At 39.5% G+C, this 576,716-nt stretch overlaps 3 protein-coding genes, 1 long non-coding RNA gene and 1 pseudogene across 7 annotated transcripts; 2 read left to right on the top strand and 3 right to left on the bottom strand.

The window, feature by feature from the left end:
* Positions 1 to 54,755: 54,755 nt before the first annotated feature.
* Positions 54,756 to 54,862, bottom strand: LOC116583866 (annotated as a pseudogene).
* Positions 54,863 to 140,761: 85,899 nt separating this feature from the next.
* On the bottom strand, positions 140,762 to 201,694 carry MOSPD2 (motile sperm domain containing 2). Of its 2 annotated transcripts, none has more exons than XM_032330664.1 (15): positions 201,365 to 201,694; positions 201,134 to 201,203; positions 181,556 to 181,711; positions 179,860 to 179,946; positions 178,041 to 178,195; positions 174,460 to 174,520; positions 171,747 to 171,785; positions 159,390 to 159,514; positions 156,427 to 156,603; positions 155,360 to 155,472; positions 153,185 to 153,281; positions 152,228 to 152,324; positions 151,551 to 151,680; positions 143,798 to 143,900; positions 140,762 to 141,635 (listed from the first exon to the last, which is right to left on the bottom strand). In XM_032330664.1, exons 1-15 carry the CDS (start codon positions 201,371 to 201,373, stop codon positions 141,594 to 141,596), a joined length of 1,461 nt encoding a protein of 486 aa, XP_032186555.1. In that variant the 5' UTR covers positions 201,374 to 201,694; the 3' UTR covers positions 140,762 to 141,593. The 2 variants fall into 2 exon arrangements, with proteins under 2 accessions (XP_032186555.1, XP_032186554.1); XM_032330663.1 differs by lacking the exon at positions 140,762 to 141,635 and adding an exon at positions 141,752 to 143,245 and having other exon boundaries at positions 201,365 to 201,693.
* On the top strand, positions 147,209 to 151,232 carry LOC116582859. The gene is made up of 3 exons (XR_004282536.1): positions 147,209 to 147,352; positions 148,797 to 148,989; positions 149,287 to 151,232. It is a non-coding gene; the product is annotated as an uncharacterized LOC116582859 (long non-coding RNA).
* A 137-nt stretch (positions 201,695 to 201,831) lies between the features above and the next one.
* Positions 201,832 to 569,266, top strand: FANCB (FA complementation group B). Of its 2 annotated transcripts, XM_032331173.1 has the most exons (14): positions 201,832 to 201,937; positions 208,882 to 209,899; positions 214,871 to 215,023; positions 215,728 to 215,820; positions 221,472 to 221,600; positions 223,857 to 224,020; positions 224,848 to 225,305; positions 225,424 to 225,661; positions 226,190 to 226,508; positions 260,495 to 260,621; positions 369,502 to 369,581; positions 377,758 to 377,942; positions 553,423 to 553,513; positions 568,957 to 569,266. In XM_032331173.1, exons 2-10 carry the CDS (start codon positions 208,952 to 208,954, stop codon positions 260,537 to 260,539), a joined length of 2,547 nt encoding a protein of 848 aa, XP_032187064.1. In that variant the 5' UTR covers positions 201,832 to 201,937; positions 208,882 to 208,951; the 3' UTR covers positions 260,540 to 260,621; positions 369,502 to 369,581; positions 377,758 to 377,942; positions 553,423 to 553,513; positions 568,957 to 569,266. The 2 variants fall into 2 exon arrangements, with proteins under 2 accessions (XP_032187064.1, XP_032187063.1); XM_032331172.1 differs by lacking the exons at positions 260,495 to 260,621; positions 369,502 to 369,581; positions 377,758 to 377,942; positions 553,423 to 553,513; positions 568,957 to 569,266 and having other exon boundaries at positions 226,190 to 229,590.
* GLRA2 (glycine receptor alpha 2) lies at positions 354,219 to 534,832 on the bottom strand. 2 transcript variants are annotated; one of them, XM_032331174.1, is made up of 9 exons: positions 534,206 to 534,832; positions 531,903 to 532,036; positions 493,014 to 493,081; positions 484,834 to 485,057; positions 466,595 to 466,677; positions 463,476 to 463,613; positions 461,519 to 461,733; positions 392,673 to 392,822; positions 354,219 to 355,644 (listed from the first exon to the last, which is right to left on the bottom strand). In XM_032331174.1, exons 1-9 carry the CDS (start codon positions 534,271 to 534,273, stop codon positions 355,366 to 355,368), a joined length of 1,359 nt encoding a protein of 452 aa, XP_032187065.1. In that variant the 5' UTR covers positions 534,274 to 534,832; the 3' UTR covers positions 354,219 to 355,365. The 2 variants fall into 2 exon arrangements, with proteins under 2 accessions (XP_032187065.1, XP_032187066.1); XM_032331175.1 differs by lacking the exon at positions 493,014 to 493,081 and adding an exon at positions 492,851 to 492,918.
* Positions 569,267 to 576,716: the final 7,450 nt, after the last annotated feature.

The raw sequence follows: 576,716 nt of genomic DNA, 5'->3' as shown, positions 1-576,716 counted from the left end.
TGGGTGGGAGGAACGGACGACGCTGAATTCCAACTCCTGATGCCTGCAAACCTCTTACTCTGTGAAACTTCAGAGCAGTGAAATTTCCCTTTGGTTTAACTGACAGCTTCTTTGAGGTGAAAGTGACAGAGGGAAAAAAAATTGGTTTAAAATTGAGTTGTGATCATTTTCATCTCCATCAAAAAGTTCAGGAAATGGTGGCAGTTGGAGGATCGTGGATGTTTTTCAAGTAAGTGAGTTCAGCACAAGGTTCCTTTAATAGAGAATTGCTGACACCAGGCTACATATTATTATTCAAAATGGGTGAAGGTGCTATAGTGTGAGGTCACTCGGGTGTAATCACTGGTTTCAGAGTGGTTTAATGTAGCCATTTGATATTTGGCAGACAGATTTACATTTTTTTTCACAAATAATGATGCAATTTTCTCTAATTATCTCATTTGCATTTTCATACTGCTAGAAACTTACAGGCTTTATTTAAAAGGCACAAAGCATACAGGCTTTGCTTTTAATATTTTTCTGATGACACGAGTAATAAGTGTTCATTGTCGAAAGTATGTGCAAAAATGTTAAAAGCCCAAAGATAAAAAAATAAACTGTTCTCCATAATAAAAGCCCCAAGTTTAACATGTGGGTGAATCTACTCCCAGTGTTTTCTATGTAATATTATATATAGTCATAATCCACAAATATTTAGTTTATATGTATATAATGTATAAACATGTACAAATTTAAAAAATAGAAATGTGTTTTATGTGCTGCTTTGTAACCTACCACTTTTTACTTACAAAATTAACATTTTTCACGACATTGAAAATTCTCTAAAACCTCATCATTTATTTCTACCTAGCAGTTTACTGTATGACTATATCATAATTTCTTTTATATCATTATTTCTTTGTCCAAGTCCCTATTGTGAAAAATTTAGGTTGTTTCCACTTTTTTCCAATTATAAACGAGCTCTGAATGAATGTTGATGTTAAATCTTTGTCTATAATCATGGTTGTTTCTTTAAGAGAAATTTCTAGAGGGGGAATTGAGGATCAATTTTGAGTTTAAATGAACCCCAAGTACTTTAAATATTCCTTCTCTTTGTAGTATTTTTTTTTAAGTTTCTTTATACTCGTTTCCAGATTGAGATAATGAACATTTTCGGCCCCCCCAAAAGGCTCCTTTCTGCCTCCTACCCACCTTTACCCACTCCCCACATACCCCACATGTGACTTTTATTCTCATTTCTGTCACCATGGATTAGTTTGCCTGTTTTTAAACTTCATATACACAGATTCATACTGTACTATTGGGTGTATGGCTACTTATACTCATCACTGTGTCTGTGAGATCTGTCCATGCCGGGGTATATATATAACAGTACTTTATTCTTTGTAACTGCTGCATAGTAGTCCATTATACGAATTTATATATCATTTGTATATCCACTTTCCTGTGGATGAACATTGGGTTTCCAGTTTGGGGCTATCACAAATAAGCTTTCTAAGAACAGTCTTATACATACCTCTTCTTGGACATACACACTCATTTCTCTTGGACTTACTGGGTCATGGAGTAGGCATATATTTAGAACTACATCTTCTTAAATGATGGTAGGAAGTCCCATGAGTAAAGGAAATAATTGGTTAAGCCCCTGAATACAGGAGTGGATGCTGATAGGTGCCAACATAGAAGGAGAGCTGGTCCCAATCACCTAAGTTAAGTCCCTTTAATAGTCTTCCTCCATAGATGTGAAACATACAAGGCTCTACAGTAATCGAAGATACTGTCTTTCTAGGAGTCAGCGTTATTGGACCTTGGTGCTACCCGAAGTGCTGATTCATAAGACAAGAGGCTGCACCAGAATATAAATTGATGCATTGTTTAGTGAGAAAATTATGACACCAAAAAAAAAAGATGAATTAAACCATTTTCTTACTGATGCAGTTGATTTATATTCTAGCACAAGCTCCTTGTCTCATCAGTGATCAATACAGTTTCCTGACAGGCAGCCAGTCTGCAGAGCACGTAGACTGTGGGGTTACATGGTCTGCATTCACATGTGCGCTGTGCCCCTCCTGCTGTGACGTTGCTGACCTTTGTAACTACCTTAATCCTCAGTTTCCTCATCTGTGACACAAGAATGCTAACAGTGCTGACCACGTGAGGGCCTATGAGGAATTGATTACAAACCTGCAAAGTGCTTCTGTGTTGTATGTAGGTCAGAATCTAGGAAACGTGATGGGCTCGAGTGTAGTTCAGCAGCTCGACCCTAGCTCTTAACCGTGCGGTACAGGCACCACAGGCAACAGATGAGAAGAACATCTCTAGACTTGCTCAGCATTCATATTACCCTCCTACACAACACATACCATGTACTGGATAGAACACGAAGCCTTGCTTTGCCATCGCATTTGAGAAAATACGCCATCAAATTAGCATATGCCTTCTCCTTATCTCTACGTGTTAGGACTATTTATTTAGTTGTCTTTCTATGAATTCCTTAAGGTCAAAGGCTTGGGTTAATTTTCTTCATATTTCTTGCACACCTGGCACATGGTTGACCGTCAGGACATTTTTATTGAATGCATGGAATGGCAGATTCCTGACATCACTAACTAGGAACATAAGACAGTACAAGCTTTTGTCTACTATAATTGGGCTGACCTTTCCAAATGAATAAGTAATTTCCCTGCATTGTTTGGCCTTCCATGAATTTCAGTTGTTGGTATTTGACAATTAATTAGGATATGCTAATGTTAAAATGTAAGCACGATTAGGTGTGAGTCAACGGGAAAAATAGATGGATGGTCACGGGTGGGCCGTGATGTATTCAATTTTCACAAGGTTGTTCAAGATTTGGGATCTCTGACTGCTTTTTTTTCTGCCCAAGCAGAATTTTGATAATGTATTTCTGCACAGCCCAAAGTTTGGTTGAGTAAGATTCTGGACTAACATGGACTCCTCCGTGAAAGGTGGCAGATCTCACCCAATGTGTGTACGGCCGCACTTCTCCTGACCACCTCCACCTCGCTGATCCTCGCCTAAACACTTGAGAGGAGAGGCCCACTGCCATCCTGTTGGCTTCATCTTGCAACAGTGGCTCAGCCTCACTCCCAGGGAGGTCCAGACAGTGCCTGATGGCGCTGAACTAACAGAGGCTCTTACTCCTTCCAGCACTTTGGAAGTCAGCTGAAGGGCCCTGCCTTGGGGGCTGCGGCCCAGGGGAGTTCAGATTCTGTGGGACAGGCGTGCGGAGGCCAATGCGTTTTATCCCTTTTGGCTCACTGTTCTACTGTCAATTAAGTTTCAACAAGGTAAAAAATCATGTCACTTGCCCTTTATCCTACAAGAGGCGTCTTTGGGTTAAATTTTTCAACTTGGATTTTTTTGGCAATAAAGAGCAGAGAGTCAGGGTCAGTGATAGAGATGTGATGCGTAATTAGCAATTCCAAGCTACTTATTTTAATCCACATTCTCCAGAAAACAGAGTCTGTGGGCTATATGCCGTAGACTGCATACAGCCTATGTGGTGCACAAGAGTGAAGGGGAAAGTAAGGGCCGCCTGGGTGGCTCAGTCAGTGAAGTGTCTGCCTTCGGCTCACGTTATGCTCACAGGGTCCTGGGATGGAGCCTAATGTCCAGACTCCCTGCTCAGCAGGGAGCGTACTTCTCCCTCTGCCTGCGCCCCCCCCCCCCCCCCGTTTATCCTTGCCAGTCACGTGCAGCTCTTTCCAAAGCCACATCCAGTGCCCTCTCCCCTATTCTGCCCAGACCTGGGTCCCATCACCTCAAGCCCATCCCCCGCAACAGCTTTCTCTCTGGCCTCCCTACCACCTCTCCTGGCTCCTAGACTGTGGCCTGTTCGGGTTTCTAATGTAAAGATTTGCATCCAGTGATGCGTAAGTGAACCCATCTCCCCGCCGTCTGTAAATTCCTTGAAAGGAGGGACGCATCCCAGGGATCCCCGTGTCATCTCAGCCTACCACAGTCCCTGGCACATGTTAAGTCACTGAATTAAACTCTAACAAATACCTTTGAAATAACCCAGTGTGATGTAGATGTTTCCTGTGTTATGTAGTAAGAACTAACATAATCGGAGAAGCACCTCCCTAAAAGCATCATGAAAGTTTCTAAGCTGGAGTAAGAGCAAAGCAAATTTTAATTCCTTTTAATGCAGTTTAAGTACAAAATGGAAGGTATCCAACTGTCCATGACCAATTCCTTTTAATGAAAGAGGATACTTTCTATTCCAATAAAAAGGAAAAAAATTGCAGTGTTAATTAAATAAATCTCCTGCTTATCTAGTGCCAAGTATCCAAAACATTGTATTGTCTGTAGTCATTCATTTTTTTTTTGAGCCCTACTGAGTAGTTTTTATAACCTGAGGGAAGAAATGCTGTGATTTCAATCTATCCCATCAAAGTCCTTTAGCGTTAAACTGTGAAAACCATTATTGAAGTCAGTCTCCAAGCACTGCCCATTTTCAACTTGGAGCTTAGATTATCTTTTAGAAAAGGAAGCCAGAGGTTGTACTGACATAAAGGAGATGTCATTTGTGAAATCCCTGCATTAGCCGGGCACTTCTGGGAAGTGACTCATGCTTGATTTCGGAGGTAAATGTCTATCTTTGCAGGGAAATGCACATTTGTGTCATGTCATAAAGTCCCCTAATAGTAAGTGACTGAGGATCCCTTTAAGTGACATTTTTTAAAGACTCTCTACAGATGGGGCTGCTTGCGTGGCTCAATAGGTTAAGCATCCCATTCTTGATTTTGGCTCAGGTCATGAGATCGACACTCAGTGGTAATGGGGGGATGTCTGCTTGGGATTCTGCTTGGGATTCTCTCTCTCTCAAATACATAAATAACTTTAAAAAAAAGGTATGTCAACAAAAGGACATAATCAACATAATATTGTCTGTAGAGTCTAATAAAATAGTCAGAGATCACAACTGAAGCCAGCCTCCTCTATGAAACAGTAAGAGTTTATAGGACTTAATTGGATATCCTGATGAAGTTGTACACTTGAAGATTCATTACTTGGGGCCAAATAAGGTGCCGTGTTTTTCCACTTTTGCTATTCTAGTGTTGAATACAGAGCAGTTTTGGTGGGATGTTTTCCTTGCTGATTTCAAGAATAATCATTGTGGAAACTTTTGGAAAATGATGAAAAGCATAAATAGAAAATGACTTGTAATCCCATCTCTTGGAAAGAATTCTCTTAACATTCTGGAGCATATCATTTCAGTCTCCCTGCCCACCCCAACCCCTTGCAAATACGTCCTTTAAAAAAGACAACAATATTGTAACTGCCAGTTAGCTACATGATATTCGTTTCAGGCGTACAACCTAGTGGTTCAAGAATTCTGTATATCACACACTGCTCGCCATAGTCAGTGCTGTCCCCATCTGGGTGGGGATGGCTGGTAGAGGCATCAGGAAGACTCTTGGTTTGAACCAGACTTTCTCAAACTTGGATGCACATCTGGACCAGTTGTGTCCGAAGCTCTGGTGCGGACATCCCAGTGCTTTTTAAAACTCCCTGGTGACTCCAGGGGGATGGTCAAAGGTTAAGAACCTTGGCCTTGGATGCGGCTTTACATCAGGCTTTCTTAAAAGTCTCCCAGGTGATTTCAGTACATATCTGGGGTTAAACACGTATAGAGCCAAGACTTGAACTTGACTCAGTGTCATTTGAAGCTATGACTATAACTCGGCAGGTGTTGAACTGGGTCCACCTGCTTGTTCTCCTTTCCACCTAGGTCGGTCCATCATTCAGTCCACGGCCCTGAGGTTCTAAGGAGCCTGTGTAACAAATGCACAAGAAAGGCAAGCCTAGCAGGGGTATGGTGTTATGATAAAACCCACTGATTTGTTGATGCTACTTCTTGGTTGAGAGCAGCGGGTCTCCATCCTGGATGTTTCTTAGATTGCCTGGGCCTATAGTAATCCCTTTGGCCAAGCCTGCACCCCATACCACTTAAATTAAAAACTGTGAGGAGGAAGGACTGAAGCTGGAGTGATTTTCCCATTCCCAAGTGATTCCAGTGGTATGTATGGCCATGGTAGAGATTTGCTAGTTGGCAAGTAGGCTTCTCAGAGATTGGTTCCCTGTCACACCCTGGTCTACATTCAGACATGACCAGTGATAACACAGGTGCCCCGAGTTAGACTAAGGCTTTCAACTGTTTCCCGCCAACATGTCTGGGACATCACCTGTGATGGAGGCTCAAGGCTAGGAGGCGGCCAAGGCAGGACCAAGGGCAAACATTGCCTCCCTGTGCCATTTTGTTCAGGTCCAGCTGATGGTGGATGGTCTCGCAGGTGCGGAAAGCGAGGTACTGTGGGAGCAGGGAAGATAGGGGAGCTAAAGGAAAGTGAGGCAGAGATGGGTGGCGCTCAGACCCAAATCTATCCCAGATGGTGGCAGCTGCTGTTCTGGCAGCCTCAGGCCTTTGGGATCCCATGGCCATGCAAAGGAGTCTTCTGTGTTCTCCAAGAAAGGTCTTTTGGGAGCACATCTGCAGGGATTTGTGGCATGTCCTGAGAGAATAGTTTGCTGCTGGGCCGTAGAATTATAAACCTCATATATGGCATCGCGGGGCTTTATCCCTTGCGGTACATGGAAATTGGACATAGAAATGTGTGAGTAATGCTGTTTGGGGGCCGTGATTACCCTTGTTAAAGGAGTCTTGAGAACATGCTGTTGCGTTTCTAGTTCCAGGGTGCCTGGGTGCCACCATCAGTTAAGCACCTGACTCTTGATTTCTGTTCAGGTCGCGACCTCATGGTCCTGGGATGGAGCCCTGCGTTGGCCTCCATGCTCAGTGGGGGGTCCGCTTGAGGACTCTTTCTCTCCCCTCGCCCTCTATCCTCCACCCCAAATAAATAAGCCTTAAAAAAATTCTAGTTCCATCTTTGCATTAAACTTACTGTCATTATGGCCTTTTTCTTTTTGTGTTACCTGTCAGCCCTACATCCACGACATTGCATCTTGGTAAAGAACAGTTATTTCTCAAGTTGGGGTTTTTAGATGTCTCGGGTTCTAATACTGGCCTCTCAGGAGAGTTAAGTTCTTGGTAATAACATTAAACTCAGGCCTTCTTGTTGGTGATACTCTTAACATTAATTTAAGGACAATATGGATTATCGGAATAATCACCTTTAAGAAATGTGTTGAGTTCTTAACTGTTTCAAGTTACCACTTTATTTTGGTAGCTATAGAAATCCAGTGAAGCAAATTTATTGTGATCTCCATTTTGAAAATAAGGTTTGCACAGAGGTGAATTAATGTGCTTTGAATTAGTAAAAGGAAGAACCATTAGTAACCTAATCTTGACAATGTTTTAGTGCCAATTTCAATTGTCCTAGACTAATGAGCCAAAACAGAGACTTAACGTAAATCAATTACACTTGAATAAAAGCTGATTACATCCCAGTGTGCGGTGATGTGCGGTGGAAAATTTAGTGAATCCTAACAGAAAAAGTTTATCCTCAAATTGAGAATTAAGCAAACTGAGTGTTCAGTGTCTTAGGTTGCTGGAAAAATCTGCTAATAGCTGTGTGGAAGAAAGAAACAGGACCTTTGTCTCCATTGGTTGACTTTTGCTTGGTACTTTTGGTGTCATTATGCTAATTTTCTCTCTGTCAGGGGACACAGCCTTGTTACTTGGTATGTCTGTGGGACGAGGAAGTTAGTTGATCCTAGTTTTCATTTGTGTATAATAAATCATAAACACATAAACATGTGACTACACAAATTAATTTATGTCTGATAAACCTAGGGCACCCTTCAAGAATTTTTAAGGAAGAAAATGGGGGTCAGTCCCTCACTCGTGTTTGAGCAACAGGGGAAAGTAATTGGGCTCATAGTTAGAAGACCTGAGTTCTCCATCTTAACTCTAATTCTCCAGTAAACTGCATGACCCTGGAGAGATCTCTCCCCTTTGTGAAAAAGTTCACGTTATCTCTCTTACCTACCCCCCAGGGTCATCTGGGAGCCTTCAAGGGTGGGTTATTCAGCTCTGAATCTTCCATAATAATGTCTTCCATAATTAAAAAGAAACCTGGTAGTCCTTCTTGAATTGGACAAGGTTCAAATGGCAGTCCTGTCCTCTGGGAGTGAATTCATCTCTCCAAGTCTCAGTTTCTTCATCTTTAAAATGGGCTTAATAATGGCACATGACTTATAGGGCAGTTGTAAGCCTGAAATGATTTGTGATAAGTGCTGTATCACTTTCCTAGGGTTGCTGTAACAAAGTATCACAAATGGACTGGCTTAAGGCAATAGAAATTTTCTTCTTTCACAGTTCTGAAGGCCAGAAGTCTGAGATCCAGTTGTGGGCAGGGCCATGCTCCCTCCTAAGCTTCTAGAAAAGGAGGCTTCCTTGCCTCCTGTAGTTTCTGGTTGCCTTGGGCATTCTTTGGCTTGTGGCAGCATAAATCCAGGCTCAGTCTCTGTTTTCACCTTGCCATCTGTCTCTGTCCACATCCAACATTTCCTCCTCTTAAAAGGAAAGCAGTCATATTGGATTAGATCCTATTTCTTTTTTTTATTTTTTGAAATTTTAATGAAAAAAATTTTTAGATCCTATTTCTAAATAAGGTCACATTCAGAGGTACCCAGAGGAGGAATTCAGCATATATTTTAGAGAAGACAGAGTATAACCCATAACGGGCATTTTGTAGAGAACACTTTTTATTTCTATCATTAATAGTCTAGCATGGGGTTCAACAAACTCTGGACTGTGGGCCAAATCAGGCTTCTACCTCTTTGTTTACATATTATTAGCAGCTGCTTTTGTGGTACAAGAACAGAATTATGACAGAGACTACAAGGTCTACAAATCCTAAAATATTTAGGCCCTTTACAGAATAAGTTTGCTGGTCCTTGGTCTAGAACCTTGCTCCTTAAAGTGTGATCCATGAAGAGGCATCAGTGTCACATGGAAGCTTAGCAGAAAAGGTAACATCTCAGGTCCCATCTCAGATCTACTGAATTGGAACCTGCATTTTAGCCAGACACCCAGGCAACTTATATCAACATCTATATTTGAAAAGCACTGATCTAGAAATGGTCTTTTTTTTTCTTTTTTTTTTAAATAGATAGAGATCACAAGTAGGCAGAGCAGCAGGCAGAGAGAGAGGAGGAAACAGGCTCTCCGCAGAGCAGAGAGCCCAATGTGGGGCTTGATCCCAGAACCCTGAGATCATGACCCGAGCTGAAGGCAGAGGCTTTAACCCACTGAGCCACCCAGGTGCCCCTAGAAATGGTCTTTTAATGATGTAGTTAGTTCTTGTCAGCCTACAGCTTTTTTTTTAATTCTTTTTTTCCAAAAATTTATTTATTTATTTGATAGAGAGAGAAATCACAAGTAGGCAGAGAGGAAGGAAGAGAGAGGGGGAAGCAGGCTCCCTGCCAAGCAAGAGGCCAATGCAGGTCTTGATCCCAGAACCCTAAGATCATGTCCCGAACCAAAGGCAGAGGCTTAACCCACTGAGCCACTCAGGTACCCCGTCGGCCTATAGTGTTTTAAAAAGTTTTTTTACTTTTTGTTTTTTTAAGTTTGTATAAGTAGTAATATTTTATGGTAAAACTTCAAATAGAACAAAGAAAGTGTAGTGGAAGATATATAGAATTCTTTTTTATTCCTTGTTTTTGACCCAAAAGGGGCCATGCTATATACGTTGTTATGTACCTAATATGTTGCACATATACCATACTTACTTGAACCAGTCTCCTTATAAAGCATTTTCAGTGATAAAACTTTTCATTTACTGAAGTTATGTTCTTTAACATTTAGTTATTTATTTATTTGAGAGAGCGAGAGAGAGCCAGTGAGCATGAGTGGGAGGGGCAGAGAGAGAAGGAGAGAGAATCTTAAACCAAATCCATGCGGAGTACAGAGCCTGAAGCAGGGCTCAATCTCACGACCCTGAGATCACCACCTGAGCCAAAACCAAGAGTCAAATGCTTAACTGACTTGGCCACGTAGGGACCCTATAGTTATTTTTATTATCACTGTTTCTCTCGGAGCAACTTCAAGGCCATCATTGTTTTCTAGAGTATACTTTTTTTTTTAAAAGATTTTATTTATTTATTTGTCAGAGATCACAAGTAGGCAAAGAGGCAGGCAGAGAGAGGAAGGGAAGCAGGCTCCCCGCTGAGCAGAGAGCCTGATGTGGGGCTCGATTCCAGAACCCGGAGATCAGGACCTAAGCTGAAGGCAGAAACTTTAACCCACTGAGCCACCCAGGGGCCCCTATAGAGTATGCTTAGTCCAAAACATGATCCCTGTGGGCCCCCAAAATTGGTGGTTTCAATGAACTCATCAGGAAATCTTATGATAGAATCAATATGGTAGAACATAAACGTTTTTTGACTTGCTGAGAAAATCTGAATCAGCACAGCTTTGCCAAGGATCCTTGGGCTGAAATCTTCCCATTGCTTCTCCAGATCTACATTCTACATTTTTCTTTTCTGCTTTCTGCCATCTTTCTTCCATTTTAGCTGATGAGGAGCCTTGAGAGAGGCTGGAGGAGGGTGGAGAGTGAAACCTGAGTTCCTCCCTGGCTTCTTCCTGGACTGACTTCCACTGAAAGTCAGTGTTCTTTCATGGGTCCTTTATAGGCTTTTTCTATGTGACTCTTAGTTAATCTGCAAGTGGACACAAACCTGGTTTTCCACAAGGGACAAAGAAGCCAGACCTCAATCAGGACAGAATTTGCATATCTCTAAAAATTATTTCACACTGGTATCCCTTAACTACTTTTTATAGAATTGTGGAATAGCTCAAAGACAATGACAAGATAGAATGCAGTAACTGGAAAGGGTAAGGCAATGCATAGTTGCTCATTGAAACACAATATTTTTCTACAATTTTTTTTTTAAAGATTTTATTTATTTGTCAGAGACAGAGGGAGAGAGAGTGCGCGAGCACAGGCAGACAGAGAGGCAGGCAGAGGCAGAGGGAGAAGCAGGCTCCCTGCCGAGCAAGGAGCCTGATGTGGGACTCGATCCCAGGACCCTGGGATCATGACCTGAGCTGAAGGCAGCTGCTTAACCAACTGAGCCACCCAGGCGTCCCTCTACAATTTTTTTTTTAATTGTATTTTAAAATGAAACAAGATGGGATTGGGAGGGAGACAAACCGTAAGTGACTCTTAATCTTACAAAACAAACTGAGGGTTGCTGGGGGGAGGGGGGAGTGAAAGGGGGGTGGGGTTATGGACACTGGGGAGGGTATGTGCTATGGTGAGTGCTGGAAGTGTGTAAATCTGGCCATTCACAGACCTGTACCCCCAGGGATAAAAATACATTATATGTTTATAAAAAAATTTAAAAAAATTTTATTTTATTATGGTGAGAACACTTAGTAAGAGATCAGCCCTCATAACAAATTTGTCAGAGTATAGTGTATAGCAGATCTCTAGAACTTACTCACCTTACACACTGAAACTTTCTATCTGCTGATTAGCAACTTCTCATTTCTCCCCAGCCTTAGGCAACCACCATTCCATTCTCTATGAGTTTGATTATTTTGTATACCTCATATAAGTGAAATCATGCAGTTTTTCTCCTGTGACTGGCTTACCTCACTCAGTATAATGTCCTCAAGGCTCATTCATGCTGTCACATTCAGCAGAATTTTCTCTTTTTAAAGGTTGGGTAGGGACACCTTGGTGGCTCAGTTGGTTAAGTGTCTGCCTTCGGCTCAGGTTGAATCCTGGGGTCCTGAGATCAAGCCCTGCATCAGGCTCCTGGTCAACAGGAAAGCCTCCTTCTCCCTCTCCCTCTGCCTGCCTCTCTGCCTACTTGTGCTCTCTATCTCTCTGTCAAATAAATAAACTCTTTCAAAAAAGGTTGAATAGTATTACATTGCATGTGAATACCACACTTATTTATCTATTCAGGAATCAATGAACATTTAGTTTGTTTCTATCTCTTGGCTATTTTGAACAGTGCTGCAATGAACATGAGAGTGTTAATATCTTTTTGAGACCCTGATTTCAATTCTTTGGTTAAATATCCAGAGGTGGGATTTCTGGATCATATGGTAGGTCTATTTTTAAAAATTTTTGAGGACCCTCTGTACTCTTTTCCACAGTGGTTATACCATTTAACATTTCTATTAACAATGTGCAAGTGGTCCAATTTCTCCACATCTTTGTCAACATTTGTTGTTGTTGTTGTTGTTTTTAAGTAGGCTCCATGCTAGGTGCAGGGCTTGAACTCATGACCCTGAGATCAAGAAATTAAGGGTTGGATCCTTAACTGACTGAGCCACCCAGGCACCCCTCTTGTGTTTGATTTTTAAAACAGCCATCCTAATGGGTGTGAGGTGGTATTTCATTGTGGTTTAGAATTGCATAGAATGGAGATCAGGAAATGTACCAAATGTAGAGCTTCCATTGTCCTCTCCCCAATGGAGTCATGGACAGTGTAGCTTTTCCAGCATTAATATGTGAAAATATATATGAAGATATATATGTCTATATATATACGGAGTATCAACAACCAGGGAAGCTCACTTGAGCTTTGGTGTCCAGAGTTTTTACTGAAGTTTAATCACATACTGCCCATGTGGCTTACCTTACATTTTGAGCCCCTCCAAAGATAGAACTGATACCTCATAGTCCGAAGGTCCTATTGTAAATTGAGTTATCAGACTGTCTGTTGGCCAAGGTTCCAGGCAAGCAAAGATGTTCCAGTGAGGCGTGTTACTCCAAAAGCTTAACTGTCCCCTCCTAATAAGTAAGAGCAAAGGCCAAACCTTTTTGGGGTAAGGTTAATTCATTACTACATAGCTGGGAATAACCAAGTCCTTTAACTTTAACTCTTAGGTATTGCAAATTATAAATATGTATAATAGTATGAAATGCTCTCACATGTTTAGTGCTTACCAAGTGTGATACCTAGAGGTAAGACTTTTACATGTAATATATGTAAATAAAATACATAATAAAATAATCCATGTCTTGGACTTTGTGGTTCAGTTCTATGAAGCGGGTATTGTTAGCCCTGATTTATGCATGAGGCAATGATACTCAGAGAGTTTGGGTAATTAGGCAGGGACTCACAGACATTGCTAAAGTTAAATTCCAGTCTGTTGGACAGACTCCAGGCCTTTCTTTTAACTACAGGATTCTTTGCCTTCTAGTTAGTGTGTTTTGAAGGAAATAATTCAGGCTAAAGTGTTCGCATAAAATAGGTTAAAAAAAACTAAATAAGTATGCTAATAAAATGGCTTCTTGTATCCTGTCAACATTTAGATGGAAAAAAGATGGTCAACCACTGACTGTTTTGCCTGGGACAACACAGATAGCTCTTGGGCATTCAAATATCAGCTTTGTGGGGAGAGGTGAGGAAAGCAGGAAAGTGAGGGAATTTTTTCTTTTTTCTTAAGCCGTTGGCAGAGTCTAAATCATCACAAAGAAGTTGAAATCTAATCTGTCCTGGGACGTACACATAGTGGACATTTACCTGTCTCCATTTGGGAAATTTCGATATTATAATTTTCACCTGCCAAACTTTACAGGGAGATTATGAGAATAAACAATGTGATGTGAGAGAGCTTCTAGCTATTGTTCATAAAGGTGAGGAATAAAAGCAAGATGTTCTCAGAGAAACTAGTAAATATGCACGTTGCTCAAAGGTACATTTGTTCCACTAATTCATGGGCTGGTAGAGTTATTTTGGTGTAGTGTCCCTTTGAATGTCATTTGAATAATACATGATTTTCGCACGTTTGTTGCTTGCACAGTTGTGTATCTGAGAGTTTTAAAGGAATGAGATGTTTTCTACTTTAAAAATTGTGTGAAGCGGCAGGCTAACAAGTTGAGCATTCATAAGAATAGATCAGAAAAGAAGAAAGCTCATATTTTATTTAAGTGGTACTTATGAAGATGATAGAAATGCTATTAGAGCCCAAGATTAACTCCTCGTACCAGGACATCCTCTCTTTTCCCGAAAGAATAAGTTAAACCCATGATGTCCTTGGAATATTCAACACCCATAGCTTAAATGATAGGCCATTTCTGGGAAGGCCAACACCATCACTGATGAACACGACTCTGTTTTAATATAGAACAATGTAATCCCACATTTTGCTATGGCTTGAAACTTGTATTCAAATGCTATCTCCTTAGATATTGATTATTTGTCCATAAAAATCTTTCTTTCTGTAAGATCTCAAAAGGAAACTGAGTGTGTTTCTAAAAAATAAACTAGCTGTGATAAGAGTATTAGGTTTATGTTGTTTAACTAGGCTGGTTTTCCTCAGCAACTGCAGTTCTGAGAATCTATCTCATGTATACACTAGCAAAAATATGAAAATATATGTGCACAAGACTGGTCATTGCAGCTCTATAATAACAAAGGAGTAGAAACACTCAAATGCCCATCACTAGGAGATTGGTTGACCAGGATGCACCACACGACAGAAGACAGTATAGCTTTGAAAAGGAATGTGGTATCTCTCTAGACATGACTTTGGAATGATTGCCAGGATAGGTTATCAAGTGAAAAAAAGCAAGGTTTAAAATATATAATAGTCTACTAACTAAGGAAAGATAAGAATACACATATTTGTTTATAATAAGAAAAATAAAAGCAAAACAACTTTTTTAAAGTATGTTACCCAGAAGAAAGAGAGGGGAAAAGGGTAGAAGGGGCAGAAATATAAGCCAGGCCTCTACAACTATGCCTTACTTTGTAGATTTGATAAAAATTTAACTTAAAATAATGGGTATGGTATGATGAAAATGTTCTAAAACTAACTGGTCCCAAATCAGCCTCACTGGTCTTAAACCAAATTGTCAGCGGGACTGTGTTTCCTCTGGAAGCTCTAGGGGAAATTCTGTTTTCTTGTATTTTCCAGATTCTAGAACTATATACCACAGCTCATGGCCCCCTTCTTCCATCTTCAAAGCAGCAGTGTAGCAGGTTCCAATCTCTCTCTGCTTCCATTGTCACCTAGCCTTTTGCAATCTGTGTCTCGTCTTTCTCTGCCTCCCTTTTGTAAGTCTTCCTGTGATGGCATTTAGGGTCTAGATAATCCAGGATAATCTCCCTGTCTCAGAATCCTTAACTTAATTACATCTGTACAAACCCTTTTTCTTTTTTAAAAGATTTTATTTATTTATTTGGCAGAGAGATCACAAGTAGGCAGAGAGGCAGGCAGAGAGAGAGGGGGAAGCAGGCTCCCCGCCGAGTAGAGAGCCCAATGTGGGGCTCAATCCCAGGACACTGGGATCATGACCTGAGCCAAAGGCAGAGGCTTTAACCCACCTAAACCTTTTTCTATATAAGGTAACTTCACCAAGTAGTAGGGATAAGTACCTTATATGGGGGGGCGTGATTATGCAGACTAGTACAGACCACATTAAGAAATTATCTATTCAGAAATATAAGTAATTTTGATAGTGGCATGATAGCTGTATTATTTTCAAAATCCTTATCTCTTAGAAATTTATAATGATGTATTTACATATAAAATAATATATTCAGAGATTTGTTTTAAAATATTTGAGCAAAGGAAGAGATGAAAGAGCAACAGAACGATGATAATTTTGAAGCAGAGTGATAACATGGGGGCTTGTATTATTTTCTCTAGTTTTGCATGTGTTTGAAATTTGCCAACAAAATTTATTAAAATAAGTAAGTAAATATATTACTAGGCTTATTTTCCAATGGTGCATAGTCAACTATTTAGAGGTTGAGTATTCTTTTTTTAATCCTAGTGTAATTAACATATAGTTTTATATTAGTTTCAGGTGTACAGTATAGTGATTTGACAATTCTGTACATTACTCAGCGCTCATCATGATGACTGTGCTTTCAGTCCCCTTCACCTATTTCACCCAACCCCACCTACCTCCCCTGTGGCGACCACCATTTTGTTCTCTATATTTAAGAGTCTGATTTTTAGTTTGTCTCTTCTTTTCTTTGTTCATTCGTTTTGCTTAAATTCCACATATGAGTGAAATCATATGGTATTTGTCTTTCTCTGCCTAACTTATTTCGCTTAGCATTATATCCTCCATGTTCCTGCAAAAGACAAGATTTCATTCTTTTTAGGGCTGAGTAATACTCCATTATATATGGAGTGTATATTATATATACATATATGTACACATACCACATCTTCTTTATCCATTCATTTATGGATGGACACTTGGGTTGCTTCCATAATTTGGCTGTTGTAAATAATGCTGCAATAAACATAGGGTTGCATGTACCTTTTGGAATTCATGATTTCATTTTCTTTGGGTAAATACCCAGTAGTGGAATTACTGGATTGTATGGTAATTTTATTTTTAATTTTTTGAAGAACCTCTTCACTGTTTTCCACAGTGGCTGCACATGTTTGCGTTCCCACTTAAAGTGCACGAGGGTTCCTTTTTTCCCTGTCGTCACTAATACTTGTTGTTTCTTAGGTTTTTTATTTAGCCATTCTGACAGGTGTGAGGCAGTATCTCATTGTGGCTTTGATTAGCATTTCCCTGATGAGTGATGTGAAGCATCATTTCATGTATCTTCTTTGCAGAAATGTCTGTTCATGTTCTGCCCGTTTTTAATTAGGTTATTTGTGCTTAGACTTCCGGTACTATGTTAAATGTACTTGTTATAGTAGACATCCATGTCTTCTTCCTGATCATAGTTTCACCATTGAGAATAATGTTAGCTATGAGATTTTCATATAAAGCCTTTATTATGTTGAGGTATATCCCTGCTAAACTTACTTGGTTGAGAGCTTTTTTTCATGAATGGATTTTGTATTCTGTCACATGTTTGTTCTGTATCTATTCATATGATCATATGTTTTTTATCCTTTCTCTTGTTGATGTGATATATCAAATTGATTGATTTGTGAATACTGAACCAGCCTTGGTCAGTATTTGATTGATTGATTTGTGAATACTGAACCAGCCTTGCATCCCAGGAGTAAATCTCACTTGATCCTAGCCTCATCAGTAAGACAACAAAAAGAAGTAAAAGATACCCAAATCAATCTACAAAGTATCCAAAGCAATCTACACTTAGTGCATTCCTAGTGAAAATACCATGAGCATTTTTTCACAGAGCTAGAAGAAACAACCTTAAAATTTGTATGTAAACACAAAAGACCCAAAATAGCCAAAGCAGTCTTGAAAAAGAAAAAGCTGGAGTCATCATAATTCCAGACTCCAAGTTATATTAGGAATCTGTAGTGTCTAGCATAAAAACAGACACATAGATCAATAGCAGAGGATAGAAAACCCAGAAATGAACTCACAACTATATAGGCAATTAATCTTTGACAAAGCAGGAAAGAATATCCAATGGAAAAAGATAGTCTCTACAAAAAATGGTGGTGGGGAAGTGGACGGCAGCATGTAAAAGAATGAAACTGGATCGCTTTATTACACCATACACAAAAATAAATACAAAATGTATGAAAATCCTAATTGTGAGACAGGAAATCATCAAAAATTCTAGAGGAGAACATAGGCAGTAACCTCTTTGTCACTGGCTATCGCAACTTCTTACTGGATACATCTCCTGATGCAATGAAACACAAGCAGAAATAATCTACTGGGACTTCAGCGAATAAAAGCCTTTTGCCCAGCAAAGGAAACAATCAACAAAACTAAAAGACAGCCTACAGAATGGGAGAAGGTATTTGCAAATGACATACCTGATAAAGGTTTAGTATCCAAAAAAATATAAAGAACTTATATAATGCAGCATCCAAAAAACAAGTAATCCAGTCAAGAAATGGGAAGAAGACATCAATAGACATTTTCCCAAAGAAGACATACAGATGACTAACAGACACATGAAAAGATGCTCAATGTCATTCATCATCAGGGAAATACAAGTCTAAACTACAATGAGATATCACCTCCCATCAATCAGAATAGGTAAAATTAACAGCACAGGGTGTTGACAAGGATGCAGAGAAAGGGAACCCTTTTACACTATTAGTGGGAATGCAAACTAGTGCAGCCATGTGGAAAGCGGAGTTGAGTTCCCTCAAAAAGTTAACAAAAAGAACTACCCTACAATCCAGCAATTGTATTACTTGGTGTTTATCTAGATGATAAAAAAACATTGACTGGGAGGGATACATTAACCCCGCTGTTTATAGCAGCATAATGAATTACGGAAAGAGCCCAAATGTCCATCCACTGATGAATGGGTAAAGAAAATGTGGTAAATATATGCAATGGAATATTACTCAGCCATCAAAGAGAACGAAATCTGGCCATTTGCAAGGACATGGATGGAGCTAGAGAGTATAGTGCGTAGCAAAATAAGTCAGTCAGAGAAATGAAAGTACCATATGATTTCACTCATATGTGGAATTTAAGAAACAAAACAAATGAACGTGAGGGCCAAAAAACAGACTCTTTTTTAAAAAATATTTTATTTATTTATTTGACCGACAGAGATCACAAGTAGGCAGAGAGGCAGGCAGAGAGAGAGAGGAGGAAGCCGGCTCTCCGCAGAGCAGAGAGCCTGATGCGGGGCTCGATCCCAGGACCCTGGGATTATGACCTGAGCCGAAGGCAGAGGCTTTAGCCCACTGAGCCACCCAGGTGCCCCCCCAAAAAAGACTCTTAACTATAGAGAAGAAACTGATGGTTACTAGATGGGAGGAGGAGGGATGAGTTAAATAGGTGATAGATATTAAGGATGGTACTTGTTGTGATGAGCACCAGTTGTTTTATGTAAGTTATGAATCACTAAATTCTACTCCTGAAACTAATGTTACACTATATGTTAACTAGCTGAAATTTAAATAAAAACTTGGGGATAAAATTCCCACCCAATTGTGGTGAATGATTTTTTTAATGTATTTTTCGATTTGGTTTGCTAATATTTTATTGAGGGCTTTTTGTGTCTGTGTTCATCAGAGATATTGGCCTGTGGTTTTTTTTTATTATTATTGTTGTACTGTCTTTATCTGGTTTTGATATCAGAGTAATGGTGGCCTCATGGAATGAATTTGGAAGCTTTCCTCCCTCTTCTATATTTTGGAATAATTTGAGAAGAAGAAGTATTAACTCTTCTTTAAATATTTGCTAGAATTCATTTGTGAAACTGTGGTTTGGTTTGTTGGGATTTTTTTAATATTGATTCAGTTTCATTGCTGGTGATGTGTTTGTGCAAATTATCTATTTCTTCCTGACTCAGTTTTCGGATGTCGTATGTTTTTAGGAATGTATCCATTTCTTCTAGATTGTTGTTTGTTGGCATATAATTTTTCATAATACTCTCTTAAAATTGTTTTTATTTCTGTGGTGTTGGTTGTTATTTCTTCTATCTCATTTCTGATTTGTTTATTTGAGTCCTTTCTCTGTTTTGGTTTATGCTGTTTTTTTGATGAGTCTTGCCAGAGGTTTTTCAGTTTCGTTGATCTTAACAAATAACCAACTCCCAGTTTCATTAATCAGTTCTGCTTTTCATTCTCTATTTCATTTATTTCTACTCTAATTTTTAATATTTCCTTTTTTCTACTGGCATTAGTTCTTCTTTGTGTAACTCCATTAGGTCTAAGTTTAGGTTATTTATTTGAGACTTCTCTTGCTTCTTGAGGCAGACGTTTTCTTGCTTCTTGAGTCAGGCCTGTATTACTATAAGCTTCCCCCTTAGAACACCTTTTGCTGCATCCCAAAGATTTTGGACCATTGTGTTGTCCTTTTTATTTGTCTCCATGTATTTTTTAATTTCCTCTTTGATTTCTTGGTTGACCCTCTCATTGCTTAGAAGCATATTATTTAACCTCTTTATATTTGTACTCTTTACAGATTTTGTCCTGTGGTTGATTTCTAGTTTCATCGCATTGTGGTCAGAAAAGATCCATGATATGATTTTAATTGTTTTGAATTTGTTGTGACTTGTTTTGTGGCCCAATATGTGGTGTCTCCTGCAGTCTGTTCCATGTGGACTTGAAAAGAATGTCTATTCCATTGTTGGGGAATGGCATGTTCTGAATACATCTGTTAGATAGATCTGGTCAATGTGTCATTCAAAGCCATTGTTTCCTTGCTGATTTTCTGTTTGGATGATATATCCATTGATGGAAATGGGATGTTAAAGTTCCCTACTATACTTGTATTACTATCAGTTTATCCCTTCATGTTTGTTTATAGCTGTTTTATATATTTGGGTTCTTCCATATGTATGTGGTACATAAATATTTACAATTGTTATTTTATCTTCTTGTTGGATTATTCCCTTTATGATTGTATAGTTCTCTTCTTAGTCTCTTATTACAGTCTTTGTTTTAAAGTCTTTTTGTTTGGTGTAAGTATTGCCACCTCAGCTTTCTTTTTATTTCCATTTGTATGATAAATGCTTTTCCATACCTTCACTTTCACTCTACATGTGTTGTTAGGTCTGAAATGAGTCTCTTATAGGCAGCATATGGACGGGTTTTGCCTTTTCTCCATTCAACCACCCTATATCTTTTGACTGGTGCATTTAATCCATTTACATTCAAGGTAATTATTGATAGGTATGTATTTATTGCCATTTTGTTACCTGTTTTATGGATTTAAAAAAAATTGTAGATATATGCTGTCGTATTTTACGCCCTTTTATTTTCTGAATCCTTTGACTGATCTGCATAGATACACTTGATTTTAGTGCTTTTGTGCTTTAACCTTTGTATTGGTCTTTATAAGTGACTAATCTACTACTTTTATTATTTTTGTGTGTACCTGAGAAATTTTTTTCCTTTCCTACTTTTCTTATTTCTGCTTATTGTGTTTCCTTTACACTCAAAGTCTCCCTTTAAACATTTCTTGTAAGGCTAGTTTAGTGGTGATTAATTCTTTTAACTTTTGTTTTTCTGGGAAATTCATTATCTGTCCTCTTCTCACTGATAGTCTTGCTGGATAGAGTATTCTTGGTTGCAGAGTTTTTTTTCTTTCAGCTCGTCGAATATAATGCCACTTCTTTCTTGCTTACAGAGTTTCTGCTGAGAAATCAGCTGATAGTCCACTGGAATCTCCCTTGTATATAACTATTTTCTTTTCTCTTGCTGCTTTTAAAATTCTGTCTCTACTTTTTGCCATTTTAATTATTTTGCATCTTGGTGTGGACCTCCTTGGGGTTGATATTTTTGGGAACTCTCTGTGCTTCCTGGATCTGGATTTTGGTTTCTTTCCCCAGATTAGGGCATTTTCAGCTCTTCTTCAAATAAATTTTCGGCACCCTTTTTTTCTCTTCTCCTTCAGGGATCCTTATAATGCAAATGTAATTATGCCTGATGGTATCACTGAGTTTCCTTAACCTGTACCCATTTCTTACTATTCTTTTTTTCTTTTTCCTTTCAGACTGATTGCTTTCTATTACTCTGTCCTCTAGGTCACTGATCCATTCTTCTGCTTCCTTTAGCCCCTATTTATTACCTCTAGTTCATTTTTAATTATAATTATTGAGTTCTTTATCTCTTGTTCTTTTTTATATTTTCTATGTCTTTATTGAACTTCTTACTGAAACCCCCCACTCTTTTTTCAAGTACAGTGACTGTCTTTATGATCGTTACTTTAAATTCTCTCTCAGGCATATTGCTTATATCCTTTTTGTTTAGCTCTCTTGCTGTGATTTTGTCTTGCTCTTTCATTTGGGACATATTCCTCTGCCTCCTCATTTTGTCCAACTCTCTGTGTCTGTTTCTGTGCATTAGGAAGGTCAGCTCTGTCTCCCAGTATTGAAAGTAATGGCCTCATGATGAGGTCCTCTAGCACCCTGCAGTGCAATGTTCCCTGTTCACCAGAACCTGGTGCTTCAGCAGTGTCTCCTGTATGCACTGCGTATACTCTACTATTGTGATTGGGCCCCTTTTTCCTTGAGTCCCGTCATCTACAGTGGTTCTCTTTGCCTTTTGTTAGCAAGGTTTGGTCCCTGTGCTACTTAGGAGCTAGTATGGGCCCACCTTGGGCTTGAGTTGGGTCAGACCAGATGTTTATAATAACAGTGGTTGCACAGAACTGCAGTGTGCTATCCCCACATTGTACCCTGAGAGTCTTTCATTGATAGGCAAATCCTGTGGTCGTATCAGATGTCTCTCCCCAGTCTGTTGGGGTTGCAATGACCTTGAAGTACTAGGTTCTCTCTTTGTGCTGCCTCTTGTGAAGTTTTTGTTGGTGGGTGGGACCAGAAGTCAGATCAGATGTCTACCCACAGTCCACTGCTAGGGCTGCAGTCAAATTGGTGTGTGTGGTTATCTTCCCCACTTACTATGGAGAAGGGTCACTTTGGAGGGGTGCTGGCCACTCTTGGGGCTGCTTGCACAGTGATACTCTCTTGACACTGCTTTGGATGGACTCTTACCAAGTCGGGCAGGTTGGAGGGGTAGATCTGCAAGAAAGCCTAGGGTGGGACATATATTGTTAGCAAGGTATGTGCACTGGTTTCCTTGTGGGAGGAGACCTTGAGCCACGTTGAAGGAACTCCTGTGTAGGGGGACAGGTTGGACAGGGCAGATCCCCTGGAGGTGGGAAGGTTTGCTCTTAGCAAGCTAGGTAGAGAGCATTGGTGTTGGTTCTTGCACCAGCCAGCTCTTTTGTTCAGAAACCTAAAAGAAACCTAACGATCCCTGCCCTTTCTGCACATGTTCTGAGATTAGTAAATAAATCTTCCTATATACCCCAGTCATTTTTCAAACTGCTGCTTCTATGCTGAATTTCAACAGGGTTGATTGTGATGTTCTCTTTAAAGGTGGGGGCTCAGCTTCCTATTGCCTTCTGGCTTTCCTTGAGTTGATTCTGCTGATTTTTAGTTTACCAATGCTAAGCCCCACTTGTTGTGAATACTCATGAAGTTAAGTCCCTCTCGTTTTCAGAGCCAAGTGTTATGGGGGTTTGTCTTCCCACTGTAGCTCGTCTATGTATGAGGTGCTTGATGTGGTGTGTCTGCTTCTCTCCCTTTTCTGTGCCTATGGTGTCTCTTCCTTTTGTGGTTAATCTCATGTTACTTTGGTTCCTGACCATGCCTCTGTCCTTCCTACCATTTTCAATGTGGTGTCCTCTATAATTAGCTGTGGAGAGTCTGTTCTGCCAACCTTTGGGTAATTTTCTGGTTTATTTACACTGATACAGGTGTCTCCTAGGTGTATCCACAGAATGAGGCAAGATTTGGATCCTCCTACTCTGCCATCTTCTGCTGTTTCTGACTATTCTTAATTATACCCTTAATTGCAAGTCATGTTGCTTCCATATTTCCCTGAGTGAAGTTCTTAGTACTGTGAATAAAATGCTGAAGGCTAGAGGGATGAGATCTTAATGAAGGATTTGGGGACAACTAGGAGCATAGAGGAGCGGTGACTGGCTTAGATCAGGAGGACGAGAATGGTTTTTCTGTACAACTGTATGACTTGGGCCATGTTCATTAACCTCTGAACACTTTGGTTCTCTCCTCTGAAGAGGATAAGAATATTACCCATCCCATAGGGTCATGTGTGAGAAAATGAGATAATTCAAGAAAAGTGCTTAGCATTTTGACACTGCCTGCTGTCATTGATAGATCCTGGCAAATGTTAAGCATATGTTCCTGAAACAATCTCCATTTGGCTTTCAGAACATCAGTCTTTTGTGTTTTATCCTGGATTCCTGGCCAATCCATTTCTCTTGCTGACTTTTCTTTGGATATTGGTGCTGTCTTAGTTTGTATTCCTCTCAAAATAGAGCTCGAAACAAGAACTTGTTAGAGGGAGTTTATTTGGGAAATGATTTAGCAATTAAAAATATAAAATTCTCCATTGAATTTGCATTTCATATAAACAATGAATACTTTTTTAAGCGTTTTTAGTAATAATAAATAAATCCCTGAGTGTTCTGTATGTTATTTGACAGCCTATCCCAGGAAGTACTGTAGAAGAAATGAGCAGTAAAACATAGAAGAAAATTTGCTAAAGGGCATGTTAATCAATCATTAAAGACCACTGTTAAACACCTGAGGCCTAGTCCCACCATGGGTCCTCTGAGGAATCATGTAGAATAAGGTTCAGAATTGCCTTTTCTATGGATGATGGAAGGTAGAAGGTGAGACCGGTGCCTTGCTTTGGAAGCTGCCTCAAGGGAGACAGAACTCTCAAGCACTCTTTTTTTTTTTTTTTTTTTTGGCCTGAGGAACTTTTTGCAGCTTCAGAAAATGCTGTGTCCCAGATTTCATATGACCCTGCATGTTTCCTTTGTAGCCTTTTTCACAAATGCCATAAATATTTTTTGTGATTATTTTTTTAATGCCCTTATTTCCCTTCATTAAACTAAGCTCTCTGAGAATAGAGTCTTGTCTCTTTCACTGCTATAGCTCCAGAGCTTAGCCATGTCAACAGGTCTTATCAGAAAGACTATGTTTTCATTGCTGTTGCTGTACAGTGGTTGTTGTTGACCTCAGTGGGGGTGGGGTGGACGGGCTCATAAATACTCCACTGGGTGGAAGAAGGTGCTCCTTCTGAATCTCCTTTTGTCAGCCTCTCAATCTCAGTCTTAATTCCTGTTGTCTGGCTGATGGGCTGATACAGACAAGAAATCTGTACAATCCCCTCAAAATTAAGTCTGCCACCTACCATAGTAGGTGCCATGGGGAGATCATACATAAATTAGAGAGGGTGCTCCTCCTGGCCTCTTTGAACTAACCATAGTGTATGAGACGTATGAGACATATGTGAAAAGCTTTAGCAGGAAGTAGTGTTAAAGCGTATGGATGGCCTGTCTTTGTGTGTCCTACTTCCTGGCAGCTTTATGCACTGCTCCGTGGGTGAATCATCTCTGTGCCACTTCTCAGAACAATCCAGGCTTAGAAAGGAAATAGTTAGGCACCTAACTCATGAAGCTGATCTGGAATGTGGTCCCTGCATTATTGCCCTGCTGTTACTGGAGGAGTGCAGAGCCCAGGACTCTTTCATTCTCTCTACGATAGGTCCCTTCTCCTTCCCGTTGATGTCTAATTGCTGGCAACGGAGTCCCACACTGAATTCTCCTTCTGCCCAGCCTCTGTGTCCCCCCAGGTTACAGAGTAGTGTTGTGCTGCTTTGCTCTCCTTTCGTAATTCCCCTTCCACTAGTCTGTCTGGTTCTTAAAAATACAGAGCCCGGTCTTGTCCTCCCTGACAATACTTACTGCATGAAGTGTCCTGGCATTGGATAAAACACAGCTGCCCATGGACAGACTCTCAGACACTTGGCTGCGGGGTCTTCCAAGGATGGAGTGCCATGGTGACTCATGCAGGGCTCCATCCTCCAGGAAGAGCCCAGATTACTTCACTTGTTTTAGGGTGTGAGCATTTGCCTGAACTGAGGTAGAGATCATCTCAGGAATGCTATCCGGAATGTTCTAGATATGCTATCCATGCCTGGTAGACAGAGCTCTTCTGACAGCCCAGTTGACCACTCCTGTACCTGCTCAGGCCCCAGCTTCCATCCCACCATAAAACCTTCCTAGTGTGGTTCTTGTAAACCCACAGGACTCATTAAGTAGTCTTGAAAGTTGAGACACTGGGGATTGTGGGCAAGGAAGAGAGTGACTCTGACTGTCTGACCTGGGATTATTGGGAAAATGGCATATGGGCAAGGGAATCACGATGAGTAGGACCTCCAATGTCCTACTGATTCACCAATATTAGGTGCATTCTCTCTACAGCTATGGAAATCTACTAAAAATACATCAGTTACTTCTTTTTGTCTGCTTTCTGCTCCCCAGTAACTTTCTCAGAAATACTTAGATGCTTCCAAAAGCCTTTTATGGTGAAGCTGTCAGAATTCCAGAAGTCCTCAGTAGCTTTGAAATTACTTGGGAAAGAATTGCCTAGTCTGAATTAAAAGGGCCACTCCATGATAATGTCTTTCATTATTCTGATTTTTTTGGACATGGAAACATTGTGCGCCATTTCATTCACAAACTGACTCTTTGGGGCTTTACATGTATGGGCAAATACTACAATTTGGGATCTGTATTCAACTTACCAATTAAATTTTTTGGCAGAGCCAAATTAACTGTGCAAACATACAATGCATTTGTAATTTTTGCTCATCTTAATTATGGCTTCAGTCAGCCCTGAACAGCAGCATTTGGTTTCCTACCACAGATAGTCAGTAAAGCATAGAAAAGTATGTTTTAACTTTGTCAATTGCATTTATATTCCAGGAAAGATTGTGGGAGTATTGTTTTGTTCCATTTAAATTGAATGTTTTCTTTTGATAATTTTATATGGAAAAACCTATCCACCATGCTGTTTTAATACTTTTTTTCAAAGATGTCTACTCCAAATTGTCCCATCTGTCTTCCAGAGAAGATAGGTTTACTTAAAGGAATCAAATACTATAGATTTGCTGCTTCCCATCAGTTTTTCTCACAGGCTGAGCAAGTATAATGCTTAATCAAAAAGGGAGAAATGTATTTGCTATTATCATCAGTACATTAACCTATTTTTTAGGAGTGCCACTTTAAAATGGATTTTTGATAATGATATCCTTTATGGTGACTAACATAACAGAATAAAATGAATTTTTGAGATTTAAATTTCTTACATCCTTGTTTGAATTCTTCTGGTTCTTGCCAACGTATACATCATATTCATTCAGTATTTTATATTTTCACTTGATCTGAAATTATAAGGTAGAAAAATAGATTCAGGCTTTTATGAAGACTAACCTAATGTTCATGGATTGGTGACTTGAGTTTAAAAACGAAAACAAAAGGAATCACTATTCCAATCTCTTTGAAATGAAAACTACTGTTGAAGTTTACCCTTCCTGGTGTATTGTGTATGTACCCCAAATTACTCCATGATATCCAGGAAAAAGGAAATATATTGAGGTGGAAGATACTTGTAGATTTGTATTGAGACTGGGTCGTAATGGACACAACCTCACTGTGATCCTCCCAGCAGGAGGGAGGAGTCCTGAGTTCCTCCGGTAGCCTCTGTGGGATCCGGCAAATTCAGAGTTGGCTAGCCCCTCTCCCCCAACATCTGTGTGCAGAACTCCAGAAGAAAAGGAAGGTGTTGCCTACCAGTCTCCTGCTCTTCTTGCTCCACAACCAATTCCTTTCGTACAGAGAAGGAACACACACAACAGGAACACCAAAGCAGGCAAGATGGAATTTATAATTTCCCTCTCCCTTTCCGTAACATTCCTTCCATGCCGAGCATAGCCCTGTCCTTGGCGCTTCGTGCTTGACTGAAATCATGCTGTTTTAGCGAGAAAGAAGTTTTCATAAAGCTGGTCCGAAAATCAAGTTTACTTTTCAGATAGAGGGTGAGGATGCTTGCTAGGGAACCTGCATTTCATTCTCAAATGCATCAATCAAAGTAAATCTAACTGTCTGTGGGCTCTTTAGATTTAGTAAAAATCAATAGCCTAATGTGTCCACACCATATTTCCTCACGAGCAAGCTTTCAAGTTTCCTGTGGGCCTCTCCCCAGACCCCTTTCAGAAGCTGCAGTTTCCTTTTGAAATGCACCGTTTCACTGGCAGTCCAGTCATGCAGGACACTGTTGCATCAGTTAACCTCGGTGTCCTTGGCAAAGGCCTTTCCTCTAATTCTGCAAGGGGCACCTGTTCTGCCCTTCCGAGATAGTCCCTTTCCTCTTCACACTTAAAGTAAAAGTGCTACTATAGGTTCGTTTTCTTCGAGAACCTACAGGTATCTATGTATCTTAGTCTGGGATTTTCCAAAAGCAGAGTCTGAGAAAAAGGTTTGTGTGCAAAGAGTTTATTTGAGATCTGATCCAAGGGTGTAGCAAAGACAGGGTGGGGGGGGTGGGAAAGCTAGTACATCACGGAGGAAGGAAAAGCCAATGCACAGATGTGTTATTGAGTTAGATCCTAGTATAGGATCCTTGTACTTGATAACCCACGACCCGCTCAGGAGATTTATGTGACGCAGCTCAGAACTGTCTGCTCAGGGCACAAAGAAAAGAGCCTTTATTCTTCATCTGCCAACCCCACTGGCCAAGGGTGGATCTATCTGTGTGCATTCCCGCACATTTTCTGGTTGCATTTATATGAGGACCAAGTGGGTTCCTGTGAGTGGCTGCTGCTGTAGTATCCCAGAAACCTTATGGTAGGAAGCGAGAGGTAAGAGACGCAACATGTGGCAAGCCACTGCCAGGTTGCATCTTTGTGGAGCTGCGAGACACCACAGTATATAACATGTGACCAAAATACCATGTTTCCTTGGGTTTCTTCATTATGGAAAGCAAGCTGCTTCCTAAACCTAGATCTGCCTCTGCTTTGCAAAACTGTTAGCTCATAAGGACTCTATTAGAAATTTACCTTAGCTAAATAAGTCAATCGGAGAAAGACAACTATCATATCATCTCCCTGATATGAAGAAGTGGAGATGCAATGTGGGGGCATTGTGGGGTAGGAGAAGAAAAAATGAAAGAAGGTGGGATTGGGAGGGAGACAAACCATAATAGACTCAATCTCAAAAAACAGACTGAGCGTTGCTGGGGGGAGGGGCGTCGGGAGAGGAGGGTGGGGTTATGGACACTGGGGAGGGTATGTGCTATGGTGAGTGCTGTGAAGTATGTAAACCTGGTGATTCACAGACCTGTACCCCTGCAGATGAAAATACATTATATGTGTATTTAAAAAAATAAATTTAATTTAAAAAAAGGAAAAAAAGAAATTTACCTTACAAATTTTCCAAAGATATCAAAGAATCACCTATAACATAAAACTAACCAGTTTGTTCCCCATGACAAAAGAAGTGTTCTACACAGTCTCTATAAAGTACCAACTCATTATGTGCACTGTTGATAAATTCACTATTACTCTGTATCAGTCAAGATCTTTCTGGATAACAGTGAGAAAAACATCATTCAAACGAGTGGAGGCAAAGAAAATAAAAGCGGAGTTTTAGTAGTCTGCATAATAGTTGAGAAGTCTTCAGGTGAAATAGTCTTAGGCTCAGCTATACCCACATCTCAAAGATGCCATCAGATCTCTCTCCTTCTTTCCTGTCTGTCTCTCTGACAATCTTTCTGGGCTATTCTTTGCATGCTAACTCCACTCTCTTGTTACAAATGGATGAGAGTAATAGCCAAAGGCAGCCCAAACCTTTCAGTCTCATAAACTGTGCTTCAGAGTCTTATGTAAGTTACCTATTTAGCCTGTGGACCAGTCACTGTGGAGAGGAATATGTGGTACCGTGATTAACAAGGCTTGGGTCAAAGAGCCGCTGTTGTGGTCTATGTGATACTCTGGACTTGTCCCATCAGAATCATGATGTAGGCTGGGAGACTTGTAGGTCTCAACAGAAGGGGATGCACCAGGCATTTAACAACAATGATATGCAGTGCTAGCCCATGAGTGAAGCTTCCAGTAAAGCCTTCCTTTTCAAGCAGCAAAACTTTCTGTATTTTTACTTTTTATCAAAAATTTTACATAAATACATTAAAAGTATTTACCATTCTCTTACGTTTATGCTTTCTCGCTCCCCTTACACGTTTCTTTCTCCTCTGAGTCTTTTCTACTCTTTATGTTCTTGTTCCCATGGATAACTCACGTTAACCACCTAATATATAATCCTTCTGTATTTTTTCTTCACACTCATATCACCATAGCAAATATACACACACATACTTAGACACGTACAGATACCTGATTTTTAAATAAGGATGAACTTTTACCCCTGGGGAACATTTGACAATGTCTGGAGATACTTTTGGTTGTCACAGCTGACGGAGTGCTAAAGGCGCCTAGGGGTAGAAGTCAGCGATGCTGTTAAATATCCTATGGTGTCCAGAATAGTCCCCGCCACAGAGAATGATCTGGCCCAAAATGTCAATAGTGCTGAGGTTAAGAAACCTCAGGATACATACATGTATATAAGCTTTACTTATTGTTTGTTTATAAAATTGAGATCATATTAAACCCAATTTTCTCCATTTTTCTCTCACACAATAATAACTTAATTAAAATAATGTCAACTGATAATAGCACGAATTAACTCTGCATGATGGTTGCTTAATATTTCATTATGTGGATATAACCTAACCTATTTAACCATTCACTTGCTGACGGGTTTCATTTTGTTTTCTGGTTTTAGGTTGTTTTTTCCTCTATGTCCTTGTCTTAGCTTGGGAATCCCTGAAGCAAACCCAAATGAGGGTTAAATGTGATAGTTTCTTTTGAAAGTGAAAGGAACACAGCCCGGGAGTGGAGAAGTGAGACAGGGAAGGGAAGACAGCCCATGAAGTGTGCATTATCTGGACTTCTGTCTCTGTGGACAGTTGGAACTTAATTCCATTCGGGAGCTTTCAGAGCCGGGGTAGAAAATGTGCTTCAGGATTTTTCTACTCAGGGGTGTGGGAGTAGGGGTATTTATACCAGCCCACACCAGTGATTGGTTGTGGGCTACACCTGATGAGCACTGACTCCCCAGTACTTTGGAGGTTGGCCAAGCAGGTTCCAGCAACAATCTCTGGCAAATGTATGTACAGTTTGTTGAAAGACAGGATGGTGGGTATGGATAAAGTGAGCTTATAGGGGCTAGACACTGCTAACTCTCCACCATGATCCTTGACGTACATATCTTTCCTTTTAGTACTCTTATTTCTGTTGGGTAGTCTTTCAATAAAGGTTTTGCTAGGTGAAAATATGTACTTTTATTAATTTTGATAGACGCTACTTAATTACTTTCTAAAATAAATGTCATAATTTACATTGCCATGAGTAAACTTGAAAGTACTCTTTTTTCCACATCCCTGCCAGCAAGAAATGTTATGATCCTTCAAAATTTTTGCCAGGCTGATAAGTACAACATAATATCTTATTACTTTAAGAATTATCTTCCTGGGGCGCCTGGGTGGCTCAGTGGGTTGGGCCGCTGCCTTCGGCTCAGGTCATGATCTCAGGGTCCTGGGATCGAGTCCCGCATCGGGCTCTCTGCTCAGCAGGGAGCCTGCTTCCTCCCCTCTCTCTCTCTGCCTGCCTCTCTGCCTACTTGTGATCTCTCTCTGTCAAATAAATAAATAAAATCTTTAAAAAAAAAAAAAAGAATTATCTTCCTAACTAGTATATTTGTTCGTTGGCCAAGTGTGTGTGTTTACCCTCCTGTAAAATATCTCTTCGGATTCTTCATGTAATTTTTGTAGATTTTTTCCCCCTTTTTGGTAATTTTTAAGAGTCCTCATACTAATCCTATGTTTGTTCTCTATGTTAGAAATAATTTTCCAAGACTATCATTTGTCTATCACAACTTTATTAAAGTATTTTTATAATATAGAAGTTTCTATGAGGGTGCCCGGACGGCTCAGTTGGTTAACTGACTGCCTTCAGCTCAGGTCATGATCCCAGAGTCCCAGGACCAAGTCCCGCAGCAGGCTCCCAGCTTCATGTGGAGTTTGCTTTTCCCTCTGACCCTCTCCCCTCTCCTGCTCTCTCTCTCACTCTCTCTCAAAGAAATAAATAAAATCTTCTTTAAAAAAAAGAAAAAAGTTTTTTGGAACATTTTCTGAATATACTGTATTTTGATGACTCAGACATATCAAGACTCATTATTATGTACCACTAGGAATGAAAAAAAAAAAACCCACTGTCAATTAATTGCTACAACACTTTCTCATGAATTGAAGTTTATACTTGTAGAAGGGACATTTTTTGTTTTCTTTAGTATTGACACTATAATTTTGTGGCACACTGAAAAATGCTGGGTTTTGTTAGCATGGCTTGTTTGACTAATTCTCTTATTTTTCCTCTAGTAAACTATATGTAGCTGAAAATTTATCATCAACTTCTGTTCCAAGTCAGCAGGAAATTTCTGACATATTGATACTCAGCTTCTAAATGGTAGTGCTACATAAATTGGTCACAGTGGCCTCTTCTTCCTTTGAAACCTCTTTTGTCTTTTCCAAGAAATTTGGCAATTTCTTCAGTGTCTGTTTCAGGGTGGTGTTGATAGGCAAAGTGTTTCACCTATTTGTGAGAAACTTCCCTTTTGGTCCTACCAAGCAGTTGTCGCTCTAAGTGATGTGTGAGCACTTCACTCACACTCACACTCACAGTGTGGAATTAGTGGCTATTCCTCCAGTGGTCGTGAACATTGCTTCTCTAATAATCATGTCCCTATACTCTGCCTTTCTATGTATCAGTTAACTTTTCATTTCAATCCCCAATCATAGTGTAAACTTCTGAAGTCATTTTAAAAATAGCAACTATACCCAACAAGTAGAAACCATTAATGCACATATGTGACTCTGTCAAATCAGTACTAGTATGAACACCTCTGAGTATGCTTAGACATATTAAACTGTGCCACAAATTGGCAGGTACATCCAGGTTCAGAGACATGAAATGGAAAGAAATATGTGCATCTTGGAATCAACAAAATACGGGTATATATTCTTATCTTGTTATGTAGACTACAATAACCATAGTTCAAGTTTCCATGAAGGACCAGTTTCAGTGAAAATGTCTATCTTTGTGCTGCATGATAAAACAGATAACTTCTATGAATATTAGGATGGACGATGGTAGCCCCAGGTTACACCACTTTGGGAATGCTTTGTCCCTTTTTTTCTATCTTCTTGCTGAGTATCAGGCAATGGTGAGTCAACACTGCACATAGCTGTCTACATGGTCTCACTTTCTACATTTAATCTACTGTGGGCTAGAAAACACAATACCAGGAAAGCTGCTTTTCAGGCTAGCAGCCTGAGGAAAGACAATCACAGAATATGGGTGGTAGAACAAGATTACAATAGACAGTGGTTATCTCTGAGGGGCAGGAAGGGATGAGCACGAGGACAGGTGAACAGGGACTTTTAAAGCGCAAAGTCTTCACGAGTGCTCATCTTTTTGCAATTGTTTATATTGTACACATACTTTATAAAATTATTTTACATCTACTCAATATTTAATAGAAATCTTTAAAGAAGAATACAGTAGCTGTAGAGGCTGTAATTAAAATGATCTGATCTAACCCAGATCAGAAGAGCCAGCACTTTGCTCTCTTGGGTCTCACTTTTCACATCCAATCTACTGTGGGTAGGAAACACACCTGGCAAAGGTGCTTTCCAGGCCAACAAAATGAGGAAAAACAACTAAAAAGTGTGGGTCTTAAAACAAAACTACAAAAGCAACATTTTGGGCTAGTCATTTATAACTCTGTGCTCCCCTTACAACTTAAACAAGGGCTTTATTCCCAGAAGCTCTACCTGTGCCTGGTGTATAGTAGGTGCTCAATAAATGCAGGCTAAATGCATTAAAGGGAAGAGTGGTCTCTGTGCCTTATTTCATTTGTTTAACTTTATCTCCCTAATAGTTACTCTTAAGGTAACTAGCCTAGATTTTACTTCTTCTTTTCTTCCCAAGATTTAAAATCATTTAACAGCTTTATTGAAATAGAGTTCATATGCTATACAATTTGCCCATTGAAATGTACCATTCTATGGATTTGGTATTCACAGAGTTGGGTAACCATCACTGTAATCAATTTTAGAACATTTTAATCACTCTTTTTTTAAAATAATTTTTATTATGTTCTGTCACCATACAGTCATCATACGGTACATCATTAGTTTTTGATGTGGTGTTCCAAGATTCATTGTTTGCATACAACACCCAGTGCTCCATGAATATGTGTCTCCTTCATACGCATCACCAAGCTCACCCATCTCCCCACTTCCATCCCCTCTGAAACCCTCAGTTTGATTCTTAGAGTCCATAGTCTCTCCTGGTTCGTCTCCCCCTTTATTTTTCCTTCTCCTAACATCCTCCATGCTATTCCCTATGTTCCACCAGCAGGTGAAACCATATGATCATTGACTTTCTCTGCTTGACTTATTTCACTCAGCATAATCTCCTCCAGTCCTATCCATGTTGATGCAAGATGTTGGGTATTCATCCTTTCTGATGGCTGAGTAATCTTCCACTGTGTATATGGACCACATCTTCTTTATCCATTCATCTGTTGAAGGGCATTTCAGCTCCTTCCACAATTTGGCTATTGTGGACATTGCTGCTATGAACATCTGGGTGCATATGGCCCTTCGTTCCCTACATCTCTATCTTTGGGGTTAGAAACCCAGTAGTGCAATTTCTGGGTCATAGGGTAGCTCTATTTTTAACTTTTTGTTGAACTTCTGCATTGTTTTACAAAGTGGCTCTATCAGCTTGCATTCCCATCAACAGTGTAAGAGGGTTCCCCTTTCTCCACAACCTCTCCAACATCTGTTATTTCTTGTCTTGTCAATGTTTGCCATTCTAAGTAGTATAAGGTGCTATCTCAATGTGGTTTTGATTTGAATTTCCCTGATGGCTAATGATGTTGAACTCTTTTTCAAGTGTCTGTTCGCCATTTGTATATCTTCTTTGAAGAGGTGTCTGTTCATATTTCATCACCCTTAAAAGAAACCCCTGTGTCCATTTACAGGTACTCTGTATTTCTCCTAACCTCAGCCCTAGAGAACAACTAATTTACTTTCTATCTTTCTGTGTTTGCCTGTTCTGAACATTTCATAAAAATGGAATCTTGTGCCTTTTCTGACTTTTTTTTTTGTCCCATTTCACTTACCATAATGTTCTTCTTTCTTTTTTTGTTTCTAAAGATTTTATTTATTTATTTGACAGAGAGAGAGAGAGAGATATCACAAGTAGGCAGAGAGGCAGGCAGAGAGGCAAGCAGAGAGAAAGGGGAAGCAGGCTCCCTGCTGAGCAGAGAGCCCCATGTGGGGCAGGATCCCAGGACCCTGAGATCATGACCTGAGCTGAAGACAGAGGCTTTAACCCACTGAGCGACCCAGGCACCCCAACTTACCATAATGTTCTTAATGTTCGTCAGTGTTGTAGCATGTATCAGTATTTCATTTCTTTTTATTGCCAAATAACATTTCATTATATGGATAGACCGCATTTCATTCATGTATTCAGCAATTAATGGATATTGAGTTGTTTCCACTTTTTGGCTATTATGAATAATGCTGCTATGAACATTTATGTATATTTTTGTGTGGACACATGTTTTCATTTCTCTTGGATTTATACCTAGGAGTAGAATTGCTGAGTCACATGGCAACTATATGTTTAACCTTTTGAAGTATTGCCATCCCACAAGACATATAAGGGAACACCTTTAGGAAAGACAGTAGAAAGAAAGAGGAAGAAAGATAAGGTGAGGCCACATGATCAGGATATTAGGGTAAATACAAAAAAAGACATCTGTTGAACACTTCATTTCTTAAATAATAATTGAGCATCTGGCACATGTCAGGTGCTGATCTGGGTGCTAGAGCTACTGGAAGAAATGATAGACAACAAATAAATTAGGAAATATTTGACAATTTTAACTAGTGAACAGTGCCAAGAAGGAAATAAAACAGGATGGCTTGATGAGGGTAGGGGGAGCACAGGAGAAGGTAATATGAGATAGGATGGTCAGGGAAGGCTTCTAGGGAAACATTTTTTGAATCTGAGCTCTAGAAGGTAAGATGGAGACTTTATTGCACCTTGCAAAACAATTTCACCAACTCATTGAAGTATTTTATCTTAATCTGAGAATTTAGGGAAGAATAAGAGATGAGCAATGTTATATCATTGCCACCTTCAATTTGAGTGGCAAATAGGAAATACTTTCTAAATCTTTTTAGAAAGTGAAATAAATAGCCTTTTGTATACAGTTTTCTCTCCCTTTTGTTTTCTAGGCACTCTAGTCATTACCTTTTTTTAATTTATTTTTTTTATTTCTTTTCAGTGTACCCGAGTTCTTTATTTATATACCATACCCAGTGCTCCATGCAATCCGTGCCCTCCATAATACCCACCACCAGGCTCACCCAACTTCCCACCCCCCGCCCCTTCAAAACCCTCCGGTTGTTTTTCAGAGTCCACAGTCTCTCATGGTTCCCCTCCCCTTCCAATTTCCCTCAACTCCCTTCTCCTCTCCATCTCCCCTTGTCCTCCATGCGATTTGTTATGCTCCACAAATAAGTGAAACCCTATGATAATTGCCTCTCTCTGCTTGACTTATTTCACTCAACATAATCTCTTCCAGTCCTGTCCATGCTGACATTACATTTGGTGGGGGTGAGCTATCATGTCTCCCTTTATTGTAAAGTGAACTGCATGATTGAGGAGTCCTCTCTATTCTCCTTACTGTTTATATATCCATGATCTGTGGTTGACATTCTTTGGTATGTTGTTTTGGAGATTCCCAGTAAGAGAGACAAAATAGACTCTGCAAGTGGCCAACTCAGGTAATGAAAATGTGGTGTACTGTAAGCATCCATTTTTGTCCAGAGATATGGGCAGAAAGGTCAAAATAATTTGCGTGTTCACTAGCAAGAAAAGATAAGCTTTGTTCTGGGTAGTCATTTAAAAAAAAAAGGTTAGGTTTCTACCAGATTACCTTGCACAATGCTGATGGTGAAATCTTTATTAAATGCCCAGGATGGTTTGGTTAAATCTGTAGCCTCTTGGAAGCTGTGAAACTCTATTTAGATCTGGAATTATCTCAAGATAAGATAATAAACTGAAAAGTAACCACGACTCTATCTTGGTCTGTCTCCCACTCTGCCTATTTCTATCCTCTCCTCTCTGCCACCATCCTTCTCTTTCTGCAATTCATTTTTACAAAGACCATTTGGGGAAGCTTTTTTGGCCACATAATGTGTTCATTCATCATCCGGCAAATGTATACTGAGCATCTTCAGACTTTCTTCCTACATAGATCTTACATCATTACAATAGTGGTGAAGGGGAACAAACAAATGAACAAGTAACATACTTTTTAAAAAAATATAAGATATAAAGGAAGACAAAAAAAAGCAGGATCATGAGGAAGACATTGAGGAGGTGGGATAAAATTCAAGTTGGCCGTGGAAAAGTGTACATAACACTATTAATTGTCCTCACAAGAACCATACCACACTCTCCTTTGCTAAAAGAAGCCTTGTTTTCCTCCAAATCAACTTACTATGTGCTTCCGTGAAAGCCAGGCCCATCTGTACCCCCAAGAGGTAAATATTGATGAGTTTGAGCCAGTTGTGGTGATTCTGTCCCTCTGACCAGTCATTGGTTTAAGAATGGGACAGTGAGGTAATTTTGGCCTTTGAGATTAAAGGGAAAGTTGGCTGGAGACTATTGGAACCATTTCCCTCTATTTTACACAAGGACATAAGGAAAAGAAATTCTCTGCTTCAGATGTTTGAGAAGTGATGATTGAAGCTGGTGGAGGCTTCCTGAAACTGTGATGGAAAGAACCTGGATCCCATAAGTTGTTGAGCTACTTCATAAGCCTACTTTGGAGCCACAGTACCTCCAGGATTCCTATTAGGTAAGATAATACATCCCCTTATTATTTAAGCCATTTGAGTGAATTTGTCTATTGCTTATAGCCTAAGGCATCTCCGTAGAAACAGCCTCCCTGAGAAGATGACATGTGAATGGAGATATAAATGACAGGAAAGCAATCTAATCTAATTGGAAATGATGGCGCCTTGCTCTCCCAGCCCATCACTGTATGTTCTTCCAGAAGAGTCACATGACCAAAATATGGGCAAATTTTGTATGACCCTAGGTATCAAGGCAAGTGTATGCTTATATTTGCCACACAGAAGAATCCTGAGACGTGGAAGGCTTGAGAGTTGGAGTGTTGAACACACTTTTAAGCCTTAAGTTTTCTGACTTGATGGTAACCTCTCAGTGCTGTTGGATTTCCAACTGTTTCCCACTAACTAGAAGGATCCTTTGTCTGGTTTTGAGCAGGCTCCACAAGTTGGGACCGATATCAATTCCCGTACAATCCTGATGAGCTTTGAGAAAAGAGCCATTGTCCATTAGCTGTGGGACGGACTCTTCCATAGGTTGCTTCTGTCATTTAGACCGCCATCGGTCCCTTTTACAGGTGATTGACTTGAAACCACATTACTCAGCTAACATTGATTTCACACTGAAGTTAAAACTGTTTCCTACTTCATCCTACATATCATCTTAACCTATACATGCCATTGTCACCACTTGGTAAAATTACTACTGTCCTAATGTTAGATAAAAACAAATGCTGATCTAAGGATAGAGGCCTAGGCTAATGCCACTCAAGTGATTACAAGTATCCATACCTGAAATTGGATTTAAGGCAAGGTCAGTGGCTACAGAAGATGCTGTTCGTGTCCAGGTCAAATCTTTTTGGCCTCCTTTCGGGGATTATTTGCAGAGAATTCCCTTACATATTGAGAATATAACAAAGGAAGTGAATGAATGAACACTGATCTACATTTATACAAACATGTGTAGATGATGTATTGTATTTTTATTACTCATTATTATATCTAAAATACACATATTGACTGCCTCTTGAGAAATACTTAATAAAATTATTGAAAAATAAATGATGGATAGAGGTGAAAATATGAAAACCAAAATCTAAAATTAGCCTTAGTGGAAATACTTTGATGATTGTTCTATAAAACAATGTATCTTAATGTCTAAGATCAGCAAGTATTCAGAGATGTTGCAAATTGCCAGACACATATTTGATTTGGTTAGATGTGCTAATGCAAATAAGCAGAGACTAAAAGCTTTTGCTGGCTCTGATCAAAGGTACTTTGGCAGGGAAAACCTTCAATAGTGGGACTAAAATAAAGAATTCGTTGTAAATTAAAAAGACTGGTCTAAAAATTCAGTTTACATCATCCTTTAATATAACTCAGTCACCCAGATGAATATATGTAGCATTGTGAACAATATGTTGACTTATTACTCCCATTTGGAAATGAAACTCTCCCACACCGTCACCTCTTAAAAACCCCTTAAAGCAGTCCAGTGTGCCTCATCTTTTAGTTCCTCCCTTTTGCCTCTCAGCAAATTGTCATATGTTTAAAAAACTGTACAGGAAGTGATTGTATACATGTAATGATTTTTTATCTTGTTTACAATAATTTCTGCCTGCTAATATGTATAAGTAGTGATCATGATTACAGATGCTGTGGAAACGAAGACAATATGGAATACAGAAGTTGACATATCTACGAACCATGCTCTGAAAGATGAGTAGTCAGCTTGTGTAACTGATTAACCTTTATTTTATATGCTAATCTCTCTCTCATTCATTTCCTTTCCATGAACATTTTTTAGTATAGTTGACACACGATGGTACATTAGTTTTAGGTATAAAACAGTGATTTGACAAGTTTACACACTATGTTATATAAACCACAGCATAGCTACCATCTGTCCTGTTACATCGCTATTACAAGACCAATGACTATATTCTTGATGCTGTGCTTTTTATTCCTGTGACTTGTTCATTCCATAACTGGACACCTGTATCTCCCTCACACCTTCACCCATTTCACCCAATCCCCCACTCCCCTCCCCTCTGGCAACCATCAGTTTGTTCCTTTTACTTATAAGTCTGTTGTTGCCCTTTTGTTTGTTTCTTCATTTGATTTTGGTTTTGTTTTTGAATTCCACATAGGAATGACATCAGATGTTATCTGTCTTTTTCAGTCTGACTTATTTCACTTAGTATAATACCCTCAGGTCTATCCATGTTGTCACAGATGGCACAATGATACATCTGATAAGAGGTTAATATCCAAAATACATAAGGAATTTATACAACTCAATACCAAATGAAAACTACAAATAATCTAATAAAAAATAAGCAGAGAACCTGAATAATAGACACTTCTCCAAAGAAGACATATATATGACCAACAGACACATCAAAAGATGTTCAACATCACTAACTCTCAGGGAAATGCAAGTCAAAACCATGAGATATTAATTCACACCTGTCTGAATGACTAAAATCAACAAGACAAGAAACAGGTGTTGGTAAGAGTGTGGAGAAAAAGGAAGGCTTTCATACTCTTGGTAGGTATGTAAATTGGTATAGCCACTGTGGAAAAAAGGTATAGAGGTTCCTCAGAAACTGAGAAATAGAAATACCATATGATCCAGTAATTCCACTTTTGAGCATTTACCCAAAGAAAATGAAAACACTAATTCAATAAGCTATTTGCACCTCTATGTTCACTGCAGCATTATTTTCAGTAGCTACAATATGGAAGTAACCCAAGTGTCCACTGATAGACAAATGAGTAAAGATGTAATATGTACACACACATGCGTGCGCATGCGCATGCACACACATAAATATTACACAGTCATGAGACCCTTCCTGTAAACTTTTAAATATCTCCCTTTTAAATGACAAAAGAATCTCTCTAAACCTTTTATCTCACTCCAGCTAACTTCAAATTTCCCTCCTATTCCTCGTCTCCAAATTCCTTGAGTTGTCTGTACTGTCTGTGCTGACTACATCCTAAGGCTGATGTGGTCAGTGCCCCACTCAACTTCTCGCAGCATTCAGCTTCCAGAACAGGTCAGTGGCATCCTAATTCAAGCACCTGGGACACCCTCCGACCCCCCTACCCCGGAGGCTTCTCTCTAGTCCTACTGCAGGGTACACCAGAAGTGTTGGAGAGTTTGTGTCCATGGGAACATTCCTCAGCAAATGATGGATGAGAATTGGAAGATAAATATGAAACTTCTAGTCCCTTCTCACGATGAGCATTACTCTGAGGTATGTTCTGCATTGTCTCCCAGAAACCCCCAGTAGGACTGAACAACTGGCCACAGCAACATGCTCAGTGCCTCACCTTTTACATGCTTCCTTCCCTTTCCTGCTCACTTCCCTTCTCCCTTACTGTTGCCTTCTGGGATTGTCTCCTAAATAAACCATGTGAAGTTAAATCCTGTCTCAGCATCTGCTTCTGGGGTAGCCAAAACCAAGACATACCCATTTCTATTTCACCACCTCTCATCTCTCTCCAAACATTCCCCTGTGCATCTGGCTCCATCCTGTCACTAAAGAACTTCATGTTCATGAATACAAAGGGCATTCTCAATTCTTAGTCCCTCAGTGACATTATACATATTGACTACATACACCTTTTGAAACATTCTTGACAGCTTGACACTATGTACCACTGGTTTTCCTTTTACTTCTCTGCTTGTTTCTGCCTTGTCTCTCTTGCAGGCTCATCGGTCTCTAACTGACCATTAAATATTAAAGTTCCTCAAGGCTTGGTTCTATACCTACTTTTCTTCTCACTCCATGCTCTCTGACTGATTTCGTCCACCTCTTCATCTTCAGTTGCCATCCATAAAGAAATAAATCACATTTGTATCTTTTGCCCAAACCTTCAGTCTGCACTCCAGACTGGCATGTCTGTCTAATTTATACCTCCTTGATATCATAAAGACATCTCAATCTCAAGAGATCCAAAGGAATACATAGCATTTCTTCTAAATGTGACCCTCTACTGCCCTGTTGATCTCTGTCTCAGGGAATAGTTCCACTATTCATCCAGTTTTAAAAGGCCAAAACCTTGTCATTATTCTCAGTTCATTCCTCTTCATCACCATTCCCCAACACACATGTATAATCTACCATTAATCTAATTCTTTTTATTTTACTTCTTAACTATTTTTGAACGTGTCAATCTCTTTTCCCTCCACCATCTACTAACCCTCTGCAAGTACCTTCTGCCTTGTGTGCCTACTTCCTCTCTACCACTATCCATGATCTATTCTCAAAGTCGTAAGATTACCTCCACAATTGTCCCCCTCCCCAGATTTATTTTTGAAGATTTTATTTATTTATTTATTTAAGAGAAAGCGTGCATAAACAAGAGAGTAGTAGGGATTAGAGGCTGAATCCCATGACCCTGAGATCATGACCTGAGCCAAAGCCACAAATCAGAGGCTCAAATGACTGACCCACCCACATGTCCCCTGCCCCAGGTTTAAAACACTTTAACTTTAGCGGCACCTGGGTGGCTCCGTTGGTTAAGCATTGGATGCTTGGTTATATTTTATTTTATTTTTCTTGGGTTTTTAAAATTTTAATTTCATTTAATTTTGTCAGTGTTCCAAGATTCATTGTTTATGCCCCACACCCAGTGCTCCATGCAATACGTACCCTCCTTAATACATACCATCAGGCAACACCTAACCCCCCACCCCCCTCCCCTCCAAAACCCTCAGTTTGTTTCTCAGAGTCCACAGTCTCTCATGGTTCATCTCTCCCTCCGATTTCCCCCAATTCACTTCTCTCCATCTCTCCATGTCCTCCGTGTTATTCCTTATGCTCCACAAGTAAGTGAAACCGTATGATAATTGACACTCTCTACTTGACTTATTTCACTCGGCATAATCTTCTCCAGTCCTGTCCATGTTGATGCAAAAGTTGGGTATTCATCCTTTCTGATGGCTGCATAATACTCCATAGAATATATCGACCACATCTTTATCCATGTGTCTGTTGAAGGGCATCTTGGTTTTTTCCACAGTTTTGCAGTTGTGGACATTACTGCTATGAACATTGGGATACAGATGGCCCTTCTTTTCACTACATCTGTATCTTGGAGATAGATACTCAGTAGTGAAATTGCTGGGTCATAGGGTAGCTTTATTTTTAGTTTTTTAAGGAATCTCCACACTGTTTTCCAAAATGGCCATACCAACTTGCATTCCCTTGGTTTTAGCTCAGGTCGTGATCTCGGGGTTCTGGGATCAAGCTCCGCATCAGGCTGCATGCTCAGCTGGGAGTCTGCTTGAGGATTCTCTGTTGCCCTCTCCCTCTGTCCTCCTCCCCGCCACCCTCTCTCTTTCTCTCTAAAATAAATAAATCAATCTTAAAAAAAAAAATAAAAAAGAGGGGCACCTGGGTGGCTCAGTGGGTTAAGTCTCTGCCTTCGGCTCAGGTCCTGATCCCAGGGTCCTGGGATCCAGCCCTGCATCGGGTTCTCTGCTCCGCGGGGAGCCTTCTTCTCCTTCTCTCTCTGTCTGCCTCTCTGCCTACTTGTGATCTCTCTTTGTCAAATAAATAAATAAATAAAATCTTAAAAAAAAAAAAAAAGATTCTTCTTGTCCTTCTCCCCCTGCCCCACCACTCATGCTCTTTCTTTCTCTCAAAAATAAAAAATAGATACTTTTTAATTTTAAACACCTTAAAATCATTACTCATTAAATAGACACAGAATCCTTAATCTATGCTACAGGACCCTACCTGTGTGGCCTCTACCTATTTCTCCACCCTTCTCTGGTTCCTGACTTCCTCTCCATCTTCCTTTCCATCTTCCTGATCTGGCTATAGTGTCCTTCTTTTTCTCCTTCGCCCATACTCCTTGACAAAGGAGTCTTCATTTATACTGTTTTCTCCCTGAAATACCTTCTCTCCCCTTCATTTATTTCATATCTACAATTTTTCAAATGTTGGCTGAATTGATATTTCCTTAGGAACATTTTCAGTCACCTCTTGGGCAGGCTAAACCCCCTAATATAAGCTTCCATCACTCTATCTTGAATTATACTTTCTACTGTTGAAGCTCATAGTTTTTTCTTTATTTTGTTTTGTTTTTTATTGTGTTATTTTAGTCACCATAAAATACATCATTTGTTTTTGATGCAGTTTTCCAAGACTCATAGTTATTTGTTCATTACATGAATAATTTCAATTTAATGAGTGAATGAAGAAAAGTTACATTCCCATAGCTAGAAGAATTTTATTATCTCCTGCTGTGGGCTGAAGTCTGCTCCCTTGAGATTCATATATTGAAGCCCTTATCCCTAGTACCTCAGAATGTGACTGTATTTGGAAATAGGGCCTTTATAGAGGTAATTATGTTAAAGTTGGGTCATTAGGGTGGCCACAATACAATATGGCTGGTGTCCTTATAAGAAGAGATTACGATACAACACAGAAGGACAACCATGTTGGGACACAGAGAGAAGGTGGCCATCTGCAAATCAAGGAGAGAGACCTCAGAAAAAAGAACAATAAACAAAAACCCAAACACAAAAGAACCCCACAAAAGCCTCCTGACATCTTGATCTTGGACTTCTAGCCTCCAGAAGTGTGAGAGAATACATTTCGATTGTTTAAGCTACCCAGTCTATGGTGTTTTGTTATGGCAGCCGTAGCAAACTATTACATCTTGGATTTCTCAATGGGTTAGTGCATACTCTCTTGGAACTCATCCAACAACATCTCATCTCTCAAGAACTGTTCCCATACAATTTACCACTCTGCCAAATACAGTTTTTGACTCTGCCAAGATGATCCCATCTGCTCTAAATGAGGCAGCATTCATCATTATCTCATGTGTTCAGCTTGAAAGCCAATCTTGATAAACTGAGGGATGAAATGACCTTGGTGTTATGTGCAGGACCCTCACTATATGGGTAGAAATCAATAGTAATACAAAAGACAAAGTCTTTCTGAAAGCAAAAAGCAGTACTTTTTAAGGAAGCTGTTGGAAAATTTACAGTTTTTCTCTCTTTTTAAAGAAAAAACTACATTTTTAAATAAATCTTGTGGCCAATAACTAATATTTTTACTCTTCCTGTTCATTTTACTTAGAGAAAGTACGACAACTGTGAAGTCTATTTGAAATGCTAAGATAACTTAAGTGGAAAAATGGCATTATTCAGTAGCTGGCGATATGGGTTCTCTCTTTGTTCAGTTTTAGAGAATATTGTATTTTTGTTATTAACTTTTACATGTTAGTACTGATTGTAGGGTAATTCTCTTTGAATATTTTGTATCATTTTAATAAATAGTGCTGTAAGTGGTTAATGGCCTAACAACAAAGCTAGTCATGTTTTCGAATATGATTAATGTTTCTCTTTTTCTTAATGCTCCATTAACTAGTGCAGAGTAAGTGGTCCTACTGCCAAAAGCCTCTTCCATTAAATGGAAAATACATTTACTCACTTTGTGAATTAATTAAAGCCATATGGAATTTAGAGTAGAAGATTCTAACTTAAACATTTTGTTTTAGATTTAGAAAATACAGAGCCATTTGTACCCAACAGGACTCCCATATGCTTTCATATCTTAAAACAGAAATACAGAAACAAGTGTTTCAACTCTTTCTCAGTAATCTTGGTTTTCATATGTATCATTATTTCATGTATATGATCACATATATATGATTCCAAGGTATATGTGATAGTAATGAGCTATAGTGACTATCAAAACCTTTGGACGGAGGAAGATTTTTTTCAGTGGGTTTCTTCTGATTCCATAAATCTCTGACATTTTAGAAATTTGACTATGCAAATGGGGTGCTGACTGCATGGGTAGTTTAGGTGATGGATGGCTATATCCCTGGCCTGAAAGAAACCATGTGACTTTTCAACTTAACAGCTATGCTAAGTCAGTCATATAGGTGTATGGTAAGGAGTCCCACACATGAGTAGTTCTTTGTTCCAGGATTTGCACAAAAAGGGACTGTGGTGACATAAGCAGTGGGATGTACTGAGCACTTTTGTCCTCTGCATACGCTTCCTTTCTCCTCATCTCAGTAGCTATTTATTGAGCACCTACTATGGGCCAACCATCGACACATTATGATGTAGCATACAGAGAGGTGGCAGTGGTCCTCTCTTACTGCGTGCCCCAAAGAAAATAAGCTCCAAGGATTGAGGTCCATAAATGGAGTTTGCTGGGAAATTATTTCTCTCCAGAAGCACTATTCTCCATCTAACATGAAAAATTTAAGATTTCTTTCATCTATTTTCCAAATCTTAGGATATCAGTTCTCAAAATTGAGCAGGCACCAGAACCATCTGAAGGATTTTTTGAAATAGGTCACTGTGCCTCAGCCCCAGAGTTTCAGATTCACTAGGTCTGGGGTGAAACCCAAGTATTTGCATTTCTAATAAGTACCCAGTTGATGATTGTGTTGGTCTCAAGCCATTATCTAAGATCCACTGGGCCAGGACATTACCAGTCTCAAGCAGCCAGAACCCCCATTATTCTTACCCAAACACTACTCAATTCTCTCAGCTCTTTTCTCCCAAAGGCACCCCCTGAGAAGGCTCATGCACCTCCCAAGTTTCACCACCCAAAATGCCCCATTCAAAAAGTTAAAGAGAAGCATCTTAAGAAGGAGGAGGTATCCTATTACTGTTTCGTTACTAATTGCAAGAGTTGTACCTTCATCTTAACAATCTGATATGCCAAACACCATGCTCGGACTTTGAATAATAGTGAGTTAATTTATCCTGAGCACTTATCTGGGTGTTAAGCTCTAGTCATATAAGTGGATTTTAGCTATAGTCATTTAAATGGATTGTTTCATTTGATCCTCAGTATAGCTCATTTTACAGGTGAGGAAATTGAGGTATATAGAAACTCAACAATTTACCCAGAGATATCCGACAAATAACTAGTGAATAGTGCAGTAAAAGAAACCCAAAAACCAAGAAAATGTGAGTTCTTAACCATGAGGATATAGCACCTTTCAACATATATCTGTATGTCTATATAAATTTCACTTAAACTTAACAAGAACCCTAAAAAGTAAGCATCATTAGCCTCATCTATAGATGAGGCAATAGAAGTTCAGAGAGATTAACAACTTGCCCACAAGGTTAGGGATGGATTGGAATGCAGGCTGAATGACCCCTCAGCGCGTGCTTCTGACATATACAGGATTACATTCGCCTTAGCAGGTAGGACAGCCACTAGCTTCCCAAAGCTTGCTCAGAGCCCCTCTCCAAAGGTGCTGAAATGAGAGAGGAAGATGGGTTGGAGTCTCCAAAATTCGTCCCATCTGAACAATGACCTAGCAGTATCAAAGGGCTGGGACATCTCCTCAAATAGACAGATGTTTGGCCACCATTTCCCTAAGCTCCAGGAATTAACAGCAGCATCTTTTGGGGGTGCCATTTAGTGTTAGGCCTTTGGTTTTCCAGATTAAGATGACTGCTCTGTAAGGGATGAACTGGATCCACATTTGGCCGCCTCAAGATTCACGGACTTTCAGAGAGCCCAGAGTGTAAACTTAATGGCAAAATCAGGCTCCTCCCAATACTGCCCTTTTCAGGAAGGAAGCTCTCATTCTTCCTGCTGCTGAAAGAGTTGGTCTCAGACAGCTCACTGTTGAGTCCCTCACCAAACATTGCCCTTGGCTGAAGTAAGGTACCTCATCCACGGTTATCCTCCCTTGGGGGTTAGCCTCCTAACCCTATTTAATGAATGCTTGATTCAGGGGCATAAAGGCCCAGCCACCTGGTTATAATTCAAGATATCTCAACTGGGACATCCGACTCCAGAGGGCCTAGGGTGACCAACCAGCCTGGTTTGCCTGGGACTGAGGGGTTTCCCAAGATGTGAGATTTTAAATGCTAAAAGTAGGACAGTCTTAGGCAAACTTGGATATGTTGAATATCCCAAGAGATCCCCCTTGTAACTGCCTGAGTTCCATCTCCTTTTGCCCAAGCCTGTCTCTCCTTTCCTTCGCTCACAGGTGCTGTTTCCAAGAGCATTTCCCTGTAATCTCTTACATGCTAATCCCCATCTCAAAGTCTGCTTTTCGGGCTTTCTCTAAAACCTGACAGCTTTCCCCCTAACCCCTGTGACACCAGTCATTGGAGAAGATGCTAGAGGGTACTGTCACCTCCTGTCATTTCTCCTCCTTCCCCTACTTGCTTAAGAACTCATAGCAAGAATCTGGAGAGATGGTGCCAAAGACGATGAACAAAATGAACTGGAATTAACTGGAAAATTCACTCAGCATCTCCAGTAATTTAAGCCTATTTGTCAGAGATGAAATCATAATATCTGAAACAGACTGAAGTAAAGCTGACTTGTTCTATAATGAATGCTTCTAAGTTTAATTGGTGGGAAAATCTATTCGTATTGAAAGAAATTCTTAAAGACTCTCTACCCCAAAGTCTAGTCATTCTGTCTGTCTGTCTCCTCTGCACCATTTTTGCTTTTGTCACTGCTACTGTCTTTGCCAGAAATTTTAGCTAATAAAAATATGTTTGCTGAGCCTGACTCCCTAAAGCTAGATGCAACATTATTGAATTCTAAATTTTGTATAACGTGGGCTATAATCAAGGTGAAGATCCTTACCGAAAAATAATTTGCTTTGGGGCTAGAAAGCTCAACAGAAGCATAATAATTAAATTGGCTTTCTGTTTTTATTTTATTGAGAACACTAAGCTTTATTGATCTTCTTTCAAACCAGATGCTGATTCATGCAGCCCCTTGCAAATCTTTGCTGAAGTGCTCAGAGAAAAAGGGATGAACTTGAGAATTCCACCCAAGTACTCTAACAGATTTTGGAAAATTCCGATACGTGGAGCTTCAACATTCCTGGATTGGGGTGCTGAACTCCTCCAAGTGGGATGACTCAAGTGGGAGATGCTCGTCCTTTAAATATCTTGTAGGTCTCCCAGGATGGAGGGAAAGTCTAAGAAGAGGATAGAATATGTATAGAGTTTCAGTTTTGCAAGATGAAAAAGTTCTAGAGATCTGTTACACAACAGTGAATATGATTAATACCACTGAACTATACGGTTAAAATAGGTTAAAAGGCTCTAGTGAGGAGATCTAGGCCAAGCATGAAGTAGAAGATGACCTACTTACGGGTTCTGCTTATACTTCAGACCTGATCCTAAGAGAAAGCCTGAGAACAGTGAAATTCTGAATGGCTCCCACTCTCTCTAGATGATTTTCCCAGACCCACTTTCCTTCCGAATGTTCTGACCTTCTGACCTTGATTCCCAAGAGTATATCTCAGCTGTTACTGTTCTGTTTTCATCTCTCTGGACCACCCTACTCCTCTGCACCCCACTGAATATGCCCCCTCCCTGTCTAATGACCTTTTCTTGGCCTGGCATTTACTTTGTGTCTATCTGTATACTGAGCTAGAGCAGCTCATGCTTTGGTTCTTCTAGATTCCTGGCCTATCAGAAGGGTATTCTCTGCCTGAAATGCCCCCCTCTTACCCTCAGGAAGTTAGACATACCTGCTATTTCATTCCCAAAGCCCTATCTGGACCATGGCCATGTTCTAATTGTCTGTTTGTATTGTATCTGCTCACATTTTTGTCTCCCCAGATAATACCAAACAGTGAGCAACCTGAGGGCTGTAACTCATATATAGCTGACTAAAAAGCTATTTTATTTTTATTTCTATGATAACACAAGTAGTTAATTTTTAATTTCACAGCGTTTGATGATACTGATAAAAATGAGTTCATTCTGAGAAAGAATGTGTTTGAAGAGAAAAAGATTTTATTGATTGAGTAGTTATCAATTTTAGAAAGCATTGTCTTAATTTTATATACCATAAGAATCTAAAAGTTATTAAATGATTGCTGTGAGGTAATTTTATTGATTGTACCAAGTGAAAAGTATAATAGTCTTCCAGTATCTATCTACTATAGAAAATCAGTCTTTTAAAAGATAAAAGGTTTGTGTTGGTTTGCTATATTATAGGCCTGATGCCAATACAAAACTATATCTGAACTAATTGGAATTAAAATAAAAATGTTAAAAAAATAAATAAGAAATAAAAGATGGGCATTAGTGTAAATAAATTGGCTATGGCATAAAATGATTTCTTTTACTGTCAACATGGTTTATTCAATCTCCTTTTTATTTATGTCACCCTTAATAAATTTACTTCTCAAAAGAAAACAGAAAAGAAATCCATTTGCTGTCACCTTCTTTTAGCTAATTGTTGACATGAAAGTTGAAATTCCAAAGAGAGCTAGAGCTTAGCATTTCAAAGAGTAGAGAATGAACTAGGTAGAGCATGAGATGTTTTTTAACTTCTGCATTTATCAAAGTTAGATTTCTATGTGTGAAGTTATACTGTGCATAAAATGCATGTGTTTACAGACTTATGTAAAAACCATGTCTGCCTTGCCATTTGGCCCCTTCCAGAGAAAGTCACTTTCTCCTCTTCTAATTTATTTTTATTTAACTGTTCTATTTCTTGAAATAACACATTTCTCTTAATAATTGCTGCTTCTTAATTTTTCAGCTCGGGCATAATTAATTGACCTCCTACTGTGGAAAATTAGCATTTAACATCTTCTCTTTTTCTCAGTGTTCTTGTATCTTAATTCCAGTTAGATCAACATTGTTCTTTACATTTTTGTGGCTATATAAATACTATACGTGGGTGTGTTTTGTAGCCAAATATGATTACTTTTCCTTTTAAACACTTTTGATTCTCCTGTGCTTATTACCTCATGTTTGCTTAGGAATGCTAAGTTTTCTATGTACTGATCTTTGAACATTAATTAAATTCCATATCTTCTGGCAAGTGTCTGAATTTCCTCTCTCAAGAGGTCCAGTCACATCAACTGTTTTTGCAATGTTTATTTTTCTTTTAGAAATATCTCCCAGTGCTTTTCCATCTGTGCTATTCTGGATATGTTGCCTTCTTTGCCTTCTGCCCAGCTACTATGTTGAAGAACATCTTTACCTCTCCCCTGTGTTGGATCTCCTGGGTCCCGTATTCAGGGATTTCTTCATTGGTAAAGCACACCCTACAGTGGCTTCCTAATAGAGTATGAAATGGTAAGTTTTTAAAAAACTTTATATGTCTTCTCCATTGACCGGTAATTTGGTTCAGTATGGAATTCTACATTGGAAATCATTTTTAAAGCATTGTTCCATTTTCTTCTGGCTTCCAGCAATGCTGTCGAGAGGTTTAAAATTACCCAATTCCTGATCATTTGGATGTGACCTATTTATATTCTCTACATCTCTATTTATGTATCTCTCTTTCTCTATCTCTCCTGACTTGTATGTAAGACCTTTTAAACCCAGGATCCTGAATTTCTTGATGATGGGTCCTAGTATGAGTTTATTTTTATATGTTGCCCTATTTACTTTGTGAGTTTTTTTTTTTAATTTGGAAACATATACTTTGATTCTGAACATTTTCTTGAATTATTTTGTTGATTTTTGCTCATCTAATTTTTCTTTTCTCTCTTATGGAACACCCGTTATTTGGATTTTGGACATCCTGGACTGTTTCTTTAATTTTCCTATCTCTCTTATTTTTCTATCTATTTTTTTATGTTACTTTCTGGAAGAGTTCTGAAATTACATCTCCTTACCCAACTATTGAGGTTTTCATTTGTGCTACCATTAAAATCATTTAAGAGGCATAGTCATTTTCTGAATGTTCCTTTTTAATAATATCCTGTTCGTATTTCATGCTTGCACTGTCTTCTCTGGTGAGATTAATTATAGACTTTCAAGGTTTTTGTTTTCTTAATCGTCTTCTCCCTACCTAGCTACTGTAACCTCTAACTTGCTTTTTCTTTGATGGGTTGTTTTTGGTCTCAATATTATATGTTAGAGGCTTTCCTCAGATACCTGGAATTCTTGGTGTATCTTCCTTTTTTTTTTTTGGTTCCCAGGAGGAGGGATTCCTTTAAAAAAAAAATATTTTATTTATTTATTTGACAGACAGAGATAGCAAGAGAGGGAGCACAAGCAGGGGAAGTGGGAGAGAGAGAACAGGCCTCCCCCTGAGCAAGGAGCCAATGTGGGGCTCCCTCCCAGGACTCTGGGATCATGACCTGAGTCCAAAGCAGATGCTTAATGACTGAACCACCCAGGTACCCCATGTCTGCTTCTATTTAAGAGTATGGGATTAAGTATCTAATTGGCAGCTCTGGTCAGTCAGAGTCCCTCATCTCCCTCACTGAGCGATTAGCTTAGAAATTAGCTTATTGTCATAGGCTAGTTTAATAAGTATCTTCCTTTAATTAAATAAAAAAAAACTACTTCCTTTTCCTGGTGTTACTAAGCTAGCAGGACAGGAGTTGACTTAATGGTATCATCTCGACCAATGCATGGGGAGAACTTTGAAGAGATAGAGAGACAGACAGAATGTAGATAACATCTCTTAAAGCCCTGAATTTGAATAATTACTTAACTTCTCCTTACCTTCAGGCGCTATAGTCTCATGGGTTTTTTCCTGCTTAAATTATTTTGAGTTGGGTTTCTATGACTTTAAAACTGAAAGTTTTTTTGACGAATACATTTCACAATGTTTCTGTGTCTAACTGAAAATAATATAATTTGTGCCATGTAGAAAAGCAAAGGGTCATCAACTAATGATCATTTCCTTCAGCATTCTCACCATGGCTTATTTATATACCCTGTAAATACCAGTGTGTCATCTAGTCCAATATACAGCAGCATTGAGAATGGGAGAATGGGAACAGCCATAAAAATATCATGTACACGTCAGAAAGGATGAATACCCAACTTTTGTAGCAACATGGAAGGGACTGGAAGAGATTATGCTGAGTGAAATAAGTCAAGCAGAGAGAGTCAATTATCATATGGTTTCACTTATTTGTGGAGCATAACAAATAGCATGGAGAACATGGGGACTTAGAGTGGAGAAGGGAGTTGGGGGAAATTGGAAGGGGAGGTGAACCATGAGAGACTATGGACTCTGAAAAACAATCTGAGGGTTTTGAAGGGACGGGGGGTGGGAGGTTGGGGTACCAGGTGGTGGGTATTATAGAGGGCACGGATTGCATGGAGCACGGGGTGTGGTGCAAAAATAATGAATACTGTTATGCTGGAAAAAAAAAATATCATGTACACGTAACAGTGATAAAAAATTCAGTTTTCTCTGAGGGCTAGCTCCTCTTTCTCCAACCTGTCATTCAGTTCCAGGCTACTTAAATACAGAGAAATTGTGCCAAAGTTCGTTTTAAGATTGCTTATTTTTCACTTTCATTGATTTCCTCTCGATAGTGTGGGTATTATATCTCCTTTTGGGAGTTTTCTGTACTTAGCTTGTTTGTGATAGTGATGTGAACATACTTTATTTATAATGCCCTTACTTCCAGATGCACCTATTCTTAATCTTGAAATTTTTACATCATCATTTTAAAACTCATATTGCTTACACAATTTCTAGTTACTCTTTTTACCAGGTGGGAAATAACTTCTCAATTTGAACGCTATGTCTGTTATTTAGCAAATTCTGGTTTAGAGTCCACTAAGATCAATGAGAATTTAAAATATCATAATGATACATACTTTTTTCTCAAGTCATGTCTGAATGTAAAATACCCTTTAGCTTTTCAGTACTTCTAAAGATAGCTCTCAGAAACTTCACATTCCTGCAAAATCACGTTGCTTTGTAAAGCAGTTAAAAGTCTGCGTCTCACACTGCTGTATCCACAGGGCCTGATGCATTTTATGTGTCCATTAAAAGAGGCCACAGAATAATGACTAATTTTGCTAGGAAACAGTTTTGTCTGTCAATACTTTTAGAGATTTGTGTAATCAGTGTACCCAGTTTTAAAAACACTGGGAAAATGGTTTCTTATATTTATTAGTCAGTTACATCACACATGAGCCTCTGGGCATGCTTACAAGATACTAGGGCTAGAAGAAAGAGAAAATCATTCATCAAGTTTCATGCTCTATAGTAAATATCATAAAAGTAACAAATATGCTCTTATCGCAGAGCCAAGAGCTGCTAGTAGGGCCTGAATTTTAAAATAAGGAATGGGACCTTCCCTAAGAAAGACAATACATTTGGAGACTCTAGAGAGAAGAACCAGGCATCTTTGAACCCAAAACAACTCTTTTTTTTTTAAGATTTTATTTATTCATTTGACAGAAAGAGATCACAAGTAGAGAGGCAGGCAGAGAGATAAGAAGGGAAGCAGGCTCCCTGCGGAGCAGAGAGCCTGGTGTGGGGCTTGATCCCAGGACCCTGGGATCATGACCTGAGCTGAAGGCAGAGGTCTTAACCCACTGAGCCACCCAGGCGCCCCCCACCTCAAAAGGACTCTTTAATCCTTGACTCTCTCTCCTCTTACCCCCCTGTTTTTCTATGGGATCCATGATTTTATCCCACTTTTATTATTTTTTAATCTTTCGTCAAGGTTTCCATTTTGAATATTTCCACTTGTTCTCTGTCCAAATACATGGCTTTACAGCTAAACACAGTCTGATATTTTTTTTCTTTGAACCTTGTCTAATTTTAAAATACTTGTTAGCTTTTCAGTCATTTGATCTGGAGGCAAGTACAGCGTGCATCTTAATTTAAGGACAAGTTGCTATTATCACTAAAGTGAAACACATAAGGAATGATACATGAGCACATACACAGATTTAAATTTTATTTATTTATTTGTTAGAGTGACAGAGAGAGAACACAGTCAGGTAGAGTGGCAGGCAGAGGCAGAGGCAGAGGGAGAAGTAGGCTCCCTGTGGAGCAAGGAGCCTGATGCCGGACTCGATCCCAGGACCCCAGGATCATGACCTGAGCCAAAGGCAGCGGCTCAACCGACTGAGCCATCCAGGCATCCAAAGATTATTATAGTGTGTGATCTACAAAACAGTGTCAAATTTCTTATCTTTAGGAAACAAAATGTCATGGAGTCTGGCTGTACAAAAGGTGCAGTTTCAGGGACACCTGGGTGGCTCAGTCAGTTAAGCATCCAACTCTTGGGTTTTGGCTCAGGTCATGATCTCAGGGTTGTAGGATTAAGGCCCACGTGGGGCTCCATGCTCAGTGCGGGGACTGCTTGGGATTCTTGCTCTCCCTCTTCCTCTGCCCCTCTCCCTGTTCATGTGCTCTCCCTTTCTCTGAAATTAGAAAAAAAATATATATATATATATTTTAAAAAAAGAAGCAGGTTCATCCACATCACATTGTTCTTATTTTTCCCAGTGGTCCAAAGGCAGAGGGTTTCTAGTTACAGGATCATGAGGCCACAATTCTAAGAATATGTTTTCCTTGAAGAGACTGTGTGGTGCTTAATAAAAGTGATAGCCTTGGTATCAAGAGACTGTGTTTTGGGCATGTGGGTGGTTCAGTGGGTTAAGCCTCTGCCTTCGGCTCAGGTCATGATCTCAGAGTCCTGGGATAGAGTCCCGCATCGGGCTCTCTGCTCAGCAGGGAGCTTGCTTCTCCCTGTCTCTCTCTGCCCAACTCTCTGCCTACTTGTGATCTCTGTCTAATACATAAATAAATCTTTGGCAAAAGTTTTCAATTAGCAATAATCGCGCCTCAGATAAACCTCATTGGCTACGATACTGCCACTGCGCAAAGCTGTACATAAATAAATCTTATAAAAAAAAGAGGCTGTGTTTCTACATTTATTAAATTTAGATTATATCATTTTACAGTCTCTTCTAGCTGTAATATGTTATGTTATGTTGTGTATCAATATAACTGTGCCCTCTTGGAAGGATTTTTTTCTTTTTGGTCTTTTTATTTTTGAAAGAAAATACCTTTGTGAAAGAAAAGACCTTTGTGAAACCCCCACTTTATAGAATATGATAAGTCCCTGTCCTTCAGTTCCCCCTTTATACCTCTCTCCTTCCAGGGACAGTGAGGTTAAACTGACTAAACCCTATAATTCTAAGCTTTCTTGGCTTAATATTATTACATGGGGTTAAGAACTCTGAACAGCTCTGCAGACAGTCTCTCATCTTGTTTTTCCAAGAAGATTTTATTCTTGACCTTCAAGAGTTGAAATAATTTTACAGAAAAATGTTGAAGATTTTGTAGTAACTATTTCTCTATACCACAGAAAGTTTTCCTCAGCACAGAGCTTTCATTAGGGAACTTCCAGTATACGGGTGAACAACCTCACAGACAAACATTTTGACTTTCACTCTTGGGATGGTGTATGGGGAGACATGAGCTGGATTTATGTTTCAATATTAATAGATAAGTTTCTGTCAGGAATTTTTTTTCCCTTGAGGTTAAAACCACTCTAAGATGGGTGCTTGAGTTTGATGCATCCCTGAAATCACTCTCGTAACCTGTTTATTGGGAAGAGGGTATAGAAATGATTGGGTTTATTTTTCCGTCAATCACTACTTTCAGCCATGTGCTATCATGCCTCCCTTTCATGCAAGATAGTGAATCACTTAATGCATATCTTGGAAGATTCCAGCACCTTCTGGTGGCTTTCAGTTACTTCAAGACCAGCCTAGGTTAAAACTTCAATCTCATACTTGATTTATAACTCATTTCCTCAGTTGCCCACTAGGTAAGTTTAAGCTGGGACAGTGACTGCAGCTAGTGGGTGGAGCTTAATGAGCTCTGATACATAGTTCTGCCCACTCCACTTCTAGAACTAACTCTAGAGAAAGGCAGGCAGGAAAAATGAGGAAGAAAACAAGTGCCTCTTGACTTAAAGTGACTGTTGTCATAGTGTCACTGGCTAACACTGTGTGATCATTGGTACCCCTGGGACAAATATCCAAAGAAGCCAAATATTGACTCTCTGGTGAAGTGAGTTTGAGGCTATAAGCTCTTAGGAATGGCGGACTTTAAAAGGTCTCTCTGCTGCTGCCTAAGCCCCTGAAGATGCTTAGAGGTTTAGCTTTGGCCCCTTCCACTGTCTCCCCAGCTCCCATGGCTTCTTGTTCCAGAGGTTGTCTCACTGAGTAGGTAGCCATCTTGGATAGAATATCAACAGGCTATACCAAATTCATTTATTGTCTTAGCATGGGTCCCCAGAAGCATACTCTCAGACAAGAAGTGCAGAAAAGGAGTTGGGTAGTAAGGCAGAAAAGGGAAGACAGCCAGTAAAGAGTATATTAGAAAGAAAGTTACCCTCTCGGGAAGCTGATGCTAAGTTCCCTGGGAAACCCTGGGATCTAGATTAGAATTTGGGTCTTAGAATGATCTTGCCTGAGGGGTAAGGGAAAAGAGAGGATATTATATAGTAATCTCTTCATTCATTGGTTGAGGGTTACTCTCAAGGATGTAAACTTCTCAGGATGTTTGGCCTGTGAGAAAGCTCTTGGAGACACAGATGCTGGGAGTTCATAGCTCCCTTCATGGAGCCATCTCCAGTCTCACACCTACAGGTCTACAGTTGCCAGGAATGCATTGTTTTAGGCTGCACATCTGTGGGAGACCTGGAGAAGTTCTCTAATACGTGCGTTATTCTCTGACTCTGGCTAGAGGGGGAGCACGTTTGTGGCCACACTGTCCTCATGGCAGGAACTGGAGTCTCATAGAGGGGTGAGAGGAAGCCTCAAGGCTTAAAAAGCACCTAGCCTTTGAGCTCACTCCCTGTCACTTCTGCCCTACTCTTCAGTGGTTAAGTCCAATATCCATAGGGAGATGGGAAAAATACTGTTTTTCCCCTGAAAATAAAGCAGGGGGCAAGGGAAGTGAGTATTTGGTAAAAAGTAATGTCATGTACCAAACATGGTCTTGAAGCATGGAAAAAAATTTAAGACTCCCCAAATGGATAGTAACAAATGTCTAGAGAGAACAAAGAAATGGCTCTTGCATTTGGTGGTTAAAGATACAGATTGCATTTGGAGAACAAAAGAAGACTTTAGGTAGCAATTAGAATTTTAAAAATAATATTAATTTATTAATAACTAATAAATACTTATGTAGTAGTACCTATATTATAATTAATTTATGAGTTCTAGTAAAATATTAAGAAGTAATAACTGAGACAGCTGGTGTCTGCAACTCAGTTTCTGAGAGCTTGGCAGTGAGAAAAATGAGAAGGTTGGGCAAGAGCCAGAGAAGAGAGTCAGAAAATATCATGGGAAAAACATTTGACTCTTTGATGGAACTGGAAAAAAACATTATGAAGACAAAAAGAGAGGGTTTACAAAAGAAAATTTCCTCAGGAGGCAAGAGTTCATTTTGCCAAAGAAAACTCTAAGGCCAAAAGGAAGAGAATGCCAAATTTGGTGAGCAACCATAAAAAGGAAAAAAATAAAAACACCTTTTCTAAGGACCTTTTTGGGAAGATTCCAAACTAATTGCTAGTTAAAATAATTATTAACTGTATTAATATTGTCATGGAATGAACATCTGGAAGTTTTCACTCCCTAATTTTCTGTGTTCTTTTCTCCTACACTCTTAATTTTACAAATCAAGCCCTGAAATAAGAATAAAAATAGTGAGTGTGGTAAGCTGAATAAATGTCCCCCAAAGATGCTCCCATTCTAGTCCCTGGAAGCTCTGAATATGTTATCTTATGTTAAAAAGGGATTTTGGAGGTATAATTAAGTTAAGGCTTTTGAGTTGGTGGATTATTATGGATTATATAAGCAGACTCAGTGTAATCACAGGAATCCTTATAAGTGGGAGGCAGGAGGCTCAAAGTGGTGGTAGGAAGAAAGGCTAAGTGAAGAAGGAAGCATGGAAGTGATGCAGCCAGGAGCCAAGGGATGAGGACAGGCTTCCAGGAGCTGTAGGACATAAGGAATAGATTCTTTCCTGGAGCCTCCCAAAGGGTCCATCTCTGCCAACACCTTAACTTAGCCCCTTAAATCTCATTTCAGACTTCTGATCTCCCGTATGGTAAGATAAGCAATCTTTGTTGTTTTGAGCCACTATGTTTGTGCTAATTTGTTACAGCAGAGAAAGGAAACTAATACAGGAAGTGGTAGTTACTGGGTGTTCCCTGTGTGGCAGCACAGTGCTGAGGGGTATGAGGTACCCTGTTTCCTTACCCCATGGGAGAGTGTGGGAACTTGCTGCCAGTTACACAGCGGCTATGTGCTGGGAGTCACGACTCACATCCAGACCTCAGACCCCAATGCTGTTCCCATCACGTTAAAGGTTAGGGAGCTACCATTCGTCTCTAGAAGTCACTAGAGTCTCTTAGAGAAATTGCTGATTCTAGAACTGGAACAGGAAAGACGAGGTAGGACAAGATGAGCCTTGGAGCATCTTGCAGTTATAGAAAGCAAGAAGTAGGGGCGCCTGGGTGGCTCAGTGGGTAAAGCCTCTGCCTTCAGCTGAGGTCATGATCCTAGGGTCCTGGGATCGAGCCCCGCATTGGGCTCATCGGGGAGCCTGCTTCCCCTTCTTTCTCTCTGTCTGCCTCTCTGTATACCTGTGATCTCTGTCTGTCAAATAAATAAATAAAATCTTCAAAAAAAAGAAAGCAAGAAGTATTCAAAAAAACAAGAGGAGAAAGTCATGTCAAAGAGAAAGTCATGTCAAAGAGATCTGAACATGCTCCCAGTAGTCAAAACTGGAACAATTTGAAGAACAAAATAAAGTCATACTGGATTATAACCCAACGTAAAAAATAAATAGCTATGCATCCATACTGGTATAAATAAAATGATAAAAATAAATAAACAAATGAGAGAGAAAGGACCTACCTTCCTCACAAAGGAGTTCTAAATAATATATTTAGATACCCACCCCCACACCAGTGTGGACTAAGTTTAGTAACTTGGCCTAATGAATAGAGGATGAAAAGGGAAAAGAAGTTACTTTTCGGTGGAGAAACCTAGCAGACAGCTCTTTTCCAAATAGTCAAGGTTAACATCACCAGTGATAAGTCTTGTGACATCACGTGTCTCCTGATGTAATGTGATGAAAAGGGCACTTCACCTCTGTGGTTTTTTCCCCTCCAAAATCTATATCTCCAGCCCAGATCATGAGAAAACATCACATAAACTCAAATTGAGAACATTCTACACAATATGTAACCAGTAGCCTTTAAAACTGTTAAGATTAAGGAAACCATGAGAGGGACGCCTGTGTGGCTCAGTTGGTTAAGCAGCTGCCTTCGGCTCAGGTCATGATCCCAGCGTCCTGGGATCGAGTCCCACATCGGGCTCCTTGCTTGGCAGGGAGCCTGCTTCTCCCTCTGCCTCTGCCTGCCTCTCTGTCTGCCTGTGCTCGCGCACTCTCTCTCCCTCTGTCTCTGACAAATTAAAAAAAAAAAAATCTTTAAAAAAAAAAGGAAACCATGAGAAACTATCTCAGACTAGAGAGCGGAGGACCTAACAACTAAATGCAGTGTGGTATGTACTGGATGAGATTCTGGAACACCAAAAGGACATTAGTGGAAAAATATAGAGCACTGTGGTTTTGTTTACAACAGCAACGACAATTTGATGGAGAAGATTACCCTTTCCCATATGTCACAGCACCCCAAGAAGTCAAGGAAGGCAGGTTAATCCCTGTATCGGCCCTATGGAGTAGTTACTATTTTCATTCTCATTTTCCAGAGGAGGATACCGAGGCACAGAGAGCTTCATTGACTTGCTCAACTTAACACAGCCACTGAACAAGGGAGCCTGACTATGAGCAGAAATGTGGCTCCAAGTTTTTCCCATAACCACTAAGCTACAGTGCCTTAGGTCTTTGGGCTCAAAGAACCTAAGTGATTGGCTCAAAAATCATAAAACCAGTTAGTTCCGAACTGAGACCAGCATTGAGATCTCCTCATCCCCAGTCCACCATTTGCCCCTATTTCTAGATATCACCATCCACTTGGTTTTCCTTTGCCAAGGCACAGTGAAATTCTTAGAATTTCAAGAGCCAATCTGAGTATGCTCTCAGTAGACAAAACAGGGATAATTTAAGCAACACAACAAAGTAGTATTTGATTAAAACCCAAAATATAAAATAAATGGTCTTTCATCCACACTGATATAAGTATATGATTGAATATATAAATAGAAAGAGTAGAAAGGAGTGCTTTGACTTTCATCCTACCTTAGCAACTCAAAGCAGGTAAGAAGTTTCAATGATGGAGATCTGTGGTCCCAGGCTGAAAGCCAAATAGAAAAAATTTTGTCACTGGTTTAGTTTCCTGACACGATTCTGATGATTGTCTCAGAGCTGATGACACTTCAAAATTTCTTAGGCCTGGCAGATATTATCTTGACAGTTCTTGACCTTTTTTAATCCTTGAGGTTTAACTTTGTTTACACTGACTTTATATCTAATATCTTTTGGCACCCTTTGGAGTGCTACTTCAGTGTATAGTCTCTGTAGCTGGACCGTAGTGTTGACTGGCATCAGTTGTCGTCTTCAAAATACTTGGTTTTAAAAGAGAAGAATGACTTTTAAGACTTAATAGATTTTAGGGATGCTTTTATGACTTTTTCAAATTCTGAAACTCTCTTTCCAGATTTGTATTCAGACCAGATCTGAAGGAAAATGGAGAGGACTAACTGTGATGATATTTTCTTTAAAACTATGTCAGTTTTGGGTGCTGCGGTGGCTCAGTGGGTTGAGTGTCTGCCTTCAGCTTAGGTCATGACTCCGGGGTCCTGGGATCATTTCCCAGGTCAGGCTGCCTGCTCAGTGGGGAGTCTGCTTCTCCTTCTGCCCCTCCCCCTCCCCTGGCTTCTGCTCTCCCTTTCTAGCTCTCTCTCTCAAATACATACCTATATACATACAGAAGTCAATATCTCACAGTTTCTTGGGTTTTCATGGAAAGGGAGATGAAAACTCTTTAATTCAGAAAATCACCTGTTGGATTAATGAATCAATTGTACTCTGGCTTGACATAATAAAACTGAGGAAAAGAATTTCCAAATTTAGCAGCAATTTTATGAACATATAAAATGAGTAAAGGGCATTTCCAGTTCCAGAGAGCTCTTACTCAGATTTTCTCTCTAGAGTCTCACAAAACTCAGTGAGGTTGGTATTTTTATTACCTGTCTTTTATAAATGAAGAAATTGAGGTTAGACCCAGGTTCACTCAGCTAATTGTGGACTAAACTGAGATACCATCATTTCATCTTACCTTGAGTCCTTAAAAAGAAAGGACTGTAGTAGGGAAAAATCTTTCCAGTATGTAATAATCAGTGCTTGGGTAAGGACTACATATTAATTGATTCTTCCTAGAAATGCCACTTCCATCAAAATGACAACAAAGCACATTCACTAGTTTATTAGAGAAATAGAAAATGAAACAAGATCAATACTAATGGTGACCATTTATTAAAATCTTACTCAGATTTCAGAAGCTGGGAGTGAAAAGTCATTGTGAGGCAAAAGTCTACCATAACATAGTGAGATAATAGATCAAATCTCTCAAGGATAAGTTTTTTTTTTTTTTAGGATTTTATTTATTTGACGGAGAGAGATCACAAGTAGGCAGAGAGGCAGGCAGATAGAGAGGGGGAAGCAGGCTCCCCACAGAGCAGAGAGCCTGATGTGGGGCTCGATCTCAGGACCCTGAGATCATGACCTGAGCTGAAAGCAGAAACTTTAACCCATTGAGCCAACCAGGCGCCCCTCAAGGATAAGTTTTTTAAAAAAGAAAAGGCCATGGTGCTTTAAAAGTGCCTAGCACAAAAATTAGGATTCAGTATGTTTTTAAATTAACCAGCGTTAAGTAATAGTCACTGGTTTATTTGGAGAGGCTTCTCTTTCCTTGGCAGAAAAACAATATAAAACAAGTCGGTTGGGTCAGTATAGGCTTAGTTCTAGCCAAGAAAACCTTGCCTAGACAGAGGTCTGCAGCCTCTTTAATCTTGGGGACCACCAGCTGGACTTCACAGGGAACTTTGGAAACTGTGAGCAGGAAGTCCCTTACAGGGCCAGAAACTGGCAGGTTGATCCTGCATAAATCCCTACAGGGTTTCCCACTGCTCTTACCATGGCTTTCCTGGCCCCAGCACAGTCTGTGCCCAGGAAGCCCCCCAACTCCATCTCTTGCCTTTGTACCTGCTGTTTCATTTGAACGAATAGCAGGCTCCTTCCTGTTCTTTGTATGGCTCATCCTCCCTTATTCTCAGGTCACATTGTAGCGCTTCCTTCCCCTAAAGCCCTGATTCTGGGTAAGGAGTCCTCTCAGGTGCTCTAGAGCTCCCGCCAGTTTCCCTCTCATAGCATTCACCACTCTGTACCACAGTCCCTCACTGGAATGTCTGCTTCTTGAACGCAGTGACTCATCTGTTTTCTTCCTTGTTTTATTTCTTTTGCCTGTGAGACCTGGCACCTGCTAGGTGCTAAGCAAGTATCTGTTGCCTGAAGGAAGCAAAACAAGGAGACAGAAGAGGAAAGAGAAAAAAGGGATATGAGAGAGAGAGAGAATTGATTTTGAAGGAGCAGGCTAAAGTGTCCATAGCAATAATGTCCTACGTTTGAGTGACATCATTGGTTTTGACACAGAAGCTATACGATGATGTCGCCTTCTTTTCCTGCTTGTATATTACAAAGGTTACATACCTTCAGTTTTCTTCAGCAGTAGATAAGCAGACAATGAGATCCAACCAATAACAGCAGTAACAATAGCCCCTTGTGTTTTCATGCCATTTTACAGCTTTCATTTTTTTAAAGATTTTATTTATTTATTACTGAGAGACAGAGAGAGAGAGGCAGAGGCAGAAGCAGGCTCCCTGCTCTGCTTCTCGGTCAGGGACTTGATCCCAGGATTCCCGGATCACAACCTAAGCCGAAGGCAGATGGTTAACTAACTGAGCCACCCAGGGGCCCCATTTTATAGCTCTTAAAGAGTGGTCGTGTAACTCTCATATCAGTTCTGGGAGTCTGGCAGGACAAGTCTTATTATTCCTCTCATTTTATGCATGAGGAAACTGGCACTCTGTGACACATGACTTGCCACTGAATGAACACATGATATTGACAGGTCAGTAGTTATTTTTTCAAAAGTTGGGCAGTAAGTGATGCGTCGGTTAGCATGGGCTTGGGTCTTGCTCTCCAGCCTTTGGGACTTACTAATTGGGATGTTTAATGGCCGTGATAAAATCTTCTTTGTGAGGTTGTTGTGAATATTAGGAATGAGAAAATTTATGTCCCTTGCATAATACGCTATCTGGCTCTCAATAATCCCTATTTGTGTGTGTGTGTGTGTGTGTGTGTGTGTGTGTGTGTGTGTGTGTATTTCCTTCATTGTTTGTTTTATCTAACTTGCCAGTGAATTGCATTGGTGGTTCCCCTGTGGTCCACTCAAGAGTTGGTGATGCTCATTTAAGATAGTACAATTTGTGGGCTTAGAGTGAAAGGGTTAATGTTATTTTCTTCAGTCTTGTACCTAGGAATGTTAGTAGGTTGAAAAATATAAGGTAGTAATTCTGCAACTTGCCACAGAAAAATGTGGACAGTGTAGGAACCTGCAAGCAGGATATCAAGCAGCTACTCCCATAACGTTTCAGGAGCAGAAGAATTCTGGTGCCAAGTTGTACTGCAGAGGTTCTGCCTATGGTCTCAATGACTAATACTAATACTGACCGCATGGATGATGTAGGTGTAGTTTATCGTCAGTGGGTGCCCAGAATGGTAAGAGTCGTGGTCCGTAAAGACTGATGTAACCGTCATTCATTCATCCATTTACTCAGCATATATTCATAAAGTACCCAGCTGAAGACAACACCAGATGGTAGGTCCCAAAGGCGTTACAAAGTGGAATGAGATTAGGGTCCTACCTTTAAGGAATTTCCGGTCTCTAACATGAATAAGGAACATTGCTTAGGCTCTCCCATTGTAACAGGCACTGTTCTAAACACTTCCCATGCATTAGCTCTTTTGATCTTTACAACAAATCAATAGGTCACATGTTATGGTTAAACATGTCATTATGCAAGTGGGAAAAATAAAGGAGAGATGAAGGCACTTGCCTAAGTCCTTAGAACATGTACTCCCAGCAGGAGAGAGAAGAAAAAGTCTTGAACCACAAATTTGTGCCTTCTACAACAAATTCAGCACCTTCAGCTCCTCCTGGCCCAGGTAGTTCTATGGACCAGTCAGAATCCCGCAAGATTCTGCTCTCTGACAAGGGTAATCATCACGACCAGACGTTCACCTTTGAGGGCTAGTTCCTCCTCAAGTTTGTTTATATTTTTATTAAATGATTGTATAGCTGTCTGCTTTTAGAGAATCTATGGATAAAAGCCTGCTTTTCCCTCGAGTAGAGGATATCAACCTTGAGATTTGTTCTTTCCCCATACTTGCTACCATCTGAACCTTTCAAAATTAATGTACCAAAGAATTGCTTGTTTAATGCTCATAGAACCACTTCTTAGGCTATTTACTTGGAAATGAATTCCATGCCAGGGAAAAGGGCAGTAGGGCAGAAGGAGAATTTCTTCTAAATATGATATCAAGGAAGTGTTACAAGTATTGAACCAGCAGGTACTTCATGTGAAGAAATACATACCTTTCAAATAACAACGAAAGCCATTTGAGGCAGAACAGTGGCGACAAGTCCAATTTCTTAAACAATCTTAAGATGTAGAAGTGTGAGCAACACTTCAAACACATTTAGCCTCTGACTTTACACATAGAAGGAGTTTTATTCCAGTAACCATGGTTATATTATATACTACTCAGGTACTCAAAGTAAAAGAGATCCGTGAAGAGTGAAGTTAAATGCTACTGAGATACACAGAGTTGTGACTGGTACTATAATGGAATTTCCTTCGGCTTTGAAGATTTAGATTTGCATGTACACTGATCTAGTTAGTTTTGTGCATGCATTTTACCGTTATCAGGACTATACTTTGACCAGGTAGATCATAATGCCTTATAGTCTAAAAGAGCAAAACGTCTCACAGAAGAAAAGTGTATGAACTCTGGGAGGGTACTGGGAATCAGTTGTGGGAGTACAGATGTGGGAGTAAGAGGGAAATCAATTAAGAGTAGCATATAACGCAGAAGAAGGAAAATAAATCACAGTGTTTATGAGAAGTATAAATAATTATAGTTAAGGATAAATAAAATACAGGAACTTCCCTTCAATGTAAAGTAATAAGTGAGTCCAAAGGTCAGTTGTGTTATTGCGGAGTTAGTAAATCATTTGGTAGAAACCTATGCAGCTAGCTGACCAGGGGTTCCAGGAGCTTGGCTGTAGGAAATGAACCCATTCTTGTCCTTGCTGTGGTTTAATATCACCCGATGATAGTTGTCTGCTCCATGTTTTTAAAAAAAGATTTATTTATTTCTGAGAGAGAATGAGCACGCGCACAAGCAGTGGGAGGGGAAGAGGGCGAGAGAGAATCTCAAGCAGTTTCCGCGCTGAGTGCGGAGCCTGATGTTGGGCTCAATCTCAGTCATGACCCTGAGATCGTGACCTGAGCAGAAATCAAAAAGTGGGACTCTTAACCGACTGAGCCACCAGGTGCTCCTAATTTTCATTCCTTTATAGTTATCACATCTCTCTTTCACCCTTGAGAGAGGCTTCTAGGTTCCCTTCTTTATTCTTTTGTAGTTAACACATTGATTTCCTTCTCACCATCTGTTTCTCATGCTCCACCTTTCAAATAATCCTCTTGTTTCTCTTGAATACCCATGGGTTTTAGATACCCTTCCTTTTCTCCCAGTCCCACGAGTCAAACATGTGAATTAGGACAAACCAGTCAGAAAATGACATCTTTCTGACCATCTCTTTATGGATGTGGACATCAACTATGCCTTTTCAATCTGAGTGAATCTAAGGACTTTTTTGTGAACTCTGAAACACAAAGCCTCTTTCCTTATGGACTCTGTGGTGTGCAAACGTGAAGCCTGGAACTTATGTCACCAATTTGCCACCACGGGGAAAGCCTCTCTGGGAAGAATGCTGGCTCCTGAGAAAGGAAAGGGCTGAGGGGATGACAAAGGAATGATACTGGATCCCTGCTCAAACCATGCACAGAAAGCATGACATTTAGTCAGTTGAGCTCTCTGTCTCTACCACAAACTCAGAAGATAATTTTTCTTTTTACTTCAAAGAGCAAATAGAAATCAGACAGTCCATCACCAAATTTGCAAAACAAATTTACATTGATGAAATGTCTTTTCCTCTCTAAGCTTGGGTCTCCCCCATGCTCTGGACCCTGGGTCTTTCTCCATTAGCATTCAAACTCACTTAAGCCTCTCCCAATTAAAAATCCCTCACTCTGGCCACCTGGGTGACTCAGGTCATGATCTCAGGGTCCTGGGATCAAGCCCCGCATCCGGCTCTCTGCTCAGCAGGGAGCCTGCTTCCCCCTTTCGCTCTGCCTGCCTCTCTGCCTACTTGTGATCTCTCTCTGTCCAATAAATAAATAAAATCTTAAAAAAAAATTCCTCACTCTGATTTTTGCATCAGACTTCTTCCATTTTTATTTTCCCTCTTCCCTCTTTCCACCCAAACTTTCCAAAAGACTACTCAATATTGGCCATTCTCATTTCTTGATTTTCCTCCCATATCTCACATTCTCATTCCACAACTTCCACGTAATCAAAACCGCTTCTGCCAAGATCATTGGTGACCTCCATGTTGCTAAATCTAACGGGCATTCCTCAGAATTCTGACTTAACATCTCACCACCTATCTTGACGTAATTGTCCTCTGTCTTTCTTGAAGTACTCTTTCTTTGGTTTATGTACACCATGCCTTTCTGGCTGTCTTCCTAGTTGATCTCACCAGTTGCCACAGCCTCATTATCATCTGTGGGTCAATGGCTTTAAACTGATCCTCTCTCTTGAATTCTTGATAGATTTATTTTCTTTCAGACATATTAAGCTAATTATATCTGAACTTGAACTTACAATTTTCTCTTCCAAAATCTGCTTCTCCTCCATTGTTTCCTATCTTAGTAGATGGTCTCCACAATCTTCCTAAATACTAAAGGCAGAAACCTAAAGAGTCAAAATTTGATATTTACCTCACTCTTTATCAAGCCCTGTTTTAGGAGTAAGGGAATGAGTTAACCATGCCTTAGGAGGTTGTGACCTGAGATGGTACTTCGGAGTTCAAGATTTTTTTTTTTTGAGGATTTTATTTATTTGTTTATTTATTTGTTTATTTATTTATTTATTTATTTTAGTGAGAACACAGGGAGGGCGAGAGAGATAAGCATGTTACCCACTGAGCAGGGAGCCCAATGTAGGGCTCGATCCCAGGACCCTGAGATCACCACCTGAGCTGAAGGCAGATGCTTAACTGACTGAGGCACCCAGGTGCCCCAAGAGTCCGTGATTTTAGAGGTGAAAAAGTTTCAGGCAATGTTACATTTTAAAAACAAAACAGATAAACATAAGGGAAGGGAAGAAAAAATAAAATAAGACGAAAACAGGCAAACCATGAGAGAGTCTTAGCTCTAGAGAACAAACTGAGGGTTGCTGGAAGGCAGGTGGTGGGGGATGGGCATTAAGGAGGGCACTTGTTGGGATGAGCCCTGAGTGTTGAATGTAGGTGATGAATCACTAAATTCTACTCCTGAAACCAATACTACAGTATATGTTAACTAACTTGAATTTAAATAAAAACTTGAGGGGGAAAAAAAAGGGAACTAGCAGTATAGAAGGCTTAAGCAGATCTGGAAATAAGGGCCACTAGGTGGAGAAGGTTAAGTCAGCTGTGAGATTAACATGTGTAAAGTTTCCCCATCTTTCTGGGAAAAAAGAGCTTAACCATCTGCATGCATTTAATCAAAGCGCGGACATTAGTTTTTCTTAACTTAACATTTCCTTGGTGCAAGATGCTTGGCCAGGAGTTAGTGAACATATGGTTCTCAATGACTTCCAGCAATATACAAACAAATCCTGAGGCACAGAATGACATTCTATACTGGTAAACATTAAACGACATACCTCTTTCTCCCAATTAGGAGAAAATGAGTTTTTCCTCCAACCTTGCCCTTTGAAGGTAGAACTAATTTAAAAGCTGTGGTCTCTTAGCAACCATAGCTGATTCACACAGTTAGTGTGGATAGTAGATGTGCTTTTCTGAAAAGATTTGAAGTTACTATCTATGCTTTCCAGAGAATCTTTTTAAAATATATTTAAGCAGCATATAGCAAGGTATTTTAACAGAGATGATTGTGCTTCATCTCAGTAGTCATACCCTGTTCATAATCTTCATGACAATTAAATCTATTCCAAGTTTCTTGACTGCCCACTCTTGCCTAGCTACAGTGGAAGAACATATGTTTGCTTGCATTAAATCAAGGATTTGCATTCAAATTTGGTCTTCTTTGCTACTCATGATAAAATTTTAGTAAATTGTGACTCATTACAACACTGTTCTTATAGCCACTATTCTGGTTGATACACAAGTACAATCTAACTAAGGACCTACTCCCTTATTCAGGATTTAATGTTTAAACGTCTTAACTCAAGAGTCACAACCTTGGGGCCCTGGGTGGCTCAGTCAGTTAAGTGTCTGCCTTCTGCTCATGTCATAATCCCAGGCTCCTGGGATGGAGCCCCACATTGGTCTCCCTGCTTAGTGGGTGCTCTGCTTCTCTCTCTCTCTCTCCTCCCTGCATGTGTTCCCCACGACCACCAAATAAATAAATAAAATCTAAAAAACATATATTTTTTAAAAGAGTCCCAACCTTTGTTGAAACATCTCTCATCACTCCCAAGTTTATAAATTACAGTAGTAGAAGAAGCTGTCAAAATGGCATGTTAAGCTGTTTGCAGGAAATTTAGTTGTGGCCAAGTGTTTTTTTTTCCCCAGGCCAGAAATATAAATTCACAAAATTGCTTTTAAAATACATCAGTGAGAGGAAGGTCAAGAGGTCTCAAGTTTGATTTTTCTATCTACCCCGTAGGCTCTAACACTTAGGGGCTTTCAGATGGATTGAATTTGATTTCTTTTATTTTCCTCCAAATAATAAATGTTAGAAGTGCTTGGTCAGTAGTTTAAGGAAATTAATGAAAACATTCTTACAGGCAATGTGGAAAGAGCACAAAGAATAAGAGAGAGAAGTCAAGCAATTTTCAAACAAGCCAGAGGATAGAACTCAAACCTGACAGGGAAATTCATTAGCAAGTAAAGTTCCTCTCAGATACAAGAGGTTTCTGGCACCATTTATAGTCTTTTGGCTCTATTCAGTCATCTACTTTTTTGTTCCTTTTATCTTCAAGTTGGGTGTTTTCCAACGATATTCCTGTTGATAATTCTAAATCAATAAAAGAAGTGAAACTTCCTTAGTCTGTCTTTGTTCTTTTTTGGCTCACCGGGGTTAAATTATGAGCTATCTCTCTTACAGGCCCAGGTACACTGTAAGAATTCATTAAATATTTATGGCAGAACTAAACTCATCTTTCTGAAATACCGGGGAAATAAGTTTCTTCAGTGTTTTGTGATACAACATACAAAATGTGCGTAAGACAATTGGTTTGAGAAATTGCAGATCTTCCTCAACTTATGATGGGTTTGTAGCCCAATAAGCCCATCATAAGTTGAAAATACTTTTAAGTCAAAAATGCATTTAATATACCTACCCTATCGAACATCATAGCTTAGCCTAACCTATCTTCAGTGTGCTCAGAACACACACATTATCCTGCAGTTGGGCAAAATCATCTAACACAAAGCCTATTTTATAATAAAGTATTGACTACCTCCTGTAATTTATTGAATACTACACTGAGAGTGAAAGACAGAATGGCTGTATGGATATAAAATGGTTGTCAGTGTGTTGGCTGTTAACCCTTGTGATCCTGTGGTTGATTGGGAGCTGTGGTTCACTCCAGCTGTCCAGCATCCCTTGAGAATATTGTACCACATATTGCTAGCCTGGGAAAAAGAATCCAAATTCAAAATTTGAAGTGTGGTTTTTGCCAGATGCTTCTAGCTTTCGTACCATCCTAAAGTCAAGAAATCATAAGTTGCTCCATTGTTAAGTCATGGACCATCTGTATTGAAAAAATCAGTGTGTCTTCCTTGCAGGTCAAAGCATAGAATGATACCTGCCTTCTAGAAGGCCTGCACCTGTCTCTTCTTGATCATAATCCGAACTTACCCCTACTGGTGACCACTATCCTGACTTTCACTACATTGATGTTTTGCCTTCTTTGGAGTTGTGTGGCACAACTATTATACATATAAATATATTATTGTTATTGTACTGTATAATAATGGTTTAATTTTGGCCTGTTTTTGAAATAAGCATCATTGGGATCATACAGTATGTAGTCTGGCTTCTTTAGCTCAGTCTTGTATTTAAGATTTATCCATGCTGTTGTATGGAGGGGTTGTTCATTCATTTTCTTGCTGTATAGTATGGTATGGATCTACTCCATTTGTTTATTGGTTCTTCTATTTTTAGTGGTTCTTCTTTGGGGCTTTCTACTAACAGTGCTGGTGGAAACATTCTGGGGCATGTTTCTTGGTGCATGGAAGCATGCATTACATGCATGGGGATGTGCTTGTGGGATACAGACAGCCAACAGTAGAAATTCCAGGTCATAGGCTGTGCACACTTTGTGCTTTACAGTCAGACATTATTCCAAAGCGATTTTACAATGTGTACTCCATCAACAGTGCCTAAGCGTTTTCATTACTCCATATCTTTATTAGTATTCGGCAAAGCCATATGTTATAAGTTTTGCTGTCCTGATACATGTGGATAATCAGATGTTTTCTTTTTGCCACTCTGATACATAAGTAGTGGCATCTCGTGGTGGTTTAAACTTGCCTTTACCTAGTAGTCAATGAGATTGAGCACCTTTGCATATGATTTTGACTATTGGAATTTCCTTTATTGCGATGTGCCTGTTTGGGTGGTTTTCCTGTTTTTCCCTTCCATTCTCTGTCTTTTTCTTATTCATTTGTAAAAGGCTTTTATGTATCAATAAGATGTTTTATCTTTATCATCTAATTAAATATAGCATAACAGCAGAGGCTGAGGGTACTAATGCATATATTTTATCTGTATGTACTCTAAGGTATCAATTTCCTTGGTGATTCACCGTGGGCTACCTGTAAAATTGAAAAAAGATAAATTAAAATTTATTTAATCTTTTTAAAATAAGCTCTATGCAATGTGGGTCTTGAACTCAAAACCCTGAGATCAAGAGTCATATGCTCTTCCAACTGAGCCAGCCAGGTGCCCCTAAAATGTGTTTACTTTTTGTGTGTGTGTGTGTGTGTGTGATATTTTAAAGTTGTGGGTTTTTTTTAAATTTTTAATTTTTAATTTTTTATAAACATATATTTTTATCCCCAGAGGTACAGGTCTGTGAATCGCCAGGTTTACACACTTCACAGCATTCACCATAGCACATACCCTCCCCAATGTCCATAACCCCACCCCCCTTCTCCTAACCCCCCTCCCCCCAGGAACCCTCAGTTTGTTTTGTGAGATTAAGAGTCTCTTATGGTTTGTCTCCCTCCCAATCCCATCTTGTTTCATTTATTCTTCTCCTACCCACTTAAGCCCCCATGTTGCATCACCACTTCCTCTGTGTTTCCTTTTTTAAAAAGAGATGTATTTATTTCTTTTACAGAGGGGGCAGTGGCAGAGGGAGAGGGAGAAAGAGAGAGAGAAGCTAATCTGCCATTCATGATATAGCCTTAGGAAATCATACAGCATTGCTTTTATCACATTCTGTTTGTCAAGATGGTCCCAAAGACTGGCCCAAGTTCAAGAGGAGAGAGAAATAGACTCATCTCTTAAAAAAAAAAAAAAAATATATATATATATATATATTTTAGAGAGAGAAAGAGAGAGCAGGGGCAGGGGCAGAGGGAGAGAGAACCCCAAGCAGACTCTATTGTAAGCGTGGAGCTGGAGATTATGACCTGAGCAGAAACCCAGTTAGACACTCAAACTGACTACGCCACACAGATGCTTCTAAAATTTATTTAATTTTTAACATACTTGCTATTTTAATTTTTTAAAAGATTTTATTTTTGAGTATTCTCCACACCCAGGCTCAAACCTACAACCCCAAGATCAAGAGTCACATGCTCCACCAACTGAGCCAGCCAGGTGACCCCTTCTATTTTAATTTTTATGTAGTAATCTTCCCAATATTTTCCTTATCTTTTTCATTATTTGTAATACGTTTACTGAGCAATCATTTTATTCCTCGAAAGTCTCTATAAATCAATTCATCTTCTCTTTCCTAATGACAAATTAAAGTATATTTTTCAATGAAACCATGTTTAACAGTATGTATAATATTAAAAAGAGTGTATTCTAAAGTGATTAAAACATAGCAAGAACTCAGTAACACTAGTTATTAGACTCTATTTGAGAACAGCACTAATATTACCTTACTGAATCCTGATTCCTTAAAAATAGTAATCTGTATTTTGTTAAATTTCTGTGAATCAGAACTTTGATTAATCAGAATACTTTATTTCATCTAAAATATTACATATGTGTACTGACATTCAAAATCTAGAAGAGAAAAATCCTTACATTGTCTTATATATCTCACTCACAAAGTTCCATTTCAGTACACCTTCGACTATCTTTTATCTTTACAAACATTCCTTGTTTTTTTTCCTCCTCTGAGCTCTATCCGAAGATGCATTTATCTGAGAATAGTATCAGCCCTCCAGAGGGCTTGGTTTAATATGGAACCCTACTTCCTGTGGTTACTAACAAATTGCAAAAGGATATTCACATAAATGAAAGCATAACTCAATTTCAAGAAATTGTAAATTTCTGTTCATTTAGCAACTCATCAGACCAAAAGCTTGCTAGACTAAATAAAAAAATTTAATATTAACTGTAGATGATCATTTTAGGCAACTATTCCTGAAGATAAAGATTTTTAATAAAGAAGAATATTTCTTCTCCTTTCTGAAGAGTTTCTGTTTGCTTTAGAACATACTTGGGACTGAAAGGCACCAATTATTGATGTCTCAGTGGCATTATTTGAATCTGTGCTGCAGGAAGCTTAGGGATTCCAGAACCTCCTTCTTTAACAGTCACATCTTAAGGTGCCCTCTTAGGTATTTTACAAAATGTAAATGCTCAGTGCTTTGATAGACACCATCAGTCTTAGAACAGTACAGGATCCTTTCATCATAAATGGTCTTTGAAAATCAAAGGTTCACCATCCTCAGTGTGAAGACCTGTAAGCCTAACACCTAAAGTGCTTGAGTAACTTTTTCTAACTTACTACTATAGCTCTAGGGCACTAGATTCTTTTATTTCTCTTTCTTTTCAGAGAATAAATTTTATGATGGATTTAAATATTATATCCTCATACAAATTCAGCACGACAGAAAATATATAGAGACTCTTAGGAAAGCCTAGAATTTGAATGTATCCATTCAACAGCCTTATGGCTCTTGATGTTAACAGCATAACCTGTATTTTCACTCGGAATGAAGAATATGTATTGTGATTGTTTGGGGCCAAACTCTAGTAGGAAATGGACAGTCTATTAATAAATGACTAAATTGTGAGAAGATATCTTTGCTGAATTTCTATTACTATTCTAGGCTTAGATATGGTTTTTGTAATTGTGAGAAAAGTGTAATGACCCAAAGTCTCCCAGTAGTATTTACAAATTACCAAATGAACATGGAAATGCAATATTGAAATTATTAATGTAAGTAGGGTTGTTTTTTAAAAAAACAAAAGAAAACTAAAATTAGATATTTCATGGCAAATCAGCTCACTTATACTTAACCTAACAGCACATTTCAAGGTCTCTTCTACTGACAAGCAGAGAAAGGCTGCCTGTAAAACCTGCCCAGAAGGGTCCACATCTTAAAAAACAAATGAGAGGGAGAACTTTTCCATGAGGCAGAAGTAGAAAAGTTAAGAGCACCAGCTGTAAGAGTCAAATTACTTGCTTTGAATCTCAGTTTCTCTGCTTGATAAGATAGGTCTTCAGGCAAATTTTTGTCTTGTTATTTCTTCAAAAATATTTTTGAAATACAATAGAGATACATAAAATAATATTAAACATCATATACTCATTTCTCAAAATAAGGAGGGGGTGCAGTGGGATGGGGTATATTTGGCTCACTTATATCATAGGGAGTCAAAAAACCTGTGCCCTATTCATTCTTCGTTCATAGTCTCATTTTTCCAAAGGGGTTATTTTATACATAAAACACTTTGATGGCTAAGAGCAGGAACTTTGCATTCAGTCAGCCTGAGTCTAGTTCTAGCATTTCTATTCCAGCATCTTCTAGCCATGAGACATTGGGCAAGGTATGGACCCTCAACTCTATGGTCAATTAATCTTCGACAAAACAGGAAAAAATATACAGTGGAAAAAAGACAGTCTCTTCAATAAATGGTGCTGGGAAAACTGGACAGCTATATGGAGAAGAATGAAACTAACCATTCTCTTATACTGTACACAAAGATAAACTCAAAATGGATAAAAGACCTCAACATGAGACAGGAATCCATCAGAATCCTAGATAGGCAGTAATCTCTTCGATATCAGCCACAGCAACTTCTTTCAAGATATGTCTCCAAAGGCAAAGGAAACAAAAGCTAAAATAAACTTTTGGGACTTCATCAAAATCAAAAGCTTCTGTACAGCAAAGGAAACAGTCAAAAAAAAAAAAGAGGCAACCCACGGAATGGGAGAAGATATTTGCAAATGACAGTACAGACAAAAGGTTGATATCCAGGATCTATAATGAACTCCTCAAACTCAACACACACGAAACAGGCAAGGTACGTAGACAGTTTGCATTTCGACCTTGCAAGTCTAATGTAAGAAGTAAGTAACACATTCAAAATATTGTCCCAGTGCGAAGAATGCAGTAAGCCCTCAATAAAAACCTATTAGTATATTTATTTTTGCATATATATTAAAGTTCAACAATATGAAGCTGCCATTTTTGCTTGCCAGTAATGGTCAAAATCAGTACTTTCATGTAGTTCAACCTAGTACACACCGTGAAAACCTCTTTGATCTTGGTACTGGGTGCTTTACCCTTCAGGGCTTTGACTCAGTGAACTGGAAACCAGCACCTGCTTTCCTAACTCTTAGCTACACTTATATTTCTTTAAGCCTGTAAGCATTTGTCACTTTGTACTATTTCTACCGTAATTGTGGGCAATGATCTTCGTGTCAAATACGGCCTGTAAGAGGCTGGGCTTTTGCTGCCCTCATCAAGGGATGGGAAAACTATAGCCATGAGCCAAATTGGCTGCCCCCTGTTTTTATAAATAAAGTTTTATTGGAACACAGCCATGCTCATTCATTTATGTATTGGTTATGGCTGCTTCTGCACTGTAATGACAGGGTTGAGTAGTTGCAACAAACAGTATATGGTTCACAGAGCAGAAAATATTTACTCTCTAGCCCTTTACAAAATTTGCTATCCCCAGTCTAGATCTGCAAAGTAGAATATACCTCTCAGGGTTGGACAAGATGTTCTATTGTAGTGCAAGGGAAAGAATTATAAATGTTTTTCATGGTTACTTTTTCCTTTTTAAATAAAAAATTCAGTCTTCAAGTATGTCATATATGGGCTCAAACTGGCACCCCCATTCCTTCTATCCTGTCCCTGAGATACCTGGGGAAAATATTGGCATCCCATTTGGGGGTGGAGTGGACAGTGACCTCTCTACCTTCATTTTCTTGCTGTCAGTGTATTGTGAAATAATGGACTTGACAAATGCCCATTCAGTGTGTCTACAGATTGTATTATCTTGTGGTAACTAACTTAAACCCCCCAAATGGACAAGTGACTTTCAAAGATACCGGGTAAACAATATTAATTTGATAATGCTCATAATGGAAGCCCCAGGGGAAAATTGAGATCTATATTAATCATGCTAGGAATAAAAACAAATCAAATCTAATTTTTAAAAATCAGCTTAAAGAAATCCAACCTTTCGAGAAGGTTACTTGAAATAAAGGTTCTCACACATTCCGATTAAGGATATAACTCACATTAAGTATCTGTTGTGTTTAAGATATTGAAAATATGAAGAGCCCTAATTAGCAAGACTTTTAAGATCTATTTTATTTCATCTGTGTCATACAAGGTTTGCAAATTTGCTTTTTAAAAAAATCTATACGCTGTATGCAAAATATAATGTAGGCATATAATTTAATAATAAATATATAACCAAGCACTTAACAGTAGAAGGTACTCAAATTTCCCTTTACTTCCTCCTTAGAGCTTTGTATAATAAATGGAAACTGGGTACCATAGTCCAGGCTTCTGTATGGTGGAATCCTTTGGTGAACTACAAGCAATACCATATTCACGACCCTTTCTGTGGGTGCCTCTCTTTTCTTCTCATGCCTGCGCTTGTACATACAGTCTCTCTGTTCCTCTCCTAACCTGTAGAAGTCTCCAGGCTCTACTGGATGATCATTGGGTAATTTTTTACTTTGAATGAATTTTCTCCAAGCTCTATCTTAAATGACTCCAGGGAGAGAAAAAAGCTGTAGCTGGTTGGGAAGCAGTGTGTTAGAATAGAAAATTCATGCAAGTCCTAGGGAGATGGTATCCATGTAGCATAGTTTCCCATCTAGTGCCCACATGTACCAGTATACTTTTATCACTAGCCTCCAGAATGGAGAAGAGCCTAGGGCAGCTTGAGACCACAGGTTCTGGCCTCTGGCCAGAAGTAACCTCTTTGTCTGTCTATACCAGTTTGTCTTATAAATATCATTTTTCTACTTGTGTCATGATACAGCGAAAAGGTAGGAAGCAATTCAAAACCGCAGGCAAACTCCTGACCTCACAGAGTTTGCATCGTGTTACACAGCCATACATAAAACCGCAATCTGTATAGTTGTCGTTTAGTATTACCTCATGCCTTTTGTGATAAGTGCTAAAATATCATGTAATAAGGATCTAACCTATATGGGAATCAGGAAAGGGAGTTCTGTGGAAAATTTGCTTAAACCAAGAGCTATGTAATGAGCAGAAAGTCTTCTGTGTTGGGGTGGAAGATACGGGAGCAGTAAGAACATGAAATACCATGGTAAGAATTTTGAATTTTAGCCTAAAACCAATTGGTAGCCTCTAAAGTGTTTAAACATGACCATATTTGGGTTTTAAGAAGATATTATTAGTGAAGTGATTGAAAGGGACAAATTGTTTTTAAGGAAGACTGGACTGTTTCAGCTCCCGCAGTAGGGCGGGGCAGAGTATAGAGTGTCAGATGTATGACTGTGTGGACTCGGGATATAAACATGAAGAAGGAGGTACCAGGAGTGACTCCTGGATCTCCGACTTTTCCATATTGGGTGGGTGGGTGATGGTGTCGTTCCCAGAGTGGGGACTCACTAGGATGAGAGAGCACAGGCCTAGTTGGCAACATGTTAAGACTGAGATGTTTGTGGGACGCCTGTGGAGCTCAGTCTGTTAAGCATTTGCCTTTAGCTCAGGTCAGGATCCCAGGACCTGGGAGCAAGTCCCGCATCAGGCTCCTTGCTCAGCAGGGAGCCTGTTTCTCCCACTGCCTGCCAGCCACTCACTTGTACTCTCTGTCTCTCTCTGACAAATAAATAAAATCTTAACAAAAAAAAAGATTGAGATGCTTCTGTGGTAACCAGGCAAAGGTGTGGAGTGACAGTCAAGCATTTGGATCTTTAACCCTGGCTGGGGGGTGTATATGGATAAATCAAGTCAGAGTGTGAATGACATTGAGAGGAAAAAGAGTAAGGGGAAACAGAAAGGAGGGACTGGTCTTCAAGGTCAAATAGAGAAGACAATGGGAGTAGGAAGGACCTTCCAGAGCCTTAGAAGTACCAAAAAAAAAAAAAAAAAAAAAAAAAAAAAGGCATCATGCCAACTATATAAAGATGTTTTTAGAAGAGAGTAGTCATCCAAGTCTCATCATGCCAAGAGCTCATCAAGAGTGGGAGCAGAAATGAATAAATCTTAGGAATAAGTACTAGGGAATGAATAAATGCTGAAAGAAAGTTCAGACACAAATTTTATTTTAAAGGAAGAGGGAAAGGGGGCAGTTTCTGGAGATATGAGTAAGGTAGAAATAGGTTGAAAGGAGGTTTTCTTTCTTTTTCTCCAGATGAGAGAGACTTGATCATGAATAAAAGCTAAAAGAAAGGCCCTTTGCTCAAAAGACAACTGTGTTCTCATGTTAACATGATCTTTTTACATCAGGAACACTGGCCACCCACTAAATGGCTAGATTAATGTCATCTGGTCCCTGTGTATAAAGGCAGGAAGTGTGTTGAAATAGTTAAATAATAACACGTTTTCTAATTCCAAAACTCTATTCATATTTTATAGCCATTCACTATTTAGCAAATACCGAGCATTTACTAAGTGCATAACTCTAACAGGAGCTCAGGTTACAGTGGTAACCAAAAATCAACAAGCCCCTAGCATAGAGTCTTGTGAAGAAGACAGAGTATAACCAATCAAAATAAATAACTTCTATATGTTAAACTATTATTTACAATAACACAATTTTATGATAATTTTAAAAATGTACTTTTACAGGGGTTAAGTGCTCTGCAAACAATAAAGCAGGGTAAAGGTGTAGATAGACACTGAGATGACAGGGGTAGGGTCATTTGTCAAAGGCTGCTCTAGGAAGGCATTTCTGTAATCAGTGTTGGTCAGAGACCTGAATTATAAGAAGGAAGGTGGCAGCCATGGGAGGACTTGGGAAGAGAGCAGTCCCAGGAAAAGGACCATAAACATAAGTCCAAGAAAGGTGAGTGAAGACCTGTGTTGTGTTCCACCCTGTGACACACCATGTATGCCTGATGTATACCGTAAATATCCTACAATTTTATTTGTCAGTTATATCTCAATACAGCTGGGGGAATAAGGAGATACCCATCGTCTGCTTGCTAGCTGATATGCAAGGTAAAGAAGGGAACCCCCAGGAAAAGAGTTAAGCATGACATTGAATTCAACTTGAGGTTGTATCTGAATTCCAGTGAGGTCTAATCAAGTTCAAAAGAGATCCCTGAGATTCCCAGGCCAGATAGCAGACATTTTTTAAGAAGCTGACCTCTCACAGAAAGACACGTAAAACCAGTGGAGTAGAAATTAGACTTGTGAGCTTTTGGCACTTGGAATATGTCAGAACATTTGTAATCATTCCATTGCCCCACTCCCCGACCTGGTTCTGTTGTATTCACTTTGCCTAAAAGGTTACCTCTCACTGTAGGTTTAAATCTATTGATGGGAAAAGATGTCTCAGAGCTGGCTTCTGGCATCATTATGTGGCTTTGACAAGGAAACCTCATAGTAATTGTAGTAAAATTTCTTTAGGAAAATTACTGGGCCCGGAAATGACAGAATGGCCTCAGAAAGCTCAGCAGAATGCAGAGAGGGCATGTGATCACTCTAAGTTCAGCCTAAGAATGCAGATGATGATTTTAAGCCCAATGTTTCTGATTCTCTACACAGAGCAAGAGGGGATTCTTCTGGAACCAGGCTCAGGGATAGATGTTTGCTTAATGGTGGAATTATTCAGTTAGATAATGAACAGGCGCTGCGGTGGTTGAGGGAAATGCTTGAGGGGCAATCTATAGATTGTGCAGAAGCCCTATGTGCTTTGTTCCCTTGTGAAAGATAATGGTTGGCTTTTAATATACTGTTTCTTGAGATACTCCGTTGTTCAACTCCAGGACTTCTTACGGTTACCAGCCTGATCAGTTCATTGCCAAGAACTGCTTCTCTTCTTTCCTGGAAGAGGAAATGTGTACTTCATTTCTAACAGTCCTGATAATAGTTCTGGAAAAATGAGTTTTATAACTGCACTGCAAGAAATCTACAAAAGCAAAAGGGAAGGGAAAGTAGGAATCCTAAGAACTAAGGAAGGCTTAAGATGGCTTTTACCCAGGGGGTGTCTGGTGACCCTCATGGTTTGTTTTAGAGGCTGCATGGCGCCTGGGGAAGAAAAAAAATAAAGCCTAGAGATGCGAAGGTGGAGACCTTAATAGGAGAATGTTCTATAAAGCTAGGGCCCTGAAGAGCTTCACCCTTAGAGTTAGGGTGAACAAAAACTCAGCTCATAATGTAGAGAACGCAGCTCAGAAACTTCCCTGCAGCCACCTTTTCCCCAGATAGGATTGGGAGAATTAGGCATTTTGATACTGTACAATATTATATGGCAGATAAAATGAATACATTACAGCTACATGCACCAAACCTGGGTAAATGTCCAACACGTGACACTGACCAAAAAGCAGCAAGCCACAGAAGAAGACATGTATGATTCCATTAATGTGAAATTCTAGGATATAGTCATATTGGATTAGAGACCCACCCTATTCCAGGATGACCTCATCTTAACTAATTACATCTACAACAACCCTATTTGCAAATAAGGTCATGTTTGAAGTAGTGGGAGTTAGGACTTCAGTACATATTTTTAGGGGTATAAGTCAACAGCATAGGATGGTCTCCCACAACAAAGGATTATTTAATCTAAAATGTCAATAGTGCTGCTATCGAAAAACCCTGGGGCCGAGGGTGGGCTGCCCCAAGATGGGCCACTGTGGCATGTGGATTATTTTGAGCTGAAGCCACTTGAGACCCTGCAGTCCCAGGAGAAACATTCAGCCCTCCCTTGACCACATATATGAATCTAAATTTTAGGGTCTTTCCAGAATAAGGGTTATTACCAGAGATAGATTTTATCTCAATAACCTATCTGTATGGCAGGGGAAGCATTTTGTTTACCAAACATTCACTCTTTTTCATCTTCCTGTGAATTGCATTCCTTCCCTCTGAAGTCCAGATGCCTCCCCCACTTCTTAGTTCAGAATGACCTGTAGACCTCATCGTGCCTGGTTGACTCTCTTTGCAATTCCCAAGTGGCTTCCCTGTACCTGTCCTCTTAAATTTGATTTTCTCCTGTTAATCTGTCTTGTGTCCATTTGATTCTTAGTCCAGCCAGGAGGACTTTGGAGGGGGCAAGAATTCTTGCTCCCCAACAAAAGGAAGGAAGTAAGTAACATGTAATTCTGAATACCTTTTGGAGATGGGGAGTAGAAAAAGATGAGACTAGGGAGCAGCACACAGGGTACTTTCCAGATCTTGAAATGTTGTCTATCCTTTGCTTTGCCATGGGTACACAGGTGAGCATTTCATTATCCTCAAATATACTTATATGTTACATATACTTTTTGCCTCTATAATTAAAACTTTTTCAGCATAATAAAATTCCAAAATTATGAGGATGCAGATAAATCATAAATATAAGGCAGGAGGCATAGAAGAAATTGAGCCTCTTCTGAGACACGTATATGTGCATTCATTTAAGGTTTACATGAGGTTCTGTGTAAATGTGATACTGTGGGTCTCAGCTGGGAGCAATGGTGAGAAATAGACTATGGAGTTCGCCAGAAACCTGCTTTCTCTGGCTGCACTTTCATTCCCCAAGGAGAGGAGGAGCTACAGCCACGAGCACACCTTTCGCCGGTGGTCAGGTCTTCTTTCCCAGACCCTGGAACTGTACAGGGCAGTGGTTAAGAGCATACGATGTGGAGGCCAACTGCCTGGGTTTGCATCTTGGCTCTGGCATTTGCGGAGTGGTCAAGTTAATCTCTCTGGGCCTCTAATTTTGCCACTGCGAAATGAAAATATTAACCGTACTTAATGAAGTTGTTCTGAAAACAAGTGAGGTAAGGTGTCTAAAATGCTGTAACAGCGGTGGCAGGTGTTAAAAACTTCATAATATCAGTTATCAGCAACATCATCACTGTTACCGTCCCTCCCTGCCTTGTCTCCTTGGTGACATTGCTTGGACAATGTGAGAATTTGTTTTTTCATCATTCTCGTTCTTAAAACCAGGACTCATGCAATCCCTGTCACTTCCGCTTGCTGCTTCTTTGGCTCCCTGTTATCTCCTAGTAGAAGAACTCTTCCAAGCCCAATTGCAGTCTAGCAGCAGAAAGGCATAGAGAGAGGGATCCATGAAGAGAAAGAGAAACTCGACTCCTCCTCAAACACCTTGCTCCCCTGGTTGCGATGGGCGCCATACTGTGTGTCCTAAATGACTAATGATCCTCTTTACATATCTCTGTCTTCTGCATCTCCATGAAGGGTGGAGTTGGGATGGTTGCAAGGTATATTAATTAAAATGTGATTACCTGCTGTAATGAATCACAACAGGTGGAATGGCTCAAACACAAAAGAAGTGTATTTCTTCATAAAGTAGAGTCAAAGAGAGAGGGTCCCCTCGGACACTGTTGGTCAGAATGCAAGCTGGTGCGGCCACTCTGGAATGGATGTTCCTTAAGAAGTTGAAAACAAAGGTACCCTATGACCCAGCAATTCCACGACTGGGTATTTACCCTAAAGATAGAAATGTAGGGATCCAAAGGGGGTATACGCACCTGAATGTTTATAGCAGCAATATCCACAATAGCCAAACTATGGAAAGAACGGAGATGTCCATCAATAGCTGAATGAATAAAGAAGATGTGGTGTGTGTGTGTGTGTGTGTGTGTGTATATACACACACACACAGTGGAATACATGCAGCCATCAAAAGAAGTAAAATCTTGCCATTTGCAACGATGTGGATGGAACTAGAGGGTATGATGCTGAGCGAAATAAGTCAATCAGAGGAAGACAATTATCATATGCTCTCCCTGATATGAGGAACTTGAGAGGCAGTGTGGGGGGGGGTAGGGAAGGAAAAAATGAAACAAGATGGGATCGGGAGGGGAACAAACCTTAAGAGACTCTTAATCTCACAAAACAAACTGAGGGTTGCTGGGGGGAGGGGGATAGGGAGAGGGTGGTGGGGTGATGGACATTGGGGAGGGTATGTGCTATGGTGAGTGCTGTGAAGTGTGTAAGCCTGACAATTCACAGACCTGTACCCCTGGGGCAATTACATGTTAATAAAAATAATTAATAAAAAAAGAGAGACAGTTTCCTAATCAGCAGGAAGTTCCCCCTTCTGTCTTACGGCCCTGCCACCTGGGACACATGGCTTCCAAATTGCTGCATTCATTTGCCGCAAGTTGGCATAAGGGAAAGTACCTGAAAGAGCACATGGGGAAAGATTTTTACGGACCAGGTCTGTGTGTGACACACGTATTTCTATTTCCGTTCCACTGGCTAAAATCCAGTCATGTGACCACACCTAACAGCAGAGGAGGCTGAGATACGTAGACTAAGAAGATGATGGGATTTGGTGAACAGCGAGCATGAGAAGCAAGAAAAGAGTATGTCATTGACTAACATATGCCCAGTGTGAATCACGTTTTACAGAATTTTGGAGCTGGAGGAAAGGGGAGTGCTTGGTTACTTGGAAAATCACTGGCAAGGTTTAGCTCTATGCATGTAATGTGGAAGAGTATCCTGTCTGCCGAAAACTGATTTCACGGAGTAATACTAAACATAGGGTTGCTCAGGGTTTGCTGGATCTGACAGTCCAACCAGAGGGGCATGATAAGCTATTCTAGAAGATCCTGGAGCCTTTCATGTAGTGAGGCTAGGTAAGTGAAATTAGGATTTAAGCTGTTTCTGGACCTTTCTTGCCTCCTTACCAGAGACAAGATATTAACACTCTCAATGGGGCTGAATACCAGATATTCTCCTGACATTTTTCAGGTACTTGCTGAGTCCAGGCAAGCAGGAGAGTCTCGAGGCAACACAGCCCTCCCAGCATTTTGCTCCTCCTCTTACATGGGACTTAACATTCCAGCCTCAGCACCCATGGAGCTGGTTAGAAATGCGGAGGCTCGGGCCCCAGGCAGACTCACTGAGTCAGAATCTGCAGTTTCACATGATTCCCCAGGGAAATCCTATGCAATTTAACATTTCAGAGGCGCTGCTTTGGAACTCTGACTCTTAAACTTGGCTGCATATTGGTATCACCCGGGAAGCTTCAGAAATGTCAATGCGCAGGTCCACCTGCAGGCAATCTGTTGCAATCGGTTTGGGCCGTGGTCCGGGCATGGGGGGTGGCAGAAGAATTCAAAAGCTCCCCAGGTGATGCCATTTTCCAGTGAAGGTTGAGAACTACTCTTTCCAATGGCCAGTTCTTTTTTTTTTTTTTAAGAGTTTATTTATTTATTTGTCAGAGAGAGAGCCGAGCGAGAGTGAGCACAGGCAGGCAGAGTGGCAGGCTGAGGCAGAGGGAGAATCAGGCTCCCTTCCGAGCAAGGAGCCCGATGTGGGACTCCATCCTAGAACGCTGGGATCATGACCTGAGCCGAAGGCAGCTGCTTAACCAACTGAGCCACCCAGGCATCCCGGCCAGTTCTTTTAAACCAAAGATTCTTCCTTGGTTAGTGTGGGCACTTGCCTAAAGGACCTCTCCAGCATCTGTTTGATATCGAATCCAACAATCCATATCCATCCACCTTCCACTCAGAAGGATTAGGGGTCTTGTGTGGACCTTGGTCAGCAGAGCAGCAGCTGCTTGTAGTGTCAAAGCGGGAGGCTATGTTTTTGCAAAAGGCTTGTGCAGGTAGGCACACATTTTTTCCTTTCAAAGGCCACTACAGGTAGCCCCGCCCCCCGCTGCCCCCCACACCTTCTCCCTGGTTGGCACAGGCTTGGACAGAAAAAGAGGTTCCAAGGAGTTTTTCTCTGTTCCTCTGTATCATTGTCACAGAATATACAGTTGGCAGGAAGCACTGATAGAAACAACCCCGTATATCAGTTTTGAAATCTGCACAGAAATAGATTACTTTCCTGGCAATTTTTTTTTCCATCTGCTGAAGGACATCCTGTGGTGTCTAATTGTGGTGTCTCTCCGATCAGATGGCGGCCCCCAAATGTGGGGCGATAGCTGGGGGGCGGTGGAAGAATCCAGCCCCTGAGGCAGAACAAGGGAGATAAAAATTTACTGAACACACCTGCAAGAGGGGGCCAGACTGGGGAGGGGAAGCTTCCATCTCGAGGCAGTGGGTGGGGACTGTCTTTAAAGAGAGACGGTGAGGAGGTATGTTGACCTATGGACGCTTCCCTTATTTTGGGAACTGCCTGGGTTTAAGTAGCCCACTGGTGAGTTAAGGCCTAGGGATATTTTGATGGGGGTCACCTGGTGGGCCCCTTCTACATTCCACGGCCCAAGCCTCTTGGCCTAAAAGGGGCCTCTACACTTCCTTTAATTTCAAGCTATACCCCAATCCCATCATATGCTTAATAACCAATGAGAGAAGAAGCCTGGGTTGCTCATGCCTGCTTGGTAAAAATGGAAAAGGTCCAGGAAGCCCTTGGCGTGTAGAACTTGGCCTTCATTCGTTCTTAGGTTGTGTTGCCCTGTGCTCGTTTTGTTTGCTAGTAGGAGGATAGTCCCAAGAGAGGCAAGCAGGGGTGAGGGGCTCTGTCTTAAGAGGAAAAAGGGCCCATCCCAGCACCCCAGAAGGAGCCCCCACCCTCTCCCACGTAAACCACTACCTGATACGTAGATGAGCACGTGGACGAAACCTGATTGGGTGACAGGCTGGAGGTTCGTCAGATTTAAAACAGCCCGCTAGCAAGCTCATAAAAAAACCCTAGACTCAGGAGGTCCAAGGACAACCCTCTCTGGGCCCGTCTTTCTTCCAGAGCTTTGTACTATCGCCCAATAAACTTGGCTTTGCTGCCCACCACTCTTCATCGGGTCTACCGCTTTCTTCCAAGCAGCGTGACCGACAACCTCGGATACTAAAGGCAGAAAAATCCTGCCATACTAGCAGAACCCAGATCAGTGGTTCACATGTGGACTCTGAGCCAGCATCATTATTACACCCGGAGAAATTGCTAGAAGCACAAACTTCGCATCCTACTCCACAGATTTGGTGGGAGGGGGGGTTGACTACCTCTGCAGGTGGTTCTGATCAACACTGATGTTTACCAAATGCTTTGCCTAGAGGTGAAGAGCTTAATTCAGGACCCAAGGTTCCGCTACCTTCTGTCTAGGAGACTTCGGGTAAGTTTTCCAACTTTGCTGAGCCTCTGTTTTCTCACCTATAAGTAGCAATAATAATACCGTATTTGTGGAGTTGCTGTGAGTTTTATATGTGATAATGCCAGAAAAGTAATTTTCAGGCGAGTAGCCAATGTCCCATGAAGGTTGATCATTAGTCGATATATGTTACTTAGGTATGTAGGTATTAGGGATTTTTATCAACAATTTTCTATTGCGCTCATTTCACACGCTAGTGGAATTCTCTTCGGTGATACCAGTGTGAAGTGGGACAGGACCCTACCCTCATCCACAACACGGGTACGATTTAAAGAGTCAGGAAGAGCAGAGAGTTCCTAACTGGAGTAAGTAGGGTTTGGATAGCCTGCATTTTATATGCCTGGCGGTGACGAACATGACGGGAAGTTGAATATGCCACACCAAGAGATGTCTCTTGGGCAAAAGGATTATTTTGAGTGGATTACTTCAGGAAACAGCAGACACTGGGGGAGTGCTGAAAGCCAAGGGAAAGTTACACTTCGGTGAAGGACATTTGCATGGATCAGGGAACTCTGCCTTTGTAAGGGGGCCTCCCTCTCTGCGGGCAGGGGAGGATGACACCTTCAGAAGCTCTGTCAGTGGAGAAGGCACTGACTGGAATGCAGAAGAGCCCTACCCTTGTTGCTGTGCTTTGCAGCTGACCTCCCAGAAATGGCTCCCCTCCCCCACATCTCTTGTCTTTAGCTGGAAATGATATTGAAGGTGGTGTCTTGGGCCATTTGGGGGAGTTACTCTGTTTTTCTTGGTTTTCCCAAGTATAGAGCCGTATACATGTTGTTAAACTTCTGTTGGTTTTCGGATGGAAAATTTTTTCCTACCCTACCAACAAAATAAACAGCAGAAATCTGGAAGCAGAGATTCGAGTCCCATGTCAGCCTCCCGGCTGGCCGTGAGGTCCCAGAGCCCTTCACTTATCTCTAGGCTTTGAGTTCTTCAGTACAAGATGAGGGGGTACCCCAGGAGCCTTGCTAATGGTCCTCCTTGTAGAGGCCACTTTTAGGCAACAGGTTTGAGCCATGGAGAGCTGAACAAGGCAAAAAGGCCCACAGCCACCACCGGGCTGAATACAAGCAGGTTCATTAAGCTGCCCACCTGGAAAGAGCCAGAAGCTCTGACTGACCAGTGGGCTACTTACAACCAGGCAGTTACCAAAAGGAAAAGTCCATACATCTGCATCTTCCCTCACTCCTGCCTCCCCCAACCACAAGTATAGGCCCTCCTTTGCTCTCCTGCCCACCGCTCCCTTGCCCTGTTTTCTATAAGCTTCCATTCCGTTTGTTCTGCTTCAGGTGAATTCTTTCACTGCCACCGGCCCCCGTCCGTTTGGGGTGCCCCACAGTCCTGCTATAGGTACCCGAGTTTTAAGACTCAAAGGAAACCAGCAGACGCTGTCACCAAAAGAACAATCCAAAGAACAGACACATTTATAGATCAAGAAAATCAAAATGGCAAATGGGGGCTGTTGTACCGGAAAGACTTTGGCTGGCCTTTGTTTACGTAGTTCTTGGGAGGTAACTTGGAAATCCTTAGAATTTCCTGAACAAATGGCTCCATTGCCTGTGCTGGGCCTTGGCACCCCACCTGGGTTTATGCTAAGGCCATGACTCCGTATGGGGACCAATCATGTGATTAGCCGCACCAAGTGATTAGTAGGCTGCGCTCTTGAACCAGGTGATAGCGGACTGGCCTTCCAGAAGGGGAGGAGGTTGTGTACTGAGTTCTGTCCCGCGGCCTCTCTAGTGAGCTTCCTGCTTGGTGCTGTGGGGGCAGGACAATTTTACCTTCTTCCCTACTAGGTTCTTTGGCTGCTCTAAAGTTGAAATAAGACAGATGAACAGGAGAAAAACAAATTTTGTACGTAGGGGATGCCTATTAAACATGAGCCCCACAGGGCAATCAGGTAATTGAGACTTAAATAACATCCTGAGCCTAGGAGAAGGACTTGGCCGTGTGGCTACAAAGGGAAGAAAGGCCATTCACAGGAATGGAGAGGAGCTGTTTGGAAGATGAAGGCCGCCGCATTGAGATACGTTTCTTCAGTGAAAACGTGATCTCTGGTAATAGCTCTCTTCCTGCAACAGGCTCCTTTCCATGGTACATTTAGGCAGTTGGCGGGGAGATAAAGTGCTTTTCCAGATTCTGCTGGGTTTGGATTGCCTGTAGCTCCAGGTGATCATTATACCAAAGGCACGTACTTGGGGGAGGCCAAATCCACTCCCCTTCAGGGAACACCTGTGTGTGCTGGAAGAGGACATTCCCTGATGCCCTGGGGAGAGGACACAGTAGGTTCTGTGTTGGAGATCCCTCAGACCTCACTGTGCATGTCTGTCTGTTCCTTTGTGGGTTCTCCTTGTACCCTTGACCATAAATGTTCAATCCTAAGTATAGAAGTGGCCTGAGTTCTGGGAGTCATTCTAGTGAATCCGTACATGAGGGGGTAGTGGGAATCCAATGTGTAGCCAACTGGCTAGTTGTGCAGGTGGCTTGGGGACCACCGAACTTTGTAGCTGGCATCTGAAGTGAGGATGGTCTTGGGGGACAGTGCCCTTAACCCGTGGAGTCGGCGTTAACCCCAGGTGGTTGGCGTCAGTAGAGTAGAGCAGAAACGTAGAGACAAAACCCGTCTCCTTCAGTGGGGGGAGGGAAGAAGATGGGCCTTCCAGAGAGACCGAATTTGCACGTCTGTAGGCAAGAATGGTTTTGTTCTCAGTTGGCCACAGCAAAGAATTGTAGAAGACTTTTTACGGACTCCGAAGGAAATCGTGGGGAAGAAGGGTGAGAGAGACAACACAGAGCTTCCCACTGAAGCATTCATTTCTTTACCTGTTTACGGAAAGGAGAAATGCAGCTTGAGATGTCATTTTTCTGCATCTAGGAGAGTCTAGGTAAAAGCCAGTCCTGGCTGACCAATAAACAAGGGTCAAGTCCCCAATTTAAATCGTCAGGAAGCCGACCCCCCTCCTCCCCAACCCCGCCATGGGTACCACATCCCAACATCACAAACCTCTCAACTAGGAAATTCTGTCAGGTGTGTAATGCAGCACAATCCCATGCACCCTGGGGCTATTAATAATGATGAATTAGTAAATAACCGAAACTCTCCTGTTCGGTCTCTCAAGGATGCTCTGCCCTCTGTATAAAAGATGAGCATCTCCTCCACAAAAGAACATTCCTTTATCTTTCCTGTCTCTCCCCACTACCCGCCCCCCAAAAGCCTCAACACCTGCACATGTCTTTCTGCATTTAGGGTTTGGTATTTCGCTTTAGGTGCCCGATAGTTGTTCTGTGTATTTTTCTTATTTTGCAGTCAGCTGCCGTGTTGCTTGTGAAACCAGAGGTTCGTGTCACACAGGTCACCTCCTGGGCCTCCAGAGTCGGCATCTTCCATGTGACTCCAAATCCTGGGCTAACTTGACCTACGGGGGATCTGAATATCTACAGTGAAAGAGGTACTTGGGTGTAAGACCTCGGAGTCCTGTGTAAGTCCTCCTTTAAAGTTAAACAAAAAAATACCGGAGTTATCCTCAGAGCAGTGGCTCGCAGTCTGGTCCCTGGTACCTCAGCATCTCTGGGAACCTGTTAGGTAGGGATGCAGATTCTCAGGCCCCACCTCAGATCTGCAGAACCAGAAACACTGGTGGGGGTGGTGGTTAACAGGCCCTCCAGGGTATACTGATACGCACCGAAGTGTGAGAACCACCTGTACATATTTTTTTTTAAACTTTCTTAGAATTTGAAATACCGTCCAGAAAAGCCAGTGTGCATAATGAGAGGGCCGCTTCTTCCTGTCTCTGTTTCTGGACCTGATCTGCATACATAGCGTTGCAGACAGTCTCCTGAGCCTTTAGGGTGAACATGGCAGAATTGTTTGACTCCCTGGTTTAGGAATCTCTTTACCCCAGGACAGACTGTCCCTCGTGTGGGAAAAGCACCCTGTAGAGCCAATAGGAAGTTTAGAGATGCCCATTTTCCTTTGGAACCACATTTTTATGGACGATACATCACCATCGGGGAAGAGCTTCCAGTGGGCTCAGCTGGGCAAAACCACCACAGTTTCTCCCAGATGTTTTCAGTGTTTGCTTTCGAATCATTCGGCCCAAGAAAATCTGGGGTAACATGCATTCCTCCCACTCGTTCACCTACCTTTATCCAGGGTTCCGAGGGTCCCTATTACATCCTGTTATCAACAACCCCATTCCCCCATCAGAGTGATTCATCTTCTGGTACTTGTCCCTTTCAGCAAGAGAATGGACTTTCAATCAAAGTGCAAAGCATTTGTTTCTTTTTTACAACCGTTATTTCAACTTCTTTCCAAATCTCCCTGGAGATTGCTGCCAGGAGTAGTGGTTCCTCTCAGAGGCTCATTTAGAGACTGAAAGTGCCCTCAGAAAGGGTGGAGAGGAGATTTTAACTTGGTAAAATGTCTTGCACTACTGTGGAGTCTGGAAATGATTGCAAGCAGATATCTTCAAAACAAGGCTGTATAATTACACGCATCTGATGAAAGTGGCAGTCCGCAGGTGGCGCCCGGCTTTGGAGGTGGGATGGCGAACACCAACCCCCTCAGGAGTGCAGGTTGAGACAGTTAGTACTTAAATTAGTTTATCTTTAATTTGCATTTGATGATGGTGTAAAGTTTGCCTAGTAGGAGGTAGAGAGTTGATGAGTTGCGAGTCCCTGTTTTGCATAAGAGCTACTTTCCATTCTGCACATCTGTAGAACTGGCATGGCCAGGAATTCTGGATCTTTCACTCGGGAGATTGTGGTCCGCAGTAGGGGCCTTCGCTGTGGGAGTGGGCAGTCGGAGTTTGGAAGATCGGTTTCCCAGTAGCGATTCATCTACGAACATTCTCCATGGCATTTGGTGACCCTTTACCATGTTGTCGGAGTCCTTAGCCTCAACCTAAGACATGTTCCGTACGACTGCTTCCCTTGTGGTAATTCAAAAAGATATGTGTACCCATGGTCAGTTTCCCATCACTGAGTAAAGTACCACTTGAGCCAGTGATTTTCAAATTTAGCTGAACATTCGAATCTGAGGACTCTTAATAATCGCAGTGGCCTGGGGATTTTTTTTTTTAAGTCTCCAAGAGATTCTAATAAGCAGCAGATTTTGAGAACCACTGACACAGGCAATTTACATACCAATTGAATGGATGGTTAGGAAAGGTCTTGTGGGCTTAGAATAGACCAACCCATTTTGTAAGGGAAAGGGGATAGTGTGTGGTGCACTGGTAATGGTGGTTAAGTGGAAAAGCTTCCGAGCGCTAAAAGCATACGAAGTAATCCGTGATTTTGGAGAAACTAGATGGGACTCTCCCTCCTCTCTTACCTGTGAAGTTTTCTCCTATTAAAGCGTTCAGTCTTGAATCTTAAATATCTGTGTGGCAAAACATGGTATCTGATGATCAGGCATGAGGAAATTTAAAATAGCTCCCGTAAGGGTGAGTTGGGGAGTGGGCACATAGGTGGCTTAGTTGGTTAAGCGCCTGACTCTGGGTTTCGGCCCAGGTCATAATCTCCCGATGCTGAGAGGCTCAGCTGTGAGTCTGCTTGAGAGGTTTTCTCCTTCTCCCTCTGCCCATCCCCCTGCATGTGCGCCTGCTCTAGGAAGGGATGGAGGGAGGAAGGAATTCTCTTTAAAAAAATAATACAATAGGGGCACCTGGGTGGCTCAGTGGGTTAAGCCTCTGCCTTCGGCTCAGGTCATGATCCCAGGGTCTTGGGATGGAGCCCCGCATCGGGCTCTCTGCTCAGCAGGGAGCCTGCTTCCTCCTCTCTCTGCCTGCTTCTCTGCCTACTTGTGATCTGTCTGTCCAATGAATAAATAAAAATTAAAAAAATAAATAATAATACAATAGATCTCCCCCAGGTAATTCCAATTTACGGTAAGTTGAGAACCAGTGGCCTAAAACAGTGATGCTCAAATTTTTGTCATTATATAGAAGGAAAAATAATCTCCCCAGTCCTTCTGTGTTCTTAGCAGATAACCATTGTAATAAAAGATTAACAGGAGAAACACAAACACAAGTTTATTAACATGGGTACTTCATGCGTATATGGGAGATACTCCAAGAAAATGATTAAATACTCAAGATAGCCCCAGCCACCGCTTTAAATACCATCTGTAGCTAAAGAAAAAACAAAAGTGGGGAAGGGGCAGTGAGGCAGGAGCAGGGAGGCCAGTAATAGGAGAAAAAAGAAAAGCAAGACGGGAAAAACAGGGGGTCTTATCTGACAGATCACCTCATCTTCCTTTATTGGCTGGAGAGGACCCACGTGGCTGACTCATTGGCACTGACAATGACCTTCCTGGCTGACCAATTAAGGCAGCACTTCTTAATTTAAATTAGGTATTAAGCCTTGATTTTGGGACTTGGCCTAAGTGATGCCATTTTGGACCTGTGGTGGTCTTTTTAACACCTTCATAAAACAATTGAAAAAGTTAATAAGGAGAGAGGATATAGGAAGGCATCACAATTTCATCGACCTGGTCAATTTGCCCAAATCCTCTTCTTTCCTGTGAATTGAAATAGTTGAATTTCTGGCTCGACATTATGCTGGAATATAAAACATCCTAAGAACAAGCTGCATTCTCTTACTTGGGGATTGAGTGTGAAGATAACCCTCAATCAGCCCAAAGTCAGCACCTTCCCTCACCTGCCTTCAGGCTCTGTTTTATAAATTCCTGTTAAGCTATATTCTTTGTCCCGGAAGAATTGTTCTTAACCTTGGCTGCACATTAAAACTGTGGAGGGGTGGGAAGAGGGGAGATTTTAAACTCTAAATGCCCAGGCCACACTCCAGACCATTTTAAGTCAAAGTCTAGAGGAGTGGGGGGGAGGGAGGAGATGGTGTTAGTACTTTGTTAAATTCAAACTTGTATCTAGATCATTGGAAATCGACATGCAGTGCTTTTAATTTGCATTTCCCTAATGGCTAATGACACTGACTATATTTACATCATTTGCCATGTATGTGTCCTTCTTGGTGAAATATTTGTTCATATCTTTTACCCATCTTCTGACTAGATTTTTAGTATTTTTGCTGTTGAGTTTTAGCATTCTTGGGTTGTCTAGATACTTTAATAGATAAGGGATTTGCCAATATTTTCTCTACTGCAGCTTGTCCTCTTCCCGTGGGCATTCCCAAAAGCTTTTAATTTTGGTGAAGTCCAATTTGTCATTTTTTCTTTAATGGGTTGTATTTTTGGTATAAAGTCTAAAAATTTGCTGCCTAGCTATGGATCCTGAAGATCTTCCCTGATATTCTAAAAGCTTTATAATTTTATATTTAAAACTATTAGGGGCACCTGGGTGGCTCAGTGGGTTAAAGCCTCTGCCTTTAGCTCAGGTCATGATCCCAGGGTCCTGGGATCGAGCCCCACATTGGGCTCTCTGCTCAGCAGGGAACCTGCTTCCTCCTCTTTCTCTGCCTGCTTCTCTGCCTACTTGTGGTCTCTGTCTGTCAAATAAATAAAATCTTAAATACATTAAAATTTTTAAAACTATTAAAAATATTAAAGAAAGTAACTTCGGTGATACAAACAAACTTTAACACTTCAGAAAGTAGACCCTCTTCTTACCCTCTTCTTTGGAGAACTGCCAAGTGGGTAAAAGGCAGAGAGCTTTTCCAGGAAAAATAACAAGGAAAAGACCAATTATGTTTGGCTGGGACCACGTAGTCAATCTTGTTTGGGGTGAGAAGGCCCTGACTCGGCTTGGCACTTGGGGATTGGTTGACTGGATACTGTTTTTGGTCAGGTGGACTATTTACAAGGACATGAAAGTCCTCCAACTTCTGGATTGTCGATGTGGCGACCTGAACAAGAGCAGCTTCATCTTGGGCCTAGAAATTAATTTCAACAAACCTACCGTCCATTTTGAGTTAACTTTTGTGTAATATGTGGGGTTTAGGTCTAGGTTTTTTGTTGAGTTTTGTGTTTTCTTTTTCTGCCTATGGATGTCCAAGCATCAGTAGTTTTTTTTTTGTTTTTTGTTTTTTTTGTTTTTTTAAAAACAACGCTCCAAGGGGACCTTGATGCGCAGCTAAGGTTGAGAGCCAGTGGCTTGCTGATTGAAGAACGTGTGTGTTAGAAATCTGAACTCTGGGGCGTCTGGGTGGCTCAGTCCGTTAAGCATCAACTCTTCACTTTGGCTCAGGTCATGATCTCAGGGTTGTGAGACTGATTCTCGAATCAGGCTCCCTGCTGGGCATGCAGCCCGCTTCCATTCTCTTGATCTTCTTCTGCCCCTCCCTGTGTGCTCTCTTGCTCTCTCAAAAAAAAAAAAAAAAAAAGGTAAAAGAAATGTGAACTCTAAGTCTTTTCTTGAACATCACAATAAGATTTTAAAAATGACAAGTATGTCCAACCACTGTTGGACAGTGCTGTGTTATATGTGTGTGTGTGTGTGTGTGTGTGTATATGTGTATATATTAGTATATATTATATAGACATATAATTTAAAATTTTTTACCAGCTACATCAATTTCACCTATTATTTTTTTAATTTTGAGAATATATTTAACTTGGGCACCTGGGTGGCTCCCTCGGTTAAGTGTCCGACTCTTGGTTTCAGCTCAGGTCATGATCTCATGCATGTGGGATCAAGCCTCGCATCAGGCTCAGCGCTCAGTGCAGACTCTGCTTCACATTCTCTCTCCTTCTCAGTTACTCTCTCAAATAAATGTTTAAAAATTTTTTTGTTTATTTGACAGAGAGCACATACAGGGGGAGGGGCAGAAGGAGAGGGAGAAGCAGGCTTCCCGTTGAGCAGGGAGCCCTACATGGGGCTCGATCCCAGGACCCTGGGATCATGACCTGAGCCAAAGGCAGATGCTTAACCCATTCAGCCAGCCAGGCGCCCCAGTAAATAAACCCTTAAAAAACAATATATTTAACCCAATATAGCCAAAAATTATTTCAGCTCCTAATCAAAATAAATGATAAACACATTATTAATGAGACCTTTTGCTTTCTTCTGGGATAAGTCTTGGAAATCTGCAGTTGGACTCCCCACATTTCAGGTACTCAAGAACCACATGTGCTAAGTGGCTACCAAGTTAAAAAATATAATTTCAGAAAGAACAGGCTTGTTCCCCACTCCTGTTCTTTCCAAGTTTGCTGACTGAATATTTCTGTATAGTTTCTACTGGTATAAATGTAGGATTACCCCATTTAAACAATACAGGCGCTATTTAGAAAACTTGGCATCTGCTTACAGAGGGATGAAACAAGTCTCTTTCAGACAAATGTGCTCATAGTACAGTGTGCTGTCATAAATATTTACATCGGACTGACAGTGATGGGCCTGGAGCCTTGGAGCTATGATGTCCTCCCCCTATGCTTTGAGCCTTAATCTTATTTTCCCACAACTAATGTTATTAAATTCACATGAGTTTGCACAGTGTTCTAAATTCATGCGGGCTTTTTTGTAGATGGAGCTGTGCAGCAGTGGGGGGGGGGGGAACAAGGTAAATTTTACATGTTCTCATTTAAAGTGTCTAAGAAACAAAGAGCTTGAGTAGGACTGATTTCCATTCCATAAATGAAAGCATACCAATTTAAATGTACCCTTAGCCATATGGCATGGACTAGGACAGAGTTTCCCATTCTCATCACTGTTGACAGTTTGGATTGGACCATTCTTTGTCATGGGGAGCAGTCCTGCACGCTGTAAGATGTTTGGCATCATCTCTGGTCTCTAGTGTCCACATATTTCACAGCTGTGACAACCCCAGATGTCCCCTGGGGGTCCAAATCATCCTGTTAAACCACTGGGTTAGAATAAAATAAAGTTAGTTCATAAATGTTTTTTTTTCTTATTTTGGCCTAATTTGAACTTTTTAGGAGTAGTTGTCTTCAGATGATTTAAAGATAAGCTGAAGCATATTAAAAATTTTAAGAGATTTTTGGAGCAAAATGCAATTTGAACTAGGTAGAATCCAATTTGGCAGATAGAAAGGAACTCTGCAGAGCCATACAGAATCAAAGACTTGTAGGCAGGAGGGAGTGGGCAGAAGAAAATTGCAGTGGCAAAAGACATGTTAGTTATTGCAAGATTACTTTCCCTTAGGAGATGGTAGGGGTCAATCAGGCATATTACCTAGCTCCTGCTAACCAGATGATTCCTGATTGATTTGTTACAGAATGATCTCTCATAGCTGCAAACTCAGGAAACAAAGGGGTGAGCCCTTGGCACTGCTTCAGCCAACTGCTCTGCCATGGGAATTGAGAGAGCTGGTCAAGCCAAAAGCACAGCTCATGTCTGGGTTTGCCAACACCATTGCTGAACACACTCAGATAAACTTGTCACGAGAGAAGCCCATAACTCAAGAGACAAGGGTTTGGAAAAGAAAAGGGAGATTTGGGGTTCTGACAGCTGGGGGAGATGGCAGGCTCAAACCTTAACAACTGACCTCCCCTGGCAAGATGGGCACCTAGCGTTTTATAGAGATAAGTTCACAGGGTAATGTGCAAGAGAGCAGGCAGGGAGCACATGATCAAGGGTGGGGGGCTGTGTGTGTTCAGCATGTGATCTTGGGCAGGGAAGGGGATGGAGTGTGGTCATCTAGGCATTCCATTCCTTACAGGGCTTTTCTGGCCTGATGGTTAGAATGGTCTAGTCATTGTAAAAGGTCGTTGTCATTGCCTCAAGAAAGTGCAATCACAAATAAGAACATTTGGTTTTAGAGCATGAATTCAGTGGTCTTGTCTTCTGGTTTTAACTGTTGGGGTCTATAATTGAGCAAGAGGGCTTGCTGATAGATGGAGTGGTTTAAGATTCTGTTTCTGGGTGAGCTGAATCTTTTCAGTTTTCATTAAGTCTCAGTTTGGTGATGTAGGACTTAGTATAAGTCACTCCATTTGGGGTCTTGGTTTCTTGATACTTCAATATGACGAAATGTTCTACTCCAATTTGTTTTCCATGGAGGGGGAAATTTTATTTGTAAAAGTGCAGGTGAAGGTAGGGGGAGGACGTTTCTTTTAATCATTGAGGAAAATGGCGCTCTTAGTTTCAGGGCATGGTGCTGTGAACTCCTTGAGACCCAGAAATAGGAAAGACATTCACCTAATCTTTGATAGTAGATTTACCATCAAAATAGAGTTCTGTTCTCTGCTTGATGAATTTCTCTTCCACCTGTGAGGCCTCTTCAAATGCCTCCTCATTTGTGAAGACTTTGCTGATGTAGAAGAGGAAAAAAATTTCTCTTTCCTTTCTAGGTTCTTCGGCTGGTCTGATAATTGACAGAAGGCCAATTAGGAGAAAAACAAATTTTCTATCTAGGGCAGCCCCATTAGAAATAGGAGACCCAAAGGCCCACAGATAATTGAAGCTTATGTAACATCCTCAGCTAAAGAAAAGGGTAGTGGTCTGAAGATGCAAAAGGGCAGAAGGGTTATTCACAGGAGCAGACATGTTTGGAAAATAAAGGCTGCCGTGTTACGCAGATGTGTTTCTAAGGTAAAAAAGTGTATTTTATAATACCTCTCTTCCTGGTACAGGCCCCCTTTCTGATACAAATTTAAGCGGTGGAGAGGGAGGTATAAAAAGCTTTTCCTGAATCTGTAGGGTTTCGATTGCCTTTAGCTCCAAATGATCCTTATGCCAAAGAAACATTTTGGGGTGGCGACATCTGTTCCTTTCACTAATGTCCCAAGGCAGAAAAATGGCACCTTTATCAATGGGGATCTTCATTTTTTGCCAGAGTTCTGTGAAGTCATCGCTGCATAATGAGTGAATGAATGAATGGTTACAGGTGACATTACAGATAGAAGCTGCAGGTTGAGGCACAGCCAACTCCGGTTAAACCAAGAAGCATGTTTCACGTACATACAGACAATGGACAGACCAAAAGTAACTAGTAAGTAGATGCCAAGAAGCTCTACAAAAAATTTTAAAAAATCAACAGGATTCACACCATCATAAAGGGAACTCCAAAAACCAAAGTAGTTGTGAAAACAGTCATTAGTGCTGCTCCTACCCTTAAGTAAACTGGAATCAATACCGTAAACTCCTGAGATCAGTGACTTTTAAGATGTATACATTGACGTTCACTGCAAATGTCCTCTATGGTCAAGAATCTTTGAATAAAAAGTTAATGTGTTGATACTGAAATATTCATTTATGCCAAACATGACACTACTGTCATGGATTGGAAATTTTATAATTTTACTTGATTTCACTGCATACCTGGGAGAGGTCTAAATTCTCCAAGTGGGTCTGCTTGGCTAAACTGGAATGTTTGGAAGAACCATATAACAGTTCAGTTCTACCTGGCATAAAGAGCAGGATCCCAAACAAGCCAGATTTTGCTTTACTAAGCACCAAGGACAAATTCAACTTACCTTGAAGAAGAAATACTCCGTTTAGTGGGTCTCCAAATTTAAGGCATGTGAGAATTTCAGACACTAACAAGTGTCCTGATTTCCTGAAGGATTTGGATCCGGGGGCCTGACTGGGGCTTAATAATCTGTATAAATAAGCCCTATATGGGCACCTGGGTGGCTCAGTCGTTAAGCTTCTGCCTTCAGCTCAGGTCATGATCCCAGGGTCCTGGGATCTCTTCCTACTCAGTGGGGAGTTTGCTTCTCCCCTCCCACTCCTCCTGCCTGTGTTCCTGCTTTCCCTCTCTCTGTCAAATAAAATCTTTAAAAATAAATAAATAAGCCCTATAGATACTATGGCAGTTAATAGCTCAGAAAATTGCAGATGCTACATTTCAAACACCAATCTCTTAGCAAAGGAAATACACAAACCGAAGTGCATCATTGCTTCAGATTGGGAAGAGCCTGCTTTATTTTGAAGATTACTTCCTTAGCATGCATGCCTTCCTGTATCTTCTTTGCTTACTTTAATAAACTAATTTGCATCAAGGAAAAAAAAAACACTGAACACAAGTGAGTGAGTGAATGAATGAATGAATGCTTCTGATGTGAATTGGCCTGAATCCTTGTTGGATTGAGAATGATGAACTCTAGCCGAGTTGTTTTCTTTTTTTTTTTTTCCCAAGGTTATTTACTTACTTGAGAGAGAGAGAGAAAGAGAGAGAGAAAGCAAGAGCACAAGCAGGGGGAGCTGGAGGGGGAGAATCAGACTCCCCATGAGGCTCCATCCCAGGACCATGAGATCATGACTTGAGCTGAAGGCAGATGCTCAACTGACTGAGCCAGCCAAGTGCCCTAACCCAGTGGTTTTCAACTGGGGGTGATTTTCACCCCCAGAGACATTGGCACTGTCTAATGACGGTTTTGGTTGTGACCTCTTTGGGAGGGGTTATCAGTGGCCTCTAGCCAATAGAGGTCAGATGCTGCTAAGCATCCTACAATGCAAAGAATAGCCTTTCACAAGGAAGAATGATACAGCCCAAAATGTCAAGGTTGCCATGATTTTGGAACCTTGGCTGCATAGTGGAATTACCTGGGAAACCTCAAAAAAATCTTGGGCCTATGTCTCACCCCCAGAAAGTCTAATTATTCTGGCCTACAGCCTGAACTTTTGGACTTGTACAATTCCGAAGGTGATTTTTATTTATTTATTTTATTATGTTAAGTTAGCCACTGTATAGCATATCATTAGTTTCTGATGTATTCTGTGATTCATTAGTTGTGTATCACACCCAGTGCCTCATCACAACACATGCCCTCCTTAATTGAGAATCATGGATATGAAGCAGTGGTTCTCAAACATGACCATGTATCTGAATCCCCAGGAGGATTTTTAGAAGCACAGATTGCAGGACCCCAGCTTTAGAGTGTCTGTCAGCAGGTCCGGGGTGGGATCAGAGAATCTGCATTTCTGCAGCTAACTAGGTGCTGCTGCTACTGGTTTAGAGATCACCTTTCGAGAATATCTTGTGAGTCACAGCAAAGACATTCTTACTCTTTGGTCTCATTCTGAAATGTCCTTTTAACTTGAGGCCTGCTAAGCTTCAAGTGGTGCTGATGACATGAAGAGAAGAAGAGGAGGCGGGGGTGGGGGACAAAAGAAGAGGAGGGGGAGGGGGTCGAGGAGGAGGATGAAGAAGAGGAGAGGGAAGTGGGGAAGGGAGCCCAAGACTTCCCATCCAGAGCTGAGCAGCTCAGTTGCTCCAGATTTTGTCTTCTAGTCTGCCTGACTATAAGCTCCCACTATCCCTGCCAAGGACAAACAGGGAACTAGTAATAATTAGGCCACAGTACAGACGTGTGGCTGGCTCATGGGATATCCTCAGGGGCTTCCCATGGAAAAAATACACGGTTTTGCTGTTACTGGTTTCAGACCAAACTTACAAATCACAAAGGGGAGAGTATGGGATGAGTGGAGAAGAACAAATATGTAGGTGACCAGCTTCCAGCGTGGGGCAAATCTACAAATACCAACTGCTTACTTAGTCTGCGGGAGATGCGATCTGAAGGATATGGAACTTGATGACCTTGTTTTCCATGTGGTGCTTCTCATGAAAACCCAGAGAGCACACAAAGGATGGCTTTCGATTTCCTACTCGAGTTTGAACTTGCAAGAGAGGGAGGATGGGTAGGATCAGAGCTTCTGGATCCACTGCACTTGAGTTTCAATCTTAGCCCTGTTGCTTACTACTTTTATAACCTTGACCGATTCCATCACCTTCACGTGCCTAAGTTTCCTCGTGTGTAAAAAGACAACAATGGTAATGCCTATACTGTAGGTTTGTCACCATGATTAAATGATGTATTAATATATCATTATGTTATGAAAGTGCTTAGAAGAGTAGCTGGCATATAGACCACACTCAAAGTGTTAGCTCTTTAGTCAGAACTTTAAAGTGGAATATAAGCTTTATAACCTGCATTTTAGTAAAGCATCAAAATAAAACAGTCATCTCCTTTATAAAAAATACCAGGCAACAGCAGGAGAAGGAAGATTATTTTTAAGTTGGGTTCAATAAAGATTGCAAAGACCTCATTTATATAAAAGAACTTTAGGAAATATGTTAGGTTCAATTTCATTATTGATGTACAACTATTAGCCCAGTTGCCAATGACCATGTTTATCTATAAATAGCTAGTGGATCCTGCCAAAATGAAAAAGGATCAAGTCACTGAATGAGAACTGAAATTAAATGATTTCTAGTAGCAACACACATAAGCATAAACCACAGCAGATATGCTGCTTCATATTTTTCTTTGGCAAAACTTGTGAGAGCCTGTTGACATGTGTTTGAAAAGTTACTTTCCAAGAAGCTTGAACAGTAACTTCAGCAAGAAGAGTTTTAATTTAATCCTATAAGAGATGGTGACCAGAAGGGTCAGCTGAAAAGTTTTTGTCATGTGAACATCTAAGCATTGCTTTCACATTTGTGCCAACACACATTCTGAACGCAAGATTGAGACAGCAAAGAGCTAACTGTCAGAAAACCTGATCCTAGGGGAAAAGAAGCATGAGACCCTCTTGCAGCAGAATAATTCTCTCGTGTTTCTTTCTTTGTTCTGCCATTAAGGAATCAAGGTGTCAGGAGGTAGAGGGAAAAATATTTGACCCTAAGAAGAGCGGGAAGTTCTTAGCAAATCTAACTATGTAAGCATGTGAGCATGTGACTTTTCTGTTTTTTCTGGGGGGAAGAAACAACTCATCAGGTGAGAAGAGACTAAAGAAAAATAAATAAAATAAAATAAATAAAATAAAATCATAAATTGGTTTCGGATTCTGGGTTTAGATCTGTAGATCAGCATTAATCAACCTCAGCACTGTTGCCCTTTGGGGCCCGATTGTTCTTTGTTGTGGGGGTTGTTCTATGCATTGTGGAATGTTGAGTAGCATCCTGGGTCTCTACTCACAGGAGCCCAGGAAGACCTGCCCCGACTCTCTGCAGTTGGGAGGACCAAAACTGTCTCGAGATGTTGACAAATATCCCCTGAGAGGCAACAGGACTCCCAGTTGAGAACTGCTGCTTTAGATGGTCTGACCCAGATTAGAAGATTTAGAGCAGTGCTTCTTAAATTATCTGTAGGGAGAAACAGATGTGAAAAAAAATTCTAATCCATTGTAAACAAGTACACTGTTGAAGCCTGATAAAAATGAATTCTTTTTAAAAAGTTAAGTAACAAAGGGGCATAAAATACAAATGATGATTTTTATGGTTAGAGTCAAATGAAATAAAATCATCCTGTAAAGTTAGCAAAAAGGCTTCTAAATGCTTAGTTTCCATTTCTGTACTTGTCTCATGTGGACCAGTAATGAACTGTAGACGGGCCCAGTCCTCAGTAACACTGATTTGGAGGACATTAGATTTTGAGAAAGAGAAAATGCATTACATCAAGTGATCCTGGCAGCACAGAAAGAAATAGTTCTTAAGTTTTTATATTTCTTCTGTTAAGCTCTTGTTAGCTTTAAAGTATATGACTTAGGTTAGCTTTAGTGGTTTTTCTTGGCAACTTCTATTTAATTTTTTAAAAGGAGTAAATGCCTTCAGAAAAGCATGATAATTTATAGCTGTTATTGATGGGAAAGCTGCCTATGAAGATGCCAGCTAAGATAGAGCATTTGGCTTACAAACATTTTATCATTTCTTTGATTCATTCATTGATTCATTTAACATGTATTTGTTCAGCAAACCACTGTGTCCCAGGCCTTGGGGATCCAAAGAAGAGTAAGGGAGAAATTCCCCCAGGAGAGAGAGTTGTGGCATCCAGAAAATCTTCCTGGAGAAAGTGATACGTAGTGGCTGTTATTCACAGCCCCCAAGGTGAAGCAGGGGAGGCCGAGAGCATGTTTCAGACAGAGAGAGAGTTCTTCATGGGAGACAGTTTAGCAGTTTAGTCATGACCCTTGCAGGGAACCGGAAGTAAAACTTGGCTGGAGCTGAGTGGAGAGGAAGAGGTAAAAGATGATGCTAAAACAACACAGAGGTCAAATCATGAAGCTCTTGTCAGTTCCTTCGAGGCCAGGTATGGTGCCAACAACCACTAGCAATAGCATAGCATCACCGGGGAGTTTTCTGGAAATGTAGACTCTCAGGCCTACCCCAGGTCTGTTAAATCAGAGTCTGCACTTCAACAAGAACCCCGGGGGATCCATGAGCTCTGTAGAGCCTGAGAAGCACTGTTCTGAGACCTATGAATGTTACATTTTAATTGGCAGCTTTATCCTGAAAGATGTGGTTTATTATTACAAGGTCTTTAGGTACTGAAGTTTGACTAAACCAATATCCCCTGGCATTCTTGCTGCCTTTTCTATAGGTACCAAGTAGATGAGCATGTGGCTCAATATTGACTTTATTAGATTCTCTTGCAGCTAGAGAAAGGGCAGGGCACCTCAGTGACAATCTACTAGGGTGATTTTTGAGAAAGCTACTGCTTTCCTGATTAAAAAAATAGGTATGGTCAGCAGATTCTTTCGCCAGATCATCATCTTCTTCTTCTTCTTCTTCTTCTTCTTCTTCTTATTATTATTATTATTATTATTTTTTTTTAAGATTTTATTCATTTGACAGAGCGAGAAAGGGAGAGAGAAAACACAGAGGGGTAGAGAAGATCCTTTCGCCAGTTCTTTTTTAAAAAATTTTATTGGTGGGGGAGAGAAAGAAGTGGATAGGGGGTGGTCAGGAGGAGAAACAGACTCCCCACAAGCAAGGAACCTGATACAGGGCTTGATCCCAGGACCCTGGGATCATGACCCGAGTGGAGGGCAGTTGCATAACTGACTGAGCCACCCAGGCGCCCCACTTTTGTCAGTTCTGTCTTTAATAGGGATGTGATTCCTGGAGCTGTGGCAGCCATCTTGGTTATGGGAGAAAGACCAGTGTTAGCCCTGACTTATTGGGACTGCAGAACCTAAGCCGGGGACAATTCCTCTAGATACTATTTGTTGATTTTTTTGTTGTTGTTACTTGCAACTGAAAGCACTCCTATGAACAGCCCAGAATAAGAAATTATTAATATATCTTTTAGCATTGTGTTTGGACACTGGCAAAATTCTGAACAATATTTGCTTAAACAAGATACATGTTTACTGCCTTCTTCCCTACAGAAAAATTCAGCAATTTGCAGCCTAGGCTAGAATGACGGTTACCACAAGGTACCAGGAACTGTTTGCTATCTTTGCCATTCTTTTTTTTCCCCCCAAAGATTTTATTTATTTACTTTAGAGACAGAGCACAGGCAGAGGGAGGAGCAGAGGGAGAGAGACAAGCATGCCTTGTGGTAAGCACAGGGCCTGATGTGGGGCTCAGTCCCACCACCCCAAGATCATGACATGAGCTGAAATCAAGAATTGGATGCTTAACTGTGCCACCCAGGTGCCCCTTCCTTTGTCATTTTTACTGCAGGAGTTCTCTCCTCATGAAACTTCCTGAAATTCCACCCAGCACATTTGCATTCCAGGTCTCAGAAGCACTGTTCTGAGACCTATGAATTGTTAATTGTTAATTCCTAATTGTTAAGAAACCTTCCTTAAAGTTCCGCTCCAAGTTTCTGCCTATAGCTCCTTGGCCAGGACTTGTTACGTATTTACACATTGCTGTAAAGGAGGCTGTAGTTTTGTTTTGTTTTCTGGTGTGCCAAGTACTAAGCTAAAAATCAGGACTCTATGCCACAGTAAGCAGGAAGAGAATCCATATTTGAAATCATATTTTTCTGGAAGATGCCATCACAGTCAGCTTTGCATTGCAGGAAGGTCATTCTGCTAGTGGCGTCAAGAGCAGGTTGTAGGGAAAGGAGACTGGAGGTCAGCAGACCAATGATGAGGCAGAAGAGTCCTGTAAGAGTTGGCAAATTACAGACCCTCTGCTGGTCTGACCAAATCTAGCCCACTAATTATTTTTGCAAATAATGTTATATTACAACATAGGAAGACTATGAACTTCGATATTGTTTTATCTGGGTAGAGATGGAAAATCATCTTCCCGCTACCCTCTGAGTTCTTGGCTCAGAACCCTATAATCAACACAAAAACAGTAGTTTAATAACCTGTACACGTGCTCTACACATGGGAGATCCAGGAAAACTGAGTTAAACTCCCTGAAATGGCCCAAGCCACTACTTTATTTTTTAAAAGATTTATTTATTTATCTGCGTGTGCATGCACATGAGAGCGAGAGCGAGAGAGAGCGCGCACCACACACACTCACATGAGCATAGGGAGGGGGTAGAGGGAGAGAATCTCAAGCAGACTCTGCACTGAGTGTGGAACCTGACATGAAGTTCTATCTCACAATCCATGAGATCACCACCCATGAGATCATGACCTGAGCGGAAGCCAAGAGTCAGAGGCTCAACCGACTGAGCCACCCAGGTGTCCCCCCAAGCCACTACTTTACATACCAACTTCAGTTAAAGAGGAAAGATTGGAGTTTGGGAAGGAAGCCAGTTCTGGAAGGTTAGCAGGAAAGTACAGTAAACAATGATCAGATTCGAGTTACTCATCTCTTCCTAGTACAGAGAGGGAGAACTTACAAATGGTAGTTTCCTTTATAAATGTAAATGTCCCTTGGAAAAAGGTGAACTTCTGCGTTTCCAGAGATTCTCCTGTGTCTACTGCTGCTCAAAAAATAATCAGCTCAAACTCATCCTTACAGCAAAGAGGCACATTTAGGGGGTGACAAATTCTTCTCTCCTTCAGCTACATTCTGTGACAACAGAGTTGAGTAGTTTTGACAGAGATCATCTGGACTTACAAATCCTAGAGTATTTACAATTTAGGCCTTGACAGCCAAAACTTGCCAAGTTCTGCTCAAGAGGAGCAGCAAGTGGGTTGGAGAAAATGAACACTTTCAGAAGACATTAAGGAGGTAGGAAGGGCAGGTGATTGATTGTTCAGTGTGGGAGATTAGAAGCAGAGTAGGGCTCCGCCTTCAATGGGCAGAAAACTAGGTCCTAAGCAGTGCCTAGATGACTGCCTAGCAAATGCAAATTTACTTTAATTGAAGTATAATTGAATGTACAATATCATATTTCAGGTGTACAACATAGTGACTCAGCATTTATATACATTTCTCACTGCTCACCATAATATGTGTGTAGTTACCATCTGTCACCATACAATGTTATTACAGTGTTACTGACTATATTCCCTATGCTTACTTCTCTGTGACTTATTTTATAACTGTAATTTTGTACTTCTTAATCACCTTCATCTATTTCCCCATCCCCTCCTCCTTATTAGTCTATCTTTTGTCCATTTTTTTTTTATTCCACATAGAAGTGAAATCATGGTTTTTGTCTTTCTTTGTCGGAGGTATTTCACTTAGCATAACGCTCTCAGGGTCCATCCATGTTGTCAAAAATGGCAAAATTTCATTTTTTATGGCTGACTGATACTCTGTTATGAATCTATACTCCATGTCCCCCTTTATTAATTCATCTGTTGGTGGATATTTAAGTTCTTTCACGTCTTGGCTATTATAAGAAATGTAGCAATGAACACAGTGGTACACATATCTTTTTGAATTGCTTTCTTCAGATAAACACCCAGGGGTGGAGTTGCTGGATGATATGGTAATTCTATTTGTAATTTTTTGAGGAACCTCCTACTGTTTTGCATAGTGGCTACACCAGTATACATTACCACCATCATTGAACAAGGATTCCCTTTTCTCTACAATTTTGTCAAAACTAGTTATTTCTTCTATGTTTGATACTAGCCATTCTGAGGGGTGTGAGGTACTATCTAGGCATTGGTTTGCATTTCCCAGAAGATCAGTGTTATGCATCTTTTTGTGTACCTGTTGGCCATCTAGATGTCTTCTTTGGAAAAATGTGTATTCAGATCTTCTGTCCATTAAAAAAAATTTTTTAGCATTGACTTATGAGTTTCTTTGTATATCTTGGATATTAACACCTTATCCTTAGTACCTGACTTCTCCCATTCAGTAGGTTGCTTTCTTGTTTTGTTGACACTTTTCTTCAGTGTGCAGAAGCTTCTCAGTTGGATGTAGTTTAAATTGTTTGCTTTTAGCAAATACAACTTTATATAGGAGTGTTTCTGAGAGACTTAAGGTTTATCATTATTTGTAGTCTACGAACTAAAGAACCAGAAACAATAATTCAGGTTTTGAGATCTTGGCTTTGATGAATAAAAATGAAAGAGCACCAGTGTCCATCTGAAAAGGGAAGAGAGTGAACATGGAAATGTTGTGTCTATAACATATCAGATAGTGTGCTAGAAGTATATTTAGGCTACTTGTTAATAGCCCATCACAGTTCATTTTAGTTTGATTTTTGATGTCTGGTGGTTACACATAATTTTAAGGTATCAAGTGAAATTATGTAACATAAGTTATAATTGTTTTAATTTTGTTTTGTACCTTTATATTAAATTTTTTAAAAGATTTTACTTATGTATTTGTCAGAGAGACAAGGAGAGAGAGAGAGAGCACAAACGAGGGAGAAGCAGGTTCCCCGCAGAGCAGAGAGCCCGATGTGGGACTTGATCCAAGGACACTGGGATCATGATCTGAGCTGAAGGCAGAGGCTTAACTGACTGAGCTACGCAGGCATCCTGTCTTTATAAAAGTTTTTAATTAAAACATTTCAGAGATATCATAAATTCATTTTTAAAAATTGGAAAAAGAAAAAATGGGAAAAAGCCATATTTTCCTATTAAATACAATTGCTATTAATTCAGTGTATCTTTTTTTTGTCCTCTTCCCTTGCCCCAAAACATTAAGCATTAACTTATAAACTGTATTTTTCACATACTCATATTTACTGCTTTTTCACTCAAATATATCACAGTTTTTTCTAACTATGTGTTTGTTGTGTCATTTGGGGTTTTGTTAAAAAAAAATTCAACTGGAGGTGCCTGGGTGGCTCAGTGGGTTAAGCCTCTGCCTTCGGCTCATGTCATGAACTCAGGGTCCTGGGATCAAGCCCTGCATCAGGCTCTCTGCTCAGCGGGGAGCCTGCTTCCTCCTCTCTCTGTGCCTGCCTCTCTGCCTACCTGTGATCTCTCTCTCTCTGTCAAATAAATCTTAAAAAAAAAATTCAACTGACTAAATTTTAAAGATGTTATTGGCTTTTTTCAATGACTGATGAATGGCAGCATCCAGTCTAGTATATAGAAAAGAGCTCTGAGGAGCTGTACAAAATGAAAGAATTTTACAAGCAGACGGGAGTATAACTGAACCAAGGTGAGTTCCCTCTTTGGTGAGTCACAGATTCGCCAGGTGGGGTGGTACACGAAGTAAACTTTACTTGCAGCAAATAAGGAGATCACTGGGAATAACTTCCCATCTCCCTGCTGGCAACCCTCAGTTTTTTCTCTATAGTTAATAATCTCTTATGGTTTGCCTCCTTTTCTTTTTTTTTTTTTCTCTTCCCTTTCCTCTATATTCACCCATTTTGTTTCTTAAATTCCACATATGAGTGAAATCATATGGTATTTATCTTTCTCTGACAGATTTACTTCACTTAGCAATAGTACAGTCCAGATCCATCCACCCTGTGGCAAATGGCAAGATTTGGTTCTTATTGATGGCTGAGTAATAGTACATTGTATATATTTACCACATCTTTATGCATTCATCAGTGGATGGACATCTGGGCTCTTTCTGTAATTTTTTAAAATTTATTTGACAGAGATCACAGGTAGAGAGGCAGGCAGAGAGAGAGGAGAAAGCAGGCTCCCCGCAGAGCAGAGAGCCTGATGCGGGCTTGATCCCAGGACCCTGGGATCATGACCTGAGCTGAAGGCAGAGGCTTTAACCCACTGAGCCACCCAGGTGCCCCCTCTTTCTGTAATTTGGCTATTGTTGATAATGATGCTATAAACATCAGGGTGCATGTATACCTTTGAATCAGTATTTTTGTATCCTTTGCATAAATACCTAATAGTCGAATTTCTGGGTCATAGGGTAGCTCTATTTTTAACTTTTTGAGGAACCTCCATACTCTTCTTCAGAGTGGCTGCACCAGTTTCCATTCCCACCAACAGTGTAAGAGGGTTTCCCTGTCTCCACATTCTTGCCAACATCTGTTGTCCTGTGTTGTTAATTTCAGCAATTCTGTCAGGTGTGAGGTAATGTTGTTGTAGTTGTGATGTGTATTTTCCTGATGATCAGTGATGCTGAGCATCTTCTTTTGTGCCTGTTGGCCATCTGGATGTCTTCTTGCAAGAATGTTTATTCATGTCTTCTGCCCATCTTTAACTGGATTATTTGGTTTTGGGGGGTTAAATTTGATAAGTTCTTTATATTTTGGATAGTAACCCTTTATCAGATAATGTCATTTGCAAATGGCTTCTCCCATTCCATAGGTTGCCTTTTAGTTTTCTTGCTTGTTTCCTTCACTGTGCCAAAGAATTTTATCTTGATCAAGTCTTAGTAGTTCAGTTTTTGCTTTTGTTTCCCTTGCCTCTGGAGATGTGTCTAGTAATAAGTTGCTATGGCAACTTAGAGCTACACTATGACCCAGAAATTCCACTATTAGGTATTTATGCAGAGGATACAAAAATACTGATTCAAAGGTATACATGCACCCTGATGTTTATAGCATTAGAGGTTTCTGGCTTTGTTTTCTTCTAGGATTTTGATGGTTTCCTGCCTCACATTTAAGTCTTTGATCCATTTAGAATTTATTTTTGTGTATGGTGTAATAAAGCGGTCCAGTTTTCATTCTTCTGCATGTCACTGTCCAGTTTCCCAACACCAGTTTTTAAAGAGACTATTTTTCCATTGGCTGTTCTTCCTCCTCTGTTGAGGATTATTTGACCATATAGTTGTGGGTTCATGTCTGGGTTTTCTATTGTGTGCCATTGATCTATGTGTCTGGTTTTTGTGCCTATACCATACTGTCTTGATGACTACAGATTTGTCATATAGCTTGAGGTCCAGAATTGTGATGCTTCCAGCTTTGCTTTTCTTTTTCAAGATTGCTTTGGCTATTTGGGGTCTTTTGTGGTTCCATATAAATTTAAGGAACTGTTGATTCTAGTTCTGTGAAGAATACTGGTGGTATTTTGATAGGGATTGCATTCAGTGTGTGGACTGCCATGAGTAGTATAGACATTTTTACAATATTTATTTTCATCCATGAGCATGGAATGCTTTTCATCTCTTTGTATCTTCAATTTCTTTCATAAGCGTTCTGTAGTTTTCAGTGTACAGGTCTTTCTTTTACCTCTTTAGTTAGGTTTATTCCTAGATATCTTATGGTTTGGGGTGAAACTATAAATGGAGTCAGTTCCATGATTTCTCTGTTGCTTCATTATTGTTGTAGAGAAATGCAAGATTTATGTACATTGATTTTGTACCCTGTGACTTTACTGAATTCATGCATTAGTTCTAGCAATTTTTTTGGTGGAGTCTTTTGGATTTTCTACATAGAGTATCATGTCCTCTGCAAAAAGTGAAAGTTTGATCTATTCCTTGCCAAGTTGGATGCCTTTTATTTCTTTTTGTTGTCTGATTCCTGAGGCTAGGACTTCTAGTACTATGTTAAATAACAATGGTGAGAGTGGACATCCCTGTCTTGTTCTGGATCATAGAGGGAAAATTCTCAGTTCTTCTGCATTGATATTAGCTGTGAGTCTTTTGTATGTGGCCTTTATGATGTTTAGGTGTTTTCCCTCTGTGCCTACTTTGTTGAGGGCTTTTTTTTTTTTTTAAATCAAGAATGGATGCTGTACTTTGTCAAATGCTTTTTCTGCATCTATTGAGAGGATCATGTGGCTCTTATCCTTTCTTTTATTAACGTAGTATGTCACATTGATTGATTTGCAAATCTTGAACCACCCCTGCAGCCCAGGAAGAAATCCCATTTGATAATGGTGAATAATTCTTTTACTATATTCTGTTGCTAGTATCTTGTTTAGAATATTTGCATCCATGTTTATCTGGCATATTGGCATATAATTCTCCTTTGTTGTGGGATCTTTGTCTGGTTTTGGAATCAGGGTAATGTTGGCCTTGTAGAATGATTTCGGGAGTTTTCTTTCCATTTCTATTTTTTGGAACAGTTTGAGAAGAATAGGTATTAATTCTTTAATTGTTTGATAGAACTCCCCTGGGAAGCCATCTGGCTCTGGATTTTTGTTTGTTGGGAAATTTTTGACTATTGATTCAGTGTCTTTGCTGGTTATGGGTTTGTTCAAATTTTCTATTTCTTCCTTTTTCAGTTTTGATTGTTTATATGTTTTTAGGTATTTACCCATTTCTTCCAGATTGCCCCATTTGTTGGTGCATAGTTTTTCATAATATCCTCATAATTGTTTGTATTTCTGTGGTGTTGGTTGTGATCACTCTCATTCATGATTTTATTTGGGTCTTTTCTCTTTTCTTTTTGATAAGTCTGGCCAGGGGTTCTTCAATTTACTCTTCCAAAGAACCAGCTCCTAGTTTCATTGATATGTTCTACTGGGGTTTTTTGTTTTGGTGTTGCTATTGTTATTTCTTTCAAAAAATATTGATTGATTTATTTTAGAGAGAAAGCAGGGAGAGGGTCAGGGGGAGAGAGAGAATCCTGAAGCAGACTCCATTGAGCGCAGAGCCTGATGCAGTGTTCAATCCCAGGACCCTGAGATCATGACATAAGCCAAAATCAGGAGTCAACCACTTAACTGAATGAGCCACCCAGGGGCCCCTTTGTTGTTGTTTCTATATTATTTATTTCTGGTCTTTTTCCTTTCCAGTCTTTGTTGCTTTTGGTCTTTCTTTCCCACTCAGAGTCCCCTTTAGTATTTCTTGCAGGGCTGGTTTTGTGCTCACAGACTCCTTTAGTTTTTGCTTGTCTGGTAATTTTTTTTATCTCTCCTATTCTGAGTGATAGCCTCACTGGATAAAGTATTCTTGGTTGCGTATTTTTCCCACTTACAACATTGAATATATCATGCCACTTTCTCTGGCCTGCCAAATTTCTGTGAATAGATCTGTTGCTAACCTTATTTACCTTTCCTTTTAAGTTAGGAATTTCTTTTCCCTTGCTGGTTTTTAGGATTTTTTCCCCTTATCTCTATAACTTGCAAATTTTACTACACTATGTCTTGGTGTTGGCTGGCTTTTGTTGAATTTAATGGGAATTTTCTGTGATTCCTGGATTTGTATGAGTGGTTCCTTCTTCAAATTAAGGAGGTTTTCAGCTATAATTTGCTCAAATAAACCTTCTGCCCCCTTTACCCTCTCTTCTGAGACTTCTATAATACAAATGTTACTATGCTTTACAGAGATGCTGAGTTCCCTAGGTCTACCTTTGTGATCCAATTTTTTCCCTCTTCTTTTCAGCTTTGTTATTTTCCATAATGTTGTTTTCTATATTCCTTATTTGTTCTACTTCTTCCATCCTGTGGTTATTATATCAGTTGGTTTCACATCTCAGTTACAGCATTTTTTTATTTCAGCCTGACTAGTTTTTAGGTCTTTTCTTTGCAGTAAAGGATTCCCTGGTGTCTTCTTTGCTTTTCTTTAGCCCAGCTAGTATCCTTATGATTGTTGTTTTAAATCCTGGATAAGCATATTACTTTAATCTGTTTTGATTAAATCCTTGGCCATGACCTTTTCTTGTTCTTCCTTTTAGGACGAATTCCTCCATCTTGGTATTTTTTCTGGGTCTCTGTCTTCTTTGTGTTAGGAAGGCATGTTATGTTTCCTGGCTTCTAAGAGTAATGGCTTTATTAAGAAGAGGTCATATGCTGTCCAGGACCTTGCACTTGAGGAAGTGTTCTGGTATATGCTGTGTGGGCTCTGCTATTGTGTTTTGGCTGTTCTTTGTCTCAGGTCAGTCCTCTGCAAAGTTTCTCCTTGCCTGCAGTGGGAAGTGTTTGGACCTTGTAAAGTGTGTGGCAAGCTTTAAGTAGGTGTGCTTTGGTCTGCTTGTGAAAAGAAGCCAGATCCTGTTTCCACTAATACTGAAGCTTTACAACAATCTATGGTCAGTAGACTTGGTGCGTGTGTGGAATTTGCGCTGGTCTTCTGGGAGAGGGGCCTGTTGCTAACTTTGGCTCTCAGGCACACTTGCCCTAGTTTAAAAAAAAAAAAAAAAGGCACCTGCAGAGCAAAGGGGAGGGCGGGGCTTGGTGTAAATGGTTGAAACCTCCAATGGGGCACTGTGCTACTCACTGAAGTCTGTCTTTACTAATGAGTAGGGGATTAAAATGGTGTAAGCCCACTCTTCCTTCCCTGAAGAGGGGAGTTTGTACCCATCGCTGTCCAGGAAGCCCTCGCAGGAGAGCAAACAATCTCCCCTCGTGTGTCCCAGGCATCCCTCAGATCCCTGCTTTCACCCTGTCTGTGTCTGGGCTGTCTTCCCACTCGGCAGCACAGTGCTCGTGTGTTTTATCTCAGGCATGCCAGCTGAGTTTCAATATTCCAAATTTTGGGGACCTGGTGCAGCACAGACCTGTTCTGATCCTCTGGGGAGGATCTTGCCATACTGTGTCTGGTGCTGATTTGTCCCAGAAGGGAGGTTGCACAAACATGCAAGGACTTGGAGTTCATAGAAAAACACGGAAAAAGCCAGTGTCCACCATGCTAGTGAACAGGGCAGAACAATGGTGTTTGCTAGCTCTTCTGTCTCAGGAGAGACAGTACCACCTCTCCCAGATGCACTCCAAGAATGGGAACTGTCTCTCCCAGCGCAACCCAGGGAATCCTCAGACCAAGCTGTCTGCTCCCAAGCCTCTGCCCTTTCTCCACAGGAGACACTGCTGTGTCTGTCAAGCTCCACACCTACCTTAGTGCAGACTTTTAAAGCTTCAGTCTTTGGGTCCCATTGCATGTAGAAACTCGCAATAATCAGTCCCTCTGTTTTCCCCAGGAAGTGGTTTTGGAGAAGTGTTTTTCTTGTGCAAGCCCCTGTGTGCTGCTCCCGCATTCTCTTGCTCTCCCCTCTCCTCTCTCCATGATCAGGGCCCCCTCCATAGCACCTGCAGTTCTGTTCTCCCCCACATGATGTCTCTGCACCTCCTACCTTCCATGATGTTGCCTCTTTTTTTTCCTTCTGGTTGGGCAGTTTGTTCTCTCAGCCCTCAGATTGACTTCTTGGGTGTTCAGAATGATTTGATACTTATCTAGCTGTGTTCAAGGGATGAAGCAAACATAAGATCCCCCTGCTACTTGGCCATCTTAACTCCTCTATCCAAGATTTTAGTATTATAATGGGGTGAAGGTAATGGTCAGTCATTCTTGAGGTCACCCCATGGTCCATCTCTGCAGTTGGGTATTATGCTCAAACCAGTCTGGGTGGTCTGGGCTGGCTGGAGGTCTTGTCAGAGTAGTCACTATGGCTTGACAGGTGGTTTTCATTTGCTTGAGTGAAGAGAGAAGCTGTGAAGGAAAGTTTACAGAAGAATATGAGACCAAAGTCAGGGAATGTAAGCAGGAGGACAATACAGGTCAGGTCTTGAAGTCTAGCTGGTGACAAATCCATCCTCTAGTTTTATTGGTCTCATTCTCATGGGGCATAGCATGAAGGTCTGTCTTCTGTTAGTACTTCCTGCTGGACATGGGCATAGTCATAGGGATCGACTGAGGTCAGAATTTTACCTCAGCTAGTTTTAGATGTCTGTGGGTTACCAGGTTTAACCCCAAGCTGCTCATATCCTTGTGTTACTACCATTTGTCATTTTATAGCCTCCGTGGATTTGGATACATGATACATGCATGCTTAACTGTCTGGTACAATTCATAAGGTCCAGATGGCAATAAGAGCAGCAGGTTATTAGTGGGTCCAGGAAGGGGAGAAACCATGTAATACTAGGTACGACTGTTTTAATATCCCGCTAGACCTCATCAGGGGATCTTCTGTTTTGGTTGAATGTATATAGCCATGCTTGCTTTCTGGTTGAAGACTTTTTAAATATCTATTTCCATTTCATTTCAAGTATTAATCCAGTTGTGGCATGAAGTATTCATTACTGCACATACCCCTCCTTATTCTGCTAATAGGTAGTCGAGAGCTAATGAGTTGTGTAGCACTGTGTTGGCTAAAGATTTTGGGAAATTTTGAAGGTTTTGAGAGCATTTCCCATATTTTTAGCTGAAGTTTCTCTGGCATCAGTTAGGTTCCTTAGAGTGACTCTATGATATGCAAAACCTCCCTAAGGGGCAGCTGGTCCCACAGCCAATCCAACACCAGCTAGAATCAGTCTTAGGGCTCTTATTTCTTGATGGAAAGACTGAGTATGATTATCTGTGGCAGTTCCTCTGGGGCTCATTAGACCCAAAATGCATTGTCGAACAAACTGGACATTATCAATGAATACACGAGTCACAACAAGAAGTGGGGAAAGAAAAGTTCCAGCTGGGGGAGGAGTCCCTTGGGGGTTTACAATGGGGTGATCCACGAGTAAAGAACATACCCTGGTGGAGCACAGGCTATGTGGGCGTCTTTTGAGTTAAGCCAGTTAAGTAGTGTGGGGCCCCGGCTTGGAGTGTCTTTGCATGCAGGAGACAAGGGTCCATTCCATATAACTGTGCCATTTACTTAACCCCAGGCCATCTTTCTGAATTCCTTGAGTGGTAAGTCAAACAGCTTTCAGTATCCCCTAAGTTTGACCAGTCCCGTTCATGCGCTACATTGATTTTTTCCATGTCTCAGAAGTATTGTGGTGTTTCTTTACTGGATACAGATGAGTTTCATTTGGAGAGAAATTATCATTATTATTAAATGTAAGAGGAATTCTAGGAGTTGGGTCTTGTCTATCATTCCCCATCTCAGGAGTGCATGGATAGAACGGCTTTTGCTTTGAGGTGCAATTTAATCATCCTATTCTTTTCCTCTTTATCATTAATAACTAGAGTAAGGTGGACCCACTGAATTTCTCTCTGGGAATGGCTTATTTAGATAGTTATGGAAGGGGAGTTTTCAAAGGATTTAGGGAAGCTCAACATGCAGTTAATGCTATGGTCATTTTGCATCAGATGGAATATAGGCCGCCCAGTTTTGGTTTGTAGGTGCTGGTGACAGATCCAACAGTTCTTGAGTTTGTTGCTTTGCTATGATCCTACTGATATTTACCAGGGAATTTAGCTTCCAGGGATGCTTTAATGTGTTTATAGTTTCTCGCATCTCTAGGATAATAGTGACTGGACTAACATCAAGAAGGTGTTTGTTTTTACTCTTTTTAATTTAAAGATTTATTTCTTTTAGGGAGAGGGTGAGTGAGCACAGGGGAGAGGGAGAGGGAGACTGAGAATCCTTGAACAGACTCCTCCTTGAGCGCAGAACCTGACACGGGGCTCCATCCCAGGATTCTGAGACCATGACCTGAGCCAAAACCAAGAGTTGGACGCTCAACTGACTGAGCCACCCACGTGCCCCAAGAAGGTTTTCATTTTAAAATCAGACCAAGGTAGAGATTAGAACATTATCTATTTTGCCATATACTAACAATAAGCTGTGGCATTTATTACTGAAAAGTCACAGAGACAATGATTTAATATATTTAAGGGGTCTGGCATCAAACAATAAGGCGGAAGAAATGATAAGACCAGAAGAGCAGAACTAGTATTCTACAGATAAAGATTATTGTAATTTAAATTTGAGAACACTTACTTAATGAGGCTCTACTTACCTTGTGAATGTCTCTGAAACAGAATTTTCAGGTCAGTGAGTGGCTCACAGGAATATTTGTTGTCACCTGGTAGTGGTGGCCTTTCTTCCTGGACCCCTGGTGCTTATGCCTTTTTACTCCAGTCCGTGGATCCAGGCTACGATTCTCTGTAATTTTAAGGAAGAGTGTGTAGTTAGTAGTACTAGGTAGGGCCCTGTCCATGCAGGGTATAGTTGATCCTGGGGTGATCCATTTTTCCAAATTTCACTGGACACCCAATCCCCATGTCCATACAGGTGAAGCTTAATTTCAGAAGGCAAAAAATGTTCATATTTGTGAGTGTACCCACCCCTTGTTAAAGATTAATATATGCTTGATGTTAGAGAAATCTGTGGAGGTAAGAAGGAGTCAGAGACTTTTGTAAAGGGCCTCACATAAGTCATTTCAAATGGGCTGAGCTTTTAGTTTGCCCTTTGAGGCAGCTCTCATTCTCCTAAGAGCTGTTGGCAATAACTTTAACCAATTTGCCAGTGTTTCCTGGCACAACTTTTCCAGGGTCTTTTCCAAGGTTCTGTTAGCACATTATGTCTTCGCAGAAGACTGAGACCTCTAGTAGGCTGTAATCTCAACTTGATATTTAAAGCATTGGCTACCTCAGAAATAATTTTTGGTATGAAGATTGGCCTGTTATCATTTTGGATTGACTTTGGCAATCTAAATTGAGGAATTATGTCTTTTTTTAAGGTCTTCATTACATTATTAATTCTTTCTGTCCTACAAGGAAAGACCTCAATCCATACAGTAAATGTATCTACAAACATCAAAAGGTATTTTGACTCTCCAGGGCCCACTGGCATTATGGTAAACTCTGCTTTTCAATCCTCCCCTGGCCTTATTCCCTGGATTTGAGTTACTCTAACCAGAGGGGGTAATGGAGGTCTGGTTTGTACAATATTTATCTGGCAAAAGGCACACTGGTTTGTCATTTTCTCAATAATTTCTTCATCCCTGGGGTGCTCATAATCCTTATTAACCATATAAAGCTTCTTTACCATAATGCGTTGAGTCGTGTGCAGTTGGAATTAGGAACCCATTGTTGTTTATCATCCAATCTCTGATTACCAGAGACCATGGATAGCCCAATTTTACAGCCTCTGCTATCTCCTCCTGGGAGTAAAGTGAATAAACTTACAGAGTGGTAGAGAGTGTATTACTGGTAATTACAAAATCTCCCCAGACTTGGCAGTGCTTTTTGCGACTGCATCAGATTATTTCCCTTTGTTACTTCTGCATTTCCTTTTTAATGGCCTCTAAAATGAACCACGACCACTTCTTTAGGCTTCTGTACAGCTTCTAGTAGCTTGTGGATTCCCTTGCCATATTTAATTTCTCTTATTCTTGCTATTTAGCAGTACTCTTTGCCCTCCTTGTGGCTCCATGGGCATGAATTATAGAGAAGACATATTTAGAATCTGGGTAAATGGTTAATGCCTTGTCTTTACCCAATTTTAACACTCTGGTTGGTACAGTTATTTCTGCCTTTTTTGGCTGGGGTGCCTGGGGCCAGTCTTTTAACCTTTACAAGAGCATCTAGGGATACTACTGCATTCGTTGCCCTTTTTAGTCCATTTCCTATAAAACTGCTTTCATCTAGAAGTCAGAAAGCTTCTGTGTTGGACAAAAGTTTGCTCTGGAGATCTTTCCTGCTAGAGTAAATCTGATCAAGTGTTTCACAGTTGGGGAACAGGACGGCAGCTATATCCGACAGGTACCTATCAGCATGACCTGATGTTGTAACACTGTTTTGGGATCGTCACAGATGTCCCTAGGTTTCCAGAAAACTACAAATCTGATGTGGGGTCCAAACAGTCATAGGTTGTCTCAACCTTTAGACACCATGTCCAAGTTCAGTTGTTTAGAAAAATAAGCTTCCATTGTTTTTCAGGGCCTCAGCATTTTGGTTAACATGACTACACCTCTTCCTTGCCTTTCCTGTATGTAGAAATCAGATAGCTTATCAAAATCAGGTAATGCTAAGGCTGGAGCCTTCGTATGTAAAGAATTAATTTGCTCAGCTTCAGTTTGCAGGACTTCAGGAAAAAGGGCAGTTTTAGTTCCCAATGATTCCAAGTCAATAAAATGAAAGAAAATTAGAAACCTTAGTCTGGGGAGTCATGGTTAGATACTCAAGGAAGCCAGAAGAATTCAGGCTCTAGCCCAGTTTCATAGGCAAATAACAAACATTCAGAACTAGAATCTAACATCCACTAAGACATGTTACCGAAACATAATTTTTCTCTAAAATCACCCTCATTTCCATCAAAGATAGACAGATCAAGACTAATTTGTTGGTAAAACAAGTCCAGTCTTAGCAAACATAGCCTAGTTATTGGCATATGCTCAGCAAGGGTAGTGATTGACCATATATGCTTTCCTAATCTGCTTTGCTGAAACTTTTTTTTAAAAGATTTTATTTATTTATTTGACAGAGAGTGAGCACAAGCAGGGAGAGCTGCAGGCAGAGGGAGAAGTAGGCTCCCCGCTGAGCAAGGAGCCCAATGTGGGACTTGATCCCAGGACCCGAGCTGAAGGCAGATGCTTAACTGACTGACCCCCCAGGCGCCCCCTGCTGGAACTTTTATAAGGAATTTCAGATTGAACATGTAATAAGCTCAGGTCCAGAAGCCAAACTAAATACCTGCCCATCAGATTTGCCTACAGTACCTGTAGATTTGGGTAAACTCCTCTTCTCAGGGTCCCCAAGATATTGTGAGTTTTCCGTACTTGCTAGGAACTGACATTCTTTACTCACGTGGTAGGGCTGCTAGGAACTCTGGAAGCAAGGTATCAGGCCAACAGTTCCAAGGAACTTTATTGGCTCCATAAAGTCAACCTTAGTTCCTTAAAGCTGTGTGGTCATATCTGAATCTATGCATATCTCTGTCAAATATGATATTTCAGTCAAAATTTTGGTAATATAATCTGTTTCCAATGGTTTCCTTCAAAAGAAGAACAGATTCTCATTGAATTGATGCAAATAATTGTAATTGCCATCAAAGGAAGAATACTGACTGAGAGTTTCAGAATTCTGGAGGGTTCAGGTAGGGAGCAAAGTTAAATGTTTCCACTTATTCACAGAGGAATATTTGGTCAATATTTCTGTAAATCATAGCTATCTTATGAGAAAGCTTCCTTAAATCTGGAAGAGCAAGCATTAGAGTACCACCAGTGTTTCAGATAAGTCATAAGAACTGTAATCCTCTTCCTCAATTCAGTCAGTCCCATGTTACTAATTCTTGTTCCGTTTGAATGCAGCTTTTCCGTTAGTTCTGAAAATTCTTACTTAGTTTTATGATCTTAAAGATATAAAAAAACATGTGTTTGTTACAAAGTTCTTTTCATGAATCTCATGGATGACAAAACACATTTTGTAAGAGCATCAGAACAATAATTATAAATGACAAAGAAAAACTCAAAAATGGACATGGTTAAAGATCTGATGAGAATTCATTATAATGCAGTTGACAAGGAAATCCAGTTGCATCTGTGACATACAGCATTTCAATAATTAGAGTGTCAAGTGATGGCTTTATACCAGAACATATTAAAACTTTAGCGATTTCATATAGTTTCTGGAATAGTTATAGCATTTACCCAGACAGGACAACCTAAGGCATATCATTATTTGACAATGATTCCCATGTAATCTAACATACCAAGTAGACAAGCCTAGTCAAAAGATTTCATTTATTTTTTCCATTTTTTATTAAGTTTTTAATTTTAATTCCAGTGTAGTTAAAACATAGCGTTATATTAGTCTCCGGTGTACAGAGTAGTGATTCAACAATTCTATACATTTCTCAGTGCTCATCATGATAAGTTCACTCTTCATCCCCATCACCTATTTCACCCATACCCCCCACCCACCTTCCCGCTGATAACCATCAGGTTGTTTTCTAGAGTTAAGAGTCTATTTCTTGGTCCATTTTTTTCTTCTTTTGCTCATTTGCTTCGTTTCTTAAATTCTACATAGGAATGAAATCATATGTTTGTCTTTCTCTGACTTACTTCCTTTTCTGTTATACTCTCTAGCTCCATCCATATTGTTGCAAATGGCAAGATTTCATTCTAACGGCTGAACTATATTCCATTGTGTATATACACCACATCTTCTTTATCTGTTCATCTATCAATGGATACGAGGGCTGCTTCCATAGTTTAGCTATTGCAAATAATGCTGCTATAAACATAGGAGTGCATGGATCCCTTTGAATTAGTGTTTTTGTATTTTTTGAAAGGGTAAATACCCATTAGTGTGATTACTGGATCATAGAGTAGTTCTATTTTTAATTTTTTGAGGAGACTCCATGCCATTTTCCACAGTGGCTGCACCCATTTGCATTCCCACCAACAATTCACAAAGCTTTCTTTTTCTCCACATCCTTGTCGACACTTATTTCTTGCATTTTTTATTTTAGTCATTCTGAGAGGTGTGGGGTGATAACTCACTGTAGTTTCTATTTGCGTTTCCCTGATGCTGAGTGATGTTGAGCATCTCTTCATGTGTCTGTTGACTATCTGTATGTTGTCTTTGGACAAATGTCTGTTCATGTCTTCTGCCCATTTTTTCATTGGATTATTTGTTCTTTGGGTGTTGAGTTCTTTATAGATTTTGGATACTAGCCCTTTATCTGATATGTCATTTGCGAATGTCTTCTCCCATTCTGTCAGTTGTGTTTTGGTTTTGTTGACTGTTTCCTTGTTGTACAAAAGCTTTCCATCTTGATGAAGTCCCAGTAGTTCATTTTTGCACTTGCTTCCCTTGCCTTTGGCAGTGTTTCTAGGAAGAAGTTGCTGCGGCTGAGGTAAAAAAAAACATTGCTGCCTGTTGTTCTCCTCAAGGATTTGGATGGATTCCTGCCTCACATTGAGGTCTTTCATCGATTTTGAGTCTAGTTTTGTGTGTGGTGTAAGGAAATGGTCCAGTTTCATTCTTCTGCATGTGGCTGTCCAATTTTCCCAACACCATTTATTGAAGAGACTGTATTTTTTTCCATTGGACTTTGTTCCTGCTTTGTCAAAGATTAGTTGACCATGGAGTTGAGGGTCCATTTCTGGGCTCTCTATTCTGTTCCATAGATCTATGTATCTGTTTTATGTGCCAGTACCATACTGTCTTGATGATGACAGCTTTGTAATAGAGTTTGAAGTCTGGAATTGTGATACCACCAAATTTGGCTTCCTTTTGGAACATTCCTCTGGCTATTTGGGGTCTTTTCTGGTTCCATATAAATTTTAGGATTGTTTATTATAATAAATAATTATAATATATTATTTATTATATTTATTGTTTGTATCAGTTCTTTATATATTTTGCATAGTAACCTTTTATCACATATGTCATTCGCAGATATCTTCTCCCATCTAGTAGGTTGCTTGCCTTTTAGTTTTGTTGATTATTTTGCTATACAGAGCTTTTTATTTTGGTGTAGTCCTGATAGTTTACTTTTGCTTTTGTTTCCCTTTCTTCAGGAGATCTAGAAAAATGTTGCTATGGCCGATATAAAAAAAATTACTGCCTCTGCTGTCTTCTAGGATTTTTATAGTTTCAGGTCTCACACTTAGGTCTTTAATCCATTTTAAGTTCATTTTTGCACATGGTGTGAGGAAGTGGTCCAGCTTCATTCTTTTGCATGTAGTTGTCCAGTATTCCTGACACCATTTGCTGAAGAGACTTTTCCCCATTTTGTATATTTTCCTTGTTTGTCAGAGATTAATTGACCATAAAATTGTGGGTTTATTTCTGGGTTTTCCATTCTGTTCCATTGATCCATGTGTCTATTTTTAAAATTTTTCTTAAGTAATCTCTCTGCACCCTAAGTGGGGTTCAAACTCCTAACTCTGAAACCATGAGTCACATGCTCTATCCTATGTGTCTATTTTTATGCCAGTATGGTACTGTTTTGATTAGTACAGCTTTATTATGTAACTTAAAGTCCGGAATTGTGATGCCTTCAGTTTTGGTTTTCTTTTTCAAGATTTCTTTGGCTATTCAGGGTCTTTTGTGGTTTGATACAGATATTAAGAGTGTTTATTCTAGTCTGTAAAAAAAAAAAAAAAGCTGATGGTATTTTGATGAGGATTGCATTAAAGCTGTAGATTGCTTTGGAGAGTATAGACATTTTAACAATATTTGTTATTCCAATCCATGAACACAGAATGTCTTTCCATTTCTTTGTAATGTCTTGAATTTCTTTCATCAATTTTTAAAATTCTTTTTAAATATTTTATTTATTTGACACAGAGAGAGAGATCACAAGTAGGCAGTGAGGCAGGCAGAGAGAGAGTGGGGGAAGCAGGCTCCCTGCTGAACAGAGAGCCCAATGTGAGGCTTAATTCCAGGACCTTGAGATCATGAGCTGAAGGCAGAGGCTTAACTCACTGAGCCACCCAGACGCCCCTCATCAAATGTTTTATAGTTTTCAGAGTACAGGTCTTTCACCTCTTTGGCTGGAAGTTTATTCCTAGATATTTTATTATTTTTGGTGCAACTGTAAATGGGATTGCTTCTTAATTTCTCTTTGTGCTGCTTGATTATTAGTGTATAGGACTGCAGCGGATTCATGTACATTGATTTTGTATCCTGCAAATGTACTGCATTCATTTATTAGTTCTATTAGTAGTTTTCTGGTGGAGTCTTTAGGAATTTCTATACATAGTATCATGTCATTGGCAAATAGTGAAAGTTTTACTTTTTCCTTGCCAATTTGGATTCCTTTTATTTCTTTTTGTTTGATTCCTGTGGCTAGGACTTCCAGTACTTGTTGAATAAAAGTGTTGAGAGTGAACATTATTGTCTTGTTCCTGCCATTAGGGGAAGACTTCTCAGTGTTTGGCCATTGAGTATGATTTTGCTGTGGATATTTCATATAAGGTCTTAATTATGTTGAGGTATGTTCCCTCTAGACCTACTTGGTTGAGGGTTTTGATCATGAATGGAAGTTGTACTTTGTCAAATGCTTTTTCTGCTTCTCTTCACATGATCATATGGTTTTTACCCTTATTGATGTAGGGATTCACATTGATTGATTTGTGAATATTGAACCATACTTGTATCCTGAGAATAAATCCCACTTGATCATGGTGAATTATTTATTTAAGGTATTAATGAATTTGGTTTGCTAATATTTTGTTGAGGATTTTTGCGTGTATATTCATCAGAAATATTGGCCTTTAGTTCTCCCCCCGCTTTTTTTTGTGGTGTCCTTATCTGGTTTAGGTTTCAGGGTGATACTGGCTTCATGGAATGAATTTGGAAGTTTTCCTTCCTTTTCTATTTTTTGAAATAGTTTAAAAAGAATGAGTATTGACACTTCCTTAAATATTTGGTAGAAATCACCTGTGAAGCTGTCTGTCCTGGAGTTTTGTTTGTTGGGATTTTTTGGATTGCTGATTCAATCTCATTGCTGGTAATTGGTCTGTTCAAATGTTCTATTTCTTTCTGTTTTAGTTTTGATTGGTTATATGTTTCTAGGAATTCATTTCTTCCAGGTTGTCCAGTTTGTTGGCATGTAATTTTTAATAATACTCTCATAATTGTATTTCTGTGGTGTCAGTTGTTATTTCTTCTCTCTCATTTGTGATTTTGTTTATTTGGGTCTTTTTTCTCTCTCTCTCTCTTTCTCATGACTCTGGTTAGAGATTTATCTGTTTTGTTGATCTTTTTAAAGAACCAGCTTCTGGTTTCATTGATCTGTTCTATTGGTTTTTTAGTTTCTATATCATTTATTTAGGCTCTAATTTTTACTATTTTCTTCCTTCTGCTGGTTTTGGGGATTTTGTTTGTTGTTCTTTTTCTAGCTCTTCTGGTATAAGGTTAGGTTGTATATTTGACATTTTTTCTTGCTTCTTGAGGTAGGCCTGTATTGCTATAAACTTCCCTCTTAGATCTGTCAAAAAACTTGATTTTGAATTCAAATCTTGGGAAGTTCATTAAAGACCTCAGAAAGTTTTAAAGGGAATGCCTAAATAGGATTAAAGGGTATCATAAACTTTATACTTAATCAAGATGGCAATAAGAGGTATTATAGAAGGTTACATAGTTGTTAGCAAAGCAGCTCCTTTTGATATTAAAAAGTTTCAGTTTTCTTAAGTAATCAAAGACCTGATAAAGACAAAGCATAGAAACTTTGGCTTTCTGGGCAGATAATGAATAGGAAAAAGGAAAACTTTCTTTACAATTTCTTATTAAGGGCACACCAGTAGTCCAAGAAAACTTTATCTTTTTAATAAAGAGAAGAGACAAATTTCAATCTTATACCAGCGTACTTTTAAAATCCATTCACTTCAATCTTAGTTCTGACCACACATAAAATTCTTTTCTAAAGTTTTTTGTTCACAAAACTACTACTTTCTCTTTCCATTCAGATTTTGTCTTAAGCCTCCTTTGTCTAAGAAATCATTTTCATTGTAGGACAAAATTATGTTCTTTTCCCTCAACAAAAATGTATTCCCTTATATCTTATCAAAAAGACATCTTACTTTTCTTACATACAGAGTTGCTTCCCTTATTTGTAGCAGTCTAAATTACATTTATCGGAATTTTTACTTCTAGAAACCTCAGTTTCAAGTGAAAACTAAGTAGTAACCAATTGTGAACTGCCTGTTGCACCAGAATTCTTTAGATTGACGAATATATGAACGTATTCTACAATTTCTAGAAACATGTTTTTTCTATACAGCAACTTTCAATGAAGTATAAGTGCACTGAGAAAATCAAGTATCCTCCATTTCTCTCCAACAAGAAGCCAGAAGCAGACAAACTTCCATTCAGTCCGTCACTCCATCAATGCTGTCTTATTTGGAGAAGACTTAAGTATCCAATGAAATCAAACCAATATATCATTTTACTTAGCAAAACTTCACAGTCTCAGATTGCCAAAGATTTTGAAAGCTATTTAGAAGTTTACCTATAAACCTTTTTATCTATTCAACGTACTTGTTCTTAACAATTACCGATGGAAACTTCATGAGACAGACAAAATCAACCATCCTTTTTAGTCACTTTTGCTGACAAATTATAGTAGATATTATATGAATGTAATTAATAAATTCAGGAGGAATAAAAATTTACTAGTATATTTGATGTTGGTAACTCCAAATGACATGTCTATTTTAATTTACCAAAGATTATCCCAGATCATGTGAACTTGAGAAACACTGGGGCTAGTTTTTATATTTCTCATTTTTAGAATGACCAATTTTTACAAGCTACATTTAAGTAGAGTTCTTGTCTGCTCCTGGTACATGCTTTCATTGACCCAAATTGCTGCTGCCTCCTTTGTCCAGGGTTGTAAGGGAAGGAGGAGATGCACAATGGCCAACCAGCCAGGGCGGAGATTTAAAGCGGGAACAACAACAAACAGACCAAACAACCAGGTGAAAAGATTTCTTTCAGTCTCCCACACCCTAGACTCATCTCTGTTAGGTCACTCCCATTTCGCCAGATTGGAGCATCCAAGCCTCTGAATAGCCGGATCCTTCCATCACCTGGGGATGTCTAGATCTGACTCTAATTGAGTGTTCTGTCCCCCAGAATGTTTACCAGAGGCCCTGTAAATTCTCCAGAGTGTTCTGTTATGCCAACTTGCCTAGACTTTATTAGACAACTCTAGTTTTACCTCCAAAAGCTGTGCCACAGACCTGGCATAACTTATCCCAACAGAAATCCTTCTGAGTGAAAGTAATCAGAGTGGCCTTGGGATTTCAAGTGAGGACAGAATGCCAAGCTGGCAATCAGAAGTACCAAGAAGGGAGTGTTTCCTCCGAAGAATGTGCCCCTGGCCCCATTAGCCTGAATGGGATAGCCTGGGTAAGCTGCCATTGCCCATTGCTCCAGCCATTGAAAACCAGGGGTCAGAACCTCAGGAGGACAACAGTCTCATCAGGGTCACGGAATTGGTTACTGAACCAACATGAGTGGGTTCCGTGGTGAGTCACAGATATACCAGAGTTGTGGCACAAAGTAAACTTTATTTGCAGCAAATAAGGAGATTACTGGCAATAACTTCCAAAGCAATGACTCCCTCAGCAGCAGTGGACGGGTTCCGTTTATTTAGGGTTAGGATGGATGACTATTTAAACGGGGAGTCCTTGTCATCGTATGTAGAGGCAGGCATAAGGTTGCACATGTGCCTTAAGGAAACATACCTATAGATACATTGCATATTATGTAAATGAGACTTGTGCTCCTCATTGGGTGGTGATTTTAGTATTATAATGGGGTAAAGGTAATTGTTGGTCATTCTAGACATCACTCCATGGTCCATCTATTTAGTCACGGGTTCACGGGTCTCACTCAAACTGGTCTAGTTGGTCTGGGCCAACTGGAGATCTTTGTCAGAGCATTTCGCTGTTGCTTGCGGGGTTGTTTTGATTTCCATTTGCCTGTTTTAAGAGAGAAGTTGTAAAAAAAAGAGCTTAAGGAAAAATGTGTGGCAAAGGTCGGTGAGTGTAAGCCAGTGGGCAGTAAAGGTCAGGTTTTGGGGTCTAACTGGTGACAGGAGTAGGAACAGGAAGTTATACTAGGTGAAAAAGTGGATTGGTTATTGCAAGTTCACTTTCCTTTAGGGGATGACAGAGGTGTCTGTCAGGAAGTTTACCTACCTAGTGCTGATCAGGCAATTCCTGATTACCCGGTTTAAGATTCCATTTCTGGGAGAATCCAAGTTGTAATTACAAGTCTTGGTTTGGTTATATGGGGCTTAGCATGAGCAACTCCATTTTCGTTCTGTTGTCTTATTTTTAACAGTTCAAAACCATTCTGAGTATTTTGGGGAGATGTGTGGATTTGCAGGCGTGTGTGAATTTCAAAGGTCCCGTATTTTCTCATCTGAACAGATGAATTTCTGACATAATATTCTGTACTGTCGAATCAAAGGGCTTTTTGAGCCAAGAGGCCTTTCCAGCACAACCCAGCACTTTTGTCATTTGAGAAGAGGGAATCTAATCTTTGTGTTGGCAGCAGAGCCCGAGGGTTGCTGCCTTTGTTCAGTGACTATTTGTAGAACCTATTTGTAGATGCACACTTGCCCTTTTACTCTCACTCTACGAATGGCAGGCAAAGTTGTTATACTACACAAAACAACTCTTCTTTCCCCATCTGCTTCCCAGTGACACTTTTTTGGGGCCCAATCATAATCTCTAAGCCTTGCCCTTTTCTCCCATCCTGGGAATACTTGGTAGTTAGCCCTAGTTTTAAGAGTTTTGTTTTCTTCTAGTTTCTATTAAAAAAAAAAAAAAGTTATAGTAGAGCCATGGTTTATCTAAAGGAGCTAAACAAAAAAACAGTGATTTCACAAATCCAACAAAGCAAAATCCATTTAATTCACACCCAAATGAAACTTACTCACTTAACAGGAATGATTGCTGGGGGAGAGTTTGGGTAGTATTTTCGGTTTCCAAGGACCATCCTATAATGGGAGGAAGTCATAAACAGTACCTGTTGAAGTGTCTTTTTTGTATGTGCTCTGGAGAGCCTCAGGATGTTGAATAATTGGTCCCCAGAATAAACTCTCTCTTGTTAATGGGTTTCAAACATTAAGTGAATCCATTAATTCTTGGTGGAGCTTTAAAACATCTGAATTCGTTTTGCAAAGCTAAATATCAAAGTGATTTTTGAAATGAGGATAAACATAGAGCCATTTATTACTATGGATCACACCAGCAGTTCTACCAACCGAACTCTGCCAAGTAGAGGTGAGGGCTAGACCCTGCATTTTTGAGTGTGGAAGATGAATCCTGCCCAGGGGTATGCTCCCACCAGGATGGAAGTGGGTTAATCATTAATGTCTTCAAGACCCATGTAGAGATGTGTTAATGGTTACTGTTGGAAGCTGTTTGCCCTTAGGCATGTTTGCTTTTTCATTTATTTAACAAATATTTATTGAGTGCCTCCCCTGCTTCAGATGCTACATTTCCAGGATGAGTTTTGTTAGAATATCAGTTATATTCCACAGAAGCCTCTTAGAAATTTGTCTTCCCTATCATCTCAAGTCTGAAAAGCCCACACTTGAAACGGTGTGCTTCATCAGCCAGCTCAGAACGTGACCTGTCTATGCAAGTAGGAGGAAAAGACTGACCAGCTGATCCGCAATCCAGCTTTTCCCACCCTGGGGACTCATCAAGGAGAAATGACCTGAGCAAATCTTATAGATTTGCTAGTTGGAATTCTTGATGGTGTTGGCTAACGGGGAGTCCTTACCTATGGAATGTTTTTATCAGGATGTACCAGATTCATGTAGGATTACTTCCGGTAACTGTATCGGGAATTTATGGATTTCTGGGACATGATCAGCTAGAAAATGTCCATATTATCTTTTTACTTATCCATATTATCTTTTTACTTTATCCAAGCATAAAATGAAGAAGTTTCGTGACAAAACTATCTCCTTTAGTGTAAGTGATGCTTTGTGTATTAAGTCTGGGCCAGGGCTACCCCCATTAAAAGCTATGAGTCCTTGAGGCTAGAGAGCACATCTTATTCCTCTTTGTAACATTGTACCCAGCACAGTGTATGGCGCCTGGAGAACACTCAGTACATATTTAATTCACATACATACATAACACAAATGGCCACAAGCCAGTTATCTACAAAAATCTGAAAAGATCATACAGCCCCTGATCACAACTGTTGGAGCCAAAGGGATGGTGAATAGTCTGTAAAAATGGGGAGGCCCTTAGGAAAAAGGACTTTGGGATAAAAGGCAGGAGTCCTTTAGATCAGGGCTTTTGAAACTTTAATGTGCCTATGAATCACCTGGGGACCTGGGAACTTGTCTACATGCAACTTCTGATGCAGCAAATATAGGATGGAACTTGAGATGGTCTTTTTCAACATTCCTAAAGTCTTGTTAGCTGAACTGTATGGTCTGGGCATTGCAGTATCAGCATGACCTAGGCTGTTTGAAATGCAGAATCTTTGGTCCTGCCCCAGCCTTTCCTAAGCAGATTTTGGCTCCTTTTTCATCAGATTCCTGATTCCTTTGAACATACTCTTTGAAAAGCTCCAACGACTATTTATTGATTTCCCCCTAAGGTTTCCAGGCTCTACTTCAGAAGTGGTATTTTTTCTGGTGCCTCTATGTCTCCATCATAATCAACTGGCTTTTCTAAGCTCATTGCTAAGGGGCAGCCAAGCAGATTTCTATCCCTTGTACCTTTCTGAAAGCATCAAACTTTGAACTTCCTACCCATTTGACTCAAGCCATGTTTGTTTAGTGACTGCCTGGTAAATAGTCTAATACAATTATGCATGTTGTTTACTGGAGGGCAGGAAAATAAAATACTGAATAATGAATCCTGTGGACAAGGAAAGGAATGTGGAAATTTCGCCTATAATGAAGTCAAAATACTAGATTCAGTAGTTATAGAAAGATGTCAGAGGAGTAAATAAAATGCATTTACATATAGGTAACTCACAGAGTCACCTCTTTTTCTGTCCCCTGAGAACCTTTAACAAAAATGTGTATTGATTTTAAGCCATGCAATGGAAGGGTTAATAGGTACAAGTTGACAAAAACCAGTACTAGCACCACTGAAATTCAAAGATGTAAGTGAGGAAGAAAATGCTACTGGCATGAAGTGAGATACTCTGTAGAATTTGTCTTCAGAGAAACATCAAGATGGAAAAGAAGACTCAAAAAGGCAATGCCATTAATACAGAGAAGCAGGCTGAGATGAAAAGGATTATATGCACTTCTTTCCAAGTCTGCCAGCACTTAGGAAGTGCCATTAATTTTAATCATACTTACATTTAATGTCTATAATAGACTCCCCTAAATTAGGATTCTCCTAATGCCCTTGAGGTCTTCTTGGATTTACCCTTAGTGAGGGAAAGCCAACAAAGGCAGATGTATTTCCTGGAGGTGATAACTGCCGATGGGTCATGAGCTAGATCCAAAGCTGTGCGTGGGTTGGCTAAAATCCTGCTGAGCAGAGAGCTGGCAGGCTCTCGCGAGCTTCCGTCTGAGTGAGTTGCAAACACGTTTCACACCCTTAACTGATCTACAGAAAGGTAACAGGCAAATATTGGTGCAGATAGGGGTAAGAAGGAAGGGAGAATCAGACCTATGCAATCTGGCCATGAGTAAAGTATAAACTAGCTGTAAAGACTAAAATGGAATGTGAAAATGTAAATCCACCGAAAGGTCTCTGAGAGTGAAGGCAGCTTTTAGTTACAGTGCACACTCCGCCATGTTTAATTAACTTTACAAATAGAAGTTAGAAAGTGAGAATATGAGGAGCTATACTGGGGCTTTATCAAAAAATGTCCCCTCCTTTATTTACAAGTGTCATGGCATTTTAACTTTGAAACCTCACCTTTGGATCCAACTGCAATTTCACTTGCAGTCTGTGCAATGTCTGTTAAAACTCCAAGCACAGCGTTTCCCAAATTGTGTTCTTTACTGAGTCCCAAAATATATTGCTTGAAAAGAGGATTCCATTGGCTTCAAAAATTTGGGAAATAGATTTGTTATGCACCTTAGTACACTGAAGATTGAGAAATTCTATGGAGGAAAACCCTGGTTTTGTTTAATGCAGCGTTTCTCAAGATTATAAGAAGATGATGGAGACCTTTTGGCCCAAAGTAAATGGTGGAATGAGTAGTGTAAAGGGATCTCCTTGGGGAAATGCAGAGCTGTAGACCTCGAGAACAGCACCCGAGAATCACTGGTATTCATAGAGCTATAGTCTTCTTGGCTGTGATGTAAGTCCGGTAAGAAAAGCTGGGGGAAGCTCCCTCCCTCATCAACATTTGGGTGATCCCAAACACTATCCTGCTCCAGTGAGTCCATGGAAAATGACAGAAGGAATGTCTTTGTGAGGCTGGAAGAGAAAATGGCCCTTTTTTAAAAAAAATTAAAGTTATTTATTTTCAGCATAACAGTATTCATTATTTTTTCACCACACCTAGTGCTCCATGCAATCTGTGCCCTCTATAATACCCACCACCTGGTTCCCCCAACCTCCCACCCCCCCCTTTCAAAACCCTCAGGTTGTTTTTCAGAGTCCATAGTCTCTCATGATTCACTTCCCCTTCCAATTTCCCCCAACTCCCTTCTCCTCTCTAACTCCCCATGTCCTCCATGCTATTTGTTATGCTCCACAAATAAGTGAAACCCTATGATAATTGACTCTCTCTGCTTGACTTATTTCACTCAGCATAATCTCTTCCAGTCCCGTCCATGTTGCTACAAAAGTTGGGTATTCATCCTTTCTGATGGAGGCATAATATTCCTTAGTGTATATGGACCACATTTTCCTTATCCATTTGTCTGTTGAAGGGCATCTTGGTTCTTTCCACAGTTTGTCTGACGTACAGTTCCCAGCAGGGCTGCAGACCTGGTATTCGGGGTTCTTTGTGAACTGTCACCGTCTCTTATTTGATATTTTCCTGATAGCATTAGGTTATTTGCTTTGCCTAAGCTGTATTTGGTAAGTGTTAATTCATTGATCTGTATAGGGGACAAATTGAGAAATGAGAGAGGGGAAGGCTAGCCTAGAAGTTTGTCAATTTTTTATTGATGTATAATTGACATAAAACATAATAGTTTCAGGTATAAAACATAGTGATTTCATATTTGTGTATATAGCAAAATGATCACCGCAGTAAGTCTGGTTAAGATTATCACACAGTTACAATTTATTTTCTTGTGATGAGTACTTTTAAGATTTTCTCTCTCAGTAACTTTTAAAAATTTATTTTTTAAAATTAACATAATATAGTATTTGTTTCAAGGGTTCTTTTAGTGGCTTTCAAATCTACAGTTCAGTGTTATCAAGTATAGTCACTGTGCTATATTATATCCCCATGATATCTATTTTATAACTGGAAATTTGTACCTTTCAAACCACCCCCCTCCCCTGGGTCATCCACCTCTGGCAACCACAGAGTTTGTGCTCTGTATCTATGAGGTCAGTTTTTCTCTGTTTTCTCCTTCTGTTTTGTTTTTAGATTCCACACATAAGTGAGATCTTGGGGTATTTGTCTTTGTCTGACTTATTGCACTTAGAATAAGGCTCTCGAGGTCCAGCCATGTTGCCGTAAATTGCAAGATTTCATTTCTGTTATTTTATAGCTGGATAATATCGCATTATATATCCACCACATTCTTCTGTTGATGGATGTTTAGGCTGTTTCCATTGTCTTGGCTATTGTTAATAGTGCTGCAGTGAAACACAGGGGGGCAGCTATCTTTCCAAATTAGTGTTTGTGTTTTCTTTAGGTAAATACCCAGAGGTGGAATTGCTGCATCAAACAGTAGTTCTATTTTTGATTTTTTGAGGAACCTGTATACTGCTTTCCGTAGTGGCTACACCATGTTACATTTCTACCAAGAGTGAACAAGGGTTCCCTTATTTCCACATCCTTGCCAATGCTTGTTATCTCTTATCTTTTTGATACTAGCTATTCGAACAGGTATCAGGTGGTATCATTATGGTTGTGATTTGCATTTCCCTGATGATGGGTGTTGTTGAGCACATTTTTATGTACCTATTGGGCATCTGTATACTTTTTTGAAACAAAAAATAGACAATCCGAATAGACATTTCTTGTCTATTTTTAAAATCTGATGGTTTGGGGTTTGTTTTTTGTTTGTTTGTTTTGCTGTTGAGTTGTATAAGTTCTTCATCTATTTCGGATATTTGCCCCTTACCTGATACACTATTTGCAAATGTTTTCTCCCTTTCTGTAGGTTGCCTTTTCATTTTGTCGATGGCTTTTTTTGCTGTGCAGAAGCTTCTTAGTTTGCTGTAATCCCACTTGGGTATTTTTACCTTTGGTGTCAAATCCAAAAGAAAAATCACTGCCGACACCAATGTCTAGAAACTTACTGCCTATGTTTTTTTCTAGGGGTTTTATGATTTCAGGTCTTACATTCCAGTCATTAATCCATTTTTAGTCAATTTTTATATATGGCATTCCCAGCACCATTTGAAAGACAAGACTGTTCTTTCCTCATTTTTTATTCTTGGCTCCTTTGTTGTAACTTAATTGATGGTCTGTGTGTGTGCTTATTTCTGGGCTATCTAGTCTGTGTCATTGATTTATATGTCTGTTTTTATACCAGTACCATAGAGATTTGATTGCTATAGCTTTGTAATACAGTTTGGAATCAAAAGCCTGGTGCCTCCAGCTTTCGTTCTTCTTTCTCAGGATTGGTTTGGCTATTCAGTGTCCTTTGTGGTTCCACACAAATTTTAGGATTGTTTGTTCTATGAAAAAATGCCATTGGGGTTTTGGTAGGAGTTGCATTCAATCTGTAGATTGCTTTGGGTAGTATCAGCATCTTAACACAATTCTTCCAAATGATGAATACAACATGCTTTCATTTACTTGCATCTTTGATTTTTTTTTCATTAATGCCTTATAATTATTAGTGTGTGGGTTTTTCGCTTCCTTGGTTAGGTTTTTTCCTAGGTATTTTTGTGATGCGGTTGTAAATGCAGTTGTTCTCATTTCTCTTTCTGAAAGTTCATTACCAGTGTATAAAAACACAACAGATTTCTGTATATTGATTTTGTATCCTGCAGCTTTATTAAATTTGTTGATCAGTTCTAACAGTTTTAATGAAGTCTTTCAGGCTTTCTGTATATAATGTCATATGCAGACACACTGTCATGTCTACAAATAGTAACCCTTTTACTTCTTCCTTTCCAATTTGGATACCCTTTACTTTTTTCCTTGCTTTTCTTTCTTTCTCACTCTGGCTAGGACTTAAAATGCTATGTTGAATGAAAGTGACAAGAGTGGACGGAGAGATAACCCCCCCTTTTTTTTAACCCACTGAGCCACCCAGGCGCCCTCCATTTTTTTGAGAGAAAGAGAGAGCGTGCGCGCGTGCGTGCATGTGTCTACGGGTCGGGGAGGGGGTGCAGATGGAGAGAGAGAGAGAGAATCTTAAGCAGGCTCCACATCCAGCACCAGCCAATCTCATGACCCTGAGACCATGACCTGAGTGAAAACAAGAGTGGGATGCTTAACTGACTGAGCTACCCAGACACCCCTGAGAGAGAAATTTTCGGACCAAATGATGAGCTGAGAGTCACTGTGAGGAGGTGCGGTGGGAAGGTTGGGATAGAGAATTGGAGGCAGAGATGGGCTCTGTTCCATGAAAGAGAGCTATGTGCAAAATGACCTCCAAAGGCTGAAGGAGCAGTAAGACTGAAGAAAAAGGCCGGCAAGTCCAGCTTGACAAGAAATGGTTTACTAAGGAGAATTATAGATAGAAGCCTGTCTTGGGTGGCAGCAAGACAGGTAGATCTCCACTGCCTTACCTCCCATAAGACCTGCTTTTATAGTGCTAGAAGCTGTGGAGTAGGTGCTCAGAGACCACACAGGAGGAGAATGTTTAAGAATATGTGAGTGTTTTAGTCATATCTTCAGGGCAGATCAAGGACATTATGCCCCAAGGATATACTTAATGATGTGGATAAATAAAGGAAAGAAGGTGGGAGTGGGGCTTCTCTCTAGAAGGTTTTAGGTCTGAGTGGTCATCCTGGAGGATTTGATCAAGATGGCATTAGTCTGGATCATACAGAACCAAACCATAAAGAGGGAGGAAGACAGGGAAGGTGAGGGTGTGAAGTTGGACAAGGGCCAGCTCTTCCAGGAGCTGGTAGGCCAAATTAGGAGCTGTAATCATGGGCTGAGCCATGGAAGCCATTTGAAGGTTTTGATCTGGGGAGTGGTATGATAGGATATGCATTTTCAGTGAGTCCTTGAATATCCCTGGACTACAGAGAGTCAAAGTGGATGTCCAGATACTGCCTGAGATTGTTGGAGAAGTCAAATGAGAGATGCTATGGATTAAAGAAGGGAGGTGGCAGTGGAGATGGAGAGAGAAGTGGAGAGTAGAGGGGCCCTGTGGGGTCAAGGGTAAAGGTCAAGTTTATAACTGGTATAAATGAACGGAGAGTGGTGCCATTCATTGAGAAGCGGTCTGGAAGACTAGGTCTAGGGGAAGATCAGGAGTTGGTTTTGACGTTTGGTGAGGGACATTTGGAACTGCTAAGCTGGCAAAGGATACATATGTCTAGACTTAGAATAGGAGGTTCATCTAGTTAGAATGTCCAAGGGTTAATGGCTTACCAATGCTAATTGCAGCCCTGGGTATTAAGGAGATCACCTGTGAGGACAAAGGGAAAGGAACCCAGGTCTATATTAACATCTTAAAGACTTGGTGGAGGAAGATAAGCCAGTAAAGGACATTGAAGAGTGTTAATGCGAGAAGAAAAAGCAGAAACCTGGTAGTTGGTATAGCCAAATGCTGCTTTGGAAGAACTCACTTCAAATTCCAACTAAAGCAGGTCCATTGGATGAAGTGACAAGGAGGTCATTGTTGGAACTTAGCAAGTACTGTTTTTCTGGAGTGATGGGAATAGACACTAAAATGGAGTCACATCACAGGGAGTAAGAGGGAAGTGGAGATGTGGTGAGGACACTTCCTAAAGATGTTTGTTGAAGAGCAAGGCCAGATTCCAGTTCTGATTTTGGTCTCACCTTTGGGATCAACCTCACTTTTATCTGGCCCTCAACTCAGAGAATCAGGGGGGGTCTGTTCCACTCAATGTAGCATGATAGATGTTATTTTTTTTCCCTCGTTCATTCTCATTTCTCTTGTGCCTCCTAAGGCACTCTTGATGGTGGTTCTAGCTTTGAAGACACAATATGTGTATTTATGGTACTCTATCCCCTTCCCAAATAAAGCCAACTAAATACTTTATCTGGTATTAAAATGAGGGTTCGGACTCACCAAGGTAAGAGTTAACTATCTCCATCTCTCTTGTGGAAACTTTCTAATGAATTCTCAGGGGGAAATTCTGAGTATACTCAGAATTTAGATATAACTTTAAATGTGAATTCCTCTATAAGATACACCCTTACCTTTAATGACTAAGCTCTTAAGTAGGTTAAGTGATCCCAGAGTAGTAAATATTTGAAAGGTAGCTTTGCTTTTTATATCCATTTCCTTTTACCTTACCTTTTTAGCAACTTACTAGTTCAGCCACATTAAAAAAAAAAAGTTAAATTTTGCTCGACTGTCATACTTTTGTTATCGTTCCCAATAATAACCTCATCCCTCTTCACTCCCTTAAAAGGAAGCAGCTTGAGTCATAGAGCCAGAATATTGGAAAAGTGCCCCAAACACGTTTTTGACATTTAGTTTATGACAGAGAAGAGTGATTTGGTATTTGACTCAAGTTGTTCAAGCACATTTGCCTATCAGCAGGCAAAAGCAATTCAGGGCAAATTGAACTACAGATAGTAATCGTACTGAATGAGTCTGTATGCTAATATTAGAGCAAGGACCTGGTGCCGAAAAAGTAGAGGATTATTGGAGTGGGAAAGACAAATGATTCCCTTCTTTGTCATTGTTCCAGTTCCAGCAACAGGGGACAGGCGTAATATGACGAGTTTGGTGGATTCTTGCAGTCAGAAACAAGAAGTCCTACATAGAAAGAAGGGGAGAGCAACTCTGAATTTTGAGGCAATAGTGAGTCAATGCAGGATTGTTCTGGAGGACTTCTAAAAACTAGTGAGATTTTTCAACACACACACACCTCTAGTGTGACCTGGAAATTTGCAGGGAACTTTCTGGAATAGTAGAATTCAGTGTGCTGAAATTTGATCCAAAGTCAGTTGGACAGTACAAATGCTGGGAGTCATGATGTTAAGTTTTTGTAAGAAAAGAATTTTCCCCCTTTCTTAGTTTTAGACCTTCTCTTGTAGCTACCTTCACAGAGCATATTTATGTCCAAGAAAACTAATGTAATTAAACTAATTGAAGTGAGTGGGATATTCCGAAAGGGAAAGTTGAAAAACCATTTTTCACTAGAGCTTTGTTTACAGAAGCACACAATTACCGGAAGTCCCCTTTGGCCTAGCATGTTAATCCATTGTAAGAGTGTATCTGGGGTGTATAATGAACAAATGTAGAAAATACTGGTTACATACTTTTCCTTAATAGGTGTGTGCACTGAAGCTGTGAGATCGGAGAAAGCCAACTGGGATAGAGGCCTCCTGTCCCCATGCCTGTCATTTGGTGCCTAACACAAGTCGAGGCTATTTTTTTTTTTCATGTGCAGGAATCTGAATTCAGAGCAGTCAGTCAGGCTGGGTAGGGTTGGTTTAGCTTTCTGAGCCTCTGTCTCCTGATCTGCAAAATGCGGGGGCAGATTGGATGTGCTTGCAGATCCTACCCAACACACCCTGTGTAACCTTCCCCCCTTGAGTCGGGGGCAGAGCTAGTGTATGATGGGATAGCACTCTCAGAATCCAAGTTATCTTATAGAGCAGAAGGGATCTTGCAGATGTCATTAAGATTCTTCATTAGTTACCTCTGAGCTCATCAGGAGGGAGATTGTCCTTGGTGGGCCTAAACTAATCAGGTGAGCCCTTAACTGGGCTGGGCCCTCCCTGAAAGAAGAGATTTGAAGTGAGAACATCCATGTTGTGAACTTACTATTAAGCAAAGACGTGGGAGTGACTCTGGGAGTTGGGAGCAGTCCATGGCTGATAGCCAGCAAAAACTTGAGGACCCTAGTATAGCCCCGGGAAAAGGGATTCTGCCAACAACCTGAAGGCACCTGGAAGTAGATCTTGATCCAGTTGAGCCTCCAGGGAGGATGCAGTTGGGTGACAGCATCGTTGTAGTGTTGTAAGACCTTGAGCCAAGAACAACACAGCCCTGCTGTGCCAGGCTTGACACACGCAAACCATGAGATAATTTGTGTTGGTTTTCAGATGGTAGATTTGTGGTCATTTGTTACATGGAAACAGAAAACTTAAATGCTCTGATTTAATTGAACACAAGACTCCTTGAGGTCACTAGACTGGCTGAGACAACTGTGAGCCACACGGGTAGGAGAGGCCCTTCTCTGGAATGCTAGATAAACCTCTGACAAGGCTGACGGTACAAGCCAGAACCCTCCATCCAGGTAAATAGTACATTGACCTGTAGGTTTCGAACCTTTTTCAAGGTATGGTCCGTAGCTTAGAACCAAGAAACTTACTTTTCCAGCCAAGGGTCTTGAACGGCAATTGTGTCTTGTCATCTCTGCTTCTCTTTAAGTAGTTTATGTTCTCCTTTCCCCTCCTGCTGTTTGGTAAAGTTCTCAGATCTATTCTCTGAACATTTTAAGCTATTACTCGGACAGGCTCTGGGTGGTTGTACAACAGATAGGCATTAGACCTGGGGGACTAGTTCAGGCTCTTGGCTTTGAAGGCAACTAGCCACATGACCTTGGGCCAGAGAACTATTTCTCTGGCCCTGGGTTTCCTTCTGTGTAAAACAGAAGACCTTATTTTGTATTCCCAGACTGCTGAGGACAAGGAGTGTGGACCAGCTGCTAGAGTTTCAAGAACCACTCAAATTCTCCCTTTAGAAAGACTTGGAAATGTGCACCTATTTTGCCCCTCTGGATCAAGGAGATGTTCCTCAATATTCTTGCCTTTTGTCTCAAATACTTTGACATGTGTAGATCATCTTTTTTTTTTTTTTTTTTTTTTTTGCATGGCAGGGGACACCAGTGGGTACGGACAGGAAGAGAATTTTTAGACAATACAGGGAGGTAATTTTATTCGTGGAAGGACAAAATTACAAAGATGTGGAAGAGTCTAAGTAATATTTTTATTGAATTGTTACAAATTCAAGGGAAACAGGGATGGACTATTGCAAGATCAGTTCCGTGTGTGTGTGTGTGTGTGTGTGTGTGTGTGTGTGTGTGTGTGTGTTGTTTTGAAGGGGTGTGGGTGCAGTGGTGGAAGGAAACATCTGACTGAAGTATTTTTTGGAAGGGATACTCCTTCAGAGGATTCAAAGCCGCCAGTCATCATTACCCTTCTAAAGCGTGCCCCTTGACCTGGGCCCTAGAATTAAGAGTGGGGTAGCAAGAAGGCAAGGGTAGGAGTACAGAGGAGGGACATTTGGAGAACTGATGATTGGCTTTGAATGAGGTGGGATATTCAGTAAGATCAACCCAAGTGTGGAAGGTTCTAGGAAGATGGGATGGAAGGTGGTAGGGGCAAGAGCAGCAAAAGCAAGGCCAGCCTTTCCAGGGCTGCTTTAAGTGCATTCTTTTCCCTCCTTGTCACACTCGTCCTGCAGAGCGGCACTACGCTTATCAGCCTCAGAGACGAGGAAACTGAGGCCCAAGGAAGCCAGTCCCCATTGCTGTGAGGCAGCAGGTGGCACAGAGGGCAGCTGCACCCAGCTAGCCTGACTGCAGAGCCCTCGCTCCTAACCACCTTGGCCTCCAGTGGAACAGATGGGACACCTTCCATTCTGTCTTCCCCGGGTGGGGAGAGAAAGGGAGCCCCGTGCTTCTGGGGGCTGATTTTGTTCAGACATCAAGGACTTTGACTTGTTGGTGAAAACTTAGGGAACAAAGCAGACGATGGTTGTAAAGGAACCAGCCCTTCCTTAGCTGGAAACTTTCCTCGTGGGAGCTTTTGTTTCCTAGAAAATTGTATCTTTTAGGAAAGCAGGGCATGTCCTCACAGTCCTAGGTAGATGTGCTCCTTCTTGTAGGTCACCATTTTGTCTTTGTTGTAGTTCTGTTCTGAATTTCTCTCATCATTTTGTGTTTTCACTTCCTTTTCAGTTTAGAAGATGGGTCTGTCCTATTCATTCTATTTTTTTATGGAGTGGTAGCGGCCACGTGGGGGTTATCTTCCAGGGGGGAGGGGACCCCACCAATAATCCTCAGGGCCCCCCTAACCACACCCACGAGACCCAGGAGCCAGGTAGGGCTGTCTCTCCACAGCCTGCTTCCTGCTGGTTCCTGTCAGGCAGGAAGGTGTACTAGGACTGAGAGGACGTTGGGTGGTTCTGGCTCATGTGGGGCAGCCTAGAGAAGGTTCCATGACAGAGCTTGTGGTCCTGACATTGAGTCCAGTGTTACAGAGAGCTCTACTGAAGAGTAGCCTGACCCTGACCCGGGTTGAGGAGAAATGGGACACACGAAGGACAGGTTCACCCGATAACACAACTGTAATTCTGGAAGCTCACAGCACTGTCCTTATAAAAATGCAAAGCAGGTCCAAAAGAAATTAATGTGATATTTGAAAGGTCAGAGTGTGCCTGAACATTGATTTTAAGATGCTTTATCAATTAGAGACCAGAGGTTTTTCCTGATGATATTTATTTCATAAATGTAATTATTTTTCTAAAACATATTAAAATAGAAAACATGTTCTTTTGATCAATTATACAAAGAAAATACCAATATAGTAATAAAAATACTGAAAATATATGAAAAGCACCAGAATATTAGAGAAATTACACTGGCAACAATTCTAGGAATATATTTTTTTTTTTGCAATTGTACAATAAAGTGCTATTAAATCCAGTCAAAATTAGTGGCAAGATATAAAAACAGTTATGGTATTATTATGAAATTTGAGGCTAGGTTTAACCGCAACTGCATTTTTAGGCTACTTTCAGATCAAGCTAATGATAGTTTATTAATGTTTTCGTGGAAAGTCTATTAATTTCCATTCTCAAGTGAAAACAATCTAAATCTCGGTGTTGATCCTTGGTAATTTGCTCATGAATAGCCAATGACAAGATAAAAAGATAAAATTATCATCAGAGTCCTTAGAGTAATAATCGTACAAAGTGTGATGAAATAAGAGACAGAAGAAAATCGAATGTAAATATGTGATTAGTTAAGACAAGACCAAAAGTTTAGAAGCCTTTGATTTTATGGTTAGTTTTCAGTCATCTTGCATAATCACACTGAATAGACACACAAACATTGACAAGATAGGTTCTTCAATTGAACCTGCCAGACATCGGGTAAGAACAACTTAGTGAGTTAATGTCATTTTCACTGGAAACATTAAAGGGACACTGTTAGGACAGCACGCTTCCAATTCTGACCAGGGAGTTCCTCATGTCTTTGCTGAGGAACAGAAAACATACACAGATACTTTGGGGTTAGAAGCTAGGCAGGCCGGGGATGTGACACAGAAGGGGACACCACTGTGCACACACACACAGAGATACTATGGCCAGTACTTAGGGTGTACTGAAGTCACTTTCACGTCTGGAGTTGGCAAACTGCAACAGAAAAACCCAAATTAAGACAAAGCATCAGACCAGTGTCCTTTTAAGGTTTTATTTCTAGGCCATTTTTGAGGGGACTCTATCGTATCATGCTTTACAACTCAGCTCTGGAATCCTCCGCTTCTCCAGATGAAAGCTGCCCACACCACACTTTAGAAGAGAACATTCTCCAAGCATGGCTCCATCAAAACTCAACATTTATTTAACAGGCAGACTCTTTTTTTCTTTCATAGCAAGTAGATTTTACAAGTGAACCAACACGGACTGAAACTGGCTGCATGAATGAGAAAACCAACTAATTTCCTCCACCTCTGCAGTCCTGCGAGCTGTACCCTCTCAGGGATTACCCCTGGGATTACCGTGACAAGGGCAGAGGAGCCAGCAAGCCCATCAGCCCCACTCTGGAGGTGATCCAAGTGGACCAGGATTCTACTTTTCACTCAGAAATGGACACTTGACACTTGAGTTTCAATTTTTTCCCCCTCAACGCTTCTAGGTCCTCTAGTCTTTGTCAAGTTTCCTTCTTGTGGCTGATTCTACCAAGGAACTGAAATGTAAATGAACTTGGTTTGCCTCTCAAAAACTAACTTTTCAAAGAAATTTTAACTTGCTTAGAAAAGAGGGTGTAGGTGGTTCAGGGTTGGGAGTAGGCCTTTCTAACAACTGAAGCAAACGGGTCAGTGTCCAGCCACCGTAAGCAATGTGACACCGAGTAAAAAAGACTGGGAAGTGTGACCGAAAGGACTTTTCTTCTCCATGCCGCCGACAGAATGCAAGGAAAACCCAACCCGACTTAGTTTCCCAAATTCTACCTAAACGTGAGTGTTCATTAAAAAGTCCGAGATTAATAAAAGGCAGACTTTAAGTTAAGGAAGACAGATAAGAAACAAAGGCTACAGGTGGTTTGGCATTAAATAGTTTTACATACCCGAAGAATATTGACTAGCATCTGGAAGTAATTCTCAAAATTACAAAGTCATGTTTACAGAAATTACTCTGTATAAGTATGGTTTTTTTCAATATACATGTTCTATATACATAGTATAGAAAAGCTAGTAAGTCGGCTCAGCTATAATGATTTTGTCATTTAAAAAAAAGCAGATGACATTTATTGGCTGCGACAAAGCTTGTACGTACACTTTTGAGTTCAGCTAATGTATATATATAACAAAACTTTAGAAGTCTTCAAATCAAAGGGAAAAAATAAATTATATCTAATGTATTAATTTACACACGGCTGTGCCTTGACTGGGCTGCCTCTAGCTGTAGTCTCTCCTAACAAATGTCTCCAGTGTTTCCTTATTCGAACAGACTTTATTTTGAAGATACGTATTTGTCCCCCTCTAAGTGTTGCACATTTCCTTTCAGGAAGCACAGATGTGCGACACTTTCAGTAGCATGAAGTTCTGGGTCTTTTTCCAGCTAATGATCGAGAGAGCCATGTTTCCTACTTGAGTGCCACTTCTTTAACTGTACAACAAATAGAAGAAAGAGATGACGAAAGCAAGCAAGAGCATTGTTAAGGAAAGCAGCAGCTGCTGGAACCAGATACAACGCTGAACTTGGTCTTCAAGCTTCCTATTGCTTTCTAGTAAACGATTGAGCTACGGAGGGAAAAAAGGATGAGAGATTGGTATCAGTAAAACAGCACATGAATCATGGGCATGACAAACAGGAATATTAGAAATCCAAACATTTACAGGATGGGGTCCATCTGTTCTAAGCAGCTGGGAGCTGGAAACGCAACGAGGGGTTACATTTGTTTGGTGAACAGCTGTGTGCCTGCTTACTCTTGTTTGGGAAAGGTCGGCTTTTCCAGTGGAGAAGGAGCAAAGCAAGTCCTTTTCTGGAGGCTCTGAAACCAGCTACGCAGAAAAAGAGCCCCTCCATCTTTTTCAAGTTGAAATGGTACCCCTCTTGTGAGCTCCGATTCTTTGGCGCCCCCCAAGGCACCATACACCTTGTCCAAATTAAAATGGCCAGTGCTTTTCAAAAGTTAATGCATCTCCAAAAGGAACTCACCACTTACGATTTCGGATTTGGCTTCCTGTAATGTCTATGCCAAAGATCTTCCTTATATCGGTGGGGAAAAAGTGGATTTCTAACACTGGTTAGCATTACCAACTCTGTTGTAGTTAGGGAGAAAGAACACTTACCTGTAGATAAAGATCTTCACTGGTTTTATCGGACATGGCAAGGGCACTGTCTTTCAATGTCAGAGTGGTTGGTTTACTGCTCTCGACAATATGGCATCTTAACCTATGAAAATCCAAAGGACACAGAACTTATTAAAATTTTTAATGAAAATTTTTTTTATTAAAGTAAACTATAATGTGAGAAAAGTCAAACACAGAAGTTGATGGAACCGAGATGAAAGTACTCCTGCTTCTGCCCCAGATACACGTCTAGCGGACCTACCTCAGAAGGGGAGCCTGACTAGCCGCCCCCAAATACGCTTCCCTGACTTAAGGATTATCTGGGGCTGCTTATTGTTTAAGAAACAGCAGGCCGGAGAACGTTTTGAAAACCTTTTGTCAGGGTCCTTGACCTCAATAAGGGAAGGAAATGTCCCCCTGTAAGGTGTCTTCCTCTCCATGCCAGGACGAGGGGATGACTGAGATCTCTAAGAACTCTTCATGGAGAAGGGACCAATTAACATGCCAAGCACCTTACCCTTGCTGACCGTGGTCTTCCTGACGGCGCCCCGTAACGCACTCCCTTAGCCCCAACCCCTTGTCTTGAGCTGCAGATGGTAGTTAACGTGGTGTCTTGGGCCACTTTGGGGATTTTTCCTGTATTCCTAGGTCTCTCCCATATATACAGGAGGTACACCTGGTATTAAACTTCTGCTTTTCTATTAATCTTTTGTTACAGGGGGTGGGGGCCTCAGCCAAGAACCGAGCACGGGAGACGAAACACTCTTTTTCCTCTCCTCTATTTTGGCAGCCTATGCTGGGAGCTGCTGGGACACCGTACTCGCCTGGGAGCCTACAGATGGGAGCCTGGAAAACTGGCAGAGGCCGGCGAAGGTAAGAATTCTTACCTAAGCCCGCTTTCCTGGATCTACTCTCTGGTGCCAGGTCGAGAGAGAAGGGTCAAAATTTGACCTTGTCCCTTCCTTTCCAAATTTAGATGAGCAGAAGAAAATAGGTCAAATGAGGTCTTCCTTTCGTCTTGCTCTGGGTCTTGAGAGCTTGGCTTTGGGAACAGCGAGAATATTCTTTTTGGTCTCTGTCAGCTGGAGGGTGCATATGTACACAGGTGTGTGGCCGCGAGCAGAACAGGCCGGGGATCTGAGGCACTAAGGGACAGGCAGCATCCTCTCCGTCCGGCTGTGCCAGCTCTCAGGGCAGTTTGTCCTTAGGGGCCCCAGTCCGTGAGGGGCCTTTGTCCTCTCAGCTTTTGTGGTCACTAGGTCTGGAAAAGTCCAATCCAGTAAGTCCTTCCCTGATGGTGCAGATAAGAGGGTCTCAGGCCTCTCACATTCTTGTGGAAAACTGGAGATTAGCATCTTCACTGGACCATTCTTACCACTTGGGGCAAGGGAGGTCTTTGCTTTCTTATGCTAACTCCGGGGGTCCTGTGACGTCGGCATCTTTGGCAGCTTTGGCACCATCTCTGGAGATGCCTCTTGTGTCTGTGGTTAAACCACAGAATGGCCTATTGGCTTGAGTCACGAGAGAGATTAATAGAAGAGCCTACTTGTCAATGCCACATGATGGATCTTTTGAGTTCGAAGAGCTTCTCAAAACACTCTGAGAGAGCCCTCACCCTCAACAGCGGTCTTAGTGCTATCTCTGGAAAGACTAAGTTGAAAGGAGAATATGAAGGCGTCTGGCCACTAGCCTGAGGGCCTCCCTTAGAGGACATCATGAAGTTCTTTTCACCTCCATGTTCAGAAGATCGGTACCAAACATAGAGAAGAGGTACACGGATGAGTGGCCCCTCACTCACCACTCAGAGGGACCGCGACTGGCCGCGAAGGGTTGTTCTTCCCACCCATGATTGTACTGTAGTTGTCAGACAAGCCAATTAGCTCCCCTGTGGAAGACTGTCCTCACTGACAACATGAGCAGAATTTCTCCTAGGCCCTCCTACAAATGTTCAGGAAATAGACTGGCTGAAGGCCCATGTTTGGGAGCTGTTAGAAGCAATAGGACAGGTTCCCTCCCCTCTTAAAGGCCTTTGTGGAATACTTTTAAAAAGTTTATATCAAGTATTCCACAAAGGCCTTTAAGGGGGGGAAAAAAACCTTTTTAAATGCAACACTGAAGCCATTCAAAGTCCATCTAACCTTACCAATGCTGCAACCTCCCCCAGTCCTCTCAAAATACCTGTAGGTACTGTAAAAGCTCAGGATGTTGGAAACAGAACTGTCCTGTGCTTAAGAAAAAGAAGGAACACAAACAAATTACTTTAGACATCTGATGATAGGCAAATAGATATCCCCGGAATTCCTAGAAAAAAAAAATCCTGGGCACTTACTCTGTGCCTTTGAGGGACAGATTTTCTACCCTATCTTCCCTAGGACCTGACTGCTACCTCTCTTAAATACAGATGTTAGGGAAGGGATTTTCACTGGAAGGAGAAAAGGGAGTTAATTTGGTATTTTGGCAAATGAAAAAACAAAAAAAGCTTTTAGTCACCTGAGCGAGTAAACGGATTCCAACTGCCAGAAACACAATCTAAACCTAAATGTTCTTTTATATAAATTAGTGGGTTTTATGTTATTGTGCCTGATTAATGGCTAAAATTTTAGAGCTATAGCTAAAAGGTCTCTGTCTGCATGTTTGTGTGTGTCTACATATGTATGTTATAGTCGTGTAATATTTTTCCAACGCGGGATGGTATTGCAAAAACGAATTTGTAAAAGTGCTCTTTGACTGGCTTAAAGGAAAATAAGCATTTATCAAATTAAGTATTCCTAAACCTCTTAGAAATATAGAAACTAACCTAAGTGTCTTTCAAGTTCATGTGATATAGATTAATCCTAGGTAAAATAAAAGCTAAGTTTCTTGGTTTAATTAAAATAGGCATGTCTTCAAAGTTATCAGTATTAGATGTAATGTAGACAGGCAACTTTTTTTCTTCTGGCGTTTACCTGCTCTAAAAGGTTCATGTTATGTCAGTTACGTAACTTGCCAGCATGAAAAACAGCCTGGGATGCTGGCTGAACAATGTTTCACGAAGCTAGCGTGAGTATTCAAGCATAATTGTTGGAAGCAAGTGATTTAGACATAAGCTGGTAAAAGTTTTTAGGTGAAGTCTACTTAAAAACAGGTTCTCCAATCTGCTTGGTAACTCGAAACTTCAGTTTTGCTAAGTTAAACGGGAAATTCATGGACTGACTAGATCGTTTCCAAGTAAGATGAAATACTGAAACATTAATTACTGAACATTGGTTTATCTACTTTTGGCTTCTTACTACAGAGGAACTACAAATACTGAGTCAGTTAGTAAACATATCTTGTGCCACACTGAAAAACGGTACTATGGGGAAGGATATGCTTCTAGAAATTACATATTCATAGATTTACCAATCTACAGAATGCTGGTGTTAACAGATCACAATTGCTTACCACTTAGTTGTAACTAGAAACGATGGGTTCTAAGGGTTAAGAATTCTAATTCATGTATGTAATTACTAGAAATAATAGAAACAACTAACTCCATGTGCGGCGAAAATAGAATGTGTTTTTGGCCGAGGAAAGGTATGAAATACGGACATGTATTTTCGTTAAGTGGAATGAAAGTAATTTTATCCTACATCAAAGCTGGTTATTTCAGAATAGGGAAGATAATAAAGGACAAACTAAATGCATATAGGCAGTTGGAAAGAAAGAAAATTTTACTTTGTGTAGTTGAGCTGGCTAAAACGGAATGAATTTGTTATAAAGGTTATACAAATAAGCTTCCGTATCAGTAGTGTACTTATGTAAAACTAAAAATTAATTTCATCTGCTAAAAGGACAACCTTTTCTTCGACTATCAGTCAGCTACTGATAAGAGATTGCAAAAGGCTTTTCTTGGTAGCTTTTAAGTAATCTGCCTAGAAAGCAAAGATGGGGCGTTTTACGAGAATAATTTCCTGTGCTCAACGTTATCTTCATCAATAGCTCAGCTCTTTGAATCTTTAGAAGACGATTTCCCCATGTTTTACTCACAACTCTGCAACTTTCTGTATTTGCCTTTGATATTTTATCGTCACTATGGTTAAATGGACAATTAAGTATTATTTCATGATGATGATCCCATTTAGTCAATTGTCTAAAACCTTCTGATGTTTTTGACAACCCCCAGCTCAAATTCTAAATGAAGACTTTTCTGACCTTGATCTATCTCTGAAATTTTTCCAAAGGCCACTGGAACACGTACAAAGATTTGTTCTCTCTTCTTATAAGAAGAGATATAAAACTCATTAGACTTATTTGCTGTGTTAAATTACATGGGTAGCACTGTCAGATAAGTGATACTACATACCTTCTTCAGATTATATTTGTATAGATATATTATTATCGTAAGTGTTCCAGAAATTGTATAAAATTCCTAGAAATCGGATATATCCTGGAATAACGTTATGGTTTGTAACTCCAGTTAGTATCTACACTGCTGTATGTCACAGAAATAAACAAATTTCCTTGTCAGAAGCATTACAATGAACTCTCATCAGAGCTGTAACAATGGCCATTTTTAAGCCTTTTTGTCACTTAGAGAAGCTATGGTTTGACTCCGATCCTTTTGCGAATGTGCTTCATGTTCAGAGATTCATGGAAAGGACTCTGACAAGTACTCCAGAGAACAGGTTTCTAATAACTTTCAGATCATAAAACTGAACTGGGCAAGAACTTCCAGAACTAATAAAAAAGGAGGATTCAAACAGACCAGGAATGAATAACATGCAGTTGAATGAACTGATGACTGTACTTTTTTTTTTACTGATGGTTCTTTAATGTTTGGTTTTTTTCCAGATTTAAGCTATCTATGTTTTTTCTTTTCTCCTAAGCTATCTATGATTGACCGCAATTTCGTAAACTATACATTTATGAGCAGAACTGAAACTTCCTCCAGAATTCAGAAACTTCGTATTCTTTCATGGAAACAGAGTTGTTTTGTTTTGTTTTGTTTTTGCATAAGCACCTGTTCTTGTTGTATTAGAACACAACTGGAAGCATGGTTGTATTACCAAGGCTTTGACTGTAATGTCATATTTGAAAATAATACGCATAAAACCAAGTATGACCAGCCAACTTTAAGGAACTAAGGTTGACTTTATGGAACCAATAAAGCCCCTTGGAAAGGAAAAATGGACCCGCAACCTTGCTTATAGGATTTTGGACAGCCTTACCAGGTGAGTAAGGTAGGTCTCTTACCTCGGCCGGCTCAGGGTCTTCGAGAAGACAGGAAGACAGTAAGGTAATAACCTTACCCTTGCTTACTGAGCTTTTCCTGATAACCTCTCCTAACTGGCTCCCCCGTCCCCTGCCACTTTTCTTTTGTCTTTTGCTGGAGATGGTATTTAAGGTGGGAAGAGACAAAATTATTTTCCCTTCCCTACCTCTTCTGCTTCTTAATGTATGTATAATAACACAAGCAATTATAGATACCGCTCCATAACTCAGGGCCATTTTTTTAATGTGTTCCGTAGACTTCATCCCATTTTACTACTTGAAGGAAACCACCCTTTCTAGATGGGAGTCGGTGCTGTATCTGGGCCTTCAGTACCAAACCACCGAGGCTCCCTCTGTGAGATAAGTGACCCTCTCCTGACTTACAGAAAACCAAACCAGGAGGAATGGATTAAAAAAAAAAAAAAAACCAAGCCCGCTTCTGAGGGACGGTCTGATAAGAACTTCAAAGTAATATCTGTCTTTTATACCAGTGTTACTTACTTATTCCTTCCATTTGTTTTCATAGCCATGACTTTGAGAAAAAAGAACTCTTGGTAAGAAGTAGACCCTGTTACGATATGGACATGTAGATTAACTATTCCATCCAAAAACAAGTCAAGCCCACCACGAGCCTTAATGTGTATCTGTGTTCCTTCCTTTTTCTGGACTAAAACTGATCCCTACCTTGGCTTGAGTGAAACTCCCGAGAAAGCTGAAGGGACAGGACCTGTCATTGACAGACCTGCGCCAAACAGACCCTTTGTCAACACCACGTTCTTCCTTCCGCCAAGAAGCCAAACCTCCAGGATCGTCTCCTCGCATTGATTTCTTGAGACTCTAGCTCCTGCCAACTGAAAATGCTCCCTCTGCTGTCAGTGATGACCTCTGTGAGGTCACCAATGGCCACTGCTCACACCTCATCCTTCTTGGCAGGATGGCAGTACTTACTAGCACTGGTCTCTTCCTTTTTTGTCCAACATGCTTTCCTAGACTTGGAGGACACAGCTCACCTACTGGTTTCCCTCCTGAGTCCCTGCTTGACCGTCTTCCTCTGGCCACCAACTATACCTCCAGGCTGGGGCAACTGAAATGAAACTGGTCTTCCCAGGCCCACGCCTGTCCTCCTCCAGTTTGTGAACAAGCCTGCAGTGATCCTGACAAAGGTGAATCGGGTCCGGCTGCCGCTCTCCCGTGGGTCTCACCATGGCGACCGAGCTCCTCCTCTGGGCCCTGCCTGCCTCTCCAGCTTTCTTCTTACCCTGGATCCTTTCACCTGTGTGTGCCAGCTGCATCTGTATTTTTAAAATTCCTTTTGAAAATTTCACTCGGCCACGACCATTACAAGGTTTCCCAGCTTCTCATTTATCAAGGAGGACAAAGAACTACCTACCTCCTAGGGTCATTTGAATGACGGAGTGAATAAATCAGAGTAAAGCACTTAGAACGGCGCAGGCTGGCAGCACGAGCTATGCGTGTTAACTCAATATCACACTTTCACCTGTGTCTGCCTAGAGTCTGTTTTCAACACGGCCCCCAGAATAAGCCCTTAAAAAAAGAAAAAGCCAAATCACTTCCTGACTCTGCTTAGCACCGACTGATAGATTTTCCTCTCAAAATCAGACGTCCTCACTCTGGTTACCTACTGCTTCTTTGACCTCATCTCCACACTGTCTCTCCCAGCCCCCCTTACTAGATTCAAGCTACATTTACCTCCTTGCTGGAACTTACACAGGCCAAGCACATTCCTGTTTCAGTTGTGGTTCCTTCTACATGGAAAGCACTTTTTCCGTTATTGATGTGGCTTACTCTCTCGTACCCTTCAGGTCCTACAAAAACCACCCACCATCGAGAATCCTCTATCAAGGCTCTATTGACATTTTGAGCCAGATCCTTGTCTTGGGGGATGTTTAGCAGCGTCTCTGGTCTCTAACTGCTGGATGCCACAGTCCCCCAGTGCCCAACTGTGATAATGAACAGCATTCCCAAACACTGAAGAGTGGCCCCCTGGGAGGCAGAACGGTATACTCCAAAATAAAACCACCTCACAGGCTTTTCCTCCTAATGTATTGAAGGAATTTTTCCATCGCATGACATACGGATTTACCACACTCTTTTGAATAGCTACAGATTCAAGTGCATTTTCCTGTTACTTTACTGGGGGTCATTAGGTTCGTTCTTTCCCATTTTTCACTAGTACAAACAATGCTGCAACACACACATTCTAGTACCCAAGACAAGTGTGCCTACAAAGGAACTGCTGGGACAGAGCGATCTATGTTTGTAATTCTGACATATCCAGATTCTTGGACTGGCCTGGAAGCAAGTCTATTAGCGAGCTCCTGGAGAAACTGCACTCACCTTCACCTGGGCACCCCAGAGCTCTGTAGAGCTTGAGGTCACCCCAGAAGCCTAAATGTCTGCCAAATGTGAGAAGAAAGAGACCCCTGCCTTGTCCATGCAGGCAGTTCTCTCTCTCTGATTCTTCCCATCACATTTGAGAGTCTGTGAGTGAAAAGCATACCTATGCTCCATCACTTTGTTTCTGGGAACTTCTTTCCAGAACTGAGTCAATTCTGCTGGGCCCGTGCCGGATGACTGTTCCATTTCTGCAGCCATTATCAGAAAACGGTCTTGGGCAGAGACTGTTAAACCTGCATTCCAAAAGGATAACTTACTATATAACTTATTATATAAACAAGAACGTTTACAAAGGGTTGGACACAGGGTTTAAGGCATTATATTCTTGAACACAATGGAAAAATAGTATGGAAGTACCTTAAAGAAAATATTTTTCTAGAAAGGGGGACTTTCTAAAAAATTCAATTTAAACTGGCATCAGTTTCAATAAACAACTTTAGGGGCACGGGGGGGGTCAGTTGGATAAGCATCTGCCATTGGCTCAGGTCACGATCTCAGGGTTCTGGGATCCAGTCCTCACTGGGCTCCCTGTTTCTCCCTCTCTCTACCTGCTGCTCCCCCTGCTTATGCTTGCTCTGTCAGAGAAATAAAATATTTACAAAAATTTTAACGAGACCCATGGACCCATCTCATTTTACACATGAGAAAATAGATGCCTAGAGTGCAATGAGGTGACTTGTTGACAGCTGATTTCTAGATTCTAGTCTGGCTCTACTAATCCCCCTGGCCCAGGTACCCCCCCCCCCGCACACCCTCTGAGGCCATCAGGCCACCACTCACCCCCGTGGGGAGACACAACTATATCAACTGATGCACCAGGGTCACAGCTGCTGTTGCTCGGCTTGACTCTGTATTTTTCTGGAGCAGTTGTTCTCACCTGTTTGTAATTACAATTATATTTACAATTACGCATTTATAATTACAATTATACTAGTCCTATAGTAACTAGTAACATAAGAAAAGTGCTTCTTGGGGATAAATGGCTTAAAAATGAGATGGAAAAAGTTAACAGTTAATAATAAAAGTCTACAAAACAACCACGGTGGTTAGGCATAGAATGTATCTTTCCCCATCAACAGGAAAACAGTATCTCAATCTAGTCTCACTTAGCCTTCCTTTTAAATTTAAAAAAAAAAAATCTATGAAATATCTTGTGTCTGGTGATTTCTTAACTTTAATGCAAATTAAAAATTTAAAAAACCTGTGGATGAGGACATGTTTTAATAGCATTCATACATTAAAACACATTAGATATTCAAAGAACATCCAGAACATCTTAGTGGTTAAATTAAAAAGATTTAAGGAAATAACACTTACATTATGAGGCAGTGGTAAACTCAATCATTGGGTTAGTATCTAGTATAAAGTACATTCCAAACTATATCACACTCGGGGGAAAATGCACTTTTGATTTTAGAGTTTTATTTTTCACCGTTAATATGAATTATCTATATAATGAGTGATTTTCCTTGGCTTTTTATTTACCACAAACATTAAGGCCTGGAATTAATTTGGACATTAGCCTATTACGGCTCATTAAAGATTGAGATACAGATCCAGGGGAAAACTGTAGATAAGCTATGCCATGTGGTTAAAACTAGAAGGCAGTATAACATGCCTAAAAATGTCATTAAAACACTGTGCAAATTAAAAAATTCTCAATTGTTCAATTAAACTGTCTGAAATCACTTCCCAGATCAGATTTCCACATAGAATTTATATCCTTCTGATATTTACCTTAAAAGCCACGATGTTTTTTGTTACATTTGTCAACACTATTAAAGTTTTCTTCTCTCCAGATTCTGTACTTCCAAAATACAGTTCTTCTGCTGGGCTAGGTGGTGACAAAAATACAAGACATTTGTATTATTCAGAACAAACGACAATCTAATCATTAGCTGGAAGGAAAGTATTTGGTTAATATTTGCTGCTCATTGGTATAAAGAGATTTCATCAAGAAAGAAAAGATTACAAAGCAACTACCTGATCTAGTTTGTGTTTTAATCTTACTAATTGATTGCATGCTATTTAAAAGTCCTATGGTTTCCCCCAAGAATCAAAAGCAAACTAGGAAAAGGAAAGGAGAGAGAATTAGGAATATTCTAAATTAGCCTATAATCAGCACCATCTTAAGGTGCATTTAAACTCTTCCGAAGGTTACAGATAATCAAAACAAAGAAGAAACTGCTGCTGCAACTTTAATTATAAAGAGATTAGATGGGGGCATAATTTTCTACTCCAATAGAGAAAAGCGTAACTTAAAACGGAAGATCATTAGAGATGTATTTAAGTCACAGAACAATTCCTTATGTAATTACTTAATAAAAACAGCTTTTTCTAAGTATTATGGAATACGAAAAACACAAAAATAAAATTTGGGATGGGAAGTAATGGTTAAGCAGTAAAATCAGTGAACCTCAAAATGCAAATTTTACTATTACTGGCCCTGGTAGTACTCACGACCTAAAAGAAAAACTAAAAGACTGAAGCAAAGTTTGTGTAGTTTAATTACATTAGTCGAACTATATATCAGGTGCCTCCAAACAATGGGCAGAACTGTTTTTTTGTTTTAGATAAAAAGGTGAATTCTTTAGACTGGCCTTCACTTCAAACTGTGTATTTAAGTAGATTTGTTTTATATCAGGAATGTCTACATATATCAGAGCCATTCATCTGGAGGACACACATTTTTAAAGATGTGTTTTCTGAGGAGGGCTTTGCCCAACTCTGGACAAGACAAATTAGCATGCTGGCTTCCTTCCTTTTAGAACCCAATCGGAAATAGACCACAGAAAAGAGAAGAAGGTCACGAATCTCAAAACCGCTCTCAGTAACCAGCTCAAAAGTCTTGAGACAAAGTGGGGAGACAGATGTTGGTGGAGGTCGGTCCATGTGCCGGTGCAGGAGAAGTGCTGTGACCTGCAGCCCTACTCTGGCTCTACTCTGGCTTTCTCCCTAGGCAGCTCTTCCAGCCAACCCTTCACACTGGTAAGCTGAGACCTATGGTTTTGACAGGCTTCCAATGGAAAAACAGTGTGTAATTCCTCAACCAGGAAAGGGAAAAACGGAAAACAAATTTCACAGGGGGGAAACTGGCAAAGAAAAACCATGACCAGCAGAATATGCATACGTTGTCCCCCTCCTCGTCACTCCCCATAAACACACATAGATGGTAGAGATAAATCCAAATATAACAGTAATCAAAAATGTGTAAACAAACCAGATTTCGCAATTAGAATTTTAGGTTTTTAAAAAGTCTAGCTGTACTGTTTGTAAGAGTCATACTTAAAACACAGAGATTTCAAGTAATGGATGGGAAATGATACATTAGATCATCACTAAGAAAAGTTGGTTATAGCAGTATTAACACAAAGCCATACAGATTTACCAATGAAAAGAATCAGTAGTGAGAAAGAGATCTTTACATAATGGTTGATTACAAACAACCCTGAATCTTAGATTGAGTAACCCAGAAACAAAAATAGAGATGTACTGAAATCTGGCTTTGGTAAAACACCTATTTTCCTAGTTCAGCTTTAGCTTTTAGAAGATCAAACTGATAAAGGGTTAGTTCAATGCCATTTCTGGCATCCTTGAACCTATGCAAGCCAAAGAGTACCAGTAAAATGAGAAAAAATATGTGTCATTCAGATTAACCATTAATATATGAATATTCATTTTTATTACCTGGTGTGAAATGAGGGCCCTTTAAACACATTTAATAGAATAAATAACAAAAAGGTAGCTACAATATCTACGATGACTGGAAACCAAGGTGAGTCTCTGGATAACTTTTAATTTTGTATTTCCACAGTTCGAAAAACAGTACAGGAGTTTTCTTAATTTTGCAATTCCTTCAAGATAATCAAGACAGGTTATAAAAGCATAGCTAATAAAATCAACTATGATTACCTGATGTGTAATAAAGGCCCTTTAAACACACTCAATGGTTTTTTGAAAGCTTTCATTTTGGAATCAACCTTTTCATTTTCTTCTGCTTTGGAAGTATGTTCAGTTAGGTTAATCTAAAGTCCAAAAAAAAAAAAAATGAAGAACGAAAAGATTAAAAAATTTAGTTTCATCCTGATAGCCAGGAAGTTCATTAGCTCAAAAAGTTAACATTATGGTGATTCAATCCAAATTACAATCTTTAACATAAGTTTAGTATACCTGAATTATGTATTTACCATATATTAACATGACCATGAACATGTATTTGAAAGCATAGTTAAATAAGTCGCCACAGAAAATATAACATGGTCTTTCCCTTTACAGTCTTTGAGTTGGCTCTAAGTTGTAACATATTTATCCCTCTTACCAAGCCCCTGACGAATGAAAAAGATAACTAAGTGCCCTTTCAAAACCGAAACAGAGGAAATAGAAGGTTTTAAACTGATTTCTAGTCCAGCGAGGGGTACTGAGGAGGACACCTATCACAATGAGCACTGGGTGTTAGACGCCAGCAATGAATCATGGAACACTACATCAAAAACTAAGTACTGGATGGTGACTAATAGAGTAAAAAAAATAATGAATTACTTTGACTTTATCTAAGATAAATCAAAAATATTTTCAATAAAACAGGTCCTTCAAAGTACATTTTGTCAATTTTTATACAAATGCAAGAAATCAGCCTTTTTTTAAAAAAAGATTTTATGTATTTGACAGAGACAGAGAGAGAGACAGTGAGAGAGGCAACGCAAGCAGGGGAAGCGGGAGAGGGAGAAGCAGACTTCCTGCTGGGATCATGACCCAAACTAAAGGCAGACGCTTCATGACTGAGCCACCCAGGCGCCCCTGAAAGCAGCCTTTTGAACCACCAAAGTGACACTGCTGGTTAGCTAGTACCATCCTTCCTCTTTTTCACAAAGATGAGGAGGGACAGCAAGTTAAATGAATTACTCACAATCATGTACCTAACTAGTTCCAGAGTGGTGGACAGGCCGCAGGTTTTGAAACCACGGTGGTGTTAGAATTACCTTTTTTAGAAGAGTTGTTTGTTCTTCATTAGAAACTGTTTCCAAGGTTTCTTTGCCATCACTTTCTAGGTCTTCTTTACTTGAAGCTTCATCCTCACTGGCAATAGGCCCGTTTTCACACAATGGTGTCTGGAAGTCGTCATCCACTAGCGGGGGATAGCTATACTTGAAAGGATCCTAAGGGAAAGGAATTTTATAACAGCCTGCTAAGAGGTGGGCAGAGAAAGAATTCTCTAAGTAAAATTAAAATCCATTCTCCTGGCCAAAAAAAAAAAAAAACCCACCAGAAAAGAAAACCAGACTTAATTAGTGAAATTTTTAAAAAAGGAAGCATTTCCCAACACAAAGGGAAAGAGCAGTTAAGTGGTGTGGACAAGTGGCTAGCCATCTGTGAAAGCATCGAGCTGGATCTTTAGCTCATTCTTCGCAAGAGAAGATTTTCAGATGGATTAGAATCTTGGAAGTGTGTATTTTTTTAAGGTTTATTTATTTATCTTTAGTAATCTCTACCCTCAACATGGGGCTCAAGCCCATGACCTAGAGATCAAGAGTAGCACACTCATCCGCTGGAACTAGCCAGGCACTCCAAAAGTGTGTATTTTTTAAAACCCATGTAAGCTTTAGAAACAAAAACAAACAAACAAAAAAACCTCCAGAACAGCACAAAGGCTTAAAAAACAGAAAACAAAACACAAAACCTAAGTAACGAAGACTTTTCTAATCATAGCACAAAACCTAGCAGGCTTTGATAAAAATGAAGCACGCTAAAATGAAACATCTCTGAATTGCAAAAAGTAAAACCCAGCAATCAACCAGCCACCCACAACCCTCTGCCAAGAAAACCCCCTAAAAAGCCAAGTTTGTTTCTTTAAAGCCACAACTGGGGAAATTATGTACCACATGTATCAGAAACAAGACAGCTTTTGTTAATACATACAAATCAAGGAGAAAAGAGTCAGAACAGAACAAAAAATAAATGATAGAGTTCACAGAAAAAGAACAGACTACGCTTTTCAATCAGAAAAAATGCTCGACACCACTTACAATAACAGAAATGTAAAGCCACAATATTTTGCACTCAAGACTGGGAAAGATTACAAAAATGAGAGTATGTGATGTTGGCACGGAAGTCGTTCAAGCATTGCCACACACTATTGGGAAGTGAGCACAATCTTTTTAGAGGGGAAACTGGCCACAGATAACAAAATTTAAAGTACGAATACCCATTGACCTGATGATTTTACCTCCAGGAGTTCGTCTTCTACTTACACTGCTGTACCCATGTACCAAGGGTTATTTACAAGGCTAGTCACTGCAGCACCATTAATAATGGCAAGGTTAGCAAACAACTACCAGTCCCTTAAAAGAGAACTGATTAAAATATAGTATGTTCCATCCGCGTAATGGAATAGTCTGTAGTGGTTTAAAGAATGAGACCCCTAAGAATCAGTATGGTATAACCTGACAAATGATGTGGGGAAACCAGTAAAACAACTTACATGAAAAAACAAAATGGACAGAGCATCTCCAGGAGAGAAAACCTGGGAAGCAGTGAATGACTGCCTTTGGAGAGTGGCAGTGGGGAGTAAGGTGGGGAGGGAGACATGCTTTTCACTACACCGTTGTAATTTTCAGTCTTTTGGTACTGTTTGCTTTTAAAAAATGCTGTCTATGTATTACTTTGGGGAAAAATTAGTCCTAAAAAACTACACCATTAATGACAGAGAAGGGAGATATTTTCTACCTCTAAAAATATTTTTTGCTAGATGCCATTAATTTTAAGGTACAACAATTCTGTGGGCAAATTATTAAAAACAAATCAGTCAACTAGCTCATTTAAAGGTAGTACCTGAAATGAACCATACTGTGTTCTGCTATTAAAATGTAAAATACAAAACCTCAAAATAGGAAAGTTGCAAATTTCAAAGTAAAAATATTGGTTCAAGTTTTTTCTAATCAAAGAAGACAAAAGGACATACCAAAACTTTCTATCTTGCTAGTCACTTGATTCTGGTTGAATACAATTATACCAGGTAAGACGGTATATGTAGTAGATTGTAAAAATCAAACAATTGAAATATTATCAATCAAGTTAACCCAAAGCACACCAAATCCACAGGCTTTCATAGTTTAGAAGAAAAATCATTATCACCGTATGTTTCACTGTTATGTAATATTAAAAATTTAACACAGACCTACTTATTCCTGGTCTCTTATTTGTAAGTAGCAAAACCATTTAAAAAAATTTATATAAGATCGTTTAAATTAAAAAGACTGTTCAACAGTAAACAAATGGAAGCAAACTAAAGGCACATGAAAAAAATTCAGTAACTCATGGTTACCAATTAAATAATTTATGGTTCATCTCTAGATACAGGAATACTATGTCACCATAAAGAAGAGTAAAACAGTTTGTCATACTGATCTGGAATGATCTCTAAGACATGCTGTAAAGAAAAAAGGAGGATGCACAATGGTGTAAAAATACACTACTTGTTTATATATATTAATATATATTATAATATATATATAATATATTATATATATATTGCATATCTCCAATGCAGGATATATGTATTACATATATCCTGCATTGCTTACATGGGCGATATAGATTCATGGAAATAAATATAAGACATGGAACTGGGCAGAGAAACAGAGTGATTGGGATAGCAGTAGAAAGCCTTTCTACGGAATATTGTTTCTGAATATTTGTACTGAATACCAAATATTTTTCAGTTTAGAACCATGTAAATACAGAACGTACTCAAAATGAAAACTGAACAACTTGAAAACTTATATAAAAATGTCTATATTGGTGTTATTTTGGAGTATCTATGATCTTTCTCTGGATGTTAGGATACTGCTTTTTCTTTTTCCTTAAGGAAAGAATGCGCCAATGGCAGCCTAAAGCGCCATGATGCAGTCTTATTTTAGAAACACGTTTCAAGGATGATACTTACAGTCCCACCCATGTGGGGAGGCAGGTACTCCACACTGACATAGTCCTGGATGTCACTTTTACTGGTAAACTTCAACAAACTCACTGCTTCCGGACCAAGCCAGGATTTCACAATTTTGAAAGCAGCTAAAGAAAAAAGTCACTTCATTAAATTCATTCTCTTTCTCAATCTACTGCATGTGCTAATGTAGGTCTTCTGGAATTAGTTTGCGCAAAACTCTGTTAATATGTATCTTTCCGTGGTATGATAATTAACATTCACTAATCCCTGTAGGCATTTACATTGCGACTGTTTTGGGTTTCAAGTGCTCCAGGAAGATCCAGGAAGATGAAATTACCTTGATGTGCATCAAGAAACTTATCAAGGTTCTGGCCTCTGTGCAAATCTGTCAATGATCCCCACTACTAAGATTCCCAGACATGGAATCAAATAGCACTGTGGTTTGAGGAATAACTGCACAATAGAATGGAAAGAGTAATTTTTCCTTATACTCCTGATCAACCCCCAACCTGAAAAACCTTCCCAAATGGGAAGTCAACAAGAGAAGGAAGTAGCCCTCCTCATGGGTTTGAGCTAAACTCAGATTTCATCCTAACCCTAAACTTCTCAGTCTTTCTCCCAAGCCCTGTAGCTTATATAACGGTGAGGATCTTATTTCTGGAATCTACAAGAATACACCACTATCAAACACAGCTGTTTAGTAATAACAATCTTGTTCTTTCATGCTATTGTAATTTATACTTAATTTCTTTAAACCTTGTTTCCATTCTGACATTCTGAACACATTTTAAAGAAATTAAAAGAATCCTGCATTAATTTGCAAAAGCATCAATGAAAAAAACGAGGAAATAAAACAGTATGATAAAAATTATATAGTGGTTCAGAAAACTGCATTTTTACTTTGGCTAATTATGCTTAAATTTTACATAAGATTTACATTTTCATTAATTTCAATTTTAAAAGTCTGTGCGTTGACATGTTGGAAGCTATGCTACTTGAATTAACCAAAGTGCTAAATCAAATTTTTTATAACAGCTTTGTTGAGATATAATTTACATATCATAAAACTCACCCTTTTAAAGTATGCCCATCAAAGGTTTTTAGTATATTCAGAGGGTTGTATAACCATCACCACGATCTAATTTTGGAACATGTTTCTAACACCAAAAGGAAGTCCCTGCCTATCAGCAAACTCTCCTTATCCTCCCTACTCCATTCCCTGGCAACCACTAATCTACTTTCTGGATTTGCCTATTTTGGATATTCCACATAAATGCCATCATACCACTTGTGGGGCCTTTTTACGGGCTTTGTTCACCCAGCATGCTTTCACGGGTCATCGATGATGTTGCATGTATCGGTATTTAATTCCTTTTTATGGCTGAATAATTTTCCCTTTTATGGATCTACAACGTTTGTTTATCCATTCATCAGCTGAGAAACATTTCAGCAGTTTCCACTTTTTACTGTTATGGCTGATACTGCTATGAACATCTGTGTACAAGTTTTTATGTAGACATATCTGTTCAATTCTCTTGGGAATATACTTACAAATGGAATTGCTGGATTATAAAGTAATTCTAACTTTTTGAGGATTTTTGAGGAACTGCCAAACTCCTTTCCAGAGTGGCTGCACCATTTTACATTCTCACCAGTAACGTATAAGGATTCCAATTTCTCCATATCCTCAACACCTGTTACTGACTTTTTGATTACAGTCACCCTCGTTGGTATGAAGTAATATCTCATTTGGTTTTCACTTGTAGTTCTCTAATAACTAATGATGTTGAGCATCTTTTTATGTGTTTATTGTCCATTTGCATATCGGGTTTGGAAAAATGTCTATTCTATCTTTTGCCCCTTTTAATTGGGCCATTTGTCTTTTTATTGTTGTGCTGTAAAAGCTACTTATATATTCTAGATGTAAGTCCCCTATCAGATGCAGGATTTGTAAATATTTTATTCCATTCTGAGGGCTGTATTTTCACCTTTGTCCTTTGGAGTACAAAATTTTAAATTTAATGAAGTCCAGTCTATCTGTTCTTTTGTTGCTTGTGCTTTTTTGGTGTCATATCAAGAAACCACTGCCTAATCCGAGGCCACAAATACTTACTCCTGTGGTTTCTTCTGAGTTTTATAATTCTAACCCTTACGTTCAGGTCTCTGATCCACATCGAGCTTCTTTTTGCATATGAAGGGAGGCAGAGATCTAACTTCATTCTTTTGAATATGGATATTCAATTATTCCAGTATCACTCATTAAAGAGACTATTCTTTCTCAAGAGATCTTGGAAGACCAGTGGCAGAGTAGAAGACCCCTAAGGCTTGCCTCGTCCCACAAATACAACTAGATAACTATCAAATCATCCTAAAATGCCCCAGAAACCTCTCTGAAGACTGGTAGAACAAACTCCACAAGTAAAGGTAGAGAAGAAGCCACACTGAAGAAGGTAGGCAATACAGAGACTTGGCTTGGGAAAGAAACAGATTATGGCTGCCACAGTGGGGATGGAGCCTTGGTCATGGAGAAGGGCAAGAGACAGACTAGCACACAGGGACGCGTGCGGGGACAACAAAACCCCCCTAGCAACTGGCTTGGAAAGTGAGAGGGTCTGAATTTCTCGAGTTCTTGCAATCAGTAGGACTTAAAGCCTAGAGTTTAATTTTTTTTTAAGATTTTACTTATTTATTTGACAGAGGAAGACACTGCAAGAGAGGGAGCACAAGCAGGGGGAGTGGGTGAGGGAGAAGCAGGCTTCCCACAGAGCAGAGAGCCTGATCTGGGGCTCAATCCCAGAACCCTGGGATCATGACCTGAGCCAAAGGCAGATGCTTAATGACTGTGCCGTGCAGGTGCCCCAAAGCCTAGAGTTTTAAATGTCAGTGTGCTTGGCTCTGGGAGAGCTCAGAGGACACTGGGGCTGCTCTTGGGGAGAAGGAAGGACCAACAGCCCACTGATACACAGTGTAGAAACAGAGATCTCAAGAACGCCCGGGGCACACAGTATGGAGGTTATTTGCTCACCTTGGGAGCAAGTCCCAGACAGGCAGCATTCATGGAGAGACCCCTCAGGTAACAAAGAAACTGGCTGATACTATTTCACTTGCCCACCCCTCAGCATAAGCCCAGGGCCACCTGCAGGAACCAGCATAGCAGGGATACCTGCTACCTAACTTGCTTACACCCAAGCTCTTCCACACCCATACGCTCTAGAAGAAAGGCCCTTCCCAGTCACAGCTGCCTTAGCCCCAGGTCTGCAGGCTCCCACCCCGAGAAGACTGGCCCAAACCCTTGCCAACACTGCATCTCCTGACCCAGGAGTTTTGTGAGGCCTCAGATCCTGTGGCAGCACCAACAGGTCTCACTTCACAAACAGACCAGAGCACGACTAGTTACAATGGGCTACTTAAGGCCAGGCACCAAACACGGCCCATAGCAGGCAAAAAGAGCCTCTGCAGATGACTGGCCTGAAGGGTAAAGTGGGCAGGACACAAGAGCGGAGCCCACACAGCACAAACTGGAGACACTCCCAGAAGTGCCAGACCCTGGGGAACAGGAGATACTATACAGCAGGCCACTGCAGGACCTCTTCTTCACAAAGCCATTACCCTCAAGAACAGGAGATAAAGCTGCCTCTCCTAACATACAGAAATGGGCATAGAGGACGTGGAAAAAAGGAGACAGAGGAATTTGCCCCAAATGAAGGACTAGGACAAGGCCCCGGCCAGAGATCTAAGTGAAACAGATACAAGTAACATGTCCAGTGGAGAATTTATTTTTATTTAATTATTTTTATTTTTAAAAAAGATTTATTTATTTTAGAGAGACAGTGTGAGCAAGGGTAGGAGCAGAGGGAGGGAGGGGGAGGGAGAGAGAGAGAGAATCCTAGCAGACTCCACGCCAAGCGTGGAACCCAACAAGGGGCTTGATCCCATGACCTTGAGGCCACAATCCAAGCAGAAACCAAGAGTCAGATGCTCAACTGACTGAGCCATCCAGGCGCCCCCGATGGAGAATTTAAAGCAATGATCACAAGGATACTCACTGGACTTAAGAAAAGAGTGGAAGGCATCCATGAGACCATTAACACAGAGATAAGGAATAACAAAGCAGAGACAAAGGGCTCAATAAACAAAATGAGAAACACACTTGACAGAATGAACAACAGGCTGAAAGAAGCAAAGAAATGAATTAGTGACCTCGGACAGAAATGGAAAATAATCAAGATGAACAAAAGAGAGAAAAAAGAACTATGCAAAATAAGAACAGATTTAGGGAACTCAGTGGCTCTATCAAACGTAGTAACATTCATATTACAGGAGTCCCAGAAGAAGAATAAAGAGGAAAAGGGGCAGAGAATTTATTTGAAGAAATAGTGGCTGAAAACTTCCCTAATCTGGGGAGGAAAAAGATACCCAGATTCAGGTGGCACAGAGAACCCCTAACAAAATTAACAAAAGCAGATCCACATCAAGATATATTGTAGGGGTGCCTGGGTGGCTCTATCAGTTAAGCAGTCAACTCTCAGTTTTGGCTCAGGTCATGATCTCAGGGTCATAAGACTAAGCCCCACATCAGACTCTGCACTTTGCAGAGGTGCTTGTCCCTCTCCCCCACTCTCAAATAAATAAAATCTTTAAGAAAAGATATATTTTTAATTAAGATGGCAAAATATGGTGATTAAAGAAAAAATATAAAAAGCAGCAAGACAAAAGAAGACAGTTACATACAAAGGGAACCCCATAACGCTATCAGTGGATGTTTTAGCAGAAACTTTATAAGCCAGAAATGAATGGTATGATATATTCAAAATGCAAAATGGGAATAACCTGAAGGCAAGAATACTCTATCCAGCAAGGCTATCATTCAGAATAGAAGGAGAAATAAAGAGCTTCCCAGACAAAAACTAAAGGAGTCAAGACTACTAATAACCCAGCCCTGGGAGAAATATTAAAGGGGATCCTAAGTGGAAAGGAGAGACCAAAAGTGATAGTAAAAGGTAGGAAACAGTGAAGCAGTAAAAATGAGTATTTCTGTAAGAAATCAGTCAAGGAATGCACAAAATAAAAGGATGTAAAATATGACACCCTACACTTAAAATGAGGGGATAAAGGAACAAAGAATGGGTTCAAACTTAAAAGACCATCAACTTAATACAGACTGCTACATGCAGAAAATGTTATTTACATACAAACATAATGGTAACCACAAATCAAAAACCACTAATGCAAAAGAATAAAGACAAAGAAATCCAAGTATATCACTAAAGAAAATCAACAAACCATGAAAGACAAAAAAAGGATTAGAGAAAATCTTCAGAAGCAACCACAAAACAAGTAATAAAATGGCAATAAATACATATGTATCAGTAATTACTCTTATTAAATGGACTAAATGTTCCAATCTAAAGACAAAGGGTGACAGAATGAGTAAAAAGCAAGACCCATGCATATGCTGCCTATAAGAGACTCATTTTAGATCTAAAGACACCTGCAGATTGAAAGTGAGGTGATGCAGAAATATTTATCATGCAAATGGTTGTCAAAAAAAAAAAAAAAAAAGCCAGAGTAGTAATACTTATATTGGACAAACGACTTTAAAACAAAGATTAACAAGAGACAAAGGAGGACACTAAATAATCACAAAGGAGGAAATAACAATTAGTAGAAATAACAATTAGAAGAAATAACAATTGTAAATATTTATGCACCCAGCGTGGGAGCACACAAATACACAAAAAAGTTAAGAAGAAACATAAAGGAACTAATTAATACAATAGTGTAAGACTTTTAACACCCCTTTACATCAATGGACAGATCACTCAAACAGATAATAAACAAGGAAACAATGGCTTTGGGTGACACACTGGACCAGATGAATTGAACAGATATATTCAGAACATTCCATCCAAAGACAGCAGAATACATATTTTTTGTTAAATGCGCATGGAACAGTCTCCAGAACAGATCACATATTAGGCCACAAAACACGACTCAACAAATTTAAAAAGATCAAAGTCATATTATGCATCTTTTCTGACCACAATGCTATGAAACCAGAAGTCAACCACAAGAAAAAAATCTGGAAAGAGCACAAATACATGGAAGTCAAGTAACATGATACTAAACAACGAATGGGTCAACCAGGAAATCAAAGAAACAAAGTATGTGGAAACAAATGAAAATGAAAACACAATGATTCAATGCCACTGGGACGCAGCAGAAGCATTTCTAAGAGGGAAGTTTATAGCCATACAGGCCCACCTCAAGAAGCAAGAAAAATCACAAATAAACAACCTGACCTTACACCTAAAGGAGCTAGAAAAAGAATAAACAAAACCTAAAACCAACAGAAGGAAGGAAATAATAAAGATCAGAGCAGAAACAAATGATATAGAAATTAAAGAAGCAGAACAGTCAATGAAACCAGAAGCTGATTCTTGGAGAAAACCCATAAAATAGCCAGACTTATCAAAAAGAAAAGAGAAAGGACCCAAATAAATAAAATCACAAATAAAAGAGGAGAAATAACAACAAACACCACAGAAATAAACAACTGTAAGAGAATATTATGAAAACTACATGTCAACAAATTAGACATCCCAGAAGAACATGCCTAGAAACATATAAATGAACAAGCCTCAAACAGGAAGAAATAAAAATGTGAAAGACCAATTATCAGCAAAGAAATTGAATCAGTAATCAAAAACTCCCAATAAACAAAAGTCCAGGACCAGAAAGCTGCACAGGCAAATCCTACCAAACATTTAAAGAAGAGTTAATACATATTCTTCTCAACCTATTCCAAAAAACAGAAGAAAGAAAACTTCCAAATTCATCCTATGAAGCCAGTATTTCCCCAGATACCAAAACCAGATAAAGATACCACAAAAAAGAGAACTACAGTCCAATATCTCTGATGAACATAGATGCAAAAATCTCAACAAAACACTAGCAAACCAAATTCAACAATGCATTAAAAAAACCATTCACCACAATCAAGTGGGATTTATTCTTGGGTTGCAAGGGTGGTTCTATGTTTGCAAATCAATGAGATACATCAATAAGAGAAAAGAACAGAACCATGCGATCATTTCAATAGATGCAGGAGAAGTGCTTGACAAGGTACAACATCCATTCATGATAAAAATCCTCAGCACAGTAGGTTTAGAGAGAACACCTCAACATAATAAAGGCCATATTTGGAAACCCACAGCTAACATCATCCTCAGTGGGGAAGAGCCTTTTCCCTAAGGTTGGGAACAAGACAAGGATGTCCACTCTTATTACTTTTAGTCGACACAGTACTAGAAGCCCTAGCCACATGCAATCAGACATCTAAAAGAAATAAAAGGCATCCAAAGTGGCAAGGAAAAAGTAAAACTTTCACTATTTGCAGATGACATGATACTACATGTAGAAAACCTGAAAGACTCCACAAAAACTGCTAGGACTAAGAAACGAATTCAGTAAAGTCGCAGGATACAAAATCAACATAGACAAATCTGTTGCAATTCATATACCAATAATGAATCAGCAGAAAGAGAAATTAAAGGTAACACTCCCATTTACAATTACATCAAAAATAATATGATAACTAGGAATAAGCTTAACCAAGGAGGTGAAAGACCTGTACCCTGAAAACTATAAAAACACTGATGGAAGAAATTCAAGACAACACAAAGAAATGGAAAGACATTCCATGCTCATGGACTGGAAGAAGAAATACTGTTAAAATGTCTATACTACCCAAAGCAATCTACACAATTAATGCAATCCCTAAACAAAGTACCAATAGCATTTTTCACAGAACTAGAACAAATACTACTACATTTGTGTGGAATGACAAAAGGCCCCGAATAGCCAAAGCAATCTCAAAAAAGAAAAGCCAAAGGTGGAGGGCATCATAATTGCAGGCTTCAAGCTATATTACAAAAGATACGCGATCAAAACAGTAGAGTACTGGCATAAAAACACAAACACTACATAACAGAACAGAAAATTCAGAAATAAACCCACAATTATATGGTCAGAGTTAATCTTTGACAAACCAGGAAAGAATATCCAATGGGAAAAAGATGGTCTCCTCAACAAATGGTGCTGGGAAAACTGGACAGCAACATGCAGAAGAATGAAGAGGGATCACTTTCTAACACCACACACAAGAATAAATTCAAAATGGATTAAAGACTTAAATGTGAGACTTGGAAGCGTAAGAATTCTAGAATAGAGTACAGGTAGTACCGTCTCTGACACTGTCTGTAACAACTATTTTCCTAGATAGGTCCCGTAGAGGCAAGGGAAAGAGAAGAAAAAATAAACCACTAAGACTACAGCCAAAAAAAAAAAAAAATCTTCTTCAGAGTGAAGGAAACAATCAATAAAACTGAAAGGCAATGTAATGAATGGGAGAAGATATTTGCAAATGACATTATCTTTTTTTAAAGATTTATTTGAGAGAGAGAGGGAGAGGGAGGAAGGAAGGGAAAGAATGTGTGACAGAACATGTTGGGGGAGGGGCAGAGGGAAAGGGAGAGGGAGAACTTCATGCAGACTCCCTGCTGAGCATGGAGCCCAACTCGGGGCTTGATATCATGACCAGAGCTGAAATCAAGAGTTGGACACTTAATTGAGCCACCCAGGCACCCTGCAAATGATTATCTGATAAAGGGTTACCATCCAAAATATATAAAGAACTTCTAAAACTCAACACCCAAAAAATAACTAAAAATGGGCAGAAGACACGAATAGACATTTCTCCAAAGAAGACATCCAGATGGCCAACTGACACATGAAAAGAGCCCATCATCACTCATCATCAGGGAAATGGAAATCAAAACTACAATGAGACATCACTTCAAACCCGTCAGAATGGCTAAGATCAACAACACAAGAAACAACAGGAGTTGGCGAGGATTCGTTAGAGAGGGGGAACCCTCATGCACCATTGGTGGGAATGAAAACGGGTGCAGCCACTGGAAAAAAAAAACAGTATGGAGGTTCTTCAAAAGGTTAAAAATAAAACTACACTATGATCCAGCAACTGCACTCCTGGGTATTTACCCAAAGAATACAAAATTGCTAATTCAACAGGATACATTCACCCTTATGTTGATAGCAGCATTATTTACAACAGCCAGGTTATGGAAGCGGTCCAAGCGTCCAATTAACGAATGAATAGAGAACATGTGGCGCGCGCGCGCGCACACACACACACACACACGCACACACCCCGGAATATTACGCAGCCATGAGAAATAATGAAATCTTGCCATGTGCAATGACATGGATAGAGCTGGAAGAGTATTATGCTAAGTGAAGTGAGTCAGAGAAAGACAAATACTATATGATTTCACTCCTATGTGGAATTTAAGAAACAAATGAACAAAGGGGAAAAAAAGAGAGTCAAATCAAGAAACATTCTTAATTATAGAGAACTGATGGTTACCAGAGGGGAGAGAGTGGGTTAAATAGGTGATGGGGATTAAGGTATGCACTTGTCATGATGAGCACTGCCTGATTAAAATAAAAACTGAAAGAAGACTGTTCTGTTTCCAGTAAAATGTCTTGGTACTATTGTCAAAAAAAAGCAATTATTCATAAATATTAGGGTTTATTTCTGGATTCCCAACACTATTTTACTGATCTGTATGTTTATCCTTATGTCTATACCACATCTTAATAACATAGCTTTGTACTGAGTTTTGAAACTAAGAAGTGTCAGTTCTTTAATTTCATTGTTCTTTTTCAAGACTATCTTTACTACTCTTGGTCTCCTGCACATCCATGTGCACTTAAGAACAAGCTTGTCAATTTCTGTAAAAAAAAAAAAAAAGCAGCTGGGATTTTGACAGGGACTGCAGTGAATTGGTAGATCAATTCAGGAAGTACTGCCATCTTAACCATATTTCGTCTTCCAGTCCATGAACAAGAGATGTCTGATTACCGAGGTCTTGAATTTCCTTCAATGGTGTTTTGTAGTTTTCAATGTATGAGTCTTGAACTTCTTTTATTAATTTTTAGTATTTTACTAAATTAGATTACTTAGTAATCTAAGTATGCTTCATGATGCTATTATAGATGGATTTTTTTTCCTAATTTCATTTTTGGATTATTCATTGCTAATGTATAGAAATACAGTTGAGTCTGTATATTGATTTGTATCATGCCATCTTGCTGAACTCACTAGTTCTTCTAATAGGGATTTTTTTTTTTTGGTGTGTGTATTCCTTAAAATTGTCCATATACAAGACTATGTCACCTGGAAATATAAAAAGCATTACTTCTTTTCCAATATGGATGCCTTTTATTTCACTTTCTGGTCTAAGTGCCCTGGTAATGTAAGTGGTGAGAGCAGACTACTCTGTCTTGTTCTTGATCTTGTGGGGGGGAAATCATTCCTTCTTTCATTGCTATGTTTGATGTTAGCTCTGAGTTTCCACAGATGCACGTTTTATATAAATGCCCTTTATCAGGCTGAGAAAGTTCTCTTCTATATATTCAAGAATTAACTCTAACCAAAGAGAGGTCTGCCCTTTGCCCTCAGCTTTTGGAAGGTCATCTTCAGGCCTGACAGGAGTGTCCTTGTTTCCCTGAGGGCCTCGGGTCACCCTAAATCACAGTATGATTTAGGGTGGGGACTTTGGTCACACAGTATGAGTAGAACTCTGGAGTGAATGGAGACTGACCTCAAGCATGTGATTAATCAGTTAGGTCTACGTACTGGGCCCTAATACAAACTCTGAACTGCGGGTCTGGGTGAACTTCCCTGGTTGGCAATGCTGGGAAATGAATGTGTTCCACATTTGGTACTTCCCTGCATTCCATCCTCTGTTTTTCTTCCCTTGGCTAATTCAAATCCGAATCCTTTTCCTGCAGTAAACCTTAACTGTGAGTATTAACAGCTTTCAGTGAGGTCTATGAGTAATTCTAGTGGACTTGAGGGTGATTTGGGGAACCCCTTGAACTTACAGGTGGTGTCAGAAGTGAGAGCAGTCTTGCGTGGACAACTGTGGTCTCCCTAACTCTGCAGATATTACAACACTTTACACCTTTTATTCCTAGTTTCTTGAGTGCTTTTATCATGGAAATGTACTAGGTTTTGTCAAATGCTTTTCCTGTGTCTGAGATGATCATGTGCTTTCTTTCCTCTAGTCTATGAATACGCTCAATCACATGGGTTGATTTTCATATCTTGAACCAACTTTGCATTCCTGAGATTAAATCCTGCTTGGTCATGGTGTATAATCCTTTTTATATGCTGCTAGGCTCAGTGAGTTCTTTAGTGTGGGTTGGTCCACCTCTATTCTTAAGGAACAATGGTCTCTAGTTTTCTTTTTCTGTGCTGTTACTAGAATATACTTGCCTCATGAGACGAGTTGGGGAGTGGTCCCTCTTCTATCTTTTGTAAGTTTGTCAAGGTTTGGTGTTGATTCTTCTTTATATGTTTGCTAGAATTTACTGGTGAAGTTATTTAGGCCTGGACTTTTCTTGTGGGAAGTTTTTTGATTACTAATTCAAGGTCTTTTGTTATATTTCTATTCAGATTTTTCTTGAATTATTTCTGTATGTTGTCTTTCTAGGAAGTTGTCCATTTCATCTATATCATATCATCTAAGTTCTTGGCATACAAACGTTTACAGTATTTCCTTATAATCCTTTTAATTTCTGTAAGGTCAGCAATGATGTATCTTATTTCATTCCTGGTTTTCATCACTGGAATCTTTTTGTCCTTTATCGGCTTAGCTAAAGTTTTGTCAATTTTATTTAACTTTTCAAAGAACCAAGGTTTAGTTTCACCGGTTTTCTCTACTGCTTTCTATATAACAATTAACTCTGGCAAACACAAATAAAAATGTACATTCTGAAAATAACATTAAATGTATGATCATGTTAAAGCTGGTAGAGAGTGTTTTTCCACTCCTTCAATGATTTTTTTTTTTTTTTACCAAAAAAATGTATCATGACTGTCTTATGGAAGGATAATGTGACTACACAGATTTGGAGTAAATTTTAGATTCATCCCACCTTCCTCAACACCAGAAGCCCTTGAGAAAATCTAGCCAATGCCTATGTTCTGTGACATGGCCATCTGTGGGTGACAAGCTAAGGCATCCAGCTCTAGTTGAACATCTTGACACTGTTTTCAGAGAAGGCTAATGCATGTCCTGTCCAGAACCAGGGGTAGAATGTCAACTGGGTTTGCTTAGGAACAGCCTTTGAGTGTTCTAGCTCCAGCCTCTTAAGAGGACACACCAAGCACAACATAAACATTTTTTTAAACCACCACAGAAATATGACTAAATTGGAAAAAAGGAATCCGATTTTGTTTTAGCAAATTATAAGTAATACACTCACCATTCATTATCCAAGGCATATCAAAGATCACCATTTTTGCTGAAAGACAAAAAAAGTTCATTGAATGTGATTTAGTACAATATAGTAGTATCACACTTATACCTGGTCTAGAAAAAGCTGGTGATCTAAAACTAACTAAAAACTGAGCTAGTTGACTCCGTTCTAATTCGGTGAAGTGTGAGTGGTGCTTGAACCAAGTTAACTTCTCACACTGATGAGGGGCCCAACCAGAGCAGCTTTTTGGAAATGACCACTGCCTTATCACTGTCCTTTGGCAAAGAGCCTATTCTCTTTTTCAATTATTGCTTTTGCCATTTGCAGAAAGGTACAAAAGAAAACAGTTAAATGGGTAAGTGGTGTCTTTGGATGTGGCATGTCATATTAGTGCTGAAGCTCCATGAACTTTAAAATGATTTCAATGTCTCTATGTTAATTGAATTTAAATTTAAAAAATTTAAAAAATGATTTCAATGTCTAATTTATTGGTTTTGATCATTTTCTAGAGACTGTATTGTTAAACCACTCACATATTTTCCCCTGATCCCAACTTTAATACACTATTATGTTTTAAAGAAACATAATTTATACTTTTCTTCATACTACAAGCCCCAGGAAGACAATAATTCCCAAGTATACAGAAGTATTATTTGCATATTTAGATGAAGACTTGAATAGCCCTATTAACAATTATGAGAAAGAACCAGAAATCACAAAGGAAGTTTTGATACCCAGTTCATTGTTCTACTCCAAATGAATCAAAATGTAATTTCATTCTGCCCTGAGCAGAGAACCTCCTAGAATGATTATATTAATGTAGGGCAAATAAAGTATGCATAAGAAACAAGGTATCTTCACAGAGGTAGCCTGGTGCTTAAGGCCTCAGTTTTCATCTATGATATGCCTAAAAAGATGTGGACTTAAGGTTTTATGAAATAATGGTTGTTTCATGACAGATTCTGAAGCAAAATCAGTTTAAGATTCTAATGTCTGCAAAACTGCATTATGTAGGCAGGATATAGTCACATGACCTCTAGTTCACTGGAATGAATAGGGTTCTAATTCATCTTTATATAGACCCATGAATGTATTAATAGTTCTCTCAAAAGAATCTTAGATATGTTTTAGAAGGTAATAATGATATCTATACTAGTTATAAATGGCTCTTCACAAACTTTTAGATATTTCAATAAACAAGTGGGTATTTTATTTTCATTTCGTATATAAAAGGAACAAGCTAGTAATAAGGGGTTGAGATTCCCTACTGGCCACTTGACTGGTACTATAAAACTTAATGAATCAGGGTACATGGTGGATCCAGGATGAATTCAGAAGAACAGTGGATCCTCCAGGTTTCCCAACCAGACATTCTCTTTACCTAAAAAGGTTCATGAGTACGCCCTCTGAAGACATGAGAGCACAGGGGTAGCAAATGCACTGATTCTTGAAATCCATCATGCGTGCTCTCTATTCCTTACTTCACATGAATAATAATGTAAAAGCATGCTAAAGTAAGAGGAGTTAGGGATTTTAAGCTTTAATATCATCCAAGTCAGGAGTCTCAAAAGACCCTAATTGTGGTATTGGCCAGGGCTGTGCCCAGGCAGACCTGTGAGTTTCCATTTTCTGATATCCCTGTTGTCTTTTTTCACTTTTAGTCCACTGGAGTTAAAATATATGACTTTTTATATGTGGGACAGCATCTTGACTTCTCCACTGGGAAACCATCACATAAATCCAATAAATCAAAAATGAATACGTAAGATTTAGGAGTTCTTCATTCAGGTAATTAATCCAAGAATCAATTAAAAATAAGCTCTAAGGGGCACCTGGGTGGCTCAGTCGTTAAGTGTCTGTCTTTGGCTCAGGTCATGATCCCAGAATCCTGGGATCGAGCCCTGCATCAGGCTCCCTGCTCAGTGGAAGCCTGCTTCTGCCTCTCTCACTCCCCCTGCTTGTGTTCCCTCTTGCTGTGTCTCTGTCAAATAAATAAATAGAATCTTAAAAAAAAAAAAAAGCTCTAAATGCCAGATTTAAATGTAGTGTATGCTAGTCTAATTTTTTTAAAAGATTTTATTTATTTATTTGAGAGAGTGTGTGTGCATGTGCAGGGGGAGGGCAGAGGGAGAGGGAGAAGCAGACTCCCCATTGAGCAGGAAGCTTGATGTGGGACTCGATCCCAGGACCCCGGGATCATGACCTGAGCCAAAGGCAAATGCTTAACCCACTGAGCTACCCAGGCACCCAAGTCTAATGTTTTCTTAATGACAATTTTAAAATAACAATTAGAAACACAGTTTATTTTATATATGAGTACTGCTTACCACAAGGCATATTTTATCAATACTGCTTTCCTGTTTCTTCCATGGAAGAACTTAAGAAGTTCCATATAATAAATATTATTTTAAATGAGTTGAGTAAAAATGGAATAATCTTCGAAATAAAGGTATTTTTATGTACTTGTATGTGTGTGTGTATTAAAGGATGCCATCGATGCAGTTTAGAACTTAACTTCTTAAAACTATAAAGGACAAGGATTATGAAAAATTTCCTTTATAGCTACTAGGATAACACACTTAAACTTATATGCACCCATTTAAGCTCCTCATCAGAAAATAACACTTCATGAATTAAAGTCTATAATAATATAAAGCAATCTCAGCCATTGCTTATAGCTTCTATATATTGTATTTTTATGAAGGAGTAAGTTACTTACAGAGGTATTTAGGATAATAAACCTTAAAGCAGTTGATGATAAAGCGTACAAAGTCCATGTCCTAAAACAAAGATTATACATTTAAATCTTTAAGACTATGTACATTAGAGAATTTTATATTGAACATTTCTAAAGGTGATAAACTATTAAATACAAATGAGACAATTCTTTAAAAAATAAGCTCATATTTAAATACCTCTCTATATTGCCAGGGATTAAAGTTTTAAGTCATTAAGCTACTTACAACAATCAGTCCTAAAATCAAGTAAAAGAAATCAGATGCTTAAACATCATTCCGTTACCTCTAACTAGTGAGATACTTTAGGCTGCTTAAGTAACATGACATTACAAAGTGGAGCTAAGAGCAATGCCTATAGAGAAATTCTAAAAATCTGTTAAACAGTTAAGGAATTACTGAAACATGTATACAGTTTCCAATCTCACTACTTGGAATGATAATACATGTAACATCAATCCTGGTATACTTGCTTTTGAAACATGATTTCTACAACTTGTAACAGTTACGATAAAGTATGTTTTATCAATCTTTTCCGCAACATCTAATCTGAACATACTGGTGTGCTGTATCTACTTCACTTTTAGCTTCTTCCCTCTTATTTAGGGACCTCGAATTAGGGTAAGAATTTTTTAGTTTGTATCTGAGTGTTGTTCATTGAGCCCAATTCCTGGGAAACTTTATGAACATAACTATCTGTTGGTTCTACCGCACTGAACACAGCAAAATGAAATTAGGTTATTAGGGTCACTATTCATTCACATGGATCATTTCACTCCCTGTTACTCCATGGCTGCAAGCCGATTTACTAATCCTGATCAGCCGTCTTATACGGACTGTAGGATGAAAGATAATCATGCAAACTTAAACCCATCAATTACTGAAAGGTGAGTTGTCCAGAGATGAATCTATAAAGTCATTTCCAGGACACGAGTTGAGCATCTTTAATTTCAGTAAACTGAAAGTAAGCATCCTTAATTGTCTTAAGTATTTTTTATGGAGTAAATCCTAGCATATAATAGTACCTTTACAACTAATCATTATATCCACTGTGCACCGAGTTTAATAATTTAAGAGTCAAAGAAATATCTCATAATATCTAGATGTATAAAAATTTGGTTACTCAGTATAAGATCTGTGGTCCCCAGAGACTTTGCCCAAAAAGTCTTCATCCAATATTCTTGTTTTCATCATTTAACTGAATAGCCTTACTTATCAAATCCCAAGTTACTGCTAATTCAAGTGGATTTGATAGGATACCACTGGTTTTAAGTATATCAGTGGGTACTACAAGAAAAAGCTCCATGAAACCTATTGCTGTGCAATCTGTGAGGATGTCTTCAAGGACTACTTAGTATAATGTAAAATGTCCTCCCTTTGGGGACACATGAAATACTTTTCTCTCTAGTTCAAGTATCAGGAATGAATAAAGTTCTCCTAAGATATTGGTTTTAAAGTATGGCCATTGAAATAATTTTAAATGATTCCATTTCTTTCAGGCAAGCAGATGAAAGATTGGACTCCAATTAGTGGCCCAACTCTTAACAAACAGCTTTTAATTTTTTTTTGCCTTACAATTCTGCATACTATTTAGAAGCCAACTTAAATCCTCTGTGAATCATGAGGGAGTCATATATAAAAATAACTCAATTAGGATTCAGTATTTTAAAACATTAATAATGATTTAAATACTTAGTAATGCAAATAACCTTATTTATAAATTAAAGATAAAGAGACAGCATATAAGTAGTTAAAAAAAAAAGCAGACCGTTCAAGTCAATTCCTTGCCCCTATGTTTGGCAATAAAAAACATTAGCATTTGTTTATGATTCCGGGTTAATAATTAGAAACTATCATATACAAAGGATGACAGAATCATGATTTTTATGGAATACCTATTTATCTAGGTGTTTTGATTTAGACTTTGGGTATAAAACAATTTACTCTGTATTTACAATTCACTGAAATAGAAACAAGATTGAAAAGATCCAGGGCAATGGACTCCTAAAATATACTTAGAGATAAAGATGAAAATAAAAATGTGTGCTTCCACCACCCAAAATAACCTCTTGTTCTGTCTAGGTTGTTGTTGTTGTTATTTTGTTGTTGTTTTTGTTGATGTTTAAGAGTTCCTTTTTTGGAGGCTAGGTATCACTAGCTTATAACCCTGTCCCTTTTCCACTATTCATTTTTATTTTTTAAATTTTTTAATTTTTTTGATGCAGTGTTCCATGATTCATTGTTTGCATAAAACACCGAGTGCTGCTCTTTATTCATCTAAAAAAAAGGTATTTTCCAGTATTACTAGAACTTATTTATAAACATCATTTTATATAGCTACATATACTCTATCAATTAATACACCATAATTTACCATTTGGCCATGCTGACATGTACGTTTTTTTCTAAGTTTTCCCGATCTTATTTTTAAAAATTTTTTTTTCCAAGTTTTCACTATTTTATAAATGATACTCTGAAAAAAACGCTTGGCACACAATGCTTTTTTCTGTACTCCGGATTGTTTCTTTAAAAGAGATTTCCAGAACTTCGTTACCAGTTCAACGAATATGGATTCGGACACCTTAAGATTCTTAACATATGTTGCCGAGCGGCTCTGCAAAAAGGTTTCATTACTGCCCCAGGCAGATGCGTGAAGGCCACTTCACTGCCACCAGAAGTAGCTAAGGTCTGACTGTAAGAGACAACAGCTGTAATCAGTGCGCCAAAGGATCCTTCCTCATCGCTGCTGAGGGGTCTGTAGTTACTGAGGTCATGAGGGCCCAAATTAAAGTCTGCTGGGTTTTCCTTATTTTTTAAGCTGGACAAAATTACCTGAAGAAAGCTGGTTTCCAGTACTAACCAAATCAAGCAAACAAAAATCGCCAAAAAAATGACCAAGTGGGGGCACCTGGGAGGCTCAGTGGGTTAAAGCCTCTGCCTTTGGCTCAGGCCATGATCCTGGGATCTTGGGATCGAGTCCCGCATCGGGCTCTCTGCTCAGCGGGGAGCCTGCTTCCTCCTCTCTCTCTGCCTGACTCTCTGCCTGCTTGTGGTCTCTGTCTGTCAAATAAATAAATAAAATCTTTAAAAAAAAAAATGACCAAGTGCCGTAGGTGCAGAAATCAGGCGAACATCTCATGATTGCCAAACACGGTAGGTATGAGTCTAACGGTACTACAGAGAGCAGGCATCACTTTCCCGAGTGTTTCCTGAGCCACTACTCTGTGCCAGGCACGGGGCTAGGTGCTGCGGGATATTAGTTCTGACAGAAGAGTTCAGTGTTACCACAGCTACTCATTACCCTGCTGGCTACCACGGCCCACACTGACATTTTGTATGTCACACGAAGAACATTTCTAGGAAACACACAGTTTTCCATGCCAACTACCGAAGCAAATTTCTTTCTTTGCAATCCTATTTGATGTCCGACTTGACTCCCAATACACAAGGAAAACAAATCCCAAGCAGACCTTGGTCAGCTCAAACATACAGCAGTATTTGGTTGGGAGGAGGGCCGGGGAGGACATGACGATAAATAATGCTTGCGAATTAAAGAAATGCTTACTATGCTATTTATGCCAGTTTCTGACAGGTCGAACATCACTGTTACGGGTTTCCCATTTTCTCTTTTAGCATAACGTTCCAGCCAGAATGCAATAAGCTTCTTTTTGTCCAACATGGTTTTATGGTCTTTTACATGATACTTCACCCTGATCCAGACTTTTAACAGAACAAAGGATAAAAATAAGAAAAATATCTGTCATTAGAGTATGATTATACACACAGACCATTCCTTTTCCTTGACATTTTTCTTCATTTACAATTCATTTGCTTGCTATAAAAACATCTCTTCCTTCTTTTAAATAAGAAATAGTGTGCACGTGGGAACTGAGAGAGGAGTAGAAGGGGAAAAGTCTTCTCCCCCACCCTGGAAAAGAAGCAAACTTCTCTAGTGAGTAAGAGGGAAAAGAAAATACAGGTGAACAAACAATATTTGGTAATAACCTATCAGTACTGTTCACTGTGCGTGACCAGAAAGCAAGCCAGAGGTTCTGAGAAGACCAGAACAACATCCCAGGCGGAGAAGCAGCCCGGACAGAGGCACGAGAGTGGCACGAGTCTGGGCGGGCAGAGTGCCACAAAGCGCAGCGCAGGGCACCTAGGGCAAAATGTGGCCAGTGCTGAGACAAGAAGCTCAAGAGACAAGGGCTGGGCTGGAAAGAGTCCAAGTCCTACGCTAAGGTGTGCTCTTCCTACTTCAGACATCCCTCGGGGCAGCAGCACGGACGGGAGAAAGGAAGAGGCGAAGAAGGAAACCCAACAGGCTGCGCCCCGGGAAGGCAGTTAGCGTCTGACCTAAGGAAGTGATGACCGAAGCGGGGAAGGGGCTCCACTGAAGCTGTGGCGGGAGAGGAGGTGCGGAAGGGACAGAGGCTGTGGGCCTGAGCTGAGCGGCGCGGAAGGAGGGCCGGCGGTGGATGCGGCCCTGTGGGGCTTTTGTGGGGAAGGTGGCCGGCAATCAGTCCAGTGGGACCGGTCAAGAGGGTAGCGGGGTATATAGATGCACGTCCCCTGGGAACCGTGTGGAGTCATCACCGTCTGTGGGGAGGCAAGGTCCTTGAGATCACCCAAGGGGATCCCATCAGCTGGGAAGCAAGCCAAGAAAGGAAGGAAGCCTGGGAAGCGCATGTAAGGGACGGGGAACAAGAGGAAAGATCGAAATGAAGACTGGGAAAGAGAGCCGGTGACAGCGGGAAATGCTGGGAGAATGCTGCTGAAATGGGAATGGACCACAAGCTGCAGAGAGGGCGGGCAGGCAAGCAAGCGCTCGGGGTACGAATCAGACGCTCCTGCCCAGTCACAGCCTTGGTACAAACCAAGCTGGATTCTGGACAAAGGGGAGAGAGAAATAACACGGTAGTCATCAGAATCGTAGGGACGGTTGCCTACGATAGCTCTTCTGCTATGACAGATTTCACAAGAAGCTAAGGGACGAAGACTGGTCGGGGTTAGGGGGGTCACGGACAGGACAGGGACAGACTTTGCACTTGAAAAACCCTTAGCAACCGTTGAAAAGATTTTCCATGAGAATATTGTGTTGAATTTTAATATCACTAAATGACCAAGAAGATAACTGCTCTGAATTACATTATTTTGGCTATGTGATAGGATGCGGCATTTGCCTTCACGGCCTACTTTATCATAATGCAAACAGTACATACAACTAAGTGTTTGACACTCCATCAAGATGGTCCTAATGGTCCCCAATTATGGGAAACTTAATGTGTGGTACATATGAAGAACGTTCTGCCTATTATTAATTCAGCTGAGATAAAGGCATCTCAAAATCTTGAATAGCCAGTACATCAATTAAATATACTTACACAATTTGTTGCCTTCTTTGTCATAACCGTGGAGATAAATACCACCAATTTCCAATAACCATCTGGGAATGGAGGATTCAGTCAGGTCTAAAAAAGGATAAACGTGATGAGTAGTTGTAACTTCGAGGCCTTTTAAAAAGAAAACTTACAGTGGAAAGGTGATGTTATATAGTAGGTCTGATATTAAGAAAGATAAGCTCATTCAAATATCTGGAAAGAACCTCTGGCAATAAAAAAAATGGTGTTTCTTACTAAGTAAATATATTACATAAAGACATGGATGAAAGAAATGAGAATAAAATCCATTTCCCGTGGCACATCAGCTATTATTATGCAGACACATTCCCATGTCTTGGTTGTTTCACATAGTGACTTTCAACAAATACTATCACTATTGGACAATTTCAAGATAACGTGCTAGTAAATATTCACATTACAACCTCAGGACTGATTTAAAAATCACTTACGGTTTCTCTAGTCAAGTATTTTTCTACGAAGACTGATATCCAATAGAGTCTAACACATTTTATAATCTTGGGGCAAGTGGAAAATACTTTAAAAAAAAAAGTTAGATCCTTTAGCAGGAGGAACAAAACAAGGGTCTGCCCAGTCTCTAGTGAGAAGACAGCAAGGCAGCAAATGCCAAGGCTTTTGTTTCATTCACCAGTAGTTCCCCGAGAACTTTCAAAGACTCTTTACCTTTCTGCACCACCCCTTTACCGTATCTTGGCCATGTGTCACGGGAAACTAGCAATTCCATATAAGGAAAAACTACTGTTGAGCTTTAAAGTTCATTCTCTAGTTCAATGATTTACATTTCTTTGCTTGATTAACAAATGTTTCACCATTTGTTGAAATGATCTATGGTTTTTATATTTTCAATCAAATTATCTCTTAAATACTCCCCTTCTCATGGATTCTTTCTCTAAGTATGAAGACTGGGGAGAGTATCTGCTCTGGATTTATTTGTTGACTTTTTTGTCTTAAGTCTCCAGACTCACTCACTCCAGGGTTTGTAACCCTCAAAGTCAAGAAATCCTTCTTTGTACTTCATCAAAACCAGTAGTTACGCCAGATTCCGCCTGTTAAATATTTAGGAGAGAGATAATGGGTAATCTTTCCTGTCAAGGGTTCTTCATATACTTGAAGACTATTAAAAAAAAAAAAACACTTCCAAGATTTAAAACTCCCATTTTGGGGGAAAATGTCAATCTAGAATTGGGTCTTGAAATCAGTAAGTTAAGCAGAGGCTGCTGTAGGCATCCTTGATAAGCCTGCTTTTTTAGGGACCCTGATTATTTTGTAATGCTCCAGGGGGCACCTATGAGCACAAGGAACTCTGGGGAGAGAGAAAGACATACGGCAACAACTGAAAAACAAACAAAACAAGTAGAGATGATGCAGTCTTGCTATGGCTTAATGGTACTGAACTAAGCATGCACAGATTAGAGACTGCTCTGAGTGAAAGTCTGAATGTAGTTCTGCTCCCTGGTGATCTCATTTCCCTATGAATGGTATCACTTTGAAGACATTTGTAAGATGGTCCTTTCAAAGGGTTAGTGGGTTTTTATAAAACATTATATTTTGGTATTTATGATGATTACCAAGAATATCTGCAAACACGCTATTTGATAAATGTAAAGCTAACATTTATGCAAGGGACCGTACACTGTCAAGGTTAAATTGAATGTCTTACCGTTGACACACATTTCTTTCCTCCACTGAAAACTCTCATCAAGCATCTTCAGGGTTTCATCGACAATATTATGTCTCCAAACTAAGTAACTTTCAACCCAGTTATCATCTTGTTGTAGCCTTTCAACATCACGTGGATCATATTTATCTGGCTTATCTGGGGGGAAAACAGTAAACAGCCAGGTCAGATAAATTCTGCAGCGATCAGTCATACCAATGCCGGGAGAGAGAAATTCAGGCAAGACAAGTGAAGCTACAGAAGAGAGTTACTTGAAGGATGCAGTTCAGACGAAAATACACTGTAAAGGACTGATGGGATTTCTGAGAGGAGAAGTCACCCAAGGATGGCGGGCTTACTTTGAATAAGCCACAGTAGAATTAAAACATAAGACCACAGTAAAATATTTTTTTAAATTTTTATTTGTTTAGGGGCTCCTGGGTGGCTCAGTGGGTTAAACCCTGTCTTCGGCTCAGGTCATGATCCCAGGGTCCTGGGATTGAGCCCTGCATCGGGCTCTCTGCTCAGCAGGGAGCCTGTTTTCCCCACTCTCTCTCTGCCTGCCTCTCTGCCTACTTGTGATCTCTGTCAAATAAATTTAAAAATATTTTAAAAATCTTTTTATTTGTTTATTTGAGAGAGACAGAGCGAGCACGAGCATGAACATGGTGGAGGAGCAGAGGGAAAGGGAGAAGCAGACTTCCCACTGAGCTGGGAGTCCTACCATGTGGGGCTTGACCCTCAGGACCAGGAGATCAAAACCTGAGCCAAAGGCAGACACTTAACCATGTGAGCCACCACCCAGGCAGGCCAAGACCACAGTAGAATATTCTGTATGACCCTAACTAAAACTATAAACCAACATCTAGGAAGAATTGTGTTGCCTCAACTGGAAATCCTTACCTTGGTCCACAAAAAAATGAAGTTTTATATGTAAAGAAAAAAGCTGTACTTAAGAAGACATCTGTTTGGCAAAATCGTCTTAATTAAAAAAAAAAAGATTTATTTAATTATTTTAGGAGCAAGGAGCAGGGAGAGTCTTAAGCAGACTCTGCACTGAGCGCAGAGCCTGACCTGGGGCTCAATCTCATGACCTTGAACCAAAACCAAGAGTTGGAGGCTCAACTGACTGTGCCACCCAGGTGCCCCTGGCAAGGTCATTTTAAAAAAATGAAATATAAGCTTCTGTACAGCAAAGGAAATAGTCAACAAAACAAAGAGGCAACCCACGGAATGGGAGAAGATATTTGCAAATGACAGTACAGACAAAACGTTGATATCCAGGATCTATAAAGAACTTCTCAAACTCAACATGTACAAAACAGATAATCATATCAAAAAATGGGCAGAAGACATGAACAGACACTTCTCTAATGAAGACATACAAATGGCTATCAGACACATGAAAAAATGTTCATCATCACTAGCCCTCAGGGAGATTCAAATTAAAACCACATTGAGATACCACCTTACACCAGTTAGAATGGCCAAAATTAGCCAAGTCAGAAAACAACGTGTGTTGGAGAGGATGTGGAGAAAGGGGAACCCTCTTACACTGTTGGTGGGAATGCAAGTTGGTGCAGCCACTTTGGAGAACGGTGTGGAGATTCCTCAAGAAATTAAAAATAGAGCTTCCCTATGACCCTGCCATTGCGCTACTGGGTATTTACCCCAAAGATACAGATGTAGTGAAAAGAAGGGCCATCTGTACCCCAATGTTCATAGCAGCAATGGCCACGGTCGCCAAACTGTGGAAAGAACCAAGATGCCCTTCAACGGACGAATGGATAAGGAAGATGGGGTCCATATACACTATGGAGTATTATGCCTCCATCAGAAAGGATGAATACGCAACTTTTGTAGCAACATGGACGGGACTGGAAGAGATTATGCTGAGTGAAATAAGTCAAGCAGAGAGAGTCAATTATCATATGGTTTCAGTTATTTGCAGAGCATAACAAATAACACGGAGGACATGGGGAGATGGAGAGGAGAAGGGAGTTGGGGGAAATTGGAAGGGGAGGTGAACCATGAAAGGGGGTTTTGAAGGGGCAGTGGGTAGGAGGTTGGGGAAGCCAGGCGGTGGGTATTATGGAGGGCACATATTGCATGGACCACTGGGTGTGGTGCAAAAACAATGAATTCTGTTACGCTGAAAGGAAATTAAAAAAAGAAAAGAAAAGAAAAAAAAATGAAATACAAAATGGAAAACTGACCATGTGTGTAGCAGTTAATATTTCCCATAACTTATTGGAATAACTGTTTCCGAGAGTAATTTCTTATCTGCTTACACATAAGCTATGGTACTTGATACTCTTCTTTCCACATGTTGCTTTATTTTTCTGTAAGTGATCTTGGTTTTATCACAAGCACCCCTGCACATCCAAATTCTACCATTATGTAAGACTTATTTCAAATGCTTCCTCTTCCACAAAAATTCCCCTCAGCCCAGAAGGAATTCCTTCCCTCCTGTGACCAGCTACAGGACATAAACTAAGCCTTTCTTAAGGCACTTCACGTGTCTTCCCTTCAATCAGAGTGCCCGAACTTCCCATGTAGGGACAATGTGTAACAGCACAGCCTATATACAATGTAGGATTCCTTCAATGCAGGTTATACTAGTGCCACTGAAAAGGCTTGCAGGATCACTGAATCTAATCCTTCTCTATTTTCATTTTCTCAGTTAATGCTACCCTCCCAGGGGCCCAAGTGGGAACTTTAGAAAATTCCCTGGCTCCTTTCTCTCCTTTTTTTTTTTTTTTGCATCTTGTTAGATGCCAAGTTTTATAGATTTTATCTCCTATTTGCTCTGCCTTATTTCAAGCCATCAGAGATAACAGCCAACAAGGCAGGAAAACAGAAACTGCAAAGATACCTCATTGAGCCTCAATTTCCTTATCTTTAAACTGCTTTAGATAATCACAGGGCTGTGTGAAGATCAGATGAAAATGTATATATGGAAGATATATATGAAAGTACTTGGAAGTTTAAACCATCATCAAATAAAAGATTAAACCATGAATCGTGCATCTGGTATTGTGTTACCTTGGATATCTGGGCTCTAATTTCTAATCTATATGATGACTGATTCTATAGCTGGTAAACCCTGGAAAATGTTTTTTGGCTCTGTTCCTCAAAAGTACATATGCAAAGTACAAATTTTCTTTAATTTCTAAACAGGAGTTGGATAGGAACGAGTGGACACTGTTTCCCATCAGGAGGCCCCTGAGAGCACCTGAGCCCCGGGAAAGCACCTCCAGTCCGGCCACTCTCCGCTCCGCCGATACAGCGCTGTCCTTGGGACTTACAGGCTCATTTTCAAGAACCGCTAGGGATACCATAAAAGAGACAGTGCCTGTTACTACGAAATGTAAAGCGAACTGCTTTTGGATAGCTTTTAGGGATGCAAGTCTTTGAAATTAGAAATCTCCATTTGTATCAAAATGACCACTTACTGTTATTGTCAGGACCTGTGCTTATATATGAACTGCCTGTTCAACATTTACCCCTCTACACAGAGACAGGGAAACAGAGAACGGGAAAAAGACAAAGGAGAGGATCGGAGAGGAGTCTGTATGGTGGTGGGGAGGGAGGGAGGCAGGAAGAAGTCAGGACAGAGAGGAGGGCTGAAGGGGGGAGCGGAGGGGCAGGGGGGAGGAGAGAGGGGAGAAAGGGATAGAGACAGAGACAGAGACAGAGAGAGTCAACTGAACATTCCAGGAAAGGAAAGCTTGGCCAATGAAAACACAATTTGCTGCTTTCAAGCACGGCCCCCAGGCAACCCTCAAAAGTGTGAGGTGGTTTTCAGAAAACCGGTCCTCTGGTAAATGCAGATATCATAGGAATAAACTAAAGAGGTACACGCGAAAGGTAACCAGAGCTTTCAAACACACATTTGTGCACGTACACCTCTGCCCTTCCCACCTACTCAAGAAATCACTTTGAAAGACTTTACCTCTCCGATAATTAAAGCGTAAAAACGAGGACGGGATCAGGTATTTATGTGCCTACATTCTCTTTATAAATGTTTTTTTTTTTAATTTTTAGATTATTTATTTATTTATTTGAGAGAGAGACAGTGAGAGAGATCATGAGTGAAGAGAAGGTCAGAGAGAGAAGCAGACTCCCCGTGGAGCTGGGAGCCCGATGTGGGACTCGATCCCGGGACTCCAAGATCATGACCTGAGCCGAAGGCAGTCGTCCAACCAACTGAGCCACCCAGGCGTCCCTGTGCCTACATTCTCTTAATACCTTATCCTCACTACTTTTGTCTTGCAGAAAACCAGTGAAAACGTCATCGCAAACCAACATTAATCTCAAGTAATGGCTTTTTTTTAAAAGATTTTATTTCTTTTCAGCGTAACAGTATTCATTGTTTTTGCACCACACCCAGTGCTCCATGCAATCTGTGCCCTCCCTAATACCCATCACCTGGTTCCCCCAACCTCCCACGCCCCGCCCCTTCAAGACCCTCAGGTTGTTTTTCAGAGTCCACAGTCTCTCATGGTTCACCTCCCCTTTCAATTTCCCTCAACTCCCTTCTCCTCTCCATCTCCCCTTGTCCTCCATGCTATTTGTTATGCTCCACAATCAAGTAATGGCTTTTTAAGCCTGAACTTTGCAGCTCTCCCAAAGAGCTCAACGCTCATTTTGGCCACTCCTTTGTAAGAAACCTTAATGGTTCACTTATGGTTCACTGTGTCTTTCCATTATTTATTTCTTATATGAATTTTGCTGTGTAGATAGGTCCTATACTTATACAGTGGATCACCACCAAACAAGTTTAGAATTTGACAGAGAAAGAACTAAAGATAAATGGCAATGGAGGTTGAGCTCTCAGAAAGACAGTACTACATGTTTCAGGGTAAAGATGACTTCTCTTTCTCAGCTTCCCATCTCTTTTGTGTGTTTGCGTGCACGCACGCACGCACACACGCACACAAACACACACACACACACCCTCACTCGCACCCCTTCATACTGTCTCTCACATATACACTCCAAAAAATTTTTAAGTTTTGCAGGATAAATACAGCTTTTATTTGTAAAATGGTGAATTTTACTATTAACTTTTTCTTCCCCATATTTGTCGGCTGGTGAAATTACCGACAGGTCAGAACTGTATTTTAAAGGTAATGAATATGAAAAAACTTCTAGCCAAATTCAGGATATGGGGCAGAGTGATGGAATCAGAAGACCCATGCTACTATCTATAGGGACTGAGCAAGTCACTCTAGGCCTGATTCTCTTCTCTGTAAAATGAAGATAAGGTCTGCCTACCCATAGCCTTATGAAGATCAAGAACATTCTGAAAATTTTAAATACTATATAAATGAATTTTCATTAACATAAGGTAGAATGCTATCCATGAATGTAAGATTAAATTCTAATTGACCTACTAATCCGTTGAGAAAATCTTAGAAGTATACTGTAGTTATAAATGTGCCTAAATAAAATTCAGATCAAGTTTGGAAAAAATACAGAAGTATTCTGATAATGAAAACTAGAGAACAGTTCCTAACTAGACAATGTAGTGATGTTCAAAAGCAGCAAATATATAACTGTCAAACATTATAGTAATTTAAAACCTCCTAAACCCTCTTATTTCTCCAGGACTTTGAGCACTGATCCACTTCAAGTCCTGGCAGGGCCCTGGAAGAGCATCTGTACCAGCTGGACCATTTCTATCGGCTGGACCGTATTACTATCAGGAGTGATCAGTCTGAAATAAGGAAACATTCCCTTAAGGACATCCTTAAGGGAATGGTAGTAGGCCACAACCTACCCTAAACCTCCACTTTCCTGTGAAGTCATCTGGTGAAAGAGTAAGAGGTAGGTGCTCTTTTGAGATGGGATGAAGCCACTAGGCTACAGCAGTGATTCTCGAATTTGAGCACCTGTTAAAATCACCAGGAGGCCTTGTTTAAAAGGGGATTACACGACCCCACTTCCAGAGTGCTTAATTCATGGATGGGAACCAAAAATCTGCATTTGTAACAAGCTCCTACAGGATGTTGATGGGTGCCGGTCCAGGGATCACACTTAGAGATCCACCGGTCTATTACAGGTGTTGAAAAACTTTCCGCAAGGGGCCAGATGGTAAATATCTAAATATCTTAGACTTTGAAGGCAAAGATGGCTGCCGTTCTTGAGTCTTCTTTTTTTTAAGCCATCCTTTAAAAATACAAAAACCATTCTTAGTACAAGGGCTGTACAAGAAGAAAACTTTGCTGACCTATGATTTGTTTGGAGAAGGGAGGTGCTTTCTATCTTAGATGATATGTATCTCCATTTACTTATACAGGTCTTCTTTGAATGTTCTTTAGGAACACAACTGTCTTGATAAAAGAAAAAAAATGTTGTAAATTTCTTCTATTCGATTGAAGCAGTTTAGAGATTGTGTTGCTATATGAGCCAATAATAACATGAGTGGCTAACCTTATACCTCTTATTTTCCTTGCCATATTGGTTACTAGGTTATTTTATATACTGTGGGAGGCTGCAATAAGGCTTGAGACGAGGACCAAACCAGGCCCTGACTTGTGCCTCCTTTAAAGTCCGAATAACCTAACAAAAGGTTTAGGACGGGAAAAGTTGAGTAGCACAGAGAAAGGGTCTGTGCTATGTGTTGTGCGCTTGCCTACGTGACTTCCCACATGCTTGTTAAAAGAGAACAATTCGGTTGGGGTCAAAAGTTCATTGCTGGTCCTTGCTGCCCTAGTACAGCCCATAAATTACTTTGAGGTTTGCTGTATCAATACAGAACATTGTACTGGCATCAGCTGTTTGGCATCACGAGGTCTGCTTATAGTTAAATGTGAAACTTATTATGGGAACTCATGGTTGTTTAACTAGACACATGTGTATTGCTTCTCCTATCACTATATATACAGCCTTAATGCTTTGAATAAACTTAGCACTGTTGGACATCCTCCTCAGTGCTCCTCCTGCCCCCATACCTTTGCTTCTTGAGTTCTTTTCTTCATCCTCTTACCCTCACGTGGTGCGACAACATACTGTAGAATTTTAGAAATGATAGTGGAGATCACTGTCTTTCCCTTGACTTTATGGGAGTTATTTTGAAGTTTCAGTTAGACGTACCATTTGTTGTTTTTAGAAGATCTACTTAGAGCAAAGAAAGTTTTCCTTGTTTGCGTCGTTTTGTTTGCTTTACACAACGTTGAATTATAGCCTGTGTGGTTTCCTCCTTGAAATAAAAGCTTTTCCTCATTTAATTTTGTTAATGCATATATATTTCTATTTGCTCAATGAAGTATAGAAAAAAGAAAGAGACAACAAATATGGTTAGCTAAAGAGAAAAGAGAAGGGGCAGAAGAGGCACACGAGATGAAAGACTTCTCAGTGTTTACTTTTTGTATGTGGCTGATTGTTGAACCAGACCTATTCAGAAATGTCATTGAGAAGCATGTTATCAAGGTAGTAAGCTCCTCTGCTACATTTTCTGATTTTCATTTTTGTGTCCTGGGACTAGCCAACTGCCTGGGCCTTATTTGTGTGCACGTCTTTCTGCAACAGGGACAGTGGTAGGGACCTATGGCTGCTGACTCAGCCTCTTTAATGGTTACTGATCCAAGTAGGCTTTTTACTTCTCATTGAGACAATGTGAGATGATTTTTCTCTACTCCATTAAGTTTTCCACTTAATCTAAGCTTTATAACTTACTGTGATAAAGCTGGTGATTGTATTCTTTTATGATTTTTATAATCTCTACCACATCTTTAATTATGTCTGCTTTTTTGCTCCTTGTGTCTTTGTGTTTTTCCTTTGCACTTAATCAGTCATCCTAGGCTTGTCTGTTTCACTAGTTCTTTCAAAAAACCAGTTTATGTTTATTACATTGAGTAGCTTCTTTCCTATATCATGAATACCCGCTCCTATTTGTTTCCTTCTATTTTCTCTGTATTTACTTATGTTCATTTTGCAGCTCCTTGAATTCAATCTCTAGCTGATTTTAATTTGGGCCTTGTTTTCTAATCAACGAATGTAAAACCACAGATATTCTGTTGCTCAGCTTTAACGAGTAATTTCCATTGTATCCTCTTTAACCCAATTGTTATTTAGCAGAGCTAAGAATTACACACAATACAAGGAAGTTGTTAACCTGTGGCTTATTCAGAGGTGTGTTATTTTAGTTTCCTAACATTTGATTTAAGTACCTGGTTGACTTGTTTTTGTTTTTGTTTTTTGGTGCCAAAACTCAGGATTGTGACTTTAATATGGTTGCTTAATGGTGTGAAAACATGTGTTTGTATGATGTAGCTGCTCTGGAATTTCTGAGACTTCTTTTATGACTTAATAATGTGGTGAAAGTTTGCAAAAGCTCCAAGAGCACAAATATATTTTCTAAAGTATATATATTCCCAATTTGTTGAGAAGGGACTATACATTCATATATATACATACATATATATCTTTGATCAACTCTGTTCATTGTGTTAGAATCTAAAATCTTGGGAAGCCTGATTGGTTCAGTCGTAGAACAGGAGACTCTTGATCTCAGGGTCCTGAGTCTGAGCCCCATGTTGGGGGGTAGAGTTTACCTAACAAAATTTTAAGGATCTCTTGCCTGCTTGCTCTATCTATTTCTGAAAGAGGTCTGTTAAAATCTTCAACATGTTTGTGTATTTCTGGAATTTCTCTCATAATTTTGGGAGCTTTTGCTTTATATATGTGAAGGCTATACTGTGAGATACTTATGTTGTTAGTTCTAAATGTTATACCTTTTCAGAGTTCCATTAATCAACAGGAGAATTCCTTTTTTTTTTAAGATTATTTATTTATTTATTTGAGAGAGAGACAGTGAAAGAGAGCATGAGCGAGGAGAAGGTTAGAGAGTGAAGCAGACTCCCCATGGAGCTGGGAGCCGGATGTGGGACTCGATCCTGGGACTCCGGGATCATGACCTGAGCCAAAGGCAGTCGTCCAACCAACTGAGCCACCCAGGTGTCCCAGAGAATTCCTTTTTAAATGTACTATTTTTCACTCTAAATATTTTGTCTAACAAAAGTACAGCCAAGATATTTATCACTTTTGGTTAGTACACTTTGTTTTGTACACTTTTTTCCATCTCCTTATTTTCAACCTTTCTACATTAGTGTCTTGTAGGTAGAATGCAATTAAGATTTTTAAAAATCTGTTCTGTTAATAAGTATTAAATTTGTCCATATTTATGGTAAACTCAATCCCAGGATTCTGGGATTATGATGTCAGCTGAAGGCAGATACTTAACTGACTGAGCTCCCTAAGTGCTCCCATCTGTTCTGTTTCTTAAATTCCATATATGAGCGAAATCATATGATATTTGTCTTTGACTTATTTCACTCAGCATAATACACTCTAGTTTCATCCACATTGTTGCAAATGGCAAGATTTCATTCTTTTTGATGGCGGAGTAATATTTCATTATATTTAAATAACACTTCACTAAATACAAGCTGATATCTTAACAAGTGACAGTATACTAGTGACAGACTCTTTAAAGTTGCATATCTCAGTTAACATTCAGGATGAACATATATGAAGAACAGGTATCAACAATTTAAAGAGGTAAGTAAAAAACATATTTGCCAGGCACTGATAAAAGTCATTACTGAGAATAAAGATTCAAAAATAAGGTCTATCAATTCTCTATCCTATCACCAATTTACCACTCAAGTCACCATGTAAAGTTACAATCTTACACGAATGGATAAAGAAGATGTAGTATATATATATACACAATGGAATACTATTCAACCATCAAAAACCAAAATCTTACCATCTGCGATGTCATGGAGGAAATAGAGGGTAATATGCTAAGCAAGATAAGTCAATCAGGGAAAGACAATGATCATATGATCTCACTCAACTGTGGAATTAAAGAAACAAAACAAAAGATCATAGGGGAAGGGAGGGAAAAATATAACAAGATAAAATCAGAGTGGGAGACAAAACATAGGAGACTCTTAATCATAGGAAACAAATGAGGGTTGCTGGAGGGGAGAGGGGTAAATAGGGTACCCGGGTAATGTGATAAGCACTGGGTATAATACTGACAGATCACTGAACTCTACCTCTGAAACTAATAATACACTCTATGTTAAGTAATGGAATTTAAATAAAAAATAAAATATAGTATCAAAAAGTTATAACCTTATAGTCTCTATGACAGAGGGCTGGTATTTTTAGATAGGTAAAAAAAGGACAAAAATTGATAAACTCCTAAAATCTCTTCCTCTTGCTCTGATCATGACAACTTTAAAAGGTTAACTGTGAGAATGTTAAAGATGGAAGAAAATTTAAGAAAATGCAAGTGTCTGTTTACCTATCTTTTTTTTTTTTTTCAAAGATTTTATGTATTCATTCGACAGAGAGAAACCACAAGTAGATGGAGAGGCAGGCAGAGAGAGAGCGAGGGAAGCAGGCTCCCTGCTGAGCAGAAAGCCCGATGCGGGACTCGATCCCAGGACCCTGAGACCATGACCCGAGCCAAAGGCAGTGGCCCAACCCACTGAGCCACCCAGGCGCCCCTGTTTACCTATCTTTTAAAGGCTTCCACTATTGGGGGATAGTACATAACTCATTAGCTTTGAGGACTAACTTACGATCTCCCACTATAGGCTAGCTCAAAATGGAGACAGGTATTGCAGATACAAAGAGGAATAAAGCCTGAGTGGATCCAGAGAACTTATGTAAAACATTCAATAGTGTAGTTACACTTTAAATGTCATTTTCCTTCTATTCTTCCTCTCCAGAGAGGGCAGTTGATAAGGACAATCCCCGTTTTATGCACCCTTTACCTACAGAGGTTCCCTCCCATCACTGCTAATCATCCTGTCCCTGAAATTCTCTGAGATCATCCTGGTTCTTCTACTTCTCTAATCACTTTGTCTCCTTCATCCTAATAAAATGAAGGCACTCTTCAAGGTTAATTGCTTAATGGGGGAAAAAAAGAAGGAAGACAGAAGAAAGATATTAAAGAATAACCTAAAGGTTATATTTCAGGTGAAACAATATTATGGTCCCAGATACAAGATCCAAAACTCAAGAAGGGATGGTAAATAAAGATACTAGTAACTATATGGTATGTAGACAAACACTTACATATAAAACCGTAAGAAATGGGGGGAGAGGTGACCATGGAGAATAGGTCAGAACTACACAATGACTATTTTTCATGGAGTAGAAAAGAGGAAACACTCTTAACTCATTTTACGAAGACTGCATGATCTTAATGTCAAAGTTGCACAAGAGAAGTATAAGAAAGGAAAATTACAGATTAACTTATGAATACAGATGTAAAACTCCTAGATAAAATGTCAGCTAACTGAAAACAGCAATGTATTTTAAAAACCTGATTAATAGAGGCTGCCATATTAACAGATTAAAAAAGAAAAAAAAACAAGTGAATGTCTCATCAGATACAATAAATGTGTTCAACAGATGAAGAAAATACATTTAGTAAATAAAATTCAACCATCAGTAGCGATGGGAACAAAACAATAAACAAAAACCCAAACGAACAAACCATAAGTAGATGGAAACTTCTTCATTTTCATAAAGGATATCTACAGAGATCATACTTGATGGTGACATGTTTGGGGCTATCTTTCTAAGATCAGGAACAAAACAAGTAGGCTTTTCTTACTGCTTCAATTCAACAGTGTTCTAAAGTCCAGCCAGTATAAAGTAAAAGCATTTAAAGTTGTAAGAACTGGGAAGATAGAAAACTGTCATTATTTCAAGCTGATGTCAGTACCTGCAGAGAAATTCCAAACTAATCTAGAGATAAATTGTCAAAATTAGTAAGAGCTGGTAAGGTTTTTGATTCAATATTAATGTAAAAGTGTCAAATGTACTTTGTTAACCATGAACAATCAGAAAATAATTTCTGAACAGGTACCATTTAAACCACCACAAAAATAAAACATGTAAGTACCCGGGAATGAATTTAACAAAACTGAGTTAAACTTTATGGAGAAAACAATAAATCTTTCTATAAGGAAGAGTTTAGCAAGATATCCCAGATTCTTGGTTAGGAAGACACAGCCCTGATGATGTCAAGCCTTCCAGAAGTCGTCTTCTAATTTAATACAATTCCATTCAAAATTCCAACAACAGCTGGTTTTTTGCAGAACCATAATAAGCTGATCCTGTAATTTATATGGAGGAACATGGCCCAATAGCCTGTTGGAGTGATTTTCACGGAAGCAGAAGCCAAATGGCCCATAAAGATATGAAGAAATGCTCAGTCTCGTTGGTACTCAAAGCAATGCAAATTAAAACCATAATGAGTTAACCCTACACCTTAATCAGATGGGCAAAAATTTAAAAAAAAGAAACACCACCACCACCACCAAATTTTAGAGTGTGGAAAAACAAGGACCACTGGTTAAAATGAAAGCTGGAATAATCACTTTGGGAACCAGTAAAGTTGAACACGTGCCTCATCAATGACCCACACATTTCACTGTTGGGTGCAAACCCTAGAACAGCAGTCCTCAAACTTCTTGTTCTCAGGACCCCTTTTACACTCTTAAAAATAACTGAAGACTCCAAAGGGTTTTTGTTTGTTTGTTTATATGGGTTATATTTACCAGTAGTTATTCTATTGGGTATTAGAACTGAGGAAAGTTTTAAACATGAGAACACATAAGCACATATCCTAATGGCTGTCAGAGCAATGACATCACCACATGCCATGCAACCTCTGGAAAACGCTATTGTATGCTTGTGAGAGAATGACAGTGAAAAAGGAAAATGATGCTTTGGTGTTATAAAAGTTGTTTTGACAGCTCAAGCTCCTTGAAATGGTATGAAGGAACTATAGTTCCTGGACCAACTTTGAGAACCACTGCCCTAGAGAAAGTCTAGGCACCAGACATGTTTAAAAATGTTTGTAGCAGCACTGCACATAATGGCAAAGCCTAGAAACAACCCCCAATTCACCAGCTAATATTTTCATTCCATGCACTACTATGCAGCTATCAAAAGCAATCAATTACACTTATGTTAGACAATACAAATGACTCTTGAGTAGCAGAATCAAGTCATGGAAAATACATTCATTTTTTTTTCTTTAAAGATTTTATTTATTTGACAGATAGATCACAAGTAGGCAGAGAGGCAGACAGAGAGAGAGAGGGAAGCAGGCTCCCTGCTGAGCAGAGAGCCCGATGTGGGGCTTGATCCCAGGACCCTGAGACCACGTCCTGAGCTGAAGGCAGAGGCTTAACACACTGAGCCACCCAGGTGCCCCAGCTTTTTTTTTTTTTTAAAGATTTCATTTATTTATTTGAGAGAGAGAGATCATAAGCAGGCAGAGAGGCAGGCAGAGATAGAGAGGGGGAAGCAGACTTCCTGCTGAGCAGAGAGCTTGATGCAGGGCTCCATCCTAGGATCCTGAGACCATGACCTGAGCCGAAAGCAGAGGCTTAACCCACTGAGCCATCCAGGTGCTCCTACATTCAGCTTTCACTTAAAGTTCAAAAACAGCTAAACTTAATAAAGTACTGGTGAAGAATACATCATAGACAGTAAAGCTAATGAAAAGCAAGAGAATGAGTAACACAAAATGCAGGACACAAATGCTCCTGAATGGCAGTGTTAAGTACATGGGTGTTCACTTTATTAATATTTCATATAATCTGTACTTAAAAGATATTTCAAATTGTAAAAAATAATAAACCAAGAAAAAGCAAAAATTAAAAGGAAATTATCAAATGAGAGAAAATTATTTAATGGCAATGAAAGAAACCACAAAGGAATGAGTAGTTTTGAATAAATTGGAAACATGAAAAAACTTTCAAGACATGTCTCCAAAGGCAAAGGAAACAAAAGCATAAATGAACTTTTGGGACTTCATCAAGATCAAAAGCTTCTGCACAGCAAATGACAGTCAACAAAACAAAGAGGCAACCCACAGAATGGGAAGGGATATCTGCAAATGACACTACAGACAAAGGGCTGATATTCAAGATCTATAAAGAACTTCTCAAACTCAACACCCAAAAAACAGATAATCATGTCAAAAATGGGCAAAAGACATGAACAGACACTTCTCCAATGAAGATAAACAAATGGCTAACAGACACACAAAAAAATGTTCATAATCATTAGCCATCGGAGAGATTCAAATCAAAACCACACGGAGATGCCACCTTACACCAGGCATTAGAATGGCAAAGATGAACAAGGCAGGAAACAACAAATGTTGGAGAGGATGTGGAGAAAGAAAAACCCTCTTACACTGTTGGTGAGAATGCAAATCGTTGCAGCCACTTTGGAAAACAGTGTGGAGATTCTTCAAAAAAATAAAAACAGAGCTACCCTATGACCCTGCAATTGCACTACTGGGTAATCTACCCCAAAGATGCAGATAGAGTGAAAAGAAGGGCCATATGTACCCCAGTGTTCATAGCAGCAATGTCCACAATAGCCAAACTGTGGAAAGAGCTGAGATGCCTTTCAACAGACGAATGGATAAAGAATATGTGGTCCATATATACAATGAAATATTACTCAGCCATCAGAAAGAATGAATACCCAATTTTTGTATCAACATGATGGGACTGGAGGAGATATGCTGAGTGAAATAAGTCAAGAAGAGAAAGTCAATGATCATATGGTTTGACTCATTTGTGGAACATAAGGAATAACATGGAGGACTTTAGGAGAAGGAAAGGAAAAGTGAATTGGGGGAAATTGGAGGGAGAGGCAAAGCATGAGAGACTGTGGACTCTGAGAAACAAACTGAGGGTTTTAGAGGGGAGGGGAGTGGGGTGATGGGTGAGCCCGGTGATGGGTATTAAGGAGGGTACAGATTGCATGGAGCACTGGGTGTTGTACATAAACAATGAATCTTGGAACACTGCACTGAAAACTAATGATGTATTTTACAGTGACTAACATCACACAATAAAAAAAATTTTTAGAAATGAAAAAAGTGAAAGTGACATAAATAAGAAAAGCCCAAAACAATTTTAAAAGCCATAGTAATGAAAAAAAAATGTGAACTACAAACCGATGTAAGTATCTGAAAAGAAATTTACTCTCACTAGCAACCAGGATGCAAACTAAAACAAAGAACCATCAGTTAAGGAGTAATGACACCACACGTGGGTAAGGCTGTGGTAAGACTAACACTATCACATGTGCTGGTGGGAATGAAGCTTGGTGCAACTTCTGGGGAGGAAAAGGTAGCACATACATGAAGTGTCTTAAAAATATTCATACTCTTGAAACCAATAATTCTGGTTCTAGACATGAATCTTAAGGAAACAATCTGAACTACTGCACAAAAAACTGGAAGGAATATAAATATCCAAATAGGAAGTATTTAAAAGAAAATGCTCTTTTTACAGAGCTGAGTATTAAACAGTAATGTAAAAACACTATTTACTTCATCAATCTAGGGAAAATAAACTTGATCATGTCAAGTATAAAATGCAAGCCCTAAAATTACATACACGATAGTCTTTTAAGTACTTTTTAACATACAGGGGAAAAAAAAAACATATAGAGGGCACCTGGGGGCTGAGTTGGTTAAGTGTCCCAGCTGGATGTCAGCTCAGGTCTCAGTCACAAGATCGTGAGTTCAAGCCCCCTGCTGGGCTGAATGCTGGGTGTGGAGCCCATTAAGAATAAAACCAAAAACCAAATGGAAAAAAAAATGCCTCCATTGTTAGCAGAGCTATCTCTGGATGGTTAGCTTATGGGAGACTTTTCCGGCTTTTCTGGTATCATCCAAATTTATTCAAATGAATTCATACACTTGTAAAGTTAAGAAACAAACCTAAAATAAGAAAACACACCAATCCCTCAACTGCTCTCCAAACTCACTGAAGTACAAACATCGTTTTTGTTCAAAGCTCTCTACACTGCATTCCCACTGTTTTCAGCAGGTGTGCTTACCCTCCTCTTAGAGCTCATCAAAGCGGACTTCCCATGGCTTCCTGAACATGCCCTGTACCTGCTCACTACAGCGCCCTAGCTCAGACTTTTTGATCCATCTGGATCACATTCTCTACCTTCCCAAGTTCTACCATTTTCCAAAGTTCCACCTTTTCTGTTTTCTCACTTGGTGCTAACCCAATCACCCCAACCACGTGTGATTTTTTTCCTTGTCTTTGACTTCTACAAAAATGATTTTAGCACTTATTCCTCTTGATACAATTTTCCTGAATTCTAACAGTTAGCTCTGTCTTAATGCCTCTACTAGAGTGTAGTAGTTCAGGAAGGGGCTCTATCCTTCTTCAGTTCTTTCTCTAGTAAGGACACACTACTTTCAGAATTAAGCACATAATGAGTATTTGAGGAACCAAATAAATTACTGTCACAAGGGAGTAGTCTCTTGCCTTGGCCACCAGAAGGAGGAAGAGAATGGGAAATGTTTCTCATTTGAGACTCAGCATGGAATTTCTCACAGAAACAGTGAGGAAAAAAGGACCACTTGTAACGCATAAAACAATTATGAACTTTTATTCTTTCTGACAGCTACAAATCTATCCATAACTGGCAACTTAATTCCTATGGAAACAAAAATGTGCTTGGAATTCCCAAGCACCTACCTCCAAAAGAGTTTCTGGAGTATAGCTAGTGCTTAAAGTGATGTATTTGCAGATAATATTTTCTTTTAGGAAAAACGTCATGTTTGTTTGCTTAAGTCAGCCTTAAGCGTCTTTTTTAACAAAATATTGTTAGTGACAACAGAAAGGGTGAAATGAAAGAGGAATTAGGAAAGTGCAGGTTCTCTAAGCACTTGAGTCAATTTCTAAAAAGTATACTTGAAAGGGTGAATACAGGCAGACCAAAAATCCCTTTTTACCATTTGCCTACTTTACCTTTACCTGATGCAGTATCTCTGGAAACAAGGTAGAAAAGTCTTTGCAGGTTTCTCCTTTCCCATTCAAGTCTTTAAATTAATTAAATTAGTATTTACAACAGCTGTGCAGGTAACCCATTCACACGAACCCAAGTGTGTATATTTAACAACAAAACCCTTTCTATAGCTAATGCCACAGAGTGCTCTACTTGGAAATAATGCTTGTCTTTATGAAACATATTGCGAGGGCTGCTCTTTGCCAGACTTTGCTGGGGGTGGGGAGATGGGATGGGGAACCAATTAGGACAACTCATAAGGCAGACTCAGATTAATCTTCCTATGTATATATTTAAGCATTGCTATATTAAGTTTATATTGAAAACTGTGCTAAGTATACAGAAGTGAGTCAGTCCTTGCCCTGGCTTCCCCAGACCCATATACATTTTACTGGAGGAAATGAACAATAAGTAAACAAATGAACACAATAATTACCGGTTATGGTAAGAGCTGTAAAGGGGACAAAACAAACAAGACAGGGAGGCTATTCAGTAATCAGCAAAGGCCTCTGAGATACATTTAAACCAAGATGGAAAAGAAAAAAAGGACCTAGCCATGAACACTATCTGGGCAAGAGCCTCCCAAACAAAGAGAAGTGGAAAGGTCCCAAGATAAAAACAGATTCAGTCTGTTTGAAGAACATAAAAGAAGCAGTGTGGCTGGTCATGTTTTTCAAACCCTGGGTCATATAGGATGTGATGTCAATTTTGTGGGTCACTGCAACAGGGGTCATGGGTTTTCTGAATAAATATTCTTTAAGGAACTTTTGTTCCAGTTATGTGTGCATGTGTAAGTATGTGAGGGATTGCTATGTGTTGTAATGTGTGATATGTTTCTTACTGTGGGCAGTGGTGAAATCAGTACTAAGCGAAGAGAGTGGTTACAAATTAGGATGTAAGGGCGGGCATGAGCTTCAGCATATATGGCCCTGCACTGTAGGCCACCATAAAGAATTGAGATTTTTGGGCGCCTGGGTGGCTCACTGGGTTAAGCCTCTGCCTTTGACTCAGCTCAAGATCTCAGAGTCCTGCGATCGAGTCCCGCATCGGGCTCTTTGCTAGGCAGGGAGCCTGCTTCCTCCTCTCTTTCTCTCTGCCTGCCTCTCTGCCTACTTGTGATCTCTGTCAAATAAATAAATAAAATCCTTAAAAAAATTTTTAAGAATTGAGATTTTTATTCTAAACATAGTGGGAATGTATTGAAGAGTTTTAAGTTGGGGAGTGACATGATCTAAGGCAACATGATGGTGTTGCCAAAAGATTTTCCCTACAGCGAAATTCAGAAAACTAGCCCAAGTCCTAGCCATTAACACCAAGGATTCAGAGTGAATCACTTAATCTCTCTAGATCTTACTTTCTTCATTTTAAAGAGGAGAAGGCTGGACCAAGATAACTTTTAAGATCTTATCTATTGCTAAACTTGCATAACTACACACACACGTATACATATATCCTGCTTCCTCCATTGGGCATGAGTACCCGAATAATGGGAAGACACTAGCCCATTAGGTCAGGTTCTGGGTTCTTAAAATACTATAAACCATGTAACTATAAGAACATTTCTATAGAAAGCAATCTTAGAATTACCTTTTTACTGGAACCACCTATATTATTTAAATGAGATCTCTGGGCTAAACATGAATCAAGTGCTTTTGCAACTCTCTGGTGCAAAGTTTGGGATGGGAAGAAAACTGACAGGATGAACAGATTTACTGACCAGGTTACTTGGAACACATTTCCTTACTTGTTCTAGGTCATCATTGACATTTAATCTAGGGCAGTTTAAAGTTGCAGAGAATCTCTACAGGGCACTGAATTTAAGATGCAGAAGCTTAAACCCTTCCACAGCAACCAAATCAACTTGGGACAAAATATTCATTGAGAGCCTACAATACGTTAACCCCATGCTAGAAAGTTTGATCTGTGTTTTTTTAGTTACTCCTCTTAACCTAATTATTCATATTTCACAGATAAGGAAACAGGGCTTAGAAAAGACAACTAAGCTATTAAGTGGCAGGGCCAGGATTCAATATTTCATATTTATGATAAAATCATCCTGCAGGTTTTAAAAAATTACTGTACAAGGATTAAATCATCAGTTTCAAGTATGTGGGACATCTGTTCAACCATATGAACACATAATGTTCAACCAATAAATCAATTCTGGACTCACAGGTACTTTGTCTAGGTACAGTGTGGGATGAAAGAGAACTTGTTCCAGCCCTGGAAAGCCTACTCCGTGGGTAGCATACTGGGTTATATGAAGAGGAATTATGTAAAATATCCAAGGAATTTGTATCCCCAATTAAGTACACGTGAATAGCATTATGGCGGTTTCCAGATTCTTTTTCTCTATTGTTGCTGGTGAAAGGTCAGCAGAAAACCGTGCACTGGGCAGTGTCACCTGTACCATGGGCCTTGAAAGTGTCCTTCAAGTTCCACGAACTCGAGATGCTAGAAACTGACCAATTTCCAGCTTACATTAACCCTTTAGGAAGCAACGGGCGTATCACCTGACCAGTTGGGAGCAGTGTGCATGGCGTGTTATGTTAAAGAAAACCTTGGAAACGTGCAGGGCATCATTACAGTGAGGGTCGAAATGGTCCCTAAAGCCTCCCAAAGACACCTGCAAACACCTTTGGAAATTGGAAAGTTGGGGACGCTCATGCACACCTGCCTCAACAGCGAGAACGCGGTACCCACCTGTCACGTATTCGGCTTCGAATCTCCGTCGGGTCTCAGAAATGAGCTTGGCTTTATTCTGGGCGTGATACTGAAAGGGAGACACGAAGGGACGCTTAGACACCACGCGCACCACCCCGCTTCCCTTCAGCCCAGCCCAACCCATCTACACCTGGGCGCAGAGCCCCCGGGCTTCAGAGGAAGCTTCCGGGTCTGCCGGGAGGGCCGGCAGCGGCGTGGGTGCCTCCTCACCTCGGTCATGGTCGCGGTCGTGGACGTGATTTCGATCGCCGTGTCCACTTCTCCACCTGTCCGAATATCTCATCACTGGCCAGGCGGGCCGGGAGGTAAAGAGAGAAGGGCGGGAGGTGGGGACGGTCGCGTGACACCGGGAGGCGGGCGGAAGCGTCGCTGCGTTGTCCAATCCACTGTGGCCGCCTGGGTCTGGAGGCGGAACCAGGCCCCAGCCGGGCTTTCCATTAGCTTCTCCTTTGGGCTCCGCTCCCCCGACGTCCCCTGCACTGCGGGCCCGCCTCCGCCTACCGCCGGATCACGGGAGCTTCCCGCGCGGAGCTCCGCCCGAACAAGCCCCGCCTGCCCTTCGCTTTCACAACACTCCCTGGAGGCCCCGCCCCCTTGGCCTCCCTTGGCAACCGTCTCCGGGAAGGTTCGGCAGGCTCCGCCTCCTCCGCTTTCGACGCAGCCTCCAGCCCGGATCTCCCAGGATGCAGCGCGCGGGCGGGAGGTTTGGAGCGGAGGGACCCCGCGCCCGCGTAGGGAGTCGGGAAAGTGGCGGCTCTGGGACGCAGGGCCTCGCGCAGTGAGGTAGGGCTGGCCAGTCGTCCCTTACCCCTACCTGGCCTTCGCGGGGCTGGGCGGCAGAGCTGGGTTGGTTCCCGTCTTTGCGGATTAAGGGGATGGAAACGAGTGTGCCGCGGCCTATGTGCATCATGTCCTTGCTGTATAGGATTATTTCGCTTGAAGCTTTCTTCACCCTCGCCGCATCTTTCCCACTTGGAGTGTGAGAAACTTAACAAGGATCATGTTTTTGAAATCCTTAAACTAAAGCAGTTATATAAACTTAAAAGGTGCAAAGCATCTTAAAAGTTTATGAACTGGGGTAGTTCTCAACTTGGGGCAATTTTATCTCGCAGGGGACGTTTAGCAGTGTCTGGAGATGTTTTTGGTTGGCACAACCCGGATGGGGCCTGATACTGCAACTAGTAGGTATCGCTAAATAGCCTGCAACGCACAGGGGGGCCCCTCTGACAGTTATCCAGTGCAATGACATTAAGTGCCAAACTTCAGAAAGATTTAGGTTTATAAGGCACTGAAACAATTCTGTAGTTGTTGGCTAAAGTAGTGAAAGGAAGTCGTTTTGCATTCAAACGATTCAATACAGGGCTTTAAAAAAAAAAAGGAAGATAATAAAAACTACAGAGAAATTGCAGGAAGAAAAGTCCCCATATTTTCACCATCTACAGTCAACCGTGTTTGACACTTTAGCATCTTTGACCGAGACTTTTTTTAATATGCTACAGATTTTTATGGGGGGAAATGGACATATTGTTTAAAAATAATTGAATACATTGTTAAAAAACAACATTGCAGCTCTAGCTGAAGTCTCCTTCTGGCTCCATTCCCCTACCTGATATCTCTCCCCTTCTCCAGAATAAATAGTCATTGGAATTTAGCATGAATCTTTACAGAATCTTTGCTCTTTAAGTTTTGGACAGGGCTGCCTGGGTTTGAATCCTGGCTCTGTCACTTCCTATTTTGAGGCCTTTGAGAAGATTCTTAAACTCCATGCCTCAATTTCCCCATCTGTAGAATGGGATAACAATGCCTATAGCATAAGAATGTAGTGAGAAATAAATGAGTCCAAAGTGCTTAGAATGGTACCTGGCAGAGAAGCACTCAGGGAATGTAGCCTTTGTAGGTAAACAGAAAATACATAATGTCGTTTTATGTGTTTTGATTTAGATACATAATGTACCACAGAATACATTTTTCTGCAACTCAGTTTTTTTTTTTTCATTTGATTTTTGAAATTAAGCCATGGTGGTATATACATAGATCTGATTCATTTTTTTTTAAGATTTATATTTATTTGACAGACAGAGATCACCAGTAGGCAGAGAGGCAGGCGGAGAGAGAGGGGGAAGCAGGCTCCCTCCCGAGCAAAGAGCCTGATGTGGGGCTCGATCCCAGGACCCTGAGATCATGACCTGAGCCGAAGGCAGAGGCTTAACCCACTGAGCCACCCAGGTGCCCCAATCTGATTATTTTTAACTGTAGTACGATATTCCATTTGTATTTGTTCATTCCTCTATTGATGGTCATTGAAGTTTCTTTTTTGCTGTTACAAACAATAGCACAATGAATATTCTAGAGCAATGTCTTTGTACATTAGTATGTAAGATTGTTTCTCTGGGTTCATATCTAGAAATGAAATTGCTGGATATATGTATTTCAGGTGACTTGCCAAGTTGCCTTCCAAAGGCACATCTTTTAATTAAGAACTCATAATTATCTCCTAATTGATGGGCTCTGCCTCCCTTCTCACCTTACCCCCATCTTCAATACTGTCACCAGGATCTTTGTCATTCAGAAGTACAGTCCTGTGATTTCTGTCTTTGAAATCTTTCAGTGATGTATCACTGTTCAGATAAAGTGAGAAGTCCTTAGGATGACACAGAAAACCTTTAACGTAGTCTTTCCTAATTCTCTTAGTGCATCACCGTTCCCCTGTGTTCACCTACTTCTCAGATACCCTAAGCGTTGTTGGAAAAGGGAAAATGGAGCTTGATTATGGGTAGGTTCCAACAAATGATTTCCAGTTATATAGGTAGAAAAACGTTTTTAACAGCAGACCTACTCTGTAGCCAAGTTAATTTACTTAGGGAAATAAGGTCCTAAAGGTTGTGAAAAGTCCATCTATCCGTATTATGCTTATAAAATGTTTAGTATTCTTGGGTTTTCTTTTGAGGTTTTGAGGTCTTAGGTTTTTTTGAAATTTTTATTTGAGTATCTTTATTCTACCTTTTTTTCCAAAGATACTTTCTATTGCCATGCTTGATACAGTTTCTTAGAGACATTTTTAGATTTTATCTGCTGGTAGGGAAGAGTGGATTAGAGTGATAATCTATTGCCAATCTACTATATTTCTCTCAGCATGTATTATTTCCCCAGTATACTCATGTATTGTCTTTTTATGTACAAAATATGTACAGTCACCTATGATGTATGGTAATACAGAACAGGAAAAACTCAATTTAATTATGTAGTATTTTATAAATAATCTTCCAACCCCTTCCCCACCCCATTAGCTACAATAGGAGGTAAAACTTAACCGGTTTGAGTTACCTGTTTGTTTGTTTGTTTTCTGTCATAAAGGTGTAAGCCACTGTTGTAAGGATAAGTAAAAAGTCAGATGACCAACAGGCTGGAATAGTAAGTCTGGTGCCCTGATAATCAGGGTTTGATTAATCAGGGCTTGTTTATGGTGGTCTTAGAACCTCTAAATTGACCTTAGTCTCATTTGTTTGCATACTGTTTTTATCTAAAAAAAATAAAATCAGCATTTATTCCATAGGCTCAAAGGTTTTTTTAATGAACATATGCTACGAACTCTTACTCTTAAAACAGATGTTGCATCAGTATAAAATAAAATGTACACAGGTATGCAAATTCAGTAAGCCTTGAGATTATAGAAAGTTTGAGGAAAAAAATTTTTCTTAGTAGGTAAATATATTAATGACTTCTAATTTTTAACTCTTAAGGTGATCAATTTTAAATAACTTATATTTAAAATGTGCATGGTTTTGCACTAGTATTTAAAAATAAAGACCTTTCGGGGCGCCTGGGTGGCTCAGTGGGTTAAGCCTCTGCCTTCGGCTCGGGTCATGGTCTCAGGGTCCTGGGATCGAGCCCCGCATCGGGCTCTCTGCTCAGCAGGGAGCCTGCTTCCCTTCCTCTCTCTCTCTCTGCCTGCCTCTCTGCCTACTGGTGATCTCTGTCTGTCAAATAAATAAATAAAATTTAAAAAACAATAATAAAGACCTTTCATAAAACAGTCATTTAAATCTATTTGAACCTAAATCCATGAGAATAAGTTTGCATTTTGCCTAGAGCTCATGCTGCAAGTATGTTGGGTTAGGATTATAACAGGGCTTTGAATGCCATGATAAACTTTATAACAATGGGTTGCAGTCTTTTGTCTCTGTGTCATTCGTATGTTCAGTTCACAGTGTTTAGCATCTAATCTTTCCAGGAAGTAATTCACATATATATCTGTTGAGAAGGGGGAGAGGGTCCATGCAAGGTTTTTGAGGAAGGGGACAGTTTCCAGATCAAGTTTGTGTTTTAGAACAGTAAGTGAGGTCGCATAAATAAATTGCTAAGTTGGAGGGGAGAGCCTAGAGAAAGGAAGATCAATTTAAGAAGCTTTTACATCAGCCTAAGTGAGAGTTGAAAGCCTGAAGTACTGTAGTGGTAGTTGGAACAGAGTGAAGATAGTAGTTTCTAAGTTAAGATATTTGCTGGTAGCATTGAAAGAAGAGAGTGTTAGAGGTCTGATTTTCTTAAGTCATAACTTTATCAAGGTGCAACAGTACATACTCTAGAGGTTAGTAAAGGGGGATATTGTGCTGACCTTTTAGCAATCAGATTCTCCTGTCATATTCAGATACTGGGGAACCAGAGCATTGCGTTGATTAAACATTAGTTGTGACATTTAATAGTAAAATAACAAATGTTACTATGTTTGATGGGGGTCACTGAGTTCCCCAAGTCTGTTCTTGTTTTGCAGAATTCTTTTTTCTTTCTTTTGTTCAGCTTGATTAATTTCCATTACTCTGCCTTCTACTCTGTCCACTAACTCTTTCCTCTGCTTCTTCCAGCCTGCTGTTTATTTTGTCAGGTGTGTTTCTCATCTCGTTTATTGAGCCCTTTATCTCTGTAATGTTATTCTTTATCTCTCTATTAAGGGTGTCACATATTTCTTCCAAAATCCTTTTCTGTATAGAGGTTACTTTTGATTGTTTTTAGTACTTAAGAAATATGAAAATCTTTTCATGCAAATAGGTAGTAAAAGACACGTTCTTATACACTTACCTCAGATTATATAATTTTATTTTATTTTATTTAAGATTTTTCTTAATTATTAGAGAGAGAAAGCACGGGCAGGGGGAGGGGCACAGGGAGAAGCAGGATCCCTGCTGAACAGGGAGCCCCATGCGGTGCTCAATCCAGGACCCTGGGATCAGACTTGGGCCAAAGACAAACTCTCAATTGACTGAGCCTCCCAGGTGCCCCAGATTATATCATTTTAATGCTAAAAGAACCATGTATCATTTAATGCTGAAAAAGGAAATTTCTTTTAGAAATCTGAGAGACCTGACATATCTGTGGGAAATTTTAAATAAATTATTATTCATACATTTTGTTGTAATACAATATTACCTTTAAACTAAAAGATAGTTTCATAAGTAAAAGCCACACCTTTGATTTACCTACTTATCTTCTTTACTCCTTAAGCTGAAACTACTTTATGATACCTGTTGTCCCAGATCTTTGCATTAATTGCCTAACAACAAACCAGTAAGCCAGTGACTTCTGCTAGTTTGTATTATACAGTTTCTCCAGTTGCTTCAAGTAATAGGTTTCGTGAAATTCTCAAAAACAGTATCATCAACTTAAACAAATTACCATGGAGAAATGTATTTATCTGTTACTGTATAACAAATAATTCCCAAATTTAGCAGCTTAAAACAACAAACATATCTCAAAATTACCGAGGATCAAGAATTTGGGAGCAGCTTAGCTTGGTTCTTCTGATTCAGGAGCTCTCCAGGGGCTAAATCATCTGCGACTTGACTGGAGATCGAAGATCTGATCCCAAGAAGTCTCCCTCACATGGCTGTTGTTAAAAGGCCCCAGTCTCTTGCTGACCATTGGCAGGAAGCTATAGTTCCTTGCTGTGTACACATCTCCATGGAGCTGCCTGAGTGTCTTAATAATACGGCAGGTGGCTTCCCTCCTTGCAGGTGATCCAAGGATCAAGTCAACAAGGAAGCCACAATGTTCTATGACCCAGTCTTGGAAGTCTCACGTTGTCCCTTCTGCCGTATTCTGTTGGCTAGAAGTGAATTATAATGACCAGCCCTCATTCAAGGAGAGAAGAATTAATTGATGGAAGGAATTTCAAAGAATTTGTGAACATCGTTTAAAACTACAACAAATGGGGGCATCTGGGTGGCTCATTCGTTAAGTGTCTGCTCAGGTCATGGTCCCACGTCCTGGGATCGAGCCCCACATCGGTCTCCCTGCCCAGCAGGAAGCCTGCTTGTCTCTCTCTCACTCCCCCTGCTTGTGTTCCCTCTCTCGCTGTCAAATAAATAAAAAATCTTAATAAAAAAACCGCAACAAATGATGTATTTGGAAATTAGACAATAAGCCACAGAATCTCCAGTTTGAAAGTAGATGCTGACTAATCAAGTCTGCATTTTAATAGAATTGCCTCTAAATTAAAGTCATTTCTACAAAACGCTACATTAAGTTAAATTTGTAGATGGTTCAGTGGTAACTTTTTTCTAATTGGACTCTTGATAGATTTTTATAATAAAAGAACAAAACCTAAGCCTTTGCAGTTTGTTTCTCATTCAGCAGAGGAAAACATTACTTAATTACAAATGATGTAGTTTTCTGAAATAGTTGAATTTTCTGGTGTAAATGATCCCCAAGTGGGAGAAAAGAAGGAATATGAGTTAGAGTTATCTATAGTGGAGAGGGACCTTTCAGCATTCACAAACTTAAGTATGCAACTGTACTGACGTTTCAAAGGCTGGGTACTGTATAAACCAGAGCTGGTCATGGTGATGATAAGGACAACTGTAGCAGCTAAGCTTTATCAAGCACTATATATATATACATATATATGTATATGTGTGTGTGTGTGTGTGTGTGTGTGTGTGTGAGGTTCTATTTTAAGTGAGTTTAATTTCAATACCTTGTGGGGGTAGTACTTCACCCCATTATAGGTGGATATGAGGCATAGAGGGACTAAGTAACTTGGCCAAAGTCATACCTCTAGTAAGAGGAATAATGACTTAATGTCCCAAAGCTGCACTGTTTTTGCAGAGTATGATTTAATATTTATTTCTATTACTCCTATGGAGATTTTTTTAAAACTAGAGCATAGAATCCTTTGTTTTTCTTTCATTTACTTTGGCCACAGAGTCTGTATGAGCTCCTGTTTCAGGAAAGCAGGACCCCAAGTGCCTGGGCTGTGGTAGCAGTCAATCTGAGCTGTTGACTACTCAGTTGTCATTGTTGAGGGTGTAAGGGTGAGAGAAAAAAAAAACCAGGTTTGAGTCAACAGGGTAAAAAATGGCAGAGGGATGAGGTTGGAAGAAAATGGGAAAACTAGATTAGGTTGCTAGGTTTGAAAGAGAGACAGAAATGGAACCCTTAAGAAATTCCCTAAACCAGAAAAACGTCTTCAGTCACTTTCAGCAGACCACCCACAACTTTTAATAGATGCTGTTAACACATTCAGTTACCTTTTGTGATGTGGTTATTTGCATTGTTTGTAAACTCTGTTTTTTAACTGTACAAAGATGATATTTAGGATGTAGTTTTTTTGATAAGTATAACATCATTAAGATAGCATAAAAAGCTTTAAAATGTTCATAAAACTTAATAGTTCTCTAGCAGAAGTGTGTTTTCAACTGCCTTCTTGATGGTAGTTTTTCTCATTACATTTTTAGGTTTAAAAGCATCAACTGGAATCCATTTGCATTCGAAAATTGGACCAACACAAAGACTTGATATTGTGGAATGTCTAGCAAACAAGCCGTGTCATCTAAGGAACAAGAAATGCTTTTGTGTTATAATGGGGAAGTCCTTATTTTTCAGCTGTCTGAGGGACATTTTGCAGGTAAAGGGCCTGCAAAAACACCTGTATTACATGTCAGGAGAATGGTGTTTGACAGAAGAACAAGAGCATTTGTTCAGAAGTCCACTGGATCCTTTATGTTAAAGGAAGAAAACTCTGATTTAAAAATTATGTGTTGCAACTGTGTGTCCGATTTCAGAACTGGAATTAATCTCCCTTATATCATGATACAATGCAATAAAAACAATAACATCTTCACATATTTTCTTCTATTTCTTCACAGTACCAATAAATTTGAAAAGCGTTTAAGCTTTAGACTAAGCCATGAGTTGAAGGATGGTGTAAGGGTCCTTAATGGTCCATTAGTTTTATGGAGACATGTCAAAACGTTCTACTCTATCTCTTCCCAAACAGGCAAAGTTATTACTGTGTCTCTTAATTTTTCCTCTGTTGAGTGGGCAGGGGAGATTGAAAATCTAGGTATGGTTTTATTAGGACCGAAGACATGTTTTTTATCTGAAGAAGGATCCACTCAAAAGCTTTCAAAATCAGATTATGCAATTTGGAATACCAAATTTTGTGTATACTCCCTTGAAAATGAAGAAGTAGTAAGTGATGCATACATTATCCCTCCTGCTTATACAAGTGTAATAACTTATGTGCATGTCTGTGCAACTGAGATTGTCAACAATCAGTTAAGAATGTCTCTGATTGCCCTTACTCGAAAGAATCAGCTGATTTTATTTCAAAATGGGACTCCTAAAAGCGTGTGCCAGCTTCCATTTGGAGATCCTTGTGCAGTTCAACTTATGGATTCAGGCAGAGGAGACTTTTTCATCGTATCCTTTAGGTCTGGTGATGCTTGTGCCGTTTGGAAAAAGAACTTTCAGGTAGAGTACTTATTCTTAAAATCATTCCATTGGTGTAGCCTTAGACCTTTTACACATTTATATGTTTCAGAGAGTGTATCCTGGAGTCTTTTTAAAAAATGTTTCTTTTTGGGGGAGAGAGATGGCAAGAGAAAGCACCAGTGGGGTGGGGGTGGGGAAGGGTGAAGCAGACTCCCTGCTGAGTGGGGAGCCCAGTGTGGGGCTCAGTCCCAGGACCCTAGGATCATGACCTGAGCTGAAGGCAGACGCTTAAATGACTTGAGTCACCCATGCACCCCTATCCTGGAGTCTTATTATCCAAATCAATTTTTAGTGCTGCACTTAAAATCATATATATTGCATCATTCTTATTTCTTTAAGTTATCTGAATACTACCTGATGAAGGTTTTGCCTTGCCATTTTGAGCCATAAAAACTTTGAGTTGTTTAGAAATATATAAATATATAAATATATAGCTACAATTATTATATATTTATTTGTTTTAATATAACTATTTCTAATTTGTTTAAAGATTTTGTTTATTTATTTGAGAGAGAGAGCTCACGTAGAGTGACAGGCAGAGGGAGAGGGAGAAGCAGCCTCTCCACTAAGTAGGGAGACTGACTCACTGCTTGATCCCAGGACCCCGGGATCACGACCTGAGCCGAAGGCAGACACTAAACTGACTGTGCCACCCAGGCACCCCAAGATTTTATTTAGTTAGAGTGTGTGAGTGGAGGGAGGGACAGAAGGCAAGGGAGAGAGAGAATCTCAAGCAGACTTCGTGCTGAGTGTGGAATCCAATGCCAGCCTCTGTCTCATGACCCTGAGATCATGACCAGAGCCAAAATCAAGAGTTGGACTCTTAACCAACCAGGCCATCCATTTTTTAGGTGAATCATTACTTTGTGTGTTTCTGTTTGTGTGTATGAAAGTATCAGGTTGAAATTGTGTTTTATCAGGCTTTGCCTTGTAAATCACCTTTGTGTTTATAGGGGTTATGTAACCATATTTAACCTCTGTGATACATACAGAACTTAAATTCTCAAAAGGAGTGCCTGGGGATGCCTGGGTGGCTCAGTTGGTTGGACGACTGCCTTCGGCTCAGGTCATGATCCCGGAGTCCGGGGATCGAGTCCCGCATCAGGCTCCCAGCTCCATGGGGAGTCTGCTTCGCTCTCTGACCTTCTCCTCGCTCATGCTCTCTCTCACTGTTTCTCTCTCAAATAAATAAATAAAATCTTTAAAAAAAAAAAAAAAAAAAAAAAAAAAAAAAAAAGGAGTGCCTGGGTGGCTTAGTCAGCTAAGCATGCAGCTCTTGATTTAGGCTCAGGTCATGATCTCATTGAGTCCTGGGTTAGGCTCTGCGCTGGGCATAGAGCCTGCTTAAAAGATTCTCTCTCCTCTCCCACTGCTCTTCTCCCTGTGTGCACTTGCTCTCTCTTTCTAAAAGAAATAAGTAAATTTAAATTTTTCAAAGAAAAGTAAAAGTACCCTATTTTATTTTGAAAGCGATCTTTTTTTTTTTTTTTAGATTTTGTTTATTTATTTGACAGACAGACATTACATGTAGGCAGAGAGGCAGGCAGAGAGAGGAGGAAGCAGGCTCCCTACTGAGCAGAGAGCCCGATGTGGGGCTCGATCCCAGGACCTGAGCCGAAGGCAGAGGCTTAACCCACTGAGCCACCCAGGCGCCCCGAAAGCGATCTTTTAAAAGCATATTGTACTTTTATTTGAAGGTTATTTGGAAAGTAACATTTTCTGTCTTTCTCTACTCTCTTTTCCTTTCCCAAAATGGTAGCAGGGAAACATCTAGCATGGCCTATAATCCTTATTGGGGTCCGGGTAATGGAAAGAGCTCACTTAACCTGGGTTTAAATCCCAACTGAGCCACTTACTTGTCTTACCTTAAGGAATGTGTTGAATTTTTGTGAACTCCTTTCCTGTCTCTGAGAGCAGAGAATTAAAGAAAATGACATTGTAAAGTGTCTTGCACAGTGCTTGGCACACAGGAGAAGCTCAGTAAGTAGCTATTATGTTATACAAGGGCTAGGACTGTTGTCATTGACTTGGACCTTTGAAGTCCCTTATTCACCCGGATAAGGAAAAACAGTCCCCTTGTGCCTCATTAATTCAGTGCAATATTGTCCTTATACACTGTAAGTGAGTCGCCTGCTTGGACGCTGTAAAGCTCTGCTGCTAACACATTACCCAAAGAGGGATACTGTGCCACTCTGTAAGTGAGCCTGTATACTGTTGGCTTTCCTGCCTTGAAACTGTGTTCTAGGTTTCTTTCTCTACAACGCACCATCATCCTTTGCACAAGTTACTTACCTGAGTCCCTACTGACACACCTCTTAAGCTACTTCTCAGGGATTCTGTATGTCTAAGCTGTTTTCAAATGCCCTGTATCAAAAGCTCTGGAATTACACCCTGATATCCACAAATTAAGTGCTCATAAATTCCTTTGGTAACCTTGCTACTCTGGGAATTTTGCAGCTCTTGCCTTAACCTTGGTGTTAAATTTATATTCACCTACTTAAGAAATATATTAAGGTAAAATATGCAGTTACTTTAAAAACAGAAATAAAGGCTAAGAATCTACAAACTAAGGAGGAGGAGAGATGACCATGTCAGAAAACCTGGGTTAAGGGAAGTGATTTTCTTTGAGGAATTATACTTAGTTTAGTAGTTAGGACAAAAAAACAAATTTAGCAGGTTTTACAACGATTGAAACATACTGTCAAGGGGAAGTTTTTTTCTAACATTGAGTTCTGAGAGGGATTTACTGTTTGTGGTATTATGTAAGAGGTTTTGAATAATAAAGTGAATACATTATTGAATAATAAAATGGTGTCTCTGATAGCAGTTTTGCTCCCAAATGGGAAAAAACAATAGATACAATCTTACTTTGGATTGGCTATGGATTCATCCAACCATCCTTTTACTACCTCGTTCTATAAAAGAATTAAGGCAGCTTAAAAGACAGGTAAAGTGCAAACAAACATAAATTAGAATAAATACTAAAAATCAAGGTTAGCATGTTCTCAGATCCGCCCTTCATAAAAGCCCCAGGTATAATGTTTAATAGAACTTGATAGAGAGTGATAGAACTTGAAACAGAGCTGAGTTAGACAAATGCATGATTAACTTTTCTCTTAGGCTTTCTCTCTCGAGTAGAAATTGTCTCTGTAAGTTTTGACCAGAATCTATGTAGCAGGTATTTCGAAACTGAATCATTGTCAAGTATACCTAAAACAGATATTGGTATGTTGCAGATAGTGGTTTGTATGTTCTAGAGGTGTGCTGTCTAATATGATAGCATCTAGCCACATGTAGTTATTCAACATTTGGAATGTGGCAGGTCTTAATTGGAATGTGCTATAGGTGTCAAATACACACCAGATTTACAGGCTTAGTAAAAAATGATAGGAAAATATCTAATAATTTTATTGATAACTTTACATTGAAATTATGCAATTTTTGGATATAGCACATCAAATTAAATATAAAATTTCACCTTTTTTCTTTTCAGTGCTGCTAGAGAATTTTCTTTTATTGGCTACTGGAAAATTTAAATATATATGCCTTGCATTGTCTCTCTCCTATATTCTGGACAGCACTATTCTAGAGCTATAGATTATAAATGTGTGTGTGTGCTTACATGAGTACATAGCTCTATCATGTTTGCTTGTCAAGCACATTCTTCTTAAAAAAATTTATTAAAGTGGGGTGAGGAGTAGAGGGAAAGAAATCTCAGACATACTCCCCACTGAGTGCAGAGCTGATGCCAGGCTCCATCTCATGACCCCGAAATCATGACTTAAGCCAAAATCAAGAGTTGGGCGTTCAGCCAACCGAGCCATCCAAGTGCCCCTGTTGAGTACATTTCATACCTCTAATGTCTTCACATAGTTCACTGTGTTCCTGATCCTCGTGGTGGGAGTGGGGGTGGGGGTAGGAGGAAGGGAGGAGATGGGTATACAAATAAGCTTTCTCCCTGCATGCATAAAACATCCTGGCTTTGCAAATCAGCCTGATATAGGAAAGATTAGTATTTGGTTATATAGATTGAAGTCTTACTTACAGTCTTGCTCTAATACATGCCACCCGCTATCATCTATCTGTGCTACTGCCAGGATTCTAAGTGGGAGTTTTAGCTTTTCTGTCTAAGGGAGAAGGAGTAGCTAATCCCCATGGTGTTAGTTCTCCAGGGGACCAATGTGGAGGCTTTCAGCTTCATGGACCTTTACGAAGTTGTCTTCTGTTTTAAACTTGGGGTCTCATGTTCTGGTATAAACTGATCAAATCATTCCAATTGACTAGGATCGTTCTAGGTGCCTCACTAATAGGATCCCTCCCATTCTGTGTCCCTAATATCAGCTTTGTTTTCTTCTAACAGCGTTTAGTGTATTAAGAAAAGTTATTCTGCTTCGAGAATTTGTGAGTGTTTACCACTACCTTCTAATTACCTAAAGTTTCCAAAATAGTCATGAGAAGTTTAGAATTTATAAATCATAATAAAATCTTAATATAGAAAGCAGAAATATGACAGACCCTGGACAAACATTGACAGAACATTAAATTTCAGTATCTTGCTGTTTGTAAAACTGTTATAACTCTTTATGTTGTCCGATCCCCCATTATCTTTAGGGTTTTTTTTAAGATTTTATTTATTTATCAGAGAGAGAGAGAGAGCGCACAGGCAGACAGAATGGCAGGCAGAGGCAGAGGGAGAAGCAGGCTCCCCGCCGAGCAAGGAGCCCTATGTGGGACTCGATCCCAGGACGCTGGGATCATGACCCGAGCCGAGAAGGCAGCCGCTTAACCAACTGAGCCACCCAGGTGTCCCAATATCTTTAGTTTTTAATGTTTACCATTTTCATTACTGTTTATAAGATTGAAGAGGACACATTACACCTACATGCACCAAAAAGATTCAGTTTATTTCACGCCTGGTTTTGTTTTTCTTTTCTACTCTCTTTCTTTCAGGTTGCTGCTAAGTGGGAAAAAATTAGATCAGTACTGATAGATGACTTTATAGGAACTGGAAGTGAACAAGTACTGCTACTTTTTCAAGAGTCCTTGAATTCAGATTGCCTGAGTTCATTTACAATAACAGATCTTGGCTACGTGAACTATTCAGTAAGTTCTGTATACTTAATATATATTACTTTAAGAATGATTTTTTTAAAGAACCATTTTAGAAAGTTGAAGCTTTAAAGCTTTTGATGCACTGTGTCAATGTTTATAATTTCATACTTACAGTAAACATTTTGAACTTTAGAAATACATAGATTGAATTTTTAAAATTATATATTGAATCCCCTTTCAGGAAATGTTACACAATTGACTATGCTTTTGATGTAAATTTGGAGTATAGTGATAGTAACATTGTAAATTTACTTATTATTGCTTTTGAAAATCACATTTTATACCAATAAACACTGGTACATTGGATTAATTAAGGAGTCAAATGAAATGAACCTGCTTTATTAAAAGAAGTAATAGTTCATAATATCTTAAGATCTTGGACAGAAGGGAAATAATACCCCTGGAGTTTCAGATCTGCATAAAATAATCCGAGTCTGTGTTTTTCCTTAATAAAATGATGATCATTCTTACTTTCTTTAGTTGTGGGATTTTTTATAAAAATGTAGTAAGCTGGTACTTTTTGAAGCAGTATATAAATGTTAGGTCGGTGGTAATAGTACTAGTAGTTTTTTCTAGTTACAAGAAGTGATGGGGAAAAACTGCCCTTTGGATAAACTTTAATTGTATTTTGTTAATCTTATAAATTTTCAATTTATTTCCAAATTTCATTTTAGTGTTTTTTTTTAATTTCTTAGAACAAAACATTGGATTGCAATGAAGATGAGTCATTTGAAGACAAAGAACGGAATCGTTATATGATGGTTCCACCTCTGGAAAGAGGATTGAAAGTTAGTGTCTATGTTTGCTTTTTGTTTTTGCTTTTTTGGGTTAGTGCTATTCTAAAAGATGCAAGGAACCTTGAAAGAAAGGATCTTAATGTGTAAACAACACAGTGATTGAGAAAAAAATGATAATTCAAAGGATCGTTGCCTTTTTAATACCTCTGTAAAAAGTATTATGACATTACTTATAAATGTATTATCTAAAAATGATACCTTTTTGTAGTAGGATTCTAAATTTCATAATACTCATAAAATATATGAAGCTCACTTTTGAAAATATATTTCTTTCTGGTCTTAACGATCATAGTATTTCTTAAAGGAGCATCAAATATAGTGACTCATAACATGTCCCAAACATGAACAGTTTGCCCTCAAATTTTCCATACAAAGCTCTCTGAAAAAGAGCTTTTGGTTTTTTCAAAGTGTATGAAGGTAATGTATAGTCCCTGTAGAATACTCAGACTGTACAAAGAAATATTTAAAAGAAGCTAATAATTACTTATGAGTCCACTACTGAGATATAACCCATTTTAACAACTTTGACATGTATATTCTTGTAGATTTTTTAATGAACATATGCAAATTTACATAGAAATGTGATTATAAGATCCATGTTCTTTTGTAACCTGCCTTTTTTCATTCATAAAATATTTTTTAAAGGTTTTGTTTATTTATTTGACAGACAGCAGTAAAGGGAACACGAGCAGGGGCAGAGGGAGAAGTAGACTCCCTACTGAGCAGGGAGCCCGACTCTGGGCCTGATCCCAGGACTCTGGGATCATGACCTCAGCCAAAGGTAGACACTTAACAACTGAGCCACTCAGGCACCCCTTTCATGAAAATTTTTAAGTATTCTGAAAAGTTCAAAGAATAACACTGTAGTTATCTCTAGTCCTCATGTGGATTTAACTATTTGTACTTTTGAAAAAAATTCCGTCTTTCTCATCTGTGCTTTATATGCATATGCATGTGTGTATGTACATTTTTGCAGAACCATTTGAAAATTGCAAATATCATAACTTCACTCCTATGTATTTTAGCAGGGATTGCCTAAAAAATAAGGACATTCATTTATGTAAACACACCATACTATTATTACAGTTAGAAAATTAATAATAATCTCTTACTCTTATTTACTCTTTCCATATTCCAACATCTTTAATTACCACAAAAATGTTTTTTACAGATGCTTTTTTTCAGGATCTAGTCAAAGTTTACACCTGCACTTGATTATTATATGTCTTCTTGGTCTTTTTATCTAGAATAATGCCTTTCCCCACTTTCTTACGATGATACTAATGAGGAGGCCAGGCCAATTGTCCCTTTTTGTGGATTTGTCTGTTTCCTTGTATGTCATTTAACTTTTTCCTCTATCCCAGGCAAACTTTTTTTGTAAAGGGCCAGATAGTAAATATTTGTACTTTGTAGGGTTCTGTAAGAAATTTTTTTCAACTATTTTAATTATGAAAGTGAATTTACTAAATGCTTATTGAACAGAAATATTAATGTGGTCAATAGATAGTAAGATATCATAGTGGGCATAGAACCATAAAGGAAAAGACCAATACATTAAAAACTTTGATTCTCTGGAAAAAATAAATCATATAAAAAGACAAGTTGTGTAAATAGAAATTGTAACAAGAGACAAAGGATGAACTTCCGTAATGTAGATATGCGTTCTGAAATAGTATTCTCAAGAATGTAAAGTGGCTCAACCTCAACATTTTATTATTGCTAATTAAAATGTGAATTGGACATATCTTTTTACGCTCGCAGTTTTACTTCTAGAAATCTGTTCTAAGGATATACTTGTACAATGAACAAAGACGATTTTTTAGGAATGTTTACATAGTATTTAAGGATGACAAAATGCAGTTATTTTAAATATCCATCATTAGGTGTTTGGTAGATCAGTTATAATATACTTGAAGTATGGAATAGCGTGCGGCTGTCAAAAAACAGTAGATCTTTGTACTGATTTAGGAATGTTGCCAAAATAATTTATGAAGTATGACTTTCAGAAATTCTACCTCTACTAATGTAGAGGTAATGTAGAGGTAAATTAGGTAGTGTGTTACCTAATTTATTTAGACTAAGTCTTCTGATAAAAACCAGTTAAAATATTAGTTGAAATATGTTTTTAAAATTTATCCTAAAAGCTTCGAAATGCTGAAAATATAAGAATAAATTATCAGGTCAATCTGTAGAGGCTGGAACCCAGAGAGAACCAGAGAACACTATTAATACTTTTGCCCTGGGAGCATTTGTGTTTAACTGAAAGCAGTAGTACTCTAGACAGCTGGCAGAAACAAACATACAATCCTTTCTCAAAATACACATTTTATCTTAGGCCTCTTATAAATCTCACAAGTAATTTTTCAAAGAAAATGAACCACTCACAGAATAACTAAGCACATAAATAAGACATTGTGAGCAGTTATCCCCAGGAAATAACCAGCCTATCTATGAACGAAAAATACATTGAAATAAAAAAGTCTCATCAGCTGAATTGTAAGAGTTCACTCAAAGAGATTCAGAGCAAAGAAGCAAATCAAACTGTGTTACAAAAATTACTAGGAGTGCATGTGTTGAGATGAGCACTGGTTGTTACATGCAGCTAATGAATAATTAAATACTATATCAAAAGCTAATGATGTACTATACGATGGCTAACTGAGCATAACAAAAAAATAAAGATAAATTAAAATCCCCAAAAAAGTGCTCAGGAAGTAGCACAGACTCATAGAAGTAAAATAAGAAAGGAACATAGAGAGAAGGCAGGAGCATATGGAAGGGGTAAGTGAGAATTTCATGTCCGTTTTGTTTCAAGTATCCATCCACATGTTATCACTAGCTCCCAATTTGCATAAAAATATTTCCAAACATTGGTAGGCCTTTTATTTTATTTTTATTTTATTTTTAAAGATATTTGTTTATTTGAGAACAGGTTGGGGGGTGGGGAGAGGGAGAAGCAGAATCCCCACTGAGCAGGGAGCCCGACATGGGACTCAGTCCTAGGACCTGGAGATCATGACTTGAGCTGAAGGCAGATGCTTAACCAACTGAGCCACCAGGCACTCCTGGATGGTCTTTTAGGGATTAACAAGTCTACCCCTCCTCCCCCATTTTACGTATTAGGAAACAAATAACCAGAAAGGTTAAGGGACAGGCAGAGCTAGAACCAGTGTCTGTTTCACTGTTGTTTCCCTTATGGAATTTGTTTTCCAGCAAGTTGGAAGGGAACCAGTTGGAGGGGAAAAGGGGAAACCAGGACCTTAGAGAAATTTGTGCACATGTACAGGAATGTTCACAGCAGCCCTGTTTGTAATAGTCCATGCATGCCTGGACATAATCCAGATGTCCATCAGCAGGAGAATGGAAAAGCGAGCTGGTGTGGTCATAATGATATTATGCTACAGAGCAGTGAAAGTCACAGACTACAGCTACTAGTGACAAATGGGATGACTAAAAACCTAGCATATACAGAATGACTTCATTCATAAAAGTTTCCAAAGGAAACCACAAAAACCTAAAAATATTCTTTAGGAGATATAGTAATGGCAAAATTATGAAGACATACAAGAAAGTTACCTTAAAAGGCTAGGGTAAAAGCTCACACCCTGTCCCTGAGCCATTCTCATTGTTGGTAGGGCTGGCGGCACAGGTGTGGGCCAGTCAGGGTCCTATTAGACCCTCTCTGCCCTGGGGCAGGGCATTAGTGTGGGTAGGCAGAAGCCTAGAGTCCCACCAGGTGGGGAGAGGAGCCGACTATTGTGGAGGTATTTGTCACATGAGTTGGAGAAGGTGAAGAATGGGGTACGGAGTGTGATAAGGGTCTAGACCAGGGGTTAACAAACTTTTCCTGTGAGGGGCCAGATAGTAAATATCTCAGGCTTTGCAGCCCACATAGTCTCTGTCACAACTCCGTCACCTAAAATAATGCAAATGAAAGAGTGTGGCTGTGTTCCAATAAAACTTTATTCCCACTGAAAAAAATAAAAGGCTAGGGTAGTGTTGCCTCCATCGAAACAAGAGAATTCCCTGACTGGTCAGCGCCCATGGGCAGCTGACTACATATGGTTACCTGGGTAACTCCCTGGGTAGTTTGTAAACTCTTTTTTTTTTTTTTTTTTGTATTATGCCTTTTCTGTGTGTATGAGAGAGATCACAGTAAAAAAAGACCAAAAAAACAAGGTTTGTTGTCCTGCAGTGCAGTATGCTCCTGTATTTGGTTTGGGATAGGTTTTATTTGCTTGTTTGTCATGAGAAGAAAGCAAGGATTCCTTAACCTACACAGAAAGGTTCTGGAAAGGTAAACAATCTGTTGGCTATGCAAATGGAATTGAGGGTCTAGAAAGAGAAGTTGAGAAGTATTTTTATGCTGTTTAAATGTTTCATCATATGGTTATTTTTATAGTTTTATAACAAAACTTCACAGCATAGAATATTTACGTAGTCTGGTGATTCACCGTTCAGTCCTGGAATGGGGCAGGGGGTATTTTGAGGAGAGTAGGGAAGAGAGAACACAGATTATTTCTGAGGGCGCCTCCACTGTCAGTTTGCCCACAAATTCCTCTCTTCTACTCCCTGCCCCTCCAGGATTCTCCCATTCGGCTCTCCCCCTCTGATATGGACAGATCCCTTCCCTAAGTCATAAATTACTCAGCGACTGAGTGTGAGTAACGGGGAGCCCGCAGAAATAGGTCAACAGGTGAAGTTTTAAAATGCTAGTTAGATACTTTACATGTTTTGGGCAATGAGATAAGATATAATTCAGTCTTCATTTTCATGCTTCTGTTCACCAATAAAAAGAAAAGGAATTTACCTGACTGAAACTGTAATTTGAAAGAAAGGGATTAAGAAACAGGATGTGTTTTGTGTTTTCAATCTAGAAAATTATGTTAGATTAAAAGCTGGACTAATACTTGAACAGTTTCAGATATCCATCTGAAATGAAATCGCTTGTATTAGTTCAGTGACATGACTATATTTTCAGTAGCAAAATACATTTCATGAATGTTTTGTCCTTGGTAGTGAAATCTCTTGATCTGGTGTAATAAAAACAATGGATTGCTCCCTGCCCGGTTGAGAGCCAATCTTTGTTTCCTGTAGTTAAGAGCCCACCTTAATGCTGAGTTTATTAGCACAAAAATAAACTTGTGACAGTTTGGGAGCTATGTGTTATCTTTAAAATTTGCTCTAAATGTTATATGAACAGGATTAAATAGTATCAAAAGTGACCATTTCTACTCATAATGATGTCTGTGCCTTTTGAAGCAATAACTATTTCAACAACAAGAAAAATAGTTTACCTGTGGGGGTAGGAGTGTTGGTAGCCCTTGATTTTTAGTCCTATTGATTAGGCATCCATATTTATATCGATTGATTACTTAATTCAGTGGGGAAATGCATGCTAACATGTTGGCATTCTCCCAGTTGGGTACATAAACTCTATTGCAGTTTCTTGCCGTGTTCGTTTCCTTTATAATTACTTAAAATTTGTGAAGAAAATAGTTTTGCTCTGAGAAGTATTCTCTGCTTTTCTACAGAAAAATGAATTTAATAAGCAAATTTGGAGAAAGTACTTTCTCAATTAATGGTATTGTCAGATTTCATTTGAAATGTCTCTGACAATGGGTTTTCTTTCTACTTTACAGGTTGGTTTCACTTGTATTCAGGAATTGCAGCAGCATCTCTTGCTTAAGGAAAAAATTATTTCAAAATCTTACAAAAGTTTAATAAACCTGGTTCAAGGGAAAGATGATAGTACATCAAGTGCAGAGAAGGTAAAATTAATCACGTGACCATTTTATCATTTTATGAATTAAAAATCTGCAAGCTATTGAAGTGTTGCTTTAATTGGAATATTGGATATATTAGAAAATGCCATTCAATGATCCAAGAAGCAAAGTGGCAGCTATTATAATGCTGGACTTCTATGAGTTGAAAATATTTGATTAATGAGCTAATATTTTACCAATTTGCTAATTATTCTGTAGGCTATTAAAATCTCAGTTATCGGGAACCTTGGGGAACAATTCCTCCTGTTCAAACGATTTTATTAAACTTTTTTATTTGTATGATTTGCATAGAAATTACCCGTAAGTGAATTATGTATTTTCTCACTCCTTAAACAGAATATGCAGAGTATTATTCAGCCTTTCATTAATGAATACATAATTTCATCAGTATTCTAATTGTTCTTTTTGTCTGTTGCAATGTTCATTTCTAAGGGTATTTATTCCTCTGGTTAATGCCCCTAAATTGCTCTGCTTTTTTAGTGTTTATTTCTGCTTTTTATAATTTTACTCTCATTTTCCTTGTGGTTGTCAGGGTAGGAACCTCTTTAAGTACCTTGCATTTGCTTATATCAGTACAGTAATGTAGAAAGTTAGCAAAAGCTCCCTTGACTTCATAAAAAAAATAGTATTTATGCACATTAATTCCATACAGAGAAAGACAGCATAGCAAAGTTACATTTAAATCAAGAAAAGCTAGCATTGAGAGACTTACTCCGGTAAGTTTCTTTCCCTCAAGTCAAGAGCTTAGTGCCTAGCTCTGATTTCCTTCATAGTAGTCTACCCCGTGTGTCTATAATTCAGTCTTAACAATGTGAGGACTTGGGTCCAAAATATGATTCCGTTAATGTAAGAATCATTACAGAAGCACATCATGTTGCTTTTCTGTGTCACAGTTCCAGTCTTTTGGGAAAGCTCATGAAAGTCATTTTTGAAGTCTCATGTCCCTTCACTAACTTACCCCAACTCTTTTGCCAACATTATTATTATTGTTGTTATTAGTTTTATTGAGCAGGAGAGAGAGAGGAAGGGCAAAGGGAGTGGGAGAGAATCTTAAGCAGACTCATGCCTAGTGCATAGCCCAGCATGGGGCTTGATTTCACAGCCCTGAGATCATGACCTAAGCCAAAATCATGAGTTGGATGCTTAACCGACTAAGCCACCCAGACTTCCTGACTTTGCCAATATTAGAAAAGAGGAAGAAATGTTTAGAAGTTACTGCACTGAAACTTCTGTCTGCAAGGCACCATTTGGGGCTGTTTATGTGTTTAATTTTAAGAACAATACTGGCAGGTAGCAAAAATTTCCCCAGGTTTCAGATGAAAGGCCTGCCTCAGGTCACAGTGACCAGCTGAAGCATCAGATTCCTAGGAAGTTGTTTTGTCCACTAGAATGTAAGTGCTCTTATCTTTTCAGTAATTACTGCCCACTTAGAGGAGCAATACAGAGTAGTGGTTAAGATAGAGCATGGGCTCTGGAACCAGTTTGTTTTCGTTCAAATCCCAGCTCTGCCACTTGCTAGCTGTGTGACTTTGGGCAAGGTACTTAGCTTCCTTGTGTCTTGTTTTCCTTATCTGAAAAGTGTAGATAATAATACCAACCCTAGGGTACTAGAGGGGTTTTTTTGTACAGGTTAAGCAAGTTGAAACATGAACGGCATTGAGAACAGTGCCTGACACATACTAAGCATTCAGTAAGTTTTGTGAATTACCATGATTATTACTCCTCCTCCTCCCACCATTTCAATTGTTACTACAAATCCATCCGTGCATGGAAATGAATGAGTATGGCCTGGACTTTAAGGATACAATTTTAGCCATGATTGATCATCAGTCCAAAGAGAACCAGTTTTATTTGTACAAAATTATACAGTTATAGGTTTAGTACAAGTCACTTTAATAATGATTGGATTTTTTTCAGCATGCCTGGGACACAAACTGTCATATTTTTTTCGAAATGGATTCCAAGTTTATGTCTTTCCTGGCTCTGTGTTGAATACCTCATCTTATTTCCAATCAGGCCATGCTTCCTGATCTGAGTAGATAGTTAATTACATATAACTTGTATAGATTTCGTTTTAGTGATTTATATATAATCTGCAATGTAAAATACTATAGAAGGCAGTTTAGTTTAAGATACGTAAGCTATAAGACCTACCTAAAAACTGACTTACGTTATTTTTGTAGTTTTGCCACATGTGGTAGTATTTTTGGTAATCAGTTATTTAACATATTTTTCTATAAGGCACATCTTTTTACTCTTTGTGGTCAAGAAGAAAATCCTGTCTGTACCTTTGATGAAAAGATACCAGACAATTTTCAAGATTCAGAACAGCTAGTAGAGAAGATATGGTATCGTGTAATAGATGACAGCTTAGTTGTTGGAGTGAATACCCCATCTTTGAAGCTGTAAGTATCATGATAACATTATCTTGATGGTCTAGAACAGCACTACCCAACAGAAATACAATATAAGCCGCAGAAGTAATTTTAAATGCTCTAATTAGCCATATTAAAAAAGTAAATAGAAACGGGTGAAATTAATTTTCACAATATTGTATCCCAAACAGTATCATTGCTGAAGAATACACAGTGTTCTATATTAAAAAGCAGATTTTATTCAAATTATTTAGGGGAGTATAGAATGCAGGTTTTACTTTAGATTTATTTGCCTTCTAAACTATTACCAAGATAAACTCTTAAAAAATGAGTACTTTTTTTCTTGTTTAAAAAGAAAAGGGGGGGGCGCCTGGGTGGCTCAGTGGGTTAAGCCGCTGCCTTCGGCTCAGGTCATGATCTCAGGGTCCTGGGATCGAGGCATGCATCGGGCTCTCTGCTCAGCAGGGAGCCTGCTTCCCTCTCTCTCTCTCTGCCTGCCTCTCCATCTACTTGTGATTTCTCTCTGTCAAATAAATAATAAAATCTTAAAAAAAAAAAGGGGGGGAACCTACCTCAAAAATAAAATCCAGCATTATTTTACCGTTCCTTCCTCTTGAGAAAATTATTTTCCTACAGTTCAACATATTTACAGTGTTTCTGCTTTCCTATTTCAAGAAAAGTGCTATTGCAGGATCTTTAAAAATGTGTTTGGTTTATATACTTGATTTTCTGATACAGTTTTAAAATGTTTCCTAGGAAAAGACAGAAATTTTGTTATTGTTTGTGTAACATTTAATCATCTCTTTGATTTTAAAGAATGAGCTTTTAGACTGAACTCAACTCTGGATTTTTTACAGGTCCCTGAATCATGTGGCTTTATCACTGTTATTGGATCAAGCTCATAGCTTCAGCTGTCGGCTTATTAAGTGTCAAAATAGGGTGATCAAGTTGAGTAGGGATTTTTTCCCAGCACCATGCTCACTGCCATGTGAAACAGGATCACATGCAAAAAGGATCAAGTTGACTGTTGACAGTGAGGAGGAAGAGGGAGAGGAAGAGGAAAAGGAAGAGGAAAGCTTTGTTTGTGAACAGTCACCTGAGAAAGAGTGTGTACAGGTCGTTACTGCTGTAACATCTCTTTCACCACTTTTAGTGTTCGGTAGCTTTTGTTGTACTGTGCTGCTACAAATTAGGGAGAGGGAAAACGGTAACTCTTCTGAAGCTCGTTATATTCAGTGTGGCAGACTTTTTTTAAGCCTAGAAGACCTTTCAAGTAGGCAATACCTGCTGATATTTCCAAAGAAGAAACCTATAGGTAATTTTTGTTGGTACTTCTTAATCATCTGTCTAATTGAATTAGAAAATTTTAAGAACTCTTTTTATGTGATAATGGACAGTTCAGTGACAGAGCTTGTGACGTGTTTTCCTTGTAGAACACATGGAAGATCTGTTTGCACTTCTCACAGCGTTTAAAAAAACTTGTTTTCAAATCACATCATCCAACTATTCTCTGACTTCAATGAAGACGTGGCTCCAGGAATACATGAAATGTGAAGATATCAAAGAATTTCCAGAAATTTGCTTTTGCAAGATGCCAGGGAGTTTCTATGGGACACTCTTCCAGTGGAAACAAAAAACACCATTTGAAGGGATTTTAATCATCTATTCCAGGTAATGCATACCAAATTGGAATACATCCAGAGAAGTTAGTGCATATCCGTGTGGTCCAAGAGCCATTTCCACAGTAGAGATCTTCGTCACTGTGGGACACGTCACAGGTCATTGCCCGGTATAGCCTCAGTAGACAGGTGGCCTCATGTGGAAACTAAAGCTGTTTTATCCTGATGTTTGTTTTTGGCTTTTTTTTTTTTTTTGGTTGATTAGGGCCTGGTAGTTCTTTTAAGATGATTTCCACTTACCTTTCCCCTTCAGTGACATTTTAAAGAACCTAATATTAATCTTATTACTCAGAGAAAAAAAATAATCAGGAAGCAAGTGATAAACATTAACTGACTTGGTATAGGATATGTATATTTGATTGCTACAGACTGAATTATGTCAGAGTTCTCATGCAGGCATTATTGGTTCTATTCATCATGAGAGTATTTATAAATGAGTATTAATTACTACAGTAAGTTGTATATAACTGCTACATGCTGTCCCAAGTTTTGTAATATCGTGTTTGGTTTTTTATTCCAGGAATCAAACAGTTTTGTTCCAGTGCCTTCATAATCTCATCAGAGCTCTCCCTATAAACTGTTTCTTCAAAAATCTAAAATTTGGAAGTGTCGATTTCCTAATTAATCACTTGGCGTTAACTTTGGAGAAGGAATTGGTTACCCATCGTTCTCTTTCTTCTGCCTTAGTTAAGGTTGAAAACAACTTGGTGCAAAGTTGTGAAGCAAGCAAAGAAAAGAGTAGTGGTGTGGCGGCTTTATCAGACAGAGAGGAAAACGTCCATCCCTACAGAAAAGAACTACAGAGAGAAAAGAAGCGAACGTTGGGGACAGACCTAAAAGTGAGTGGTGCCCTTTATAGAGAAATGACTTTGAAGTTAGCTGAGGTTCAGCTGAGATCAGACCTTGCTGCACAGAAACTGGCTGGTTTATAATTATAGTCTTAATATGATTATATTTTAAAATATGTTTTCTCTACCAGGACATTTTGGTTCCAAATTTGTTTTCATTTTACATTATATGCCTCCTCTGCAAAAATAAAGATTGAGGCCTGTAGAATTGTAGGTACTGATGCAAGAAATAGCATGCCTCAGTGCAGCAGTTCTCAACTGGGGCCATTTTGCTTTCTTCTTTCCACTCCCCCTACCCAGGGGCATTTGGCGGGATCTGGAGACATTTGTTTTGGGTCGTGAGAAGTAATTGGGGGTGGGGAGGGTGAGGTTGGGGTGCTATTCGCATCTAGTAGTTGGAGACCAGGGATGCTGCTAAATATTCTACTGGGCCCTGGGCAGCTCCCACAGCAAAGAAGGATCCTACCCAAAATGCCAGTAATGCCAAGGTTGAGAAGTCCTGCCTTAGAGTTACCACTTGAGTGAAGGCAGAAGTGATCTAACAATACTTTGGTCTAAATCTTCAAACAACTTAAATAGTCCTTTTATTGTGTCCTGTTTAGTAAAAACCTAGCATATAAAAATTAGCTTCAAACAGATAAACAAGGTTAGAAGGATTCACAAGTTTCTGTAAACACCAAGCTCCTGTGGAAATTGAAATTGCAGAGTGGGTGAGACCGTTAAAATGAAAATCTTTGAACCCCTTGGTAACTTAAATTTTGTTAGAGAGCTTCTCTGAAATTGTGTAAGTCTATAGGAATATGAAAGTTTTAGGGCATTTCTCTGAAAAGCTTATTTCTTTCAAAAAGCTAAGCATACCACATGGGCCGCTATTTGAAAAAAAATGAAAATGCCTTTAAGCCATTTGTAATTTCAACTCTGGGCAAAGCTAAAATATAGAATTCTAACTAAAATAACTTAAAGAATCTGATGCTCCTTAGAGACTGAGAAATTTAAAAATAAGTGGAAATTCACTTAACAGTTAAAAAGTGATTGTTAAGAGGTCCAGTGAAATATTTCAAAGGGGTAAAAATGTAACCTATTCTTTTTTTTGAAAAATAAGAATGCTGGAGTGATAAGAGGATATCAGTAGAGGGGAAGACACAAAAGGATAGGTCCAAGAGGAATGTTTCTGATTATTTTTGCTCTAAAATCCTTAAGTGAGGTGGAAGTTTTGATCTGAGTTGAAGAAACAGATAATTATAGAAAGTGGCATTTCATGCTCACAGCTCTGAAGTGCTGATTCCCGCCATGCCTTCAAAATGCTCATACTTAATGATCTGGTGTTGCAGATGGGGTTTAGGAAATATAGGTTATTATTTTCCTGTCTTGCTTTTTATGATTGTCTTTATAATATGCTACCTCTTGTTTTAGTAGTCCATTATAGATGGAGATAGAACCTTATAGCTCTAGTTCTTTGAAACGTCAATAGAAAAGATTTCAGACTTTCTGGAAATGGTATAATTTCAGGATTAATTATGGAGATCTGGAAGCAGTATGTGTCAGTAGGTACACTGAAACCACCTGTGACATATTCTGAAACAACAACCATGTATAAAATATAGGAACTAAATTGAAAAATGGAGGTTGTCAAAAAGTACACAAAACTTAATTGTAATAGCTTATCTGTAGGAAAGTTAGGATAACACGAAAAAGTATGTTGCTGATTTTTTATCTATAAAAGCAACCAAAAAGTAGTCATCTATATACAGGAAATAACCTCTTTGCAAGTGAGTTTTGTACTCCGGTATATTTTTCCTGTTTACTACCAACAAGAACAGCCAAAGTTTGAGGGAATGTTGCCCTTGCCACTCTCTCGTGATTCAGTAGTGTTTGCATGTACCCGTAGGCGCATTCCTCTGACCACTGTCCTCATCGTGATTCTGAGTTTCCCCTCAAAAACATGCTTCTCCCAAATCCACGCTGAAGTGAAAATGAGTTGTTTTAGAACAAGAGCACATCACAGTTTTCAGACACAAAACTTTCTGTTGTCCCCCTGATCTCTTAACTAAGGAATGCATGCAAGCCAGCTTAGGTATGACGTTATTCTGTTCGGTGAGTAGGTCGAGGGTGGGGGAAGAAATGTAACATTTATTAATTTCAACTATATGCCAGACAGTAGTAAGCTTGAGACACACATACACGCACATGTCCATACCCATACATACGTATGGCTCCACCCGTACAGCAGCCCATAAAGTGTAATTACTAGTATTGTCTCCAGTATGAACAAAATGTTAGACCAAATTAAGGGGGTTCACGCAAGCAAGTTAATGCTATATACCCTTGTTATAAAGATTTTCAAAATGAGCAGATCCTTTTAGAATTCTAAAACTATATAAGTGAATCTTTTATTGTCCTGATAACATCTCTTTATACTATATATACTCAGTTTTCACAGATTTAAAAGAGATCTAATGAACTTACTTCTCTTCCTGCTCTTTCTGATAAAGGCAGAGTCAGCTGTCCAGATTAGGAACCTATGTGATGCTTTCTCTCTTGCCTAAACCTTGGACAGTTCCAAATATTGAGAGGTATCCTTTCTCTTCCTTATATTCAAACTTGCGGAACATTATTTTCCATTCTAAGAATTTGAGAGTGAAAACTATTCCTTAGGTAACCCCATCTGGACAAAGTTAGGCTTCTGCTTCCAGAGCCAGTATGGTGTAACAGAAAGAATGCTGATCCAGAAACTGTATTTAATTGAATCCTTTGGTTCGTTCTGTTTTCCCTTTTTGAGTTGCCTGGATCTGTTACTTGAGTTGCTTTCTGCCTCAGCAAAATAACCCTCTCCTATAAAATCCTGCCATGTTGAATATCTTCACTGTGCCATTGGTCCGGCCCCTTTCTGGGATCTTCTTTCAATAATCCTGTCTTGCCTTTTTATTGAGTAGGGTAACAGGCATTATCAGACAGTGAGTGGTCATAAGGGCAGAAAGTCAGAAACCTACTCTGCCCTCACTGGCCCCATTTTTTGTGCATAATCGAAACCAATGTAATGGTCCTGAGTTCAGCTAGGCAAATTATTTAGCATCTGAGCTTTTTTTTTTTTTAAAGATTTTATTTTTATTTATTTATTTGATAGAGAGAGATCACAAGTAGGCAGAGAGGCAGGCAAAGAGGGAGAGGAGGAAGTAGGCTCTCTGCCAAGCAGAGACTCAATCCCAGGATCCTGAGATCATGACCTGAGCCGAAGGCAGAGGCTTAACCCACTGAGCCACCCAGCGCCCCTAGCATCTTAAGCTTTATCTTTAGTTATCCAAGTCCTCACAGCAGCTGTCACTTACCGCAGAAGTACAAGCGGTGTTATGGGCCGGTAAAACATGCCATTAGTAACCAGCTAGAACATTTAGCACTAGATGTCCAGTCAGTCAGTCAGGAATGGGAAGGAAGTGTAAGGTGCACTGTTGATTGCCTTTTCCACATTGATTTCTTCCTTTTCTTGTACCGGAACTCTCATTTTGTGCAAGAAACTTCTTTCTACAGCTCATGTGACTGGGAAAGTAGACCCTATCCCCAGTTGCAGAGGTTAGTCCTGAAGAGTATAAGCCAGTTAATGTAAGATATTTGCCTGGCAACTGTGACTGCTCTGGGGTGAGCTCAAGACCTAAATTAGGCCTAATTGAACTGAGGGCCTAAAACAATTTGGGTTTTGGAAGAGGAAGCAGCTTTTCAGTCCTGTGGGGAAGTGGGTGGCCCTAATTTAAAAATCACAGGAAATTAGGCTTAGAATTAATCTGATATTACAGCCTGCAAAATTGTTTTATTGTGCTGCTGAATCAAACCTAAATCCCACCCTTTCCTGGGACCACTTATTACTTCAGAAAAAAAAAAAAATCCCCTCTAACAGAAATCAAGGTTTTGGTTAACTGCACTTGAAAACATTTCTCGCTGCTAGACATGGGGAAAAGAATGCCAGAGAACAGAATTGACTGTTGGACCTGTGGACTCCCAGGACAGGAACAGGTTACTGCAGCAACAGGTTGCTTGGGCTTGCTGAAAGAAGAGTGGGAAAGAGCTTCCTATTCCTTTCCTTTCTGGGCAGTGGCTCCCTGGCCTTCCCTTTCGATTTTTTTTTTTTTTTAGTTTAACTCATTTAGGTCTGCACCTGATGGTAGTTTATATCTGAGATAGGCTTTAATTTTTTTTTATTAAATTGATTTATTTATTTTCAGAAAAACAGTATTCACTATTTTTTTCACCACACCCAGTGCTCCATGCAATCCGTGCCCTCTCCAATACCCACCACCTGGTTCCCCCAACCTCCCACCCCCCCGCCCCTTCAAACCCCTCAGATTGTTTTTCAGAGTCCATAGTCTCTCATGGTTCCCCTCCCCTTCCAATTTCCCTCAACTCCCGTCTCCTCTCTAACACCCCTTGTCCTCCATGCGATTTGTTATGCTCCACAAATAAGTGAAACCATATGATAACTGACTCTCTCTGCTTGACTTATTTCACTCAGATAGGCTTTAATTTTTAAAAAATTGTTTATCTTTTCTCTCTTCCTTAGCTGAGCTTCCCTCTGGTATTACACCAGGCCACTTGCTCAATGATGCCTTCCTCAGTGGATTAGAGATTTGTGTCAGATTATTTAACCTTTGTTCATGTTTCCTGTTTTATTTTTTAATCAAATTTTGCTTTTTATTTTTAATTTGTAGAAAAATTTTAATTGAACTGTAGTGGACAAGAAGGTAAGATTATACATGTAAGGACCATATCTAGTGTGTTTATAATCCTAGCTGTATCCTCTCCAGTAGGAAGAGAATAGTCTTCATCAATTTTGACTTTCTAAGAGTCTTTGTGCTAGGAAAAACAGATTTGATATGATGGGACTGTTTTGGAAACAGAGTAGTACTATTATACCAAACAGATGCACAGCATTACTTATTTAGAGCTTGTACCTTTTTCAAAGGTAACAAATAAATGTACTAGAACATGAACAGTTGCCTTTTAACATATGCTAAGGAACAGAAGATAACCCTTTCTAACATCATTCATTTCCAACCTCATAACAACAACAACAAAAATACCATGTGAATTTTTAGTGTAGTTTTTGTAAGCCCAATGAAATGTTTTAAGGTTTAGAATTACTACGTAATTTATTTATGCCAAGTGCAATAATAAAATCCTCTTATCAGTTATCCCAACAGGAAACAAATATGCTCTCACACTCGAAAGATTCTGGTAAATGTGTAAAATCTTTGGGAGTTGGGGCAGGCAGTAGTACCTGAAGGGAGCCAGGACCAAATGTATTCTTGATAATCTGCAAAATTCTCAGAGAAAGTGAACAGGTAGTACATGTGTCGAGCCAGAATAGGGGAGGTGGGGTTTGGTGTGCAGATGGTCTGGTGTTTCCTATAGCTGGTGTCACCTGGAAGGGAAAAGAATTAGCCTGCAACTATAAATAGTAGGAAAAATAATTCTAACTTATATGGCTTATAAAGTCAGTTTGTAATAGAACAGTGCCATGTCCTCTGACAGTTTTATATGAACAAAACACAACTATTGTTAAAAAAAAAGATTTGAAGATCACATTGAAATTATCTCTGAGGAAGAAAAGATTATAAGAAATGCACAATACAACAAAAATATAAATTTGTTCATATAATTGAAATATCAGGGAAAATGTGGTCCATGTTATCTTCAGTCCTGTGATGGACAAGTTCTTAGAGTTAATTGATGGCCCTCGCTGAGTTTTATCTTTTGGCTGCTTCCCTCCAATTATATCTAATACCCGAGTCTCTCTTTCCTAGTTCCTTTCAGTTGTCTTTGTTAGAACCATCGCTCTCCAGAAATATTGCAATTTACCATTGCTCCGTCATATTTGGGGGTTCCTTAAGTGAAAGTGTCAGTTCTTTAAATAACCCTTAAGTAACTTCTTTTTGAGCTATCTCTAGAAGGTCTTAAAATTCTCTGTTTATTGTTGGCAGGGAATCACTGTGGTGGAGAGTGGAATTGCAGGAAAAGTCGTAAGCTTTCTAGCCTAGAAAACTTAGGTCTTTATTCTGTATGACTACTACATCACTTAAGAAGAAAAGGAGTGGAATTCTATTTTCTTTTTTAATTGTTGCCATGCTTTAATCCTTCCAAATGATGTGCCAATTAGAAAACATTTCACCTATTTCAAAATATCAGTGGTGTATGAAGTGGAAGAGGATATAGAGATTTTCATTCAGTCATGTGTTTATTGACATTTTTATTGAATACATTGTCATGCCCAGGTGTATAAGCAGGTGCTGAGTATATAAAGATGAACATGAAACCTTTTTAGGTTTTTTTTTTTTCAAAGATTTTATTTATTTATTTGACAGAGAGAAATCACAAGTAGACAGAGAGGCAGGCAGAGAGAGAGAGAGAGAGAGGGAAGCAGGCTCCCTGCTGAGCAGAGAGCCCGATGCGGGACTCGATCCTGGGACCCTGAGATCATGACCTGAGCCGAAGGCAGTGGCTTAACCCACTGAGCCACCCAGGCACCCCAACCTTTTTAGGTTTTAAAGAGCTTGCAAACTTAATTGGAGGGACAGTGACATAGAGTTGCATGTTACACTGAGATAATTCCTACAAGTATACCCACGGTTTCATGGGAATAGCCCTGTAAGGCAGTGTGCCCTTGAGGGGCACCGTCTGAGAGCAAGAGTTCTTAGTTTAGGGGAGCAGGACTTTTGGGAATCTGATAAAAACTGAAGGTGTTCATGTTGGAGGTAGCTGTGGATTAAAGTGTTGTTGTAACATAACAGAATTTTGCCTGAATCAGGGATCATCTGCTAGACCTGTTCATACCCCATAAAGGAAGGTGCAGAGAGAAACGTATATGTGAAGAAGTTCAAACCAGAGCACTTGGTTCAGTGCAAAGGGGTCTAAAATACTTAAATCATGCAGTTTTGAAATACTTATTGATGAAAAACTGGCCTTATCGGTGAACCCATAAAATCATTATATCCCAAACCGTTTTTTATTTTAATTTTTTAAAAGATTTATTTATTTATTTATTTATTTGAATGAGAGAGCGTGAGTGAGCGCTAGTGGGGCGGGGGGCGGTGAATGGGGGAAAGGAAGAGGAGAGAGAATCTCAAGCAGACTCCCCACTGAGTGCAGAGCCCCAGGTAGGGCTCGATCCCACAACCTGGAGATCATGACCTGAATTGAAATCAAGAGTTGGTTGCTTAACTGACTAAGCCACCCAGGCACCACTCCAAAACCCTTTTAGAAACACAAGGAACAAAACAAGTTTGTTCTGAAAATTAAAATAATATATCCATGTAGGTTAAAGCAAATAGTTTCCTTAAATTGATTATCTGAATGATTTTATCTATTTTATTGCAGTAAACAATAACATTAAATTTATCGTCTTAATCACTTTTAATTGTACAGTTTAGTAGTGTTAAGTATATGCACATTGTTGTGCAACAGATCTCTAGAAGTTTTTGACATTGCAAAACTGAAACTGTGTGCCCATTAAACATTAATTCTCCCTCCTCCTCTCCTCTGCCTTTGCTCCACACTGATAATTCTCAGCAGTTATTATACGTAGGAATCTCCTGAGGACTTCGTAGGAATCTCCTGAGGACTTCGTGGAGCAATTTGCTGATCCTATGCCCCGCCCCAAAGATTCTGATCCAGTTGTTCTAGGTTCTGCCTTGGGCCTTGGCAAAGGTGTAAAAGTCCAGGTGATTGTGATGTAAATCCAGGGTTGAGAGCTACCACTTTACTGGAAGCAGTGAATTAACTTGACCATTTCAGGGGGCGTATCTTCACAGATTTTTCTTTGTCAGTGCATCTTTCTCTTAACAATGTAATATCCCATTGTTTCTCAAGCTTTAATGTACATATAAGTCACCTGGGGATCTTGTTCAACTCTGCATTGGGGTTCAGCAGGTCTAGGGTGGGGCCTGACGCTACAGGTCTAACGAGCACAGAGATGATGTTGATGCTGCTGATTCATGGACGTCACTCGTGGTGGAGGGTGATGATAAGCCACTCTATCTTATTGTCAAAGTCAAGGCTTGTATGTTGGGGAAAATTCAAGTTTTCAAAATACAGTGTTGTTGTTATATGTTCTCACAGTCTGTTGTGTTTTTTTGAATGGTTAAATACAAAGTGATCCCTCTCTGCTGGCATTGTGCTTCCATTGATACAAATTCTGCGCAGAAGTATTGCCTTACCTTATCTGTGTTCCAGCATCTTTGATGATGAAGCGAAAACCAAAGGATACATAAGACTCTTACTTTCTTCTTTGACATTTTCCAATTTAGATTATCTTCCATGCCTGATGTCCATAATCATTGTGGAAGGATATCTTCTCTTTAATTCCTAATAGTGAAAATTACCCTGAACACTGAACAATGGAAAGATGATGATTGTACAGTGCCTAAGGGCACCCCTTATCCATTAGGACTTATAGTGAAAGAATACCCAACTCAAACCAAATTTACCAGTGAAAGAGATGTCCTGGTTATAACTGGTGGGTGGTATGCAGGCTTGAGTTGATTTGGTTTAGCAGGTCAGCAGGATATCAAGGATGTCTCATCTTTATTCTAAGGTTGGCTCCCCACACAGTACAGAAAGGCTGCAAGACTTCCAGAGTATACATCTGCACATCACTCTATCCAGAAAGAACTTACAGAGAGCAAGGAACCTTCTTTTCGAAAGGGAAATCTTGCCTCATGACTTACTGCCCACTTTTCAGTCCCACAGTGGTCTATGGCCATTTGAATACCCTGTGTGGATTGGCTTAGGCCTGGGTTATGAGAAGGAGACATTTCACTATTTACTACTACTTAAACGTTTTTATATAAACATTTGTTAAAGCTTGAATTTGTGTTCCCCAAAAAGATACATTGACGTCCTAACTCCCCTCCCATCCTGATACCATAGAGTGTGACTTTGTTTTCACATCTGCAGTCACATTGCAGACATGATTAGTTAAGTTGAGATGAGATCCTAGTAGGGTGGGTCCCTAATCCAGTATAACTGGTGTCTATAACTTGCAAGATGTGAAGACATAGGAAGAATGCAGTGTGACAACATAGGCAGAGATTGGATTTATGTAACTGCAAGCCAGGGGCTTCCAAGGATTGTCAGTGAACCATCAGAAGCTAAGGACTCCTCTACAGATTTTAGAGGGAGCATGAGCCTGCCTACTACTTGATTACAGACTTCTAACTTCCAGAACTGTGAAACAATATGTTCTGTTGTTCTAAGCCACTCGGTTTGTGACATCTTGTTTTGGCAGCTCTAGGAAACTAATACCAGACTTATTATCCATTACATTTGTTTTAAAATTAAAAAAAAAAATCATGGGTACTTTGGAGGAAGGTGGATGGGTCATTGTGAAGGCCATGAAAAAATAGCAAGATGTTTGTATAGGAGTAAAGGCAGATGGTTGTTGGTGATAAAGATTTGGTCAGTCCGTCCTCCTAAATCTTAATTTTACTAAGTTTTTCCCCTCCATTTTCATTGCTACCCCTCCATTCCATGCTACCATTATTTCTCACCTGGATTATTTCAGCGCTTTCCAGCTTGACTCCAGGGTTTTACTCTTGTTTCCTTCCAATCCTGTTCTCCAAACAGTAAACAATTGTCAAAGTACAAATGTGATCAGAAAAGCCCCTCATCATCTTTCCATTCTTTCAGTGTTCATTCAGTAGCTTCCCATGTTACTTTTAGAATAAACTCAGAATGTCTATGTGGCATGGTAGGAATATGGTGTGTCTAGCCTACCTCATGCACTTAGCTAGGATTCTCCTTCTGTTCCTGTGGACACTAATCACTGACGTCCTATCGTTTCTTCAAACACAGCATTTTGCTTTCTACCTCAAACTGTGCATGTGCTTTTCCTATTACCTGTGCTGCTTTCTCTTCAGTCTTACTCTCCTTCACCTCATGTTCAGTCACCCTGCAGATCTCAGTTCTTAATTTGCTTCTTCATGAACTCTAACTCTCCAAGACCAGGTCAAGTCCCCCTGTAAACAATTTTGTAGTATACTATATTTCTTTCCAGCGACTGTAATTATAATTTAATCACTAAGTAATTATAGGCAGGTACTGTGGTTAACTCCAGTTTGAAATCAGGGCTGTTAGCTCCAAAATGTAAAACCTCATACTCTTAACTTCCTTATGGGCAAAGTCCATTTTCTGTCTCAATCAACTTTATATCCTGTCTAGCATAGTACTATGCATGTAATTGGTACTTAACTAATATTAGTGTAATTTTTTTAAAAAGAAAACATAAATAAATGAAATGTAGTTGTAAGAAATTTAAGTGAAGAGCCAACCAGGAGTGTGTTTGTGTGTGTATGTGGTAGAGGGGAGGATTTCCATGTTCCCATGTTACATTGAGATTCTTCAATCAGTGGTTCTAGACTTTGATCACGTAAGCAGGTGTAATTTTAGAAATGGCAGTGATCAGCATAGATTTGTCAACTTTTTGTTTTGCCAGGTAAGGATATAATGATGACATTCCACTTCAGTGAGGAAAATATGGTCTTAGGAAATCCAAGTAGCCACCTGTGAAAGGGGAGAATGAGCCTATTACCAGGATTAATTTGATACAGATCGAAGTTTTAAGCATAAAGAAAGAAAACAAAAGCAAGTTGTATGAAAAGCAAGGGATGCCTTCCAGGTTAACCTGGAGTGGGAGAAGACTTATCAATGTATTCCACAAAACTCAGAAGCCCTAAAATTTGTTTACATTAAAAGAAAGTCAAAACATCTTTATTTCAAAAAAAAAAAAGTCAAAAGACAGCAGTGGAAAAACATTATTTGTGACATTTCTCAAAGATGAATATTCATAATACAGAGAAAATGTCTTGAAAAATGATAAGAAAAGACATCAATAGAAAAGGGAACAAAGAAACTTTAAAATAAAATTAATAGAAAAGGAAATGCAAATAAACATTTAACAACATGTGCAACTTCACACAGTGGGCAAAACACAAAGTAAAATAGCATTGAAAAAACTGGACTTTCATGTAACAGTGAAATGAAATAGGTTGCCACAGGCCCACTCTCCTGTTAGGCAAAACTGGATACATTACAAAGATCACATTTTAAAGGTTTCAGAAAGCTGTGGAAACAAGGACTGGATAGATTAAAAATACAGGAAAAGGGAAGTTGGTTCAAAGTGACTTGCTATTTCCAGCCTTTTGTTTACCTGTGGATCAGGCTTGGTCTAGGCAAAGGGGTTCTGCTTGGGGACAGAGAAGTCAGCAGTCTTTTAGGAGTTGCATAGTGCTATAGTGATGAATTGAAACATTAAGGAGGGTTAAACGCACATAATTTTGATTATGTGATATTTTCATAGTTCTGTGGCTACACAAGAAAGAGGGCAGCCAGCACAAAAACTTCTAAAAGGAAGACTGAAATCTCTTTCAATTGTACACTGCTTCCAGGGAGGGGCTTTGCTTCAAAGACATGGCTGGTTTCCCCTTCAAGACATTTGCCAAGTTTTGAAGTTGAACGAACTAGGAAGCTTAAAGGGCTAAGCTATAAAGTTCCGAAGGTCAGAACCATCTCTTCTAGGGTTGAGATCTGTACTTCCAGAATCTACGAACAAGAACAGACCAGAAGTAGATTGAATCTTACTCAATTTGTAACAGGTCTCTGATCAAGCTGAATTTCCAACTGTATTGAGCTGATTAACTACTCAACCTAACTGCCTAATGAAATAAAAGGGAAACCTTTTCGATGGAACTTCTGTGGTTCTTCTATACATACTATCTGCCACACAATAAAATAATATCTACATAAGCAAAGAGGCAAGACTGTATAGTAATTAAGAAAAAAAAGATACAGATCCACAGGTGTTGCTGATACTGAAGTTAGCTGATAAGAACTCTATACTCAAAGTAGAGGAAAAAGACAAAATACATGAAAGGATGGAAAATGTAAGACAACTAGAATCTATAATCAAATAGATTAGAACTGAAAAATGCAGTATCTGAAATTTTAAGAAGTATGAGTTTAGCAATAGAGGGGACATAGCAGGATGTGGAATTAGTGAACTGGGTTATGGGCCAATAGAAAATGCTCAGACTGAGCAGAGGAAAAAAGGTGGAAAAAAGAAGAGAGACAGATGAAACATACTCAAATTCATGTAATTGAATTCCAAGAAGAAAAAGAGAGATTGGGACAAATGCATTATTAAAAGACCTGAGAATCTGTTCCAAACTGATGAAAAGATATCAACCAAGGATTCAAGAAACTCAAAAACTCCAGATAGGGGGAAAAAAAGTAGGAAACCACATGTGAATTGTGGAATAATAGCTGATAAGCAAAGATAAAGTCAATTAGAAAATCTTAACAGTAGTTAAGAGCAGAACAACAGTATAACTGACAGCCAGCTGAAACAATTGAAACCAGAAAGCAATGGAATTTCATTTTTAAACTGCTTATAAAAAAATAACTGAGTCTAGAATTCTATGTGTAGCAAAAATGTGCTTCAAAAATGAAGATAAAGACATAGAGAATTTATTGCTAGCAGGCCTATACTAAAAAAAATATTAAACGGATTTCTTCAGGCAGGACCAAAATGAAACTATATAGAAACAAAAATGTGGGAAGGAATGAAGACCATAGGAAAAGATACAATGAGCAAATTATATATGAATAAATATTGTGTAAAACAATAATTGTCATTCTTGAGTTGAAATCATTTGTAGAACTTAAATGCCTAACAACAAGATGACATCACCAAGATGGTGGAGTAGGATACCAAAGTCTCCATCCCCACAGAAAGAACAACAACTGGACAGCTATCCGCGAGTGAAAATAGCTTCGAAAGAGCTCAGGAGTCCACTTAAGAAGTTTCAGCAATACAGCTGCCCTTCACCTGCATGCTGCCGGCCTCATTTCTATCACCACTTTCCACTGCTCATTGCGCACAGTTGACGTGCCCACAGCTAACCCCTGCAGCCATATGCTTGCACAGCAACAGCTGATTGTGTGCCAGGAGCTGGTCCCAACCCCTGTCATAGGCCTACACAACCTCATGCACTAGTGGCTAGCCCCTGTAGTTGTTCACTTGTATGTTGCTTGCTTAAACTCCTATCTCTGATCCTCACTTCTGTGTGTGTGTTTGTCTGGGACTAATTCCTATAGTAGCATGAGTGCACATCAAGAGCCTCATAGCTGCTTGGGTGCCTGGGCTGGGCCTGACCCTGTCACATGCCTATATCAACATATATGCCTGCAGCCAGCCCCTGCAGATGTATGCGTGCACGTTAGTGGCCCTAATTCCTTTTACTTGACCTTGCTGCCATGCGTGTACATTTGGCTAGCCCCTGCAGTTATGCAAGGGCATGCTAAACACCCTGGGAACCTACAGATGCTTCTGTGTCCACAGTTGGCCCTGGCCTCTGAAATTGGCGTTGGCCCTTGCCAGTGCTTAAATGCTAGCAACTGGCCCCTGCCACCACACAGGCACCTGTAGCCATTTCCCACAGCTGAGCATGTGCACACCGTCAGCTCTGGTCCCTTGCCTCTGGACCTGAAGGTTCTACCCCAACACCCATTGCAGCCATCACAGACACCTTGCATGTCTTACTGCAAAGGATCATACAGTTATCATTGTGGAAAACAGCTGCCTGAGCTGATAAGACAGCACACACACCCCCAGACCCAGAGGTACCACATGCCCCAACTTGGAGTCCCATACCACTAGACCAAGAGCCACAACATGCTCCAACGTGTCCTGACCCACAGGCAAAGGTTTTTCTTAACAAAAGTCAATTCATAAAGTCTGGAAGAAGTGTGTTTCAAATGTGTGGACAACATACCACAAGGCTACATGGATTGCTGTGAGTCGGGGAAACATGACAACACCAAGTACACAATAAGATTTCAGTAACTGATCCCAAAGAAATGGAGAGCCATAAATTTCCAAAGAATTCAAAATAATTGTTCTAAAGAAGCTCAGAGAGTTACAGAAGAACTTAGAAATTTTTAAAAAATCAGGAAAACAATAAAGTAAAAAAATGGGAAGTTCAACAAAGAGATAAAGCACTAAAAAGACCAAATAAATTTTGCAGAGGAATAAAATGACTGAAATTTTAGAAATGGAAAAGAAAGCTTCAGTAGCATGCTCAAGCAAAAGGGGGGAAAAAATCAGTGAATTAGAAGATACACCATTTGAAATTATCCAGTCAGCAGAGAAAAAAGAGAAAAGAATGAAAAAAGCCTATGGGACTATAAAACAACTTTAAGCAAAGCAATATTCATATTATAGGATCCTAGAAAGAAAATAAAGGAGCAAAAAGCTTATTTAAAGAAATAATGGCTGAAAACTTCCCAGACCTGGGGAAAGATATGGACATACAAATATAGGAAGCTTCAAGGTCCCCAATCGGCCAAGTGAAGAATTCGCTGAGACACGTTATAATAAAACTGTCAAAAATCAAAGACAGAGAACATCTTGAGAGCAGCAAAAGAAATTTCTCACATACGAACCCCAGCCCCAGGTTAAGGGAACCTCCCTATAAGACCTATGGCAGATTTCTCAGCAGCAACTCTGCAGATCAGGAAAGAGTGGGATGATACATTCAAAGGGCTAAAAGGAGAAAACCAAGAATACTTTACCCAGCAAAATTATCCTTCAGAAATGAAAGTTTGGACTAAACTAAAGTTTGGACTACAAATGAAAAAAGGACTAAATATAAGTGGATCATTACATTCCTAGACAAACAAAAATTGAAGGTATTTACCACTAACAGACCTACCTTACAAGAAATGCTACAGGGAGTTCTTCAAGTTGAAAGGAGAGGATACTAACTAGTAAGATGATATCATATGGAAGTGTAAAACTTACTGGTAAAAAATATATAATCAAATTCAGAATGTACTAATATTGTAATAGTGGTGTACGAATCACTTATAACTAGTATAAAGGTTAAAGGACAAAAATATTGAAAATAACTGTAGCTACAATAATTTGTTAATGGATACAAAATATAAAAATATGTAAATTGTGACACCAAAAATATAAATTGAGAGAGGGGTAGTAAAAAATGTTGAGCTTTTGTGTGCAAATTAAGTTGTCATAAGCTTTAAACCGACTGTTGTAAAATGTTTTGTATAAGCCTCATGGTAACCCAAAAGCAAAATCTTATGATACAGAAAAAGACACAGAGAAGGGGGAGTCGAAGCATATCACAATAGAAAATCATCAAATCACAAGGGAAGAAAGCAAGAGAGGAAGGAGCAAAGGATCTATAAAACTCCCAGAAAACAGTGGTGCAAATGACAATAGTAAGTCCTTCTTATCTATCAATAATTATTTTAAATGTAAGTGGACTAAATTCTCAAAAGACAAAGTGGCTCAATCAATAAAAACAAACAAACAAACAAACAAAGAAGACCCAACTATATGCTGCCTACAGGAGACTAACTTCACCTAAAGACACATGTAGGCTGAAAATAAATGGATGGAAAAAAAGGTACTCTGTGCAAACTGAAACCAAAAAAGAGCAGTAATAACTATGTTGGATAAAATACAATTTAAGTCAAATATATAATAAGAGAAAAGGTCATTATGTAGTGATAAAGGGTTAATTCATCAAGAGGAAATAACAATAGCAAATATATATGCACCCAACATCAGAACAATTAAATATATAAAGTAATTATTAGCAGACCTAAAAGGAGAAATAGAGAGTAATACAATAATAGTAGAGGACTTCAGTACCCCACTTTCAATAATTGATAGATTATCCAGATAGAAAATCATTAGTCAAACTTTGGGCCTGAACAGCACTTTAGATCAAATGGACGTAACAGACATATACAAAACATTCCATGCAGGGGTGCTTGGGTGGCTCAGTAGGTTAAGCATCTGCCTTAGGCTCAAGTCATGATCCCAGGGTTCTGGGATCAATTCCCACATCAGGCTCCCTGCTCAGTGGGAAGCCTGCTTCTCCCTCTCCCTCTGCCCACCTCTCCCCTTGCTTGTTCTCTCTCTCTCTCTCTCAAATGAATAAATAAAAATCTTAAAAAAAAAATTCCATGTGATGGGACCAGAATAAAATTCTTCTCAAGGATTCATGGAGCATTCTTTAGGTTAGATCAAATGTTAGGCCACAAAAAAAGTCTTAACAAATTTAAGAAGAATGAAATCATATCACATGTCTTTTTTTTTAAGATTTTATTTATTTACTTGACAGAGAGAGATCACAAGCAGACAGAGAGGGAGGCAGAGAGAGAGACAGAAGCAGGCTCCCTGCTGAGCAGAGAGCCCTATGGGGGACTCGATCCCAGGACCCTGAGATCACGACCCAAGCCGAAGGCAGCGGCCCAACCCACTGAACCACCCAGGCACCCTCACGTGTCTTTTTTGACCACAGTAGTATGACTAGAAATCAGTAACAGGAGGAAATCTGGAAAATTCACAAATATGTGGAGATTGAAAAACACATTCCTGAACGACCAGTAGGTCAAAGAAGAAATCAAAAGGAAAATCAGAAAATATTTTGAGATTAACAAAAATGGAAGCACAAGATTCCAAAACTTTTGGGTGCATGAGAAATGATGCTAAGAAGAAAGTTTATAACAATGAATGTTTAGGGGCGCCTGGATGGCTCAGTTGTTAAGTCTCTGCCTTCCATTCAGGTTATGATCCCAGGGTCCTGGGATCAAGCCCCGCATCAGGCTCCCTGCTCAGCGGGAAACCTGCTTCTCTCCCCCCGCCCCCCCGCCTGCCACTTTTATTCCCTCTCTCGCTGTCTCTCTCTCTGTCAAATAAATAAATCTTTAAAAAGAAAAACAATGAATGTTTATATGAAGAAAAATAAGGATCTCAAACAACTTTACACCATGAGAAACGATCTAAGAATCTTAGAAACAATCTAAGCCCAAAGTTAGTAGAAAGGAAGAAATAACAAAGGTAAATAGAGACTAGGAAGACAATAGAAAAGATCAATCAAACTAAGTTGGTTTTTTGAAAAGATGAACTTGGCAAAACTTTAGTTAGACTAGGGGAAAAAAAGAGGAGACTCCAATACAATGATAAATGAAAAAAAAGATATTATAACTGATGCCACAGAAATAAAGGATTATAAAAATTTACTCTGAACAGTTACATGCCAACAATCTGGATAGTTTAGAACAAATGAGTAAGTTCTTGGAAATATATAACCTAAGAAGACTGAATCATGAAGAAATAGAAAGTTCAAATAGACCTGTAGTTACGATGAGGATTAAGTAATCAAAAACCCTCCCAACAAAGAAAAGTCTAGGACCACATGACCACACAAGTGAATTCTACCAAATATTTAAAGAAGAATTAACACCAAACATTCTTAAATTCTTCCAAAACATTGAAGAGAAGGGAATATTTCCAAACTCATTTTATGAAGCCAATACTATTCTGATATCAAAGCCAGACAAAAACACCACAAGAAAACTACAGGCCAGTGTCCCTGATGAATATAAATTAAAAAATCCTCAAGAAAATACCAGCAAATGAATTCAGCAGCACATTAAGGGATCATACACCATGACCATAGGATATTTCTTCCTCGGAAGCAAGGAATATATGGTTCAGCATATGAAAACCAATGAATGTGATATGCCACATTAATGGAATGATGAATAAAAATCACATGATTATCTGAATGGACACAGAGAAAGCATTTGACAAAACTCAATACCCTTTCATTATAAAAACTCTCACCAAAGTATGAATAGAAATAAATGACCTCAATGTAATAAAGGCGATACATGACAAAGTCATAGCTAACATCATCCTCAACAATGAAAGGCTGAAAGATTTTTCTCTAAATCAGGAACAATGTAGGAGTTCCACTGTCACTACCTCTATTCAAGATAGTACTGGAAATTCTAGCCAGAGCAATTAGGCAAGAAAAAGCAATAAATAGCATTCAAATTCAAAAGGAAAAGGTCAAATTATCTCTCCTTGTAATAATGTGATATATAAAAAACACAAAAGACTCTACAAAAAACCAAAAACTGTTAAAACTAACAAATGAATCCAGTAATGTTACAGGATACAAAATCAACATACAAATATCAGTTGCTTTTTTATACACTAACAATGAAATATCAAAAGAAATTAGTAAGAAAATCCAATTTATAATAGCAACAAAAAGAATAAAATACTTTGGAATGACTTTAACCAAAGAGGTGAAAGATCTGTACACTGAAAACTATAAAACACCAATGAATGAAATAAAAGAAATCATAAATGGAAATGTGTTATGTGTTCTGGATAGGCAGAATTAATAATGTTAAAATCTCTGTTCAACCCAAAGTAATCTACAGAATCCATGCAATCCCTATCAAAATTCCAATGGCATTTTTCACAGAAATAGAAAAAAAATCCTAAAATTTGTGTGGAACCACAAAACACCCACAAACAGCCAAAACAATCTTGAGAAAGAACAAAACTAGAGGCATTACCCTTCCTGAGTTGAAACTATATTACAAAGTCACAACAATCAAAACTGTATGATACTAACAGAAAAAAAGACATTTTCAACAAAGGTGCCAAGAAATATACAATAGGGAAAAGATAATTCCTTCAATAAATGGTGCTGAGAAAACTGGATAGACATATGCAAGAGAATTAAATTGGTCACTTAAACTCTACATAAACATCAACTCAAATTTAAAGACTTAAATGTAAGACCTGAAGTTGTAAATCTCCTAGAAGAAAACACAGGGAAGAGTTCTTTGACCTTGGTCTTAGCAATCATTTTTTGGAATTGACATCAAAAGCACAGGCAACAAAAGCAAAAATAAACCAGCAGGACTACATCAAACTGAAAAGAAAAGCAAAGGAAACCCTTCATAAAATGAAAAGTTAACAGAATGGATGAAAATATTTGCAAACCATGTATTCAATAAGGTGTTAATATACAAATTTATAAGGAACTCATGCCACTCAATAGCCAAAAAAAAAAAAACCTGATTAAACGATGAACAAAGGATCTGAATAGACAGTTTTCCAAATAAGACATACAAATGGCTAACAAGTGCGTGAAAAGGTGTTCAACATCTTCAGTCATCAAGGGCATCCAAATCAAGACCACAATGAGATAGCGTCTCAGACTTGCTAAGATGGCTTTTACCAAAAAGATAATAGGTAACAAGCATTGTTGAGGATGTAGAGAAAAGGGAATCTTGTTCACTGTTGGTGGGAACATAAATAGTACTTCTACTATGGAAGACAGTTTGGAGGGTCAACAAAAAATTAAAAATGGAAATTAATTAAAAATTTAAAAATCATATACTCTAGCAATCCCTCTGGAGATTTATATCCAAATGATATAAAATCACTATCTTGAAGAACATGGTCTTATGTTCATTGCATCATTATTCACAGCAGGCAAGAGACAGAAACAATGTGAGTGAGTTCTGGAATGCAACTCCCTCCACAGGGTTGCAGTGGATTTGTTGTACACTGTCTGGTGTGAAGAGAGTAGCTTTCCTTTCCCTCTTGGGGCCTACCAGGTAAAGCCTTTGTTGGGCCTGAAAAATCACATACAGGTTTTTTGCCAGAAGCTGGATTCCTCAATTTTGATTGTCAAATGAAGACCATAAATGACATTATACATATAAAATGTTTAGAAACACCTGACACATAGTAAACTCCCAATAAGTGTCTCTATTGTTATTTTTAATGTTATTATCTCTGAGTTAAAACTCCTTGTTGTGATTTTGTGATACATAATCAGAAATATATATATTTGGTCCTTGTCCCCATTTCTCACACAGAGCTTCTAAACCCCTTGGAATTTCCTGTGATGAGAGTGATGAGATGTTTTTTGTTGTATTAATGAGGTGGCTTTTGGACCTAAGGATGCCAATGAAGCCAACCATGTGGTTAGAGGGTTGGAAATTTCAGTCCCGCTTACTAACCTCCAGGAAGAGGGAGAGGGGCTGTAGGTTTAGTTCAGTTACCAATGACCAATGCTCTAATCAATCATGCTTATGTCATAGAGCCTCCATTAAAACCCAAAAGCACTGAGTTCAGAGAACTTCAGGAATGGCGAATACATTAAATTTGGGGAGAATGCAGATGATATGATACTATACAGAAAACACTAAAGACTTCACCAAAAAACTACTAGGTAAATTAATTTGGTAGATTTTCAGGATATAAAATTAATATATTAGAAATCTGTTGCATTTCTATACATAATGTTGAAGTAGTACAAAGAAAAATTAGGAGAACAGTCACATTTACAATTGGACCAGAAAGAATAAAATATCTAAGAATAAATTTAACGAAGGAGTTTGAAATATCTGTATGCCCAAAACTATAAAAACAATGATGAAAGAAATTGAAGATGACAGAAACAAATGGAAAGACATGCCATGCTCATAGATTGGGAGAACCAATATTGTTAAAATGTCCATACTTAGCAAAGCATCGAAAATTTAATGCAATTCCTATTAAAATAGCAATGGCATTTTTCAGAGAACTAGAGCAAATAATCTGTATGGAACTACAAAGAATCTGAATAGCCAAAGCAGTCTTGAAAAAGAACAAAACGGAAGGTATCACAATACTAGATTTCACATATACCACAAAGCTGTAATAATCAAGACACTATGGTACCAGCACAAAAAAAAAACAACACATAGATCAATAGAACAGAATAGAGTCCAGAAATAAGCCCAAGTTTTTATGGTTAACTAATCTATGACAAAGGAGGTAAAAATATACAACAGGAAAAAGAAAAACAGTCTCTTCAACAAATAATGTTGGGAAAACTAGACAACTACATGGAAAAGAATGAAAGTGGACCACTTTTCTTACACCATACATAAAAATAAACTCAAAATTGATTAAAGACCTAAATGTGAAACCTGAAAAATTCCTAGAAGAAAACAGAGGCAATAATCTCTTTCACATCAGCTCTAGGAACATTTTTCTAGATATGTGTCCTTTGGCAAGGGGAACAAAAGCAAAATTAAACTATCATTAGGACTATCCCAAAATAAAAGTTTTTGTACAGTGAAGGAAACCATCAAAAAAAAAAAATGACAAGACAACCTACTGAATGAGAGAAGATATTTGCAAATGGTGTATCCAATAAAGAGTCATTATACAAACTATATAAAGAATTTAACCCCCCCAAAACCTACAAATAATCTAATCAAAAATGGGCAGAGGACTGAAGAGACATTTTTCCAAAAAGACATATAGTTGGCCAACAGACACACAAAAAGGTGCTCAACATCACTAGTCATCAGGAACATGTAAATCAAAACAAGAATGAGACATTACTTCACACCTGTGAGAATAGTGAGAATGAAAAACACAAAAACAAGTGTTGGCCAGGATATGGAGAAAAAGGAACCCTCATGCACTCTTGGTGGGAATGCAAGCTGACATGGCCACTGTGAACAGTCCAGAGGTTCCTCAAAAAATTAAAAATAGAATTACCATACAACCTAGTAAATCCACTACTGGATATTTACCCAAAAAAGGCAGAAACACTAATTCAAAAGATTTGTGCATCCCTATGTTTATTGCAGCATTGTTTGCAATAGCCAAGATACAAAAGCAACCCAAGTGTCCATTGGTAGATGAATGGATAATGAAGATGTAATAAATATGTATATACAGTGGAATATCACTCAGCCATAAGGATGAAATCTTGCCATTTGCAGTGACACGGATGGATCTAGAGGGTATAACGCTAAGTGAAAGAAGTCACAGAAAGACAAATACCATGTAATTTCACTCATGTGGGATTTAAGAAGCAAAAGTGAACAAAGGAAAAAGAGACAAAAAAAATCTGATTCATAACTATAGAGAACAAGCTGGTGGTTGCCATTGGGCAGGTCCGTGGGGGGGATGTGTGAAAGAGGTGAAGGAGAATAAGAGTATATTTATTTGATGAACACTGAGTAATGTATAGAACTGTTGAATTATTAAATACATGAAACTAATATAGCACTATGTTAATTGAATAATAAAAAGAGAAAACCCCCAAATGCCCATGCCCTTTGACAAAGAAATTCTACTTCTAGGAATTTCTAAAATTCCTAAGTTATGTTTTCAAACATGTGTGTTTGTGTATGTGTGTACACACCTGCAAAGCTGTTTCCTTCGCCATTGTTTATAATGTAAAAAAAATGAGAACTGAATGGAATGGATGAAATAAGTTGTATACATGCATTCAGGGCTGCTCTGTGCACATGTGCACATGGAGGGTGCTCTCTATGCAGTGATAAGGAAAGATCTCAACATATATTGTTCAGTCAGTAAAACAAGATAAAAATAATATATGGTAAATAACCTTTTGCGGTCAAAAGTGAAAAAATGTGGGTGGATTTTCCTATGTGCTTGCATTTGTTTATATCTGGAAAGTAGGAGTCTGTGGTAGCCTAAGTAATGGCCACTAAAGATATACTCGCTTCTTAATCTCTGGAATCTATGATTGGTACTTACTTGGAAAAGATGTGATTAAGTTAAGGAGATTATCCTGGAGGTTGCAGAGGGGCTCTAAATGCCATCACAAGCATTTTTTTTTTAAGATTTGTTATTTATTTATTTGACAGACAGATCACAAGTAGGCAGAGAGGCAGGCAGAAAGAGAGGGGGCAGCAGGCTCCCCGCTAAGCAGAGAGCCTGTTGCGGGGCTCGATCCCAGGACCCTGAGATCATGACCTGAGCCGAAGGCAGAGGCTTAACCCACTGAGCTACCCAGGTGCCCCCATCACAAGCATTTTTACAGGAGAGAGGCAGTGAGTGGTTATACGTGGAAGAGGTGAAGGCACTGTGACCAGGGAGGCAGCCGATGGGGGTCAGAAGCTGGAAGAGGCGAGGAGCAGCTACCCTAGAGCCTCTGGAGTGAGCGTGGCTCAGCTGACACCTTGATTTCCTTTCAGTGAGATCAGACTTCTGACCACTACAAATTTGGGAGAATAAACTTCTATTGTTGTAGGCCCCAAGTTTGTGGTACTTTGTTACAGTAGCGGGAAGAAACGAATTGAGAAGCTAACAAAGGTCATTACCTCTTTGGAAAATTGGGTGATTGAAGTAGAGCTGGAAGGAAGATTTTTCACCAATGATCTTTTTGATCTTTTTATGTTTTTTTTTAATTAAAAAAAATGAGATGAATACATTTATATTTTAAAATATAAACTGTTAAAAATTCATATCTCATTCAATTCGACATTTCCCCCCTCTTCTGAGTTCAGGCCCAGCCCCCAGGTCTGTAGAGCAGCAGCGAGGAAGGGGAATAGGTTCGACTGGGGACCTTCCTATGCTGCGCTGTCCTGGCTGGCTCCTGACATGGAGACTCGAGGCAAAGAGCAGTCCCTTTGGATTGGTAGCTGTTGGGACCTCTGTCACCGAAGCAGGTCCTAAATGCAGTCTGTGTATTTCACAGCTTGTGTGTGTGAGCTTTTTGGAGATCTTTGTGGAAGCTTTAGTACAGCCACATTTCATGATCAGGGTGAGAAATGACTTCTTAGGACTCCACTTTAACTGCTGGCTTTTGAACCTTGGGAAGCAGCATGGTGTCCCAGTGTCTTTTCCCACACTGAATAATGGATGCCTTCTCCTCTGGATATTTATATAACCAAAGGATTTCAGTAGGTTTTACAGAACAATAAAGACCAGTTGCAAAGACACCACCCCCTGCCACAGGTACCCTATTCGATATCTGCCTTGACAGGTCATCTGTCATGCAGACAGTCCCAAAGTTCTGCCATTTTGATGCCAAAACATTCCTCAAGTCCATTCATTTTTCTGGCCACTACCTTGTTTGGGCCTCATCTTTCACCTGGATTACTGGGGCGATTTCCTAACACCGCCTGCCTTTTATTACTACTCTCCCATCTACTCTCTGGATGGCAGCCAGAGTACTCTTTCCAGACACAGAGCAGATCCTGTCCCCTCTTTGTTTACAACAAGGGCAGTGCTTCTCATTGTGCACCCAGTGAACCCCTTGACATGTTTTTACAAGACCTTCGTGATCCGGCCGCTACTTTTACGTGTCCTCTTTCCCTGCCTTCCCCACCGCTCCCCGATCCCTTTCCTTCTCTCCTAGTCCTATCCTCCCATCTTCCAGCAGGAGTTTCTTGCTGCTCCCTTAATCCCTTTGACCTCTCCTTAATCCTCCCTTGAAGGAGGAGAGAATGTCCCCATGAGAAAGAGAAGAAAAACATCAGGATGCTCTCATGACTTCTCACTTTGGGAAATCACCTCTCTTCTCATTTTCCTAATAAATCAGTGTTTCTTCTAAAGAAATTGGAGGTAGGTGATGGTCACTGAATCAGTCAAGATATGACTATGACATCACCTGTCTTTAGGATGACGGGATGTCAGATACCCATGGACACCAGCTTTGGGGGCTTCATGGACCCCCAGGTGATAAGAAAAGCCCCATTTAATATCATTTTACATTAGTTGAGCTTGGCCTGGTTATGTGACTGTATGAATTTGGAGCAGACTAAAAGAGAGCTGAAATAATCATCTTTTAAAATAACTAAGTTATATATGTCATAAATTATGCTAAATATCTTGTCCTATTCTATGGAATATTTTATGCCATGTCAGATGTCAGAAAGATAAGTCAACTGTATGACAGAGGGGTAATTTGTTAGAGGGCAACATTTTATGAATATGTATTTTAAGATGTAATGAAAACATGAAATTAGACACCTTTTCTTCTGCTTTACTAGCCTTTATCAAGCTTATGTCCTTACCATGGAGCTTTGCTTCCCACAAGATTTTTTTTTCTCCCTCTTTTAAGGGCTTTCTGTTTTGATACACATAATCTATTACCAACCTGTGGTACAATTGCAGTGTATTTCAACTACACTGATGTAGTATTTTCTTAACTAAAAATAGTATTTTAGTTATTGTAGAGATTATGGAGTTTTGAGAATCAAAGCTGTTTATGGTAAAATGCCTTAATTTTCTATATCTGCTTTTATCTTTACAGTAAGAAGAGAAAGTTGTAATAGACCAAACTCATCATGATGCTTTTAGTAATGCAATGGAAAGAATATTTTAGGCACTCAGAATACATCTCTGAAATCCTTGATCTGTATTAATTTCAGAAAATATTCAGATTCTCCTATCCTTGGCTTGAAATGTTTGTGGAATTTTTTGGGAGAGGATTAGATAGCTTAGAAGAAGAGAACACACACAAAAAAGCATATTTTAAAAATTTTAGATCATTTTAGAGTTCTGAAGGGTTGCAAAAATAGTACAGAGTTCCTGTGTACTATTCCCCCAGTCTCCTTATGTTAACATCTTTCATAACTATAATAAAATTCATTTTAATAAAAATACTATTTTCATATAAAGATCTGTATAGCTGAGATTATTGCCATCTGTCTTTCTAGTTATCTTTTTTATTTTATTTTTTTCTAGTTATCTTTTTTAGATTTGAACTTCAAGAACGTAAAATACAGGGCTAATCAGATTTGTACCATGGCAAAGGCTATTTATTATCACCACTCCATACTTAATAGTTCAGTTACTTGTGATATTATATATTATTAGGTTTTATTCATTTGTGTGACATTTTTATTCTGTACCTCCTATGGATTAAACTCTTACAAAGTCCCTGCCCACAAAGAACTTCCCTTCTAGGTGGGAAACATGAAAAGACAGATCAAATGAAATGGACAATTACAATACAATATGAACATGATGGATGTTCTAATACAATAAAATCACTTCAGTAGTTAAGGGAGCATACAAGACATGACTCTAACCTAGTCTTGGAGAATCAGCAAAGACTTTCACTGAGTTGGCTTTAAATTGTGACATGAAGAGAGTAGGAAGTATATCAGTCAAGAATAGAAGGGAGATTATTTCAGACTGGGGAAAAGAATGAGAAAGCCTGGGAAGTGAGAGATGGGAGAGGGAGAGGGGAGGGGAGAGAGAGAGACAGGTTACTTGTCAGAAAGGGAAAGTAAGTTAGGAAGCAAGGACTAGGAAAGGGAGCGGTGGGGAAGGCAGGGAAAGCGGACATGTAAAAGTAGAGTTTTGTAAAAACATGTCAAGGGGTTCACTAGGTGGACAGCGAGAAGCACTGCACTTGTTGTAAACAAAGAGAGGACAGGATCTGCTGTGTCTGGAAAGAGTACTCTGGCTGCCATCCAGAGAGTAGATGGGAGAGTAGTAATAAAAGGCAGGCGGTGTTAGGAAATCGCCCCAGTAATCCAGGTGAAAGATGAGGCCCAAACAAGGTAGTGGCCAGAAAAATGAATGGAGTTGAGGAATGTTTTGGCATCAAAATGGCAGAACTTTGGGACTGTCTGCATGACAGATGACCTGTCAAGGCAGATATCGAATAGGGTACCTGTGGCAGGGGGTGGTATCCTTGCAACTGATCTTTATTGTTCTGTAAAACCTACTGAATTCCTTTGGTTATGTAAATATCCAGAGGAGAAGGCATCCATTATTCAGTGTGGGAAAATACACTTGAATACCATGCTACTTCCCAAGGTTCAAAGTTAAGGAGACCTGTAAACGTAGGCCAGGAATACCTCTTCAAGAACTTGCAGTAGACATGGGCGGTGACATCCTATAAACAGGACTGAAGCAAGGGGGTTGCTGAGCAGCCACTGAGACAAGGGTTTTGAGTTTATGGGGAAGGGCTGGTTGGGGAACAGTCTGTGGCTGGTGCTGGACCCTCCTTCAGGCCTAACTTCCTGGTGGTGCCTGATAGGGCATTCCTCAAAACCAGAGATGGGTGCTTGACCAGCAGTCAACCGTTCAGGACCTGTTTACAGCAGCAAAATTGTGTGAGAAGTCTTTCAGATACCAGTTATCTAGCTGGTTCCCCACTTACATGAAGAATCAAAACCATCCTTCCCAGCCTGATCCCACTCCTTGGATTGAGGAATCCCTGGAGGTCTTGGTCAGTTATGGGGAGATGTGATATAAAGGGAGGAAGTGGACTTGCTGCTACCAGGAGGGGTGGAGGCTTGAATGTATACTTGTTTATGTCCGTATTTCCCCCGTGATGGTGAAACAGGTGATACTGGTTCCATTTGGGTGTTAGGAGTGAGGAGAAGGAGGAGTCGAGGATGTTTCTTACGATTTTGTTTTGGGATCTGCGTCAACAATAACACCATCCCCACATGTAGGAAATTTATTTCCTATCCCTGTTCTACACTTGGCCAGGCTTTGGGCTTTTATGGCTCTATCAAGACACTGGACAATAACTAACATTTGCACAGTACTTTATCATTTATCAGGAGCTTGCACAAATATCATCAGATGCGCTGCTTTCCAGTGCCCTGAGAAGTCCACCAGGCAATCCACTATTTCTCTTTTTCATAATAAGGAAATGAAAGCTCAGAGAGGTAGAATGAGTTGTTCAATGTAATACAGCTAAGAATTCCAGCTCTGAATCCATTTCTTATAATTTAGTTGAATACTTGTTCATTTATATATCCATTCTTTATTTCTTTTTTTAAAATACAAGCATAAATGAGTGTATACATATTTATATATATATATATATATTTGATATTTAAAGATTTTACTTATTTACTTGTCAGAGAGAGAAAGAGAGAGCACAAGCAGGGGGAGCAGCAGGCGGAGGGAGAGGGAGAAACAGGCCCCCTGTTGAGCAGAAGGCCCAACACAGGGCTCAGTCCCAGGACCCTTGGATCTGAGCCTTAGACAGATGCTTAACTGACTGAGCCATCCAGGCCCCCCGTTCTTTATTTCTTTTATTTTTTTAAAAAGATTTTATTTATATATTTGACAGAGAGAGAGATCACAAGCAGGCAGAGAGAGAGGAGGAAGCAGGCTCCCCGCTGAGCAGAGAGCCCCCTGCAGGGCTTGATCCCAGGACCTGAGATCATGACCTGAGCCGAAGGCAGAGGCTTTAACTCACTGAGCCACCCAGGCGCCCTCTGTTCCTTATTTCTTATACAACTATTTATTGGGTACTTCCTAGACCAGTTACTGGGCTAATCTCCACAGATACAAAGATGTACATGGTAGGGTCCTGCCCTGAAGGCTTGGCACAGGCAGATGTGTTCATAGGTAGGAAAAATGCAAGCAGATTTCTCCAAGAGAGTAGAGGTGTTGTAAGGGCCCAGAGAAATTCACACGAGTCAGCTCCATTTTCCCAGAGGGGTATTTTAACTGTCACATAGATGACACGTAGGAGATGTCAGGTGGTGGGGAAAGAAGGACACTCCAGGCAACTGCTTTCCCTTATTGTGTGTTCCATGGTTCTCGGATTTCAAAATCTTGGATGTCATTGAGAGAAGTGTAAAGTTAATGAGACTAAGTTATATCTTTTATGAAAAATTTGGGAGGAGAGAGGCAAAGATTGAATTGAGGGAGAACATTGTTTTGTACAAATGGTTAGATTTAATGAATAAATTCTTCCTTTAAAGATCTTTTTTTTAAAGTCAGTTACGCAATAGAAGGAATTATGTTTCTAAAGTGGGTAATTATCTCTATTGTATTTCACAGTTTGAACTCAGAATACTACGCATTCCTTCAAATTATAAGGTAGGGGAAATGGAAGTTTCATAACTAACAAATAGAAAAGTGCAGTTGTTCACCAGGGTAGCATTAAAAATCTCTTGTTAGAGCAGGTAAAAGTATGGTTGGTCCTTTTGATCCTTAATGGAAAATACTGTGACATTTCTATGGGAAGAGAAGTTCTAAAGTTAGACCTTTCTATCCTCATTCAATTTGAGCACTATTCCTTTCGAATGTTAAATGGTATAATGTGTCACCAATTTCTATTGAACTAAATGTCTTCTGAATCTTCCTGCCTCATAATTTGTCGTTTTTCTGTACTCCCATACCCATCTCATTGCAACAGCTCATGGGCAGTAGACCAACACCAGCTGGCCTCCCAAAGCCCTTCGCTGGTTCCCGCACCATCACTACTCCATAGAGGAAGACGTCTCCATTATACCAACTCTGCACAGTGCTCACGTGTCTTTTCCCTTTAAGCTAGGAATCGAATTACTTGGTTGTTGTTAGGAAAAGTAAGAAGAGCACTTTTACATATGGCGAATGAAACTTGGAGGAAACAGGATAGGATCGAGACTGATCTATTTCCAAGGCAAAAAGCACTGTCGGTGACACTGTACATGACTCCTGTGGTGTAGGACAGAGACACTGCTGCAGGCAGAGCCATCTGGGAGTCAGTCTTGGCTGTGAGCCTAGCAGTGCACTCTTCCAGGGCAGCCCACCTGCCTTCTCTCTAGAATGTGAACACCTAGACCTTTGTCTCAGTAAATGCTGGTTGAATGAATGAGGCCATGGAACAAATCTAACCTGTCTGGTTCAGTCTCTTTGCCCATTGGAAGCATTTCTTTGAAGACTTATCTAACCCTCGAAAATCTATTGTTCCTGGAATGGCCACTGTCTTTTCACTCGAAATACCTCCCTGGATGATCTCACTCACTCAAATGGTTTGATCTATCATCTATTTATTGGTAAATATTAAACTTAAAACTTGGAGTCTCTTTGTCTCCTTCTGCCTCTCCCTCCCCTTCTCCTCCTCCATTCTTGTTTTCCGTAATAATTGACCCATTACATTCCCAAGAGTTCACCAGGTGCTTCAAGTAATCTGTGAACTCCAGGGGCACCTGGCTGGCTCAGTCTGTAGAGCAGGTGGCCCTTGATCTCAGGCTCCTGCGTTTGAGCCCCACATTGGGTCTACAGATTACTTAAAAAAGAAGTAAGTAAAAAAGCAAAGGCACAGAAAAAAAATTCTTTAAATTCTTTAAAAAATTCTTTAAAAAACGTTTTTTAAAAAAAAAATCTGTGAGCTCCTGAAAACCACCATGGAATATAATTTCCCCTGTTAAATGTGTGTAGAGGATAGAAGAGAGACAAAACAAACACAAAACAAAAACCCAACATAACACAAAGCAAGCAAAACCCAGGTCCCTCCAAGGTCTTCAGCCGGGGTTCTTCTGTGTCCTGGCCTTTCTTCAGCCTAGTCCATTCTCCTGTCCAGCAAACAGCTTCTCAGATTCTTGCCTCCGCCTCATTCTTTTTTCCTACCTCCACTTTTATCCTTCATTATTTCACATTTTATTTACTATGATAAACTGTCTGTTTGTCTCCATGACTTTGTTGTATTTTTTTTTTTTATTTCTCTGTTCTTACAGATTAGTCTCCCTAGAAATCTGTTTTTCTCATGATATCTTCTTCCTTCTTGGCAACTTGCATAGAGCGGCTCTGTGCTGTGTTCTAGCTCGAATGCATTTTCCCTCCAGATACCCTGAGTCTGCCGTCCATGGGCCTTATGTCACCTGGGAACCCACCTTTAGACCTGCACAGCCTAACTTGTAACTACTAGCTACATGTATGCTTGCACCCTTGAAATTTGACCTGTAGTCCCAAGGAATCAAACTTTTATTTAATTTTAATTGATTGACATTTAAATTTAAAAACTGAAGCAGTTTTGTCAAGGTAGATGCGAATATTAACAAAATGATCATTGCTATTTGATTCAGTTACTGGAAAACTTTAAAGTATGTTTGGAACAACTTCGGTATGTGAATTCATCTTTTCAGTTACAAATCTTATAGTATCTAAATACAGATCAAATATTTCTGATAAATTTAGCACCCAAGATATGAGATATGCTCTAAGTGTAGAATACACATGAGATGTCAGAGACTTCATATGAGCAAAAGAATGTCAGGTATCTCAATAGTTTTTGTATATTGAACTTTGTATATTGAAATAATATTTTGGATATATCACATTCCAGAAAATATATTTTTAATATGAGTTTACAGGTATACTACGTCATTTTATTGAGCTTCCTAGTGTATGTTTCACACAGTGAAAATTTGTGGCAACCAAGCCCACATTGAGAAGTCTGCTGATGCCATTTTCCCAGCAGCCTTTGCTCACTTTGTGGCTACATTTTGATAATCCTCGCGATACTTCAAACCTTATCATTTTGACTGTACTTGTTATGGTGATCTGTGATCAGGAATTATGGCTTGCTGAAGGTTCAGATGATGGTTAACTTTTTTTAGCAATAAAGTGTGTTGTAATTAAGGTACGTACTTTTTTAGACCTTATGCTGTCACATGCTTAACAGACTACACTATAGTATAAACAGAACTTATATATGTACTGGGACCAGAAAATTTATGTAACTCACTTTATTGTGACCCTTGCTTTATGGTCTGAAATGGAACCTACAGTGTCTCTGAGATATGCCTGTAATCTATTGCAGTTTGCTTTTTTTTTAATGGAGCTACTAGAAAATTTTAAATTACACTGTGGTATGCATTATGTTTCTATCAGACACTGCTGTTCTAGAGCAGTTAGGCCATTTTCCTTATTCTCCCCTCCCTTCAACTTAAATTTTCCAGGTCAGGCTAAATTTTTATTATTTCCTACAGCTACCCTCTCCCCTATCTTCAAAAATAACTCATACTTCTAAGATAATCTATTGAAATGAATGGCTTAGAAAATGTGATCCAGGCTTCCACCCCCGTTCAAGAGTTTTCTAATCTTGTTCTTTGCATCTGGGACATCTTTGTTTTCATTTCCAAAGTCTTTATTGTCCTTTGGGTCCAACATGGGTGACCTGCCTTACCCCTGTGCCATCCTTGACCATTTGCCATGGGTGGGTGTTTCTTATCTCTCAATTCCCAGAGGACTTAGAGTTGGTTTCCACATCCTAAGACTCATTGCCATACCCCTTACTGCTTTGCATCACTATGGTTTCTTACATGTAAATCATCCCTTCCCTTCTAGAAAGTTTAGTCATTTGAGTTAGGTATCATGCTTTCTCTCTTCTTTGACATACCTACCAGATCTGAACTATTTTTTTTTTTAAGCAACACAGAGGCTCAGTAAAAACCAGTTGATTAATAAATCAGTGCGGAAAAATTCCATATAGTTGAAGCACACCCTTACTGAGTTTCCAAATACTAAATTTGGCAATTTTAATTAATTAAAGAAATATATTTGTATTTTCAAAGCTGTACCTTAGTGGAAACAGAGCTTGCCATCAAGTCAGCAAAGTAAGGCTTTAGTTCTAGCTCTGCCTCTGTGGGCACGTGGCCTTGGTAAGTGTACTTTACCTTTCTGTAGCTGACTTGCTTCACTTAGACAACAGATTAGCTCATCTAGCTCATCTCTAAGGTATATGGCAAATTATATAGTTTATAAGTCTGTGCTGGAAATCTTTCTCAAATGCCATACACAGTACTCTGAATTTTTTAAAATGGGACATGCTGAACAGATATTAGCAGTTTTTAAAATGTCAGAGTCATTATTAGAGATGTCAATTATTATGTACTGACAGCGTAAAGCAGCTAAGGGGTTATTGTGATATGTATGGCTGTTTACTCTCCAGAGCATGTGCTTCTCATTTTTAAATTAATGTCTGCTATTTGATTTCGTCTTTTAATGTCAGACTGTCACCTGTCACTTAATGGTGATGCCAGTTCTGCCTGTATTAATACCTTCCCTCTACTCATTCCACCTAATTTGGGACTTGGAACCTAAAGTGATTTGGGAAAACCCAGGAATGATAAGCTCATTGACTTACATCTGAAACTGGTCCTTTTGTCCCTCAGCAGCCATGCATTGGGTGCCTATACCTGTGTGCGAGGCACCAGATGGTACAGGGGCTAAAGAAAGAATAGTTTACGTGCCGTCTTAACGCACTTGGGGGACTTCCCAGTGAGAAACATATCTAAACATTGGTGCAAGGGCTTCTGCAGGCCTTTTTCTTCATTTCTTATTTTCCAGCCGCTTTTCTGATGGCTGCATCTCCCAGACAAGTCACCTGCAGGTAATACAGAGCTTAATAGTGACAGTGGCAAATCAACACAGTGAGGAATTCTCCCAGGAATATGCAGAGACAAGTAACCAGGACAGAAAATGCAGAAATAGACTCCATGTTTTTATAGGAACTGGCTTTATATAGAAGTGATTTCCTTAAACAGAGAGAAAAGAAGGAGTTGTTTATTGCCTCATTTAATCCTTACAATAAGCTTGTGAGCCAGGTAACATTATTCTCTGTATTTTATAGATAGGGTAAGGAAGAGATTCACAAGTCTTGGTGGTAGATCTGGGAGAAAGTGTATTCTCTTTGTTCTGTTACTACCTGTCCTCAATACTGGGTTATTTCATGTGGTAAAAAATCTGAACTCTTCCTAGTGCTCAAAGGAAGCAAATAGAAAATATTCTTAACCAGTTTTCAATGTTACCCCCCCCCAGGGATATTTAACAATATCTAGAGACATTTCTGGTTGTGACAAGTGTAGTGGGAGGGTTGCTATTGACATCTAGTGGGTGGAGACCACAGAGGCTGCTAAATATCCTGCAACACAGGACAGCCCCTGAGAAGGATCTGGCCCAAAACATTAATAATGCCAAGGTTAAGTAACCCTGCAGTAGATAAAAGAAAACTCTTAGTCCTTCACTGGTTCTGTAGGTTCGTTTAAAATAAATAATGTATTCAAAGTCTGTTTTTCATTCCCTTGGGGGGTGGGTCACACCATACTGAAGCAGGAAACAAGTGGGAGGAAGGTGGGAAAAGGCTTCTTTTTTTTTTTTTTAAATTTATTTGACAGACAGAGATCACAAGTAGGCAGAGAGGCAGGCAGAGAGAGAGGAAGGAAAGCAGTCTCCCTGCTGAACAGAGATCCCAATGCGGGGCTCGATCCCAGGACCCTGGGATCACGACCTGAGCCGAAAGCAGAGGCTTTAACCCACTGAGCCACCCAGGCGCCCCAGGAAAAGGCTTCTTATGCTTAGAAATACTGGAGACATTTTCATTTTATCTTTCCTATAGGAATATAAGTAAAAGCTAAAGATCCACTATATATCTACAGTCGACATTACTAATATTTGCCATCAAGATTTCCAAGCCTCCTCTTTTTGGTTGGGTGCACATGCCCTCTTGAAGTTAAATGTAGTCATACGACTGAAATGTGAGTTGTGGATGGAAGCCAGTTTATGATCTTCCATGTTTTCTTCCTAGGCCACAGCAATCGCAGGAGAATATATTGGGATGGAGAAACCATAAAATCTAACCAGTGTGGAAAATTGTGCCAGCACATGAGGAACAGCAATCCTGCCCAGTCTCCCAGATCTCCTAAAGACTTTGAGTAAGACATAATCTTTTGTTGTGTTACACAAGTGAGAATTTTTGGATTATTACTTAAGCATATTCTAACTTATCCCAATATACCTGAGTTAATGAGCAAGTACTCTGGAATTCTTGAACACAAAAACTTCTGGGTTGTTACTTTTGCCTTGGGAAACAGGATATATTAGTATTTCATATACATATTCATTCCCACTGTTTTGTCAAATTCTGATTCACATTGAGGTCCTAGAAAGATGTTAGTCTCTATAAAACTTCAGTGACTCTGCTTTAAGCACCAGGTGTTCTCACATATAGTTGTTGGGTGGGTATGTGAAAGAATATTTTTTTAGGCTTTGGAAATACACCTTATGTTTGAAATGATTTCTTTTGGCATTAGAATATATTCTGATTTGTGATATCCCAAGTTTGATGACTTTTACCTGCTTATTATATAAATTCTCTTATGTAAGCTATAAGGTAGATTTTATTTAGTTTCCTGAATTTCTAGATTAAAAATTAGGAAAATTCTAGTACAGTGATAATCAACTTCTCCCTCTTTTCTTCCGATCACTTTACTCTTTCTTTCACCGTTATTTGAATCAAAACCATACCATTATTTCTGGGACCTTTTGGAAACAGTACACCTTTTTTTTTTTTCTTTTTTTGGTAACTTAAGGATCTGAAGATGAAAGACCAGTCTTTTCTATTAATGTTAGCATCAGGACTTTTGTAATGTTACTTTATCTCTACAGTCCAATGTGATTTTTGCCAACCCCTTCTATAAGTGTGTTCATTTTAACTTACACCTAACATAGTTATTACTGCATTTATTTACCTGCTCAAGAAGATTTAATTCATTGCCATCTTATAACTTTGTTGTATCAGCTGTACGTGTAACCCCAGGGTCGTCTGCCTGGAAATCGCCCAGTCTTTCTGCCTTATGGGAATTGCGTCCCTTTTCCCTTGGATGTCAAGTAAACTGTCCTGAGACACAGGACCTCAGGTGGTAGAAAATCTAACGTGCCAATCAACCTGCCTGAGCGGTTCTCCGCATCTGACTTTCTTGTGGTCAGTCCATGCCATGGCCTCTTTCGTTGTCACCCCCTGCCCCCTGGCAGCTGCTGTCTTCTCTCCATACTGCCTTTGCAGTCTCCATCGCTGCTTTACCTCTGGCTTGGATTACTGTTCTGCACCGACCCAGAGTGCTTCTGGGACAGATCTTTTTAGAGGGTTTAGGGGGAATAGAGGAGTATCATGACACAGAATAGTCAAGACTCACCCTATAAAATGGAATCACAGGCACTCCAGTTCTCAAGAATCCCTTGACCGGCCCTTATCACTGGGAATTGCTCAATGGGCTTCTCTTCTCTGGCCCCAGCATGTCCCCCCCGATACTGGGCTTTCTTTCATTATTACACTCTCTTCACATGGCCCCTTCCCTCGTTTCTCAGGGCCCTACTCACTCTTTATCCAGGTCTCCCTAGAAACCCATAGTTGCCCTTACTCTAGCATATACTGTCATTTGACTTTTCCAATCTTTAGGGCAACCCTGGTCCTACTTATTCATTTTATAAGCTTCAGCCAGACACTCTGCCAAACAAAGGCCATCTACTCTGGGCAGACACGCTTCAGGAACATGTTTTCAGATTAGCATTTTCTTTCATCTGTCACACTGTTAAGAATGAGAGCCCCCAGTTTCTCAGTGAGGAGGCAGCAACATAAAGCATCAAGGCATTTACGAAGCCTGAGAAGGAGTAGATGGCTTTGTGGGCAACAGCAGCAGGTGAGAGTCCGCCTAGGTTGTGGAACTGCAGCTGGTGGGATCAGAGCGGTCAGGGCGCCATGGAATGGAGGCTCTTGGGAAGTATCATGTGGGCAGAAGGTTATTATTGAAAAGTGTAAGGAGCAGAACATCACACTTAAAACCAGAATGATCACTCTGGCTTCAGTCAGGGGGCCACAGTTAGTGTGGAATCAGAGAGAACAGTTATAAGACTTTTGCTCCAAAAGGAAACCTAAAATGCCTGGGGCGAGGCAGGACAAGGGTAGTGGGGAGAAATGGATTTGAAGCTATCAAGAAGGTGGGATTAAAGCTGGATGGGCAGATGAGTCAGCGGGACCTGGCTTGAGCAGTTTAAGGGGTGATGGTATGCCCTGTGAGATCAGGGGCTGAGGGAGGAGGAGCACTTTGGGGTGAGGATGGAGAAGCTGAGGGATCCGGTTATGCGTGGTTAGTTTGAGGTACCCTCTCGCCGGTGGTGAGTCGGCAGCAGTGGACTCACAGGTGCTGGCACCTACACACTTATCAGACTTGGTTTTAAATATTCTTGAGGGTCATGAGATTGCCAAAGCACAGACATAAATCAAGAGAAGAAGGAGTGGTGTTTCAGGTGAGTCACATGGCCCGTGGGCAAGAGGCACACATCTACTTTTTAAAAATTTTTTATTTCAATTTAATTTAACTGTATCATTAGTTTCAGAGGTAGAATTCAGTGACTCGCCAGTTGCGTACAGCATCCAGTGCTCGTCACCCCAAACCCCCTCCCTCAGGCCCCTCTCCCAGTCACCCCATACCCCTACTCACACATCTACTTCTTGAGGAATGAGGAGAATTCAAGAAGGTTGGGCTCTGAGACAAAGGGGGGAAAGTCACGGCTAGTAGGATGAGAAGGAGGAGGCAATAAATACAACGGAGACAGGTGGGGTTTGAGTGGCCCGAGCGACACACAAAACCACTAGAAAGTCAGGGCTGGGGCTGGCTTAGGGAAACAAGTCTAGTCTGTTTTGCCAAACTGCTGCCTTTGATTTCTTAGCTCTGTTAAATGGGGTGGAACTGAGAAGCAGGCCCTGGCATTTTGAGTTTGCTCTACTTTCTACAAAGCGCCCTGTCAAAGTTGGCAGAGGCAGGTAGCTCTGTAATAATCTGCAAAGGGATGGAGGTGACTAATACACTTGGAGAAACAGGATAAAATCTAACCCACATCAGTAGAATTATAACTTTGTTGTCTCTACATGCTGTTCGTGAAAAACAAGCATGGTATTTGAAGCCAGAAACATGCTAAATTTGCACTTCTTCGTTTAATTTTTCTTATTTTAATTTTGCTGATGTCTCTGTGATGTTCCCCACCACCCTCCATCTCCCCAAAATCTTGGCAAGCTTCTTCTCCTTCACACTCCTTTGCCACCCCCCCCACCAACTCCTGTGCCTTGTACACACACCCAAAGAATTATTATTAGGTAATTTAACTCAAAAAGTCATTTCAGAATGTGATTTCTTTTTTGGTGAAGAAACACATGGTGATCATTTTAAAATTTTGAGTGGCTAAAGGAATTTCTGAGATCTTTAAGACAACTGATTAAACTGGAGTCTTGTTCTGCACTAACATATGCCAGCACCAAGTTCATTGCTGAAATCCAAGTACCATCTGTGCTTGGCCCTAGCACCATACATGCCTATGGTTAGTTGACAGGTCTCGAAATCCCTGGTTGATCTGCACATCTTGTCCTTAAGAATAAAAATCTCGGCGGTACCTGGATGGCTCAGTTGTTAAGCATCTGCCTTCAGCTCAGGTCATGTTTCCAGGGTCCTGGGATTGAGCCCCACGTCAGGTTCCCCACTTGATGGGAAGCTTGCTTCTCCCTCTCCCACTCCCCCTGCTTGTGCTCTGTCTCTCGCTGTATCTCTCTCTCTGTCAAATGAATAAATAAAATCTTTTTTAAAAAAAGAATAAAAATCTCTCCCTTTAAGGGATCTTGAGCCTGAATTGTTCAACAAAATCCTTTTGGTGTACATAAAACAGTAGATTTCTTAGAGTCCAGAGACAAATTTGTGGGGTTGGAACCACAGCGTGGCCCAACTGACTCTTTTCTACCAACTCAAACATCTTGGCCTTAAAAATGAAGCTTAGTTTTCATATACTGATGTGAAAAAAATTTATTCAAGTCTTAGCACTACCTAGATCAGAAGATACCAGCTCCAGTGCCCCAATTTTTCTAGGGTTTCTTGTATTTGATGCATACTAAATCCTTCCTTTCTGAACTATATCTCTAATGCTCATAGTAGAAACTGTTGCCTGGTGACTTTAAAGGGAAGGGTTGATTGACTGAGGCCTGTACATTTTTTTAAAGATTTTATATATTTATTTCAGAGAGAGAGAGAGAGAGAGAGAGAGAGAGCATGAGTGGGGGCGGGGGAGGGACAGACGGAGAGGGAGAAGCAGGCTTCCCGCTGAGCAGGGAGCCCAACAGGGGGTTTCATCCCAGGATCATAGGATCACCTGAGAGGGAAGGCACAGGCTTAATGGGCTGAGCCACCCAGGCACCCTAGGGCCTGTATACTTTTTGGGTTGTTTGATTATACTTCAGCTTAGAAAACAAAAGAGGGTATCAAATCCAGTTATCTAACATCCTCATTCACCTGGTATCCCCAGGCGCAAAGCAGACTTACTATCTCTGCCCGCTCGGTTGCTCTCCTCCCACATCCCTGTCCTGATGGAGAGTACGCCACCCACCTGGACACCCAACTGAGGAGGATGGGAGTTTTCCAAGACATCTCCTGCTTCTTCACCAGTCTCCAGATTCTCTTGGTTCTATCTCTACAATGTCTTACTGCTATTCTCTCGTCTGTTTTCCCACCACTTGAATGAAGGCCCCCACCATGTCTTACACTCTCTGTAATAGTGTTCTGAGCTTTACTGCCTCTCTGCAGCCCATCACCCCTTATCTCAGCAATTGGCCTTGTCCTCCTTCTAGAATGGCTCTTCTGTGTTGCAAGTCTGACTCTTTTATTACAGTTTAAGGCCCCTCAGTGATTTTCCATGACTCCAGGATGATGTCTGAACTCTTTTTTTTTTTTAAAGATTTATTTATTTATTTGACAGAGAGAGATCACAAGCAGGCAGAGAGGCAGGCAGAGAGAGAGAGAAGGAAGCAGGCTCCTGGCTGACAGAGAGCCCAATGTGGGGCTCGATCCCAGGACCCTGGGATCACGACCCGAGCCAAAGGCAGTGGCTTAACCCACTGAGCCACCCAGGCGCCCCTGATGTCTGAACTCTTTCTTTTTTTTTTTTTAAGATTTTATTTATTTATCAGAGAGAGAGAGAGGGAGAGAGCGAGCACAGGCAGACAGAATGGCAGGCAGAGGCAGAGGGAGAAGGCTCCCCGCCGAGCAAGGAGCCCGATGTGGGACTCGATCCCAGGACGCTGGGATCATGACCTGAGCCGAAGGCAGCTGCTTAACCCACTGAGCCACCCAGGCGTCCCGATGTCTGAACTCTTAAGCATGATCTGCAAGGTATTGTCTCTATGGCCTGGTCACTGCCTTCCTTCATTACTCCATGATCCACCATTCTGCTGGTTGACCCAATCTTTCGGCCATGTCATGTGATGCCATGTGATGATCCTGTAACACACCCAAGTTCCACGGAGTTGTCCTTTGTTCATGTAGCCTGCATATTCCGTTCTCTCTGTCTGGAGTGTCCTTCCTCTTGTCCTCTGACGGGGAAAGTCCAGTATGTGTTTATGTGTATTGGATCATAAAAAAAACTGCATATCATTCAGTGAATCATGTTTTTGAAAGTTTAAAAAACATAGCTTTAGGACATGATCATGATCTCTAAATCCCCGTTAGTCTGAAAGTGACCACTGGTCCCTTGTACACATATACAAAAAACAAGAGAGAAAAAAGTTTCATGAAATAGTTTACTACATGGCAGGCATTCTGATATTTTCTATTCTAATTAGTCTATTCCATTCTATTTTGTTTTTTAAACAATCCTGGTTATAGTTATTCTTGGCCCTACCTAGAAACAAATGTAAGTGGGAGCCAGGCGTGCTTGGTGGGATCAGTATCAAGCTGAAGAATAGAATTCCTTGCATTTTAAAGAACTGGAAAAATGTGTGACAGGAGCTCAATTCTGAGTCTTCAAAGAGCCAAATGAAGTTGCCTGATTAACAAAGCAGGACCTCAGAGACTGGAGTGGCAGATGACCATTCAGAGCCGGGGACTTTGGTCTGAGGGATTTGCAAGCCTGTGCTGTGGCCCCATCACTTGAAAATACTTCCAGCAGCCACACTGGGGGTCAGTCACATCAGTGTAGTGCTTCTGCTTCATTTAGTTCCGCTGCTCTGGTTGTTCACTGTGCATATCACACCGACTGATAATTAGCAGCTGAGCATGTCAACAAAGTCCGCGCAGAATTTAAATCCCTTACTAATGAGCAGTGATGTTTGTCAAGAGAACGCTCTTGTTTACTCTCTTGGATTTCACATGCAAAAATATTTTTTGGTATTTTTGCAACCATGGGAGAAAGGAAGAGGAAATTAGAGAGCAAGGCAGATGCAAACAGGCCAAAATGACAAGTAACATAGCTTTTAAATATATCTTAAGCCAAATTTTAAATGAAATTATTTAATTATTAAGTTAATGAAATCTAATTGTTTATTAAATTAAAACATTTATCTTTTGTTCCCTTGGCACTCCCAGAATATATGTAGGTTCAATGTAAGAGGAAATTTCAGCTCATTGGTACTTATTTTCAGTGCTTCCTATATTGGCTTTCTAGGGCTGTTGTACTAAAGTTTCACAAACTGGGTGGCTTAAAACAATAGGAATTTATTCTCTCATGGTTCCAGATGTTAATATTCTGAAAACAAGACCATGTTCTGTGAAGGCCCTAAGAGAGGATCTCTTGCCTCTCCCTAACTTCCGATGGTTTGCTGGCAATCACTGGCTTTCCTTGGTTTATAGATGCTCCACTCCACTCTCTGGCTCCCCCATCTTCACATGGAGTTTTCTCTTTGTATCTCTGTCTTCACGTGGTGTTCTCTCTGTCCCTCTTAGTCCAGGCTGATAGTGTTTTTGCTAGTATAAAATTCTCAATAATTTGTCTGTTTTCTGGTAAAATTCATGGGAGTCCTAGCCATTAGACATGAGGGTCTTCCACAGATCCTTCCATAGCTCCAATTTTATTCCTATCTTCTGCCAGGATGGTTGGTTGGATCCATAAATCAGGTGTCCAGTCTCTTCAACAAATTATTATCCAGCCACCCACCCTTGGTGTTCTCTCCAGAGCACATTTTGTCATCTTTTGCTATCTGAATAGATGGAGAATTTTTCAGATCATCAAGTGCTGGTCCCTTTTCGTTTGACAATTCCTCCTCAATCTGTCCCTTTCCTTTAGCATTTTATTATAAGCAGCAAGGAGAAATAAGGGCACACCTTCTGTCATTTGCTTGGAAATCTCCACAGCCACATGTCCAAGTTCATCACCTCTAAGTTCTATTTGCCATAAAACTCTAGGATACTATTCAACCAAGTTCTTTGCCACTTTATAGAAAGATCAACTGATTGTGCATGTTAAATCTACAAAATACTTTCACATAAACATATAAATTAGTGTTTGATTAAATAACTAGTTACTCTAACCTAGTCAAAGTGATAAATAAAACTATCCATCACACCCCCCAAAGTCAGACTTGGTCACATTCTGTCATAAATAATAAGTATTTGATCTTTTATAAGATAAAGTATTGCTTACTTACGCTTTTATTTGTGAGTTTTAGGCTTCATACTTAGAAATCTCTTGTATTTGTTTTATAGTCTTGTGTTGTAATACATATGGTTTTGAAAATGCTAGTTATTAAATTCTCTTGAATATCATGCCTCTATTTAAAACATAGTGCTTTGTTGCATTAAGAAAAGTATTTTGAATTTTTTAAATTTCCATAATGAAATTGAGATGGTTTCTTTTTTATCACATGCAGTTTTCACACTTATTTGCATGATACAGTGCAACATTAGGGCTGGCAAAATATGAACTGCAGTACTGTGTGCTTCTTGCTGAGGGCTTACAGAATCAAGAGACACAAGAGTGGATCCACATGATAGAAAGAACTCTTGGCTACCTACTAGAATCACTTGGATAGTTTTAAAAATCCCAGACTCTTTAAATCAGAAGGTCTAAGGGTGGTAGCAAGGTGTTAGTATTTTTTAAAGTTCTCTAGATGTGGTGGCTTAAAAATATACCCTGGGTGGCTCAGTGGGTTAAGCCTCTGCCTTCGGCTCGGGTTATGATCTCAGGGTCCTGGGATCGAGCCCCACGTCAGACGCTCCGCTCAGCGGGGAGCCCGCTTCCCTTCCTCTCTCTCTGCCTGCCTCTCTGCCTATGTGTGATCTCTGTCTGTCAAATAAATAAATAAAAATATTATTTAAAAAAAATATACCCATAAATCCTTTGATACTCCTTTCTTCAACAGGTAAAATTTAATTCCTCCCTTATTGAGAGTGGACTGGACTTAGTAACTTGTTTGTCACAAGAGCATATATGGTGGTAGTGATTGTGTGTGACTTCTAAAATGAGGTCATAGAACACTCTGAAGCTTCCTCCTGACTTTTTATCTTGAGCCACATGCTTTGGAGGACATGGACTACCATGGTCATGAGGACATTCAAGTAGCTCTAGAGAGTCCCAGGTTAAAAGTAAAAAAAAAAAAAGGTAACTGTGAGGCTTCCTACCAACAGTCAGCAAGGAAATGAGGCCTTTGCAATGGTTTATTTTCTTTGTTGAAGGGAAGGAAAAATTCTTATTCTACCCTTCAAGGTCTTCTAGCTGGACCAAGAATTAAATTGACATGAGCCAGACTAACGGAAGAAAAAAGTCAAGTTTTATTACATGTGCACAGAGGCCCAATCATTAAATTGAGACCTAAAGATATGATCAAGGCAGGCGGGCTTTATGCTTTTTAGGCAAAGAGACAATAAGTCTGGGAGGAACTGACAGGACAAAGAAAACTTAAGTTGGGATCTGTGATTAGTAAGGAATTCTAAACAGAATTTGGGCTAGGGTAGTCAATTAGTCAAAAGTAACAAGGGTTGTTTATACAGCTTTCTCTACCCTGAATTCCCTTTCTTTGGTGATAAGGATGTCTCCTGATTCAAGGAAGGTGCCTTTCATGTGGGAGACTTATTTCTTGCTTTCAGGGGGACGAAGGAGCATCTGAGTGTCCTTCTTATACAGGCTGTCTCTTAAGTAGCTTTTCCTTAAAATAATAATAAGGTAATAATTTTGGAGCAGCCTGCCCTTGGGCCCCACAGTTTCAACTTGTTTCCCTGACATTTGGACAAATATTATTCTGGGTGTGTCTGTGAGGGTGTTTCTTGATAAGGTTAACATTTGAATAGGTAGGCTGAGTAAAGCAGATTGGCATTCCTAATGTTGGTGGCCCTCATCTAATCCATTGAAGACCTGAATAGAACAAAAAGACTAAGTGAGAGGGAACTTCTTTTGCTGAGTGCTTGAACTGGGACATCAGTCTTTTCCTGCCTTTGGACTTGAACTGAAATATATATTCTTCTTGCATGACAAGCTTGCTGGCTTTTGGACTGAAACTGATACCATCAGCTCTCCTGGTTCTCAGGCTTCTGAACTTGGACTAGAACCACAACCTTGGCTCTCCTTGGTCTCCAGCTTGCTAACTACGCATCTTGGGACTTAGTAGCCTCTGTAATGTAATGTAATGTAATGTAAGCAAATTCTTCATTTTATAGATGTTTGTATCCCATTTGATCCTTTTTTTAAGATTTTATTTATTTATTTTACAGAGATCACAAGTAGTCAGAGAGGCAGGCAGAGAGAGAGAGGGGGAAGCAGGCTCCCTGCTGAGCAGAGAGCCCCATACGGGGCTCGATCCCAGGACCCTGAGATCATGACCCGAGCCCAGGACCCTGAGATCATGACCCGAGCCGAAGGCAGAGGCTTACCCACTGAGCCACCCAGGTGCCCCTCCCATCTGATCCTTTTTGGAGAAGCCTGTCTAATACAGCCTTCTGCCAGTAGCTATGTAAGAGCACCATCTTGGAAGCCCCATTCAAGCCTTCAGATGACTGCAGCCCAGGCTACAGCAACCTCATAAGAATTCCTGAGCCAGAAACCTGAACTAAGCTACTCCTAACTTCCTGATCCATAGAAACTGTATGGGATAATAAATGCTTGTTGTTTTAAGCTACTAAGTTTTGTGGTAATTTGTTATATAGCAGTAGATTAGTATTATACTGGGTGATAGCAATATACAGCTAAGCTTAAGGAGTACCACCTTATTCTTCAGTCAGTAAAAATTGGGAAATACTGGCGTTTGAGTAGAGGGATCTTGACCAGAAGATCTTGATCTTGTATTGTAAGAGATCTGTCAAATGTCTAACTGAAGCAACGAATCTGTTGTGCTAAATCTTATGTACTTCTGAATATTTTCAAGTTTTTCCTTATGTCCAGTCAAATTCTCTATCAGTGAGCTTCTTACCCGGACTGTGTTAAACTGATCTGGCCCTTTCCTCTGTGCACTCAGAATTAACTTCCCAGCACTAGTAATTCTGGTATCGTGTTTGGGTGTAGACATCTTTGTGTTTGGGACAGTGTAAAAGCTCTGTGAAAGACATAATTTTGTTCAAATTTTCTCTGCTTGTTTGAGCCTTTCTTCTTGATTTTCATAAGAAAAATCCCATCAAAAAATAATAGAAGCCATTAGACACAAATTACCTGAATTTTCTTGTCATCAAACTGCCTTTGTATGCCATCTTTTCTCTCCTCTGGCTATTATTCTTGAAGAGTTGATGTCCTCTTTTCATAGGCTAATGTTTCCATCAGTGCTCTACATCACATATCTCCTCATCTTCTCAGGGGCTGGTCTACATCTTCACTGCTCCCCCACTTCCGGCTTCTTCTCATTGAAACTACTCATGACTTAAGGACTGGACTCTTTCCTCAGTTGAACTCTAGTCTTCTAGAAGGCAAGAGCAGTGTCTTATTAATGACGATTCATTGAATATAAGAGCAAACATATTAATTGTAAAAATACTGAAACACTTAATGAAGAATAGAGTTACTCTTTTTCCATATCTCCCCCTAAATTTGTATTTCATTTTGTTGAAAAGGAAAACTAAGGTGGAAGTTAGACCCTGTTTTCCAGAGATGTAGTAAAAGGATCTACAGATGTATTAAACTTAAAATAGAAATATATCTGACTGGTGGTCAACTACCACTGTGGTAACCTAATGGCCATTTAACAGCATTGAAAGCATTATATTGAAATAAGAGGCTGGAGATTCGAGACACTTTTTCTCTCTCTCTTTTTTTTTAAAGGATTATTTATTTATTTATTTTCAGACAGAGATCACAAATAGGCAGAGAGGCAAGGAGAGAGAGAGAGAGGAGGAAGCAGGCTCCCTGCCAAGGAGAGAGCCCGATGCGAGGCTTGATCCCAGGACCTTGGGATCATGACCCGAGCCGAAGGCAGAGGCTTTAATGCACTGAGCCACCCAGGTGCCCCAAGACACTTTTTCTCTTATTGATACATGAGTATTCTTGATTTTTCTTTATTTTGCATAGTCAGAAAGGCATGTCTACTCAAAGAGCCTAATGCAATTTTCCCTAGGAAACAGAGTAAGAGCCATTATTAGGTGTGAGAATTACTATAGCAGGGTGGCTGCCATCCCTCTCAATTACACCCTTTATTATAGTTCTCTTTTGAAATGTAAACTACAAACCAACTACATCATTGGATTCTTCCATTGCACCCAATAATGTGTCTATTTTCTACTTATTCCACAGGGCTTTTTTCTGGTTTTTGTTCTTGAAGTTTCATTTATTGCCATGACTTAGAGAAGGTCAACAAGACACAGAGGAGGGGCGCCTGGGTGGTTCAGTGGGTTAAAGCCTCTGCCTTCGGCTCGGGTCGTGATCCCAGGGTCCTGGGATCAAGCCCTACGTCGGGCTTTCTGCTCAGCAGGGAGCTGCTTCTCTCTCTCTCTGCCTGCCTCTCTGCCTACTTGTGATGTCTGTCTGTCAAATAAATAAATAAAATCTTTAAAAAAAAAAACAAGACACAGAGGAAAGAACATGGACTTTGTATTTAATGAGAGTTAGTTGAATCCTGGTTCTGCCATTTATTAGTTATGTGACTTTTGGGAAGTTACTTGGTCTTTCAAAATCTCTTCCAAAATTTAAAAATGTCCTCATCAGTAAAAATAATGTATGGCTTAGAGTCGTCATTGACATTAAATGAGATAATTTAAAAACACTTGTTATAGTGACAGTTTCATTTCATTCTATATTCACAGATGACTTCAAAATATCTAACCCCGGTTTTCTCCTTAGATCCAAATCTGTGATTGCAAGTGCATATCTGAAAGACATCTCATAAAGGTATCTTCAATACACTGACTCCACTCATTATCTTTCCTTCCATCCTTTCTCTTCTGGTGTTCTCTAGTTTAATTAAGAGTAACATCATTCAGTTATCCAACCTAAAACACCTTTGCTTCATCATGCATCATTCATCTTCCTTTCCCTCAGTCTTCATCCCCAGCATCTGTCAGTCAACAAAGTGTTGATTTTTCTCTAAGGTATTTTTAAAATTTATTTTAATTTAATTAAATAATTTATTTATATTGTGTTCAGTTAACCACCATATAGTAAATCATTAGTTTTTGATGTCGTGTTCAGTGATTCATTAGTTGCATATAACACCCCGTGCTCATCACAACATGTGCCTTCCTTAATACCCATCTGCTGACTATCCCATCTCCCATTCCCCTCCCCTCTGAAACTCTGTTTTCCAGAGTCCATAGTCTTTCATGGTTTGTTTCCCTCTCTGATTTCTCCCCCTTCACATTCGGTTTTTCTTCCCTTCCCCTATGTTCCTCTGTGCTCTTTCTTACATTCCACATATGAGTGAAGCCATATGATAATTACCTTTCTCTGCTTCACTTATTTGACTTAGCCTAATCCCCTCCAGTTCCACCCATGTTGATGCGAATGGTGGATATTCATCCTTTCTGATGGCTGAGTAATATTCCATTATCTCTAAGGTACTTTCAAAATATAGGCTCTCTGCTTCCTCCCCATTTCTACTGCTTTGGTTCTGACTCTTGGTTCTTCAACCTGGCCATTGCCTGGGTCCATGTAAACAGAAGTGTGTTATTCATCTGGTTACACACAAGACACATTTGTAACAGTGTCCTAGAGGAACCCCACAGCACTTGTAGCTTCTACAGATCCCCTACAGTACTCTCCAAGGATCATGCATTTGATACTGTGGACCCTAGGAACTTGGGCCGATGAGTCACCACAACCCACTAGACCCAGAGTCTCCAAACACCCCTTCAGTTGGCACCTTGCATCGCTAGATCCAGGGTCACAGCATACTCCAGTGTGATGCCACCCACAGGTGAAAGTCTTTTCTTGCTAAAGTCAGCCCATAAATTCTGGAAGAGTTGATACCTTATTCAAATGTGCAGACACCTATGGAAGGCTGTAGAGATCACAAAGAATCACAGAAATATGACTCCACTCAAGGAACACAGTAAACTTTCAGTAATTGACCTGCAAAGAAGTGGAGATATAGGAATCACTCAACAAATAACTCAAAATAATTGTTCTAAAGATGATTAGAGAACTAAGTACAAGACAACACACTTAAACAATTTAATGAAATCAAGGAAGCACTCCAAGAACAAAATTAGAAGTTCATCAAAAGGAGAGAAAACAAAAAGAACCAAACAGAAATTTTGGAAGTTGAGAAACAATGACTGGATGGAAATTCTGTAGCGAGCTTCAAAAGCAGACAGGACCAAAGAGGAGAAAGAGTCAATCAGCTCAAAGACAGATTGTTTGAAATTGTCCAATTAGAGGAACAAAGAGAAAAAGGAATGAAAAGAAATAAAGAAAGCCTATGGGTTTTAGGGACACCACTAAGAGAACTAATCTATAGATTAGAGGATTCCCAGAAGAAGAAGAGAGGGAGAAAGGAACAGAAAGCGTATTTTTAAAAATAGTGGCTGAGAACGTCCCAAACCTGGGAAGAGATTTGGAAATCTAAGTTCATGAAGTTAATAGGCATCCCCAAAATTTCAATCCAAACAGTCTTCTCTAAGACACATTATTACAATGCTGTCTAAAAATCTAAGACAAAGAAAAGTTTTAAAACAGTAGGAGAAAAAATTCTGTTGTACAGCTGACCCATATGAGGCTAGTAGATTTCTCAGCAGAAATCTTGCAGTCCAGGAGAGAATTGGATGGTATATTCAAAGTGCCAAAAAAAGAAAAAACTGCCAGCCAAGAATAGTCTACCCACCAAAATTGTTGTTCAGAAATAAAGGTAAGGTAAAGATTTTGCCTAAGAAACAAAAGCTGAAGGAGTTCATCACTGCTAGACTTGCCTTAAAGAAAATGCTGGAAAGAATTCTTCAAGCTGAAATGAAAATACACTAACTAATAATATGAAAATATTGAACACACTGGTAAATGTAAATATATATAGCCAGATTCAACTATTCTCCTGAAATATGGGGGGTATTAACCACTTAACTTTACTATCAAGATTAAAAGAAAAGTATTAAAAATAGCAATAGCTATTGGGTGCACAATATAAAAAGATTTAAATTGTGACATCAAAAACCTAAAATGGGGACACCTGGGTGGCTCAGTGGGTTAAGCCGCTGCCTTCGGCTCAGGTCATGATCTCAGGGTCCTGGGATTGAGTCCTGCATTGGGCTCTCTGCTCAGCAGGGAGCCTGCTTCCCTCTCTCTCTCTCTCTCTGCCTGCCCTCTGCCTACTCTGTCTGTCAAATAAATAAATAAAATCTTAAAAAAAAACCCTAAAATGTAAGGGTGGGGGTAAAAGGAAGAAGTTTTGTATGCAATCAAAGTTAAGGTCTGCAGCTTAAAATATACTGTTGTATCTATTAAGATGTTTCAAGTAAGCCTAAGGGTAACTACAGAGCCAAATCCTAGATCTATACAAGATTAAGAGAAGGGAATCAAAGCTTACCACTACAGAAAATTATCAGTTTGTAAAGGAAGACAGCAAGAGAGGAAGAAAGGAACGAGGGAACTACAAAAAAAGCCAGAAAACAATTGACAACAAAATGGCAACAGCAAGTTCTTACCTATCAATAATTACTTCAAATGTAAGTGGAATAAATTCTCTAACTCAAAAGGCACAGAGTGGCTGAATGGATTTAAAAAAAAAAGCAGACCCACTGATATGCTGTTGTCAAGACTCACTTTAGCTTCAAGAACACAGATAGGCTGAAAGTGAGGAATGGGAAAAGATATTTCATGCAAATGGAAACTAAAAGAGCAGGGGTAGCTATACTTATATAAGACAAAATAGACTTTGAGTCAAATGCTATAATAAGAGCAAAGAAAGTAATTGCATAACAATAAAGGGATCAGTTCATCAAGAGGATATAACAATTGTGAATACCTATCACCCTAATATTAGAGCACCTAAATATATTAAGCAAATACTAGCAGATCTGAAGGGAGCCATAGACAATAATATACAGTAGGGGACTTCAGTACTTCGCTTTCAAAATAACCTAAGTATCTGTCAGTGGATGAATGAGTAAACAAGATGTGCAATATATGTATACAATGAAAGATTATTCAGACTTAGAAAGAAGGAAATCCTGCCATTTCTGACAACATGGATAGATCTTGAGGGCATTATGCTAAGTGAAATAAGTAAGAGAAACACAAATACTATATGATCTTACTTATATAGGGAATCTGAAAACATTGAACTTATAGAAACAGAGTGAGTAATAGTTGTCAGAGGCTGAAGGATGAGGGAAATCAGGAGATGTTGGTCAAAGCACACACATTTGTAAACATACAACTAACAGGTTAATAAGTTCTGAGCATCTGTTATATAGCACGGTGACTAATTAACAATACTATTCAGTATTCTTGAAAGTTCTATTAGAGTAGAGCTTTAATGTTCTCACTGAAACAACAGTAACAACAAGAACAACAAAATGGTTATTATGTGAGATGAAGGATATACTAAGTAACTTTATTGTGGTAAACATTTCATAATGTATGCATCTATCAAATCATCACATTAAAGTTACACAATGGTGTATATTAATTACATCTCAAATAAGCTTAAAAAAGAAGTAATGAGAATGCATGTTAGAAAAAAATCTGCATTTAAAATCCTTATCCAATAGCCTAGAATCTCAATAGCACATTTCCTTTTTTAATTTACAAAATTATAAATCAAGTTATTATTTACAATAAAATGCCTAGATTACTTCCAACTTTTTGTTTTTATCTCTTGACAAATTATAACTCTTTTTATAGTGAAGCAGTACGTTTAACTTTTAAAATCATGCATCGATGCTAAAACCAAGTCCCTTATTTCTGTTGGCCAACAGGGTTTGACGTATGCATTCATTCCAGAAAACTGCTTGGCTTCTGGAAGGGACGAGTCAGCCAGGTGGAGGAGAGTCAGGTTCTAACCAAAGTAGAGCATGATAAAGTGACTGGCTTTCATGAAGAGCCTTGCTTTTTCTTCAGATCAGACATATCCAGCATCTTGAAAAAGTCCTTTCAGTAATTTGTGCACATATTTTGAGACTGATGCTCTTGGAAGCAAAGTACAAAATGACAGTGACTGAGAGCAATGCTTTTAGCAAGATATTCCTGACCCAGTTAAAGAATCTCAAATTTCAGGCAAAAACCCATGCTCCTTGGCAGGTCTATGACATTTTTAGTGAATTCATTACAATTTTTAAACCTTTTTCCATATAAAATGTAATGAATATAATTGTAAGATTTTGATGTGTAATACAGTTGTCATCCGTTTTTTGTTTGTTTTTGTCACTCTTATCCTAAAAGGAGTGGAGGCTTCTCAGGAAATCAGGCTGTTAAAATGTCCCCTGTTCGTGTGTTAACAAATGTAATTGGTTCATATAAAAGAGGACATGGAATCTTAACGGCTGTCTTAGGAAGAAAAGGTATATTAACAATTGAGAGGATAATAGAAGGGTTAGCCATCGCCTCAAATAGAAAGAGCACATAGGACACACCTTTTGGCAGCGTAGGTGCCAGTTCTAGCCACTGCATGTTGTAGCTTTCCCGCTCTTCATTTAGGGGGAGCTGAGAAACAACAGGACAGTCTCCAGCCTCAACATGTCTACCTTCTGTGGACTCTGTAGATGTCTGTAGTGCCCATGTCACCTCTCTTGCTCGCTCCTAATTTCCGCCATAGCTGTGTTGCTCAGTTCTTTGTGTCAGGGAGCAAGAATGCCTTGCCGCCTTCACAGGGAATAAGAGCCCCTGTCCTCTTTAAGGTACTTCCGGCTGGACTAAGAATCAAATCGACATGATACAGGTTAACAGGAGAAAATCAAATTTAACAGGTATACATACGGGGACTCCACATAGACATGGAAATTCCAGAGACAGGCAAAGTAAGGTCTCTGTGTCATTCTGAACCAAGGAGAGGGGGGCAGGTGTCTGGGAATTCAGAGGAAATGAATGCACTTCACAGGGTGATAAGAAGAGTAGAGGTTTGGTAATTAGATGTTTGCCCTACCATACACATGGCTCATTCAGATAAAGTTTATTTCTGTTAATAACCCTTATTCTGAGAAAGACCCCCAATTTAGATTCTTCTGTGTGGTTAAGAGAGGGACAGAAGTTTCTCTTGAGCCCACAGGGTCTCAAATGCCTTCAGTTTAAAGTAATTCACATGCCACAAGTGGCACATTTTGGGGGGCGCTCTCCTGAACCCCTTCACTTGCTTGTATAGATTTGCCACACCAGTGTCTGTATTAGTTTCCTGGGGCTGTCATAACAAAGTACCACCATCCGAGTGGCTTATGTAATAGAAGTTGTTGTCTCACACTTTTGGAGGCTAGAAATTTGAGTTCAAGGTGTTGGCCGGCCACACTCCCTCCAAAGGTGCTGGGGAAGGCTCTCTTCCAGGCCTCCCTCATAGGTTCTGGTAGTTTCTTGGCTTGTGAAAGCAGAACTCCAATCTTCACGTGATATTCTCCTTGTGTGCTTGTGTCTATGTCCAAATTTCCCCCATTTTGGTAAGGATACTAGTCAGATTCAGGGCCTGCTCTGATGACTTCATTTTAATTTGATTTCCTCGGTAAAGACCCTGTCTTCAAATAAGGTCGCATTCTGAGATTCTGGGAGTTAGGGCTCCAATTTTCGAAGTTTGAGGTTGGGGGTGTGGCACAGTTCAACCCAGAATAGTGTCACACCTTAAGCTCACCCTAAACCCTTGCTTTTTTGTCTGGTGCCTTCTCAAAGTTAAAGCTGTAGAAATCTGCTGGGCTCCACAGGTGAGATTGTTGACATTCTTGGGGCAATCTTCTGTCAGTCAGAGATGGGAACCAGTGAAAAAATGCACCAGCCTCCTTTCCTGTGGATGGATTCTTCTGGAAGGTATTCTGTCTTTTCTTAGAAGTCCTGATGAGACTGGTTTCTAGTTACTTAAATAGCAACTTCACTGATGTACTCTGACGTTGACATTCTCTCCTGTCTCACTGTCCCTATGTCTGGACTACAACTTCTTGGGATCCCCTCTCAAACAGATTACCAGCATTCTGCTGAGATTATCTCCTCGTCTCAGACTCTACTTTTGAGACAATCCAAGCAGCTGCTTTTTATTTTAATCTTCAGTATAAAAAACAAGTAATGCCCTATAAGGTTGCATCTCAATTCAAGTTATACATGATAGTAGTGCCTATGGTTATGATATTAAGTATAAAAACTGTATTTTTCTAGTCCACATAAACATGGCCTGTCTTGCTAGTATGATTATAGTAGACAGATAGAAAACATAACTTTATTGCTGAAAATAATTTTGAGACCCTGCTCTCATGTTAGCAGGTGAGAGAATTGAAGCTCAGGAAGTATAACTGATAATACAAGAAGTTAAAAGTAGAGATAGAGCTAGAACCTAGATTTTCTGATGTCTAAATTAGCATTTTTCCCCACTACACGCTTTATTCCTGTTGCCAGGAATACTTCATATGGTAATAATTGTCATCCTTTCAGAGAGTGTTTTATAAAGCTTTTAAGGTAATGGAACATAAACTTAAAGACAGGGCAGATTCCTATTTGTATTCTGACAAATGGGGTTAATGTCTCTCATAGAATGGGTGTTAAAGAGACATAATATTAGCTCTATAATGGCACAGATTTTTTTTATAACTGAAGTATTGTTGACACAAAATCTTGCATTAGTTTAAGATATACAACATAATGATACAAAACTTCATACTTTGTTCTATGCTCCCAAGTGTAGCTACCATCTGTTACTGTATAATGCTGTTACAATACCATTGACTCTATTCCCTAGGCTGTACCTTTCTTCTTTATGACTTATTCATTCCATAACAGGAAGCCTGTATTTCCCACTCTCCTTTACTCATTTTGCTGATTCCCCCCATGACCCTCCCCACTGGCAACCATCAGTTTGTTCTCTGTATTTATGGGTCTGTTTCTGCTTTTTTAGTTTGTTTGCTCATTTGTATTTTAGGTGCCAAATATAAGTGAAATCCTATGGTTTTTGTCTTTCTCTGTCTGACTTCACTTAGCATGATACCCTCTAGATCCATCCATGTTGTTGCAAATGGCAAGTTCTCATTCTTTTTGTGGCTGAGTAATATTATATTTTATATATATATATATATATATATATATATATATATATATATATATACCACATCTTCTTTTTTCATTCATCTATCAATGGACACTTAGGTTGCTTCCATGTCTTGGCTATTGTAAATAATGCTGCCCTAAACATAGAGGTACATACATTTTTTCAAATTAGTGTTTCCATTTTCTTAGGATAAGTACCCAGTAGTGGAATTACTGATCATACGGTGTATCTATTTTTAATTTTGGAGGGGATCCTCTACATTGTTTTCCATAGAGGCTGCACTGATTTACATTCCCACCAGTAGTGTGCAAGTGTTCCTTTTTCACCACATCCTCACCAACACTTGTTATTTCTTGTGTTTTTGATTTTAGCCATTCTGACAGTTATGAGGTGATATCTTATTGTGCTTTTGATTTGCATTTCCTTGCTGATGAGTGGTGTTGAGCATCTTTTCTTGTGTCCATTGGCTATTTGGATTTCTTCATTAGAAAAACGGCTATTCAGGTCCTCTCCTCATTTTTTTTCCCCTCTGCTCATCTTTTACATTGTGTTATTTGGGTTTTTTTTTGTTGTTGTTGTTGTTCTGTTTTTTTTTTCCTTTTACGAGTAACGTCTACTTTCTTCTTTTTTAAAAATTTTTTATAAACATATAATATATTTTTATCCCCAGGGGTACAGGTCTGTGAATCGCCAGGTTTACACACTTCACAGCACTCACCATAGCACATACCCTCCCCAATGTCTATAACCCCACCCCCCTTTCACTCCCCCCCTCCCCCCAGCAACCCTCAGTTTGTTTTGTGAGATTAAGAGTCACATATGGTTTGTCTCCTTCCCGATCCCATCTTGTTTCATTTATTCTTCTCCTACCCCCTTAACCCCCCATGTTGCATCTCTACTTCTTCATATCAGGGAGATCATATGATAGTTGTCTTTCTCTGATTGACTTATTTCGCTAAGCATGATACCCTCTAGTTCCATCCACATCATCGCAAATGGCATGATTTCATTTCTTTTGATGGCTGCATAGTATTCCATTGTGTATATATACCACATCTTCTTTATCCATTCATCTGTTGATGGACATCTAGGTCCTTTTCATAGTTTGGATATTGTGGACATTGCTGCTATAAACATTCGGGAGCACTTGCCCCTTCAGATCACTACATTTGTATCTTTAGGGTAAATACCCAGTAGTACAATTGCTGGGTCATAGGGTAGTTCTATTTTCAACATTTTGAGGAACCTCCATGCTGTTTTCTAGAGTGGTTGCACCAGCTTGCATTCCCACCAACAGTGTAGGAGGGTTTTCCTTTCTCTGCATCCTTGCCAGCATCTGTCATTTCCTGACTTGTTAATTTTAGCCATTCTGACTGGTGTGAGGTGATATCTCATTGTGGTTTTGATTTGTATTTCCCTGATGCCGAGTGATGTGGAGCACTTTTTCATGTGTCTGTTGGCCATCTGGATGTCTTCTTTGCAGAAATGTCTGTTCATATCTTATGCCCATTTCTTGATTGGACTATTTGTTCTTTGGGTGTTGAGTTTGCTAAGTTCTTTATAGATTTTGGACACTAGCCCTTTACTGATATATCGTTTGCAAATATCTTCTCCCATTTTGTCAGTTGTCTTTTGGTTTTGTTAACTGTTTCCTTTGCTGTGCAAAAGCTTTTGATCTTGATGAAATCCCAATAGTTCATTTTTGCCCTTGCTTCCCTTGCCTTTGGCGATGTTCCTAGGAAGATGTTGCTGCAGCTGAGGTCGAAGAGGTTGCTGCCTGTGTTCTCCTCAAGGATTTTGATGGATTCCTTTCTTACATTGAGGTCCTTCATCCATTTTGAGTCTATTTTTGTTTGTGGTGTAAGAAATGGGCAATTTCATTTTTCTGCATGTGGCTGTCCAATTTTCCCAACACCATTTATTGAAGAGGCTGTCTTTTTTCCACTGGACATTCTTTCCTGCTTTGTCGAACATTAGTTGACCATAGAGTTGAGGGTCTATTTCTGGGCTCTCTATTCTGTTCCATTGATCTATGTGTCTGTTTTTGTGCCAGTACCATGCTGTCTTGATGATGACAGCTTTGTAATAGAGCTTGAAGTCCGGAATTGTGATGCCACCAACTTTGGCTTTCTTTTTCAATATTGCTTTGGCTATTCGAGGTCTTTTCTGGTTCCATATAAATTTTAGAATTATTTGTTCCATTTCTTTGAAGAAGATGGATGGTACTTTGATAGGAATTGCATTAAATGTGTAGATTGCTTTAGGTAGCATAGACATTTTCACAATATTTATTCTTCCAATCCAGGAGCATGGAACATTTTTCCATTTCTTTGTATCTTCCTCAATTTCTTTCATGAGTACTTTATAGTTTTCTGAGTATAGATTCTTAGCCTCTTTGGTTAAGTTTATTCCTAGGTATCTTATAGTTTTGGGTGCAATTATAAATGGGATTGACTCCTTAATTTCTCTTTCTTCTGTCTTGTTGTTGGTGTAGAGAAATGCAACTGATATCTGTGCATTGATTTTATATCCTGACACTTTACTGAATTCCTGTACAAGTTCTAGCAGTTTTGGAGTGGAGTCTTTTGGGTTTTCCACAGATAGTATCATATCATCTGTGAAGAGTGATAGTTTGACTTCTTCTTTGCCAATTTGGGTGCCTTTAATTTCCTTTTGTTGTCTGATTGCTGAGGCTAGGACTTATAGTACTGTGTTGAATAGCAGTGGTGATAATGGACATCCCTGCCATGTTCGGGACCTTAGCGGAAAAGCTTTCAGTTTTTCTACATTGAGAATGATATTTGCAGTGGGTTTTTCATAGATGGCTTTGATAATATTGAGGTATGTGCCCTCTATCCCTACACTTTGAAGAGTTTTGATCAGGAAGGGATGCTGTACTTTGTCAAATGCTTTTTCAGCATCTATTGAGAGTATCATATGGTTCTTGTTCTTTCTTTTATTGATGTGTTGTATCACATTGATTGATTTGCAGATGCTGAACCAACCTTGCAGCCCTGGAATAAAGCCCACTTGGTCGTGATGAATAATCCTTTTAATGTACTGTTGAATCCTATTGGCTAGTATTTTGGTGAGAATTTTTGCATCTGTGTTCATCAAGGATATTGGTCTGTAGTTCTCTTTTTTGCTGGGATCCTTGTCTGATTTGGGGATCAAGGTGATGCTGGCCTCATAAAATAAGTTTGGAAAATTTCCTTCCATTTCTATTTTTTGGAACAGTTTCAGGAGAATAGGAATTATTTCTTCTTTAAATGTTTGGTAGAATTCCCCTGTGAAGCCGTCTGGCCCTGGGTTTTTGTTTGTTTGGAGATTTTTGATGACTGTTTCAATCTCCTTACTGGTTATGGGTCTGTTCAAGTTTTCTATTTCTTCCTGGTTCAGTTATGGTAGTTTATATGTCTCTAGAAATGCATCCATTTCTTCCAGATTGTCAAATTTGTTGGCGTAGAGTTGCTCATAGTATGTTCTTATAATTGTCTGTATTTCTTTGGTGTTAGTTGTGATCTCTCTTCTTTCATTCATGATTTTATTTATTTGAGTCATTTCTCTTTTCTTTTTGATAAGTCTGGCCAGGGTTTTATCAATCTTATTAATTCTTTCAAAGAACCAGCTCCTAGTTGCGTTGATTTGTTCTATTGTTTTTTTTTGTTTCTATTTCATTGATTTCTGCTCTGATCTTTATGATTTCTCTTCTCCTGTTGGGTTTAGGGTTCCTTTCTTGTTATTTCTCCAGTTACTTTAGATGTAAGGTTATGTTGTGTACCTGAGACCTTTCTTGTTTCTTGAGAAAGGCTTGTACCGGTATATATTTTCCTCTCAGGACTGCCTTTGTTGTGTCCCACAGATTTTGAACCGTTGTGTTTTTTTAAATTTTTTTAAATTAAAAAAAAATCTTTAAATTAATTAATTAATTAATTTTAAAAGACATTTTTAATTGTTTAATTTTTTATTTTTTTAAATTTATTTTTTATTTATTTTCAGTATAACAGTATTCATTGTTTTTGTAGCACACCCAGTGCTCCATGCAATCCATGCCCTCTCTAATACCCACCACTTGGTTCCCCCAACCTCCCACCCCTCCACACTTAAAATCCCTCAGATTGTTTTTCAGAGTCCATAGTGTCTCATGGTTCACCTCCCCTTCCAATTTCCCCCAACTGCCTTCTCCTAACTCCCCATGTCCACCATGTTATTTGTTATGCTCCACAAATAAGTGAAACCATATGATAATTGATTCTCTCTGCTTGACTTATTTCACTCAGCATAATCTCCTCCAGTCCCGTCCATGTTGCTACAAAAGTTGGGTATTCGTCCTTTCTGATGGAGGCATAATACTCCATAGTGTATATGGACCACATCTTCCTTATCCATTCGTCCGTTGAAGGGCATCTTGGTTCTTTCCACAGTTTGGCGACCGTGGCCATTGCTGCTATAAACACTGGGGTACAGATGGCCCTTCTTTTCACTACATCTGTATCTTTGGGGTAAATACCCAGTAGTGCAATGGCAGGGTCATAGGGAAGTTCTATTTTTAATTTCTCGAGGAATCTCCACACTGTTCTCCAAAGAGGCTGCACCAACTTGCATTCCCACCAACAGTGTAAGAGGGTTCCCCTTTCTCCACATCCCCTCCAACACATGTTGTTTCCTGTCTTGCTAATTGTGGCCATTCTAACTGGTGTAAGATGATATCTCAATGTGGTTTTAATTTGAATCTCCCTGATGGCTAGTGATGATGAACATTTTTTCATGTGTCTGATAGCCATTTGTATGTCTTCATTGGAGAAGTGTCTGTTCATGTCTTCTGCCCATTTTTTGATATGATTATCTGTTTTGTGTGTGTTGAGTTTGAGAAGTTCTTTATAGATCCTGGATATCAACGTTTGTCTGTAGTGTCATTTACAAATATCTTCTCCCATTCCGTGATTTGCCTCTTTGTTTTGTTGACTATTTCCTTTGCTGTGCAGAAGCTTTTGAATCCTAGAGGAGAACATAGGCAATAATCTCTTCGATATCAGCCACAGCAACTTCTTTCAAGATATGTCTCCAAAGACAAAGGAAACAAATGCCAAAATAAACTTCTGGGACTTCATCAAAATCAAAAGCTTCTGAACCATTCTGTTTTCATTATCATTTGTTTCCATGAACTTTTTTCAATTCTTCTTTAATTTCCTGGTTGACCCATTCATTCTTTAGAAGGATGCTGTTTAGTCTCCATGTATGTGGGTTCTTTCCAAATTTCCTCTTGTGACTGAGTTCTAGCTTCAGAGCATTGTGGTCTGAAAATATGCAGGGAATGATCCCATTCTTTTGATACTGGTTGAGACCTGATTTAGGACCAAGGATGTGATCTATTCTGGAGAATGTTCCATGTACACTAGAGAAGAATGTGTATTCTGTTGCTTTGGGATGAAATGTTCTGAATATATCTGTGATGTCCATCTGGTCCAGTGTATCATTTATGGTCTTTATTTCCTTGTTGATCTTTTGCTTGGATGATCTGTCCATTTCAGTGAGGGGAGTGTTAAAGTCCCCTACTATTATTGTATTATTGTTGATGTGTTTCTTTGATTTTGTTATTAATTGTTTTATATAGTTGGCTGCTCCCATGTTAGGAGCATAGATATTTAAAATTGTTAGATCTTCTTGTTGGACAGATCCTTTGAGTATGATACAGTGTCCTTCTTCATCTCTTATTATAGTCTTTGGCTTAAAATCTAATTGATCTGGTATAAGGATCACCACTCCTGCTTTCTTCCGATGTCCATTAGCGTGATAAATTGTTTTCCACCCCCTCGCTTTAAATCTGGAGGTGTCTTCAGGTTTATAATGAGTTTCTTGTAGGCATCATATAGATGGGTTTTGGTTTTTTATCCATTCTGATACCCTGTGTCTTTTGATTGGGGCATTTAGCCCATTAACATTCAGGGTAACTATTGGGAGATATGAATTTAGTGCCATTGTATTGCCTGTAAGGTGACTGTTACTGTATATTGTCTCTGTTCCTTTCTGATCTACTACTTCTAGGCTCTCTCTTTGCCTAGAGGACCCCTTTCAATATTTCCTGTAGAGCTGGTTTGGTGTTTGCAAATTCTTTCAGTTTTTGTTCGTCCTGGAAGCTTTTAATCTCTCCTTCTATTTTCACTGATAGCCTAGCTGGATATAGTATTCTTGGCTGCATGTTTTTCTCGTTTAGTGCTCTGAATATATCATGCCAGCTCTTTCTGGCCTGCCAGGTCTCTGTGGATAAGTCTGCTGCCAATCTAATATTTTTACCATTGTATGTTACAGACTTCTTTTCCCAGGCTGCTTTCAGGATTTTCTCTTTGTCACTAAGACTTGTAAATTTTACTATTAGGTGATGGGGTGTGGACCTATACTTATTGATTTTGAGGGGGGGTTCTCTGCACCTCCTGGATTTTGATGCTTGTTCCTTTGCCATATTAGGGACATTCTCTCCAATAATTCTCTGCAATATACCTTCTGCTCCCCTCTGTCTTCTTCTTCTGGAATCCCAATTATTCTAATGTTGTTTCATCTTATGGTGTCACTTATCTCTCGAATTCTCCCCTCTTGCTCCAGTAGCTGTTTGTCCCTCTTTTGCTTAGCTTCTTTATTCTCTGTCATTTGGTCTTCTATATCGCTAATTCTTTCTTCTGCCTCATTTATCCTAGCAGTGAGAGCCTCCATTCCTGATTGCACCTCATTAATAGCTTTTTAAAATTTCAACTTGGTTAGATTTTAGTTCTTTTATTTCTCCAAAAAGGGCTTTTATATCTCTCAAAAGGGTTTCTCTAATATCTTCCATGCCTTTTTCGAGCCCGGCTAGAACCTTGAGAATCGTCATTCTGAACTCTAGATCTGACATATTATCAATGTCTGTATTGATTAGGTCCCTAGCCTTCCGTACTGCCTCTTGTACTTTTTTTTGTGTTGAATTTTTCTGCCTTGTCATTTTGTCCAGGTAAGAGTATATGAAGGAGCAAGTAAAATACTAAAAGGGTGGCAACAACCCCAGGAAAATATGCTTTAACCAAATCAGAAAAGATCCCAAATCGTTGGGGGGAGGGGAAGAAAGGGGATAAAAAGAGGTTCAGAAAAAAAAAAAGAAACAAAAAAGAAAATGAATAAAGAAAAAATATAAAATGAAAGAAAAATATTTATATATATCAGATAAACTAGTTAAAGAATGTTAAAAAAAGAAAAGGGTAAAAGTTAAGAAAAAATTTAGCAGAAGAAGAATCAAATTGAAAAAGAAAAAAAATTAAATTAACTGCAAGACTAAAGAATCATGGGGAGAAAGCCATGAGTCCCCTGCTTTGCTTTCTCCTCCTCTGGAATTCCGCTGCTCTTCTTGGTATTGAACCTGCACTCCTTGGTAGGTGAACTTGGTCCTGGCTGGGTTTCTTGTTGATCTTCTGGGAGAGGGGCCTGTTGTAGTGATTCTCAAGTGTCTTTGCCCCAGGCGGAATTGCACCACCCTTACCAGGGGCCGGGCTGAGTAAACCGCTCGGGTTCGCTCCTGGGAGCTTTTGTTCCCTGAGCGCTTTCCGTAGACTTCCGGAGGATGGGAATGAAGATGGCGGCCTCCCAGTCTCCGGCCTAGAGGAGCCGAGAGCTCAGGGCCCCACTCCTCAGTGCGCCCTCAGAGAACAGCGCCCAATTACTCCGGTCTCCCTGGCCTCCGGTTGCCCTCCGAGCTCACCGAGCCTGGGACTGGTTCAAGGTAACCCCGAGTTGGGAGCTCACTCCTCGACTCTGTCTCTGTAGCCGACTTCCCCATTCTAATACCTGCGAGCTCTGCGACACTCAGAAACCCCCGATCTTTCTGTGACCCTGCGGGACCTGAGGCTACGCTGACCCCATGTGGGCTTCACCCCGGCTTAGCCTCTGGAGCGAAGTCACTCAGTGGAATGGAGTTTTAAAAGTCCTGATTTGTGCTCCGTTGCTCCGCTGCTTGCCGGGAGCTGGCCCCTCCCCCCGCGGTATATCTTCCTGTCTCTTTGGATTCACTTCTCCGCCAGTCCTACCTTTCAGAAAGTGGTTGATTTTCTGTTTCTAGAATTGCTGTTCTTCTTCTCTTCGATCTCCCATTGGATTTGGAGATGTTTGCAATCTTTAGATAAGCTATCTAGCTGATCTCCTGCTACCTGATGTAGTCTCAGCCTGCTACTTCTCCGCCATCTTGACTTCTCTCTCTGTTGTTCTGTTTTGTTTTGTTTTTTGGTGTTGAGTTGTATAAGTTCTTTATAGATCTTGGATATTAATTCATTATTGGATATTTCGTTTGCAAATATCTTCTCCCATTTAGTAGGTTGACTATTCATTTTGTTGATGGTTTTCTTAACTGTGCAAAATTATTTTATTTTGGTGTAGTTCCAATAATTTATTTTTGCTTTTGTTTCCGTTGATGTAGGAGACTTATCTAGAAAAATGCTGCTATTGCCGATGTCAGAGATTGTTGTCTATGTTTTCTTCTAGGTGTTTTATGGTTTCAGGCCTCATACTTAATCCATTTTTAAGTTTGTTTTTGTGTATGGTGAAAGAAAGTGGGTCACTTTCATTCTTTGGCATGTAGCTGTCCAGTTTTCCCAGCACCATTTAATATTCTTGCATCCTTTGTCATAGATTAGTTGACCATATAACCATGGGTTTATTTCTGGGCTTTCAATTTTGTTCAATTGATCTATGTGTATCCCTTTTTGTGCCAGTACCATATTGTTGTGATTATTATAGCTTTGTAGCATACCTTGAAATCTGGATTGTGATACCTACAGCTTTGTTCTTTCTCAAGTTTGCTTTGGCTATTTTGGGTCTTTTGTGATTCATTGCAAATTTTAGGATTATTTGTTCTAGTATTGTGAAAAATACTATTAATATTATGATAGGGATTACATTGAGTCTCTAAATAGCTTAGGATAATATAGACATTTTAATAATATAAAATTTTCCAATCATGAGTATGTATGTCTTTCCATTTGTTTGTGTCATCTTCCATTTCTTTCATCAGTGTTTTATAGTTTTCAGAGTGCATATCTTTCACCTCTTTGATTAAGTTTATTGTTAGGTATTTTATTCTTTTTGGTATAATTGTAAATGGCATAATTTTCTTAATTTCTCTTTATGTTACTCCATTATTAATATATAGAAAAGCAACGCATGAACTAAATGAAGGATAAAAATTCTATTATCTTCTCAATAGATTCAGAAAAAGCATTTGACAATATTCATTATTGATTCATGATAAAAAAAAAACTCTCAACAAAGTGGGTTTAGAATGAACATAATTCAGCATAGTAAAGGTCATAAATGAAAAACACACAACCCACAGCTAACATCATATTCAATGGTGAAAAACTGAGAGCTTTTTCTCTAAGGTCAGGAATAAGAGAAGGATGTCCACTCTCACCACTTTTATTCGACATAGTACTGGAAGGCGTAGCCACAGCAGGCAAAGAAAAAAATGAAATAAAATGCATCCAAAATATTAAGGAAGAAGTAAACCATTGCTATTTGCAGATGACATAATACTATATATAGAAAATGCTAAAGACCACCAGAAGACTATTAGGAGTAATAAATGAATTCAGTGAAGTTGTAGGATACAAAATTAATAAACAAAAATTGGTTGTGTTTCTATAATGGGTCATATTTTTGTCTGGTGTGTTAGTGATCTATCCCAAGAACCTAGACTAATGTGTGGCACAGAGCAGGCATTCAACCAACATTTTTTGAGTGAACAAATGAATGTATACACACTCAAAAGACAAGAAATAATTCTCTTTGCCTTTGGTTAGAGGGCCACCCAAAATCTAGTAATAGTATAATTATTCATATCAAAGAGTATTTTAGATTGTTTATATATATCTAAGATTTAATTTAATTTTTACAATATCCCTATAAGGTAGGGAAACTGAAGCTTAGAGGGATTTTGTCACTATTCCATTTTCACAAAACTAATGCTTGTCCCAACCATGTCTTGACTATTTGCCTTTGATGAGCATAAGTTAGATAGGTGCAGTGTGAATGCTATAGAAGATGAGGACACAAAGATCTCTAGTCTCTAATCATAAATGAAGCAATCATCTTGCAAATGTCATAAGCCAAAAGGTGAAGGACTCATTCCAAGGTATTTCTAAACATTGAATCTGACGGAGTGTGATGAGTTATCATAAAATCTGAAGGAAACTTTATTTCTCCTTCCTGGGTTGTTGTGAGTCTGCTGGGAGTGAATTTTATTAAACTGAAATTACTTCCAGTGTCATAATTCCTTATGTTATTAAGTGCCATTATTATTAGGGTTTTTTTGTCCAATTCATTGTTTCTCAGAAAAATGATGTTCTACTGAACAATGGCATCCAAACAAAATCTTCTTCTTGTGAAATGTCACCTTCCTTTGACAACCTGAGAAATATATCCCAGAGGTTAAATCAAGGGCTCTGTATCAACTGTGTGGCTTTGAAAAGTTCCTTACCCACTCTAATGTCCAGGTTCTACATCTCTACTATGGGATTAAAAAAGTATTTAGCTCATAGTGTTGCGACATTAAGTGGAATACTGAAGTCCAAATGCGTTGCACAGGACCTGACTCTTAATATAAATGCTGAATAAAATATTGCCATTGCTACCACCACTATCATCATCATCATATTGAAGAAAAGTCCTTTTTGTAATGGTGTAATACTATTACTTGTGTGAAGAAAGATCACCTTTGCTTGGTTGGAGATGGTTTCTCTGGGTCTGCAGACGCAACAGAGAGGGTTAAACTTGCCAAGATGATTTGTGTTCCTTCTAATGTGATTTTGGGCCTCACCATCTTCCACAGCTGTGTTGTCCTACGTGGTAGCTACCAGCCTCAGGGAGCTCTTGAGTGCTCCAAACAAGCAGTGCAACTGAGGAACCGAATTTTAAATTTTACTTAATTTTCATATGTTCAATTTTCAACTTAAATGACAACTTGTGACTAGTGGCAAGCTGACTGGCCAGCACTGTGCTTTGTCATGCTGGGGAGAAACCTTTGCCAGCTAATGCCCTCTTAGGCTCTACCAGGAGGGGGCACTAGAGGGAGATGTCCAGGTTGGGAGGAGAAGGGTCTTGCTCCTTCCTGTCCACTTTGGTTCCTGTCAGGCAGTGTCAACATGGCAGTGGCTCTTCACTCTGACAGTGGCAGTCGGTTTCAGGACTTGCCACACTCCCAGAACTAACCCTGTTGCACCCCACCAAGTCACCAGCTGCCCAGGGCTCCCCCTCCTAACCTTTCAGTTCCAGTTACCCAAACCGCTCACACAGGGAGATGTTTACTCCTTTTGTCTTTTCAATCCCCTGGCAACAGTTCAGTCAACTCTCTAGATGAAGTCTTTTTGGTTCATATACTTGGCCTGATGTCTCTTCTTCTGCCTGGACTCCCCATACGGGATTCCTGGGATCTTTGTCCATGTGAAGCATGTTCCTGCTACTTCAGCCAAATGCTGTTCCAGCCCCATGACTTTGCCTTGAACTTCACTTGGGACTTCACTGCTAATACAGTTTAGCCAGAGTTTCCTCCTTTCTTTCTGCTAATTCTTAACCTCACCTTTTAACCAAAGAGTTGGAGGTTTTATTTTAACTACCTCCTTCAACTCCTGTTTCTATTGTATTTCTCACCAGATCTCAGTTTTTTCATCTTTCATTTATTAATTTTCCATTTTTCTTTAAATGGGTTTTCAGTTATTATTATTGTTATTGTTGTTTTGTCTTTTAGTTTCCTCCTCTCTTACTCTTGGTTTCCTTACTCTCATCTGTTTCATTTATGTTTTTCTTTCTGTTATTGATATTGGGTAGGTTTATGACAAAAACTTTAAAATGAACAAATTAACTTTTATTTTAAAATTTATAAATTTATGTCTCTACTTTTTTTCCCCTCATCTCTTTGTTTCATATATGCTTTAAACATGTCTAAAATTGTAATAAGATACACTTAACATAAAGTTTGCCATCTTAAGCATTTTTAAGTACGTGGTTCAGCAGTATTAAATACATTCATATTGTGTAACCATCACCGCCGTCCATTCCTGTGACTGTTTTCATTTTATAAACCTGATACTTTGGCTCAGTGAGTTAAGCCCCTGCCTTCAGCTCAGGTCATGATCTCAGGGTCCTGGGATAGAGCCCTGCATTGGGCTCTCTGCTCAGCAGGGAGCTTGCTTCCCCCTCTCTCTCGGCCTGCTGCTCTGCCTGCTTGTGATCTCTTTCTCTTTCTTCCAATGAATAAATAAACTCTTTTAAAAACTGAAACTTGGGGTGCCTGGGTGGCTCAGTGGGTTAAAGCCTCTGCCTTTGGCTTAGGTCATGATCCCAGGGTCCTGGGATCGAGCCCCACATCGGGCTCTCTGCTCAGCGGGGAGCCTGCTTCCTCCTCTCTCTTTCTGCCTGCCTCTCTGCCTACTTGTGATCTCTGTCTGTCAAATAAATAAGTAAAATCTTTAAAAAAAAAAAAAACCTGCAACTTTAGGGGCGCTTGGGTGGCTCAGTTGTTAAGTTCCTGCCTTCGGCTCAGGTCATGATCCCAGGGTCCTGGAATCGAGCCCCACATTGGGCTCCTTGATCTGCAGGAGGCCTGCTTCTCCTTCTCCCACTCCCCCTGCTTGTATTCCCTCTCTTGCTGAGTCTCTCTCTGTCAAATAAATAAATAAAATATTTAAAAAAACAACAACACTGAAACACTATATCCATTAAACAACAACTCCCCATTCTTCCCTCCTCCCAGCCCCTGGAAATCCCTATTCTACTTTCCATCTTTCTGATTTTGACTACTCTAAGTACCTTATATAAATGGAATCATCCAATTTTTTTTTTCTGACTAGCTTATTTTACTTAACATAATGTCCTCAAGGTTCATCCGTGCTGTAGCATATTATAAAATTCCCTTCCTTTTAAAGGCTAAATAATATTTCATTGTAGGTACAGACCACATTTTGCATATCTATTCAGTCATCAGTGGGCATATGGGTTGATTCCACATTTTAGCTATTGGGAATAATGCTATGAACATGGGTGTTTATCATATATGTTTCAAATGACTTTTCATAAACAGAGCAAAAACTGAGAGAGTCCCAAAGACCACTGATGAAAGAGTTCTTTAAATGTTGACTTTATTTCTCTGGCTTCCCCTGATGGATCCCTCAGCCTAGGTGAGGGATGTTCTCCCAAGGAATTGACTACATAGTGAATGAAGTCATGTGAAAGTTACCTCTCCTTGGAGTCATAATCCCCATTTGCATTTGATTCATTTTCTTCACAGGAATACTTATGAACTGTGACGTTTCACATCATCTAACTCATTGTGCTCTAAATCTATGGTTTATGAAATACATTATCACCGGATTCTGGGCAAATCCTTCTGGTGTCACAAACCTGGAGAGCTTGGCACTAGAAAAGGGGTAGCCAGGGCAAGTCTGATTCCATGGTGTTCTCAGGTGGACATGAACTTCTTGATACCAGTGGAGGCCAAATAAGAGGTTATATTGCCACTTCTTGGGCAGTTTTACCCCCGTCTGCTTTCTGCCTACTTACATTGAGGATATTTCTTTTCAGTTTTTTTTTTAAAGATTTTTATTTATTTATTTGACAGAGATCACAAGTAGGCAGAGAAAGGGGAAACAGGTTCCCTGCGGAGCAGAGATCCCGATGTGGGGCTCGATCCCTGGACCCTGGATCCTGATGTGGGGCTCGATCCCATGATCCCTGGATCATGACCTTAGCAGAAGACAGAGGCTTAACCCATTGAGCTACACAGGTGCCCCTCTTCTCAGTTGTTTAAATCAGAGACATGGAAAGGCTTTGTTGAGGTACATTTGTCCTTAACTCCCTTTCTTTGCCATAAAGGCCAAAGAGAGAACGGGGAACAGGAATTAGCACAAATATGAGTTTAAAAATAGTTTATCTTCTTTTGGGGAGATTCTTTGATTTGTCAGTTTCTATTCTTGGCAACTGATGGTAAGGAGAAGGACCAGACCCCAAGACTTTTATGTAAGTGGTCCAAGATGCCACAGCTCCCACCTGAGGGTCAGGAAAAGTCATCTCAGCATATTAAAGCTGCTGGGGCAAGGTTTTCAAAAATTTTTATTTACCATAGCCCATAGGTGCTTCCTTGCTTTTCTTTCAGGACTGAAGCCCCATCACCCCCACCAGCTGGGTGCTGGTGGCTGACAGTACTCAGTGAGAATCCCTCTCTGGGAATTTCCATGGGCTGAAGAGAGCCACCTCACAACGGTCAGACCACTTCCCCAGGGACATCCACAGTCATTGACTGGCTGATGCAAGAACAGAAAGATCTGGGCCCTTTGCTTCACTCTAGTCAGGACAATTTAAAGGTCAGTTCAGTGTCAGAGCTCTCCACTGGGGTTCAACTGAGGGCCACTGTTGTGAAAATATTGCAGTTAACTTCTCTCTGTGCCAAAACCTGCTTTCCTCATGCCCTCAGAGATGTTCCCAAGAACACTCCCACACCTAACAGATTTGGTGCCAGGAGTGATGATAGGAATCTCACTCTAAAATAGGATTTGGGAGGTGGATTACCCACTGGTTTGCTGACAGTCAGGGCCCCATCACTGGGGCATAGTGAAGCATGGACAACCTATGGCATACTGTAGCCCTGGGATTATTCAAACTTCCAAGGGAAAGAAAAAACAAAACACAACAAAACAAACTTTCAAGGGTAGCAAACTGGAATAGAATACTATTATCTCCTGCAGCCAAATAGGGGATAAACTAGGGTCATATCACAACATAACCCTCTCAGAGAAGTGCTGGCCTTGGAGAGAGGAAAGGGACTGTATCCCAGAGTTGCTACAGAGTCTAGCCAACATAGGCTACTGGGATCCAGAAGAGAACTATGGTACTGGGTCTTGAAGTGTGGATCAAGGGGAGTGAGCCAAAGTTGGATCCAAGAGAGGGTATCAATTTGCAAACACTCTCCAGTGATATAGGATTTGACTTTCTGACAAGGATGCAAGGAGATGGTGCTGACACATAGTTATGATAACTCTCAGAAGCTTGGAGAAAACAATGGTCTGCACCAAGTCAAGTAAAAATGGCAGAATTACCATAGTAGATGGTATAAGCAAGAGCCAAAAGGCTCAGAGAAATGGGCACTCTAGCCTGGATATACTGTGTCAGACTGGAAACCCCAACAGTGATGATACTCTCAATCCCCCAAGCCGGTGAATATGTTACTTTACATGGCAAAAGGAACTTTGCAGCTGTGATTAAATGAAGGATTTTGAGATGGAGTGATTATCCTAGATGACCTTGGTGAGCCCGGTGTAATCACAAAGCTCTTAATAAGCTCTTAATAAGCGGGAAGCAAGAGAGTCCCAGAAGAAGATATGATGACAGAGCAGAGGTTGGAGCCATAGGATTGCTGACTTTGAAGATGAAGTAAGGGGCCATGAGCTGAGGAATGCAGTAGGCCTCTGGCAGCTGAAAAGACAGAGAAATGAATTCTCTCCTAGAATCTTCAGAAAGGAATGCATCCTTGCCAACATCTTCATCTTGGCCCAGTGAGACCAAGTCTGAAGACTTCTGACCTCCTGAATGATAAGACAATACATTTGTGTTGTTTTTAAAAGCTGCTAAGCTTGTGGTAATTTATTATAGCAAAATAGGAAACTCAGAGTAATACAGGCATATACTACTAATATAACACATCTGCCTCCATTGACATTTGTAGCTGTTGGATTCACGGTCACAGGGGCCAGTTTCCAACCACTCCAGAATACCTTGTCTTGTAGGTATGCCCCAACATTTCTATACTGAAATATGTGCTCTTTTATTGGGAATTATATCTTTTTTTAATCCTTTCTTTATATAGTTTTCTCTTTAGGTTCAAACTCCTCAAGATCTCTTTCTACAAATATGCCTCTGGGTTTTGCTCTTATCATTTAACAAATCCCAAAAGTTTCCCATTGTATAAGCCTTCTCTTCCCTAGTGTGGTTCTGCACTGAACTCTCCTTTCCTCCTAGGACATGCTGGAATCTGATTATGATTATTGACTGAGTGACAGTGACAGTTTTAGCTTTGTTCTACAAGGGCACATGCTCAGGCCAGGAAGGAACAATTTCGCTAAGCTAGGGTAGGAGAACTGCTGTTCAGACACAGGAGACCCAGTGCGAAGCACATCATAAGGGGGTGGGGAATTCAGGTACTCCTCAAAGTGTTCCAGATATTGCCATTCAAATTGCCGGAACTGTAATCCTTCCAAGTCACTGCCTTCACTCATCCAAGACTTGCTCTGAAACCCAGTGACACTGCAGTTAAGCAAGTGGACTTAGACAGGGTCACAATCAAAGTCTCAGTTAAATTTTGGGGTATTTTGTTCCTACTGCTATAAGAGAGAACATTATGTAAAAACCATATTAAGAAAAAAAAAATCTTTGATTCTAATCTGTACTTCAAGGTTAAAAATTTAGGCATATGAGGTTTTCATTCTCACTGCCATCAGGAGTAGCCATCCAATTTAATTAGCTATCTCAGCCCTGCCTAGTCTGAACCCCTGGTTTCCTATATCTGATTATGGACATAAGGTTCAGTGCCTTTACCATTCTTTCTACTCAGAGAGTATGGTCTGAAAACCAGCAACATGGACATCCCCTCAGAACTTGTTAGAAATGCAGCATCTCAAGCTCTATCCTAGACGACACGGAATTAGCTTGCATTTTAACAAGAGCCCCAGGATCTATGTGCACATTAAAGTCTGAGAAGCACTTTTAACACTCTATGTCAGCCAGGTAAACAAGACCAGATTCAGAGTTTGGCTTCTCACCCTCTTCTGGTTCTGCATTCCCTGAGGTTTTCAGTTTGAATCTTCAAGGGCTGGCTCTAGCCTCAGTGTGCTCTGTATTTCCTCAGATTTAGGTATAGGAGCAATGTGCACTGTCCCTTCCCCTAGAAGCTCAAGAAAAAGGCTGATTACCTCTCAGTAGTTCAACTGGGTCACACATTATTTCCAAACACAGCACTAGGGCTAGAGAAAGGAGATATGTTGACCACGTTTGCAGGCTCCAATGCTACAACAAGGAGTGACATCCAGTGCAAAATGCCCAATGAACATTTTTCAAGAGTAATTGATGGGATATCCCAAGAGAATATCTAGGGACTTGATGAGTATTGATGAGTATTGTTTTACCAGAGAGGCAAAAAAAAAAAAAAAAAAAAAAGGTCTGGGCAGATAAAACAGCAATTGTGTACTATGCATTTCCCATTGAGTTTCTGTGATGGTTCCCATTAAGAGTGGTGTCTCATTCCTGATGGGCTCGTCTCCATCACTGTTCAGTTTTGGACAGCGGTAGTTCCCCTCGTTCTCCTGACTGGAGGGTGGGTGCTGCAGACTGACATGCTCCCCGACTGTCTTTCTTCCCAGAATGAGTTGTTGGGACTCGTCCTTTGTTGCATGTACATGCTCTTTTGTAGGCTCTCGCTCTCTCTCTCGCTCTCTCTCTCTGTCTTTCCTCTCCCCCTCCCTTGGCCCTCTTTGCTTCCCTCCCTCTCTCCCTCTCTTTATGTTCCTTTGCTCCTGCTTCCTGGGGCCACCTACCAAATAAACTGCTTGTACCCCAATCCCTGCCACAGTCCTGCTTGGGGGAAACCCAAAATTGGGATACCAGGTTCTTGGATCAAATACACACCACTGCCTATTTTTATATAACCCCCTGGTGAGCTAAGAATGATTTTCACATTTTTATCTGGTTGAAAAAAAAAAGAAAGTATTTGTGACACATGGGAATTATATGAAAATCAAATTTCAAGTGTCTATGAAGTTTTATTGAGACAGAGCGATGCCCATTAGTTTATATATTATCTGTGGCTGCTTTTGTACTTCAATACAAGGTTGAGTAATTTTGACAGAAACTATATGGCCTAAAAGCAAAAATTATTACTTACTCCTGACAGTAAAAGTTGACTTACCCATGATCTAGGCAATAAGTGTCACATTTTAAAATCAATTATCTATCAAGTATAGACTAAACGGTAACCTTCTGTGTTACATCAAAATAATTTATTTCAGGATATCTTATTTTATTTTTCTTTCAGAATATTTTAGACACTTAAAAAACATAGCAGATTTTCTTCTACCTGATTATCGGTAATGAAACTTCCTTTTTAGACCTTAGAGTAAGAGTTAACGTTTTAGGATACCCTCTTCTGGTTGTATCTACATAATATAGAGTTTAAAATCCAAAAATATTTCAATGTTTTACTTTAATATTTACTTCTTAATCTATTTATTGCTTGACACATAGTAGGAAGATAGAGAATATTTAATAATGAACAAATAAAAAGTGACCATAATTTTCCGAGACACCAAGTAGTTCTCCTGTTTCATGTTGGAAAATTACCTTGTTATAAAGACAAGTGTTTCATTTTGTAAAATAAGTGGTCCCAGGCCACAGGGAAGCAGCTCCCTTTTTATGGTTGGCCATAATCACAGTTCAAAGTCATTTGATCTACTCATATATTTCTAGAGCATGAAGCTCCTTTGTACACAGAAAGTAATCAACACCTTAGAATTTTTCATTTTCCTTTATTACATTTTGCTGTACTTGCAAGTTCCCCATTACTTAGTAATGTACTTGGAAAATGTCCAATAAATTACATTTAGTATCAACTAAGGTTTATTAATGTAGCCAATTCTATTTCATGTGGAATACTCTCCCTTACTGAAAAAATTGTTAATAGTTTTCTCTTGCTCACAGGCTACATCCAAATTCCTGAGTTAGACTCATCCTGCGTGCTGTCTATGTCTCTGACCATATCTCCCACTATCATCCAGTTGAAAGTCCTCTTACCCTAAAAAGCATCCCCAACCTCCCTAGCCTCCAAGTTGCCCCTTTTTATGCATTACGTTTCCCAGAAGCAGAGTTGGAGACAAGGCTTTGTGTCTAGGTGATTTGTTTTTCTTTTTTATCTTTAATTTTTAAAGGTTTCATTTATTTGAGAGAGAAAGCCCATGAGCAGAGGGAGGGGCAGAGGGAGAGAGAGAAGCAGACTCCTGGATGAGCAGAGAGCCCAATGCGGGGCTCGATCCCAGGACCCTGGGATCATGACCTGAGCAGAAGGCTGATGCTTAACTGATTGAACAACCCATGTGCCTCTGTCTGAGTGATTTCTTAAGGAAGTGTTCTCAAGAGAAAGTGGTGAGGGAGTGAGGTAAGCAGAATAGGGCAGAGTATGATTGCAGGTGAGGCCTGTGAAGTATACCTCAGCCTGATCCTACAGGGGAACTCAGGAGTGGGAGTTACTGCTCAGACCTCTCATGGCTCCATATTATTGGCTGATGGCTACTCAGGGGCAAGTAGAAAACCGGGAACAGTGGGCTTTCCATGCATGTGGGCACACTGGCTCTAGGCACTAAGAGAATCTTTTGAGCAAAGTCATAGGTACAAGCTGTTAGAAGCAGAAGCACACTGAAGCTAGGGCAGGGTACAGAGAAGCAATAAGAGGGATTTCGAGTCCTATCACATTATTTCCTCTAACATATACTTGCTGAGTGACATGTCTCACCTTCTACTTCCAAATACCATTGGAAGGAAAGAGCCCTGGGAGAGAATCTTGTCTTCCCACCCTACCAAGGGACCTTAGTCATATGTCTGAACTTCTTAGTCTCTTAGATTGTGCTTCTTTCTTTCTTTCCTCCTTCTTTCCTTCCTTCCTTCTTTCTTTCTTTCTTTGAGAGAGCACACAAGCACGAGTATAGCGGAGGGACAGAAGGGAGAGGGAGAGAGAGAATCCCAAGCAGGCTCCATGCCCTGTGCACAGTCTGATGCAGGACTCAGTCCCATGACCCTGCGATCATGGCCTGAGATGAAGCTAAGAGTTGAACACTTCCCTGACTGAGCCACCTGTCTGCCCCTGGATTGTGCTTCTTTAAGTGAGCATAATTCTACATACCTAAGGATTGATTATTCTGCAGATTAAAGAAGATACCTGGGAAACTAGTACAAGACAGGTCTTCCATACTTGTCACAGTTGAAATCATCTCACTTTGATAGTCTCTAGCAACCCCTTGCTCTTCTGGCCATAATCTAGACTTAGTGTCTATCATATGACATAATGGAATGAGTTATGAGCTTCTCTATTTAGTACAGTTAAAACATTGCAAATGTTACATCGTGCTCTAGTTGGGTCAAGCAGGAGTTTTCAGCCTCCATTGATATTTTGGGCTGGGTAATTCTTTTTAATGGGAGGCTGTCATGCGCATTGTAGGATGTTTAGCAATATTCTTGACCTCTGTCCACTACATCCTACTAGCATTCCCCCAAGCTGTGACAACAAAAAGTGTCCCCAGACATAACCAGATGTCCCTTAGGGAGCAATATCATTCCTGGTTGAGACAAGTGGATTAAATAAATTCCTAGGAGCCTGTGCAGAATTGATTTCAATCTTGGAAACCATGTAGTTTGATTAATAGCAGCATCTTTTTATATTGAATCAGTAACACTACATCAAAAACTAATGATGTATTATATGTTAGCTAGGTGAACATAATAAAAATAAATAAATAAATAACTTGAAAATTATTTAAATTCAATTTAATTAACATATACTGCATTATTTGTTTTCAGAGGTAGAATTCAGTGATTCAGTAGTTGCATGCAACACCCAGTGCTCATTACTTCAAGTGCCCTCCTTAATTCCCATCACCCAGTTACCCAATCCCCTCACCCACCGCCCCTCCAGCAGCTCTGTTTGTTCCCTGTAGTTAAGAATCTCTTAGTTTGCCTCCCTCTCCGTTTTCATCTTATTTTATTTTTCTTCTTTCCCCCTGTGTTCATCTGTTTTGTTTCTTAAATTCCACATATGATTGAGATCATATGGTATTTGTCTTTCTCTGGCTGACTTATTTCACTCAGCATAATACCCTCTAGTTCCATCCATGTTGCTGCAAATGGCAAGATTTCATCTTTTGATGGCTAAGTAGTTTTCCATTGTGTATATATACCACATCTTCTTTATCCATTCATCTGTTGATGGACATCTGGGCTCTTTCCATATTTTACCTGTTGTGGACATTGTTGCTATAAACATTGGGTTTACATGTGCCCCTTCAAATCATTATGTCTGTATCCTTTGGATAAATACCTAGTAGTACAATTGCTGGCTCATAGGGTAGTTCTATTTTCAAGTTTTTGAGGAACCTTCATCCTGTTTTCCAGAGTGGCTGTACCAGCTCACATTCCCACCAACAGTGTAGGAGGGTTCCCCTTTCTCCCCATCCTTGCCAGCATCTGCCGTTTCCTGAATTGTTCATTGTAACTGTTCTGACCAGTGTGAGGTAGTGTCTCGCTGTGGTTTTGATTTGTATTTCCCTGATGCCAAGGGATGTTGAACATCTTTTCATGTGTCTGTTGGCTGTTTGGATGTCTTCTCTGGAGAAATAATCTGTTCATGTCTTACAGCAGCATCTTTTAAAGGCCAGAAATATTTTCTTCTTTTCCCTTTTTAAATAATAGAATTTTTCATGCCTTTTTTTTTTTTTTTTGCTTTCTTTTGGACATTTGCAAGGTGAAAGGGAGGAATCTCACATGTTCCAAATGCAAGAACTTGAAGAGCCATACTTTGAGCAACATTTGGGTCTCAGAGACCCACATGTCTCATATATGTCTTGTCCCAAGTCTCTGAAGGAATAAGGATTTGAATGCAGACTGCCTTGCTCAATGGGAAGCAGCCATTGAAAGACTGTGATATTGGGGAGTAATTGATTATTTCCTACATAATATTTTGTTTGGGATGAGAGGAATAGAATGACTGTTACTGGATAAGACAGGATGTGTCAATCTCTAATTTAAAAGGAAAGATTAACAGTGTTTTGGGAACATAAGTCTAATGAACCATATTTAGGAGCCAATATTTCCATACAAAATGCTATCCAGTAATCTTATCTTTATATGACCTATGGGTTCTGATTTCAATTTGTTTCAGTCATCCTTATCAAAGAGAAAGCCAGACTAATTGAAATCGTCAAATTACTATAACTGTGATACTAATCCAGTAATTATCCTCTGAATTCAGTTTTCAACACTGAATATTTATATCTCTATTAGGAGCAGATAAAATTGACAAAAAATTGAGTATTGCAAATCGTAATCTCAGGAATTTGAGCTGATAAGAAGACATTACTTTTCCATCTTAGAAAAATAATTTGCTATTTTCAAGCTCACCAGAAGTGATGATAGCTAACTGCGATCTCTCAGCAGGTGCCTTAACAAGTAGATCCCTGGGAAAAAAATCACCTAATTTACACTATGACAGACCTTTATTCAAGAGGTATAAACTTCCAGCTATAAAATAAATAAATTTCCTTACTTACGTATGGTATAGCACAGAGAATATAGTCAATAATATTGTAGGAACTTGGTATGGTGACAGAAGGTAAGTACACTTACCTTGGTGAGCATTTTGAAATATAAATAAATGTTGAATCACTATGTGGTACATCTGAAATGACTGTGTTGTTTGTCAAGTATACTCCAATTAAAAAAGAGAGAGAGAGGTTGTTGAGGAGCGTCTGGGTTGGTGAACAGGCGGAGGTGCAGGAAGAATGGTGTACTTGGAGAGGACATAGAATTTCTGGGCCCCTCCCCCCATAACCTGCCCTTTGCATCTCTTTCACCTGACTGTTCCTGAGTTATATCTTTTTACAACAAACCAGTAGTCTAGTAAAAAGGGACAGAGATGGAGGTTTTTGAATCTTCAGCATTTGGGTTTGTAAACCTTTAAAGATTTCAGCATTTTAATGATTGGTTTTATTTTTGTAAACCTGCTTTTATTTATTTATTTAAAAGATTTTTATTTATTTATTTATTTATTTGACAGACAGAGATTACAATTAGGCAGAGAGGCAGTCAGAGAGAAGAGGAAGCAGGCTCCCTGCTGAGCAGAGAGCCCGATGTGGGGCTCGATCCCAGGAAACTGGGATCATGACCTGAGCCGAAGGCAGAGGCTTTCACCCACTGAGCCACCCAGATGCCCCCTTATTTATTTATTTTTTAAAAGATTTTATTTATTTATTTGACAAAGAGAGATCACAAGTAGGCAGAGAGGCAGGCAGAGAGAGAGGGGCAAGCAGGCTCCCTGCTGAACAGAGAGCCCGATGCGGGGCTCGATCCCAGGAGCCTGAGATCATGACCTGAGCCGAAGGCAGAGACTTAACCCACTGAGCCACTCAGGCGCCCATAAACCTGCTTTTAGATTCAGCAGTGCTTACTGGGGTCCTGAAACAGCCCATTCTTGGTATGTAGTAAAGCAGAAATACCCACAGAGATCAGCAGACGGGGCCAACATCATCTGACCCGTTCCCCTCAAGTCACTTTCCAATTACTCTGAGCCCAGCTCACATGGATAGCCAGTCGTTCTATCTTGGTCCCTCTTTCTGCTTCTTCTTCCATCCTGTTCCCTCAGTTTCATCCCTTTGATGACCCAAAAGCCCACCAAGTGGTCCAGGTGACAGGTCTTCTTGCCTTGTATTAGCAAGTTTCATTTTGCCCAGAATCCTTATTCTGGTCAGAGTTGACGCCTACAAGATAAACACCCATTTCTCTTGCTAGTATTGATCAGTCCTCACAGATTTACTTTGACTTTTTCTCATGATTAACTATTTTTGTTTGGTTAAGTGATTGTCAGACTTTATTTCAGCAGCCATGTTTTTCCCTTGAATAAAAACAGCTAAGCAATCCCTGTATGTGCAACAGACCTGCATCTTGCTCCTGGAGTAGTGGGGCTGGGGCCCAGGGGCCATCTTAGCTGGTCCTCACAGCTCCCTTTTCAGTTTAGGCTCTCCATAGACTGGAGCTTTGTGTTCAATATTCTTTGTGAATATTGAACTCACTTCTAGTTCAACCTCTTTATTTTGCTCAGAGAGAGGTACATGTTTGATGTTTCATTGCTTATTTCTGCCAGGGCCAAGACTTGAACTGGCCTGGTGCTTTTTTCCCAGTAGCCCTCCCAGCCATCATGGCCAGATGTCCAGCAGGTGTTTTTTAATAACTTGAAGCAAGTAGGCATTTTTCCTAGGATCATTCTCAACTACTTGCTTTTATCATTGTTGAGGAGCTGAAAAATGTCTAAGAAGACCCTACATCCAAGCAGATGGTGTGCCGCTTCTCACATCATGAGAACCCCTCTTTTCCTCATTTCTGCTTTTCCAGCAACTGCAGAACCCTTGATACCACCCTGTCTCTCCGCCACCCCAGTGGTTTTGAGAGCTATCAGGGCATATAAAATGTGACCACAAACAAATCAACAATTGTATTCCCCTTCTGATGATGCCCAGCGGGCCCGCTAGTCTCCAGCTCTGCACTCTGCAAAGTTTGTGGGCACTGGTGATCTCTTGCTTGGAGAGCTTGTGTGGAATGGATGGACAGTCTCTCTTTTCTCTTTCATCTTCCATAAAGTGGCATCTTGTGCCCTGGCACTTTATGGAGTTTTTAGTGATTATGACCAGGAATACTCTATAAGGCACAGACATTTGTCCAATAGTAGATGCTCAGTAGAGAGAGAATTCTAAATAACCAATTCCATGTGATACTCAAAATAGCCTCAACCCTCTGATCATTATAGCTAGGTAACTGAATCAAGCCAGTTGAGCAGGACTTCTTGTTTTGTCTCAAGAGTTCCCTTAATTCCTCAAAAAAAGTTGGGGGATTTCCAGCAGGCTCAATCCACTGGGCCCACAGACATGACCAGATACTCTCAATTCCTCTTGATGACCCAGTGGAAACCCAAGCTGAGACTTCACTATGCTATAAAAAGTAATTCCCACAACTTAGGATTTATCTGCCGGTTGGACTTTCGTTTGCTTGTTTTGTTTTGTTTTGTTTTTCATTAAAATTCAATTAATTAACATATAGTGTATTATTAGTTTCAGAGGTAGAGTTCAGTGATTCATCACTTGTATAGAACACCCAGTGCCCATTCTATCACATGCCTTCCTTAATGTCCATCACTCAGCTGCCGCATCCTGCTACACAACTCCCCTCCAGAAACCTTCAATTTGTTTCCTATGATTAAGAGTCTCTTATGGTTTGTTTTGCTCTCTGATTTCCTCTTGTTTTATTTTTCCCCTCTCTTCCCCTATGATCCTGTTTTGTTTCTTAAATTCCACATATGAGTGAGATCATATGGTATTTGTCTTTCTCTGATAGACTTATTTCGTTTAGCATAATACCATCTAGTTCCATCTATGTCATTGCAAATTGCAAGATGCCATCTTTTTGATGGCTGTATAATAGTCCTTCTGTGTGTGTGTGTGTGTGTGTGTGTGTGTGTGTGTGTGTGTGTGTGTATAACACATCTTCTTTATCCATTCATCTGTTGATGGACATCTGGGTTCTTTCCATAGTTTGGCTATTGTGAGCATTGATGTTATAAACATTGGGGTACAGGTGCCCCTTCATATCACTATGTTTGTATCATTGGAGTAAATACCTAGTACTGCAATTGCTGGGTCATAGGGTAACTCTATTTCCAAGTTTTTGAGGAACCACCATACTGTTTTCTAGAGTGGCTGCACCAGCTTGCATTCCCACCAACAGTGTAGGAGGGTTCCCCTTTCTCCGCATCCTCGCCAGCATTTGTTTTTCCCTGACTTGTTAATTTTAGTCATTCTGACTGGTGTAAGTGGTGTCTCATTGTAGTTTAGATTTGTATTTCCCTGATGCCGAGTGATGTTGAGTGCTTTTTCATGTTTCTGTTGGCCATCTGGATGTCTTCTTTGCCGAAATGTCTGTTCATGTCCTCTGCCCATTTCTTGATTGGACTATTTGTTCTTTGGGTGTTGAGTTTGATAAGTTCTTTATAGATTTTGGATACTAGCCCTTTATCTGCTATGTCATTTGCAAATATCTTCTCCCATTCTGTCAGTTGTTTTTTGGTTTTGTTGACTATTTCCTTTGCTGTGCAAAAGCTTTTGACCTTGATGAAGTCCCAATAGTTCATTTTTTTTTAAGATTTTATTTATTTATTTGACAGAGATCACAAGTAGGCAGAGAGGGAGGCAGAGAGAGAGGAGGAAGCAGGCTCCCCACCAAGCAGAGAGCCCGATACGGGGCTCGATCCCAGAATCCTGAGATCATGACCTGAGCTGAAGGCAGAGGCTTAACCCACTGAGCCACCCAGGCGCCCCCCAATAGTTCATTTTTGCCTTTGTTCTCCTCACCCTTGGAGACATGTCTAGCAAGATGTTGCTGCGGCCAAGGTCACAGAGATTGCTGCCCGTGTTCTTCTCTAGGATTTTGATGGATTCCTGTTTCACATTGAGGTCTTTCATCCATTATGCGTCTATTTTGTGTATGGTATAAAGAAATGGTTCAGTTTCATTCTTCTGCTTGTGGCTGTCCAATTTTCCCAGCACCATTTGTTGAAGAGACTGTCTTTTTCCCACTGGATATTCTTTCCTGTTTTGTCGAAGATGAGTTGACCATAGAGATGACGGTCCATTTCTGGGTTCTTTATTCAGTTCCATGGATCTATGTGTCTGTTTTTGTGCCAGTACCATAGTGTCTTGATGATTACAGCTTTGTTATAGAGCTTAAAGTTTAGAATTGTGGTGCCACCAGGTTTGGTTTTCTTTTTCAACATTCATTTAGCTATTTGGAGGTTCTTTTCTGGTTCCATATAAATTTCAGGATTATTTATTCCAGTTCTGTGAAAAGAGTTGATGGTATTTCAATAGGGATTGCACTGAAAGTATAGATTGCTTTAGGTATCATTGACATTTTCACAATATTTGATCTTCCAATCCATGAGTACGGACTGTTTTTCCACTTCATTGTGTCTTTCTCAATTTCTTTCATGAGTGTTCTATGGTTTTCTGAGTGCAGATCCTTTGCCTCTTTGGTTAGATTTATTCCTAGGTATGTTATGGTTTGGGGTGCAATTATAAATGGGATCAGCTCCTTAATTTCTCTTTCTTCTGTCTCATTGTTAGTATATACAAATGCAACTTGTTTCTGTGCATTGATTTTATATCCTGCCATGTTCCTGATTCCTATATGAGTTCTAGCAATTTTGGGGTGGAATCTTTTGGGTTTTACACATCATCTTTTGGGTTTTCACATCATCTGCGAGGAGTAAGAGCTTAACTTCTTTGCCAATTTGGGTGCCTTTTATTTCTTTTCCTTGTCTGATTGTCGAGGCTGGGACTTCTAGTACTGTGTTGAACAACAGTGGTGAGGGTGGGCATCCCAACAGTTCCTGACCTAAGAGGAAAAGCTCTCAGTTTTTCCCCATTGAGAATGATATTCACTCTGTGCTTTTCATAGATGGCTTTTATGATATTGAGGGATGTTCCCTCTATCCCTACACTGTGGAGAGTTTTAATTTTTAAAAGATGCTGAGTTTTGTCAAATGCCTTTTCTGCATCAGTTGAGAGGATGATATGGTGTTCTTGTCCTTCCTTTTATTAATATGATGTATCACATTGATTGATTTGTGAATATTGAACCACACTTGCAGCCCAGGAACAAATCCCACTTGGTCATGGTGAATAATCCTTTTAATGTACTGTTGGCTCCTATTGGCTAGTATCTTGGTAAAAATTTTTGCATCCATGTTCATCAGGGATATTGGTCTGTAATTCTCCTTTTTGGTGGGGTCATTGGTTTGGGGATCAAGGTAATGCTGGCCTCAGAAAGAGTTTTCCTTTCATTTCTGTTTTTTCAAACAGCTTCAGAAGAATAGGTAGTAGTTCTTTAAATGTTTGGTAGAATTGCCCTGGGGAGACATCCAGCCCTGGACTCCTGTTTATTGGGAGATTTTTGATTACTGCTTCAATTTCCTTGCTGGTTATTTGTCTTTTCTGATTTTCTCTTTCTTCCTGTTTCAGTTTTGGTAATTTATATGTCTCTAGAAATGCACTCATTTCTTCCAGATTTCCTAATTTGTTGTTATGTAGTTGCCCATCATATGTTCTTATAATTGTTTTTATTTCTTTGGTATTGGTTGTAATCGCTTCTCTTTCAATCATGATTTTATTTATTTGGGGTCCTTTCTCTTTTCTTTTTGATAAGTCTGACCAGAGCTTTATCAGTGTTACTAATTCTTTCAAAGAACCAGCTCCCAGTTTGCTATGTACTTCCCTCTTACGATCGCCTTTGCTGAATACCAAAGGTTTTAAACAGTTGTGTTTTCATTTTCATTTGTTTCCATTATTTTTAAAAATTCTTTAATTTTCTGGTTGAACTGCTCATTCTTTAGTAGGATGCTCTTTGGCCTCCATGTATTTAAGTTCTTTCCAAATTTCCTCTTGTGATTGAATTCCAGTTTCTAAGCATTGTGGTTTGAAAATATGCAAGGAATGACCCCAGTCTTTTGGTACTGGTTGAGACCTGATTTGTGTCCCAGGATATGATCTATTCTGGAGAATGTTCCTTGTGCACTTGAGAAGAATTTGTATTCTGCTGCTTTAGGATGGAAAACTCTTAATATTATCTATGAAAGTCCATCTGGTCCATTGTGTCATTCAAAGCCCTCATTTTCTTGTTGATCTTCTGCTTAGATGACCTGTCCCTTGTAGTGAGTATGGTGTTAAAATCCCCTACTATTATTGTATTATTATTGATGTGTTTTTTAAAGTTTATTATTTGTTGATTTATATAAATGGCTGCTCCAATGTTAGAGGCATAAATTTTACAAATTGTTAGATCTTGTTGAAGAGACCCTTTAATTATCATATAGTGTCCTTCCTTATCTCTTATTACAGTCTTTTGTTTAAAATCTAATTTGTCTGCTATAAGGATTGGCACCCTAGCTTTCTTTTGATGTCCATTAGCATGGTAAATTGTTTTCCACCCCCTCACTTTCAATGTGGAGGTGTTTTTCAGTCTAAAATGAGTCTCTTGCAGATAGTGCATCAATGGATCTTATTTTTTATCCAATCTGACACCCAGTGTCTTCTGAGTGGGGCATTAGCCCATTTACATTCAGAGTAACTATTTAAAGATATGAATTTAGTGCCTTGTATTACCTGTCAAGTGACTGTTTCTGTATATCATTGCTGCTTCTTTCTGGTATGTGTTATTTTGGGGGTCTCTCTTCACCTAAAGGATCCCCTTTAATATTTCTTGAAGGGCTGATTTAGTGATCACAAATTCTTTTAGTTTCTGTTTGTCCTGAATGCTTTAAAAAAAAAGATTTTATTTATTTGACAGACAGAGATTACAAGTAGGGAGAGAGGCAGGCAGAGAGAGAGGAAGGCAAGCAGGCTCCCTGCTGAGCAGAGAGCTTGATGCAGGGCTCAATCCCAGGACCCCAGCATCATGACCCGAGCCGAAGGCAGAGGCTTTAACCCACTGAGCCACCCAGGCACCCCTCCTGAATGCTTTTTATCTCTCCTTCTATTTTGAATGACAACCTTGGTGAATAAAGTATTCTTGGCTGTGTATTTTCTCATTTAGCACCCCCAAATAAATCATTCCATTCTTTTCTGGCCTGTCAGTTCTCTGTGGATAGGTCTCTTGCCAGTCTTATGTTTTACCCTGTAGGCTATGGACCTCTTGTCCCAAGCTGCTTTCATAATTTTCTCTTTGTCTCTGAGATTTGCAAGTTTTATTATTGTATGTCAGGGTGTTGACCTATTTTTATTGATTTTGAGGGGGATTCTATGTGCCTCCTAGACTTGAATGCCTGTTTCCTTCCCCAGATTAGGGAAATTCTCTAGTATAATTTGCTCCAGTATACCTCCTTACCCCCATCTCTGTTCTTTCCTCTTCTGTGATCCCAATTATTCTAATATTGATTTGCTTTATGGTACCACTTATCTCTTGAAGTCTCCCCTTGTGGTCCAGTAGTAGTTTATTTCTCTTTGTCTCAGCTTCTTTATTCTCCATCATTTTGTCTTTTATATCACTAATTCTCTCTTTTGCCTCATTTATCCTAGCAGAGTCTCCATTTTTTATTGCATCTCATTAATAGCCTTTTTTATTTCAACTTGATTAGATTTTAGTTCTTTAATTTATCCAGAAAGGGATTCTCTAGTGTCTTTTATGCTTTTTTCAAGCCCAGCTAATATCTTTATAATCATTATTCTGAACTCTAGTTCTGACATCTTTCTTACATCCATACTGACTAGGTCCCTGGAAGTCAGTACTGCCTCTTGTTCTCTTTTTTGAGGTGGGTTTTTCTGTCTTGTCATTTTGCAGAAAGCAGAAACTCTATTTGTAGAGTTGCAGGTATTCTTTTCTTAGATCTCTAGTTGAGTTCACTAGTGTTCAGAATAATTTGATAGCTATCTAGCTGAATTCCTGGGATCAGATGAAACTAAGGTCTCTTACTCCTCTGCCATCTTGGACTCCTCCACAAGTTGGACTCTTTTCTAGCCGACTGAGCTGGTCTGGAATAGGTATCTCCTTTTCCATGCTGCTTCCTTTCAGCACCAGGCTTCCCAAATGTCCACCCAGCATTGTCTTCTGACTCAGCCTAAGTTCTTCTGAGGTTCCTCTACTCGATACTGACTGGCCAAGCATAGATTGTATTGAAAGGTAGAATAATAGGGCAGGGGAAGGATTACCAGTAGGAAAATCTGTAAGTGTAGAAAAGACAGTTACATTTTAATTAGTATTAAAAAACAGCTTGCAGTTTATAAAGGCTTTCATTTATACTTAATGCACTTAACCCTCAGAGTTGGGCATTATTTTTCTCAGAAGTTTCAGTTTTTTTGAGGATACTCTGCCAGGAAAATGCTGTATGTCCTCAGAGGAACCGATATTCACTCTCTTTAATGAAAACCAGATACTTGTGACCTCATTTTTCCCTTCATACCTTGGCTTCTAGGAACCTCAGATTCTAATGTGATGAAAATTTATGACTTTTATCAACCTTTATAGTTGGCATGCCTTCTCCTTTTTTTTGTTCTGATTCTTCTCAGCTTCACTTACTCTCTTTTCTTTGTTTTGCCTTCATTCATTTTTTTCCCCCATATGTTCCCTCCTTCAAACATTTGAAATGGATTATGGAAACTTATACCAAATGGTACCAAAATAAAAAGATTGGGTTAGAGGACTGGAAATTACAGAGTGGGAATATAAAAGGGCCCCAAAAGGAAAAGTCCTAGTTTGTAGACAATAAATACATTTGGCCAGAGCTTTAGGAATCTGATCCTTAGCTACTTGTAAAAGGATAGGAAAGAAAATATGCATTAGAACATTTGTACTTTTCCTCAGAGTTATATACTTCCCATGAATCACAGGAAAGTTTTTACCACTCCCAGGTTTTGAAGAAATTTGCCCACTTTTTTTCTTCTAGTCCTTTTAAAATTTCTAGGTTTTACCTTTAAATCATTGATGCATTTGGAATCAATTCTGCTGCACAATGTAAAGTGTAGTGCCAACATTTTTTCCCACAGGACTACCTAATGATCTCTATATTTCTTAAAAAGTCAGCTTTATCCAACGGGTTTGAAATGCTTCTTCTATCATATGCTAACTCCCCTGTGTATTTCTATCCTATATTTCTAGGCTATTCAGTTACATTAACATTTCTAATTGTGCCTAGTTCCATATTTTTAAATTATTGTGCCATTTTGATATAAAAGTTGGGTATTCATCCTTTCTGATGGAGGCATAATATTCCATTGTATATATGGACCATATCTTCTTTATCCATTCATTTGTTGAAGAGCATCAGGGCTCTTTCCACACTTTGGCAACTATGGCCATTGCTGCTATGAACATTCGGGTACAGATGGTGGAGGAGATTATTCTGAGTGAAATAAGTCAAACAGAGAGTCGATTATTATATGGTTTCACTTACTTGTGGAGCATAAGGAATAACATGGAGGACATTAGGAGAAGGAAAGGAAAAGTGAATTGGGGGAAATTGAAGGGGGAGGTGAACCATGAGAGACTGTGGACTCTGAGAAACAAACTGAGGGTTTTGGAGGGGAGCGGGTAGGGGTTTAGGTGAGCCTGGTGGTGGGTATTAAAGAGGGCACATATTTTATGGAGCGCTGGCTGTGGTACATAAACAGTGAATCTTGGAACACTGAAAAAATTAAATTAAATTAAAAATAAATAAATAAAAAGAAAAATGTGCTTTGAAGATAAATTATAAATAAATAGTTGTAAAAAAATTTTGTGCCATTATAAATGTGTTTTAATATCCAGTAACACTTGTCATTCTTCATTGCTTTTATTGTTTTTCAGGTGTTTGCCTAACTATTCTTGCCATTTTCTCATTTAATTTTACAATTAGCTTGCCTTGTTCTAGAAAAAAAAGTACTGGCATTTGTTAGAATCTTACTGAATTTATGAAACATAATATAGAATTTTTAATGACTACTTAATATTCTTTCATGTTGGTATACCCTAATTTATCTGACCATTTTGCTATTTTGGGACCTTTAGGTTGTAGGCGTTGATTGTTTTGTCTGGTTTTTATTCACCCTATTTCTTTTGGGTAGTTGCCCCTTTCTCAGTCTAATCATTTGATTTGGTCGAGGGCCATTAAACAAAGGACCTCATCACAACTTGGTAGTTGGTTCAACAGACAAATGGGTAACATAGGCCAAGCCAATTAGACTCTTTCCCTGGGATCTCTTTGAATAGGGAAGCTCATTGTAGGGTTTAGAGAATGTGACCTTTTTAGCCTATGGTTGTAAGCGAGGATGGTTTTACTTCGTGGAGAACACAGCAAGAAAGAAAAAGGCTGACATCTATAGAGTGTTCCAGTGACATGATCTCCTGCTCTAGAATCTCTAACTAGAATCACACTCTTGCTGGTTATGAGAGCTAAGAATCTTATTTTGTAATGATAGTCCCCCCCCAGTTTTATTAAAGTATAATTGACAGAAATTTTATATATTTAGGATGTACAATGTAATGATTTACGATATGTACACATTATGAAATGATTATCATAATCAGGTTAATGAACACATCCATCACCTCGCATAGTTACCACACAGATCTAGTCTCCAGGGCACTTGGGTGGCTCAGTCAGTCAAGTGTGTGCCTTTGGCTCAGGTTATGATCCCAGGGTCCTGGGATTGAGCCCCACATAGGGCTCCCTGCTCAACAGGGAGTCTACTTCTCCCTTTGCTCCTCCCCTCCCTGGTTGTGTGCTGTTGCTCAAATAAATAAATAATTTTTTTTAAAAGTTCTATTCTTTTACCAAAGTTCAGGTATACAATCCAATATTATTAACTGTAGTCACCATGCTTTACATTTGACCCCCCAGAACTTAATCGTGTTGTAACTGGAAGTTTGTACCCTTTGACCAAAATCTCCCTATTTCTCCCACCCCATAGCCCCTGGAATCTACCGTTCTAGTCTCTGTCTCTGAGTTTGATGTTTTTAGAGTTCACATACAAATGAGAATATACAATATTTCTCTTTCTGTCTGGCATATTTCACTTAGCATAATATCCTCCAGATTCATCCATCTTGTGGATGGGAGGATTGGGAAGATTGCCTTCTTTTTTATGGCTAGGTAATATTCCATTGTGTATATATAGCACATTTTCTTTCTTCATTCATCTGTCAATAGTTACCTACGTTGTTTCCTTATCTTGGCTATTGTGAATAATGCTGCAAAGAATATGGGAGTGTAGATACCTCTTCAATAAACTGATTTCATTTCCTTTAGATATATACCCAGAAGTGAGGTTGTTGGATCATGTGGTTGTTCTATTTTTTGTTTTTGGAGGAACCTCCCTCATATTTTCCATAGTAGCTACACCAATTCACATTCCCACCAACACAGTATGAGCTTTCCCTTTTCTTTATATCCTCACCAACATGTACTATCTTATCTTTTTGGTAATAATCATTCTAGTGGGTATGAGGTGATATTAAAAAAGTTTTAATTGAAATAGTACTGAACAATATAAAAGATATTTTCACTACTTTCCTCCCTCTATGCCTTTGGTTAGATATGAGCACCTATTTGAGCATTGGGTATCCTCTAAATTTCAGTCGTGGCCTTTCTACCGGTGTCCTATTCTGTTCCTTCCTGCAGCCTATATGTTAGCCAAACTGCTTTAGGACTACACCTTTGCCTTTCTTGCCTTTGAAACCTCTTCTGAGACTCCCAGGTCCTCCTGTTTTCTGATTTGAATAGCGCTATCATACGTCACCATTAAAAAGAAGCATGTTCATAGCTTTCACAGACCCCGCACCCTTGCCAAGTTGAAATGCTTGTTCATGCTTTCTTCAGAGCTGAAGTTTTTGTGCAAGATACTTATGTATCCTAAGGCTAGCTCTTTACTCATCACAGATGTTTTTGGTTTTACGCGATTGCTGTTTTTCACAAACACTTTTTTAACCTCATTTTAAATTACTGTATGCTATATAGGACTCAAGACAAATGGAGGTCAGTCCGTGAAAACACACATGACCAGCTAGTTTCATACATTAGCCCAGTGATGCATCCTTTACCTGGCCTGTGGCCTTGTGACAACGGCTTTTCAAATGTTTGCCTGAAGAAAATGACCCATTATCAGAGTTACACAAAGCTTTGATTATTAAATCAGCAGGATTTTGCTTCCTTTTTTTCCAGTTTTTTTTTCTATTTACATTCAGTATTAACTCAAAATTTGGGGTTTTTTGAGGAAAGAACACACATCTGATTCCTCCTTCATAGCACTTCCAGGTGCTTACTAACTTATTTAATGGCTGAATGAATTTCTTATACACAGTTTTTCCCAAAGCACCTGGCACAGGGAGTTGCTCGATAAAAATTTATTGAATGAACTATGAATATATGAATATGGAATGAAAGGGTGTAGAATGGATCAATGAACTAAGTGTTTTCAAAATAGAAATATACTGAATACCAGAGTGTTACAGCAATCTAATTTGTCAGTATAACAAACAATTCAGATGGTCCCTGATTTATGACAGTCGACTTGTGATTTTTTGACTTTATGTTGGTGGGAAAGTGATTCACAGCCCATACTTGGGATTTTGAATCTGGATCTTTTTCCGGGCTGCTAATATGTGGTATATTTCTCTCTTGTGATGCTGCAGTTCCAGCCAGCCACGTGACCACAAGAGCAAACAACAGATAGACTGACAACCATTCTGTTTTTCTCTTTTGCCACAGCATTCAGTGAATTACATGAGATAGTCAATACTTTATTATAAAAGAGGACTTGCAATAAGATGATTTTGCCTGACTGTAGCCTAATGTAAGTGTGCTGACCACATTGAAGGTAGTCTAGGCTAAGCTATGATGTTCAGTAGGTTAGACGTAGTAAAGGCATTTTTACCTTAAAATATTTTCACCTTATGATGGGTTTATCAGTATATAATCCTGTCATAATTTGAAGAAGATCTTCTATTTCTCTCTCTCTCTCTCTCTCTCTCTTTTAAATTACAAAACTACTTTTAATACTTTGGGGTAAGCCCCATAGGGAAAAAAAAAAAACAACCCTGGGAAAAGGTAACCTCCACAACCCCAGGAGTGGCCCAGGGGAAGAGAGGCTCCCTGAGGGGAAGGAAGCACAGAAGGGACCTGGTACAGACTCAGGCCCAAGGGAGTGCCCTTGGTGCTGGGACCCATGAGCACTAGAGGAGAAAACACAAGTGTGGTGGACCTGGCTCCTGGCACATAGACCAAGGCCAAGAGGGTTGGACCTGAAGCTACAAAGTTACTTGGATTCCTCCTTCTCTTTCGCCCTTTGCTGCTTGTGCCACATGATCTCTCAGTCTCTAGGGGTAGAGAGGCTGTGGCCCTCTGCTTGCAGGCAGCAAGAGAAAGCCTGTCATCTTGGCACCTTCCCTTCACCAAGTCGCTCAGCATTTTTCTCTTCTTCTGGCGGGTGAACTCCTGCTCATTTCTGCAGGTCATGGCAATGGCAGAGGCTCCGGCCTGCCTCTGTTGCATCCCCTTGTTCTGTCCAGTCACATATTTCTCTTATTAATCAGGATTTCTCAACCTCAGCACTGATGACACTTTGGGCTGGATGATTCTTTGACGTGTAGAGCTGTCGTGTGCACTGTAGGATGCTTAGCAACAACCCTGGTCTCTCCTCACTAGATGCCCCATTTTGACAATTAGAAATGTCTCCAGTCATTGACCAGTGTCTGCTGGGGAAGAGGGGCTGTGACAAAATTGCCCCTAGTTGAGAACCAGGGCTCTTAAGATCCTTTGCTTTGTTTCCTCCCTTCTCTCCAGCTACATGTTTAACAATGTGTAAATCATTTTTAAACATCTTTCTGTTCCTCCAGTGGCAGAGTGGACACTGGCAGATCTCAGTAATCTAATGTGCATTTGTCATTCCCCTCTTGGCTTAAGGAACTTCAGGACCGTATATTTCTAAGAGATATCACTTGCCTATCATCAGCATTTTCAGGCTGAATGTAGCTGTCAGGCTTGGTTATGTCGAAGATGCTGTTGCCAACTTCAGTAAGCAAGCACACCCAAAAGTGCCTTCTGACTTCCCTAACAAGTAAGTCCTGTTTGGCAGATTTAATTCACATAGATACTGAGGTATTTCATTAACAGGTGATGACCTGTCATTTCTGAACTGTTTTCTTACTCTTTGACGAAAGCAGGGGATTTGCTTTTAAACAATGGAACCATTGTCAATTATTGTGTCTTGTGAAAGAGAGGCTGATTGGGCAAAGTAGTGGGTAGACAGTAACCTGTTATATTAGTCATCACTTACTGTGTGATAAATTATTCCCCAAACTTTGTGGCTTTATTTATTATTTTTTATTAACATATAATGTATTATTTGCCCCAGGGGTACAGGTCTGTGAATCATCGGGCTTACACATTTTGTAGCACTCACCATAGCACATGCCCTCCCCAGTGTCCATCCCCCAGCCGCCCTGTCCTTCCCCTCCCCGCTGCAGCAGCCCTCAGTTTGTTTCCTGAGATTAAGAGTCTCTTACGGTTTGTCTCCCTCCACGGTCCCATCTTGTTTCACTTCTCCCTCCCTTCCCCTATGATCCTCTATCTTGTTTCTCAAATTCCTCTTATCAGTGAGATCATATAATTGTCTTTCTCTGATCGACTTATTTCGTTCAACATGATAGCCTCTAGTTCCATCCACATCATTGCAAATGACAAGATTTCATTTCTTTTGATGGCTTCATAGTATTCCACTGTATATATGTATACCACTTCTTCTTTATCCATTCCTCTGTGGATGGACATCTAGGTTCTTTCCATAGTTTGGCTATTGTGGACTTTGCTGCAATAAACATTCGGGTTCACATGCCCCTTTGGATCACTACATTTGTATCTTTAGGGTAAATACCCCATAGTGTGATTGCTGGGTCATAGGGTAGCTCTATTTTCAACTTTTTGAGGAACCACCATACTGTTTTCTAGAGTGGCTGCACCAGCTTGCATTCCCACCAACAGTGTAGGAGGGTTCCCCTTTCTCCTCATCCTTGCCAACATCTGTCATTTCCTGACTTGTTAATTTTAGCCATTCTGACTGGTGTGAGGTGATATCTCACTGTGGTTTTGATTTGTATTTCCCTGATGCCGAGTGATGTGGAGCACTTTTTCATGTGTCTGTTGGCCATTCGGATGTCTTCTTTGCAGAAATGTCTGTTCATGTCTTCTGGATTATTTGACTAGATTATTTGTTCTTAGGGTGTTGAGTTTGATAAGTTCTTTTTAGATTTTGGATACTAGCCCTTTATCTGCTATGTCATTTGCAAATATCCTCTCCCATTCTGTCAGTTGTCTTTTTGTTTTGTTGACTGTTTCCTTTGCCGTGCAAAAGCTTTTAATCTTGATGAAGTCCCAATAGTTCATTTTTACCCTTGCTTCCCTTGCCTTTGGTGAGGTTTCTAGGAAGAAGTTGCTGTAACTGAGGTTGAAGAGGTTGCTGCCTTTTCTCCTCAAAGATTTTGATGGATTCCTATCTCACATTGAGGTCTTTAATCCATTTTGAGTCTATTTTTGTGTGTGTTGTAAGGAAATGGTCCATCCTTCTTCATGTGGTTGTCCAGTTTTCCCAACACCATTTTTTGAAAAGACTGTCTTTTTTCCATTGGATATTCTTTCCTGCTTTGTCAAAGATAAGTTGACCATAGAGTAGAGGGTCTATTTCTGGACTCTCTATTCTGTTCCATGGATCTATGTGTCTCTTTTTGTGCTGGTACCATACTGTGTTGATGATGACAGCTTTGTAATAGAGCTTGAAGTCTGTAATTGTGATGCCACCAACTTTGGCTTTCTTTTAGAATATTCCTCTGCTATTTGAGGTCTTTTCTGGTTCCATATAAATATTAGGATTATTTGTTCCATTTCTTTGGAAAAAATGGATGGGGTTTTGATAGGGATTTCATTAAATATGTAGATTGCTTTAGGTAGCATAGACATTTTCACAATATTTTTTCTTCTAATCCATGAGCATGGAACATTTTTCCATTTCTTTGTGTCTTCCTCAATTTTTCTCATGAGTACCTTATAGTTTTCTAAGTATGGATTCTTCACTTCTTTGGTCAGATTTATTCCTAAGTATCTTGTGGTTTGGGGTGTAATTGTGAATGGCATTGACTCCTTAATTTCTCTTTTCTTCTGTCTTGCTGTTGGTGTATAGAAATGCAAGTGATTTCTGTGCATTGATTTTATATCCTGACACCGTAATGAATTCCTGTATGAGTTCTAGTAGTTTGGGAGTGGAGTCTTTTGGGTTTTCCACATAAAGTATCATATCATCTGCAAAGAGTGAGAGTTTGACTTCTTTGCTGATTCAGATGTCTTTTATTTCTTTTTGTTGTCTGATTCCTGATGCTAGAACTTCTAGCACTATGTTGAATAGCAGCAGTGATAGTGGACATCCCTTCCATGTTCCTGACCTTAGGGGAAAAGCTCTCAGCTTTTCGCCTTTGAGAATGGTATTTGCTGTAGGTTTTCATAGATGGCTTTGATGATACTGAGGTATGTACCCACTGTGAAGAGTTTTGATCAAGAAAGGATGCTGTACTTTGCCAAATGCTTTTTCAGCATCTATTAAGAGTATCATATGATTCTTGTTCTTTCTTTTATTAATGTATTATATTACATTGATTTGCAGATGTTGAACCAACCTTGCAGCCCAGGAATGAATCCCACTTGGTTGTGGTGAATAATCCTTTTAATGTACTGTTGGATCCTATTGGCTAGTAATTTGGTGAAGAATTTTTGCATCCATGTTCATCAAGGATATTGGTCTGTAATTCTCCTTTTTGGTGGGGTCTTTATCTGGTTTTGGGATCAAGGTAATTCTGGCCTCATAAAATACGTTTGGAAGTTTTCCTTTCATTTCTATTTTTTGGAACAGTTTCAGGAGAATAGGTATTGATTCTTCTTTAAATGTTTGGTAGAATTCACATGGGAAGCCGTCTCGCCCTGGGTTCTTGTTTGTTGGGTGATTTTTGATGACTGCTTCAATCTCCTTTACTGGTTATGGGTCTGTTCACGTTTTCTGTTTCTTTCTGGTTCAGTTTGTGTAGGTTATACATCTCTAGGAATGCATCCATTTCTTCCAGATTGTCAAATTTTATGGCCTATGGTTGCTCATAAGATTCCTTATAATTATTTTTATTTCTTGATGTTGGTTGTGGTCTCTCCTTTTCATTCATTATTTTATTAATTTGGCTCCTTTCTCTTTTCTTTTTGATAAGTCTGGCCAGGGGTTTATCAATCTTCTTAATTCTTTCAAAGAACCAGCTCCTAGTTTCATTGGTTTGTTCTACTGTTCTTTTGGTTTCTATTTCATTAATTTCTGCTCTGATCATGATTATTTCTCTTCTCCTGCTGGGTTTAGGCTTTCTTTTCTGTTCTTTCTCCAGCTCCTTTAGGTGTAGGGTTGTGTACTTGAGTCCTTTCTTGTTTCTTGAGAAAGGCTTGTATTGCTATATACTTTCCTCTCAGGACTGCCTTTGTTGTGTCCCAAAGATTTTGAACAGTTGTATTTTCATTTTCATTTGTTTTCTTGAATTTTTTCAATTCTTCTTTAATTTCCTGGTTGACCCGTTCATTCTTTAGAAGGATGCCCTTTAGCTTCTATATATTTGAGTTCTTTCCTACTTTCCTCTCGTGACTGAGTTCTAGTTTCAAAACATTGTGGTCTGAAAATATTCAGGGAATCATCCCTCTCTTTTGGTACTGGTTGAGACCTGATTTGTGACCCAGGATGTGATCTATTCTGGAGAATGTTCCATGTGCACTAGAGAAGAATGTGTATTCTGTTGCTTTGGAAAAAAATGTTCTGAATATATCTGTGATGTCCATCTGGTCCCGTGTGTCATTTAAAGCCTTTATTTCCTTATTTATCTTTTCCTTAGGTGATCTGTCCATTTCAGTAAGGGGGGAGTTAAAGTCCCCTACAATTATTGTATTACTGTTGATGTGTTTCTTTGATTTTGATATTAATTTGTTTATATAATTGATTGCTCCCATATTAGGGGCATAGATAATTAAAATTGTTAGATCTTCTTGTTGGACAGACCCTTTAAGTATGGTAGTATCCTTCCTCATCTCTTATTATAGTCTTTGGCTTAAAATCTCATTTATCTGACATAAGAATTGCCACCTCAGCTTTCTTTTGGTGTCCATTAGCATGGTAAATTGCTTTCTACCCCCTCACTTTAAATCAGGAGGTGTCTTTGGGTTTAAAATGATTTTCTTGTAGACAGCATATCAGTGGGTCGTGGTTTTTTTTAATCCATTCTGATACCCTGTGTCTTTTGATTGGGGCATTTAGCCCATTTACATTCAGGGTAACTATTGAAAGATATGAGTTAAGTGCCGTTGTATTGTCCGTAAGGTGACTGTTACTGAATATTGTCTCTATTCCTTTCTGGTCTGTTATTTTTAGCCTTTCTCTTTGCTTCGAGGACTCCTTTCAATATTTCCTGTAGGGCTGGTTTGGTGTTTGCAAATTCTTTTAGTTTTTGTTTGTACTGGAAGCTTTTTCAATCTCTCCTTCTATTTTCAAATGACAGCCTAGCTGGGTATAGTATTCTTGGATCATATTTTTTTCATTTAGCGCTCTGAATATATCATGCCAGTCCTTTCTGGCCTGCCAGTCTGTTGCCAATCTAATATTTCTGCCATTGTATGTTACAGACCTCTTTCCCCAAGCTGTTTTCAGGATTTTCGCTTTGTCACTGAGACTTTTAATTTTACTGTTAGATGATAGGGTGTGGACATGTTTTTATTGATTTTTAGAGGGTTTCTCTGTGCCTCCTGGATTTTTATGCTTGTTCCTTTGCCAAATTAGGGAAATTCTGTATTATAATTTGTTCCAATATACCTTCAGCTCCCCCCCTCTTTCTTCTTCTGGAATCCCAATTATTCTAATATTGTTTCATCTTATGGGATCACTTACCTCTCGAATTCTCCCCTCATGGCCCAATAGTTGTTTGTCTCTTTTCTACTCAGCTTCTTTATTCTCTGTCATTTGATCTTCTTTTTTTTTTTTTAAGATTTTATTTATTTATTTGACAGAGAGAGAGCACAAGTAGACAGAGAGACAGGCAGAGAGAGAGAGAGAGGAAAGCAGGCTCTCCACTCAGCAGAGAGCCCCATGCGGGACTCGATCCCAGGACCCTGAGATCATGACCTGAGCCGGAGGCAGCGGCTTAACCCACTGAGCCACCCAGGCGCCCCTGTCATTTGATCTTCTATATCACTAATTCTCTCTTCTGCCTCATTTATCCTAGCAATAAGAGCCTCCCTTTTTTATTGCACCTCATTAATAGATTTTTTGGTTTCAACTTGGTTAGATTTTATTTCTTTTATTTCTCCAGAAAGGGATTTCATTTCTCCAGAAAAGGACTCCCTAATATTTTACATGCTATTTTCGAGCCCACCTAGCACCTTGAGAATCATCATTCTGAACTCTAGTTTTGACATATTACTAATGTCCATATTGATTAGGTCCCTAGCCGTCGGTACTGCCTCTTCTCTTTTTTTATGGTGAGTTTTTCCACCTTGTCATTTTATACAGATAAGAATATGTGAAAGAGAGAACAAAATAGTAAAAGGGTAGCAACAACACCAGAAAAATATACACTAACCAAATCAGAAGATATCCAAAACTGGAGGGAGAAGTATGGGGGGCGGGGAATATGTGTGTGTGTGTGTGTGTGTGTGTGTGTGTGTGTATAAGACTGGTGAATAGAACAGAGCCACACACTTGATTTTGTGTGTATTTTAGTCTGTTAGAAGAAACTACCTCCCAAGACTTTAAAGAAAGAAAAACTTACATGTATAAAAAAATAAGGGTAAACACGATGAAGGGATGCAATATGACTGTAAAGATGAAAATTAAAATAGATTCTAGAAAAGGAATTGATATGATAAGAAGTTGGTTGAAAAAAGAAAAGAAAAAAAGAGGAAAGAATGTGATCAGGCTGGTGACTAGAACAAAGCCATGATTTAGGGTATATTTAGGTATAGATTTAGGGTATATTTTGATCCTATTAGAAGAAATTTTATCCCAAAATTTTAAGGAAAAAAATACCCATATGTATACAAGAAATAAGGTTAAATACAATGAAGGAATAAAATATGACTATAACAATGAAAATTTAAAAATATTTTTTAAAAGGTGTTGATAAGATAAAATAGTTAAAAAGCATTAAAATGGGAAAGAGGAAAAATTTTAAAAATGCAATAAGAAAAAAATAAAATTTAAAAAAATTTAACTTTGAAAAACTAAGGGATCATGGGGAAAAAAGCCATGAATTCCATGTGTTGTTTTCCTCTAGCTCTGGAGTTCTGCAGTTCTTGTTTATTGGTGAAGTTGGCCTTGGCAGGATGTTCTTGCCGATCTTCGGGAGGTGGGGGGGGGCTGTTGCCGGGATTCTCAAATGTCTTTGCCCCAGGCAGAATTGTACCGCCCTTGCCAGGGGCCAGGCTGAGTCATCTGCTCGGGTTCTCTCTCAGAGCTTTTGTTCCCTAAACGCTTTCTGTAGGGCTCTGGAGGACAGGAATGGAAATGGCAACCTCCCACTCTCTGGCCTTTAGTAGCCGAGAGCTTGGGGCCCCACTCCTAAGAGTGCCCTCAGAAAAGCCGTCAATCCCTCCCATCTCCCTGGTCTCCAGTTACACTCTGTGCTCACCCAGCCTGTGACTGAGTATTTCTGTCTCTGGCACATGATCTTGTTTGGAGTCTCCAAACCCAGCAGATTCCTGGTGCACTGCTCCTCTCAGAGGAGGAAGGTGAGTCTCCCCAGATCCGCCACTTGTGGGGTCCCTTCTTGAAGAGCAGTGGCCCCACTGTGCCTTGGATCTTGGTTTAAGGTAACCCCGAGCTGGTAGCTCACTCCTTAGTTCCATCTCTGTAGTCTGCTTCCCTGCTATGATACCTGGGGGCTTTGCCACACTCAGACACCCCTAGTCTGTTTGTAACCCTGTGGGTCCTGAGACCACACTGTCCCCACGAAGTCTTCACCCCCACTTAGCCTCTGGAGTAACATCCCTCAGTGGAGCAGACTTCTAAAAGTTCCTATTTTGTGCTCCACTGCTCTACCACTTGCAGCGAGCTGGCCCCTCCCTGCCATGGTCTGTCTTTTTTTTTTTTTTTTTTTAAATTTTATTTATTTGTTTGACAGACAGATTACAAGTAGGCAGAGAGGCAGGCAGAGAGAGAGAGAGAGGAGGAAGCAGGCTCCCCACTGAGCAGGGAGCCCGATGCGGGGCTCGATCCCAGGACCCTGGGGCCATGACCTGAGCCACCTAGGCGCCCCCCTCCCCCGTGGTCTTTCTTCCCGTTGCTTCCGATTCACTTCTCCGCATGTCCTACCTTCCGGAAAGTGGTCAATTTTCTGTTCCTAGAATTTCTGCTCTTCTTCTTTTCTATCTCCTGTTGAGTCTGTAGTGTTCAGAATGGTTTGATAACTATCTAGCTGAACTCCTGGGATCTGATATCTCAGTCACCTACTCCTCCACCATCTTGCTCCTTCCTCCTTGTGGCTTTAAATAACAAACATATATGGTCTCAGTTTCTGTGGGTCAAGAATACAGGAGCAGCTGAGCCTGCAGGTTCTGGTTCAGGGTCTCTTCCAAGGTTGCAGTCTAGATGTCAGCTGTGGCTGCATTCATATGACATTTTGATTGAAGCTGTACTGGGGAATCTGTTTCACAGGACTTCTGGCAGGGAGGGCCAGCAGATTTTGGAAAACAAGCAGACAATAAACACCCCAGGGTACCTAGTTAAATTTGCATTTCATATAAACAACAAAGAATTTTGTAATATAAATCTGCAGTATTTGGTACATACTTTTACTATTATTGTTTATCAGAAATCCAATTTTAATTGGCATTCTTTTTTTGAATCCCATAACCTTATTGGCAGGTCCTAATTCTTTGCCATGTGGGCTTCTCCATAGGGCTATTTCGGTGTCCTTATGGCATGGTGGCCAGCTTCTCTGAGAACAAGTGACAGAAGTTGAAACTGAATGGTCTTTTTTGATACAATCTCAGAAGTCACATGTCATCACTTCTGCCAATTTCTATTGGTCACATAGACCAATTCTCAGTGTAGGAGGAGATTACAGAAGGGTATGATCATAGGGCGCCATCTTGGAGGCTGATTCCCACATCTGTAATGTGGGATTTGAGGGGTGCTCGTAGGATCTCCCTCATTCTCTAAATATTACCTGTTTGTACAAGGCAGACTTCTAAGGCAATGCTTAATGAGTTATACCCATGTACAATATTGTCTCCTTGAATGTGGGCAGAGCCTGAGACTTGCTTCTAGCCAACATAATAGGACAAAGGTGATAAGATGTCACTCCCTTCATTAGGTTATATTATATGGCAAAGGTAATAGGATTTCATTTTCATGATTCTTTAGTATTATATGAGTCCCTTTTAGCCTACTAGAGCAAGATACTCTCCCTTTCTGGCTTTGAAGGAGCTGCCATGTTGAGAGACCTGCTAGACGGTCTGCGTATGACAAGATGGGTTGAATCTAGGAGTAGAGTGGCCGTCAACTGATAGTCAACAAGAAAGAGGGGATCTGAGTTCTACAGTGGTAAGGAACTAAATTCAGCCAACAACCATGTGAGCTTGGGAGAGGACCTCAAGATTCCCAAAAGGAAAGAAGCCCTGGTGTCACCTTGGTTGTACCTTTGTGAGACCTGGAGGTAGAGGACCCAGCTAATCTGTACCCAGGGTTGTGATGCACAGAAACTGTGAGAGAGTAAGTATGTGTTATTTTAAGCTGCCAAGTTTTTGATCATTTGTTACAAAGTAATAGATGATTAGTTCACCCTTGTATATTTTGTACTGTATTAGGGCTGATATTCTACTCTTGGGAGAGTATTCTTAAATCTAACTCCCTTCTCATGCCCTCTATTAAAATCCGTGCACTCTCACAATGTGCCTGAAAAGATATATAAAGCCAATTTGCAAAACTTGATCCAACAAGTAGTTGTAATTAAATGTGGAGAGTTGTTTAGGTCGGTGAACAACAGGGGACTTTGAGTATACAGCAAGATGAACTAAAATAGTCTAGGAATTCAGGAAAGTGGTTCTGGAGAAAGTGATATTGAAAGTTGGAAGAGCAAGAACTTGTAGGCCAAAAAAGATCCAGAGTATGAAGGCAGAGAATTTTTTAAGTGTCAGCTATTGTGGTATGACAGAAAAAGTGCATAAATCCTAAGTGTGCGGATGAATACATTTGTACAAAGCAAACACCCATGTGACTGTAACTCACATCAATAAATATTGTTACCTGCGTCTCAGAAGCCTTCCTGTGTCGGATTCTAGAGAGGAACCTGCCCTTCTCCTCTGCAAGTGTAAGCCTGTCCTAACTTGTAACATCATAGTTTAATTTTGACACTTTTTAGGCTTTCTATACTTGAACTAATGTAGTACATGCTCTTCTGTATCTGGCTTTCCTCCCCAGTGTTATGTTTGTGAGATTCATTCATGTTGTTACATCTAACTGTAGTTACTTTTGTCTCATGCCTGTGTGGTATTGCCTTTTAAGGGAATACCACATTGATTCCTGTTCGTGTGAATGATCTGGGTGTTTCCCTCTTGGAACTGTTGTATACAGCACTGCTATGAACATCCTTGTGCATGGCTTTGGTGAAGGAAAACATATGTTGAGTAGATACCTAGGAGTGGAATCGGGTGATAGGGTGGAGGCATTGGACTTTGAAAATCAAGGAGTGAGGCATCTAATGTAGTTTATAGGAAACTGCCAGCAGTCTGCCTTTCCAAGCTTGGTTTAGACCACTCTCTGAAATACAAAAGAGTCGTTAAACATTTAGATGCCAGAAAGCTAGGTCAGTTCTAGATGGCTCACTGCCCTGCAAACCATATTCAATTTTGGACTTTATCCTGAGGAGCCATTAAAAGATTAAAATAAGTGAAAGATCAAAATTCATTTTTTTCAATCCTCAAGTATTTATTTAACTCTCATTACTTGCTAAACACAGTGCTAGACACTGCAATAACACCAGAAATATCAAAATATCATGGTTCATTGGCTACAGTTTGAAGAATGAATTGAAAGGAAGCAAGCCTGCTACAAGGAGACAAATTGACTGCTATTTCAGTAGTTGTGAACCACAGAAATATTTGATCTTATAAGGGTTTATTGACTCTGGTATTGATGTTTTCTGAAGTGAAGGACCTTGCATAGAATCATTGCTTTTTCCTGGATTAGGCAGAGGACTTAACTGGCATTTTTCACAGAAGAACTGGGGAGGCTAGAGGAGCTGCCGGTTTGCTTTTGTTGACTATCATCAGGCAGTCCTGTAGTAGGTGTGCACTCTGCAAATGCTACTGTAAAGAAAATAAGAAAAGCCTGAGGACCACTGTCCTAATGGGGCTTTTGACCATAGTAACATTGCGGGCTAGGGAAAGAAGCATGATTCCAACACTTACTTACTTAATTTATCTGATAGATAGAGGGGGGAGGAGCAGAGAGAGAATCCTCAAGCAGACTCCCCACCGAGTGCAGAGCCCAGGCAGGGCTTGATCCCATAACCCTGAGATCGCAACCTAAGACGAAACCAAGAGTTAGATGCTTAACCTATTGAGCCATCCAGGTGCCCCTGATTCCAGCACTGGTATCAGAAATGCAGACTCGTGTTTGGGCCAAGAGGGCATCCCTGATAATCCCTGGTAGACATGTGTGGTCAACACACTCTCCTCTATACATGGAGATGGTTCTGTCCAAAATGGACCTTTCCCCATGTCATGACTAGGCTAACCCCCATCAAGATCTCCTTATTCGTCCCCACCGAGGTTTAACCATCACATCTACACCTTTCACACATTCATAGTGCCCCCTCATTCACTCTCTTTAGAGAAAGTTAACTCTCTAAATAGAGACGTGCTCATCCTCTCCAGCAAGGACTGTACCTTCCTGAGACTTGTTTCATTCTATTCCCTATGTATCCATTATCCACCTTCCGCCCTCCACTGTTCCCCAGCCTTTTGCGATCTTTCTCACCACTCTGCATCCATTCACTAAATCCCATCTGTTCTACCTCAGAAAACCCTTATGACCAGTTTTTTTTTCTTTCCACCCGTCCTGCTGACATTCTCCTGTTTCACGCACTCTCCATCTCTTGAATGACCCCAACTGACCTCCTTGCTCATTCTCCCTACCCTACTTCATTTTCTTCATATATCCAGAAAGTAGTGCCTTTTTGACACTGTTCTTCCAGCTACAATAAGGGTTCCTTACAGTAGCATTTGCAGAGTGCCCGACTACTCCAGGGCTGCCTGGAAGCCAACAAAAGCAAACCAGCAACTTCTCCAGTCTCCCCATTTCTTCTGTGAAAAATGTTAGTTAAGTTCTCGGGCTCATTCAGGAAAAAACAGTGATTCGATGCAAGGTCCTTCATGTCAGAAAACATCAATAAACCAATTAGAGCTTCTGAGATTGTTGCTGTTCATTCTGTAAAACCCATGATCACTGATCTGGAAAGTGATGAGATGCATGGGCTCAGAATGGACCCACTTTCCTTGAGCCTGGTCAGAAGAGACAGTTGTTTCCTAGCCCTCTGAAAGCTCAGTCTGGGCCTAGATCTCAGTCATGCTGCTAATCCGTCATCTACACACCTTCCCCCGATGTGCAGATGCTTAAGGTTTAGGATTCCCCTCAGAGCTGTTCTTGATATATCACTGAGTGTTAATCATTCTGCCCTCTCCTCCCAGCACTGTGTCCCCAGTTCCTTATAACAGCTCACTGTTATACCCAGTCATGAATTACTTGTCCAGTCTCTTCCAACAGCGTATCTCATGCCTGCCTCTTTTCTCCACCCTTTCTGCCATGCCTTAGTTCAAACCCTCACTGTCTCTGGAATCGTTTGCAACTGACCTCCCTGTCACCATTCCCCCTTAATTTATTTACAACTAACCAGATTTTTCACAAATACTAAATTGCAGTGTTACTCTTAAAAAAAACCTTCTAAGATTACCTCTTTTAGGGTATATATTTTGTGGCTATTCACTAATATTCTATTGTATGATATACACATTTTATTTATCCATTTATCAGTGAATGAACATTTCAGTTGCTTCTAGCTCTTAGTGATTGTGAATAGTGCTGTTGTAAATATTTGTGCACAAGTTTTTATTGGAATACCTGCTTTCTGTTCTTTTGGGTATATATGTAGGAATGGAATTGTGGGGTCACATAGTAACTCTATGTTTAACTCTTTGAGGAGCTGCCACACTGTTTTGCACAGGATTTGTACCATTTTACATTCCTATCACAATGTATGAGGGTTCCACTATCTCTACATCCTTTCCAGCTCTTATGGTTTTCTGAGTTTTAATTATAGCATCCTAGTGCATGTGAAGTGGTAACTCATTGTGGTTTTGACTTACATTTCCTTAATGCCTAGTGACGTTGAGCACCTTTCATGTGTTTAAGGGCCATTTGTGTATCTTTTTGGAGAAATGTCTGTTCAAGCCTTTTGCTCATTTGCCCTTAGGATTGTCTTTTTGTATTGTGTTCTAAGAGTTCTCTTTACATTCTGGATATGGGACTCTTATCAGATATATGATTTGCAAGTATTTTCTCCCATTGTGCAAGTTTTCTTTTCACTCTTATGATAGTGTCCTCTCATGCACAAAAGTTTTTAATTTTGACGAAGTCCAATGACTATTTTTTCTTTTGTTGCTTGTGCTTTTGGTGCTAGAACTAAGAATCTATTGACAAATCCAAGACTAAATTTTAAATTTCCATTTCCCACTGTGAACCTTTATCCTATGGTTCATGCAAAGTGAATGTCTAATATAAATTCCTGGAAAGCCATTTCTCTTCCTTCTAGATTCAATGCAAATACCGCCTTGGTGAATTCGCAAAACCCAAAGGAAGTGTTACTTATTTCAATACCTCCCTCCTTCCGGCAATGATCCTACCTCTGTACTCACCTCATATGTCAGTGTGTCTGTGTCTTTCTTTTTCTTTTGAGATTGTGGTGCTTTGAGCTCAGGGATGAATTTTATTTTGCTATGAAGCCTATGCCTTTAGTAAATGCTCTATGTTTGTGGAATGGATGGATGAATGAGCAGTTATGGAAAACAACACATTCTCTTGTTATGTCACTTTAAAGCCACTCCTTGCGTCCCATCGGTTTTGTGGAGCAGGGAGAGATTTCCCTCTGCAAGGGTGAGATAGGTGTAAGACTGATTGAAGTACATGGCATTGTCATTTGGCACTGAACCTCCAGCAAGGTTCTTGTCTCCTCATATTCCCTATGGCCCTTTTTGGAGACCTTCCAATTCTCTGACACTCCCTGTGACGCTCTTTACATGACAAGCTAGGAGAGGGGAATCTCATATAAGATCTAACTTGGGCTTCATATTTATAAAGGGATATACCACATCCTCTTTTATTCAAAGCTAGAGACGTGCTATTAGAAAGGAAAAAAGTCATCATGGGAGTTAGGAACTCTTTGACGGGAGTATATAAAAACTGAACACTATCCAGCTGCCTGAATGTTAATCTATTCTCTGGTTCCAAATTTAGTTGTAATAAGACACAAGCCTACCTTTACCTTGGTTTCTTTTTTTACCCGCCCCCCACCCCCAGCTCTGTTCCTCTTCAGTATCCCGTGCTTTCTCTTATTCACTCCTTTGTCTCAGTATTGGGACATCAGAAAGACTCTGCTTTCAATAAAATACCATTTTTTGGACTTAATGGTTTTTGTAGTTCATGAAATTAGGAACATCACATCTCAGAGAAGCAAGATCCACCTGTCTACATTGATAGAGCACTTCTTAGGTCGAGATAAGAAGTAGCCCTGATTTTCTACTTGGAGAGCCATGACATCACAGAGGAGCCACACCCCTTGTGGTAATAAGCTCATAGCCCATTGGTACATATTATCTATGCCTAATAAGGCCATGACGGTGTAACCTTTGCAGTGCCCCACATTAGTTCAACACAGTTAATTCCAATAAATCACAGAAGCAATCACTCTGAAGAAAAGATAGCCCATGCTCTAGCCACAATAGCAATCAAACCCAAAACAAGAATTAAAGCTGTCTTAGCTGTCTTATCTGAAAACCAGCCAATCAGTGTCAAAGTCTCACACTTTGACAGTCATTTAACGGGAAGCCTCTGACTTTGAACATGTACCCAAGACTGACTACTCCTATATTTTTGACAGTGTAACCTCAAAACAAACCTGTCCCTTAAATCAGCAGTTTGTTTTGCTCAGAGAGACTGCCTGACCAGCAAAGCTCTGTCTTCCTTAAGTAGGAAATAAATTCGGGCTTTTGATTTCAGAAATTGTGTCACGGTCTTGTTCTTTGTCAGTTTTCCATTACCTCTTGAATGTCTGCATATGGCACTATTACAAAGTTCAGTCATCTATACTATACATAATATATCATGCGGCAGATGATAGTTACTGAGCTTAAAGTGTACCCATGCTGTGTATGTGATGCTAAGTCTTGTAGTTATTGAGCATAAACAGAGGCACATTTTACACAGTCACACGTTGAGAGACTGTGTCTAAGGGGGTTGGGTAAGTATTTCATTGATCCAAAATTTAAACCGTTTCTGTTTTTGTTGTTTGATTTTTTTTGATTGTAGGTTAGATAATTGAGTTTTCAAATTCATGGTCCTTGGGCCTAATTTAACATATGAATGTGCTCTTAAAAATACTTGAAGCAATGTTTAGAGAGTCTGGAAATTTCACATTTCAGTCCAGATTTCCATCTTTTCCTGAAATGCAATGGTAAATGTGGGTATTCCAGGGCCTCCTTTGCTGCCTAGCAGCCCCCAGCACTGAGGAAGGAGCTGCCGGTACTGGCTGTACAGTGGATGTAGGCTCCCTTCTTTATCACAGTCGTAGGCCTCCGGCCCTGCCCCAGCAGGGACGAAGACCGCCAGTGTCCCTTTCTCAGCTCTCTCCTGTTCATCTCACCATGGGGACATACTCATCTGCACAGAATTTTCTGTCAGAGAGTGAGAAGTGCAGGCTCTTACATTTGGCCCCTTGGACCAACTGAAAAAGGGCAGCTTGTGTTATAAGCCCTTTTCCCCTCAGTGATTTGGCTCCTTGATTTCAGATTCTTCAAGGATTTAAATTTTAAGGATTTGTACCTCACTGTTTTGGGGGCTTTTTTCTTTTCTGCTCATTTCTTCCATTCATAGCATATTCTTCCTTAAAAAAAAAAAATTCATCCCCTCTGTTTAGCAGGTATGGTTGATTATAGAAATGGCCACAAATTATTCTCCTTTTTTCTATCCATGATCTGAGAGAATGTCATCCCACACTCACTCTGAGCTGGTGTGAGCTAGGTCATCCTTATGACCCTAGCTCATACTCACCCAATTGCTAGACACGTGCGAGAGCTCATCCTAGACCATCCAGCCCCAGTCAGGCTCGCCCAAAGCAGAAGAATCATTGAGCTGACCCACCGAATTGAGAGAAATGATAAATTTTTGTTGTAATAAATTTTTATTTTAAGCTGCTAAGTTTGGGGCTGGTTTATTATATAGCAAAAACTAACAGATACTACCTCAATTAAAGGACATTCTATTACCAAAAAAGACTGCATTTTAAGAAAATGTCAATATTGTGAAAGAAGAGAAAGACCAAAGAACTGTTCCAGATTGGAGGATAGCAAAGAAGCATGAAAATCAAATGTAATATGTCATATTAGATTGGATCTTAGACTGTGTGGTGGAAATGCTCTAAGACACATTGCTGGGACAATTGAAAAAATTGGAAAGTGTACTTTGGAATAGATAATAGTATTGTCTTGAATTTGATAATTATATTGTGGTTATGTAAGAAAATATCCTTGCCCTTTGGAAATACACACTGAAGTGTTCTGCGATAAAGTGGCACGGTTATGTAATCTCCTCAGAAAAAATACTAATAATGATATTCTCTCTCAGAGCATAGATGATGGTGATGATGATAATAGTAATAATAATGTTTGTGAGAGAGAGAAGGAGGAAGAAGATGAAGGGAGTGGAAAAGGAGGAAGGTAGAGTACAGAAGAAAGTGTAGCAAATATTAAAGCAAATGTAGCAAATATTAAAAATGTATCAGTCTGGGTAAAGTTATATGGGGGTTCCTTTTTTAAAAAGGAGTTTATCGGGGTGCCTGGGTGGCTCAGTGGGTTAAAGCCTCTGCCTTCAGCTCAGGTCATGATCCCAGGGTCCTGGAATCGAGGCCCACATCGGGCTCTCTGCTCCTTGGGGAGCCCGTTTCCTCCTCTCTCTCTGCCTTGCCTTTCTGCCTACTTGTGATCTCTCTGTCAAATAAATAAATAAAATATTTTTTAAAATATTATTAAAAAAAATAAAATAAAAAGGAGTTTATCTATTTATTTGACAGAGGCACAGGGAGAGAGGGAACTCAAGCAGGAGGAGTGAGAGAGGGAGAAGCAGGCTTCCTGCCAAGCAGGGATCCTGATGCAGGCCCCGATCCCTGGGACCATGACCTGAGCCAAAAGCATATGCTTAATGATTGAGCCACCTAGGTACCCCAAAATGGGGATTCTTTATACTCCTTTTGTATCTTTAAGTTTTAAAATGTTTTTTAAAGGGTAAAAAGGAAAACTCAACAATTGAGGGAATAAAAAATTAATATATGGCTTCCTTCAGAAACTTCCTAACAACATTATCTTTATACGTGTGTTTTAGGCAAAAGCCAAGATACTTTTTGAGTTTATCTTTGTATATGGTTAAGAGAATGGTCGGATTTCATTCTTTTGCACATAGCTGTCCAATTTTCCCAGCACCGTTTATTGAAGAGACTGTCTTTTTTCTACTGTATATCTTTTCCTGCTTTGTTGAAGATTAGTTGACCATAGAGTTGAGGGTCCATATCTGGGCTCTGTACTCTGTTCCACTGGTCTGTGTGTGTTTGTGACAGTACCATGCTGTCTTGGTGATTACAGTTTTGTAGTAAAGCTTGAAATCAGGCAACGTGATGCTCCCAGTTTTGTTTTTCATTTTCAACACATCCTTAGCAATTTGGGGTCTCTTCTGGTTCCATACACATTTTAGAATTGTTTGCTCCAGCTCTTTGAAAAATGCTGGTGGAATTTTTAATCAGGATGGCATTGAAAGTATAGATTGCTGTGTGCAGCATAGACATTTTAATAATGTTTATTCTTCTGATCCATGAGCGTGGAATTCTCTTCCATCTTTTTGTGTCTTCTTCAGTTTCTTTCATGAGTGTTCTGTAGTTCCTAGAGTACAGATCCTTTACCTCTTTGGTTAGGTTTATTCCCAGGTATCTTACAGTTCTTGGTGCTATAGTAAATGGAATCTATTCTCTAATTTCCCTTTCTGTATTTTCACTGTTAGTGTATAAGAAAGCAACTGATTTCTGTACATTGATTTTGTATCCTGCCACATTAATGAATTGCTGTATGAGTTCTAGTAGTTTGAGGGTGGAGTCTTTTGGGTTTTCCATATAAAGTATCATGTCATCTGTGGAGAGAGAGTTTGACTTCTTCTTTGCCAATTTGAATACCTTTTATTTCTCTTTGTTCTCTGATTGCTGTTGCTAGGTCTTCTAGTACTATGTTGAACGAGAGAACAAGGCATCCTTGTCGTATTCCTGATCTCAAAGGGAAGGCTGTCAGCTTTTCCCCATTGAGAATGATATTTGCTGTGGGTTTTTCATAGATAGATTTTATGAAATTGAGGAATGTTCCCTCTGTCCCTATACTTTGAGGTGTTTTAATCAGGAATGGATGCTGTATCTTGTCAAATGCTTTTTCTGCATCAATTGAGAGGACCATGTGATTCTTCTCTCTTCTCTTATTGATTAGCTCTGTCACACTGATTGATTTGCGAATGTTGAACCACCCTTGCATCCCAGGGATAAATCCCACCTGGTCATGGTGGATAATTGTTTTTTAAGATTTTATTTATTTATTTGACAGACAGATCACAAGTAGGCAGAGAGGCAGGCAGAGAGAGAGGGGGGACGCGGGCTCTCTGCTCAGCAGAGCAGAGCCCCGATGCGGGGCTCGATCCCAGGACCCTGGGATCGTGACCTGAGCCGAAGGCAAGGGCTTAACCCACTGAGCCACCCAGGCGCTCCCGTGGTGGATAGGCTTTTTAATGCACTGATGGAGCCTATTAGCTAGGATCTTGTTGAGAATCTTAGCATCCATATTCATCTGGGATATTGGTCTGAAATTCTCCTTTTTGTCCAGTCTTTGCCTGGTTTGGGGATCAGGGTAATGCTGGCTTCATAGAAAGAGTCTGGAAGTTTTCCTTCTGTTTCGATTTTTTGAAATCAGGAGAATAGGTATTATTTCTTCTTTGAATGTTTGGTAGAGTTCTCTAGGGAATCCCACCAGGTCCTGGGCTCTTGTTTTTGGGAGGTTTTGATCACTGCTTCAATCTCGCTACAAGATATTGGTCTATTCAGGTTGTCAATTTCTTCCTGATTGAGTTTTGGAAGTTTATAGGCTTCCTGGAATGTATCCATTTGTTCTAGGTTGCTTAACTTACTGGCATATAACTGTTGATAATAATTTCTGATGATTATTTCTATTTCCTTACTGTTAGTCATGATCTCTCCCCTTTCATTTATAATTTTATTAATTTGGGTCCTCTCTCTTTTCTTTTGGATTAGTTTGGCCAGTGGTTTATTGGTCTTACTGATTCTTTCAAAAAACCAGCTTCTAGTTTCGTTGATGTGTTCTGCTGTATCTCTCGTTTCTACCTCATTGATTTCTGCTCTAATCTTGGTTATTTCCCTTCTTATGCATGGGGTTCGCTTAATTTGTTGTTGATATTATAGTTCTTTAAAGTGTAAAGAGAGCTAGTATATTCTGGATTTTTCAATGTTTATCAGTGAGGCTTGGATGGCTATGTATTTCCCCCTTAGGACCGCCTTTGCCATATCCCATAGGTTTTGGACCAATGTGTCTTCATTCTCATTGGTTTCTATGAACTGTTTAAATTCTTCTTTGATTTCCTGGTTGATCCAAACATTCTTAAGCAGGGTGGTCTTTAGCTTCCAAGTGTTTGAATTCCTTCCAAACATTTCCTTGTGGTTGAGTTCTAATTTCAAAACATTGTGGTCTAAGAATATGCAGGGAATAATCTCAGTCTTTTGGTACTGGTTGAGACCCGATTTGTGACCCTGTATGTGGTCTATTCTGGAGAAAGTTCCATGTGCACTCGAGAAGAATATGTATTCTGTTGTTTTAGGGTGGAATGTTCTGTGTATATCTATGAGGTCCATCTGGTCCAATGTGTCATTCAAAGCTCTTGTTTCTTTATTGATTTTCTGCTTGGATGATCTATTACTGAGAGTGGTCTGTTAAGATCCCCTACTATTAATGTATTCATATTATTATGACTCTTTATTTTGATTAACAGTTGGCTTATGTAGTTGGCTACTCCTGTATTGGCGGCATAAATATTTACAATTGTTTGATCTTCTTGGTGGACAGACCATTTAAGAATGATATAGTGTCCTTCTTTATCTCTGACTACAGTCTTTAGTTTAAAATCTAATTTATCTGATATGAGAATTGCTAACCCAGCTTTCTATTGAGGCCCGTTGGCGTGAAAGATGCTTTTCCATCCCTTCACTTTCAGTCTGGATATATCTTTAGGTTCCAAATGGGTATCTTGTAGACAGCATATGGATGGGTCCTGTCGTTTTATCCAATCTGCAACCCTGTGTCGTTTTATGGGAGCATTAGGCCATTCATGTTGAGAGTGATTATTGAAAGATAAGTTTTTATTGACATCACATTGCCAGTGAAGTCCTTGTTTCTATAAATTGTCTCTGTAAATTTCTGTTCTATGTCATTCTTGGGTTCCTTCTTCTTTTATTAAACCCCCTTAATGTTTCTTGTGCCAGCTTGGTGGTCACATACTCTTTTAAACCTTGCTTGTCTTAGAAGCTCTTTATTTCTCCACCCATTGTGAATGTCAACTTTGCTGGATAAAATATTCTTGGCTGCATGTTCTTCTCATTTACTGAATATGTCTTGCCGGCCCTTTCTGGCTTGCCAGGTTTCTGTGGACAGGTCTGACATTATTCTGTGGACCTTCCTCTGTATGTGAGGAATCTCTTCCCCATATCTGCCCTCAGAAGCTCTTGTCTAAAATTATGATTCATCAGTTTCACAATGAAGGATAAACTCGAAATGGGTAAAAGACCTCAACATGAGGCAGGAATCTATCAAAATCCTAGAGGAGAACATAGGCAGTAACCTCTTCGACATTGGCCACAGCAACTTCTTTCAAGACACATCTCCAAAGGCAAAGGAAACAAAGCAAAAATGAACTTCTGGGACTTCATCAAGATCAAAAGCTTCTGCACAACAAAGGAAACAGTCAACAAAACAAAGAGACAGCCCACAGAATGGGAGAAGATATTCACAAATGACACTACAGATAAAGGGCTGATATCCAAGATCTATAAAGAACTTCTCAAACTCAACACACACAAAACATATAATCACGTCAAAAAATGGGCAGAAGATATGAACAGACACTTCTCCAAAGAAGATATACAAATGGCTAACAGACACATGAAAAACTATTCATCATCATTAGCTATCAGGGAAATTAAAACCAAAACTGCATTGAGATTCCACCTTACACCAAGGTGTAGAATGGCCAAAATTAACAAGACAGTAAACAAGTATTGGAGAGGATGTGGAGAAAGGGGAACTCTCTTACACTGTTGGTGAGAATGCATGTTGGTGCAGCCACTTTAGAAAACAGTGTGGAGATTTCTTGGGAAATTAAAAATAGAGCAACCCTATGACCCTGCAATTGCACTATTGGGTATTTACCCCAAAGATAGAGATGTAGTGAAAAGAAGGGCCACCTGTACCCCAATATTCATAGTAGTGATGGCCACAGTCGTGAACACATATTGTCCACATATGTGTCCATAAAGGAGGACACATATTGCATGGAGCACTGGGTGTGGTGCATAAACAATGAATCTTGGAACACTGAAAAAAAAATAAAATAAAATTACACCAAAAAAAAGAAAAAAGCCAAGGTACTTATTTATGTAGACATCAGACCCTGGGGCTTATGATCGAAGTGGGACATGTAGAATGCTGGAATCATGTTCATTTTGTGTCCAGTACTTAGAGAGATAAACAGAAGACCTTTGAAAATATGCAGTAAAAAGTATGCTAGATAAGGAAAAGAAAATCTGGACTTTTGTATTTGGTCTGCCACAACTACCTTTATGTTTTAAAGCAAGTTATTCAACTCTCTTGGCCTCAATTTTCTTCCTAGATTAAATGGAAAGGTAATTTGTTAAGGTTCCTATTGATGCTAACATTTTATGCTTATATATACATATTTATATAGAAATATAAACATATTTATAAAATACTTATAAAACAAAACCACAGGTGTTGATCAGTGACTTCCAGTGTTGTCATCTTAGTGACTCTTTGCTATTATGTGGTAACTACACATGACATTTATTTATGGTTATAGTTGGGTGCCTCATTAAATATATGGATGTATGGTGAGTCCAAGCTTGAGTTATTATGTGGTTGCCCTGTAGAAGCTAGGCTAATCTGGGATGATACTAGCAGAGAAAGACTTTTTCATGATCATGTTGTTGGAAGCCTCCTCTGGTGATCAGGATTATGTGGTACAGATTGTGAGCACTGGGGTTGGTAGGGATCAACCCCTTCCTCATACCCATACATGTAACCATAGCTCCCCACGATGACACAAGAAAGAAGAATCACAATGACAGAAATGACAGGGTGACATATGGAATAGAAAGACACATTATAATCTGGAAGACATGTCGTTGATTGCCCATAGGGAAGACATATTTTTAGCAGCACTAAAACTTAGCCCAAATAAGAAGGCCTGTGTCACTGTAGAAAAATATCCTGGACCCTTTTGTTATTGTCAGGGATTTGGGGCATATAACACAAAATGGCATTTTTAAGACAAGTGGTAGATATCTCTGGCTCTTGGTGCCCTCCAGCCTTATCCTGCATCCTCGCCATCCCTCCGCCCGCCCCCACGGCTTACGTGCACATTGCTCCCATCCTGCTCCTTTTAACTCTTTCTTTCACCTGCCAAAGGCTGATGGCACTCACGAGTAATATTTAAGTGTGTTAGAAGTCTCTCAGAGGAAGGAGGCTATTTTTAAAAACTTTTTTTATTAGTGTAAGGGTACAGCTAAGTGAATTCTCACAAACGGCATCTGCTCTGTAACCAGCACCTCCCTCGTTCCAAAAGAGAAAGTCACCTGCCTCCTAGAAGCCATTCTTACCTCTGTTCCCATTCCATAGCTTCTTCCAAGGGTAGCCATCATTCTGACTTCTAATGGGATAGATGAAATTTGTCTGTTTTGAACTTCATATACATGGAATCGCACAGTAGGTATTCTCTTGTATCTTTTGCTCAATATTTGTGAGATTCACCCGTATGGGTGCGTGTCACTGTGGTTTGTTCATTTTCATGGCCGTGTAGTATTGCATGTAAGATATGCTACCTTCTATTTGTCCATTCTATTCTTAGTGGGTATTTGTAACGTTTTTGCATTTTAGCTATTATGAATAGTGTTTCCTGGATCATTCTGGTACTTAACTTTGGGCAAATATGGATATGCATTGGGTATAAAACCTGGCCATAGGGAATGTATGAGCTCAGCTTCTGTAGATGCTGTGAGGGCACTATTTTACAAGTGCCTTTTATAGGCCAAGAACTTGCTGTAACATCTTGCTGAGTCTTCACAGACTCCTTTCAGGATCTTATTATTGAGCTTGTGCTATTGCCCAAGACATTGAGGTTTAGAAGGGTTAAATAAATTGTGCAAGGCCCGTTATTGTTTGGGCTGGAGCAAAGTTTAAAACCCAGACTGACTTGACTTCAAAGTCTTTTTTTTTTTTAATGATGCCCTCCCATAAGCTTCTGATCTCTGATTTAGAACCATGCTAGACTATTTTCATATGATTTAAGGATAAATGGCAGTGGCTTTCCAAGCAACGCGGTTTTATTGGTAGCATTTCTAGCTATAAAAACCTTTGATGTGTGTATTGCATAGAAATGCTGGCAAAAGGAGAGGATGCAAGATGTTAGAAATCTGTGTTCTCTTTGTTCTATGGTGAGGAAGAGATGGCTACCTGTTCCCCAAAAGTCTGAACTCCTTTTTCCTAGCGTGGAGTTGTTGCTGGCAAACTAGGAACTACATTTCATATCTTTCTTGTATCTAGTGGGACCATGTGACAGTTTCTCACCACAGGAATGTGAGTGATAGTGATGTGTTTTATCTCCAGGGATAAGTAGTTGAAAGCAGGTGTTCCTTCTTCTCTGTCTTTTTTTCTACACAACAGACAGATACAGAGGATTCAGCATGGGCCTTTGAGTCCATGGTGATGCCTGAGCCATCAAGGAGCCTGGGTTCCAAATTACTGCTTGAAAGAGAGGAGAGCTACCTGCCAATCAGGAATGCCCATTTTGGGGACACCTGAGTGTCTCAGTAGGTTAAGTATCTGCCTTTGGCTCAGATAATGATCTCAAGGCCCTGGGATTGAGCCTCACATTGGGCTCCCTGCTTAGTGGGGAGTCTGCTCCTCCCTCTCCCTTTGCTCCTCCCACAACTCATGTGTACCCGTATGCTCGCTCTCTCGCTCTCTCTCAAATAAATAAATGGATGAAATCTTAAAAAAAAAAAAAAAGAATGTCCATTTAGACTTTACATGAGTGAATGATCAAGTTTTTTTGTGTTAAGCCTCTGAGATGTAGGGGCTTATTTGTTACAACAGCTACCATTACCTTAATTAATAAGTCAGAAAAATCTCCACATTCATTCCACCACTTCCTTCTGCTTTCATCATTTGGATTCTGGTACTTCTTCCACAAATGAAACCTTGAATACTTATTCCCACCTCTCTTTACTGGCCAGGATCATAGGAATTAAATGCTCTGCTTTGCAGGACCTTGATCCTATTATCTTTGTGAGTCATCTCAGTCCTATTATTTATTGCATATGCTGTGACAGTGTCATGTAATTTTATGTAATTCAGCCTTTGAAATTCTTTGTTCTTCGTGAAGGAAGCCATTATGGACAGGGGGGAAAAAGGTCTTTTCATGGCAACAATGGAAAATTTAGTGGAACCTCTTTTTATATATAACCATGTATTTGTACAACTCTTATGCTTTTCAAACTCTAACCCACACAGAAATTGTATGACATAGAACAGGCAGCTTTTATTATCTACATTGGGCAATTGAAGAAAATGAAGTGCACAGAGGCTCAGTCATGCTGGACTAGAAGCCAGACTTGGGACTCCAGTCCACTGCCCTTTTGGCTCCTCTCTGATGCCCCGGTGTCTGTCCAGAGTCAGGAAATTATCACAGAATTGAGCAGATTACATTATGACAGGCTACTACATTTGGGATTCTTCAGTGTAGGTTTGAGAAATCAGTAATTTAAAGAAATCAATGATTTCTCAAGAATTTCTTTAAAGGTGGTGTCTTGTGGGCTAAATTTACATGTTAGTCCCCAAAGCTTAATTAGCCTGTCATGGGGCTGCGATGTTCAGCGGTGTAGATTGGACACTATATAACCATATCTGGCAGCTCATACAGTCTTGTAATGGATAAGACAAATGCCACAAGATCCAGGTAAGGGTTTGGCACATTCTAGGCACAGGTCTGAGTCCTGTATCTGTAGTTATAAACACTTCTTCTTTCCTTCTGCTTCAAGACTATGAAACTAGCAAGTTTCCCAAATTCTGATGCCCATCATCTCTTCCTGCCCACCCATCTTTCCTATTTCCAGATTCACTCTGGCTGCTTGCCATAACGTCTTATGGAAATGTTCCTTCCTTGGTTTGCCCCTCCACCAAGATTTGCCCTCCTTTCTCTGCTGACTTCTCCTCTTTGTAGGTTCCCGTTCTTTCCAAGGCTCCCCATCCTCACCTTTCATATGAACTTCAAGATGATTGACCAAACCATGGAGTTCTTGATTCTTAGTACCCTTCTCATGAGGTACAGTCCCATCACTGTTTGTCTGTCATGAACCCCTCATGTGGAATGCCTTCCCAAATCCCACCCACTCTTCTAAGCCCCTCTTGAGCCTGACTATCTACATTCAGGGTTCCTCCAACCCTCTAAACACTGTCATGTGATGTCATGGAGGAGATCTTCAGTAGGAATCAGAAGCCCTGGGTTCTGTCATGACACATACATCCATCCCATGGCCCTGGGCAAGTAAGTCACTTAGCTCTTCTAACTCTCAGTTTTGATTTCTATAAAATGAGGGTATTTGGCTCCTGACCTCAAAGTTCCTTTCCAGACAGCAATTCTCTTAATTTATGCTTGATTTAAACTGATGGGATCCAACCAAGTTTTGGGCACATGCCCTATGTAATTTTCCCATAAACTCAAGCACACTCAGAAAATCTTGGTCCATTTCCTGGAAGTAAGTATCAACGGATCCAAATCAGCTGAGGTTTTGGGGGAATAATTAAGTCATGCATTTATCCCTTCATCAGCATATGTTTATTGATTGTATTAGTTATCTATTGCTGTACAACAAGTTGCCTTTAAACTTAGCTGCTTAATACAACAAACATTTATTATTGCACAGTTTCTGTGGGTTGGAAATCTGTGCATGGCTTAGCTGGGTCCCCCGGCTCCGAGTCTGTTACAAGGCTGAAATCAAAGTGTTGGCCAGAACTGCAATCAACTCAAGGCTCAACTGGTAGAGAATTTGTTTCCAAACTCATTTATATGATTGTTGGCAGGATTCAGTGCCTCATAGGCCTCATAGGTCTGTGGGGCTCAGTTCCTTGCTGGTTGTTGGCCAGAGCACTCCCTCACTTCCTTGCCACACAGACCTCTCCATGGGGCATTTCAAAACATGGCAACTTGCTTCTTCAGAGCAAGCAAGCAGGCAATAAGACCCAGGAAGAGCAAGACAGAAGTCAGTCTTCTGTGACCTGATCTGGAAAGTGACATCCTGTCACTTTTGCTTTATTCTCTTTATTAGTCGAGGCCAACAAATAGCCATCTGCTTTTTCCATTGAATTGTGAGCTAATTGAAAAATCAGAAAAGTAGGTGAGGCAGATGGGAGGCTGAAAACGCCGACATTTCTTGCTTAACACTGGTTTTCTGTTAATGAAATTGGATATTCTGCCCAAAAATGTTAAAGGAGCTCTTTTCCAACTATTTTAAAATGGGAGAAATTACCATGCATTACCGGTCTCCCTCCAGCCCACAACCACAACCCAGTCACATGAAAATGCCCATATGCAAAGAACAAATTGTCATCTCATAAGGTAGAATGCTTAAAACATTTGCATTGTTGACACCAAATAATTAATATGGTTGTTAACAAGCAGTTGCTTTGTCTACAGCCATGTTCTTTCTTAGTGCCAGCAATATTCTAGCCACAGAACCCCTTTTCTGACACTCTGCAGCACTTCAAAATACCTGTGTGTGCTTCTGATCCCTCTAAACTTGATTTATTCTAAATGCCAATTGCATTAAGAGTGAAACTTGAGGTGTTTCCCGTACACTCTTTTGTTAAAAAAGGTTGTATTGATTTTTAAGGCATAAATGTAATTTTCTTAATACAACCCTCATTCCACTGAAATGTACGTAGGTGAAGTTGGATATTAAAAGCCAAGAGGCATTTTCTTGAGAAAACATTAACCAAAGACACATTCTATGTGGTATACATGTGTCACTTTTATTGTAAATAGTACTGCTATTGGAAAATGTGATTTATATCTGTGGGAGAGCTGGCTCTAAAATTCTGCTGCTCTAGACTTAGACTTGTCTGTTGAGTCATAGATCGTGCTGGAGAACCGTGGGCTTTCCCTGTAGGGAAATGTTGAAAACATTTCCTCCATGGCAAACATTTCCATTATGTTGAAAACATATGACAAGACCAGAGAACAACATGCAATTTTGGAGGATTGGCCATCCCCCAAAAGAAAGGAAAGAGGAGACCGGGCGTTGGGGGGGGGGGGTGGTGGTTGGGAGCAGGAAAACACCTTCAAACTCCACAATCAGTTTCAGTTACTTTTCCTGTCCAGAGAGAGGCAGAGAAGAGCCAGAAGGGATACCCTAGTGAGGCCCTCCACATGTAAAGAAACCAAGTTTGGGAAACAAGACCCTTTCCACAAACCCTGTGTTGTAGGTTCTGATGGTTTCCATGTACAAGACTCACAAGGGCGTCGCATTCCGGGCGCTGCTCTCGTTACTGCCATTGGAGGCAGGGGGACTGAGGTTGAAGAGGGTAAACAACACATCAAAGGAATAGGACCAGGAACAGAAGGAACAGACAGTGACACATTTGAGACTTACACCCAGGCCTTTCCATTGCTGAAGCCTGTATTTTTAACCACAGAGTAACAATACCTTACCATTTTGCTTGACTCTTGACTGTAACCGGAAATGGAATGTTGCTGAATTTTTAGCTGGTGAATTTTGGTGAATTTTAACTGGCAAAAATTTTCATCCACATTTCTAGGGTCCATTTTTGTTTCCCTCTTTGTCCAGATTAGAAGCTCTCCTTTGCTTAAGTTATGTTCAGTGGTAGACGGATCTTGTCAAGTTTTAACAGGAATATTTAATTTCAGAACTTTAGAGATCATCCCTCTTTCATCCTTCTCCTGTCTCTTCTGTGCTCCATAGCCATAATTATGTTCTGAAATGCAAAATCAATGCTGTCTCTCCCCTGCTTAAAACCTTGTAATGGTGTGTCATTACTTAGAAGAGAAATCCCAAGATCCTTTAAGCAGGCATGTGACTTTATCTTTTCATCCCGGCTTTTCTTTCCGTCTCATTTCTCATTCCCATCCCAGAATAAGATCCAAGCTTTTTAAACTGTCTGCAGCTGGTATAGTTTCTCTCTGAAGGAGGACATGGAATGCTAAGAGTTTTGACTGAATGATTTCATAAAAATATAACCACAGAATCAGAGATGTCCAAAAGGCCTCAAATGCATCTCCAGCTTGCGCCTCCTCAACCACCTGAAGTATCCCTGATATGAGCTGCTGTTAAGACTGTTTCTTAAAAGGGGCACCTGGATGGCTCAGTTGATTAAGTCTCTGCCTTTGGCTTAGGTCATGATCCCAGGGTCCTGGGATGGAGCCCCACATTGTGCTCCCTGCTCAGCAGGAAGTGTACTTCTCTCTTTCTCTTTCCTTCTGCCCTTCCCCCTGCTCGTGCTCACTCTCTTTCTCAAATAAATAAACAAAATCTTTTTTTAAAAGGACTGTTTCTTAAAAATCTGGAGTTCCCAGTCATAAGTCTCAAGGCTTTTATTGGGTTTGGAGGCAATCAGGGGCTTTCAGCAAAACAGTGGGCTGTGTGTTTGTCCAACCAAGTGGGAAAGGAGACTACTGTTTGCAGAATTCTGAACAACTTCAAGGGGAAAGAAGCTGGGGAGGTAAAAAAGCTGGAATCCAAAAAAGCCATCTCCTCACTAGGGCTAGAGAGGAAAGATGTAAAATCAGCCTCGGTTCATTTTTAGTCTGAAGATCGGGGTCCTCTTGTCCCCTTGATCAACCCACAGACTGGATGGAGCTAGGATAAATACGGAACTTTGAGGTTGATTTGCAACGTAGTGTTGCCTCGCCGCTTCATTCACAGTTTGCCAAATCAGTTCCCAGAGCCATTAAGAAAATTTCTGAAAGAGGGAACCAAATGAGAGCACATACTCAGTGTTACCTTGATGCCTCCCACGGCCCTTTAACAGGACCTTTTTGCTTATTTTGCTGTGTGAGGCTCAGATATTTGTAGTCTGCAAACCTTACATGTGAGCCCATTTTAATGATACTGGTGAGCAAAAAAGAAAAAAAAATTAGGTCCATCCAAGGCTTTCCTGAGATCAATACCATAATTACATTTTAGACCCTCCAGGTATTAATTTTCTACTTTCTTTCAGAAAAGCAATTCCATTTTCCTAGCATGGTCTCTTAGAAATAATGCTACTTCTCCATGGCTTTTCTGAAAATTTTTTCCCCTGAGGGAGAAGGAAAGGCAAGCTTTCGGTTTTCACCTTTGCTTCTGTAGCCCTTCTCCCTTTTAAACTGAGTGTTCACTGATACTCTAAGACGACTATGCACAGTGAAAGGGCTGATGTGAAAATATTTTATAATGTTAACAGCTTGAATGTAAGCCATTTTCAGTGCTTTCTGACACTCCTTGCTTTCATTATCTTATTTGACAAATATTAATTGTGTTGTCTAAAAATAATACTAGTAATATTTGTTGAACACTTGTTAGGGGCTCATTATTGTTCTAAGCACTTGACGTGAACTGACTAATTTAAATCTCATTAGAACTTCATAAACTAGGTACTGTTTACACATTAAGAGTTAAAAACAGAGAGAGTGTGAAACCTTTGCCCAAAGGCTCACCGCTAGTAAAGGCAGAACTAAGATTTGATCCCAGGGAATCTCACGGCGGCACCTGTATGCTGAAGCAGTAAGCTGTGTCTAGCTGAATCTGTGTGTTCCTTACACTGAGCCAGGCACCTGGGAGGCTACAGAAAATGAGACACAGTTGGTGCCTCGACTGGGTTGAATACTGTTCCCCCAAAACTCATGTCCTCTTAGAACCTCAGAATGGAACTTCCTTGGAAATAAGATCTTAACAAGGAAATTAGTTAAGATGAAGTCATACTGGATGAAGAAGGGCCTTATGAGGCGCCCTTATAAGGAGAGGGAGATCTGCAGACAGGCGGGCAGAGGCAAGAAGGTCATGTGAAGATGGAGGCAGAGACCAGAGTGATGCAACTACAAGCCAAGAAACCCCCAGGACTGCCAGCACCAGCAGAAGCTAGGAAGAGGCAAGGAAGGACGCTTCCCTAGAGTCTTCAGAGGAAACATGGCCTGCTTGACACCTTGATTTCATGTTTTCAGCCACCAGAACTAGAAGAGAATACATTTCTGTTGTCTTAAGCCATCAGCTTGTGATGATTTGTTACAACAGCTTTAGGAAACTAATAGAGTGCCCTTGCAAGTTTCACAGGGGAAATGGATAAGGAAATGGATAACTTAAAATGATACGATAAAATCTAAAGATAAATATGCAATGTATATTATTTATATATATTTATATATACATATATACTTATATATACAATATATATAAATGATATGATAAAATCTAAAAATAAATATTAAATGTATATTTTATGTACCCAACATGATAGTTGTGTATATATAACTGTATATAACTATATATCCAACATGATAATTTTTTATATTGAAGAAGCAATTTACTGTGGTGACAAAGAGCACGGATTGCGCAGAAAGACAGACTGACCTTGAATCTTGGCTGCGACATCATATAAGCTGTGTGCTCTCTGCAAGTTACTTTACCTCTCTGTGCCTCACTTTCCTCTTCAACAAAATAGGTTTTGCAGATCTTTGACATTTGTTGTTTTATTTTATTCCTATAGCAGCCTTGAAAGGGGGTAGGTGAGCAAATATCATCATCCTCATCCTCCAGACATTGCCTAGGGTTGCATAACTAGTACTCTGATGGCTGGCGTTGCCTCTGTGACAGTAACCAATCCCTTAACTGTGCTAGGTTTCAGTTTCCTTGTCCATAAAATGACGATGATGCTGGTGGTGATGGTTGTCATACATCGAAGGCCTGCTCCATGCTGGGGTTTCTAATGGGAAACCATTATTCTTCTCCGTTACATTGTAGGAGAATAAACTCAGGCTATGGGAGAAAATTGCTCAAGACCACAGAGCCTATGATCACAAGATAATCTGGCAGAATTTATGTGCAAATGATTTGTAAACTGTACTGGTGCTGCACAAATGTGAATTATATACAGTAAAAGCTCTCCTAACAACTTCCTTCTATTGGCCCTGATTATGCCAACTTAAACTTTTTCAACATTTAAAGAATTTTTAAAGAACTTTTTTCTAAAGATTTTTTTATTTATTTGTCAGAGAGAGAGAGAGCATGAACACAGGCAGACAGAATGGCAGGCAGAGGCAGAGGGAGAAGCAGACTCCCTGTTGAGCAAGGAGCCCGATGTGGGACTCGATCCCAGGACGCTGGGATCATGACCTGAGCCGAAGGCAGCTGCTTAACCAACTGAGCCACCCAGGCATCCCCTTTTTCAACACTTAAATCAGGAAAATGTTTTCCTTTCTGTATTAGGGCAAAGTGAAACAATAAAAACTCTCTTGTCTCCTTTTACCCAAGAAGTTTGTTTAGATTGTCTCTTGATATGATCTTCTTGTATTTACTTTTCACTTGTAGGTTTTCAATGTCTAGATGATATTTTAAAATTACAGTAGAAAAAAATAAAAATAAAATTACAGTAGTTACCATAGACCACACAAGAATAGACTCCACTCATAGGTGATAGGTTCAGAATGGCCATCATTAGTGAAATAAAACATTAATTCAAGGTGGGTAGGAAAGGAAATGAGAACTAATATTTTCTCACTACCCATTATGTGACAGATACCAATCAGTTTAGTCCTTACCTACAATTGTATGAGGTAGACATTATTATGTTCCAGTTTACAATATCTTTAGTACTGGGACATTAAAGCTTTGCCTAAGGACACCTTACAAATATGAGACAGAGGGAGAATTTGAACTCAGATCTGATTCCACAAACTGTGCCTTTACAACCATGCCACCTGCCTTCGAGAAGAATGGGCAAATAATGACATGGAAGTAGAACTAATATAAAGGAGACAAACTGCCCTAACTTTCCCTACCAGGGATACATGGAGAAAAGCTCATGGGAGTATTTGGAAAGGAACCAGGATAGAATTGAGGGGATTTTGGTTTCTGAGCCCAAAGTTACATTAACATGCTATGTGGTATAGAGTCTATCACTTTAACACTCTGGGTCTTGGTCCTGTTAAGATCTGATATTAATAGTCAAATGACAGGTAAGCATTAAATTTGAATTGTGATCTGTCAAAAAAAATTATCTGAAACTTGGAAATAGACCAAAAAAAAAAAAAGTTGCAGGTGCTCTTTCAGTGCAGTGCTGGGCTTGACATTGTATTGTCTGGCCTATTTAACCACTCCATAGAAGCAGATGTGAACTTGTAGAATTTTGTCCAGTAGAAGTGCAAATAATTTCTGTCTAAAGAAGAAATAATCCCAAAGGTTACTGGTTATGGGCCTATTGGACAAAACTGGTTTTGTGTCTAAGTCTTGAAACTTGCCCTGGTAGTGCTTGTAAATACCCAACTTCCCAAATGTCTTTGGACTGGTTTTAACATTTTACTACTTTTTATGAGTTATTAAATTAAATATAATTTTTGACATGTTAATTTTATATTTGCCTGAGTGTCATGATTTTATCTTTTTGGAAATTATGCTTTAAAAATATTTAGCCACAAAGCCTCAAATCTGCAACATTTTCTGGAATCTGAGCTTCCGCTTCCTCTAAGAGACACAATAATGGTACTGGAAGTTGAGACTGCTGCCTGGAATTTTGAGCTCCTCAGGCCAGCAGACAAAGAAGGGGGTTACCGTACTAGCTGGAGTGACTGATCCTGACTATCAAGGGGAAACTGAGTCACTACTACATAGTGGAGGTAAAGGGAAATATGTTTGAAATGCCTGAGATTCCCTGGGGTACCTCTCAGAAACCCCATGTCTTAGAAGTCCCCCATCTTCTGATGAAAGTCAATGGGAAACTACAAAAACTCAATTCAGGCAGGATGGCTAATATCTCAGACCCTTAAGGATCTGTAGAAATGGGGTTTTACAGAACATACTTGCTTATCTACTGATTTCTTCATTGTTATAAACACAAAACCTGCTTGAGTTTTGAAAGCAATTTTTATGTGGCTGGCTAGTATTAGGATGCTTACTTCCATCTCCAAGCCCCCATGCAAACACTCAATTAACTCCTTACTAAGTATGAACTATTCAATATTCACTGAACAAATACTGTATTGATTGAACACCTACTAAGTGCCATGCACAGATCTAGAATCAGGGAATACAACAGGTATTATATTGTAACCTGTGTTTCTACTTTCTCACATGAAACTGTCCTTAAAGTGTGTGTGTGTCTGTGTGTATGTGTGTGTGTATTTGTACACACGCCAATAAACACATAGAAGCATCAATTGGGAAGTGACAAATGCTATGCAAAACATAAGGCATGAATGACAAATGGAGTATAATGCTTGGAGGGTACTAGTTTATACAGGGTGTCAGAGAAGTCTTCTCTGATAAGAAGACATTTGAACTGAGGCCTGAATTAAATGAGTGAATAAAAGCCCTGTATGTATCCAGAGCAGGTGTTGGTAAATTACTGCCCATGGGGCAAATTCGGTGTACCACCTGCTTTTGTAAATAAAATTTTATTGGGACACAGCTATACCTTTGTTGACATATCATCTATGATTGCTTTCATACCACAATAGCACAGTTGAATAGTAGCAACAGAGATTGTATTGTTTGCAAAGCCTACATAATTTACTGTCCTGCCTTCGAAAAGTTTTGCAACTCCTGGTCTAAGGAAAGAGGGTGCCAGGCATAGGAAAGAGCAAACACAAAGCTCTCAAGTAGCAGTGTGGTTGGTATGTTTAAGCACCTGCCAGTATGCCTGGAGGGAGAGGGGATAGGAGAGGGGGGTCAGACCATGTGGCCACAATGAAGATTCTGATGTATTCTCTGAGATGGAAAGCCATTAGATATTTAATCAGAGTGACATGATCTGATTTATGCCTTAAAAGGAACTTTCTGACTACTGTCTTTCATTTATCTCTTTTCCCTTTCTCACTACCCTGCCTCTACATCTTTTCCTTAGAAAGCAGAGGGGTAACTCAGGACATGATTATCCATTGGATCTAATGAAGTCTTGGTTAGTTCTGATCCTTGTTCATGAAAGGTCTCCAAGCTCTTGATTCTATTATTTTTGGGGACCTGGAACTTCTCATGAGGCTTCAGTCTGCAGGACTGACTAACCTATCCATTTCATGACCAGCCCTGGGACCTACCAGAAGAAGGCCAGTGTTGCACACACCTCAAAAGAGCACCCCAGAGCTTTGCTCTCCTCTTTGAAGATATATTCACCCATTTATGAATCATTTGTGCCAAGGTGATAATGTTCTTCCTAAAGGCTATCTCATGGTCTAAAAGTATCACATACATAGTACTTTAAGTTTGGGGAAAACAATATTACTTGTTTTTTTTTTAAGATTTTATTTATTTATTTTGAGAGAGAATGTGCAAGCAGGGGGAGGGGTAGAGGCAGAAGAGAGAGAATCTCAAGCAGACTTCATGCTGAGTGCATAACCCAACATGGGACCCGATCCCAGGACCCTGAGATCATGACCTGAGCCGAAACCAAGAGTCAGACACTTAACCAACTCAGCCACCCAGGCACCCTATATTACTTGTGGTTTTTTTTTTTCAAAGATTTTATTTATTTATTTGACAGACATCACAAGTAGGCAGAGAGGCAGGAAGAGAGAGAGGGGAAGCAGGCTCCGTGCTGAGCAGAGGGCCCGATGTGGGGCTCGATCCTAGGACCCTGAGATCATGACCTGAGCCGAAGGCAGAGGCTTAACCCACTGAGCCTCCCAGGTGCCCCTTACTTGTTATTTTTAAAATGTGTCTGTGGGGTGCCTGGGTGGCTCAGTTGTTAAGCGTCTGCCTTCTGCTCAGGTCATGATCCCAGGGTCCTAGGACTGAGCCCCACATTGGGCTTCCTGCTCTGTGGGAAGCCTGCTTCTCCATCTCCCATTCCCTCTGTTTGGGTTCCCTCTCTCACTGTGTCTCTCTCTGTCAAATAAATAAATAAAATCTTTAAAAAAATAAATAAAATGTGTTTGTACCAAAGGAGGAATATTGCATATTTTTCTTATGTGGAGGGCATGTGTGACAATGTGAAGGTCATTTCCCTTCTTTCCAGAATGGAAATAACACCTCCTAAATTGAGTTCCGCTGGTCTTTTTTCACCCCCAGTATTGTTTTGGCCATCGAGTGCATAAGATATCACTCTCTGTGAGGATATTCTTAATGCTGTATGTAGCATTTGAGTGATTTCTCTTAGGCATTTTCAACAGAAATCTTCTGTTATGCCCTTCTTTACCAAATTATTCTGTCATCCATGACTTTTTACTTTCTGAGCTTTTATTTTCCTAAACACGGTGTATATAGTGAACAGATGAGTCTGAGGAGTTAGGAAACAAATTATGCAGGATGCTCAACCCCCAATATGACAGGCGACTTTGGGTGAGGCATTTAACTCATAGAGCTTCTGTGTATCTATTGACCAAAGGATGGATATTGATCCTTTGCATTTGGATACCTTGGACAATTATTAGAATTGAATGCTGTTGTAGACATCAAAACATTTTGGTATGTTGAAAGCATATCATGCTTTGAGTATGAGGTTGTGGTGTTATCTTTAGTTCTACTTTGTGATCTATGAAGAGCATGCATTACTTGAATCATTTAAATTATACTTAGGAAAACCCAAATTGGTGAAAATAAGAAGTTTAAAGCGGAGGATGAAAGATTAAAAAAAAATTGTATCTGGCAGACGTATGACTTATATTCATTCCACAAATTGGCTTTGGGCTTAAACTAGGAAATGCATAAATTTAAAAAAATCCTCAATAGATTTTTCTCCCCAAACTGTGAATCTTATCATAGGGAATTTTATGCTGTGTTTTGGATAGAGCTTTCTTATTTGATATTAATTGACTAAGCATATTGTAAAATGATACTCATTTAATCTTTATTGGAAAATTTGGTTTCAGAATTTGGCAGTTCTGTTCAGCAGCACAGATGAGGAGTTTAATGCTAACACTGGAAGGATTTTTAAAAATCTACAGCAAGTCTGGTTTATAACATTTGTTTGGGGCCAAGGTGTTTGAGAATGCCATAAAGAGTCTTAAGCCTTAAGTCATCTCAATCTGTTGTTAAAACCAAGTGAAAGGAATTGAAAAATGTTTAAAAGGCAAATCTCCCAATAATCCATTATCTGAAAAATTGTAGCAGTAGTTGGTTACTTCATGTCATTGCTTTGTTGGGAAAAACTTCTATAACTTGGTCAGTAGGCACATCATACCCTCCCTCACCAACTTTTTCCTAGCTGTAGTAATAATACCCACTGGGCATTTCAGCTTTGGCAGACAGTACAGAGAACCCACAGAAAAATAGCCACTTTCTTCCAGAAGCTTTGAATCTAATGAAAACTGGTAATTTCTCTTCCTCAGATTCATGATTTTATTCTTGAACTATTTCCTTCAAATATTATTATGAAAGAAAAACATCTTATATAAAAATCTCCAATAACATTATAGGGGAGTTATCTATTTTTCCAGAGTATGCAGCACTCAAAAACCTTTTCCCTGAGATTTTATCTTATTTATGTAATTCAAATAAGTGCACTGAAGAATTCTCCCCACTGAATGTAGATTAGAATCAGAGATAAGTCAAGAATCCATCAGGATACCTTTGCCTACTCAGTGGCTGGCAGATATGCTTAGAGGTGAGTCCTTTTAAAATCCTCTGAGGTGGGGACCATCCACCCAAAATTATATGGTACACACATTAATTAGATATGATTGTTTAGCTTATGATGACCCCCCCAGGGTGCCTCCCCATCCCTCCATAAGCAACATAAGGGCTCTTCTAAAAGTCAGACCCATGTTTGGAAGGCATTTTAGCCTCAGTTTACTATTTTTAGTGTGAGGAAGAAAAATGAGACCAATCAAAGACTTTGCCTTATTTGTTTGGAAAGGAATGAGCAGTCAGACAGAAATGATATTTTAGGAATGATACAAAAAACATAGTATTAATCTTGCCAAGATGAGGAATTGTGAAGCTTCCTTCCCAGTGGATAACCAATACTCTTCATGATAATAATTTTACTATTATCTGTTAGTTATTGGAAATTTGTTGTGGTTACACACTGAGCTAATGGCTTTCCTTGCATTTTTCTCAGTTTATCATCTTAAAACTCTTATGAAACCATAGCTCTTCAGAAAAGTCAGCTTATCCAAGATCACACTGTTGAGAGGTGGCCAAGTTCGTCTTTCTATCTGAAAAATTCCTGCTTTTAGCTATTCTACAATATTCCTCTCTACGGAAATGATTCAATATTTGAATGGGTTTCAAAGGCCATAAAGATCAACTTAAAAATCTGCATCTTATCTGAAAATATTAATGATGGATATCTTTGGTTAAGTCAAATGTGTAAGGGGTTAAGGTGAATTTCCTCTGCTTCACTGAGGTTTTCAGCATAGAACTCCATTCCTGACAAGACCAGGATAGCTAGGTGAACAGATTGTTCTTTTAAATTTCTTTTCATTTTGATATTTCACAATTCCTCAGTGTTCCTGGAACTTTTTCAGAGCTCATATGAAGTATCCAGTATTACATTCTGCCCACAGTGACTACCAGTAGTTCCACATCCTCATTTCTCTGTTTCTACAATGAGAATAATATTTTTTCTTTCTTCCTGGGGATGCTATACTATTATGTTAGGACATAACATCATAGCTGTAAGTGTTTTAAGTTTATGAGAAAAACCAGAAGCAAAAATCCAAGTTACCATTGTCACTTAACTTACTTTCATTGTGGTACAAGAATGGAAAGAATCTTAGGGAAGTTCTATGGCACACGTAGCTTTATTGAAATTGAACAAATATTTTTAATAATCCCTTTTACAGCACATGTAAAATTTAAGTTTTTCATTATATTTTTACAGGTTGTCTTTTATCTGAGTAAGCAAAAATACGTCTTTTTTTTTTTTTCTTACTTAAAACATGTAGCCAGGATTCAAACCACGTAGCTCTGGTACCAAAAAGGCAACGGGTTATGAAAATCACAGTACGATTTTAAAATTCTTTAAGTTAGTTAAGGATGTTTAAAACAATATTCACTTGATTGACAGTAGAAATCATGGGTCATTTGACATTAAGACTAGTAGTTACACCTACAATGAGAGCAGAAATGGAAAGTTCAAGCTAATATGAGCTACACCATTCAGGACACACCATCTCCATAAATACTGTGGCCGAGAGGTTGCAATGGCTAAGTCACACTTGAGCAGTTAAAGTCACATGTAAATATAGCCGAAGCGAAAAAAATACAGTGTGCTGATAGGGATCTAAAATAAATGGGCACTTATTTTCAAGAGGGTATACTATCAAACCAATTACACAACACACAATTTAAACCCTCAAATTACATTTAGGAAAGAAAAATAATATTAAACTGCACACCTACACGGACAGTAAAGTAGAAATATGTTCTTTGTGGTTGGTGTTTCTTTTTTGTTGTTGTTTTCTCAATAAGTAGAAATAATTTACGACCCACAAAAGGATTTCTCAGGTGAAACACTAATTACAGACATTGTAAAGAACGTAGCTCAGAGTACTTGTTTTAAAAACGAGGCAGCATTTTCCTGAAAAAGTTTGGTCCTTGACTCACTATAGGCTAGTCACTATGGTCAGAAGGTAAGCATTTTCTGCGTGTGTGTGTGTGTGTGTGTGTGTGTGCACGCGCACGCATGTGTATGTGGCTTAAGCTAACTTTTCTGTACCAGAATTAGTCAAAACCAAACCAAACCAAAGACAAATAGCGTTTCAAGAACTTGACCTTGCATCTCATGTCTAATTAATACATCATCTGAAAGAACAATGCTAAAGACTATGAAGGGAATTATGCTCGCGTGATTCTGCAACACCTTAATTTTGTGCAAACATTTTCCTTCATTGCCCAGATAACTTATCTTTATTCATGTAGGTGCCAGGAAACCTGCCCTCATGATCTTCCCGCCCCCCTCCCCCAGTCTCCTCCTCTGTCAAAGTGATATAAAGACAATTTCACTGTGTATTTACAAGCACAACAGTTAGGCAAGGAAGTCCAGGGTCTGAAGGGCACATCTATTTCTTGTGGACATCTTCATGCCTAATGATCTTGTATGTGATCCAGTAAAAGATGTTGAAAATGAGGAAGGCCAATGGGAAGGCAGCTCGAGATATTGTGTCAATTCTTTTTGCCCGGTCCACAAACTTCTTCTTGATGGCATCTGCATCTTTTGGAGGTTGTGGGAGCGGGTTGGCAGGTGTGGCCTTGACTGCTGTCCCGTCCTTCACTTGGAGGCAGTGACCCATCCCATAACCACTGAAATTGAAACGACTTTCACGAGTAACATCTTCTTCCTGGGAGAATAAAGACAGAGGAAGCACAGATTGGTTGTCAGTCAAATCAGATGGAAGATGCTTAAAATTCTTCAGAAGTAAAAGGATAAATCACAGTTAACTGGTAGTGTGGGAGGCTTTTGGAATGTGGAGTTCTCTTTCAAGTTCAATTCAATTATTCATGGAACAGACACAGTTCATTAACTTTCAGGCTGAGAAATTAAGAGTTAGAATAACGACTTTGTGGTCATTTTAATTAAGAAACAGAAACACTTATATTTAGCACTGACTTTACCAAAATCTAGTTTATTAATCCATAACTTTGAGTGGACTGGTTTAAAGCCAAGCCTCCAAATCCAAATATTATATCCTACATCTATATAGAGGTCCCTTCATTCATTTACTCACTTTTGCATCATTCAGTCATTCAGAAAATCATTTGCTGAACCCCTGCTATGTACCTGGCGTTGAGCTAGGAATTTTTAGTTTTGTGGCCCATTCAAAGCCTAGTTCCTTCCATTAACATTGGCTTTAATGTTCATGTTAGGCCAAAGATTAACCCACTAAATGTATACCTGTTTTCCCTCCAGATTAAACATTGACTGTGCAGTGGTGAATATTTCTTCCATGGCTAATGGTCTGGTGTCAGCTTTTTTTTAGGCAATCTAGTTTTTTTTTTTTTAAGATTTTTATTTATTTCAGAGAGAGAAGGAGCAGGGGAAGGGGCAAAGGGAGAGGGAGAAGCAGACTCCCTACTGAGCAGGGAGCCCAACATAGGGCTTGATCTCAGGATACTGGATCATGACCTGAGCTTAAGGTAGACAGTTAACCAACTAAGGTGCCCAGATGCCCTAATTAAGTGTTTTGTTTTATTTCCAGTATTGTGAGCATACAATGTTATATTAGTGTCAAATATGCAATACAGAGATTCAACAATTCTCTACATTACTCAGGGCTCATCATGATAAGTGTACTCTTAATCCCCATCATCTGTTTCACTCATCTCCCCACCCACCTCCCCTCTAGTAATCATTAGTTTGCTCTCTATATTTAAGTCTGTTTCTCAGTTTCTCTCTCTCTCTCTCTCTCTCTCTTTTTCCCCTGTGTTCACTTGTTTTGTTTCTTAAATTCCACATATGGGTAAAATGTGCTATTTGTCTTTCTCTGACTGAATTATTCACTTAGCATTATGCTTTCTAGCTCCATCCGTGTCATTGCAAATGACAAGATTCACTCTTTTTTATGGCCTAGTAATATTCCAGTATGTGTGCATGTGTATCTGTATGTATCACATCTTCTTTATCCATTCATCTATCAATGGACACTTGAACTGCTTCCATAACTTGGCTATTGTAAATAATGCTGCAGTAATCTTCAGTGTGCATGTATCCCTTTGAATTAGTGTTTTTTTATTCTTTGGGTACCTATCTAATAGTGTGATTGCTGGATATTATGGTAGTTCTTTTTTTAGCTTTTTGAGACACCTCCATACTGTTTTTTATGTTGATTATTTCTACATGAATTAGATAAAACACTGAAAAACTGCAACATTAGGGTAAAGTACAAATAGCTTTTGTAGAGCATGGAATCTTGATGTGTGGTTGGGTCAAAATGGTGGAGTTGAAATGGTGGGATTGAAATGACCTGATTAATAAAAATTTAGTTCTAGGGGTGCCTGGGTGGCTCAGTCAATTAAGTGACCAACTCTTGCTTTCAACTCAGGTCATGCATGATCTCACGGGTCATGAGATGGAGCCCTGTGTTTGGTCCACACTCAGTGTGGAGTCTGCTTGAGATTCTCTGTTTCTGTTCCTCCCCACACTCGCTTGTGTTCTCACTCTTTGTCTGTCTGTCTGTCTCTCTCTCTCTCAAATAAATAAATAATAAAAATAAAAATTTTGTTCTAAATAGCCACTGATTGAATCGTCTCTTTTTTTTTTAAAAAGATTTTATTTATTTATTTGACAGAGAGAAATCACAAGTAGATGGAGAGGCAGACAGAGAGAGAGAGGAGGAAGCAGGCTCCCCGCTGAGCAGAGAGCCCAATGCGGGACTCGATCCCAGGACCCTGAGATCATGACCTGAGCTGAAGGCAGCGGCTTAACCCACTGAGCCACCCAGGCGCCCGATTGAATCGTCTCTTAAAATGAGTTCAAGGCCTTCCACAATTATGTTCAACCCCTGTGAGTCATCAAAGGCACTGCACTCTTTATTTTGCCGGATAATACCAGTGCTTATATTTCCCAAAACACAAGAAAACTTAGTATGAATTTTATTTCATCAGTGTTTATTGCATATCAGTTGTGCCTTCAGCCATGTGTAAAAGATATATGGAGTGAAGTACTTTAACATAGTCTGAATGAGAGCCCAACTGTAATCCAAATGGTATAGCAAGGACAAATTTATGTCAGGAAAATCAGGCCAAAGATCTTATAATAAAGTAACTGTAAAGCTACTCCTTTATAAAATCATTTCCCAAGTACTTTAATTTATATGGGATTGTTCTATATGAGTTGGTTTAAGACACTCTATCTCATTTCTTAACAAAATGTAATAAAGTATTTTTCATGTGACAATGAAAACAAAGTGTTGAGTCTATGGCAGACATTTTGCTAGGTACTCAGAAGCAGTTGATGAAGTTGGACAAGCACCCTACTTGCAAGGAGCTTTAAGAACCTGGTGGAAGTGTTCAACCTAAAGATACTATCATATAAGGAAGCTAGCTAAGAAAACCCAGCCTGACACTAGAGTACTTTCATGTGCCCAAAGCTCAATAATGAAGACTTTAATTGTACTTAGCTTCAAATATTGAATCTTTTTTCTTTGCCTTAAAATGTGATTGATATATTTTATAGATGCAAAAGCTTTAAATAAGTATTTTAAAATGTGGAGTAAACAGATATATTAATCATTACAGTGTTATCAGGAGACTTCTTCAGTACTCAGCAAGAAAGGAAAAACACACGTCATTAGGGGGAGAAGACTTGGGAGCACCATGGGTTATACACTATCTTGGACTTTCTAGTACTAACTGGTAATTAGATCTCAACTACTGAGTGAGAGAAGTAGAAACAGTGCCAGTTGGTTTTGTAGACAGAGGTACAGAGTAAGAATTTGGATATTTGGGTTACAGGTCACACTCCAAGGGTTTTAAGCTGTGTTGATCTTAAGCAAGCTATTTATTCTTTAAAGACCTCAGGGGGTTGCCTGGGTGGCTCCGTTGGTTAAGCATCTGATTCTTGATCTCAGCTCAGGACTCAGTTTCAGGGTTGTGAATTCAAGCCCTGGGTTGGGCTCCACATTGGGCATGGAGCCTACTTAAAAAGAATAAAGAATTAATTAAAAGCAGGCCTCGGGGACCTCATACCAAAAATGTCAAGGCTGGACTAGATGTGTGGGTCTCAGCTTTGACTGCCGGGGATGTTTTACAAGTATATGCACGCCCACCTCCCCTCCTAACCCCATCCAGACCAAGTGAATTAAAGTTTCTAGGGAGATTTAAAATCCAGTAACTCTAATGCAGAAGGTTAGAAACCAGTGACCTAGATGAGCTTTAAGGGCCAGCTCTAAAATGCTGGACCTATTCTATGTTATTAAGTCTAAAATTACTTTTCGAATGGGAACTATTCCTCAAAGTGCATTTCCCCTTATCTGCCTAAATTTACTGTGCTTTTTTTCCTTTCCATATCTGTAGAATCTTATAAATTGCTGTTCTCACCTCTATAAACATTTAGAAAGTCATGATTAAGCATATAGATCACTGCCTGAGTGAGATAAGATTCTTTTTAAATCCCTGGATCCCTGAAGAAATAGAAAAGGTAGGTTAGCTAGTAACCTGCTTTAGCACGCAGAACAAAAGGAAACCTAAATACCCACATCCATGTTTCTTTTCAGACCGACTCATTCATTTACTTCCTGTAGTCTTTCCTCACATACTGTGAATGGACAGCCAAAAAGATGAACTCATTCAATTAAGTACCAGAGCTGTAGTAGAAGGATGCCAGGTTAGGTTATCATTAAGTGGTACATTGCCTGGCAAACTGTGACTGCTTAATAAACGTTTGTTGAGTAATGAACAAAAGGGAATTTTAAGAAGGTTTTTTCCTATTCTTGAAAACACTTTCCTCATTCATTCAACGGTACTTCAAATTATGCTTCTGAGCATAGTTACAGCTAATTAAATCCATTCTTTAAAATTCTCCACACAAAAATAAATTTGTCGTAGGTAGAAATTATCCATTTAATTTTTCACATGCAGGAGATATGAATGCTAGTTTAAGGGTCTTCTTATTTACCGTTATGACTCATTCAATGCATTTTAAATATAGAACCTTAAATTATCCACATCAAAGGGTATGGTTTCGATTCAGAAAACATAATTGCAACCAATTTGAATTTTTGTGTTATAATGAATGACTAATTGCCTTTATAGCAGGTTCAGAATAAAATGTTATGGTAATATGGCAAGATTCCCATATGAGGGTAAAATGGAGATGCGCTTGAGTCATGGGTAAGCTAAAGTTAAAAGAAAGAACAATCTGTAAGCACAGCTTAGTTGAACATATTAACAGGGAGAATCAGATCTTCCCAGTAAGGAAAGAATTTCAGGCATATATTCTCCACTTCTAATTAGCCAGGAAACCAATTAGATAAGTATTGCTGCTGACCCACTATCTTCAGTAACTTTGAACAGTAAATACTTCTAGCTCCCTCTGTTTTGTTATTCACTGATTAAATTTTCACAGAAAGTGAATCATCCAAACCTTCAGTACGTTCAATTTCTATATCCCACTTTGAGAAAATCTCCTTAAATCCCATCCTGCCATCTGAAGCACTGTCATGGCGCTATGTAATTCATTTGAGATTTGTCATTTTATTTAATTCATGCCTCAGTTTTACTTATTGTAAAATTTACTCATTCCCGTATTTGGAATAGTTCTTGTCTAGATGTGAAATGGAAGCTAAAGCTCACCAGAATTGCACTGTAGTGAATTTTTTGTCATAAGCAAATGATTTCAATATAATTAAAGAACATGGTATTTATAAAATGAAAGATTTTAGGGGAGCCCATAGTTACAATTTTTGTTTTATGCCCTGGAAAGGAGGAAAGAAAATGGTTTCTAAAAACTGGTGTAGGGAAAACCTCTTTCCATCACATTTCTCAACCAGATTCTTTGATTGGGTTGAGTCTCTCTTCTGTTGGAATAGGAAGTTCCTCCATTGGAACTCCAGGTTGCAGTGAGCCTCAATCAGTGCAAGAACATAATGGAGTCTCTGGCCCTCCTTAGAAAACAGTGTGAGCCCATGGTGAGGCACCTGGGTGGCTCAGTCAGTTAAGCAATGGACTCTTGATTTCAGCTCAGGTCATGATCTTAGGGTTGTGAGATTGAGCCTCACATCAGGCTCCATACTCCCTCCCTTTGCCCCCCGTTGCTATTCCCCCACCTCTTAAAAAAGAAAAACACCACTGTGAGCCCAAACACAGCAGGTCCCCCTGCCCCATCACTGAAAAAAAGACCCCTGATCAAATGAAGGCTGGATAATGTTTAATTGTAAGGCCTGCTGATTTCTAACGCCTGGACTTGGGCAGGAAAGATGGTCTTAAGAAATTCTTAATTCTTGTGGCCTCAGCTTCCTCCTTTGAGTCACAGGGACTTGGGGATCGATATGAATAATAAGTAAGAATAGTTAATTGATTATAACTATGCACTAAGCCCTTAAATCTGCAGTAAGTCCTTTCACCAAACTGACCATGGAAACCACATGCTTTCAGGGAAAATTGAGACTGAGAGAAGTTATGTGGCTTTCCAAAGTTATATTGCTAATAATTGTTGAAGCTGAGATTCAAATTCAGGTCTGTCTGATCCCAAAACTGTCTGATTCCAAAGACTCTGAAAGTCTGTGATTATTATAAATTTGTCCCTATCAAATCCCAAATAGCTTTGTTGAAGATTATGAATGAAGAATCTGACTGAACTTTGTAGAACAACAAATTTGAAGTAAAGTAAACCAAATATAACCCTTTGTTCTTTAATGATATCTGGTAAAATGAATTAAAAGCCTCAGTGTCATTCTGGGTAGACAGTAAATACCACCCCCCAAAAAAAGCTTATCTTTGCAGCAGCTCTTTTTCAATGCAGTATATCATTCATGTTACTTTCTGCACAAGGAACTTCCGGTATTCATTTCTTGAGCACTTGCTCATCATTTATTTGTATTTCCAACAAAGATTCATTGAGGACCTGTTATATGCCAGGTGTATGGTAGGCATACAGCAGTAAACAAGAAGACAAAATTTCTACTTTTTTGGAGTTTACAGTCTCTTGGGGAAAACCCACAGTACCAAGTAAAGAAACTATGCATGCAAACACACAAACACTTCTCCATACACACACATTTATACATTTGGGTATTCACATGCACAATACTCCTACCCACTTACACACAAATAAAGATGGGTGCTTTGGAGGAAAACAGTCGAGGCAAGCAACTTAAGAGAGATGCATGGTGGAGAAAGTACTCTGGTTAGAGTCGAATCTCAGATTGAGTACTCTGACAGAAAATGCTGAAGGAGATGCCAGGCACTGGGCCATTTGTGAGGGATCCAGTGGTAAGCAAAAGAGATCCATTTCTGGCCTTCAAAGAATTCCCAGTCCTGAGATGGGGACAAATGTAAATTAAACTAATCACAGAAGTACATAATTGCTAACTCTGACAAGGGCTCTGGAGGGGAGTTATCGGATGCTATGTGAGTTTATTAATGGGAGGCCTGGTCTCATCTGGCACTTGGGAGAAGCTTTTCCCTGAGGAAGTGCGATTTTGTTACGGACTTGGAAAAGCAAAGGCATTAAAGAGGTGTAGGCAGAGTGGGGAGATGTCTGGGACGGGAGGGTCTGCTGCCACGGAGAGATAGTGGGCTGGCTCCCGGAGTGTGGGAGCAAAGTGGGGTGACACAAGGTTGCACAAGTGAGCGGGGCTGGGTCGTATAGGGCCTTGCAAACTATGCCACCTGCTTAGAGCTTTATTTTCAGAACCATGGGAAGCAAAAGATGAAGAAGACCTTGGGTTTTTCTGGGGTGGAGGGGCATAGAGAATAATACAAGACACACCCTGAGATATGTACAAAGGTGGACTGGTGGTCAGATGTGCCTAGAATTTCCAGAATTGGTGAGGGTCTCCACAGTAAGATAGCCGAGATACCCCAGGCAATGTGCAAATCATCTATGATAGTGCCCACCTGGAAAAGACTCTTTCACTACCTGTTGGCTTTTAGACTACGTTCTCGACTTTCCTTTTTATTATTATTTAAAAAATTTTCTTCCCAGTTATATTAAAAATTGGGTAGTCAGGAACTCTGGATTTTGGTAGCTTATTTGTCTTATTGTCTTCACTCACTGGAGGGTGAGCTCCTGAGAGTGTGCTAAAGTCATCTCTGCGGCCCTGTTCCCTGGGACAGTGCTGGTCCTGGGCTGGCTGTGATCCTCTTGATTCGGAATAAAAGCTTAGAAAGGATATGCTCCCTGGGGCAGAGAAGGGGATAGTGATTGCCTCTTAGTTGATCTCCCTCTCTTTGCCAGTTGCAGTTCTTTCTGCAGCCTCTAAGAATTCCCATTCCTATCCCTCTCACTACAGACATGAGAGCCTTGATATTGTAGAGGAGCAGAGGAAAACCCTAAAACCGAATCTGAAGACTTTGGTTGAATGCACATCTTTACTATCTCCTAAATGTGTAGGTTTAGGAGAGTCCCTCGGATTTTTTGCTCTCATTTGGCCATCTTTTGAGTTTGAGTATAGGACTATAATGCTGGCTATTACGTTGCCTTAAGACTAATCTCTAGCTGGTTGATATGTTTAAGAGTTTTCTTCCCAACCAGAGACTAGAGAGTATGTAAATAAGGGTTTTAATATCTTCTTCCTACCCCTGCCCTGATAGTTTCTGCTAGGTTTGGCTTCGTGGGCATGCATAGGTGCAGTCACACCTCGGCCCAGTGCTTAGAACGGCTCATACTTGGTTCCATGCTTTGCTAGATGTGGAGAGCCATGCAGCAGGAGCAAGGAGTCACGTACTAAGCAAGGCATGAGAGGCCAAGGCTGTAGATAGTTTGCCTAAGGAATGCGAGCAGATGCAGGGAGTCACGTACTAAGCGAGGCCTGAAGAGTGGGAGGAGTGAGAGATTAACCCAAGGACTGTGAGTGCATTCGCGGGTGACGTTTGATAGATACCAGGAGTCAAGGGAAAGGCGCATGATCTGTAGAACAAAGAAAACCTATGGAGTCACATACGTGCTCACGAGCACGATGCGTGCACATAGATAGTCCTTCTGATTGGTAGTTTTGTTAGTCGTGGTATACTCTGATTGGATATAGTTCGCACTTGGTGGAGATATACTTGGGGGTCTTAGACGGGTCAGGGGTCCCCGGCTGAAGATTGTGAATAAAGAAGTTTGCCACTCACCTCGCCTACGGGTCGTTCTTGCGGGTCGAGAGCGACAGCTAGAGGCATCTTAAAATTCATATTTTTGAACAAGGGCCCCACATTTTCATTTTGCACCAGGTCCCGCAAATTTTGAAGCAGCCCTGCTTTCTGCTGTTGTGAGATTGAGGGAATGCCATTGGCCCACTGCCTCTATTCCCATGCTTCATAGCTTTCAACAGTTTCATCTCCTTAATGACCACTCCCAAGCTCCTTTGTGTGGCATTCAAGGCCCCCTATGTCCTGCCTTATACCTACTTCTCTCATGGGGGTTCCATGATCTGTGATTTTAGTCAGCTGCTTCCCTTTGCATTGAAAGCCTCTTTCCCCTTTGCATTGAAACCCTCTCTTTACCTGACAAGCTCCTGCATATCCTTGAAGACCCCACTCCGCCATCATGCCATTCAGGATGCCTATTTTTTTAAAATTTTATTTATTAATTTGACAGAGATCACAAGTAGGCAGAGAGTCAGGCAGAGAGAGAGGGGGAAGCAGGCTCACCGCCGAGCAGAGAGCCCAATGTGGGGCTCGATCCCTGGACCCTGAGATCATGACCCGAGCTGAAGGCAGAGGCTTAACCCACTGAGCCACCCAGGTGCCCCCAGGATGCCTATTTTTGACCCCTAAGGCTGCGTCATGGGTTTCTCCTCAGAAGCATCTGGTACCTGCTTCTATAACAGAATCTGCTGCATCATATTAAAATCAGCTGTTTACGTGTCAGGTTCCTTGATGACCTTCAAGTATAGGGACCCAGTTTCTCATATTTTGATAACCCTAGTACTTAGAATTATATTTGGCTGAAGCTTCCTATGTCGAATATATGTATATAAAGAAAATGCTTCTTAAATGAATAGTAGAAAAAAATCTGTTATAATAAAAAAATGCTTTCCTTGCTTATTTATCATGCTTATCATGTCGCTTATTTTTACATATTGACCTGACATAAAATTAGAGCAAATTTAAACTTAACAATGCCACTCAAGCACTGAGGTGTTTATGGTCTATTTTTGAGACACTGTCCATTTTTTTGGTTCACTGGTAAGCTAGTGAGCATCCCAGATAGTGTGAAAATACATAAATTTAGATCAAACTCATTAACAATCTTAGTAAACAATGTATGCTCATTTGCAAAGAAAATAAATGGCATAGACAAATATGCCAGAATACAAAACACTTTTTCATTTATGCATCTATTTGCAAGTCAAAATAATAATGCTAGGTAAATGAAAAGATAGTACATATTAGATATATGCAAATATTTCACCAAATAAATTAGACCTTATCAGTTATCACCCATAGCAAAAGACTAAGGAGTGTTTGCATAACATGAAGGGTGTCTGAGCTCACATGCCATCCATTTGGGTTTGGTGAACAGAATATAATTCCTGTAAATCTATGTCATCACCAAACATTGTTTTCATGTCGTGAAATTCTAATTAATGGAACATTTTGTCTTAAAACAAATGAATGTGTGCCCTGTGGAGCCATACATCATTTAGCTATCATTTCACACAACTTCCTTCCTTGCCTGGGTCACGTGTTATTTCTGCAAGTCTCCAGGTGAAAATAAAAGCCCACAGGGCCTCCTATGCAGGACAAAGCTTCCCTCCAGTGATGGGGGGAATATGTGGGCGAGGAGGATGGACAGGCCTCGGGTGTGGTATGAGCTGGGATTCCAGAACTGAGCCTGCCAAAGGCTACAAATACCTTGCAGGAGTTGGGGCCCAGGGATGGCACTGGGCTGAAACTCCTAATTGTCTACAAAAACCCAACTCTCTCTCTTCTTCCAGTGGTGGATCTTCCTTTAGCTCAGCTCAGGGTTTTTTAACTATAGCATGACTGACATTTAGGACCAGGTGATTGTGTGTTTTAGAGTATTTAGCAGTATCCCTGGATGCTACCCACTAGACACAAGTAGCACCCTTCCTTGCAAGTTGCGATAATGGGAAAATGTCTGCAGACATTGCCAGACATCACAAAATCACCCCTACTGAAGAGGCCCTGTCTTAACTGGTCCCGTATGTTGCACATGGGAAGACTGCATTTTTTGGCCTCCCTTGCACCTGTGTGGGAGTACCAGCAAGTCCAATCAGCCCCATCTCCAATCCAGAATCTAGTCACCTTTAACTACCTCCAGTGTTGCATGCTGGTGTGAGTTGCCCAATGGTGGATCCTCAGAATCATTCCCCCCAGAACTCCTGTAATAGTCTTCTACCTCATTCCCTGGCTTCTAGATCCTCCCTCCCAACAACTGAGTCTAGTCTCAGGACCCCAACTCGAGGGATCCTGTTAAAATGTGAGATAAGGGAAATCCTCATTAATTCAAAATTCTCCAATGGATTTCACCTGACTCGGTAAGACAAGTCCTTGCAATGTCCCCTTTACCTCTCAGACCTTAACTCCCACTGCCCTCCTTACAGCCCACATGTCAGCACACCTTTTCTGTGAAGAGCCAGATAGTAAATATCTTAGATGTTATGGGCCATGCAGTCTTTGAAGTATATATATCCTTTCAGTGTATACTTGGAGTCTAATTTTCTTTAAAGTGACATGTTTTTAATGGACTGGAAGTCATAATTTAAAAGTAATTGTTTGACTTCTGGCTCAAAAGCTACAAAGCAGAAATGTTTTCACTTCGTGTCGACTGTGGTCCTAGAGAGTAGTTTAGAAGTTGGTAACATGCTGGTGAGGCTTCGATTCCTCAAGAGTGAAGCAATGTCTTGTGTCTGGAAATTCTTTCCTCATAATCTCTGTCAATTCTGGTCTAGCAAGAATGCTCACAAGACACCCGAAATTCTAAGAAGCATGAAGGGGAACATCTTCCATCTGGAGTATGAGCTGTTCGATTATTAACATAGTTTGCCATCTGTTCTGGGTGCAAACAAAGTGAACATTGTGACTGTCTACAGAGCATTGACTGAAGGGGACGGGTATTCAGAGGATGAGATCTCTGCCAAACTAGAAACAAGAAAGCAGCAGCAACAAAATCCTAACTCGTAACTTGGATGATTGTGACTGCCAGATTCCCTGGACCGTTATCTGCTCCTGTGTGTGTGCGCGCGCACACACACGCACGTGCACTTGGTGTCAAAAAGTGGCTCAGGATATCTGTTGTTAGGATTAGCTGTCATTTACCTGACACTGCCATTCCTGTTGAAGAGCCTGCCTTAAGGCTGGGGAAAACTACACTTCCCACAATTCCCTTCTTGATGGGTTCTATGTTAAGGTTTGTCAGTAAGAAGAATTTGAGAGATTTCAGAGGTAGAAGGGAGACAGAGGCTATTTTATTTGGGGGCTTGTGGGCGTCAGATGAGGTTACTTTATTAGACATAGTAGAATTCCAGATATTTCTGTGGTCTCCCATTTTATGATCTCACTTTCCAGGCTGGATATGGTGGCTTCTCAGGTTTCCCTGTGAACACCTGCTTTTCTACCCAGAGCTTCAGGTTCAAGTCCTCTCTTCAGACGATAGCCTTCCAGAGCTTCATTTTTGTAGTGACTCTCATATTTATATAAACCCTGATTTCTATATTAAGCCCCTTATTCTGGTAGTATGCTTAGTGTCTCTGCTCTCCTGACTAAACCCAGACAGATACAGGTAATACAGGTACTCCAGGCTTATAAGTACAAAACACCATTTTAATGCAAGTTACTATAGTTTTATTCAGTTAAGACTTATTAAGCATCTGGCCACCTAGGTGGCTCAGTTGGTTGGGTGACTGCCTTCGGCTCAGGTCATGATCCTGGAATCCTGGGATCGAGTCCCGCATCGGGCTCCCAGCTCCATGAGGAGTCTGCTTCTCCCTCTGACCTTCTCCCCTGTCATTCTCTCTCTCACTCACTATCCAATAAATAAATAAAATCTTTTTAAAAAAGACTTACTAAGCATCTTAATGTTCCAAACATTGAAAAGAAATGAGGATGAAAAAGTGTCCTGCCCTTGAAGTCAGCAGGGGGTTTAGAACATGTAGATAAGTGGTTCCCAACCAAGAGTGATTTTACCCACCAGGGGATATTGGGCAATGCCTGGAGAACTCTTGGTTGTCATAAGGGAGGAGGAGGTGGTGTTATTGGCATCTAGTGAGTAGAGGCCAGGATACTGCTAAACATCCTGCAACGCACAGGACACTTGGCCACAGCAAAGCATGAATTATCTAGCTTGAAATCTTAATAGTGCTAAGGTTGGGAAACACAGACACAGAAAAATAATTCCAATAGAATGTGATATGTGCTATGGTAAAGGAAAGTACAGACCAATAGGATAATAGGGAAGAGGTAATGTTAGGCTGGAGTAACTAAGGAGAAGTTCAATGTCATCCTTTCTCTATTAGCACCATGAAATGCCCTGCCTCTGGAAGATATACATGAGTGTTCCAGAAAAGTGAGCCATGTCAAGAGGCAGCCTTATTTCATCAACTGAGCCTATTTTTTAAGGCAACTACACAACATCACAAAGGCACTTCTCTGTGCCTTTTGGCTAGGAGTTAGTATCTTTTAATATTTCTGTATTTTAATCAGGGAGGATTTGTTACAAAGGACAGAAACCTGCTTCACGGTGGCTTAAATAATTGGGGGAATTTCTTCAAGAAATTACTATAAAAAGTATTGTAAGAAAATCTCCTGAGTCTCCATGGATCCAGAAGCAGTGCCCTGTATCCTGGTTTCAAATCTTGGCCCTGCCACTAACCAGTGTGGGAGCTGGCTAGAGGACTCAGTCTTCTGCATACCTCAGTCTCCTCTGCAGTGAGACAGAAATAGTGACAACTTGCCTTAGGGTTTTTGAAAGGATTCAGTGAGCTAATGCATATTAAGGGCCTACAACAGTGCCAGATATATAGTATATAGTCAATAAATGTTAGTAACGATGAGGATGTTGATGAGGGTGTGAGCAGGGCTCCCCAGCCCAGGAACTCCAGTGATCAAGTCAGGAAATGACATTGTTCTCAATCTCTCATGGCCATTATTCTCTCCCGTTTTCAGTTTTTCTCCTTTCAGCTTCCTTTACTTATGCATATTCCAGCTGGGCCAACCCAGCCTCAAACCTATGGGGACGCTGTCAACTCAAGTCCTTGCTATCATCTATCATTTAATTAGAGTACTCTTCATTCAAATGCTTGAAAGAGAGAATGTCATGGTTATCGCAGCTTATGAACTGTTGTGCTTGGGTCATTGAATAGGAAAAGGGGTATGAGATACAAACAAAATAGCCCGAGGACAGAGTGAGGTGCAAGCGTGCAGAATGTCCCCAAAGGCACACCACTTGAGGAACCACAGAAGGAAAAAGAGAGGCTGGCCTTGGAAACAGATGAGTCTGGTTCATATGACAGGTGTTTTCAAAAGAGTGAAGAGCATTTGTATTAATGGCTCCCAGGTTGCTAATCAGAAACAAATGGTTGACATTACAGGTAGACAGAAGTCAACTCACCGTGAAGAAGAACTTTTTTAACAACTCCGTGACTGGACATGGAGCACAACACCTTGGAAGGTAATTAATTCCTTCTTGCTAGAGATGTTCAAACCATTTGTTAGAGATGTTGGGTATAGACTTAACATGTCTGTTAAGCAACTAGATTACCATTTCTGTTCCTACTAACTGTGGTCATCTCTGATCATATGAAAATTACTAAGATAAGAAGTCTAGGAGGACAAAACACATGGAAGGTGCTGACCCATGTGCAGGGAAGATGTATTCAATAAGCTGTGCCCTGCTATGACCCTCCTTGACCTCCTGGATGTTTCTAGTCATTCTGATCCCATTTTGAGAAACCCTGCTCTATTATACTTAGCCCCACAGAAACAGATTGGTTCAGGTATAGTTTCTCTTTCAGTTATCTTTGACTTGCACAGTATTTTATTTCATTATTTCCAAGGGTTTCACTTAAGCAACAGGTCCCTTACTACTGTTATAATTTTAAATAAGATTCTTATATGGAAGATATAAAATACAGACTATGGAATAATGAAACTCCTGAAATAGTAACATATAACCTCACATTATATGAAGAATTAGGCCCTGAATGGATGTATTTCTGGAGGTCAACACACCGTATTCATAGAGTCCTATCTTCATTCCGTTTTGAAGCCTACAGGCCACAGGGAATAATATCAACCCTCCAAGTAGCCATCTCTTCTCTTCCCTCCCACTGCTCGATTTCTACTGAAAAGAGGCAGTGCCGTGGGCCGTCAGGGTGGTAAGCTGGTTGCTGCTGCCGGAAGCTCAGTAAAACTCAGGAACTGAGAACTCAATCAGTGAGACTGGACCTCTAGTGTTGCCCTGGATCCCCTCCTCTCTACTTGGAAGAGACAGGTGAACGTCATGATGGCATCACCCAGGCATGACTTGAAGAAGCATTAGGAGGCTTTGACAGAGGGGCAGTGAAGCATGGCCTGAGGAAAGAGACATCTGCGGGTCATCACTTCATCTTCCATGGAACAAACACATTTTCTGCAGGTGAACAACTAGAAACCTGCTTCCTCCGGCCAATCATTATTTCCTCCTGAATTTGAATGATCCCAGTAAACTAGATCTTCTCAAATGAATATGGACTGTAGGTTCTGTTTTAAAATGAGCAGTTACGGAAGCATACGAGCCCTGTAAAGCATCGGGAGGCACTTTTGTAGTGCTTTTCCCAAGGACATTCAGAGCAGCAAAGTGAACCAGAAACACGGTCTATGCTCCATTATTCCAGGTTTTTGTCTGGTTTCGCAGATCATCTTTGCCCTAGCTCTCTTCTCCCTTCCCTACAACCACTGGTTCACTAGCATTTTGACTGTAGCTTCTTACAAGCAACTCTTGCCAAAAAGAAAAAAAAAATAGAAGAAAGAAAATGGAAAAATCATAAAGTGAGGTTGGTTGGCTGGTTGGTTTCTTCCCCACCCCCACCCCCAGAGTATCTGTAGTACATTCCCAAGACCTTCCTTTCTCTCTGCTTCATTACTATGGTTACCAGATTTAAGATTTCAGACAGAAACTTGTCTATAGGCCCAGAGGGAAGATTGATTGCAGTGAACACAGAAGACAGAGATCAGGCACAATTTGAAAATAATACGGCTCTCTGTTGAGCTAACTGTTAACCAGTTGAGTTTCTGGGTCTTAAAGTGTGTGAAGGGTACTTGGCATATAATGGGGAATCCATCTCCTTTTCCTTTCCAAAGATGTCAGTGCAACAGTCATGATCAAAGGCAAAGAGTAAACCTTACATGGTTATAAGAAAATATATCTTCATAAAGAATAGACATAAGTTCTGGGCAGGTACCTTTTCTCCCCTCAGTTAGTGCCTCCTGATAAGGCTGATGTCATACCCCACTGAGGACGGAACAGCTCTCACGTTGCAGGCACAGGTTACTGTGTGATGAGCCCACGGGGCCATGGGCATCCCAGTGCTCAGGAAGGGGCGGGTGCACGCTGGTAGAACCAGGGCCAGTGGCGCAGGGAATTTGGGGAAAGGGCGGTCCTTCACGCAAGGGCCACCTCCCATCCCTGCCGTCACAGCAACCAAATAAGGACCCTGCGACTCGATCTGTGACTGATTCCTAAGTGTGTCTGCAGAGGTTTAAACCAGAGAAGACCTGGTGAACTCATCTGCTTGGCCTGATAAGGGCTGAAGGCACTCTTTTGCCATGACCCGAAGTAGGAAGCCTCTTTCCCACAGCCAACCAGGATATACACATACACACACTCCCACATGCATTAGTATATCTAACAGAAACCAAAGTTTCACAAAGGGCTATGGACTTTTCCCTGACAGGATGCACTCTGATAATTTCCCAGTTTTTCCCCTAATTTGTATTTTTCCAAAGAACTGGTGTTGAGCCACTGGACTGGCTTCACGACGCACAAGTCAGTCATACCCCACAGTTTGAAAAGTACTGTGTTGAATGGCCTTACTTGGTTCTGTCACCATCAGTTGTCATTCGTCAAGTATTTACTGAGCATCTACCATATGACAGGCATGTGCTAGTCATGGGAAAATCGAAATGAGAGCCTTCTAAATAAATAAATAAACTTCTAAATAAATAAATAAACTTCTAAGTAAATACACAAGAGAGTCCTGACAGTCAACCCTTCTGTCCGAACTTACTGTAGCTGTCCTGCGTCATGCTAAAGAAGGCTCTGGGTGGGCATTCACAGGAGATCTGAGAGATGGCCTACTATGTATCAGGTGTTGTGCTGGGCTCTTTACATGTCCCATTCTTTCTGTCCAATGGTTCTCTTTGGCTTTTGTCTGTCTGCTGCATGACAATTCAACCTTCCCTCCTTAGCTCAAATTAAAGCTCCCTCCAGAAGGCTCTTGCCTCCTGCTTTTCTGCCACCCGTTGAGCAGGAAACACACCTTTTTTCTATTCTCTCCTAAATGCTCGCATTTGTTAGGTTGGATTTTAATAATACAATTGTGAGCCTTTTGTGCACTAAATAGTGGGCAAGTAATCAAAATAATACATAGGATCATTTTAAAGAGTCAGAGGCATTTTACATGAACAGGAGATGAGGTTACCAAAAGAACTCAATTATACTATTGCAGGGAGCCGGAGGTTCTTTTTCCTCCAGATCTGCGTGTTGGGCTAGACATGAGATGCCAGTGGGCTGGATTCTTAAGAAGACATAGCTGTCTACGTCTGCCACGCCCCATATAAGAAATGGCATGACTTCTGATAATTTAGTACTGGCTAGTTTTCCACTTTCAGACCACTGAGCTATAAGCCCTGAGGAGAAACCAGTAATTCATTCAACAAATTTTTCTCAAGTACCAAGTATGTACCAGGCAACATGACAGGCTCATCAGATTGAAAGAATAATGAACAGCTTCTGCTTTTTAGAGACCGTCCAATAACATTTTCCTGAGGGTTTAAAAAAAAAAAAAAACAGGTGAAGGGAAGAGAAAGAAAATATTTGATGAGTGTTGGCTGTGTGCAAGGCACTGTTGTTACATGCATAATCTTGTTTACTTCTAATAGTAATTCCATGAGAAAGGGCTTTATTAGGCCCTTTTTACGGATGAAGAAACCAAGACCCAGAGTGATTTGAAAATGGCTCCAAATCACCCACCAACTAGAGTACCAGCCAGGATCTAAATCCAACCCGCAGGACTCCTGGCAGAAGCTCGTTTCACTACGCCACACTTCTCTCTCACCTCTTGCTTTGTAGGGTTTGAAGAGAAAAAGGTATATATATTTTAAGAGGGCAGAAATTCACATGGCAAAATTATTCCAGAAAAGGGTGCTCTAATGAAACATGTTGACGGGGTACTTGGCGGGGATGAAGCAAGCTGGCTTTAGGACACGGATTTTTATGTTTTTTTTTTTTCCTTTTATCAGTCTGTCCTAGAAGACAGGACGTGTGAAAGAGCATTTGATGATTCAATGACGAATTAAGGCATCTAAGGTCTGGCAGCCAGGAATTGGCTGTACGACATTTAACAAACCTCCTAAATTGCCTAGGAAAATCTCACTGCCTAACTACTTTAATCCGAAGCATTTTGTCCTTCCCAGAATAGAGTCGTCTGACTACTTAGAACAATTATTTTACCATCATACATGTGAGCACAGTTCAGTGCTGTTAACTAAGGTGAAACTGTTCAGCCTGGCATGCATTCTACTGGATGGCATTTCATACTTTCTCCTCCTCGTGCACGTGTCTGCGGAGCTGAGAGGCCACCTTCTCACTTACGGGCAAAGGTGTTGCCTGGAGTTCTCATTGGGTTCTCAATACCAGGAGGATAATCTCAAGCCACCAGGTAGCTAGTGCTACTCTTAAGAAAACCAACCAATCAACCAACCAGCCAACCAACCAACAAAACAAACAAAAACCTGCAACATAGGATTAGATTTTTTCTATGTGATTAGGAGCCTTCAGAATTAAAATAGGTAAATAGCTTTTAACATAGGTAATAGGTAAACATAAGTGGCCATAATGATGAACTTAACATTTCTTGTCAGGAGACAATTCATTTTATTTTGTGCTTTGGGCCATTTCCCTATGCCTTAATCATGGGCCTTGATTTAGACTGCACCTATTGCCATATGCGTACATTTTTTAAATGGACTATTTGCAATACATTCAGAACAGCACTTCAGGTGTCAGTGTGCTTGTGAATTTCCTGGGGATCCTGTTCTACCAAAGATTAGGATTCTAGGAGTCTGGGTTGGGGCCTGACAGTCTGCATCTCTGACAAGCTCCAGGTGATGCCGCTCCTTCTGGTCAACACGAGATATTCTAAGAAAATGAGCCTCTACAACAGTGGTTCTCAAAATCGACTGTATGTTGAAATCACCCGGGAAGTCTTTAAAAAATCAAGATGCCTTGATTTGTCTTCTACTCCCCCAAAATACTAACTCATTTGGTCTGGGGTGGCATCTGGGCACAGAGAACTTAAGAAACTCCCAGGGGATGGTAATGTACAGGCAGGATCAAGAACTTTGCTCTAGCAGTTTGCCTCGTCTCTAGAAAACATGAGGGCTCGTTTCTGGTGTGACTTCTGTTGCTCTTGAATAAATCCAACAGCAGAGTGAAATGAAGTGGGAACATTCAATAACTTAACCTCCTAATGTTTACACTCATGTCAACTTCTTGAAAAGCAATTAAATTATATGCCCAACAAAATTCATGCCCCTCTCACCGGGGCAAAGAACCATATTTTGGATGCATTTTTTACTGTCTGGTGTAAAAAAAAAAAAAAAACAACAAACTTACAGAAAGAACTAACTGACTAAAGAGGAAATTCCTAATTAAAATGTTTTTCTCACTGGGTAATCTTTTGTGTTATACTAGCCTAATTACTCCTGCCAGGAGTGGTAGCATTGTTCATAAACAGGTTGCCCTCACAAAGCTAAATTTTTTTCTCTCTCTCTCTCTCAAAACCACAGTCATCTGTGTGCACAGCATGTCTCTGACCCTTAGATCAGGGCTTCTCAACCTTGGTGTTGACATTTGAACCACATAATTCTTCGCTGTGGCTGCTATGTCCTGTATACTGTAGGAAGTTTAGCAGCAACCCCGCCCTCTACCCACTCAATGACAACAGCACACACAGTCTCCCACCCCCCCCCAAGTTGTGAGGACCAAGAATGCCTCCAGAAGTTGCCAAGTGTCCCCTGGGGCAAGGAGAAAATAATCTTTGCTTGAGAACCTCTGCCTTAGATCAAAGGAGGTTTCCACATCAGTGACTCTCACTTTCATCTTGAACGTCTCGGTGTGGCAAGCTCTTGGGGTTCATCTGATAAAAATGAGAGATAGATCGGCAAGGTAGGATGAGGCCATTTTCTGGTGAGCACTGACTGCCACCTTGCAGAGCAGAATTTTCATTGCCTGTTTAATTATTTAGTTCTATCTTATTTATTCACAATAACATGATGAGGTTAGAATACTTTACAGTTAACATTGCAAGATGAAATGAAGTGCACAAATGCTAGTTCCTCCTTGAGGATAGCCCCTCCTCATCAGCCAGAAGTACTTTCCACTCCTACAAATTGCCAGAGCTCCACCTGTAATTCTGCTATGGTTCTTGACATTCTCTTCCCCATATTAGAAAAGTGTTGCCCTTCATTTTTCTTCTTATGGATCCCCACAGCTGCATGGAAACAGGTTTCAAGCAGTTTTCATATCCCCACTTCCCCTTAGCTAAAACAGAACTCTGTACAAAGCAAGCCTTCTACAAAATACCCGAATAAGTGAACCCTAGGGTTTGTCCAGCAGCTTAGAGTGAGAAAAAGGGAAATAAGGGCTATTTCCATATACGCGCTTCTACTCGGAGCCACGATCACTTATTCTCTAAAAGGATACACTCCCTGGTGATAATTCTTCCATCAGATGGGAATAACTCCAGCTTAAGTGTTTCGTCCCCAAAGAGCTTGTTATAAAGAAGAAGAATACTGATAGAAGACAAATTAGAACTGTGATTACGAAAGCGCCAGCCCTCTCTCTCGTTCCGTTTGATCTTCTTATGAGAATCCAGTTGTGTTGACATGTAACTACAGTCTGCATCACCATGGAGAATTTTATAGCAAGTGAGAGCTAGACTGTGGAAGGAGAAGGTTTGAAGATACCCGCCGTCACCGCCGTCCGAAGATGGTAGGCGAGCCGAAAGCACAGGCCTGATTTCAGGGACATAGAAAATAGAATCGTATTATGAAACCCGTCAAGTTCCTTGGAATACCCAGTAGCACAGAATATTCGATCAATGCCAACGGCAAGTTGCAGTAGATGGAATACTCTCGTTTTTCTGTAAGTTGGAGAAATGACTATTCTGGCTTCAGGGATGCCACGCGTCGCTCCTTCTAGATCCTTAGCCGTCTGTTTCCACACTTGACGCACAAAACGAATTCCAGGGTCTGTTTGGTATTTGGTGAGGAGTCAGAGGATGGGGTTAAATGGGACTGTAACTGTCATTGGGCTCCTGGCACGAAAGGCGTTGCACCGTCATTCGCTCCTCTTCGCTCCAAAGCAACCCCGAGACAAGGATTTGTGTGCAAGTGGTTTATCTGGGACATAGGCTGGGAAGTGCAGGGAGGGAGTGGGAAAATGGGACCGGAAAAGGAGGAAAGTCAAGAAAGGGCCTGTGAAGGAGCAGCAGAGAAGTGTTGGCAAATGGAGCTCAAACCTCTGAGAGACTCAGAGTTGAACTACCAAGGAGTGAGGAAGCTTGGTAGTCAGCCACCCAGCTCCAGCTCTCATCGGTCGAGGGCCACCCCTGACGCATTCACCTCCTGCCGCTTTCAGCTGCTTTGAGTATGGGTGGAATATACTGGAGTGGCCTGCAGACAATCTCAGTCACAGGAAACCATCGCTGTGTGTGGTGGTCAGAATAAGGGCTACCAAAGATGTCTCTCTCTTGGGGCGCCTGGGTGGCTCAGTGGGTTAAGGCCTCTGCCTTCGGCTCAGGTCAGGATCTCAGGGTCCTGGGATCGAGCCCCACATCGGGCTCTCTGCTCTGCGGGGAGCCTGCTTCCTCCTCTCTCTCTGCCTGCCTCTCTGCCTATTTGTGGTCTCTCTCTGTCAAATAAATAAATAAAATCTTAAAAAAAAAAAAAAAAGATGTCTCTCTCTGTCCTAATCCCTGAAACTGTGAAAATGTTACTTTACAGGACAAGGGGAGTTTGCAGGTCTGATTAGTTTAAAGAATTAGAGATGGAGAGAGGGCCCTAGATTATGCAGGTGAGCTTTATTTAGTCACATGGCTCTTAAAGGTGGAAAGCCTTGGGGCGCCTGGGTGTCTCAGTCGGTTAAGCATCTGACTTCGGCTCGGGTCTTGGGATCAAGCCCCGAGTGGGGGATCCCTGCCCAGTGGGGAGCCTGCTCCTCCCTCTTTCCCTTTTCCCACCCCACCCCTCCTGTACGCATGTTCTCTCTCAAATTAAAAAATATATATATTTAAAGTGGAGAACTGTCTTAGCTGTGGTCTGAGGGAGACGTGGCTATGGAAGAAAAGGTCAGAGAGAGACAGCTTTGAAGAAAAGGGGCTGTAAGTCAAGGAGTGTGAGTGGCCTTTAGAAGTGGGAAAAGGCAAGAAATCAGATTCTTCCCTAGAACTCTATTACATAAGTGAGACAAAGGTGGTCACTACGTATTGGCCCCTGGATTCTTTTTTTTCACTGTGGGCTGAGACCTATTAGCTCCAAAGGCTGCTGGCATCTCAGTCAGGTTTTCACATTGAATGATTTTTCAGATGGTCCAAACAAGCAGATCTTTAGCCGTCTAAAGCCTGCCTGCTTTGCATACCTCATGAAACCACATTCAGCATCTGCGGACCAGTGATAAGACAGAGCCTTGTGGTTATAAGACCCTCAGCTGCCGTGCCTTTTGAAGCTCTCTGAAAGTTCCGCAAGCTGCTGAATGATGTCACCTAGACAGGTAAGCCTCCTCTGTGCTGGGAGTCCCTTTGCCCTCTTCCCTTCTGGGTCACAGCTCCTTGCTGGAAGATTCCGCCCCCCTCTCGTGCAGCTCTGCCAAGCCTATCCCATACAGCTGGTCATGTGGTGCTGCCTCTCCTGGGCCTGCCTTTTTCCTTGATTAGCCTCCAAATTGCAAAAACCACACAAGCCTTCAGAAGCAGTGCTTCCTTGCCAGTACGTTCTGGTTTGTTTTTTGTTTTATTTATTTATTTATTTGTCCGCTGAGGCCCATATTCTGATCTCCAGAATTGCAGATCCTAAGTTTGTCTTGGTTTAAGCCACTAAGTTTGTGGTGATGTGACAGCAATAATGAGAAGCATTTCTTACTGCAAATAACTCAAACCACAAAGACCTCTCTGTATTGATACTTGTTTATGGTGAGCTTTGCAAAGGCTATGGTATGTATCCTGGATTTGGAAAGGTAATGCCAGCAAAATTACAAAAAGATTAATTACTGTGTGCTCATAATGATCTGTGCTTTAGGGAGGGGCTTGCAGGTAAGCATAGACTAATTATACAATTAAAGGTGGTTTTTTAAAACGTTTTTGTTTATTTATTTGAGAGAGAGGGGGAGAGAGAGCACACAGGGGTTGGGGGAAGGGAGGAGTAGAGGGAGAAGCAGACCCCCTCTGAGCTCGGAGCCCGATGCAAGACTTGATCCCAGGACCCTGAGATCATGACCTGCGCCACAATCAAGAGTCATACACTGAACCAACTGAGCCACCCAGGTGCCCCCAAAAGTGTGTTTAAATAGAAAGGCTGAAGTAGTATTTTCCTGAACTTGTGTCTCATTCCAATCCGACCCATTTTTAGGGAGCGCTATGTCTACAGTCCAGTCTGATCTGAGCATCTGTAAAACTTTTTGGTGGCTCCCACTTCAGGAGCACCTCAAGTCTTCCTCCCGCACAGGCGCCATGTCCCTAGTGTTCTGCTGGGCCCATCTCCTCATGACGACCTTCCCGTAACTGCTCGTCAGCCTGAACATCCCTCTTAGCCTCCTTCCACCCATCCGACTCCTACTCCCGGGTCAAGACCCAGATGGGTGGGCATTTCCCAGGGGCTATTTTATGAAGTGCAGAAGCTGCTCTATTGTTGGTCCTCACCAAATCTTGGCACTCACACCTGGCCTGTAGCACCATACCGGTTTCGGGACTGAAACCTTTCGTCCGTGAGTCTATCCATCCTAGGCAACAAAGCACAGACAACACAAAACGAGACTAGTTGAAGAAGCTTTTCTTCTCATTTTAACGTTGAATTCCCTTTTAAAATTTTCTATAGCAAGTCTCTTAAAATGTCTGTATGCAAAACTGGAGCTTCGGCGGAGTTTGACGATTATAGAAATATAAAGGATCACTGATGTTAAAGACCTGAGGTAACTGTTTTATCGCAAGGAAAAAAGTGGTGGCAGCTCCCGTATTGTATTGGTCACATTGTCGTTTGTGTATAAAGTGTCCTCCTTTCATTGTTGTTCTCCTCTTTACATTATGTAGTCATTGCGACCCCCTCCTGGACCATCACGTGAGCCATACTTTTGTCTCCCCATTGCTTTGAGGAGGAAGTGCAACTTCTTAGCTTGGGGAAGTCTTTCCTTGCCTGGCATCTGCTCAGCTCTCCGGGCTCCTGTCTTGTTCACTTTGAGGGAGCCCAGGTGTTGGTTTGGTTCTTGTCTTAGTTGGCTTTTCCAGAAGGCCCTGAGACAAGGATTTGAGTGCATATGGTTTATTTGGGTGGTGATCTCAGGAGGGACCAGTGGAGAGTGGGAAAGTGAGGCAGGGGAAGAAACCATCTCAATTCAACATGTATATCGGTAAGCAGGTTAGAGTGTGGGTAACAGGCTCAATCCCACTGGGAATTACTGGGAGCCAGTTTGGAACATACCTCAGAAGGTCAAGGAAGCTGGGATATTTATCTGTAGTCCCCAACTATTATGGGCAGAGAGCTGTTCCTGGAGTGAGTCCTCAGTATTTCCAGCTTGCCCTACCTGAGTTGGGCATGCTTCTGGGCCCTAAAATCCCTCCTCTGCACACTATGGCAGAGCAGAACTTAGAGCTGGAAGCCATCGCCCTATATAGAAACGAGGAGTGGCACGGGAATAATGGGCGGAGCATTGCCAGCGTTTAGCACGGGGCCCCTCCGGCATGTTTCCATAGCAGGCCTCTGGCCTCTAGCCCAATACATGCCCTGTGTACGTGGGGGTTGTGTCTGCTTCTCAGTCTGTTTCTCCCTGGACCGTGAGCATCCCTAGGATAGAGTCCACTGGATTTTGTGCATGGCTTATAGTAAGTGTGCTCTATGTTTACACTGAGTGCATGAATGAATGAGTAAAATGAGATCTTCTGAAGAGACGACACTGAGGATAAGGGAAAAAGAAAACGAGGAAGAAAACCAGGGCTAGAAAAATAAGATCTAGTAGGAAAGAAGGCAAAGAAAACAGAGATAATGGTAAACAGGCTGGGATGAAAGAAAGAACTGGAGACACTAAAAAGATGGGGATTTCCTCTGAAAGGCTGCTTCTGCACAGTGCTTCGCACCCTGCAAAAAGAGCATTCCATACCGCGAGCCCTAAAATATGGCTGTTCTGACACCTAGCAAAATGGAACAAGTTTGGAAGAAAAGCACTTTACAGACATTTCAGGCTTCCGTGTCCCTGACAGGTACCAGCTCTCCACCCTGGTGGTCTACGGGAATTGCAAAGTACAGTGACATTTATTTATTCTTGCTGGCTTTCGCAATTAAGTCCAAACTCCTAATCCGTACAGGTCTGATAAAGCCTCAACTAAACTCCTCAACCTTTAAGACAAAAAACAAATATGCCTTCTACCTCCCTGGGGAAGCAGTTACAACCTTTTCAACATCCTGCTTGCTAAGGAAGTGGTTGTTACCTTAATTAATGATCTACAAAACCCTCTTTAAACACAGTGTGCAAACACGTGGCAGAATATAGAGTGAAATGTTAAACGATGAGAGAGAACACACACCGTTGCACTATACTCTTCTTGAAAGGAAAAAAAAAAAAAAGAGTTGAGATGATGGAGTTTCCTTTCCAAGGACATGGAGAATGGAGACCTGTAGGGATTTCCAATCTAAATATGTCTTTATAAAGTACTTTATATTCTGTTTGTTAATCTTTTCATGGCTAGTTTTTCAACATGGAATCACTGGGGTTAATGTCCTTGACGTGATTATGGACACATGACATGGACATGGACAAAAGTATGATGTAATGATAACATTTTCACTACTGAAGGCCATTTTCGGGCTTCTGTGGCCCCTCAGTTCTCCGTGTGGCTGTCTAGACTAGCAGCATCAGCATCACCTGTACCTGGCACGTATTTGTTGGAAATGTCCCCGGCTCTGAGTCCGGCTTGGGGCTAGATTCCAGGACTCTGTTGGACCTAGGCCTCTAGGGCCTAGGACTGATCTAGAGCCGCTCAAGAGGTAGCCCATATTCCCGCAGTAGTCTGCAAGTGGACAAGTGTGTTTGCCATTGGTAATTCTCCATTCCTGTGCCTCTGGCTGGTCCAAGTAGTGAGGATTCTTGTATGCATTCTCACAGTTGTAGTCACCTACCCAATTCAAAAGTTCCCACTGGATTCTTTCTAGAATGGATGAAATTGTTGGTCTCTTTAACATTGTCCTACTGCCCTCGCTTTCTCTTTAACACTATAAACATCATTGTGTGTGCCTCTTGAACCACACACGTTTACGTGTTGAACTTAAAAATAAGCTTTCGTTATGACTGTTAATACCACTGAGCATTCCCTAAATAGCTGTGATAAATAACTTCCATTTTTTTCCTACCCACACACATGTGTTTTCATCTCCCAGAATTTGGATATTTTGAGTGTGAACTTAATAGTTCCCAGATACAGACCCTGCCTTCCCTCCTGCATGAAGCCATGCATAGCATCACAGATTTGTTTTCTTAGGATGTGTGGTGTGTGGATCCATGTGATTTATGCTTTAGAAGCCGATCGGATGGAGTTTTCCTTCATACTCAACTGAGTGTGCATTTGAATAAATAGAATTTTCAAAGGTAGGCTGCTGGAACAAATTTGCCTTATTCTAATGTAAGGGAAAGAACTGGCCATCACCCACTGAGCCCTACCTACGTATGAATTGTGGAGGAATTGACTGGAGGTTTGCAGGACTGAAAGTACTCTCATGACTTAGTGGGCAGATGTATGCAAATTATGTCACCCTTGGGATCAAGAAATAGGAAACAATTAGGGTATACTTCTCAATATGAAACTGTCCTAACAATGTTCTAAACTAGGGTTTTCTTTACCATGGCACAATCAACATTTAGGGCAGGATAATTTTTCATTTTATGGTTGGGGGGGCAACCCTGTACATGGTAGGAAATGTAACAGACTAGATGCCGGTAGCACCCTTCCCTTTGATGGGACAGCCAAGCCTATCTCCAGACATGGCCACAGGTTCCTTGGAGGGCAAAACTGCTCTGGCTGAGAACCACTACTCTAAGCCTTTGGAGAGGAAAAAGATGAGCCAGTTCAATGGATTCCTTTGCTTGGATCTGTGGGGTTGATTAGCCTTAGTGATGGTACCATCTGCATTTCAGTAGTCACCTTTCAGCATCAGTTTACATTCTAATTGGGTTAGAAGGCTCTTCCTGGGTTCTCTACCTTTGGAAAAATTGCTCTCCTACTTAGGAAGTTTGGGCACAGCCTGTAACCATGGGAGGTAGAATGGAAGAATTCAGCTTGCCCTTGATTCTTTCCTCTTCTCTTGTTTAGCCACTATAGAGTGGAGGGATGAACTCATTATTTCAGTCCTATGATTATAAAAATCACTGTACATGGGTCACATTTTGCTGTGCAATCTAATTTTCCTTTGTGGAAGAGAGACCAGAGGAATGCAAATGGGAGAGGGGAAATGAAGCTATTTTTAAGATGTTTGATTTTTAATCTGTAGAATATGCTCCCCATTAAATTGAAAAAAAGCTTTATGACCCAGAATCTGGTACCTAGTGGTGGAGAAAGTAGATACTAAAATGAACAATCACTAAACATAGAATTTACCACATGCCAGGGTTTTGCTTTTTTTCTGAGTTTTACTCACAGAAACTCACTTTATTCTCACCAAAGTTCTATGAGGGGAATACTATTAAGTCCATTTTACAGATGAGAAAACTGAGGCACAGATAGGTTTTTCTGTTTTCTTTTTAAGTAGCCTACCAAGGTCACAGGACTGGTCAATTACAGTGCCTCCATTTGAATGTCGGCAGTTCGGGCCCCTCAATTTTGAAGGCAAAACCTAGAACTTCAAAACTTGAATCCCTCACAGGATACCCACCTCAGACAAGGCTAGACTGAGATACTGACAAAGTCAGACACACAAGGCTATTTCATAACATTGTGGAAGCACAAACAAAAACAAGGTCACTCTGCTACCCAGGAACATCCTGCTCTTGGTTAAATTAAGTGACTGCTCTTTCTTTACCAATAAAACTATCATTGTTTTATCCTCACATGAGTCTGCCCTTCTATATATAGGTTACTGAGATACAGAATTATAGAATTTACCCTGCCTTTTTTTGGTTGTTGTCAGAAAGAGAGAGGGAAAGAGGTAGAGAGAGACAGAGGAAGAGAGAGAGAGAATCTTCACCAACCTCAATACCCAGCGGAGGCTGACATGGAGCTTGATCTCACAACCCTGAGATCATGACCTGAGCCGAAATCAAGAGTCAGATGCTTAACCAACTGAGTCACCCAGGTGCCCCAAATTTCCCTCTGCTTTCTGACAACATCCAATCTAGAGCAAACCTCTGCTTCCTTAGGTTTTCCTCCAAATCACCCAAGTTTTACAGAGGAACCCTTCTTCCACTGCTCCCCATGGTATGTGTTCTTCCTCACTGCAGAGTAGTAAACCCACCTTGTTTAAGTACAGCCTTATTTCTGATGGCGTCTGGCTGAAGAGTGTTGACACTACTTGTCAATGTTGCGAAGCTGAAAGTGGTAGTTAATTTCAGATGACTAAATCAGTACCAAAAAGATTAATACAATCTAGAAAATGAGCCAAATCCAATGAAGTGGAAATTTACAGCAATAAATATAAAGTTGTTTATTTAGGTTAGAAAAAGTCAAGCACTCAGGAGGAGAGAACTAGATAGCTATTCATATTAATAATAGGAAAAAAAGACTTGGGAAATTAACAAGCCTTAGCAAAGTCAAAAAGAGCCAGTAGTAAACTAGGATGACTTAAAAGCTCTATTGTAATTTAATGCTCTGTTAAAAGCTGCAGATAAAGAGGGGACATTACGGCTCTTTTGTGTTACGTGTTGATCATGCCTGGGCTACCTTTCCAATTCTGTGACTCATACTTCGAGATGTTCACAAGCAAACCACAAAAGGGGGATTGGTGTGCTGCATGGCTATAAGCCACATCATAGGAAGGACCAGGTCTGTTTAGCTCAGAAGATTTGAGAAGACCTTCCACCTGACCATCCTTAAGTGTTTGAAGGGATGTCTCCCGGAAGAGAGTAAGGAGATTTTTATCGCTAATGAGGAGCAGGGCTGGTCTGACTGGGGACATTCCAGGACTTAATGGATTCAGATAAGCCACTCCAAAATGACCATTTGCTCTGGATTTTTGTCTTCTGGCTTTCGCCAGTGGGGTCTCATGTTCTGTTGGAATGGGAAAATCTAAGGCTCTTGGAACAGTGGGGAGGAAATAGCGCAGGGCTTTTGGGCCTCCTGAGTGAAGGGACAAGGGCTTCTTCTAAGTTGTTTCTCTCCTGGTGGCATTGCATTCAGGTTTGAGGCTAAAGCCTGGATACAAATTGTTTATTGTCCTTGTACGTTTATTCCCATTCAGTAGGTCAATGAGAAGATGATTGGTTGAGAGCAAGATTCGGGTATTTCTAGGTAAAGCTTCGTAGATAAGATCTACCAATATTTTTCCAGTCTTCTATTCTTCTGCAAACACGCATCACTTTCTACCCATTGTTTTATCATGTTTATCAAAAGGAACAACTTGGTTACTAAGATGCTTGAAAGAGCAGGATTATTTCAGCCCTATAGGATGAGGAAATGATCTTTCGAGGAATTAGCAAGTTAGCTAAGACTTAAAGGGTAGATGGTGGGGAGGGTGCAGAAAATCACAACAAAATGAATACTGAAGTCTTACTCTGCCAACTTATTATCATCTGAGAACTTTTGCTCAGGGCCTCAATTTTCACCCTCTTGTCCAGTCAGGTTGAAGCCCCATATTTTTGGGGAGGTTGAAGTTCGAACAATGTGTTAACATTCCTTTTAAAAGACAGCTTATGGTGATGAGCACCAGGTGTTGGATGAAGGTGTTGAATGTGTATATTGGCCACCTGAAACTAATATTAACACTAGGTTAACCGGAATTAAACCGAAAACTTTAAAAACAAAGAGCTTATCATTAGGTGGCCTAAAACCCCTATTTCCTCAAGCAGCTGCAATTTCTGTTTTGTCACTGAAAATAAAGAAATCGGGGCTCTGTGGGCAACTGGAAATATCTGAAACCAGGCCCAATGCCAAAAGTCTGGTGTGGTATGGCCAGATAGTAAAAAGAAAGGAAACAACAAAATAAAGGGAGAAATTCAGGTGAGGCTTTAAAGTTCTTGTGGAGAAATTGTTATAAACATCATGTGGTAGGAAAACTTCTTAATGGAGCTGAGGCAGTAACATAAAAATAGGATTTTACCACATAGACCTGAGGTCTCAGCATCTAATAGACTGGGGTTAGCCCAACCCTAGGGATTTGTATGTTCTTTCAGTTGAAGATGTGGCTTTGATTGTTTCTGAGAAACTCTGCTTTGGTAAAAGTGACAGTGGCTGCTTTGTGAGATGCAGAAAGATAACCTAAGCAACTAGACCTAGCCACAGACTGCCTGGCCCCTCCTTGAAAGTGACCCTATTCCATAACTTCATTGCTTAGTAAAGAGCAGGCATTCTTCCCATGCAAGTAAACGTAATCTGAGGCGTTCTCTCAAATATCTTCCTTGAATACGTCTTAATGTCAGTGTCACTTTGGAAAATGATTTGCTCCTGGTTTTTTTCTTATACCTTCTAAATAATCAGCCTGTATTCTGCTGCAGAGGTCAGTTCCCCAATGACTTCTTTTCATTGGGAATATTGAACTTTTAAAAATGAAGGTTTTAGGGGCACCTGGGTGGCTTTGTCAGTTAAGCATCTGCCTTCGGCTCAAGTCATGATCCTGGAGTCCCTGGATCCAGTCCTTTGTGTGTGTTTGGTGCCAGGCGGGGGGGGGGGGGGGGGGTCCCCTGCTCAGTGGGAAGTCTGCTTCTCTTTTTCCCTCTGCCCCTCCCTGTTAGTGCGCGCGCGCACGCTCTCTCTCTCTCTTTCAAATAAAATCTTTAAAAAAAATTAAAATAGTGTTTTTGTTTTAACAGGCTACAACCCATTAGGGTGTGTGAGAATTTAGTGGTTCATGCCTAGCTGGGACAGAACTAGAGCATGGTGAGGCCTCAGGTGCAAAGTGTAAGGGGTGCCACAACCCCAGTGCTCCAGGTCAATCTTTTCATGCAAAAACTTCATTGTTAGTGAACAAAATCCAGGGTGAACAAAATACCAAATTTCTGATAAAACCAGCATCTAACCCTGTACTTCTGTGCTCACCTCACTTGCCTTACCCTAATCCTATCTGTACTTAAAAAACTGAATAGACCATTAGAGTGCATTAGAGGTGTTTGTTTCAAGTATGTCTATGACTCAGAGAGAGAGAGACTGGATCATAATGTAAGATCTAAAATGCGAAGTCTGAGCAGTAGCAGTTGAGGTCAGGGACTCTGGAACCAGACTTCCGTGTGGCTTTGGGCATTTTGCTTAATCTCTCTTCGCTTTAGTTTTCTCACCATCTGTAAGATGGAGATAAGAATACTGCCTTCATTATTGACGGGATGACCACATAATTTACCCAAACAAGGGCAATTATGAGAGTGGAAAATGGCCTAACAGATAATACAACTCTCTGATTTTATTACAAAATAAAAATGCATTCTAAAACAAAGTTATCCTGCAAAAATGACAGAAACATTCAGCTGTGAACTCTCCAGAGGTTCAACAGCAAGACTGCTCAGCCTCTGTTTTGTTTTTTTGTCCATTGGAACTATGATTTTCCACGTGTTCCACTGACCCCACCAAGTGGTGGCCTAGTGGTGTCATGGATTTTGTGTGCCATGTCATAGACCAAAGCTGACATCCCAAGTGGCCAGCAGGAGAGCAGTGCCCCCTTACTGACAAAGGCCAAAAGAAAGACTCCTTTATCCCCAGTCTCTTGTGTCCAAGTGTACTCCATTTTGATATCAGCAAGCTCCCCTTGAGTTATCCTGAAAAGAGAGTGATATGGCATTGCTTCTGGAAAGAAGCCAGAGATAGGGACGGTTATGTTTAGATTTTACAACATGTTAAAGTGAGAACTCGTCCACTGTACATGTGCGCCCCCATCCCAGAAGATGACGGCAAGACAGAAAACGGATATAGAGGTCGACCACAGCCATTTCATTTTGTTTCAAGGCAACTATTAACAATTTGTTTAAAATGAATAATCCATAACAAATGCTAAATTACACCAAGGCAGCAGGACAATATGCAAGAGCAGGACTTTGCACAGTAAGCTGGGCCGTATGATCACAGTACTCATCTAGTCGTTGTGGGGATTAAACCAATTACTGTATGGAAGTTGCCTAAAACAGCGCCTCATATACAGTAAGCCTTCAAGCAGCGTTAGCTCTTATTACCATTTTTTTTTTCTAAACGTGGTTCAGACTTAAAATACTTAATGTGCTGCCTTAGAGAAAACAGATGCCATTTTTCTAAGGTGCACATAATTGGAAATGTCTCCTAACGTTCCCCCCCCCCGCCATATTTAATTGTCAATGAAAATAAGAGCCTTGACTGCAAAGGTCCAAACATGATTTGTTTTGTTTCCCACCTCCTTCTCACATCTTAAATTTGTTAATTAAGCCTTGGATTTTGAGTGGCCATTTTGAGATGCATAGTCAAACTCCAGAATATCTCCATGCAAAACATCTAAACTTGGATTTCTCAACAAAGCAGTGACTACGGATGCCAGCTGGCATTTCTAAGGAGTCTCCCCCTAATGTCCACCACCGTCTGCCATCTCAGGTGTCTTTCTTGCTCCACTTTGCTGTGCCCAAACGATCTTGCTTTCTTCCTTACTTGACCCCAGGTCCTCTGGAACTGAAGTCGAGCTCATTCGACTTCACCACTGGTTTCCTTCATCACTGATGTCATCTACCAGCCTCCATCCCTTAGTAGTTGATAACTTTAGGAACACTTTCATTATCAACTCAATACCCATGAATGCCACCTTTTGTGGAGGGTCTTCCGTAATCAAATGGATAATTGGCTCCATCACTGGCCTTCTAATTCCTGGACTGCCTCACCGTCAATTTTTCCTCTGCTGGACCTTGGCCATGTACTCACAGTCATACCCTTATCCTTGTCTTTACTTCCTGTGAAATCTTGATTTTTGAGCATTTCTTTCTCCCACTCACCACTGGCTCCTGTCCTTCCCACACAGCTATTTTAATATTCTTATTTCAGCATTTCATTGACCTCAGTGAAATGGACACTCTGTGTGTAGCCAGTGTCTCCTACATGTTCTCACTTTACCTACCTTAGACTCCCTGGTTCATCACTACCAGTCCCTCCAAGCACCCTTAACTCCCCTGGTCTCCCTCCCACTTTCCCTTCCTCTCCTCCAGCTCCTCAATTGTCTTTTTTAAACCTACAGTGTTTTATTAGTTTCACATGTACAATGTAGTTATTCAACAATTCCATACATCACCCAGAGCTCATCATGACGAGTGCACTCCTTAAACCCCATCACTTATTTTACCCATCCCCCCCACCCACCTCCCTTCTGATAACCATCAGTTCGTTTTCTATAATTGAGTTTATTTCCTGCTTGGTCTCTCTCTTTCTTTTTCCTTTGCTCATTTGTTGTTTCTTAAATTTCATATATGAGTGAAATTATATGGTATTTGTCTTTCTCCAACTTCTTTCACTTAGCATAATACTCTCTAGCTCCATCCATGTCATTGCAATTGGCAAGATTTTGTTATTTTTATGGCTGAATAATATTCCTGTGTGTGTGTGTGAGAGAGAGAGAGAGAGAGAGACCTTTTTTTTTAATCTATTCATCAATCAATGGGACACAGGCTGTTTCCATATCTTGGCTAATCATACTGCTATCAACATAAAGGCTCATGTATCCCTTTGAATTGGTATTTTTGTATTCTTTGGGTAAATACCCAGCAATGCAATTGCTGGATTGTAGGGTGGTCCTATCTTTAAGTTTTTGAGGAATCTCCATACTCTTTTTCATAGCGACTGCACCCGTTTGCAGTCCCACCAACAGGGCACAAGTATTCTTTTTTCTCCAAATCCTCGCCAACACCTGTTTGTTTCTTGTGTTGTTGAATATCTATTCTCTTCAAGCTATTCCAAAAAATAGAAAGAGAAGGAAAGCTTCCAAATTCATTCTATGAGGCCAATATTACCTGGATACCAAAACCAAATAATGACACCCCTAAAAAAGAGAACTACAGGCCAATATCCCTGATGAACATAGATGTAAAAATCCTCACCAAAATACTAGCAAACGGAATTCAACAATACATTAAAAAAATCATTCACCATGATCAAGTGGGATTTAATTTGGGTTTGTAAGGGTGGTTCAATATTTGCAAATCAATCAATGTGATACATCAATAAGAGAAAGGATAAAAACCATATGATCATTTCAATAGAGAAAAGACATTTGACAAGGCACAACATCCATTCATGACTAAAAAAAAAAAAAAAAAAGAAACCAACAAAGTAGGTTTAGAGGGAACATACCTCAACCTAATTAAGGCCATCTATGAAAACCCACAGCTGACATCATCCTCAATGAGGAAAAAGTAAGAGCTTTCCACTTGAGGCCAGGAACAAGACAAGGATGTCTATTCTCACCACTTTTATTCAGCACATTACTAGAAGCCCTAGCCACAGTAATCAGACAGCAAAAAGAAAGAAAAGGCATCCAAATCGGTAAGGAAGAAATAAAAAGCAAAACTTGCACTATTTGCAGATGACATGATACTATATAGAAAATCCAAAAGACTCCACCAAAAAAAGCCCCAAAACTGCTAGAAGTGATAAATGAATTCAGTAAAGTCACAGGATACCAAATCCACGTACAGAAATCTATTGCACTTCTATACACCAATAATGAAGTAGCAGAAAGCAAAATTAACTAATCCCATTTACAATTGCACCAAAAACTGTAAGTAGCTAGGAATAAACCAAACCAAAGAGGTGGGAGATCTGTACACTGAAAACTAAAAACCACTGATGAACGAAATGGAAGATGACACAAAGAAATGGAAAGACATTCCATGCTCATAGATTGGAAGATTTCTACAATAGCCTCTTAACTTATCTGTTGCTGCTATGCTTGACCCCATGGACCATCCACTTGATATCCTGGTATTTGCTATGCTGAAACTAATTTGTGGATTCCAGTTAGTTAGCATAAAATCCATTATACTGGCCTGCAAATTCCTATATGAATCTGAAATCACCTATTCCTCCAACCTCGTGTTACTTTCTCCTGCCTGCTCTAAGTACTGCTCAGGTTTCTGCAAACCTATAATATGACTCACCTGGGACTCTTGTGAAAAGTACTAATTCTTAGTGACCTTCCCTTGCAGACTCTGATTCGTAGGTTTAGGAATCTATATGAGAATCTACTTTTTTTTTAAAGATTTTTATTTATTTATCTGACAAACAGATTACAAGTAGGCAGAGAGGCAGGCAGAGAGAGATGGGGAAGCAGGCTCCCCGCTGAACAGAGAGCCCGATGCGGGGCTCGATCCCAGGACCCTAAGATCATGACCTGAGCCGAAGGCAGAGGCTTTAACCCACTGAGCCACCCAGCACCCCGAGAATCTACTTTTAACAAGCTCTTCATGTGACTCTTATCATAAGATACAGACAGAACCTAAGAATCTTCCACATAGCATTCCAAGGAAATCCTATCAATTATTTAGAATTGGGAAGCAAAATGAAACTCATTTTCCATTTTTGGTCCAGGAGAATATACAGTCAGTGGCCATCTACTATACTAAGCCATGGAATTCTGGGAATGCAGTTTATGTGCCAAAATGCCCTCATATTCCCATAATTTTCTGGGTGGCACAAGTGCCACTTTGTGCAGACTCCTGTGGATGAGGTTGAAGAAATGGTTATCATCAACAAGGGGGCAAGGAGGAGAAAGTAGAGAAAGGCTTGATGCTCAACAATGTACAAAAAAAGGAATGTGTCTGTCTCCCTGGGCTGTGGTAGGACAAAATATTCCTAAAAGGTGGAGAAGAGAAACAGGACAACCAGCCAGATACCAGTATAGAATATGTGCGAGAAACATTTTGGTAGGTGAGGTTAAGACTCCGTGAGCTCATAGGCATACAAGCTCCTCAATGCAACCAAAATCTAAACCACAATAAACATTTAGCTTTGCAACTAGGTATTTGCAAGCGTTAAGATTGACAGTGTAACTTTTTTGTTTTGTTTTGTTGCAACAGAGTAGTATTTAACTATGGCTTTAATAACAAGTTTAATTTCTTAAATTTTAGGGGAACTGTCATTTCCTGTATATAAAATTTTAACTTCAGTCGTCTAGTGACATAGTTACAGGCTCTGGGATCCTCCATATCAAAGGACATGTTTTTCTCCCAGAATCTGTAACTGAAACCGAAAACTGCAAGCCTCCTGGTGTCTCGTATGAAATTGGATCACAAGCCAGAGTAGTGCTTTTCCAACATGTACAGACACTGAAATTCCCTGGGTGGGAACTTCAGAAACCCTGACTCCTGTGCCCCATCCCAAGACTGGGATTTAATTGCTGTTGGGTGTGGCCAAAGTGTGGGATTTTTAAAGATCTGCAGGCTATTTAAATGGGTAGGCAAGTTTAGGAACTGCGGAGTAACTGATTTTGAGCATCTATTTGAAACCTCAAACATGGCTGTGATCGTATAGTGGTTAGTACTCTGCGTTGTGAAACCTCAAACATATGGATGGTGTAGAATTTGGGTTTATACACTAAGTTTAAGTCGAGATGATGAGATCAGTTTGACTAGATTTATCAAGTTGTAACCAACCCGGTTAGGGACCTTATTTACATAAAACCAGAGCAACTGATGAGAAAGTCAGTTAAGGCAGTTATGTACACAAGGTCACATACACACAAATTATTAATGTTCAGAACAACAGGATTTTAAAGCAGTTGTGTCAAATTGAGTATATATCTCCAATTAGAGTTGATAGATAAAACACAGGGCTCCCAGCTAAATCTTAATTTCAGATCAACAAATAATTTATTAATGTAAGTATCTCCCATGCAATACTTGTGACATCTTTCTACCAAATGCTATTTGTTGATCTAAAATTCAAGCTTAACTGCATGCCTCATGTTTTTATTTGCTAAATGCGACAACCCTGGCCCAATTTTAAAGGACTGACCTGAGCACTAATTCAGTATTGTAGGACACCTCAGGACCAAAAGGAACCTTAGCCTCTTACTTATTATGTATTCTCATTTCTGAATTCCATTGCCTCGGTAACTACGTCAAGCTCTACCTGACTTTGTCTGTGCTAAAGATCAGCTGTACCTTATTCTGTCTCTTCTGTCTTCTCCGGAGCCGCAGAAACTCCTTGTGTTGCCTGGAGACAAAGTTCACTGCTGCATACTCCAGCAAGGCCGCAAACACAAACAGAAGGCACACCGCCATCCAGATGTCAATCGCTTTCACATAGGAGACCTGGAAGAGAGAGAAAGAGAGAGGAGGGGGGCACTGTGAAAAGTTGTGGAGAAATCGGATTCCTTGTGTTGTAAGAAGCAGAATACCTCATTTTCCTTCATCAAGGATTTTCTCTCCTTTCCTTAAGAGAGTGCTTAAGCATTTTCCATTCTGCTTGCAGGCTTGGGACTGAGCAGTAAAAATGACATGCCCTTTGCCCCAGGCCCTTGTTCCATCTCTCTCAGTCTAGCCCATCTGCTCAAGTAGCCTCATCCTTGAGACCAGCTCCAAAGATGACTATAAGAATTTCCTTAGTGGAAAAAAAAAAAAAACACCAAAATTTTGAACCTGTTTATTTCTTTCCATTTTTTCCCTTAATATTTAAAAACTACTATAATTAAGGGGCGCCTGGTTGGCTCAGTGGGTTAAACCTCTGCCTTCGGCTCAGGTCATGATCCCAGGGTCCTGGGATCAAGCCCCACATCAGGCTCTCTGCTCAGCAGGGAGCCTGCTTCCTCCTTTCTCTCTGCCTGCCTCTCTGCCTGCTTGTCATCTCTCTCTGTCAAATAAATAAATAAAATCTTTTAAAAAAAGAAGCTACTATAATTAAGGTAATCCCAAAACCTGGATGAAAAATAAATTATGTGTGGTTTGGGGCCCTTCCAATAGCCATTGGTAATTTCCATCATTCTATTGATCCTGACAATGAATACCCACTTCTAAATTCTTTTAAGCTATCACAATTAAAAAATATCCAACCCAAATAAAACATCAAGGCTCTGGTCTTGGGAAGGGATCTGGTTAAAAAGCAAATTTTATTACACTTCAGTGGTTGGCTGAGTGTTTAGTATACCTTAACATTTGAGAAATGGGATTCTGGAAGCAAACAGGTTTTACTTGTAATGGAAAGTGCCCCTCATCTCACCTCATTTCCACTTATTTTTAAAAATTACTAGATGGTGTTGTAACCTCCTAGACCCCAGACTACAAAGGATGCTTATCAAACTGTTAGCTGAATGTGTACTATCTAACTCTGAAATTTTTTAAAAAAGATTTATCTAGTTGAGAGAAAGAAAGGGAAAGCACACAAGCATTGGAAGGGCAGAGGAACAGGGAGAGAAGCAGACTTCCTGCTGAGGGGGGAGTTGCTGAAGGACTCAATCCTAATGAGCCTGAGATCATGACCTGAGCCAAAACCAAGAGTCCGACGCTTAGCCAACTGAGCCTCCCAGGCACCCCTAGATCTAACTTTTAAATAGGGTTTCCAAATATTTTTGTATCAGCCACTGAGTGTTTACCAACCAGTATTATAAAAATTTTTCAAAACTTTTTTTATTGTGAACATTAGTCACCATACAGTACATCATTAGTTTTTGATGTAGGGTTCCATGATTCATTGTTTGCATACAACCCCCAGTGCTCCTCCCCTCTAAAACCCTCAGTTTGTTTCCCAGAGTCCACAGTCTCTCATGGTTCACCTCCCACTCCAGTTTTCTCCCCCTTCATTTTTCCCTTCTCCTAATGTCCTCCATGCTATTCCTTATGTTCCACAAATAATTGAAACCATATGATAACTGTCTTTCCCTGCTTGACTTATTTCACTTGGCATAATCCCCTTCAGTTCCATCCCTGTTGATGCAAAAGTTGGGTATTCTTCCTTTCTGATGGCTGAGTAATATTCCATTGTGTATATGGGCCACATCTTCTTTATCCATTCATCTATTGAAGGGCATCTTGGCTCTTTCCACATTTTGGCTATTGTGAACATTGCTGCAGATGACATAATGCTCTATGTGGAAAACCCAAAAGTCTCCACCCCCCAAATTACTAGAACTCATACAGCAATTCAGTAATGTGACAAGATACAAAATTAGTGCACAGAAATCAGTTGCTTTCTTATGCACTAAAAATGAAACTGTAGAAAGAGAAATTAGAGAATTGATTCCACTTACTATAGCACCAAGAACTGTAAGATACCTAGGAATAAACCTAACCAAAGAGGTAAAGGATCTATACTCGAGGAACTGCAGAACACTCATGAAAGACACTGAAGAAGACATAAAAAGATGGAAGAGCATTCCATGCTCATGGGTCAGAAGAATAAAACATTGTTAAAATGACTATGCTGCCCAGAGCAATCTATACTTTCAACACCATCCCAATCAAAATTCCAATGGCATTTTTTAAAATGCTGGAACAGACAATCCTAAAATTTGTATGGAACCAGAAAAGACTCTGAATCACCAAGGAAATGTTGAAAAATAGAGCTGGGGGCATCACGTTGCGTGATTTCAAGCTATATTACAAAGCTATGAATACCAAGACAGCATGGTAGTGGCACAAAAACAGACACATAGACCAGTGGAACAGAAAAGAGAGCCATGATATGGACCCACAAGTCTATGGTCAAATAATCTTCGACAAAGTGGGAAAAAATATCCAGTGGAAAAAAGACAGTCTCTTCAATAAATGGTGCTGGGAAAATTGGACAGCTATGTATAGAAGAATGAAACTCGACCATTCTCTTACACCATACACAAAGATAAACTCTAAGTGGATGAAAGACCTCAATGTGAGACAGGAATCCATCAAAATCCTGGAGGAGAACATAGGCAATAACCTCTTTGACTTGTTTCAAGTCACAACAACAAGCAACTTGTTTCAAGACACATCTCCAAAGGCAAGGGAAACAAAAGCGAAAATGAACTCTTGGGACTTCATCAAGATAAAAAGCTTCTGCACCACAAAGGAAACAGTCAAAACAAAGAGGCAACCCACAGAATGGGAGAATATATATGCAAATGACACTACAGACAAGGGGCTGATGTCCAAGATCTATAAAGAACTTCTCAAAGTGAACACTCAAAAAACAGATAGTCAAGTCAAAAAATGGGCAGAAGACATGAGCAGACACTTCTCCAAAGAAGATCTACAAATGGCTAACAGACACATGAAAAAGTGTTCATCATCATTAACCATCAGGGAAATTCACTATTGGGTATTTACCCTAAAGATACAAACGTAGTGATCCAAAGGGGCACATGCACCCGAATGTTTATAGGGAAATTCAAATCAAAACCACATTGAGATACCACCTTACACCAGTTAGAATTGCAAAAATCAATTAAGACAAGAAACAACAAATGTTGGAAAAGTTGTGGAGAAAGGGGAACTCTCTTACACTCTTGGTGAGAATGCAAGTTGGTGCAACCACTTTGGAAAGCAATGTGGAGGTTCCTCAGAAAGTTAAAAATAGACCTATCCTATGGCCCAGCAATTGTACTACTGGGTATTTATCCCAAAGATACAAATGTAGTAAAAAGAAGGGCCTTATGCACCTCAATGTTCATAGCATTTTATCTATATTTTCTAACCATTATAACAACTGTATTGCCCCCAATTTCTGATGAGGAAACTGGAGTAGAGAAGGGTTAAATTATTACTCAAGGTCACAGAGCTAGTTAAATGGCAGAACTAAGATTGGAATTGCATACCAGTCTGACTGGTGGATTTCCTTTCCACACAAGTACAAACACACTACTAGGATTATACAGTTTATATCTTACATTTCTCTTTGACCTTTAGAGTGAGTATTTCTTACATCATTTAACTTTCTTCTAAATCATGCTTGCTTAATGGTCCAGACCATGATGAATCATTTTGTATTACAGGGCAGCTAGGCGATTTGTAGTTCTATTGTTTGCTGCTATAAACTTTGGGGCTATGAATATTCTCCCCCCCTCAAAATATTGGCTGTATCTCTGATTATTTTTCAGATCAGTTTTTAGAGTGGGATTATGGGAATAAATGATAAGAAAACTGGCTTCTGACTTGGGAAGTTAATAGCAACACGGCGGGTATAAAAGCAGAGGCTCTAGAGTGAGATGCCCAAATAGAGGACAATACCCTGTTCCTGACTAACTCTATCATTTTGCCAAATTGTTAAACCTCTTCCTGCTTCCCATCCTTGTCTGCATAATAGGGACAATAATACCTATCTCAGAACTATGTGGTGAAGATCACTTAATATGTGCAAAGTGCTTCAAATAGTATCTGTCATAGAATAAGTGCTATATAAATGTTTGCAATTATTTGTCTACATAAGGGTGTGATTTTGTTAATGGAGAAATTTTGGAAAAGACAGAAAGATCAAGGAAAATTTTTTTAAAAATCACCTATGATCCTAATATATTCCAATTATTATTTTTAAGGTTACCACCTGCTTTATACTATTTGTCTCAGTCAGCCTGATCTACTGGTCAGTCCCACACATGTTGTGACAAAGTGGCCCAGCACTTTCTCATTTCCAGCACTTTGAATAGATCACCCTTCCTACCTGAGATGCTCAGTCTCATTCTTTCTGATTAACAGAATCCTTCAGGACTTGACTCGGGAGCCAGCTCGTCTGGGAAGCCTCTCCAACCTTCTTACTTTCTCCCATCTGGTTTAGGAGCCATTTTTCTTTGCTCTTTCATCATTCTCTGTTGAACCTGTCCCTTCTTACTCCATGAACTTCCCTGGCCCCACCACTAGACCATAAGCAAGTTATTTATTCATTTTTTTGAACAGGCTCTGTGTATTATTAAATCTCTGTATCACCAGCACAGGACCTAGCAAATAATGAGTAAGCATTAGATATGTGGAATGGATGGATAAAGCAATGATCGAATGACAATAGGAATGACAGAAGTATCGGGCCATCTTTCCATCTCTGTATTAAATTTCAACAATTCTACGCTATGTAACATTACCCACACTTGCATGTATTTGATATTTCTAGGAGTAGACTGTCAGTGCATTTTAATTCTCTCAGCGCACTTAGCATGCCTGGAATGTTTCTTCCCTTAATAAGCAGTCATTTGTCTCGTGTTTGCTCTTCTGGAGCAATCCTGTTCCCCTGTAATTTGTCTTAGATTTGCTCTTCTGGAGCAATCCTGTTCTCCTGTAATAATGGAACATTACCAATCACAGCATTCCCAGTTATATATTATTCAGAAGGCCCGTAAATGTTTTAAGATCCAATAATGAGAGGTATTTGTCAGTGCCTGGTAAATGTCCATACCACAAGCGAAGTCCAGTAGAGCTGACCGTCATTCCTCCCCTTCGTGGTGTTTACAGCATTTAGTAATTTGTAAACCTTTTCCCCGTCTCATTCTGGCCATCAGCAGGCCAAGCACGTATTTGGCTTCTTTTATAGCTGCTCATAAATGAGTCCTTTCAGTCTCTTAATCATTTTGGTTGGTCTCTGAGTTGCCTCCAAATCATGAACATCTTTCCAGCATTGAAGTGCTGGCATTAAATGCATTATTCACACGGATTTAGGGGGTGTTGTGAGACATCTATTACATATGATGTGATGCCCCTCGGTGCTGGTCTCTGAGGATTGAAATGCCTTTTTGCTGCTTTTACCCAGCTCTGAAGTCAGATTCGCTCTCTTTGGCTGCTAATCCCTAGACGTTGTTAGCTCACATCTTCTCCTGTCACATTCTTTTTATGATTCTTGGGCTTACATGATTGCTTCCTGAACTACTTTACTACAGTCTTGCAAAAAAAAAATAGTTTTCGAAGGTAATTAAGCTCTCAAAATGCTATTATGACTCACTGAGTTGGTATGTTTCCAGGCATATTTAATTCGGGAAAATAAACATTGAGGACCTACTATGTGGAAGGCACTGTAGCAGCTGATGGTGGGAGGTGGGGCGAAAGACACAAGGATAACTGAGATGCACATTGATACTTCCCAGTGGTCTTTCAGAGGACCCCATTTACACCGTGCTCCAGAAACTGTAATTCCCATGCGTCACGAAGCAGCGAATTATAGTCTATGGGTCAAGTCTGACCTACCACATGTTTTTATAAATAAAGTTTTATTGGAACACAGGCATACTCATTCATTTATGTATTGTCTACGGATGCTTTCACACTAAAATGGCACAGTTGAGTAGTTGTGACAGAGCCCATATGGCCTGCAAAACCTCAAATACTTACTTGGTGGTCCTTTACAGAAAACATTTGCTATCCCCTGACCTAGACTGTGGTGGTGTCTGATTTTTCCTGAGGTTATACATCATAGTAACACTGCCTGGTACTTGAGAAATTCATGGTCTACTGAGGGAGTCAATCATGTGCACATGTAACTGATACAAAGTAGATGGTCCCCTGTGCCAAGGTGAAAGAAAGACCAAGAGGCTGTTGGAATATGGGGAGGTTGATGTTGACAGGGAGGATCAGAAGAGGCTTCATTCTCCAGTGATGTGGCATTTGACTAACGGTTTGTGGAAAGCCAAGACTTCGGTGGGTAGAAAGAGCTAAAAAGCAAAGCCACAAAGATGGGAGGGTCAGTGGGCTTGGGGATAGTGAACAGCCTCGTAACCAGGATATGCTGCTAGGTACCTGGGAAGTGCAGGGTAGGGTGTGAACATATAGGCTGGGCCAGCACATGGAAGGCCAGGCCGAGGGGGTTGGGTTTCAGACTGCTTGTAAAGATAATCCGATGATGGTTTTGAAGTGGGTATAGATGTGTAAGTCCTTTTCTAATTATCCTGCTGTTTTTTGTCCTCAAAAGCCGGAGTCTTAGCAATAGCAGACATTTTCCCTCCTTACCAAAATTTGCCTTCCTTCCTCTTGCCACTTTCAACTCTGTGCAAGGCCTGTTCTCTTCCAAGCTTTCTAACAACATCTCTGAATCCTTTGCTGGATCTTCTTCTATTTGTAATTTGTGTTCCTTGAACTCTACCTCTTTAGTTTTCCCTCTATCTTCATGTGCTCAATGAATTCATCCACTCCTCTAGTTTTGTGTGTGTGTGTGTGTGTCCATCCTATAGCAGAGATTGGCCAAGTTCTCATGAATCCCACTTCGTTTTCCTGGGACACCAGTGAGAGATCTGCCACTTCAATTGGATCTCTAGTGCAATGTGGGCAGCAGTGCTCCTTCAGGTTGTTTTTCAGAGTCCACAGTCTCTCATGGTTCACCTCCCCTTCCAATTTCCCTCAACTCCCTTCTCTCCATCTCGCCTTGTCCTCCATGTTATTTCTTATGCTCCACAAATAAGTGAAACCATATGATAATTGACTGTCTCTGCTTGACTTCTTTCTCAGCATAATCTCTTCCAGTCCCGTCCATGTTGCTACAAAAGTTGTGTATTCATCCTTTCTGATGGAGGCATCATACTCCATAGTGTATATGGACCCCATCTTCCTTATCCATTCGTCCGTTGAAGGGCATCTTGGTTCTTTCCACAGTTTGGCGACCGTGGCCATTGCTGCTATAAACATTGGGGTACAGATGGCCCTTCTTTTCACTACATCTGTATCTTTGGGGTAAAGTTTTGAAGGGGCGGGTGGTGGGAGGTTGGGGGAGCCAGGTGGTGGCTATTAGAGAGGGCACGGATTGCATGGAGCACTGGGTGTGGTGCAAAAACAATGAATACTGTTATGCTGAAAAGAAATCTAAAAAAATAAAATAAAATAAAATAAAAAAAGAAATGCCCCTTCAGGGCCTCTAAAATCTCTCATGATGTCCTTATGATTTAACCCCTCTGCAACCGCCCTGGATGTCACTCGTTTCAGATAGCAGTGCCCAAAGATGGTAGAAGCCTTGATCCCTGGAAGACCCAGGGCCACCCACTATACAAGGGACTATAATTTGAGTGAGAAATAAACTTTCATTGTATTAAGCCACAGAGATTTCAGGATTTTGTGTTTCCAACGCTTCCAAATCCATCATTCAGTCCTGATCTCTCACCTCTCATTCCTGTGTTAATTCTAAAATGCCTACAGTTAGTATTTACAGAATCAAACTCATTAAACGCCCCTCCTTCCCTTTCATTTGCTTTTAATCATTCTTCCCACTAGCAAATGTGGTTTCACCATTGGTTCTTTTCTTGCCTTTATCTCTATTATTCAATCTGTTGTAAAAACTCAACGTTTCTTTCTGCAGAGCACCCTGGGGTTTACTCTTTTCTCTCCATTTTAAAGATGTCACTACAGCCCTGGCCATCCATACTTAAACCTGATTATTAAAACTTCCTGACTGAGCCCCCCGCTCCCTGTATTCAGTTCTTCTCCGTGGCAGTTTATCCTTTTGCTTCTGCTAGATTAAATTTAAAATGCCAATTACATTTTGCAGCACATCTGCTTAAGAACAGCCGAGGCTGCCTATTATAGGCTCTAGTATCCAAGATCTCTCACGGTGTGTGTCCACCCTAGTTAATCAATCTTATTCCACTCTTTCCTAACATGAACCTTGTACTTTGTTTAAGCAATTCTGCTTATCCCTGAGGGGGCCAACTCCATTCCTACTGAGAACACCAGTGGTTCACAAATGGGTGTGATTTTGCACCCCAGGAGACCTGTGGCGATGTCTGGAGATATCTGCAGTTGTCACAACCAGGGGGAGGTGCTTCTGGTGTCTGGGAGGCTGAGGACCAGAATGCTGCTAACTATCCTATAACACACAGAACAGCCCCCACAGTGAAGAATTATCCAGTCCCAAATGTCAATAATTCTGTGGTTGACAAACTCTGAGATGGAGAAAGCAAGAACTCCCCATGCCCAGGCATCTATATCTAGTCCAGTGGTTCCCCACTGGGGACAATATTATTCTGAGAAGACATTTGACCATGCCTGAAGATGTTTTTGGTCATCCCAACTGGCGAGTGGTGTTTTGTCACTGGCTTCTGGTAGTTAGAGGCCGGGGATGCTGCTATAAATGGCCAGCAATGCATAACACCATCTCCATGGCTTAGAATTTGCCAGCCCCAAATGTTAATAGTGTTAAGGTTGAGAAAACTTGGCCTATATATTTCTGCCAATGTAGAAACTCTTCCTGCCTTTCCTCTACCTGTTTACTTCCAGATAATTCCTCAAGGAGTAGCTCAAACTCCATCTCCAGAGTGATGCTTTCCCTGCCCATTCTAGTCCACAGTGGTCTTGCCAATCTTTAGGATTTGTGTTACACTTACAGTTAGGATTGTACAGTTTAGTCTTCGCTTCATGTATGCAAGTTTTATCCACCCAACTAAAGTGTATGATACTGGACGTTAAAGACCCAGTAATGTCTTTTGTATCTATGCCACCAAGGACAAGTCTTTGAGCATATCATAAGTGTCCCATAGTTTCTGTTGATTGACAGGTGATCCAAGCCATATATAAATTCAGATTCCTTTCACAATCAGTGCTTTATATGAAGGATCCACCTACCAAAACAAAAATGAGAACAACAAAAACTAAAAGGAAAAAATTAGCTTCAGTCTTTATAGGTGATAATATCCAGATTACTCTTTATTTATTTGCATTAAGGGAAAGAAGCATACGTATTAATTTCATGACTTTACAATTGATGTAGTTTGCAAACCTATTTTGTGAAAAAGTAGAGCTAGTCAAATGGGTTAGATTTTTGTGGCACTAAATAAACATTGATCTGGTATTCAAACACATCGCCTAGATGGTGGAGTTGATCTCATTGCTCACTTGTTTTGGCATCATGTTGACATTTCTTGGAGATGTTTTGCATCACTGTTCTTTTCAAGATTGTCTTGGCATTTTTTGAAAACTTGGGCAAGTTTTCTTTTTTTTTAAAAGATTTTATTTATTTGTCAGAGAGAGAGGGAGAGAGAGCGAGCACAGACAGACAGAATGGCGGGCAGAGGCAGTGGGAGAAGCAGGCTCCCCGCCGAGCAAGGAGCCCGATGTGGGACTCGATCCCAGGATGCTGGGATCATGACCTGAGCCGAAGGCAGCTGCTTAACCAACTGAGCCACCCAGGCGTCCCGGGCAAGTTTTCTTGAGTTAAATTTTTTATTAATGGTTTACTCAGATCCGTTTCAAAAGTGAAAATCAGGCTATGAATTTATTTACTTTAGTCCCATAATTTGTTTTGTTTATATTTGAAAACCTACACCATATTCCGTGTCATGAAGCTGGTTGCTTAGGGGTTAGGCCATTTTCTACCCAGGGTTTATCCTCTGCACAGAAGAGTGAATCATCATTGTATGATGTTTGTCTAGATGTCCATACAGCTTGGATGCCCTCTCCATCCTTCATGGGCAGGTCACTCTCCTGTGACAATTTGTCAACAAAAATATATCCATTCTCAGTTTCTAGACTGATCACAGAGAGCTATGACATTCCTCCAGCAGACAAGTAAGGAGGGTTAGTTATGAACACATATGGAGAGAAATTCCTTACAGTAGAGAAGAATCACAAATGACTATGATACTATTTTTTTAACTAGGCTCCATGCCTAGTGTGCAGCCCAACATGAGGCTTGTACTCACTGTGAGATCAAGACCTGAGCTGAGATCAAGAGTCAGACCCTTAATCCACTGAGCCACCCAGATGCCCCCCAAGTATTGTTTTTTAATAGAAAAGAGACCAAATGGATTCATAGGGCAATCTCAAAATACTGAGATATTTTTCTTTCTTTGAGTGGAATGGTCTCTCACACCCACCTGCCTGAGTCAATGTTTATTCTCAAACTGTACATATAAACCGTTGCTAAACCAGAATAGACACTTTTCTGCTATGTACCGTTCAATTGCTTCTTACCTAATTTAGAAGGCAAATTTTTAATTAACCCTTGTTAATGCAACTCTTAAAATGACAGATACCTGTTGGTCACAGTAACCTGACTTGCGCTTTCATCATGTGGAGCAGAAGTCTTTGGTAACTCTAATGAACTTGTGTTTCATCCACTGCCATGAAGTATACCACCACTCTCTCCATCCTCATTTTATGGGAGAAAATAATTTTATTAAATGCATGTCTAAATCTCATACAGCTGGTAATCAACCATAGAGGAAATGAGAAGTCTGGCTTCGACTTTCTGTTTTGACTCTTACCTACATTCAGTCACTGTAAAAATATCATCAGAAAAATATAGACAGTTGAATTAATCCTAGTGCCAAAGATTCATGGCGTTGTACAGTTTTGTCTTTATAATTTCATTGCCAAGTTGCCATTTTTGTTGCCTAATTAAAGAGCTCACATCTGCTGTTTAATGCCAGGAAAATCAGATTTCCTTGGCAGAGAGGAATGGGAGCAGCACCAAGTACTGAGCCCGTCACAATGTCACTACCCTTGCCCCATTTTCTCTCCATATCTTAAGCTCTTGCCGGGTTCTGGGTAGAATGTTGAATAAACACTCTTGCAAAGGTGTTGTTTGTAGAAACAGCCATTGGGTGGCAGTGCCTCCAAGGCTGGTATCTGCAGGAGACAACTAGAAAAAAATGGTACTCCTTAAATCACAAAACTTTCGTAAGGACAAGCCTGAACAACCTTCAGGGACCAATTCGTGTGTTGGGTGGCACACAGGCTGAGATAGCTGATTATTTCCAAGGAGGAGTAAGTTTCTCTCCATTATGGTGGTCAGCAGACTGTTCAAAGTAGCTTGCCAAAGCCTATGACCACGTTGAGTTTTTATGGGTGGAGAGGTTAAGGGAAGGGTAGAACTGCCAGGCCCAGAATAGATAAGGACTATTAGGTGGTATCCACTGTTAGAGGGACCAGAGGGATGCCCTGTGGCAAGGCACCCCCGAGTCTGTCAGCCTTCTGCCAACGTAGGCATTTGGGGAAGATGCCAAGGTGTGGAGGGAGCGGCCTCTGGAGGAAGAAGAAGCAGGACCAGGGGACATATGCTTCTCTGTGTTTGTGTTTGCACATGTCTTATCACATTCTCAGCTCTTGCCTGGAATACTGATTTCTCCCACAGTCTACTTCCTCAGTGCCACAAGGGCAGTACAGTACATTCTCAAACAAGGGCAGAAATGAGGAGGGAGTGGGACCTGGGAGAAAATTGCCCACTAATGAAAAAAAAAAAAGAGCCCCAGTGAAGAAAAGAGCCAATTCGATGATCTCAGTGTTAGAAAGACAACCAGCAGCTTTCTGGTATGTGTGTGTGAGGGTTAATAATGAAAGGATTCTCCACTTCACAGATTTTTGTGTGGTCAGTGTGTGTGTGTGTGTGTGAGAGAGAGAGAGAGAGAGAGAGAGAGAGAGAGAGAGAGATTGGGAAGACTATGAAGATGGGAAGAAAGAAAGGAAAGGAATAACTTCAGAGCCAAGCCAGCTTGGATTCAAATTCTAGCTGAATGACCAGTGAATTTGGGAAGATCTCTTAATCTGAGGAAACTTCCGTTTCCTCATACTGAAGTAGGGGCCCAAGGATTCCAGTGTCACGGGTTCCCTGAAGGACTGAATAAGACACTATATAAATCTTAACACTTATTTGGCAGATTGCAGACCCTCAGTCACACTGGTTGGCCAAGGATGAGCTCCTGAAGCCATTGTGAAACTCAAAACTTGCATATCTCAAGGCAGTTTTCCCAGGAGGAATAAATATAAAGTAGAATTTGTTATATTTCATGTTCTGTGCATGCATTAAGACCTTTTCTGTATTTTTACACAGCCCTATTTCAAATCCACATAAGCCAAGTTCACATAAAATGGAACCTCACTGTATCATGCTTAGTGAAATATGTCAATCGGAGAAAGAGAACGATCATATGATCTCCCTGATATGAAGAAGTGGAGATGCATCGTGGGGGGTTAGGGGGGTAGGAGAAGAATAAATGAAACAAGATGGGATTGGGAGGGAGACAAACCATAAGTGACTCTTAATCTCACAAAACAAACTGAGGGCTGCTTGGGGGAGGGGCAGTATGGAGAGAATGGTGGGGTTATGGACATTGGGGAGGGTATGTGCTGTGGTGAGTGCTGTGAAGTGTGTAAACCTGGCGATTCACAGACCTGTACCCCTGGGGATAAAAATACATTATATGTTTATAAAAGAATAATTTTTTTAAAAAAAAGATGAAAAAAAAAACTACCCAATAAAAATTACTTCCCTAATTTGCAAAAAAAAAAAAAAAAAAAAAATGGAACCTCACTGTAGTGAGTACAGGGCTTACACAGGGATAGAGGAATGTGTCACAGGAGTTGGTAGGTGCTGTTACCAAAACATGACAGCAAACCACCAAAAAGCAACAAAAAGCCTGCCACAGCACAGCTCTAGGAGTTCGCTCCATTGTAAAGATAAGGACACTTCAGTTGACTGACCAGCTACCACAATCTGATGGCCAAAGAGTGGTTGAGCTGTTCTTCCCATCTACCTGGCATGATTCCACACTCCTGCTTTTTTTGGCTCATGGACCCCTGTGGGAACCTCCCTCTCTGGGGAGTGAGGCAGGAGAATTACTCACAGGCTGTGATTTCACCAGATGACAACATCTGGTGTGAAAGAGAGGGGGAAAGGCACCTGCGGTAGGGCAGGCACCTAGGAAACGGCAGTACAGTCACGCCTGCAGCCGTGGAGACACTACGAACAGGAGAGTTTAAAGATGAGACATAACCACTCTGTTCTCAATTTGCTTTCTTGGTTGGCAGTCAGTGCTTTTTTCACTTCTTTATCTGTCCCCTTATCCACCCCACCCAGGTTCAAAGTTCAGCCTTGTGAGCAAGGAAGGAGAAGCGGGAGAAGGTTAGTAGAGAGAGTCCAGTCCTGTTCTTTGGACTAAGGCTGAGTGAAAGGCCTTGGAATGATGGTCAGGGTTTATCGTGACAAAGGTTTTCTCCAGCTTTCCATCTTGTGCTCCCCAGGGGGGAGGCTTGATGGGAGAGGGAGTATAGAAAAGCTGAGGCATCCCTACCTCCTAGACTGGACTTGTTGGCAGTGCTCCCTAGAGTAGGCTGAGGAGGCCAGATCAAGAAGGCAGCCCCCATCAAACATCTCACCCTGACCATTTCTGAAACTCAGAACATGGGAGCCAGTGGGCAGGCCGGTGCTGAATACATGCAGGCTTCTCATCGCCCCGCAGTAATCGTGATGGTGGACTCCTGATTCATGTCTACTTCTGAGACAATCAGTAGGTAGGAGCGGTGAGGAATGGCTGATTCTGGACTTTAAAATGGTGGCAGTCTTAGAAACCCAGCTCGACCGCAGTTACAGAGAAGCCACTTCCTCGAGAAAGCCTAGAATCCTTTCATGACTTCAGGGTACGAGAGACTTCTCCCAGTACAGACCATCCCCACAATGTATCTGAATCATCTGAGCGCTGGGATGCCATGTCCTGGGGATAGGAACAAGTGTTCTTTTGGTAGAGGGACAAAAACTATTCAAAGACTGTTTCACAGCTGAGGACATAGTGTGAGATGATAACTGAATGGCAGAGCCCACAGTAGCTGCGAAGTTTACCACCCAACCCCTGGCTCTGTCCTTGTACTTGCATGTGAGCTCACAGTGGAGGCAGCTGGCCAGTGGGCATGTGTCTATGATAGAAACTTGAGAGAAACCTTCCCTTCTTCGCTTGAGACTCTGAGCACTCCTGCCTGATGCTTGCTAACCTGAGGCCCCCAAAGCTGAGCAGCTGTGTACTGTTTCATAGCATTCAAAGTAAAACTGAAATGGAAAAATTCCAGGCCCCCATCAGTTTCCAGGTAGCATGTGGGGAGGAGAGAACAAGAAAAGGAGCTACAGTTCCATCCAGGGTTGAGAATGAACTGATACAAAAGCCACTGGCTGGGATGGTGATTTCAATTTTTGTTAGTGTAAATTACCAAAGAGCTGGCCTCTACGGTATCCAGTTCCTGTAGCCTCGCAGCTTTTCGATGCGATCAGCTCTATGGCTCTCTCCTCACCATAAAACCCAGAAGCACAAATCACCCACAAATAATTAGAGACTTATTTGCAATAGATACTAGCCTGCAGGAGTCTGTTAGTAATTAAAAAGAAATCCTACAGCCTCTTGAACAAAATGACAAAAATAGACGAGTGAGCTCTTTGAAGAAATAATAAAAAAACATCAGGAAGCATTATTATTATAGTTCAATATGGAAATGTACAGATGAGTAAAAACAATACATTGTAAACGTGAAAAGATTTTGGTAGGACTCATTGAGCACACCAGTTTCTAATATATCAGTTGTATCTCTCTGCTTCAGAGATTTATGAGCAATCTCAGTCCCTTGGGGGCAATCAATCCTGCAGGATTATAGAAACTCAGAGGAGGTAGCAGGGCTGTGATGGAGCGAACATTGAGAGGATGCCAAGGATGTGGCTTTTGGCTTTGCCACAGGCTGGCTTTGCTAACTGGATCTCACTGCTTTGCCTTTCTGGGCCTCAGTTTCCTTCTTAGAAATAGAAAAGGCTTGGACTTTAAGAATCTTTAAGGTTTCTGCTATTCTATGATTCTGTGACTCAAGGGAAAGAGAAAGTGATGAGAGAGGAAACCAAGTCAATAGCAGGATGGAAAATATTTGTGTGTGTAATACTGGGAATGGCAGATGCACTGAAATCACCAGCAAATTCCATGCAAAAGTCTCCTGTAAACAGTCAGCAACTTATCTCAGGCCCCTGAACCTCTCCGCTTCTCTGCCTAAGAGATTTTCCTGGTGCTTTAAGAACTTTTTTCTACTTGTATATGAGGAAGACTGGAACACTCTGAGGGGCAGCCCTCAACCATGCAGGAAGGGAAGTTGAGTTGACAGATAAAGACCTCAGATTTCCCATCTTTGGTGGGACAAGTCCAGTGAAAATTCTGTGTGGTTTTTCAGAGGATCCCCAGTAAGACGGAACCTTAGTTGCCCTCCATGATAACCAACTCAGTAATACACTTCACTGGCTTTTTCCTTTCCTTTTTTACACTCTCTACTCTCTCATTCATCCTTCCTGAGACCACCTCTCAAATGAACTGTCGCATCCAAATACTTGTTATAGGGCCCACGGTTTACTAAAACAAATGACCCAAACCTGAAATTAGATCAGGAAAGCCTGACACAAATATGGTGCCTGCCACATGAGGCACCATTTAGAACCAGCATGGCAGACCAACCAACCATAACTCCTCCTGAAAATTCCTTTCTTATTGATAAAAGCCCTTTATTTGGCTGGTTTGCCCATCATCAGTAGGAATGGAGTGTCCACACAGTTCAAAAACCAGTCTGGAGAAATATCAAATCAATTTGGGATCTATTACCCATACAATCTAACACCCATCATTTCTCTTTTTGTTCTAAACAGCTAGTTTTGAACTAATCAAATGAGAATTGTGTAACTACAACAAAAACTAATACTTCCTATCAATAATATGCAAGAGTTAGTCAGTACATACTAACCCTTTTGGGGTCAGGGAAATAATGAGAGCACCTTATTTGCAGAAACATAATCTGTTCCATTCTAGGGATGATATTTGTTAGGGAGATTGAGTCATAGCTCTATTTTGACCTATAAGGATGTACAAGTTATGAAGGTACAAATTTATCCTTTTGACAGGGCATCAGTTAAAAATGTTAGCACCATTACACTAAAAGACCAATGAAGACTTAGTTTTAATAGCAGCCCCCATTGATGCCTGCCTCCTGGTATTATAACCCACTCCCTTGACTGTGAACTGGACCTAGCATTTTGGTTCTAACAAATTGTGGCAAAAGTGATGGGATGTTACTTTCATTATTAGGATATAAAAGAGAGACTTCCATCTTGCTTGTACTTTCTTTCTTGTTGGCGTGCTCTCTCTGGCTCTTTTCATGTGCTGGCCTTTGTGGAGAGGGCTCCCTGGCAAGGAACTGAGCGTGGCACTCAATCAGCAGTCAGTGAAGAGCAGAGGCCTCTGTCCAACAGCCCAGAAGGAACTGAATCCTGCCAACAACCACATGAGTTGTCTCGGAAGTGGATTCTTCTCTAGTTGGGCCTTCATGTGAGACGGCAGTCTTAGCTGACACCTTGATTTTAGCCTCCTGAGAGACCCCAAGACAGATATCCAGTTTTTCCTGGATTTCTGATCCATAGAAAGTAAAGATTAAATTTTTGTTTAGGCCACTAAATTTGGTGTTGGTGTTGGTGTTGGTGTTGGTGGGGGGGGCTGGGGTAACTTGTTATATAATGATAGTTAATTGATACATGATGTCTTCAGGAGAGAGTAAGAGGGAGAAGAGAGAAGGAAAGGGAGATAAGTTGTTTTGGGCCTTGCAAAGTCAGAATTTGGTAAGATTTTGTGGCTTAGTTTTGAACTTTTAAAAGAGGGAAGTTTAGTTAAAAATAATAGCCAATTGGAAGGGGAGGTGAACCATGAGAGACTATGGACTCTGAAAAACAACCTGAGGGTTTTGAAGGGGGGGGGGTGGGAGGTTGGGGGAACCAGGTGGTGGGTATTAGGGAGGGCACGGATTGCATGGAGCACTGGGTGTGGTGCAAAAACAATGAATACTGTTACGCTGAAAAAAATAAATTAATTAAAAAAAAAGAAAAAAAAATAATAGCCAAGTTATCTGGAAGGATATAATTAGCATAAGAGAACAAGAACCATAACACATTCATTTTTAATCTATTCATTCAAGCAGGCTCCCTGCTTAAACATCTATAAAATAGCTATTCAAAATCAATTCATCTGTGTGGAGTCCAGGGGTCATCAACTACTGCCCTTGAGTTAAATCTGCCCTATTACTTTTCTTTGTAAATAAAGTTTAACTAGAATGTAGCCATACCCATTCATTTACATATTGTGTCTGGCTCTCCACTTACTACTTACAATGGTAGAGTTAAGTAGTTGCAATAGAGCTCTAACAGCTCAGAATGCCTAATGTATTTACTCTCTAGCCCTTTAGAGAAAAAAAAATTGTTGTGAATTCCCGAACTAATCATACATTGTAATTCAAGTAAATAATACCCAGGGTAGTCTAAGTTAATAAATTTTCTCTATGGTTTGATCAACATAGAAGGTACAACTAGATAATTCATACCCAAATATTCCATTGTAAGGGCTTTTTTTCTTCTGGTATCACAATATTCAATATTCAATTGAATTGAGAATTCAATATTCAATTCAATTGAGTATCTCAATTGAATAACAAATTCAATTTGTTATTGCTGTTGTGTATACAGATGTAGAGTCCCAAAATGAATTGCATATTTTTAGCAGTCAGTCAACAAATCCTAAATTTGTTCAATAGTTGATGGCCATGCACTCTACTCATACTATGTTGGCATGGTGGTAAAATCCATTTCCTCCAGTGTTTGACTTTGAGGGTCCAAATCAGGACTTACTTCTTTATAGCTATACATTTTGGGCAAGATACCTAATCACTCTGTGCCTCAGATTTCTCAGCTGAGAAATGGGGACAATAATGGGGCTGATCTCATAGGTTTGCTGTAACAATTGAGATATACATGAACCAACAAGGGGGTAATGCTTACAACTGGGCCTGGTACCTTTTAAATGCTCGAACATGTTAACTCTGATCATCACGGTGGAACTGACCTCTTGTACTGCCATCCTGCCATTAAAGTCAATGCCCTGAGTACTGCAAATTAGATTAATTAATAGTTTCATCCAATTTAAGATCTTCATTAAAATTAAATGTGGGAGTCAGTCTCATGTGACTCCTTCCTGGATGGAAGCACTTAAGAGATTTTGGGCAACTGCTATATCTTGAAATCAGTGCTATCAGTGAGTGACTAATTTTCCTGCCACTATTCTTGTTTTAGAATGACCTTTTGGCCTCAAATGGCTTGGTTTTACCTTTAAATCCCCAACTGTTTATTTTTAGAAAACTGCGCAGAATTATTCTTGCAGAATTTAGATAAATAGAATGCAAACTGTATATTTGCACAAATCCTATTTAGAGATTTATTTATGTTTCTGTAATTCATAATTGAATTTGATCTTTTCCATAAACTTTTATCGACCCTTATCCAATATTATGACTCATGATGGTAATATTGAAGGCATTTATGAATAATATTATGAGAATACAAAGTTTGTGTAATTTTGGCTAGTTTTCTCTAACATTCTGAAACATATTATCACCATGAAAAATTAGTATTATGTATGTTGTGAATTAACATTGGTCTTTCAAAAATGTTTCAATATACACTTCATTCTATCTCCACATACTACAGCTGTGCAGATACTGACGTCAGAGAGCTTGAGAGATTTCCCTAATGTCAAAGGACCAGTTAAGAGCAAAGGCAGGCCTGGATCACGATTCTTGGTCCAGCCTTATTTCCACGATGGCATCACATATTCATTCTAGTTTTAACATTTGGGATATTTTTATTGTACTCTAAGTCTTTTGGCATTGTATTTCCTAGTCCCTTAAACCTAACAATTAACTGGAATATTTGATTAATCAGAATGCTTCCTATAATGGGTCTTTTCAGGGGATTTATGCTTATGGAAAGGGTTTGGCCCAGATGGTATCTTAGATTCTTCCTTATTCTTTTGTTTTTGCTCATTGATAACAGATTTTTGTGTTATTCACTGTTCAGATATTTGTACCATGCCTCAGTGATGTGGATAGTCAAAGACTGACTATACTGTCCCCTCCCCCAATTTGAGGATTGATCAAGTTCAGTATTTGCCTTGCTTGTCTGTACTAATTCTCTAGTGGTGACTGAGGTTATTTAGAGTAATTTGCAAGGGCTAGATGACAGAACACCAATCACAGAATTTTAGAGCTGAGACAACTTTCTAGATGAGCTGAATTCCCTCATTTTCCAGATGAGGAATGGAAATGAAAAGGGCAAGACTGTGTATGACTGCCTGCTTTAATCTATGCTGATCCCATGCATTCTGAAAGCATAATTAAGCATGGAGGTGAAGGTGCTGTTCAGAAGAGATAAACAGCAACTAACTCAAGATGTATTTGGATTAGCAGGCTCCCATTTGGGGATGAACATATGTCTTGAAAAATTAAGTTATAGAATCAGTCACAACTCATTGCAAATTACTTTAATATAATCAGTACTTAACTGAGACTGGCCTAATTGGCTGGAATTTACATTGCAGAAGAGGAAAAAAGGACTGAGGTGGTTTCTGAATGTTGGAACTAGATCAGTCATATGAGCTTAGTGGCTTCGTCAAGGGCTGGGTATAGAATAAGAGTGGAAATTTGAACACTGACCACTCTGCCATTTTTTCTGATGTACTTGGGCTCTTGGTGTGCTACTGACCACATCTGGGTACCAACATTGGGGGATGCCAATGTCTGGATAGGAATCATAGGACTTGTTTAGAGTGGTATCTTCTTGCCAGACACCTTTAATCTATCCTTAATATTTTCTTCCCAGTATCTCACTCCCTCTCCCTACTCTTCTTCTCTAAGAGGAATTCTAAAGAAGGGAAAGCTGTAGAGATACTCATCCATTCATTCCACAAATGATTCTGTGCCAAGTGCTGTCAGTTCCTGAGGATACAACAATGTACAAGACATCTTCCCTGTTCTCAAGGACCTTGAATGTGTCGACAAGTAAATAAGCAGTTGTAAGACAGGGTAAGAATTGTGAAAATAGCAGGAAGTGCAGGTGCTAAATGAACAGAGAGGAAAGGAGCCCATCTGGGCTTAGGGTATGCATGGTTTGAAAACATGTGTCAGAGGAAATGTCCAGTAAGTTGAGACTTGAAGTGAGCATGAATGGAAGACCTAACAATGTAGTTAATTAATAACATAATTAATGAGGAAGATCTGACATTTTTGAACTTTCTGAATAAAGAAGATGCTCTTTGCACATACCCCTAGAGTATTCACAAAATCAACCATGTACTAGATTAAAAAGACCATCTCAATAAATTTCAAAAATTGGAAATAGTACAGCAAGCATTTTCTCATAATATGGCAAAACTAGAAATAAAAACAAGAACAACAAAATCCAAAAAATAAGAATACCTCTCATTTTGGGGTAAAATGCATTTCTCTTAATTCTTAAACCAAAGAAGAAATATGAACTGAAACAGCATAGTGTCTAGAAAATAGTAATAAAATACATATTGTAATTTATAAGGCCTATCTAAGGCAATACTCAGAATATTTATATTTAATATTGTATCAGTAACCAAAATAGATTATAAGAATGTAGAAGAGAGGACTTAGAAGTTGTTTTTTATAAGCAGGAATTAATGAGTTAGGAAAAGGAAATCATTTGAAAAATAAATACAGTGAAAAACTAGCTTTTTATAATAAAACAGGAAAATAAACTGCTAGCTGGACTAACCAAGAAAGAGAAAATATCATTTCTTATTTTACATGGTTATAATAGTAAAAAAAAGAAAAGAAATTAAGACTACTAAGAGACTACTTTGTTCAACTTAAACATATTTCAAAACATGAATGAAATGAACAATATTTTAGAAAAATATTATTTACCAAAATTAATCCCAGAAGAAATTGTTTAAAAGTCAAAGTAGACCATTTTCCTAGAAGAAATAGAGACATTTATTCAAGGGCTACCTTATTCAGCATATAGATAACTGTATGATTTCCCTCCTTACATAAATTAATATGAAGTACTTTAGTAATCGATTTTCTTAGAACAAATTATCATTGTATTCTTTAATAAATCCCATTTGGTTATAACTTATTTTTTATTATGTTCAATTAGCCACTGTATAGTACATCATTAATTTTTGATGTAATGTTCAATGATTCATTAGATGCATATAACACCAAGTGCTCATCACAACATGTGCCCTCCTTCATACCCATCACCCTGTTACCCCCTTTCCCTACCCCCTCCCATCTGAAACCCTCAGTTTGTTTCCCTGGGGTCTATATAAAGGCAACCCATGGAATGAATTATTTGTCACATAAAATCATTGCATCCATTTTTCTAAGTCTTATCTGCAGTTAGTGTGTGTGTGTGTAATCTTTTGGGGGAATTTTGGTATCACTGTTTGCTTTATGATTTAGAAGTTTCTCTTTCATACATTAGGCTCTGAAATAGACAAATAGATTAGAGTTATTCTCTTTCAAGGTATATTAGAAGTCCTCTGTGAAGGGATCTGGGTCCAGAATCTAATGTGAGACGTTATAAGGTTGTCTTCTGGTATGCTAAACAGATATTTGTAAAATTCAACATAAATACTTGATAAAATATTCAATAATAGTAAGTTGGAAACTATGTATGCAAAAGCCAGAACTATGTTTAAGAGGGGAAACACTGATACAATAACAACTAGTATCAGGAACAAGGCAGGGATGTGCACAGACATTAAGGCAATTAGCCAAAGAACTTAACTAACTAGAGCTATAAAAATTAGAAAAGAGATGGTAATATAACTACTTACGAATTGTATAACAATCTACCTGGAAAACCTAAGAGAATCAACTGAAAATTCTACAAGTGTAATTCTACAAGTGTTAAAAAATTCACTAAGGTAGCAAAGTACAAAATTAATATATAGAAATCAAAAACTTGTATTCATATAAAAATGTAATGAAATAACTTATTCACCATAGCAATAGAAAAAGAATAAATGTTTACAAATACACTTAGGAAGTGTGCAAGAACACAAAAGTTGATTTAGGAATCAAATGAAAAGACATTCTATGTACTTGCATAAGAAGTCTCAATACCATGTAAGTTCTAATCCTTTTATAAATTAAATTTGTAACTGTATGTGTTCCTGATAAATATATGGAATGTTTGCCTGTTGAGAGGGATACAAACTTAGGAAATGGGCCTGTGGAAGAGGGAGTCAGGGGAGACTTCTTTTTAGTACATTACATGGTCATTCATATAAATGTATTGCAGACACTTCTCCAAAGAAGACATGGAAATGGCTAACAGACCCATGAAAAAATGTTCAACATCATTAGCCATCAGGGAAATTCTAATTAAAGCCACATTGAGATACCACCTTACACCAGCTAGCATGGCAAAAATTAACACGGCAGGAAACAACAAATGTTGGAGAGGATGTGGAGAAAGGGGAACCCTTCTATACTCTTGGTGGGAATGCAAGTTGGTGCAACCACTTTGGAAAATAGTATGGAAGTTCCTCAAAAATTTAAAAATAGAGCTGCTCTATGACCCAGCAATTGTACTACTGGGTATCTACCCCAATGATACAGATGTAATGAAAAGAAGGGCCATATGTACCCCAGTGTTCATAGCAGCAATGGACACAATAGCCAAACTGTGGTAGGAGCTGAGATGCCCTTCAATAGATGAATGGATAAAGATGTGGTCCATATATACAATGGAATATTACTCAGCCATCAGAAAGAAGGAATACCCAACTTCTGCATCAACATAGCTGGGACCGGAGGGGATTACGCTGGGTGAAAGAGGTCAAGCAGAGAACGTCAGTTATCATATGGTTTCACTTATATGTAGAACATATGGAATAGCATGGAGGACATTAGGAGAAGGAAGGAAAAAATGAAGGGGAAGAAATCAGAAGGGGAGATGAACCATGAGAGATTATGGACTCTGGGAAACAAACTAAGGGTTTCAGAAGGGAGGGGTTGGGGGAATGGGTGAGCCTGGTGATGGGTATTAAGGAGGGCATGGATTGCATGGAGCACTGGGGGTTATATGTAAACAGTGAATCATGGAACACTACATCAGAAATCAATGATGTACTGTATGGTGACTAACATAACATAATTTTTAAAAAAGAAGTTAAAATAAATAAATAAATGTATTACCTGTTAAGAAAACTAAATAAACATTTTTATAAATCAGGTGTGACTAGACCTCTAAAGCCTGAACATTCATATACGTTTTGTTTGAGCCCTGGAATTCTTACCAGGATAATTTGCCTATTTTTTTTTAAATCACTCACATCTGAAATACAGCTTTTTTCCCCCTATAGTAACACAAAATTTTTATTCCTTTTGAATTAGAACTAGGTTTTTAAAAAATTTAAATTCCATTAGTTAACATATAGTGTAATATTAGTTTCAGAAGTAGAGTTTAGTGATTCATCAATTATGTATAACACCCAGTGCTAATTACATCACATGCCCCCCTTAATGCCCATCACCCAGTTACCCCATTCCCTCACCCTCTCCCCTCCAGCAACTCCCAGTTTGTTTCGTATAGTTAAGAGTCTCTTACTAGCTTATCTCCCTCTCTGATTTTGTCTTATTTTATTTTTCCCTCCCCTCCCCTATGATCCTCTGTTTTGTTTCTTAAATTCTACATATGAGTGAAACTGTAGAATTGTCTTTCTCTGATTGACTTATGAAAGTTAGCTTAAGTGAATTGTGTTGCTCATTTTTTGTGCAGTAATATAGAACCTGAAGTTAATGTGAAAAATATGAAATCATTCATATCTGCTCTATCTATTCTATTAACTGTGAATTTTCATTAAGAAGTCTTTGTGTGTGTGGTGTGTGCGCATGAGTGTGTGTGTTTTGTTCTGCTTCATGAATTTTAAAAAGATAGAGATCTTAAAATGTGTGATTCATCTTCATGTATCACAAGCCAACAAAAGGACTTATAGGGACAAACCAGGGAGTATTCAGGGAAATAATAAATCCCAGATATCCTTGCCCTTTAGTTCTACCCACCTAACTATTCCACTCCCTTTAACAAATATAATGTAAAAATTAAAAGTGATAAAATATTCCTATTAGTATTATATTTATCTGAATAGAGTTTCAAGTTTTAACAAATCATAGGCTTGAGATTATTCAGATCAAAAACTAGATAATCTGGGAAAATATACTTAATTCTTAGACTGGATGATATTGACAAATCTATTTTAAAATTAAGTTTTAGCAAAGTTATCTATTTTTTCTAATTTATTATATTTCTCTTGGCACAGTTTTCAACTACAGTATTTTTCCCAGATGGGTGAATTTTTCTGCCCTTTTTCTTTGGAATTCATTTTCTCTGATCATCCAGCTTGTTCAGAAATTGACGATTCTTCTTTGATCAGTGTGAGCCATTCTTTGATATCAAGAATAACAAGAACTAGGACTGCCAATGTGTTTATTGTCTTTATACAACAAAAATGATGATAATGAGTGCCTGCTGCTAAATTTGAAGATCATATATGACCTTTTACCATGATTCCCACAGGTACATTTCTTCCCAGATATTATTAAAGGTAAATGAAAAAATTTGAGGTCTTCTCTCTTTAACAGAAGGAAAATATTCCTTTCTCAAAGTGTGTATATTGGTCTCATTAAAGTATCTGTTCATTCATTCATTCATTCATTCACTTAGCATCTTTGAATATCAGTAAAATACAGTGTTTTTCATTGTGCTCCTGACACCATATTAAGGACTAAAGATAAAAGGATGAATGATTTCTCATTCATGGTCCTGCCATCAAAGCATATACAGAAATGAAATGACATGATTTATATTTTAGTCAATGAAATCTGCATCTCTAACCAGAACCTTCTATTAACTCTGCCCTTGTGTAGATAATGCCAACTCAGTAACTCTACTTTGATGTTTCGTAGACATCCATACATACTAACCTGCTCTACTGGAAATCTTTCCACTTAGCATCTTTGAATATCAGTAAAATACAGTGTTTTTCATTGTGCTCCTGACACCATATTAAGGACTAAAGATAAAAGGATGAATGATTTCTCATTCATGGTCCTGCCATCGAAGCATATACAGAAATGAAATGACATGATTTATATTTTAGTCAATGAAATCTGCATCTCTAACCAGAACCTTCTATTAACTCTGCCCTTGTGTAGATAATGCCAACTCAGTAACTCTACTTTGATGTTTCGTAGACATCCATACATACTAACCTGCTCTACTGGAAATCTTTCCTGTGGTTGTGTTGGTTGGGATTTCCATTCTAGTTGCTATGTTAAAAAGCTTAACTACTTTTTCATTTAAATTCTACATCCAGGGGCATCTTGGTGGCTCAGTCGTTAAGAATCTGCCTTTCGCTCAGGTAGTGATTCCAGGATCCTGGGATTGAGCCCCACATGATTGGGCTTCCTGCTCATTGGAGTCTGCTTCTCCCTCTCCCTCTCACCTGGCTTGTGTTCCCTCTCTCTGTCAAATAAATAAAAAAATTTTTAAAAAATCTATATCCAATCCATCAGGAAGTTCTGTTGGCTCTAATGCAATGTACATCCAGCAGAATGCAACCATTGCTTGTCTCCCACTGCCAGCCACTGGTCCCACTCTACATCATCTTTCATTTGAACAACTATAATGGCTTCCAAAGTAGTAGTATCCCAGCTCCCTCCCTTGTCCTTCCAGAATCTATCATCAGCAAAGTAGCTGCAGTAATCTGTTTAAAATAGGAATCATATCATGTTGCTCCTCTGTTCAAAAAATTCCTCGCCCATATTTCACTGAGAATATAAGCTGAATGGTACTGGCACAAAAACAGACACATCGACCAGTGGAACAGAGTAAAGAGTCCAGATATGGACCCACAACTCTATGGTCAAATAATCTTTGACAAAGCAGGAAAAAATATCCAGTGGAGGAAAGACAGTCTCTTCAATAAATGGTGCTGGGAAAATTGGGCAGCTATGTATAGAAGAATGAAACTTGCCCATTCTCTTACACCACACACAAAGATAAACTCAAAATGGATAAAAGACTTCAACGTGAGACAGGAATCCATCAAAATCCTGGAGGAGAACATAGGCAGTAACCTCTTCGACATCGGCCACAGCAACTTCTTTCAAGATGTCTCCAAAGGCAAAGGAAACAAAAGTGAAAATGAACTTTTGGGACTTCATCAAGATAAAAAGCTTCTGCACAGCAAAGGAAACAGTCAACAAACAAAGAGGCAACCCACAGAATGGGAGAAGATATTCAGAAATGACACTACAGACAAAGGGCTAATATCCAAGATCTATAAAGTACTCCTCAAACTCAACACCCAAAACTCAGACAATCACATCAAAAAATGGGCAGAAGACATGAACAGACACTTCTCCAAAGGGGACATACAAATGGCTAATAGACACATGGAAAACTGTTCATCATCACTAGCCATCAGGAAAATTAAAATAAAAACCACATTAAGATACCACCTTAGGGGCGCCTGGGTGGCTCAGTGGGTTAAAGCCTCTGCCTTTGGCTCAGGTCATGGTCCCAGGGTCCTGGGATTGAGCCCCACATTGGGCTCTCTGCTCAGCAGGGAACCTGCTTCCTTCTCTCTCTCTCTCTCTCTCTCTCTCTCTCTCTCTCTGCCTACCTGTGATCTCTATCTGTAAAACAAATAATTAAAAAAAAATCTTTAAGATACCACCCTACACCAGTCAGAATGACCAAAATGAACAAGACAAGAAAGAAGTCTTGGAGAGGATGTGGAGAAAGGGGAACCCTCTTACACTGTTGGTGGGAATGCAAGTTGGTGCAGCCACTTTGGAAAACAGTGTGGAGATTCCTGAAGAAATTAAAAATAGGGTGGCTCAGTGGGTTAAAACCTCTGCCTTTGGCTCAGGTCATGATCTCAGGGTCCTGGGATTGAGCCCCGCATCGGGCTCTCTGCTCAGCAGGAAGCCTGCTCCCTCCCTTCTCTCTCTCTGCCTGCCTCTCTGCCTACTTGTGATCTGTCTGTCAAATAAATAAATAAATAATCTTAGAAAAAAAAAGGAAATTAAAAATACAGGGGTGCCTGGGTGGCTCAGTGGGTTAAGCCTCTGCCTTCGGCTCAGGTCATGATCTAATTGAGCCCCACATCAGGCTCTACTCTCTCTGCCTGCCTCTCTGCGTACTTGTGATCTCTCTCTGTGTCAAATAAATAAATAAATAAAAATAGGGCGACCCTATTACCTGCAATTGCATCCAAAGGTACAGATGTAGTGAAAAGAAGGGCCATTCCATATGTACCCCAATGTTCATAGCAGCAATGGCCACAATTGCCAAACTGTGGAAAGAGCCAAGATGTCCTTCAACAGATCAATGGATAAAGAAGATATGGTCCATATATACTATGGAGTATTATGCCTCCATCAGGAAGGATGAATACTCAACTTTTGTAACAACATGGACGGGACTGGAGATGATGCTGAGTGAAATAAGTCAAGCAGAGAAAGTCAATTATCATATGGTTTCACTTACTTGTGGAGCATAAGGAATAACACCGAGGACATTGGGAGATGGAGAGGGGAAATGAGATGGGGGAAATCGGAGGGGGAGATGAACCATGAGAGACTATGGACTCTGAGAAACAGACTGAGGGTTTTGGAGGGGAGAGGGGTGGGGGGTTGGGTGAGCCTAGTGGTAGGTATTATGGAGGGCATCCACGTATTGCATGGAGCACTGGGTATGGTGCATAAACAATGAATCTTGGAACACTGAAGAAAAGAATGTAAGCTGAAATCCTTCCATTGGTCAACAAGGATCCACATGATACATCCATCATAATTACCCCTTCATTCTTCATTCTTCATAATCCCCTTCATTCTATACTCTAGATACACTGTCCTCTTTGTTGTTCTTCCTGTGCCTGGAATGCTCTTTACTAGATACCTATGTGCCTTTATCCTTGCTTTATTTGGTCTTTGCTGAATATCTTCTTCTCAATGAAAAGTGTTGAGGAAAAGTCTACTCTAACAATACCATTTAAAATTGTATAGCTCCATTTGTGCTCCCAATCTCCCATGGACTTTTTTTAATCCCACAGCCTGTATCTCCTTCTAAAATACCATATAATTTACTTTTTTATTATACATATTGTTTATTATCTGTCTCCTGCTGCTGCAATGTAATGTATAAAAGTGGGGGGGGGTCATTTCTATTCATAAATCCAAAAAGAACCTGGAGCATAGTAGATATTCCATAAATAATTCTTGAATGAATTTACTGAGTGAAAAAAATTTTCAGAACTCAACTTGCAGCAAATAAATTCATTGAATGACCAATTTAACCATATTTAATAAATTTATCAAGTTATCAAATTACTTTAAAACTGTGTGTGGTGAACTGGCCTGTTTCCAGCCAAGTGTTAAGATGGGCTATGAGGTCTTATTCTGGAGCAGGAGTCAGCAAACATTTTCTACAAAGTGTCATATAGTAATTATTTTAGATTTTGTATTCTCTGTCACAACTACAGCAGCTCTATCTTTGTAATACAAAAGCAGCTGTAGAAACTATGTAAATGAATGATGGCGGCTATATTCTAAAAGAACTTTATTTATAAAACCAGGTAGTGAGCTGGATTTGGCCTATGGGCCATAGCTTGCTGACCTCTGTTTTCGAGGACTCTAGAGCCCTTAAGGGAGATTGAAGGGATTAGGTCATGTACCCAGTGTCTGATCTGGCTAAACTTAAGGGCTTTTATCTATTTGGACTGGATTCAAATTCTGGATCTGTATTTATTTACCTTATCAGATTGGGCAAATGAGTTACTCCTCTTTTTCATCTTAAAGTGGCAAAAGCTGTCACTATTCACAGACATGATTTTATACATAGAAAATTCTAAAGATTCTGCCAAAAAACTACTAGAATTAATAAACAAATTCAGTGTAGTGGCAGGATACAAAATTAATACCCAGAAATTGGTAGTGTTTCTATACACTAACAAAAAATTGCAGAAAGAGAAATTTTTAGAAAACACCATTTACAACTGCATCAAAAGTAATAAAATACCTAGGAATAAAGTGAACCAAAGAAATAAAAGACGTGCACCCTGAAAACTATAAAACACTGATGGAAGAAATTGAAGATGACACAAACAAATGGGAAGACCCATACTTGTGGACTAAACGAACAAATACTATTAAAATGTCCATACCACTCACAGCAGTCTACCGATTCATTACAATCCCTGTCAAAATATAACAAATAGAACTAGAACAAATAATACTAAAATGTTTATGGAACCACAAAAGACCCCAAATAGCCAAAGCCATCCTGAGAAAGAAGAACAAAGCTGGGGGTATCACAACTCCAGATTTCAAGACAAACTACAAGGTTGTAGGAATCAAAACAGTATGGTACTTGTCCATACTGCACAAAAGGAGATACATAGATCAATAGAACAGGATAGAGATCCCAGAAATACCTACATATACATGGTTAGTTAATCTCCAACAAAGGAGTAAAGAATATACAGTGAGGAAAAGACTTCAATGAATGGTGTTGGGAAAACTGGACATGCGAAAGAATGAAACTGGGACACTTTCTAACACCATGCACAAAAATAAACACAAAATGGATTAAAGACCTAAATATGAGACCTGAAACCATAAAAATCCTAGAAGAGAGCACAGGCAGGAATTTCTCTGACATTAGCCATAGCAACATTTTTCTAGATATGTTGCCTAAGGGAAGGGAAACAAAAGCAAAAATGAAGTATTGAGACTTCATCAAAATAAAAAGCTTTTGGCTTCTGCACAGCAAAGGAAACAGTCAAAAAAACAAAGAGGCAACCCACGGAATGGGAGAAGATATTTGCAAATGACAGTACAGACAAAAGGTTGATATCCAGGATCTATAATGAACTCCTCAAACTCAACATACACGAAACAGGCAAACATATCAATAAATGGGCAGAAGATATGAACAGACACTTCTCCAATCAAGACATACAAATGGCTATCAGACACATGAAAAAATGTTCATCATCACTAGCCCTCAGGGAGATTCAAATCAAAACCACATTGAGATATCACCTTACACCAGTTAGAATGGCCAAAATTAACAAAACAGGAAACAACATGTGTTGGAGAGGATGTGGAGAAAGGGGAACCTTCTTACACCGTTGGTGGGAATGCAAGTTGGTGCAGCCTCTTTGGAGAACAGTGTGGAGATTCCTCAAGAAATTAAAAATAGAACTTCCCTATGACTCTGCAATTGCACTCCTGGGTATTTACCCCAAAGATACAGATGTAGTGAAAAGAAGGGCCATCTGTGCCCCAATGTTTATAGCAGCAATGGCCACGGTCGCCAAACTATGGAAAGAACCAAGATGCCCTTCAAAGGACGAATCGATAAGGAAGATGTGGTCCATATACACTATGGAGTATTATGCCTCTATCAGAAAGGACGAATACCCAACTTTTGTAGCAACATGGACAGGACTGGAAGAGATTATGCTGAGTGAAATCAGTCAAGCAGAGAGAGTCAATTATCATATGGTTTCACTTATTTGTGGAGCATAGCAAATATCATGGAGGACTAGGGGTGTTAGAGAGGAGAAGGGAGTTGGAATACATTGGAAGGGGAGGTGAATCATGAGAGACTATGGACTCTGAAAAACAATCTGAGGGGTTTGAAGTGGCGGGGGGGGTGGGAGGTTGGGGTACCAGGTGGTGGGTATTATAGAGGGCATGGATTGCATGGAGCACTGGGTGTGGTGAAAGAATAATGAATACTGTTTTTCTAAAAATAATTAATAATAAATAAATAAATAAATACCAAAAAATAAATAAATAAAAAATAAAAAGCTTTTGTACAACAAAGGAAACCATCAACAAAACCAAAGGGCAATCTACTGAATGGGAGAAGATATTTGTAAGTGATATGTCTGATAAGGGGTTAATATCCAAAATGTATAAATAATGTCTACAACTCAACACCCCCAAAAATCTAATTAAAAAATGGGCAGAAAACCTGAATAGCCATTCTTCCAAAGAAGCCATGCAGTTGGCCAACAGGCACATGAAAAGATGCTCAACATCACTCATAATCAGAGAAATGCAAATCAAAACCACAATGAGGTATCACCTCATGCCTATTAGAACGGCTAAAATGAAGAAGACAAGAAACAAGTGTTTGCAAGGATGTGGACATAAAGGAATGAAAGAGTATAAAATCGGTATAGCCATTGTGGAAAGCAGTATGGAGATTCTTCAAAAAAATTCAAACTAGGGGTGCTTGGGTGGCTCAGTGGGTTAAGCCTCTGCCTTCGTCTCAGGTTATGATCTCAGGGTCCTGGGATTGAGCCCTGCATCGGGCTCTCTGCTCAGCAGGGAGCCTGCTTCCCCCTCTCTCTCTGCCTGCCTCTCTGTCCACTTGTGATATTTCTCTCTGTCAAATAAATAAATAAAATCTTTAAAAAAATTCAAACTAGAAGTACCATATGATCCAATAACTCCACTATTGGATATTTATCCAGAGAAAATGAGAACACTAACTCAAAAAGATATATGCACCCCTATGCTTATTGCAGCATTGTTTACCATAGCTGAGACATGGAATCAACCTAAGTATTCATCAATAGATGAATGGATAAGGAAAATGTGGTGTATATACACAATAGAATATTACATAGTGATAAAAAGGATGAGATCTTGCCATTGAGACAAATGGATGGACCTCAAAGGTATCATGCTAAGTGAAATAGGTCAGACTGAGAAAGACAAATACCATATAATTCACTCATAAGTGGAGTCTAAAAAAGAGTAAACAAAAAGCAGAACTGTAATACAGAGAATAAACTGATGGTTGCTGGGGTGGAGAGGAGAGTTGGGCAAAATGGGTGAAATGAAGAGGGAGATACAGACTTCCAGTTACAGAATGAGTAATTCACAGGAATGAAAAGCAGAGCATAAAGAATGCAGACAATGGCATTGTAATAGTGATGTAATGGGACAAATGGTAGTTAAACTCCTGATGAACATAGCATAATGTATAAACTTGTCAAATCACTAAGTTGTACACCTGAAACTAATGTGACATTGTGTGTCATCTCTACGTCTACCAAAAAGACATAGGGTGACTGAATGGATAAGAATAACAAGACCCATCTGGATGCTGCGATTCACTTGAGACCTAAAGACACACAGAGACTAAGTGTTAGGCAAACAAATGGCAAAGATTTAAACCCATCTCAGAGATGATAATAAATTGAGGAAGTGTGTATGACAAGGGGAAAAATATAAATATGTGGATGGCCATTGTCTTCTCTTCTCTTTTTTCTTTTGCTGCTAAGGCTGTGGCCTCTGTGGTGAGATCAGGTGACTAAGCACCCATCCTCTTGGCTATGTAGAATTCAAGCCAATGTGAAAGAAAGAGTTACCCTATGACCCAGCAATTGCACTACTGGATATTTACCACAAAGATACAGATGTAGTGAAAAGAAGGGCCATCTGTACCCCAATGTTCATAGCAGCAATGTCCACAATAGCCGAACTGTCCTTCAACACAATAGCCAAGATGTCCTTCAACAGACGAATGGATAAAGAAGATGTGGTCTGTATATACAATGGAATATTACTCAGCCATCAGAAACGATGAGTACCCACCATTTGCATTGACATGGATGGAACTGGAGGGGATTATGTTAAGTAAAGTATATCAAGCAGAGAAAGACAATCATCATATGGTTTCACTCATATGTAGAACATAAGCAATAGCACAGAGGGCCATAGGGGAAGGGAGGGAAATCGAAAGGGAGAGAGAGAAACCAGAGGGAGATGAACCATGAAAGACTATGGACCCCAGGAAACAATCTGAGGGTTTCAGAGGGAGGGAGGATGGGGAGAGGGGTAACCAGGTGATGGGTACTGGGGAGTGGACCTGTTGGGATGAGCACTGGGTGTTATACTTAACTAATGAATCACTGAACACTGCATCAAAAACTAATGATATATGATACAGTAGGTAACTAAACATAACAAAAAAGGAAGGAAGGAAGGAGAGAAGGAGAAAGGAAGAAAGAAGCCTAAAACATAGTAGACCGATGTATACTGGAAAAGACACAGAGCTTCTCTAAAGAGAGAAAAAGACTGGATTTGGGAAGAAGGGGGAGTTGGCAGGGAGGGAAAGAGGGAAGAAAGTCTATCCTGGGATGGGTCTTTCAGGAGAGAGTTTTAGAAGTTTGGAAGAAGTGGGATTGGAGGCAGCTCTCATGAACTGCTTTGTAGGCCACAGAGATGGTGAGGGGAAGCGGGGAGAGAGGGATTCTAAGAAGTATTGCTCTGTGTTATGAATGCATTCTCCTTCTGGATTTTTTAGACAGAATGTAATAAGGACAAAAACTACAATTTAATTTTACTGTGTAGGACTTGGAATAAAACCGTTTTACTGCCTGGCCAGGAGGCAGCCTAATTTTATAAGGGTTACATAAGTACAGCACTAAACACAGAGTCTGACACAGAATAAGAACTTAACATTGTAATTATACAGTTTTTGCTACAGTATTTATACCTGATGAGGAGGGATAAGGGACAGCTACATGGAGAGTAGACTCTTAAGTTGAATTTTCTAAGATAAGTAGGTGTTTGTCAAGCACATAAGCTGTATGACTATGATTTCAGGCTGTGGAACCAGAAAGTCTGGCATTTGAGGCCTGTGTTGGCCACTTCTTGTATGCCTTTGGACAAGTTGCTTAATCTCTATGTGACTCAGGTTCCTGTGAAGGAACATGGCAATAACTAATGCATAAGGGGATTATGGGGATCAAATTTGATAACATATGTAATACACTTAGAAAAGAGATGAAATCAAATAAACTTTATCTTGTGTTAGTCAGTGCTGTTGTTATTATTATGAATATTTAACCTGCACTACTAGAGCTGAATATCATGTGAAAAAGAGACCTATCACGGATACATCCATCATCATCATCATCATCAAGAGTTGTTTCTTTGGGGAGTTATATTTTAACTTCAAGATTTGCCATTAAGACTCCTATAATCAGAACACAGATCTCTAAAAGCTAGATGAACTTTGGTGGTTGAACAGTAGAAATAATACCACGGCATCTTAAAAAAAGAAAAGAAAAGAAAAAAAAAAGATGGTTCAAGAAGCAAGACAGAGGGGCGCCTGGGTGGCTCAGTGTGTTAAAGCTTCTGCCTTCGGCTCAGGTCATGATCCCGACGTCCTGGGATCGAGCCCCGCATCGGGCTCTCTGCTCAGCGGGGAGCCTGCTTCCTCCTCTCTCTCTGCCTGCCTCTCTGCCTACTTGTGATCTCTGTCTGTCAAATAAATAAATAAATAAAATCTTTAAAAAAAAAAAAAAAGAAGAAGAAGCAAGACGGCAACAGAATAATGGGTTCTTACCTGGAATGAGAGATACCTAGCACCTGGAACCAGAGCTGAGTTCCAGCTCTCAGAAAGCCAGGCCTCTGATCCTGGCTTGCTGAGCAGTTCACAGAGCTTTGATAAGAGACAGAAGCAAGAGAGTGCCTCACTGGACCTTTTCATCATATAACAGAGCTGGGAGTACATCCATGGAACTTGAGGCACTGTCTAGAGCAGTAAAGATTATCTCTGTGTTTGGGGACACAGTCCTACGATTCCAAAGTAAAATACTGACATACTGAAAAATGAAGAAGTTCAGCCAATGAGGATAATGCTCTGGTTTTTGTTACTTTGCTGCTGCCTCAAATATTAGATATTTTTACCTTCAGGTAATTTATGTTTCCCATAAATGCACTATAGCTTTGATAGTTACAAGACTCCAATAAATCTACCTCATCCTTTAAGCCACAGACTAGTGACATCTATAAAGCATCCTTGCCTTTTTTCTACCCCTGACTATTCCTAGCTTGGTTCTGCCTCAGGGATTGTTTTCCTGCAGGCTGTCTGCCTATGCTTGCCTGGTTGGCTGCTTCCATCATTCAAGGGTCTGCTCAAATGTCCCCTTCTCACAGACCTCTTCTTTGATCACCCAGCTACGTTGCTATCCCCACACAATTTACTACTCTCCATCTCTTTACTGTGTTCTACTTTTCTTCTTAGTACTGATCACTACCTATGTAGCTATTCTTTATACTTTTGTTTATTTGCTTGTTTGTTATTCCTATCACATTATAATACAAGATCTATGAGGACAAGAGCTTTTCCTATTTTGGTTATTATTCACTGTATCCTCAGGGTCTGGAACAGTACATGGAACAGAATAGATGCTCATAAGTATTAAATTAATAACTGAATAACTACTAGAATAGCAAGTCATTCATATTTGACTGACAAACAAATGGGTATCCTAACAAAGTCAGTGGTCTGCTCAAGGTCAAAGACATCATGTCTTATAGAGCTAGGACGTGAATCCTAGTAATCTCTCCTGCTTTAGTACCGCATCAACCATGAACATATAAGTGAGTAACCACCGTATGCTAAGCACTACACAAAGGGAAACTTAGAGGACACATAAAAAGTAGAAGAGGTGGATATGGCCTTCAAGGATCTTCCAGTCTAACACTGAGTATACAACCTGTACAGCCAAGAGGAAACAAATATTAACCTAATAGCTTTTATCCTAGGGAAGTAGTGTTTCTCAGCTGTGGTTGCCCTTAAAAATAGATGTGAGACCTAAGAATAATACCCATATCAGGCCCCCATATCAAGCCAGTTAGAATCTCTAAGAGTTGGACCTAACTTTGGTGGTGTTGTTTTTTTTTTTTAAGTTCTCTATGTGAATAATGTACATCCTCTGCTTCAGAAACCATTGCTGTAGCCCAATGCATCTCAAATTATAATGTATGCATGAATCACCTGGAGATCTTGTTACATTGCAGATTGTGATGCAGTAGGTCTGGGACAGGGCCTGAGATCCTACATTTCTAACAAGCTCCCAAGTGATGCTGATACTGCTGGTCCTCGTGTTCAGTATGGAGGTTCCCAGGGGCAAGAAGTGATTGGTGTTTGAGAATAGTCTATATATAGTTATGAAATAAACATGCAGAATGCCGTGTTCTAACACAGATGGATCTGTCGCATAGACCCTGTATTTCATAGTGAGATGCCATTATATCTGGGAAATAATCAAAAAACAACAATGTACAAAGGCAAACTACTGAGCCCTGTAGAAAATGCAGCCAACAAGAACTGGGAAGATGCTGAGGGAGGTAATTAAGAAAATATCCTAAGAACTGAAAATAAATACTTAGCCATGGAAACCTTCTGCACTGATTCTGAGAATGGCACAGATCCAAAAGTGCAGCTGCAGAAGCCTCTTCAGATTCCTCCAGGGAATAGTACCATCCAAGGGTCAGGGGGGCTTTTATACAGGAACCTTCAGTTCGGATAGCGTCACCAAGAGTAACAGACTTCTCATGAGAATCTTATCTGGTCATCACCTATCCGAGTCTACAGCAGGGAGTAAATTAGAGGTAGCTGGACAAAAAAATGAAGAAAGGCCCATTCCAGGTGTCCTTGCCTGGAATAGAGGAGGGAGAGGGGGAACCCACCACTGCGAGACTAATAGGGAACCTTGGCAGTCACTCAGCTCCCTGTACTACAGAAGCTCCACCAACCCAGACTGGCTCTGAGCTCAACTTGGTTTGTGTTTACTCAGCATCTCCTATTTCCAAAATGAAACTTCACGATTCTGGGATTTACCCAACTAAGCACTTACTTTCTTCTCTAGAAAATTCCCAACATGTAGGTGGCCCCTGTGCACTGTGGACATCATACCTGGCTCATTTGTTTCCATCCAAACAGCTCTCACACTCCTCCATTTTGGGATACCTTGAAAATCCAGGGTACCATGTCCTTTACCCCCAAATGTTTTTAGCATTTATCATGTTTAGGGCACTGAGTGTAAATGTAAGTTCACCAGACGTGGATGCTGATTTCAGAGACTAAAAATGTTAGAGGTAGAAACGCCCGCATGTTTTTTGGAGCTTTACATTTCAAGACACCTGATTTTACTGCGGAATATCTGCGTACAGATATTGGAATATCTGAATACAATAAGACAGAGTTAAGCTACGACTGGATGAATAGACATTCTAATATAAAACATAAATTTATATATAATGTGTTATATATTTTATATTTGAATATTATAATACAGATTTATATTATAGTATCAGGCATGATTTTACCTTGAAATCTCTTCACACACAGATCCTTACATCTTGAAAAGCACATTGCGCCCTATCCACAGGTTTAGAATTACAGAGTATGGGGACAAGCAGTTCTGTGGAATTATGTAAAAGCTCATCCTTGAACTTCATTTATTAGCAAATTCTTCCCTCATGAAACAGTAATACCACTTTCGGAAATGATTAAGCTCTTGCTGTCCCTCAAATTCAAGAGGAGAAGAATAAAGAATATATTCACATTTGCATGCAATTATTTCAGAGATGACGATCTCGATTATTTCAATGAGTACTACCTTGTCATAGTTGAGTTGTTGATACATATCTTCTGAAATATAGTGTTACTGATATCATGTAGATACTAAGCAAAAGCGTATAGGAAAAATTCTTTCTTCTACTTTTCACCCAAGAACGTGCTTCTCAGCATCCATACTCCACAAAAGGATATCCTTTTGATTTTTAGTTAGGCAATATAGCAGAGGGCCCTCTGTTTGCTTATTCTGGTTTCTAAGTGGATATTGATAAAGTCACTAAAATAATAAAATACCATGTCAAAGACTCAAGCCTGGGATGCCACAGATATGCTTCCTCTAGCCTTACAAACACAGGTAAACGCTGGTCTTCTTGACTTCTCTTTAGGAGAGGCAGATGAAAATGAGATCCTGTGCACTCAAGGCCATCGGGGTGGAGATGAGATTGTGATGAAATCGAAAGGGCTAAGCGACTTTTATTACAATAATAATAAAAAACTGAAGTAACTAGCTTTCTTTTCTTTTTGGGGTGTGTGTGTCCATGCTGAACAAATTGCTACTAGAATTCCTTGGTGGGTAAAGCAGTTAGGATCCACTCCTTGGGTCTCAGTGCCCAGGCTCCACTAGGGAGGAGGCTGCCGGGGGGCGGGGGGAGTAGAGGCTCTCTCTAATGAGACAGGAGACTTCTTTGTTTTCCCAGAGGTGAAAGGTATAAGGAACATTCAGATGTATTTTCCCTTCCTGCCATATTTACTCAATTAACATGTCACTAAAGAACAAAAGAACAGAAGGGAACAAGGGAACAGGGATTTTGTTATTTTTTTTTTTTTAACGGAGCTTAATTTGCACACTAGGAAGAAAAATTGATCTTCTTCTTATGTCTGCTACTCTGTTGAGAGTGTTCTGTGCAGAAAATCAATTTCCTTGTCTCAAGTTGGTTTGCCTATTTAATTAACTTAGAGGCTTAATGGAGACAAACATGATTAAAACACAGTTTGAGAAAGCTTTCAAAATTGTCGTTTATTATATATAATAATATTTCATCAGAGATTTTCCTGTAGTCATTATGGTGTGTTTAGATTTTGTTTTCCTTACATCAGTGTTTTATTAGTTCATGAAGGTGATTAGTGCAATAGTCCTGTAATAATCAGAAACTAAAATATTCCCATTGTGCTTTAATATATACAATATAGCACTGCCTGAGCTAGAATATTGTGTTTTACATGAATCTGTAACTTGGTGTTTTATTTGGCTTGTCTAGAATTCTTACATTGAACAGCCATTACATATTTGTCAACTAATTCATAACAATGAAAAGTTTTAAAGATCAACTTTTAGAAAACTACTTTTCATATCTGTTTAATATTTTTTAGCTCTACTTTTTTTTTCAAGGAAGTGACCAAAATCCACTTATTCCTGATGAGAGAAGACGACTTAGAAGGAGTATATCTGGGGAATCAGATTAGGCAGGTCAGAGAAAATGTAAATGTTAGGGAGAAAAAGGACATATTATATCTTGGGCTTTATTTGCTTTAAAACTTAATCTCTCAGCATTAAAAATAAAGATTATTTAAGGTTGCCTAAATATTTTTGAGTTATTAGGAGTGAACTTACTCTTCTCATTGTCCTCAAATTTTTGCTAGCTCTGCTCTATCTCCGTTGCCCAAGCATACAGCCATTAGGTACTATGCTTCTTTGTAGCCTTACTTTCGTCTTACTTCTACAAGTAAATAAGGACCCCCAGTCCTTATTCTCTAAAAGTTCTGAGTATATTCAGCTACTGATGGCTGTTTGGGTCATGTTCAGTTTTAGAATATTGCAAAGAATACTACAATGCACATTTATATATAAGTCTGTGTGGACGTATATTTTAATTTCTTTCGGGTAAATACCTAGGAGTGGGATTGTTGCATTATATGGTAAGTGTGTATTTAATTTTATAAGACACTGCCATGTGGTTTCAAAATGCGCTTTAACATTTTGCATTTTTTGCATTCCTACCAGCAATGCATGAGGATTTCAAATGCCCCACATTCTCACCACCATTAGGTAGGCGAGAATCAGTCTTTTTTACTTTACCATTCCACTGGGTGTATAATGGTGTCTTGTGACTTTATTTTGCATTACCTTAAAGACTAATGATGCTGTCTTTATAGATCTTCTTTGTAGTATTTGTTGATACTTTTTGGCCCATTGTTTTATTGGGTTGTTTCTCTTGTTATTACTGACTTGTAAGAGCCCTTTTTATATTTTGGATATAAGCTTTCTGTTCAGTTATAGATCTTGCAAATATTTTCTCCCAGTCTCTGGCTTTCTTTTTCATTTATGTAAACGCCATTTTAAATTTAGTAAGGTCCATGTTAGCATATTTTCTTTTATGGTTTGTGCTTTTTGTGATTTGTCTGAGAAAACTTTGTCTGATCCAATATCTCAAAGACTTTCTCCTGTGTTTTCTTATTTAATAATTTTAGCTCCTACATTTAGATCTGTTGTTGTTCAGGATTCGGTTGTTCAAGATTCATTTCCCCTGTGACTCCTTCCAGGAAGAGTTCATCAGATCTTCCTTCTGTCCGTTCACAGCACCATATGTACGTTTACCTCAGAGTACTTAATTATAATTATTTATTTAAATGTTCACTTTCCCCACTAGGCTGTGAGCTTTGGTAAATAGTGACAAGTCATCCTCATTTACGAATACCCAATGCTTAGACCATTCCTGCTATGTAATGGGCCCTCAAACAATACTTGGAATGAACGGATGGATGGATGGATCGACGGATGGATGGATGGATATAATTATATAATAATACTTAAATCGTATTTTTACAAAGCACTTTGGCATCAGCATTTCATTAAAGTCTCACAAGAAACCCATGAAGCCAACAGTGTGTTACCTCAATGTTTATAAATTATTATTGGTTCTTCCAAAGCCTAGATGGCAAGTAAGGATTAAGATCCAACTATGTAGCTTGATTTTCAGAAGTGTCCATGGTCTTATCCACTGCTCGCGCCTGTCGGCTTTATTCTCTGCCTCTCCCTTTCACATATCCAGTGCAACAATTGCACTGGGTAACTCATTGTTCTTCACTTATGCTATTGATGTCTGGTTTTTCACGTTCATTCAAGTTGTCCCTTCCACCCTACAATTCTCTCCACCTCATCTCTGCCTGAAAGTATGCTACCCGTCTCAAAAACCAACACTTGTATGTGCCTCCCATAATCTGACCAGAGAAATGACCAGGTAAATGTGAGTGTTCTTCGTTTACAGAGCCACAAACCTCTATCTACCTCACCTTAAAACAAATGGTGTTTGTCCTTAGCTTTTTACCAGTTTTCTCTTTATATCCATCTTCTGGCTGCGGCGGGCTCTCCTTTGTTAGTGCGCCCCCTGCCCCCCTGTTGCTCCTCTCTTCAGGGTGCTGTATCCCCGTACCAGTATTCATGAGATCTGGATTCCAACTGTAGCTCTGTCAGCCACTGACAGTGCGGCTTGGGCCCTTTGCTGTCTCCTTTGCGAAGGAGATCTAGCCCTGCTTACCTTCGAAGGCTGCTCTGGAAATTAAATAATGGGAAAATAACTTGTACATTGAACATGCTGTCCGAATATAAACTATCATAATCCTTATTGTAGTCAACCTTTAGCTTAAATCCATGCATCTCTCTCTCTTTCTCTCTCTCTCTCTCTCTTTTTTTTTTTTAGATTTTATTTATTTCTTTGACGGAGACAGAGATCACAAGTAGGCAGAGAGGCAGGCACAGGGAGAGGGGGAAGCAGGCTCCCCACTGAGCAGAGCGCCCAATGCGGGGCTCGATCCCAGGACCCTGAGATCATCACCTGAGCCGAAGGCAGAGGCTTAACCCACTGAGCCACCTAGGCGCCCCACCATGCATTTGTCTTAAAGACAAATGTGTTTGGGAGAGATGTTTTGGGTGTATTTTTGGTATTTCCTCAAAATGATCCTTGACTCCTCAGTCTCTTTGTGGTCAAGGTAAGCCCAGAACACAACCTTCTCATTCCTCACTGCGTTTTGTTTTGTGTTTAATTATATGCTTTCAGATCCCTCTGTGCATTGCCCACATCTGTTCATACTCGCTCATGTCAGGCTTTCTACAGCTAATGTGAAGAGGAATAATGATTTATTTTGCTTGATTTATTCAGGTTTTTGCAGTTGTGAAAACCTGGCCCCAGAGTGGCTCTCACGGTCTTTTGTGAGGTCCCAGGCATACAGACAGCAGGAAAGGAAAACTGAAGCCTGGAGTAAGCAATCACTTCCTATTTTCAACATCATCACAGGATCATGCCTACCTAGGTCAAACTGAGGTTATGGCAGCGGGGCTGCCCACCTCCTTCTGCTGACGGACGTCTGCTCCCCAATTTTGCTACAACTTCCCCTAGGGACTATGTCCCTCTCAATCTTCTCGGTCACATGTCTACCTGCACATCCCACTTATCTTCTCCCGAGCCCTCTGGACTTGTCTGAGCCTGAATCCGGCTCCCCAGATTGAGTGGACTTTTCCAACTCCCTCTCATGGGAAGAGTTCAAGTTAAGTTATTTAGTGGTAGATGGAGAGGACACAGTTAAAAAAGCACTTATTCCTTTTTTAATGATTGCAAGTTATTGAACTTCTCTTGCCTCAGTTCATAAAGGTGTCCAATGGGCTGTTGAGAGCCCCTACCTCATTCGTTGTTTGATTAAATGAGTTAAAGGGCTTAATGAGTTAATCACATGAACAATTTATTACAGCACCCAGTACCAAGTAAGCAGTCTATTCAAATACAGTATGCTAGTCAGTTGAAGGAGCCTAGAACAGAGCCATGTCTTTTAAGACATGGCTTCAGACTCTAAACTGTCTACATTCTAATCTCACCTCTGCCACTCACTGGTCACATAGTCCAAGTTGGTAGGCTGAATTTCTTCATCTATCTACAATAATAGTAACCTTACCGTATAGGGTTGTATTAACCGTCATATAACATGACATGTATAAAACACTTTTAGTACAGTGCTTGGTCCGTAATAAACATGCAACTCAATTGGCTCTTTTTTCCCTTAGGTTACTGGAACTCTCCTCCCTAGTTATTTAATCACGGTCTTCTGGAGCACTGTCCATTTGTCTCCCGTCGTTCCAGATGGATGGCTTTAATGATGTGTAGTCTTAAATTGGGCTTGGAAGATGGAGAAGCTGTTTTTGCATAGACTAGATCTGTGACACTCTTCAACTCACAGAGGGTCAGTGGAGTTATTGTGTGAGGAAAACAAGGGAACAGGCAAGCAAAGGGGCAGTTTTAATTCACCCAAGAAACAAAAGCCCTTTAATTATTTCTCAAAGCACATCTATCTCACTCTGTGGGAAAACCAGCCATGTAATATTGCGCCACGTCTGGCAAGCCCCAGGTGGACTTTGCTCCAGAATCTGTGATGAGTTCTTGTTCTAGTCTTTCCTGTAGGTTAATTACAAAGAGGCAGGATAATGGATTGAGAGCTGTGTTTTGTTTGGATCTCTGTTCAAAGTATTTTGCTTTGAAAAATGACTCTGCTATTTGCACATGTATTTGCTCAGAGTAGCTAATTATGGGTTCAAAGAAGAAAAAAACAGAAAATTGAGCTTATAGTCATTTCTCCATATTTTTTCTCGGTTTCATATTGTTAAAAGTTTAAGTTAATTCCCATCCCCAAGGAAGATACTGGAAAATAAAACACAGTAAGAATAAGAAGCACATACAGCCATCAGGGATGGAGAAGAGAAAACGTGAAGGCATCAATTAAGTGTTCACCTTCACTAGTGCAAGAAAAGGAAGCATATATATTAGACACTTCGATCTGTAGGTAAAGAGGGTCTGTGGCTCAAATCAAGGAAAATATATATTATCCACCTTGCCATTCTCTTTCATGTACCCATGCCAAGTAATCAAACCATGAGCAGAACAAGCAGAAAATTTGCTCTTCACCTTTACATACCTAAGCCCTTACTGTGGATCAGAGAAATTATATAAGTTGTATGAAATCAATTTTTTTCATTAATGCCATATACAAAAGTCATTCAAGCTATCTTTACTTATGCCACCACCAAAATCTACTTAGCTTGAAGATGAAAGCTTAAGCATTAATATCTTTTTGAAGATTGAACAATGAACAGTATTTACAACACTCATTAAAGCACTGTGATTAGTACTAGAGGTTAGTACTAGAAAGGTATAGGATAAACAAGAAAGGGATTGCTTTTATCAAACCATAAAGCCAAAAGCCAATACTGCACTGAAATATCTTCTCTCATTTGTTCCTTTCCCTCGAATCAGCATTTAATTTGACAGGTAGGGATGTTTAAGGATAGAACAGTACTTTAAACAGTTTAGAACAATTTCCTTAGGTAGGAAATAAAATTTATTGTTTTGTAGACCAAGGAGCCTTCTAGTTTTGTTTTGTTTTTTTTTAAGTATGCCAGTTAAAAAGATAAATCCATCTTCTGAAATCATATCAGCAAAAGAAACACTGAAGGTTCTGATAATAAAACAAATTACTCAGGGGCACCTGGGTGGCTCAGTGGGTTAATGCCTCTGCCTTTGGCTCAGGTCATGATCTCAGGGTCCTGGGATCGAACCCCCCTTCCCCTCCCCCTCCCCCGCTCTGCTCCGCTGGGAGCCTGCTTTCTCCTCTCTCTCTGCCTACTTGTGATCTCTGTCTGTCAAATAAATAAATAAAATATTTTTTTAAAAAACCCAAATTACCTGAATTTGATGCCCTGGGCTTTTCCTTTTGAGATTTTGGCTGTGGGGAATACCATACTTCTTTGCCTTGCTTAAATTATTGGGTTTTGAATCTTCATTTCTTTCTAAAAGTAATTCTTCACTGTTTTAGAAAGCTTAGAATATTTTTTAAAGGAGAGATTTTCTGAATATCTAGATTGCCCCATTAGTTCCCTAAAATCCATGACCCTCAATCTCCCTATTCCTAAAAAAAATTCCAGTTCATTTAAAAAATCTGATTAGTCTATCTAAACTTCAGTTTTCTATCAAACAGAGCAAGAGATGTAAGCTCTGGTGAGGAGAGGACTCTGGATTCAGAAAGAAGAGTGTCATTTGGATAGTATCATGGGGAACCTCTCTGGAAAGAGTCCGTCATAAGAACCAGAAGGGCTGCAGAAGGGTAAAGGATATCAGAAGTACAGAGAAAATCCAGCAACGTTGGTGGCATGCCTGAGGAAGCAGAAGCCAATGAGATAAATGTGGATAAATGTATCCTTTTCTTAATAGCTTCTTGCTTTAGTTCTGTGTTAAGCACACACAGGACCCATACTCCTGTCTTCTTTCTTTTGCAAGATTCCTGAATCGACATACCATGTTTTCTTCTAATTTTGGAAACTATTTTTATCCCCACTTTACACCTCCCGCTTTTCTAGCACCTTGTGACACCTGTACTATGTATGCTTTAATAATGGATTTTGTGATAATGATGATGTTAGCATGTTCCTATTTCATTCATGGAGCTGTCATGGCATTCTTGACCTTGGCCATATTGCTACAGGAATGAGAATGAGCCTTCTAAGTTAAGGAGAAAAGGGAAACACAAAAAGCCAAATGACATTCTGGCATGATTCAGATTTAAGGAAAAATGTTTGTCAGACCCAGTGCTTCGCCATCTCTCTTATGCACCCGCAGGAAGATGCAATATTCTTTTCCTTATCGCAACTATCGTGTGGTCATACTGTGAAGATAGGATTAATTGGAGCCATTTCTTCTTGAGATGACCCCATAATCACTAGTGATCTGAGTCAATTCATGAGTGTTTCACAGGATTTTTAATTTTCTCTACCCAATCCTCATCTATTGCTTGGTCATTTGGAAGAATGCAAAGAGAATAAACCAAGTGGATTAATTTTCTATTGTGTAACATAGTACCATAAATCTAGTGGCTTAAAATATCCATTTGTTAGCTCATTTCTATAGGTTGAAAGTTTGGCTCGGCATGGCTATATTCTGTCCATAGGGTCTCATAAGTTTGGAGTCAGGATGTCAGCTAGCTATGTTCTCAAGTAGAACCTTAATTCCTTTTCCAAGATCATTTTTATTATTGGCAGAATTCAGTTCCTTATAGTTACAGAACTGAAATACCTCTTTCCTTAATCACTGCCAGCCAGAGTCGTCTCTCAACTCCTTAAGCCTGCCTGTACTCTCTTGTGGCCTCCCCCATCTTCAAGCCAGAATAGACTCTCTCTTGTGCTTCAAATCTCTCTGACTACCTGTTCTGCAACCAACCAGAGAAAGCTTTCTGCTTTTAAGGGCTCATGCGATTAGAGCTGGCCCACCTGGATCATTTCCCTATATTAAGGTCAATTATGCCATACAACATAACACAATCACAGCAGTGATGTCTCATCACATTCATAGATTCTGGGAGGAAAGGGCATTTTTAGAGTCTTGCCTACCATATCAGGTCAATGAAGATATTTCAAGAGATCCAGGACTGTCTTTCCTTTAAGTGAAATAATTCTCAAGAATCATTTTCTTAAAATCCATGAAATAGAAAGTTTAAAAAAATAAGCAAAATAAAAATAATTGCTTGGTGGGCATATTAATAGCGAAAAATCCATGTGGCCATAACTCAAGGAATTGTGCAAAAAGAAAAGTCTTGACCGAGTTCAAATTGTTGCATTCTTACACAAGCGGTTTGGGGAAGCCAACATCCTGATGGCACTGGGTAATAAGGATGTGATTCCCTTCTGAATATAATGATTCAGCAGAGGAAGGACAGTCAGTCAGCACTGTTCTCTGCTCTCATTGCCTCAAATGACTGGAGGAGCTGGGTGGACTGAATGATCATACCTGGTTGTGCCTTAGAAGGTCTCTTTCTTGAAAAATTATTTCTGACATGGCACTGGCACATGTAAAAGGATAGAGATGAAGACGTAGTTTTTCCAGTATTAGGAAGAACAGATTCTCATTAGTAGAAGATCTGCCAGGCACCTAGCCTAGGCAGATGGACTTAATGAGAGAAAAAGCCCATGGCCCTCTTGAAGTTACTGACAGAGAGTAAGTGCTGTTACTTAGCAGTTTCTCCCCTGCCACACTGGACTTGTGTTTTCTGGCCGCTTGGATGTCCTTGAATGTATAACCTTTATCAGAGTGCCTTACAGATTTTATAAAATGATTCTTATGAAACCCAAGTTCCCCTTTTTATTAAAGCATTCCTGTGTCTTGGGCTGCCTGGAAGGGGTGCTGCTATTTTTTCCCTACATCTTTTAGTTCCCATTCAGGGCCAAACTGAACAATTTACGAGTCGTGAATATGTATAATTTGGCCTGGGCCCTCCTAACTCAGGCACCAGTGGAGCTATTAGGCATATGCTGGGTTCTCAAAGCCAAATGGACCAGAAAGAACATTTTCAATAGGCTTCAGTGATCATTTCAGTGGTCATTCCAAACAGCCGGTTCTAGAGATTCACACCCAACCCCCCAGTTTTTGTTCAAGTGATCCAGATCCACATGCGAATGCTCCCCCAGTTCATTGGATAATGTTCTAATCCTCTCGTGATTAAAGAGACACAGTGAGGTCCTAATCTGGCACCCTATGTAATGTTATTAATAAGCAGTACTTCTTGACGGATTGCTATATACTATACATCACTCTAAGAGCTTTATATAGGTTAATCCCAGTGCTCTCCCCAGCGCTGAGGCAGGCAAGTCATGTCATGATCCCCATTATACAGATGAGGTATCAGAGGCATGTAAATATCACCAACATTATATGGCTTGAACCCAGATATCCTGACTTTAGAGTCTATGAACCACTAAACTGTGGGATGGTATCTCACTTCTAATAACATATGCAGAAGAGGAATTCTACCAGATAGGATTTTGCACTTGAGAAAAATAACCATTTTAGAATCACCACTTTTGGAAACACCACGTAGAACTTCTAAAAAGACAGAAATTGTTACTCTTGAAAAACCACACTAGATTGATTTATGAATTATGTAGAATTCAGCATACAGTACTCAGATAATAGAGTTCAAATAAAAAATGAGCTTGCTTGATAACATAATGCACAAAAACTTGGAATAAGCACTTCACAAAAGAAGAGAACTAAGAGGCCACTAAACTTATCACAAGGTGCTCGTCATCATTACTGATGAAGGGCATGCAAGTTAAAACCCAAATGAGCAACTCCAAACACCATCTGAATGGCCAGATGAAGAAGACTGACACTGTTGATACAAATGTGGAGCCACTGTTGATACAGATGTGGATACCCTCACACATTGCTAGGGAAGTGTCAATTGTTTTAACGATTTGGGAAAACTCAGATCCTGTGGCCCAGCAATTCCACTCATAGATATGGTCTCAAGATTAAAGGAGTGCATATGTTCATCAAAACTTTATGTGTCAAATGTTCACAGCAGGTTTAAGACACAATAGACTAAAACCTGGATGTGATACCCAGCAACAGAGACTGGTCCACAAAAAGGAACAAATTACAGCTACACGAACAGCACAGATACATTACATAGATATCCAGTTTTGTGAGGAAAGTCATAAAAGATACATAGTCTAAAATTCCACTTACATGAAATACAAGAGGAGGCAAAACTAATCACTAGTTAAATACGTCAGAACAGTGGTTTCCTCTGAGTGGGGAGTTGACTGCGAAGGAGAAATAAACTTTCTGGGGGTACTGGAAATATTCTACGTCTTGATCTGAGATGTATATACGTGTAAAAATTTGTACCCTTAATTAACTTAGGGCATTTTATGCATTTTAATGTGTGTATTTTTTTTTTACTATAATGAAAAGAAAAGACTTGTGCCTAGGAAATTTTTCTTCTGTGATTGAACAGAATATTTTAGCTCTTTTTCCTTCCTCTTTCATTTACATCACATTCCTTTCCCTTATGTTGCAAGCAGTATACTTTTTGATTTTTTTTTAAATGATGAGTTTACCATATAATTCTAGGCATCTTCCAAACAAAAATAATAAAAAGAGAAAAAAAGGGAGCTACCTAAATAGGATTAAACTCTCAAGTTGAGACCGGTTTCAGTTCTTCTAGACCAGTTTTTAGGCATTTATTAAGACTTTTGAATCTTACAGAGACACCATAGGTCAGAATTGCTAATGAATGTGCAGCATTTGAGGAGTGGAAAGCAGAGGGGCACAGGGCCCAGAACTGGAGAGCTGGCTTTAGCAATTGTCCCTGGGGTTCCCATCCTGACACTGGAATAGAAAACCATGGTCACTGAATAGAGAAAACAATAAATAATTACCACACAGGAGGGAATTTCTTCTAAGAGTGTTTCATTGCCTAATTTAACTAATTAAATATTGAGGATTTCCTTCCTTCTGATGTGGGATTTTCTCCAATGGAAAATTCCTAATCTTCCTTTAGTTATTCACTCACTAAATATATATTGAGCACTTACTTCATACCAAGTTCCGGGCTATGCTGAGTACCCAATGGGTCTCTGCCTTCTTGAGGTGTAAGTTATATTTCTGTAGGTCTACAGTGTCCTATTTCTCAGCACTGGGGCTCGGGTTCTCATTAAGAGTCACCTGGGAAAGAAAGTTTGAGTAACTTCCTAAGAAAGACCAGCAGGACTTTGAAGGAGAAGAGAAGAGAACTTAGGGAATACACCATGCAGGACTTTATTTGGGGAGTGTGTCATGTCAGACCCCACAATAGCCTTAAGAGGTAACTCTATGATAACCGGCTTGACCAAGGGCACTTACAGCCAATAAGGGATTCAGGTCCAAGGCATATGAGCCCTGGACTTTTTATCCTGTGGGAAGCTGTCTCACTTCCACCTTTCTAAGGATCCTTCGCAAACCTTCCTTTTCATAGTCCTCAAAACATCAAAGAAGCACATATGTCATAACTTTGGTATGCTTTTCTTACATGCTCAAAGCACCAATTCCACAACCCCTCTCCATGTGAGACACCAAGTGCCAGAGTCCAAGGATATTGGGTTAGTGGTTAGGAGACATGTAACTGAGCCCCTATTCTTTCTCTAGTAAAATCTTCTCTGGATATGGATAAAATCTTATCCATAAAGGCAATAATAGTATTTGTCCTACTTACATCCAAGACTTGTTTCAATGATTAAATGACAGAGGAGAGATTTAAAAGCTAAACATTCATGTAAAAATAAAGTATTACCATTAATAGTTTATCCTCCCAAATGACATAGATATTGTATATTTTTATTTCACAGTTTTAAAGGGTTTTTCTTTGTTTTTATGTACGGTTTTTATTTTTGAGGCTCTTATTTTCAGAGCTATATAGAAATTGACACTCATGTTCTTCAATATATGTACCATTATATATGTATCCCTTATATGAAACCCATGGGAACATTTAAGCACTGTAATTCAGAGTTTTTCAGATTTTATTAAGGTAATACTGTAACACGTAGAATTTATTACATATTACTTACTCCTACTGGGGCTTGGGGAAGACCCTGTAATCAAACACATTAATATTTCTTTGGCAAACAGTGTGAATATTCACACTAAACGGGATATGTAGAATGTATAATTAACCTCCCATTAGTTCAGGACAGGTTTGCTGCCAAATGAGCTATGGAAAACCTTTTGGTTTTCAGAGCTTTGGGGATTTCAGAAGTATGGATAAGGGATTTTGGACTTGTACATTTTCAGAAGTGCTAAATATTTATGTCTTATATTAAGACTGCTTCTCTCTCCCACCCCCACAATTTTAGATGCTTTGTGGACATTCCTTTATCGAGTAGGAGCTACCTTATCCTCCCCACCACTCTCCACCCTGGGAGAAACTCCTTCTCTTCCTCCTCCTCCCCTTCCCCCCAGGAAGGGTCTCTGGGCCATCATGTACATCTATATATCTGTTCTCTTGATGGCTACTGATTTGTACAGGGTGAATAAGCAACCTAAGGTAGGCTAATTGGGGTCCTTTCCCCAACCCTGCCTATCACAGCTGACGGAAATAGAGGTGAACTCCTGTCCCCAAGCAGAAAATCCTTTCCTCTGGGAATTTAGAATTGGGCCAGAAAGAGAACAGTCCCTGTTCAGGCACTCAGCATACAACGTGAACATTCAGGCACTGCCTATAGCCAGTCTTACTACCCTGTGTGGATAAGAAACAAGAGAGAGAGAATAGAACAAACTAGGTCTCTTATTTAGAGACAGAGAAAGAAGATTCCCCTTGTTCTTTCCCTCTCTCTAGCCCAGTTTGGATGCTTAGGCACCCATTAGATTCTATAACACATTTCACTTGCTTTAAAATAGGTACAACTTTTTTAAAGTTTACTTCAAAGTTTAGAATAATTACAGATTTATAGAAAGTTGCAAAGACAGCACAGAGAGTTACCATATAATCCACACCCACTTTTCCCTGATGTTAACATTTTACTTTGTTCTGGTTGTATTTGTTCGGCCTAATGAACCAATGTTGATTCCTGAGGTTTTACCTAATATTTTTGTTGTTGTTCAAGGATCCCATCCGGGATGCCATATTACATTTAGCTTCTATCTCTCTGTAGACTCCTTTGGGCTGTGACAGCTTCTCAGACCTCTCTTGTTCTCAATAACCTTGACAGTTTTGGGGAGTAATCGTTAGACATTCTGTAGAATGCCCCTCATCTGGGCACTGTCTGTTGTTTTTCTCATGCTTAGACCAGGGTTATGAGTTTCAGGGAAGAAGACTATGGAGGGAAACTTCCCTTCTCATCACATTGGATCAAGGTTGCATACTCTCAACATCACCTGTCATTGTTGATGTTGATTTTGATCATCTGGCTGAGATCGGGTTTGTCAGGTTTCTCTACTGCAAAGTTTTTTTTTTTCCTTCTATCCATACTGTCCTCTTTGGAAGAAAGTCACTACATATACCCTACACCTAAGAAGTGGGTAATTATGCTCTATCTTCTTTAGGGTAGAATATCTACATAATCGCTTCTCGGCCTTTTGGCTAAGATCAAGTGAATATCTACATAAATTCTTTGGAATCCTTCTGCATGGAGACTTATTTACTGTCCCCCAAATATTTTTATTCATTTGTTTATATCAGTGTGTACTTATGGATATTTACTTTATAATATGGGTTGTAATCTAGCACTCCTTTATTTCATTTAACTTGTTCCAGCTTTGGCCACTGGAAACTCATTCATTCAGCTCCTGTGTCCTTTTGACATATCCCTAATCGTTCTGTGTGTGCCCTGATATCAGTATGGCCAGGGAATCCCAGTAGTGATTCCACCTGGGCACAAGAGGGAATACCTCTTTGCTCTCAATACAAACTGCAGTACATTTGATCCCCGGAATTTGGGGTTGGGAGACATATACTCAGAACTCCTTCTTAGGAGTTGTTTCCAGTAGGGGAAACATGAGTCACACATCTCACATGACCTAATTAACTTCACATGAAGAACAAATTAACACTTCTCTGGGGGCTTCAGAGACAGTGACAGAAATTGTCTTGCATTCTCATATTTCAACGTGTGCATTATATCCCCATTATATAATGCATTTTCTTCTGAATAGTGACACAGATTTTGGCCCTCATATTTCTCTTGTTTGCTTCTTTGGTGACATTTACTCACAAGAGAATGTTCCTACTCGTAAGCTACCACCTACGTAGTCTAACAGACACACAGGTGTTACATAAACATATCGAGTTGATGGATGTTGTCATCATTGGTTCCTAGGAAATCTCCACTAAATGCTTCTGGGCCTCCTCTTCTCTCAGCCCGTGTGTGTAGTCAGAGTCCACTTTTGCTGTCTGTCTGCATTTTCTCACTGGACACAATAAGGCTGATTTATAATTCTGTACGTATTTACTCTCATTGCAATTCAGAAGGTTCATTTAAATGCTAACTGCTTGGTGTTTTTCTTTAAAGAACTGCTCAGAAACTATGTCTTTGTGAAACACTCTGCATTTTACAAAATGATTTCTATGGAGATACTAGTAATTGCGGGAGGATTTGAGAATCTTTATCAGCTTTCCTGTCTTCTCAGGTTAAACTTGCCATAGGCAATTTTGCCTGCTGATGCATGATTAATAGAACACATAAGATTTTTACTCATTTCCTAAGCTTTATTACTCATTTTAATACTACACTGACTTGATTTTAACCCATTTAAATTATTTATTCCAAATTTCATGGAAAAATGTATTCAAACATAACGATTAATTCAGTTAATTAACCTTTTGATTAAAAAATAAAACCCCAGTACTTATCTATATGGATTTTCCCCCTTGAAATAGACTGTGGAGAATTGCAACTTAGAAGCTGTATTTCAAGTGGCTATTTACCTAATTATGGTAAAATCTACATGGAAGAGGAATTAAAAGAATTAACCTATGCATTGCTTGCATGATTTCTTACCAAAACCCTTGTTGAAAAATGTAGGTGCTGCTGTTGTAATGGGTGAGCATTTCTACCCACTGTGAGTCAGCTAGTCTTTAAACCGTTTCTGCGGGGCCTCGGGGTCTAGTTAGTAAACCCAAATAGTTTGGGCTGAAGTGGATGGTTTCATTTATTAATCCTACAAATTTCTTTGCTCTGCTGCTGGGTCTCATCTCTAGCTAGAAGCAGTAGAGGTTCAAAGATAAACAATATATAATCATTGCTCTAAAGGTGAAGATTGTCTAGCACACGAATAAAGAGAAGTGCAAAAATAACCATAATATAAGGCAGAATGAGATAAAGGTCCAAGGAGAGGAGCTTAACCAGTCTAGAGGAGGAAGAAATTTCTCTTGGGGCTGGGGGGGGTAGGGACCCACCCAAAGGCCTTACATTTCCTTATTTTTCCACCATGCTTCTGAGTATAACCAACATTCGGGCTAAATAGGATGACTTCTTCCAGATCTTCGGTGTTTACTCATCTCTGGTATTTGTTTCGGGTCTTCTCCTATCATTTCTGCTTATTGTAATTCTAGCTAACCTTAATACATGAAGTCAAATATTGCTGCCTCCATTAAATCATTCAGTGTTTTTACAAACCTGATATTAAGATATGTATGTCCCTTCTGTAACATCTTATAGCACTTGCTTTTGGTCACCTTTGTAAAACATACGTTGTTCTATGTACTTCCTTGCTTCTTCCAATTAGGTCAGGGGTGTTATTGGAATATAGCCACACTCATTTATTTATGTAGTGTCACTGAAGGCCTTCATGCTCTAGCTGCAGGGTTCATTTGCAACGGACACCTTATGACCCACAATACCTAAAATCCTTGTTATCTGGCCCTTTGCAGACAGTATTTGCTGACTCTTGTCCTAGATCATAAATTCCTCAAGGGTGGGGACTATCTTCCCATCTCTTTGACTTACTTAATGCCTAACATAGCGGGTGTACCTTGAATATTTATTGCATCAAATTAAACCAAAATGAAGTAAATAACTATGTGATTTAGTGACTGCATCCATTGGGGCAAGCAGGGACCATTAAGAGAAATTAACTTGTGAAGAGGAGTTGCCAAATGGGAGGTAAGGTCCCTACTTCCCAAAGTAGTCCACAGTGTGTTTTAAAAAAAGAGTCAAGAATTATCAGTCAGCTATAAGCCTAAATATGTTAGAATATATCACTTTGAAGCAAATCTTTTAATGAAATGTTTTATAGCGCAAAACCAATTTTCCTATTAGGATATTAATATTCATGCCCATACATCCCCATTATTAATTTCTTTATAAAAACATTTGTTCTCAGTCTTAGAGTTCATAGACCATGTATTAATAAATGCAGTCTTCATTGATTAGAACAACTGTACTCTTAGCATTACAAGCTAATGCTGGTTCTGATAATTATTTCAATTATCTAAATTGTCACATTCAATTTATTTACATCCCATGTCAAATTTTAAAAATAAATCAAGGACTCAAAACCATCACAGTGACTTCCACTTAAGGCCAAGAGGGAAAAAGAGGGACCAGATTTACCCTCCATCCTGAATCACTAGAAAATCTGGACAAAACATGAAAAAAAACTGGATTTCAAGGCACTGGATGGGCAAAAAGGACAGTGATCCCTGAAAGATGGAAAACAGATGTAGTTGGTCCTGCTGTTACTCCTGTGTCCTGTTTTGAGAGAGCTTTCAGGTCATGATGTAGAGAGGAAGAACAAACTCCCAAAATTGAAGAGATGGAGCTGAGGGTCTGGGGAGTCCACGGAGTCTAGAATTCACAGGGCAGAGTACCAGAATGGAGAGAATTGCCAAGGGAGGCAGACAGTCAGTTCTAGAGGTCTGAAGAAGTTTCCCTCAGAGCAGTCAGCAAAGTACTGATAAGTGCCTACCTGTGAGGAAAGTAAATGAGGCCAGGGAAAGAATAGCCATAAAGAACTAGAGGAAAGGGTATTTGGTGTTCTCCCAGGGCCAAGGATGGCGCTTGTTCCCACAACCAGATTAGAAAACCTGATCATTCTTGGGGCATTACAGTATTATCAGCTAATTACATACTCAATAGTTGTCCCTCCAATGGGATGTGAGCTCTCTGAAGGCTGGGGGTGTGTATATTCTGCTTACTTTTATATGCCCAGTGCCAAGCATAGTGACTGGTTCTAGAAGTTCAGTACAGTGGTTCATTACATCTAAGATGCCAGTATTGGAAGATGCGCTGTTATTTTATGCACCACTGAGAAAGAAAAACATCTCTAATTAAACTCTGATTTGCCTTCAGTTTTAAGCTGCAGCCCAAACTCAGAGCTGTGAAAACAGGAAAAAGTGCATCCTAGAATATAGGCTATACTGTGAATATTAAGTGAAACTGAATGAGTAAAGACTAGTCCTACAACGTATTTCCATATTTGCAGACCATACTTTCTGTGGAATCCCACAAAAAGAGAAACCCTTACATATGCTTTGGAAACAACAGGTTTATGGGTAAAGGAAAATAAATGGTCTTCTCTATGAGCCAATTACAAAACATTCATTCCCTTTTTTTAGTGATCTTTTCATTAGGATTACATAAGGCAAGAAACACTGTTAGTCACCAATTTGTTTAGTATCTTGGACCTTCAAATTCTCTCCATTGACAGAAAGCTGTTAATTTCCCTTTCCAGAGGAAAGGACTGTCTAGCAAGTGAGCAGAAAACAACAGTAGGAAGCAAGATAAAGGGTGAGACTGTTCCAGGGAGAAGTCAGAACTGGTTGGAAAATACATTACGATCACTTAACGCTGTGTCCCATAATTTAAGAATATCGAAGGAATCTCTAGGTTACAGAATCCTTTGAGTCCCATCAGTCAACCCTCAAGCATATAAATTGCAACAGTCATCAAAGGGCATCCATTTTAAAGACTGAAGGGACATTAGTGACTATAAAATGAGGAGAGTAGCAAAATAAGAAAGGAATAGAGTAGGGTCCAATGAAGTTTGAATTCTGACTTTTGCACTTATTATTGTATAACCTTGAGTTTTAATCTATGTAGAAAATGGGACCAATATTATCTAGCTCATAGGATTGTGGAGATGATTAAATAATATATGAATGAGAAGCACTTTGTACCAAGTTTGGAACCCAGAATCAATAAATATTAGCTTTTGTTATTTTTATTCTGAAAAAGGAAGAGGAAGAAAATGCTTGAAGTTATGAGTATTCCCAATTGTTTTTTCATTATTTGTACAATCTGGGTTTAAAAAAAAAAAAAACTTCTTTATTAAAATATTTTAAAGTACCAGGATCAAAAAGAAATTAAAAAAAAAAAAAGGAAAGGAAAGAAAAAAGAATGGCTTTGTGCCGAAATGTTCTCGTAAGCTCATTTGGAGAACCTGTATTTATTTGCTTTACCAAACAACTTTTATTCCTCTTTTTAAAAATTTTTTTTATTTCTTTTCAGCGTAACAGTATTCATTGTTTTTGCACCACACCCAGTGCTCCATGCAATCCGTGCCCTCCCCAATACCCACCACCTGGTTCCCCCAACCTCCCCCCACTTCAAAACCCTCAGATTATTTTTCAGAGTCCATAGTCTCTCATAGCTCACCTCCCCTTCCAATTTCCCTCAACTCCCTTCTCCTCTCTCATTTTAGAAACAAAATGTGCCACTTATATTGGAAATAAAAAAGTACCAGGATCATAGCTGTACAGTTCAGTAAATCACCACAAAATGCACATGCCCACATAACCACCCAGGTCAAGAAATAGAACATTCCTTGACCCCCTGAAGCTCAATCCCTCATGGTCCCTCCCAGTCACTAAGCCCTCTCTACTTTCCAGATCCCAACCGTAAACTCTAGTCCAAACATCCTAGATGAATTTTGCCGGCGAATGTTTTTTCTGCGTGTGTTAACTTTTCTTCAACATTAGATTTGAGGGATTCGTCTCTGTTGTTAAGTGAGCCTGCGGTTGTTACATTTTTGTACCTAGTATTTCACTGTATGAATGGGCCACAATTTATTTAACCGTTTTGTTGTTGATGATTACCCAGTCTGCTTTTGTTCAGCCTTTTAGCTGACAATGAATGGTAGATAATGGCTTATGCCTGGTGGGGCTCTTAACATAATCACACCTGGGAGCTGATGAAAATGGTGGTTAAAATGGCTATGGCTGACCAAAGCAGTAAACAGCAACTGAGTCTGTCAAAGAGTCTGCTGAGGAGGACCCTGTAAGGGAAGCCTCAGGAACCATTAAAAGTTCTTCATAATATGCAAGAGGGCAGTCAGGCAAGCACTGTCTCTCCATCCAAGAGCAAAGATGCCCACCGCATTCAGCACTGGGTGAATACAATATGCATAGCCACAGACAGGGATTTCGGGGCTTGGAAAATAACTTCTCTCACAGTCAGAGTTTCCACCTGAAATTAGCATGGTGTGGACAGCGTGGTGTAACTTAAAATTCTTAGTCCTTCCTTCACGAGGATTTGACTTGACCAGTGGTTTGAATCTTCTTCACTGGCTAGAAAAACAACTGGACAAATTACTTAACTTCTTTGTGTTTCCATTTCCCTATCTGTTACCCGATGATGCAAAATCAGGCATATGTCATCTGTTTGCAGTGACAAGACCTATGTGAAGGGTTTAGCACAGGGCCAGGCACGTGGAAGGAATCCCACAGCTGTTAACTATGAAAGATGGCGTGCCACCATGATTAGTCGTTAGGCTTAAACGACAGGTTTAGCTCTGTATGAACTTGAGCAAGTTACTTAACTCCTCTGTGCCTTGGTACCATCATCTCCAAAGTGAGGATAATAATAGTATCTAGTTCCGAGTATTGTGAAGTTCAAATGAATATATATTCTGGTACATGATAAACACTGAAAACATTTGCCCAGACCACAGCAAAATTCAGAGCTGCAGTTCTCAGCCCTGGCTACACATGAAATTTTTCTTTGAATTCTGATGCCTGGACCCTACTGCCGGATGGTTTAATTTCATTTCTCTGTGGTGAAGTCTGAGAAGGCTTGAAAATTTCCTCAGCTGATTCTAACATGCAACAAAGTCTGAGACCCTCTGCTTTAGTGACACTTTCTATTCAGACCGATTAGGCTCTGGCAGTAATTTCTACTCTGATCACCAAACATTAGGAGCTGTTGAACGTGGTCTTCTTATATTACTTCAGCAATAACTACTGAGGACTGCTTCTGTGTATGTCACAGGGGCTATGCAGAGTTGAATGATACTAGGTCCTCTCCACAAGGGGTTTACAATAAAGTTTACAATAAAGGACACATGGGCCCTGATCACTGAGCCAGGAGTCCAAAATGCAATGATTGATACAAAGCACGAAGTACCGTGGAGGCGAGGAAAATAGGTCATTTACATTTTATGGAGATCCGTGTGGGCTTCATGTAAGAAGTGGCATCCACTTCAACCTGATTTTTTTTAAGATTTTATTTATTTGAGAGAGAGAAAGAGCACAAGCAAGTAGAGAGGCAGAAGGAGAAGGAGAAGCAGATTCCCCGGTGAACCGGGAGCCCGACACCAGGCTCGATCCCAGAACCCTGGGATCATAACCTGAGCCAAAGCTAGATGTTTAATGGATTGAGCCACCCAGGGACCCCCACTTTAGCGGATTTTAAAAAATGAGAAGTGAATTGACCTTCATGTCATCAGTTTTCACATCCCTAGTAGGATTGCAGAGGTTATTCCCGTAACACACAAGTTTAAGATTTTATAAGCTCAGTTCATGTGTAGTTTGGAAAATATTTTGATACTCCAGTTTCATCAAGGCACAGTCAGTTTTGGAAATCAAATGAAGTTGTACCCCCTTCCCCATTATTGGGAGGGATGGAAAATGATTTGCTTTAGGTATACACAGTTGGCTTCAGATCAGAGCTCATGGCCTCTCAAGTCCTAGATGTAGCCCAAAGCAATCCTTAAGTTTAAATGCACAGTCTTTGATAACTAAAATCAGAAGAAAACAAAAATCCACTTGGTTTTTGTTAGGTAAAGAAAGGAGAGTATTTTCTGATGTCTGGGCCCCTAGGAAAGAGTACAGTGTGGCACCTGTGGCCCAGAGGGGCTGTCGAGAGCTCAGATGAGGAGAGTCCTGGATGCCTTCATTAGAATTCAGAGGCTCCACTTACATGCAAACAAACTGGAGCAGCAAGAAGGGGAAATAGACACTTGCAATGGCACACTGAGAAACTTCCAAATTAGTTGTGACAGTGCCCAGGAAGCAAAATTTAGATAAAAATAGCCTGTATGCACACTTTCTCATCATCTAAACCATTGCTGTTTTATTATTATTTCTTTGGCTAGATTGCTCTCTATATAAGAAACAGCTATCAAAAAATGTCCATGACACTATTTGATATAGCCAGAGAAGGAAAACTTTAAAATAATGTAATTATGTTCTAGTACTATAACATAGGCAGTCAGGGTTCTCTGTAGTAATGAATAGCCAGCCAGTTAAGGAAAGATGGGCCCCTGGCTATGTGGGTTCCTTTTATTTGTTCTGTATCCTTAAGAAAGTTTAGATGGATTTTTCACAATGACTAGACTTTAGAGATGTGTATATTCATTCATTCATTCATTCATTCATTCTATCCACAAACATTTACTAAGCAGACACTATAGACTAGGTGTTGTTTTAGGGAGCAAACTAGATAAAGATCTTTGCCCTCATGGCATTCATAGTCAAGCTAGGGGAAACAGGCAATATACAGGAAACATAATCCATAATGGAGTTTTGCTATAAGGTAATAAAGTACAGTGGGAAAACAAAAAAAAAAGTGAGAAGTGGGTCAGGGTATTGATGAGGGCATGGGTGTGGTGATAAATGCTAGAAAAGGCTTTATTGGAGAGGCAGGATTTGAATAAAGACTTGGAAAGGGTGGAAAAGTTTATCATGTAAATATCTGGGGACAGAGTGTTCCAGACACAGAGAATAGTCATTGCAAAGGCTTGGGAATGAGAGCATGTGCGTGGCATATTCAGGAAACCCCAAGGAGGCCACTGTGCCTAGAACAAGAATAAGGAAGTGGTGGTTATCTGGCTGTCATCCTGGTAACTGAGATAATTGGGCTACATGTCTCTCATCGTTCAAAGGCTAGCCTGGCAGAATTCACATGGTAGTGTGTATAGGATCGCAAGAGTAGCAAGAGAAAGCTAGCTACAGTATGCAAGCATTTTTGAAGTCTCTGCTTATGTCACATTTGCCATTGTCCCACATGCCAAGACAAGTCACATAGTCAAACTGACAGTCAATGTAGGAAGGGCTATTACCCAAAGGGTGTGGATACAGAGAGGAGAATCATTATAGCCATTTTTGTAAAAAATCTACCCCACTGCCCATACTCTACTGAATTATAATATATTTTATGTATATGTCAGTCTTCTTAAGAAGTTCTGTTTCTTTATGTAGTACATGTTCCATAATAGTTGATTTTCCCCTCACTGTGTGGCATTTATAAGAACCAAAGACTTTTAGGCTGTATGACCTAGATAGAGTTACCCATTTTAGTGAAATGGAAAGAGAGAGTTCAAAATAATCCTGTTTTTAACTTTTTGAGAAACCTCAAAAAGTTAAAAATAGAGCTATCCTATGATCCAGTAATCACTCTACTGGGTATTTGCCCCCAAAATAGAAAAACACTAATTCAAAGGGATACCTGCACCCCTGTATTTATTGAAGCATTATTTACAGTAGCCAAATCATAGAAGTAGAAGTTGCCCAAGAGTCCATTAATAGATGAATGGATAAAGAAGGTGTGTGTGTGTGTGTGTACCAGAATATTATTCAGCCATAAAGAAGAATGAAATCTTAACCATTTGCAGTGACATGGATGGAGCTAGAGAGTATAATGCTGAGTGAAATTAGTCAGAGAACGACAAATACCATATGATTTCACTCATGTAGAATTTAAGAAACAGAACGAGGGAGCAAAGGGAAAAAAGAGACAAAGCAAGAAACAGACTCTTCATTAGAGAGAACAAACTGATGGTTGTTAGAGGGGAGGTGGGCAGGGGGCTGGCTGAAATAGGTGATGGGGTAAAGGAGGATACTTGTGATGAACAATGGATGATGCGCTCAAGGGTTGAATCACTATATTGTATGCTGGAGACTAATATAACACTGTATGTTAACTGTACTGGAATTAAAATAAAAAATAATAATCCTGAACCTTAGAAGCTATGCCAAAAAGATATATGAACTTCATGAGGACTTGAGCAGAAGCACAGCTTGGGGAGCTTCTCCCACTGTCAGCTTCACTGTAAAGGCTGCCAACAGTATTCTTTTTTTTTTTTTTAATTTCTTTTCAGCGTAACAGTATTCATTGTTTTTGCACCACTCCCAGTGCTCCATGCAATCCGTGCCCTCCCTAATACCCACCACCTGGATCCCCCAACCTCCCACCCCCCGCCCCTTCAAGACCCTCAGGTTGTTTTTCAGAGTCCACAGTTTCTCATGGTTCACCTCCCCTTCCAATTTCCCTCAACTCCCTTCTCCTCTCCATCTCCCCTTGTCCCCCATGTTATTTGTTATGCTCCACAAATAAGTGAAACCATATGATAATTGACTCTCTCTGCTGATTTCACTCAGCATAATCTCTTCCAGTCCCGTCCATGTTGCTACAAAATTTGGGGATTCATCCTTTCTGATGGAGGCATAATACTCCATAGTTAACAACAGTATTCTTGATCTAAAGTGCCACTGGTGCTCCAGCTCTGTCCCAAGAGAATTCGTGCACTTCATCTCTTTGCATATTTTTATCATATACTCATTATATCAACAACTCTTTAATTTGCTGTGTCTCAGGAAATACTGGAAGGGAAAGTTTATGTAGTTTCCCATATATGCAGACATCTGGCTAAAGCAAGCAGGCCTGCAGATCAATTTGCCGAAGCTTGGCTTTCTTACTTTTCAACCTTTTATCTGAGAACTAATTAAAATCTTGATTTTACAAGACAGAATTATTTTCATCTTCTTCCAGAAATACCAATCTGACCTAGGAGATTCATTCAAATTAGCTGGGGATGTACTTGATTCAAGGAGCAATCATTTTTACTTTTTTAGAGTTAAAACAGACATCCAGACAAATTCTTACGTCAAAACTTCTGTAAGTATCAGCCTTACTGCTTTCATAGTTTCTCTTACTACAGTCTCTAGCTAGAAACATTCTCATGGGGAATAAATCAAGACCAAACATGGTAAGACTATGGCCTCTTTTGTTTTAAATTTCAAGCTGTCCTGGGTTTGGCAGCTGCTTGAAATGGTCCAGCTGGTCTTAGTTGACCAGATGGCTGAAAAGTAAGGGGAAATTTCCTTATATAGGACATAGGGCATTTCAGTTAATAATGGCCAAAGATAATACCTCTGGATCCGTGCTTTAAGGAGATGGTTAAGGATCTGTCAGTCACCAGCATACCACATCAACCCAACTGTCCCCTACCAACACTGACTCTCACCTCTACAGTCTCTGGGTTGCTGCTACAGAGGAGGACTCAAGACTCACTTAGGAGTAGCTTCAAACCATTCAGCAATAATAGCAAATACAGAGTAAAGGAAAATAATTGTTTAACTCTGTTTGGCCACATTCAAAGCCTGCCTGATGTCTCACAGCCTTCTATTCAATTCATCCTGGTTTTTTTCCTGTGGGTCAAAAAGACAATAATACACCCAGCTTTTAGTCTACTACTAGGGGTTTTGTGCTCCAAATAGAAAATTACCAGCAGATCAGCTTCTTGGAGGTTGGCAGAGATGTATATTTAGAAAACCAAATTTACGGCTTCAAATGGGAAGGCACCTATAGAATAGATACCATGCTGGCATTTCATTTTCCTGTATTTAGGGAGGAGATGGAACTTCTGGAAACCAAATCAAACCAAACGAAACCAGACCAAACAAAACAAAAACCACAAAAAGCTTTGGTTGGCAGGAAAGCAGGAAATTAACTTGGAATCAATAAACACAAGTTTCTTACTTGAAATGTGTTTAAAATTTGTGAAGCACGTTGGAAACCTGCCCAGAATGTCTTCTAGAAAAGCTTGTTTTGAGTGTAGCCCAAATATTATGAGTAGGAAGTCCTCGTTGCCTGGGGTGACCTTTGCCACCTCCTACCTTACCTATTTAATCTGCTTCATAGATTCAGCTCAGGATCCCTCCAAGCCATTTTCCTAACACTACTTCTCTCCCTCCTTCTCTGGCTCTCTTCTTCCAGCTCCTTTCCTCCCCCTCCATTTCTCCCTACTTCATTTAATAGGTTAGGCATCCTTCTGGGTATCCTTGTATTCTGCATTGTGTAACAATTACCCTTCCAAGTATCTGCCTCTGGCATACTAGAAGACAAGTTCCTGAGGGCTGGGACTATGTTTTATTTATCTCTGATTTCCTTAACCTCTAACACAATGGGTGGCACAGAGAAAACATTCAATAAATATTAGTTGAATAAATGAATGGATGAATGAATCAACAATTAAATTACACCTGGCATACCACTTAACCATAAGTCTTTTTAATACTGTATATTCATTTACTAACCCACTCTTTACTGAGCACCTACTATGAGTCAGGTGTTGTGTTAAGCAGTAGGTATGTAAACATGGATGATATCAATGGAGCCCTTGCCCTCATAGGGATAAAGCTCTAAAATTAAGTATGTTTATTCATGAGTGTAACAGTATGGGAATGGGATATTCTTTTCTCAGAATGTCAACTTAAGCCTCACTCTGAAGGGAGACTCTACACGTATGCATGAAGGATACAGGACTTGCTAGAACAAAGCAAATGTCATCTAGAGACAGTTGCACTCCATACCCTGTAACATTACAGAAAACTAGACATTTGAAAAGAATTACTTGAAGTAATGGGATTCATGGATAACGACAGTGCTGTGGCCTTTTCCCTATTGTCCTAAAGATGGGGAGAAGAGGTTTACCCCCACCCTGGTAAGAGAAAAGACTGGCATCTCCTGCACATGTCATGTATCTGTTGAGCTGCTGAAATTTCAACATATTGCTCCTGGATCAGAGAGTAAAGGTGTTATTAGGAGAACTTGTCATGTATCCTCAGAAGTTTGGGTTTTTATTTAAAAAATGAACAGCAGTACTTGTTTCTCACCTGAATAAGTTCTGAAGGGAGTAAGCTAGCTAGAATACCTAAGATGGTAGGGTGAAAGCAAATATGTTAACAGTTAAGTTGCATTTCCACTATTTAGCAAGGCAATGAACACACATTCTTGGTGCACCAAATAAATGGTGTGGAAGGTAGATGTGAACCATCTTCAAAACATGTCAACCAGGAGGGCTATCTACTTGAGTAAGGAGAGCCTGGGAGTAAGAAGTTGTATGAGATATGCTGGTAGGAGGTGATAGATTAGAGGAGATATGATACCGGCCAGAGATTGCGTTATTCATCCATGAATGGTGTCATGTGCAGGATCCCCAGGAATTATCAAGGAACTCAAGTTCAACCATCAAGAATGCAGTATTTGGAGGCTTCCCATTAGAGAAGGCAAAAGTTCAAATACAATAGTGTCAGTCTTGTACAACTTTCTTCCATCCACTCTTTCACTCTCAGCCCTTAACAGTAGAGAAGCAAGCAACAGGAGTGGGGAAGAGAATTGGAAAAGCAAGGGTAACAACTGTGAAAAGCAAGGGTAAGAACAGACAAATGTCCACCTCTCTGGACATCTTCAAGCCAAAGATTAGGCCTGGGCTGGGGGCAAGGAAGGAAAAGAGCGTTGAGTTGGTTGTTAGAATAAAGTTTTGTTTCAAGCTATCTGATTTTTTAAAAAAATCTGATAATGGACTGTGCTACAGTACTTATCACCAATACTTTAGCAGTCTATTAAATTGTAAAACACCTTTAGTTCATTCTGAGTCTAATGGCATGGCATATAGTAACTGAGAATCTATGGAATCCTTCTGAAGTGTCCTCCGGGTACAGGGGAAATAAAACCAACGGAGGATGTTTAATGGAAGTGACTGGAGAAAAATAGAGCCATTGCTTATTCAGATGCTCTAGAGCTTAACCCATTCAATAGATTGCCTACCTATGAAAGACATGTTATGTGGGTTTATACACACACACATGCATATAACAAACTTTAGCTCGCCTCATTTGCATTATGATTATAAACAAATAATGGGCCATCCAAAGAACATGGTATCTTCTACTCATAAGGCCCTTTAGGAGTCTTCTAATATTACTTCCCATCCCATGGAGCAGTCTTTTCTATCATATTATGGACAGGGAACAAATAACAATAAAAATAACCAGAATGAATTGAGTGCTACCATGTACTAAAACTGGGCAAAATGATTTATATATGTAATACCTCATCTCATCCTAGTTCAATTTTTACAAGGAGCAGATAAGGTCATTCTCATTTTAGAAATGAGGAAACAGGCTTGGAGAGGTTGAGTGTAAAGAAGTCTTTAAGATCTAGATCTGTGAGGCCTGCCTGTACTTTAGAATATGTATTTGCGGATATATTCTTAACTTCCCAAAGTCTACTTGAGGACTTCTGAAAAGAAAGACATAGTCCTTTAGAGAAATTCCATTCTTCTGTAGTGTATGTGATATTATTATGAGATTCTCCGTATATTAGAACTCCAGTATTTTCTGCAAAACATTTATAGATTCTGTGTTAAGTCTATCTTCCACATGGTCTCCCATGGGGAAACGTGGTTGTTCATTAACTTCTTCATCCATTCAGTGAGGATTTATTGATCATCTAGCATAAGTAACAGACTGTACTAAATGCTGAAGTTAACCTGATGAACAAGACAAAATTTTTGCCTGAATGGGAAGATACTGGGCATCTCCCTACAGTTTGTCCCTAATTTGCTCTAATCATCCTCAATTTCTTCTTTGTTTTTCCAATTGTAAAATAAGATTTAAAAAATATATCAGGGCAAGATGAACCATGAGAGACTATGGACTCTGAGAAATAAACTGAGGGTTTTAGAGGGAAGTGAGGTGGGGAATGGGTTAGCCCAGTGATAGGTATTAAGGGGGGCACAGATTGCATGGAGCACTGGATGTTATATGCAAACAATGAGTCATGGAACACTACATCAAAAACTAATGATGTACTGTATGGTGACTAACATAATATAATAAATACATAAATGAATAAATACACACACACGTCTTCTAGAACACAATGAGACACAAGCCCTCATATACAAATATATAACGATAACACTTAGAAAAGCAAACAATAAAATCCTAAATATCCAAGATAGTGAGATAAATGGTGATTAATATACCAGATAGACTATTATGTCATTGAAAATTATGTTCATGATAGATTTTTAATGCTATGGAAATGGAAGATAGTATATAACTGACTTTGTAGACAGTTTTGATCCTATTTTCTGGGTATGCATGTGTGTGGGTTTGCCTCCAAATGTGCATCAAAGAAAGGCTGGAAGAAAATATACCAAAGTCTTAACAACAGTTACTTAGTGGATAGTTAATGTTAATGGTATTTTCTATATCTTCTATTTTTTCTCTAACAAGCATGTCTTACTTTTAAAGTGCAAGGTGCATGCCTAGTCTGTAAAGAGCTACCAACTCTGAGACAACTGTACAATCAGCACAGTGGTGCTTCTGCTTGGGGACTACAGTGTTTATAAATTAAAATGAGTATGTGTGTGTGTATGTGTGTGTGTAAATGTATGGTCAATTTTTTTATTTTTCATGACTCACTTTTTATCCCATTTTCCTTTCTCACTGTTATCCATATGAGTCACATCTCCCCACAGTCAGTTGAGAGCCAACCATGTTTAATAATAGCCTCAGAAAAACATACGTAGGATGATAAACCTGCTGATGGCAAAATGATAACCACTATGAGTTTGGAGCCAAGTATAAAATGAATTTTGATTATACTTATCTCTTAGTTTATCGGAGTTCCTGATTGCCTCTACAGACAAAGATCACTGATCAGTGACCACTGATTCAACAATAGTTTTGACCATTGATGTAGAATCATAATAGCTAATAATAATGAATAGCAAATTTATAAAAACAGAAGCTCCCATTTTGAGATGAAATGACTACTTTTTTAAATAGCAATGGGAATTTGGAGGCTATAAATGTCTTCCTTTTTGACATTATCTGTTTACAACTTGTAATCAATTCTTTAGCTATCTATTAAATTGTAAACTACATGTTTTGTGCATGGGGTTTAATGGCATAGCATGCAGTGATGGCTAGAACTAATGACTAACAAGCCATAAGTAAATGAACCTGTTTGGGTTGAGGCACACAGTGGATTAAAATTTTTAGTAGGTAAAATTGATTTGTGATCATGTAGCTGAAAAGAAAGCTGTTAGTATTTCTGCTATCTGTATTTCAATAGGAATGCAACACAAGTATTTTGTACAGTATGTTATCCGAGAAAATTAAAAAATATCAGAAATAGATTTATCCCTTTCTCTATTAGCATACAAATCTAATATTTATCTTTGGAGGCATAGAAGTTGGAAAGTTTGTATGACAGTTCCCCCAGCATTCAGTCCATCTCCAGGACAGCCACAGACCTCCTCCATATGTCATCTTATCTTCCAGCACAGCAGATAATGTGGAACATGATCTAACATATCTCATGTCAAATGCAGCACAATTGAACATAAGCTCAAGCCAGCAAAAATAGGGGATTATACCTCAATTATTTGCTGGAACTAGGTTTTGGAGAGACTGCTCAACCAGTATGAGACAGTGTACAGTGAATACTAAATTGAACTCACATTCCTGGAAAACTGAAGCCAGCGACTCAATGTACTTTTCCAGTGAAAAGGAAATACCCATAGGCACTCTCTCGGGGTGCTGGGACACTTCATGAACAGGACAATTATCATTGTTTGTTTAGGCAATACTTACAACTATAGAGGGCCTGCCCTCACATAAAAATAAATTATACAGCCATTATGGATTACTATTTGAAGTGCTACAAAATGTCTATGTGTACCTATTATCCATCTCACGCTTCTTTATCCACCTGCCATGGTTGTCAGAATTTTCACCATCTTGGAAGACTCCACTGTTCTTTCTCTAGGTAACCATGTCACTTGAAAATAATAGTGTGTCAGCCATTAAGGTAAATTAAGGAATGGCAAAGATTCATGTATCTGCTTTGCTGCACTCTAATTTTTATAGTTATATCTCATATATACTCAATGATGTAGCTTTTCTGTATAAATTTCCAGGAGCTTATTCAAACTTTTTTTTTTTTTTTACTGTAAATGACTTCACTGAGTGTATGAATCACAATAGGCTCACCAATAAACACTTGGCAATATAGCATAAGTTGCATCAATCTTACTCTAATTCCTACAAGCTTCATGGCTCATGAACAGCATGAGGTCAAAAGCAGTCAAGGACTTCTTAGACATAATTCCTGAGCCATGTTTCTGCCTCCACTCCTTCCTCTCCTCTCTCAACCGTGATTCCCCTCTGCCCTAATTGATCTGATTAGGAATCTCCCATGTCCTCAGAGCTCTAATTCTCTCAAACTCAGCTCTTCATTCTCTTCTTACATTGCACCTCCAACAGTACCACAGGATGCCAAACATTTCTGTCTCCACAGCATTCTCCAGGTCACAAGACCTTTGACAACCCGCGCCCGCCCCCCGATCCCCATCACTTGTTGTCAACTAAGGAGACTTCTTACCTTTGGCAGAGATGCCCTGGAACCCGAACTCTGGGTGGTCATTGTTAAGACGGTGGTGATGCCCAGTGCAACCCTAGCAGGGGCTGCATCCATGTTTATCCAAAAGGAGACCCAGGACAAAATGACTATCAACAGACTGGGGATATACATCTGGATCAAATAGTATCCCATCTGGCGTTCCAGGTGAAACTTAACCTCGATGCAGGTAAACTTTCCTGAAAGCAGGAAATAATGATATAAAATCCAATTCGAATTTATCTTTCCCATTCTTGCCTCCCATTGTTTAGTTTTTAATTACAGGTGGATTTGGAAGATGGCACAAAATGCTCACCCTACATAACCAATTCAACTCTTTTTCAACTCTACCAGTAATTCAATTAACAGTTGTGAGAATGAGTGATCTAAAGAGTCACAGGACTAAGGGCACCTGGGTGGCTCAGTAGGTTGAGAATCTGACTCTTAATCTCAGCTCAGGTCTTGATCTCAGGGTTGTGAAAAGGGTTGTGAATTCAAACCCTGCATGAACCTACTTTAAAAAAAAAAAAAGAGAGACACTAGACCAAATCATTTTTCTAAATCTGTGCTTGTAGCTTGATTATTTAGACAAAGCTTCAGAATTTGCAAGCCTGTCAGAAACTGACCAGTAGAAATAGTCACATTTTGTGAAGTTATAATATGTAATATATAACATATAATATATAACCTGTGGTATATATGTATAGCATATAATATATAATGCATAATATGTAACAGTTGAAAATAGTAAAGTTCACATGGGGCTCTCAAAGTATTTGAAAAATTGTCTATCTTTGTGCTATTCATAATAAGAGAAAAATGTACATTTGTGTATGCCCTGCATACAATCTAGTCATTGTAGCAATTTCCTAGCTTTCTGGGTAATTGCTTGAGGACATTTAGAATATTCCTAGAATCTATTTACAGTGTTACAGTATTTATAAAAAAGAGTACATACAAAGATATTACAACTTTTAACATACTATAAAGAGACAGATGTTCCTGCCTCTTGCCATTTTTCTTCCTCTTTAATTGGTTTGGAGACAGAACCCTGGAAGGTAATTTGGCTTAGTCCACACAAATTATGAGAGAGAAGGTCGGATTCCTCTTGGTCAGGAAAAACACCTTGGAATCAGGTTTTGGCCACTTCATAAGAAGCACTATTGACTATTGGAATAAGTATTCATGAACATTCTATTTAGCAAGTGACCTGGAGCAGTCACTGAATAAACCATCCTGTCTAGCTTTCCTCTCCATGATCAGCTTATGTGGTATCAAACACCGGGACATTCATAGGAAAAGCCATCAACTTTACTAGACAGGCACGATTTTCCAGGTAACAACATATGCCCACTTGTTACTACCAACTCATATTCTCCCTCTGACCCATGTGTCTATCAGCACTACTGACAGTGCATGGCATCAGAGCCAGCTGAATTCCCATCAGCTGGTTTTCATCCAAATTCTTATCACCATCACCACCAAGGAGTGGAGTGCAGAGTAACTGTATTTCTGGGTTTACAGAAATTATTATTATTATTATTAAATTATTATTCCTCTCTCAGAGAATACAAACTGATCTGAGGATCCAGTGGCAAGAGTGGATGTCAAGAATGGGCCAGAATTTATACGTTTCCTGCCCTATATACGAAGTCTTGTACACATTTCCTCAGACTCATTTGACAGCACATGGTCAGCAAGGGAACAACAGAAGAATCCCAAATCTTTTTCCTTTAACTCCATTTTGAAAAAATTATCTATTGGGCTCACTGATTTATGCCAGAGGGCCCAAGCATCTTATCTGTAAAGGGGGTTTTGAGCCAAGGTCTGTGTCTTGTAGCTTCATTTTCTTCGTGAAGATATAGCAATTAAGGGGGTGTGGTATGTAGGCCATGTTGCAGACTAGAGCCCACTTGGGCTTAGCAGCTGAAAGTAAACTTACCAGTGTTATAGTGCTTTGTGCAATAGCCAAGTTCCTTTTCTTCTTTCAAAATAAACTGAGGCAGGGTCAGTCCTTCAGCAACTTGAACTGGACCATCGCTTAACCACTCAAATATCAGGTCATTCATCGTGTACCCAACTGGAGTAAACAAATCATAGTGAAAAATTAAATGCATCTTTCCAAGAAAGTTTGAAAGTCTAGCCATGTAAAGAACAAACAAGGAAACCATCTAAAGCAGACACATGCTCAATCAATTCAAAATCATTTTTAGTAAGGGAGCTACAATCATCATGTCAGCTACATGTCATTGAAGCCAAAGAAATTGAAGAGAGAAAGCTATTTCTGAATGATTTTTTTCTGTGTAATGGGAGAATGGAATCTATAAAGTCCATTTTCTTTTGCCCTTTTGATTTACTAAATCTTTCTGAAGAACAAACAACTAAATGGATATAAAAATCCTTCGAAGGTTGTCTTTACTTGAAAGAGCTGTGTCTGTGACAATCCGGTAAGATAATCCAATTCATGGCACTAGTCTTAGTATTTCAAATGAAAAGAATTCTTCTTCTTTTTTATTAAATGAGACTGAATTCATCACAGTCCTGCCTAAAATACTTCCATTGCAAACTTGGCCCCTCTTCTAGGGATATTAGATTTGTTTTCAGAAAGCTTATGTTAGGATCATAGGGAAAGGAAGGGAGAACCGGAAGGGAAGAGATCAGAGAGGGAGACAAACCATGAGGGACTCTGCGTCCGGGAAACAAACTGAGGGTTGCTGGAGGGGAGATGGTTGGGGGGATGGGGTGACTGGGTGAGGGACATTAAGGAGGGTACATGATGCGATAAGCACTGGGTATTATACACAACTAATCAATCATTGAACACTACATCAAAAAGTAATGCTGTATTATTGTTAGCCAATTAATTAGCCAATCTGTTGGCTAATTAAATTTAAATTTAAAAAAAAGAAAGCTTCGGTTAAAGTTTTTGTGGTCAGTCCTCTGTTATTTTGCCAAGTGGGGAAGCATAGGCAGACAACCTAAAAGGAAGTTGTGGAATAATGCAAATCGGGAATGTTCATTTGTGCTAGCATCTTGCTAACTGGACCCACTCATCGCAATGACTAATATGACGTAAAACAGATTCTCCATCATGTAAGGTTGTAATGTTATATGACTCCTGAACCATACAAAGCAAGAATGTTATCGGTTTAGTAAACCAGAGTTAGCTCTTAGTTTCCAAGTTCCCACTAACTAGGTCATTATGTGCTAAGTGTTTCTGGATCTTTTTGCAACCCAGGATGAAGGCTGCTATTCCTTCAGGTATCATTTCTCTCCCTTCCCTCTTTGTGGTATTTGAACTCTAACATGAAAGTGAGGAGGACAAGGGATATTATGTGAGGTCTTGGTGAGCCAATAACTTGAGCATATTTATTGAGTTTATAGATTCTTGTTTACTGTAAGATAGTGACTCACCAAAGCTACCCAGAAATGAATGACACAGTTAACTGGAATCTACTTTCCTCTTTCTTTGAGCCACCTTTTCTATTCAAAGCCAAAACCAAAATATGGAAAGCAAGGGATTACAAAGAGGAGCCTGTACAAACATTGATGTTCCACAAAGAGAATGGCCAACCCTGTCTCTTGCACTGCAACACTATATGAGTACTCGTTGGGTGTCTCCAACCAATGTGAGAAGATTATATTCCCATATTCGTGTAATCCCATATTCGTATCCAATCACCTTCTTACTGGTCACCACAATAATAGTTGTTGCCAGCCATCCTGAAGCCCCAGACTGGGACAGACAGTTGAGGAAAAGATAGATGAGGAAGGAGGAAGTAAGTAAGATGAGGGTCAAAAAGGAAGGAATAATTCCCATCCTTCCTATTCGAAGTTAGTGGTGAACACTTTGTGGTTTCGTTACTTCTAGGGCCTGCAAGGACCAAACGTATTTACTAATTGGAGTATTTTAAATCTTGGAGGAGCCTCAGATGACAGCTATGCTTTGCTGTTTTACAGAGAAAATAAGTGTTGGGTTGAGGCAAGAGAGAGTTTGGACCAGTAGAGGAGACACAAAGAAGGAACCATTATATAAGAAAATGTTTTTCTCAACTTTCTTCTCAAGAGAAGAGGCAATAGGGGAAAAAAAAAATACATAAAACCTATTGTAAATCAGAAATTCTAATTTTGTCCCTGACAACTTCTTTAAACAAAGACATTTCATTGTTTTGTCTACTTCTGTAGGGAGTTTCAAGAGAAATCTACAGTGATTTTAAGTGATCACAAGAAAACCCTGTCACTGCTTCTTTTTTAATAATAGTTGTTGTGTCTTTTTATCTTTATTATTCATCTAAACAAAGAAGTTAAAAGTATTTGCTTGCCCTTGCCTCATTAAATCTCCTAACATCCCTGTAGGTCAGTATTGCTTATTATTCTCTGCACTTTACAAACAGAGAAAGTGACAGAACAAGCCAAAAAAAATTTTCATGTCTCTTGCCTAAAAATCCTATTACCTTGGAGGCATCAGCAGCGTATGGCACATGTCAAAGATTTCAGTGACATCAGGGCTAGGACATAAAGGGGACAAAGTAGACAGCATTTCTCTATTTCCTTCCCCATGCCTTTGTGGATCCCCTACCCATCGAAGGGAAATGCCTATTCTTCCATATCATCTCTGGCCCCCCTGTTCTTACGTCCTCCTCCGGCTAAGGACCCTGTATCTTGTTCTCAAATCAGTTATCCCTTCCTGCCAAAATGCCTTTGGGGTAATGGTCTATATGAACATAAGATAGAAATAAGTACAATTTTCTGATGAGAGAGTGATTCATTTTAGAGATTGAATGACAAGTAATTTTAATTTTCCCAAGAGATGTTTTCATTTCAAATAAAAGCTACTGAATCAGGTTTGTTTTTGTGAGAGAGGATGAGATATTTGGCATTTTACTTGAAAGATTTTCTGTGTATGAGACAGGCACACTTGCTTGTCCTTCCATTAGGGCCTTGGGAGTTGGTAATATGTAGAGAATGAGTCTTATGAATCCTTTCTTCTTAATCACAAGCTTAAAGAACCAAGTCATCAGTTAAAACAAGCAGGCAGTCATTTCAACAGTGGGGACTTACAGCTCTCCAGCTGCATTGTACAGGTCTGGACATCCATTGGAAAATTCTTCAAGTCCATGGGACAGGATAAGGTCAAGGTGAGTCTTAGAAAAAAAATTAAAAAGAAGTTTTAGATCTGCGAGGTCTGGTTCTTGAGAAACAAATCAACAATACATTTGGCATTAAGCAAAGAGACACTGATTCAAATAATGAACTCTAAGCTCCATGCAGTGCAATGTTCTCTATTTTTCAAGTGAACAAGTAGTCATTGATAAATTTTAAGAATATTGCAGAATTTTGTTATAACCCCTTGCTCTCTATTTTTCAAGTGAACAAGTAGTCGTTGTAAATTTTAAAAATATTATAGCATTTTGTTATAACCTCTTACTCTCTATTTCCCAACTTCCAGTCTCTGACTCTCACCTCAGTGATCTCAAGTCTATTCTAGAATCAACAGGAGCGCTGAGAAATAGTATCATATGACAACAATGCGTTCTTGCCCACACTGATGTCCAAAACACGTGAAGTTTATACTGTTTTAGAATTCTACTTTGGGAGAGGTGGACTTTGCTTCAAGAACAGTAAATGCTGCGATAAACATAAGTGATTGTGATGGGCATTGAGTCTCCTTCCATGAACTGGGCAAATGCTTAACTCTTCATTTGCTAATCCACATGGACAGGTTCACAATATATTATAGCACTTATTCTAGAATTTTGACAAATCTGGAGCAAGTGATGCTTGAGTTGAAAAAGACATTTGAGGACGGTAGCTTATCCATAGTCTTCACCTCTCCGCACCAAAGAAAGACTGCTATGTTCTTCCTTTCCTTTTGCCTTAACTTTTCAGAGCTCCAGCCAGCTCTGACCATGCCTTGTATCAGGATACTGGCTGAGCTGCTATCTCTTTCCCACCATTTCCTTGTTTATTCCTCAAGGAGATGATGCACACCTCTTCCTATTCAATTTTTCTAGACCTCAGAAATGTAAGGAAGGAAAGTGAGAATCACCGGATCTAGGTTCCCTTCCCAGTATCACCTCAAACACTCTCTGTCCCCTAAGAAAGACCTTAAACCCAATAAACATTCATCTCCTTTTCAAAGGATGGGATAGAACAAAATGATGCTATTCCCATTTAGCTCCAACATTAGCATCCCCGTTACTCTAAAGTTCACTGCTCCAAATTTTGTTCATTTTCTCTCGGACATCTTTTATATGTATAGAACCCTCTGATGCTTGAATAGGTACCTAAATTCTTCTTCCTGTCAAGCTCTTTCTTGCTCTCCTCTCCCGGTTCGCTTGTCTTTTCCTTTCACAGCTTTATTTCATACATTCCATGCAAGCCAAGGCAAAACAAGAAGTAGTGGCACACTTATGTTAAAGGAAAAAATGCTTGGGAGTTGAAGTGAGATTGGGTGAAGAATCTATGCTGACAGTCTTCAAAATTTTGTTAAAATACAAGAATGACTGGGAAAAGCAAGATACAAAGCAGTGCATTGTAATCCCAATTATGTAAAAACAAGCTTTCAGTCTTGGAAATAAACAACACTCTGTTAAAAGTGAGTACTTCGGTTTGGTGGGATGATTCATATTTCGTTTTTACTCCTTATCTGGCATTATCTCTGTTGACAAGTATAATTTATTTGAAGGTGTCCATCTTCACATAATTAAACATGCCTATCTTCAAACAATAGCTGAAAGGTAAAATTATAAAATTCCACCTTATTCAGTAATCCTTTTTTATTATTATTAAAATTGTGCCATAAACATACAGTATTTTGCCTTCTTTGATAAACAAACTACGTAGCTTCTGTGGGCTGTTCTGAGAACACAAATACCATGCTTCTAAAGGAAAGAAAATAGCTTTGAGTTCAAACAATTGACTTTTAAATAACATTTTAGACAGGAAATATAATTTTTGTCAGTCATGGAGTTCTTTTAGAGAAAGATATAAATGGAGATATTGATATTTAGATTTTTTTCCCATCACAAAGACTTTATTGTTTTTTTTTTTAGAAAACACAATATTGTTGAGATTAATGGCATGAACACTTTAAGGTAAAAGTAAAAGAATTGGGTGGCTCAGTGGGTTAAAGCCTCTGCCTTCGGCTCAGGTCATGATCCCAGGGTTCTGGGATCGAGCCCCACATCAGGCTCTCTGCTCAGCAGGGACCCTGCTTCCTCCTCTCTCTCTCTCTCTCTCTGCCTGCCTCTCTGTCTACTTGTGATCTCGCTCTGTCAAATAAATAAATAAAATCTTAAAAAATTTTTTTTAAAGTAAAAGAATCAAAATGAAACTTTCTAGTAATCGCTAACATAATAATTTAAAAAAAGGAAAAAAAAAGTTTTTAAGACCCGGCACTTTATTAAGGGGGAAGAGAGCTCAGCAGGATCTATGGCTAGGCTTTTGTTATTAAAACAATGAGAATCTATTTTTTCTCTCCTATTTTTTTAAAATGGAAATATTTTCATCAAATAAAAAATATGTTCATCAGACAAAAACAATCGGGGGCATGTGCATAATTTAAGTGAATCAAAACCAGAAACTGGAAATTTCATCATCATACTTTTGAGAAGTTAGAAAATAGTAATAGTGGAAATGAATATGAATACAACTTTAAAAAGCATGCAACACGTAATTCAACGGTATTCCATTTGCTATTAGAAACAACCCAAATGTAATATTCTTAATCATAGGCTTGCTAATGTTATTTTTTTTGTGAAGTGAACTAAAAAATCACATTGATTTAGGGAGACAAGGTCTCACATACCATTATTTCTGCCTTTGTGGAAGATCTCACAATCCTACAGGGACCCAGAATTCTTTGGGTCAAAACTATGAAAAGTATGGAAAACTCCACTGAGAGAAGTTCCCAACAAGCATGAAACTATCTGAATTCTGTCTCAGCTGAGAACTCAGCCAATATTTTCCTTCTTCCTCATTTGTTTTTCTAATTTCCTTTCTTGATAGGTTTTGTATTGGAACCCAATGGACACCAATACAAAGAGAAAGAGTTAACGGCTCGTAGTTTGCTAAATCAGGTCATTAGCTGAGCAAATGGGAAGAGATTGTAGAGACCTAATCAATCCCTTCATGGGTCACAGAGCCCATAATTTATGAGGTCTTGTTTACCACATATCTGCAGGTCTCAAGTTCAGACTCGCCCTCTACTTATTTTTTTCCTTTTTCATTGGAGTATACATTAAACCCAGTAAAAACATACCAATCTTATGTTACAGCATAATGACATATTACATCTTTACCCACCTATCTAACAAGCATCCAGATGCAGATTTAAAATACACCCATTACCCCAGAACTTCCCCTGCGCTCTCTTGCCTGGACAGAACTTTCCAAAAGTAACTACCACTGTACTTCTTTTGTTTTTAAGCTATTTTTTATTTTAAAAATGTGAATTTGGGGGAGGGGGGAATTAGACTGATATTATTTTCCCAAAAGTACATCTCTACTGAGATGTAGAAATAGTACCAAATAAGACTGACACAAAATCATACTAAAACATGAAAAAAAATTTTATCTCTTTTACTCTGGCTCTCCATCTATTTCGGTGGGTCTTACAGAATTAAATAGTTTAATTGAAACTCGGGCTTTTTGCTGCCAGATACTGCCTACAGCGTGTCAGATACGCTCTCGTCTTCCCCGTGATCTAAAATATTAAGGCCACTGCCCCTGAAGGCACTGAGCTGAAGCCACCCATTTTCCATTCGTTTTTTGTTAAAGAACTCATTTCCTGAAGCTTTATTACACATTCCCCTACTGTCACTGCGGTTGACACGCATGCATTGGGGGGACCCCTGCTCCTGTTTACACAAGGTAAAGAATAAAGTTTCCTTACGGGGGCCCTTTTACTTCACTGAGAGTAAGAAAGCTGCATACCCATTTCTGTACTAAAAGCAAAAGTAAATAAATAAATAAATAAATAAATAAAATGAAGCCCAGGAAGTCAGTCTTGCAAAATCTCATGTCCCTTTCGTATTCTTCCTCTCCTGCTCAGTTCACCCTGCCCATCAAACCGCTCTCAGGTTTAAGCCTTACTCCAAGTTTAAATGACTGATAGAAGCAGACATTATAAACTGTTTCAGTTACCCTTGCATGTATCTCTCCCCTATAAGAATGCAAGATCCAGGGCGCCTGGGTGGCTCAGTTGGTTGGACGACTGCCTTCAGCTCAGGTCATGATCCCGGAGTCCCGGGATCGAGTCCCGCATCGGGCTCCCAGCTCCATGGGGAGTCTGCTTCTCCCTCTGACCTTCTCCTTGCTCATGCTCTCTCTCACTGTCTCTCTCTCAAGTAAATAAATAAAATCTTTAAAAAAAAAAAAAGAAAGAAAGAAAAAAACAATGCAAGATCCATAAAGCTGGGGACTCTTTTTTTTTTTTTTTTTTAACCATCTTAAACAGTGCTAGGCACAGAGTATTCAGTCAATATTTGTGGAACAAATGAATGAATCAGCATCCTAAGGCTGTGGAAATGGGAGAGGACTGTGGATTTAGAAGAGAGGAACCTGGTCACCAGAGCCCAGGGCTATTGCGAAATTACAAGGCAGGCAAGGGAAGCCAGCAAAGCTTGCTTGCCCCTTCTGTAAGTTGCTAAGTGGTTCTTATTAGAAGTGCGGCAAATCAAGCTGAAGGAAAGTTAGGAAGCTCAGTCCACCTGTCCTTGAGCCTTGGACAGAAAGCTGGGTCCATGGCCAGGACTATTGTCACATAGCTAGACAGATGCTGATTTTATCATTTAACTTCCCATTGTTAGGGTGGACAGAAAGCTCCTGACTCTTGAAACAACTACCGGTTCATAAGGAACTCAGTGTTAGAAATGGGAATTCATTCTCAGTGGAAGATTCTTAAGGGGAGAAAAAAGCCATTTGAAGAAAAAACGAATTTTCAGGTAGAAATACAAATTTTAATGAGTGATCTTGCTTGAAGCAAAGATTCCTAGTGTACTATTTTGGGAGAGTTGATTCTAATGGTACAGGAATCTGTCTTGCTTGTAGAGGAAGGACAAAAGGATACTTTTGTGTTTTTCAGGAGAAGCAAAAGGGTCCCTGGTATATTCCTATTGTTCCTCTGTTAGGGACCATGTTTAGCACACTCTGTGTAGCACACCACAAAACCCCACAGAAGGGACAGGACTTATGGTGAGGGTTTTTTGCTTTTTGTTTTTAGCATTACAGTGCTTAATAAGGAAAAATAAAAATTTAAGTGATGACAATGATAGTATTCATAATCATAATTCTGTGAGCACTTGCTATAGGTCAAGTACTCTTATTATTTTACAGTCATGGGATACCATCACATAATGCGGTGTTCTCTTTGTTTTTAAGATAAGCAAATTGAAGCTCAGAGGTTAAGCCATTTTCCCAAAGCTACAAAACCATTAAGTTACCAAAGTTAGGTTTGAACCCAACTTAATTGATGTCAGATCCATTTATTTTTTTCCACTCTACTACATTTTCTCCTTGTGGGGGAAAAAAAACTTAGTTGCCCTGTACCTGGTCAGGGATACCCTTTTCATTTTTCTTCAGGAATCCAGACTTCTCATGATCTATTCTTTTAAAAACTCTTCTAGCCTCTCCTGGTAGCCTCACAGAGTAGGAGTGTCATTGACTAGGGATCCAGGGATCTAGGTGGTAGACCCAGCTTACCCATAAAGAGCTATTTGACCTTAACTAAATCTCTGGCCACCCACAAGCCTATCCTGTTCAAAATTTTTATGATTCTAAACTATAAGTGAAGATGACCAGATTAAAGTATTTCTTCTTATAGGTGAATTTGCATTCTTGAATATAATAAAAAAACTTTAAATGCCAGTAATAATGCTTCTTAAAATAGGAACTTTCTGGCTACCTGGGTATATCAGTGACACATTAATTGCCCCCACTGGGCTTTGTCATCCAATATCCTAGAACACAATCCAGTCATCCAATATCCTAGAACAAAATCCCCAAGAACATAAGGACAGCCTTATGGTAAAATGTAGGTTTGTTGAATCTCTCCTCTCAGTTGTACTTTGAAATTTCTGAACGATGTGACATTCTAATGCCAGGGAGATTTGACAGAATGCATTTAGTATCAAACAAGAGTACCCTCTGAAGCCACCTAGACCTTAAGCGAAAGTAACCTGGGGGCAAGTTAGAAGTCAAGTTAAAAGTACATCATTAATACAACCTACAGATGGGGAAAGGATCAGGAAATGTTAGGGAGTCAGTGGATTAAAAGACACTGCCAGGCCAGTTGTCTGATCAAGGTACCCTTTATCATAGTGGATTTAAGCTTTGGTGGGCATAAGTGTCATCTGAAGGGCATCTGAATCCAGGTTCTCAGGTCTTTTTGATAAGCAGCACAGGTAATACTGATGTTAGTGTCCTGGAGCATATCTTGAGAAGCATTACTTCCACATGTCTCTATGGATGACTTTAATTACTGTCAACAGCAAAGATTAAAAGGAGAAAATTTTAAAAGGGAAATAGGAAGACTGAGAAAGTGGTCTGCAATTTTTCAGGGATGTTAGCACTTTCTTTGGGAAATATTACCTTCTACTTGAAACCAGAGCAGGACAGTTAGGCCCACGTGGGGTTCTAAGTGATTGTACCAGGGTTGTGAGATAGGAGGTGTTAATCATGATCCTCAGTCACAATAGAGAGTCATGCTGGTAAAGTCATGGCTGTGAAACCAAGGTTAGTCCACTGGCAACCAAGGATATGGTGGGTGTGGGGACATCTGAGTGGCTCAGTTGGTTAATCTCCGACTTTTGATTTTGGTTCAGGTCGTGATCGTAGGGTCATGGAATGGAGCCCCACATCAGGCTGTGCTCTGCGGGGAGTCTGCTTGAGATTCTCGCTCTCCTCCCTTTCCCTCTGCCCTTCCCCCTGCTTGCATGTGCGTTCTCTTGCTCTCTCTCTCTCTCTCTCTCTCAATCTGTCTCCTCTTGCAAATAAATAAATAATTTTTTTTAAAGAATATAGTAGATGTGGTCAGGAAACTGGGGTACTTGCTAAGAAGGGTAGGAGGACAGTTTCCAGGTACAGCAGAGAAGAAACCAAATCCATGTCTATTAAAACACACATATGTGCAAAGGTAGACAATGGAACTCAAGTCAGGGCAGTGGCAGTGTATCAGGGCACTGTCCCTGGTCTCTGGACTCGAAAATCAGCCACTGAGAAATTTCAAAGAAAGTTGTATGCATTGGATGAGCCTCAGCTACAAATTTTACAAAGCTCGTGGTACTGGGCAGGAAGGCACACAGAGCACAGAGGAGATACAGCTCTAGGTCCTCAGTGAAAAGATATTAGTGTTAAACAGAAGTCCACCTGGGTTGTAGTCTAGCACATCCATTCAGCAATTTTTGACAAGTGTTTATTGGGCACTGTGCATACCAGACACTTGAAATTACAGTTTCTCTTTTGAAGGAGATCATAGTTTAATATTATTATTATTTATATATTATATGGTAATATATATTAATTATATATAGATTCTTTCAGTGGAATCTATTGCAAGAATTATGCATTCATTCTTCAACTTCTTAAAATAGTTCCCAAATCCCCATTTAAAAAATATTTCCAGATTATGTCAATCAGACACAACTGAACTGAATTAATTAAGTAAAAAGCTTCTAATTACTCTCTTGTGGCCTAGATCAGTGCTCACACTGGTTGGGTAGAACAGATACCCTTATAGACCTAGATCCTGAGAGGGCTCTTTGAGTGTATCAGGGAAGTAGGGCTTGTAATAATCATTTGATGCTCCTAAATAAAAGCCCAAGGTACCCACAAAAGGATCTTGATCTATGAAGAGCAAAAATAATTGGTCCAACTTTGGCAAGGCAGGCAAGAGATGAAATTTTTAAACTTATCTTCTGAAAGCTTTGTAATTAAATGTCTGCTTCGAACTCACTCATCATAGAAAGCATAGACTAGGGTCCTGCTCACTCTAGCCCTGAGCTAGTCACCTAATCTATGGGCAAGCACAGCTTGCTTGGCTGTGCTTGGCTGTGCTTGGCTGCACCTAGAAAGGCTTTCCATATAAGTAAAGATTGAAAATCCATGGTGTGTAAATTATTAGAAGTTCCAGAAAGATCCCATTGCATATCCTTGCTCAAACACCTTCCAACTCTTTGCTGCTACATATAATTAACTAACAGACATTTAGCTAAAGACTCCCATGACTATTAAGATGCAAATATAGGGAAATAATAGTGTTCTAAATACTGTTAGTCATTTCCTCCTTTGTGTATATGAGTTGATGGATCCTCAAATTCCCTACCAATATCCCCAAGAGCAGACTTTGATCCTGAGAGTATTAAATGGAAGGATGAAGCTGGATGGAAAACATGGCTTAGAACAGTGTGGCTAGGGCACCAGAGAGAAATAGTTGTTTCAGTGTTGTCTAGGGCTGAACCTAAACCCCCCACTGGATCTAAGCTGTATGGTTAGACTCTATCCTCTTGATTTCAAAGAAATATAAGACCAGTTTTTCACCGTTGACCTTAGGATTTGGAAGTGGTGCCTTATATCACTGTTGGTTCATTGGCTGTTCTACTCCTCTCCCTTGACTAAATGCCAGTGGCTGACTAGGAAGGTCCGTGTTTACCAAACATTATAAAGGCATCACAGAAAATACCCATATGCATTGAGCAGCACTAGCAGGGAGGGACAAAAATACAGTATCTGTTCCCGTCTGTGCCTGGTCCTTTGAGAAAAATGTGCACACATATGGTTGGCCCATGTTAATTAAGTCCAAATATGGACTGCATTCAACTTGGAGAGTAACTGATAAATCTGTGGCTAAAATTTTTCCAAATGCTTTGATATTTCCTGAAGAAAAATGTTTTGAAGGTGTTGAATAGGAGAGGACTAAATTGGACATCACCAGAAAGAGGAGCTCAAAGCACCGAAGACTCAACTAATACTGTTCACGTGTTGGTTGCATTTCACATTTCAGAAGCATTTCAATGTCATTTCAATGTCAAAGTATTTATTTGTACACCCAGATATTCATCAAGATAAAATGTTATGAAGTCTGCACATTAGAATAATGAGAACTGACTTGTCCTTGGTCACTTTCTGTCTAAGAGCGCTGCATAGCAATTTTCTTAGCCATTCGGTATCTAAAAGTATTGTATGATAATTTTCTCAACATTTTGTTTGGGATTATTTTACTTTTGGCAAAGGAGAAAGGGAACACATGCTTGGGAACTGCAAATAGGGTTTTAAGATAACCAAAGTAACTTTGTATCTGCTAACAGCAGTGAGAAAAACTGCTACTTTGTGAGTATTTTACTTCATTAAGACTTCTATTGTGATAACTGTTGGAGAGTGCTGGCCACTGTTTCTGGTGGCAAAGCCTGGAGATAAAATGGAGCCCTGGTCAGGTGGTAGGATGCTCCATCCTTGACTAGGTAACGCTGAAATCCAGCACAGTTCCTCAGTTCACTCTTAACAAGAAGCTAGAGAGGAGATCTAAGCCATTATCTGCATCTGTCACTTCTGTTGTAAGCTAATTGCCTCTCACAAGGAGGAAACCCAAGGCAAGGAGGATATCCATCTGCTGGAAGCTAGGTATGGAAGCTGAGAGGAGCCTCAGTGTTAACACGTACTGAATAAGGAGAGGGTTATGGGTCTGGGTTAGGGGGAATAGGGAGAGCGGCCTCCCCCCTTTCCTCCCTTTCATCCTACAGCCACCTCGGGGTTATTATGACATTCACTGAACATTTAGTATGAATCTGGAATTGAGAAAAACTGCAGATCAATGAAAGGTTCAATGACTTCTCACAGTCACTTAGTAAGATTGGATTTGACTCCTAGTCTTCCTAAATCTGAGAACTGATCTCAGAACTGACATCTTCCCCAACCCCACAGCATTCTGTCTGTAATCCCCACCTCATTTACTGTTTTCTATCCTTTATTTAACTGCTAAAATTTAGCAAAATATCCCTACTAAAGTGAAACATCAAATAAAGCATTTGTTTTATTGTCCTTTGAAAGGAATGATCAATCAGCTATGGGATGGCCTTGCTCTGAGTGTATGTCATGTGTAGAACTTTACGTAATTATATATGTCTTTAACTGTCTTTCAATGACTGTCCAGTGATAAGTGTGTTCTCTTCAGTACAGATGTTGGTTTGTAACTTTAAATGCCACAAGCAAGGATACACTTGTTGGAGAGACTGCTGAACTTTAGGATGTAAAATTTTTTCCCATTTTAAAATGGATTGCCTTTCTTTTGGATTATGTGCTATGAGAATGCACTAAAGCAATTCATGTGTCTCATAAGGACCATGGCGATATTATACCCATTTATTTTGGGATTAATACCATCCAGGGAGATTCAAGGACAGCAGTATGGACCAGGTAGGAGCCCATGTCAACATGAGTTAAACAGGCTCGCTAGGACTTCTGAATTTCCTTTGGCTTCCTGCCACAAGAAAACGCAGATAATGAGTAATAGCAGACTAGCCCTTTGACTCTGCTGGCTCAAATATACCATGTAATTTCCTTTAACCTACATACCTAGTTAGTAATTGTCCCAGCCAACCATCTTTGTGTAATTGTCTAAAAGTATATAAACCCATAATTCATGAATACATTCTAAAATAATATCTCATGGATACTCCTGCTGAGTGAATCAGAGGGTATAAATGATCTAATTTGCAATTGGGAACTTTCTCAATAGGGAGTTTAGTATTGAGTATTTGTCATTGTGAAAACTATATGTTGAACACAAGGCTGCCTCTTAAACTACAGGTACTCCAATATTTGCTACCCCACTCCAAAATGAGGATCCTCTTCTCAAGAAATGGATATTTAACTTGTGAGAGAAAGACTCAGAGATCCAAAAGTAAAAAAAAAAAAAAAAAAAAAAAAAAAAGATCCAAAAGTAGTTTGAGATAGGCATCTTAAACTTCAGAATCCTCTCTTGCTTACTCCCAAACCCTAAGGGACACAGAGAACTCACTCTTACTTCCTCATTCAGAGGGAATTTGTGGGTGGAAAGGAGATCTTTTTTTTTTTAAGATTTTTATTAATTTGAGAGAGAGAGAGATAATGAGAGAGAAAGAGAGCATGAAAGGGAAGAGGTCAGAGGGAGAAGCAGACTCCCTGCCAAGCAGGGAGCCCAATGCAGGACTCAATTCTGGGACTCCAGGATCATAACCTGAGCCGAAAGCAGTCACTCAACCAACTGAGCCACCCAGGCGCTTGGAAAGGAGGTCATTTTGAGCTATAAGGAGCCTCAGATTTTATCTAATCTTTTCTAGTTCAATCTCATGTTATGGATGAGGAAACTAAGACTCAGAATGACTGATGGGGTTCGAAAAGCAGTTCTAAGAGCCTGGAGGATACAGTAAATGATGCAAACAAGTGTGGAGTTCCTGATGCTCTGAGCTACCTTCTCAGCATTCTGTTCTTCACACCATCACCTTCAGAGCAAACCCTGATGAATGTTAATGCAGTGGAAAGTTACCTCCAAAAGGAGGAAAATCTACTGGTTGCTATTGCTAGTCCAATCAGGTAAACAGTCAAGGACAAGTGTTCATGCCAGCTGCCACATATTTCATTGCACAATTCCCTCTTTTCCTCCAAACAAGGGTAAAATCCTAATGCTGTTGTATCTGAACCAGTATTATGCCCATGAGTATATGTGAATTTCTGAACCCAATCAGAAGCTTGACAGAGCTTTCCAGCACTTTAAGAATCTGTCATATATAGGGCACACTTTCTAAACTCTAATACTTGTACCCTCAGTGATGTCTTTTTTGAGAACCACTGCTTCCTACCCTCCCAACCTTGCTTGACTCTAGAAAGAATGGAGTCCTTGGGGTTTCCATGGCATTTCTCAGCACTTCTCTGAAGACTCACTGCTTAATTCTGATGTGGGCGCTTATGCTACAGTCATTAATTACTGCATTAAGTCAAGTCACAGAACTAATGAGGATTTGGACACATAATTGGAAAATGAGAATGTAATTTTGCCGGGATTATAGGATAGAAAGATAAACATGGTTCAAATAGGCACAGAGACAAGAAATCACAGCTCTTATAGCTGCCTTCTAACAGAAAATATGGGCTTACGTGTCTCCTCAAAATTGAGAGTAAGATAATCCAACTATCGCCATTGGTAACATTTAGGCAGGTCTAAATTCACTGTGCATTTTATTTTCAGCTCTGACATCTAAATAGAGAATTTTCTTTTTTCCTATGCCATAAAAATCATTCCATAACTAAAGTTAGAATCTTTTGAAGTTCTTGCATCAAGCTCCGGATGAGTCAAAGATAGGAGGTTATGTGAGAAAAGTTGGCCTTTTATGCGTGTGGGTAGAGTCGGTCATTAGACAGGATTATTTGGGGAGCTCCATTGGATGTCTGTCTAGAAATCTACACTCCACCTACTCTCAGTGGTGCCTTAATCTATTATCAGAGGGAGAGGCATGTCAATCCCCAAGAGTTCTCTATTACAACTCAAGTACTACTGGGAAGGTAGAACACTGAATCATCTACACCTACAATCATGAATTGAATCAAAAGAGATTAATAAGAAAATCACCTCCAACACCATAAAAGAATAAGTTTCAGGTCAGATAATGTTTGATGATGAGGGGGAGGAGATAGCGTGGTGATAAGGGGTACTACTGTGGAGGAGCAATCCCATAATTATTTATGGCTTGGAGGACTCTGTGTAGTTGGAGGGTAGCATAAGACCCCTTGGTATTTGGTCAGTCAAATAAGAAGACACTGAAGGCAAACAGTATTTCCTTACCAACTTTGCTTCAGGTATACCCATTCTGTAGGTATGCAATAAATATTAAAGCAGAATTTTTTAATTCTGAAGAGAAGTGCTGAATACTCCTGTACAGGAAATACACTTTAGGGAGATTCAAGGACCTACTAGAGTTTTCACTGAACCCTCAGGTTAAGAACACCTACTCTATAGGGTCACACTCAAGGAGTGGGTCTGTCCTATCCTTAATGTCTGGAATTTGTAGGGATCTGTCTTGAGCAACTTACTCTTTGTCTTAGTGCCTGGAACAGAAAGCACAATAATTAAATTACAAGAAAATATGAGGGCCCTAGAGTATGTGGCAATTCCACTTTTGGTCTGTATCCTTATAACATATATTGTATTCTACTAATGGTCTTAACCAAATCATCTCTTTTTAAAGATGAAGAAATAGAAATTCACAGTGTAAGACATTTCCCTAGGTCATTCAGCAAATTCTGAGGCCAGAAACTCAAGCCCGAGAGCATTTTATTCTAAAATCCTTGTCTACTGTAGTATCAGAAATAACCAGGGTAGCACTCAGCATCATAAGTTTTAGAGTAGGAGCCCCAAAGTGTACAGCAAAGTGAAAACTGGGAGATGAAGAACATGTTGGTGCTGAAGTGAAACACGCTGTAAAATAAATTAGCAACACAGTGTTGATGACCAAGCATATGTCTACTAAATCTAGTGGGACAAAAATGTATGGAAGTAAAAACAGTGAGGTAATTCCCTCCATTCTTCCAAAAATGGTAGCCATTTGTTTATCATGTTAACAAATGTAGGAAAAAGCTACTGATTTAAGTTGTAGCAACTGTGATGTAAGTTATATAAGGAAGAATTTCTGCATAATGTTAGAGTAACTTATTATAGGATCCAAAGAGAGAATATAAAGTTTCCTTCTCTGAGGGTCCTTAAGATGAAAATGAGTTCTCAACTGGTTGCATGAAGGTAGGAAAGTTGACTTAATGACTTGAATGGTTCTTTTCAGCCCTTTCATCCCTGGGATAGTAAAATTTTTCAGAAAGTAGTTACATTATGTTGGTGACATATGCTGTTTAAAACCATCAAATTGCATCAAATTGTTGCACCTTGAACTGAAAGTCAATTGTTGCACCCTGAATTTAAAGTCTTTTCAGACATTTGCAAAATTTGAAGAAACTTTATGTTCTCATCTTAAATCTTACCTTCTTCCTCCAATAGTTCTTTGAAAAATGAGTCCCAAAAAGGTTGGTTCCAAAATGACCTGCCTTTGGAAATAGGACTTGAGTTGGAGCAAATGAAGAATTAATGTGTGGTAGGAGATGATAGCATTGAAATAGAAGTCAAGAGCTTTGATTCTTGGCCTAGCTTTCCTATTTATGGGCTCCATTATTTAGTCTCACCTAACTTGGTGAAAGAAGTCACTTCCTCATTGGTAAAACAAGGGTATTGGATTAGATACTTTGCAACATAATACCTTCAAATTAAAAAAAGAATCCTGAGGTTCTATAAAAGTCAGAATGCTGGCAGAAAATTCTCAGAAGCAATAGAAAGTAAAGGAAGAAAACAAATATTAGCAAAGACGTTGTGGACAAGTGAGACAAGCTGCTCCTCTCCAAAAATACCTTCTCCTTTTTTCTTTCTTATTGCACACCATATGCCATGGTGCCCTGACTTTTACTGCAATCCATTATATTCAATCCAATAAATATTATTTGAGTAATAATATATACAATACTCAAGGCTCACCTCACTATTCCACTATGGATTTAGGCCTTTTTAAGTAACATGAATTTAGGGGCCGCCTGGGTGGCTCAGGGGGTTAAAGCCTCTGCCTTCAGCTCAGGTCATGATCTCGGGTCCTGAGATCAAGCCCCGCATTGGGCTTTCTGCTCAGCAGGGAGCCTGCTTCCCCTTCTCTCTCTGCCTGCCTCTCTGCCTACTTGTGATCTCTCTCTGTCAAATAAATAAGTAAAATCTTTAAAAAAAAAAAAGTAACATGAATTTAGAATTTGACTGTCTCTAAAGGGAACGTAGAAAGCAAGATGTGTGTGTCCTTGTTTATACTTTGGTCATGGATGATCAATACTTAATGTAGCAGGTCAACAAAAACTTAAAAAGAAAACAAAGAGTAAGATCCAATGTATTAGGGAAGTGAATATCAAAGAAGAAATCAGAAGAGAAGTGGACAAAAATAGATTTGACAACTTCTCATCAGCAAAGACTGTGTCCTGCCGAACTGGATAGAAATTTTCTAAGAATGATCTAACATTTTTAGCTCCTATTTAAAAGATTTGTTTGAATTTTACTTAAGTACACCAAGTGTTGGAATCTGCAGGATACTTGTGGAGTTTTAGTCTACTGTCCCCTCTTTTTTAAACTGCTGTCTTTTAGGAAGCTTCCTGGAAAATGCGATCTTGCTTGTTATGAAATCAATGGACTGCGTAGTTCTCTTTGTGTTCTGTTTGGGCGTCAAAGCCTTAGGCTTTGGTTTCCATGCGGAGTTAATTTTACTTCTGCTCCTACAAAGCCAAGGAAGCATGGAATTTTCATGGATGAAATGCTATCTTCCATTTGTTTTAGGTTTCAGAAAATGCAAATTTAAAACATCACCAGAGAACATTATATTTTTAATGTGGACCAATGTTTAAGTAGTTATTTAAATATATAAGGTAGAGGCAATTCATGAATTTATCTTTGGTACTTCAGATGTATCCCTTCCTTCTATCTTTATTAACCATCTTCATCCTGATTTCTCATCTTCATAGGCATCAAATGTACTATTAGAATGAAAATTTCGTATCAGCTCTTTACAGCTTAGTATGAATTTAAGTTAATGGATTCCCTCTTCTATGAATATTTACATTGTAAACCTGAGAGTAGAGAGAAAATCTTTCCTAATGCAACATCAGCAGGAATCTTTCCAGCACCTTTAAGACATCAGAAACTGTCACCTGCTTGGCCTTAAACTTGAATCAGACCTGCAGCTGGGCATATATTATCACTAATTACTCCTTGTCTTCTAGTTAAATTGAGTCCAGTGACTCAAGTAAACAGACAAGTAGGTGCCAGGCCCTAAATTCTAACAAGATTTGAGTCACACCTTCATTTGCAAAGTTAGAGCCACTTTTCTTTTCCTTGTTCCTCATTTATTCCTATTACTTAATTTATCTTTTGTCTGCCTGCCTTGTTAGACTGGAGCCCTTCCAGGGCAGAGACTGTATCTTACTCAGCTCTGGATCTCTAGGCCTAGCACAGTGTCTGGCTCATTGAAAATCCTCCCAGGCAAATAATTAGATTGCTGTCGTTCAATTCTCCCAAGAGCTGTGTTTCTCTGAAATGGCATGCCCTGTTCTCCTACACCAAGGATCTTTCCTCTGATTTCATAGAGCACCCAAAATGAAGGAAAAATCTAAAGCAGCCTGTGCCGGGACAAAATCCAAAACAATTGTCAGGGTGTTTCAGAGCTTATAATATGCTACAGTGCAAATGAGAGATGGAAGAATTGCCAGATCTAGGTCTGGGGAACATTATATTCTTCATGGTTCTAGATTGAAAAGACCTTCATAGAACAGAAGGGAAAAAACTTGGTTTTATTTCAGCAGTACACGATGCCAGGTATTTACTAGAGCAAATGCCACCCAAGGCCCAGGGGGTTAGCTGAAGCAGCTGATACCCTGTGCTGCTTTTTATAACTCTCCTCCCTAGCACCACGCTCCACATATGTCCCGTTTCATCAGGTCACATCAACTTAGGTTGTGCACAATACTGCATCTTACCTCAAACACATGAAATATTCGGTTTCCTTAAAATGTTTATAAAAATAAAAATAAAAGTAAAGTTCCTTAAAAATCAAGTGGAGGAAGTTTCCTGGTTTTTGCGTAAGCAGTAACTTTGCCAATTTTTACAAATGAGCAGCCTCTTTCATTCCACAAGACATCCTGTCTGTCAGCCATCAGCAAACTGAAATTACCAGGTTAAGAATGGAATATGCGGTGCAGACCTAAATTATACAGAGTTGTGAAATGAGGTTTGATGGTGATGGCTCTACAGACTTTTGAAGATTATTTGCAAGGATACAAGCTGTCTGTCCATTTTCTTTTGTGATAATATTGGAGAGAAAGGGAATATTCTATAAAACATCTTTAAAATGTCAATATTTATTTAATAAATATCTCTCATATACAGTACATCTTCTTGGACCTTCCAAAGGAGTTACAGAAGGTGTGAAATCCAAATGTCTTGGCTTTAAAGAGCTTACTATTAGAAAAAAATGTTAACTTTAAAATACAGAGAGCCATTATTTCATTTACTGAGCACATACTCTGTGTCAGGTACTATGACAAGTATTTCTATATGCGCTGTATCTGAGATTGGCAAATTATGACCAAAGGGCCAAATCTAGTCCACTCTCTAGTTTTATAAATAACATTTTATTGAAGCACAGAACACTCGGTTGTTTGAATATTGTCTATGGCTTGCTTTTGTGCTACAATGGTAGCGTTGAGTAGTTGTGACAGAATTGAGACAGTCTGGCCTACACTGCTAAGGTACTTACTGTCTAGACCTTTACAGAAAATATTTGCTGACCTCTATTCTCTAATTTATATCATTCATTCTCACAAGAATACTTAGAGATAAATATAGTGCTCCTTATTTTACAATTAGGTAACTGAAAGTCATAGGTTATGTAACTTAGTGGCAAAATTTGGATTCAATTCGAGATTGTGTGACTCCAAAAGATCCATGTTCTTATGCTAAATTCATATACAAAAATAGCCAAAATATGAGGTAAGAAGAAATAAGAGTCTTATAGAATCACAGAGGAACTAGAGTTCAGAAAAGAAAGATAGGATTTTGAGGTTAGGGTGATAACAGTTCTGTAGAAGATCATATTTGAATGTAAAAGCAAAAATGGATCTCGAGATATGTCACTCCCAAGCTCAAGCCCAGGAAAAGTTGAGAGATCAAGGTTACATGTTTGGTTAGAAGCAGATCTGAGATGAGAACTAGTTTTTCACTCACCCAGACCAAAGTATACTGTCAATGACCATGCTGAGCCATTGAATGTTTTTGTCTGTGTGGTTACACGTTACAGAATGGCAAAATTATTTGAAATGGAGAATTTGTACATTATGCTCAATGATTAATTGAACTAAAGGCCTGTACTTCTTTTATTGAAGCAATCAAAAATACATGTATGCAGGTATTTACATGATATCCACTCACTGTCTTCATATATATATAAAATAAATTAATATATGCAAATTTTATATATGTAAATTTTATATATAAATAAAAAATATATGTATTTTGTTGTTGTTGAGAATCGTACTTCTGAGGCCATGGGAACTTCTGGCATTCTCACCAATTTTAAGATTCAAATGATAACCAAGAGACCACAAAACCCAAATATTTATATACAACTTAGCCCCTAGAATCAGGCAGCACTAGGCCAGGAGAGAAATGGAGAAGTAAACAGGTACAGCCAACAGAAGCTTACCTGATACTGTAGAGTACTTTGCCATTTTTTGAAATTCGAAGCAATTTGTTGTCAGTGGTGACATCATGGAAGTTGGCACCCTTCTCATTGGCAAAGAATAAATCTGGTTTCCAAATGGAGTCAAGCATGGATGGGTCCAAGTCCAGGGAATCATCAGGGTACTCGCTATATGCCAGCCGTGAATCATTCCACTGTTGTCTCAGAAAAATGTTCACTCGGTAGTCCTATGGAAACCCCATGCACAAGAGTTACTTATCATGCAGTCTGGCATAAGAGGTCCATCTATATTTCCCCTCTCTTCTCCCTGATTTGGTGCAATATCCATGTCTATACAAACCAGGCTATGTATATCCTGGCCAAAATGAAACACTCAGTGCTATTAGGAGTGGGAACAGAGGGGAGAAAGAGAGAAGGCTCAACCAAACCAGAACACTAACGGAACACGTTGAATTGGTTGAATTTTTTTATGCTTAAATTGAAATCACTCATCCTGGGAGGAAATAATACTAGCTTAAGCTGGTTTTTCCATAGAAAAAGGTAACCATGAGTACAGAAGTCACACTGTGATGGTAGATTGTCAAAACTGATTCATTTTCCACATCAGAAATGACATATCTCTATTCTCATTCTGCTCAGATGCTCTGGGCAAAAGGAAACCCACTCTGTAATTTGGTAGTAGAAATCTTATTATAAAACTCTGACATGATGGGACAATATTTTTAAAATTCATCTCCATAAATACTAAGATGCTTCATGTTGACAAGATAATTCTCTCACACTACTTACTTTAAAAATTCTTAAATATTTTATCATTTCTCTGAATGGGTTGTATCTATAGTAGTTGACTTGATACTTCATCAATACAGAGATATTTTTCATGTTTTCCTGATCTGCACCTTATGATGAAGGTGTTCTTCCTTATGGAAGTGTCATTCCCACTTGATCTGGGAATTGAAGTAAATCATCCCGAGTCAGTGACTTCTTTTCTGGGAATATCTACTCAAAGGTCTTTCTTTAGGTTTGTGAAAACCGTTGCTTTGCTTGGTGGAGTGGACCCCAAAAGAGGCTTTTAACAGTATTCTCTAGTCAAGCAGTACTATAGTTCAGAGCTAAGGGTTGTTCACTCCTGATACTTATGGTCACTTAGGGTGATATATACTCATACCTTCTTACTCTCTTTCCTTTTCATTTTTCACTGTTTGCTCCATCTCCACATCTTTGGCACCTGGATTTTGGGTCATTGTTTATTTTACCGTAATGGTGACCACCTTGTCAGGTTTGCCTGAGAACCTCCCACTTTTAACCCCCAAAGTCACATATTCAGGGGACCCATCCAATTCTGGGCAAAACTAGGATGGTTGATTACTCTATTAGGTACAGTAGAGACCACCTCAGGATGGCCAGTTGGGGTTCATTCCCTCAGGGCCAAAAGAAAAAAATAAGTTGTAAAGATTAGAATATGTGGAAAAGAGCTTCAATCAAATTCCTTCTACCTATTTATCACTAAGCTATCTAAACTCCTCTGACATTTTTTCAAATACAGCCATCCTAATTTATCAGGCTGATAGAGTATTTTGGAGGTGACAGGTGTTGGAAATAGTGCCCAATGTAGGTTTAAAGAATACTAATAACCAAATAATTACTAACTTCTGAAAGTCAGTCATCAAAACCCAGCTCATTTGGAAAGGCTGAAATATTAAAAGAAATAACCTTAAGGTTCTCTGTTGTACAACATAAGAACTTTCTGACTTGGAAAATTTTATCAGCTGATTTTTATTGGGGATTTTACCAGGCATGCATGGCAAATTTTCAAATCTAAGAGGGCACTATCGTTGGCCTAGTCAGGCTTCTATCCCATCCTGTTTGCTCACTCACTCCTCAAGCAAGTGAATTAAGGGAACAGCAGAATCTCAAAGATGTTCCCGTCATATAGTTTTGGAATTGTTCAAAGGGACCAGAGGATTGTAACTGGAAAGAGATGATCAGTTCGGTGTTTCATTGGCAACAGGAGTTACTGCAAGCTTTGGAATTGTGTGAATAAAGAGTGAGGTTGTGCGATATGTAAAAAAAAAAAAATCAAAAGGGGGGGCTATTGGAAATATAATAATCCAACTTACATCTAAATATGAACTAGATACATCAACTATGAGCTTTCCTTAAGGTTTTCTGAGAGAGAAAAAAATGCGGCTTCTCCAGTGTTTGACATCTACTCTTTAGGGTAGGAACCAGTTTTCCTTAACAAAATGTTGTGTGTGGGAGGGGTTGTGAAGGGATTGGGGGTGGTCTATGAGCTTGTTTCAGTAGGAAGTAGGAGAGAAGAGAATCTCAGAGAATCTCGTCCCTTAGACAATTCTGGAGTAAGAAACTCTAAGTATGAGAAGTAATGACAGCTAGAATAGAGGTGAATGGGTTAAATATCTTAGGCCATTGGGAATCCAAGGAGGCCCCAGCCCTGCCCAGGAAGCACTTATAGGATAGGAAAGACCAGAGAAGCCAGATAGGCAGTACTGGGCAGCAAAATCACCAAGAGAACATCATTGCAACCCTCCCTTGAGCCTGAGAATGATTTAAAACTGTATATTGAGAGACCCTAGAAAATATTACATGATGACATACAATATGAGAACATTGACCTTTTAAAAAATCTTAATATAAATTTTCACAGCTAATGTGCATCTTTTTAAAAAGTCTTTCCCATGAGTATTTTTCTCCAGTGTTTCCTGGTTTTCTACTTTGAATGTTATATATAGAAAATGATAAAATAGATTGTCCCAATATTAGAACTTGAAAAAGAATACTGAGTCTGTCATATCACAATAAAACCATTAAGTGTCCAACAGTCAATTTAAAATAAATTAATCCTATTCATAAGCAAGCATAAGTAGAAAACTTAGAGGAAAAATGTAGTTTGTGCCACAACGACAAGAATTATATGGAATACAACTTTTATTATATCTTTTTGGGGGTATTTGTTCTTTATATAAATATATAAGAATTAAAATTTTCCATACTTTTGTTTATGATGATATATGCTATTCTAAAATAAACAGCAACCCTTAAAACATTTTAGAAAAAGACATCCAAGGAACTACAGACATAAACATCCAAGGAGAAGATTTTTCTGGGACTGGACCTTTGTAACTCAGTTCACTATGATTTTCACTGTAGTGTAAAAATTTGACACATGTAATTTTTCTCTGAATCATCTCTGTTTATATAGAGTTAAGTTTATTTCCTCATGATATTCGAAACCACAGGAGATAGTTATATTCTTCTGTAGTTTTGCTTTGTCTTTGTGTTTGCTTCTAGGTTTAATAAAATATTAAAGGCGGAGTAAATATTGAGAGACATGCTTAAATGTAGACTGAATTTTCCCTTATACTGCCTTCTCTCTACAAAGACATTCTACTTCAAATAAATGTCATATTCCTCATATTACAATTTGTTTTCCTATGATTGACTCTCTGAGTATTAGATTAGGTCCTGGAAACATTTGAATGAAAAAATATGTCTATATGTTCAAATACATATGTATTTTTTCTAAGTCATATAATCTTTATTATATTCTTAACACAGGTACTACAAGTACCGACATTCCATACTATGATTTCACATCAAGTTTATTATTTTTTAAGTTTCACTTTTCCTAATACCCTCTAATCCTATGCCCATGCCACGGATGGTTTCCTTAAGTTGAATTATTTTGGTACTACTGTATTTGGTTCAGCATTTATGCACAGAGACTGCCACTCTGTTTCATACATACTTGCAATAACCTTACTGTTACTCTCTTATTATTTTTATATCTATACATTTCTCCATCCAATTATGTTATGAAGTTATCAACCACAAGGATTTGCTTTGTTGATTCCCCACAGTGCCAGTTTGGCCCTTTGGTTTTAACCTCTGGCTACACTGCAGTAAAGTTTTCATCCTCCTGAGTCTGTGCTCACTTTGATATGGGAAGTTAGCCTTGAATTTGAAATTTGGGGGAGGGTGCACTTGTTTCATGATGAATTCAGGCTTTAACATTGCACTGTTAATTTAGAGACCAAAGTCACCTTCTATCTCAGTTGAACAAAATGCCAGGCTTGGGGTAGATTCTTGGTTCTTCCTTAAGAAGTCAGAAATAAGAAATGTAGCTACCTGCTCTTCCTGCAAAGTTAGTATCTCCTCATGACTTGCTGATGCAGCTATAGAATGAAAGGGAGCCCATCATGTCAGTTCAGCAGTCCCAGCCCAGCAGGCGTCCTCCTAAGGGGCTGTCTACCTCTTATCCACTTCCTCAGAACGTGATTTCAGATCCGAGATGAAAGACCGCTTCGCTCTGCTGCAGTAACCAGCAGAGCATATGGAACTTATCTTGTGCGGACAAGTTTGGGGGAGCTGGAATTATATTATGGAGATTCTCTCTGAGGGAACACATTTCATGCATTTTTAGCTCTTTCTCCCCCACCTCAAATCTGTTAAACAAGGAGGGAGTCGGGATCTGCTACTGTGGCATGGGGAGTGTTCCAGCACTCACTGGTCCGAGTCACATTCTAGCCACCCAGATGTTTGAGACTCTCTCCTCTTCATTTTCTGATGGCCCAGGCTTGGGGAGAGCTGCATGCAGATGGTATACAAATACTCTTGACCTTTACTGACATTATAATATCCCCAAAGTATGTCTTTATATCAGGAAAGTGGGAGTTGCAATGTACTCCCCGTCCTCTAAATTCACTTGGCCATCAGCAGCTAAAGTAAAGGAGCGGGGGAGAAAAAGAAATGGTAAATTGATGTTCTCAAAACAAAATATAACCTGTTTCATCTTACATTCCTTACTAGTCTCCTAAGTGTCATTTGGAACCACAAAAATCTTGTTCTACAGAAATCTCTTAATATAGGGTCAACTAGCAATGACCATCAACAGATCCCCGTGACTCTTCATGAAGAAAAGTGTGTATTTTAGGGGCACTTGGGTGGTTCAGTCCATTAACCATCCGACTCTTGATCTCAGCTCAGGTCTTAATCCCAGGGTCATGAGTTCAAACCCCAGGCTGGGCTCCACGTGGAGCATGGAGCCTACTTTAAAAAAAAAAAAAAGACGTGTATTTTGGAATAATGTATATCATCATAATGACTCATGAAAGTTTTCCTTAGACAAATACATTGTCTTCCAATCATATCTTCTGCACTAACATATCAGAGGAGTGAGAGGCAGTATTGGGTCTATAAGTAAGCCTATACATTGTGCGCAGGTAATACCAATAGTAATTTAGTGAGATAACATCAAACATAAGAGGGGCAAACTCAATAGCACCGGAAGAAAGTCATCGTGAGTTCTTAAAATGGATAGTCATTGTCTCTTATTTAGAAACAAACAAATACCCAAGCTGGATCCTTCAATAAAGCTATCAGGGTTATAGAGTGAGAATGGGGGAAAAGGGAAAAAATTGATATATTTAGAAACTCAGAATTCTGAGGCATTCTTGGAAAAATTCCTTCGAAAACAGAGAGAAAGCAAAATTATTATTGCTCTCCAATAGCACTGGGACATGTCCTCAGTGACCACATACATTACTATGCAGAAAAACTAAGGGTCTGATGTTCTGACTTCAATTAAAGACAGTTCAGAGAAAAATCTGGTTCTGTTTAACTTTTTTTGACCAATTTTCTTTCAGTCAGAATTCGTGAAAGTGTGGGTCAATTCACGGGTGGGGGAATCTCAAGGTTTGGGTAAGGGAAGCTTGGGCTACGATGATATTCTCTGGTGCAGAGGGGGGATTCCCAGGCAGGGCCCCATGGGTCTAGCAAGATAGATTCTTTCAAAGTAGAACAACTCAACTCTCATATTCTTGTGAGCATCTGATTGACATCTGTTTAAATACTAATGCCTCAGGTCCAGGATTGGTAATCTCGGGCCTGCGGGCCAAATTTGGCCACAGCCTATTTTGTGGAGTACAGCCACACCCATTTGCTTACTATTGTTTATGGTTGCTTTTCTGCCCAAAGGGCAGCATTGAGCAGCGGTGACTCGGAGACTCTCGGACCCTCAAAGTCTTAGGTATTTACTGTCTGGCCTTTTACAGAAAAAATATTGGCCAGTCCCTACCCAACATGGCATGAGTATTTATTAAACCTGATAGAGTTTCAAAAAACATCTATTTTAGTTTCACATGAAAGCTTTAATTGAAGAAAAGATCCTTTTTAAAAGCCAGTTGAAGTTTGTCATTCCATCAAAAGCTAAGAAATAAAAGAAGCACAATAAGCATCACTCTTCTGACCGTGCGATGCTGTCTATCTCATACAGCAAGATAGGCAGCTTGTTCATTTTACACTTGAGCAATGATTTCCAAGTTTTCTCGTAGGAAACATAACAAAGGATGCCTTAATAAGTGGCCAGGAAGCCCCTAAGCATCCCATTTATTAAACACCATCAGTAGCTATTAAAGACACAAGGACATCCAGAGTTTCCGTTTTCATCTCCGTGAATGTTTAGCTTTTTCTCACATTAATAAACATTGAAAAGGTGCACATTTACATTTTTGATTGAGGGTAAATGCAATGAGGAGATTTGATCAAAGCAACTTAGGATTCTAATTAATGCAATCAGCATTAGGTCGTGCAAATATCGTCATTGAATGCCATCGTGTAAAGCTGGTGACAGTGATTTGGGCTACTGGAAGATTTGCCCCTCTGTTCTCAGGATAAAACCAAGAGGGGAGAGACAGAGACTGAATGCCAAGTCCAGAGTTGGATTAGTCTTTTTCTGTTTACTTTTTCTTGTGAGTCACTTAACCCTATCAGGACTATCTTATTTGAGTAAAATTCTTAAAGCACTACATCCTGTTAGAGCACCAGAAGTCTCATTTCTGGACAATGCTGTGTCAGTAATATTAAAATGGGTAGTAGAGTTCCATTATGTCTAATTTTGCCAGTGAAAAGGAATGGTAAAAAGTAAATTACTTTTTCTAGCATCGAGGACACCAAAAGTACAGTAATTTTTTAAACACAATCCTCACAGCCTAAAAGAGAAAATTTATAAAGACAAGGGAACACTATTTTTTACTTCTCAATGGTATTATGCTCATTATTTCACTTGAGTGTTTCTAGGACATCAGCCACCATAGTACTTAGTCAAGCTCAACTATATTTTACTTTGACTTCATTCAATAATATGGCTGTATACCTTACATAGTCATGAATATTAGAACCAGCAAATTGATTTAGGACTTAAAATAAATCCTATGAGGAGCAAGAAGAAATTTCATCCAAATTCAGTCTCCACACTATTGCCTAGCACTATAAGGCTATTGATCTAATAGGCTGTGTCACAAGCAACACCATCACCAAGACATTTTTAAGGAATATTGGTGGATTTTATAGTATCTAAAATCCGTTTCATTTACATGAAACATGTTTGCACATACATTATGATGAGCTTCTAATTAATTTTATGTTTACTGGGTTTTTTTTGGTGGAGGGAGCCATGCATGTGATGTAATTGCTATGGATTGGGGACCACTATCTTTTGCCAACAAGATTGTGTGTGTGTGTGTGTGTGTGTGTGTGTGTGTGTGTATGTGTTTATTACAAGGTCAGCACCTTCAACATATATCTTAAGTGTATCATATCTAAGGCTTGACTGTGTTAAAACTTCCATTATATGAAAAAGACTGGCTATAAAATATATCTCCCAAACTATGAAATATATATTTCTGAAACATTAGAGATATAAATATCAAAATATCCTTAATATTACACTATGCTTATTACTGATAATTCTACCTAAATCCAACCACACAGCAAGTGTTTTCAAAATTTCCCTGGCATGGGGATAAGATATTATTGACTTTGAAGTAATGAACATTTGACTAATGACTTTCCAAAGTGAAAGTGTATAAATAATCACTTTCTAGAGGTCAATGAACTTGGAAATTGGCATTCAGTAAGTGTCCCACAATATAAAACAGTGCTTCTTCAATCCCATATCCCATTCGTTCACACGAGGGCTTCAATGCTCAGTCCCACTCACCATTGTAGTTTCTGCTATTGACCCAAAGCTGTTGATAAATATGTTGCAGGTAACATTTACAGGAGGCCCTGCAAGTTGAACAATAAATAGAAAATTTGACAGGTTGTGTTCATAGCATAATCAAGTCATGTTTTTCTCTTGCCAGTGGCATCGTAGCACTTACCATGGTAGTTTCTGTGACCGATCCAAAACTGTTGATAAAAATATTGCAAGTAACGTTTACTGGAGGACCTGCGGAATGCAATAAGAATGTTGCAATAGACATTGAAGCAAAAATACAGCTCCATCAACATCTGTGCAAATGACTAGAAATGTAAACTAAATGAAAATGATGGTGAGGTTGCAAAACAAAAACAAAAACAAAACAAAACAAAGAGCAAAAACGTTTTACCCAGAGGTTCAGAGTGATAACATTCCCACTAGTATTTCAAATATGATAACTTAGCAGCTGAGTTTGGGGTTTAGAAAATATAAGCTGGAGACTATTAAACTGAATTCACTCTCAGTAGTTGCTATCAAAATAGCCTTTTGGGTGGGTGGCTTTCTTCCACCTGAAGCTCATCAACATTGTAGACATCAACAGTGGGTGCCCCACGGTGATGAAACAGCTCAGGTCATGAGTTCAAATGGAACTGCATTTTGCACTGTGGGTGAGCCAGAAATATCCACTTCTTTTTGCATGACACCCTTTAAATCTGTGGGTCTCATTGATTCTCTTGATACCTTTGAATTTACCCCATTCATTATATCCTCTGACCCCCAATGAAAAATGGTGTTCCAAAATACAGAACCAAAGAAAATGAGCTGACTTTGAGAAAGAAACTCAGAAATGTCACTTAATGCCCATATTGTAAAGCAAACGTTATTAATTCTCAATGTGCTTTCAATAGAGAACACACTTTTTTTCTCCAGAGACTCAGGGGCTAATTCTTTTTTTCTTGCTCTTGGTCTCCCACCCAAGCACTAATCAGGCTCTTTTCTGCTTCGTGTCTGCGTTTAAATGACAACAGGTATGTTCAGGGGGGTATGGCCGCAGAACCTTTGCCCTTCGATGATAGATATTGTTGTCTAATGATTTCTAGTTCCATGTTGTTCTGGGGAGTATATTTTTTGCCTTCATGTAGTTACCCCCTCATGCTTTCTGGGATAAGAACTCATTGCCAAGAACCATCTATTCACTTGCTGTTTTCCCCAGTGGAAAATTGTTTCTCTTCACTCAACACAGTCTCAGCAACCTAGTGCAGTCTACACTCCAGTTAGCTCTGTACCCAACAAGCCACTAGGATGTAAGTGAGGAGGAGTTTAGGTTGAGGTCTCTCCCTAGGGCTGGTAGTAAAACACAGCTGTGGTGGCACTTGAGCACCATGTTTTTAAACCCTACAAGTTGCTGGGTTCTCCAGCCTTTGCCTTTGAGGAAAGGAAACAGAGGCTGAACAGCTAATTTAAGTCTCCAAGCAAGAACGTTCGGTAAAAGGGATATGTTAAGCTTTTTTCTTTAACATAACTAACGTTCCTGTTTTTTTTTTTTAATGAGAAAAACAGTTGTGTTTATTTTTTTAATGTTTATGGGTATAGAGTCACACCCCATCCCATTACCAAAACATTTTTCAGCCTACATCTTTGAGATATTCCAAACCTTTTAGTTCCTCCCTTCCCCTCTTATTTCAGCATCTGCCAAGATGACCTCCTCTCCAGGGTCACTTCCTACTCTGTTTGATTTGTTTTTCTCTTTTAGATACTCAAAACAAAACAAAAATGAGTCTCTTCCCTGGCCATAAAATTCTATGACAAATATATTTTCCTGCTAATAAGAAATAAATTTAGACAAGGTAGAAGCAAGCCATGAGAAATTGTGTATGTTTGCTTTTTTTTCTTTGCAATAAAATATTTCATTTTAAATAGCCTAACTCAGGATGGAAAAGTTTCATGAATTTTTATATGTGAGATAGGTAAGACAATGAATGATGATCGGATAAAGAAACAGGAAAAAGAGAAATGTCATCTTAACAAGAGGAATTTGAAAATTCAAACATAAATTGTCTTCTACTGCACATTATCCATTTGTCTGGCCTCCCCAATTGGCTTGCAAGCATTTAGGAGGCTGCATCATATCATGGAATATTTATTTTTATCCCACCCAGTAAATGGAAGTGTGAGTATATCGCTGGAACTCAAGATATTTTTTAACCCACCACCTACTGACACACTGTATTAGGCACATTTTCAAAAGTATCTAGTTTAGCCCTCACAAAAGAAGAATAGTTTTACTGCACCAGTACATGTTTCAGATGAGGAAACTAATGGTGAGACAGGTTAAGTAACTTGCTTAAAGTCTTGCCACAGTAATTAAAAAAGTTGACACTCCATGCCTCATCATTTGGATTCCAAAAAACCTAAACTTTCAACCATGCTCTGTATTCATTACAAGATAGCCTCTCTCCCTCCTGACCTGCCAACCGTGGTGCTTTCCCCTGGCTTGTATATTTCTGGGATAATTTGATCCTTTATATCTGACCTCTTCAATCTTGGGCATTGTCTCAAGTTTCATTTGCATTTGGATGTAAAATCTTGGAAAGAAGAAAAGGCAGTTTTTTGATGCGGGATTAGCTCATGCATATATTAAGAACTGACACATATTAAAACCTTCCTGTGTGCCAGTGAGTGTCTTATCCATTCTTCAGTAATTAGATGCTACCATGTCCCCCACTGTATAGGTGAGGAAGCTAAGACACAAAAGTAGTAATTAATTTTCCCAAGGTCACAGAGGTTGTAAGAGGCAGAAATTGCCTAACTTTTGGGACACTTTTCTTAACTGCAAGGGTGAAATGTCTGAGGCCAATGGAATTCTCTTCATGAGAGAACCGACTAGGACTTGGCCTGCAAGTTCTTCGAGTTAAATGTTAGAACTCTTTACCCTTTTGTTATCCTGAGAGGTGCCAGCACACCTTTCATCTGTATTTTTTTAAGATTTTATTTATTCATTTGAGACATGTAGCTTAGCCCAGTAATCTGCTAAGGTGTTCTAATTAACAAGGACACATTCTTAGTCGTGATCATCAGTGAATGAATGTGTTCTATAAACTGTAGAAATAGTTAACACTAGTTAACCTCATGTAATTCATTTTATCAGCAAAGTTATGATATTCCAAAGTGAATTGGATGAGAACTGGATAGGAAAAAGCATTTTATAAACATCTAACCTCTCACATCACTGTTTATCCCCTTCCTTCTTTTCCAAACCTTGTCTCCTCTCTCCCATTTTCCCTCTCACCCTCCCACTTCCCTTTTCTTTTTTCTTTTAAGATTTTATTTATTTATTTGACAGACAGAGATCACAAGTTGGCAGAGAGGTGGGCAGAGAGAGAGGGGGAAGCAGGCTTCCTGCTGAGCAGAGAGCCCAATGCGGGACTCGATCCCAGGACCCTGAGATCATGACCTGAGCCGAAGGCAGCGGCTTAACCCACTGAGCCACCCAGGCGCCCCTCTTTCCCTTTCTTTATCACTCGCTCTCTCTTCCTTTATTTTTTGCCTTATTCTCTTTCATTATTCAAGTGTAGGTGACACACGATGTCCTTTTTGTTGCAGGAACACACAGTAGTGATTTGACAAGTTTAAACACTATGCTGTGCTCACCACAAGTATAGCTACTATCTATCCGCATACATTGTTATTTATAATATCATTGAAGATATACATTATACTGTACTTTTTATTTCTGTGATTTATTCATTTCATAACTGGAAATCTGTATCTTTCCCATCCTTCACCCATTTTGCCTATCTCCCACACCCTTTGGCAACTATCAGTTTGTTCTCTATGTTTACAGGGCTGATTCTGTTTTTTGTTTGTCTATTGATTTTTTTTTTTTTTTTAGATTCCACATATGAGTGAAATCATGTAGGATTTGTCTTTTTCAGTCTGACTTATTTCACTTAGTATAATATCCTCTAGGGCCATCCATGTTGTCGCAGATTGCACAGTCTCATCCTTTTTTAATAACTGCATGATATATTTGTTGTGTGCATGTGTGTGTGTGTACCACATCTTCCTTATCTGTTCCTCTATTGATGGACTCGAACATTGCTGCTATACCTTGGCTATTGTAAATAATGCTGGCATAAACATAGAGGTGCATATATCTTTTCAAATTAATGTTTTCAAAGCTCATAGCCTTCCCGTTGAGATCAGGAACACGATAAGGATGCCCACTCTCACCACTCTTGTTCAACATAGTATTAGACGTCCTAGCAACAGCAATCAGACAACAAAGAGAAATAAAAGGTATCCAAATTGGCAATGCAGACGTCAAACTCTCTCTCTTCGCAGATGACATGATTGTTTATATGGAAAACCCAAAAGACTCCACTCCCAAACTACTAGAACTCATACAGCAATTCAGTAACATGGCAGGATACAAAGTCAATGTACATAAACCAGTGGCTTTCTTATACACTAACAGTGAAAATACAGAAAGGGAAATTAGAGAATCTATTCCATTTACTCTAAGTTAGTAAGATCTTATATATAAGCTCTATTTACACCAAGAATCATAAGATACCTAAGAATAAACCTAACCAAAAAGGTAAAGGATCTGTACTTGAGGAACTACAGAACACTCATGAAATAATTTGAAGAAGACACAAAAAGATGGAAGACCATTCCATGCTCTTGGATCAGAAGAATAAACATTGTTAAAATGTCTATACTGCCTAGAGCAATCTATACTTTTAATGCCATTCTGATCAAAATTCCACTGGTATTTTTCAAAGAGCTGGAGCAAATAATCCTAAAATTTGTATGGAATCAGAAGAGACCCCAAATTGCTAAGGAAACTGGCAGCATCATGTTACCTGATTTCAAGTTTTACTACAAAGCTGTGATCACCAAGACAGCATGGTACTGGCATAAAAACAGACACATAGACCAGTGGAACAGAGTAGAGAGCCCAGATACAGACCCTCAATTCTATGGTCAAATAATCTTCGACAAAGCAGGAAAAAATATACAGTGGAAAAAAGACAGTCTCTTCAATAAATGGTGCTGGGAAAATTGGACAGCTATATGTAGAAGAATGAAACTCGACCATTCTCTTACACCGTACACAAAAATAAACTCAAAATGGATAAAAGACCTCAACGTGAGACAGGAATCCATCAGAATCCTAGAGGAGAACATAGGCAGTAAATTAAAAATAGAGCTTCCCTATGACCCTGCAATTGCACTACTGGGTATTTACCCCAAAGATACAGATGTAGTGAAAAGAAGGGTCATCTGTACCCTAATGTTCATACCAGCAATGGCCACAGTCGCCAAACTGTGGAAAGAACCAAGATGCCCTTCAACAGAAGGAATGGATAAGGAAGATGTGGTCCATATACACTATGGAGTATTATGCCTCCATCAGAAAGGATGAATACGCAACTTTTGTAGCAACATGGACGGGACTGGAAGAGATTATGCTGAGTGAAATAAGTCAAGCAGAGAAAGTCAATTATCATATGGTTTCACTTATTTGTGGAGCATAACAAATAACATGGAGGACAAGGGGAGATGGAGAGGAGAAGGGAGTTGAGGGAAATTGGAAGGAGAAGTGAACCATGAGAGACTATGGACTCTGAAAAAGAACCTGAGGGTTTTGAAGGGGCGGGGGTGGGAGGTTGGGGGAACCAGGTGGTGGGTATTAGGGAGGGCACGGATTGCATGGAGCACTGGGAGTGGTGCAAAAACAATGAATACTGTTACACTGAAAAGAAATTTTAAAAAGTTAATGTTTTCATTTTCTTTGCATAAATACCCAGTAGTGGAATTATTGGATCTTATGGGAATTCTATTTTTAAGTTTGTGGGGGAATCCCCATATTGTTTTTCACAGTGGCGGTACCAGTTTGTAATTCCCACCAACAGTGTATGAGGGTCACTCCACCTCCATCTTCACCAACACTTATTATTTCTTATATTTTTTATTTTAGCCATTCTCACAGGTGTAAGGTAGTATTTCGTTGTAGTTTTGATTTCAATTTCCCTGATGATGAGTGGTGTTGAGCACCTTTTCATGTATCTGTTGGCCATCTGGATGTCTTCTTTGGAAGAATGTCTATGCAGGTCCTCTACCCAATTTTTAATTGGGTTGTTTGTTTTTATGGTGTTGAGTTGTATAAAGTATCTAAAATATATTTTAGATATTAATCCCTTATTGGACATACCATTTGCAAATATATTCTCAATTCAAAAGGAAATTTTTGATTACTTTGATTACTCATTTGGTCTCTTTACTTGTTATAGTCTGTTGAGATTTTCTATTTCATCTTAAGTCAGTTTGGGTAATTTTTGTGTTTCTAGGTATTTGTCCATTTTATCTAGGTTATCTAATTTGTTTATAATCTTCTCTGATAAGTCTTTTTTATTTCTGCAAGGTCAGTAGTAATGCCCCCCACTTTTAATTCTGTTTTTAGCTATTGGACTCTTCTCTCTTTTTTCTTTGTCAGTCTTCCTAAGATCTGTGATTTTTGTTGATCTTTTAAAAGAACCAACTTTTTGTCTTCTTGGTTCTCTAATTACTTCCCTATTTTTTTCTCCACTTTATAATTTACTTTTTGGAGATTTGGGTTTATCTTGCTCTTTTTTTTCTAGTTCCTCAAGATACAGGATTAGGTTATTGATTTAAGATCTTTCTTCTTTTTTAAAGCAGGCATTTACATTATAAATTTCTCTCTGAGCCCTGTATTCACTGCATCCCATAAGTTTTGGTATGTTCTGGTTTTGTTTTCATTCATTTCTAATTTCCTTTGTGATTTCTTCTTTGAACCATTGGTTGTTTAAGAGTGTGTTAATTTTGAAATATTTGTGAATTTTCTGGTTTTCCTTTTATTATTTTTTTTAGCTTCATTGCACTATGGTTGGAAGAGACAATTTTTATGATTTTAATCTTTTAGAATTCACTAAGATTTATTTTGTGGTTCAATATAAGGTCTATATTGGAGAATGTTCCGTGTGTGCTTGAGAAGAATGTGAATTTTCATGTGGTTTCGCTCATGTAGAACATAAGGAAAAGTGGCGATGACTGTAAGAGAAGGGAGGGAAAACTGATGGGAAGAAATCAGAGAGGGAGATAAACCGTTGGAGACTTTTAACTATGGGAAACAAACTGAAGGCTGCTGAAGGGGAGATGGCTGGGGGATAGGGTACCTGGGTGATGGACATTATGGAGGCCACGAGATGCAATGAGCATTGGGTGTTTTACACAACTGATGAATTGTTGAACATTACATCTGAAACTAATGATGTATTATGTGTTGGCTAACTGAAGTTGAGAGGAAGGAAGGAAGACAAAGAAAGAGAGAGGAAGAGAGGAAGAAAGAAAGAAAGAAAGAAAGAAAGAAAGAAAGAAAGAAAGAAAGAAAGAAAAGGAAGAAAGAAAAGAAAGGAAGGGAAGAAGGAAAAGAGGGAGGAGGGAAGGAGCAAAGGAAAGGAAGGAAGGAAGAACTCTACTGTTGCTAGGTGGAGCACTCTATATATGTTTGTTAGGTCTAGTTGATTTATACTGTTGTTCACATCCTTTATTTCCTTACTGATATCTGTATAGATACTCTATCCATTATTGAAAATGGTGCATTAAAGTCTCCAATTATTATTGCAGAAGTATTTCTCCTATCATTTCTGTCAAGGTTTTCTTCATGTATTTTGGGGGCTCCATTATTTGGTGCATTTACTTTTGGAATTGTTTATCATCCTGATTATTTGACACTTTTATCAATATATAATGTCAGTCTTTGTCTCTTTTAAGACATTTTTCCTTATAGCATATTTTGTCTGATGTTAGTTTAACCATCTCAGTTCTCTTTTGGTTACTATTTGCATGGAATATCTTTTTCCATCTTTTCATTGTCAGTCTACTTGTGTCTTTGGATCTAAAGTGAGTCTCTTGTAGATAGCATATAGTTGTGTCATATTTTGTTTTATCCAGTCTTAGAGTCTATGTCTTTTGATTGAGGAGTTTAGTCCATTTACAGTAAAAGTAATTACTGGTAAGGAGTGACTTACATCTGCCCCTTGGTATTTGATCCATACATATCTACAGCTTTTTTGTCCCTCATTTCTTCTATTACTACCCTCCTTTGTGTTTAGTTGAATTTTTTGCAGTGAATCATTTTAATTCTCTTTTATTTCTTTTTTGTATACTTATATATTTTCTTTGTGGTTATCATGGGGATGATATTTAACACCCTAAATTTATAATAATTTAGTATGAATTGATACCAACTTAACTTCAGTAACATACAGAAACTCCACAACAATACAGATGTGTCCTCCTCCCTTTGTGTGCTGTTGTCACAAATTACATCTTTATTCTTTGTGTGTCCAGTAGCATAGATTAACAACTTTTAAATCCATTTATCTCTTAAATCCTGGAGGAGATTAAAAAGTGGAGTTACAAACCAAAACTACCATAATACTGTTTTATATTTGCCCATGTATTTACCTTTACCAGAAATTTTTATTTTTTCACTAGGTTTTGGGTTACTGTCTGGTGCCCTTTCATTTCAACCTGAAGGACTCCTTTTATCATTTCTTGTAAGGGTCGGTCTGGATGTAATGAACTTGTGCAGCTTTTCTTCATCTGAAAATGTCTTTATTTCTTCTTTATTTGTGAAAGGCAGTTTTGCTGGATATCAGTTCCCAAGCTCCCAGTTAACTTTTTTTTTCTTTTGATACTTAAAATATATCATTCCATTGCCTTCTGGCCTCCAAGGTTTCACTGAAAAATAAGCTAATATCTTATTGAGGAATCTCATGTAAATAATGAGTTGTTTTTCTATTGCTGTTTTAAAATTCCTCTCATTGTCTTTGACTTTCAACAGTTTGATTATAAATGTTCTCAGAAGGTTGGGTCTCTTTGGGTTTTCCTACTTGGAGTTCATTGAGGTTTTTGGATTTGTAGATTCACATTTTCATCAAGTTTGGGGAGCCATTATTTATTTAAATACACGATTCAAATATTCAAATATTCTTCCCACCTCTTCCTTTCTCTCTTCTTCTTCTTGAACTCAGAGAATGTATACAATGGTCCATTTGGTAGAATCCCATTGGTAAACTTGAGTCAAATGTGTATTTTATTGTTGGGCGGAACATCTGTTTAGTTTTCTTCATTCTTTTTCCTTTATGCCCCTCAGACTCAGTAATTCAATTGCCCCATCTTCCAGCTTACTGATTCTTTCTTTTTCCTGCTTAAATCTATTATTGAACCCCCTCTAGTGAATTCTTCATTCCTGTTACAATAATTTTCAGCTCCAGAATTTCTGTGTGGTTCTTCTTTATATTTTCTATCTCTTTATTGATAGTACTCATGCATCACTTTTATGATTTCCTTTCATTCTTTGTTTTTGTTTTCCTTTAGACCTTTAAGCATATTTAAGACAGTTATTTTAAAGGCTTGGTTTAGTAATACCTGGACCTCCTCAGTGATCATTTCTGTTAATTTATTTTGTTCCTTTGAATCAACCATACTTTCCTGTTACTTTGTATGCTTTGTAATTTTTGTTGGTAATTAGACATTTGAATCTTATAATGTGGTAACTCTGGAAATCAGATTCTCTCCCTTCCCCAGAGTTTGCTGGATGATTTGATTGTTGAACGATACAGTAGCCCATCTGTTTCCCAAGCTCTTTTTGCAAAGACTATATACCTTCTCACTTGTGGCCATTGTAATCTCTGTTCCTTAGCTTGTGTTAAGTGAGGTTTTGACAGAGATTTCCATGAATACCAAGAGTTAACAAATCAGCCAACCAACCAAACAAAAAAATGAAACATACCTCCCCCAGTATGCAGATTGTCTCCGTGCTGGGTATTCCTTCAATACCTAGCCAATCTTGAAGTGAACCTACAGATCAGCCCAATGTGAAATCTTAGGATCTGCTCAGGTCTTTTCTGAGGATGCATCTTGCCCTGAAAATGCACGTGGCTTTCAACATTCCCCTGCATACACGGCTGATTTGAATTTCCTAATTTCCATGATAAAATTTCCTCAGCTTTGGCTCTCAGGCCTTAGATGGCCTATTGTATATTTCTACTGTAATCTTTCCCCCCAGGTATCTGAAAGTTTTTAGTGTTTTCTGCAGCTGTTTTTCCATCCTTAGTTCCAACTTAGGTGGAACAGAAATATGCACTACTTTGGGTTGAATTGTGTTGCCCCCCCCCAACATTCATATGTTGAAATATTAACCCCAGTACCTCAGAATATAACTGTATTTGGAAAGAAGACCTTCAAAGAGGTAATTAAGGTTGAATGAGGTCATCAGGGTAGACCCTAATCTGATACAAATGGTGTCCTTATGAAAAGAGGAGAAAAGAGATGCTAAGGATGTGTTTGAACAGAGGAAAGACCATGTGAGGACAGAGTGAGAAGGTGGCTATTAGCAAGCCAGGGATATAGACCTCAGGAGACACCAATCCTGCTGACACCTGGATCTTAGACTTAGAGCCTCCAGAACTGAGAGAAAGTAAATTTCTGTTGTTTTAGCCACCCAGTCTGTGATATTTTGTTGTGACAGCCCTAGCAAACTAATACAAGTACCTTGCATTAGTCCTTCTGGTAGCACACATTGGTTAGAATAGGCAGACAAAATAATTTGTGAATATTTTTTATTCTGCCCCCTCCAGAACCAAGGACCAGTGTTCCACACTGAGAATGCAGGTTGCCACTAATTCAAAACCCAAACCACTGTTGGGGAGGGAATGAGGCAAGAGTGAGTGAAAAAAACACCACAAAACTTTCCTACCATTGGAAGTTGGCTTTTTCCTAATTCAGCAGTGCCTTGGTTACAGCAAACTTTTGACTGTTTTCTAGAGTTAACTCTGACAAAGTTAGTTCTAACAGTTTCTATTTACTTTTTGATATTTCTGTGAGGGAACAAGAGCTTGGAGCTGCCTACTCTGCCATTCTGTTAACATCAACCTCCTCCTCCCCAAAACTTTAATATGTTCTTGTGAATTATGGTGCTCCTGAAGGAGAACATAGGGTGTATTGTTGTTCTCCAGATTTATTTGACCATAGGAGATTTTTTTGTTTTTTAAATAGATCATCCCTTTAATGAAGCACATTTCAAAGATGGCAAGCATTGTGTGCTTTGGAAAACGCTGATCCACATTTTTCTTTTATTAATTCAGTTAACAAATTCTTGTTGAACAATATTATTTATTGTTATGATAATAATGAGACTATGACTAAAAGCAATCATAGGGTTATAATAAAACTCTATGCTCCTGCCAATGAGGGGATGTTTTATTGGGGGCTGCAGGGTAAGTGCCTGGGATGGAGAGGAAGAACAAAGAATCAGTAGAGATCAGCTTCACCTTGCTCAGTTAGTTGTCTAAGACTGAATTTATGTAATGATCCTGTGGTCTAGAGACATAACTCAGGGGTGCAAGTGAAAAACTCTGCTTGTAATCAGATTTGATAAATGTATTAATTCCTGGATGAGTTTTCTTAAAACTCAGTGCTCTGGATGATGTGTTGGCAACAGTTCTTTTTGTAAAGGGGCAGACAGTTGATATTTTAAGCTTTGTGAGCCACAAAGTCTCTGTCACACCTACTCAATTCTGTCTTTGTAGTGGAAGTCGCTATAGAGAGTATGTAAACAAATATGTGTGGCTGTGTTCCAGCAAAACGTTACAGAACAGGTGGATTAGATTTGGCCCATGGGCCAAGTTTTCTGGGCCCTACTCTGGGCTCAAAGTAGGAGGTTGGTGAACAATAGAAATTGTTGTGGAATTCTATGGTTTTTCCACACCTGTGAGTGAGGACTGGCCATGAACATGGAGGAGCAGGGACTGACTCTAGGATTATCTATAATCAGTTTGATACTGTGATTTGGGACATAAGAAAAACCTACTTTGGCAGCAAGGGTGGATGAAAAATGATGTCCTTTTAGCCAGCTACAGCATTGTGGGTGAAAACCACTGAATTTGAGTTACACTGTTACGTTATTACAAGAGCTAGGAGGCAGTATGGAAGAAAAATGGGGCTAGGCCAGATAATGTGAACAACAAACACTTAGTATATTTGACTCAGTCATTATATTTAATATGTTCACTCTCTTGCACCTTTAAAACCTGAAACTAACTTTTATAACTTCTACCATGATAATGAAATTTTATCTATTATTCATAGTGACTATATTAATATAAATTCATATATATATATATATATATATCTTTTTTGACCATAGCTTTCTAAGTTAAGACTAAATATTATTTTTTAAAAAGCTTCACAATGGATTCTATTTAAAAATAAGCAGCAGAGACAAATATTGTATGATATCACTTATTTGTAGAAACTAAAAAAAAGCAAAAACAAACTCAAAGGAACAGAGTAGAGTGATGGGGCCGTATGTGAGATAAATGGGGAGATGTTGCAAAACATACAAACTTCCAGTTATAAGATGAATAAGTTCTTGGCATATAATGTGCAGCATGGTGACTATAGTTAATAATACTATGTTAGATATTTGGAAGCTGCTATGTGAGTAGCTCTTAAATGTTCTCACCACGAAAAAGAAATTGTAGTTATGTGATGTGATGGAGGTGTTAGCTAGCACTACATGGTAATCATCTTGCAATATTAATTCTATAGTGGTAATCACTTTGTAATATATGCATGTATAAATCAACACATTGTATACCTTAAACCTACACAATGTTATATGTTGATTATATATCAATAAAGTTGGAAAAAATTAAACAAGGTCTGTAGCAAAGATTTAAAAAATAAGCATTGGGAAAGAATAGGAGATCTTGGGTAACCCCAGAACAAGTAATCACTATTCATTAGTTTTGCCTCAGGAATGTTATTTTCCAACATCATTTTAAGGAGAAAGATTTAAGAGCAGAGGGCATTCTTTGAGTTCCAAGATGAAAATATTATTTTTTTCCTCTTGTCACAAATAGGCAAGAATGGCATTTTCCTTTTGTGTTTTATTACTAATAAATAATTTAATGTGTCATTAAGTACCATGGTTGCTTTAGTGTAAGACCCTTGGACGGGAATGCAATATTAAATATATGTGCTTGATTTATACAGAAATTAAGTTTCCTTTGGAATAAGAAGTTTTTGTCTAGCACGAAGATTCTTGCCATTGGCTCAAGAGATAAAAGGGGAAAATAAAGCACACAGAGGAAGCAAGAAGATATATAGTTAAGGGTTAGAGCCTTGCTGTTTGAACAGGGAGAAGTAGTGTTTCTTATGATGGCTTCCTGTGTTGCATGGCGCTTTGATGCCCATGAAAGAGAGAGGCTTGGAGGATGGGAGGATTGCAAGGGGCAGGAATGGCTTTTCATGGTGGTAGTCCCTTTGTGAGGGGTGATTTCAGGTATTTAATGGGAGAGAAAGGAGGTTTTTTAAAATGTCATTATTGTAATTATAAATGACCACATAAACTAAGGAACCCATTACATTATTTTAATCTCCTTGATAATTCATCATGAGTGAATTATATACCATTGGTCCTTCTGTTCAACACATGGTCAAAATGGTTTTACCAGTTCTACTTCATTTAGTTTGGTTGCTGGCATCCAGGTCTGTGCAAAGGGCAAAATATTTATGGAAGTAAAGAAGTTGGCCACTTACTGATTCTCACAGCTTATGAGATAGTCCAGCAAACCATTTGCTTTGGGCCAGCCATGCTGATAAAATGATGAAATTACCTGATAAAGCAATTAATTAGCACCTAATATAGCTTAAATATAGAGAACCAAATGGCAGCTTCTCTGAGTCCTTCCGCCTAATGTCTACCAGTTGTTAAATGCTCTCACACAAGGATGAGTGAAAGGACAGATATCCATCCAAATAGCTCGGATCCATGTCAGAGGGCTTTGAGAATGTCAGCAAGTTTCTATTTTTTTTTTCCATGCTGGGGATTTCTCTATGATTTAAAGACAAGGGATAAGACAGGGACCATTATCTCATATAGGATGATTACTTTTAAGAAAGAAAGTGGGTGCTATTGACAATTATGCAGAAACACCAGGCATAAATCAGGAATGTCCTGAGAAAACCTGGACTTTGGGTCATACACTCAGATAATTTTGAACTATGGTGACTATGGTCTGTCTTGTTTTTGCCACTAGCTCTGCTCATTTCCACCTGTGAACTTTAAACAGTACAAAAACTCTCTGAGTCTGTTATGTCATCTATAGAATGGGAATAATGATGCTTGCCTCGATGTTACAAATTAATAGTAATATATGGAAGGCACATGATAGTTGCTCAATAAATTGTAGTTCATTCATAGTAATACTAGTAGTATCAGTATCATTATTACCGGTTCACTGGCTTGTCAAAATATGCCTATGCAGGAGGTGTGTCATTAAACCCATTTTAATATAAAATAAACTGAAATGTTGAGACTACAACTTAGATCTCCCAACATTTTCTGTGCTAATCTTGACTGAAATAATGCCCATCTCATCCAATTTTCTTTCTCTTCTCTCTGTAAACTCTGTTTTTCTCTCAGCTCTATGGAACTTTTTAGCAGGACCCAACACTTTTTAAAATTTCTTTCTTCCAGAAGTTTTGCATAAACATTCTTTTTATTTGGACAACCACATAGCACTATAGGTTTGAGATCATTGCTGCTAGCTTCTTTCTTTTTTTTTTCTTTCTTTTTTCTTTTATAGCTTCTTTATTAAAATAAGGTTACTCAACCTTGGGATTATTAGCATTTTAGCCAGATCATTCGGTGTTGTGGGAGCTTGTCCTCTGCATTGTGGGATGTCAAACAGCAGCCTTGGTTTCTACTCATTAGATACCAGTAGGCCCCGCAACTTTCATGGTCCCTATTGTAATAACCAAAAATGTGTCTAGACATTGGCAAATGTCCCCTGGGAGAAAAGAAAATCACCCCTGGTTGAGAATCACTGGATTATAAGAAGAAGATAAAAATGGGAGGATGAATGGAAAGGGTTTTCAACAAGGATTCCATGTTATATAATAATGAGATGAGCCTCGGGTTATTCTGCTTAGCCAAATATATGTTAGGGTCATATTAAAATATTTTTGGTCCTGTGACTTTCTCATAGGAACTCTCATGAAACATATACCCCTTTTTTGGGTTTAAGAAATTAAATTTGGTGATTCTTTGTAGGCATTTACTGAATTCTGGGCATTACCATATTGTAAGTCTTCAGTCATTCATTAAATCAACATTTATTGAGTACCCATTATGTGCTGGGTATATGTTTGGCCTTCTACTAATTATCATTTACTGTTAGTTGGTGAGTTGTGGGACTAAATATAAGAAAATCAGGCATTACAGACAAGTCAGAAATAATTGGCTGAAAAGCCCTTGGGTCATCCTGCAAAAAATGTCAGACGGAACAAAAAGTGTGTGCCTATCCAAGCATCACACATAGGGCATTTTATTAAGCCTCTTTCTAATAAAAGTGAACTGCTGCTTTTTTGTTCATCGTAAGATCACAGTGACCTTAAAGTGAACAGATTTGTTCTGGGAGATTTAGCCAGTAACAAAGTTCATTTACTATTTTAAAGATCTCAGAGACTAGGGGCGCCTGAGTGGCTCAGTTGTTAAGCATCTGCCTCCTGCTTAGGGCATGATCCCAGTGTCTTGAGATCCAGCCCTGCGTTGGGCTCCCTGCTTAGCGGGAAGCCTGCTTCTCCCTCACCCACTCCCCCTGCTTGTGTTCCCTCTCTGGCTATCTCTCTCTCTGTCAAATAAATAAATAGAATCTTCTAAAAAAAGATCTCAGAGACTAGATATAGACCCTCATGTTGGGAGTAATTTGTAAATGTAATCTACGTATGTTTATGCTATCATAAAATGTCATCAGAAGGAGAATTGCTTAAAAAAAAACACATGAGATTCTTGCTATCTTGGGATTAGGATCGATAATAAATAAAGACCTATTTAGTCTTAGAAGAAGACAATTTTAAATGCCATTTGGAATTAGTTTTGAAATGAAGAGACCTGAGAATTTCTCATGAACCCAAATGATATTTCCATTGATTTTAGGAAGTAACAAAAATAAAATTAAAGACAACTTCCTCTCATGTTAATTGGATCCTTTACTACTTTGCAAAATGAATAGCAAGTTCAACAACTTGTTAGGTCCTGACACACTGAAAATAGATTTGTTTTGCATTAATAATTTTTGGAGAAGAAACTACACTGAATTTAGGTTTATAATAATGGAATGGGTAGCTGCACTCTACCCACATACACACATGTGTTTCCATGTTCAGATCATGTCATGCTTCAAAGTCTAGTTCAAATGATACCTACTCAGTGAGTTTTTCCATGATTCTCCCCACTTGAATATCATCTTTCCATATCCCCACAACTCTTATCATGTTGTATTATGGTCAAGTTTTCATTTGTGTCTAATCATTTCGAATATACTCTAGAAGGGTTATGGTTCAGATCTGATTCACTGTAATGTTTTCCAAAGCATTTAGTATAGGACTATGCACATAGTAGACATTCAGTAAATGCTCAATGAATATTACTTATCAAAATATAAGCCTTTTTGTATAGGAAATGCCAGTGACATTCCAAGAAATCCATGCATTTCCATGTCATTTCAGAGCAACTTTCAATATGTGGTATTTTAACATCTAAATCAATTGGCCTCCATCCCTTCAGCTTCAAAAAGTAGTTCATTCAAATGGTTGTTCATTTAAATCAATTGTCTCATCTCACTCTCGCGAAATCGAAGGTGAGTTCTGTTTGCTGTCCTCCCAGAGCACTCAGCAGAATGAGAAAATTACGACGACATGACAGTCACCCATGAGTAGCATTACAACATGGCCCTCCGGAACTACTACTGAACTGGCTTGTTTGAGGTGGGGGTAGGGAAACTGCTTGACTGTTTTACTCCCTCCTAATGTTCTCTCTCACCAGTGCAGCATGAAATAACAGTTGTGGGGGGGGAGATGCGGATCATAAGCTCCAGAGCTAGAAGAACTGGATTTAAATCCTGGCTCTGCTATGTACTATTTGTGGGACCCTCTGTAAGCTGTTGAATCACTCTGGGCTCCTCATCTACGAAAGAAATATCTTCACCGAACTCTCAGGTCCATTGGAGGGACTGAATGTGATTGTGTGTATGAAATGCCACTGATAACTCTTTTCCTACCATCTCCTTCCCCATCAAGAAAGGATGCATCTTAAACTTTGAGATTTTTTTCCTTTATTTAACAACCAGATGTACTTTTCTCAAGCACCATATCTCTGCCCTACATTTTATATGCTCATCCCTACCCACAGTGTGGAGAAAAGAGAAAAAGTCCTGGATTTTAACAGTATAAATAGGCTCTAGAAAAAAAAAAAAAAAAATATATATATATATATAATCTCCTCTTTGTTGGAGAATCATGAATGTGGGGGGGGGGGGAATGTGTTTCAATGGAAACTATGCATTGTCAATAGTACACCCTTCCATGTTATCTGATTCTGATTCTATGGGAGCTATTTTACAATTCCGTAAATTTTAAAACTAATAGCAATGTATCTTTTGCTTAGAGATGTGTAAATTCTGTCCTGTTCTGTCCTGTAGAAGTTCCAGTGACTGCCCTCCCCCACTGTGGAAAGAGACTAGTTTTGCCTCCTTTGGCACATTCATTTCAATATTCGTGATCTATAAATGTGTCTGTTCTTTGGATTTTCTTTTGAACTGGCTATGCCATCTCTCTGGTTCCCTCATTGATTAATGAGTTAAATAAAATCTTTAACATGTATTCATTTTGTATCTGCATGAGAGTTGTGACTTAAATTTATAAAAAAATTATCTGTTAATGCAAAGGTGGTTTTTTTTTTTTTGGAAGAAAAAAAAATGATTACCCTTTAGAAGCGTTAGACTCAGAACCAGGCTTTGGAAGCTTAGAGACCTAAATTCTGTTCAAGGCCACTGCACTGCTGGGCAGCCCAGCTCTTGCTGTTTTGCTGCCAAAAGAGATCTTAGAGCACCATGTCTGCCAATCTATAGTACCTAAGTTCTCATTTCCCTCCACTGCTCCTCTGTGGCTTCCACAAATAAGGGACTGTTTTCTCATTAGGCATTCTGCACCATTTCTCTGAGGGTAGGAAGGTCACCATTGTACTGTTAGGAAACAGAGGTTTTCTATGTCAGCAAGGGATCTAAAAATAGAAGCCAGAGTTCCTGACATGCACTCCTCTCTACTAACAACTAGGCCAGCCGCTTCACTACTGCAGAGGGAAACCCTGAAATCATGATGTTTGTGGTGTTTACGTGTGCTCACATTTGACTAATAGGCCCCTAGCACTTATGTAGTATAGTGCTTCCGGGTCTCTTACGTCGTGCTACACTATGTTTTTTTGTAATTCAGTTTAATTAGCAGGCCATTTATCGGACTTCTTATATTGGGTGTTTACTTAGTTTGGATTACCCTGAAGTCAAGAACTCGGTTGAAAGTAGTTTATTAAAGAGGTGAATGATACACCATTTGGGAAGTGGGGAAGAGAGACAGGGTAGGGAAGGAAGCTAAGGAAAGGTTGTTTAGCAAGTCCATTATTCTTTGAGGAAAAATGAAGCTTTATCCCACGAGCAACTCTGGCAGGCACAGTTTTCTGAACTATGCTACCCAGGGGAGGAAGAAGCTGGGGTATCTTACGTCAACTCCCATCCGTCATTGAATGAAAGTATTCTCAGGGGGCATTAATTCATCTTCGCGTCTGGTCTGCCACAGGGGTGGGCAAAGTGGCTTAGGTCAGAAGAAGCCCTTAAGCAAAGAAATGCATGTGTTGGCATTTGGAAGTCAGATGGTGCATTGAAGTGATAAGGAATTTAAGATATGGTCTGGGTGCTTACAGTGGTACCTATAAGGCACCGGGAAATACCAAAATGTACTCAATCTTTGCATTCAATAAACTCACAGTCTGTCATGGCAAAAAGACATAAATTAGACTAACTATAATATAATGTGATAATAAGACTAACATTTTAAGGGAATATAGCAGAATCATGCATGTGACAGGAGAAAGGGAAAGAAGAAGGATTTTTTTGTAGAAAAGTTGATGTATGTCTTTAGATACAGAGGACGGGGAAGATATGGCTCTATTTCATAAAAAATACATATTATTAGCCAAAGCATAATCAGCAATCGAAGGTTGGACCTGCATTATTGCTCTTTTTATTATCTCCCTAAAATTGAAAGACCTCCAAATTTTGCATTGTTTGAGATTTTTTAAAGTTGTGGAGAAACTGTCCCATGTGTGGAAATATCCTATATTTCCACCTCCTTCTCACTGTGATAGGATCTCTGACCCCAAGCTGAGTACAGCTGTCCCTCTAAGAATGAAGAAACTAAGTGGCCTCCTCTCATTTACCACAGTTGAGTCCCCGCTTTAAGTGGAGGGGGTTATTCTCCCATTAGACATCATCACTTCCTGTGAGCTCATGACAAAAAGCAGGAACATCACTTTTGGGACCTTGGCAGGGTTATAATTCGAAGACATGAGAATCTTGATGCTTTGCTAAAGAAATACAGTAGGGTTTGTACTCCTAATCTTTAACTCTAGAGACAAGATTTGTTGAAGCTTCTAATAGGTTCTAATTTTGTGTGTTGTGCCAAACACAATAGAGCAGTGTTGTACAAAAGAATCCTTTGATGAGAAATAGCCCCATTCCTAAACTCTCAGGTAATGGAGGTAGAAAGTGCCTCAAGTGAAAAGGCAAGAATCTCACTATGAGAGTCTTCTCTCTGGGGATTACTCTGAGTTCGTGCATTCCTCCTCAAAAGTTCCCTTCAGGTCAGATGCACTGTTCATCTGCAGACACAGACACTGGTAGTCTGCCTTGGCTACCGTCAGGAACAGTGCAGTGGGTAAGGATGCGGGCTCCAGCACGAGAGAGCCTGAATCTGACCGGCTGCCCTGCCTCCCGCAGCTGTGCCAGCTGGAAGGATCCTGACCATCAGCTTCTGGATCCAGATCCAATAGGGAATTGGTGACTTAGTATTTGTCAATTTTGTAGGGAATAAATGAGATCCTGCACACAACACACTGAACATGTGGCCTGGCACATCATGAGGGACTTATCACTGTAAACCCCACCTGTAGTTAAAGTTCTACCTCTTCCTTACACTTCAGCCATCATCGCCTCCCTTACTCAGAACTCCTAGTGTCCATGACATAATTCCATACACAGCTGCATGTTTATATAGCAAAGAATTGACTTGTGTTGCCCAGACTTGCTTTATGTGTCTTATTTCACTTGTTCATCAAGATGGCCCGTTTTGTAAGGAGAGTGACTGTCCTGTTATTGCTTTCAGTAAGTTTCCAAAGAACCTAGAAGTTAGGCCCATCCTAAGTCTTTCTTCCAAATACTTTGTGATTAATTTTTCCCTTGCTACAAAGTAAAACTTGACTTTGTACGTAAGCAGCCCCTGCTTCTTCTGCTTAAGAAAAGACCACATATGTTGTTTCAGAGAATGGTGTCCTTTGTTCTTAAAGAACACTATTCCAGGAAGCAGCACATAAATCTTCCCTCCCCTGTTATCTTTGCAAGCTTGGGCTCTTCATGTATGTTAGAAGTTATCATAAAGGGAATCGAATGGCAGACTTCAGGTCCCAGACTTAGCATTTGTTCCCACTGTGTCCAAATGATTGAGATTATTAAAGGAAAACATTCCTGGAGCTCAGATAGTAAACTGCACTAGGAAGGAGGCTATCAGACTAGAGAAACTTTCAGATGCTTTTGGTATGTCATCGTCAGCATTTTTCTGGGATATATTTAAATACATCACGAATTTGTACTGAAAGAAGATGTAAAAAATGACTACAAAATGCCATTAGTCAGAGACAAAAATCACAGAATGTGTAACCTGTGAAGAACCAGTCACTGTATCTCTTCTTCTTTCCTCAGCCACTAGCTGTCTCCCCACCCCCATGATCCATAAGCTAGTTCCAGTATATTCCAAGCAGAAAGCCTTTGGGTGATTGGAAAATCAGCTTTGCTCATTCATTTAATCATTCATCAAATATTTATGAAGGATTAATAATGTGCTCGAATTGGAAGATATAAAGTTGAATAATAAACAGATTCTGAGGAAAATGCTTCAAAGCCTCCCGCAAGCCTCCAGACTCACAGCCCCCAGCGTGGCTGTGTAATTAAGAAATGGATGCAGGGGACGCCTGGGTGGCCCAGGGGGGTAAGGCCTCTGCCTTCAGCTCAGGTCATGATCCCAGGGTCCTGGGATCGAGCCCCGAGTCGGGCTCTCTGCTCAGCAGGGAGCCTACTTCTCCCTCTCTCTCTGCCTGCCTGCCTGCCTACTTGTGATCTCTGTCTGTCAAATAAATAAATAAAATCTTTAAAAAAAAAAAAAAGAAATGGATGCAGGTCTGACTCATGAACTTGGTGTACAACAACACTTCTAGGCCGTTACTGTCTTACTAGTGGTAAAAGGATGGACTCATAGGACTATGGAAGACCACTGTGTTCTCTTTTCTCAGTTTCCTCCTCTGTAAAATAAGAATAATAATAAAATGTATAAGGTATTAGAAGGATTCAGTGAACGAATATGCAAAGTGTTTAGAAGAATGCTTGACACATGGTAAGGACTCAAATAATGTAAATTAATATTATTATTATTAACTCTTTCTGGGCCCCTACAATGAAAAATGGTGTGAAATATATGGATAGATGCAGCAAGGAATAAAGGGTTGGCCAAGAAGGCAAATGATGGGTATCTTAGACACTGAGCAACTTTACTTCCCTCATCGTTTTTTCCGAGGGACAAATAATCCCTTCGGGCTTCATCTTCTGGGTCTTAGATTTAAAATGTTTTTTTAAAAATCTCTCTACCCAGTAAGCCTATTGATAAGTGTATTTTTAGTAGAAAACACTGTTTTTATGATGCATTTAAATTTTAAAAATCTTTCTGAATGTCTAGGTGGACTTTCCTGATAGTAAAGAGGACCATCAAGACAAATCATCATGGGGTGCTTGGGTGGCTAAGTCACTTAAGCATCTGACTCTTGATTTCAGCTCAGGTCATGATCTTAGGGTTGTGAGATCAAACCCTGTGTCTTCAGATTCTCTGCCCCTATGTTCCATTCTCTCTCTCTATCTCTTAAAAGAAGAATACAAAACCAAGTATCTGCTGCTCTTTTCCAGCTTCCTGGTGACTATACACAGGGCCAGCCCATGCTAGGGGCAGGGACTCCTCTGTGGGAGATGATGGAGCCCAAGAAAATAGAAGCCATTAGATATGAACCTACCCTGACTTCCTTCCTCTCCACCTGTAAAACTTACTATTGAAGTAAGGAAGTGATAATTCTCCTCGAGTGCATGAGCAATCACTCCATCTGTCCTCATGACATTGCTCCCTTCTGTCCTTTCTAGAACGCTGCTTCATCAACTATCATCTATATTTCTTGCACTGTCAATCCACCTTGCCCTTACTTCACAAATGGCATTCTTCTCATCTTAATATAAAAAACAGGACAAAACAAAATACTCCCTTCTCTCAAACTCTGTAAGACAATATCTGATCTCGGGGCGCCTGGGTGGCTCAGTGGGTTAAGCCGCTGCCTTCGGCTCAGGTCATGATCCCAGCGTCCTGGGATCGAGTCCCGCATCGGGCTCTCTGCTCAGCAGGGAGCCTGCTTTCCTCTCTCTCTCTGCCTGCCTCTCCGTCTACTTGTGATTTCTCTCTGTCAAATAAATAAATAAAATCTTTAAAAAAAAAAAAAAGACAATATCTGATCTCCCTTTTCCTCCTGGCATTAGACTTTTTTTTTTTTTTAAGATTTTATTTATTTATTTGACAGACAGAGATCACAAATAGGCAGAGAGGAAGGCAGGCAGAGAGAGAGGGAGAAGCAGGCTTCCTGCTGAGCAGAGAGCTCATGCGGGGCTCATGGGGGACCCTGGGATCATGACCTGAGCTGAAGGCAGAAGCTTAATCGCGGCACCCAGGTCTTTTAAATGAAAAGTCTACATACTCTTTTCTCCACTTTCTGAAATCTCATTCACTCAACAACCAGATACAGTCTAAGCTTTTGTCTCCCTATTCTAGAGAAATTTTGCCCTTGCTAAGGTAAAAAATGTCCCAGTGACAAAATCCAATGGTCTATTTCCTCACCTCTTTCTAAACAACATTCCTGCTGCACTTGGCATGGTTGATTTCCTAATTCACAAAACTCTCTTTTCCTTTAACCTTAGTGACTACACCTTTCCCTGGTTCTTTTCCAGACTTGCTGATGGCCGCTTCTCAGTGCTCCTGACTGAGTCCTTCTCTTCCCCCACTCCCTCAGTGTCCGTGTGCATGCAAGCTGCGTCCTATGGCTCTTCTCTATGCTTTCTGCACTTTGGCACTGAGCGATCTTAGTCGATTCTATTACATTCTCATGACTCTCATTCTTACATTTCTAGCCCAGCATCTCTTCTTGGCTTCAAATTAACATTTTTAACTACAGGTTAGATAGCTCTGTGTGGATTTGTAGCAGTCCTCTCAAAAACGTGCCCAAAGCTGAACTCTTACGATCTTCCTCCCTCTGCATCTTCTTTCCTTTATATCTCCTCTTTGGGTAAACAAAATCACGATCTGATCAGCTGCCTAACCTGGAAACTTGAGTCAAACACTGTGCTTTCTCTTGTACCCTCTATATTTTTTTCTAATGCAAAATTGGCTTTAAATTTATTTTGTTAATCTGGTTTCTGCTTTCTAATCCCATTGTCACTGCCTAAGCCTAAACCTTCACTGTTTCTCTCTTGTGGGTGATTGTCATGGGACCTTAGTTTCCCCTTTTTCTAGTATATCATTTGAAATGTATCTTGAGTTATCTTCTTAGAAACCACATTTAATTATGTACCTTCTCTGTTTAAAAACCTTGTAGCCTTCCTGTTACCTATGGTTGGACTTAAATGCTGTAATATTCTCCTTAATACTCTGGCCCTAACTTCATTCTCTAACCCCATCTTCTATGAACCCCCCCCCCCCTTTTTACTTCCTCTAGGTATACTCATCTTTTGCTATCCCCCAATCTAGCCATTTTCTTTCTGGACATCGAGAGTTCCCTATCTGAAATTTGCTTTTTAATTCATTGAATATCTACTCATCTTTCAATACCTAATTCCTCAAACATCACCTCTTTTAGGAAGCCTAGAACTACTTTTTTTTCTCCTCTGTAGACTGACCTCTCACATATAAAGGACTCTCCAAAGAAATATGAAGATTATCATTAGTAGTAGGTGCCTTAGTTGGGCTTCCTAGGCTTTGTGAAAATTTTTTTGTCCATTGCCTCATAATCTGGGAGAATCCTATGCCTTAAAAGCCTTTCTTAGATTTTTGATGAAGCTGGAAGATGAGGCTCAAAAGAGAATTTTAGAGGAAAATCAACAACAAACTCAACGGTTGGAAGGAGTTATGGGCTATAACCCTGAAGGGAATCTGATAGTACTTTACCAATTGGAACTTATTGGTAATTCAGGTGTGTCCAATGTTCACAATGAGTATCATTTGGGTACATTGATTTTATTTACTAAACACTGCAGACATTGAGTAGAAAGTTGTCTCAGGCCAGTGGATCTTATTTGGGTATGTTTGATGCCACCATACATTCCTGTTCAGAACTGGGCATGGAAAATAAAGCTTTTTATACATGGGATATTGACCCTGGAATAGTGGTAAAATAGAAGGAGGTGGGCTAGAAAGGTTGGAGGCTAGATGCTGGTAAATTAAAAATTCTCCTTTTAATTCTCCTCTCTTTGGTGCCTAGCACAGTGACAAATGCACAAAGAATGCTTGATATGTATCTATATGTGAGTGAATCCACTAACTCAACATTAAACATTTATTAAGCTCCTGTAAAGACAGGAACTGCATAAAAACCTGAGACTTCAAAGATAAATTAGCCTTACCCTGAAATAGAAAGGGGGGCAGTTACGTTAAAAATAAATTCAATGTGAGCGCACTTTCTCTCTCTCTTTCTGTCCTCCCCCCGTCAAATAAATAATAAATCTTTAAAAATACATTCAACAAAGTATTACAGATTGAGTGTCTTTATCTTCATTCTTTAAATGATGACCTACATTCTACTCCATCTTAGGTTTTATCTATCTGGAAAGGTAGTGTTGATCTACGTCGTGTCTGGCAGCAAAATAACTTTGTCCTTCCCCCTAAATAAGAAAAATGGTAGACAAAATTCCAGCCATCTTCCACTCTGAGAAATGCATAAGGAGTCAGATGAGATAATGTATGGGGGAAAACTTCATGCATTTAAAAAATCACAACTCTTACCAGATAATAATTTATTATTTTAGTTCAATGGTTCACACCCAACTTTGTTTTATTACAGATTCTATGAATAAAGATTGGTATTATAAGTTTTTCTCTTCATTTGATAAATGTTTATTGGCCTGACCTACTGTCAGATATTGCAGGTACAGTGGAGAATGAGATAAGCCCAATCTCTGGCCTCCTTGAACCAGTCTAGGAGGGAAAGAGACCGGGAAGCCTCCAATCACAATAAAGATTATAGACTGAGCATGAAGGACAGGTTGGAGTTAGGTGGTTGAAAAGAGGCTTTCTAGAAGAAATGGTATGGATGCTGAGGTTGTAGGATGCGTGGGCATTAGGCTGCCGGAAAGGCAGGCACAGAGAAGGTAAATGAAAGTCCAGAGCACCACAGATAAAAGGTTGGAGGAACAAGCAACAGCACTGAGGCTGGAACAGAGTGGGAGGGCATGGCTGGAAATGTGGAATGGTCATGTTGAAATGGACAATATTGATTCTCCTCCCAGATTCCTTTGATTCCATTTATCATTTTGTGCCTCTTACCTCAGTGTGCTTTTGCTTCCAGTAGCCAGAACATGTGGCCTTTCATAGAGGACTGTCTTAGGGCTACTGGGGGTCACTTTGCCCATATGAAAAGAGATAGAAGCATTTGGGAAATTTACTCTCCCCACCCACCTACATGCACCCTGAGGGCAGTCTTTACTCAGTAACTGACAGAGGGGAATATGAAAAGCCAGGTCTTTTGCCTCGGGTCAGGAAAACCCTGGGATGCAGCTTATACTGAAGAGTTTCCCTGGAAACTCTGGGGATCAGGTTGACCCCGCCTTCTGTTGGACTTTGCCCGAGATCACATCCATATGGGGTTCCCCCCATTCTTTTCTGACTTTATCACTCTCTTATCTGTCTCTCCTGCTCACTTATCCTTAATAAATTACTTGCACAGAAGGCCTGCTTCTCAGAAATCTAACCTCTGATAGTTGTAGTCAAAAATCTAACCATGAAGATCTTTATAAGCCATGTGCAGGTGTGTAAGGAAGTGATAAGTCCCAGGAGAATTTCAAGAGTCGTGAGAGGCCTGGAACACAGAGGATAATAGTATTTTGAGCTCTGCACTCTCTTGGATGACAGCTCAGCTTGCTTTTCCTGTGCATTCAGATAAAGATATAGCCAATCAGGCACCCCAGAGCAGCTGCACTATGAATTTTCTAAAAAAAGTATAGGAGTTTATTTCTGATCTTAGCTTGCCTTTAGAATCTATTTATTATCCATTCTCTATTTCTTTGCCTTCTTTGCACCTGCCACAGCAGTAAATAACTTTTACTCAGCAGTAAATAACTTTTTTCAAAGGTGTCATTTTGCAATTTATATGGTATATTTCACGATGTCACTGATGGGCACTTTTTGTTAGTGCCCTCAACTGTGTTGCTCTCGCTGAAGCAGATAATTTATTCTGACATTTATACAAAAAGTTAGACACTGAGGGATACCCACTCATTTGAGACTTTACATATACACAGTTTATTATGGCCCATAGTGTTAGCACCTGGGGCCAGATTCTTATATAATGATGTTCTTTTAATGTATAGAGGAATGAGAAAGGTCCCATGGCGGAGGAATCATAACTCAATCATGGAAGCTTCACGTGTCAATCCACTTCCGCCAAGCTCCGCAAAGATTCCTTCACCCAAGCTGTTTTGCTGTTAACTGTACATTGACACCTCTTAAATGAACTCAGTTGGGGTGAGTGGGTGCTATGGAAGATGCTTCACCCAGGGGCCCTATGCAAACCTGGTTGCAAAAGTAGGCAGGAAATAAAAAATGTGCGTGTAGAAATGTGGAATTTCTTCCTTGCAATAACTGTGTTCTCTTGCTGAGGAAATCCTTTTTAAAATGGGCTTTAGGATATTTGCCCCAAGTCACAAATTCATACACTTTCCTGAAAGCCCAGCATTTTTAAACTTGGTTGGCATCAGGAGATCTATGGAACAGGAAGCCACCTGTTGGGTTTTAAGTGGGAATATCTGTTCAGAAGATTTAAATAAAGGATGAGCTTAAATGAGGCATATGTGCCTAATAAACAAATGTGAATATTAGAAATGTAGGTGGTACTTGGGGGGAAATAAAAGGAACATGTATTCCAAACTTGGGTAATTCCTCCTATCTTTGGAGAGCTGGAAAAAATAGGCCTGCTAATATAGGATTAATTTGGTAAGGATTAGGTTGAGTATGCCGCTGGTCACAGAGTGGTCACTAAATCTAGATAACAAAATAGGAATATTCCAGAGAAAATAAATACCGAATAGTATAGCAGCTTTGTTGCTAACAAGCTATGATCTCAAATTTTAAAAGAAGCAGAGTGGCATTTTATCTATCAAAAATCCTCCTGAAAAAAAAAAAAATGGACATTTTGGTGCCAGTTTTCCTAAGAAATGGCATTGGGCCTATGTGACATTTCCTTTCAAAGAGGCATGATCTCTTCTTAAATTTTTTTATTTGGGGAAGATACTATATACTTCATTTTGAAAGCAAATCTCAGAATACTGGAGAAAATGTTATCTTCTTCTTCGTATTTCCTGACTTCTGTAACTAAGGATTCACCAAAGCCTTCTCCTCAGTCTCATAATATCTAATGCAACTGTCTGCCTCCTGGAAATGGAGAAGCAGCAGTGACATCAGGAACAAATGATAATAAGGAATCAAGGAATCTGAGTCAGGCACCCAGGCTCTATGAAACCAAATTTAAGAGTAAGCAAACTGTGTAGGCTGAAGAACTTCATTAATCTTCACTCAGTTAGTCTCCAAGGTGTTGTATATCTAAGACTGCCACCCTCACTCACCAGAAAAGCTTAAAAATTGGTATGGCATTATCTGTGGGTTGTACAGTGGAATGTCAGCAATGCCAGTGCCCTCCCTGTGGATACATTGAAGCAGTGTTTCAAATGAAGTACCAATCTCATACAGAATGTGTAGTGGCTCCGTCATCAATGTATCTTCATCTACTGTATGAAATAGAGGACATGGATCAGGAGCCATTGGTTAAATCTAAGGTAGCTTTAATACTTCCCAACCCCTACTTTTTTCTCTATATCCTCCTAAGATCTTGGAGTAAGAAACAAGAAGAAAAAAGTCATACTTGGGCATTTGACAAACTCTCAGAGAAAGCAAGGGGGAAGAACTAGTAATAAAGATATATGTGTATATATTGTATATATGTAATATATGTATATTACATATATACATATATAATATATAATATATAAATATATACTACATATATACATATATTATATGTAATATATACAATATATAAAAATATATATTTAAAATAAATATATATAAAATATATATACCTTTATATATAATAATATAATATATAAATATATATAATTTTTCAAGACATTTAGTGATTATTTCAAAGACATTTCTTTTGCATCATCTTTATTGAAAACAATTTTCAATAGTTTTTCCTGGGAATTCACATATGTAAGTATGAAACATGATTAATTTTGAGAAGAGTAATATAGAATATATTTTACTGCTAAAAAATGAAGACCTTGATTATAAATGTACACAAGTTATTTAAGATAAATCTTGCATAATTTCAATTTTTTAAATGTGAGTTTTTTTTAGTATGGATTCAAATTTGAAAAATTTCATTTCAAGGAGGTGATGGGAAAAACTTCTAAATAAACAGTTGGATGGAAATTATATAACCATAAGATTTATCTATCTTGGAAAACTGCCTGAAAGAGAAGATGGCAATCCAAAAGGAAATCCCTCATACAGGCATAAAACTTTGTCATAGCCTGCTGAAGAAATGTCTTTAGTTCAAGGTTATTTTTTTTAATTAAATTAATTAATTTATTTTCAGAAAAACGGTATTCATTATTTTTTCACCACACCCAGTGCTCCATGCAATCCGTGCCCTCTATAATACCCACCACCTGGTACGCCAAGCCCCCACCCCACCCCCCCGCCACAAGGTTAAAAGTCACTTGTTTAAATGTGCATTGGTCATTCAGCATTCAAGAATCATAAAGACTAAAACAGATGATTATCAGATCAAAGTATTTTGCTGTATTGACTAATGTAGTTTCTTTTGTCTTCGATGTTTGTTATTTTCAAAATGCCTCTGTTTGCTCATTTATTCATGTAAATGAAGCAGGAGATAAATAGCCTGCAATAATATTTTAACAGTAGAGTAATTCTCTTGTGGCAGCAGAATGCTAATGTTGACCATGTATCAGAATGAAAGCCACATTTACTGAATGTGGAGGCCTTCTCACTCTTATGGATATTATCTTTCCAGCAGAGCATAATAGGTTTCCCATCATCATCAACAATTTTCAGAGCAAAAAAAAAATCATTTAGATTTATGGATTTTACCAAGACCACATTTTCCAAAAGGTATTCCATGAAACCCCAGTTCCCCAGAATGTTACTCTTTTAAGAAATCCATGATCAAATAAAAAGTATAGGATAAGCACCTATGTAAAAAAAGTTTTAAAAATATTTGTGTATTTTTACTGCAAGTTTTCTCTAAACTTTTAATATGTTAGTGGATATTGGGACTCTCTCAGAGGATGTTTTGCAAAATTTCACATTCTTATTTATTAAAAATATCCATTTTTCCATTTTAAACCTTTTATCTGAGAACATTTTGTGGGACTAATGTTTTGAGAAACATTTTTGGCCAGATGCTGAACTAAAGAAACATGGCAGCTTCTTTTCCCAGAAGCAGCCTCTGTACGTGAATTTGCTACCACCAAACTAAATGCAAGACAAAAATGTAAATGGCTTATTTCTTCAGTAATCCCCTTGTAAGTTTCCAGAGTCTTTCCATAGAATAATGATCATCCTTGAAATATTGGGAAATGAAATAAGAAATGAGCAACTGGAAAAAAAAATCTGGACAGAATTAATATTTCTCAGAGGAAAGGCCAATTCCCTAGGAGAATTGGATGTATCCAAGCTCTTCTGGGGGTGAATTAATAATTTATAAAAGCACATACCACAGAATTTTAATTTAGAATGTAAAGACCAGGGACTATCAATGTTGGAAGTGACAAAGACATCTTGCCCCAAGTCCTTTATTTTTGGAGGTGACAAAAATGAATCCTAGAAAGGTTAGGTGGTGTGCTCCAGGTTACAGCTGACAAAACTAGAATTACAACCAGTCCTCATGAATCTCAGTTTACTTTTTTTTTCCACCTGTGGTATTTTACCCCCCTTTATTTGGTAAGGCAATCCCTGGCATAGAGTATCTTGGGGAAAATACTATAAGAAAGATATTATCCTTCAAACACAAGGGCAAAATTTTCTCATTCTGGTCTTAAAGTGCTTAAGGTGTGAGGAGTTATGAATTTGTCCAAGTGAATATTTTAAGATCCCATCATTCAGCAATTCTGGAGAGGTAGAGCTGGGGCAGTGTGGGGCCCAGGTATGTGCTTTTTTAACAGGACTCAGGTGGCTCTGGAACAGGTGTTCTGAAAAGCATTGTTTGAGGAAGACATCACATAGTCTATACAACACTGAAGTACTAAAACCAGAGTTAACGCAAAGGAAAAAGTTAGAATATAAGAATTCCACTGTGAGTATTTCACACTGTATTTATTAAATACATTTAATGAGTTGTTACAGTGTGGTTTGCCACATGTGTGTATCATTCACTTTTCAGAGACTTTGAGGCTCAAAGCTAAATACATTGACCCCTTGTTTCCTGAATATATTTAGGAGGCCAAAAAATGCTTTTACTAAGAGAAAACCTGGCAAAAGAAATCTCAACTGCATTCTTAAACATGAAGTGGTTCTTAGAAATCAGCATCTCGAAGTATTTAAATGTAAATAAATCAGAAAATGATAGATTATATTATCTTCTATATACACTTGGGTTTTAAAAATAAAAGAAAAATTACATGGCAAAGTGGTTCTGAGATCTTCCTAAAGTGGCAGACTTGCCATGATAAGTAGCTATATTTTAGGTGCAGTAATCAAACCACCAAGGAGTGCAAAACAAGCAACTGTTCCTTCAGCTTTGCCACTTCTCTACCTCCACCTAATCTTTTCTTCCTCTGACTCTCTACAGCTCTGTGTAGAACAGAAGAGCACAGAGGGAAAGCACGTGTCTCAGAAATGCTGCCCCAAAGAGACTTGGTATTAAGTCTTGAGCTCAAATCTAAGCCCACAACACACCCAGCAGAAGGAGCCTGGAGAGGATTGCCATGGGGCAAGTACAACAATACAGTATTGGCAAATGTAGACAAATATTAGATAGACAGGAAACTACATTAATTATTTTCATATACTCTGCAGAAAGCTTTCTCTCTCTCTCTCTCTCTCTCTCTCTCTCTCTCTCTCTCACACACACACACACACACACACACACACATGCATACATACCATTCCATTGATTGCACCTCTTTCAGATGTCTGTTTAGGAGAAGGAACTATCACCTTACATTATCTTCGTCTCTCTTTCCTGCCTTTGAAGGTATCAGTAAATATTGGGATAATTTATCCCAACAATACCCCTCTCTCACTTCCCTTCTTCCCAAGACTGATAAAAGAAGACTAACTAAACTGATTATCATTTTTGGAGATGTCTGGTCCACCACCGGAAGACTGAGGGAGGTCTTTGCTCTTATGTTGGTTTTGTGTTGTTATCTTCCATTTCCTGTCCAGAGACACGCTCTTCTCTTTCCTGTTCTCTGCACCTTGGGAAGCTGATGTTTTGAGTCTGCACCTTTGAGCTCCCTTGCTCTCTGACTTCTAATTGGATTTGGCCAATGAGACTCCCACAAGAAAATGAAATACAGGAGTAAAGTGAGGTCTAAATATTTATTCTCTAGCTTTCTCCCTGCTAGGACAACACTGATTAACTACATTGCTCCACAGATCTCATTAGGGGGTCTGTCTATATAGCCACATTCTCTACTTTCTGGTGACCATTCCCTCCCTTGCCTCTTCAGGTCTTGAAGTACTAAACTCTCTTTTGGGGGATTGGTTTTCCAAACCCTCTCATACCCCATTAAAGTGTGCCATTTCTTTCCTGCAGAGGTCCTGGATGATACAGAATTCAATTTACAAATTATATTCCAGTTTTTAGTGAAGTAAAAACAGACATTTAAAAGCTTGAATTTTTGTTTACCACTGTATACTTAGCAAGTAACATGGCACCTGGCACATAGTAATTACTCACTATTTAAGAGGAACAAACAAATGAATTGTGTTTAGACTGCAATATAAAGATGTAAACCATTATGTGTAATTTTTTTGTGCCCATATAGATGCTCCCTTGCCACAGATTTATTCTGTTGATTTGAAAGTGCATGGGCAGATGTAGCTTATTTTTCCTCAAGAAAATATGCCCCCCCTACCATCAGAGAAAAAGAAGAAATCAAAAACAAACTTAGAGGGTGCCTGGGTGGCTCAGTCGGTTGGTGTCTGCCTTCAGTTCAGGTGATGATCCCAGGGTTCTGGGATTGAGTCCCCCATTGGACTTCCTGCTCAGTGGGAAACCTGCTTCTCCCTCTCCTGTTCCCCCTGTTTGTGCTCTCTCTCTTTCTCTCTCTCTAATAAATAAATAAAATCTTTTAAAAAAGAAAAGAAAACTTAGGCAGTCACATTCGTGGTAATTGCCCATTGTCTTTCCATATTTTGACTTGATCCAGGATTTTGGCCTCTTGGATAAATGTGTTAAGAAAATAGAGACACCATTTGATATACTCGCATTCATAAGGATATGGTGGGTACACAAGCCAGGGCATGAGTCCAAGGCAGTGTCCAGCTTTTCTCTTGTACTTGCTCCATGACCACATTTGATTGGCTAGCCAGACTAGACTCTAAGAGGGTAACCAGTGACTTTATTTTTAAATGTCCTGCTCACTTAAGAATATCACTTAGAGACCTATTCCTTTTGTGAAGGTCCTTCCTTTAGTGCATTTCACATGGCGAAAAATGTCTGCAATCAGTCACAAGTGTCCAGAGTAGCCCTCTCAAGAAAGAAGTCAGTGAGAAAATGCTGTGTGCCACAGTCAGGACAGCCTCACGGATGTTAACTCCAAAGAGAACCCAGAACGCTTCCAAAGACCTTGTTGTTATGAGGCTTGATCCAACTATATTTCCATTTTTAAGACCCTATTCCAAACATGTATATCCAACACGCCAAAAAAAAAATTCAACACTACCAAGAACAAACAAATGATTTTTTTTCACACTCTAAAGCTGATTACCCTAAGAGGACACATTATAATGTCCACTCATTAAGTACCAAGATATCCCAGTATCAATGCTGTTATCTTTTTTTTTAATGAAGTCTCTGATTATCAGTAAAATGGACAGAATTGTCCTTCAAGGTGGACAAGCAAGCACTATAGAGATTAGGATAAAATGTTTAAGCTCTTTTATTAATGAAATTAAGGATATAAAGTTACCCAGAATCAACCAAGGAGCAAAACAATACATTCTCAAAAACTAAATTATGAGCTTCCATTTCTATTGCTCGTAACTGCCATGTTGTAGAGACCAAATGCTCTCTTCAAAATACTCTAAAATAAAAAATCAATTCTGCATGCTTGTGCAGTGACCCTTGTAAGTGCAATAACTGGACAAGAAATTATATAAGAAATGACAGTCATACATCTTCAGTTAAGTTTAGGATCCTTCTTTCTAGGACTAAGTAAAATTCGTTCTTTCTTTTTCCTTGGTTCATTTAAAAATGAGTCCAAGAAAATAATCAGGGGTGGGATTTGAATGGATAAAGATAATTCCTTCTCACAAATGGCTCCCTCTTTGTTTCATATTTAAGAATATGAAATAGCTCTTTCAGTTTGGAAATCTTCCCACCAATCAAATAAAAGGAGAACCAGCTGAGACACATGACGTCTATGTTCTGATTACTGCAATAGGATTCTAAGGTACTAAACTTTTCTGACTTGTTTTTATACCATAAAAACAATCAAGCAATTATAAGACCCCAACCACCATAAAGGGTTAGCTTTGACAATATATCATCAGTGCTGGTTACAAAATAGAAATGAGGGGCTAGTAATAGGGACTGATAATTCAGATTATTTGCAATAAACTTAATAGTTATAAACAAATCATTCAGATGCATGATCTCATTTGATGCTCAGAACAACTCAAATGCAAAGGTAGAAGAAAACATAAGGCATGGAAAGGTGAAGATATCTTTTCTCAAAATGGACATGAACTTGGGTTTTCTGAATCCAAGTCTAGGACCCTTTCCACTATATTACTCTGTTACCACGGACTGGAAAACATTTACTTTGCCAGAGCCTATTAGAATATAGACGTCTCCTTCCTGATGTCACTTCATACTACAAGCACCTTGTAGGCCAATAGTAGAAGCCTAGTATATACAAATTTGTTGGTTGGTGTCCATACATCAGAGAAAAGCTAGACTGTGACACAGCCAATGGATTTCAGATGTTCAAAAATCTTCATTAACGTCATTTCTGAACAAAACTTTCATATGTAAATTTCCCTTTGTTACCTTCAGTCTTTCATTTCAATAATACTTTTCTCCTTTTTATCTCCTATTGTCTTATTCTAAAATGGCTGCACTCTTTCTGCAACTTCCTGCACTCAAGTCAAATATTTCTGATACTTGCGAGCATTCTATTCTTTTTCTCGGAAAACATCGTAACATCTGATGCCCACATCTACCAGGGTGATCAAAGAAATGACCATGCTGGGGCTGCATTATCCCTAACTGAGAGAATCACCCTTTCCAAATGTCCCTGCTGGACGTTTGTGCTCAAGCCACCCCCTACAGGGATTGGCAAGCACAACATTTGAGCTTGAGCTCCACTTGGCTATGGACAATAAATAGAATTTCCAAGGGAAGAAACTTGAACCTCTAGTTTTTTGAAAGTGGGCCTATTTCTACTTGTATCTGAAACACCTCTTGAGCTGATAACTCCTTAGAAAATGAAGGAAACCATATTGCATGCAAATGTAGGTTTTAATGTCACACATCACACTTTCAAATTTAGGTCTCCAGACATAGAAAAAAATTAGTGTGCATGGCATGCACAAAGAAGTGGAGTGAATAATTATCTCCTGGCATCATCCATTCCAGATCCTATTCCAAAATGAATGCTATAGTGGAACGTATTTATTCACATTGGGATGAAATTTAGGATATAACTCTAATTTTATTTTCAAAGAAAATTTCATTAAAATAGATAAAGGCTTTGTTTCAAGGAGACAGAATCAGAACTAATGTATTTTGCCCAGGTTTGAGCATTTCATTTGGCCTCCTTAAAAGCTTAATGTTTAAAGTGGCATTCTCAAGATGCAATAACACTGACAAAGGAGTATCTGATACGATGATGGAGTAACACCATGATAAATCAACTGACAATGAGACAAATCACCCAAGTGGGGAAAGTGGCCCCTCTGTTGACATAGAATTGATATTTACCATGGTTTCAGAACCAGGTAATTGTGAATGGACTTAGCTTGTGTTTTCATCTGAACTGAAGATTTTGAAAATTTGTGTTTTGACAAGATCTGACCCAGGTCTCTATGGATCTTATAGATGGAATGCAACTGGCAAATCTGACTCATGACTTTGTTTATACACTTGTGCTTCAGCACATCAGAAAAGCTATTTTTTCCCTGTAGTTTCTAAGAATGGCTTTCAATTACAGAGCCTAAGTCTGGTTCATTTCTGGTCCCCTTTTCTAGCTTACATCCATTTTCCTTCTTGTGTATATGCCCATTATGACATCTTTCAGAGGCCATCAGGGATATGGAATAGACATGAAATATTTTACTGACTTGAAAGTATACAGGAAAGATTCCTTCCAATAAGAAAAATTATGCGTATGCATTTCCTTTTCCCTTGCCAGCAGCAAGGAAAACAGAGAAGAACTAATATTTAATAAGACATCTAGAAAAGCCATTCCTTGTACCTCAGCCACCCATATTTCACTCTTGCTTTTATTTTTGTGGTCAAATCTTGCCATTCTGTCCTCCTATTAATTACTATTATTGTTGTTTTCAAAATCATCATCATCATCATGTTTATTGTTTTCATAGCTATTTGGTTTTTAGCATTTACAGCATGCCTGTCACTGTCTAGATACAGTCACATTTCCTAATCATCCTTCATTTCTATCTACTATATAAAATTTCTCATTGGTACATTGCTAATCAACCATAGTAAGTTACAATAAGTCTATAGTGTTCTTCCTAGCCTCCTCACTGTTACAAGTTCCTTATGATCTCTTTTATTTCTTTCTCCTCAGCTCAACTAAGATCATCTTTGCTAGTCACTGTGACCACTGGTTGGTTCCTCAAAACTTCCTACCCTCAACGTCTACTACAACTAATTGGTCGCACTAATCTTCATAAGTGATCTACATTTTCCTCTCTTTCTTGGTCCTTATATCCTCATTCCAGAGAAAAGATGACTTCTTTTACCTATATTATGTATGTGTGCATATTTGTGTTTGTCTGTGTGTGCATATATATAACTCTCTCTATATATAACTCTGTACACAACCCTCCCCTCTCAGATGCAGTGTGGGGTGGGTTGATAAAACATAAATATGCAAAAGAACCATATTAGACATATGAAGTTTCAATGGGAATACCAAGGAGTGAGAATTATTTTACTCTAAAATAATGGGGAATGTTTTATATCCAGGAAGAGCCAAGATTCCCTGAATAAAGAGAATTGTGGGAGCTGTTATGTAATTAATCTTCTATAAATGGTTCATGTAAACAAAATTTATGAAAGAGGATCAGGGTTCATTGAGGTGGAGAGTTAAAGGGAGTGGGAGACAAAACTCAGTGAAATCCATTAATGTTCGAATCTTAAAGGATATCTACCCCATTTCCCTTTTATAAGTCTTTAAAACATCCTGTACTCGGGTCTTTAAGCAGTGGAAAAAATCCCAAAAACATGGCCATGCTTTCCTATACTTGATAATCTCTCCATTTATTTATCCTTTAGAATCATGAGAAGTGTTGTTTCCAAAGGGTGACATCCCCAGAAGAATGAGAAAAAAAGCTCTGTGAAACTGATTGCTCATTCTGTGTGGTCATTTAAAGTAGCAAATGACAACATGGGTGTTTGTTTATTACTCTGCATTTTTCTCCACTTTTGAAAGTGACTTCTAGAAAATAATGAATAATAGCTGCTATTAAACAAGATCCACATAAATTTGAAATGATTTTCCATCTCTGGGCCTTCTCTATGAAACCTTCCATGAATAGCTTAACAGGAAATCATCTCTTCATTTGTTGGAATCCTGTAGCATTTTATCTGTACTTTTTCATGTTACTTAACTATTAACTACTTAACTATTTCTGTGTCATAATATATATTACTTTATAAATATTCATGTAACATCCACCCTCCCCACTAAAATTTTTGACGGTAGCACCCAAACCTGTTTCATCTCTCAACTTTTCAATGCATGCAGTAGTTGACTTCCCATATAGTTCAGACTCAGAAGTTGTTGAATGACTAAGTGAATAGATGTAAGAATGAGTGGTCCCATTGAAAGCTCATTCTCAATATGTTGCTCATAGGATTTTATTTCAAATATTGACTTCCAAAGCAATGACTACAAAATTAGTATGAAATGGGATAAGCATGAAAATTGTTTTCAGGAATATCAAGCTTTGAATTTAGTTCTGTTTCTTTTGGAAATACTCTATAAATCAGAAATACTTGTTTTGTCAAAATTATGACATAACTCTTTATAAAATGTGCCCTTAGCTGGGTATATTCAGAGTTGTAGCATTTAAAGCTGAAATGAATCTAGAATTTAATTTTCATGCTCATATTTGCCAATAGTAAAAATTAATCAAAACTCAAAGAAAGCAATCCAATTAAGTCGCTAATAAGCAAAACCAAAGCAATGGAATTACAACATAATATCTAGAATATTATAAGATTCTTCTTTTGTAAAATATTATAAGCACTCCACAATGCATTATGTTAAATTACAAGATAAAACGCAATTGTTTAAAATATGTATTTAGAAATTAAAACATCAAAAATAATTCATTCATTAATAATTCGTTCTTATTTAGTATAAAAATAAATCAAAGATAAAAAATAATTTTTACAGATGATTAGTTACATTTTTATAACATTAAATAAACAAAAATATCAAACTTTTTGGTTTGCTTCCAATTGAACAAAGAAAGTATCCACCATCTTTGACATGTGTACTTTACAATTCTGTATTTGTTAATTTTAGATAAACAATTTCAAATAAACTATTAAAATGTTTAAACAAAAGAAAACCAAAAATTTCTGATGTATTCAATTAGAGCCTCTTGCCACAATGTTGAGAAATGAGAGAGGCCTGAAAGTGTGTAAAATGGCATGTTTTATATTGAGATTCAAGCATCACTTTGGGAATAGGTATTCAAAACGGAAACCAAAGATTTTGAATAATTATTGAATCTCGAATGATTCCTGGTAGACACACATATAAGTTAAATCCATCATTTACTCTTGGAGTCATTTCCAGTCATACTCCCACTTAGGATCAAAAAAGGGAATGTAGCAATAATCTCTGACATTAGTTTTCTTTGTGGAATAGAATACTAATGAGAAAAGTTTTCAAAAGAGGCAAACAATATATAAAATTTAAACTATTAAATTGGCTATCTCAAAATAATGCCAAATGAAATGAATACTACATTATTTTATAATAAAAAGCCCTTAAAAGTTATTTCAGTTTATTCAAACACCTAGATTTCCCATAGGCTTAATATAAATTTAATTGGAGCCTACCTTTAAAATTTGGCCTGATTCTTGCATCGTATCCTGATGTCCTTCCCATTAATTTGTCCAAGAAATCGGAAGGTGATAGGGTCTGCGAAGGTTGTTTTCCAGACCTGGAGTCATGGTCTTTGCAGAAAGCCGTCCTAAACACATCATCAACTTTTTTTAGCAACAATTTCATTCTCGATGCCCGAGAGCTAAGGCTCACAGAATGTTTGACATCATGTTTTGTTAATATATGTGTTATGTTAGTAAGAAGAAAAAGAAAATTAAAAACTCTTTGGTCAACTTCAGAATTTGTACATTCTCTAAAGTTAACTTTAAATGATGAGAGTTAGAAATCCTGAGTCATATCTCCCAGATGTCCAAACTATAGCCATAAAGATGTTTAAGATGATACTACACGCATAGCTTATTTTGTATATTTTATGGACATATAGTTAAAGCTGTTTCTTTCTAGACTCATCAGAGAAATGAAGATGATAATTTCTAAAATGTGATTGTCTTAAAATCATTCCCCCATGACTCTCAAACAATTCTTCCAGCATTTTAGCCCTTAATATAAATCCTCTACTTTTTACTGGAAATATATAATAAGATGGGCAGAACAAAGTGAACAGTGAACTAATTATTCCATTGCTTATTTTCTCACCTGCTAGATTCTATTCCAGCTATCAACTATTAATAATTTTCAATGCATTGTCTAAAAGAAAGGCTTCACTTGGAAATTTAACTTCATTCTAAAATAGGTCAACAATAAGTGTGTCTGTACTTCTATTATTTTATCATATGTTATTTATATATTAGCATTTAAATTGTTCACTCTCCAGTAAAGTAGTCATGAAAAAGAACTTCTAAATCATTTTCTCTTCTGCATTATCACAAACACTAAATGTGATTGGAAAATTTCTCATATTTTCATTTTCCTTAAAGGGCTTATAAAAAGAGCTTATTTGGTTTGTAGTGAAATGAATACTTTCACAATACATAGTGGTTGACTGAATGTCTATTTCTTCCCTAAGGCATAATATTTGACAAGCTTTATTTTTAATAGTTTAACAAATAATTTTGTTAATTCTGTCACTGAGAAAACACCACATTTTTGCCAGTTTTTCAAAGTAGTATTAAATGCAAAGTATTAAATGCAGAGGATTTAAACATTTGGTAGGAGTTAAAAATTGATACAGTCATCTAAAAATACTCACATTCCCATATGCAGATTCATCTGATTAATCAAGTATTATTCAATTATGATGGTGGTGGTGGTGGTGGTGGTAATGAAGGTGATGATGATGATGATGATGGTGATGATGCTTCTAATGAAACCCAGCCTATGGTTTTTCTTAATCATAGTAGGTGTGAGCCTGAAAGGAACATAGTGGGTTTTCCCAGTACTCGTAACATTAGCTATATGTTCCATTTCTCTTGGTTCTGTAAAAAAATACCATGAAATCTAGTGAAAATTAAATGAAGAGTCCTACACTTTGTGGTATGAACATCTCCTGTCTCTATGCTATCTTAGAACCTCTGCCATTAGGATGGCTATTTCACTTACTGGTAATCATCTGATAATTTGAAGTATAAACTGATTTGACAACTTATAAACTAGGTAGAAAATACACACATGCAAATAATGATTTGCCACTTATTTTAATTATGCACAGTCCATTTCTCATGCAAAGATAAATACAAACATGTCATATTAATTAAATTTTGGTAGGCATTCAGTTTCCAAATATACTGAGCAATGGAACATAGTGGTAAAATGAGATTTTAAATATTTTTGATGTTTCAAGAAATTTCCTGAATTGTAGTGCTCATAGTATGCATCTAGTTGCTGAAATACAATAGAAGTTTCAAGTTGACTAAGAATTGGGGTTCTTTTATATTTTATATAAAATGAGCATGCTCCTTGTAAATTAATCCAATCACTTCCACCATATGAGAAGCATTGCATCCAATAACCATTTTAAATGACTTTCAGAGGAATTTGAAAGCAAAAAAAAAAAACATCATTATATAGAAATGTAAAGAGCATGCAACTCATTAGACTTCCTTAATATCACATTGCCTGTGAAAATGTGTTGAAATGCATAGAGTGGGGTTATGGATCGTAAAACTTGCCTTTGAAAATTTACCACCCTCCCACCATAATTACGCCTTTTAAAAGAACAAAAGAAATATAACTCTCCTCTTTAAAATTAAAATAATATGGTCCAGGGCATAGAAAAATAGATTAAAATGTATGACACATTCTCTTTCAAACAGTTTTCATGGGGGAAAATATCAGCATGCAAAGTCGTTTCACCTACCTGAAGTGGTTTGTCTCTAAGAAAAATGCAAACAAGGCTGTCAAAATGTTCACTAGCTGCCGGTTCATTCCTGTTTCTGTGATGCTTGTGGAAAATATCTCCGAAATGATTCCAGAAAGAAGCTAGGACAAAGTATCTATTTATTGTCCAGATTCGAAATCTGGCAGGAATCTAGTTTCCTTGAAAATCAAAAAGAGATTTGGGTTTGTACAGTTTGCTGAGAAAAAACAAAAAGTGCCAGTCCTAGGCATCATGGTCAGGTCAAACCGGGGCTCAGGACCATCAGTTAACCGAGGAAAGACAAAGCCTTAGAACTGATGGATTCCCCAGCTGCTTTTCCTGAATAATAAAAATGCCGCTACCTTAATCGCATCACCATGCAAAGGGGGCTGGTGACAATGCCATGCTGGAAGTCGGGTTGCTGTGGCTTTTGTTTTATGTCCTTTCTGTTTAGCAAATCCCTTTTCTCTAGAAAATGTTCTCTTTTTAAAAGAAGTTGTAAATGAGATAGAAGAAAGGACTCTGCGCGCTAGAGTGGGCACGGGGGAAGAGGGCAAAATTGCTGAGATCCTGTGCTGGAATGAGAGCTACAGAAAGACGGGAGACGTGATTTTACCCAGCCTATAAATTTCAGCACTCGGACAGCTCCTAGCTCTGAAGTGCGCATGTTTCCTTTTTCAGTCGCTTGGGGCGGGGGTCGGGGAGAGGCATTCAAGAGGGGACAAGCCTGATGTTCAAAGGCAAAGAGTGGCTTTCTCTTCAGGGGAAGGGTGCTAAAGGGGGATGCGATGACAATCAGGAGAGAAAAGACAGGTAGACAGGGAGGGTGAAGAAGATTAGGGTCTGACCCCTAGAAATGAGAGTCTGTTGGTAGGTGGGCGGGACGGGAGTTTGAAGCAGAAAAGGGAATACGGTCAAGAAGTGGGAAAGGGGAATTGGGGGAAGCAGAAAACAGAATCCAGAGTACTGAAATTATAATAGGGGAGTGGGTAGTTCACTCCTTGTCAGTGGAACCTAAAGGCAAAAGAGGAGTCCTGTGTTGCAGAGAAGGGGACATTCCCTTGGTATAGACAAGTCCGTGTGCAGAAAAAGACTCTTGAAGATCAATAATTTAATTTAGAAGCCCTTTATGCCTTCTTCGCCCATTGAGTGTTTCGTTTGATTTTAGCCGCCTGTTCCCAAAGGATCTCTACCTCTCTACTAAGGAAAGTCCCTTCCGCTGAGCTTTCTTCCGCGGCTCAAAATCCTTGGGTATCCTATTCAATCTGTAGGGGAGGAAAAATAAAACGGGCCAGCAGGGGGCAGTAGCAATCTTTTTTTGCCCTGATTAAAGGTTAGAGTAGGGTTTCACGTAAGAAACAGAAAAGAAGGGTGAGACTGAGGGTTGAACAGTTTTCAGCTGTCCATTCCAGATGTTAATCACCAAGGAGGGCCATGCAATAAAGTGTGGATGTTCTCCTAAACTGGCTAAGGAGACAGAAAATAGTGAAAGTTTATAAAACCTATACAAAATCATGACAGGTAATCTTGCTATTTCAAACTAAATTTACAAATATTATTATTACTAAAAGAGGAAAAGTAAATAGTCCAATGCAAGTAATTAGCAGCTTCTGGTAAGGAGAAATGAAAAATATGTGTTCTACCATGAGCTGATGAGCTATTTGCCTGTAAAATATATCTCTTTAATCACCTTGGCACTCTGCTGCAGGTCTTAATCTTAAAACAAAATAATTAGTTTTTAGTCCATAAATGACTAATCTGTCCTTGGATTAATTAAATATCATAGCAGGGTAACAAAGGATTCTATATTTTTAAAAAGTAGTTTCTGAGAAAAAAATCACAAGTTATTTTCACTTCTTAATGTTAATATAAATCACCCGAAGATCCTGTTAAAATGCATATTCTGATCTAGTAGATCTGAGGTGGTGCCTTAAATTCTGCATTTCTAACAAATTCCTAGCTGAAGTTGATGCTGCTGGTCCACTGATCTCACTCTGAGTAGCAATGGTCTATATGACCTTTTATTAGATTTCTTTCCTACCAAAAGAATGAGAATATAGGAATCTCTCTTTAGATGAAAAGCAGCAAATGCCCAAGCATTCTGCTTACATACAAAATCAATTCTTTGGATGTGTTCTCTTAGTTCTCAAAGCCCAGAAAAGGTGATTCAATTTAAAAGGAAAATAGTATAGTGTAGTGTGAGACAACCCTGGACTGCAGCTTCGAATCTGTTCACTTTCAAATTCATCCACATGGAAACTCTAGACCTGATTTTATCCCTGCAGTCCTGACCCAAAAAATAAAACCAATTCTTGGAAATATGTTTCTTCAACTGGTGCTATGGGGAAAATCATGTAAGAAGTTTTTGTGTTCAAGATTCTTTTCAAAAAAAAAAAAAAAATAGGGCGCCTGGGTGGTTCAGTGGGTTAAGCCTCTGCCTTCGGCTCAGGTCATGATCTCAGGGTCCTGGGATAGAGCCAAGCATGGGGCTCTCTGCTCAGCAGGGAGCCGGCTTCCCCCTCTCTCTGCCTGCCTCCCTGCCTACTTGTGATCTCTGTCTGTCAAATAAATAAATGAAATTTTTAAAAAAGAAAAAATACATATGTAAACGTAGAAGAGAATGATTTGTCCCAAGTTTGTTTGAGGTTGTAATGGTGCTTAATGTAATACGGTCTTTGCAAATTATTTCATTCAATGGTAGAGTCTTCTTATTAGCCAGGAGTAGGGTGAGTAGGGAAACTTGTAACAAAGAGAAGCTCTGGCCAGCAGCATGAAATCACAGCATTTACTATTTTAAAGTTGGAAGGCACTTTAAAGGGGATCTAGTCTTGGCTCCTCATTTTTTTTTTTTAAATTTATTTGACAGACAGAGATCACAAATAGGCAAAGAGGCAGGCAGAGAGAGAGAGAGAGATCACAAGTAGGCAGAGAGGGGAAGGAAAGCAGGCTGAGCAGAGAGCCCAATGGGGGGCTCAATCCCAGGACCCTGAGATCAGGCTTTAACCTACTGAGCTACCCAGGTGCCCCAGCTGCCTCATTTTTTTAAAGATTTTTTGTTATATATTTTTTTTTATTATTTAAGAGAGAGCATGCAGACACGTTGAAGGGCAGAGGGAGAAGCAGTCTCCTGGCTGAGCAGGGAGCCTGATGCGATGCAGGACTAGATCAGATCCCAGGACTCCAGGATCATGAAGGATCATGAAGGAGCTGAAGGCAGACGCTTAACTAACTGAGCCAGCCAACTTGGATTCCAGCTCTATCAATCCACAGAAACAGCTCCCACTAAGTCTTACAATGAATCCCTTGTAACTAAGGCCAAAGGATATTTTTCTGTTGTCATCGTGCTTAACATTTCCTTGGCCCTGAACATTATTGGTCTCTTTTCCCTTCTTTTCTAAAAATTATTTTTATTTTATTGTGGTAACAAGATTTAAGATGAGATCTATTCTCTTAACAGATTTTCAGTGTGCAATACAATATTGTTAACTATAGGCACAATATTGTATAGTGGATCTCTAGGACTTACTCATCTTGCATCACTGAAACTTTATATCCATCGAATAACAACTCCCACATTTCCCTCCTCTTCTTTGTCCCTAGCAACCACCATCCTGCTCTCTTGAAGTACATTCTTTCTTTGATTTCATGATGCAGCGTACTCCTAGCTTGCCTTCTATTCTGTCTTCTTGGCTGGCATATCCTACTCTACCTGGCTTATAAAAGTTAGATTTCCTAAAGGCTACATTCTAGGTTTTCTCTTCTTCTCATACTATACTCTCTTAGACAATATTTTGCATGTATATGCCTTCTGTTATGCTCCTACACAGATGGCACACAAATATATATATATATATATATATATATATATATATATATATATATTCTATCCAGACCTGTATATCGAATTGCTTCCTAAACAATTCCTGCTGAATGTCTCAAATGCTCCTCAAATTCCCCATGTCAAAATCAACTTTTAATACTTCCTCCAAATCCATTCCTATTCTACTGTGGCTCTTTCATTGTTGCCAACCAAAAGCCAAGGCATCATCTCTAAGACTCCTTCTCCAGCACCCACCATATTTAGTTCTTCACCAAGCCCTATTGACTTCATCCCTCATATGTTTCCAAAATCTGCCCATTTCTCTCCATCTCACCCTCCACAACCCCAGCTGAACATTCCTTATCTCTTCTCTGTATTGTAGCAATACAATATAATAGTTGCCTGACAAGTCTACCTGATCCAATAGCTGATCCTCCTCCACCTCATTCTATACACTCTAGCCAGAGTAGTTGCTTAAAAGTCAAAAATCTGATTATATCATATGCCTGATTAATACTGTGGCTTTCAACTGATCTTTGGGTAAAACAAAAACAAACAAACAAAAAAACTACCTAATGTGACCTGAAAGTTTCACATGGTCTGGCATGCCTCTATTGTCCTTCACCGCATCCCCTACTCATCTCATTTCTTCCCCTATAGCTATATTGGTGTCTTTTTAGTCCCTCATGCTTACCTTATTGCTTAATCCCAAGTAATGCTTATGCCTCTCATTTTTTTTTTAAGATTTTATTTATCCATTGGACAGACAGTAGTAGTAGACACAAGTAGGCAGAGAGGCATGCAGAGAGAGAGGACGGGAAGCAGGCTCCCCGCTGAGCAGAGAGCCTGACACGGGGCTCGATCCCAGGACCCTGGGATCATGACCTGAGCCGAAGGCAGAGGCTTTAACCCACTGAGCCACCCAGGCGCCCCTATGCCTCTCATTTTGTCTTGTTAATATCAACTTATTTTTCAAATCTTTGCCCAAATGTTATTTCCTCAAGAAGGCCTTCCCTGACCTGTCAACTCTCCCTATGATAGTCTTCCTTAGTACTCAGCAACTCTGAGTCAAAGAGCTTGTCACCATTGCATGTATACATATGTATCATTAATTGCTTAAATGATGAACTTTGTAATGGACAGGGACAGCATCTATATTAGATCATCATTGTACCCTCCTACATTCATTGATAATGACAATAATCACAATGGTTTTGATGATGATTAGGATACAATTTTTAAAATGCATCCAGAAGTCTGCTTAAACAGAACAGTATACTTAAATAAGTATAGTTTTGTCAAAAATTAATTGTTACATGAAATTAACAAATGAAGAACTATGATTATTTGACAGGAAACCAAGTTGAGTGGCTCATGAGTCTATAGCATGAGATGAAAGTACAGATAAGAGACTAGTAATCTGATATCCTTCATTCCAATTCCAACTGTAACACTGATCAATTATGTGACCTTGGGTAAGCCATTTAATCCCTCTGAGCCTCATTTTCATCATATGTAAATTATAGATGATAACATTGCTATGTAAAATACTATATGAAATGCTCTTGAAAGTCATATGAAATCATAGCTAAGTTCTTAGCATCTATTGCCTGCTAAAATCCATGTTTTGACTTTATCCCTGGACAGTTCCACTTTCAAACACAGTAACTCTTGGGAGCTTAGAAAAGGTCTTATTTGCAATGCAGTGGAATCCTGAAGTGGAAAGCACCTATGCTTCTAAATCACCAAATTACAATTTGTTGAGGCATGTGGCACCCTCATTTTGTACTCTTCTTATCAGAGCAATGAAAAGATTCTGACCCATCCTATAATGTCATAAAGATCAACATACAATATTTGGTCTTTATGATGCTACGTATTAAAAATTTTTTAATAGATAGAAACAAATGTCTTATGAACAGCAGCATTGTTTGAAAAATCAGTATCATTTACTAACACTGACAAACTTCTAACATATAAAATGCTTTACAGTTTTTAAAATACTCATACTATGTGGCAGGCAGAACAATGATTAGTCACCATTTTTTTCCCCAATGAGGAATCTAAAGTTCATGTACATTGATCAATTGTCCCACATTCACACGATTATTAAGTGACAAAGTCATACTTTCTATATTTACTACCCAAGTAAACAGACTTATTTCTCATCATATGTATGACTGATCTTATTTCTGAATCACTGAAAACCTACTATATACCTATTTTTAAGCTATTTTTAATTGCTATGTTTATTATTCCATTGTAATAAGTGCCCCTTTCTTTTTTTTAATTTAATTTTATTTTTTTCAGTGTTCCAAGATTCATTGTTTATGCACCACACCCAGTGCTCCATGCAATACATGCCCTCCTTAATACTCACCACCAGGCTAGTGCCCTTTCTTGAAGGCATTTTGGTCTCCCTTATATTGAGATCCAGTTAGCCAGAAATAACAAATGAAAAGCCCAATATTAAGAGTCTCAAAGTTGATTTCATTAGTGAAGGAGTTCAAAGATCTCTAATATATCAATATCCTGTGTCAGGTTTCCTTGTGAACTCTTATGGGTCTTCCTGCAGAAAGATGATCGTCCTCAAGTATGCACATTTTTTTCCTCCATTTTAAAAGAAATAGAATTAAGAAAGACTTTGTTCATCTCCAATTGACGACCCCCAAGAAGCAGAGGTTTGTGGCAAATCAGAGAGGGCAAAAAGTTGTTTTACAATATCTTTAGTTTCTTGAGGATGCTTCCTCACAGAGAACAATGAAGTCCATTTCATCTTGATAAAATGCACCTTCAGAATTTTAAGAGAGATTCTCTTGCCTCAAACACACCCTTTCTTACTATAGGGCCCTGGATCAGGATGGATTTCTGGATGAGAAAATCCTCTGATATGGGGGTGTGTGGTCTTTATGATATTTGTTAAATCATGTGGCTTGTAAGATGAGTGATTAGGGACTGCCACTGTTTGACTATATATAATATCTCAGGAGTCAGGTAGCAAGTCTACCTCTTGAGTCTGAGATCTCTAACCTACCACTGCAGGGTCAACAAATTGCTCTCAACTTTCACGGCCACTCACTGGCCCATATGTTCTTTATCCCCTCGCAATGCTTGTGTTAGAAATGAAAGGAACACTCTAGAGCCCACTTTGTTGGATTAAATAAGTTGCTAGGAGGATGGGCATTTAAAATATAAGGTGAAAACCGAAGCATAGTTCATGTTGATTTGTGCAGGCTGCCAGAAGCACTAGTCCTGATGAATTTATAGCAGTTTTCAATGGCCAGCATTATCCACAGAGCAAGGATGCCAAAGAGCTGATTCGCCCTGCATTTATTCTCTTTCATTTTTAGAAATCCAGTTTGCCTCTCTCTCCTTTATCTTTTGGAATGGATAAAGATGCTCAGCATGCAGAAAGGCAAGCTTCAAGGCCGTGAAGTCTTAATATGAAATCGCTTTTCTTCCAGGTTTCATGCAGGCAATTGGATGTCTATCCAGAGCATTTCTGGATTAAATTACTTAAAAGTCAGAAAAATCATTTTGGGATTGGAACACTCCTGCTTATTAGTGTTCAGTGTTCACAGACCACAAATGTGTCCAGCACTTGAAACAATTTCTATTTCCAGCGATGATTCATACAAGTGATTGCTTCTCTGTTGGCTAAGGTGAGAAATGCAGCATTTCTTTTCATAAACATCAAGTGGGCAAACAATAATTTGAAGGATAAATCAAATGTAATCTCACTTGAATGCATTAGAAAGGTTCCTCCTTTGCTATAGTTCTAAAAATGAAAATAATGAATAATAATAAGGTTGTTACAGTATCACTTGTCTTAGAATCTTCTAGGTTCTACCACTGACATGAAAACTGTCTCAGCCCCACCTTCATTATCATGATACCCTTGCTGAACATGTCCTTCAAAGAGTTCTCAGGGACGCCTGGGTGGCTCAGTTGGTTAATCAGCTGCCTTCGGCTCAGGTCATGATCCCAGAGTCCTGGGATCGAGTCCCGCATCGGGCTCCTTGCTCCGCGGGGAGCCTGCTTCTCCCTCTGACTCTGCCTTCCACTCTGTCTGCCTGTGCTCGCTCTCGCTCGCTCTCTCTCTGACAAATTAAAAAAAAAGAGTTCTCAAATTTTAAAGTTTTGTAATTGGTTTTATTAATGTTTATCTCCCCTCCCCACAAAATGCCTCTTTGGTTCACAGAAGACTGAAAAGAAGCTGATTTTGAAGGAGTGAATTATTTTAACTTGAACAATAGCAATAATTTTACATCTGTAGGTAATTAGCATTTGGTAGTTGAAGTGTAGTTCCATTCATTATATTGAACGATGACATTTTTTCAAGATTTTATTTGTTTATTTGAGAGTGAGAGAGAGCTAGAGAGAGAAAGAGAGCACACACAGAGGGAGTGGAGAAATAGACTCCCCCTGAGCAGGGAGCCTGACGTGGGACTCCATCCCAGAATCCCAGGTTCATGATCTGAGCCAAAGACAGACACTTAACTGACTGAACCACCCAGGTGCTCCTCAATGATGACATTTTTACTATTGTTGTAAAGCACAGCATAAAAGCCAACAGGGTAGTGCATACCTAATCAACAGTCCCGCCAATCATCCAGTCAGCAAATAATAATTAAGCATTTACTATATACAAAGTACTGTATACATCTATAAAGATGAGATAAAGTAATTTAAGATATTACTTCTACCCTCTAGGGACTTATGATCCATATGTGAAGATAAGAAAAATAAGTACTATAGAAGTGGGCCTCGCAGCCAGGGTATCATCTGAGGAAATTAGCTTACTAACACTCAAGAGCTTCAAAACGTAGCATTCACCTATCTATTCTGCACAGTGTAAACTCTGGTTCTGATATGGGCACGTCCACAAAATTAATCTCATCAGTGTCCCAAATATGTTACTAATTAGGGATGTGACATATTAACTCTATAATACCTAAGAGCCATACCATACAAACCAGAATGAAAATACAGCTATCGAGCTGCCAAGTAAACCCATTTGGCTAAGCAGCATTTAAGCATCCTGGGTGCACATTGCCTGGGAAGGCTTCATGATAAATACGACGTTAGACTAATAGGATCTGACTGAATGGTTGAGATGTGAAAACATTGAGTAGAACCTATCTCAAATAGACTGATAGAGCCATCTCCAACTTCATAATGCCCATCTGTGAAACAATATTTATATTATCTGTTCTCATTACTCATTTCTTAGATTGCAATTTGATTTCTCAGACTTCTTTTTTTTGCTCCCTTTCTAATCAACTCCACTGCTAATTGACATAGCCATTGGTTTTTGAAAATGGTATATTATAAAACATTATATGCTTATAAAAATATATATGTGGAATATTCCATCTCTTAGATTAACTTCTATCCTGAATATTATGTCACCATTTTCTTGCTTTGATTTATTATTCTAACACACACAGACACAAACATACACGCATATTATTTAATTTCTCGTGTTTTAAACTGTACCTCAGGGGCGCCTGGGTGGCTCAGTGGGTTAAAGCCTCTGCCTTCGGCTCGGGTCATGGTCCCAGGGTCCTGGGATCGAGCCCCGCATCGGGCTCTCTGCTCAGCGGGGGCCTCCTTCCTCCTCTGTCTACCTGCTTCTCTGCCTACTTGTGATCTCCATCTGTCAAATAAATAAATAAATAATCTTTAAACTGTACCTCAGTTGTATGAGATCGTATTCTTCTGTGGCTTGCTTTGTTTGATCAATATTATGTTATTACACATAGCAAGAATTCATTTATTTTCACACTACACTGCTTCATTCTGTGAGCATTCCATAATTTACCCATCCATTCTACTGCTGATAGACTTTTGGGTTAATTCCAGATTTTTTGCTATGATAAATAACACTGCATAGTATTATTGCACATTTCTTCTACTGTACATATGCGTATTTAGAGGAAGAAAATTTATTGAGTCCTAAGGTATGCAGAGCTTCAATTTTATTAGATGATGCCAAATTGTTTCCTGCCATGTTGTAATAATTTGCACTCTTTCTATAGCATAAGAAAGTTATAATTTCTTTTTATCCTCACTCATAGTTGATGTTGTCAGATTTTTTAATTCTAGCCAATTCAGAGACTATTAACTAGCATCTCACTGTGGTTTTAGTTTGCATTTACTAATGACCTTGAGTGCCATTTCAATGTGTTTACTGACCATTTGTGTTTTACCTATAAAATACATTTCTTTTGAAAACTATTCAATTAGGTGGTTTCCTTTTCCTTATTTATGTATAAATTTCTTTTTAAGATTTTACTTATTTATTTATTTGAGAGAGAGAGAGAAGAGGGGATAGAGGCAGAGACTCTCAAGCAGACTCCACACTCATGGGGTTCAATCCTACAATCCCAAGAGCATGACCTGAGCTGAAATCAAGAATCAGATCAGCTAAGCCACCCACGTGCCTCTGTGTAAAATCTTTCTTATAACCATGATTTGCTCATTGTATATTTTACAAATATCTTTTCCAGTTGATAGCTTTCATTTTCTTGATATTATCAATGTAATAAAAATTCATTTTTCCCTTATAATTTTTGCAATCTTTGTCTTGTAATATAAAAAGTATCAATATTGATATTATGAAGATGTGTTCCTATATTATCTTCTAAGGTTTTTAAATGTCATTCACATTTAAATAATTAATAGCTTGAATAAATATTCTCTATTTTAATTATCTATGTGACTGTCATATACATATAGTTGTAAAATGATGTGTGTAGATCATATATGGAAACAAGAATTAGGTGCTCCCCTTCTAAAAATTTGGAAATTAAAGTGTCCTATAATATCAATATAGCATATTAGAGCATAGATTTGCAAAGCCACTTCAAAGAGATAAAATGAGGGCACCTGGGTGGCTCAGTTGGTTAAGTGTCTGCCTTCAGCTCAGGTCATAATCTCAGGGTCCTGGAATGGAGCCCCAAGTCAGGCTCCCTGCTCAGCAAGGAGTCGTCTTCTTCTTCTCTCTTCTCATGCATTCTCTCTGTCTCTCTCAAATAAATAAATCTTTATTTTTTTAAAAAGAGATAAAATGGATCTTAATCCAAAAAGATTTGACCATTGTTAGGTAATGTATGACTGTAATAAACAATCCAAAAACTTTTATTGTTTAAACCAACAATTCAATTTATTACTATCTCTCAAGGTTTCTCAGGTTGAGTGGGTTCATCTGGACATTCTTGTTTGAGATCTCTGAAAGGTGTTATATGGAAGCTGAGGTTGAGTTATCTGAGAACTCAGTTGGGTCATACTTCTAAGATTGCTTACTTACATGATTCATATTTGATATTGGTTATGGGGTACTGGATGGGAACTCAGCTGGAATGACCAACTAAATGATCCACACATGGCACCTTTCCCTGAGGCTTGGGCTTCTTCCACTTTGGTGCCTCGGTTATGAAAACCTATGTCCCAATAGTGAGCATTCCAAGATAACAAGGGAGATGCTGCTGCAAGCATACTTATGACATAGGTTTAGAAGTCATATTGTATCACTTCTGCTGCATTTTACTGGTTACACACGGCAAGTTCAGTTTCAGTGTGGAAGGAGACTTCTTTAGGGTGTGAAGACTAGAAAGTATGGTTCATTGGGCAGTTGTCTTTGAAGATTAACTTCAAGAGCCATGTCAAAGGATTACCAGTATTAATATTTGCAGGGTGCTATTTCAAGCAATAAATAAGATTAGATAGACTGAAAAACCTCTCAGTATAAAACACCTAGGATTTGTGGATGAAATGTGTTTATAAAGGTAAAGTTGAACAGGCTATGAACTGAGAGAAATTTTTGAGACCCAAAACAAGAGCACATGAATCCAGAGTAAAATTCAAATGCTAAAGACAAGAGCTACTCTAAAGTATCTTCTGATCCCCAAGACTAATGGCTTCAGTTTTAATGGCACCATGGACTGGGGCTGAGGACAGAGAGAATAAGATAGAAGCCTAGAGCCCAGGCAAGGTAGATGTTCTATGTGGAGACCCTCTGTGTAAGCCATACAAAAGGAGAGATAGCACAGAAGCACTGCCTATCCAAAACTTGACGTTTAATGGAGTTAAAACACTATTTGAGAATTTGTAACCACAGGAAAACATCATATAGGCTTGTAATCCTAACTCCATAATCCAAACACCTCAGGCCAGGAATTTATTTAAAGTTGTTCTAAGTTGGTGACTTCAAGTATCTCTCATGGAAGAAATGCTAATCTGCTTGGGAGAAAAGAAGATCAACACACACCTCAAAGTCTTCCTTTAGCTAAAGTTATAATGGATATAATGATTTGCAAACACAAATCACAGAGTATATGACAAAACAAGGTATGCTTAAGTAAGAGCTGGGAGTAGCAATGAGTAATAGAATAAGACACTCAAATACTTCAGGCATTAGAATTGTCAGACTTAGAACAGATGTATTAATTATGCTTAAGAATTATAGAAACAAATAGTAAGAAATAAGTAACTCGAAAGAACCAAATAGAATATCATGAAATGAGAATTATAATAATTCACACTTGAAAGTCAATGAGCTCTTTAAATGTCATATTAGGTATAACTTATGAGATAACTAATAAACTGGAAGATAAACCAAAAGTGTTTTCTAGAAAACAGCAGATAAAAACCAAGAATTTGAAAACATGAAAGGGAAGAAACATGGAAGATATAGAGAGGGGATCTAACACATGTCAAGTGGGAGTTTCAAAGAAAGATTTCAGGAGCAGTGATTTTTGAAAAGCAATGGCTAAAATTTTTTAGAATTGATGAAAAACTTGAATCATCAGAATCAGAAACCATGGTGAAATCCAAGAATAAATGGAAAAATTACTACACATAAATAAATTGTATTTAAAGGGAAACTAAAGACACTAAAGAATAAGGAAAAGGCCTTGAGATCAGTCAGAAATCAATTTAAAAAATTATTAAGTGACAACAATTAGATGGACAGCTGAATTCTTAGCAATAATAAAAGGAAGAGAAGACAAATGAATTGTTCAGTATACTGAGGGAATATAACTGTCAACCTAGACGTATGTATCTGCAAGTTCTTAAAAAAAAAACAAGAGTGAAATAAATGTATTTCTAGACAAACAAAACTGAGAATGTTTATTAACAATGAAATATCCAGAAAGGAATAAAGAACGAAACATCTAGAAAAATAAAACTTAGAGTGAAAGACTATTTCAGGAAAAAGGAAAATGACTCCAGAAGGAAGGTATAAGATACAAGAAAAGGTAGTAAACATAGAAATTGCTATAGAAATAGGTAAATATGAACAAATAATAATAGTATATATTAGTTTCAGGCAAAAGTAGGTTGTAAGGCAAAAGAAAATCTTACTAGAGAGAGCCAGGATGATAGTACTCAAATCAATCTGATTAAAGCTATAGTATGAGGGCGCCTGGGTGGTTCAGTGGATTAAGCCGCTGCCTTCGGCTCAGGTCATGATCTCAGGGTCCTGGGATCGAGTTCCGCATCGGGCTCTCTGCTCAGCAGGGGGCCTGCTTCCCTTCCCCTCTCTCTCTGCCTGCCTCTCTGCCTACTTGTGATCTCTCTCTGTCAAATAAATAAATAAAATCTTTAAAAAAAAAAGCTATAGTATGATACCACATTAGTACAGAACAAAAAGAAAAATCAAGGAAGATGAAGATGAGCAGAAAGAATAATAGAGAGAGTAGAAGGCCAGGAGGTGATCCTAACAAGTTTTTAAATGCTTAAAAAAAAAAGTTGAATGAACATTTTCAACTGGAGAATCAAAGGTGTTTCCTCTCCATCTCCCTCTCCCCGCTCCCAACTCCAGGTTCTTGGAGACCAAGATGCTGAGATTAGTTCACTTCATATGAGAACGTTAAAGGACAATTTAACTGTTGCCTTCAAGAAAATAAAGTTCATTTTCTAAAATATGACAAGCCATCATATCTTTATTTCCTTCCAGGACAACCATATAGGGGCCTTGGGTCTAGGATATATGAATGATGGGCATTTTTGCCAAATGGCTAGCTGTTGGACCAGGCAGAGACAAAATGGGTGGAATCTCCATCAACAGAGATTTTTTTAAAAAACATGTTCATCTGTCATAAACCCACTTGCGTCCCTCCAGGTTTATGCATCTATAGCACATGATATTATTTGAAAATTTAGAAGATATGCATCCAAGTTCTAGCACCCCTGCTTATTAGCTCTACAATCAGACAAATTATTAATTCTCTGAGCTCCAGTTTCCCCTTCAGCAAATTGGGAAACAATTTCACCTTCCCTGTCTACCGCCCCTAGTTGTAGCAAGAATCCAATGACATGGGTTACAGGGCTATATAAACTTCAAGGACTCCAATAGATTTAAGTTGTTATTCTTGAATAAATGCTTTCATTATCACAATCACATGAAGCTATTTATATAATAGCCTCCTTAATCATTCTAAGGAGAGGATTATAATTTGTATTCAACATTTCACATTGATTTAGGAAAGGAAAAGAGAAACATATTTTTCAATGATGATGAATAGTATATACAAAATATATGTGGATGAAGAAAACAACATCCTATTATTTTTCAGATGGGCATTTATTATATGTGCTTCTGGAAAGAAAACCTTATTCAAGTTTTAAGTTACTAACTTTAATAATAAAACATGTTTAATAGTTATGCCAAATGACTTAGATAAATTGCTAAATATGAATGGGGGGAGAATTCAATTGACACAAAGGAAAGGTCTTCTTGTCAGAATAGAATTTTTAAAGGGACCTAAGGATAATTTAATGTAACCATAAGACTGACTCTGGAAAATATTGAGTTGTGTTTGCTTTAGACCAGCACAACAAGAAATGTAATCAACTCAAGAGACTGAAACATTCGAGTAACATTCATCTTTCTCCTTTTAAGAAAAACTATTTTTGTTATAGATTGTAGTGGCCTTGAAGATAAGGCCAAATTATACTGCAAAACTAAATCAGTTTTTAAGTAAATACAAGACAAATCTATTTGTATAGGCTCCCATCATATAGTTAGAAAGTAAGCTTTCATATTTATTTATAGGGTACCATAAAGAAAAAATAAATGCAATCCTCAATGTCATGTATATAAAGTCACACTGATACAGATAAGAATGAAAATGAAATATGAATAATGGATGATGAATCATTTTCTTGGGTCTCCAGAAGCCACTTAAAAATTAAAATGAAAGGATACATGATTAATCTTTTGTTACATAAGGACATTGAAAACAGTCTTACTGTGAACTTCAGACCCCTGGATTCTGTTATGTTAAATAGACCCATTATCCCCAGGGGTTTCTTTTTTTCACCGTGGAGTCCCAGTTTCTTGTACCAGGATTGCACACTCCTTACTTTCCAGTTCTACCTTTCAGTACATCCTCTTCCCAGCATCTTCTCATCAAGAATTTATAGGACCTTTAGGCACTGTGTTTTCCCTCTGTGTCCCTCCAGATTCCCTCTCCACCCTTCATCCTGCTCTATGCCTCTGGATGCTGCCATCAATGGACTGCACAAATGAGGCCTTATTGACATCTGACTTCCAGTTTATTTCAGCCAATAGGAGGTACCAGCAGGAGATCAGAGTAGGGAGGAAAAGAGAAGTTGGAATATTCATTTCATCAGCCCCTCCCAGCTGAGCAGAAATTTGGTAGTGGTTTTGTTCCTCTGTTGAAAGTCATATTCAAAGAGAACACAGACTGCTGGTTTTTAGCAACTCGAGGGAGAGGAAAATGGGGAGTGATTGCTAATGGGTATGGGGTTTTGGTGGGTAGTAAAAACATTCTTGAGGTAAATGATGGTGGCTCCAACACTTGACAAATATACTAAGACCATTTAATTGTGCATATTAAAAGGGTGAATTTTATGATATGAGAATTATATCTCAATTTTAAAATGGATATAAAATATAGGGAGTGCCTGGCTGACTCAGTCGGTTAAGTGTCTGACTCTTGAATTTGGCTCAGGTCATGTTCTCAGGGTTGTAAGATTGAGGCCTGAGCCAGGCTCCGTGCTTGGGAGTGGAGCCTGCTGAAGATACTCTCTTTCCCTCTTTCTCTGCCCTCCCTCCTCCAAGCTCACTGTCTGCCTAAAAATAGTTGCAGGGGGGCACCTATTGGCTCAGTTAGTTAATCTTCCAGCTCCTGATTTGGGCTCTGGTCATGAGCTCAGGGTCATGAGATTGAGGCCCACATCAGACTTCACGCTAGACACGGAGCCTGCTTGAGATTCTTTCTCTCCCTCTTCCTTTGCCCCTCCCCAACGCCCTACTTGCTCTCTCTCTCTCTCTCTCTCCAAAAAAAAAAAAAAAGAAAAGAAAAGAAACTATACAGTGGACTATTATTCAGCCATAAAAAATGACATCTTACCATCTATGAGAGCATGGATCTAACTTAAGGGCATTATACTACATGAAATAAGTCAGACAGAGAAGGACAAATATTGTATGATCTCACTTATATGTGGAATTTTTTAAAAAGTTCATTAGATAGGGGAGCCTGTGTGGCTCAGTCAATTGGGCATCTGCCTTGGGCTCAGATCATGATCCCAGGATCCTGGAATTGAGCCCCATGGCAGGCTCCCTGCTCAGTGGGGAGCCTGTTTCTCCCTCTGCCACTCCCCCTGCTCCCACTTATGCTCTCTCTCTCTCACTCACCCCCTCTCTATCAAATGAATAAATTAAATTTAAAAAAACCTCATAGATACAGAGAACAGATAGATGGTTGCCAGAGGCAAGAGGTAGGGAGTGAGTAAAATGGGTTAAAGAGAGTCAAAAGATACAAACTTCCACTTATAAAATAAATAATTCATGGGTATAAAGTGTACAACATGATGACTATAGTTAATAATACTATACTGAATATTTGAAAGTTGCTAGGAGAGTAGACCTTGAGAGTTCTTATCACAAGAAAAATTCTTTATAACTGTGTATGGTGACAGATGTTAACTAGACTTATTGTGTTCATTCCTCAATGTAGAAATACTAAATCATGCTGAACATCTGAAACTAATATAATGTTATATGTCATTTATACTTCAATTTTAAAAAATGGATAGACATTTCAAATTAAACTTTTGTAGCACAAAACAAAGAAAATATGGATAAAGAAAAAGGGAAAGAAACACTAAAAACTTGAAACTATAACACAGAAATACAAACCCAGAAAAATATATCCTTTATATCAATTAAAACAAATAGAAAGAAAGACCACAGTTACTGGAAGGTAGTGCTCTCTTAAGCTACAGCTCTATCCAGTTTCCAGTAATGGCTCTACTCTTGAACTTCAAGCCTAAAATGGCTCTATTCCAGAACTTTCTGTAATGGCTCTACTCTTGAACAGCTCCCTACTGTTGTTGGCTCCTGAGTGTTTTACCATTCCTAGTTGGCTTCCTTTAATCCTGAACACAGATCTTTGTAAGTAGTCCTTTTAGGAGACCTCTCCATTTAACCCATTCAAATATGCCCTCTCTTCCCATACAAAGCTAGGACCACTTCCCATACAAGCTATCATTGCCCATGAGATCACCTCCAAACTCTTCTCTCTGACCTTTAACCCTCTTTTCTATTCTCTTTCACCTTCCTGTTTTGCAAGCTGAGATTCAACATTATCTTCTCTTCCCGTATCACCTGTAGCACATGTTCTCTATACTCTATCATGACTTTGCACTTTGTTTTAAATTCATATATAATTATTTAGTTAAGGGTAAGACATATTACACCTAAAGATGACATAAATTCCATTCTTCATACTTCTCATAGCTTCCAGTCCAGGAAGAGGCACTAGCAGGGAGCTGGATTTGAAATTTTAATTCATTGTTTCTTGATTTACTTCTCCTTTTGAGCCTTTCTTATTTACTTTCAATCTTAACCCATGTGTTCATTCCTATTTTCCTCCTGGATCCAATTCTTATAACTCTTTAAATTCCAAACTCCCCTTTAAAAATACTGAATTAGATTGTTAACGACAAATCAAAGAACTCAGACTTTATTAGTCTGAAAGTCCTTTGCTCTCTGAATGTAACAGTGTGAATTTTGCACCCTTCAGGGCACAATACAAAGCTCATCTTAAAATTATTTTGGCTGGTCAAGGAAAGGAGGTCAGTTTACATGCAAAGTGCTATCACTTTTACTTAAACTAAACACTATTGTTATTTTTTTTGTTGTGTTAAAAAAAAATCAAGTGAAGGATGCTCAGTGGTCATATAGTACCCAAGGCTGTTGGTCCAGGGAGGATAAATAAAGGTGATACTGGAATGAATGTTTAGAGCCAGATTCCACTTTGACTTTATGCTTCAATCTATTACAAAAATGTCTCCTTTTATAACCCAAAGGGCCAGCTTGGGTTCTATAAGACATGGCCAGAACACACCCCAGAGATGATGATAGAGGGAGGGAGGACTTGTTTGCCCACAGTAGAAGGGTCCAATTTAATTGTCCTGGTAATAAGCTTAAGAGACACCAGTTGTATCCCTCTTTAGAGAAGAGTGAGAGAAGTGAGGGGTAATTCAGCCCCATGGAGTCTGGGGTGGGGGTCGCTCAGATCAGGCATTCTGGAGCCACCCTAGTTATGCAGGGCATGACATTTATTTCTGGTGTCATCTTTGCAATTTGCTGTAATAGAATGAGCACTGAACTCTGGAGTTGGACAGTTCTGTGTTTGAATCCTGGTTCTATCCTTTACTAGGACCAGGCATGCTGGACAGAACCAGCAATGGAACAATGTTTCTAGAGGGATGCTAGTTTTGGTGACTTCAAAATCATTTATTCATTCAATAAGCATTCTTTTGATGTCTACTATGTTGCAGGCCCCATTCTGGACATGGGAAATATTAAAAATTGAAGTAATATGAAGTTCCTAACCTCATAGAATTTATCATAACTTTGCAGGCTGGCCTCCTCTCCCACCATCAATTGACCCTAAACGGGCTAGATGGCACATTGCCCCTCCTGTGTCCATAGGCAATCATGCAAAATGCACTAATTAAATGTCTCCATAATGACTGTGTGCTTCAGGAATGGCCTGATGCCAATGCCTTGAAAAGACTGCTCCAAATGCCGCTCTTGTCCTGAAGCTAATGGATAAAGTGACCACAGCATACGCCGAGAATTGATTGTTTTCTTTGGATTTAATCAAGCACTTCTCCCCTCCTCCCCTGAAAATGTTAATGCTTTCTTTCTCCTATAGCCACCATACCTTAACATGAAAAGATTAAATTTCCCCTCTGACTTTTAATTATCCCCTGACAGCTTTGGGAAATGGCACGAGTAACAAATCAGAAATGCCAGTTGGCTTTGGAATGCATCCTGCGTGCTTTTGAAACAGATTTTCTGAGTTATGTTTTGAACAAATGTTAACGTTAATTTGTGTTTCCTTAACAGACACCAACAGATGAGCAGAAAAGGGAAAGAGGTCCTTCATGAATGAGATGATGTGATGGGAAAACTTTCAAGGATTAACCAAACCATGAAGGTAATTGACCAGCAGAAAAGGGAGAGCTCATGTAATATTTCTTCAGAATGTCTTTCCAGGTGATAGATGCTAAGCTGTACATCAGACATTTCCCAGCCAGGGTCCATTCCATTTATAGCAGCGCTTCTCCAAGTATCTTTGAAAAAGGTCTCGTTTTTCTTTTTTAAGAAAATTACCAGTCTAAAATTTTCTAAATGCTAACTCTCAATTTCTGTACCTTTTTTCCCCCCATCACAGACCAGTAATGAATAATTAGCACTGGTCCATGAAGCATACCTTGAGTAGCCCTGTTCCATATAAGTAATGGTCACCACATTTTAGGGGGCAGATATTATGCCAACTACTTCATAAACGTTGTAATTTAGTCTTCACAACAATCCTATGAGGCAATTCTTACTGTCTGTTTTACAGATGAAAAAAAGAAGGTTTGGAGAGTTCAGGTAATAAGCCGAAAGTCACAAAAATCAGTCAGCGGTGGAATGTTTCTTTCTGATTCAGATTTATCCTCCACCATCTTTTCTTGAGGAAGTAGCAAGGTTGAATAGTTTGTAATACGCAGGGTTATTGACAGGAAAATGACATCAGAAAGAATCAGATCTGATAGTGCAAGGTCATAAATTAATGCTGAAAGCAAAAGACCAGGAGAACCAGGTCAGGCACGAGTCAGGTACTAGGTAATTGAAGATAGGAATGATTGAAATTGTGTTGGTTGCTGGACTAAGGAGTGTTCCTTGTAAGCAGCTACCCCAATAAAAAAAAAAAACTGGAGTAAGAGATTTTGCTTTGGTAAAGCATTTTTTTCTAAAGCAATCAAATATATTTTTATTAACAGCTGAGACCTAATTCTTCTACTACCTTCAAATGTACAGTCTGTGTCCCACAATAACTCAGGTGTCCTGATCCTTTTAAGGTGACAGAGTCATCAGTATCCATCCATAAACTTTACTGTACATGGCAAAGGGAGAAACACATCCTTTGACATAGTTTCAGGCTCAATAGGAAGGTCTTTACTTTGAGAGAGACCAAATGAGTATGTAACAATCCAGGGTCATCAAATTCAAGGACTTGTCTCCTTTATCAGAACGTCTTTTTCAAAGGGCAGTACATCCTGCAAGGTTAACAGAACTGGGGAGGAGTAGATCACCCCCTAAGGCTGGGATGATCACTAAGCTATTTGCAGGGAAAGAAGACTTCACCAGGGAATTAGCTCCTAGGGAGATGCACAGGAAACAGTGTGACATCTTAGTGTTGGATCCTCCCCCTGGGAGCAGTGGACATTAAAGCTAATAAAAGAAATTCACTTTGGAAGCTAAAGTAAGAGGAAGAAATGTGAGGTGGAAAATGATATAGGAGGAACTGGGGGTGGGGGGAGTGCGCTGTCAAAGTAGGGATGTAGGGCAAAAGGGAGGAGTCAAGAAAAAAGAGTCTCTGAGCAGAAGAAGGTAGTGGGTCAATTGGATTGGATGAGGCCAAAGCATGTCCAAGCCCCAGAGTTTGGCCCAAATCAAATAAGTATTATATCCAAATTGTAGAAAACACAGAAACACACACACACTATGCGGAATCAGTCACCTGCATTCCCACAATCCAGAGCTGATCATTTCATTAAGTTTCCTATGCATTCTTTGACTTTGAGAGTAAGCAGATCACAACCACACTGGTTCCCTGACCGTGTTCTGAGTAGTGTGCGTGTTGGAGTGAGGGAGAGATGTTGAGGTCAGGACTCTGAAAACAGGGGCAGCTAATCCAGTTCTGACAAATAGTGATAATGTTGTAGATGGGTAAGGCGGCATCATGGGATTTCTGACCCCAGAGAGAACTTGAAGATCATCCAGTTGGTGGTTTTAAAAGTTTGTTCTTCAGAACTGTGTGGGTTTGGTGCAGATGCCTTAGAGGCTAGCTGGGCATGGAGCGGGGGAGGTCTGAGCGCACAACAAAGTGGTCTGGGTTATAAGTCTCCCAACCTGCCTTCAACCCATCAGCTTTGCTTTCTCTCGTGTATATGTTCCTTTCTGGGTAAGATTTCATTTGAAGAAAGGAGTCTGCTGCTTTCACAAGAGTAAAATAAAAATGATTGAAAGTCATTGCTCTAATGCCAAATCATTTTGCACATAAAGAAACTGGAGTCTCCAAAGATGAAAGGACATTTAGAAGATCCCATGGCTAGGTATGGTGGTTACAAGGAGCATTCTTGATTCCCTACCCCTTCCCTGACATTCTCCCTCAAATAAGTTGTTTCCTTTTGTAATCTTCTTTAGAATAGGCCTCCTCTTATTCAGAAAATGTCTGGTCTTGGCTCAGGATTATACAGCCATAGGGTAATCTGCTGTGTATGCTTTTCCAAGTCTGAGTGTTTGCCCTGGGTACAGGATTTTGAGTGCTGAAACCAAGAGTCCCAGACCAACCAGGACAGTTGGTCACTATATGAGTGACCAGAAGCCCTGATCCCCTGATCTTTCCTTACTAACCACTCTCTTTTTGTGGTTGGGATCCTGAGTAACTTCCTGTCTCACTTTAGATTCTCAGAGTGCTTCAACCTCTGGAGACTAATCTTTGAGCCTGGCTTCCTCATTTCTGCTTCCTGACACCATGATTTCTGATTCATAATCTGGGTAGAAGCATTCCATCTGTTTGCTTCTTTCCACCATGGACAGCGCCCTCTATCTGGCCTGCCTTTCTCTCCACCCTGAGATCTGATCACGTGTAGTTGTTGATGTCACCAAGTGTCACTTGCCCTCCATGTGAATTTTAATAACTGCTGGCTACTTTCCACTTCAGTCCTGCCAAGCTTTTGGTACATTCTGGAAGTTCCTAGACCCCAAATTCAGACTTTGATCAGAGTTTCCTTCTATCATCTTTTCTCTTCACTGCTGACAGTTTTGAAAAACATCATATTTTGGCTGGTGGAGGTCAAGTACATATCTTATCCTCCATGTGATATATGAACTGAGTGCCCAGACCTATCGTATTAGCCGAGGATAACTTTTTTTAAAACTCCATTTATCAAACAGCTAGAAAGAGTCTCTTTAGACCATTGCTAATCTGTATATCTAAATTATTCTTACCACTCAGTTTTACCTGCAAAAGACTTGCTACATATCATCCAATGAGGGTTTTGTTAAGTAACTCAAGCGTGGAATTTTAGTGTCTCATTTGAGGAGAACTCTGCCAAAGTGTTCCTGTTACTCCACTCAGCATTTGGCCTGTGGGGAGAGCCTTGTGGCCTCTGCTCTGCTCATCTGCCCACTCAAATCTATTCTAGGCTTACTTCGTAGATTCTGATCTGAACTATTTTTCAGAGTTCCAAACATGTTCTTTTTCAAAAACAAACGGGGGGGGGGAATGGTTTGGCTGAACTCTGTGTCTGTCCTGCTTATTCCAGCTGCAGCAATGGCACTCGGACCCAAGAGCTCAGGGGATGTGATTAGAGACATGAGATGGCATTGAAATTCATGCCATAGAATATTCAAGTTCAGCTAGCATGTGAAAGATTATGGTGCTTTTCTTTCCATTCAGTAAACATTGAGTTAATAATGTCTCTTTCATTTTTTTGTTTGTATGAAGGGGAAAAATCCCTTTTCTTCCTTCCAAACTTATAGATAGGGAGACAGACATCAATGATGCTATAAACATGCTATGGGAAGGAAAATAGGTTAATCAACATATTTCCTAAAGTAGCTACATCAGTGGAAAAAAAGAGTGGATGGGGAAGCACCCTGGTAGTTCTGAAATAGAATTTAGGATTGTAGTTCAGAGCATATTATCTTGGGATTCATCGGACACCAACATCTTTTGCTACATATGAGGAAAGTGAGACTCCGGGAGATCGAAGTGGTGGTTCTCCACCCTGGCTGCACACGAAATCTATCTGGGAGCTTTAGAAAATAGGGCTGTCTGTGCCCCACCTCCAGAGCCCATTTGATTGGTCAGGAGCCTGGCATGGATGTTTTTTGAAAAGCTCCCCCACCCAGTTGGCTCATACAATAGCCGAAGTTTAGAATCCTTGTTTTAAAGCTCAGTGGCAGAGGGGGAGTAGAAAATGCCATGTAAAGTCAAGGTCAGACAGGTGGCTCCCCCCACCCTCCATTGCCTCCTTGCAGAATGTGGGCTGTTGGCACTGCAAAGAGCACTGAGAGGAGGTGAGCCACAGCCACACCGGAGAAGGAAAGCCTGACAGCCGGGAACTGTTTGAATAAGAGGAAGAATGCAAGTCCTATGTTAGTCAAGTACACCATTTCCCAGGATACACAGGACCCACAGGGGAAGGTTGACACATTATGTAACTCAACTTGGACTACCGTAAAGTCTTACCCTGATTGTGGAACCCTCTGGAAAAAGATCCTTATCATTCAGCAAATGGAGTGATGGTAAAGCTTCTTTGGGAGGCCGATGCTTGGAATCTTCTTCCTTCCCGGAGGATTCAGAAAATCCGAACATTCCTACAAACTCCTTAAGTCAGCAGGTCATTTGTTAACCCCTCTTTGGCCGCCCTAACTTTCTGTCCTCTGCTACACAGTAGTGCCCTAGAACCTAACACAGTGCCTGACCTACAGTTCATACTCATTATTTGCAGGTTCCATAGTCTCCCAAAGCACACGTGCGCTTCCAGGTGGGGTTAAATAAGACAAAATTTCACCTACTTGGTTTTTAGCTCTCACACTGTAAACAAGTGTACGTTTCCCAGCCAACTTAGTGCCACGTCCTTAAAATTGTTGTGCTTTTTGTGGGTGATTTCCCTGTTTAAAATGGCTTCCAAGTATAATGATGGGGTATTGTCTCGTGTTGCCAAATGCAAGAAGGCTCTGGTGTGCTTTATGGAGAAGATACCTGTGTTTGATAAGCTTTGTTCTGGCATGAGTTATAGTGATACTGGCCATGAGTTCAATATGAGCGAACCAACAATATATACTGAAACAGAAATATACATAAGACAAAGTTATGTATTGGTCAGTTAACAAAAATGTTATGGTCAGAGACTCTCAGGAACCTAACCCTGTATTTTCCTAGGAGCGATGTTTCAGTATTTGCTAAGTCAGTATTCATGGTGACTTTATAGAACATAATTGCTGCAAATAATGAGAATCTACTATATATGACATGTGCTCAATAAATACTTGTTGGGCAAATGAACAACTGAATAAAAAATCTCACATTTGCATATTTTTATGTATACAAAATCTTACGTGTATTCATAGTGAATTTGGTGTTGGTGAGGGGGCCCCAAAGATACAAAAAAGACCTAACCTTTACTGAGTGTTTACTGTGAATCAGACACTTTACATATATTATTTAATTTAATCCTCACATAGTCCTATGAGACAGATACTTACTTTCTCCATTTTATGGAGAGGGTAACTGAGGCCCAAAGAAATAAAAGAACTTGCTCAAAAATCCCTCAGCCAGGAGGAGGTGAATGCATATTTGAACCCAGATTGCTTGACTATTGTTAGGAGCAGAATTGTGTCCCCAGAAAATTCATATGGTGAAGTCCTACTCCCTAGTATCTCAGAATGTGACTGTATTGGAAACGAGGTTTTTAAAGAGGTAATTAAGGAATTCAGGTTGAATGAGATCATGGGGGTTGGCCGTCGTCCAGAAGGACTGGTGTTCTTGTAAGAAGAGGAGATTAGGGCACGGACATGCACAAAGGAAAGACAATGTGAAGACACAGGGAGAAGATGACCGTCTACAAGCCAAGGACAGAGGCCCTCAGCACAAACCCGCCCTGCTGACACCTTGATCTTGGACTTCTGGGTTTCAGAACAGCAGGGAAATACACTTTTGTGGTTTAAGCCCCTTAGACTGTGGTACTTTGTTGCAGCAGCCCTAACAAACTAATACAAGCACAGTCTCAATGCCTAGCAGATAAATAAGACATGGCCGCAGACTCCAGATCATTCAGAGCCTAGCCACTTGTCACAATCCACTGGAGGGAGTGTTCTCCGGGGAGGGGCAGTATAATTGCAAATGAGGCTATGACTAAATCTGGAATTCTGGAACCACCTGCAAGGATGGAGCAAGGGAGAAAAAGGGCTGGATCTTGGGCCCAAGCCAAGTGGAGCATAAAGGTGGCCAAGCCAGAACAAAGCACTGGGAGGGGTGCCAAGCAACAGAATTACAAGCAAAACAGGAAGGAATTGTGCCGGATGAGAAACAAGCCAAATGATCCCGCCAAGAAAGAGGACCAGGTCACAAAGGCGAATGTTTAAAAAGCAAAGCCCAAAGACATAAGACAATGGGAAACGGATCACCAGGACAGCTTTCTGGATCCATAGCCCACCTGAGACCCGACTGGCTGTAATGTCAAGCTTTAGAAACCTTAAACCCGCTTCCTTTGTATGCTCTTTTATCTGGATAAAAACCTCACTGTTGCAATTGAATTCTGACATCCCCATTAATATATAGTTGAGTGACAGACTGATCATAACTGTGTCATGTTGGGCTCCCCAGAAGCAGACGCTATGACAAAGATTCTGGAACACAGTAGTTTTTAATTTTAATAAGAGAGGATAAACCCCTCCTTGTTTTCTACCTTTTCAAAAACATTCTTGGCAATTTTGCATACTTTGTTTTCTTGTATGTTTGTAAGTCATCATTTTCCATTTAAAAACAAAGTCCAAAAATTAAAAAAAAAACAACAAAGTCCATTGTGTTTCTGATGGAAATTACATGAAATTTATGTATTATTTGTAAAGGATTAATATATTTACTCTATTAAGACTTTCTATCTAGGAGCATGTTATATCTCTACATTTTGGGGGGTCTTGTTTTATGTACCTCAATGACATTTATAGCTCTCAAATAGATCTTACACTTTCTTTGTTAAATTTGTTCCTATCTATTCTGTAGCTTTGGCTCCATTGTTAACAGGATGTTTGTGTGATCCCCCACCATTTCCATTTTCATCTGGTTTCTACTAGTAAATGAATTGTTTTTAAAATATTTTTTTTTCCTGGTAACTTGTACATTATTCAATTATTCTACTTGTAATCCAATAATTTACTTTTTTAATTGCACCAATTAGGTTTTCTAAGAAGCCTTCCTATCATGTGACTTTTTCTTCCACGATTCACGTAAATTCTTTTCTTTTTAAAGTGTATTGCATTAGCTAGAACTCGAAGAAAGGAAAACAGTGACATCTCTTCCCTGAGAGAGCACGAGCTGTTGACTAGTGTTTACCTGGGAGTTTTGCTTCCTGTGTGACGCCCCCTGCTGTCTGTCCCATGGGAGGCCGCTGCTGGGACAGAGCACCTCCCTGAGCAGATCCTGCGTGGATTCAGAAGGTTTTGAAGGGACACAGTCTGACAGAGCCCGGTCTCGCCGGGAGGCTGGTGGCAAGGCGTGGGTCAAGGAGCATGCGGGGCAGGGTGCAAAGTACTTCTCGAGGACCAAGCAACCCACACCATTTTTGCTAACAGCTGCGACCTTTTTAAAAACGAAAACAATGTGAACTTCTTGCTTTTCAGCTCCAGTCAAAATGTCCCCCGTTACCCAGAGACAGATCTTCTGCTTGGCAGCTGGATCCTCAATCCGCCGCTCCCCTCGCCCCGTCTCGGGACTGTGTGGGAGGCGTGCGGCTCTGCTATGGTTTGCAAAGCCCAGGAGCCCATCTCACACCCTTCTCTGTCCTCCGGAACAAAACCCGCTTCACATGCCCAGGCCCACAAAGACCCACGCCGGGAGAATGCTAGATGACTACATAGCCTCTCGCACCTAGGAGGAATTCTTTTTCATGCTTTGCAAATAAGTAGCTGGGGTAATCTGCTCTCTCCACCTTTCCCTTTTTGCTCTCCTGTTTTGAAATCACCATGCCCGCTCAGAAGAGCTAAGATTAGGTCGCCCCGGTTATCGGATGACTTCCCTCTTCCATCCTGACCCCTCAGCATCTTCCTTACATCTTTTCCTGGGGAGCAAGTATTTATTTGCTGAAGCTCAGACTCTGTCGGGAGAGCAGCTGTCTTCGGTTCTCCTCTTCTGTGCTCTAGGACACCTGGAATGATTAGCAGTCTCAGATGAACCCGATCCATCAAAATGCAGTGTTTGGTTGCCCTTGGAAGCTTGTCATTTTTTTCCCGGCCAGGGCTGCCTGACATGGCGTGATGCTAGCTTCAATTTCACATGCATACGATGAGAAGATTTGCCTCGTTTTTCTAGGACTTTGATGTTCTGGGGTTTTGCGCCCAAGCTGATAGCTCAAGTTGCCTAGTAACCAGCCAAAGACCAGCACTGGAGTAGAAACTTAGAGGAGCCACCTTCTGTCCAGAGGAGAGGGATAGCCAGAACCAGCAGGTTCAGGGTCACGGTTGGGCTGGACTCTCATTCCTGTGATGATGTGACTGTCTTTGATCAAGCTGCTCAAATCCTCCATATGTAAAATGGGCCTGACATGTGACAGTGGGACCCACAGGCACATATCGTGAGGATTCATCAAGAATCCAGAAAGCAGTTTGAATTTCCTGAGAAATACGCTGGATTGATGATAATTTGGTGCAAGCACAAAGATAATGTTGGAACGTCGGACCAGCTAAACGACCAACTTCTAAGATTAGGAGGCAAATGCCCGTCTATCGGTCCGTCCACTTGCCTTAGACCTGAGATAACTGTGTTTACACGATCACCCCAAGGACGGAAAGTAATGACAAATGCATTGAAAATAGAGGAGAAATGCATCAGGGTGTTCCGAAATGACCTGAGCTGTTTCGTCTGAGGTCAGTCCTCATAAGTGGGATTTACTCAGCACTCATCTGGCTGATCTCGGAGAAGCCTGTCATTTCAAGGACTTGAAACTCGGGACACCAGGTGTATTGTGCCATGAACAGATGATAAAAATGGCTTCATTTAGGTTTCTGTCACCTCCCTTGATGCTGAGGTAGAATTCGGGGTCACCTGAGCCAACATGCCTCATCTAGGGTTCAAAAACTTCTCTCATCCCCGACAATCTGAGCATCCATTTCCCCCTGACGACTGCCCTGTAGAGACCTTCCATTTCCCTCATGCTGGGTTATTTCTTCTTCCCTCAAATACATGGGATTCTTCACTGCTGTGAACCTAAAGGCTCACGAACTTCTGCCTTTAAAATGTGGGATTTTTTTAATAGTTCTCTTGGATGACCTGAAACAAAATTATCCTGAGACTGCTCAAGTTCTCCTTCATAAAAATTGACTGCTTTATTTCCCAGGCCCAGAGTGGTCACAAAGCCCCTGAGGTATCACTAGGCTTCAAGAAGAACAGGGTTCAAATCCTTTCTCTTCTGTTTTCTGTGCATGCTTAAGGCAAATTACTCCTCTCTCAATCTCAGATTCTTTCTATGAAACAGATAATACACTCAACGTTTGTTGAGAGGATTAAATAAGGATATAATGTACACATATAAATATCATCATGTATACATGTGTAATGATAGTATAGATATAAATACAGATAGACATAAATGTCATATATCTACATCTCCCTATATATAGAATATATAAGAAATTTCATAAGTCCTCTACATTTAATAAACTTGTTATCAAGAGCATTTCCTTTCTTTCTTTCTCTCCCTCTCTCTCTTGCTCTCTCTTCTCTCCCCCCCACCCCGCCCTGTCTCTCTCCCTTCCCCTTTTCTAGCTCTCATACCAATCACAGTGGCTTTTCTAGAAGCTAGAGTAGAACCCTGTATCACCTAACCAAAATGAATGTATAGATGCATTCCTCTGGAGCGGATTTAAAACCATGTTAGAAAGTAAGACATCTTGGGGCACCTGGGTGGCTCAGTGGGTTAAGCCGCTGCCTTCGGCTCAAGTCATGATCTCAGGGTCCTGGGATCGAGTCCCGCATCAGGCTCTCTGCTCAGCAGGGAGCCTGCTTCCCTCTCTCTCTCTATCTGCCTCTCCATCTACTTGTGATCTCTCTCTGTCAAATAAATAAATAAAATCTTTAAAAAAAAAAAAAAAAAGAAAAGAAAGTAAGACATCTTGTCCACTAGCCTGCATTGAGTTTCTGCAATGTCTGGAGAATCGAGACACTTCATCTGTTCCTCTACTCCATGCTGAGGCTATTTGTTAAGCACAAGTGCAAAAAGCTTGACTATTACATAAGGCAAAGCTACCGCCTATGAAAAGGGGATGGACAAGTTTCGATTACATCATACTGAATATTTTTAAGTGGTGTTCACCAAATATAAAAAGGAAAACATCAATAGCCACACAACCTTAGAGAGAGAAACCATCTTACACTGAAAACTCTCAAAGGCTCCTAGGCCATTTGGGCCTTCTCCCTGGGTATTCTGGAACTCATTGTATGGAAACACATGATCGTCTTGGTTAAATCTGATCCACCAGCAAGGACTCTGAAAGACACTCATCTAATCACTTGTCCTGAAAGTGTTACGGATCCTGCAGCCCACAGGGGAGCCACAGGAAACCAGGTCCCTGCACCTTGCATGGAAGGGGCAAGGAGGCATCATAGAGTGGGTCGGTTAAAAGCCAGCTGCTATGATGGTCCTCACCCTCAGAACCCCGAGAATTTCTTAATGCTGCCCTGATGCAGATTTGTTTTCTTCAAATACAGGAACTGTTGGGAATTCCATTCAGTTTTCCTGTGAAACACATCTGGGTGCTTCTGTGGGAGCAGGTGATTCCCAAAGGCCAACAACTCCAATGACACGTGACTTTGAAGATTTGTCCTTTTCTGAAAAGAAGCAGAACAAGGGTCCCTTCCACTTCTGTTTGGGTCTGTCCAGGACTTTGCCAGCTTTAGCAGTGAACGTGCCTTGTCCTGGGAAAGCCTACAGTCCTGGGAAAACACAGAACAGCTTTCTTACAGGTAGCCAGGGGCGGGGAGTGTCATATGACCACCCATTTCTTTAAGTAGAGCAAGACTGATGAGTTCAATGTACAAATCCAGAGTAACGTTTACTGGTCAAGCCACCATCCTCATGCCATTTGAGATCTGCTCTCTGTTCTCCGATTCAATGGTTGTAATTAGTTTTGAGGCAGGAACTCCTTTGCAAAACTGCTGAAAGCTGTGGAAACTCTCCCTAGACAAATCTACCCACATTCACATTATATTGAAATATACGTAAAGCATCCTGAAGTTACATAAGGTTACGGTCTGATAAATTTTCCCAAACAGAATGCACCCAGATCAACAGCACCTAGATCGAAAATAGAACATTACCAGCACCCCAATGGGGTATCTTTTTTCACTTTCAGTTATTAGGCCACCAAGAGTAAACACTACCCTGACTTCCAATACCTTAATTAGCTTTTGCCTGCTTTTGAATTTCATATAAATGAAATCATCTAGTATGTACACTTTTACATTTGGCTTCTTAATAATTCTACCTTGTTTGTGAGAGTAGACCATATTATTGTGTAGTTGCAGTTTATTAATTCCCATGTAGATTCCATCGTACTGACAGAGCACACTTTATCTATTCTGTTTTGATGGACATTTTGGTATTTTTTGGTTTGGGACTGTTGAGAAGAGTATCACTACATTTTCATGCGTGTGTTTTAGTGAACCGACGTGTGCACTTCTTTGGGATATAAACCAAGACTAGAATGGCTGAGGCCTACATTATATGTATGCTCAGCTTTAGCTGATACAGTAAAATTCACTTTTGCTTCGGTGTCAAGTTCTAGGACCTTTGACAAATGCATGGAATCGTGTAACCACTACCACACTCTGGATTAAAGCACAAAAATTCCCCCAAATTCCCTCGTGCTCTTCCTTTATAGTCAACCCCTTACCCACCTGTTTCCCTGACAAGCCTCTAATCTCTCCACAGTTTTATTTTTTCAGAATGTCTTATAAATGGCATTATGCAGTACGCAGATTCTTAGACCGGTTTCTCTCATTTGCCACAATGGATTTGAGATTCGTCTAGGTTGTTCATATGTACTTAGTTTATTCCTTTCTATTACTGAGTACCACTCCATTGTATGGATCACAATTCATTTTTTTTTAAGATTTTGTGTTTTTATTTATGTATTTATTTGAGAGCCGGAGAGAGAGTGAGTGAGGGGGCAAGAGAACACGAGCAAGGGGAGGGGTAGATGCAGAGGGAGAAGCAGCCTCCCCACTGAGCATGGAGCCCAAAGCGGGGCTCCATCGCAGGACCCTGAGATCCTGACCTGAGCCGAAGGCAGATGCTTCACTGACTGAGCCACCCAGGTGCCCCAGGATCACAATGTGTTGTTCATTCATTCGTCTGTTGAAAAATATTTTTTTCGCTTTAAGTTTTCTATAAAAATTCATGTACAGCTTTGCGTGCAAATGTAGGCTTTCATTTCTTTTGGATAATCACGTAGGAATGTTAGTTTATCTGGTAGTTTGTTTACCTGAAACTGTGAAGCTGTTTTCTCGAATGACTGTCCCTGATGCCATCAGGAATGTAGGAGAGCTCTGTGTTCTCACCAGCACCTGCTATTATCAGGTGATTAGATAAACCATTCTGATAGCTGTGAAGAAATATCATATTGCAGTTTTAATTTACATTTTCTTCGTGACTAATGATGTTGAACATACTTCCAAGTGTTTATTTGCCATCCTCAGATAGTTACTTTCTGTATTGCATCTAGGGTTTTTAGTTGTGATTAGTGGGAGGACAGGGTGATGTGTGTTTACTCCAACTTAACCAGATCCAGAAGTCCTTGATAAATTTTTCCCCCCAATTTAATTGAAGTATAGTTGACATATAATATTAAATTAGTTTCAGGCGTACAACACAGTGATTCAACATTCCGTGCATTACAGAATGTTCAGTACAATTGGTGTATTACAATATTACTGGCTACAGTCCCTATGCGGTATTTATTTATTTTTATAACTGGGAGTTTGTACCTCTTAACCCCTCCCGCCATCTAACCCATCTTCCCACCTCGCCTCGCCTTTGGCAACTACCAGTTTTTTCTCTGTATTTATGAGCCTGTTCCCTTCTTTTTTGTTGTTGTGTGGTTTGTTTGTCCATTTGTTTTGGTTGGGTTTTTTTTTTTGAATTCCATATGTAAGTGAAATCATACAGTATGAAAAGATGCCCAATGTCACTCATCATGAGGGAAATGCAAATGAAAGATCACCTCACACCTGTCAGAACGGCTAGTACCAAAAAGGCAAGAGATAACAAGTTTGTTAGCGAGGATGTGGAGAAAAGGGAACCTTTGTGCACTGTTTGTGGGACGGTAAATTGGTGCGGCCGCTGTGGAAAACAGTATGGAGGTTCCTCAAAAAACTAAAACTAGGAATACCATCAGATCCAGCTGTTCCACTGCTGGGCAGTTACCCAAAGGTAATAGAAACAGTGATATGGAAAGACCTAGGCACCTCTATGTTTGTAGTGGCATTATTTACAATAGCCGAGATAGGGAAACAACCTGAGCATCCGTCGACAGCAGACTGGATAAGGAAGATGTAGTCTACATATATAATGGACTACTACTCAGTCATAAAAAGAGTTAAATCTTACCATTTGTGATAACTTGAATGCACCTCGGGTGTTATGCTATGTGAGATAAGCCCAGCAGAGGAAGACTCCATACCTTGAATTGAATTTTAGTATTTTCCTTAGGGAATATGCTTTCTGTTGGTCCCATAAACAGCACAGCAAATAAATGGAGCATTAAGAGCATGAGGACTGCAGAGGATGGGAACACATCTCGATGACACTCAAGGACACCTCTTCCCCTTTGAATGCCTCCCGATTTGGTGAGAACCTGCTCTTCTGTACAATAAGCTCCTACAGGATTCAAGTGTGCAGAAGAGCTGGTGTGAATTAACTGAAAATGCATCCATTCCTGTTTTCTGTCAACCCCTTTTGCTTCCCAAGGAGACAAATTCACTCATGCCCCTCGGACTGTGGTATTTTAAACTGCTATCATAGACGGGAACAGGATCTGCTTGGGTGATTTCTCCCTTTTCCATCATTTTACTGGAATGACCTCAAATGTCATTTGACCTGGTATTTCCCAAAGTAGAGAGAGAGGATTTCCCCCTGACGCACATATACTTCTCAGGCTTGCCTTAACCCCAGAATCGGTAGGCATGAGTCATGGTGATCAGCTAAATGACAACACATTTGTCATACTGGGGCTGGCCTCAAAATGTACTATTTCTGGTATAGCCAGAGCAGAAGTCTTCAGATGCCCAAGTATGGCCATCCATCTTCACTTATTAGGCAGGATTACTTGCACCCATACCTAATCCTCCAGGAGGATGTCGGGCATTTTAAATGGCTTCATTAACTCATCCGGGTCATTAGAATAGTGCTCCTCAAAGTGTGGCCTGCGGAACAGCAGCTTCAGCATCACCGGGAGAGCTTGTTAGAAATCCCCATGCTCAGGCAACCCCTCCTAAGTCAGATCTCGGGGGGCAGGCACAGGAATCTGTATCTTAACAAGCTTTTCCAAAGGATTCAGATGCATTCGAAAGTGTAGGAACGGCCAATTAGCAATTTACAATTATCACAAAGCTGAATTTCAAAGTTGGGAAGAGGACATAAGAGGACTTTCTCAATATTTTTAGATGTGTACTGAGAGTTGATTTATTAGTCTTTTAGGACCAGACTTCCCTAAACCTAAACAAGGAAGAACTAAAATGGCTCCGGTAATAGCAGTGAATAAGACTGCCAAGTTCCAGGAGAATGTGTGACCCTCCTTTTATGACCGTAGGTGGTAAAATATCATTATGAAGCGTAGGTAAGGGACGCCTGAGAGACTCAATCGATTAAGCATCTGCCCTTGGCTCAGGTCATGATCCAAGGATCCTGGGATCGAGCCCCACTTTGGGCTCCTTGCTCAGCTCAGTGGGGAACCTGCTTCTCCCTTTCTTCCCTGCTTATGCTCTCTCTCCCTCTCTCGCTCTCTCTCACACACACAATAAAGTAATGTTTAAATGAAGACAGTTTTTTTATATTCCTTATAATTAATATTTTAAAAAATAAAACATGAGGGGAAAATAAGCAAAGCTATTTGTGGTGTATTTCCCCCAGGAAAGATAGTATTTTCCAAGCATAATACTCGGGCAAAACGAGCAAGTTTTATAGTAATTCCAGCTATAATCTTGGTCTTGAGCCTAGTTAAAGGAATTCTGAGAGCTGGAATCCGGAAGAGGCAAACTGGCAACGAAGACAGAAGCAGTCTTCTAAATTGGTCTCCAATTGGTCAGATGGCATTAATAAATATTTATTGGGTACTTATTATGTGCAGAGTGTGTGCTCTGTGCTGAAGCTGGCCATCATTATGCCAATTTGGTAGTATAATAAACTAGCCTTCTAAAATGTCCACCAAAGCCACTGTAGGCAATAGAAGGTAATAAGGTTTGATTCTTTCCCCCATACTTTCCTTCCACTCCTCCACCTTCTCCCCACCCCCTTATACCAAGGTGTGTTTTTTCCCACAGCAAGCTGATACTGCTGATTTCGCATCAGGGGCACAGGATTTTCATTGTTTCTTTGTTTCATCCAGCCATGAAGATACTCTGATTCACCCTCGCCACTCCCGGTTGTTACCAAGAACATGCATTTTGCAAGCTAATGAACCAAAATCTAAAGTACAGAGTGTGGACGTGTAATTGACCTAAAGGAGCTCGTTATACAGAAGGATTTATTTTTGGAGAATTATGTGTCCCTGCTGTTCAAAGTTGAAGCAAAAGATACTTTTGACTGTTTTTCCAGTGAATTTGTAAAAAAAAAAAAAAATCACCGGAAGTGAATTAGTCATCACATCTCATCTGTTGACCTTGGGACTGGAGCCCAGGTGCATCCCCAGTTTTCATCCCCACGCTGAGCCCTGGACTTGGGTTGCGGCTGACTGAAGTAGAGATGATGTTGGCTATTTAAGCGAACTGCGGAGAGACCGGCACGATGCACGTGCAGACCTAGCAGGACTCCTAGCTGGCCACCCGTCCTCCTACAGCTTGAATCCCAGGCAGATGAGGAACCTGAGAAGCAGCAGACGATTGTTTGAAAGGTGAGGATGCTGGTCACTGTCTCCATCGAGGAACACCTGGGAAGACAAAAGCAGGACAGGGGAATGCTTGGGTGATCTGGGATCTCCTGACTTCTCCTCCATGTTCCCTCTAGGCGCTATTATTTTCTTATGTTTGGAAAGAAATTGTGGCATTATGGGGTTTTTCAAAAAGAGGAAGGGAACAAATCACTCTGGATAAGCAAAAGCATTTTTTTTCTTTGTTTGTGAGAGGGTTTTGTTCATTTTCCTTTGTGAACAGCCCAGATATCTGTCTCACCTTCTTTTCCAGCAGTATTCAATGTAGTCACTGATCAGCAGTGGGTCCTATTGCTCAAGGATTTGGAAAATCTGTTGGCAGACATTAACTCACAGTGAGAGGACCCAACTCTGAGTGACTTAGACTAGAGTTTCCTAACACTATGAGTTTGAAGACCTCTTTATGCCATCAGAAAAATCTCCAAATCATCCTATAATTTTATCTACGTTTCTGGTGTTAGTTGGTTGAGATAATATTTTACACAAGGGCAAAAGGACTTTAGTTTCAAACACAGTTTTAAGTGATTTTTTTTTCTTTCAAAATGACTTTTATTGAGACAATTGTAGAGCTTCTACAACATTGCTGGTTGGGGATCTTCTTTATTTCCAGTTCTTAGGAGGATAAATTCTTTTCCAAATGCCAACAAACCCCATTCCCACCACCTTAGCAAGGAAGCATGCTCATCTGTCTCTGCTCAAATGTCCAATCAGGAATCTATGTCCCCTTCCACTATTCGATACAAGTCTCTTAGAACTCCACGCAGGCTTCACAAGTCCAGGCTCCATCCTTCCCCCCTAGTAATTTATTAGGCAGACTAATTTCAAACCAAGGGTGAGAGGGCTTCAGTTCAGCGGCTATGACTATGCTTAAGTAAGAGAAAAGCTTTCTCAATGCCAGTTCTTCTGATTTGATAAACTGTGGCATATTAATTAATTTATTTATTTTTAATTTCTTTTCAGTGTTCCAGAATTCATTATATCTTATTAATCACAACACCTGCAGACATTTAAAAATAGCACTCCATATATAGGAAGCCTGAGGCCCATATATAGGAAGACTTATTTTTATTCATTAGGCAGCCTGTACTTGCTGAACAGAAGGATTAAAGGATCCTTTTGCATAGTACCTAGAATTCCTGAGTGCCCACAAGCCACAGATTTGAAATCAGTGACTTTTACAATGAATGTTATCAAATAAAAGAATGAATGAATAAATACAAAATGAATAATTAGGAGAAGAGAAACAAACCTAGACTTACTAGTAAAAGAGAAGGAAGTAGACCTCTTTGCTGAGTCTGGAACTAAGATTACTTTGATTGGTAAATGGGAGATTATTTTATGATAATTCTTGTAACTTCTATGAATATCTGTGATGATCATTACGCTGGGGTCAACCATCTGTGTTAGCAGAGCAATCAGATGAAATAAGTCTTCTTTAGAAGTACACTGTAACTATTAAAATGGTGTCTTTAGAGATGACTTTTCTCTTCAAGGATTCAGGACTACAGACCAGGCAAACGTTCATGGCTTTCAGATGTAACATTGCCAAGATGGACAGGCGTGTCCTGAGTGCCCTGAGCGAGGACAGAAGGTAACTTGTTGCATGTGGCATTGATGGGGAGATGACCACCCATAAGGTGAGGGAAACACTCATTTAAGGAGGAATGTTGGCTCCCAGCAGAGCTGGACTACAGCTAACAGCAGGCTGCTGTTACAGACTACTACTTTTCCAACTCCCTGTTCAACTCTGAATCATGAACCCTCAGCTAGGTTCTCCAGGGGTTATGTTGGGGCTTTAAGTGCCATTAAATGGACTTTTGAGCAAAGGAGAAAGCATCACCTGAATCTGATTTTTGTTCAGTTCCTCTCTTCTCCTTGAAGCCCCCAAAGTCACCATTCTCCCAAGGGACAATGGCAAGAGAAAAAAGACATCTTTTTTTTTCTTTCTTTGAGTGAGTTTGTGCCTAAAACTCCAATGCAGAGCTTTCTAGACAACTGGATAAGAGTCCATGGCTTAGATCCAATTACACAGGGAGAGCTTATCTTTCCCCTAATTCCTAACCCCACTTTCAAATTTGTACCACCCTTACAGAAACTGTATTAGGAATATGAGGCCAGGGTTTAGAACATCCAAGTGTGTGAGAGATAGAAAAGAAAGAAAGGACGCCAGAGCCCAAGGCCAGATTCTGCTCAGTGAAGACAAGGAAACAGAGAAATACACCCATGTATTTGATCCTCTAACACACAGAATAAAACACGCACTTGGAGTACTAGAAACTGAAACTCTCAGATAGCAACACCTGCCTTGGGAAGGCCCTGGAAAAAAGGGGGGAGGAGGGCAGAGACCTTCTCTTTTCTCTATGGTACCTTCTCATTCTAGAAGGCCATTTTCCACTTCCAAATTCTACCTTGGAGGATATATAGCTTTGGAAATCTTCACACAATGAAATTTTTTGGCAGATGAAATTCTGCTCACGACCTTGTTGGTACAAGAAGCTGCATGGAAACTGTCTTTGACTTCCTGAAGCAGAATAGTAATCAGGCTCATGCTGGCATTTGATGAGTTAAGTGAACTGGAATATGAAGTCTGACAAATTTGTTAATGGAATATTCTTTAACCAAGAGGATCAACAAAATCCATAGGAAGTAAATCTTTGCTTCATCTCCTACTGCTGTTATTGACAGAATTATGGAGACTTTTTTTTTTCAGAGAGTCATTGAATTGTCTGATTTTATAAAAAGTGGATAAAAATAGTATCTCATGCTAAGGAGGTAAAAATGTTCTAAAACAGTGTTGCCCAATGATCTGCAATGTCCAATATGGTAGCCAGCAGCCACATAGGGCTGCTGAGCATTTGAACCATGGCAGTATGACTGAGGAATTGAATGTTTAATCTTATTTAATTTTAAATAATTTGATTTCAAATAGCCATGCATGTCTAGGGACTACCATACTGGAAAGTACAATAGTAGAAGAACTCATGGGTGCAATATTTATATTAATACATCATAGGCATGAAAGAGTATAGAGTATATAAGGTTTAAATAACAATCAATTAATCCATGTACCCTTCAACCATTCATAAGAAAGAGAGTACTACCCAAGCGTCTGACGTTCCCCAGCTGCTCCTGCCTGAACACTTTCGTATCCCACCCACCCTCCCCCACCAGGTAACTACTATTCTGAATTTTGTGTTCATCCTTCCTTTCCTTTGTTGGATGTTTTCACCAGAATTTTTATGCATTTCTAAACAAAATTTTATTTTACTTCACATGCCTTGGGACATTTTATGAACAGAATTACATTGCATGCACTCTTCGGTGACTTGCTTTTTTAGTCAATGTTAATTTAACAGTCACCCATTATTGATGCATATAACTGTATTTCATTTTGCCTGCTCTTCTTAATATGCTAATGCATTTTATTTAAATGGAAGCAGAGATAAGGCATTCTGTTGTGCCCTGCTCCAGTTTATTAGTATATTATAGTTTTTTCCTCCATCCTCCAGTCAATATTAGTAGTAGTGTTTCAATTCTCTTGCTATTACAGATGTTCTACCTAGAATATTTTTCATGTGTTCCTAGGGTCAGATAAGAAAGAGTCTAGGGTACAGGCCTGGGGGCCAAACTGTTGGGTGATAAGAATACACATATTTTTCTTTACGAGGTGATGCCACGTTCTTTTCCAAAGTGATGGAACCATTTTTTTTAAAAGAGTTTATTTATTTGACAGAGAGAGAGATCACAAGTAGGCAGAGAGGCAGGCAGAGAGAGAAGGGGAAGCAGGCTCCATGCTGAGCAGAGAGCCTGATGCGGGGCTCGATCCCAGGACCCTGAGACCATGACCTGAGCTGAAGGCAGAGGCTTAACCCACTGAGCCACCCAGGCGCCCCATGATGGAACCAATTTTTATATCTACTAATAGCTCAAGAAGTGTTTGGTTCTCCATATCCTGACAATAATCATCTTTGTCAGACATCTTAATTTTTGTTCACCTGGTAGGCGTAAAATGCCATGTCATTGTACCCTTAATTAACATCCCCAGATTATTAATGGGATTACGGATGTTTTCTTTTTCTCTTTTTTTTAAAGATTTTACTTATTTATTTGACAGAGAGAAAGATCACAGGTAGGCAGAGAGGCAGGCAGAGAGAGAGGGGGAAGCAGGATCCCTGCTGAGCAGAGAGCCCTCAGGACCCTGAGATCATGACCTGAGCCAAAAGCAGAGGCTTAACCCACTGAGCCACCCAGGTGCCCCGATTATGGATATTTTTCATTCATATATCTTTTCTTCTGAAGTGCCTGCATGTTTTTCCTTTTTTTTTTTTTTCCATTGATTTGTGGGGCTTTCTTTATATTCTGGATATTAATCCCTTGCCAGTCATATGTGTTGCAAATATCTTCTCCCTATTTGTGGCTTATCTTTTACCTTTGATGGTCTCTTTATTGAATAGGAATTCTTAATTGTAATGCACTTAAATTTAGTATGTATTTCCTTTGCTTGAGTATTTGTCATCTTTTTAAAGAAATCCTCCCCACCCAGAAGTTGTAATGCTTTCTTCTTATATTTTTGTCTTTAAGTTTTAATTTTCTGTTTGCCTTTGAGTCTCGTATCCACATGTAATTTTGTTTATGATAGAAAATGGAGATACAAATTCATTTTTTCCATAGGGGTAACTATTTGTTCCAGTGTTAGTTATTGAAGAGATGGGTTATTTACTCACTGATCTCCCATGCCAACTCTTGTTTATGCAAGCCATTTCTAGACCCTCTCTTTTCATGTATCTTTTCATCTCTTTCATGTATCTTTTCATCTCTTTCATGTATACGTGGGCACAATTCCAGCCCTTCTCTTTTGTGCTATTAGTCTGTTTGTCTAACCCTGAGATAATACCACTATCTCTTAAGTACTGTAATATTGAAAGAAAGGAGCCAGACACACACAAAATAACTAATCTGTGCTTCTATTTACATAAAACACAAAACAGAATGAGCCATGCAGAAGAGTAGGAGATGAAGCCGAAGAGGTTCTAGGTGGGACAGATCATGGAGTGGGATGGAAGCCATTGGAAAGTTTTCAGCCAAGGAGGGCCATGACCTACCCTATGACATCAAAGGATCACCCTGGAACTTAACCGAGATTAGGCTTCTGTGAGGCAGGAGCGGAAGCAGGGAGACCAGTTATAAAACCAGCGCAACAATCTGGGTGAGAGACAACAGCAGATGGGACCAGAGTGGTGGCAACCAAGGTACCGACATGTGGTCCAATTGCAGTGATATTATGAAGGTCAGGCTGATCGTATTTGTTGGTGAATCTGTTGAGAGGTGCAAAGGAAGAGAGGCATCAAAAGAAGAGTAGAGGTATCAACAGTGACGCATTGAGAGTTTTGACTGTGGAACTGTAAGGATGGTTGACGTAGTACACAATACAGATGTAATGTACCTACAACCTTTATGACATGTATGTAATGTACCCATACCTACCTAGTGTGCAGTCTGCAATCTGGCATGTATATGTCTTCAATAAATTGCCCCCTCTCCCCTTCATGGCACTTATATATAAAGTTCAGATTTTAATATCCTATAGTTCCTTAAAGTTAGAGATACCCTCATGCTCAAGTGGTGACCTTGGGTGATGCTTGCCCGATAACAGAGCGGAGATGAAAGAGTGATGTCTATAAGGCTTGATTCTTAGGTAACTGATAGGCACCAACAGTGATGTCCCTCTTGGGAAATAATCAGAATAAACAAGAGTAGCTATAATGATGTGACTTCCAAGAGCACAATTTTTTTTAAAGACCAAGTGCTATTTTAGCATGAGCCTAAGGGTGAATGTTTACAGTAGAGAGCTTTGAGATTTCTATGTTATCCAGGTATAAATAGAACCTTTGAGCCCCTTGGAAGAAAGCTTTGGTACTTACCAAGATGACTATTATTTTCTGCTGCTGCTGACCATTGAAATCCTTTCCAAACACTGTTTTAATTCCATCAATCCCTCTAGATGGATGGCTTGATATGACCTTATTGATCATGTGCCTTTCAGAGATGACAGACCCCATCGCCAGCGTGACACTGTCTCCCCACACACCTCAGTCTGCAAAGCTTGTACCAGGCACTTGTTATTCAGGTTAACATTCTGAACACCAAATTAATTTGTGTGGTTGCTACAGAAATTATATTTTGTCCTTTCTTGGGTTTATAATAGATGTTCGATCAAAAGATTTGGCCAAGAACTGCATCCCTCTGCCACTCAACCTTCTTACCCAACTTAAGTCGTATCCCCGAGGACTCACAGTTATACCCAAAGTCTGCTATCCATGCAGTTGGACTCATTGCTAGTGTAAGGTCAGTAGCATTTAGTGTTCTTGACTTGGTGTTCTTAAGATTCTTTCTCTCCCTCTGCTCCTTCCTTCCCCTTTCCCTCCTGTTCTCTAAAAGAAGAAGAGGAGGAGGGCGAGGACGAGGAGGACAAGGAGGAGGAGGAAGAAGAAGAAGAAGAAGTAAAAGGAGGAGGAGGAGGAGGTGAAGTGGGGGGGGGGGAGGAGAAGAGGAAAGAGAATGAGGAGAAGGAGAAGAAGGAGAAGAAAAAGACAAAAGAGAAAATACGAGGCACTAACCAGCAGCAAGCATTAACTGGGTTAAAGCAAAACTCTTCTTTCCAGGTAATGCAAAGTACGTAAGAGATGCTTTAATGTGATTTGAAGATCCTTTTCATCTGCTTCATTAGTCAAGTACAGCAACTATGTTTATATTGTCATGACTCCAGCTTTTGAAATTTGTAAAACTAGTGTAAAGATAGACCAAAGCACAAAATAAAAGGTCTTTTCTGTCACCCACACTTTTTTTAATGCAGTGATACAGTATGGAGTTCTTATCCATAAAAAGGCAATTGTGCCAGGCACCAGGAAATATAAAGAGATAATAAATGGCCCCCACCATTAAGGAGTTTATTATCATGGGGGGACAGAGTTAGAAGCCAATCCTTTTAAAGCCAGTGAAAGCCCAGCGATGACCTCCTGGGGACAGTTTAGTAGTGAGTCAGTGATGAATGTCATAGTCAGATAATAATACAAGTTAACATTTATCACATAGTTCTAAGTGTGTTACATGTAGCATATCATTTAGTCTTCGCTACCACCCTATGAAGTAGGATATTTTTATCACCATCCTGCAGACAATGAAATTGACGTATAGTCACATTAAGTGACTGCCTTGAATCA

This window comes from Mustela erminea, chromosome X, assembly GCF_009829155.1.
Source record: "Mustela erminea isolate mMusErm1 chromosome X, mMusErm1.Pri, whole genome shotgun sequence".
Lineage (NCBI taxonomy): Eukaryota > Metazoa > Chordata > Mammalia > Carnivora > Mustelidae > Mustela > Mustela erminea.
Note: the sequence above shows the minus strand (reverse complement) of the source record. Positions and strands in the feature narration are given on the sequence as shown.

What these genes read in the sequence shown, in the direction of transcription:
- MOSPD2 (XM_032330663.1), bottom strand. An exon ending in TATGCCTTGGATAATGAATG is followed by an intron (nt 159,515 to 171,746) that starts GTGAGTGTATTA and finishes TTTTTTCTTTAG; the next exon opens with CTGCTTTCAAAATTGTGAAA. An exon ending in CTCCCCACATGGGTGGGACT is followed by an intron (nt 156,604 to 159,389) that starts GTAAGTATCATC and finishes CCTTTCCCTTAG; the next exon opens with GATCCTTTCAAGTATAGCTA.
- FANCB (XM_032331172.1), top strand. Translation starts at nt 208,952, where the DNA reads ATGTCTAGCAAACAAGCCGTGTCATCTAAGGAACAAGAAATGCTTTTG. An exon ending in TTGGCTACGTGAACTATTCA is followed by an intron (nt 215,024 to 215,727) that starts GTAAGTTCTGTA and finishes TTAATTTCTTAG; the next exon opens with AACAAAACATTGGATTGCAA. An exon ending in CTCTGGAAAGAGGATTGAAA is followed by an intron (nt 215,821 to 221,471) that starts GTTAGTGTCTAT and finishes TCTACTTTACAG; the next exon opens with GTTGGTTTCACTTGTATTCA.
- GLRA2 (XM_032331174.1), bottom strand. Translation starts at nt 534,273, where the DNA reads ATGAACCGGCAGCTAGTGAACATTTTGACAGCCTTGTTTGCATTTTTC. An exon ending in CACAAAGCACTATAACACTG is followed by an intron (nt 461,734 to 463,475) that starts GTAAGTTTACTT and finishes TCCTGCTTTCAG; the next exon opens with GAAAGTTTACCTGCATCGAG. An exon ending in CCAGGGCATCTCTGCCAAAG is followed by an intron (nt 392,823 to 461,518) that starts GTAAGAAGTCTC and finishes TCTCTCTTCCAG; the next exon opens with GTCTCCTATGTGAAAGCGAT.